Here is a 471,120-nt window from a genome sequence, read left to right on the forward strand (position 1 = left end):
GGCATCCCCTAGACTGTGGGAAATTTGAATCCAAATCCAGTTCACAGCTGGCCCCATCTCTATGATGGGCTTAACCAGACCATCAGATCTGAAGGTCCCAGCATTTTGGAGGAGTTAGCCCTATATCCAGAGATGAATATTACAGCTCGGGCCCATCTCTATTTGAGATGCTCTTTTCTCCTTTAACATGCACCATATAGTTTACATCCTCTGTGAAAAACCAGCTGGGAGAACAATTTAGCAACAGTAAAAACTGCTCAGTAGGAAAAACGCTGATGGAATGCCAGTGTAGCTAATGGATGACAGTGAGCTCTTGCTTGTAGTTCCCTCTTTGATCTTGAAAACAGTGTCTTTTTCACCTGTTGATTTGGGCCCCTATCCAGGGCAAAATAACTTTAAGGATCCAGATAACTGGTCCACAAAATGGGTTCCACACCAGGAATGATGTAAATTACATCGACTTAAAGTGATGTCTACACTGCGCTGTGTCAGCAGGACATGCTCTCCCCATCGGCATAGTGCATCTTCACCAGATATGCTACAGTGATGCAGCTGTGCTGATGTAGCGCAGTAGTGTAGACTAGCCCAAAACATTTACTTTTAAATGAGAGCTGAGGTTCTCACGTGTTCACGTGACTCCAGGAGCTGGGGCTTTCGGAAATACCCCCCAAAAATCCTGAGAGCTGGTAACACTGCATCTGTACTTGATAATCTTACAGAGATTTGGCAGAGATTTTTGCCCATGAGGCATATCTACTGACAAGCAAATCTCAAATGATGCATGGTGCTCAGATACCAAGCTGATGGGTGCCATAGGAGAACCCAGGTATGCTGTAACCAGGGCTGTAACCAGGGTGGCATGAGCAGGGAAGATGCCTAGTGTGCAAAGCTGCGGGGGATAGAAAAATAATGAAAAACTGTAGGGTGCAAATATACTTGCTCACCTCAGGCACTAAAATGCCTAGTTATGGTTCTGGCTTTTCCAGATACAAAAAAACAACCCTATGCTTTCCCTCTAAATTACTATTACATAAACAAAACATGAGAAAACAGTAAGGTCTGTATGAGAGAGCACCCAGTGTGTCTCTCCTCTGTGTCAGTCTGCACAACAATGAAAGCAAAATGACCTCCTGTCCCTGTAGACTGCAGAACCCTGTAGATTTAAAGGTGCAGTACACAAACCAATGCATCAGTTACACAACCAAATAGCTGTTCCTCTCATCCATCCCTTGTCAGCACGTTGTATACGAGAAATATCCATTTAACAACATAAAAATAATTGTCCTGTCACAACAGAAACCGCTCTCCACACAGCCATCCAAATTCTCCTTTGACAAAGCTGGGGATTGGGCAGGAAGAGGCTGCAACTGCTGGTGTCTCCTGGTGACTGAGACACGCTCATCCTCCAGCGATGTCGGCCCAGGTGAAGGACAAGGCGGCTTTCCAAAGGCTCAGCTTCCTCTACCAGGCGGCTCACTGCGTCCTTGCCCAGAATCCCGAGAACCAGGAGCTGGCCCGGTTCTACTGTCACGTGCAGTGCAGCATCAGCCACAGGCTCATCCTGAGACAGGACTTGTCAGTGAAGAGAACCATCTGCAAATCCTGCTCGGCCCTCCTGGTTCCTGATGTCAGCTCCATGGTGCTCCAGAGAAGATGCCGCAGCTGGCACTGGATGGTTGTACCGTGTCTCCGCTGCGGCCAGACCAAGTGCTTCCCAAGCAACCCAGCATACAAGCTGTGGGTGTAGCAGCCCAAGGCCCTGCTGGAGAACCAGCCTCAAGCCAACCAGAAACCTGTGTTGCCAAGTCTCATGATTTTATAACAAGTCTTGTGTTAGCTGATGTTTTTCTTAACCCCCACAGGCCTTGGCATTGTGTGAATATACCAGCCTCTCAGCTTGTAATTTTTTTAAGTAAATTCTAGACCTCACAGTTGTGGAGAAAAGCTTGTAAACATGATCCTTAAAGCTTCCAAAGCCAGCAGGCAAATCAACAGAACTCCACACGCATTGTTTTAGAGATCTCATGATTTTTGAAAGCCTGGGTTTGGCAATGCTGCTCTTGTGACACCGACAGGAGGAATTTTGGGAGGAGGAATGTAATTGCCCACACTGGAATTTGGCCAGGACACAGCCAAGAAACAGCTGTCCCTACTTTGCTAAAGCAGATCCTGGCTGCACACAGCATCTGGGGACATTTAACCATAAAGATCTAAGAAATGTTCCCTGGGGATGTTGAAATAAAATCAGAACTGACCAGAACTTTCACTCCAAACTCAAACAATCTGAAACTTTGGTGAAGTTCATTTCATCAAAAAAACCCAACAACCAGCCAAACAAAAAAGGCCTTGTACCTCACACTTCCTGATTCCAACAGGAGGGCAGGAACATGGGAAAAACAAAGGCTGTTCTTGTGGGATTTTAGTCCAGGCCCAGCTCATCTCAGGAAATCTGCATTGTGGGTCTCACAAGACAGCTTGAAATTGCAAAATTTCCAGGCCAAAGTGGAGCCCTAAGGATACATTCTAAGCAATCAAATGATTGGGTATAAGTGTGCAACAAATTTCTGCATGGTGATCCCATGCTTGCTATTGTAAGTAGTTAAAGTGTACACAGTTTCTGTGAAAGAGGAAGTGATCCCTGTGTACCTTGTAAGTCCTGGAAACACTTTTGAATGAAAAAAAAAAAAGAGGTGACAATGCACCAAGGTCATTCTCATAATTTGACAGCGAACCCAAGATTTACAATGCAGCAAGTCTAGTCAGACACAGAACACTCACCCTCTCCACCAGCCTGCTTCATCCAGGGGATGCATGGGCAGGCAAGGGCAGTGTCACAGGCGTGACCACCATCAGGAGGAGAATTTGGGTGAGTCAGGTCACGTGTTTTATATTGTTAATGAAACATTTTTGGTACAAAGCATGTTATGAAGGAGATCCCTTCTACTGTGCTGTTGATCTCTTAGGCAGGGGTCTGTCCTGGCAGCAGCAATACCAGATTTTCTTCCAACAAGCCCTCAGAGGACTTTTAATGGAAAGGAACCACCAGACTCCCTTATTGCCAGGGAGATCCCTTTCTCCTTTCAGAAGGACTGATTCATATAAGAATACAGAACCTGACAAGCTTCACATGACTGACAGGCTGTTGCTATTTAAGGTTCCCTTCATTGTTTTAGCAAGATCCAGGAATATCTGTGCAGGGAACTGAGAGTCAGGGACTTGGGTTCTAACCCCAGCTCTGCCATGACTCACTTTATTATTCTGAGCATGTCACCTGATCCCTCAGACTCTCAGCTTCCTCATCTCTAACACAGGGATGACAATACACCTCTACCTCGATATAACTCTGTCCTTGGGAGCCAAAAAATCTTACCGCGTTATAGGTGAAACCGCGTTATATTGAACTTGCTTTGATCCCCCGGAGTGCTCAGCCCTGCCCCCCCGGAGCACTGCTTTACCGTGTTATATCTGAATTTGTGTTATATTGGGTCACATTATATCGACGTAGAGGTGTACTTGCCTACCCCCAGGAGCGCTAGCCTGTGAGGAGTTGTTAATGTTCATGAAGCACTTTGAGCCCCTCAGATGAAAGCTGGAAAGTATTATGAGACTTCTCTTGTAGATGGACTCTGCTGTGTGACTATAGCAAGGTCTGAAATAACTTACTATACCAAACAAGTTACTTGCAATAGTTATTTTTTACCAGGAATTCTTGCACTGCTCCATAACTGCCTCTCTGCTCCAGGGGTCTGGTCACCTACGCACTCCTGTGATCTCTCTCCTGGAGTGCTGAGGACTGGCCCACTCAATGCTATGTGATCAGATGAATTAACAGAACTTTTGTATGACTACAATTATTAGCAGATATGTTCTTTCTATGGCACGTGGGTATAGGGCTCAGCAGGAGCCTGGTCAGGTTAGGAGAGGGGGCAATAGTATCTGAGTAGGATGGGGTAAAGTACATGAAAAATAATTCCCAGTATTAGCAGGGCTACAGCCACATGAATCAATAATCTGTGAGTACTGCTATTATTATAGTGTCTTTGACACACACAGGCTTGGAATGAAACAGAAAGAATTCTGCCTAACAATTCCCAAAACGGAAGTCTGAAGTTGGGCTCCTACCTTCATATTTAGGGCCTGACTGTCAACATCCAGGAATGACCACTGATCTCAATAGAAGCTGTTGGGCACTCAGCATTTTTTAAAACAAAATTTTCATATGGTTGTTTTTCATTTGCGGAGGTGGAGAATAGGGGATTCTAGCTCATCCTGCCCAGGGTGGATACCAGCTGGGGCTATTTCACCTCTTGATGCAAGGGGCTGTAAGGCCAGGCTTTGTGGGGGGTGCTGAGCTTTCATTCCAGCCCACCACTTCCCTTGGGAGTTCTTCCCCATGCATGAGCATGCTGGCCGAGTAGAGAAGGCCAGTACTGGATGGATGCTCTGGGCTTACTGCTAAGATGCAAGGGGTGAGTGCTCCCAAACAAAGCTATACTCCTGTTCATTCATGCCCCTGAGGGGCTGGGAGCATCTGGCAAAGTCCTACACTCAGTCTCAGCAAGATGACTACTGAATTACATGAGCTTCCATCCCAGGATCCCCATACATCCGCTTATGGTACATCCCCCCCCAAATACAGCCTTGATCAATAGTAAACGAATGGGCTTGTGCGTAAAAATCTCAGTGCAGAGCCTGAAGTTGGAGGTGCCGCTCTCATTCCCATTCAGATCCTTCACTCAAGCACATCAAGACAAGACAGTTCAGTGAAGGCCAATGAAATCAGTCAGCACCCTGCCACCAGGGAAGAGCGGTGATATAAGAGATGTAAAGAGATCATCTCAGCCTAGCACCTACTAGGTCAGGCCACAGGAGGCTCTCTCTTGACTAATGTGGTAGAGCTGCCACCTATAGACTAGGAAGGTGATGGGTTCAACTGTCTGCTGTAGTAACCTGCAGGACTCATGCAGCAGCAGAGGCACACCTCTCCTAATTGGGTAGAACTACTTTCTTCTCTGGTTGCTGCTCAGGCACAGCACAGCACAGCCTGGGCTCTAGTGTCCTTGAGCCAGATTCTGTCCCCTTCTCCAGCCCTTTCTGTCAGATGGGTTCCGACTCCCGTGCTGCATTTCCCCAGAGGGACAGTACATGAACTGGCCTTTTGTATTCAGAGTTAGGCAGTTGCCCTTGCCCCTTTCCATTGCCAGGTAAGTGATCAGCCTGTCACTCTAATTATTTTTGGTCCATTGGTTGCCTTTGATATGCAGGAGGTCAGGCTAGATGATCTGGTCCTTTCTGGCCTTAAACTCTATGACTCTAGTTCCAATCAGTTGAGATTAAAATCCTGACCTGCTGGAGAGTCCAGGCCAGGTGAGATGAGAAAAATCAAGCACAAGCTTCTCGTCCTTACCTTAAAAGAGAGGAGGAGAAACATGTATGAACAATTTTTATATTAAAATCTTCCAAAGTCCATGACTAATTTTAACAGAAGATACTATTCCGCATCTGAGAGTATCTCTGAAAACAAAACCTCAAATTAGAGTAGAGTTGGGGAAGTGACCTACTGGAGATGGACATTTTTATATCCAGATCTTCAAATCGAGGATCCAGTTCTAATCTCCTTTACGCTGGTTTTAAATCAGTGGAGCTACTCCTGAGTTATACCAGCAAGAGATCAGGATAAGACCAAGATCACTGGGCATGTTTTCAATTCCATTTTTGTTTTTAAAGCATTGGGATACATTTCACATCCCAAACCCACTGTTTTCAGATATTTATATATAGTCATTTCACCATTCCTAAACAGGGCAGGATTTATGGTCAGGCGACTGCTGAGGTGCTAGGGTTAGAGTGCTGTTTTTGTTGTTAGGAACAAAAGGGAAAATGGAATATTTGAGGTAAAATGTTTCAGGTATTTTGTGTGTGGATTCATTTTTCCACTAACCTCCTAGAATGTTCTGGACTTTGGTAGAAACTTGTAGTTCTCAAAAAGTCTGGAAGGTTCCACAAGTTTATCATCTTATATAAGAGAGAGAAATCATACATTCAAATCGTTCATCAAAGCCATTAAATTGGCTACAAATGGAATAAAAAATAAGGTATTCAAAAGTTTAACAAATGGGTTGGGGGGCACCAAAGATGCTCCTGGCCTGGAGTGCCATTTGGTCTAGGGCTGGCCCTGTTCCTAAAGACAGACAAACACTAAGGGTATGTCTTCACTAGCAATGTTAAAGCACTGCCGTGACAGCGCTCTAACGTGGCTGTGTAGTCACGGTTTTTTAATTGCTGTAAAAAACCCATCCCCATGAGGGGAGTAGCTACCAGCGCTGGTAAAATGGCAGTGTAGACTAGGCCTTAGAATTCTCTTAATTGCCAAGAAACTGATCACAGGTTTATAGAAATTTCCTTTTCCTCCCAGTGTCAGGGATTTAAATATAGAGTGAAGCTGGCAGCCAGAGAGAGAATCTTATTTAGAGTGATTAACCTAAGAACACTGAGTAATCTGCATGGTCTCCATTAGACCCTTTGTTGTTCCACAGAGTTGAAACTGGAATAATTATCTTTTAGTAAACACAAACACACACACACACGAATGAAGTGAGAAATTACCTTATGCAGAACAGAAGCTCCCATGGCTGTACATATAACATTTGTTTTCCTTTTTATTATTGGTTTAAATTTTAATTGTTTAAAAAAAGTAGAAAAACAAAGCAAAGGTGGATTTGGGCTAGAAAATTAATTTGAAGTGAAAAGATTCATAAGAACAAAACATAATAAACTTAGTTCTAGATCCTGTGTTTCTTGTGCCCTGCAAACTCCCTTTGGACTGCAAGGAATGCAGGGTCAGGCCCAGACATTTCTATTCAGGTTACACTTTAAAATGTAAAGGAAAAATCTCTTATCTCCAAAGTGTTTTTCAAATACTCTAGTCTGCCCCACCCAGAACAGAAGAGCTAAAGCTAAACCCTGGCCCAGATGATACAAATGGAACAAACTATTATGGAATAGATCCTGCTTACACTGAACTCTAGAGTGAAATCTGTTCATAGTGAAGTAGAATGAAAGTCCCAGCATATTGATTGCAGTTCAGACACAGTGACTCTGCTCAGAAGGCCTGATCATTGAAATCAATGGAAAGATTCTCTGGACTTCAATGGGCTTTGGATCAGGCCAAAACTGAGGTTGTCTTGGAGGAGAAAAATGCATCTAATCTCACTCTGGGCCTGACTCTGCACCCTTTAAAACCAATGGCAGAACTCCACTTGGCATCACTTGTGCTGGATGGGGACCCAGTAGGGCAGTGGTTTTCAAACTTTGTTAGCTCAGCCCCTCCCCCCACTTTGAGTTTCAATTTTTGGTTGTGCCCCCACCCCCAATACCTGCCCTCCTGCCTTCTGTTTTCAGGGTGGGGGAAGCTGTGTGTGACAGCCTCTGGGGGTGGAGCTAGCACTGGGTGCAGAAGCATTGACACTGACCACAGCCTAGGTGGCCCACTTAGGTGAGACAGAAGGTGGAGGTGATGCTCCCTCCCCGAGCTCCCCTGCACGGGGCTGGCCCAAGCCCCCTGGCATCACCACTCCCTCCCCCCCCCCCAAACTTTCCTCTGCACCCCCCACATTTTGAAAATCTCTGTGTTGGAGGGGTTTTGCATCTTTCAACACAGGGTTTTCACTGGGAAGTCAAAGCAGCCAACCAAGCAACTCCACCTCTCTTCAGACACAAGTTCTAAGGACTCCCAGCATTAGTCGTTGTCCTGAGCCTCTAGGTCAGCGGCTCTCAACCTATTTTCCATTGTGAGCCACATACATAGCTCTCTATGTGTTATGTGGGCTGCATCCACACACTATATACACTATCTGTACTGGTCTGAGGATGGCACATGGGCTGCAGCTGTGTGCTGATTGGGCCATGGGTTAAGAACCAGTGCTCTAGGGGCTTGTTCTGCTGATCAGAAAGTGACACCGATTCCTTCAAAAGCGAAGATTATAATATTTTACAGGACAGCTAATCGTCTGGGAAAAACAAACACACCCAACAGCTGCACACTGACTATGAGAGGTGATGATTTGATGTTGTGGGTTTTAGAATTAGTTTTCCCTTTCAATTTCCCCTCTCCGCCTGCCCTTTGGCCCTCACTGTGTGTTTGAGTTTGCTGCAAAAGAATAATAAAGAGAAGTTTTGAAGGATAAAAGGAAGCCGATCATAGCACAGTTGATGTGAAGAAAGATCCTCCTGGAACCACTCCAACTATTCTGTTTAAGCTCTGAGGCTGTTTTCTCTAACCAGCCTCTCCCACGCACATTCCCACCTTCTACCCCTCCCGCTAGTCACTGTATGGTCAAAAGTCACCTGTTCTTAGCTACATTCAGCACTGAACATCCACTGCAGTGCTGGTGACAAGACAGACAGTATAAGAAAGACAGTGAAAGCAAAACAGCCTCCTGACAGTACTTTCCACCTCCCCTCCTCCATTTTTTCCCTCTAATTCCTGGTCCATTAATATACAGTTACTGAGACTTAACAAAATATAAATCTGGTGTCAAAACATAGCCCTTCAGTTAAAAAGTGTTTAAGTCAGCCAAGATTTAATTCTAACACACCAAACACTCCAGATCATCATGAGCTGACTTACACTGAAATAGAAATTTAGACAGAAATCCCTGAAAGTTTTACATTTCAGCTTGGAATGGGAAAAGGACAAGAATAACTGTAATAGCATTAATATCCTCTGGCCAGCCATGCCTTTAGTAGCCAGTGCTTGGAATCATGAGGCTGAGACAATGCCACCTCTGCAAGTGTATTTCAGTCAGGCAGTAAGAAAATTTATATCTCAAGCGAAAGCCTTGACTGTATTGAAGCCTAATGCCAGCACAGAAAAGTCTGCATACACTGCAACAAAGTGGAGTGATGAGAAGATGAGCTCTCTCTCGCTCCTCTATGCATTCACACAGTCCAGTCCCCTCCAGCAAACTCAAGGTGGGTCCAGTTCCTTTCCCCCAGCTCTGTCCCTGTGTGAACTCCATGGCAGATATGATGGTGCCATGCTCAGGTTTTGGTGGTCCCCACTACAACTATGATTTAGATCTCTATGATCCAGGATAGGGGTCAGGGATCTTCTCCCAGAATGATAAAGTGTGCAATCATTACTAAGGAGCCCCCATAGGAGAGAATCCAAGCTGCACTTCTCTTGCATTTCTGAGATCTCGCCCCCACAAATAGGTGACTTTTTTCCACCATGTCCCTTTGGTCTGAGGAGAATGTAGTCCAGTTCAGTCCAGTGTTTTCTGGTTCCAGTGGTAAAAAGTTTTGGTTTGGTTTTAGGTCTGCTTGGGAAATCTCATGCATCTCCTTTGTATTGCTTCACAGTTGTCTGTTGAGCTTCTGTGCTTGCCGTTCCTTTGCCTCAAAGGCAAACTTTGTATCCTGAAGCTGGGCAATGGTCTCCTTGGCTTCCTTCAGATCCTGGCAGATGCGCTCGTACTTCTGCATCAGATCCTTGTTCTCCCGTCGCAACTCCTGCACCACCTGGTTCACCTCCTCTGTCTGCTTAGTGCAGTGGATCTTCAGCTGCTCCACCTCCGACAGCATGATCTCCATGTTTTTTACCAGCGACTCCAGTTTCTCCTTCGACATCGTGCCTGGTACAGTTCCGTTCAGCTGGCCTATCCCGAAACCGAAGGGGCCAAAGACAGGTACCCTGAGTAACACACACCAGGAAGCCTGGCACTCACACTCCTGCTGTCTCTTTTTATACTCTCCTCTGCTCATCCTCCCCCTTTCCTTTCCCCAAAGCATCTCTAATCTTCTTTGCTGTGTTAATCTACTTATTTTCACTGCGCTGTAGAAATCTGCTGAAGCGCTGACAACAGTAACATATGTGCTGTGTAGCAAAAGGCCCAATAACACTCCTGCTCTGCAGCCTCTCAGACTCGCCCATCACTCACCATGGAGATTCACACAGGGGCTCTCTGCAGTGCTCATCACTCACATAGACTAACTGCACTTATTACTCAGCTGAGCCTCCTGCAAGCCAGCACCCTCCTCAGCTCCTGCTAAGAGCATGGCCTGCCTCACCCGTCACACCTTCCACTGGCAGAAGTTGGTCCAAAAAAAGGTATTACCTTATCTTTCTGGTCTCTCTCATATCCTGGGGCCACATGACAACAACAACCCTGCAGACAGACACCAGTGTCAATCAGGAGTAGCTCCAATGAAGTGAGCCATACAGCGGTATAAAACACGCGTAGGCAAGAGGAGATTCAAGCTATTTCTGCTCTGGGTAAGGGGGAGCTAGTGAATCAAGTTTAAACTTCTCACTCTTGCACAAAATACCCTGCTCACTTCACACCAGCCTGAAGCTTAAACCCAATCTCCTACTGGTCCCACCCTCCACCCCCTGCTACCTCAGCGTTGCCAATGATGCCAGCCACACAAATGACACAAAAACAATCTACCCATACACTGCTCAGATTCCCCTGGGCAATGGGCTGATGCCATCAGTCACAGGAGCCTGTGAGCGCTTTGCCCACTCTTTGGCGATGTGGGGAGGTGATAGGTACTTCCCTGGAAATTCTGTTAATTTAATAATAAACTTGCCCAAATAGTAAGGATCATTCATTTGCTTGGGATCCAGTGTAATGGCATTAACCCTGAGAAACTCATTCGGCACATGCATCTGACGAAGTGGGGATTCACCCACAGAAGCTCATGCTCCAATACGTCCGTTAGTCTGTAAGGTGCCACAGGACACTCTGTTGCTTTTTACAGATCCAGACTAACACGGCTACCCCTCTGATACTTGTCATTCAGCTAAAACAGGGACGTCACATACAATTCCACAGGAAGGAAACTCACTGTAGGTTAGTACTGGCCATCTGGTCAGTCTACACAGAAACTGGGAGACAGGCGCAAAGATACCTTTTGCAAAGTAAGGACAAAAAGCAGCCCCTCTAAGGTTGGTAACATATTACTCCAGTCCATGCCTATACACACCCATTCTATTCACACGTGTTCTACACACACAAACATGCACAACCCCATTCACCCAACAGAGCACGTGTGCCAAGACAGAGAGACTGTTTCCCTCAGACCCCACCCCTAGCCTAGTTATGCTCTGGTACACAACTCTTTGAATTGCACTTTATTTTGTATGCTTAGTGACAACTGGTCTGCTTAAGAGGGAGCCTTAAGTGGCCTCTGTGGCACTACCGTTTGTGTTAAATGCCAGCCTGAGTTAGAAAGAGACAGGCCGTGTGCACACATCGTTCCCACAGAGACCTTCTCCCTCCATCCATTGGCCTCAGATCAGGACATTCTCTCTCTAATCTTGGGAAGTTTTAGGTGTTCATTCTACAGTCATCCCCCTCCCCCGAGCTCTGACTATGCAGAGAGAATAAAGCTGCCTCACGCAGGGAGTGGCTCCTCTCCTCCCATGCCAGCTTAAGCTGAAGGCAGTGATGGAATCGTGCCAGGGCCTGACAGTGTTCAGTATTGGTATTTCAAGCCAGAGCCTTGGAACTTCTCACGATGGGAGGTTAAAGGGGCCAGAGTCATACAAGAAACTAGCACTGGCAGGTGGACCAGAGCACTTTGCAAAGGCTAGAGTAAAAACTATGTACAAAAGGGAAGGAGGATAGGGGGGAGTATAAACATAATTAAAATATATGTCCTAAAGTCCTTGTAGAAACATTTGCACTGGCTTCCAGCCCAGACCCCACGTGACACACATGGCAATGGAATAGGCTGGAACATGTAACAGCATTACAAAACTGCAGGTCTTTATTAGTGAGGAACTATCCCTGCCAGCACTGAGACGTACAGACGGCAGCCCTACACAATTTAATGCAGATAGAATTACAACACCAATGCATAGAGAAGGCAGTACAGAGGTAATTTAGTTGGACTTTAGTACAGCATGTAACACGCTGTCTCTCACAATCTTACTCTCAAAACTCATTCAAACTGACTTGGATACAGACACTGTTTGGGGAACTGAAAACTTCCTGAAAGACCATAGTAACATTAAATTGAAGTGTGTGTGTGCGTGCACGTGTGTGTGTTTCTAGTGGAGAAGAGCAGGAATCACGTTTAGTTCTGGTCTTATTCTGTGTTTTCACTGATGATCTGGAAGAAAAAGTGAACTGTGTGTTCATGAAATTCACAGGTGATACCAAACTGGGAGGGAACTACAAATACCCTAGAGGGTAGAGAAATAATGCAATGGGACTTTGGGCATGATTTCAATAGGTATTGGATTGGGCCCTTAGGGTATGTCTACACTACAAGAGTAGTTCAATTTAACTTAGGTCGAATTTGTGGATTCGACCTTATGAATTCGACTTTGTGAGTCCACACTAACGGGGCAAGCGTCGACATTGGAAGTGGTGCATTCTGGGCAGCTATCCCACAGTTCCCGCAGTCCCCGCTTCCCATTGGAATGCTGGGTAGAGCCCCCAATGCCTGCTGGGGGAAAAATGTGTCGAGGGTGGTTTTGGGTAACTGTCGTCATTCAACCGTCACTCCCGCCCTCTCTCCCTGAAAGCGCCGGCGGGAAATCTATTACCGCACTTTTCTGGTCAGTGACAGCGCGGACGCCACAGCACTGCGAGCATGGAGCCCGCTGCAATCATCGCTGCACTTATGGCCGTTGTCAACTCCTCGCACCTTATCGTCCACCTCTTCCACAGTCAGCTGCTGAGAAATCGGGCGAGGAGGCTCCGGCAGCGCGGTGAGGACATGAAGTGTCAGAGTGGCACAACCAGTCTTTGTTTAATCCTGAGCTGATGGTGTCAAATTTGCAGATGAACTGGAGCTCAGCAGTTTCTCTTCTCCTACAGGGAGTGGCACAGACCTCTCACAAAGCACGGGATCTCGATCCGTGGAGATCATGGTGGCAATGGGTCACGTTCATGCTATGGGACGGCGATTCTGGGCCCGGGAAACAAGCACGGACTGGTGGGACCGCATAGTGCTGCAGGTCTGGGATGAATCACAGTGGCTGTGAAACTTCAGGATGCGTAAGGGCACTTTCCTTGAACTGTGTGACTTGCTGGCCCCTGCCCTGAAGCGCCAGGACACCCGGATGCGAGCAGCCCTGACTGTGCAGAAGCGAGTGGCCATAGCCCTCTGGAAACTTGCCACGCCAGACAGCTACCGGTCAGTAGCGAACCACTTTGGCATGGGCAAATCTACCGTGGGGGTTGCTGTGATGCAAGTAGCCCACACAATCGTTGACCTACTGCTCTCAAAGGTAGTGACCCTGGGAAACGTCCAGGTCGTCATAGATGGCTTCGCCGCGATGGGATACCCAAACTGCGGTGGGGCTATAGATGGGACTCACATCCCTATCCTGGGACCGGCCCATCAGGCCAGCCAGTATATTAACCGAAAGGGCTACTTTTCAATGGTGCTGCAAGCACTGGTGGACCATAGGGGACGTTTTACCAACATCTATGTCGGGTGGCCGGGCAAGGTTCATGACGCGCGTGTTTTCAGGAACTCTGGTCTGTTTAGACACCTGCAGGAAGGTAGTTTCTTCCCGGACCACAAAATAAGTGTTGGGGATGTGGAGATGCCTACAGTGATCCTCGGGGACTCAGCCTACCCGCTAATGCCCTGGCTCATGAAGCCCTATACAGGCGCCCTGGACAGTGACAAGGAGCTCTTCAACTACCGGCTGAGCAAGTGCAGAATGGTGGTGGAGTGTGCTTTCGGACGTCTCAAGGGGAGATGGAGGAGCTTACTGCTGGGCCGCCTCGGCTCTGGAGCAGGCCATCAGTTCAGCGAACATCTCGTCCCGAGTCTTTTTCTTTCGCCGCCTAATGTGCGCCAGCCTCTGTGAGGGGGATGCCGGGGCAGTTCGGGAAAGAGCCACAGCTGTGTGATGGGAAAAAGGAAGTGATTTCCTTGCAAAGATACATGTTTGCGACCAGTGAACACAGTCTACTCAGTTTCTGTGAACAAGACCATACAGGGCACCTAATCTCATGTGCTCTCAGGACAAGTTCGAATTTTCGGCATTCGCTTTCATTGCCTGGGGTCTTGCACTGGAGATCGGACAAGTGGGGCAGGACAGCAGAATCCGTGTAGCAGCCAGGCCTGGTAAGCCGTAAACTTTAGGCTGCTTAACAGTTAATGGATAGCAATGCCCTCCTGCTGCAGGCAATCTGGAAAGCATAAAGTCTGACCCTGTTCCAGCCCCTCGCGGCTGTCCCCGGGAAAGATCCCTGTATGCTTTTCCTCTGCAGCCTCCACCACGTGGCTGTTAAACGACAGTCATTGTTATGCAAAGGAAAAGTCAAGCATTCACAATAGTAACATTACAGTAATTCCCCTAATTAGATGCAGCAGTCTCCGAGCGAGATCACCCTGAGGCGGGTCACTAGGAGAGACAGAGAGCGCATGCTGCATGAATCCCTGCACAGACCAGGGCCCTATGCTGCCATGCTGGTCGAGGCAATGCTCCCACTGTACCTCAGGATGGCCTGGCGCGGAAGAGTGTGCTTCCACAGAGCACCCAATAAGGCACCTCTCCCCAGAATCTCCTGCGGAGGCTTTTCGAGTACCTCTACGAGAGCTTCGTGGAACTGTCCCAAGAGGATTTCTGTTCGATCCCTATATGTATTGACCTTCTTTTCATATAGTTTTTATTCCTGTTTTTAAAAAAATAAATGTTTACATGTTTATAGCACTTACCGACTGATCCTTCCCCTGATTCAGAGTCCGGGTTAACGGCCAGGGAGGGTTGGTAGGGGATCTCTGTGAGGGTGATGAAGAGATCCTGGCTGTCGGGGAAAGCAGTATTGTAAGCGCTGTCGCCTGCCTCGTCCTCCACAAACCCTTCCTCATCTTCCCCATCGGCGAACATCGCCGAGAAACTGCCCGTCGACACTATCCCATCCTCAGAGTCCACGGTCACTGGTGGGGCAGTGGTGGCAGACCCACCGAGAATGGCATGCAGTGCCTCGTAGAAGCGGCATGTCTGGGGCTGGGCTCCGGAGTGTCTGTTTGCTGCTTTGATTTTTTGGTAGCCTTGTCTCAGGTCCTTGATTTTCACGCGGCACTGCGTTGCATCCCGGCTGTATCCTCTGAGTGCCATGGCTTTGGAGGCCTTCTCGTAGGTCTTTGCATTCCGTTTTTTGGAGCGCAGCTCCGAAAGCACAGACTCATCGCCCCACACAGCGATCAGATCCAAGACTTCCTGGTCAGTCCATGCTGGGGCCCTCTTTCTACTCTGAGATTGCATGGACTCCTCTGCTGGAGAGCTCTGCATCGCTGCCAGTGCTGCTGAGCTCGCCCCGATGTCCAACCAGGAATTGAGATTCAAACTGGCCAGACAGGAAAAGGAATTCAAATTTTCCCGGGGCTTTTCCTGTATGGCTGATCAGAACATCTGAGCTCGGACTGCTGTCCAGAGCGTCAACACAGTGGTGCACTGTGGGATAGCTCCCGGAATTACTAAGTTCGATTTGCATCCACACCTAGCCTAATTCGACATAGCCATGTCGAATTTAGCGCTACTCCCCTCGTCGGGGTGGAGTACCGAATTCGAACTAAAGAGCCCTCTAGGTCAAATTAAATGGCTTCCTGGTGTGGACGGGTGCGCGGTTAATTCGAATTAACGCTGCTAAATTCGAATTAAAGTCCTAGTGTAGACCAGGCCTTAGAGAGGAATTGGAGACATGGGCAAAACACAACAAAAGGAAATTCTTCTTAGAAAAATGCAGGCTAATGTATCTGGGAGAAAATAATTCAAACCACAACTATTCAGTGGGGGAGAGAACTGACTAGCAGCAGTGCAGAAAAAAAGATGTGGGGGAATGGTATGGGACAGCACAACTTCAACAGGAGTTTGGGATTTAGTATGGCAGAGGAAAATAATCAAGCAGTGCCTGGCTGTATCACTTACAGGCTTCATGTCATGAATCAGCAAGGTTAATAACATTCCTTTTAAAGCTCTAGTACAGCGATTCTCAAACTATGGGCCGGGATCCCAAAGTGGGTCTCACCCCCTCTTTAATGGGGTGACCAGGACTGGCTTAGACTTGCTGGGACCCAGGGCCAAAGCCCGAGCCCCACCGCCCGGGACCAAAGTCCGAGGACTTCAGTCCGGGGCATTGGGGCTCAGGTTACAGACCCCTCCCTGGGACTGAAGCCCTTGGGCGTTAGCTTTGGGGCTCCCTACCCCGGGGCAGTGGGGCTTGGGCTGGCTCAGGCTTGGGTCCCCCCTCCTGGGATCATGTAGTAATTTTTGTTATCAGAAGTGGGTCGTGGTGCAATGAAGTTTGAGAACCCCTGATCCAGTACAACCGCTCCAGGGACCTGGTGCTTAGTTCTAGGCATCTCACTGTCTGAAGAGGGCTGACAAATTGGAGGGTGTTCAGAGAAGAGCAACATAAATGATCAGTGGGCTGCGAGGATTGGTTGATGAGGAAAGGTTAACAACTGCATGGTCCAAAATCCCCAAGTGCTCTGGGGAGATGATTAGTACAAAAAAATGCTTCCATCGCATTGTTAAAGAAGGGGCTAGTGTACAACCAGTGGCTGCTAGTCTAGCTAAGGTCATACTAAATCAGAAGGCTTGAGTTAAGCCACTCATTGGCTGCTCTAGACACACTATATCCAAAGACCCCAACTCCTAAATGACCACCAACCCCCGCCACATGGGAGAGTGCACGTTTGAGAAAGAGATGTCAACAGATGGGCAGCACTAGTGCTAAGGATAGGAGAGGCAGGAGAAGGGGAGCAAGAAAATTACAAGGAATAGCATAGGCTGAGGGAAGGAACTTCTTGGGGTTTTCCGTATTGGTTGGGAACTGCCACTACTGGCTGCAGCAGTACACTCAGCCATACTACCTTTTCAGCCCCAGAGGCAAGGGGGGGGGGGAGGAGATCACCATGAAGGGCACCTAAGAGAGAGATGATTCCAAGGCACAAGGCTCACCTAACACACACCTGTATGTCGAGCTAAGGGGTGCTTGGAAGAGGGTGACACAAAGGCCTTTCATCTCCCATTAGAGCAACTGTACCTTGGGCATTTTAGTTTCTGGGCTCTTCCAAAGGGGCACAGGAGACACTCCAGGATAAGTCAATGTGCTCCCTCACACTGCCTCCAGGCATTCCTCCACACTGCAGGGAGCGCAACTTGAAAACAGACATTTAAATTTGCAAACAAACAAACAAAAAAGCCCATTAACGACAGTGGATATTAAAGCCAAACACAACCCAACTCAAAACACAAAACCTGGGAAATATGGAGTAAAGCCATACACATCTCCTTCTCACTCATACACTCACCCCCCCACTTATCTACCACAAGGAACAACAGTAATCAACCAAGTCACCAAGGTGACACCCATACAACCTTAATTCCTAAGAGTAGCAGCACTGTATTCCACAGTTAGGATCCTTATGAGTGGTTTATGCCTTACACTTCCTTCCAGTTGGATTTTTTATATGTAACCCTTCTGTTAGGTCAGGTGTTGTCAGCAGCAAAAACTTGCCAGGTACAGTTTTCTAGAGGTTCTTATTGAAAACAAAACACCAGATTGAGCTCCCATCAAAAACCTGGGAAGCGAAATTACCTCCTCTGGGTCTCAATGACAGGCAATAATTCTCAATCTGCATGCATTAAGTCCAGGGGTATAAAACAAAATCTTTTTATTAGGGGTGGGGAAAAGGAGACACAGAATGAACTTGGGAAAGCCAGCTATTAACAAATCAACCATGTTCTGCAGGGTGTCTGAGCAACAGTTTTAACCTCCTCTCACAGCTGTGAGTGGCTAACACCTTCTAGCCCAGTGGCTCTCAACCTTTCCATACTACTGTACCCCTTTCAGGAGTCTGATTTGTCTTGTGTACCCCCAAGTTTCACCTCACCTAAACATTACTTGCTTTCAAAATCAGACATAAAAATACAGAAGTGTCACAGCGCACTATGACTGAAAATTGCTTAGTCGAATTTTTACCATCTCATAATTATAAAATGTCATTTAGAATATGTACTTACATTTCAGTATATAGAGAAGTTTAAACAAGTCATTGTCTGTATTAAGTTTTAGTTTGTGCTGACTTTGCTAGTGCTTTTTATCGAGTCTGTTGTAAAACTAGGCAAATATCCAGATGAGTTAATGTACCCGCTTGAAGATCCCTTGTTGAGAACCACAATTCTAGCCACTTCCCTCCTTCTCCCCACTCCCTCACTCACAGTTTGTTGTCCAGGATAGGCAGAGTCCAAAATTCAGGCAGGTCCTTCTCCAGCCTCTATGGGAAGTATTGTCAGTGCAGTCCCAAGAACTCTACCACCTGACCCAGCTGAAGTGATTTCAGCTTTGATTGCTGGTTAGGGAAGCCCACACCTGAGTCCCTTAGCTAAGCTGTGGCACTGTCTGGCTTCAGCCCAAGCCACCTCAGTGCTGTTACCTGTCTGAGCACTGCCTCTGCACTGTCTGCCGCCTCAGCCCGCCACCTTGAAGCTATATCTCAGCTCAGCTCTGTATGCTGCCTCAGCTCATTGCTGATTTACAGAAGGAGCTATGGTGTATAAAAGTGGTTCTCAATCAGGGGTCTGGGGTCCCCTGGGGGTCCTCTCAGGTTTCAGGGGGTCTGCCAAGCAGGGCTGGCATTAGACTTGCTGGGGTCCAGGGCAGAAAGCTGAAGCCCCACCACCTGGAGCTGAAGCCAAAGCCTGAACAACTTAGCTTTGTAAGGCCCCTGGGGCCCTGAGCACCTGCCTTGTTTGCTACTCCCTAACCCTGGCCCTGGGTTTTATATGCAGAAAAAACAGTTGTGGCACATGTGGGCCATGGAGTTTTTATAGCATGCTGAGGGGGCCTCAAAAAGAAAAAGGTTGAGAACCCCTGGAGTATAAGACGCTCTACAGAGTCCTTACCACCAGCCAGGTACTCCCCTCTTCCCTCCTTTTCACCCTGTCCAGCCTCCTTTACCCAGCTGTTCCATACTGCGGTCTTGGCCATGGCGACCCCCTGCTCCAGGCACATTTGGTGCTGTTCTATTGTTCTTTCATTTCCCAACAGGGAGAATAACGTTTTATTGGGCCCCAAGCTCAAAACTTAACTGAATTTTAACGAAAATGCCCCAAACTGCCAGGCCCCTTCAGTTGTTCCCCCCTCCCCCTACCCTATGGAGCCTTTGACCATCTGGAGTTCTCAGGCAACTCTGGGTCATTCTTCTCCCTGTTCACCAACAGGTGTCAGTAATGAGCTCCAAGCGCTCTAGAGCAGGGGTTCTCAAACTGAGGATTGGGACCCCTCAGAGGGTTGCGAGGTTATTACATGGGGGGTCGCGAGCTGTCAACCGCCACCCCAACCCCGCTTTGCCTCCAGCATTTATAACCTGTTAAATATTAAAAAGTGTTTTTAATTTATAAAGGGGGGGGGGTCACATTCAGAGGCTTGCTATGTGAAAAAAAGTTTGAGAACCACTGCTCTAGTTTCAGGCCATAGGGCTTACATACATATTGCTAATGCAATGATCATATTGGGAGTCAGAATACCATGTTAGATGGATTATTGGGCCACTGCAAGATGACAATGACTGGGTCCTTGCATACACTATCATCACTTCTAAGTATAACAGAGAGTAGCTGATTTCCCATATCACTACATATATGTTTGTTTGCCTTGATACTTTTCAATCTTGTGAAATTCAAGGCAGCCTTTGTAGGTTCAGCTGCATGTACAGCTATACATTTTATTTATTTTGAACTCAAACTCCACACCGAAAGGTTCCCATCCACAGCCCTGGCCACACTGACTTACATTAGAAAACACAATATTAGAGAAGTTTACAAAATAAATCAGCAAATCATTGAAAGCAGCAGCACTTCCCTCCATGCTTCATCTAATCACCAGTCAGAAGATCAATACACTGCAGAATTGGTTTTATATCAGATGGCCGGGCAAAGGAAAAATTGTTGACATTAAGTGCACTTAATGGATTTGTCTCAAAATTAGCATGTTAGGGAAATCAAATATGGAATAGTGGAAATCAGTTCTAAAAGTGACCACAATTACATTAACTCCCTCCTGGGCACTGATAGATCCTTAGAAAAATAAAACAAATGCCTTAAACCTGTCCTATTAACACATGGAGAAGATGACAAAGTCTCAAGTTATTAATAAAGATCTAGCTATAAGGTCACTGAGACATCAAGCTGAGAGAGAAGAATAGCTGTGACCTACAAATTTCTGAATCCTTGCCCGAGTGAGAATAAAACAGACTGAAGAGTTTTGAACTATCACCTTCCTTGAAAATAAAATGAGATATTCCATGAGGCTATGCCTTATTTACATAAGGCTTCAAAGCATGAGGAAAAACAAAAACCTCCCATTCACCATCAACCGCATGACAGAGTGCCGTAAGAGATTTCAGTCAACTGTACAAAGAGGTGGATGACACTGAAAATATTCATATGTATATACCATACATTTAACTTTCTGGGCAACATAGTGCCAGGCAGTGGTCGGGGTAGGATGTGTTGCTGCACAAATTATGGTAGCTGAGTATGGGAGGGATGGGGGTGCAATGGTACCTTCTGGGAAGTGTAAGGAGAGACAGTTAGGTAGAAAGGTGAGTGCAGGAGGATGTCATAAGGTTATAGGGTGGCAAAGGGGTGTCCGGCATCCGAAACCAAGTGGGAATGTCTGAGGGAGCTTGCAGCCATTGTGGTTGTAATTATTAATATTTATATGGGAAATCAGCAAACACTGGTTTATTAAATCCAAAGGCCAAATGGTATTTTATGCAGCTGCCTTACACACATCTAACAGCCTAAAAATAAACGGTCACTACACCCAATACAGTAACAACAAAGTATTCATAAGCATATATTCAGTATACTTACAAACAGGTCAGACCATATTCCAGCATGATTAGGTAGACCCTGACAAAGAACCAGTTAATTTATAGCCCTTTTACAAACAAATGATGTCATCACCAATCAGGGCTGGCCTTAGGGAAAATGGCACCTTGGGCAAACTTGTATTTTGGTGCCCCCCACCATCACCCTGACCCCTGCTGCCTCCCCACCCATCCCCCCAGACTCCTGCTACCTCCTCCAGCCCCCCACCCATTGCCTCTGACTCCCACTGCCTCTCCATCCAAACACTGCCTCTCCTCCTCAGGCTCCTCACCTATCCCCCCACGGTCCCTGCTGCCTCTCCCGTCTCCCACTCCCCGGTCCCAAGCTCCCGTTCCACGGCCTCACGCCACAGGAAAACCCCTCTCCTTGCATCTTGACCACAGTGTCCCGGGCTGTCACCCACCTGTGCAGCTGGCCCTGTTGCCAATTATTAACTTTAGCTAAAAACCAATTTGAGACAGTTCATCCTTATTTCCAGTCTTAATCTAGATAAGAGTTACAACCTCCTTTCTTCCCAAGGCTTTTCCTCCCCTCCTCCTCGCCGATGAACAGTTTTTGCACCTGGGTTCACATAGGCCCTAACATCTGAGGTAACACTGGGGAAGAGCCATGTTAGTTCATCTAAAGACAGATTTCTTTTGTCTTATTTAAAGCCATCTGCAGTCACCCCCATGTCAGAGGCCTTCTTTTTAGAAATTTCCCCTTATCTCATGAAGTGATTTTTTGAACCAGACATCCTCCCTACTTCATTCCGCCTGGCCTCTTAACTCATTATTTTCAAGGCCTTCCTTCTACTTGCTACTCAGGGCCTCTCTTTACAACATATATATATATATTTCCTTAAGGAAACTTAAGATAAAATATAAAATTCAAGAATTAGAGTTATCCTACAATATTTGTGCCCCTCACCTTCTCTTCCCACCACCACCACTTCTTCCTCTCAGCTGCTGCTTCCCAGCTTGGCCCAAACAAGGAGAGTAGAGGTCCCTCGCAGGCAGCAGCAATTACAGGACATTTCTAGGGCCTATCTGGATGTGTGACCTCTCAGCCTGACTGCAGGGATGTGTAACAAGATGGCCAAATGCCTGGGTGTGGCATAGTCTGTGTGACCCTTGGCAGCCCTCCGGAAAAACATGAGTTTGGCAACCCCAAGTTACAGGGCCGGCTCTAACTTTTTTGCCGCCCCAAGCCAAAAAATAGAGCGCCGCCCCCCCAAACACCACGCCCGCCCAAGCCCCCCGCCCTCCCCAAGCACCGTGTCGCCCAAGTCCCCACCCCTCCTGAGTGCTGCGTCACCGAAGCCCCCCGCCCCTCCCGAGCACCACGCCGTGCCGTCCAAGTCCCTGGCCCCGCCGAGCACCGCACCATGCTGCCCAAGCCCCACCCCCCTGAGAACCGCGCCCCCCTCCCCTCCCAGGCGGGGCCTGGCCAAACAAAAAAACAAACAAATAAAAACCCTCCAACGCCGCCCGGCCGAACCAAAAAAAAAACCCCAAAAAAACCCGAGCGCCGCCCCGCCCCAAAGTGCCGCCCCAAGCACGTGCTTGGTTGGCTGGTGCCTGGAGCTAGCTCTGCCAAGTTAGATCAATGAGTAATCAAACAAATCACATTTTTTTTACAGATCTGCAAGACATCAAATAAATCTTATCGAATAGATGTTTTATGATTAATAAAATATTTGAGACTGAAATGCTAAAATGCTTTTATCACTTTGCAAATCCACTCGGGGAGGAAATAAGAAAAGGGTTGGATGATAACTGATTGACTTCATACTAATGTCACAATCCCACCAACAGGGACAGAACGATTGGCTGGTCTTTATGCAAACCAAATGGTTTTATTTGTACAGGTAAAGCATGCATCCTGCCAGGGGCTTGTCTCAGGCTTCAGAAAACACAAAAATTAAACGAGTTATATAGTGAATACAGATACAGACAAAACATACTTTCTTACACATACAATGCTCAGTGGATTACTTAACTCCAGCCTTCCATGGAGACTGCAGTGGAACTAACTATAGTGATCTATTAATGACTAGTCCTCAGTTCTTATGCTCAGAACCAGAACTGCCAAACCTTACTAACTTTTTTTTTTTTCTTCTTCTTTGTTGCTTTCTTCAGGAAAACTACCTCAGTCTTGGATTCCTAGGTTTTAAGTAATTCCTGGTGGCAGTGCAGCATTTTGCAGTGTGTTTCAATGTGACATTTAACCCCCCTCCCTGCCCTTCAAATTATGACAGCTTTATAGCCATGCTGATCTCCAAATGCAACTTTAGATGGCGTTGCCCCTTGCAGAATTTGAAAAGTTTTCTGCAGGTTTCTGATGACCCTGCAGTCACAAAGTGGTAATCTAAAACAAACAAACAAGCATGCCCTACTTTGCAGCTAGAGAGTACATTTATCCAAATATATCGAGGCACTGCACAAAGAAGTATTTCAAATTCACTTTACAGACTGAGTGTAAACTCTTGAGGGGAGAGACTCTCTTTCTGTACATCTACCAAGCTTTTATGGGTCCCAAAATCCCTGATTGGGGTCTACAGACACTACTACAATATAAATAAAACAGGGAAAACAAAACACAGAGGATGAAGCAATTTGCTCAAAGATGATTCTATTTCTACCTCTGCTATTGGCAAACTTAGGTTTCTTTCTTCTGTCTAGTTCTCCAATCCCTAGCCCATATTGCCTCCAAAAGGGGGCTAGTAGATTCACATAGTCATAGCAGTGAGAGGTCTGTCCTATCACTTTCATTTTGCATTGTTTCCCTAGTGGCATTCTTCCTATTAACCCTTTGTAGAATCCTCGCTTCAGGAAATCCTCATCAAATGGTATCAGACTGGACAGCAGCTTTAAGACAATAATATCTCTTCCTGCTGTTGTCTCTCTACTCCTCTCTCGCATAACCTGCCTTGAAGATCCCAAAGTAGATAATCAAATAACAGCTTCAGCTCCACAGGAAGTGAGATTAAAGGATTTATTGCTGCTATGGCAACAGCCAAGTTCTACAGTCCTTAAAATAGTTTTGAAACCTTAGCAGATAACTGGGAGTTTATCTATGACTCACCTACAGGATTCAGTACCAGTACCAGAGCCTTGACACTCACTTTATAAAAAGAAACCCTATTATAAAATGTAACATTTTCTTTTTAACATGTATTTTCATCCTGCACTTGGAACTCCCTGTTAATTGATGCTGAGAATAGAAACAGTGGTTGGATCCTTAATTATAGCGCTCTGATCACAGCTCTGTAAATAATATTTGGTGGGAGTTTGGCCCAGATATTTTACATTGAGAGACCAGCTCCTGTCTCAGTTCTGTCCTCCATGTGGTGCCTGTTTCATGTCCTGAGTTGGGAACAAATCCCCTTTGCTGAAACTGAACGTGACAATAAGGCAGTGAATAAATAACCAAACATGTAGTTACAACATAAAGGCCAGACACCACCATCTTTGTCAAACCTCCCATTGGCATCTGTGGATGTTTTGCTGTGGACTAAAGGTTGGGTGTAATCCTACATTTATATCCTGATGCACTGACCATAATTAAAAAATGGAATTAGGCCCTGTGTGCCAAATAAATTTGATACCTGTGCAGGGGGCCCTGGTACTTCAGGGAATAACACAGACAATAACTGAGGGAGTTAGGACACTTCTCTTTGGGGCAGATTATTCCATGATGGAGTTGTTCGCAATGTCCTCTGCTGCTGCAGCATCTGGCACTGACTAGAAGGACCATCGGGCTTATATGGTATGACAATTTGTATGCAACTATTACACTGGAGAAGCAACAGAATTCAGCTTGTGCAGTCTTCTGAGGAGTGTTCTCCTTGGTGTTCAGCCATCACATCAACGTGCTTAGTTGTGGCTAGTGCTAACCAGATCAAAAGGGTAAACAGCTTAGTCACTGAAGTTTGAGTTCAGAATCTCCTCTTCTGACAAGGGGAAGTTCTGTCGAGTAAGATGTTGCCCTTTTCACATTGTTTACAGACTAAAATTGCACTTAAAAAAAAACAAGAGTACACAGAAATGATCTATTAACGCCACCTGAAGACAAATTAAAAGCAATCACCCAAATGTAAATGCAGTTTTAAAAATAGTAAAGGCCCCAGTTCAGACTTGGTGTAGCCTTACCGAAGACTAGTATTTATTTATTATAGCACCCACAATATACCAAGCGCTTTACAAACAATGAAGATGGATGGTCCCCTGCTCTGAGCTGAGAAGTTACTGCCACTTACAGCAGATCAGAATTTGATGCTAACCTTTTACTACATTCAGTCACCTCTCATCCTCAGTTGCAATTTCCCAGCAATTCAGAATCTAACAATGTCTCCATTGCAGGCAGAGCAGCCCTTTCCATGGTAATGGAGGGATGGCAAAATCTCAATCATCAACGCAGAGTAATCTCATGTTACACAGACCAGGTGATTATATTAAAGAGGAAGGGAGTAAGAAAAGAGACTCAAAGTGAAGCAGTGGATAAGTTGTTAGCATTTTACTTTGCAAACCCTGAGATTTTAGAATGGTAAAGCAAGTATTCTCAGTTCTGTATTTAAAAAGATACACATTTCAGCAAGACAATACTTCTTAGAAAGACCCAACAGCCTGAATTAAGTCTGAAGTCTTCATTCTAGAGAAGGCGTTGCCTCTCTGAGCACTTATATGTAACCTTGAACGATCCCAAGATATCAGATCTTAAAATTGGGACATTATTTAAAACATCCCTGAAATGTTATTAGCTAGAATTTCTCCCTCTCAGGCCTTATTTGGTTGGATTCATGGTGACTATGATACCAGGCTTTATAGGCAGAAGCATACAAAAATAGTACCAATAGTTTGTTTTTTAAAATGGAACATTTCTTATATGTTAAACAGAATGGAAAATTTCTTACCAATACTTTCCTTTCTGCAGCCCAGCATCTCCTACAATTCTGGACATCTGAGAAATAGCAAGCCAAGAACAGATGTGGGGAGGGTTATAAAACCAAAGTTCTGAAGGAAAGAAGTACCCCTTCTTTTGGTGAGCTTGCTCAAAAGTTGGTATTTATTTCTGGGCCATTCCCTGCAGCACCTTCAGGCCAAAGGAGGCCTCAGCGGAAGACAGAAAATCCACCTTATAGTGAAGGTGTTAGCTGTAGACCAAATAGCTGCTGTGAGAACTCCAATGAAACCCATGCAAACACTCTACAAACCAAAATTATGTACTGAATCATTCTTGAGCAGCTACATTTGAGAAAGTCTTAAGCTGCTTGTGGACAATTCAACAACAACACAGCTAATTTCATCACAAATTATTTGCTGAGTTCTGTTCACAATTTGAGTTCCATTTTCTATTTCAACAGAGAGAGGACAAATCCCAGTAAAGGAAACCTCAGTTTCCACACAACAGTGGTAAAATTGACTTAAATTTTCATCACTCAATAGGAATAAAACTGATGTGTTACAGTTTGAGGGGTGTAAGGCTTTCCCCCCACTCTTACAGCTGTGAAATCAGTATTCAGTGCTGTACATTTAGATGCTGTTTGTGAGGGGATTTCTTCCCGCGTGACCTACATAAATGTTGCCTGACTACGATTATTTTTGCTGCATAAAACATCCTGAATTTCAACAATTTTATATAGCTTATTTCACGCCTTAATTATGTCTCATGTGGGTTCCTATAATTGGTTTTGACAGATTCTCCAAATTAATATGAAAGGAAGCTTTAAAAATGTGTTTTTATGGGACTCTAGTTTGAAGAAATTATTCCTTTGGGAAATAAGAGGCTTTTAAACATCTCTTTAAGACAAGATTCTTGTTCTTTAAATACTGAAGCTAAAATCTGCAGTGCTTAGGTCCCCAACAGAATTTTAATGTTTAATATAATCATATTGAAACCACGACAATCAGCAAAGTTAGGATCCATGCATTCTTTATTTTAATGATTAGACAAAGGAAAATTTGCAATAATCTATCAAAACTGTATTTTATCAAGAATTGGAAAGGTGTTTAAAAAACTTATTCACATTCAATTCAGATTATGTACAAACCAGTGTCTGTAAAAAAGAAAACAGCAAATTCTTGAGTGTAAAATAATCCAATTCTAATTCATATTCCAGCATTTCCAATGACCAAATTTATGCTGTAAAACAAGATACTACCATAGTGCAGACATGTTCCACAGTCTTCATTATACTGGTCTCAACAGCATAGCTGTCAAAACAGTTCCCCCCGACCCCCTTTTATGTATTTTAAGTGTTTTGAGAAGTTTCCTAACACTTCATCATCCGTCCAGAAATTCCACTCAAATGTAGTCCAGGATAATTCTCCCTCACTGTGGTAATGGCAGAACAGTTGCCATGTATAGTACTAAATGCATGGTCTGCTTTTTACTCCAAGGAGGTTAGCCATTTTCAGCAGAGTTCAGCCCTTGAGTATTTGGCTTAAAATCAGGATTTGCTCCTAGGACAGTTTGAACATGGTGCTCTACACAAGCACCTAGACCTCCAGACTCACCCTACGCTGACTACATCTGAACGCAGATGCACCACAGTCAGGAGCTTCCAGTTATTTATAGTAGCAGCATTCAGTATAGCCATGAAAATAATTCCCTATTTACAAATATCTGTTATAACTAACTATAACTCTGGACTAAATCCCAAAATAAAAGCAATGAGGAAGAAAACACATGGTATAAATCCAAGCGGACATTTTTAAGCACTCTTACAAGTCGATGTTTTGGTTTATGACATTTTGCAGATGAGTAGCCATTAAAAGAGACTAATCACTTATGAAAGTTTGAAAAGTAGGGAAGCTACCAAAGATGACAGAATTTAGTCTTGAAGCCACAACAATTACTGGTTAATCGAATGTGATAGACATGTTTGGAACACAGAGGCGAAAGATCCACAGCTACTGGGATAACACAATAAAAGCTAAGAGCTTCTGCAGACTAAGGTGTTGTCAATAGTGTTCTAATTTAGGAATCAATAACCCCCTCAAAGAGCTATAAAATATACCAGAAATCTCTGGATTATACAAAGTAGACCAGATTGAAATAATCCAATAACAAATTAGATGTGTATTTTTATGGAAGGCTAGAAGAGAAATTATGACAGGGCTTAACTTCATACTTGTGCATTAAACTCCCAAATCCAGGAAATGCAGGATGAACACTATTTTTAATTAACCCTTCTGGACCAAGTACTGAAGTGGTCTAGCATCACAATATCGTATTCAGCACATGTGCTACTGTACTTCAGTGTAAAAGGGCAAATCCAGGAAAGAGTTTCAATCTTACTTTTGCATCTCCTGGCTGTAGCAAGTGTACTCAAGGCTTAATGTTATTATATTGGTGTATAATCTCCACCATAACCTTCTGTAACATAGCTAGAAATTAAAACTCCAGAATGGCAGAATTTTAGGCAGTGGAAGACTGGCAATTTAAATGTTTTGAAGATTCTGAGTTGTTCTTCAAGGGGCAGATCCAACACTCACTGAAGTAAACAGAAAGGCATTAGATTGGGCCTTAAGGGAGTCAGAGTTCCAGCAGTGACTATTTCAAACAAAAGATAACCTCTGCATTTTACTAATAACTCTGTTAATGGAGACTTGGCTCAGATGTACAAACAGATGATAGCAGTACCAACTTTTGGCAAGCCTTTTCTATATAAAGAACGAGCAATAGTTAGAATGCCCAACAACAACAACAAAAAAAGCTGAATTTCTCAGAGATTAATGCTGATGAGAGGATCAAGTAACAACAGTAAAGAAAACTCAAACTGTAGAAAACTTTGTATTAAAGATCCAATTTTAAATGAAGTTCCACTCAAGTAGTATCTGGGACAGTGAACTAATCCTTACAATTACACAGGCAGTTCTGACCTAGACAGCCAGAATGAGGTACCAGGATGTGGTTACTTTATTAATGCTATCCATAATGAATTCAACAGGCAAAAGCAGCCACTACCTAGAATGCAAATACTTTCAGATTAGAAGAGTGTGCGCACCTTATTTGAGGTAACTGCCCTGATTTCCAGATGCCAACATTCTGTGACTAGTAGAGGTCACACTGGGCACTACACAGAAGTTCCCAAGGACATTAAAGATGAGGCAATTAAAGAAAGCAAAGCCTTCTTGGGATGCAACACAAATGCAAACACCTCAACATGTTACCCAGTACTCAAACAACAACTTGAAAATGTCCATGAAGTCTCAGTCCTATTACTACTCCATGTTTTCTGAAGTTGAGCTCTTTCTGGAGGGGAAAAAGTTTGCTTCAGAGGCTCTGTTTATATTGGCTTTGTCCATTAGGTGTTTTGTTTAGAACGGACTCCAATATTAAATTTACATAAGCTGCAATGCCATCAACAATCAAACCTTTCCATCCATTCTATGCTTCATTGAGCTCAGCTGCACCAAAACCAGGCTCTTCGCTTGCACAAAATGTTTTTCTCCAATCTCATCCTTCCAAAAATGTCCCATTCTAAAAAATGTTCACCAAACATTGTAGTTTTAGATAAAGAACAACAACAAAACAAATTAAGGTGGGGTTATTAAGTTTAGTTTCAATTTTTCACTTTGTATAAAGGCTAACAACCCATAGGCCTCCTTTCAGCTGTTCTGGGACTCTCTTCTCCCTTCTTAAGCTTCTCCAGGTTTCTCCAATTTTGTATTCCATCACGCCTCACTATAACTGGGAAAAAAGGCCATACTTTTTATTTCCAAGCAACTCTCTAAGTGATGTCTCACTTGACTAATGAATATTCATTTATCAATACACTACATAAAATAAAATCACTTAGCCTGAAATAACCTTGAACGGCTGATACTAAAGCTTAACGTGTAACAGAGAAGTCAACTGACTGTTACCTAGGAAAAACACTGCCTTTCATTTTAATTTGCTGTAATCCAGATCCTTCCAACTATATGTTTTTGGAGAGAAAGGTCTGAAGGAAACAGCAGAATGCTACTAAAAATAACCCTCCATTTCTCTATACCTGGCAACAGAAGGTTAAAATCCTGGAATGCTTTGGATGGAGATGCTGCTGCAAATGTCTGCCTATTTCATATGCCCAAAGATCCAGTGGGGGAGAACGGGAACTCAGAGCAATGCAGTCCTGTGTGGCAAATTGCCATCTAAAGGCAGGGTTTGAATTGATGTTATTCTAGCAAAGATTAGCAAGATGACAAAAATAAATCCAGAAATTGTCATGTAATTTTAGTAAGGAAAATTTTAGAGTATTAGTCCTCCAACCTTTTACAAGGATCCATGTTAGGACCTCATGATTGACTTGTTCCAAACTATTCAGTCCAAGCCTTGGTAGCTACATTAGAAATTGGCAGCGGTAGTACAGGATGCACACTCTGTGCTTGAGAATGCAAAAAGTGTTAGTAAATTTGAGAACAGGCTCTTGTTCCAGCGTGAAAATAAGCTTTTGGACTTATCAAAACCAACACACTTAGGCACAGAGACTATTAAGGGGTGGAACTCTCTTTAGGAGAGACTATTCTTTCTCCTTCGGTCCCACTGCTGCAATACCTGGCCTTTTCCTAATGACTCAAAGTGGGGTCAGGACTCAACTGGTGAAAAACATTGCTTTAAAGGTTTATATTGGATTGACTCTCTTCAAATGGTTTACATGTCAAATCAAACAGAACTTTGCTGACTTCCTTCATTTAACCTCATGGCAGTCCTAGGTGTCTTCAGCGTTGGGAAAATATCAACCTATACCCAGGGCTCACGTTGCTGGTAGAAGCATTAGCAGCTTTTACACAGGTGGTCCTTATTACATGTTTATCATTTAGAGATTGCTTATGACATAATGGCATCCAAGTTAGTCCATCCATTGAGAAAAAACCCTTTTTACACAGAAAAATAGTATGGTACCCAGTGCAGTAGCTCAGGAAAACATGGGAGGAAGTTGCAATGATTCAGGCCAGAAATCTTGAGCACTGAACTTCACTGTCATGTGAGGACCAAGTAAAAATCCCTTTTTCCTCCCAGATTTTCTAGAGTCAATATAAATGTCCATAGAATATCAACTTCAACTGTGCTAGATATAAAACTGATGGAATGCTAGCTGGTCCATAAAGGGCTGCACCAAGTTATCTGTGGCAAAGTAGAAAACGAGCCCAAAGGTTATGGAGATCGGAAGAGCTGGTAAAGCCTTCTTAAAGATGGCAAGAAGTAGTAGAGTAAGGCACAGACCCTGGAAAGAAGAACAAGGAGATGTTACATGGTAAAACTCAAGCCAGCAAAAATATGTATTCCAGAACAAGGGCTGACAAAAGGGCTGACAAAAGGGTTGGTCAATAATATTCTTTTGCTTTTCCACACTGAGTGCTATTAATGTCAGGATTACTTACTACACAAAGTAACTCTCTAATGAGCCCACTCAGTAAAGCACTGAAATCAATGGGACATAAACATGAACTTAGGTGCTGTGCTGAACTGACGCTTAAGTGACTGATCCTGTTCCAACTGAAATCCACAGCAAAACTTGCAGTTTAAGACCATGATGGCAAGATCAGGCACTGAATAACCAATATGCAAAATCCCAAAGGAAAATATACAACAGCAGCCCCCGGGGTCACTGAAGAATGCACTGAAATATCACCACCACCACATTACATTATACTCACAATTAGTATAGCTACAAAACAGGCTAAAGTTGTGTTCCAGTCTCCACTTGCTGTTGCTGAGGCCTTGCCAACCAGAACACTGTAGAAAATGAAATCTCCTAAACCGAGCTTTACTCCCCCTGCAATGGTAAAAATATGGGAACGTTACATAAAGACCCAAAACAACTCGCACCAACAGCCACAACAAATGACTTCCGTTGCACGTATCTGACAGAATAATCCAGGGGACCAATAGGACACCCAAAAGCAACTAGCAGATTCTTCTTGGCCCTCCTGCTGCAGAGCTGTTCCAGTCTCCAATACATATGAATGATATGTCGCAGCTTGCCAGTACACTTCACTGTATCGAGTTATAAACAGATTAAATGTCACAAATCAAACATAAGAGAAAAAAAATTTTTATGCACACCCCATTTTAAATTAAGTTAGCAAGGAGTCGAAATGGGAGGCTGGGAATCAATGAGAAGTAGAATTTTTTCAGAAGCTGTTTTAAAACAACAAGGGAAGAAGCACTTACTGGCATGACTATCTCTACCAGATAAACACTGATATCAGGAAGTGGAATATAAAAGGGAAAAAATGAATAGAATACTCAAAAATAAAACGTTCTGGAAAAAAAGGATAGCCAAAACGCACTTCACAGAGTTCTACTATGTAGCCTGTAGCTGATTTCATCTTTCGTACAGAGGTGTGGCAAGCAAAAACGGCAGGTCCCAACAGAATACCTCATTTTGACACAAACAGGGGTCATTTCCAACATCTCTAGAGTAAAAATGAGGACCTCTGCCCATTTGCTCCACTTTATGCAAATTAGTTGAGGTCTTCAGACTCCTAATAATTGCCAGTGTGACTCTGAATTGAGCAAGTTTGGATGTTCCTGTTATATTTGTTATAGATCTAAGCCACTTTCAATTGTTTCATTTTACAGCAACATTTTGCCAAAAGACTATTCCTACTACTCTGTCTAGCGGGCAGATGAGTCACTTGTTATTTTGCAGTTTCCACTTACATATCTTCCAGTGCACAAACCAACATCCAGCAAAACATTCCAGTGACCTCTTGTGTTTCCTACAGAATCCTTTTTTTGATAGCTCTGAAAGGCTCTTTGTGTAATTATGATGCATCTTTCAGATTAAATGGGTGTTTGTGGTTCTGCAGTACATGGACCCTTCAAAAGTGCATGAGCCAATGTGCTCGTTTTTATGGTAATTACCACCTCGGCAGGGACTTTAGTAGCATAATGTCCAATTAACAGCATTTCTGTAAAACAGAAGTAAAGATGATTTCCTGTATGTTTGTTCTACTAAATAAGGCTCAGACAGTACCATAGCTTTTTCAAAGCCTCTACGTCAAGGCTGTCAAACACTCGGATGGTGGGCAAGATCCAACCCCTTGGATACTCTCATCTAGCCCACAGCTCCCTTCGTCTCATCAGTGCAATCCAGTTCTGGACTCACTCTGGAGGAACCAAGGGAGAGCTGGAGATTGAGTGGGCACCTGCTGAAGAGGAAGAGCTCAGGAGTGAGCTTATGCCTGATTGGCCATATGCAAGGAAGCCCCAGCCCCCTCTACCTCACCTCAACATTCCTCCTCCTGCTATGGCAGCTGCCTTTGCATCTTCTGCCACTGGGACTGAGCCCCATTGCTTCAGCGCTTCCCTTGCCCCTCAAATTGTTTCTGCTCATCCTGGCCTAGTGGGAAGGGCCCCAGAGCTCTGCTACCCCAGATGAGGCACAGGTGTTGTTCTGCCCTGGGGAGGGAAATCTAGGGCTCCTCTTCTCCGAGCAACTGCTCTCTCCTTCTCTCTTCTCCCCCTCTTGTCCCCTTCTTCCCTCTCCCTCTCCTCATCTTTCCCTCAGGGTTCCTGATAACCCCATCAAGCCCTGCAGCACCAGGTTTATGGGAGTGGGTCCTCCTCTTCCCACCATGAGATCCTCAACAGTTCCCTCCTGAACTCAAAGGAGTTCCCATATCTTAACCATTCCCCACATTTATTTTTCAGCCTAGGTCTACATTTAAAAATTCGATCAATCTAGTTATGTCGCTCAGGGCTGTGAAAAATTTTGCACCCTGTGCGACGTAGATAGGTCAACCTAACCCCTCTGTGTAGACGCAGCATTCTTCTATCAACCTATCTGCTGCCTGGATGGATTGACTGATGGATTATCTACATCGATGGAAAAACCCCTTCCATAAAGGTACAAAGGGTTTATGCTAGAGCAGCAAAGTTGCAGTGCAGTAGCTGTGCTGCTGTAGTGTAGACATACACCTCCACCCCGACATAACATCACCCGATATAACGCGGTAAAGCAGCACTCCAGGGGGGTGGGGCTGCACGCTCTGGTGGATCAAATCAAGTTCGATATAACGTGGTTTCACCTATAACACGGTAAGATTTTTTGGCTCCCGAGGACAGCGTTATATCGAGGCAGAGGTGTACTTCATTCATATGCTGCTATGGCCATTAGCTGGATGAAACTCTCTGCATCCCATCAGCACTGATCTTTGATTTGCAAAGTGGTCCTTCATTCCGCAGGGACTCAGCATGGCTGCCCCTGAGCCTCTGCTAGCACAGGAGCAGGGTGTTACCGTACACCCCTTCCACTCAGTTCTTGTCCATGTTCACTAGAAATTTCCTGTGAATCTGGGAGGACTGCAGCTCAGGCTGCAACAGTGTGGGGAAAAAACTCCTAGTCTGCCATTAGACAGACAGTCCCATGAAGGACAGACTCCAGAAACCCTTTTCTTTACTACCTCTTAAACCTCTATGGTGGTTTCAGCTCTTTTAAACTGTGAGACAGACAGTCCCAAAACCACAGAGTTTGAGTAAATCAAGATTACTGATTTACTGAGGGCAGGGGAGAAGAGATTGATTAAAACAAAAGAAACAGACTGCATAAAATAGCTAGTCTTAAACCTGGTAAAAGCCAACTTAGGTCACTACTGGAAATCAGCAGCACCTTATACGTCTCATCTCCCTGGAGTCCCTCAGTACCACCGCTCAGGTTACTCTGATCTGTTCACTCTGATCTCCCCTCAGACTTAACCATTATGTGTTTCCTAAATTCATTCAGGATCATGTTCACTGCTTTGTACCAGCTCTTTTGGTTCCTGTTTATCCTGTAAGAACTATTACAGTTTGGAGCGTTTAGAATGTGCACACACACAATAGGGTCTCCCAGCCCCACTCCAACATCTCATTTACAAGTATAGTTTCCCATACTCCTAAAGGCCATGCTTTCTCATGTTAATTTTCTTGACTGGAGGTGCCAATCTAAACATAACTCAGTCTGTCTTTAAAGAGACAGGTTTTTTTGTTTTTGTTTTTTTTGTAAGTCACCCTTCACTTTATTGTACTCTATCAGCTATGAAGCACTGTCAAATTAACACTGATCTGTCACAGACGATACCAAGCTAAATGCCAAGTGAAACACTGCATGGCAGCACATTCCAATCCTACTAGATTACCAAGGAGTATTAACAACATTTATTTTAATTCCTGGCGGCAAGGTTCCTTGTTAAAACTAAAAAGTCATTTCGGAAACAACTTCTGAATATCCAAAACATCCAGAATTGCATCTACTATTCAAAATTTAATTTCTTATCATATTGGGAAGCTTTAATGAAAAATGAAGTATTTGAAAATGAAAAGAATTATGCAGAGTTAGGACTAGCAGTTGTCCTGATCTCAGTTCTAAAGGGCTTTCAAGAGACAGCTGTAGAAGGAAATTGATGCCTTAGTTACTTATCACTGACTACAGTGATTAATAGGGTAACCAGACAGCAAATGTGAAAAATCGGGACAGAGGGTGGGGGGTAATAGGAGCCTATATAAGAAAAAGACCCAAAAATTGGGACTGTCCCTATAAAATCGGGACATCTGGTCACCCTAGTGATTAATAACCCAAGCTCCAGAGACAGATGCTAAACTTTAAAGGAAAAATTCAGTGGGAACCTTACTGGATGCATCCAGTACAGAATTTGTTCACTTACCTTTATTAGCAAAGTGACATTAAAAAAAAAATACTTAGAACATCCCAACTCACTCATAAAAACACAAAACTAGTGCTTTGCAGTAACAGACTGTATCACTGCTTGCTCTGCACAGTGATCACTGCATGCTAAAACAATTCTCTCTCAAGTCAAGTCGTGTTGAACAGTAACTTGACGAAAAAGGGAGTGTTGAGAATGCTGTCTTACCATGCTGATGATATTAAACATTTAAATACCGTTGCAGTGTATTAAACGCTCAGTGATCAGGGCAATGGCTACAAAGCTACCGCCACACAACGTGAATTTCCCAACATACTTCTAACAAGTTATTGCTGGCTGACAAGTATGACCAGCAGCACTGTAAATATGCTCCTATAACTACTGATTGTAGAAATAGAGGGAGAAAGACACACATCTTGGAACAATTTATTATTTTCTTCATTTAAAATACTCACGGGGGCAGGGAGAAAAAGTGCCTACAGCCTGGGATAGGAGTCTAACAGTTACTTTAAATAACAAGCCATTCAGAAACCTATAACTGTCTACCAACACAGCCAGTCTACACATAAAAGAATTAGGTCAGTTGTTAAAAGACTAAAATACACTTCATCCCCCTTCCAAGACCCCTGTGCCCCTAAGTGTCCTCCCCAAAAGCTCTAGCAAAAAGAGGCTTTGCAGTTCACTCTGAAGGTCAACAGAGATTTGGGTTATTTTGGAGAAAGGTAGGCAGTAAACGCCAAAGATGCTGTTATGAAATACACCCTACTAACATCCTACCACTATAAACAAGTGCCTTCACTGATCACAACTATGGCAATAACACATGGGGAGAGAGACCGTCTGCCAGACAGGCAGGTTTGAAAATGCTTAGTGCTCTACAGGTCCAACACCACCTTAAATTCCACCTGGAAACGAAAAGCCTGCCTGTGCAGATCCCTGACTATTGATGTTATGTGCTCAATGCGAGACACTGTATTTAACAAGCAGGCTGCTACAGGGAAAAAAAAACAAAAAACAAGCAAGCAAGCTGCAACATCCCGCATTGAACTTTGGTTTCTAATTAGACCTAACGTAGTTTTGTGCAAAGTGTACTGCGGTATTCTAATCTTGAGGTGACAAAAGCATGGATCACAGTTCAAAGGTCTGTATTCAAATGGATGACAAGCTCTGACCACCAGTGGATTGAAAAAAGCCATTCAGGTCATTGCTGTTATATGATGGTTTAAGTCCATCCAGTCCTGTGAAGGTCATCAGGTGGGTCAACATGTCCTAATCACTGGGGACTTTTCAGCCTGTCCTATGTGTACTATGTAAGTAACATATGAATGAGTAGGCACATTATCTTTAGCTGACTGAAAATCAAATGTACATTTATTCAGTCTTGGAACGATACTTACTTTCTTCTGGGTCCTCGCTGGCTTGGGAGTTACTAGGGAGAGCCTGAACAACAGCCCGGGATTCAGGAGTGGATTCAAGGGGCCCTATTCTGCTATCCCTTTGTTGCTCCCATTCCGGATTGAAACCTCCGTCATCCATGTCAGCACCTTCATTCTGAATCTGGTTTGCTGCAGCTCAAGGGAAGAAAATAATAATATAAAACCTATTTCAAAAGTGTTTCTCATACACAGACACTCCTGTTAATACAGTAAGTCACATCAGTTAACTGTCCTCCTCTAGTCGGCACTGGTGACACCTCAGCTGAAGTCTTTAGGAAAGATGTCGACAAACTGTAGAGAGTCCAGAGGAAAGCAACAAAAAATGATGAAAGGTTTAGAAAACCTGACATATGAGGAAAGATTAAAAAGACTGGGTATGTTTAGTCTGGAGAAAAGACGAATGAAAGGAAGGACCTCCAAATATGTTAAAAACTGTTATAAAGAGGACTGTGATCAATTGTTCTCCATGTCCACTGAAGGCAAGACAATAAGTAATGGATTTAATCTGCCACAAGGGAAATTTTAGGTTAGATATTAGGAAAAAAGCTTTCTAACTATTAGGATAATTAAGCTCTGGAATAGGCTTAGAAGGGAGGTTTTGTAATCCCTATCACTGGAGGTTATCTAACCTGTTTTTAAAAAACACCTGTCAGGGATGGTCTAGGTTTACTTGGTCCTTTCACAGCACAGGGGCCTGGAATTGATGACTTTTCAAGGTCCTTTCCAGCCCTTTTCTAACATAAGAATGGCCATAGTGGGGCAGACCAATGGTCCATCTAGCCCAGTATCCTGTCTTCCAACAGTGGCCGATGCCAGATGTGTTAGAGGAAATGAACAGAACAGGGAAATTTATCAAGTGATCCAGTTCCATCTTCTGCTGGTCAGAGGTTTAGGGACACCCAGAACACGGGGCTGCGGCCCTGACAATCTTGGCTAACAGCCATTGATAGATTTATTCTCTGTGAACTTGCCTAATTCTTTACTGAGCCCAGTTCTACTTTTGGCCTTCATAACATCCCCTAGCAACAAGTTCCAGAGATTGACTGTATGTTGTGTGAAGAATATTTCCTTATGTTAGTTTTAAAACTGCTTGCCTATTAATTTCATTGGGTGACCCCTGGTTCTTGTACTATGTGAAGGAGTAAATAACACTGTCATTCACTTTCTCCACACCAGTCATGATTTTACAGACCTCTATCATATCCCCACTTAGTTGTCTCTTTTCTAAACTAAAAAGTCCCTCATATGGAAGCTAATAATTTTTGCTGCCCTTCTCTGTAAATTTTCCAATGTAATATATCTTTTTTGAGATGGGATGATGTGAATGGCAGGCAATATTCAATATGTGGGCATACCCTGGATTTATATAGTGACATTAAGATATTTTCTGTTGTATTATCTATCCCTTTTCTAATGGTTCCAAACATTTTGTTTGCTTTTTTGACTGCTGCTTCACACTGAGCTGATGTTTTTAGGGAATTATCTACAATGACTTCAAGATCTCTTTCCTGAGCGGTAACAGCTAACTCAGTCATTTTATATGTACAGTTGTATAGTGATGTGGGACTCATCCATGCGGCGCCTCCTGCTGGTGTCTTGGGAACTAGCTACTGCCAGTCATCATCAAGCCCCCATTCCCTGGGGCAGACTGCAGTGTAAAATCCACTCATCATAGGCAAGGGGGTTGGGACCTCCTGCCTTCCTCTGCCACCCAGTACCTCTATGGGCCTTGGACCAGGCCCTGCAGGCTGGGGAGTTGCCAGCCTAGAGCTCCCTTGTTCCTCTGGCTCTCCCCAGCCCTGCTTCAGTTCCAGTACCCGTTCTGCAGGCAGCCAGGCCCTGCTCTCTCCCAGCCTGGAGAGAGACGACTCTTGGGCCTCTGGCTCACAGCCTTTTTATACAGGCCAACTGTGGCTGATTGGAGTGTGGCCCAGCTGTGGCTGCTTCCTCAATCAGCCCACCCTCTCCCAGGGCTGTTTTAAGCCCTTCAGGGCAGGAGCGGGGAACCACCCCACTACAAGTGGGTATTGTGTTTTCCAAAGTGTATTACTCTGCACTTATCAACAGTGAATTTCATCTGCCATTTTTGTTGCCCAGTAACCCAGTTTTGTGCAATCCCTTTGTAACTCTTCTCAGTCAGCTTTGGACTTAACCTTTCTGAGTAAGTTTGTATCACCTGCAAATGTTGCCACCTCACTGTTTACCCACTTTTCCAGATCATTTATGAATATGCTGAAAAGAACTGGTCGTAGTTCAGATCCTTAGGAGGCGGGGGGAGTCTGCTATTTACTGTGAAAACTGATCATTTATTCCTACCCTTTGTTTCCTACCTTTTAACCAGTTACCGTGAGATGCGTTGATGCAATATGATGTTACAGCAAAATGTCATCACATTATATCATGATCTGGCATGACAACATGAGGACATTTTTTCAGCACAATGTCTTTGAATCTCTCCAGTGAGACAACAGCTCTATACCACAAGCTCACTGGATGGGATCTCTTAGAAAAGGGAAGAAAGCAGAACCCACTCAGTGTCGTAGAGAAATCTGTGAATGGACTATCAGGAAACCTGATCAAATCCTGCCCTTTCAATGTGGCCTTATTCTTTAAAATCTCATTTTATAAACTGTGTTTTTCCCTGCACATGGATGTTGCCTTACCACAACTATCCTCTGCACTGAACTGAGCTCAGTCAGTACTTGTTGTTGAGACAAGTCTCTTAAATAGAAACCATGAGTTCCATAATAATGAATAGCTGCAAGAATATTAATTGCATATTAACTGAACATCATTTGCAGTTAAGAGAGATTATTTCTAGTGGGGCTTTCGCTCTGAGAGAGTGGAGAACCATTTGTTGCCCTGTCTGTCCAAAAAGTGTGTTTAAAAAGTTCCATCTGAAAGCAGGGACAGTTCTCTATGAAGTATCAGAGGAATAGCCGTGTTAGTCTGGATCTGTAAAAAGCAGTGAAGAGTCCTGTGCATGCATCCGACGAAGTGGGTATTTACCCACAAAAGCTTATGCTCCAATACGTCTGTTAATCTATAAGGTGCCACAGGACTCTTTGCCGCTTTTCTCTATGAAGATGTTCTACAATAAGATAACATGCAAAAGAAATCCTCACCTTGTTTATCATAAGTGGAGTTTTTGGAAGCTTTCCGTTGGGCTTCCGGGTCTTCCTCAGCCATGTTCACTAGCCACATCATTGTTGCTGTTGAAGAAAAGACGTTGGCCAACGTGTCAGAGGACAAACTGTGGTGTCAGCACTGGGCTATCATTTCTCTGCTGCAACTATCTTCTGTCACAGGCAGTTTTACTTCCTTTTAAAATCCTTAGAAGCATACTACTAGTTGGGATGAAGTCAGTTTCAGCTACAACACATCTTCTAGATCTGACTGGATACAGACTGGTCATAACAACAGTCAAGTTGCAGCTGCCTTAGAGATACAGTTTCCCATAGAGAGTACACATTGAAAAACTGTACTGATGATTCTCCTCCTACTCTCCTGTGCAGAAGCAACCAGATTTTCATTTGGAAGTATAATGATTGGTATTGAAGTAGCATCAGTTTACACAGGCAGTGCTGGTAACTGTATCTATGGAAGCTATTTTTCTTTTTAAAAGGCTGGTCACTTCTCCTATTCTTTTACAATTCAATTTTATTCAATTTAAGTTGTTTATTTGTAGTTCAAGTTTGCTGTTTCCCAGCCCTAACTTCCACTTCTTGGGCATCTAGAAGGGCTAAGACAGCTATGGGCAGATGTTACCAGTACAACAGAACTAAGATTGTGACAGGTAAGTCAACCCTCACTCCATCCTACCCTTACCTCCCCGCCATTCCCCCCCCACCACACCCTTCTCTCCTAAGCAGCCAACTGGAGTCTACAACATAAGACATTTCTACTGTGCTTGACATTTTAATACAGACGCCCCCCGGGTTACGCAAACCCAACTTACGCAAACCCGCACTTACAGAAAAAGTTCCATAAGCTAGAAACAAGAGGGATTTTTCTGGGGCATAATTGTCAGATATATGTTTCTGACTTACGCAAAATTTGAGTTACGCAAGGCGTTCCAGAACGGAACGCTTGTGTAAGTCCGGGAGCAACTGTACAATGATTTCTGAATTAACATGATATTTGCTAGGTTTTCAGGACATAATAGTATCCCAAAGCTAGTATGTATGGAAAATGTCAGTGGTGGACACCCTAACAAGTCAGATCTCCAGGTAACAATCTGTCTGATGAGTTGGATATCATCACATATATCCCACCCTTCTATATCTGAGATGGCAATATCCAGGTAATAAACTTCATTTATCATGCACTTCTGGCCAGCTTTTAAAACACTGATCTTTAATGTTACATTTTTTTATTTTGGATAAAAACACTGCAGTTCCCCTTAAACAACCAGAGTCTTCCATTCATTGTCAAAGGATTTTGGATTCTTTATAACTTGCCTTCTGTAGAGCCTTTCAGATGATCTCAAACAGTTTTTTTCCCCAAAACAAGCCTCACAACACCCCTACAAAATAGGTATTGGCCCCATTTTATACAAGACAACTGAGGTGGGGGAAGATCAGATAGCGAGTTAATGTCAGAGCTAGGAAAAAGACAACTCTTGACTCCCTGTCAGCCACAAGACCACAGTCCCTCCCACAATTGTAAGGGGTCTTATGTATTTCAACACTACAAGAGAGCCGACTGGGTAAGCGGTTTAACCAGATATTCTGAACTTCTCCAGTCTGAATAAACAGTGCTTAAAAAGCTCTATACACTCCCACTAGCCAGGAATCAAGATGCAAGATGAGCAGGAATCCCCAATAGTGAGCTCCATGGGTGATGCCCTGGTGAGAAGTCCAGCCTCAGCTGCTGGTAAGGGAGAGGAAGTTAGCATTACCATAGCGGACCTCACCAGGAGGCTCAGGTTTTTTTTAAATCAGCTTCTGCCTGCTGGGTACCTGATTAGTCTAAAATATGGCTGCCGGAAGGGAGAAATAACTCTCTTCCCGCTATCCCAGAGACTCTTAGCTGCTGGAGGTGAAAGTGTGTGTCTGGTACTTTATCTTCACCTGGCATTTTAGTTTCAGTCCTCCTCCTCTTTCAACCCAGAGCTTTCCTGAGCAGCAACAAAATAAAATTTGTTGATTCTTGACAATTTCACTGCTGCTCCCAGGATTATGAACAGCAGCAGTGAAAATGATCAGATCTGTGCTAGTTTTACATTGCTGCTGCTTACTAGAGCTGGGCAAATAACTGATTTTTTTGGTTCTACTTGAGCCAAATCTAAAAACTTGGAAAAAACGTTGGTGAATTTCAACCCCAAAAGGTCTTGTTTCCAGGCATTTTTAAAGGCCAGATTCACAAAACTGCCAGAGGTAGCTGTGGTTCTTACCTTATAACTTTTAGCTGAATGGTTAGGGCATTCACCCAGCATGGGGGAGACCTAGGAACAATTCTCCCATTTGCCTGATATGGAGCTGGGACTTGAACTTGTGTCTTTCCCCACACTCAGGAGAGTGCCCGGACTACAGAACATCCTGGGACAGGTGTCTCTCCTGTTGAAGCTGTCCCACTTTGTATAAAATACTTGAATAGTTATTGGAACATAGAGAGGAAATAAGAATCACTCTATAGCTCAGTGGTTAGGGCACTCACCTCGACCGTGGGAAACCGAAGTTCAAATATTTGCTCCAATGCATAATTATTTATACAAGGTAGAACAGTTTCAACAGGAGAGACTGAGAAAGATCATAACATTATATCCCAGAATACACCAAAATATAGTCCTGTGGTTAGACGGGGGAGGAGGAGAGACCCAAGTTCAAATCCCTGCTTCATATCAGCGGAGGGAAGGATTGAACCAGGTTTCCCACTCACTGGGTGAGTACTCTAAGCACTGAACTACAAATTACAAGGTGGGCACACCGCCTGCCCCCACACATACACTTTGTGAATAAATCCTAAACATGTTTTTGGGTTAAAACTAGTCTGCAGATTTGTGTCAAAATTGCAAATAATTTCTGGTTGACAAACTACGAGCAAAACCAGAAGCAGACACACCCAGAGAACACAGAAGCAATTCATGTTTAATGGGTTATTCCTTGCAACCATAAGCTAGAAATGTAATTTTTAAAAGTCTGAAGAAAATCTATTTCTTGTAGGAATACATGGGATAGGATCCCCTCGCTCACCAACATGAGCTTCCCCCTTCTCTGTAGCAAGTAGATTGTTTAAGCCCTGCAAATGGACAAATATTTCTAAACAGAAACAAAGCCTATCCTAAGCATGCTAGATTCACGTTCTACTGATACTGTTTTGGCCGGACCAAGATCCTTTACCATTTTTTCCATTTTAATTTAAAAAGAACAATGTGTGCTGTTTTTATCTTGGAATATCTTATAAAGAACATATTCCAGGTTTCTGAGCAAATAGCAAATGAAAAATTGAGGCCCAAGGAAATGAAATGTGATTTCCAGCTGTGCATACAACAGAACATATTAAAGCAAAGGAAGCCAATGGGATGATTACATCTCCTTTCCTCAAGGTCAGGCAAGAGATTACAAATCTAAAAGCCTTAATGAAATATACTTACAGGAGTAAATAAGTGCTGGGAAGAGTGTTTCATTTCTCTCTTGAGCTGTTTCAACCAACATACGAAGAGGACCTTTAGGACATAGGACAGCAACCAGATCTGCAGGGGAGAGCACACAGAAAAGATCCTGTACTACAGTATTACAGATTTGGTTTTTAAAAAGTTTTTATGTGAGAGTGGCTGCAGGGATGGTAATGGGATACCCTCTAGGATGTTGCCTGGAATATAGACCAGGTTAATGAGTTTGTCTCAGTCCAGTTCTCAGTGATAAGATACAAGTCCAGTGGATGTAATTATTTGAGGTAAATAGAGTTGATAGTTTATTATATCTAAATTATGTGGCAGGGACCCACCCCCCTTCAAGCCCTTTCCCCCACTCACTACATTCCTCAATTCTACTGCCACTTTTAGTGTCTGGCATACAGAGGTGTCAGTGCGTGCCCCACTCTTGTGCACTGTAGGAGGTGCACGAGTGGGAGACTGACTGGTCAGAAGTCTGGGCCTTTGGCATAAGCACATACATTTTCCATGTTTAACTTCTATGGTGTGCAAGCGCATAGTTCTCTTTGGTCCCTCCATGTTCCCTGGGGTCTGTTGCCCTCCACCTATTTTAGGTACTTACATGACCCCCATCACTGCAGTAATTGAGTGCTTCTTTAATGTATTTATCCCCACAACACCCTTATGAAGCAGAGTGGTATTATTATCCCTGCATCACAGACTGAGAACTTAGGCACACATGCTGAGTGACATGCCCATCCTCACACAAACTCTGTGTAATTGAACCCAGGTATCCTGAGTCCCACAACAGCACCATTACCACTGAACCATCCCTGCTGGCTCCAGTCATCGGGGCACACCCTGAGGTCCACAGGGAGAAGAGTCCTACTCCCAAGAACTTTAAGAGTAAAGACGCTTATAACTCTGTGGCCAGCTGGACTTAACCCTGCAGCAAGGCTCCCTGGCTTCTCCAAGAAACTGGAAATTGCGGCAAATTCAGATAAATTCAAATATTGGGAATTTTAATAAATGAAATAAGAATACAAATACACTAACATCTCTGGAGCTATTCTGACATTACTTTTAATGAGATATTACTTTTAATGTTCTTCATGCAGTCCCCAAATTGTTGTTTTTCAGCATGCTGTATATTTTTAAACACAGACCATGTAGTTTCATCACAGAAGCTGGCAGAGGCAAGCTTGGGGTTTTGATGACTGGGCAGTAAACAATGCCGCATCTGACAGTTTTGGCAATCAGGAGGCAGCTGAAACTTTGTGTACTGGGGAGGGTGCGAATTCCTCTCCCTCCCTTGTAGGCAGTGATGGGTGTAACTTCACATTTGAAGCAGGATTTCATTCCAAATTCCTCATTCCACACCCTTGCTGCCCCACTGCCCTCCATCACAATAACTATGGAATATCCAGCTCAGCACTGAGGGATAAGCACTCAATCTTGAGGTTTCTGTTAAAATTATAATAAACTGACAACTCTGAAATCTAATGATGACATTGTTAATGTTTAGATTATTAACAGTCCATTGCGCACACATGTAAACATCTGGGAGATCAATAAAGGAAGGTTAATTACTTTATGATAATGGAAGTCCTTTGAGATGCATGGTCCCTATGGCTATTCACTGCTCCCGCAACCAGAAATTCTTCAATAGCAGTGTCTGTTGGTCCGCACCAATGCACTGTCTGTCTCTCCTTGTGCTGCAAACAGAGGGTGTGAGGGGTGGGGGAAACTGCTCTCCAATTCCGACTCTGCTGTGAATCATGTGAGAATCCGAAGCAGAAGGGAAGGAAGGTGGATTGTGAATACTCATAGGAACCACACATTTCAAAGAACTCCTGTTACTATAATGTAAGTAAGGCTGTGACTACACTGCCACTTTCAGCGCTAAAACTTTTGTTGTTCAGGGGTGCGAAAAAACACAGTGACAAAAGTTTTAGTGCTGAAAAGCGCTAAAAGCTGCGCTCCCAGCAATAAAGCTACCACCGCTGGTTAGGGGTGGGTTTTTTGTTTTTTTTTTTAAATCGCCAGGAGAGCTCTCCCCCGGCTATAAAGCATGTCTACACTGCCCACATCACAGTGCTGCTGCGGCCGTGCTGTAACGTGGGTAGCGTAGCCATACCCTTACTTCCCTTTCTTTGAGTGCTAGTCCCTATGGGTATTCACTATGGGCGACTCCCAAGCAGTGCCTATTGAGAAGGCAAGTGCGAGGAAGAGCTTTGCACTCCGGGCGGTGCGCAATGGAGGCTGGGGGAGGATAAGCTTCCCCAAACCTCATGCCACCGGGGGGAGAAGGAATGGTGGATTTGGGGCCCCCGGAAAAATCGCCCCACTCCGCCACAGCCCTGGGGCCACGTCAGGGGCATAGAGCTTTTCTGGTCTCAGGGCCACAGCAGAGAGGGGGAGGGGGAAGCAGTGAGCAGGGGTGGGGCCTTGGGGGGGAAGAGGCGGAGTAGGGGCAGAATGGGGGCAGGGCTGCAGGTGGAAAGGGCACAATGGGGGAAGAGCTCTAGGATCAGAGCCCCAGCCAGAGCCAAAAGCTGCACGTGGTCCCAGCCAAGGCTGAGAGTTTGACTCCGGCTGGGGACAAGCTCTCAGCCCCCGCCCTCCCCCCTCCCCCCTTAGCTCTGACTGAGCCCCAAACCTGCCCTCTTGTCCCCCGGTCAGGGCCATGGGGGGGCTGAGAGCACAAGCAGGGGTGTGGCCTCAAATGGAAGAGGCAGGGTAGGGGAAGCTTCAACCGCTGCCCATGCTTTTCACCACAGTTAGCAGGATTGCAGAAACCAAGGAAGCATCCTCAGCTGAGACTTGTATCAGGGAATAGTGCCCGGTAACATGCCAATAGAGCCAACCTTCCAGTCTATAGATTTCCAAGAGTGGGACTCCTTGAAAGGATGCCAGTGAGGCAGCTTGCACTCGAGTAGAGTGAGTCCTGACAGATTGTAAAGGAGGGGCTCCTGCCCTCTCATAGCAGAGAAAGATACAGCTGGAAATCCATTCTGAGAGTCCCTGGGAAGACATTGCCTCTCCCTTCATCCTCTCAGATATGGAGACAAATAGTCATGGAGATCTTCTAAAGTGCTTTGTCCTATCCAGACTGGATGTCCGCAGGGCTCCAGCATTCCCTGCCTCTACTTTCCTGAGGTCTTGGGTAAAAAAACAACAACAGGTAGGTGGAGTGCCCAGTTCAAGTGAAAGTCAGATGGAACCTCAAGGATGAATTTGCAGTCCAGTCTCAGGGATACTCTGTCCCTGTGAAAGACAATATAAGCCAAGCCCACCCTGAGGGCCCTAAGCTCAACTACTCTCTTGGCTGAGGTAATGGCTGTGAGGATGGCTACCTTTATTGATAAAAGAGGCAGCAGGAGGCCAAGAGTTCAAAGGGCAATTTCATGAATTGGGAAAGCAGTAGGTTCAGGTCCCAAAACAGAGTAGGTCTTGATACCGGTAGGAACATTCTGATGGTGCCTTTTAAGAATTTGACTGTTGTGGAATGGGTGAAAACCCTCTACCAGAGAATAAAAGGCATTCATAGCTGCTAAACAAACCCTTAATTTACTAATGGATAGGCCTGTGACTTCAAATGAGAATAGACAGTCCAGGATAAGAGAGATGCCAGATTTCTCTCGATGCAAATTGTGCCTCTGACACCACAGGGAGAACCACTCCCACTTGGCAGTGTAACACTTTCCTATAGAAGATTTTTTGTTTTTAAAAAGGATGAACAGAACTTTCTTCAAGCAGGATCTCTCTAAGTCTGTCATCCATCCCAAAACCAGGCTGTCAGATGAAGGGGTGCCGGTTTGGGATACCTGGTGCCACCCCTTTGTTCTGTGACCGTAGGTCTGGAAACAGTACAGGTGAATGCATGTGTGGGAGGCCACCTGTAGGGCCCTGGTGAACCAGAATTGCTGTGGCTGGTCTTTTGGAGGACTCATGGTAGGAGCGGAATGGGAGGAAAGGTGTACATCTACATGTCTGACCAGTGGACTAGAAATGCATCCTCTCTGGAGCAGCTCCCCAAGCATCCAGAGAGCAATAAGTTGAGCACCTTCTGTTGTCCTGGGTTGCAAAAAGGTTGGAAAATGGGGATCCCCACTAGCAAAAGATTCATTGGGTGACAGATGGGTAGAGCTCCCACTTGTGAAAATGCCTGCTGAGGCTATCTGCTAGGGAATTCACTATCCTAGGCAGAAGCACCGCAGAGGATGATCTGGTGCTGGATGCACCAGTTCCAGAAGTGCACCACCTCCTTGCAGAGTGATGCAAACCTTGATCCCCCCTGTGTGTTTATATACTAAGCAGTGGTCACATTGTCTGATTTTACCTGGACCCGAGTGGATTGAATGAAGGGGAGGAATTTTTTGCATGCTTCATGGACTGCTTGAAGCTCGAGTTGGTTGACCTGGTGTGCCACTTTTAAGAAGTCCAGGAGCCCTGAGCTATATGGTTACCCAGGTGTGCCACCCCAGCCTCAGAGGGATACATCTGTCATGAGTGTTTGTGGGTGGGGCAGAAGCAAGGGACCCCCCCACCCACACACACACAAACTCTCCTTCTCTCTATTCCCATCGGGTGAGAGATGTCCAGACACTGTGAGGAAGTGAGACTCTCTTATCCAAGGAGTCTCTCTTTGGGACAGACCTTACTCAGCCAAACTTGGAGCCTGCGTAGGTGAAGCCTGGCAAAAGGGGTCACATGGATGCATGAAGCCATGGAGGGCCCAAGCGAGACCAGACTGCCATCTGAGGACCGAGACAGAGTTGGCTAGGAAGATCTCATTGTGAAGAATCTGTACTATGGCTACACATGAATTCTATGACTGCTCCAATAATATCTATAGTCATTATGGGTATTAAAGTGGACACTCCTGGATTTACTTAAAGTTCCAAGGAGTGGCATGTGTAGAGCAGGGCAGCAATTGGTATTCGTACTCCTGATACGATTGTCCCTTGAGGAGCCAGTGTCATAGACTCTCAGGATTGGTGCTATAGCTCCAGCTTTGGAACAGTCTCTAGGAGGCCCCTTCAGTGTGCCAGACCTCTCAGGGTCTCGCTCTTCCTCCAGGGTGAGCCAGGTGGCTCCACTGCCTCCTTACACGGGATTTCTGGGCCTACAGCATTCCTGCTTCACACCTTGAGATCTGTTCAGCAAGTCCAACTGAGCCAGGCTCCTGACAGAGACCTGTGCCCTCTTTGGGGATGAATGCACCTTGCTGAGCATTTGCAGTGACACTCACATAGCACTGTCAAAACAGTAGCGTTTATTTCTTAACTGGAACACAGCACAGGAAATCCTGAGGGTAATCTAGAGAAATGAAGGTTAAAGCCTAATCCATTCTGATTAGTCCAGAGCCCAGCCAAGCTGTAGTGAACCCCTTGTTTCAAGTTCTGTCTCCCTTCCTCCGTCTGACCTCCTGGGTCAAACTTCAGGTAAGAGCCCCAACTCCTTCCAGCAGCTAACTCTTCTCTCCCACCTCATAGTGCTCCAGACCCTTGATCTCCACCTGGGCAATCTGTTGTTCAGCTTCCCTAAAAAGAGGCAGGGAAGTCGCTGGTTGCTAGATGTCAATATCCTAGCAATTGGATCCCCACTGTCTTCTCAGATGCTCTAAGAAGCCCTAAGAAGTCATGGGATAAGAGGGAAGGTCCTCTCATGTATCAGTAACTGGTTAAAAGATGGGAAACAAAGGGTAGGAATAAATTATTAGTTTTCACAATGGAGAAAAGTAAACACCAGATCACCCAAGGATCTATGCTGGGACCTGTGCTATCCAACATATTCATATATCATCTGGAAAAGCGGGTATGTGATGTGGCAAAATTTGCAGATGATATAAAATTACTGGAGACAGTTAAATCCAAAGCTGACTGAGAAGAGTTTCAAAGGGATCTATCTAAACTGGGTGACTGAGCAAAAAAATGGCAGATAAAATTCAACGTTGCTAAGAGCAAAGTAATACACAAAGGAAAAAAATAATCCCAACTGTACACACAAAGTGATGGGATCTAAATTATCTGTTACCACTCAAGAAAGATCTTGGCATCATCGTGGATAGTTCTCTGAAAACATCCACTCAAGGTGCAGCAGAAGTAAAAAAAAAAAAAAAAAGTTAACAGAATATTAGGAACCATTAGCAAGGAGAGCAATAAGAAGACAAAATATCATAATGCCACTATCTAAATCCATGGTATGCCCACACCTTGAATACTGCGTGCATTTCTGGTCACTCAATCACAAAAAGATATATTAGAATTGAAAAAGGTATGGAGAAGGGCAACAAAAATGAGGAGGGGTATGGAACAGCTTCCATGTGAGGAGAGATTAAAAAGACTGGGACTGTTTAGTTTACAGAAGAGAGGAATAAGGGGGGTATGACAGATATCTATAAAATCATGACTGGTGTGGAAAAAGCGAATAGGGAAGTGTTATTTACCCATTCACATAACAAGAACCAGGGGCACCCAATGAAATCAACAGACAGCAGTTTTAAAACAAACATAAGGAAGTACTTCTTCACACAATGCAATCATCCTTTGGAACTCATTGTTATGGGATGTTGTGAAGGTCAAAAGTACAACTGGGTCCAAAAAAGAATTAGATGATAATCTGATAACCGTGGAATTCACCCCTACCAGGCTGAAAATAGCCCAAATGTGGTGACTTTCAGGTCACACGGTGAAGCCTGTCTTCCTTGGGCTAGCACCTAGGGAAGGCTAAGGTGCTCTGAGTGTGGGGTTTCTTTGGGGAATCTGAGGGGTGGGGATTATTATTATTGGGTAACTGCCTATTTTCTATTGGACAGGAATTGCTGCTGTTATTGTTATTTCACATGAATGGAATAGTCTTGTCTAAACATGTTATATTGTTTAAAGTGAAATAAATAAAATCTTATGACTACTAACACTTGGGTTCATGCCAGCTGTGAAACAAGGGCTTAATAAGCAGTTGACCTATGAAGGCCAAGGAAGACTCTCCCTACCTCATTCAGAACCTGGGACAACCAGCTAGCACTATGTGCGTAAGGAACATTTTCACCTTCTTCTGAGGCATCAGGTATCTAAGGACAATACTGGCCAAGACGGACAAAAGGCTAATCAAGTCTGATTAATCCTGTATTTTTACAAATATGGAGGGAAAAAAACAGACCCTCACCTTTCCCATTATCAGGGAATTTCAGATTTCGTGTCCATCTGCAGTTAAAATTCACTTCTGCGTTTCCAAATTAATTCAAATTCTTTATGAGTAAGTTTGCATTGATCCTCCTCTTTGCTATAAGACATTTCAATTATACACTAGGAGCTAGGGGTGTGATCACGAACACATACTTGCACTAGCTCTTGTCTTGGTTGCATGAGTATCAATAAAGGTGTAGCATGGCTAGCGGAGGTATGGCTGAGCCGCGCCAAGTACAAACCCACCCAAAACCAGGGGTTATGTACTCAGCACAGCTCAGCCTCTGCTGCCACTACCCATGCTACCACGGCTTCACTGCTACTTATACTTGCGTTAGCTCAAATGTGTACGTAAGTAGGGGAAATCACATTCCTAGCTTGTTGCGTAGCCGTAACCTTAGATACTCTGGCCTATTATGTAAACTAAATCAGTCTTTGAGACACATCTGCTCTTACAGCAAGATCATGAATAGCATAAAATATCGAGTACCACTCCTACTGAAGGGCTTCAGTGTATTCCATTACAAGTGTATGATAACTGTCTGAGACAGGTTATGTGATCTCTAGATATAGTTTATTGCAGCCTTCTCTGGGATGAAACATAATATATGATAGTCTAGAAAAGGAAATGATTACTATACCGACTTGAACTGTGGGAGAGTATTTCACTGTGCCATGACTAGATCCTCCTGTGTGAAGGGACTTTTTCCTAAGGAAAACTTCTAGAGGAATTTCTGAGATTACCCAGTTCTTGTCAGGGGATGGACTGGCCTTCTTGGTATCTGGAGGACCCTAGGTAGGCCACAGCTATCCACCTCAAGTCCTTGTATCCCGGATGTGGCTCCAGCCTCCCGAGGAACTGCTTCACTCTGGAAATGTAATAGCTCCCAAGGGCCCTTGAGGGAGTGGGAGACCCAAGAGTTATCTTCAATGAGACCAGAAGGAGGACTACAATATGGGTCTCAAGCCTATCCTCTCCTCCCTTGTACTACCCCAACTCCACTCCCATCTGGACTTCCTGCAGACCCCAAGGGGGGCCCTCATAGGGTCCAGGGTATGTGGATAGAGACGGTATTGCAGAGGCACTCAGAGGTAACAGCCATTTGAGGGGGACTTACCCATGAGTTAGATGTAAGGGAACACAATCTGGTCCCTGGAATTTGTGTAAGACATTGCATCAAAATCCTTGCCCTGCTGGTGTTTGGACCCTGGGTTTTATGTGGTCAAATAGATGGAAGAAGTGAAAGTAGGAAGAGGGCATGCCATCATCATTGCTGGTATTAGGCTTTTTTCAGAATCTTACCATATACTGAAATCACAGCTAGGATAAGCCATGCAGTCCATTCAGGAAGGTATTTAATGAATACCAGGGCCATGAGAGCACTGATCATAATGAGATATGCTTGCTGGAGCCGGAGCGGGCCTTTCCAGTGAATACAGATCATTCCCACCACACCGAAGTTCCAGATCATGAGCGCGAGTGTAATGTAGTCCATGGCAACGTTATAGGTTTTAAAAACCTCACTAAAACATTTAAGAAAAGGAGATTAGATAAAGAAAACAGGCATCTGTTTCCCTATAGCAATGGCAAAAAACAAAGAAGGCAAACTTGAGAATTAGATTTTAAAACTCTATGCTCCATGTATTTTGACAAAGTTGTTCTTTTATTAGATCTTAATTAGAACTGACAAGGACTCAAAGAAACAGTTTGCTTTTTGTAGTTTTACAGAGTGTGTTTCATTTAAACTATTTTAGGTTTACTAATTCAGTTTTCTGCAGTACAACCTTCCACTGACCCTCTTGTATCCTTCTCAGTCACAGCGCAAAAAGCTGCCAGCATAGGACGTCAATGCAAAGTAGTTACCTTGATTAACCTATAGATGGTCTTCCATTTTGTAAGTAAAATTTCAAAAAAATAATTTCCTGGCATACAAATGGCTCTATTAGCTACATGGAATATCAACTAGACACGTAGTACCACTGTGTCAACCATGCAAGGGAAAGAGGATGTAGTGTGAATGCTTCAGCTGATCAGACATTGTCCTGGGGCCCTAATGAACTGAATTTTTTTAAATTAAAAGAACAAGATACATTTATTTCACAGAATATTTAAGAAATTTGACGTTATGATGGCTCTCCAGGAATATAAGCCTGGGGTTCATCATTCATCTTTGTCCTATTGGATGAAATCATAATGCTAACTCAGGGCTAAGAAAAGCATGCTAACTGTAATAGAGTGTTTGGGGTTTGCACCACCATTATAGCTGCCCTCCATTACCAGAAAGTAAAAATCTCCCTTTGAGGATGGAGCTATGTTCCTCAATCAGATATGAGAGATTACTGAATACAATGAATGGAAAAACTACCTTGCAGGGAACAAGTATATTTTCTCCAAGTCATAGGTAACTTCCACTGGCCTGCGAAAAATCAGTGCTTGAGCATGCTGATGGCACAGAATGCTGCTAAATGGCCATTCCTGATGAGGTGGTGAAGTGCTGCTTCAGGATTTGACTTACAGGACAAATAGAAAGCCCTGAAACATGGGTTTATTTTGCTGTAGATGCAAGTGCATAACTTCCATTAGATATAACAGAAGTGTATATCGGTGGCAGAGCAGATTCCTTTCAGCAGATTAAGTCTTTTAGACTGTTCCCAAATAAACATCCTTTGCATGGCTGACCCTTACCAATTACCATGGTGACATGAGAGCAACTGTTTACATATGCTTATGGTGAAGAGACAAAGACTGTCTGGAAGACAAATTCTGAAGGTGAAACTCTTGTAGACTTACCCCAAGTAGATGAATGAGAAAAAGAAAAGCAGCAATAGAGAAGAAATTATAAGCCAGCCATGGATCACCTGAAAGAGGAAGACACATCAACAAACATCTCCATTTCAAACTTGACATTTTAAAGTTAATTACCAGTACATCTTTATCAAAAATGCCTTTTTTTTTAAAAAAAAGGTTCAATTTCATAAGCAGAAGATACAGCAATATCTGAGCCCATTTTCAGAGTACCACTTCCAGCCCCTAGCCTCTCCAAGAGGAAAATATTAATACCTGGTGGTTAGAGCAAGGGACTGAGATTCAGAAGTCTTTGGCTCCATACCTTATTGTGTACTGATACACTGATTTTTGGCTAGTCCCTTTACTTCCGTGCCTGAGTTCACCCATCTATAAAATGGGGCACTACTTAACCAACCACTGTAAATTGCTTTGGGATCCTTGAATAAAAAGGCGTTGTACAAGTGCAAAGTATTTTTGGCCTATTAACTTACAGCACTTTGATAATGTTGGCTTGATGTCAAAGCAGAATATACTGCATTGTAAAATACATGAAAAACATCTATTAATTTTTCTATTATTTAAAAAAATGAACAGCCCAGTTTCCAAATCATTAGCAGAATCTATGTGTAACCTTACGGCTGAAGTACAACATTAAAATGTTTTATTTATGAATTCTAGTATATTAAAAAAAATAGAATTAACATAAGGCATCACGTAAGGAATGAATGAACAATGAATGTAAGTAGCTTTAGTATTTGCCCTTCATATGCAATAAAAAACACCTAATAGTGTGGCCTATACACATCACACAATTTGATAGCAAAATACGTCACCAAGTATATCAAGAAGACAACAGTGTTTTGAGATTAAAGTCTAGCAAGACATACATGAATTTTACAAAAAAAAGTTACATTAGAAAAAAATAATCAAACTTTGTTTTAAAGGAGTGAGAATACTTTGGGACAAGTCCTTCATGCTAATATCCCAGACTAAAAACAAAGAATTTGGAAAGCCCTATAACTATGATCACGTCTGAACTGACAGGCTGCAAAAAGACAAAATGCTAGATTTCCTAAGTACCCGATTACAAAAAACAGAGCTCTGAAATGCCACATCGAACTGATAGAAAATCATCCAAAACCTATGGAAAAAAGAAATGGAAGAGATCTTTCAAAAAGGAATGAAGGAGGGGAATGGACAGTCTCTTCAGAAAAACAGATTCCTAGAATTGTAAGAAAGTCAAAAATTCCAACCTGTTAAAGACTTTGGGCAAGTTCTGGCCTTAAGAAGGGTACCTTTGAGGTGCAATGGGGTATAAAATATAAAGAAATATTTTTTCCTCTAGACAAGGAACCTCACACACAGACCCCACAACTAGATTAAAGTTCTTTGTAGATAAAGAATTCAGAAGCAGTAATTTAGTACTTGTTTAAATTGGGTAAAATGGCACAAAAATCCTTCCTGTGTCGAAGTCAGATTTAGAGCAAAATTTACTGCACAAAACAATTATACATCCAAGAGAACTCAATCTTCCTGATCTGGAGCTTTGTTTTTCTCCTTATTTCCCTCCTTGCGAAGGGTTTATATTGGATTTTAAACATTTTTAAAAACAATAAAAAGTCTTAAGAAATGTAATGTTTTACCTTGTAGAGATTATTTCTGTTTCACTAGTATTTATTTTACTTGCATGAAACAGCAACAATCTTCTAACAAACAAGAGTCAAGTTTCATATATGTTTTAAATGTTTTTGTTTTTTTTAAGTGTGTTCAGAGGCCACTGCAGCATCTCTTCCACTTTCCTTCTCTTCCTCTGGGCCATCCTTCACGATGTATCCCAGTTTACAAAAATCTCAATGTAACAAGACTTGTTGGCATGCCTGGGTAACCTCACAGGTTGGCCTCTATATCTGATAGAGCCTTCTCAAAAAATAAAGGCTGTGCAGCTTTCTCCTTTGCATTAAGCATTCTGTTTCTAAATGCTGTTGGCAGGGAAGACGTCAAATTTCTGTCACCAGCAACTGTTACAAGGGGAAGAACTCTGAAGTTGAGGGATCAGCTTTACAAATACTGTGTACGGCTACACATACATTCTGAAAGAGTGGATTTTGTTTCTGAAAACAAAATCTTTTGAGGTCACTTTGATGGACAAGATGACATAACTTTATTGTTAAAAGAACACATTAGCAATAAGAAAACCCCAAAGAAAACTGTCCCACTCGCTAGGAAGAGAAGAGAACTGGAGATACAGTGTGCCTGAATACTAATCCCATTCTAGCAAAGAGTAGGTCTGCTCTACTGAACAAATGCCAAAAAGTGCACAACTCTAAGGTAGTGGTTCTCCACCATGGGTACACAGAGGTCTTCTGTGGGGTACATCAACTAACCTAGATATTTGCCTAGTTTTACAACACGCTACATAAAAAGCACTAGTGAAGTCAGTACAAACTAAAATTTCATACAGATAATGACTTGTTTATACTGCTAAGTACAATACTTATATTCCAATTGATTTATTTTATAATTATATGGTAAAAATGAGAAATCGAGCAATTTTTCAGTAATAGTGTGCTGTGACACTTGTATTTTTAATGTCTGATTTTGTAAGCAAGTAGTTTTTAAGTGAGGTGAAACTTGGGGGATATGCAAGACAAATCAGACTCCTGAAGGGGATACAGTAGTCTGGAAAGGTTGAGAGCCACTGCTTTAAGACCCCAATCCTGCAACACTTCGGATACGTCTACAATACCCGCTGGATCGGCAGGTAGCGATCGATCTATCAAGGATCGATTTATCGCGTGTAGTGTAGATGCGATAAATCGATCCCCGATAGCTCTCCCTTCGACTGCTGAACTCCAGCAGTGCAAGAGGCAGAAGCAAAGTCGATGGGGGAGCTGTGGCCGTCGATCCAGCGCCACGAGGACGCGAAGTAAGTAATTTTAATTCGATCTAAGATACGTCGACTTCAGCTATGCTATTCTTGCAGCTGAAGTTGCATATCTTACATTGATCCCCCTCCCTAGTGTAGACCAGGCTTTACATGTGCTTAACTACTGTAAGTAGCCTCACTGATACACCTAATTGTTTCAGTTAGGTATCACAACACTTTCCACACCACTAATGTGTGTTCTTCACATTACATGGCTTTTCAAACATTAATTGGTTTTCAAAACCACCTGTCATTTTCTCATAGACGTTTCTTAACACACTTCATGTGAAAGACAAGTGTTATCCAACATATTTCATAACATGTCATGGCAAGTTTCGAGACTTCTGATTAAAACATTCCCATGTCTCACCTGACAATGGCTCCTATACTAACTGATTTGTTGGTACAGAGTCAGCTTGCCTGCTAAAACTTGAATAAAAGTGAATTGCCAAGGTTTGCAAAATACAGGGAATTAAATCTGGAGCTCTGGCAGTAAAAGAATTTGCTTAGACAGACTGAAAACATGGGGGAATTAAGGCAAAAATAAAAATACATGAAAGAATAAGAGAAGCTACTCAGACAAACTTAGAAGGCGTGATTTCTGATGGTTAGAGTCAGAATCTGAAATCAGGACCAGCTCTACTATTGATTTGTTCTGTAACCTCATGCAAGATGCTTCACATTGGGGCCTCAATTTCTCCAGTTATAAAACTGGAACAATACTTTCCCTACCTCAAAGGCGTTTTCCCAGACATAATGCCTGAATGAAAGGCACTACAAATGAGCAAAGTAGATAGCATACTGCCATAATTTGGGATGTCAAATATTCGTTTGCTAGAAGTTTGTTTCTGTTCACTGAAATGTAAACTAACCGTGATTCTCTACATACCCAGCAGAAAATTAGATTTATGTTCACCAACTGGGTGCCTGGATTTTGCAGCACTTCAGTGCAGTGGCCTGGAGATACTGTGTTAGCTTCATTTAAATTCAAAAATTCTACATTTTTCATTAAGCAAATATGAAAATAAATACAATCACTACCAAAGCTCCAATATTTATTTTGTCATTAAATTTAGTTTTATGCCGTCTACATATTCACTTTCTGATGTGGCAAAGATTTTTGTAATGACAGTGCACAACTGCACTGTAGAAATGGCCAAGGGGAAGCTAGAGATTTTGACAGCTTGGTAAGCACAGGTGAGGCTTCTGGCATCTGGAGAGGCCCAAGTAACAGTCTGGGATTGCGGGTTTAAGCACATCAGTTGGCTGCTTCTACTAAAATGATCAGCAGTGAAATAGATAATTTAAAATAGCTATTTTAAACATTGTTAGGTTTTTGAGTCAATACCCCATTGTGATAGATGGGGAAGTTAACACCTCATAAATCTTGTTCCAGAGTGTCTTCAGACTCAGGCAGATGTCACAATGTGACAGAATTTTCAAAAGACTTTTTTTCATTGTAGAAACTCCTCCCAAAAATCACAGAAGCAGAAACTAAATTTTGTGGCCAGGAGTGAATTTGAAGTCAAATTCTGTGACTGAATAACACAGATACTCAAGGGTCTGACTAAAAGACAGTACATATCATTTTGTTATTCCACATCCTGCTTTACTGAATATTAAAGAAAAAAAACCAATCACTGGGCCAAAAGCAGCCCACACCCGCAGCTTTAACATGGAGCTTTGACATATGGAGATTGTAGGTTCTAGCAAGTTGATGTGACCCTCATCTAGATTAAGTTTGAGCTCCCATCAATAATACCATTATGTATTTTTGAGTCCTGATCTCAGTGACATACTGTCACACACAAAAATTGCTGTTGAAGTGCATTTTATTATTGGCAATGCCAAGATCATGCCTTGTCCACTTTTACTCCATGAAAGACTATGTACTATCTGATAAAATAAATTGTCCATTCCCCTCTCAATATGGGGAGCAAGGCTCCAAAAACTAAAGTAGTGAACGTCTGTGCTGCCAGTTTAATTAATCATGATTGCTCTTTCCCTGACAATACATTTCAGTAAATAGAAGGTTAGCAAGATTAATTACCAAGGTTAACTGCATTTGTGCTCACCTTATAGCACCTGTATTTGTAAAGCACAACGAGGAGTATGGTCATGACAATGATGACACTGATCATGATGGCAGCATTGAGAATAGAGTTCAGGGCTCTCTGTCCCACAGTGTCTGTGTCTTCCGTGAATGGAGTGTAGATACTACAATACAGACCAAAAAAATAAATGAAATTCCAATACATATTCCACATGAATATTTTCTAGATAAAAGCTCAGGATCAATATGTAGATATTTAAAGCCAATTTCCCTCTTGACATCTCAGTACTTACCTTTCAAATTAAAGTTACAGAAGTGAGAGTTAATTTCTGCTTAATAAGAGAGCAACCAACATTTAAGAATTATTTTATTTATAGCAGCGGTTCTCAAACTGTAGGTTGGGACCCCAAAGTGGGTCATGACCCCATTTTAATGGGGTCACCAGGGCTGGCGTTAGACTTGCTGGATCCCAGGGCCAAAGCCCTCAGGCTTCAGACCTGTGTGGCAAGACTCAGGTTACAGGCCTCCCGGGCTGAGCCCTTTGGCTTTGGCTTTGGTCCCCCGACCCGGGATAGTGGGGCTCGGGCGGGCTCAGGTTTCAGTCCCCACTCCTGGTCATGTAGTCATGTAGTAATTTTTGTTGTCAGAAGGGGGTCGCGTGCAATGAAGTTTGAGAACTCCTGATTTATACCACGCAAGTAAATGTGAATTAGGTCACACTAAGTATATTTGGGCCTTTGTACATGCACCATCTAGTGGATATTCAGTAAAACGCAACCTGAAGATAAAAATGAGTAGAGAAAGGGGAGGAATTAGATTTTCTGTTCTTTGGGAAATTCCATGAGTTTAAAAAAAAAAAAATCTATTCCAAAAACAGAACAAAACCAAAATTTTAAGACTTTCTAATTCAATTAAATTCAAAAATAGTAATTTCAGATCACGTTTCATTCTGATCTTAACATTTTAAAACTTTGAATTTTTTTGCAATATCTATTTTGAAGCCACAAACCAAACATGTTGTAACATTATCAAAAAGTTGTCTAAGTTTTTTTCCCTCCAAAAATGATTTTTTGTTAAATTCAACATGTTTCCACAAAATGTTTTTCCATTGGACAATGCAGATCTGTTGAAATTGAAAAATTTAGTTGGAAAATTTCGGGACAGCTCTTGCTAATGTATTTCTTTCTTTGTCAACAAGCAACATAAAGGAACCTGAACCCTGGATACATATGGATGTTCATTAAGCTCTCATTTTTCATCACTAATGAAGCTTTAATTTCTAATGGGGTGCAATTTTCATGGCCTGTGCTCAGAATTAAGTCCATATCACGTAAACATCACACAAGACGCACAAACTATTCAGTCAAAGGCCAGGATTCAGACAAAAGTAATGGTAAACAAATTATTTTGAGAGATGTGCTTCTACAAGGGAGAGTTGAAATTAGAGAGTTGAAACTATTGACAAAGCAGCAAAATGGAACTTCGGGTTTCACCATGGTAAAATCCTTTAACTTACGCAAGCACAAGAAAAATTGGGCTGATCTGGTGGGAGAAACCAGTCTGGATCAGACTCCAGGCTGACAGGAGCTGGGAACAATGTTGAAAGTAGGGCTGCTGGACTCCAGAAGGACCAGCATCAAACCAGGGCTTGGGCTGGAGGAAAGGTCATTGTATAACATAGGCACTTGAAGATGTGCAGACACATAGTAAAGGAAAGGATCCCCAGAAGACCCAAACCAACAAAGACAATACAAAAAAACAGAAGATTTGATACATACAGCTGTCCATCCTTGCGTGTATAAAAGCTGACAGACTTGATGGTTGCAACAACTACCACCATGCAAAGTGTGACAGGTGCAAAGAGCATAATCACATGCTTTGCCCCATATTTCAATGTCAACTCCTCATCTTCTTCGTCCTGTTCCACCACTTGCTGCGTCCTATTCTGTGGCTGCCCATTAGTCTCTGATTCAGGGTTGTCATTGCGCCTTCGCTCACTATTATCATGGCGTCGCCTCTCACTGTTGTCATTCTGCAAGATAAGTAATCCCATTTCCATAAGCATCTGTTTGCAACCCGTGTTCTGTATGCTAGGCCAAGGAGGCTATGGAGTGGGGTATGTACACTGTACTATTTACTGTCATATAGCTTCAGCAGCAAGGACCTAAACGACAGCATTTACAATACACTGCATGAAAACTGTGGACAGAATGCAAGCATATAAAGTAGGGCTGTCAAGCGATTAAAAATAATTAATCGCAATTAATCACGCTGATAAACAATAACAGAATACCATTTATTTCAATATTTTTGGATGTTTTCTACATTTTCAAATATACTGATTTCAATTACAACACAGTGTACAGTGCTCACTTTATTTTTTATTACAAATATTTGTGCTGTAAAAAACAAAGGAAATAGTATTTTTCAATTCACCTCATACAAGTACTGTAGTGCAATTTCTTTATCATGAAAGTTGAACTTACAAATGTAGAATTATGTACAAAAAATAACTATATACAAAAATAAAACAATGTAAAACTTTAGAGCCTACAAGTCCACCTTACTTTTTGTTCAGCCAGTCACTCAAGACAAACAAGTTTGGTTACAATTTGCAGGAGATAATGCTGCCCGCTTGTTGTTTACAATGTCATCTGAAAGTGAGAACAGGAGTTCGCATGGCACTGTTGTAGCCAGCACTGCAAGATATTTATGTGCCAGATGCGCTAAAGATTCACAAATCCCTTCATCTTCACCCACCATTCCAGAGGACATGCATCCACGCTGCAGATGGGTTCTGCTTGACAACAATCCAAAGCAGTGCAGACCAACACATGTTCACTTTCATCATCTGAGTCAGATGCCACCAGCAGAAGGTTGAATTTCTTTTTTGATGCCTCGGGTCCCACATCAGAGTGTTACTCTTTTAAGACTTCTGAAAGCAAACTCCACACCTCGTCCCTCTCAGATTTTGGAAGGCGCTTCAGATTCTTAAACCTTGGGTTGAGTGCTGTAGCTATCTTTAGAAATCTCACATTGGTACCTTCTTTGCGTTTTGTCAAATCTGCAGTGAAAGCATTTGTGACCGAGCCCGGACTGTGGTTTTGGAAAGAGCAAAACTGCGGGTATTGACTGTTGTCCCTGGTGGCAAAGAGGCCCATTTGGGGAAATCCCCACTTCTGGAAGATTGATTGCAAGACATCCGGTCTCATTGACCATTCGTGCATGCGGTATGACCTGCTGAGGCAGTCCACCTGCTTGTTCCACTCCACCAGGAGGTATGATGCTACAAGGTGTACTGAGCAGGCTATACAAAAGTCCCATAGGAGAAGGGCCTCTTGGCAGAGGGGAAAGGATCGGGCTCCACCCTGCTTGTTTATGTAGAACATGGCGATAGTGTTGTCTGTCAGAACAGTCACGCTGTGACCTTCTAAAGCAGCGTGAAAGGTTTGGCAGGCTAGGTGAACCACCCAGAGCTCTTTCACATTGATGTGGACCACAAGCCTTGCGTCCGTAGGTCCCCCAAGTGCGCTCCCCAGTCGAGGTCTGATGCGTCTGCTACCAGCATCAGCGTGGACTGCGGTGCGGCGAAGGGAATCCCTACACAAACTACCTGCTGGTTGAGCCACCAGCGCAGGGAGTCCAACACCTGGGCAGAGATTGTCACTACAAGGTCGAAGGGGTCTCTGCCTGGGCAATATGACCGGCTAGCCGAAATTGCAAAGTCCTGAGCCGCAATCGAGTGTGTCTGACTACGTGGGTGCAAGCCATCATGTATCCTAAGAGCTGCAGGCAGCATCTGGCCGTGGGGAACTTCAGCACTGAGTCTATGGCACGCTGGATGGCCCGAAATCTGGATTCTGGGAGGCTTGCCCATGCCTGTACCGAATCCAGGACTGCTCCAATGTACTCCAGCCTTTGCGTAGGTATCAAGGAGGACTTGGGCACATTGACTAGAAGGCCTAGCCTGCGGAATACGCCCAGTGCCACCGCCACATGGGAACAGACTTCCTCCTCAGACTGACCCACGAGAAGCCAGTCGTCTAGGTATGAGTATACTCAAATTCTCCTTTTTCGTAGAAAGACTGCCACTCCCGACATGCATTTTGTGAACATGGGGGGGGGGGGGGGGCCTGCCGCAAGGATGAAGGATAGAACCGTAAACTGGTAATGGTGCCGGTTTATGGTGAACCGCAGAAATCGCCAGTGAGCGGGATGAATAGCGACGTGAAAGTACGCATCTTTCATGTCAAGGGCAGCATACCAATCCCCCGGATCCAGGGACGGAATAATGCTTCTGCTTCTGCCTAGGGAGAATAAAGGTCTGCTTCTGCCTAGGGAGACCATGCAGAAGCAGACCTTGACTAAGAATTTGTTGAGTCTGCGCAGGTCTAAAATGGGTCAAAGAACCCCCTTTGCTTTGGGAATAAGAAAATAACGGGAGTAAAACCCTTTCCCCCTTCGATCCCAAGGGACCTCTTCCACTGCCCCTGCCTCGAGGAGCGTCTGTACCTCCTGCATAAGGAGTTGCTCGTTAGAGGGGTCCCTGAAGAGGGACAGAGAAGGGGGGTGGTAGGGAGGGAAGGAGGAGAACTGAAGCATGTATCCCACTTGTACCGTGTGTAAGACCCAACGGTCCGATGTTATACAGGACCACACACGATAGAAGTGGGACAAGCGGTTCATGAAACATAAGAAAGATCCGGTAACTGGCTTGGTACGCTGTCCTCGAGTGCACCTTCAAAACCCTTGCTTGTTGCCGGGTTGGGGCTTGCCCTGGCCCTGGCCTTGGCTAGGCATGTTGTTCCGCCTCCGCCTGTTGTCTCTGCCTCACCTGTAGGCTCCTGCCCACGGCAGGGCTGGTATTGTCTTTGCTGAGTCGGCTGGGGCTTGAAAGGCTTCCTCTGAGTGGGTGTGCATTCCCAACGACTTGACGGTCGCCCGGGAGTCTTTGAGGCTATGCAGCCTGGCATCCATTTGGTCCGAAAAGAGACCAGACCCTTCTAAGGAGAGGTACTGAAGGGTATTCTGGACCTCTGGTGAAAGGCCTGACGCCTGCAGCCACGCCGAGTGCCTCATCACCACTCCTGAGGCGATTGTTCTGGCAGCTGCATCCGCCAAGTCGAGAGAGGCCTGCAGAGAAGCCTTGGCTACCGCCTTTCCTTCATTCACGAGAGCTGCAAACTCAGGCTGAGAGCCCTGGGGGCAAGGAGTCTTTCAATTTGGAAACTGCCATCCAGGAATTAAAACTGTTGTCTGTTTAGGATCACCAGCTGGTTTGTGATCCTCAACTGGAGGCTCCCAGAGGAACAGACCTTCCTGCCAAATAGGTCTAGACGTTTAGCCTCCTTGGCCTTAGGAGCCAGGGCTTGCTCACCATGTTGTTCCCGTTCATTGACCACTGAGAAGACCAGCGAACAGGGGGCCGGGTGACAAAAGAGGAAGTCGTATCCCTTAGAAGGGGCAAAGTACTTCCACTCTACACCTTTTGCTGTTGTTTGGGCATAGCTGCGGGCATAGCTGGAGCGGCCTGAGTCCACCTCGGATTCCGAGGACATCGACATGGAAGGCCAAGGCGGTGCCGTAGAATGGTGCCGCCGAGGGGCTGGAGAACAGCTCCTTGCCGACCGGTACCGGTACCAGTACCGATACTCCCGGGACCGGGATCGTTGGCTTCTGCTCAGGCCTGGAGACTTCGATCTTGTGTCGCTTTGGAGCCATCCCAGTGATGGCGCTGGGGATCGGTGGCCTGGCGGGGCCGGTACCGTATGCTGGCTGGGATCCGGTGCCCTCGAGTCCCGCTGGGTCAGGGGAAACTGGGAATCCGCAGAGGCCGAGCTCAACCGGGACCAACGCCAGGAGTGGTGTCGGGATGGTGACCTCGATCAGCGCACCATTTCCGGCTTGCCTCTTGACGGCACTATAGGAGACGGTGCTGGAGGCTTCTCTTTGGCAGGGAGGGAGCTTGCCGCCGACAACTGAATGAGGTCCTTTGCCGCCTCAAAAGTGTCTGGTGTGGAGGGCTGTTCTAGGACCTCCTCTAGCTCTTCCTCCGTGCTCAAGGCGCTTAGCCCGAGGCATAATGGGCTCTTCGGTGCCAGAGCCGCCGGAGCATTTCCTGGGGCAGCACTTCCCTTTTGAGCGCCCATTTGCTTGGGCAGTGCCGGCTTCTTATGCAGGAAGCGCCCTCAGCTTGTAGGCTGGCCCTTCGACCGTACCGGTGAGTCGTGGGGGTCACTAATCGGCATAGGCTTGCGGCACGTGGAGCAAGCCTTGGGCCTGCGGCATGCCCCGCAGCCCAGGGCTGGTGCTGGAGACAACTTCCAACACCTAAACAAAGAAAGCTTAACTATCTATTATTAAGAAGTGCTAACTACTGATAATTACTAACTACTGATAACTGTTAATTGCTGATAACTATGCTAAGGGACACTAGCAAGCGAGAGATACAGAGCTGTTCCAAAGCCGCCACGGACTGTAAGAAGGAACTGAAGTGGGGTCGGATCGGAAGCGGTATATATGCACCAGCATGAGGCGCCACTCCGGCGGGAGCCACTAAGGGAAAAAGTTTCTGATGTCCGTGCACGCGGTGCACACACACCTAATGTGTAATGGACGTGAACAATCACTTGAAGAAGAATCTCAGATACTTCTCACATTTTTTAAAATTAAAAAGACAATTCTCATGAGGAACAAACTTGTGGAGTGAGTATATCGATTTTTTTCCCCTACAAAAAGGGATTTAGTTTAGATCAGCACTCCCCAAATTTTATAAGACCTTTCCCTAACTAGACCATCCCTGCCAGGGGTTTGTCACACCCATTCTTAAAAACCTCCAATGACGAAGATTCCACAACCTCCCTAGGCAATTTGTTCCAGTCCTTAAGCACCCTGTCAGGAAGTTTTCCCTAATAGCCAACCTAAATCTTCCCTGCTACAATTTAAGCCAATTGCTTCTTGTTCATCCTCAGAAGTTAATGAGAACAATTTTTCACCCTCCTCGTAATAACTTTTTATCTATTTGAAAACTGTTATGTTCCCTCTCAGTCCTCTCTTCTCCAGACTAAAACAATTTTTTCAATCTTTCCTCACAGGTCATGTTTTCTAAACCTTTAATCATTTTTGTTGTTGTTCTCTGGATTTTCTCCAGTTTGTCCACATCTTTCTTTAAATGAGGCACCCAGAACTGGACGCAATACTCCAGTTGAGGCCTAATAAGCATGGAGTAGAGCAGAAGAATTACTTCTCGTGTGTTGCTTACAACACTCCTGCTAATACATCCCAGAATGACGTTCCCTTTTTTTGCAACAGTGTTACACTATTGACTCATATTTAGTTTGTGATTCACTATGACCCCGAGATCCCTTTCTGCAGTACTCCTTCTGACCCCCACATCCAAAGGCGCCAACTCCATGGAAGCTCCAGGGCTGGAGCACCCACGGGGAAAAAATGGTGGATGCTGAGCACCCACCACCAGCCCTCCTATCAGCTCCCCCTGCCCATCCTCCCATGCCTTGCACCCGCCGACAGGCCCTGCAGATCAGTGCATTCCCCTCCCCTTCCTCCCCCCTGTGCCTCCCACCTGCCGCAAACGGTTGTTTCATGGTTTGCAGGAAGCTGGGGGGGGGAGGAGCGAGGATGTGGCGTGCTCGGGGGAGGGGGCTGAAGTAGGTGCAAAGGGGTGGGAAGAGGCGGGGTGTGGGTGGGGCTTTGGGGGAAGGGGTGGAGTAGGAGCAGAGCCCGGTGTGGAGCCAGGGGTTGAACATCCCTCAGCACTTTTAAAAGTTGGCGCCTGTGCACAGATCCCTTTCCGCAGTATTCCTTCCTAGGCAGTCATTTCCCATTTGGTATGTGTTCCTTCCTAAGTGGAGTACTTTGCATTAGTCCTTATTGAACTTCATCCTATTTACTTCAGACCATTTCTCCAGTTTGTCCAGATCATTTTGAATGTTAATCCTATGATCCAAAGCACTTGCAACCCCCTCCCATCTTGGTAACATAAGGTCAATATATCCCAGTATCCTGTCTTCTGACAGGGAACAGATAATCATCAAGTGATTACCCCTGTCGCCCATTCCCAGCTTCTGGCAAACAGTTTGTGGTATCGTCCGCAAACATTATGAGTGTACTCTCTATGCCATATTATCTATATCACTGATGAAGATATTGAACAGAACCAGACCCAGAACTGATCCCTGTACTTGATATGCCTTTACAGCTTGACTGTGAACCACTGATTATTACTCTCTGGGAACAGTTTTCCAACCAGTTCTGCACTCACCTTATAGTAGCTCCATTTAGGTTGCATTTCCCTAGTTTGTTTATGAGGTCATGTGAAACGGTATCAAAAGCATTACTATAGTCAAGATAATGTTTTCACCCCTCAGCCATAAGGCTACCGCTTTCCCCCTATACCCAAGGTTTGTTACCCTGTCAAAGAAAGCTATTAGGTTAGTTTGACACAATTTGCTCTTGACTAATCCATGTTAACTGTTACTTATCACCTTATTATCTTCTACGTATTTGCAAGCTGATTGCCTGATGAAGCAGTTTGTTACTTACAGTATTGCTCAGATGGTTGTCAGGGAAGTTTTCTGTCAGCTGCCCATGCTGGAACTGAGGTAGGTGTGCAGATAGCTCTGTCATTGGGACAGCTCTGTGGAAACTGATTATTGCTACACAAAACAGATCTTTCCTCTTGAGACACTGCAAGGAAAAGCAGATGCGTTAAGATTCCATATTCACCAACTCTTTAAAAAAAATCTTTCCTAACTCATGTAGACACAGGATAACCATTTCCCTTGCTTCTCTTTGGTGATGTACAATCATGCTACATTTTCATGAAAATCTGCCCTATGGGGATTTCCCAGCACAAAAATAAAAAAATTATCAGAAAAGTCAGTCAGCCATGAGGGTAAACAAAAGAAGCGCCAAGTCTAGGATTCTATAAGTCATTGAGAAAGAGGATAAATTCTTTATCCCACCTTGAACAATTATGCAAACATTCATTGCACATTTGTTCACAATGTAAACAATATACTTGTATTTTTAATTAGACTGCAGAACATCCTCCTATAACTTTCCTTAGCCTCATTACCTCACATCATATCCCACAGCCAAGTAATGGTAAACCACATGCAGGATTCTTCACTCTTGGTTCACTCATTCTCAGGTTGGAGATCTCTCAGCCTCTTGATGCAAGTTTATAGTTTTAAATCTTGACATTTGAAAAACTGAAGTTTGACATATAGCATTTAGTATCTTTAATGCTCTGGCAGTTGCCTGGAGTTACACAAAACAATACTTCCATTCAATTACTAAGCACAAAAACCTTCAGCAAGCCTTCAAGTATTAATGCATATTCACATCCCCTAACAGATAGCACTTGGGCAAATTTACTCAAATGTGCCATGCATAATATGCAAGTGGCAGCCCCAGTTATTACTTAAAATCTATGCAAGCTCTAATGCAAAAACAATAAGATACATATGAATTAATCTCTCCCTCTCCCCTCCCCACCCAACAGCTAAGTACTAAAGGCAGGAAACAGGACTGTAAAAGCCAGGACACAGGAAAATAATTCAGTACGAGTTTTTTAGAGAAAACCAAGTGACAAATGTGGGGGTGCTGTTTAATAAATAATATTGTATCTGGATCTCTCACTAGCTGAGTGTTTCCATACCATACATGGAAATTGATATTTCTCCCTAGAGGTCTGTCTGGGTAGCAGAGTCTATCCACCTCAGGAAAGAGACAGGAAACCCTTTCTAATAATGACTTCCACTTAATGGTCATTAAGAGACAATGCCAGAGTGATTAGCTCTAATGGCTCCAGCCTGCTCTAGTAACATAGGAGGTAAGTCCATCTAAGGCAGTGGTCACCAACCGGTTGATTGTGATCAACTGGTCAATCCTAGAGGATCTTCCAGTCAATCACGATCTCTGGCAGCAAGGCAGGCTCCCTGCCTACCCCGGCCACACGCCGCTCCCGGAAGCAGCTAGCGCAGCCCCGGGATGGGGGGTGCGCGGACAAGGGTCTCCCTCCACATGCTGCTCCTGCCTACAAGCACCTCCCCCGCAGCTCCCATTGGCCAGGAGAGCTGCAGCGATGGTGCTTGCAAAGAGGGGCAGCGCATGGAGCCATGTGATCCCCGGCCCCTGGGGCGCATTGGCCCCTTCTGGAAGCGGTGTGGGGGTGGGGTAGGCACGGAGCCTGCCTTAGCCTTGCTGCGCCCACCGCCGACCAGGAGCCGCTGGAGGTAAGTGCCGCCTGACAGGAGGCCGCACCCCAATCCCATAGCCCACTCCCAGAGCCAGCAACCCATACCCCATCCTGCACGCCAGCCCTGAGCCCCCTTCCAGAGCCTGCACCCCAAACCCCCTCCTGCACCCCAACAATCTGCCCCAGCCCTGTACCCCCTCCCAGAACCAGCACCCTGTACCCCCTCTGGCACCCAAACTCCCTCCTAGAGCTTGCACCCCTCACCCCCTCCTGCACTCCAACCCCCTGACCCAGGCTCAGCCCAGAGCCCTCTCCCACACTGCAGAGCCCCTGGCCCCAGCCCAGAGCCCGCACCCCCCCCCCCCGAAACCTCGACTCCCTACCCCAGCCCGGTGAAAGTGAGTGAGGCTGGGGGAGAGCGAGCGATGGAGAGAAGGGGGGATGGAGTGAGCAGGGCAGGGTAGATCCTGGGTGTAAAAAGGTTGGAGACCACTGATCTAAGGCTACGTGTACACTAGCACTTTTGTCAGTAAAAACTTTTATTGGGCGGGGTATGAAAAATACATCCCCCCACAAATGACAGAAGTGCCGGTGCTCTCCTACTGACATCGCTACTGCTGCTCGTTAGGGGTGGTTTAATTATGCCGACAAGAGAGCTCTCTCCCATCGGCACAGAGCGCCTACATGGGAGACCTTAGAGGCACAGCTGCAGTGGTACAGTTGTCTCGCTGTAAGGTCTCTAGCGTAGATATAGCCTAACTGAAGGTTGGTCTACACTGGGAACTTACATCAGCATAGATAGCTGCATCTCTCAGGGGTGTGAATGTTCCACACTCGTGAGAGCTGCAACTATGCAGACCTAACCCCCAGCATAGGCAGAGCTAGGTCGATGGAAGAATTCTTCCATTAACCTAACCACCACCACTTGGTGAGGTGGATTAACTATAACGACAGGAGAACCCCTCGCTCCCATCAGTGGAGGTAGTGTCTAGCTGTGCCACTGTAGCTTTTTAAATGGAGACAAACCCTAATGTGCATCTAGGCTCTTGCTTTCAAATTCTCTTCCTCAAGGGTCATCTCTTCACTACAAAATTATGTCGACCTATGTTATGGCAGCATACAGTCCCTGCATTTATTACATCGTTTGTGCGTGTCCACCCTACGTTCCTTGTGTCAGCAGTGCGCATCCTCACCAGGAGTGCTTGTATCAATGCAGAGTGCAATGCACTCTGGGTAGCTATCCCACTGTGCAATTCACCACCATCCAGCACAGGGTGTTTTGGGAAGTTTCTGCAATGCCTCATGGGACAAAATGAGTGATGCAGGGGTGACTGGGTGCATGGATTCAACTTCCCATAATGCAATGTTCTCCATCCCATAATATTTAGTGCCTCTCTTCAAAAATCCCCGCAAATCCACATCTCTCCTTGCTGTTTGTCATCCGTGACAGAAGCATGGATCCTGCACAGCTCTGCACTATTGTGATGAGCTTTGCGAGAATGGGACGCCTGATCCTGCAGTATTTGCAGAGCTGCAACAGAAGCCGCGGGGAACATGACGATTCCTTGGAGGCTAGATTGCTGTGGGACATAGAAACAAACAATTCAAAGTTGTTGGCAGCATTCAGGGAACAGCTGCAGATGGCTGAGTGCTGGTTCTGGGCCCAAGAAACAAGCACTGACTGGTGGGATCGCATTGGCATGCAAGTTTGGGATGACAAGCAGAGGCTGCAGAACTTTGGGACGCGCAAGGCGAACTCACCTGAGCCCTTCAGCGCAGGGAGACCAAAATGAGAGAGACAGTAACAGCTGAGAAGCAAGTGGTGATTGCACTGTGGAAACTTGCAATGCCAGATTGCTACTGGTCAGCTAGGAATCAATTTGGAGTTGGGATACCTACCGCGGGGGCTGTTTTGATGCAAGTGCACAGGGCCATTAAGTGCCTGCTATGGAGGACTGTGACTCTGGGCAATCCACAGGACATAATGGATGGTTTTGCAGCTTCCCGAACTGCAGTGGGGCGACAGACGGCGCACACATCCCTATTTTAGCACCAGACCACCTTGCCACAGAGTATATCAATAGAAAGGACTACTTTTCTATAGTTATGCAAGTGCTGGCGGATCACCAGGGATGCTTTACCAACATTAATGTGGTTGGTCAGGGAAGGTGTATGACACGAGCATATTTAAGAACAAATGGCTGTTCAGAAAGATGCAAGCAGGGACTGTCTTTCCTGACTGGTGGATTACCATTGGGGATGTTGAAATGCCAATAGTGATCCTGGGAGACTCAACCTACCCCTTTCCCCCAGGGCTCATGAAGCCGTATACCGGCCATTTGACAGCACCAAGGAGCACGTCAACTACAGGATCAACGGGTGTGGAATGACAGCTGAATGTGCCTTTGGCCATTTGATGGGTCATTGGCATTGCCTACTTACGAGATTGGACCTCAGTGAAAAAAAATATTCCAATGGCAATAGCTGCCTGATGTGTCCTGCATAACATCTGTGAAGCCAAGGGGGAAAGTTTCCGCTGGGGTGGAGGGCGGAGATGAAGCAGCTGTCTGTCTGCTGAATCTGAACAGCCAGATACAAGGGCTATAAGAGCTCAGTGCAGAGCTATATGGCTCAGTGAGGCTTTGAAAGACTGTTTTAATAGCGAGCCAGAGTGGTGTGTGTAGCTGTAGTATGCTCTGCCTGGCCTTGCTCTTTTGCTCACTGGAGTAATCGCTGAGTGGCATGGGAAAGCGTCCTACTGATGTGGAAGAAATAAGGCAGCCCTCCCAAGAAGCCTTTGCGAAGGATTGCAGACTACCCCCATGAAAGTTTAATCAAGATTTCTATGCAGGATTCACAGGACATCCCAGTGCACGTAAACCAGCTGCTCCACACAGCCCTCTGCGTCTAACTCTAGAGGGAAATGAAATGCAGATAGCAACTCTAACTCCCTTGGTTGTTTCACTACCTCTTCTAGCACAAGTAGCACAGATTTGCTACTTTGGGGGTTCCATCCCTGTAATTTCAAAGCAAACTACGTACTTACCAGAGGTTCCTTCCTCAGCATTACGATTGCCCGTGCTCAACTGTCGGGACTGGCTTGGTGAAGTAAAACACATCTCCTGGCTCTCACAGCTGGATCCCCCAGTTGCCTCTTCCCCATACTCTTCCTCCTCTTCCTTGTCCACTTCCTCCTCCTTGCTGTTCATGGCAGGCGCCTGTGACTTGGGCTCCTCCAAAGTACCCACCGGGCTCTTGGAGGTGGTGGTGAGGTTTCTGCTGATGGCATGAAGCTCTTTGTAAAAGTGGCAAGTCTGTGGCTCTGAACCAAATCGATCACTGGCCTCCCTTGCCTTCTGGTGCAAGTCTTTGGCTTTCACGTGGTAGTGTGGTTGGTCCCTCTTGTAGCCCTTCTCCTACATGCCCCCAGCAATCTACTCATAGATGTCAATGTTTCTACAGCAGGATTGGAGCTGTGCCTGCACTGCCTCTTCTCCCCACAGACCCAACCTAACTTTGTAGTGCAGACCAGGCCTAATGCTTTGTTCAAGCTACTAAATAAAAACACTTGGTTTTAAGAAGGCTCTTGGTCAATATTAGCGATCACAGGTTCCTGAAGGGAAGAAATGCAGTTGCCCAAAACCCACTTGGACCTGCTGGGCAATAAGAAGTTGGTATAGCATACTAAGTCCCGGTCTAATCATCGCAAGATTCCACCCCAAGACAGATAAGGGAACAAGACCAAACATGAGATGGGGGTGCACTTAGAAAGACCTGAACGTGGCATCAACAGTGAAACAAAGTATTTAAGAAAAATGAAAGAGTAGCAAGGAATCCATAATAAAAGGGCACTGTCTAATCTGGGTCAAACTCATAAAAACAGTCTTTAATAAAATCTAAATCAAATACAAATGCTTCAAAAATGTTTAGCAACAAATGAAAATAAAATTGCTTTAAAAACAAATGAACAGAACCCGAAATGAACCACTTGGCTAGGTGAAGTGGTATAGGGTTTGAGTTTTGAGGAACATTGGTCTACCTTCTATAGGAAGAGGAGGCTGTATAGTTTGGATGGCCTCCACCCCAGGAAAAGAGGAAACCATCTCTTGGGAACAGGTTGGCTAGAAATGTCAGGAGGATACTAAAATGACAACAAAAGCAGAGGGTAAAAAGAGGGAAGATATGATCATTCACCGAGGATAGAATCAAGATGTCAAGAACAGCATTAATCAAGGAACCAAAGGATAAGGAGAAAAGAAATTCTTTAATTGCCTAAATACCAATACTAGGAGCCTGTACAACAAACAAAAGGAATTGGAATTGCTCATTTATAAGCTTATATTTGATCTATTTGGTATTACTGAAACCCACTGGGATGATTTGCACTATTGGAATGTTAAAATCAATGGTTATAACCTATTTAGGAAGGACTGAGCGGAGAAAAGGGGAGCAGGAGTGCCACTCTATGTCAAAAATGGCATAATCGGTTTCTGAGCCACTGATCAGTCAGAAGAAAATTACCTTGAATGCCTATGGATCAATGTCCTCACACAGGGGTCGGCAACCTTTCAGCAGTGGTGTGCCAAGTCTTCATTTATTCACTCTAATTTAAGGTTTCGCGTGCCGGTAATACATTTTAACATTTTTAGAAGATCTCTTTCTATAAGTCTATATTATATAACTAAACTATTTTATGTAAAGTAAACAACATTTTCAAAATGTTTAAGAAGCGTCATTTAAAATTAAATTAAAATGCTGATCTTACGCCGCCAACCTGCTCAGCTCGCTGCCGGCCTGGGGTTCTGTTCACCTAGGCTGGCAGCAGGCTGAGCAGGGCCTGCGGCCGGGACCCCAGACCTGGGGGGCGGGGGGTTCCGGGGTCAGGGCAGAGGGCTGGAGTGGGGGGGGGGTGTAGGGCAGAAGACTGGGTGTGTGGGGGGGTTCAAGGGTCAGGGCAGAGGGCTGGGGGTGTGGAGGGGGTTCAGGGCAGAGGGCTGTGGGGGTGCAGGGCAGAGGGTTGGGTGTGGGGGGGTTCAAGGGTCAGGACAGAGGGCTGGGCAGTGTGGGGGGTGCAGGGCAGAAGGCTGGGTGTGTGGGGGGGGTTCAAGGGTCAGGGCAAAGGGCTGGGGGGTATGGAGGGTGCAGGACAGAAGGCTGGGTGTGTGGGGGGGGTCAGGACAGAGGGCTGGGGTGCTCCGCTCGTGGGGGGGCTCCCAGCCCCCTGCCCTGAGCAGCTCACGGCAGGGGGCTGGAAGGGAGATGCCCTGTTCCACCCCCTTCCCCGAGGCTCCGTCCCTACCTCTCTCTGCCTCCTCTACGGAGCTCTGTACATGTTGCGGCTCTTCCCCCTCCCCCTCGCAAGGGCCTTCAGCTGATTGGCGCAGGGAAGGAGAGGGGGCGGGGCAGGAAAGCACCACACTGGGGGAAGAAGCGGGGGAGGGGGAAGCTTGGCTGCTGCAGAACCAAGCTTCTGCCTCCTGCCCCTGCAGGGGAGAGCGGTGGGGCTGAGGGCTGGGACCGCGGCAGCGTGCCACTCAAAATCGGCTTGGGTGCCATGTTTGGCACGCGTGCCGTAGGTTGCCAACCCCTGTCCTAACACAAAAAAGATGGGGTATTAGCTGGTGTCTACCATAGGGCATCAAATCACACTAAGGAACAGAATGAACACTCCTATCTATAATGTGTAAGGAATAAAAGAAATGCATGATCATGGGGGACTTCAATTTGAATGACATAAGCTGGAGATCTCATGCTGCCAGTACTAAAACATCCTTGACATTTCTAAATGTTACAAATAACAATTTCCACCTAGTCTTGACAGGACAAAGGGAAACTGATCACAGAACTAAAAATTAATGGTAGCTTAGGTACAAATCTTCGTGACTTGATTACATTTATAATGGGCAAACAGAATAAAGTCCAAACTATAAGTACCTACGTGGGAAACAAATATTTAATAATGGGTTCTTCACTCTAGCAGAGAAAGGTACAACACGATCCAATGGTTGGAAGTTGAGGCTAGCCAAATTCAGACAGGAAATAACTAGGGCTCTACCAAGCCACAGTCCATTTTTGTCAATTTCACGGTCATTAGCAGCTGGATAGGAGTCCTTGGCTGGGGCACCCCCAGCCCTGCCCCTCTCCTACACTAGCCAGATTTCACAGGGGAAGCCAGATTTCACTGTCCACAATGCATTTTTTATGATTGTTAACTTGGTGGGGCACTAGAAATAAGACTTATTTTTTTAACAGAGTGTAACTAATCATTGGAACAATTTACTAAGGGTGTGGTGGATTTTCCATCGCTCTCAATTTTTAAATCAAAATGGGATGTTTTTCTAAAAGCTATGCTTTAAGAATTATTTTGGGGAAGTTCTATGGCCCCTCTGATTTACAAGATGCCAGAATAGATAACAACAACAACGGTCCCTTCTGGCCTTGGAATCTATGACCCTAAAATGTTTGAAGCCAAAATATTACAGTACTGAGAAGAACCTAGAAGTGAACAAGTATAAGCAAAACTGACTATTTTCCTCATCAAAATGCAAAAAAGTGCAGTGAGTTACAGTCATGGTAAATTTAATTTTAAAAACTTTTTACATTTACTCATCTAAGTTATTAGTAATGTGTAAAAAAATGTGTTTCTTTGTAACACTATTAAGTCAAGTGTCTCTTTACATTAGGACAGAAAGGAAAGTGTACTTCACCCAACCAGAAGGCAATTGTTTTAATTACCAAACACTCCAGAGTCTGTTACAAACTTCTTAACAGGACAGCATCTGTTTTAGCGTTATTGTATGTTCCTTGTAAATGTGACAAAGCAATTTTGCTATAGACATTTCAACCGTTCCTTGAAGTGAGCAAACTTATCTTGTAAAAGTATTTCTCAGTCTAAAAACCACAGAAAGCTAAACCTTGCATTATTTAACAAATTACTTGAACTGGGATTGTTTTAATTGCTAGTATAACTTCAGTGTTGATCTAGAAGTTAGAGATATTACTTTACCATCAGCAGCAGTTTGACAAGGGATTCTGAGCAATGCTATCACCAGTGACATTTCCTGGCAGTTTCAGCCCTGGTGGTAAGATCAGTGGATAGTCAGATGTGGTCAATACGCTCCCTTCTCCCACTGTTCACAATGGTGGAACCTACAGGACTGAATTGGCTATTGTCACTTAGAGGACAGAGAACATCTGATGATATGATCCGGTAACTTCAATAATCCCACTGTTTGGCCTAGCATGACACTAGCCGCGGCAGAATTAATTGGCTTCTTAACCTTACACTGTGAAATAGCATTAAATAAATCACCCAGTTTCACTCCTCCCTATAACTCAGTCAGCTCAATGCTTTAGTTTAGTTTCTTGTATGTCCAGTTCACTGTGGTCCTCTTAACCTCACTTTAAAGTAATTGCCACAACATGCATCTAACAAAGAAGTCATCCCTCAGAAGAGTAATACAATGTGGAATTCAGTTACATTCTTAAGACTTATTTCCTGAAGTTGCAGGTATGTATCTAACAATGCCGTGGAAGCAATGTCAGGGCTGGGAATTGCACATCACTGCTTGGTGACCTGTTGATTTAGAAGAGGTACAGACAAACTGCGAAGGAGGTCCTTTCGAGTCCTATGAAAGGGGAGTTGTAACCATAAAGTAGTATCTGAGAGGTGCAATGCTTAGCAGACGCCTCATTATCAGAAATGCTCAAAATCCCAACAAGACACACTTCCTTGAAAACCCAGTAAATGTATCTTGCAGCACTCCTCAGAATCAGAGGCAAGCACTAAACTCAGGTCCTCCAGGCACTGAGAAGATCTGGATCTCTTCCCTTTGAGCGCAAAAGAAACCAGTGTTGATCAATAAGACGACAGTCCCACAGTTAACAAAACAGCTGTAGGGTAAAGCTAAATTACAGGAAATACATATCCTAGATGTGTCAATGATTAGTGCAGTATAAATCCGTATATTAAAAGGACCCAGGAATCCCTGCTACGCTCTTCTTCAGGACAAATTCTGTTTCCATCAATGGCTATGACCAATTGGTCAGCCACTTCACAAGAATTTGCTAGAAAGGAACCTCCTCTCTCCATTTGATCATTTTAATTTTGTCAGAATTGACTATCATTGTGGTACTGGACACCTTCACAATCCACAAACATCTTCATTTCTTACCATACAATTCTAAATTTTGTTTCAAGAGCAAGCATAACTCAAACCTTCCATCAACCACACTGCTAACCTGGCTTCTACATAGTAAAGTCCAGAAAACTACAGCATAAGGGCTAAATGCTTAGGTCTTGCATTAATGAATTAAAAGCTTCCCTCCAGTCTCAAGTCAGATGCTTAAAAAGTGGGAGCACCTTACAGCAGGTGTGATGCAAATTCAAGTAGCTACCACCCTGAAGAATTTTTATTGACATCTAATGAACATAAAAAAAGATACATATGATTCTGCACCTAAAGTGAAACCCTTCCAGTATAAGTGACCTAGAGCTTTTGTTTGTTTGACATGTAAGAACATTTGGTGCAGGTTAAAGATGTCACAGTTACACCCCAGGTACAGGAGGGGCAGCAGCACCAGCGCCTCCAACCTGCCCAGCAGCGACCCTCGCCTCCTTAGACTGTAAAGCTCTCTGGGGGGCGGCACCATCTTTTGTTCCGTGTCTGGGCAGCGCCTGGCACAAGGGGCCCTGGGTCAGGGCTGGGCCCGGGTAACACAAACAATCACCATCAATCCGGGGGTGGAGGAAGGAAGCATTGGGAGGAGGAGGAGGAGTCCGGGTCCGTCCCTTCAACCCCCGCCCCTGGCCGTGGGCCTCCTGCCGGCCCTGCTGCCCCGGAACACAAGCCGGGGCCGTCCGGGAACTCGCCCCTCCCTAGGCCCCGCGGGGTCAGCGGCTCCCGGAGCTCAGCGAGCGGGGTCGGGATCCGGGCCCGCACAAGGCGCACCCCGGCCGGGCGCACAGGGGCTGGAGCCGCCCCCAGCGGGACTCGCCCGAGACTCCAGGCCCCTCGGAGCACGCGGCCCCCTCCCCCCGCCAGACCCGCCACTCACCGCCGCTGATTACTTGTTTCCCTTCCGAGCGTCCGGCCCCAGCTGCTTCCGGTCCAGGCCCCGCCTCCACCCCACCAATGACCTCACTTCCGCTTCCCGTGTAGCGCGCGCGCCTGCCCGGCCTCAGCCCTCGCGGCCGGTCAGCGGCAGTCAGGGGGCGGGGTCCGGCTGCCGGAGGGCGAAGAGCCCGGGAGTTGGGCGCGGTGTTTGCATTGACCCGCGGCCATTAGGACGCTGCGCACCCGTAGTGCTGGGTCTGAGGCCAGGGACACGGGGCGGGGGGCAGCCCCAGCAACTGCGCAATCCCCGTCATTCCACCCTGCAACCCGCCAAACCTCCGCCGCCCGGGTGTGCGCGTGGTGACTGACTCGGAATGGGCTAGGGAGGGTGATGATCAGTCAGCCTCGAACTGCACCTCCACCACCAGGAAAAAACTGGGCACTAGCACTTGAGGAAAAGTAGCAGCCCTGGATTTTGAATACAGGCTGCTGTGACGTATGCTCCGTCCGCCTTTGTAAACTAGTTAGACCTTTTCCTCAAACAGGCACCTTCCATACTTACCCCCTAAACAACTTTAGATATTACTAAAAATGGGAGAAAGGACCCGGGTTTCAGCATTATGCTAAAAACATAGTGTAGCATCCTCCTTACAGAAAAGGGGCACAGTTCCCAGTTCTTGAATAACATGGGCTTCTTATTCACCTCAATTTTAGAGAAAGCATAACCCTAGCCAGCACCTGTTAATAATGTAGAGGACCTTAGGCTCTTACAGGATGCACAGTAGAAGTACTACATTGGAGGCTCTTAGGAGATCTTGTTCTTAAGTCACTCCATAGTAACTCCTTTACAATCCAGAAAGCAAGGCTAGAAATGTTCTAAAAATAATGAAGTAAGGTTATAGCAAGATGAAAAGGTAAGAATTAGTGAGTAACCTCCTACAGCATACAGAGAAATTTCTCACCCTGAAATCCTTCAGGCTCATGGTTGACATTAAGCAGCATAGGCAAAGGAAAGCAGCAATTAAATTAAGATTTTGTGCATGGTTTTTTTTCTTAGCACAAATTCAGGTTTGACAGAAAACCAGAAAGGCTGTTGCAAATACACATGTAAAGGTGGGATATGGTCTATTTCTGGTTTACTTACCCTAAATACGGGATCACTAAAAGTCATCCCACCCAATCAGTCATAGGAAAAAAGCCCAAGTCACTCAACTGTTACCACTCTACCCTAGTTCCACTGCATTGTAAAAGGAGCTGTCAAGACAAAAGGGATAAAGCAAGACAAGCTTTCCTCCGAGGAAGACCGGCTCAGGCAGGGGTTAAAAAGATTAAAAGGGGATACAAAAACAACTGACAAAAACTGGAAAACCTTGATCAATTAGACTAGAACAATCTCCAAGAGAAATGGGAAGCCTGTTTAAGATATTCAGAGAACTGAAGTAAACAAAATACTCAATATAAGCAACAGTCCTGCATTTATTGAGAGATGGACTAAATCTTACAATTGTAGGAAGAAGCTGAGTGGACAAAATGTGTGAAATAGGTATATTGCCCAAGTTAGCTATTTTATCTGAAATTTTGCCTGAGTGTTACTGCGCCAGGCTAGTGTAGCTCTCAAATCAACTTTTCTTGGTGTTGCAGTTTTAGTGAATTAATAGGTAAATTTTCACCTCCAATAAGTTGCTGTTGGGCCTTGAGTGTTGAGGTTGTGCTTTGTGGGCCTAACAGGCTTCTCTGTTTGACCAGGGTAGTTGCATCTGTTCACAGTGTTTGAGTTAGGAGCTGCTGGAGGGTTGTCTTTGGATTGATACAGCCTCTGCTTTTTCCTACCAAGGTAGGTTGGTTCAGTGGGGTACTCACAATACAAAAAAGGTGTTTGGTTGTTGGTATGCCACAGATTACAGTCTTCGTGCTGCCTTTAAAATAACCCATATAAACAGATGGCAATCTACATAGCTGGGTTCTTCATCTTCCTGTTGTAAATGAGCTTGTCCTGTTTGATCAGTTACCAGATGGAGGGAAGACTAAGAGAGGGGAATGTTTCAAGAACAGGGAGCCATTGCCCTATAATATGACTCATCATGACTGACTGAAAAATATTCCCCAAATTGAGAGGTATAAAGAAGTTACTCCTCACTTCAAGATTTTTTTTTTTAATCAATGAAAAAAAAATCTAAACTTCATATAAAATCAGTAATCCTGCTTTAGTAAGAGTACAATAATGGGGACTTTGTGGGGATGGAGGCAAATTCAGGTTTGAAATGGACTAACTTACCTTATCTATTATATCTGAAGGATGATCCTGAATCCCATTTTCAAAATGCCAAAAACTTTCAGCTTTCTATGGGTTGTGTGGACGTGCTGAGTGTTTTACAGTACAATAGTCAGTCATAAATTGTGAGACAAATTGAGTCAAACTGATGCCTGTAAAAATAAATCTAGTCAGTAAGGTTATCAACTAGGGCTGTCGAGGGATTAAAAAAATTGCACAATTAATCATGTTAAATAATAGAATACCATTCATTTAAATATTTTTGGATGTGTTCTACATTTTCAAATATATTGATTTCAATTACAACACAGAATATGATATGAAGTGTACAGTACTCACTTCGTATTTATTTTTATTAAATTTGTGCTGTAAAGTTTTTTTTTCAATTCACCTCATACAAGTATTGTAGTGCAGTCTCTTTATCATGAAAGTTTAACTTACAAATGTAGAATTATGTACAAAAAATAACTCCATTCAAAAACAAAACAATGTAAAACTTTACAGCCTACAAGTCCACTCTGTCCTACTTCTTGTTCAGCCAATCACGCAAATAGGTTTGTTTACATTTGCAGGAAATAATGCTGCCTGCTTCTTGTTTATGTCACCTAAAAGTGAGAACAGGCATTTGCATGGCACAGTTGTAGCTGGCTTCACAAGATATTTACACGCCAGATGCGCTAAAGATTCATATGTCCCTGTATGCTTAAACCACCATTCCAGAGGACATGCGTCCATGCTGATGACAGGTTGGATAATAATCCAAAGCAGTGAGGACCAACACATTCATTTTCTTCACCTGAGTCACATGCCACCTGCAGAAGGTTAATTTTCTTTTTTTGGTGGTTCTGGTTTTGTAGTTTCCGCATCGGAGTGTTGCTCTTTTAAGACTTCTGAAAGCAAGCTCTACACCTCATCCCTCTCAGATTTTGGAAGGCGCTTCAGATTCTTAAACTTTGGGTCAAGTGCTGTAGCTATCTTTAGAAATCTCACATTGGTACCTTCTTTGTGTTTTGTCAAATCTGCAGTGAGAGTGTTCTTAAAATGAACAACATGTGCTGGGTCATCATTTGAGATTGCTTATAGCATAAAATATATGGCAGAATTTGGGTGAAACAGAGGAGGAGGCATACAATTCTCCCCCAAGGAGTTCAGTCACAAATTTAATTAACACACTTTTTTTTTTTTTTTTAAATGAGCATCATCAGTATGGAAGCATGTCCTCTGGAATGGTGGCCAAAGCATGAAGGGGCATATGAATGTTCACCGTATCTGGCATGCAAATACCTTGCAATGCCGGTTACAAAAGTGCCATGCAAACACCTGTTCTCACTTTTGGGTCACATTATAAATAAGAAGCAGGCAGCATGATCTCCTGTAAATGTAAACAAACTTGTTTATCTTAGCAATTGGCTGAACAAGAAGTAGGACTGAGTGGGCTTGTAGGCTGTAAAGTTTTACATTGTTTTGTTTTTGAATGCAGTTATTTTACCAAAAAATCAACATTAGTAAGTTGCACTTTCACAATAGAGATTGCACTACAGTAACTGTATGAGGTGAATTGAAAAATATTATTTCTTTTATTATTTTCACAGTGCAAATATTTGTAATAAAAATAATATAAAGTGAGCACTCTGAAATTTAATACATAATTTTTGGATGTTTTCTACATTGTTAAGTATATTGATTTCAATTACAACACAGAATACAAAATGCAATCGATAGTCTGGTTTAACAGTATGATTAAAACTGTGATTAATTGCAATTTTTTAAATCAAGATTAATTTTGAGTTAATCACATGAGTTAACTGATTAATCAACAGCCCTACTATCAACATGTAAACCAACACAGAGAAGACACCTTGTTGGACATTTCTGCTGCTCTCATATTATTGACACTTAGATTCCAAGGTGGTGGATCCCTTAGCATTTCTTTACATTGACAACTTTACACGTCTGCATGCTAAGTCATAGCTTGCCCTATTTGACATATCCTACCCCTTCATACACAAAGGTGAAATCCTGGCCCCACTGAAGTCAATGGCAAAACTACCACTGACTTCAATAAAGTCAGGATTTCACCTCAGGTGTCAATCACATGGTCCAAAATTATGCCACCTAAAGTAAGTTGATAGCTGCATGAAAATAGCAAGTATTAATCTGTCTTTATGACACCTGTATACAAAATTAAGTATTTTCCTTATCTGTAAAATGGGGAAGAGGGTCAAATTAATCCATGGTATAAAACTCTTGAAATTAATGGAGTTACAGCAGGGATGAATCTGACTCACAGGTTAAGGCAGAGGCTTAAGGTCACTAAGGGAGCTGTGTCAGCAAAGGCTTTACAACAACTCGAGTGTTCCTGGCTGTAAGGCTCTGAGCTCAGTCTACCAGACCATACAAGATTACAAACAGTAAGGTATTGACCCTTATTTAAGCTCTAATTAGGGAGAAATCCGTCTGGTCCTTACCTATATCACGGAGTGACAGTGAACTGCTTAAAGAACAGGAGTACTTGTGGCACCTTAGAGACTAACCAATTTATTTCAGCATAAGCTTTCGTGGGCTACACTTTTTGCGGATACAGACTAGCACGGCTGCTACTCTGAAACCTGAACTGCTTAAGGCTTTCTGAGGTAGAGTTCTAGTCCTCCCAAAGAGAAACTAAAGAGCAAATGCTACTAAATATGCTTAAATGGCATCCAGTGTCAGTTTCCCCCTTTTTAAAGAAAAGGTGGGACACCATAAACATGAACCATTTCTAATCTCGCAATATTAAAAGCTTTCCCAAATCTTGATAGTTTAATATCTCAACACTTGCAGTTCACTGGAAGACATGAAAGCAAGCTAAAATGGTTCAAAGACTTAATACTCAATAGCTGTTTCATTCCGAGAAATTAAAAGTGTGAAGTTTCTTAGTGAAATGTAGTAACAGCTTACAGACATCTGAAAATTGGAAGAGTAAATGTTTGCCATCTCAGTATTTTTTTTAAAATGAGGTTTTTATATCTTCTCATTTCATATGTTTAACTCTCATTAATGGGAATGTGCATATATCAAAAGAATAGGACCCCTTCAGTGAGAACTGAAGCTGGCATCCACTTCTGTCCGCATTACAGCAACAGAAAAAAAGAGCTAGTATTGAATAGAATCACTGGTATTTCTAATTTGTCGTGTTTGGAGGTGGTGGAAAAGGTATTGAGGAAAAAAAAAAGCCATAAATTAGCAACACAAAAGGAAAGACTGACGGCATCAACTACAGTGAAACCCCGCTATAACACGATAACTGGGGTTCAAAAAATTCAATTGCAATAAATGTAGGGTCGCGTTATAGCGGGGTTACGAAAATTTACCATTTCAAGCCAGTCAGTTTCTCTTGGGCAGAAAATGACTTGCATTTGCGAACTGCCCATAACAGTAACTGAAAGGGTGTAGCAATAATTAGTGACAGCACAAACTAATCAACCTATTAAATGAGCCAGAACCAACCTGAGAATGGCTGGGTTTGGACTTTGAAAACCGGAGTTTTGGGACCTGGCAGACTGGGGCTGGAGCAGCTCTCGAGAGATCTGTAGAAAGGCGCTCAGCCGACTCCCCTCCACCTGGAGACCGATTGCAGCATTTGACACTGAGGAGTTGCTGATATTCAGAGCAGAGTTTGTGCTACAGGGATTCTATAGCATCCCTCCCAGCTGTCAGCCTGCTCCAGCAGCGGGGGCTCTCAGCCATGCAGCAAGAGAGGGAAACACTTGGGGAGAGCAGGGAAGACGTGCAAGGGGCAGAGGAAGAGTGAGGAGCAGCTGGGGAGGAGAACAGCTCTTCTCACCAAAAGGGGAAGCGGGGGCGGGGGGAGAGGAAGAGGCAATGGGGAAGGCCCTTTTTTTTTTGGGTGCTTCAGTGGTGCTCTGGCTGCTTTTTTCTTTTTCTTTTTTTTTCGCTTGGGGCGGCCAGAGCTACCTTATGATCGTGTTATATCCGAATTTGTGTTATCGCGGGGCGTGTTATAGTGGGGTTTCACTGTACCTCAAAGCACAGACTTGACAAAGAATCTTCAACCCTGGATTCCAGATTGACCTAGGGGGTTCAGCTACAGCTGTAAGGTTAGTAGAGAAGACATACTTAGGTAGCAGTGTCCCACCTTCACTAATGTGGATAAGACATGCGTATCAGCTCCAGAACGTCTTCAGGAGTGTAGACTCTGCAATGTTGAAACAGTTACCAATGAACAGTGGGCTGAAGATGCCCAGCTATAAGTATAATACAGCATCTGAAAGGAATGGCTCAGTTGTATAAAGCAGAACCTTTGAATACTTCAGGAATGGTAGTATAGTTCCTGAAAAGTAAAGCAACTCTTCAAAGAAACCATTTATCTGCCCAATGCCATCAGACTGCTGCAATAAAAATCCAACAAAACAGGACCTTCCTTGACATTTTATGTGCAACGAAGCTAAGCATCTTATTCGTGGTTTCCCTTTCATTTCATTATACATACTAAGGAAAAATGAAGGTTACTTGGAACCCAAGTTGAGAAGACTCTACATATACCTATGGACGTGGCATTGTCTGGTAGTACCTAACAGTAGACCCTCCTCCAAGCAGTGCCCCTTAGAACACGTGCACTGCCTTCTCATCATCAGCATTTCCAAACATTCCCAGGGCAAGGCTATATAAGGAGGCACTGCGCTGTCTACCACCTCAGTTCCTTCCACCGCTAACCGAGAAAGACATTTAGACTTTGAAAAAGAGGGGAACGTGGACAAGAAGTGTGAATATGCAGAGGCATCTTGAAGAACTCTGGTTACAAGGAATCAGCCTTCATTTCTTCTTTGAGTGGCTCTGCATATTCCCACTTATGGGTAGTTTGACAAGCAGTCCTGAAAACCAAGGAGGTGAGAACAGAGTCCTAGTTAAATAATTGAAGGACAGTTCTGCCAAAGTTGGCATGTTCTCTTCAAGCTAGACTATAATGTTTAGTCCAGGGGTAGTCTCTTTTTTGTCAAGGTATAGGCAAGGTCCGAACTCCATAGAAACATTTTTTCACATCGCAACAACAAGAACGATAAGTAAATAAAATGATTTTGCAGTCTATTCAAAAGCATCTGTTTGTCTGGATTTGACCCGCAGTCCACCTACTGACTACCCAGGTTAGTCAAGATGTGAACTTATTTCCAGGTATCAGCCTTGCAAATTTATTGAATAGAATCGCGTTTAAAACAAGCAAAAGATGCTGCTACAGCCCTAGTAGAACAAGACCATACAACAGTAGGCACAGAATTTCTGCTAATTTGTAAGACTAAATAGAATCCATCTTGAAGTAGTCTGAGCAGACACATTGAGCCTTATTTTTCTTAAGAAAAAAAACTCTAGATGAACTCCAAAATCTCAGATTTCAATTTTAATAAAGACCAATTCTAGCAACTAAAGTATGTAATGCAGATTCCCCTTTATTAGCATGAGGTTTTGGGGGGAAAATGGTAAATTTATTTTCTGATTGATATGAAACTCAGATAATATTTTTGGTAAAAGCCTGGGATCAGGTCTCAGAACCACCTCATCTTTATGAAAATTTGTAAATGGCAAGTCAGACATCAATCAGAAGGGTGAATGAATTGCACGCCCTCATGTTATAGCAATAGTGGAGACCACTTTAATAGATAAATAAGGAACATTCCACCAGAAGCTCAAAAGGTAGCCTCATAAGCATAGACAAAAGTCAGATTAAGAGACTGAATCCCTTAAAGGAGGATACATGCTAAAAGTTAGAAAGTTTACAAATGGGTTATCTAAACAATGGTAGAAAGAGAGATCTACCATCAGCCAAAATATGATAAGCTGAAATAGCTGCCAGGTAAACTTTTGAAAAATATGACCTTTCAGATTTTAAGTACATAAAATGTTTCAAAGTACATGGTATGGAAGCTGAAACTGGAGAATCAGGTTTTACCTGCATGTAAGCAACAAATCTAGACATTTTAAATAGTAACACTTTCTAGTAGACAGTTTTCTATAATTAAGTTGTATATTCGGTACTAACGTGGATCATAACTATTCAAGACTAGTCAAAGTCTGATAGCCCAAGCAGTCAGATTAAGAGAGACTAAGGATTGAGATGAACTATCCTGCCTTGTTCCTGTGACAAGAGATCTGGAGACAGACACATATAAAGACTGACACCTAAGCAAGTCTGTATACCACTGGAGCAATCAATATCATTTTTGCCCTGTCCTGATTAATTTTCAGCACTTTCTGAAATAATGGAAGGGGTAGGGGGAACATACAAAAGACCCCTTCCTCAGTATAGAAGGAAGGCATCCGAGATGGACTGACTGTCCCTCCCCACTCTTGAACAGAAGTGAGGACACTTTTTGTTGATCCTTGTATCAAACAGATCTACATCAAACCAGACCCAACAGGAGAATGTCTTATGCTACTTGATCCTTCAAGGACCACCTGTCAATCTGAGAACTATCTCTGCTGAGAGAATCTGCTAAGCACATTGCTTTCCTCTGCTAAATGCAGGGCCACTGGATAGATCTCATGAAGAATTCACCCATCCCATAATCTGACCACTTTGGCATATAACAGGAAAGAATGAAGACCCCCTTTTTTGTTCATATAGAGCGGTTTAATTGTCCGTCACTAACTGAACAACCTTTCCTTTTATACAAAGAAGGAAAGGTATGAGGGGCAAATGAATGGCTCTTAATTTCAAATACATCTATTGCAAAATCTGTTCTTGAGAAACGCAATGATCTCAGATTGTAAATTGACATTAATGTGCTCCCCCATCCACTATTTAATGCATCTGATGTTATAATGACCAATGGCAAAATGGGACAGAACAGGTTGCCTCTGGGAACATTTGGTCTCTCTGTTTACCACCATGGTGAATTTAGAACATCCTGAACCATGGTGACAGGACGTTTTAAAGACTGTCCAGGTAGGGTGTGTAGATTTGAGACATCCAATGCTACATCAGTCTCATTCTGAGATGAGCAAATGGAGTTACTTAAGTGGTAGCTGCCATCAAACCCAAGAGATCCAGGAAGAGGATAACTTCAGGATTGGCAGGCTCAAATTAGCAAAACCACTTGCTCTACTTTTAGAAATCTGTCCTCTGGAAGAAAAGCTTTCCCTGCTATTGAGAGCCTATTCATAGAACCTGTAAGAAGAATTCTCTGAGTTGGACAGAGATTTTATTTTTTTGACATTTAGAAGCAGACCAAGTGCTGAAACGAGGGACACAGTTAACATGATGTGAAGGGACAGATCCTTGCTTGCAGCAGCTTTTGGCAACCTATAATATGGGTAAACAAAAATACCCCGTTTTCTCATGTGTGCTGTTACCACAGAAAGGCAGTTTGAAAAAAAAAAAACTTGGCACTATGGTCCCAGTGGACAGGCCAAACACAAGCACCTTGTACTGGAAATTGCATCCCACCACTATGAAACGCAGGTGATTTCAATGACTACGTCAGGTAGAGATATGAAAGTAAGCATCCTTTAAAATAGAGTGTGGCGTGGCAAACCAATCCATAGATGCAAAAAAGAGTTAGAGAGGCCAGGGTTAACATACAAAATTGGAACTTCCATATGCATCTGTCCAATTTTAGTTTTAAGAAAATTGTACAGATATACACCACCTTTTTTTTTCCTGTACCAGGAAGTATCTTGAATAGAACCTCTGACCCCAGAGATATTTGGGAACCACCTTGACTACTCCTACCTGGAGCAGCTTGTGTAGTTCTGTAAGTAGAATAGCCTCATGGCAGGGTTCCCTGAAAAGAGGAGGGTGGGGGAACTGAAAGGTGCAAGTCTTTCAAACTGAATGACAGTCTCTCTCAATAATTTCTAGTGCCTGTAAGTTGGATATAATCAGCCTCCATTTGTTGATGAATAGAGCTAGCATTAAATTAAAAAGGACAGATGCTCACTGATTGGTCCACAGTTCTCACATCAAATCTGAGGCCTGGTGTTCAATGAAGGCAAAGAAAAAGGAGCAGATGTTTCATCTTAGGTCTGGATCTGAAAGACCTATTTTTATGCTGGGTTTGAAATGACGCTGGGAGTTGCTGTTGCTGACATCTCAGATTTGAGGAAAAATAAACAGACAATTGAGGGTAATACTGCTCTAATATCAAAATGGACAGTCCTTTCTGAGCCAGGGCTAAAGACCCAGAGAATGAGCAGTGGCTCTAATTTCCTTTAATTTCTCCAACAATTTGTCAGTCTTATTGCTGAAAATATCTGCCTTTCAAAGGGGATGATCTTTCATCTTAATTGTAGTAAAAACAACAAGGAGTACTTATGGCACCTTATAGACTCACAAATTTATTGGGGTATAAGCTTTCGTGGGCTAAAACCCACTTTTTAGCCCACGAAAGCTTATGCCCAAATAAATTTTAGTTTATAAGGTGCCACAAGTACTCCTCATTGTTTTTGCTGATACAGACTAACACGGCTACCACTCTTAAACCTTAAATGTAGTGTTTGCAGCCAGAGAAGACAAACGGAGTTAAGCATGCCTCCTCAAGTTAACTGTGGATGCAAGTGCTCTGGTGAAAGAGTCTGAAACATCAAAAGATGCTCTGAGGGCATGCTTTCCCATGTTCTGTCCTACCAAAATAGCACCAAGAATGTCAAACTCAATAAGTGGTTTCTTCCACAGCCACAATGGAACTTTTGAGCATCCTCAGAATGGGAGAAAGCAGAAGCTGCACTCACATGCTCATCAGGTGACAAATCAGGTTCCAAATCAATATCCATTTGTTCCTGCTCAAAAAAAGGAGCTGTCTCCTTATCCTCTTCTTCAGAAAGCATATTAGGTACAACTGTCTAAGCTGCCAATGGGTCCAGAGGAACTAGATCCGAGGACTGTTAACTGGATCCTTATCATATGAAACACTAGCATCTCTCCATCCATAAGGAGGATAATCCAAAAATTCTTGTGCTTGAGCCCAACAGAGCCATGAATACCACAGTTGCCAATCTCTCCAGTAGCTGGGATGCAGAAACACACACAGGAGGAGCAAAAGGATCATGGGGCATACCCCAGGATGAATCAGGTTTCTTAAATTAGTCCTCTGTCGTCCTCTTAAGTAGGATCCAACCTCAGATCCATTATGAACTGTACCAGAGACGGCAATGGAACCATATGGTGAAGAGAGATAAAAGGTAAGAAAGAGCTCCCTAGAGATCTCATAGGAGTCTTAGGAAGTGGTGGCATAGATGGAGCTGGAGAAAGGAGAAAAGCAGAGGAAATTTAGTCTCTTTTCAAGTGAAGAAGCAGATTGTTTCTTCTTCATCAACAACTTCCTGTCAGTCAGATCCAAGGAACACAGACACAAGAAGGTGCACATCTGTCACCACTGTTAACATCCTTTTTGGATCGGAGGATAGTCCTGGAACAGGAGTGGAGGATGGAACTGGCGCCATAAGCCTGGAGCGTATCAGACCAGAGAAATACTCAGGCTCACAACTCTGGACTTTAAAGTGGAACCCAGAACCGATTTGGGTTTCAAAATCAGAAGCACAGAGGTTATGTCAGAATTGGCTGGATCCAGAAAGTTGGTCATATAGGATCTGGCACTGCTAACACTTGCCACCTTCACCCTCAACTTTTTCAGAACCAATACAGTTGGAACCAAAATGGCTCTAGGTTTCTTAGCAGGCAGTCAGCTCTTTTCTATCAACGGTGTCTTTGAAGCCTTGACAGCTTTAATCAAAGGATCAAGAGCCAGCACTGACAAAGATCCCAACAACTTGGAACCCTTACACAAGTTAGACTTGCTATATGGAAGTAATCAGAGCTGAAACAGGGTTCTTGGTCTTTGGATCCCATGACCCTTCAGAACAAGATAGTGTAAGCAGCAAGAGCTTCTTAAAACAGCAGTTGTAGTCTGTTCCGCCAGTCCTTGCATGCTCTGCATGTGAAAATCTGGTAAGCAGAACATCCAAAAGGAGAGTAGCCTTCTCCTGGACACCTAATGAGTTCATCCAGTGCCAGGAAGGCAGCTGGGAATGAAGCACATCTCATGAAGCCCAGCTGCTGCTGCTGCTTCTGCTGTTCCACCCTCACATGGACCCAACCGTATGTACTGTCTATAGGGCCCTACCAAATTCATGGTCCATTTTGGTCAATTTCATGGTCATAGGATTTTAAAAATCATAAATTTCATGGTGTTGTAATTGTAGGGGTCCTAACTAAAAAAGAGCTGTGTGTGTGTGTGGGGAAGATTGCAAGGTTATTGTAGAGGGGATTGCGGTACTATCCTTACTTCTGTGTTGCTGTTGAGGCACTGTCTTCGGAGCTAGAGAGTGACAGCTGCTGGCCGGGAGTGCAGCTTTGAAGGCAGAACTGCTGCCAACAGTAGCACAGAAGTAAGGATGACATAGTATGGTATTGCCACCCTTACTTCCATGCTACTGCCTTCAGAGCTGGGCCCTCAGTCAGCAGCTACCACTCTCCACCCACCCAGCTCTGCAGGCAGCAGTAAAGATGAGAAGGCATGGCATCTTGCCACCCCTACTTCTGCGCTGCTGCTGGTGTGGCACTGTCTTTAATGCTGGGCGCCCAGCCAATAGCCACTGCTCTCCAGCTGCCCAGCTCAGTAAGGGTGGTAATACTGTGATCCCCCCTAAAATAACCTTGCAACCTCCTGCAACTTCCTTTTGGGTCAGGGCCCCCAATTTGAGAAACGCTGGTCTCCCTCGTGAAATCTGTATAGTATAGAGTAAAAGCACACAAAAGACCAGATTTCATGGGGAAGACCAGATTTCACAGTCTGTGACATGTTTTTCATGGCTGTGAATTTGGTAGTGTCCTATCTATACTTAAAAACTACCTTAATACTATAAACTATACTAAGAACTTCTGTCTGGTGCAGCAGTTGGAAGGAACTGAGATGGTAGAGGGTGCAGTGCCCCCTTATATAGCCTCCCCCTCGGAAATGCCAAGGGAAGGGGTAGGAGAAGGCATATGTGCGCTCTAATAGGCACTACAGTTGAAGAAGGTTCTACTGTTAGGTGCCACCAGGTGGTACAACACTCATCAGTGGGAATATGAACCTGATATTTCAAGGAAAATTGTGCTATATTTGTATATTGGTATTAATGCTGCTGGGTTAGTCTCAGGATATTCAGAGCATCTGTCTGGCCTTTTAAAAAAAAAACCAACCAACCAAACAGAAAAGTTAAATTGTAGTGCCCTACACAATGGGGCACTGATCCATGACTAGGGCCCCTTATTGCTTCCAGAACACAGATAAATATTTTTCCTTTAATTTGTACCATAGTGAAATGTATCCCATGATAAGAACAAAGTACTTGATGTGGTGCTATAGCACACCACATCAAATTTCCATCAAAGTTTATAGGACAGTTAACCAAAAGATCTCATGACCAATATATAGTTAATCCACTTCCTCACTGTACTAACATGTCAACAGAATATATTCAACCAGCCCAAGTTTCCACATGTTCAGAGAATAAAATAATTTAGAATGGTCAGAGAATGTCAAATATCCATCAAAACAGTTTACGCGCTGTAGCCATGTTGGTCAAGATATTTGAGAGAGAAGGTGGGCGAGGTGAAGAAGAGCTCTGAGTAAGCTTGAAAGCTTGTCTCTCTCACCAACAGAAGTCGGTCCAATAAAAGATATTACCTCACCCACCTTGTCTCTCAAAATAGTTTACACAATCAACTGTAGCAACTCTTTTGTAACTGCATTTTGAAATAACCCAGTTCCTGTGTGTTGAAAGAAAAAACACTTAAGGAAGAGACATTCTATATTAAGAATTGTGCAGCGCTCTTATGGATTACTTTATTCTGAAATCCATTCCAGCAAATAGTAAATTTCTTCCTTTTCTGTATACTAGTGGTGTCAATTCCATTTAATACTTTGAGATTTAAAAAGCCTAGAAACATCAGAAATATAAGTTTTCAAACACTAACTGATTGTTTTAATAAATATGTTTACAGGAATCCAAGGGGAAAAGACTTAAATCCATAAGCACAACACAACCATAACCAGAGAACATCCTAGAGGATACTGATTTTTGTATATTCACAAAAACTAGAATCATCCTCTTCTAAGTGGGTGGAAAACAGCTCAGTAAAGCCAGTCTCAATGGTAAACCACATTAATAACTGTTAAGTAACATGCTCAACAAGAAACAGGCAACACTAGTATGAAAACTTTACAGTCAGTGTTGCATTCTGAAAGGGGGAAAAAATCGGTTATGAACCTGCAGATACCCGATCTTGTGCACTCACTACCACCAAACATAAATGAGTGACAAATTCTCAACTTCCTTAAAACCAGTTTCCAAATAAATCACTAATACAATAATTTACACACATCTGAATACTATTTATCGAACTAATCCATATTTGCTTAATATTCCAATTTAAATTTTAACAAAGTCTTGCCCACCCAGACCTCCATTCAACTCAGTTTCTCTAGGAAGCAAGTGCACAAGCATTATCAAATCCATTAACATAATTTAATAGGCAGGTATGTAGAACAACCCTACTGGCTGAGTGTTCTGCTAAGCAAAGCTCTAGCTTCAGTTTCATAACCTGTTGGGGTGTTGGGCAAAATACCAAGCGTGGAGGGCAGTGTGTGTCTCAGTGACATTTGCTTGGCATTAAAGATCAGTTCAGCTTGCTCTGCTACGGTACCGTTAGGGACAGAGATGGGAAGATTGTATTAGAGGGAACAAATAATGCCTTGAATTTTTAGGTTCAACCAGCTCTCCCTTCTCTCTTCACTCCCACCCTGGAGTTCATAACTTCAGATTTCATCAGCATCTGGAAGAGCCACCAAAGAAGGTGGTGGAGGAGGGGAAAAGGGCGCCACTCAGGTAATATCAAGTGGCAGTCACACACATTGAGCAAAAACTAGCATGGATGAGGTTGTGTGTGTGTGGGTGTGCGCAAAAAAACGAACCCAAACTAAACCACAACATAAAACAATATGAGATCTCAACCCAAATAAAGAAAAGCACACTTTAAGCATACAAACTCAAAGGGATAAAAAAGGGCAAGTTAGGACCACATCTGCACGCTTCTGTTAAGCCCACATAGAAGAGGAAAAAAGCCTCTGTGGACATTTGTTCTGGTTCCTGACCTGGAATAGATATGTTCAATAAAATGGCAAGCTGCATGAAACTCCAAAAGAATTTGAGCCCCCAAATCAAATATATACATTTTTAATATTTGAAATATTTACATGGCGGAACCTTTACACGATCCCATTTGTTAAGAACAGTGTTTTCAAATGTCCTCTTAAGATGCAAGAAATCTAATAACTCAAGGTCACAGTTATGCTTTCTAAACAGGTCAACCTGTATCCTTCAGTTAAATACAGTTACACAGATACTTGAACAGCTGTACTTAATTTGTTTGCTAATAAGAATTGTGTTTAAAAATTAAAAAAGTGTTTGAGATTGTTTTCCAGGGAGCAAAACTTTCATCCTGCAATCAAGACGGCTCATCGCACATCATCAGTGCCTTTCTACCTGGGTATGAGATAAAAAATGCAGTGTACAGTACATCTCATCATTTATACTGCATCAGTTTGTTTATAAAAATCCCATACAGACAAGGCAGGAAAATATCACCCTCTTTCAATGACAATACAGCCTGCTTACAGTACAAAAAATGAAGGAAAACAAAACCAGGGCTGGTTTGATAGTACACATAAAAACAGACTTCTACATTGTTTGAAAATGTATGATTTAGTTTTATAAACTGCTATAGTTAATTATATCCTTCAACCTTTTCTTTCCCAAAATGTCCTAAACTGGCATATTAATTTCTCTTCTAAATTCTAAAAAAGGTGTTTTAAAAGTAATTTCTTAAAAATCAGTCAGATTATTTTTGGAGGTAGGAAGGGCTAGCAGAGAAGGGCTAAAATGAAATAATTGTGCACAAGACAGCTGAGGTAAAAAAGCATTAAATAGTGCTCACTGAAGTCATCTCCTCATCATAACTAACAAAGAATAAGAAGCATCTTGCAATCTGCACTCCCTTTATGAGAAGGTTGAGCATCTGGAGGAGGAATCTGGCCAGTTTCACAAAATTGGCAAAACACCACCATTTTTCCTGCACGTTCACATATGAAAAGCTTAAGGCCACTCCTTTCCCTAGGTCAGATGAGAGGGACAAATCAACAGGCGCAGGCACGCTCACACGCATACTGTGAAAGCCGAGAAAGTTGCTGCATCCACTTATTCTATTTTTACAATTCTAATTTCAATTCTATTATGATCGTTCTTTAAATAAAAAGGGGGTGGGGAGAAGAGAGAGACGAGGATGATACACTTTCAGTAAAATTAATTATCTTGGTCTGTATGATATAGTTCCACATTAAGTGCAAATGTTTTGCAAAACAATGGAGTCTTTTTAATATTTACAAGGAACAGATTTGCCGAACAAGATCACCAGAGACTTGTACAGTAGCTGCATCTTATAAAACATACCAGTAATTGTACCTGGTGAACTATAAAAAGAGAACCAATGCAGGATTCATATAACCATAACCAAGGGGGGGCAGAGTGGCCTCAACAGAGCAGAGGACACTTTTTTTTCACATTTTCTACATAAAAAAAATACAGGTCTCACAAGTGTCTCCGAGGACAGAGAAAATTCAAAGTTCTTGAATGATGGAAAAGAAAAACAAAAAACAAATGGAACCCTAAAAGCAAGGAGAGTGCTTTACTTCACTAGACCGATTTTCTTGGCTTCTGTTTCGTATATCAATAGCCTCCACATTTTTACTATAAAAACTTCCGCTTCTTCATCTAGTACCTACAGGTGGGGGAAAAAAATATATTAGGTTATGGTGGGTTTCCAGTTAGCGACACTACAGTTAAACTTAGCAGACAGACTTATTACTTTGGTAGGGTTCATAGGAAAGAAACATCTGGTGAGCAAAATAAATCAAGTTATAAAGTTATTTTCCATCATGAAACAGCAATATTAAGTTGTTCCTGGAAAAAGTTTATGTATTATTGTCAAGTGGTGGGTGATATAATCCTAGTACACTAAAAAGCTTCTGAATTTTTCAGTAAGGCATTATATAAAGTTTAATGAATATGGCTAGGGTCCTCTGATTTGCGTGAGCAGATTGCAATCACTTCACATATTTTAGTTTGAAAGTGAAGTGAACCCACTATCTTATTTCATTAAGTTGACTTCATGTCATATGTACTTATTTTTATTATAACTCCAAGTAATCAATGCTACATTTAGTCTCCTAGGGAAGACCATATTTTATTCACAAATTTGGGATAGGGCCAACTGAAACTCTGGATCTGAATCCTAAAGTTCAGGAGGATGAGAGTGGAAGTGTCAAGAGATCTGATCCATATCTAAACTGTGTGGCTGACTCGTATATCTTTAGGATGGGCCAAACCAAAATCTTTTTTTCTGAGCCTCCCTCTGAAATTTGGGAATGTTGGAATCTGGATCCAAATTTTGTGGCTAAGGGTTCTCTCTGCAAGCTATACAACAGGGGTTGTCAAACTGGGGGTTGGGACCCCTGAGGGGGTCATGAGGTTATTGCATGGGAGTTTGCAAGCTGTCAGCCTCCATCCCAAACCTCGCTTTGCCTCCAACATTTATAATAGTGTTAAATATATAAAAAAGTGTTTTTAATTTATAAGGAGGGGGTCACACTCAGTGGCTTGCTATGTGAACGGGGTCACCAGTACCAAAAGTTTGAGAACCACTGCTATAGAAGCACGTAGTTCACCTTGGCACCTTTCTTTCACACTGTGTTCTATCACTATTAAATAGCCGCAAAAAAAACAGGAGTACTTGTGGCACCTGTGTGGTCCCCAGCTGCTCCTTCCACCATAAACAGTTGTTTTACAGAATAGCAATCGAGCAATTTTAAGTTTCAGAAACATGACTGCATGACAATGATTCAACAGGCTGAATTACAAAGCAGTGTTATCCTTTTATCCTATTCTCCAGCACAAGAGATCATGCTGCTATCCTCCCTAACAGAGAGATCTGCAATCTGGAGGTCACTGCCAACTCTTCCTTTTTCCTACACAATATATCCAAAACCCAAGCTTTCTTCTCTGTGTAAGCCATTAGTCTCAACCTGAGCACTACAGCCACCTGTGTTCTGGTCTCCCCCACATCCAATCTGCCCCCTTTTAATGTGAACAAAACTCAGGCAGTAAGGTCAGAATCCGAGCTCCCTATTGCTTCTTTGGATTCTTCCAATGGATCTGTTTCACCACATCAAACTCCAAGTTTCTCACAATCATTCTCTGTGTAACTCTGCCCCTGCCTTCTTATTCTCCCATGCATTTGTTGCCCCATTGTGCCACCTTGATGTCGTTTGTGTGCTCCTCCAAGTGCCTCAATTTCTTCCATGCTGCTCCCTATCTTTCCGTAAGATGCCCTTCCTGAGCTGACTCCCATGGCCACCACCCTCTCCTTTAAAGCCCTGTCTGAAGACCCATTTTTCTGCAACACCTACAAGAAACTAGCTAAGTCATCTATTTATCTTTTCCCTTTATCTTATGAATTAATTGTTATTTATGTGGAGGGGGAAGACAATGTTGGGAGGGCATAGTGTCACGACACAAACGGAAGCTTGCAATTGCATTTGCCTCTCCCATCTCTGTAATGAAGCTGAACTGTAGGAGGAGGTTAGGGATGAGGAATTTCATGTGTAACTTAAAACCCCCAAACTCATATGCAACTGAAGATGTGACACGCCCCCTCCCCCAATGATTACTTTTCTTGTATGCTGTATCTATTTCTTAACACAGCTTTCCCCATCTAGAATCTACACAGGTAGAAACTGTATTCCTCTATAATTTTGAAAGTGCCTAGCATCAATTCTGTTATTAGTTTAACAAACAAATATGAACTGCCTAGGTGCTTTCTTCAAGAGGAAGGAGTTGACTTGTGCATTCTTGACAAGATACTTTTTCCACCAAAGGAACAAAACCCTTCTCTCCAGTTTTACCGAAGAAATTTGCAGTTTTAGATTTTACATATGTCAAATCATAAAGGGAAGGTTGTGGAGCCAGTCCACTTGTACGTGGACTGATTTGACATATGTAAAAATCTAGAAAATGACTATTTTGGAAATGTTCAGATGAAAACTGGAAATGGATGTACATTAAACATACTATACTATCCTAATTAAGAAAGTCCATCATCAGTGACTGCAGAATGCTATCATAATGTATGTGCCTATGCTTCATCCTAAGTTTGCAGTCAATTGCTATACCCAAACTGCTGCAGAGAAAGGGTCCATAACAGATGAATATTGACAGAGATTCAACAAAATTCAAAGTTAGAAATTCTGAGTCTAATTATTAGCTTCTATGTAATGTTTACGAGGCAACAAAACCAACCCATCTGAATTGAGAGGTATCAGTGGGCCAGGGGGAAACATGAGGGGGGAAAAAATAGAAGATAATTGATATTCAATTTCAGCTTACCATGGCAACATCATCCAATATGCTTTGCGGCGAACTATGAGCCATAACCTGAAACAAATAAATGGTTTTCAGTCTACAAACTGGGAACCTAAGAACTGTACTTATATTAAAGATCTCCAAAAAAATGAGCCTAAATTTGAAATTGCTATAGCAAGCAACCCACTGTTTTGCCTCAGCAAAACATCCTTAAAGATCCTTAAAGACTGCATCTACTTTCACAGGAGTGTTAGTATCAAGGTCAATGTGTGGGATAAAACTCCAGCATTGCCTAGCTCCAAGAAGCCACAAGGGACTCACTCAACTAACTGCTCCTACACTTCCAGTCTGGCTGTGCTAATTTGGGGAGTAAGGGTAAAGGAATTTCCCCTCCTCCAACCTGGATCTGCTACTGGGAGAGGATAAAGGGAGGATAGTGAGTGGGTGGGTATCAATCATCCTCCCTCACTTTGTTTTATTTGTTAGAGATTTGAATGGGTGGTATTTATTTTAACATATTTGAAATTGTTTTTCAGCGCTCAAAGTCCTTTTCCAGGAGAGGGTGGCATTATATATAAAATTTAATAAAGTTTAAACAAATAAATGAAAACTTTGCTAAAATTAATACCTCCTATCAGAATTGTGCTCCAAAAGCCAGGCTTTTATTTAAAAAAAATAAAATAAATGTTTCTAGCCCTATGGCTGTGAAGAAACCTTTTTTAAAAAGTGAACCAAATGTGAAATCAGTCCAGTGGTCTCTGCCTGATTCTGCAAACAGCCTGTTCCAAAGCTGTGACAAGTATCAACTGCCACATTCATTTCAATTATCTATTAAGTTTGAAATCTAACGAGGCAAATGTCAGTATCACCATGGTTAAATATTTCAAATATATTCATTTTATATCCACTTAACATGCTTATTCCACACACAAAGTGTATCCCACATTTTTCTCAGGTGCCAAAAGTAACCCTTCTGAACCCAAAAAGCAAAATCTCCTGTTTCCCTCCAAGAGCTTCTAACAGTTATGGATTTTCAATAAACACTAAAAATTAAGACCTATGGGGCAAGGTAAAATAAACTGAATTAAATATGAAAGTGAACAGGGATAATATACTGATTATTATTCACTTTCCTATTTAAATTATATAAAAATCTTTTTTTTAAATTCATCTGAAGTTTCTGCAAAATCTCATCTGGTGCCCTGGAGGGTCTCACTACAAAAATCCAGTTAAGTGTGCAGCAGACTGCAAAGAGACTTGGGCATATGCATACTGTGAGTAAATAAGTATTAAAGGAGCTGTCTTGTAATTGGGTACATGCATTAAATCGGTGTTGACTGCTTGCTGCTGGTCAATATTACAAACTGGTAGTATCTTCAAATGGTTATTCTCCAGCCATTGTCTTTTTAAACTGGAAACAAAACCCAGATGTTTAGAAAGTTATTCAGAGGAAAATTATATTAACCTTTGAACAAACAAAATCAACTAGTGTGGCTTCTTCTTCACCAATATATTCTATTATTTTCTTGTTGATCCATGGTCTAATTCGACGTTCCATTAATGTCTGAAAAGGAAAGAGAACACCATTTATGTCAGACTATTACCATCATCCTTACTGCCCCCATCAGTACTACCCAGAAGCTAGCCACTAACAGTGATGCAGAGGATCTAACACACAAATAACTAGTGAAAGATCCAATATTATATAATGTCAGATCAATATTTTAATTCAATTTATACCTGCCCAACACAAATGCAGGCCAATTTACTGCAAAAAGTTATACTACCTAACAGAACCTGTTAGAAATCGAAAGCTATTCCTCAGGGACCTGGTGACACAGTAAATTAAATGTCCCTAATTCTCACCCATGGTTTAAATCAAGTCTTATGGTCTACAATAAGTTTCTAGTGGACTTTTGGTCCTACCATAAAACCCATTATATAAATTTGTATCATCAGCTAGGGAGAGGCCCAGGAGCTAATCTAAGCAGGCATGACATGATGCAGAGTAGATATTATCTGTGGACAGGAAATACAGCATCAACTGTCATGTTTGATTTGAGACAGAGCTATTGATGTGACTCATGGTGACAAATGTTTTGTCTTTTTAGTGAATACCATGGTGCATCACTTGGCAGATTATGCTTTCTGATCAACATTAGCTTTATTTTTTTTTTTTAATTAAAGAAACAGTTACTCACTGAATCCACAATAGACCAATCAAGAGGATAAGCAAAGAGCTCTGGTTTGGCTGTGGGAATTTTCTCAATAAGACTTTTAATATGTTTGCGCTTTTCTTCTGTATTGACATTGCCCTTGGAGGAGCCTTTATCTTCTTCACCATAATCCAAGGGAACCAATTTCCTTTTCCGGGGCACATCATCACTGTCTTCATCCTCAAATTTATTGAACACACTGTCCACGGGGAGCTTCTTCCTCTTCACAGCATTGGGCTGGCTTGGACTATTGCAGGCACCTACAAAGAAAGGCAGGAGAGAATAATAAAATATTTGTAATTTGCAACTGAAGGTAGTTTTGTTTGTCTTCACAGTAAAATTCACACCCTTAAATAAGGAACAGGGATATAAAAATTGTTCTCTAGTGCTCAGAGCAGAGGAAATGGGAGTCAAGACTCTTGTTCTATTCTGGATTCTGTCACCAGTTTACTGTGCTGCTCTGGGAAAGTCAGCCTCTCTATCCCTTATTTTGCTGGTCTTTGAAAAGGGTATTATGAAAAAATATTTGTAAAGCACTTCTGGCTGGAGCCTACTGATGTCAATGGACAGATTTCAATGGGCTTTCCATCTAATGCTTACAGGTCTTCTAACAAAAGACATTTTAAGTCCAAAGTATTAATCACAGCTCATTAGTACAGCATTCTTTAGGAAACCACTCACTTAGCATGCCAAACCTGTTTTCTTCTTCCCAGATTTTAGACAAATCAGCTAATATATTAAGATATCTTTGAGCAGGAAGAACATCCTAGTTACTGGCAATTTAGCATATCAAGTTGCTCAGTTTTGCTCCCAAATCTACAATATAATTTGGAAAATTGAATTGCTTCTCAACTTCCTGTGTTTCTTCTCTCTACAAACCCTCAAGGAAAATTGAAATGAAATGCCAACTTGCCCAATTTGAGGCTAAGTCCTATTTTAGGCCTATGCTCCTCTGGCTGTTGCTGATCAGGCGAGTTTTCATGAGGGATGATGATGCCACAGGGTGATTCATCACCAGGGGTGTTAGGGGTTGCATTGCCACTAGCAGATGAAACAGATGGGGCAGAGCTGATGGGTCGTAGGGTTGGTTTAAGGCAAGGCTTTTGTTCCGGTTCCTCCTCCTCTTCCTCTGGTTCTTCCCTTTTTTCCTCTTTTTCTGGCTTTTCCTCCTCTTCTTCCTCAGATTCTGGCTCCTGTTTGATTTGTGGCTGTCGGCGCCTTTCGGCCTCTTGTTCCATCTGCAAATAAACAGCCAATTAGCAAACGTAAAAACCTCTCAAGACCAAAATTGTCCTATTTGGGAAGATTCTGAAAAAGGACCTACTTAAATGTCCTGCCCTCTACCCCATGAAGTGTCCACCGCATAATCTGTTAAGGACTAAAATATACACAAACCCTACTACTGTCTTCATAATCGGATAATCCTGGTAAATCCAAATCATTTTTTAAACTCCGTTTTATCTGGATTTTTAAAAAAAATAATCCAGATTAACAATTTTATGATACTTACATAAAGACTGGAAACCAAAAAAGCTTTCCATATCTACATTTGGACGAACAAAGCATATATTACCACCAGATCAACTATAAACCTCTAATTTATTAAACGTGTACTCAAACATTTAACTTTGCCTAATACTACAAAGATATTTATGCATTTTCCTTTGTCAGACCAGTTGTTGCTTACCCTCTGGAGTTCTGCATCTGGATCTGGATGTCCTTCTGCCAGAAGGCGCTGCCTGATTTCTTCCAACTCTTCTTTCTCCCTCTTCCTATCTCGTTCATCTCCTTCCATCTCTTTCTCCCTGTCTCGCAATCTCTTTTGAAGAGCACTACCCCTGAAGAAGATACAAACTTTGTGCTTAAAAGTTAAGAACAATCTAATTAAAGCCTTCTAAGACACATAACTGCTTCCATTCATTTTTCCATTAAGTAAAACCACAAGATGTGTAAGTGCACCTTGAACCCTCTAGTCTCATGATGGGAGATGCTAAAATGTCAACTCCCATTCTATACACAACTCCAAAGAATCAGCATCATCATGCTCAGCAGATAATGAGACATGCAGAGAGACAAGTGCTCTTTCTGGAATCCTGAATGAAAAAATTATAGTTAGAGTGGGATCATTTATAAAGCTAGGAAAACAGTAAGCATTTTATAGACCTGAGTAAACCTGTATTTGATAAGAACTCCTCCCCATTTCAATTCATCAGTTTAAGTTAATTTTTTTGGGTATTCCCATAAGAAGGATCCTCACCACCCTGACTTAAAGTTTTTCTGAATATAATTTACAGCCCCAGTATAAAGAGCAGAGAAATAAGTTTATATAGAAGTCCACTCTTCCCTCCCTTACCCACAGTTTTGGGACTACTCTGATCTCATGTTCTGCCTCACCCTAAAGCAGTACCCTCATCTCTGTTAAAGGAGTGGGAAGGAGCGGATGCTCCTTGAATCAGTGAGTAGCAGTGTTACCCAGTTCCCTCAGATTTTGAATGTATTGACTCCATGAGGTAATCTAGCTACTTAATGATCCCTATCACCACAGTATTTGAGTGCCAAGTTCCCTGTACACTCATGCCTCTTATTTTCTACCAGTAATCATGACAATTTTATTAAACAGCTAGTTAGTGAGGATTGGATTTTCCCCGCTTGGTTGCTTACTCAAACGTACCTGTAATATTTTGGATCATCTCTGTCATCATCATAATCTTCTAAAAATTCTTTTAGCCGTTTGGCTTCTTTTGCCTGTAGCAAGTAGAGACATCAATATTACTGTAAAGGTTTTCTACTCCTTCCTCTCAGACAAAATACATTCAGTTTCATTCTATCCCTGTTTAAACTATTGGATACGGATTCCCCCTGCCAGCAGATGGAGAGCTTCTGGAGTGGCATCACCCCCCTCCTCCCATATAATAGTGTGACAACTCACTAATGTTTGTCCATCTCTGACTGGTAGGATAAATGTCCCTCACTGTCAAGCACTGAAGTTCTCATTATCTAACATCTTGAAGCTTTTTCATATGGTCAATATTCTTGTGTCCTAAATAAGAAAACCACAATAGGGTTCTTCAAATAAATGCTTTATAAGCCAGTTTTTTTAATGGATTTGAAAGTGTCAGTTTAAATGGGCACTATTAGTTCCATTTAGTCTTGAAATTTAGATTTTATAAAACCAAAAGTTTAATCAACAAATAATTCTAATGAATAATTTTAGATTTAAATACTCCTTTGCAATGTGCTGCAGCATTGAGCTCATGCACGAGCCAAAACGTGGTAGAGGAACAGAATCTTTAAAAAGAACAAACCCTCATTCTGCAGAATCTGAACATGCCAAGCATACCACATGAGTACATCCAGCAGACTAGATCTGACCAATGTTTTATATGTCAGAAAACAGACTACGTTTACACTGAAAACTTGACAGGTGTGTTGGTCACAGTTGTAACATTTCTTACTGAAGATGCAATTCTCTGTAAGACAACTAGAGTATTTTGCAGCGGCCTGCTCTCTCCCTATTTTGCTTCTGCTAGAGCCAGGCAACCAGCCTTTATTTTTCCAGGATCTCTTACCTAATGCTTCTGCTTTACATTTTAAAAGCCATCTATCACAATTATGTGGCTAGTTAGCTTTAAGCTATTGTGTACAAAATCCATGTGTTCTGTTGATGTAAGCAGGACAATACATTACAGGATATTTCACAGTAGCCCTTTATGTGAAGAAAATTACAGAATCTGCCTCAGTTCTAATTCAAACAGAGGAAAAAAAAAAAAGGAATCCAATTGCAAATAGTGAATCTTACCATTTCCCTTCGTCTTTCTTCTTCCCTCTCAGATTCTTTTTCATATTCTCTAGTTTTCTTCCGTTCTCTGATCTCCCAGTTTTTAAGACGCTGCAATAAAAATATGGAGAGTATTTCGTAATCTCATGAGCATTAGAAACCAACTAAAAAACAAAACCAGTTTCCACATACTCAGAAATAATTAGGTCAAGATATAAAAATTTGCTACTTATAGTTTTTAACCCTTGGAATAAATGGGCCAGAAATTCCCCTCCAGACTGATTTAATTTGTGTAACATTGTGTTCTGAATACTGTCATCCAGTGCCAAAGGGTTAGATAGGGGGTTGGGGAAAAAGTGGACTATTGTGCAGTAAGACAACCACCAAGAAACACACAATTAAAAAGTCACTGACATCAGAAGTGACTTTCCAACTTGAAAAGTTTGAAAAGCATAGCTACTCCCAAACTACCTCTTGATAAGCAGCTTCCTTCTCACGTAGTTTCCTTTCCAGCTTTCGGCGTTCATAGGCGTCCTCTTCATCCTCTTCTCGGTCCCTTTTCTTGTCCTTTTCTCGCTCCCGCTCCCGTTCTCTCTCCCTTTCCCTTTCCCGCTCTCGTTCTCTCTCCCGCTCTCTCTCTCGTTCTCTTTCCCGCTCCCGCTCCCGTTCACGTTCTCTGTCTCTGCTTTTCTCTCTAAGGAAAAGAGCCAATACAATTAAAGCATACAACCAGCTAGCTTATCTCCTCTACCAAACAAACACAAACAAGTATTGGATGTAATTTCAAACACTTAATACAGTATTGATACCTTCTCTCAGGGTGGATTTGAGTTAAATCAAATTGATTTAAATCATGATTTAAATCACTAGTCAGGAAGACTTGATTTAATCATGGATTTCTACATAAAAGTGCTTTCTTGTTGGTTGTTATAACCTTAATGCATATTCTTCACAACTCAAGAGATAGATGAGACCCAAACTGGGTCTCTTTTATGGCCTGCTGCCATTATAGGTTTTCCCTTCTAGTGAGAGAATGGTATGGTAGATCTCAAAGCAATGAAGGCTACATTCAGAAAGACCTCAAGACTTCTGGAATATGCTGCTCAAACAGTTTCACTTTTGTTTCTACTGCCTGTTCCTCCCTTCTCACATTTATCTCCAGACTTCTCCTTGTCCAGATCTATTCCGCCTCCAACAATCTTCTATTCATTGAACTTTTTGAAACTTTGCACTTTTAGAAAGAGGTAAGGGATTGACTCTGTGTACACAAATTTGCAGAGCGACAATAGGGTTGAGGTCCGTTATTTCTCACCTCTATATATTATTTATTTAAAAACATTTTTGCTGTTAACAAGCATGTTATCTCTGGAGACATGAATCCACAGTTTGAGAACTGCAAAACTAAGCATCTCTGATGGTATCTTCTATACTAAGTCCCATTGGGTAGATCGAAAGATTAACCTAAATAATCCATACAGAAGCCCCTGGAACCCTGTAAGATTGGGTCCCTAATCCATGAACTATTGAAACTCATTTACAAAAAACTTTTCTTAAAGATTATATATGGAGACATACCTATCTTGTAGAGCTGGAAGGGACCCTGAAAGGTCACTGAGTCCAGCCCCGCCTTCACTAGCAGGACCAAGTACTGATTTTGCCCCAGATCCCTAAGTGGCCCCCTCAAGAACTGAACTCACAACCCTGCATTTAGCAGGCCAATGCTCAAACCACTGAGCTATCACTCCCCCCAGATTACATAAATATATTGTCTCAGACTATAGAATTAGAATTTATAATCCCTATTCCATGATGAGTTCTCTCTCTTTAGATGGGTTTTTTCCTCAAAAAGCATTTTATCAAAAAAATCTGATTAAAAAAAAATCAATTTAAAAAAAAAATCAAATTTTTTTTTTAAATCATTGATTTTTATCCACTCTGCCTTCTCTGGAGTTATTCCTCTTGCTATTGTACAAAATGATTAGCTATAGTGATGGAACTGATTATGTAAATCTACATTTAATTTTTTGCTGTTTTTTAAACCTGTTTCTTAGTCAGCCCAACCATAAACACTTGGAATCACTAAGCTCACATGGCAGTAACTAGTATTCAAGGGTCAATGTTCTCTAATAGTTTTCCCACATACATGCCCCAAAAGGTATTAGACCGCTTTATTTTCCAAGCCACCGTTTTACAGTTTAAAGAACACTTAAGTTTTGTGCTACTTGCAGAGATCTCAGTTTGAACTGCAAGCTCAGTCCCCCATTCTTCAGGCTACCAGGAACAGAGGTATGTCAGGTTAATCCTGGTGAAAAGGGAGAGCAGGTCTTGCTGAGCAGAAGTTAATCTTTTTATTTCTTTATATTTATGTATAAAACTTTCCCTTATCCTCTTAACAAAGAATATCACCTTGCCGAAGGTCTATTACAGGGAGACAGAAGGTCACCTCATGATGGAGGGCAGATGCTCTGTCTGAAGAGGCATAAAAGGATCTTTGGTGGGGATATAGTGGGTGTAATGCAACCAGTTATGAAAAAATAACCCTCAACCCAGTCTGTATGAAAGACTCACTTCCAGCTGCCTCACCCAGACCTATAAGCATTTTTTTTTCTCCCTACCCATCCCAAAAGCAGAAGACAATAAGAAAGCCAGATAGTTGTGTAAGGTATGAAAGATCTTTCCATAACACCCTCACCACCAACCTCCCCCGCAAATTAAAAAAAAAAAGGTGGGGGGAGGGGAAGAGAGTCAGCCTGGACAATTGCCTTAGGTATGAATACTGTCCCTAGGACATAAAAAAAATAAATAAGATTACTGCTGGCCTGAAAAGCCTTGTATACAAAGCTTCAATCTTAAATGAATTTAAGGGTACGTTATCACCACCTACTGAGAGAGTCACATTTATCATCATCTTTCATGTTATTTTTAACCCTTTAGTGCCCCATAAGCATACCAATTCTGACACTGCGTGATATCTCCATCCAGCTCTACCTCCACAAGACAAGGGCCTCAAAAGCATTTAGTCTGGCCCTTAAATTCAGGGTGCAGAAACTGAGTGCCAAGGCTAATATATGTACACCTCCTTGAAACAATCTCTCCCTCTTCCCATTTGGCTCACAACCTGCATACAGACTTTGCATCACCATGTTTAGTCACTAGCTTCTTTGCAGTTTAGCTCTGTTCATATTGCCGATTAGCTAGGATGACAGGCTGAGCAACAAGGCTTCACCTTTTGTGGGAACTGTCATATGCTTTGTGTACTTTTTATGTATAAAATTGAAGTTTTTTAAAATCATATTTCCTATTTTACATGGACCTATTTTTTTTTTTTAAACTTAGGATTGAGAGCTGTCTTTTTTCTAAGTGAAAAAAACCCCAATATATTGAACTATATTCACTTGTGTAAGCAGCCTTAGCAAGAACTAAAGTTCTATTTCAGCAACTCAAACTTTTATTTACCGTGATCTGCTTCGATCCTTGTTGCGGTCTGAGCTCCTTTCACGGTCTCTGTCACGGTCTCGATCCCGGTCTCTGTCTCTATCTTTAGTCCGGTCACGATCCCGATCCCGCTCTCGTTCACGCTCCCGTTCTTTCTCCTTCTCTCGTTCACGCTCCCGTTCCCTCTCTCTTTCACGCTCCCTCCTCTCTCGTTCACGCTCCCGTTCCCTCTCTCTTTCTCTCCTTTCTTTTTCAATTTCTTGTCTCTCTTTCTCTTTTTTGCCTTTTTCCTCCTCCAGTTTCTAGAAACCAACAAGAGAACTTTCACAGTTAGTTCCATAATTGCAGGAATCTGATAGTCCCGGCGCAACACGCAAGGCTGGTAATGGGCGTACCAAAACCATCAGTGATTTAACATTTAATGTATTGAATAGTTTGTTTTGAACTCATAAGTATGAAATCAAAATGCAGCAATCACAAAACTAGATTTCGTGCAAAAGCATAGATCTACACAGACCAGCAATCTCCAACCTTGGATGGCAGGGTAGGACTGGCCTTGGACTGTTGTATAATAACTGAGCTGCACATACACAGTGCATTCTCAATCATGGTTCACAGCAGAGCCACAGACTCCACAGGTGCAATGAACCACTTGGGAACAAAGAAAATGAACTTTTAGCTAATAAAATTTATTCTTCTGAGCTGGACAAACAGAATTCAGTTGATGCCCATTGGGACAGAGTTGTTTCCCCATGGTCTCAGCAGACCAAATCAACCCTATCTGAAAACTTGGGGTAAAGAAATTCATCCATTTGCACATGGGCGCACATGCCTCAACAGTGAGGAGGGAGCTGGACCCCTCCCACTTTGCCCTTCCTAAAGAGCTCTAACTGTTCACGTGTAAAAAGTGAATTCTGCCGAATGGAATCCTCAACTTCCACCCCTACAAGATGGAAAGATTAAAAAAGGTTGGAAATCACTCATTTGAAATATAGAAACTAAAGGGTTATCTGCTACAGTTTTACTAAAATTGTATACAGTTGAAACTTTTCCATTTAAAAACGGTATCTATAACCAGAACTCCTATAAGACAATAGAAAATACATCAATAGAATGATAGATAAATCCATCCTTGGAAGCAATTGTTGTGTGTTAACTTACAGATGCTGTGCTAGGACATGGATCGCCAACACTGGATTAACTTTGCCTATAAGCTATGTTTCTGGGAGGAAGAGCAAGTACACGGTTCACAAAAATACCAAACAATAAAGACAGACCAAGTTTGTCAGCCTGACAGATGCCAGAACCCCACATGGTTTTTACACATACTGAGCAGAAAAAACAGGTTTTATCCCCTTTGGCTCCACGTTTACCACCACTGTAAAGAAATTAAAAACTGAAACAATAAAATGTGCATTTTCTTTTTTTTTTTTTTCTCTCTTTAAACAATGCATTTAAGACAACTTTAAAAAGCAATCTTACCTGGTAAATATTCTTCTGTCATGTGCCCATGGACCAGAGAACTGACAAAAGGTTACAGAAATAAAGCTAATTCACAAGAGATCAATATATCCAGCCACCATACCACACTGCATTGATAGTAAAATACAGGCATGCTAGTGTTGGATACATTGAAATCACAAAAGGAAAAGGGGATTAAAATGGTAGGAAACTGATATTACGAAAAACAAAACTTAAAATTCTACAAAACAGAGGGGTGAAAACTTAGAAACACTAAGCGAAATTCTTTTATAGATGTCTTATAATGTAACAAACTAATATGGTAAGATGTTAGACTATGCTATGTCAATTTTCAAAATCAAACTTACCTCAATTTCATATACTTTTAAAGAAAAAAGTTTATATACTGAAATAGTTGATACTTACAGATTATTTTAGATGTTCCAATAGAAATTTCTTTTGCTGAATTCCTGGATTTTCTCTCAAATACTTGTTCATAGCAAAAATTGTGTGTCAGACATTTTATCTGTACAAGTTTTGGTCTCTTATGACCCATTTTATAAATTTGGTTCCTTAAAAATCTAATACAGGAATGAATTGGCCTATCTGGTTCATATCAAAATCTCATTTAAATAACTGCTACCAGTGTAAACAAAAGAGTCTGAAGGGATAATGGGATGGAAAAAGCATCACAGATATAATGAAGTAATGAACAGAAAAGGACAGATAGAAGAATCATAAATCTTACCTTGAGCTCTCTTCAGACTCGTCCGTGCTGTAAATGGACGCCCCCTGCAAGGCTGATACCCTGACAGTCTGTGGTTATTGTTTTATAAACTCATTTTAAAAACATGCAAAGGTTCACTGTGCTCACTAGCCAGCTGCTATGGATTCAACAGCCCTTTTAAATCATTCCACCCAATATATGCAATGGCCACTTATTATAATTAAAGTTGATTTTAAAGTTAAGAAATCCAAAATATCCCCCCCAATAAAATAGATAAAAGGCAGTAAAGTGCCTGACAGCTTCTGAAACAGTGAAGCATATTTTAATTTTTTTTAAACCACTTGATTTGTTTATATTTTGTACCAGTGACTTGACAGGGCCTGGAATTAAACACAACTTTTCTATGTCTCACCATTGACCAGTTTCATATTTAATTACTGAAATTCACCAGAATATCTCTTCTGGAATTCTTTTCCTTAGGTTTTCATTCCCAAATTGAGTGGAGAGGAAAATGCAGTATTTACATTGCCAACTGTGTTCCTTTTGCTTTATGTTGATAAAGTTGTGTGAAAAAGTACCACCCAACAACTGCACAAGGTAAAGCTGAACAACAGGGGTACGCTTCACCTTATTGCACCTTCAACCTTTTAATCAATGTCAACTTCAGGTATTCAAAAAAAGTGTTTGCTCAAAACGTGAACACTGGTTAATACTTCAATGGGTCATGGACCACCTCCACTCTTGCTGGGGAAAATTAATACCGCCTTATAAACTAAACATTGAAATATATTACATGCACAGTTTGCATTTCACTATCCATTAGTACCACCTTCCAAACCAGAAACATTCATAAATGCACTGACATTAACAGAAACTTTTGTAGGTGGGAACCCTGAAGTGGGATTTGCTGTGCACAACATTTCCAAGCCAGTTACCCCTTTGCATATTTTTCTGAGGGGGCATCCATAAATATAATAAAAAACAGAAGCTCATACTTACATCCTATTCCATGTTACTTTCCAAGCTGAGTTTCATCTTGCATTAGTCACCATATGATCTCTATCATAATGGTGGGGGTCAATGAATAGATTAGCTTTATGGGAATTTACAATTCTTCCATGCATCTAAATTTTGGTAATTCTGGTAACCACTGACCTATTTTTAATTTTCCCCCACTCAACTTAGAACTATTAAAATAAAAAAGTCTTAAATTTAAAATTAAGTTTCAGCTCTCCATAAAACGTTTCCTTGGATTACGTTATAACTGTCTACAGAAACACACTCAAGTGTATGTCTTACATTGCAGCCTGTTTAGTCTTTAGTTATAAATATATCTAACCTAATGTATGTGTAGAAACTTAAGTTGTGTCTATTCATGATAAAGTGAGAAGACTGCAAAGTAATCAATAGCGACTAAAAGTCTTACAAATGCCACGGGCCACTTAATGTGGTATGTGTTTTTTGCTGGTTTTAAATAGCACTCTCTCTCTCTCTATATATATATATATTACACCTCATTATAAACAGTATTTTAAGTGATATTGTATTGGTAAATTTTATAAAAGTGGGTTTTTTTGGAATCTGTAAAAGCCTAATTTTGTATCAAGTGCAAAAACAAGAATACTACCTTGTGTGTGTCTCTGAATTTACTGATCTCTCTTGATATCAGGTCTCTTTTGTCTTCCTCCATTTCTATAGCATTTATATCCTCCTAAAAAACAAGGGGGACAGGAGGAAAAGCATTAAGAGCCGTCTGTACATACACAGAAGAACAAGAGAAAAGCTCAAGGTTAGAAGTTTTGTACCAGTCTTGTAAGAGATAAATATACCCCTTCTGTAGTACCAAACCTGACAGTCTGATGTTAATGAGTGAAAAATCAGATGGACAAGAGTCACAAATCTGGCAACTAGCAGTAAACATAGTCATTGTCAAAGCCTACAATGTAAACGAACCTTGGTGATGAGTGGATAAGGTATCAGTGGGGCCACTGGAAATCTGCGGAAAATCTGCGGAAAAATCCACGGAGATTTTTTTTTTTAAAAATAGATTGCACACTACTCTGAAAAACAATGTTTTGTATGTTTGTACTATAAGCAATATTGTATTGCTGTGATCTTATTTTTTTGACTCAACAAAATTACAGAAGAACCTCGCTAATTCTCCCTTCACTGATCTATTTCTCAGCAAAGATTTAACAGATGTTGTAGTGAGGTCTCATTAGTAAGACATCACAGAATTACAAAGCGTACTACAGGACATTAGTACACTATAATAATGTCATAAATAAGACTAAACTACACTTGTCAAAATAAGTGATCAATACATTGTGGTGCATAAATCTTGATTTTATTTACTCGCTAATTCGCAAAATTTAGTCATCTGCAATGGGTCTCCTGGTAGTTAGTGCGAATTAGCGAGGTTCCCCCGTGCTTGAAATTCAAAAACAGATTCCACTCACTCGCCACTCCTCCCACACACCCTCATCTCCCCCACATCATCCATCATTCCTTCATCCAGTGGAACTAGTGAAGGACTCAGCTGCTAACATCAGCAGTTTTCTTCCCATCCCCTTCAGGGGGACAGAAGCCCCAGAATAAGCAGTTTTTTTATATGGCATCTTCCCTCCACCCCCCACCCACAGATTCTTCTCTCCCCCTCTTTAAAAGTCAAAGGAGTGATGAACTAGGATCATCTCCCTGCTCCCACCTGCACCCCCACAGGCCAAAGATGGTAGCCTCCAAAATTCTCATTTCCCTACCCATCAGGGAGAGAAGGCAAAGTGCAATTTCAACCCAACAGCTGCTGTGTCTTTGGCAGAACATATTAATCTGCTCTGCTAGCTCAGACTGGTCTAAAGCTAGATCATGCAGAGATAGCAGAGTTACAAAAAGTACGCTTAGCATTCGGCTCTTGCGAGATTATAGTGGCATGGCAATGTGATAGTATAGTCATCTGTCATTATCCATGACCACAGATAGCCTCAGCACAATAAACATATTACAGTATTTTTTGTTTGCATAATATACAGCCCACAGCATTAGACAATGACTTCATTCTCATCCAAAAAGTCTTGCCCCAAAGAAAGGGTGAGGAAGGAAATCTAAATTCTCAACTCAGGACTCCTATTCCTCAGGTTATTTTAGACTAAGAATGATGTGGGGATGATATACTCACTCCCAGAGGGAGAGGTGTTGCTTCTTGCACCGCTCTTTCACACCCCATCAGCAGCTGAAGCTGCATTACTGCCTTGGAATGGGAATTATACAGTAGATTTAAGCAGGTAAAAATCTCAGTCCAACTAGATTCTGATTTCTTGCAACCTTGGGTGGAGGTTGAGAGGTGTCAAGAGCTCATTTTCACATGGTTAGAGACTCAATTGCAAAAGCAAAGTCTTAGCTTGCGAATTGTAAATTCTTGGTTCTCCCCTCTTCTTCAGAGTTTATTTTAGTACACTGAAAGGATCAGAACATTTCTGCCAAACACTAGATTTTTTTGTGTGTCACAAAGTTTAGGAAAGCCAGCTGGCCAAACACAGCCAAACTAAAACATTTTTATAATAGTAGTTTTATAGTAAAAATAATAAAATTATAACATGCCTTTCATCCCTGGAGGATCCCAAAGTGTTTCAAAACTATACACGTATACCACCACTGAAATGCAACCACCTCTGGGGTGTAAAGTAGCAACAACCAGCTGACTCATAGCATGCTATCAAACAGTGGGGAGAAGAGAAAATTTTGGTAAAGGACACCAGAGCAAACCACTACGCTTACACAAAGTGTTCTGGGATCTTTAAGTGTCAACACAGAACAGGCAGGACCTTGTTTTTTAAGGTCTCATCTGAAAAACCTATAGACATGCAATAAACTGCACTGAGTTCAACGTATCTACCTCAGAGGGATGAAAGGCTGAGTCAAACCTGCCAGGATTCAAACCTGTAGTTCCAAGAAGTCTAGGTGCTCAGACCCCCTAAACCATCCAGAGGGGATGGCATCTAAAACTGACTAGATTTCAATTTAATACATGAAACTGCTGCTGACATCAACGCTTGTCGATTTGTTTTCTCATCAGAAGTTCTGAGTTAAAGTATTTGCACAGGGTTTGGCCATTATATAAAGGTGAGTTGAAGAAAAACCTGTTTTGTCCAAAATCAAAACACATACGTCCTCCTTCTTTTCCTTTTTCTTCTTCCTGGGGTGAGAGTCAGATTCCTGGGAAGGGGCATTGAGCTCGCTGGAATATTCTCGTATTAATACTTCAATGGCCCCTTTAATTAACTGATCTCTTCTCTTTGTTTCCTCATCCAGTGCTTCGTCATCATCATTTGTAGACTCCGGTCTGGAGTTCTAGGGAAAAGTGGCAAATTTAGAGAAATCAGCAAACTGTCACACTACATCCCACTCGTGAGAGGAAGAATTTTGTCCCAAATGGTCTTTTTTTTTTTTAAATAATCCTGCTAGTGCCTCTACTGTGTTTACCAAAGTTTAAGAACAGCTCTCAACTGCATCCTATTGCTCAGACCTCTTCACACTAGCAGTGCCAGAGAGGGACTGCATTCCAGGGTTTTACAAGTGGAATAGCTGTAGACAGCAACAGTAGGATTGTGATAAGACTGAAAAACAGATCAAGGTCAAGGAAGAGACAGAGGGAGCAAATGGGGAGTATCAACAGCTGTGGCCCTAATGTTGATCTACCATAGCTTCTGGTCTCTCTCCATCAGCAACTGTAGACCACTTCAGTAGCTCATCTCTAAGCTTTTTTTTTTTTTTTTGGAAGCCCACTAGGCTATCATACAATACAAATATTTTCCTTTTCTAATTAAATATTAAAGCAGTGAGCTGTGGGGAAAGAGCTATTTTAAAGCAACATTTCTAGAAAGAAAATATCACTGCCATACAAGAAGTTTCCTTATTGCTGATCATATATTTATCCTCACTTTTTTCTTCTCACAGTGGGGAAGCAGGACAAAGGGAAACTCTGGGAAAGAACCTCCTTGTACCAACCTTATGCAGAAGTTTATGAAAATACTTTGGATAAAGAACATCTTGCTCATTTACTGCCCCCCTCCCCCATTTTGTAAAAAAAATGGAATCTCACCTGAGAATCCAGTTGGGTGTCTCATCAAGCGATAGGTGGTGGGTAAAAGGGGGGTAGAGGGAGGGAGGGAAGGGTCTGATGGAGCAGCAGCTAAGAATGAGGGGGGAGGAAGGGTTCAGTTGGAGCTGAAGAGCCTGCCAGGCCAAGGAGTAGACTGAGAAGAGCTAGAAAGCAGTGACAGGGAGTGGAGCTGAAGAGGTCCAGGGAGAAGAGGTGATCACGAAGAGGAGCTAATTAGATCAAAGCATTGCTTGGTTTATCTCCCTCATATTAGAAATTAAGTGTTGCAATGTATATGAATACAAAAAAAAAATCGTCAAGAAAACCGAGTTCTGAGAAGAGAACTGCAACTTTCTGATCTGAGAGTGGCCCTTGCATGCCAAGGAAGGCATGAAAGGGTTAATAAGGAACTGCAGGCACTTTGATAAACTTTTAATGCATTTACTATAACTCAGTGTTTCAGTGGAGGTAGTATTTCATAACTTCTTACATCAATATTCCTCAGCAATTCACATATCCTTCAACCACCAATAATGAGAACATACCAGGGTCTAATTTGTCTATATCAGTGTTTCCCAAACTTGGGACGCCACTTGTGTAGAGAAAGCCCCTGGCAGGACAGGCCGGTTTGTTTACCTGCTGCATCCGCAGGTCCAGCCAATCGCAGCTCCCACTGGCCATGGTTTGCTGCTCCAGGCCAATGGGAGCTGCTGGAAGTGGCACGGGCCGAGGGACATACTGGTCGCCGCTTCCAGCAGCTCCCATTGGCCAGGAGCAGCGAACCGCGGCCAGTGGGAGCCGCGATCGGCCGGACCTGCGGATGCAGCAGGTAAACAAACCGGCCCGGCCCACCAGGGGCTTTCCCTACACAAGCGGTGTCCCAAGTTTGGGAAACACTGGTCTACATCATCAAAATTATATGAAATCAGAGTACAGAGCTTTTCTACATGGATATCAATAGATTAAAGAATATATCCTAAAAAGAATTAGGAATTTTCACTATAAGTGATTAAATTTATCACCATCGGAAAGCTTCATGTCACAACTGACCTTCTCTGCCTTGCTACACCAAAAAAAATTCACAGAAAGCACAATCCTTCCTGTTCATATCCTACAGCTGCACTACAGTGTTAAGGTTACTTACAATCCCAGTCGTAAGCATAGAAATTATAGCTGGTGCCAGAGGGGAAAAAGGAAGCTTTGACAGAAGTGAGTGCTCGAGTCAAACTTTCTTCCCTTAATCTAGGTTAGCAACTACAGTACTTGCGCCATATGGATTTCACCTTGTTAGTACTTTGTTGTTCTGAGCAATAGTCTTGTGATCCCATATGCTAGACAGGCAAATTATGTTAAGAACCTGAAGTCATATTTATGCCATGGTTCTGATTGGACAAAAGTATTCATATTTCCAGCATATTCTGTGTAGCTTTCTGAGCTACTACAAAGCACTGATTGCAAAAGTTGAACACAAAAAAGTTGGTAATTATCTACAAAATGAAATTGAAAATCTACTTTGGCCAACTAGAATTATGAATAATTGTTGCTTCAAGAAGCGAGTGCCCATTGGTATATACCTTTGCTGGGGCAATTACAGAAAAAGTGCAGGTATTTTAAATGAATGAACATGCTCTATTACCCCTGCTAAAGAGAAGCATCTAGCAAAAATGGGCCGTATTAATCTTTGGTATAACTACTAGTTTCAAGCAAGTTACACTCGTGATGAACTTGGCCCAGTAAATCCAGCACACCAAAACTACTCCGGAAAGACAATTAAATAATTAAACCAGAAAATTCAGAATAAATTAGATGGACAGTGACCCTGGTTGGATGGATCCCCAATAGGTGTTCCCTCAAGTCAAGGATGGAAAAAAAAAATACCCCACATGCTTAATGTTACATCTGCTTGTGATCTGTTCACTGCCTTATAACAGCAAAGAAATAAATCTACTTTTCTGTCTTGCATGAATTTTAAACAATTGTGAAGGCTGCAAGAGAAAATTAATTCAGGTCCCTTAACTGGCTCACGGATTTTGTAACAAACAATACATTTCCATAGGTCACTTTTTAAAAGACAACTCAAATCTCTAATTAAACAAAGTTTCAGAACAGTAAGGTACAGTATACTGTGTATTACTCCTCTTTAGAATGGATATAAACTGAGAATCAGAGATTCAGATCTGGCTGATACACGGTGCTGCATCAATTTAACGCTGTGATTTTGAACAGATTTAGTTAAATTGGTGCAACTTTGCATGCAGACACCCTTAAATCAATTTAAATCTAGCTTATATTGGTTTAGCATGCGTCAGTAAATGTACAAAGGCAAGCTAAATTGAAAAACAGGTGTTTCCATTGGTTAAATATGCAAATTTAAGTGCCGACAAGCCCTAAGGTAAAATTCTCAAAAATGCTTAAGTAAATTAGGTTCCCAAGCCCCACAAACTCTCAAACGGGATTTAGGAGCCACAGTCTAGCAAAAATCATGGAGTGAGTTAAGAGCTGAGATAGGAATAGAAACCAAGAGCCCTGGCTTCCAGCCCTAGATAACCCTGTCCCTGCCCCTCATTACATAGTGCAGGTCTCACATTGCATACCTACCCCATTGGAAGCCCTTTTCTTTGCTTTCCATTCATCTAGCTGAGCTTTTGTCTTGGCATCAACTTTAACTAGCAGCTTCTTCTCTCCAATCTGGAGGTCATGGAGTAGTCTCAGTGCTCGTAGAGTGGATTCTGGTTCTTTGTATTCACAAAACCCAAAAGCTAGAGGTTGATGATTGAGATGAAAAGCAAAAAAACAATGTCTTCAGGTAAATATTTAACAGCTTTTTCCTTACAGATCATTAAATATCTTCCATATTGGGAACTTTGAACTAATAGGTTATCAAACTTTTAAAAAAATATTCCAGAAATATGCATCATAAAAAGGGAAAATATTTACTCTGCAAATTTACAAAAAAATATCCACTGCATTATTCTGACAGAATTACAAAATTTAAGATTTGGACCTTGTTCCTTTTTTATAAAGAGGAAACAGGAAAAATTGCCATATGCAACTCAATTTAAATGCAAAATATTAGAATTATGTTAATTTGCCAGTATATACTTTGAAAGCTGCCTGATAATCAAAATAAATAAATCTGATCAGGATGCCAAAAAGCAACACTTACCTTGAAGTTTTCCAGATGCCCCTTGCACTCTCTTCCAACTCAAAACCAAGCCACATTTCTTGAAGGCAAAATTAAGAAAGGAACATTACCATTTAATAAGTGTTAAACAGTTGCTCACACAATACTGTACCATTCTGCGAAGGAATCAAAAGAGTAAGGGTTAATTTTGCTAAAAATCTTCTATATTCCTATTTGGTACCAGCTGAAAGAAAGCTATTCTGGTCAAACTGATTGTTCACTTTTCACACAAGTCTAATGAACATGTCATTACTGCACCATCAGTGGCCAACTTCACTGCTTGTGAATTAATCCCACCATGTTTATAGTGATGACAGAATATTTACATTACACACCATCTGAGGATGAAGTCTAACAAACCAACCACTGCACTTACAGCTAGGAGCTGTCTTATAAGCATATCTGATGCCTTCTCAGAAATGTTGCCCACAAAGACAGTGGTAGTGGGACCGCTGTTTTCATCATTTTCTTTATTCTTTAGACCCGGGTGCTCTTTTCTGGCTCCCAAGTGCTTTCCAACCATGGACACTGCGGTAGGAACTAAAACCTATGGAGGAAAAACAAGATGTCTGTATCTATTTTATAAACAAGGAAGAGTTGGAGATCTAGAGGTGTTTCACTAATAAGTTTATAGCATAGCATGATAATTGCACACCAATACAGCAGGACAGTAGTTTTAAGATTCTACACAGAATATAATAGATATTGCCTATTAGATTCAAAAGAATGAAATTGTTATTTTAAAATCTTTGCTGGAAATGCAAGGCAGAAAGAGGTATAGTTGTGCAAGGAGATCACTTTTGGATAAGATGTTATGAGTCATCTTTAATTCAGTACTTGCTCCAAAAATGAACAATGAGCCTGCCATCTTTTGATATACTGGTACACCTTAACATCCTATGAGAAACAGATTCTTAACAGTTATGATCGTAAATAAAAGATCAATTCTGGCTCAAACACATACTTATAGCATCAAGTACCAGACTGTACACAGAAACCAATGTTTTACTTTATCAATCCACATCCCTCCTCTACGATAGCCTCTTTTCTTGAATGTGAAGAAGAAATGGTTTGGGAACTGGAGCATATGTATGTAGGTATGGTGCATTCATGCGTGTGCACATCTTCCACTCATGTTATAAAGAAGGTTTAAAAAAAATAATTTCATTGTGTGCACGTGCTTATTTCTTCTTCATCAATTCTTTAAGGCCAGGGGCACAACCATATTTCTTCCAAGATACTGAATAATGCATTTGTTCCAGCATCTTACTGCTATAAAATACATAATTTAGCATGAGTATATTCCTCTGTTAGAGACATTAGGTTTTGGACTGATTTCTTCAGCAGATTTCACTTTTGCAAGATTTTAGTAACAGCAGCCCCATTAGTTTAGATGGAAAAACAGCTAGGAAATGGCTTTAATACCTAGAATGAACCCAGATTTTATAGTCAGAAAACAACCCTACATGCCAATAAGAATCCATGCGTATAGATAAAACCACTAAAAGCAGTTTTTCCCTCAAGGTCTCAGTAAGTCCTGAGCATCTTTCCCCTCCCACAGCATGGTAGCCAAAAAGGACTTGTTAAAACTTGCTCAGAAGCTTGTCAGCACTGACTCTTCTGGCCAGTTTAGCAGCAGTGTTGGGCGATGCACTCACCAATACGGGCTACAGAATACCTCATGGCACCCTGCAGGCCTACTGATCTGGTAAGCAAGAGACCAGTCAGCCAACCCTGATGTTTTGCACAGCAGTGCAGAGTGTTATCACGAGGCCATCTCTAAATTACTTCATTTGAGACAGAAATAAAAGTTGAACTTTCTATTTGCAAACAACCGTTTCAATTTCTAGCAGTTAGCAATTCCATATACATCCTTTTAAAACCTTGCCCAGCTCAGAGTTTAATATATCAGTCTAACATTTAACACCAAGCCTTTCCTTTCATGGTTATGAAGGTTGTTAATAAACTGGGGCAAATTACATAGAGTAGTTTCAATCAATAAAGCATGTTTTGTGCACATTACTTTGCACCTACTCCCAGTACTACTTACCGTTGGAGCAGGAGCCATAATGCCCATTGGTACAGGAATCATGGGGGTCCCTGAGGGGGAGAGAGAGAATATATCAATATTACCCACACACACTCTAGAATAACAAAGACAGAATACGCCTGAGCCAATCACTTATTGTATGCCAGGAAAAAGTAGTAAGTAACACTGGTAAGCTGCTGTGCAGACATGCCTGCAAATCAGAGAACAAATTCAGAACAAATATGAAGTTCACAATGCACAGAATGGATTTTGCTCACTGTATGGATAGCTATTCAACATTTTCCTATCATTTCTGTTTATTCTCATCATACCATATAACAGCATGCATACTGTACAACCTCCAAATCTTGCCCTGAATACAGAATTAATTTCCTCCTGGGCATCTCTAGGATATTCTTTGTCATACCTTAGTTCTTTAAAAACATTAATGAACTTATGTTCACAATACCCCTGAACCACAAGACCATTCTCTCTCTTCCTGAAGTTAATTGGCTCATTCACTACACACTTTCCAACTTCTCCAACAAACGAGGCCTTACAGACAACAGCCTCATTCCCACAACATCAGTCCTATGCACTTAATGAGGCAGGGGTCTAGGGGGCGGGGAGAGAGAATATGTGGTCATATAATTAAAGACTGTATCAAAATGCATATGTACAAGAGGGCCAAATTAGGGTTGCATGGGCAACTTTAATTCAGGCATTTCGTATGTGCGTGTGCTTGAGTTTGCAACCTTGATGTTTAATGTAGTAAATTACATAACAAATCTTCAGTTTTTTAAAAACAAAAATTGAAAACACAAAACATTTCATCAGATGAAACTATATTGACTGCTTCTCTCCCCCTACCCCCAAATGGGTCACTGGGAACTTGAAACCCACAGCATACTCCACTATTACCTGACCTAATGGAGTAACTGTAAGCAGTAAAAGGCTGTTATCTGTGGTGTTATCTCTGTTGTCTCTCCCCAGCTCCAGGCACTCTGCAATAGCAAGTGAGAGGAAGAGAGTCTTTGGCGCAAGCCCAGCCCTGCTACCCAATCCAGGTGTGGGGCAAGCAGGCTCAGCCCGATGCAGCTGTGGGGTAAGAGGGTTCTGTGTGGGGCAATCTGGATGCCAGCAGCTTGGTTGGGGGTGTGGGGATCTCAATGCACGGGGGCTTGCTGGGGGGTGCTGAGTGCAGCGGGAATTGGACTCTGTGGGGGAATCCAGGTGCAGCTGGTTGGGGCTCAATGAGGTGGGGATAGGGTGACCAGAGAGCAAGTGTGAAAACTTGGGACGGGGTGGGGGGGGTAATAGGCACCCATAGAAGAAACTGCCTCAAATATCGGGACTGTCACTATAAAATCGGGACAGCTGGTCACCCTAGGTGGGGGTCTGGGTGCAAGGGGATTAGCAGAGTGATTCAGGTGCAGGGAGGGTGGGGCTTGGCAGGGGGGTCAGGTGGATAAGGGGCAGTTCCCCACAAAGTGAACCCTCACCCCGCAGCTGGGGAGTGATGGGGACAGGAAGCAGGAGTGCTGAGCTTCCTGCAGCTGCAGGAGGTTCCCAGGGATGGGTCTGACCTGGCCCCAGGAGCAGCACATGCAGGAGAAGAGATGGCGATTTGTGTCTCCCAGGGCTGCTCCCCATGCCCAAACCAGATATGCCTACTTGGGACTGCTGCCTGGGAGGGGTGCATGAATCAATTATTCTGCAAGGAAAGAGTAAAATTCAGAGGGGACATTAATTCTGCGCTTGCACAGTGGCACAGAATTCCCCCAGGAGTAGCAGTCTGGTCAGCACAAAGGAGCTGTGTGTGTGTGTGTATGGAGTATACCGAATACTGACAATCAAGACAATTTAGCTGCTAAACTAACATATCTATACTGAGCATACATGAACTGTAATTTTTCAGATGTTTACAACTTGGTCATATTTAGGTGAATTTTCATAGAGAGAGCAAAAGGCACATTCCTGACACCATGACGAAACACACACCTCTCCTTGCCAAAATTTCACCGTGTGTCCCATTGTAAAGTATGAAGTTGCTAGAGCTTGTCATTGAATCAGCTGTAAGATCTTTTTTAAATGCAGTTAAACTGAAAACAAGTAACAAAAAAGTATATGGCAATCTTAACTATAGGTGTCACTATCTGCCTGTAGTATTATTCACAGAAGAGTAGAGACGTGAGAAACCAGTGTCCCCTCTTTAAGGAAACAGGTGTTATGCCCACAGACGAGTACATTAGCGATGCAGATCACATGTTCTGGCTGCAAGAAAGACCGTGATATTTTCAAAATCCTTCTCTCTTCCTGTTTATACCCTCTATGGATTGCTATCATTGAAACAATGAATTTGTTTTGTACAAGGTTAAACTTTGCCAGAGGAAAGCTCTTTGTCCTATGTCAGTGGTCCCCAATGCAGGCCCACCCGGGCATCTATGTGCACCCGCGTACTGTCCGGCGGACAAGTATCCGATGAAATGCTGCTGAGAAGCAGCGTCATCCAGAGTCATTGCTGCTGAAATGCCGCTGATTTTCGGCGGCATTTTGGCAATGACACCTCTGGATGACGCTGCTCATCAGCAGCATTTCGGCGGTGACGCCTCTGGATGGCGCTGCTTGTCAGCGGCGATGCCTATTGACGTTGCTGCTTCTCGGCAGCATTTCAGCGGATGCTCATCCGCCAGCCATGGTCCTCGGTGGCGCGTCGTCCGGCACCGGCCAGATGAAAAAGGTTGGGGACCACTGGCTTAGCACTAAAGGGCCCCCTCTAGATTGGGGCCTCTCAGCATTACAGGCAGTCCTCGACTTTACAACGTTCAATTTATGATGAAAGGCACTTACGACATTTCTGAATTGACACCCTGGTTTGACTTACGACAATTGGTTTATACTTTACGACACTTGGTCCCGCAATAGAGTGTATTGTGGTTCTGAGTTATGATATTTCGACTTACGACACAATTTGCAGGAACCAATTTTGTCGTAAGTCTGAGGACTATCTGTACTGTAATATAAACAACAAGGAAAGGTTCTCAGTGTGCAAATTAAAACCATGGCCAAGGGACTGCTAATGGGCTCTGTAGCCTTTCACCTATGGGTTCAAGTTCAAAACAGGCTAGCAGCTATGAAAAGTTGCTGCTATATTTTCCTAGCACACTTCCCCAGGGTATCCAAAGTGCCTTCCATGGTGTTTGGGTTACCATCCAAAGGCTGTTACAGTGACCTATTTGAAAAAAGTTGAAAACTGCAGTCCATTGCCAAGTAGGTAGGTGTCATAAAACCCATCACCACAAACAAATGACGTTAGGAGTCAATCTCAATGGAGAGGATGAGGAATAACTAGACAGAAACTGAGCTATTCTCACCCTAGAAGTTTTGATTTCTGGTCAGAGAAACATTGGGCATAACAATGGGAAGCTTACTCATATAGTACATCTCTATGGATAAATAGGGTCTTCAGCCTTAAAATACCTGTATGCAATTGCATAAGTGCAAGAGTGAATACAAAAGGTTTAAAATTTAGTACAGGAAAAATTAATTTGGTTCTACTTGCTAACATCACTTACCAGGAGGTACAGGTGGAGGAAACCCAGGAAATTGTGGAGGTGGAATCCCAGGTGGAAGTGTTGGGATTCCCATAGGAGGGCGATTCAAGTGAGGTGGAAAAGACATTCTTGCAGCAGCAATCTGGGAGGGGGAAAAAAAAAGATAGCCTCAAAACATCATCTATTCAAAGTGGAGTGAACTGATAATCACCACGCTAACTCTGATTTTCATCCTTGTAGGGACTGCCTGTTGGAAATGCAAACTTCAGTTTTATGTTTCTTTTCCCCAATTAAACAATAATGCAGCAGTAGTGGAAGACTTCTTTTCTAATAGTGCTATTATTAAACATGAAAGTCTTGCCTTTTAGGATGGACTGATGCAAGAGATTAAACTAATTCTTTATGCCAAACATTTCACAAAGAACTGTTTGTAGATAACGAGCTCAGAGAAAATACAATATGCCCACAGGAGTTACTTTTCCAATATCTAAAATCAAAAATAATTTCAGAAAAAAGTTTTGCAATAAGCCAACTAGCTCTCCTGCACAGACGAAGTGAGAATGTATTAGATGTTTGAGAGTCAAGTTACTGAAGGTCAGAATCAGGATTTCCTGACACTTTGCTAAAAGTAATATCTATTAATGGGACAAACACCAGGAAAATTCCTAACTGTGAACACAGGGTTGATAGGCATACAGAGAGGTCTCCGGTCTATTTTTAACTTGCCAGTTCCTATGTTTGTTGGTTCAACTTGGCTGGTAGCTGATGAGTTCAAGAGTCAGCATGCTACCTACTCATAATAAAGAATATTCTAAAACGCATTCACTATTCAGACACAGTCACTATCTGTATCAGTGATCCCCAACCTTTTTGTAGCCAGTAGCACATTCATGTTTTCAGAAGAGTGTGGCGGGCGCCAACAATTTTTCAAGGCTTATTTTGTATTTGTACATTAAATAATATGAAAAACATAATATTTAATATACATAATATATGAATCCATAAGATAAAAAAGGTAATTTTACATGTAAAAGGTATTAATTAAATTATTCGGCAATTACTCTTTCACCTTACCATGTGAATTTGCTCTTTTTTATCTACCTGTAAGAAAAATGAAGGCGTTTTTACAAAATAAATATCATAAACAGTTTTCATCTTATTTATTTTAAAAAAGTTAAACATTGTTGAACTGCTGGTCCAAATATATTTACTATTCTTACTTTAACATACAACAAAGCCTGCAGCCCCGGAGTTCTCTGTCCCCAGCAGGGGCTTCTCTCCGGCTTAAGCTGCGGCCCTGCACCTGCCAGGGACCGATAACACCGGCACCCGCAGCCCCAGAGTTCTCTGTCCCCAGCAGGGGCGGGGCCACGGCTTCTCTCTGGCTTCGAAGCCGGAGAGAAGCTGTGGCCCGGTGCCTGCCGGGGACAGAGAACACCGGCACCCGCAGCCTGCAGCCCCAGAGAAGCTGGAGAGAAGCCGCAGCCCCGCGCCTGCCAGGGACAGAGAACACCGGCGCCCACAGCCTGCGGGCCCCAGAGTTCTCTGTCACCGGCAGGCGTGGGGTCGCGGCTTCTCTCCCCTGCTGGGCACTAGGTGGGCGCACATAAATGCCCTGGCGGGTGCCATGGCACCTGCGGGCACTGCATTGGGGACCACTGATCTATATATACACTTACAAGAGACCACTTACAGTTTGAAAAGTGCTTATACCTCCTACCAAAACAGAAGGGAGGTATATACTCTTAGTTTAATAATAGTTGCGAATATAATTGCTAAGATAGTGCTGAAACTATCTAAAAAGTAATCTAGCTTGTTATTCAAATATCTGGTCTTTACAGACGAAACTGGTGTTAAAAAACAAACCAAAAAAACCCATATGCTTATCAGCATTATTTGCATGTTATCTGCTTGAATAAAGTCTCATACATTAATGCATCAGTAACTATTACCATGCAAATACCCTACCATGAGCCTATATTCTTAAGTAAATGGGGTACCGCTAAGTCAGAATGCCAGACTCAGCTACTATCCCTGAATCAACAGGGTTCCAATCCTGCTGGAGGTATGTTTTTTGTCCAATTTTAAAAATGGGTTTCGTTTAGCAAGAGTTGGTTATAGAGAGATAATTTGGGGTGGGAAGGTGCCCCCCCCCCAAGTGCAGGAGCCAGAATGAGCAGGAAATAGGTCTGCGTGTGGATGGTGCAAGAGCTAGATGTATGAGGAGCAAGAAACACTATCTATACCCCACTCAGGTTGGAGCAGGGAGGTGCACAAAACAAGAGCCACTGGGCCTAGAAGTACCTCCCATACACAGGAGCAAGCAGGAAACATGGTAGTGCTAGGATGTTAGCACTAAAAGCTAATACCACTATCCTACCCTAACAAGAGATACAGAGAGACTTCGAGGAAGGAGTTACATGTGATATTAGAATTCAAAACCAAGATTATTTTCACAGAGTCTGGAAGAACTATGGAAATAAGCAGGCGTGTACACCCGGGGCAGCGAGTCTAAGCATATGTGCTGGTGTTACTCTTGAGCTCACATCAAATATACCTCTAAGCAGGAGCAGGAAAAAAAAAAAAAGCTATTTTTTAAAGTTCAGTTCCTACTAGTTAAAATGGAGCACTATGCAAGTGTAGTATTTTAAGTTAGCCAATTAACAAAATATTCAAGTAGAGACAATGTCCCTTTAACTGGCCAAAGGGTATCTAGCTCTTCCCACAACAAGTAAAGGTAAACTGTATCTGTGATACAAGGCCTGAAGTGGTGGATTAACCAGGAAGCAAACAGAAGTATTCCCACATTTATAAGATCTAAGCTATACTTAGATCACACAAAATAGACAAACTTTTCTATTGTTCAGGTTTTTTTTTAGCATGCCTCTCCTTTCTATGGCTCTCTCATTGCTGTCCCTTTTGCCATTAAGCTTTGCGAATCAAAAATCTACTGTCACATACACTTGATGTAGCAGTTTAAAATAGCTGAAATACTACTAACATCGAAGACTTCTGGGGTGGAAGAACAAGGAGATTCCCTTCTCCACCTAGGTTTTTTTAGTTGTGTATTTTCCTAACCAAAAGCCAAATGCATCATATGCACCTTTGCAAGCAATCACTTCCCAGGGTCCCAGGAAAGGAGAGGTCTGAACAAAGGGACTCCTCCATATGTGGATCATAAAGACAGTTTTTGGGAAGGATGGCAGGAAAGAACTACTGGACCCAGATTTGTTCCAAATGAGCTGGAGGCTCATATGTCCATATAGGCTAAGGTATGTTTTTGATCAAAATCAAAGCAAAACCTAGCATTCAATGGAATAACCTTTAGCCCTCAACATGAATAAAAAACAGTTGTTAAGGAAAAGACAGGGTTTACAACCTTTCATATCTAGGCCTACAGTGAATGAAATGTGTTGCTATCTTCACAGCTTGAAAAATTCACCAATTTAAACTTGTTTAAAAAAGGAACAAGTTTCTAGCCCTTGAAAAGATCTTACTAATGTGAATCAATTCAATGATATAGTCCTGAGTGTGTAGAGAGATCTCCAGTACCTCTGCTATCCATAGCTTTCACATGCAACAGTAAAATAAAGTTAAAAAGAGAATAGGATGTTTTTTCTGCTGATGTGTAAAATTCTCTTGGAAGGGTGAAACTGACAAAGATGTCAGTTTCATTCTCTGGCTATTAAGGAGAGCTCTGAAGAGCAGAGCTAGACACAGATACTGAAGCTATTCTCAGTGAAGGGAAGGCGGGGAGAGACATCTTGAAGAAGATAGGAGGCTGTTTGGGGTGTGTGTTTGTTTTGGGGCTGGATTTATTGGGGGGGGGAAGAACCAGAGAGAAGGAACTGAGTAGCAGGATTTCTCCAACAACAATTAGTAAACTCTTAGATGAGGGAGAGAAGAGGGCACGTGCTCCTTCTCCCTTCTATCAGTCAGAAGAGCCTTGGTAGTTCAAGTTAATTGTTAGGGTTGCCAACCCTCCATCCAGGTTTTGCCGGGATTCTCCCAGAATTACACCTTATCTCCTGGAAGCTACTGAAGCCAAACCGGGAGATTTTAGGTGCTGAAAGTCTGGCAGCACACTGGGGCTGAAGCAGACTCCCTGCCTGAACTGGCTTCACGATGCTCCCAAAAGCAGCTGGCACATCCCTGCAGCCCCTGGGGGGCAGGAGTTCTCCGTGCGCTGCCCCCGCAGCTCCCATTGGCCATGAACTGCAGCCAATGGGAGCTGTGGGGGTGGCGCTTGCAGGCACAGGAAGAGCCCCCTGTTCCCCCCCGCCCCCCCCCAAGGGACGCAGAGACGTGCCAGCTGCTTCTGGGAGAGGCGCAGGACCAGGGCAGGCAGGGAGCCTGCCTTAGCCCCACTGCGCCACCAACTGGGAGCCACCCGAGGTAAGCGCCTCTCCGCCAGAGCCTGCATGCCACACCCTCTCCTGCATCCATCTCCTACCCAAGCCCGTAGCCCCCTCCTGCACCCAAATGCCCTCCCAGAGCCAATACCTCTCACCCCCTCGTACCCCAACCTCCTGCCCCAGCCCTGAGCTCCCTCCCACACCCAAACTCCCTCCCAGAGCCTGCAACCCAACCCCCAGCCCAGCCCAGAGCTTCCTCCTGCACCCAAACTCCCTCCCAGAGCTTGCACCCTGCACTCTCTCCTGCACCCACACCCTGCCCCAGGCTCAGCCCAGAGCCCCCTCCCACACTTCAAACTCCTCAACCCCAGCCCAGAGCCCACCCCACCCCCAACCGCCTACCCCAGCCCAGTGAAAGTGAGTGAGGGTGGGGGAGAGCAAGTGATGGAGGGAGGGGAGATGGATGGAGTGAGCGTGGTAGGGCCTCAAGGAAGGGATATTTAGGTTTGTGTGATTAGAAGAATTTACAAGTGTATATTATAGCTCTTGTTTTTATATTACCTTATGCAAAGTTACAGGTGGCTTTCACTAATGCATTAACATAGTAGGACTTTGAATGAAACTGAGCCTACACAAAATGTGTCAGTGATTAGAGTCCAGAGTTCAATGTTGTAGACACCTATTCTCCAGGTATTGAAGTCACCATCACAAGTGATGCCATTCCAAATACTGAAATAACGTGGAGGCTGTACTACTGTCTCATTACCAAGCACTTCCATTACATCACGGTTCCAGCATATTAGCAAGGAAGCATGGGAAGCTTGCACTGCTGATGCCATGTTCACATTCTGTGGCTAAAGAAACTAAAATTTCAATTATTCAGAGTACTTCTGAACTTTAAATATATAAAATATATTTTTAATAATGGTGGGTGAGCAGACAGGGCTGTAAGTAGATCATGAATTTCTCATTACTAGAATCAGTAATGTAATTAAAGCAATCAAGGACATCTTTAATTTTTTATTAAATTGGCAACTAATTTCTGCAAGGAGGCTAACATCTTGATGACAATAACTTTTGACACCAGTAGCATTAGTTCCCAAAATAGTTTTCCATTTGTTTTAATATTGGTCTTTTCAAAATCTGGTTGAGCAAAATGTGTAGTTTTCTTTCCAAAGGTAACTAAAAAATTGTTTTAAAAACCTATTAAAAAAACAGCATTCAGAAGTCTGTATTCCTCATGCAACAGTTAATTACAACACTGAATGTTAAACTGAGGCTGCACTACACAAGGTGTTAGTAACATCAATTGTAGCACAGGAATTACAGAACCTTCAACTCTTGCTGTGTGAATAAATGATTAATTTTTTTTAATATATATTTGAAGTTAAAGATGCATATTATGTCATCAAAGTAGCAATAACATGGTCAAGGCTGTTCTGGCTATTTCCATTTTAACTCTGATTTTACCTCACCTCCAAAATTCCTCCAATACTGTCCTTTTGCATTTCAAAGTCTGCATATTTAGCTTACAGTAAGGAGATTTTTTGGCAAAACATGAGGCAAATAAGAAAGCAGTTTCTGAAATAAGGAAACGCTGTTGGTGCGATTCACCTTTGGAAAATTATTTTATTACAGTTTGGTTAACCAACCAGAAATTTAAGCTTTGTTTGTTCAAGTCTTAGGCAAAATCTGGTGCACATGCAGATATATTCCAATATATATTTTAGTAGTTTTTTTTTGTCTGGACTCCAACGTGGAATGCTTTACAGAAAGTCTAATTTTATATACAGCTGGTTGCAGAATTATGCTGGTGAGGCTTGTAAATTATAACAGAATTGCTCAAATTAATAGGATGTTACAAATATTCTGCTGGTGATTTGAATACTATGTTACCTTGTATTTTGTTAAAAAATCTGCAGTCTTTTCACCACATCAGTGTTTTAAATACTTTCTAAAACAAGCAAAACTCCTAGGGTGAAAAACTTTAGACAATTCTGATTATGGGAGTCTTCAAAGTCTAGTCCTAAGTAGTACCACTGCCAAAGAATGAATAAATGCCCTTTTATATGTTGTCCTCAAATAATTTGCACATTTTTCATTTCACTTAACAGCACAGGTTAGCAAGAAAAATATCAAAAAGACTGCAGAACAGGATGACCTCTGGAAGAGGAAACTGAAAAAGAAAATTGTTCTGGTCAGTATTGCCATTAAGTTCAATGTATGCAGGAGTGGGGTCGAAATTAGGTCAACACAATCCTCATAGAATTTTAAGCTATTTTGAAGAAGAAAACAGATAAAACAACAATTTGCCATCATTCTGAGGTTCTGTTATATTCTTGGCACACTGGGATTTCGCTCAATACAGCTGCGTAACTCAAGGTGTGGATTTTCACCTTCTATGCAGGCAAAAGAAGCCCAAGAGGCAGCACACACAACCAAAACAGCAGATAGCCATTATCCTTCCCATTACTCTTCCCTCCATGCCCTGCCTCCCACTGCAACACACTTTACTGTTTAGCCCCTGATTCTGCAACTTGTTGTGCCCACACAAAGCTCCACTTTGTGAAGGCCAATGAGGGCCCTGTCTGCATCCCAATCCTGAGAATGGGAGGATTCCTCAGCAACATGATTATATCTCCTCTGTGTTGCTAGGGCTACAGCATCCAGTGCGCCTTCTTTCTCAGGAAATCTTTAGAGAGGAGCATGAAGACCCAGAAAACTATTTGCAAAGCAACTACTGAGGGGGTGTCTGGCCCCCATAAAAAGTACAAAAGACTATAATTTAGGCTTCTCTCTCTCAAGGCCTGACTATGCCTAGAACCTTAACTTCCACGCTTATTGCACTGCACTGGTGGTCGTGGCTTATCTCAGGGGTGGGCAAACTTTTTGGCCCAAGGGCCACATCTGGGTGGGGCAATTGCATGCAGGGCCATGAATGTTGGGGCTAGGGCAGGCGGTTGGGGGCTCAGGGTAGGGGGTTGGGGTACAGGAGGAGGCTCAGGGCAGGGGGTTGGGGTGCGGGAAGGGTTGGGGGTGAGGGCTCCAGCCCAGCACCACTTACCTTGAGTGGCTCCAGGGTAGCAGCGGCACACAGCGGGGCTAAGGCAGAGAGCTCCAAGGCCTGCCCTTGCCTGTAGGTACCTTTCCCAAAGCTCCCACTGGCCACGCGCGGTTCCACATTGCCTGCCAATGGGAGCGGCCGGGGGCGGTGCCTGCAGGCAAGGGCAGCACACAGAGCCAGCAGGGACATGGTACCGGCCGCTTGCAGCACAGCCACGGGGCTGGCAATCCCATGGGCCAGATCCAAAGCCCTGATGGGCCAGATGCTGCCCGTAGTTTGCCCACCCCTGGCTTATCTTCACCTCACAAAGTGATACAGCCAGAGAGCACGCATGTGTGGAGAAAGTTGATAGAGACTCCCCATTTTTAACTAAAATGAAGGGAAAAACTATTCCCCTCTAACTGAGAAAGCCTCCATCTCCTTCTCAGAGATGGTGTAGACGTATCCGGGGAAACAAGTGTTGTTTAAAAATATTCTTATCAAAACTTTTAAAACACTGACTCCCTAGAGTCAGGTTGAAAGTTTTGTTAATCACAGCCAGCTAACATATTTTTGAATACGACTGTCCTTGCCCACATTTCAAAATCACATTTCACATCATGTTAGTTAAAATGTTCTCTCACAATACATTTTACCAGGGTAGACATCATCAAAACCAATACAGTTTAAAAGCTAATTCGTCAGTCTTGGTCTATCCTAGTGGGATCCATAGCCAACTAACATTCTTAAACACCATGGGTTTGGGCCAGAGTAAGTGCTAAGTAGCCTACGCTGACACATGTAGCTAACACCACTCACTTCACAGGGCCAGGCAGTGGGGACGAAGAGATGCCTCCCCTCCTCCATGGGGGGGGAGAAATGGATGGTTACGCTCCGCGTTTCCAAGCGAGAGGATGGCAGGTGGCCCCCACCCCTCAGCGAAGGGGCGTCCCCGCCTCCCCCTCTCATAGGGCAGAGACTCGCCGCTCGCTCGGGGGGGGGGGGAATACACCGATGCACACCCCAGTGCGAGACTCGCCCTCGCCCCCACCCCCGGCGCTGGGCAGCCCCCTCGTGGTGCTCGGTGGAGGGGGCGGGTTCTCCCCAGGATGGGGAGCGGGGTTTCCTCGCGCACCCGGGGGGGGGGGAGAGGAGGGATCGCGTCTCCTCCGCGGGCGGGCGGGCGGCTGGGCGCCGATGGCGGCTTCTCTCCCCACCTGCCCCCGGGACTCACCCTCCTTCCCTGAGGGGCAGGAGCCGCGTCCGGGGCACCGCCGCAGCCTCTCCTGCACGCGCCAGCCGGGGATGGGGAAGGCCTGTCCCGCTCGCCGCCTCCGCCGGGCTTGGGGGCCTCTAGGCCGCGAACACACCGCACAGAGCCAGGCGCGCCGCCGTGCTGTGCTGGGGGTCACGTGAGCCACCCTTCCGCCAGCGTCCCAGCCTGCACCGCGCCGCCCGATCATAGAGGCATCCTGGGAGTTCTGACAGAACGCCCACGCTATGCGCACAGAGGCACAAAGCGCGTCTTACCATAGAGTGGCGAGGGCTAGAAGGGCGTAGGGAGAAAAGGGGCGTCTGGCGCCATCTTTGCTGGGGGCAGCCAGGAGCGGTAACCAGTTGATTGACCCTTACTAGAATCGCCATCTTGAGGTCAAGTGACCGCGGGCTGCTGGCGTCTCACCTACCTAACAGAAAAGCATCAGGGGGTTGGCGTCCCCCTCCCCGCATGGCGGCTCAGTATAGCCGCACCTCGTCCTCAGCCCTGGCACCGTCCTGCCTGTCAGGTGCCAGCGTAGCCTCACTGCCCAGGGCCACGAGCCACCCAGGACGTACTGGTGTAACACACAGCAGCTACTGCTGGTGGGGCCCACGGGACGACAAGGGCACATGCCGCTGGCTTCCCTGGCCCCTTGCCAGCAGCGAAAGGGCAATAAGTTACATTTAAAAATACAAAACGCTGTCCCCTCCCCAGACTACGTTCCCCTGTAGGCAATTACTGTAGTTACCAGCAAGATACCATGACATTGCCAGTGGAAGATATTCTATGATTCTACCTATGAGCATGAAGGGGAGGAAAGAGCTTGTCTTGTACAGACCATTAAAAGCTGGGCCACAGTAAGCGTAAGTTTGAGAATCTGTTTTACACAATAATTCAGCTCATGTCGCATAAATCAAAAAAGGCATAACCTACCTCACTATTTCTTTTTAAAGCTTTTCTTGGATTATATACACAATATATAAAGATAAGCACAAGTCTTTGCAGGATCATGGCCAAAAGATGGATGCATTGGTGATCTAGTGGTGAGAATAGCTCCTTTCCAAGCAATTGACCCAGGTTTGACCCAATGCAGGGAGGCATTTTCTAACAAGTACCTACTGTGGTGCAACTGGTTAGTGCAGGAGGGAGTATTCCTGGGGTTGTGAGTTCAGGCCTCACCCAGAGCTTTGGTTTAGGTTGGACATTAGGAAAAACTTCCTGTCAGAGTGGTTAATCACTGAAATAAATTGCCTAGGGAGATTGTGGAATCTCCATCATTGGGGATTTTTAAGAGCAGGTTAGACAAACACTTGTCGGAGTGGTTTAGATAATACTTAGGCCTGGTCTACACGGGGGGTGGGGTTCGAACTAAGGTACACAAGTTCAGCTATGCGAATAGCATAGCTGAACTCGAAGTACCTTAGTTCGAAGTACTTACCCGTCCTCACAGTGCGGGATCGAAGTCCGCGGCTCCCCCGTCGCCACCGCCGTTCGCGGTGGTGGAGTTCCGGAGTCGACGGGAGCGCGTTCGGAGTTCGATATATCGCATCTAGATGAGACGCGATGTATCGAACTCCGAGAAGTTGATCGCTACCCGCTGACCCGGGCGGGTAGTATGGACGTACCCTTAGTCCTGCCTGAGTGCAGGGGACTGGACTAGATGATCTCTCAAGGTCCCTTCCAGTTCTATGATTCTATGGCCAATCCAGTCCACCCACTTTCAAGTCAAGGGGGACAGTGTTCACAGCGAGTGTTGAATATACAACAACTAGTGCCTCAAGTCAAAGAGAGCAGAGGGTGCTCACACTACAAATTTACAGCTGCTTTGTAGTGGTCAGTTTACTCAATGTTGCAATAGTGAGAAGGGAGGCTTCAAGACAATTTTCAGGAGAGTATGGGATAATACCTATAAACAGACAAGTAATGAAGAGAGTAATGCTTGGGGCAAAGTTGCTGTCCTATGAAGAAATCTATTTCATATATTTTGTTACAAATACAATGCTGGAGAAATTTGCCAGATATTCTAGATGAACAATAGCCTTCACAGAGAGCCTGCCAGTTTTTGTTGGCCTGCCTTGTAGAGGCTGAGACAATATTTCAGTTATGACAGCACATTTACTCCTTGTCTTCTGCTAACAAGTTTGTCAATTCTGGCAGCAGGTTGGAACATTCAGCAATGAGATACCAAACTGAGTCCACTAACTTGTTTCACACATACTCCTGAGCAGTCAGCAGGTCAGTGAAAACATCAGTCTAGCACACCATTTCCCTTTAAGCTGTTTCCATTAGATTTGTATAAATTATTAGCAAAGAGAATTATAGATTTGCATATGTACAAGGCTGAACAGTTTTGGCAGTAGAACACTGTTTTATGAATACCTGACTTTTTTAGAAGTAACATTTCTTTACTATAGGCTGTTAATTTAAATAGGATAATACATAGATTAGCTACAGTTATTTCTTCATACAATAGCTACAATTTATACTTCCCCATAACTAATAAATAAGGCTATGTTTTAGTCACGGGTATTTTTAGTAAAAGTAATGGACAGGTCATGGGGGGTAAAAAAAAATTCATGGTCTGTGACCTATCCATGACTTGTACTATATACCCCTGACTAAATCTTGGGTGCTCTGGGGCAGGGGGTGGCCCGGGGGTGCTGCAGATGCTCTTGGGGGGGATGGCCTGAGGGCACCATTGGTGCTTGGGGAGGGCAGCAGCGCACAGCCCGAGACCTCCACTGATGCAGGGGGGGCAGTGGCCCACAGCCCAGGACCCCCACTGGTGCCTGGGGGAGCAAGTGTTGGTGTGCGGCCCAGGAACCCTGCTGGTACCGGGTGGGGGCCGCAGTGGACCAAGACTGCCCCAGCAGTGGCCAGTGTGGTTGGCCCCAGCCAGACACACTGGCCGCTGCAGAAGTCTCAGAGGTACCGGAAAGTCATGGAATTTGTGACCTCTGTGACAGACTTGCAGCCTTACTAATAAATACAAATGTAACAGTTGCAGTATCTAGCACTATTAGTCATGAAAATGTTTTATGAACATTAATTTATCCATGCAGTAGATCTGTGAGGCAGACAAATCTTATCTTCATTTTACAGATGGAAAAATTGAAGAAGAAAGAGAGGCAGGATTGAGAAACGTTAAATTCCTGGCTCCCATCTTGTGGTCTCAGATCACAGCTTGTTGCTTACTCCTTTTGAGACTATAGTCTTTCTGAAAAAAAAATTAAAATAAAAATTCACAATACCACTTCCAAAGATACTAATAATTCACAAGACAATTGTAATTTATCCCCATTTTAACCCTTATTAAGAAATCCATGGTATTTTGATCCACACAGACACCAGTTCACCCATTCATTATTAGCTATAGACATCTACCTATTGCTCTTTACTTTACCTTAAATATTTAGACCCCAGACTCCCTCCTCCCCCATCCCAAGTAGTCTCTCCGATCAAGAAACCATGTAAATTGTCCAAGTATAGAGTTCAGCAACACTCCCTTCCCACATCCACCTGCTCACCCATTATTCCAATATTATAAAAATTATCTTTCTCAAACCTAGCCAAATATGTTGGCTATTCATCCTTCCTTTGTGAGTCAGAGACCCCACCTTCCAGATGCCAATCACATATTCAGTTTATCCCAATCCACTTTATGTTTACTTGCTATAGGCCCCAGAATACTTTGCTCAACACAGCCTAGTACATTACTTAGTTATCAAAGAAAAGAGAGTTAACTTACCTGCAGAATGTATTGAATTTCTAATTCCATTTTTGAAACTGTGGTTGTTATAAGTATACTACTATCTGTTATATAGATGGTGGGCAGCTATACAGAGTGCAGGGTTAAGGTGGTTTCTGAAATATGTAATGTAACATTTTCCAAATTTAAAGTCAGCACTAGAACTCAAGTCCTCCGTTCTAAAATCCTTGAACTAAAGGAAAGTCTTTGTTTCGGTGAAATATAGGTGAATCCTTATGTTCTTTCTAAGCAGCAGTCAACAATCAAAGGGTAGATTGCACTCTCTCACACACATTATAAACAATTATTTACAACAATCATTAACTATTTACAGTCTGTTTTCTTCAATAGAGCCTACGCATTGGTTTTCAAGGAAGGGGACAGAAGGTCCAGGAATTGTCACAGTTCACCTTGAAGAGATTCTTTCCAATACTTCCCTCAGTGAAAGAGGGTTTGGGAAGGCAATGGGGGCTCTAAAGATATAGAGCATTGGTGATCAAGAAAGACAAAAATGTTCCTATCTTTGTAGCTCCTGCGACGTCTACATTGATTTAATCCCATCCCCATTCTTCCCTAGCAGCACAGCTCCCTCACAACCAATGGTTGTATTGTTCCTCTTTCCCTGCCCCACCATGCTTTTGTGTCTAAATTTAATTGAATTAAATTAAGGGATTTAGGTGACTCAATCCCTTAAATTTAGTGCCTCCATTTCCCCATCTGTAAAATGGGTGAAATAATCCTTGTACATTTATACCTTCCCCGCCCCACCTTCCCCCCGTAAGGATACATCACTTAATATTCAATACTAAACCTTAAACTTAAAACATTTTTGTTAAGTAGGGAAGTTTTATCATCTTTTTACAAAATTAAGCCATTGAAGCAGAAAGAGAAAATTACTTCCCCTAGGTCACTCAGGAGGTCAATGCAGAGCTGGGAATGTGCTCCAGTCATTCCACACTCTCCTTGCTGTGTATACTAGCAAGCCTGCCATAATTCCTCTTTCACTACAAGTTTGAATAGTCTAAAATTTGCATTACAGTATATCTTATCATATAAGCAATAAGCACCAAAATATTATTTAACATTAGTTTATCTGCACTGCTTTTTATAATTAATTTTTTTCAGTCTTCTAAGAGACTGTTAAAACACTTGAAATTAAAGTATAAAACTAGTTTTTAACTATGGTATTTGTGTAGATATGAAAAACCACTCTCATTCTTTTAAAGAAGTTTGGCAACTACCAAAAATCAGTGTTCTAACAGGAACTAGCTAATCAGGACAGGTGGAAGGTTGATCATCAAATATGGAGGATTTGGGATTCTGAAAAGAAAAAAAAAAAGGTAAAATGATTGACTATAGCCAGAAGAATGAGGGAAAAGCCATATTACAAGAGCAGGCAAGTACGGAAATGAGGGTTGTTTGTGTTTTTAAAGTTGTTTTCTGTATGGATGCTCATACCCTTTCAGGAGTTAGCCATGTAAGAGACTGGACAGAAATAGTAATGGCAAGAAGATGGATGGTATGAACAGAAAATAAGAGAACTGAAGTTTTTTCAGTGTCGGACAAGATGATTCAAGGATCACAGTCACCAAACATGCAGTCAGGTTGAAAAGAGGATATATATATTTTGGGAGTGGAGATTGACAATAGCAAAGTCCTCTTCCAACACCAACAGCAACAAACTGTTTCCAGCCATGCCAGCACCCAGAGCACTTGAGGCATGACTATAAAATGACTGTCACGTAACTGCCTAAATCCAGCCACTTTGATGCAGAATCCAGCACCACTGAAGTCACCGGGCCCAGGACCAAGCCCACACTGGATAATGTAATAGAGGTATCTAAAATAATGACTGGTATAGAGAAGATAAATCAGGCTTCCCTATTTACCCTCTTTCCTATAATAGAAGAGCAAAGGGATGCCCAGTAAAATTAAAAGGCAACAATACAACTTTTTTTAATCCACACAACTAACCTGTACAGCCACAGTTGTCCATTGACCATAAGGATTTTACATCATTCTCTGAAATATGAAGTCCTGGCCACTGTCAGAAACATGATATGGGACTAAGCGGGACCATTGATCTCATCTGGTATAACAATTCCTAGCTTTCCTGTGAATAGTCTTGTGAGATTTGAAAGTTTCCCCTCTCAGCCTTGCATGTGTATGCTGTGCCTAACATCCAGCTGCAAAACATTTTCCAATTGCTATTTGAAGACATTTGGCTCAGCAACTGGAGTTGATATTCTTCCACAAATTTGATTCACCATCTCTACAGACTATCAACTACACAAACAATGGACTGCAAACAGATTACCATTGGATTTTGAAATGGAACAATAAGACATTTCATTATTATGCTACTCTTCTAGTTGTTTATTCTCTTCTCTGGTAAATCTCTAGACCAAATTGTGATTGGTGGGGGTGGGGGAAATGGAGAAACCACAGATGCACACGCACAGAGCTCACCAGTATGTAACAGACTTAGGTTCCATCCATGCTATATGTAAGCTACATCACTGGGAGGGTGGGGGGTGAAGGAGCGGTATTCTAGTTCCAATACAGTTGTCTGCTGACACAGTTAAAGCGCATTTCCTTATCTGTAGCATAGATGTGACCTTATGTGCTTCCAAAACATCCCTGAAATGTGTTAAAGTCTTGGACAGATCCAAAGCTTTAGCATGATCAAGAACACTGTTAAGGTCTCATATGTGTTGCAACATGGGCTCCTGACACAGTTCTGGTTATCATGCAGATGATATCATAGGTGAGTTAAACATCACTGAAGCCAACCCATTTATGCATTTCAGTATCATCTGGATGACATTTGTGTATAAGCAAACCAGGGAGGCCAAGTAGCAGAGCACTTCTTACCTGCATTTAAGAGAGAGTAGGCTTTTCATGGACATGGATGCTGAAAGTGTTTGTGAACACCACTTTGAAGATAGAGAGTATGCCACTTTCCAATAGTGGGTAATCATGGTCCTTCCAAAGTCAAATTGTGACTAAAGTTCACTACAAGACGTGCAAAGGTAAGATAATCCATCTCTCTATGCAAAGGAGAAAAAATTGATCTGTGGTTAAGGCACAGGACTGGGAGTTTGGAGACCAGGATTGTATTTCCCAGCTCTCCTGGAGCCTCCCTGTGGGAAACTGGGCAAATCACTTACCCTGTCTGTACCTCAGTTTTCTCATATGAAAAGTGGGAGGAATACCTACCTGCCTACCTCATGATGGTACTGAGGCTAAACTAGGGTTGCCAACTTTCTAATCGCACAAAACTGAAACCCTAGCCACTCCCCTTCCCCGAGGCCCTGCCTCCTGTCCTGCCTCTTCCCTGATGCCCTGCCCCTTGCTCACTACATTTCCCCTCCCTCAGTGACTTGCTCTCCCACACCTTCTCTCACTTTCACTGGGCTGAGGCAGGGGGTCGGGGTGCGGGAGGGGGTGAGGGCTCTAACTGGGGGTGCGGGCTTCAGGGTGGGGACAGAAATGAGAAGTTCAGGGTGTGGAAGGGGGCTCCAGCCTGGGGGGTGGGGCTGAGGGATTCGGGATGTGGGAGCGGGCTGCGGGTTGAGGCAGGGGGTTGCGGTGGGGTATGGGCTCTGGGCTGGGGATGCAGGCTCTGGGCTGGGGATGAGGGGTTTGGGGTGCAGGAGGGGCTCCGGATTGGGGGGGGGTCTCAGGGATGAGGCAGAGGGTTGGGGCATGGGCTTACCTCGGGCAGCTCCTGATCAGTGGGGCTAAGCAGGCTCCCTGCCTGTCCTGGCTCTGTGCTGCACCCCAGAAGCATACAGCAGGTCCAGGTCCTATGCCGGGGTGGGAGGCCCAGGAGGTGCCACACGCTGCTCTTGCCCGCAGGCTCTGCCCCCCAGCTCCCATTGGCTATGGTTCCGGCTAATGGGAGTGTGGTGCCGGTGCTTGGGGCAGGGGCAGCATGTGGAGCCCTGTGGCCCCCCTGCCTAGAATCTGGACCTTCCAGGGTGCACCACAGTGCCAGGACAGGTAGGGACTAGCCTGCTTAGCCCTGCAGCACTGCTGACTGAACTTTTAACGGCCCAGTCAGCAGTGCTGACCAGAGCCACCAGGGTCCCTTTTTGACCAGGCAACCCTAGGCTAAACTAATACAGATTTGTAAAATCTTTTGAAATGCTTTTGTTGAAGATGCTTTAAAAAAAAAGTGGAACAAATTAAAGAGGCCCAGTACCATGAAGATGGAGAAGATATATCAGTTACTTTAGTAACATGCATGTTACCAGATTGCCAAAACTCAGCAACAGAGTTGGCCCAACCACTTAGCAAGAGTTTCTTGTTCCCCACAAACACAAAGAAAGAGGGAAGAGTCCATTGAGAACATTCACATCACGCTTCAGCAGCCACTCTACTGAGAAGCATTGGCAGTCTCAGAGAGAACTGCATCCAGTACTCCTCAGATGATCATTAGGATAGAATCATAGGACTGGAAGGAATCTCGAGAGGTCTTCTAGTCCAGTCCCCTGCTCTCATGGCAGGACTAAGTATTATCCAGACCATGTTTGTCTAACCTGCTCTTAAAAATCTCCAATGATGGAGATTCCACAACTTATTCCAGTGCTTAACTCCTTGACAGCTAGGATATTTTTCCTAATGTTCAACCTAAACCATCCTTGCTGCAATTTAAGCCCATTGCTTCTTGTCCTTTCTCTCCCTCCTCCTCGTAACAACCTTTTATGTTCTTGAAAACTGTTATCATTTCCCCTCTCAGTCTTCTCTTCTCCAGAGTAAACAAATCCAATCTTCCCTCATATGTCATGTTTTCTAGACCTTTAATCATTTTTGTTGCTCTTCTCTGAACTTTCTCCAATTCGTCTACATCTTTCCTGAAATGTGGCACCCAGAACCAGACACAATACTCCAGTTGAGGCCTAATCAGTGTGCAGTAGTGCGGAAGAATTACGTCTCGTGTGTTGCTTACAACACTCCAGCTAATACATCCCAGAATGATGTTTGCTTTTTTTGCAACAGTGTTATACTGTTGACTCATATTTAGTTTGTGATTCACTATGACCCCCAGATCCCTTTCTGCAGTACTCCTTCTGACCCCCACATCCATAGGCGCCAACTCCATGGAAGCTCCAGAGCTGGAGCACCCAAAGGGAAAAAATGGTGGGTGCTGAGCACCCACCAGCAGCCCTCCTATCAGCTCCCCCTCCATCCACCCATGCCTTGCACCCACCGGCGGGCCCCGCAGATCAGCACCTTCCCCTTCCTCTCCCCGTGCCTCCCACCCACCATGAACAGCTGTTTCATGGTTTGCAGGAAGCGGGGGGGGGAGGAGGAGGAGAGGAGTGAGGATGCAGTACACTCGGGGGAGGGAGTGGAACTGGGCGCAAAGGGGCAGGGTGGGAAGAGGTGGGGTGTGGGTGGGGCCTTGGGGGAAGGGGTGGAGTGGGGGCAGGGCCTGGGGTGGAGCCAGAGGTTGAGCATCCCCCAGCACTTTTAAAAGTTGGCGCCTGTGCCCAGATCCCTTTCCGCAGTATTCCTTCCTAGGCAGTCATTTCCCATTTGGTATGTGTTCCTTCCTAAGTGGAGTACTTTGCATTTGTCCGTATTGAATTTCATCCTATTTTCTTCAGACCATTTCTCCAGTTTGTCCAGATCAGAGGTGGGCAAACTTTTTGCCCCGAGGGCTGCATCGGGTTTCATAAATTGTATGGAGGGATGGTTATGGGAGGAGGTGGTGGGAGCCTCTGCCCCCCTGGGACCCCTGCCCCATCCACCCCCCATCCCCTGACTGCCCCTGGAACCCCTGCCCCTGACTGCCCCCTGCTACTCCATCCAACCCCCACCTCCTTTCTGACTGCCCCCTGGGACTTCTGCCCCCATTCAACCCCATTTCCCCCCCAACCACCACCCCAAATTCCCCTGCCCTCTATCCAACCCCCTCTGCTCCCTGCCTCCTTACTGCGCTGCCTGGAGCACTGGTGGCTGGCAGCGCTACAGCCGCGCCGTCCAGCTGGAGCCAGGCTGCCACCGCCACCACACAGCACAGAGCACAGGGTCAGGCCAGGCTCTGCAGCTGCGCTGCCCCAGGAGCTCCCAGCCCTGCTGCCCTGAGCATTGCACCGGCAGTGGAGTGAGCTGAGGCTGCGGGGAAGGGGGTGGGCAGTGGGGGAGGGGCCGGGGCTAGCATTCCGGGCCAGGAGCTTGGGGGCCGGGCAGGATGGTCCTGTGGGCCAGATGTGGCTCGCGGGTCGTAGTTTGCCCACCCCAGTCCAGATCATTTTGAATGTTAATCCTATGCTCCAAAGCACTTGCAACCCCCTCCCATCTTGGTAACATAAGATCCATATAGCCCAGTGTCCTGTCTTCTGACAGTGGCCAATGCCAGGTGCCCCAGAGGGAATGAACAGAACAGATAATCATCAAATGGTATCGTCCACAAACTTTATGAGTGTACTCTTTATGCCATATTATCTATATCACTGATGACGATATTGAACAGAACCAGACCCAGAACTGATCCCTGTACTTGATATGCCTTTACAGCTTGACTGTGAACCACTGATAACTACTCTCTTGGAACAGTTTTCCAACCAGTTCTGCACTCACCTTATAGTAGCTCCATTTAGGTTGTATTTCCCTAGTTTGTTTATGAAGTCGTGAAACAGTATCAAAAGCCTTGCTAAAGTCAAGATATATCACATCTACTCCCCCGCTATCCACAAGGCTTGTTACCCTGTCAGAGAAAGCTATTAGGTTGGTTTGACACAAATTGTTCTTGACAAATCCATGCTGACCGTTACTTATCACCTTACTATCTTCTGGGTGTCTGCAAATTGATTGCTTAATTATTTGCTCAATTATCTTTCAGGGTAGTGAAGTTATGATGACTGATCTGTAATTCTCCAGGTTGTTCTTATTCCACTTTTTATAGATAGGCACTGTATTTGCCCTTTTCCAGTCCGCTGGAAGTGCACCCATCTTCCATGACTTTTCAAAGATAATTGATAAGAAGCTGACTGAGGAGATATCTGAGCCACTGAGTATTCTAGAATGTATTTCATCAGGCCCTAGTGACTTGAAGACATCTAAGTTGTCTAAGTATTATTTAACTTGTTCTTTCCCTATTTTAGCCTCTTATCCTACCTCATTTTCACTGGCATTCACTATGTTAGATGTCCAAGCACTACTAAACTTTTTTGGTAAAAACTGAAGCAAAAAAGTAATTTAGCACTTCTACTATATCCATATTTTCTGTTATTGTTTCCCGCCACCCCTGAGTAATGGGCCTACCCTGTCCTTGGTCTTCCTCTTGCTTCTAATATATTTGTATAATTTTTTTTTGTTACCTTTATGTCTCTAGCTAGTTTAATCTCATTTTGTGCCTTGGCCTTTCTAATTTTTTCCTACATGCTTGCGTTGTTTGTTTATATGCATCCTTTGTAATTTGACCTAGTTTCCGCTTTTTGTAGGACTCTTTTTTGAGTTTCAGATCATTGAAGATCTCCTGGTTAAGCCAGGGTGGTCTCTTTCCATATGTCCTATCTTTCCTACACAGTGGAATACTTTGCTCTTGTACCCTCAATGATTTCTCTTTGAAAAACTGCCAACTCTCTTGAACTCTTTTCCCCCTTACATTTGCTTCCCATGGAATCTTACCTACCAACTCCGAGTTTGCTGAAGTCTGCCTTCTTGAAATCCATTATCTTTATTGTGCTGTTTTCCCACCTACCATTCCTTAGAATCATGAACTCTATCATTTCATGATCACTTTCACCCAAGCTTCCTTCCACTTTCAAATTCTCAACCATTTGCTCCCTCTTTATCAAAATCAAATCTAGAAAAGTCTCTCCACCTTCTAGAGGACCTAATTATTTGCAAGATCTCAAGATAGTGGTGGTGGTGGAAAATGAGCCATAAATTGCTTTCCCCCACCCAGTCCTGGAAATGAAAAGAAGGCGGGGCAAGCTACCAGTTTTCTTCACTTCTTGACCTGCCACCAGAGATTGGCACCAGTTCAGATCGGACCCTATTTCCACTCCAGTTTTGCTGCTAGAGTGGGAGAGCAGGCTTTTGTGTGTGTTACTGAGTCATCAGTGAGGATCCTGAAAGTATGTGCAATGCTAAGACAGCGTATCAGCAGAAAAGGCTGTATCCTCCTGGCTTTGAGAGAGGAGTGGGAATAAAACTCAGACCCCAGGGGCCTAGTGAAAAGCCCAGTAGTAGCACACAGACTTCTTTGTGTAACTCCCATGTGAAAACTGTGGTAACCCAACCTGAGAAGCAGTGGGGGTGAGGGGACTCTTTCAGTGAGTGATTACAAGAGTAGGAGTGGGGAAATCACTAATAGCATGAGAACAAGGTGAAGGGAAATCAGCCACCCCCCCCCCCAAAAAAAAACAACCACCCGTCAGCACAGTCCCTAAGATAAAGTGCGCTACGGCACAAGCTCCCCCGCCCCCAATTACCAATACACGCGCTCACCCCTGCGCAAGCCACTCTCCCACCCCGGCTTCACCCCACCGCCCTCAGCCACGTTCTGCGGGCGGTGCAGAGCCGGCCTTGGAAACCACAACTCCCGGCCGCCCGTGCGCGCCGGCGGCGCCTCGTTCCGCGGTGCTCACCCTGGGACTTGCAGTCCGCCAGCGGCTCCGCAGGCATGAGGGCGCGGCGCGGAAGCGCCAGTACTACAGCTCCCGGCGTGCCTGGGCGCCCTCTGCTCCTTCCTCCGCGCTCACCTTCCTGTCTTCGCGGCGAGAAAATAAGCCTGAAGTTCCCTGCGATCAGCTGATCCCCTCTGACAACAAGGGGAGACGGAGGCGAGGAGCTGGGGAACTGGCACAGGCACCCCGCGGGGGCAGTCAGCCTGCCTGGGGGGGCTGACACAGCCATCCCGGGGCTACACCTCAACGTGGTCGGGGAGCGGGGCAGACTCCCCCCAGGCTGCTGAGAGGAGGAGGAAGAGGCGGCTGGGACCTGACTCAGTCACTAAGTACTGGAGGGAGGAAGAGAAGGAGGAGGAGGAGGAAGGTGCCCGCTGTTTTGTAAACAATAGACTGGGTCATGGAGTCCCTTTTGGGGGCCTTCTTTGTTCCTAGGCTCAGTATATCCTATCCCTCTCGCAAACCCGCCTGCCGATGATAGTGTTGTTATTGTTTAACAGAAGGAATTACAGCTTTTAAAAAAACTGTTTAAAATGACAAAATGTTGTTTAGTCTGGTTTAAGGTAGGCGAATGGTGAAAGTATGAGCAGGCAAGCAGGCGATACTGCTGTTATTTAGTAAATGTAGAATTGTTTAAAGAAATGTGAAATGACTAAAGAAAACATTTGTTTTAGCTCCAGGCAGAGTCTGTATTTGGAGTGATCAAGACACAACTGTAAACAGTGTATAGGTGCAGTTTAACCCTCCTTGGCACCTCCCTTTCGCCCTATCATTGATGACATTTTTAATAAGTTATTGCTTTAAATAAGTGTTTAAAATGACCAAGAAAAAAAATGTTGATTGTTTTGATTTAAGGTAGGTGAAGAACCAGGCCACAAATATAATCAGTCAGCTTAAATCTTTAAAAAGTTGTTTGTTTTTTAAAATACATTTTAAATGACAAGTTAGCTGACTTAGTCATGATAGGCTTTGTATATGGCGTGGCAACTGTAAACAAGTGTGTTCAGACAAAGACTAGTTGATCTGCAAGGTACATGTAGCAGTTATTTATTTTAGTAGCCTTATTTTGGAAATACTATGTGTGTGCGGCATACAAACAAATGTCAGTGTGGTTATAATAACTTAGATTTTGTATCCAGAATGACAGGGCTGAGCATACAAGGATAATTTCTTCTTTAGGAAAGCAGATCAGGAAAGTCCCTGGAGTGCTGTGAACTCTGAGGGAGGAGCTTAACTGTGGGGTGAGACTAGTGAATTTTCTAGGGATACAATGCTCTGCACTGTGCATTTCTAAGGTTAACTCATTTCTTCTTAAGATCGTATGTTGCTAATTAAAATTCATCTTTTTTCCCTCCCTTGGCTCCAGGTGTTCCAGGGAAACATTTGAACCTGTCTATTGAAATACCCCAGTCTGATTTCTCTAGATCACTGAAACTACAGCTTCAAGTTAAGTAGAAAACCCTGTGGGTCAGCAATTGAAACAACCATTCTTGTTTAAGGTTATTTTAGAGAAAGAACACTTCATCTGCACTTTACATATCATTAAACCTTTTTTGGGGTGGAGGGAGAGATTCAGTGTTCAGGCTGGTACAAATCTTTACAGGAGCAGTCATTACATTGTTTATCAAGTTAAGAATCCAAAATCTCTTTGCAGCTTTTTGTCCTTGTGAAGACAGATTAATTTTACAACTGAAAGCTCTTGAAAACCTGTATACATTTCCATTTGAAAAAAACAAACTGATCAGATAAATACAACTTAAAAAAAAAAAAAAGCTGACGATGAGTGCTCATGCTCAAACAGCAGAGAAGGGACTCAACACAGCACTCCTGTGTCAGGAAAGTTACGTTTGCAGTGGGACCGATGAAGCAGTCTTTGAGTGCGATGAGTGTGGGACCCTGCAATGTCAGCGCTGTGAAGAAGAGTTGCACAGGCAGGAAAGGCTGCGAAACCATGAACGGACCCGTATAAGACCTGGCCATGTTCCTTACTGCGACAACTGCAAGGGTGCCAATGGGAATATAATGCACAACAATGCCACAGGATCCAGGCAGAGGGCAGCAATGCGGTGCCAGATGTGCAAAATAAACCTATGCGTGGAGTGTCAGAAGAGGATGCACGCTGGGGGAAACAAAAGGAAACACCCAATTACCGTGTACCATGGTAGCAAACACCAAGAGGAAGAGGAGGAAGGGATGGATGAGGAGACCAAGAGGAGGAAGATGACAGAAAAGGTTGCAAGTTTCCTCCTGGTGGATGAAACTGAAGAGATTCAGGTAAGAACTATTGTGTCCTTTGAACAGACAAGATATTTTAGTTTCTGTGTTAACCATACTTCTTGATAGTTCTGTTAGACTCCACTTGACTAATTCTTTATGTAGTCAGACACCTGGAATCGTAAAACAGCACTAATGATGAAATTGGGATAATCTGCTCTTGGTGCTAAATTAGCATCCTTGACCAAAGAGACATAGTGCACAGGAATTTTCTTATATGCCTAGCATATGCTAATGGTTATCATCCAAGAAGGAGACCATCTCCTGCTGAGGTAGTCAAAAGACCACCTTGATAAGCCCTTTGCGCAGCAGGAGTCTTCTTTGGGAGAGATCATGTGATTAATGAGCAGAGCTGTGGGAAGAACTGGGTGGACTAATGGAGAACAGATCAAGATAAGCTGTCTCTGCACAGGGAACCCAGCTAACACAGATGATAAAGTGGTTTGTTTTAGGATTTTTTGTTTGTTTGTTTGTTTGTGGGAGGGAGAGGAAGAGAAGATAGAAGTGACAAAGTTCTATAAGAAAATCTAGACTTGTGGGTGCCATCCGGGCCTCGAGATACTGTGCTTAGGGTGTTACAGTCACAGGTATGATTTTAAAACTCCTACTGAACACAGCTGGGGTGAACTGATTGCCCATTCCTTTGTGCAAAGAATGTATGTAAAGATAGTACTATTACTCATCAGCTCAGAATGACCACTGCAGGAGAGCCTATTTTACCATCACCCTGATTAGTGTATAATAAATACTACTACCAGGCATGAGGGGCAGCGTGGGAGAAAGCACAAAAGGTTCAAAGACAGGAGGTGACCTAGACAGAGTGATGAGCTAGGAAAATAACCTATCCAGTAGCATTCAATGTGGATAGGAGAGGGGCGAAACTGAATTTGTCAAGGCTAAAGAAAAGGATGTTCCAGTAATCGAGACCTGAGATGAGAGTTTTAGTTGTATGGATGGCTACAAGAGGCCATATCTTTGAGATATTATGCAGAAAGAATCTGAAAGATTTAGATGTAGCTTGGATGTGAGGACTTAGAGAGAGGTCTGAGTCAAAGATCATTTCCAGGTTACGGGCCTGAGTGACAGGCAAGATAATGATGTTATCCTCAGGGATCAAGAAAGGAGGTAGTCTCCCTCCCCACAAGCCCTTCCCATTAAGCGATGTCTTTTAGCCATGATGAGGTAGAGATGACTACTAGATATCCATGATGGCACGTAAGAGACAGGCTGAGATTTTATTTTGAACAGGTGCTCCCTGTAAACATCCTTAGAACTTGCTCATGATCCTCAAAACTCTCCTTTGCCATGAGGCCTACAAAAAACTTAGCAATGATTATGCTGCTGGTATGCTGAGTCCACTGCCTATCGTGCTGACCAATCCTGTCTTATTGTTTCTTTTTACTTCCTTATCTATATCCATCCCTTGTGTCTTGTCTTATACTTAGATTGTAAGCTCCTTTGGGCAGGGACCATCTTTTCTGTGTTTATATAGCAGTTAGCACAGTGGAGTTTTGGGCTGTGAGTATAGTCCCTAGGCGCTATGGTACTACAAATAATAGGTTAGCTTTGCTAAACTTTTCATCTTACCTCTTATAGTAGCTTTGGCCTAAGAATCACAGAGAACTGATTTAATGGGTGGGTCTTACCACAGGGTATGAATCCAATCCTTTGGTGTAGTCTCACCATCAGTAGCAGGTGGGATAATATCAGTTTGTCCAAGATTATAATTATGTCATGTACACCCTTAGGTAGAGTAAGCAGCCTCCTGGGCTCCAGCTGATCATGGAGCTGGTTGATCATATGGATTCTGCCTTCTATAGCATGAGGTGACTGACTTATGAACCTAGAGCAGCAGTCATAAGAGACAGCTAGGCCTCTTGTTCTTGGTCAAAGTGGGGCAAGGAAAAAAGCTTTGTGGCTAGAGTTTCTTAACAAAGAGAGGAAGAAAGCTTCCTGCAGCAAGTTACAAGGGGCTAGGTTCCTGGAAGCCACATGTTAAATGGAGAAAGGAGGGTCCATTTATTGTTGATTCTCTCAGCTGAAACTCCCACAGCAACCAACATCTCCCTCTCCAATTTAAGAGTTTTCCTTGCCTTGTTAACAGAGCAACCCTTTCCACCTCCCGAGTCTAGCCCCATGCTTGGGTTTCTCTGTAACCCCTGCAGTGAGACATCTGTTGCTCAAGGGTATGAAATTGAGCTTCTTCCTGCCAAACACTGCACAGGATATACATACCGCTCCATGGAAAGACTAAAGAAAGTTTAGATGCCCTGGATGACTGCTGATGGAAGGGAAACCACATCCTGTACTTGCCCCAAGGATGGCCCATTAAAGATGATCTGGTTGGTCATTTTATGCAACTGTTGGGTAATAGGTTGCTCTGCTGTTAGGGTCCAATGTTCCCTCTAATTTAAAGGTTACATGCACTCTTGATGGAAAGCTGCTTTAAGGAGCATTGCTTAGCTACTTCACTCCCTGAATAGTCCTGAAAATACTGGGGCTTCCCTTTATTACGTACTGGCTTGAGCCAGGTCAGAGTCTAGAGGTGAAAGGATAGAAAAACATGGAACACATTTTCCTAAAGAGGGAATCCTTAGCAATCAAAACAAAGTAACAAAATGACTTCTGTCTTTGGAGAAGATCTTATCTCTGTTTTACTGCCTGCCTCTGTGTGCAGAGAAGCATTTGTATAGCAAATGCTCCCAGTTTCTGTAACACTTTCTCTCCCCTCTGCTGATGTGGGAATATTTTGATGACGCTGTCAGCCTGAGCCTTTTCCCCAGGACTGTACTCTGCTTTCCTGCAGCCTTAAGTTCCACAGTGGGGCCTTTGCCTCAGACTTTTAAAAGGAAGCAGAGTTGTGACACCAATCAGACACAGGGCTTGACAGAGGTTCCAAACTCTTAGGGGTGGGGCGTCTTGTTTGCATGGTCTGAAACTGGGGCTTCCATGTCCCTGGCATCCGTTTCACCTGTTTTCCTTTCTCTCTCCCTCTTTATTTGGTTTAGGACGCTTTTCTTTCCTATGTATCTTTGTGAATTTGTTTCTCCCCAGCTTCTATTAATGTCTCTGTTCTCAGTCCCTGTCATTCCCTCCCCAGCACTTCCTCATCTCTCTCCTACTCCTTTTCCAGTTCCCTCTCCCCCACTTGGTTGGCTTTCTGTTCTCCCAGTGCAAAGGATGGGAGCAGCTGAAAAGTGTTGACAGATAAAATGCTCCTACAAAGCAGCCCCTCCCTCTCCACCTCCCAGGTCTGTAAGCATTTTGGAGAACATTAGGATACTTTTTTCTTAGAAGTGTGAGAGGAGTAATACAAAACTCAGCAGAATACACAACCCTGCCAGTGGTTCCTAGCCTGACTCCTGGCTGATTTGAAAAATAATCCTTGGAAAGCATTTTATCATCACTTTTCTCCCTATGGCTTGCTTGTTCTGCCTTCCCCCTGGGCAACTGGCTGTTTCTTGCCTCAGTGAGTGCAGGTTCCCTTTCCTGCTTTTTGCCACTCACCACTGCATGTGTGTGGTCACACTTCTGCCCTCTTGCTGAACAAGGCACAGCTCTGAAAAGCAAGCTGTAGGCTACTTATCAGTTGCGTGTCCCTTAGTCCCAGGATGGTTTTTCAAAACCTATCTAAACTAGGATTATTGGCAGATATGCTGGTGCCTTCCCCATGCTTACCAAAGGGCTCTTTGTAGGGTTCCAGTGAGAGCAGAAGACAGGCAGAGCAAGTAGAGGCTTAAAGAGAAGCCATGGGAGGCAAAGTCAGGTAATCTCCTGACCCCTTTTCTCCTCTCATCCAATCTCTCTTGGCCTTTCCCACTGCTGTACTCCCCTGTTCCAGCAGGGGCCAGTCAGGTGAGTCTACATGTCACAGCAACCTAACCCCCCTTTGTCCCCCACACAACAACAGTTTGGTTTTGCCAACCTCCTGCAAGGCTGGAGAGTCTGAGCCTGTGTTAAGCTGGGATCTAAGGTCTGAGCCCTATTGCTTTCCTTTGTGCACACAGCTTCGGTTTGATTCGGGTCACAGAAGTGCTCTCCCAGGTCTCTTTCCTTTCCTTAGTCCACACTTCTCTGCACTCAGCACTCTCTGTTGTCTTAGGCTCTGCTGCACTTCTGCCTTGCAAATGGCAGCAGCCCAGCAGCAGCACAGCAGCCAGTCAGCATTAGCTCTGGGTCTGAGTGCCTTATCAGAGCACCTGCAGGGTTGCAGAGCCTGCAGGGTTTTCAGAAGAGAGCTAGCTTCTTCTGACAGAGGAGAGACTGCTTCTGGGTCTGAGAGCACAGCCAGAGTTTGCAGGTACAACAAGTGCATACAGCCCCAGGAGGGCCAGGAGGGGGAGGGCCAGGAGCCCTGAGGAGGGAGGAGGAGGGGGATGCAAGGAGCAGCAGCAGAAGACTCCTGGATCAGCACAACTTGGGGAGGATGACCCCCAACATCCTGGCTTCTCCCCTTCCCTGCAGGGTAGCCTCTTCGTCCCCTCTCCACTCTCTGCCCCTGCCCCCACTCTCCCTGGGGCTGCGTGTGCAGAGGTGCCTGGGAAACATGCACTATCAGGGTGGCGAGTGGGAGTCAGCCCCAAAACCTCTCTGCAGCCTCCTGTCACTGCTGAGCAGAGCTTGCCTGGAGCAGGGAGCAAAGCTGACAGGCGGGAGGTAGCTCCCGACTGCCGGGATGTTGGGGGTCACCCCTTCCCCAGCTTTGAGTCAGGAGCTCTGCTGCTCTCCCTCCCTGCAGAGCAGCTGCTTGTTCCCCACTCCACTCCGTGGCTTTTGCTCCTGGGTCTTCCCTGCCCTCCCTGGGGCTGCGTGTGAAGGGGCATACGGGCACAGTGAGGGCGGTGAGTTGGAGCCAGGCCCACAGCTTCTGGGGTGCAGTGGGGGCAGGGATAAGGGATCCCGAGGGAGTGCTGGCGTACACTGTACCTCAAACCCCGGGGATGCACTTCACTGCTCCAGAGCTGGCAGCGGCCAGGCTGAGGGGTGTGTAGGTGTTTTCCCTCTGAAACCTACATTTTATGTCAAACTTCAAAACAGACAAAACTAAATAATAAACAACCAACCAAAACCACCTTCATGGAATATCCCATTTTAAAAATTAAGAATTGCCAAGTTTCATTTGAATAGTCTGACAGCCCTGGAGCCCGGTGGCCCAATTATCCTTGGAACAGCAAAGAATGTGTGGGCTATAGATAGACTAGATGTTTTGCAGCATGAGCTTTTTCTCGTGGTGAATACCCACTTCATGCATGGTGACTGAACTGGGTATTCACCAAAAACTCACTCTGGCTGCTCTGCTGCAAAACATATGTAAGGTGCTATGCTTTAAGAACCAGAGCTTCTTGCAGACTAACACCAGACATCCTTGGAACAGGAGCATGTGGGCATTTTCCTGCCAATGTGACTCAGCCTAGAGGTGAAGAGCCCAATTCTCATATTAGATGGTAATTCATTCTACTGACACAGCTATGAGAGGAGCTAATTATGCAGTTTATGAGCTCCTTATGGACACTGGGGTCTCATCAATAGCACCCATCACAGTTAGGAAACAGGGTGGGCAGTAGAGTTTTCCCACAGTGCAACACATTTGTAAGGTTAGAGTGTCAACATAGGAAGGGGTGTGAAAGACGCTCTGGGATAGGGTTACTTTGACTCAGGTCTGTGCACTGCAGTGTGGATTCCAGAACCCTCAATTTGAACACAGGTCAGAAAATCCTTACCCTAGGGTTAAAATGCAGTGTACATACTCAAGCCCAGGGTTCCCTGACATTGGTCAGCTGATGTGAGTCCCACTAACCTTAGGCTTACATTGCTGTGTAGACGTACCCCCAGAGGCAGGTACAGGAGCAGCCCTTGGAGCTCAGTGCCTCCCATTGCTTTTTCCTCACCGGTGATGTTGGCTGAGTAACTTGGTGGTCATGTGAAACTGGAACTGTCATATTCCTCCTAGTGAGGTCTTGACTCCTTGCCTCCCCTCCCACCCAGTTCTATTTCACACTTTCCCATTGGGCTAGTGGGAGACTAGATTAAGAGAGAGTTTATGTAGAAAATATTCTTTAAATATAACCCCATCAAAGGCCCTTGCATAAGATGCTTCTGCCTCACAATGAAGTTAAACTTTGTTAGTATGGAGGGAGTGTTGTCTAGTAGTTAGAAAAGATGTCTGAGTTAGGACTGCTGGATACCGTCCTTGGCTGTTACTGACTTACTGTCCATTTGGCAAGTCACTTCACTTGCCTGTGCCTCCCTGTTATAATTAGAGATATACCAATCTCCTAGAACTGGAAGGGACCTTGAAAGGTCATTGAGTCCAGCCCCCCTGCCTTCACTAGCAGGACCAATTTTTGCCCCAGATCCCTAAGTGGCCCCCTCAAGGATTGAACTCACAACCCTGGGTTTAGTAGGCCAATGCTCAAACCACTGAGCTATATTTGTAGAATTAGGGTGATAACACCTGCTTTCCTCACAGTACACTGGGAGGCCAATGATTCTGAATACTATGAGTACAAAGTAGTATTAGCATTCCTGTTCCATTCTTGTCAGCTGTTCTAAAAAATAACCAGGTTGGAGTCCTCACAGAGCAGAGGAAGTGTTCATTGTTCTCAGATTAGCACAAAAGTAAAAAAGAGTACTCCACCTAGGGGATCAGTTACCAGACTATCGACCTTGCTTTCAGAAGTCGTTAGCTGTTTCGTACCACCCAGCTGCCCCTCATGGATGTAGCCTCCCTGGTAATTGCTCGGTTCCCAATCACTATCTTGTCTCAGGGCTGTGGCAGGGTAATGGGGCCTCTTTACAGTTTTTCCCAACAATATGCCTGGTCTGCCTCATGACCTTTGAAATTGGATTCACAGTCTCCATTTGCTTGCCCAAAATTTGTAAAAAAAAAAAAAAAAAGGTTTTATCACTCCTGCCTTCTTGCCTTTCACAGGCAAGAGTCCAACAGTCCCATGTTCCAGGCGTGGACAACATTCAATAATGTTATGTTATTATTTAATGCCCAGATGTGCCAATCAGGATCACATTGTGCTAGGAGCTGTACAAACACACATGAAGATACTGCCTCCTCCCCAAAGAATTTTCATTCTAAGAATAAAGATGGCCCTGATTTTCTCCCTACTGTGGCCCCTTTACACCATTCCATAGGCAAAAAGAGGGTACAGTGGCCTGCCCTTAGGGAATACCCTCAGTGTAAAGGGGCTTCCCTGGTGGAACAGTCCTCTATGCAACTCCTTGCAGCCCCCAACACAAGGGGAGAGTTAATGGTGGGAAGGGGCATGGCTGGAGTGAGCTGTGCGCTGACTATTCTGGGCTGACAGTGGCCCATAGGCAGCTGTGGGGGCCACATATAGAATTCTGGAGGCACAAAGTTCATTTAAAGCCTCTTTTGTTCCCTTCCCTCCCCACTGCCTGGGCTGCATCTCAGAATTAGGGCCTATGATGGTATAAGGTCTTGTTCCTGCAAATATTTATGCCCATAGTTACCTATCTTTATTAGTCCTATTGAAGTCTGAGACTACTCAGGGTACTGTAAAATTAAACATGTGCAGAAGTGTTTGCAGGATCAGGGCCTAATTCACAATGAAACATTAGATTTTAATTATAAGTAAGGAATACTTGATTTTATAAATTAACTACTTTGCACAACCCTTTTGGAAAGACTTTTCACACTAGAAAAAAATCTCATGACAAGAAAGAAGAAATATTAGATAAACTGAGTAGGAAACCAAATCTACAGATTACCTTTTAGACTAAATGCTCCACTTCGATCCTTCTGGCCCACTTGTCACACTGCCTGCTCAGAATGGAATCTCTGGTCTCTGAGGCATTTGAAAGCTGGAAAGGAGTGATAGAAACAGGGTTGAATTAAGGCAATCTGAGTCCCTAGGCGCACCGTAACATAGAGCCCCACTATGGCCCCATCTGCATTCCATGGTCCTGAATCCCATTTGGAGTGGCATGGCAGAGGGAGGGCTCCCTCTCCTTGTAGAGAGTCCCTTTCCCCTGGAGTGACAGAAGGGACTTTCCCCTGCTCCCCTCCCCTGGGGGGCAGCAAGGACACCAACAGGAGTCCCCTCTGGAGGTGTAGGAACAGCAGCATGGGGCCCCCCAGTAACTATCTCAGCAGCTGAGGTGCATTGGGGTTACTGCGCTTTTCTCATGGCACAGTTTCCTCCGGGGGGTGGCGCTGGTGGGGCTCCCCAAAGCACTGAGATGCATGGAGTAGTTCACACCTCTCAGAGCCATTCTCTCAGTTTGCAGAACCAGACAGATATCGTTCCATCTGTTATGCTCGGTTCATGTTTTCAGACTTCAATTCACAAACATATGGCCTAGATTTTGGTTTTTTTCCCAAGGAAAGCTGAGATTCTGAGTTCATTGCCTGATTCCAGGAGCTGGCATTTTAGGCCTGGGTCTGAAGTGCCTCGGCCTTAATCCAGTCCTGGATGGAGCCCCGTAGTTTGAATAATTTAAAACTGAACTGGCCAAAACATTAGTATCATAGGGAGCCATGCTGCCTTGGGAAAGATGGACTGGGTCTCTTTGATTCCCAACTTTTATGATTTAAATGCTAACCCTTTCTGAGATTTGCTGCCTAAAAATGCCTGACTTCTGCGTTTCAGAAGTTCAGTACTGCCTGTTATGGAGGCACTGGGTGAGACCACACAGTTAAAATTGCAACTGCTATTCCATTATAAAGCTTAATTTGACTCTTTCCCACTCTGACTTTAGTTGAAAGAGCCATTGGTCTGAATTGATGTAGGTATTACCAGTTTTAAAAATGATTTTTAGAAGTGTAGAAATAGAATGGTTTGTTTTGCATAACTTAAAAAAAACAACAATGATTTTTAGATTGAAAAAAGTCCTTCTGGGATTCATTTATTTGTGCTATTTTTGTCTAGACAGTGGTTTATTTCAGATGTTTGAAAATTGATATATATATGACACATTTGAACACACTGCCAGGAATCTTGTCATTTATTTTTCCATTGATTTCTGGGTTTTTTTTGTTTTTTTTTTTTTAAAATATACACTTTTAAGCGATGCAGTGGTTGTATGTTGGGGGATGCTGTGGCATATTGGTTGTCAACTGAGTCTGTTGAATGATAGGTTTGATGATTTATACGTTTGGCATCTAAAACTATAGATTGACAACACTTTTAAGTTTTAGTCACCAGACATGCCGTTCCAAAATGAACCCAGTCAAAGAGTAGGATTTTAAAGTGCAACAACCAATACAATTCAAACCTATATAATTCCAAACTTCAGTTCAAGACTTTCAATAGGACACTACCTGAATATCATATGAAGCATTGTTGAGTTTGTGAATTGTGTATGGCTTATGAAGAGGCAGGCTTTGTACAGCCTTTGCATGAATAAGGGTAAGACATAAAAGGTCCTATGCACAGTTCTGAGAGGAGAAAGTTCTGTGAAAAATGGATAAGGTTAATTTAGACGTGGTAGTCGTTGTGAGTGTTTTGCCTGTGGGTCAGAGTTCAGTTTGTTTGGGTGCCAGTCATAGAGAATGTTTTCATTTTGTGTGTGTGTGTGGTTTTTTTTTTTTACATGAACTTTAACGTATATTGTTAATAAATGAAATCAGTGTCAAGAAATTCATGGTCAGGCGGTTCATCTTGGGCTATCTTTTTACCTTCTTCCTGATCCTGTCAGTTCATATGGCCCATAAATCTCTGGAAAGGTATGTGTTGACTTCAGTGGGCTTTGGATCAGGCTTTATTGGGTAAAGTTCAAAACAATGTACTTAGCTTCCAGACAAGTTAACATCCAAGTTTTTTGACAGTCTGTGTTTCATGTCCTCAGGATGATCAAGAGAAGTTATGTTAACAGTTCTCTCTGCTTTTATTATTGCTCAAGTTTCATGTTATTAGATTAGGTGTTAGAAATTTATAAGTATATAATTCCCTCTACAAGTGAGCCAAACATGAACCACATTAGCACTGTGGATCTTTGTCCCAGTCTAGCAGCTGATCCACGTGGAAGGATAAGAGTCTACAGCTCCTACCGCTACAGAAGTGATCCCTTTAATTATAGTGATAGAGTTTCATGCTTTCAGTGCTGAAGGTTCCACATTCAAACCCACTAACAACCCACTCAGGGTATGTCATCAAAAGTGCACATTAGAGAGGTGCTTTTATGTAAGTATATGGCAATTATTAACACAAATGCAAATATCATATATACCTATACAGAAAATAAGAATAAACATGGTTATAACCTGTGATATGGGGAATAAGATAAGATCTCTTTTTATTAGAGGTAGAAGAATGTGTTTATCAGTTATGATCTCTAAGTATAATAAAGCTGTAACTGAATCTCCAATGTTAGAAATGGCAAAAGGGAAGAAAGAGGAATATGGGCAGGGAGACTAGGGGCTAAGGAAAAGGACACTCTTTTTAGACAGTGCAGTTCTTTCTCTGAAATCAGATGTTGCAGTGTCATTTATGGATGTGATTTTTGTCACCCCCTGCCCCTGTGTCCACTGATATTGTCACTTTAGAGGTGTGGTGTTAGGCAGCATGAGAAATTTCCACAGCTTTGGGTTAGATGGGCTGCCACCACCCAGGCCTTGGCATCAACACCAGGAGATGCTGTTGCACACCCTGGCAGATCTGTGCCTCTTTAGGACCTCCTCCCCACCCCCCAAAAAGGGGGGGCAAGCAAGCATTTGAGTTCTAGATCTTCGTTGCTTTCAGTTGGGATGAAGCTTAACCACTGTCATTGGCTGGTGTAAATGGACCAAATCTGGATAGGGGAAGTTGGTAAGCCAGTTGCTGTGGCTGGATTTTACACCGTTGTATTCTCTAGGGATGCCCAAGTGTATTCAGGGCATTGGAAAGAGGTGAAACAGTCCAGTGTTCAGGTCACTGGCATGGTGTAATTTTAGAAGAGTGCGTGCTGAACACTAACATTGGAGCTATGCAGATTCATATCCCATTAATGCCCCTGCCCAGTGTAATGAAAGAGGTGCTGGGGCTCACTGCCCCTCCCCAGTGAGGGCCTGGTCCAGGATCAGGCCCCTAATGAATTGCAAACCCGTTGCTAGGAATTCTGTGTGGAGCTGGCCTCCTCTGACTCTCTCTAGTGCCTTCATGCGGCCAACATTGCTGATATTCCCCTACCCAGACATCTTACACCAGACATCTTGACCACATGTAATCAAAGCCACTGAAATATTCCCACTTGGTTGCCCAGCCAATAGTTAAGCAATTATTTTAATAAAGTTGTTGCCCATCTGGCCTCCAGGGAGTGCCGAGGCTGTAATAGTCGGGCACTATGCTAGTGCTGGCTTCTGGGGCACAGGGAGGAAGGGTTAAGAATAGATTATTTTTTCTTTAAAGATTGGTATTCTTGGAAGAGGGCTGGAGTAGGAAACATAGCAGATGTTTTTAAAGGGCGAGGCTTCTGCATCGAGCCTTACAGAGGCAATTTCTTAATCAGTCACAATATACCTGAGCATTTGAAGCTGTCCCTTAAAGACACAGCTGTCACAAACAGGCACGCTCCTGCCCCCAGCTAAAACCTGGGTGTGCCTTCGTCCTTCCCACTCTGTCTCTGGAAAGCCTGATAACTCCATGTAAAGGGCCGACGAGAAGGAGAGGTGCTTCTGGATGGTTTCCTTCTTTCCCTCAGTTTGTGAGGCTGCCTGTAACTACCCTGGCCCCATACTCTATAATTTCTCCTTCTGAATGCTGCTACAAGCCTTTCCCTGGAACACTGACTCTCTTTATTTTAATGTACAGTCTACATTTTGCTCACAGATTTCACCATAGCAGGGTGGGGCTTAAGAATCTGAATCAGTGATCTAAAAATAAACCTATTCAAAGAATCCATTGACTGCCTCCTGATCTCTGTGGCTTTTGTGTTCTGAGATGTTCCAACCATACTAACCTGCAGGGGAGGGGAGTTTTGGGACACACTTGTGAGAGGAGTAGCATATGGGAAGAAATCTTTTCTATTCCTTTTCCTGGGAAATGACCCAGGTCTCCAGAAATTAGTGGCCAGTAGAAGGGAAATCCGTGCCCTTTGCTATTGTAGGGAACTCCATGGGAGGAGTCAAGTGGGGGAATGAACTGAATTTAATCCCTCTCAGTAAGTGTTTTTATTTTGCTCTTCTTGTGACACAAATTATCTTGAGCAAACACCTATTGAAGGAAGGCTGCCTTGTCCCCATGTGAACACATGGCAAACTACAATAACCAGACCTTGAGTAGGACAAAAACTTTGAACTCTAAAGCGCTGTTATTCTGCAATTGAAATTAGGATTTCAGGTGAGCCTGCCTTGTCTACCTGATCATCTCTTTTATCTGAGCCTAAAAAAAAGGCCTAATCAAGTATATTACAAGGTGTAATATCAGGTCTGTCTTGCAATTTTGAAAAACCTGCTTTAAAAATGGCTTTAATCCACTTCAGAAGTCTGGATCTAAATCTCTGTCTCTTTACCCCCCCCCCCCCACTCATCCCATATGATATATTGCTCCAGGAGGGGTGTGTGGGTGGGGAACTGGCTTGGAGAATTGGTGATAGGATATGGAGGAGCTGTCATTTGGCCACTGATAATGGAGGGCAAGTGCACCTACATGACTTAGAAGCCTGGGTCCCATTGAAAGTCAATGGGACTTAAGCTCCTACAACCTTGGTGTTTTTGAAAATTTTGCCTGGGACTCCTATATGTCTGTAAGGTTTATAAAGGACCTAAATGGAAGTTGCTCATCCTCATGAACCCTGTGAGCCCTGAAGCCAGCTCTGCTTTTAGTGTTGTCTTTTCTAGTTTCCCATCTATAATGTAATTTTCTTATTTTGGAAGGTGATGAATGAAGAAGACTTTATTAAGAAACTGGACTGCAAGCCTGACCAACACCTGAAGGTGGTGTCTATCTTTGGGAACACTGGGGATGGCAAGTCACACACCCTTAATCACACTTTCTTCTATGGTCGTGAGGTCTTTAAGACATCTCCAGCCCAAGAATCCTGCACAGTCGGTGTATGGGCAGCCTATGACCCTGTCCACAAAGTGGTGGTGATTGACACAGAAGGTCTGCTTGGGGCCACAGTGAACGTGAGCCAAAGAACGCGGCTGCTTCTGAAGGTCCTGGCCATCTCTGACCTTGTTATCTACCGTACGCATGCTGACAGACTCCACAATGACCTCTTCAAATTCCTTGGGGATGCTTCAGAGGCCTACCTGAAACATTTCACTAAGGAGCTGAAGGCAACCACAGCCCGCTGTGGCTTGGATGTTCCCTTGTCCACTCTGGGTCCTGCAGTCATTATCTTCCATGAGACTGTGCACACCAAGCTACTGGGCTCCGGTGAGTAGGGAGAAAGAAACAGTGAATCAAAATATAGCTAAATGTTATGTGTTAATTGGACCTCCATGTGGAAGATCTGGGTGAGAGTCTGGTCTTGCTCACGTTTCAGGCTGGCAGAGGCAGCATGCTATGCTCTGATGGTGGAGTGAGAGATTTATGTCACAGGGTAGCAACCCAGTTAGCCAGTTATTGATCAACACTGATTAGTCCTGAAGGGAATCTCCTGTGATCCTCCTCAACATAGGACAGTGACTGTTGCAGTGGCCCAGGAGGATGGGTAATAGAGCGAGGGCAAGTGAAAGTGGGGGACCCTAACATTATAATAGGGATGTAGGGGACCCTGTCACAAAAATAAATGAAAACAGATCATACTTACAGAACTAAATGGGTAAGAGGTATGAAATGGACTTGTTTATAAACCTGCACCCTTCCCTGGGCACTGGGATTTCTGGGGATTGATACCATTCCTAGGCAGGCATGAATTCCTTGTCTGAAACACAGACTGAGTATGTGGTCACCAGTGGCTGGTGGGTTGTCCTGCTTCTTCCTATGGGAGTCGCTAAAAATATGCAATATTGCCAGTAGGTTTTCCTTCAGTGCCTTACAGGGTGTCAGCACCACTATGTTTTCATTTCTCACCACTGCCTATTTCCTTCTTCAGTATTTTAACTTGGTTCATTGCATGCCAGACTAAGCATATTTAAGTCATATGGCTTGTTTACACATCTATGGGTGAAATCCTAGCTCCATTGAAGTCAGTGGGCGTTTTGTGATTGACTTCAAAGGGACCAGGAGTTCACCTACTCTTTCAAAGTGTACACTAAACCCTGTTTTGGCTTTGCCCACCACTACCATGCTCTAATATTTTGAGGGGAGCCCTGGTCAGTGCACCTGGCTACATCAGTGCAGACAGGGTTTAGCTTCCTTCTGTCCGTGTGCATCAAGAAGTGCCCTGCTGTGCAAGACCACAGCAACTCCCTGCAGGCCCACAATATTGTTGCTGGCTTCTTCAGGCTGGGTGTTTGCTGACCACAAGGCGCTCAGCAAATAGAAAAACCAAGGAACTCAGCCCAGCATCTCCCTACAGTTATTTTTCAGAATGTATTTTTAAGCAACAAAGTGGCTATATAAAAATGGCATCATCTTCCCACCTTGGTAGGTAAATGTAGAACAAATAAGGGAGCAGGATTTCACACAGCATGTAGTTAGCTGCTGGAATTTGCTGCTTCAGGAGGTCAGAGTCAAATGCTGTAGCTGGTTAATTTTATTACCAATAATGACAGTTGTAGTTATATGCACAAAAGCAGGGTAATAAAAACGTATACTTCAGAGCATCGGCTGATCTCTGTGGAAGCCAGAAGGGAATCCACCCCCCTAACACACACCATATGCAGCAACGCACAGTTGTCCAGCTTGAGGGACAGTGTTGGGATGTGTGGGTTGTTGTTTTTTTTTTTTTTAAAAAGGGGTGGGGATTTGCCTTCCTGTGAAGCATACACCATATGCCATTGCTGGAAGCATGTTCTAGGAGTTAGTAAACTATTGGTCTGACCTGAAATTGCTAATTCTGTGTTGCTGGGTTTTCTGGGGTAGGGTAGACCTTGACTCTCCCTTTCCTGCCATATGGCTGGCATGTAGAATGAACAAGGAATGGTGGGAATGAAGGCGCTAACTGTAAACCTTTCATGGTGTGGCCTAGTGGCCCGGAGCCAGGAACTGCTGAGTGCTAACACACTTTAACATAAAGTTTGTTTATTTAATGTCAGATATTCCAAATTGGCCTCTAATTTTGGGTGCCCCGTTTTAGGACCAGTAAGCCCAGATTTTCAGAGATGCTGACCACCCACAGTTCCCATTGATTTCAGTTTTAGCTGTGCTCAGCATCTCTCAACTTTGGTTGTAGGGGGCTAACACTGTATCCAAAACAGAGGCGACTTTTGAAAGTGTTTCATTCTGCCCATATGTCAAATGGGGAATACTTGTTTATCTGCATCACAGAAGGGTGGTGAGGAGTAGTTAGGAATATGAGTATAGCACTTTGCATTGTTAAAGCACTGCCTGATTGTTAAATAGTATTATGCTAAACCAGCCGTTGTTAATACACCTGTTACTGCTTTTGAATGGGTTTAGATCACCCCTCTGAGGCGCCTGAAAAACTCATCCAGGATCGCTTCCGGAAACTGAGTCGCTTTCCCGAAGCCTTCAGTTCAATCCACTACAAGGGAACAAGGACTTACAATCCCCCCACAGACTTCTCGGGACTTAGGATAGCTGTGGAGTACCAGCTGGAGAACAATACCACCCGTTCCCCACGACAACCTGGGGTTATCTTCAAAGCACTGAAAGTAAGTCATTTGCTGCAGTGTGGGGCTCACCAACGGTTGAGGAAGAGGCTCCTGGGGTCCTTATTCATGTCTGTGGCACCATTCCCAAGTATCATGTACCCTAATAAAGTTCCACACAAAGCTCTAATGCAGAATTGCAGATATCTGGAGAAAAGGCAAGTCTTCAACGTATAGACAGTTGAATGGGCTGGGTGGATCTGTGCTGGGGGAAGACAGCAGGACAGGGGGAAAATAAAGAACTTATGGAGACCCCCTGAAGAATCAGATGGAAAGGTTAAAGGAGAACTAGAAAAGCAAAATCTCAAACCCATACCTGGGAGGAAGCTGACTGGGGGAAGAAAGAGAGTACAATGGATGATACCAAGCTGGGAGGGGTTGCAAGTGCTTTGGAGGATAGGATTATAATTCAAAATGATCTGGACAAACTGGAGAAATGGTCTGAAGTAAATAGGATGAAATTCAATAAGGACAAATACAATGTACTCCACTTAGGAAGGAACAATCCGTTGCACACATACAAAATGGGAAATGACTGCCTAGGAAGGAGTATTGCGGAAAGGGATCTGGGGGTCATGGTGGACTACTAGCTAAATATGAGTCAACAGTGTAACACTATTGCAAAAAATGTGAACATCATTCTGGGATGTATTAGCAGGAGTGTTGTCAGCAAGACACGAGAAGTAATTCTTCTGCTCTACTCCGTGCTGATTAGGCCTCAGCTGGAGTATTGTGTCCAGTTCTGGGTGCCACATTTTAGGAAAGATGTGGAAAAATTGCAGAAAGTCCAGAGAAGAGCAACAAAAATGATTAAAGGTCTAGAAAACATGATCTGTGAGGGAAGATTGAAAAAAATTGGATTTGTTTAGTCTGGAGAAGAGAAGACTGAGAGGGGACATAACAGTTTTCAAGTACATAAAAGGTTGTTACAAGGAGGAGGGAGAAGAATTGTTCTTCATAACTTCCAAGAATAGGACAAGAAGCAATGGGCTTAAATTGCAGCAAGGGAGGTTTAGGTTAGACATTAGGAAAAACTTCCTAACTGTCAGGATGGTTAAGCACTGGAATAAATTGCCTAGGGAGGTTGTGGAATCTCCATCATTGGAGATTTTTAAGAGCAGGTTAGACAAACATGGTCTAGATAATACTTAGTCCTGCCAAGAGTGCAGGGGACTGGACTAGATGACCTCTCGAGGTCCTTTCCAGCCCTATGAGTCTATGATTCTAACAGGCAGAGGTTTAGGGACATCCAGAGCATGAGGTTGCATATCTGACCATCTTGGCTCATAGCCATTGATGGACCTATCCTCCATGATCTTATCAAAAAAAATTTTTAAGCCCAGTTACACTTTTGGCCTTCATAACATCCATTGAAAGACTTATTTTACCAAAGCAAATGGACAGATTAACAGTATGGCACTTGACTTTTCCAAAATGCCTCACATAGTAAAATATTTGAGGAGTTTAAATTATTATAATATTATTATTTTACTTTGTGCATAGTCACCCAAGGGACCATCAGGAATTGATTGCCTGGTAGAGATTGATACATACATAAAAGTCAAACAACATTGTATTAGAGAATGTGTAGTAGCATGATCTTTAGTTCATTTGTTCAGCTCTTCAGTATTATCGTGACGGGCTCTCCAGGAAAAACTTACATCGATAGGGTTGCCTATTAGAGGTGATGTTTAGTTCAGGCTTCGTGGTAAACAAATCCTGTAAAAGTGAAACTTTTAAAATAACATTATTCTGTCTCTTTAAAGCATTAAACGTAGCTTTTTAAATACTTTTTATACCTGTATTATAAAGTAAGGTTGGACCCTGAAGCTCAGTGTTAGCAGCGGCAGGCATGTTATAAATGCCCAAGACAGACACAGTTCTACCAAAATGGTTGAAAATGGAGAGATCTATGTGGTTGCCAGGGTAACTGATCTCCAGGCAATCACCTAGACATAGATTTGCAGCAAATGTTTTCCTCAGTTTCCCTACAAGAGAAAGTATTTTCTTGCCTTTCTTCTCTAGATAAAGATCTGACCCTTGGGACCAGTGAAGGTCAGGAACATAGCTCCACCGAGGCAGTACATAATTCTGAGTATCTAATGGGGAAGGGGTGTGGGGAGAATCTGTTGTTTTGCTTTGCTGGTTTTTTTAAGGAAAGAAGAAAAGTGATTTCTTTTGAAGAGAAGAATATCCACCTCTTCACCATTCGCACAGCATGTGTGCTGTGGTAGTTTGTTTTTCTCAAGTATTTAAGGGCTATTGCCTATTTTGTTTATGGTGCTGCCAGTTCACATCTAGTCCACATCAGTAATCAGAAGGCACTGACCGTTGAGAGCCACTTAGTGGTTTGTGTATAATGTGTTTGGTCACAGTCCAGGGGCTAGTCTACACTGGCAGCGCTAAAGCGCAGCTGTGGCAGCACTTTAACATGGCTTGTGTGGTTGCGGCGCAGTGCTGAGAGAGAGCTCTCCCGGCGCTCTAAAAAAACCCACCTCCACGAGGGGCGTAGCTGCCAGTGCTGTCTACACTGGCGCTTTACAGCGCTGAAACTTGCTGCACTCAGGGGTGTTTTTTCACCCCCCTGAGCGAGAAAGTTGCAGCGCCGTAAATTGCCAGTGTAGACAAGCCCCAGGTCCAAGTGCAGACATGTCTCCATCACAGAAGCTACCATCACAACTGGTCCTAATTATCATGCTTGTTTGCAGTATGTATGCGCTCAAAAGCCAAGGACCAAATGGACCATGGAGAGTGAGCTCCCTTTTCACCTCATATGTGGTCCCTGCAGAATAGGATTGAGGCACTTTGAGAAGGCCCCAGGAGGGAAACTTGCACTATTTCACCATTACTAAAAATAAAGTTTTGCAGGGGGTTAGCTATATGGTTCCCAGTGGCCTTAATTGATGCTAGTTAATGTAAGTCACCTAGCTCAAATCTTGCATGGTGTGTTGAGTATGTAGGACCAAATGTTGTTTCCTTTGGTGTGGAATACAAAACCCTTTTTATCCAGCTATTTACTCTGTGCAACCTTCTTCTTCCAACCCCTCCTGCCCTATCATGGAAGTTAGAGATGGGAAAAAACCCTTGAGATCATCCATTCCATTTCCCTGCCACATGCAAGATTGTTGATCTTGTTTGGTCTGTATTAGAGGGAAGGCAGAGGGGATTATATTTTTCCTTTGTAGCTCATACCCGTATGGTTTCCTGGTCAGTGAGCCATGATTTGTTAGCTACACAGCCCGGCTGGCCCTCTCCCAGAGAGGAACCCATGGAGTATCCATGAGAAACCTCCCAGGATGTCCATGAAGACATGTACCTTTCCAGAAGGCTGTCACTGGCCTGGTGAATCAATGTCTTTGTTGCTCTGAATTCCTCAGCAATTTCTCTCACTTGGTCTGACAGGCATTGAGCGACCGGTTCAGCGGTGAGATCCCCGATGACCAGATGGCTCACAGCTCCTTCTTTCCGGATGAGTATTTCACCTGCTCTACTGTATGCCTCAGCTGTGGGTAAGTAGGCAAGAAACACACCCTCATCGCTCTGGGAGACAGTACTGTCAAGATCTGCTGCATCAGAATGCATTGTCATAGTGAGGTCACAAGTACCTTGGAGAAGCATCATCAGCATAGGTGGTGACATCAGTGTGGTAACTCCTTAGTCTGAATACAGAATTTGTATGTTTCTCCTGACACTAAAACCCATTTGAACTGAAAAGCAGTTTGATGTGTGTACTGTGGAGGCTGCGGTCTCTGTGTCCCAGCTAGACAATATGGTTTTGTTTTCATATAGCAGTAAGGTCTTACTTGAATTGTGGGATGAATGTCAAAAAATTGCAGCTGAGTTGCAGACAAGCCATGGAAAATTGAGGAAAAGTAATAATGGACGTTATTATTTGCAGTAAAAAAGTCCAATATTACTTTTTCTGTGATTTTCCACTGTCAGCCCTTGAGGCTGAGAGTGGCCACCTGGGGCTCCCTCTGTCAAAATTGCAGTGGAAACCTAATATTGTGGAATCTGCAATATCGCAAGTTAAGTATCAGTGTAATCTCTTTTTGCCCACATCCCTTCCGTAGTGTTCATAAGCATGTGGTCTCAGAACTTGCAAGTCCCTCAAAGGGCAGAGTGTGAAATGAGTGGTCTACAAGAATCCCTTGAAGTCAGAAATAATTGCCCTGTGAGACTTTCTGTTATGTTCATTACATAAACATCACCAAAACATACATCCATCCAGCCTTGGACTGTGACCTGAAGCCACACTCACTGGGGCTGGTGAGATTTTGCATGCTAACTTGTCAAATGCATCAGAACTTGACTGCAAGTCCTGTCTAAGGAAAGCCCAGGTAGTGTGGGAAGTGGTGCTGGTAATTCAGTAGGTGGCATTCATCCTTCTGAGTCTGTACTGAGCTGTATCAGCATGGTGCTATGGAGGATTGTGCTGCTGGAAGTCCTGTCTATCAAATAAGATGTAAAACTAGGTTCTCTGTCTTTTGTGGTCATTAAAGATTCTCTAGCACTTCTTTGTAAGAGCTGGGATGTTAGTTCTCATGTCTTGGCCAAATTCCAAACTTGCTTAGTTCCATCTAGAGTCCCTGTGAAGCTTCTGTTGGATACAGTATTCACTTCCTGTACTAAATTGCTGTATAATGTTGATGTGAAACAGCTGCTTACCCCACTCCGTGGTGGCTGCATTTCAGTGGCCCATGAAGTCACTGTTGGATGTACAGCTTTTAAAGTGCTTTGGGATTAAAGGGACTATACAAACATATGATATTGAATAAAACCTAGTTTTAGTTGTGGCAACTTAGCTGACCTTATCCCGAGATCAGTCCTGTATCAGTGACTCTCGAGCCTGCTCACTGTTTGCTTCTGAATTCCAGGTGTGGCTGTAAGAACAGCATGAACCATGCGAAAGAAGGAGTTCCTCATGAAGCCAAGAGCCGCTGCAGATACTCCCACCAGTACGATAACAGAGTGTATACCTGCAAGGTAAACAGAACCCTAGGGATGGGGTCCAGTACATGGAGAGAGAGAAGAGGGGAACCCACGCCCTGGGAATGAGAAGTGTTACTCTCATGTGGCTGTGGTCTTGCTCCTCTTTTCTGTTGAAGACTTGTGGGAACAGCCTTTTGGCCTTGACTTGGCAACAAGATTCCTGTCAATCTTTAACAGTTCTTGGGTAATTATTCTGTTTGCCGGTAGCCCAGTCACACTGCTTGCATTTTTCGCTGACTGAATCACCGAGGGCTGCGCTGCTGCCATTTCTCAGGACAGGTTAAGCATTAGATGTTGCTCTTCAGTCTCAGTGAATGTATAAGCCCCTAAATTGCTCTCCCTATTTCCTACCAGCCACCCCTAATGATGATTTTGACGGGGGGGTGTGTGTATGTAATTCAAAGGTCACATGGAGGAGCCTGGGGGTTACTTCACCCACAGCCATAATTTTATTGTTGTTTAGACAAATGACATCATTTGGGTTATAATGCACAAAAATTCCATTATCAATGATGGGGTCCATCACGTGGCCCCTTTAGCAAACAATCTCCACAAACACACACCAGATAAGACCTTTAAACCCACTCGTGGCCATGGGACTTGGTGTCTGGGATGCCAAAACATGTGATTCTAATCAAACACTCCTGTTCCAGGCTTGTTACGAGCGTGGGAAGGAGGTCAGTGTGGTGCCAAAAACATCTGCTTCCACTGATTCTCCTTGGATGGGCCTTGCCAAGTACGCCTGGTCAGGGTGAGTGCAGGAGCAGGCAGTCTTTCTGCTCTCCCTTTCCTTTCCTCTTCCAGCTCCTTTGGGCCTCCAGCCCCTTGCTAGGTAACCAGTTCTCCTTGTTCCTCACTGCAGGTATGTGATTGAGTGCCCCAACTGTGGAGTGGTGTACCGCAGCCGGCAGTACTGGTTCGGGAACCAAGATCCTGTGGACACAGTGGTGAGGACAGAAATTGAGCACGTCTGGCCAGGAGTAAGTCTTGTTGTTGGGGTGCTTTGGAGGTGCGGGTGGTTTCTTTTTTTTTTTTTTTTTGCATAATGGCAGAAAAAATGGATTGACTCTTGCTATGGCAGCTGCCCCTGCTGTTTGAAGTATGGAGCCCTTTCCAGGGTGGGCCTTCTCATAGCAAGAGGCAGTTTACCCAAGTGGACATTTAAAACTAGATTGGACACCTCACAATGTTGCAGTGGTCCCCAAGATATGAGCTAGAAAACCTAACAGGCCTTTCCCATCTCTGATTAGTAAGTAAAATTACTCTACATTTTTATAGTGGGCTTTCATCCCAATATGCTCCTTACACACATCCCCACTGAAATCCAGTCACCTGCTGCACAGCGTGCTGAACAACAGTGGGAGTACGGGACTTATGAGCAAATCTCCTACTCTTACAGAAAATGCCATGGGGTATTCAATATCCACATGAGACAGGAGTCAGGACAGGACCTTGTTTTTTAAGGTCCCACTGAAAGTTTTGCATAGAGTAAATTGAACAGTACTCAGCCTACCTTGGAAGGATGAAGACCTGGGTTGACTTTGTCAACATTTGGACTCCTGGTGTGAATGTTTGAACCATTAAGACACCCCTTCTCTCTAAAAGAGATGGGAGTGTGATTCTTCCAGGTGGTGGTCTCCATTTTAACAGCAGCAGTGGATGGGCATTTCCTCCAAGAAGCATCTACTCAGGAGAAGTAAACATTTCCTTCTCTGTTTTTCCATTTTCATGTAAATCCCCATTGTGTTATAGACAGATGGATTTCTGAAAGACAACAACAATGCAGCTCAGCGCCTGTTGGATGGGATGAATTTCATGGCACAGTCTGTGTCTGAGCTCAGCCTGGGACCCACAAAAGCTGTGACCTCTTGGTTGACGGACCAGATTGCCCCTGCCTACTGGAGACCTAACTCTCAAATCCTGGTATGTAGCAGCTGCCGTACTTTCATGCTGTTGAGGGAACCTCCTCCCTTTGCTTAGCTGAACATAACCCTTCCTCCACACCTTCTCCAAAAATAAAATTACAAAGTAACCAGTTAAAAAAAAATCTGATAGATTTCAGGTGCCTTGTCTCCTGTGGATTGCAAACTGCAGCTCACCCACCTCCAGCAGCTCTTCAGAACCAACGGCAGGGACCCCTGCTATTCACGTTCTTGGCTTGGCTTGAGAAAGATAATGTCAGATGCCTTCTTCCCTGGATGTGCAATTTGTCCCCTTAGTATTCCATTGACCCTTCCTGCTTCTTCAAGTTGAACCCATTCCCACCATCAATACTGTTGATAAAAATGCTGGCTCACACATGGCTTGCTCTTGAGTATAAAGAATCAAAATTGAAGTCCTGGCCTCCCATTTTTGCATTCCCACTTTTGCAAGTGCAACCAATTTGTACAAAATATGAAGCTGGAGATGAATACTTGGCCCTTACAATTCAATTAGAGAGAGACTCTCTTCTCCTTTGAGAAGACATATAAAAGGAATTGGGCAGATGTCTAAAATGGAAATGACCATCTTATCTTTGTTTTTGAAAACGTTCAAGTGCCAATAGATTAACTGCCTAGTCCTGTAGGCACCCAAGAAAGCGTAGCTGTAACCATTCACGGCTGCAACCATAGGGTTCATAGTAATGCTGCTGGCCTAGGCACAGCATGCTAGCCTTCCCATGGGTCCCTTCTTTGAGTATGAAGTCATCGAGCCAGAAGGACAAAGTTGGCACCACCCCAAGTGGTGTCTATGCCATAGACACTTCAGTGAAAGATATAAAAAAGTCTCGCAGTGCAAGTACAGATCAGTTAACTGTGAGACTTACAATACTTTCCCCACTTGTGCAGGATCCAGTCACTTTCATGGGTGCTACTGTCCCTGCCATCTTGTGATCTAGCTCTTGGACGCTTTTCGTACTGGAGATAATTAGGAAAATCAAACTAATAGTTTCTCTTTCTGGTTTGTCTTATTCAGAATTGCAACAAGTGTGGCACGTCCTTTAAAGATAATGATACTAAACATCACTGCCGGGCCTGCGGGGAGGGCTTCTGCGATGGCTGCTCTTCCAAGACCCGCCCCGTCCCTGAGCGGGGCTGGGGACCAGCGCCAGTGAGAGTGTGTGATAACTGCCATGACAGCAGGGGCATCCGGTTAGGTAATTCTGACCTGACTGTGCTAGTTCTGGGAATGGAGGGAAATTCTCCACCTTCCTGTCAGCATTAACCATATGTTGTGTTTGAAATCTTACCACTGATTTTCTGTCAAAACCCCCATTCTAGGGCAGATAGGGAAGTTGGCCCATAAATTGATCCAACTGATGCCCTTGTAATGGGTGTAGATGGTGCCATTCTTTGGGGTACACACCACCTCAGAGCAGGATTTGAAGTTATGTTTGTGAATGCTTCTGGTGGGGAAAGCAGATGAACTCTGAGAGACCCTTTTTACTGCAAGTACCATTCACAAGAAATTACTGAAAAATCTGATCTCTTGGAGGAATTATTTCTAAATTGGACTTTATCCCAGAAGGCAACATCTGCTGGTGGGGAGATTGCATCCCTCTGCACTGGTCTTAGAGCAGATGGTGTCTTGTCCATGTGGGTGGAGGAAAAGTGTAACAGTGAAGGTCATGCAAATTTCCCCAGGGAAGGCACGGTGGGTGTGAAATAAAGGCTGAATGGTGTTTGGCTACACTGGGATGCCAGAGAGCCCCAGGCCTATGCTACAGGTGCTGCACCTAACCAACCAAGTTACCTTGGTTTAACATTAGTTTCTCTAATAATACAGATTAACTGAGACTTGGCAGGAACTGTGCCTTGGGTTTTGAACCATAACTCTTCTATCATGCAGATGTGCCCGAGTCACAGACGGAGGAGGAAGGTGGGACGTTGATCGCCAGGAAGGTTGGTGAGGCAGTGCAGAACACTCTTGGAGCTGTGGTGACTGCTATAGACATTCCACTAGGTGGGTGCTCTTTGCTTCCAATTGTTTTTCTAACAACATTTTGGTTGGATATGTCAGAGCTGTTTGTTAAACTTCAGTGCTTGAAATGAGCTGGCATGGCACACTGACCCTTCTTATCCCAGGGTGCCAATGTGGGTCGAGGGTCCCCCTTCTGACTTCTTCTCCTGCAGGGCCGTGGGCCCCACCAAGCTCTCTCCCTACATTTCCTCTACTTCCTCAGCATTTTATTTCCAGTTTATGCCTTCTCACTTCTATTCTCTTGGCAGTGCAGCATCACAGATCCTTGAGTTCTGAGTATCACTTCTTCCCAATACGTCAGTAGGGTTATTGCAGTGATCTCATAGACTTTAAGGTCAGAAGGGACCGTTATGATCATCTAGTCTGACCTCCTGCACAATGCAGGCCACAGAATCTCACCCATCCACTCCTGTAACAAACCCCTAACCTATGTCTGAGTTATTGAAGTCCTCAAATTGTGGTTTGAAGACCTCAAGCTGCAGAGAATCCTCCAGCAAGTGACCCGTGCCCCATGCTGCAGAGGAAGGCGAAAAACCTCCAGGACCTCTGCCAATCTGCCCTGGAGGAAAATTCCTTCCCGACCCCAAATATGGCGATCAGTTAAACCCTGAGCATGTGGGCAAGACTCACCAGCCAGCACCCAGGAAAGAATTCTCTGTAGTAACTCAGATCCCAACCCATCTAACATCCCGTCACAGACCACTGGGCATACTTACCTGCTGATAATCAAAGATCAATTGCTTAATTAATTGCCAAAATTAGGCTATCCCATCATACCGTCCCCTCCATAAACTTATCAAGCTTAGCCTTAAAGCCAGATATGTCTTTTGCCCCCACTACTCCCCTTGGAAGGCTGTTCCAGAACTTCACTCCTCTAATGGTTAGAAACCATTGTCTAATTTCAAGTCTAAACTTCCTAGTGTCCAGTTTATATCCATTTGTTCTTGTGTCCACATTGGTACTAAGCTTAAATAATTCCTCTCCCTCCCTAATATTTATCCCTCTGATATATTTATAAAGAACAATCATATCCCCCCATAGCCTTCTTTTGGTTAGGCTAAACAAGCCAAGCTCTTTGAGTCTCCTTTCATAACACAGGTTTTCCATTCCTCGGATCATCCTAGTAGCCCGTCTCTGAACCTGTTCCAGTTTGAATTCATCCTTCTTAAACATGGGAGACCAGAACTGCACACAGTATTCCAGATGAGGTCTCACCAGTGCCTTATATAACGGTACTAGCACCTCCTTATCTTTGCTGAAAATACCTCGCCTGATGCATCCTAAAACTGCATTAGCTTTTTTAACGGCCATATCACATTGGGCTCATAGTCATCCTGTGATCAACCAATACTCCGAGGTCCTTCTCCTCCTCTGTTACTTCCAACTGATGTGTCCCCAATTTATAACTAAAATTCTTGTTGTTAATCCCTAAATGCATGACCTTGCACTTTTCACTATTAAATTTCATCCTATTACTATTACTCCAGTTTACAAGGTCATCCAGATCTTCCTGGATGATATCCCAGTCCTTCTCTGTGTTAGCAGTACCTCCCAGCTTTGTGTCATCCGCAAACTTTATTAGCACATTCCCGCTTTTTGTGCCAAGATCAGTAATAAAAAGGTTAAATAAGATTGGTCCCAAAACTGATCCCTGAGGAACTCCACTAGTAACCTCCTTCCAGCCTGACAGTTCACCTTTCAGTACAACCCGTTGTAGTCTCCCCTTTAACCAGTTCCTTATCCACCTTTCAGTTTTCATATTGATCCCCATCTTTTCCAATTTAACTAATAATTCCCCAAGTGGAACCGTGTCAAATGCCTTACTGAAATCGAGGTAAATTAGATCCACTGCGTTTCCTTTGTCTAAAAAATCTGTTACCTTCTCAAAGGAGATCAGGTTGGTTTGGCACGATCTACCGTTTGTAAAACCATGTTGTATTTTGTCCCAATTACCATTGACCTCAATGTCCTTAACTACTTTCTCCTTCAAAATTTTTTCCAAGACCTTACATACTACAGATGTCAAACTAACAGGCCTATAGTTGCTTGGATCACTTTTTTTTCCTTTCTTAAAAATAGGAACTATGTTAGCAATTCTCCAGTCGTACGGTACAACCCCTGAGTTTACTGACTCATTAAAAATCCTTGCTAATGGGCTTGCAAATTCATGTGCCAGTTCCTTTAATATTCTTGGATGAAGATTATCTGGGCCCTCCGATTTTGTCCCATTAAGCTGTTCGAGTTTGGCTTCTACCTCGGATGTGGTAATATCTACTGCCATATCCTCATTCCCATTTGTCATCCTTCCATTATCCCTAAGCTCCTCATTAGCCTTATTAAAGACTGAGGCAAAGTATTTATTTAGATTTTGGGCCATGCCTAGATTATCCTTAACCTCCATTCCATCTTCAGTGTTTAGCGGTCCCACTTCTTCTTTCTTTGTTTTCTTCTTATTTATATGGCTATAGAACCTTTTACTATTGGTTTTAATTCCCTTTGCAAGGTCCAACTCTACATGGCTTTTAGCCTTTCTCACTTCATCCCTACATGTTCTGACCTCAATAAGGTAGCTTCCCTTGCTAATCCCGCCCATCTTCCACTCCTTGTAGGCTTTCTGCTTTTTCTTAATCACCTCTCTGAGATGCTTGCTCATCCAGCTTGGTCTACAACTCCTGCCTATGATTTTTTTCCCCTTTCTTGGAATGCAGGCTTCTGATAGTTCCTGCAACTTTGACTTGAAGTAATTCCAGGCCTCCTCTGCCTTTAGATCCACAAGTTCTTCAGCCAATCCACTTCCCTAACTAATTTCCTTAATTCTTTAAAGTTAGCCCTTTTGAAATAAAAAACCCTAGTCCCAGATCTATTTTTCTTTATCCTTCCATCTAGTTTGAACTGAATTAGCTCATGATCACTCGAACCAAGGTTGTCCCCTACAACCATTTCTTCTATGAAGACCTCACTACTCACTAAAACCAAATCTAAAATGGCATCCCTCTTGTTGGTTCTTCAACTACTTGGTGACGAAATCCATCAGCTATCACATCCAGAAAAATCTGAGCCCTATTATTGTTACTAGCATTTGTCCTCCAGTCTATATCTGGGAAGTTAGTCTCCCATGATCACACAATTCCCATTAGTGTTTACTTCATTAAAAACATTAAAGAGGTCTCTATCCATATCCAAATCAGATCCCGGCGGTCTGTAGCACACCCCAAGCACTATCTCAGGGGAGGCTCTAGTAGCTTTCTTTCCCAATGTGATTTTTGCCCAGACAGACTCTGTCTTATCCATTCCATCACTTCTTATTTCTTTACAGTTAACCTCATCATTGATATACAATGCTACTCCACCACCTTTGCCTTTATTTCTGTCTTTCCTAAACAGCACATAGCCTTCAATACCTGTACTCCAGTCATGACTACTATTCTACCATGTTTCTGTTATCCCTATAATATCCAGTTTCACTTCCTGCACCAGTAGCTCTAGTTCCTCCATTTTGTTACCTAGGCTCCTCGCATTAGTGCACAGACATCTTAATTTTTGCCGTCTGGCTTCACTGACATTCTTTACCTGGTTAGGCACAGACATTCTACCACCAGTATCACCTATTAGACTGGTATCTACACTACGCTTCCTCCTTATGTCCATTCTTCTGCCCACGGCTGTATCCTCTCTTACTTCGTTTTTTTCCCTCTCAATGTTAAATTCTGGCATGGAGATTACCTGGACATCTCCCAACCATCTCCTCCCAATTCTTAGTTTTAAAGCTCTCTTAATCAGTTGGGCGAGCCTCCATCCAAGAAGTCTATTTCCCTCCTTACTCAGGTGAAGTCTGTCCTGAGAGAACAGTCCTCTGTCCATGAATGCTTCCCAGTGGCCGTACATCCCAAAGCCCTCCTTATAGCACCACTGCCTGAGCCATCTGTTGATCGCCATAATCTTGTCACACCTTTGTTGCCCTTCTCTAGGAACAGGCAGAATCCCACTGAAGATCACGTGAGCCTTGATTTCCTTAAGCATCTTCCCCAGTCTGGCATAGTTTCCCTTGATACGTTCCAGCGAGAATCTAGCCGTATCATTCGTTCCCACATGAAGGACAATCAACGGATTCTTTCCAGCTCCCGTTAGGATCCTTTTCAGCCTCAGGTCCACATCCCGTATCTTAGCACCCGGCAGACAGCGCACCCTTCTGTTCTCCGGATCAGCTCTAGTTACAGGCCTGTCTATCCTTCTCAGTAAGGAGTCCCCAATCACGTAGACCTGCCTTTTCCTGATGACGGTGTGATTCTCCGATCTATCCCCTGCTCCCACTGGCTGCAAGTCCTCTCAATTCCTATTCACCCTTGCAATCCTCCGCAACTCATCCCGTATCCTCCTGGGGCTCATATTTGGTGTTGTCTCCATTGACTCTTCCCCTCTTCCTGTAGGACTAGCTGCTCTTCTCTTTTTCCTTGCCCTCTCACCTTCAGCGACCACCTGCTGTGCCCCTTCTTCATTTTCCAACTCTGCAAACCTGTTCCTGAGCTCTAATTCTCCTTCACTGGCCCGTCATTTCTTCTGCCTGGTTCTGTTAGTCACATGCTTTCACCGTCCACTTTCCTCACCCAGCAGACTAAGTTTCTTGTACTTAAAAAATCATGGCCAAACTATGAGACATTCTATCAGGTTTGTAGAGGTTCTGAGTGCCTGCAGCTCCAGTTGACAAAATTGGGATCTTTGGGTGCTCGGCACTTCTGCAAATCAGGACCAAGAAATTTAAACATCCAGTAACTGGGAGGATGGTCCTTAGTGCTGAAGTTAGTACAATGACAGTGTGCTGGTTGTTAGTACACTTGGTACCAGCCCAGGTGCCTCAGGAGATACTTGGGTTTAAATGTTGTTCCATACTGAACTGCTGTTTTCTCTGCTGACCAACCCCCCCACAAGAGGTAGACAGCAGTAGAGGGTGAAGAATTGCATTAACCACTGATCAGACCTTCTCGCCATTGCTCTGTCTGGGATTTACTCAGGCTGGCAGATCTTTTATTATTTTAATAAAATGGTAGCAGGAATGATGGTGGTAACACCAACATTGTACACATACCTGAAAGAGTGATGGTTACATTGTTTTGGCCGCCCAGCTGAACTGCAATGGACGGAAGATAAGGCAGAGAAAGCCAATGTTCTCTGAACGAGTCCTGGCCGGAGGAGGTGTCCACCTCCACTTATCCTGGATGGCCTTCTGCAAAAAATGGCAAAAAATTAGTAAAGTGGGGCTGTGGTTTTCCCCCAGCCCAGAATGTCTTCCTTTCTTGGTATAATACTCTGTTTGTGGGATCACTCCAGTAATTCAGGGAGATTTGATCACCCTGTTCTCTTGAGGAGCCAAGACTAGGGGTTAAGAATATTAGCTGCCCTACTTCCACAGTGTGAACTTCAAGAGGCCCATGACATTGTGTGGGCTGTATGGCCCCCAGAGATCTATTACATCTACTTAACTTGCTATGCCAGGCTGAATAAGATTTAATGCAGGAATTTTCATGTTTGGCTCACTGGTCCAAATCCAGCCAAGGTCAGTAGTCACCAAGTGTTGTAAGCCACTGATCGCTATTTGGTGCCTGATGTGAAATGAACTGAAGTTCTCAGTCTGGTTACTAGTAGACAGACATCCACATCATGTGCTATTAATTGGTATCCTGGGTGGCAGTCTTAGCAAAAAGGTCTAGGCTTGAGAGAGACTTGGAGACTGATCTGCTATCTGGCCCCTGACTTGGTCAGGGTTGAATGTGGAGGGGAAACTTGTGCCTATTGGATTTCCTTCTCTAGGGCTACCAAACCAGCTCAAACTAATTATTATTATTATTATTATTATTATTATTCATTAAACAATGGTGTAGTGGTGGTAGGGTCCTCATTAAAATAATGCCATTGAATTGTGTAGGGGCAGAATATGAAAGATTGGAATAGCCTGAACTACTAGCAGATGCCTGCTAGAATGAAGTGTTCTGTGGGCAGATCTTGACAGTTTCCGTAATGAGCTCCTTGGAAAGGCACAGGCATTGCTTGTAGTCCTTGCGTCCTTTCCCCCCCCCCCCCACACACACCTTCCTTAGCAAAGAACAGGAGACATTCTAATTGCTGTGGTTCTTTCTAATCCTTTGTAGGGCTCGTGAAAGATGCTGCTAGACCTGCTTACTGGGTGCCGGATCATGAAATCCTGCACTGCCACAACTGCCAGAAGGAGTTCAACATCAAGCTCTCTAAACACCACTGTCGAGCCTGTGGCCAGGGATTCTGCGATGAATGTTCAAACGAGCGCCGAGCAGTCCCTTCCCGCGGATGGGATCATCCAGTGCGAGTCTGTTTTAGCTGCAATAAGAAACCCGGTGATCTTTAACCCCAGCTTCCTGTCTGGGTCCTTCACGATTCCTTAGGTTCTCAGGGTTAGAAAAAAATATTTGATCTCCCTTTCACTTTTTGCAGCCAGAGTGCATGTTTCTGATCTCGGGCCTGCTCTCATGTTCTACCCATCTTGGAATGCTGGGACATGAGCTCAAGTGAGTAAACTGGACCTTCAGGTTTTAATTGTAAGCTGATTGGGGAAGGGGGGAGCTCACGTAAATGAGCAACCCAAATCCAATGTATTTTATTCCAGTTTAAACATCTATATCTATATAATTTAGTATGTTAAGGATGCCGGTGGCTAGTGAAGTTTTGAATATTTCTAGTTCAAATAAGAGATGCAGCTGGACCCTGCTGTATTGGGTCGAATTCATAGCCACTGCAGTGCCTTCTAATTTTTCTCTTAAAGCATTTTGCTCATCACACGGTCCTATTGTAAAGGTTTGGACCCTTTGCTGCCAGGAGGGTCCACGGCTCCCCAAGTGTTGATGCATGAATTACATCTGATAATGGGAAGGGCCCTGCCTCTGGAAGCTCCACCTGCTGGTACTAAAGGGTTTGCAAAATCCATTTGAATTGTGGTAACAAATGCTAGTCTGGCAGGTCATGGGACCGCAGTGCAGGTGAGTGGAGGTGAACCTAGCACCATGGCAATGACCAAGCTAGAGTTGTTGAAAGGAAAACAAATGATGTGGAAAATGCTAGGGCATCTTCAGTAGAACCCATTTCCACGTCAGCACAAGGTCACAAGATTGCAGGGCCTCACTCTTCTTGACCATGTTCCCATGCGCTTGGATTTCTTTCTGGAGCACTTTAACTGCTTTATGAGGTTCATCAGAAACTAAGAGGCTTGTGACCAGAACTAGGCAAGTGCCCGTTTTCTGGAAGATTGCATGACCTGCAGTTTAGTGTTTGCTAGGCTTACTAAAGTTTTAAAGGATCCCCAAATCCATGGTGCCACCAATGGTCTTGCAGACGGGTGCATAGAAACGGGACAGATTTGACTGTGATCTTTCTTATAAAAACAACAACAACAAACAACCAAACCTACAGATCCAGCTGGAAAACAGGAATCTCTTCTAAGCTCTTACAGCAAGTGGCACTCACTGGACTTTACCCTTCCATAAAGGTCTGCATTGAACCACTGAATTTATCAGCAATGAGCAAACCACTGCACTCAACTGATACGCTCCTTTTCTGTGGATTTTGGCTCTCATGACAAGAAATAAGAGACCATCATGAACTGAACTTTTGGCTTATGTAGACAAGGGATGCTCCCATGGAGGGGACTTGTCTCCAATTGTAGTGGCTGGAGTTTGACACGATACCCTGAAACTGATTTAGTCCTACCTGTTAAACATGCCCTTGTGTAGCTCAATGATTGACATCCTCTGTTAGGACTATATTATTAAATTAACTGCTATAAAAGACTAGACCTTCTGAAGAAGCGTGCTGGCTTTGGCCTTTTAACTAACAGTTCTTGCTCTCACCCCTGAAGGAACCTGTTTGCAAAGTAACTGCCCCAGGCAGCTGTTCACGCCGAAGCTGAAATGGAGTGTGTGGTAGGAAACCTTCCCTGTTGGTTAAACTTGCCACAGACTGACTTGTATTTTGTAATCAAAGGCTGTCATAAGCTGACAGTCACCTGGAAGGGAGTGGGGGATAGGAGTGGGTAACAGTCCTGTCTTAGAAAAGACATTTTACAGCATAGCTCTGCACTTTGAGCTGTTTATTTTTGAATAGGTGGTGAACAATGCAATTAATATTTGTTGTTGGTTTGAAGGCCATGCCCTGTGTGGCTTCCATGCATGTAGCTTTACTACCATGTTAATGCACAAAGAGAAACCATCCATGACATTCCTTGTATAAAGTCTTCACTTCAGAATCTCTGTGTCATTGACTTGTTAGAATTTTGTCCTGCCACAGGCAGATGTACTGCCTCAGTCCATTTAAGACAAAGTGCTGTCTATGTATTTCTAGCACACGCATGGAGTCCAATCCCGACTGACAGTTCTAGTGCTCTGGGGTGTTGGGACTGTGCTGAGATCTTGTCAGCAAAGCAAGAGCCTTTTGTTGTGCTTACCTTAAATGGGGTTGATGTCGGGGGAAATGTTGTAGCTGAGCATCAGTAAAATAAAGAAGAGGGGCAACAGGTAACTCTAAATAAGGTAGCAACAGGAAAGGTAAGAGACTCGGCTAAGGCCTTGTCTACACAGGAAAGTTGCTCTGGTTTAAGTAGCATCACTTTTCAAACCAGTTTAAATTCCTGTGTGGACTCTCTTATTTCAGATAAATGGCTTATTTCAGTTTAATTTAAATCTGTTCCTAATCCATTTAAACTAATGTGAAATAAACCAGTCTTACACCAGAATAAGAGTGTCTACGTGGGGGTTTGCATCAGTTTAACTAGCTTGGTTTAAATTCACACCTTGGGTTATACTGGTGCAACTTGCCCAGATAGACAAGGCCTAAGTTTTAATGCACCGTGCTTTGTCCTATGCTATAGCATCCAATGAGAGTGCTTGGGTAGAGGGAGAAAATGAAAAAAGATTCTCAGGTTACAAAAGCCTTCCAGGGGAAAAAAATACTGTATACCACACAGGTTAAAGAGCACTGTTCTAAGCTGTGCACTTTAGACCCTCCCCTCTCCCTGTTCTGATAGCATCAGGTTTCATGGGTGTGGGGAGAATAGAGCCTAGTCAGACTTTTTCTTTAGACCCTTCCCTGTTCCAAAATGAGAGTCGTATTCAAGATCCTGCTCTCATGCTGGAATACAGTCCTCATGAGAGAGCCAGGGGTTCCTAGACAGCTCAGCACTAGCTGCTGGTTGAGAGCCTTGTTCATCTCCTAGTGAAGTCAATGGAAAGATTCATGTTGACTTAAATGGGCGTTCGATCAGGCACTTAAAGGAGATAAATATGCCTAGAATGTGTGCATTAACTGAGCCCAGCAGGAGCTGGGATTACCAGATTTCTATGCTTGAGGCATTAATGTTTCATAAGAAAATGGCTTTGAACAACCCCCTCTCCCTTGAACCTGGACAATGCTCTGTATTTCTGCAGCAGCATAAACTTTTAACTGGGAAAACAACCTGAAAAATGAGTGTCGCCTGCTTAATGCTTCAGAGTGTTAAGCAGGTAACACTGCAGCATCCAGGACAGGAAGTGGAAACCCCATTTTGAAGACATGAGTTTTTACTAGGAAAAGGAGGACCTGAAATAAACTCATTTTTGCTCATTATTATTATTTATTTGTATTACCATAGCAACCTAGGAGCCCTAGTCATGGACTAGAATCCCATTGTGCCAGGCACTGTACAAACACGGGACAAAAAGACAGTGCCTTCCCCAAGCTTGCAGTCTAAGCCCACAACTTCTTACCAGAGAAGCTGTTCTTGCAGACGCTCCCACAGCATCTAAATAGAGTGACTCTTGCAAAAGTCCATTTCCGAGCATCGGTAGCCTTTCCTGAGCACTGGAAAAGCCGAAACTGGAGGTTACTTCACGATGTCAACCTGGAAGAGGTCTAGTAGTTGAATGAAGTTCACTTGGGAGGTGGGGAAAACACTTATTATTGGAATTGAGGAAAGAAACATCACAGGGTTAAAAGAAAAACCTTATTTCCCTGTTGGATGAAAAATGCCATTCTCTTTCAGTGTATTTCCAAAAGACTAGTTTGTGGGCTTTGTAGATTACTGATTAGAGAGTCACAGTTTAAAGTATTGTAAATCAAGGTGGGAGTTTGGCCTTTGCACCAACTTGAACAGTTCACTGTAATGGTAATGTTTCAGTGGCTGCAGTAAACACTTGTCTTGGCAAGATTATTAGTTTGTCTATCTGAGATGTGGCAAGATAACAGACTGTTTTGATTTACAGAAAAAAGCAGTCTGTGCTTGATAGTGTCTTTTTGCCAGAAAAGTGATGTCAGTTCACAGTGGATCAAGAAACCTCTACATCTTTTCTAGCAAATGTGGCAAAAAAAAAAAAAAGATTAAAATAAGAATTGTGAATTGATGTGCAAATATGCCTGACAGTTTGCCCAAGTATGAAAATAATTCTTTACACAAGGTGTACAGTAAGCAGCTCAGATTTCAGGAAGAGGAAACGTAGATGATTTTATTCTTTGCTCAGACTTATTTACTTCAAATGAGCTGACTGTGTCAGTTACCTGTAAAGAGGTGCATGTTCCTCTGAATAGAAAGGATGGATTTTCCTCTCCAATTTTGAGCTAGACACAGTAGGAGGTTTATCTGTTACTATAAATTTGTTCACTTTCAGATGTCCCCACACTGTGAAATCTTTGGGCCAAACTCAGAGGCAACATACGGTGTATATATATAGCACATGGTGACGGTAGACTACTGGAATTTAGACAACCAGAGGGTGGAAGAGCAGGGTTGGGACAGGAAAAGCATCTAGCAGGAGGATGTGAAAGAAAAGGAACATTTGTCTTTGACCCTCTTGTTTTGTGTTTTTCCTGCTATAACCTCACCCTTCTGCTGTCTCTGTGGACTGTGAATTATATTCTCTCCAGTTTACTCACTTGTAATTGACACCCCCCCGATTTGTCACTTCTGCATTGGGCCTTTTGTCTGTGGTCTGGAAAACAAGACAATCCCTCCCCTGACCGTGGTCTCAAAACTACTTCGTGCTTTTTAAAATATTATTCCTTGATCCATAGCTCTGCCATCCCCGCAACAACTAGAAACCACCCATCTGCCTGCTACAGCATCCCCTAGTGCCCCGGCTGAAGCCCTGGGAGACTGACCAGTTCCCAAGTTGTTATGAAAGGGGGATTAGCCTGTGTACTAAGAGTATGAAAGCTTTTGGGTTTTCCACCTGGCCATACAGAGACCTAACTGGCTCTTTTACGTGTAGTTCCCTTACCTCTAGCTCTAGCCTGCCTGCTAGAGTTTGTGCTGGCGTCTCATTTTTGTTAATGTAATCGGACAACCTATGCTTTCAATGACTAACGCCAGCTAGTGTAGCTATGTGCTAGTATCCGGAGTTAAGCCTCTGTCAGAAGCATTTGGCCCAGATCCTCAAAGATGCTTAGGTGCCTTAATTCCCATTGATTTCAATGGGAATTAGGCACCTAAACACCTTTCAGGATCTGGGCCTTTGGTAGCAATAGATTTGTCCTTGCCTGCTAATAGATTAAAAGGGATTGACTGGATTTTCATTGTCATGGGGGGCGGGGGTGGAATCCCCTTTTCCTCTCACTGTTTTAATTTTTTTTTCTAAACAAGTACAAAAAGTGCAAGGTGGGAGAATTAGATTTGAAAATTTTTCATTTAAAAAAAAGTCATGAAAAATTACGGAAATGGGAGAAAATATGTATCAAGGATGGCCAAACGTACTGCCTGGCTGAGCCGCATACAGTAATCTTTGGACGTTCGAGAGGCAGGTGCACCTACTGGGGCTCAGGGCTTTAGCCCTGCAGGGGGGGAGGGGAGGGTCTTCTGCCCTGCGGGGGCGGGGGTGTCTCTCGGGGCTTCAGCCCCACAGGAGGTACTTGCTGTGGTTCGGGGCTTCAGCCCTGCTCCTTCTGAAGGCCCTAGCCCCAGCAGGTGTGCCCCGTAGGGCTGAAGCCCTAAGCCCAGGCAGGTCCCTCCTGCAGGACTGAAGCCTCTAGCTCCACCACAGGGCAGAAGCCCCAAGCTCCCCCGCCCCCCCAGTCTGGTAGGTGAAAAATGGGGTGGGGGGCGGAAGAGGGGCCCCGTGAGCTGCATTTAAACTGTTAAAGAGCCGCATGTGGCTCACAAGCCGTGGTTTGGCCACCTCTGATATATATCGTTGGTAATTTCCCACAAAAGGTCCTTAACCTTTGCTAATCAGTTTGGGCAGGGCCACACCCATTGACGCTGAAGTGCTATTGCTAAGGGCTTAAGAAATGCAGGTTGCTGAGAGTAGCTAGCACAAAGTTACAGCAGGTGGAGATAAAAGTGATTGAACGCATCAGTTTTAAAATGAAATGAAGATATAATATCAGGGTTGGAAGGGACCTCAGGAGGTCATCTAGTCCAACCCCCTGCTCAAAGCAGGACCGATCCCTAAATGGCCCCCTCAAGGATTGAATTCACAACCCTCAGTTTAGCAGGCCAATGCTCAAACCACTGAGCTATTCCCCTGTAAAACAGCTGCCTCTGAAAGGTACTATTGGGTATAGCAGGGCAATGCCAATTGTATTTTTTACATTTAAAAAAAAAACACACACACACTAAAGCAAGGGGAGGGGTCTTGCTTTCCTGCAGTGGCCAAAATCAAATAGACTATTCGTTTCAGTCCATTTCACATTTTTCAGCAATAGCAAAAGAATTAGAGATTTTATTACAGAATGAGGGAATCATACCATGCATATGCATATAAAAATTACAATCTTTCCTGAAACATCTCTGCTTATTACAGGAAACTATCCTGACTCGTGTATTTTGTTAGTCACCAAGCATAAGCCACATAATTGCATTTTGGGACTATTCAAGTTCTTCACAGTGGAAAAAATTCAGCTGAGAGATCCCAGCAATGCCAGAACATGGGAAAATTACTGTAGTCAAGCCTTGCAAATCAACAATTCACTGTGACAGGAAGTTAATGTAATTTAACAACGTGGCAGCTGCCAAAGAGCAAGATCAGTTATTGCAACTAATCAATTAAGTGTATTTACTTGAAATGACCACTACCAATATGAACAATTCTCTTACAAAAATCCAAGTATATGGTGTAACAATATCTTCTCCAGTATAATAAATCATTTGATCACTGCATTGCATTACAGATTGTCACTAATGAATGTAGTTTACATATTGCGTAAATAAAAATGTATCTGAAAGCTCTGCTGTTGCAAAGCTGGGCTTGTAGAATTCAGCTTCCTTTAGAAATCAGTTTCATTGGAGTTAAATAAGTCCCATCCTGTCCCCCTGCTTTTAATTGTAGAAATTTCCTTTGGGAGGCTTTGAACCCTGATTTCTAATTCTTCCAAATGGGTGTTAAATTCTTCCATTTCTACTCTGGAAAGCAGTTCTATAGTGGCAGACTGGATTTTTTAATGGGAAGCAGTAGTACCTAAAGGGTGCCTGTCAGAAAAACATCACAACTGTTCATAGCTACAGTGATGATACAACAGTGACAGATAGCGTGGACAGCTGTGGTCTACTGGTTGGAACACAGAAAGTCAGGAGACCTGAGGTCTGTCAGACTCTGCCTCTCACTGACTTGCCCACACCCTGAAAACATCACTTAACCTCTCTGTAACGTGAGAATAATAATTTTGTGAAGTGCTTTGAAATCTATGGCTGGAAAAGGCAATCTAGAGAAAGTAAATTGTGCTGTTAGCAGATAAGTCTGGATCCTGCGAACACTGATGTAGGTGCTTAACTTTAGGCATGAGAGTAGGCTCATTGACTTCAATCTGACTGCTCACGTGCTTGAAGTGATGCACATACACAAGTGTTTGCAGGCACCTGCCCCTGCTAAACAAGAACACCATTTACTCAAAGGGCCATGTTATGAAGTTTTGTTTTTAAAAATTCATTTTCATTAGTAAATCTTTAGTAAAACAGTGGAATTCAACCTAGCCACTGCAATTGTCCTTACTTTGCAGGATCTAGATGTGGAGCAATGAACTAATATGAAAGGCCAGGAAGCTTAAACTGATGTTGGATTCATTCCTAGGGCACAAATACATTTTCATAGAATATCAGGGTTGGAAGGGACCTCAGGAGGTTATCTAGTCCAACCCCCTACTTAAAGCAGGACCAATCCCCAGATAGATTTTTAACCCAGTTCCCTAAATGGCCCCCTTGAGCTCTCAATGCCGGGTTTACCAGGCCAGTTCTCAAACCACTGAGCTATCTCCCCCCTTTCAGGGGATGAGGGCACTCAGCATTTTACAGGATTAGGCCTACAGTTCATAGTCATGAATATAATAGTAGAACCACTGACATTAATGAGAGTTTTGTCATTGCCTTTTGTGCAGCCAGGACTTTTCTCTGTGGTTCTGGGGTTGTAGGCAGGGAGTGAAGGAAAAGCAGCCAAGAAATACTGCAGCAGTTGCACTCAGCAGGAGCAATACCCACCTTGTTGTTCCTGTAACTTTTAGGTTTGGGGCTGCCATTTTTCAATGTTCCCTTTGTGACTTAAGGAGCTCAGTGCTAAAAGAGAAATCTCACTCATGGCAGAGATAAGTGACTAATAAGAGGATCATATGCTGCTTTCAGTACCTCATGGCACATACAGTAACATGTTTCACTAAGGTAACAAACATGGACTCCTTCTCTGCTGAAATGAAGCTATAACTGTGAGGAGAACAACTGCGTGTCTGTAAGGTTCTTTACTTCAGTAAACCTAGAGGGGCTCTTCTCAGAATTTCTGCTTGATTCCTACATCAGTGCAGTCCCACCCCGCAGCAGATGTCAGCTACAGTGCTGTCCAGCCATGGCTTGTCCCTGGACAGGGCCCGACTTCTTCCCCTCTCTTACTGGGAATCTGCTCTTGTTGCTGGGAGCATGTCCATATACTGGCATCGGATAGCAGGCAGTTGGGAAGGACCCCACCACAAAAATGTGGAGTTGCACTTTCTTTTGAGAGTATAGGGAGACAGGAAGCAAACAATTGCTGCTGGTCATTTAACAGGGAGGGAGCAGCTGGAGCCACTGCTGTTTCTACAGGAAGGGGAGGGAGGAGCAGAGTGACCTCTTGAAGCATAGAGGAGGCAGATAGAAGAATGAAGGGCCCAGCTATAGGAAAGCAGTAGCCACAGCCAGCAAAAAGGTAAGTAGCTGGTGGGTTTAATTGTGGCTGGAGAGAGCCTTGATTTATTACCATAGCACCTAGGAGCCCCAGTCTTGCACCTCACTGGGCTACATGCTGTACAAACACACAATACAAAGCCAGCTGCTGCCCCAAAGAGCTTACACTCTAAGTACAAAACAAGACAAAAGCTAATGCACAGATACAGCCAGACAAGGGAGCACAAGGAAACACAGGGAATGACGGCCAGCATGATAGGCTGTGGTCTCCGCACATCAGCAGCCTAACTACTGTCAAGATTTTTGCAGGTATCCTGGCAAAGGAGAGTTTGTAAGACCATCATGAAGTAGCTTTGAGGCTGTTTACAGGAAGCCCCTCCGGAGCGTGAGAGGCAGCATGGGAGAAAGCATAAGTGCTTGTTTGAAAAGTTGAGTGGGCAATGGAGATTGGCCCATCATCATGCCAATCAGAGATGAGCACTAACAGCTTGATAGCAATGAGAAATGATTGGTAGGGGTGGGCATAGAAAATGAAGGGCTTTTAAAGAGAAGACAAGCAGCTTGTGTTTGATGCAGTCTCAGAACCTATCAAATAGAATGCAACAGGAAAGGGGGAGCCAGTGTAGGGATGCAAAGAGAGGGGTGACATGGTCAAAGCGACAGGCTAGGAAAAGTATCTTTGCAGCAGCAGTTTGAATGGTAATGAGGGGGGCAAGACTGCATTGGTCAAGCCAAAGAGAAGAATGTTTCAGTAATAAAGATGCAATATGAAAGCCTGGACAAGAGTTTTAGCTCTGTGGATGGATAGAAAAGGCTGTACCTGAGGAGATGTGTGGAAAGAATCTGGATATGAGACCCTAGAGAGAGGCTACCTACAGGCCAGAATGACAGGGTGGCAGTGATAGCCACGGGAATTGAGAAAGGGAGTAGTGGGAAGGCAAGATTCGAAGCTCCGTTTTAGCCATGTTGAGCTTGAGCTGATCACTAGACTTCCACTAGGCAAATGAAGAGAGCCACTTGAAGTTAAATGTGTGTGGCTCTGGTAGCACAAGTATTTTTCATGAGGGCTAATAGGTTTAGTCCTTGGGAAAACAGGTGTTTGAGAAGCAGAGCTTAAAAATTTCCCCAACTTCCTCTATACGAGTAGAGTCCTGCACAGATACAAAATTTGAATCCACGTCCACCTGCAATCCACATAAATGGTCTGGGGATTTGCAGGGCTTTACATATGAGTGAGTGAACAAGCATGAACCAGGTCCAGTCTGGGCATTTCCTGCTAGACCACAGTCCCTCTGCTGGGACATCAGGGCAGAGGAAGTAGGTTATTTTGAGATTGCAGTAGAAGCGCACTAGGACCTTTCCTTTCTAGCTGCTTTACCTACTGGCTGCTTCAAGGACCCAGCTACTGCTGCTCGAGATGGCCTGCACACTTGATCACATTTTGTTCCCCTGCACTCCCAGCTCTTCCTTTGTACCCCCGTCACAAGCTTAATTAGAAGCCTTAGCTGGAGGGACTTTGGCAGGGGGTGGGGATGAATGTGTGTGCAGGGGCTCATCATGAATGCTTAGCTCATGGAAACAGCAGGCACAGCAGCTGAGCTGCTTGCATTTAATGGGCTTTGCTGAAGGGGAGTGAAGAAAGCACTAGAAAAAAACCCAAGATGCCTTCCTGCCACACTTGTTTTAGCTGGTGTTCCCCCATCAATGGGACACAAATATTACAGGATCCTTATCCTATCCAGCCAAGGGTCTTGACTACAGCTGGGAGAACAGTGGGGGAGGAGGTTCTAAATGTACTGCTTTAAATTCAAGAATGAATTTTGATTCAATGGAGTTCATAACCCCCTGTTTATTTTGCTTTCTACAAATGTTCAAGCAGCTCAGGGGATACTAGCAGAAATGCCTGTACAAAAGACATTTTAAACTTCAAATACTCCAAAAGCCAATTCTCAATTGAACAGTAGATGGTAACGGTCACCATTTGTACCAAGTTGTACTGGATATGGAAATCATTTACCCAATCGAACTGAAAAACAAAAACAATCTCAATGACTTAAGTATATAACCAAAGCATGAATTGCAAACTGCAAATATTCTCAACAAACAGCCACAAATAGACCAAGAATTAGTAACTGAAGGAATTAGCCTACTTATTTGTTCTGTAAAGTTAATTTGAGAACTTCAGTCTGTTTTTGCATAAAACTTTACATATTATTCACTGGCATTTGTCCAGACACAACATTCCCGCTGAGTGACTTTTTTCCAGTAAAGGAAGCACTCGCTTTAATGTTTCACTGTTCTAGCAGGGACAGAGTTTTGTATTTCAGCAATAAGTGGTGGCGTGGATAAGAAATTTGAAGACAAAGATACAGTGGCATAGAAAAGGACAGCATGCTGTGTTGGGAGAATGCAGAGTATCAGAGAAAGGGGATGGGGAGTAGAAAGAGGGGGGGAGGGCACAGAGAGGCAAAGTGACTAGGCCTAGAAAGATGCCACACAAAATATCAGTGAGTATGGAGCCCTGTGGGATGAAGAGAACTCCTTATATTAAATAGGTTCACTAATCTTTGAGGTTGCTTGTGTTCCTGGAAGCCTGATTGTTCCAGTTTTAACCAATCTCTGTCCGGTATTAGAGAGTAGCCTTACTTCCTGCTCTGTCTGGGGTGCTCTCCTCCCATTCCCTTTTCATGTCTCCCCCTTATTGGAGAGTCAGTAGAACAGTTAGCTTTTTCTATGCAACTTCTGCCAATGAGTTTCAGCTACTGGCTGAAGTCACATCCCACAAATGATCCTTCCTTCCAAACTCTCAGCTGAATTAAAATAACCTGTACTCTGTAGGAACAGTTCATCACTTTTATTTACAACTGCCCCGTAGTTTTAGAGCAGATACAGTAGAAAGTTTCTGAGCCTGCTGGGCAAAGTTCAAAACTCCACAGACAGAGCCAGGCAGGGCATCACCACAGCTTGCGTCAATGCAATGGTGACAATAAGAGTCCACACCTAAAAGCTGTCTCTTGAGTCACCCAGGGGGGCTGGAAGATCCATATACCCGGTCTAGGGACAATATGGATTATCTGAGTTGTAAGAGAAGTGGTAGAGATCCTGCTTGACTGCCATGAGCAGGCCAGGAACTCCTCGGCTGCCTCCGAGTCTCGAAGAGAACACCACACTGGGGATGGAGTCCCTGGAGGATGGGTGTGGAGAGGGAATCATTCTGAGCAGATGGGCATCTTGGAGACTCCAAATTCTTGTGTAGCAATCCTGACCAACTGGAGAGGAAAAAGCACTGCAAATCAGGACAAGGAAATGCTTCCACATAAATGATCATAACCAGCTTTGAAAAATTCTGGTCCCAGAGGAGGAAAAAGGTATTTAATACACTATAACAAAAGAACCATTGCCCATCTTCATCCATGCATGAAAAAAATCCTGAGTTCCTCCAAAAAGGAAAAACGTGACTCAAATATTTTACTCAACATAGGGTGGGATGGATACAAATAACTGTAGGCAAGATCTCAAAAAAAAATCAGGCAACACAGAGCTTAGTACGCCACTATCCAAAGCAGTATCCCCACTGCTAGATTCTTTATTATCGATCATAATGAAAAAAAAAAGAAAGCTCTTACCATGATTGTGCTGCTTATGGTGAATGCAAGAAAAAGCAAACAAATTCAGGAATATCTTGGTGTTTCTATAGCCCCCTGTAAAGGGGTTCCCTTCACTGCAGCAGCACCTCCTGGAGGCCAGGCATGGTGTATCAGTTGTCTTTTGGTCTGGCACCCCCTAGCGACATGCACTCTGTCACCACAGTGGAGTCTCTTCCCATAACTCAGCCCTCCTGCCAGGTCACAATATTTATGTCTGCCCCTTTTGGGGTAACAGAGTACAACCAAACTGTAGTCCCATTACCTTATTGTAGTCTTCCTTCTGTCTCTGGGCTCTGTTGTCTTTACACCCCTTACCACAGGTGGTTTCACCCTACTTTTCTTGGTGGCTGGTAGGGGAACCCAGGCCCTCCCTCTACTCTGGCCTCAAACCCAGGGACCCCGTAAGCTGGCAGCCAAGGCCTACTCCCTCAGATTCTTTGCTGCCTCCCTAGATGCTTCCTACCTCTTCTATCCCCCAGAGAGTGACTGCTGGCTCTCCCTGCACCCCCTTTCTGCCACAAACTTCCTAGCATCAAAATCACAACCCAGCCCTTCCTCAGTGGGGCTTCATTATCTGTTAAGCCTGGCTCTCTCTTGCAGGTGCTGACAAGTATCTTAACTGACTTCTCAGGCCCACATGAATCTCTTCAGAACCTGTGTGGGGTACACATCCCATCACATTCCCTTTCATCCTACTGTCTCCTTTGGATATCAAAGAAAAGACCCAATATACTCCTGTTATTTAATATGACTTTCCAGGACATCTATCCTTCTATGTAAATCAGTTCCCTTTTTATGGACTCATGAAAAGGTTTAGTACTGTTTTCCTTTACTTCTAAATCAGACACTTGCCACTCTCCCTTCCATTTTGTCTTCCAATGTCTTTCCTAACTTCTGACTGAGAAATCCTACTGGCTGGAGAATATCTTTTGAAACCCAGAGGACCATCCTCATAATTAAAATTCATCCAAATCATTTTTGTTTTGAGTTACACACTTGTGGTTTATTATGCTGTTCCCAATGCCAGGAAGGAATGAATGCCCCCATAATTTCCAATAGTCTCTCTCTACAAATGCCCCACATACCTGGGTGTAGAGAACCAAACATACATTCACTATGGAAAAGCTGACACACCTGCTGTAACAAGCCCTTCCTCCTCGTTTATTTGCAGAGGGAGAGTAGCATGTTCGTTATGATGGCCTTCATACTGTTTCACACACTTCACTGCTCTCAGGTCCCATAGCTTTATCTGCAAGTGGCAATGGTAATAGAAGAAAGGACATTTTAGTGAAGCAGCGGCAAGTTTTGACAGTTGTTGCTGGTGATAGGGAGAGAAAGGAGTAGACACCCAAGGTTTTACAAACTCAAAAGTGAATTCCTTCAGTTTTGGAATTACCACCTAGACACCATTATTTGAAGCACTGGTTTAGGATACTGGCTGTGGGAAACCACTTATAGAAAGGCTCGTTCCATTTGTTTTACTGCAGGCAACTTGTCTAGTGGATTGAGCAAAGGGGACTGAGTTTTAATTTTGCTCTGCCACAGACTAGTTGGGTGGCCTTGGGGAAGTCACTCTACCACCACCACTCCATCTCTGTTTCCCAATCTGTGAAAAGGCGATAACACTGCTTATTTACTTAACTCACAAGGCTGTGGTGAGGAGTACCTGTTTAGGCCATGTCTACACTAGGGGCACTATAGCAGCACAGCTATGCCTTACCTACCTATGCTGCTGTAACCATGCAGCATAGATGCAGACTACAGTAATGGAAGGGGTTTTTCCACTGCTGTAGGAACTCCATCTCTGGAGCATCAGTCACTACGTCGATGGAAGCATTCCTCTGTCAACCTACCTGCGTCTACACCAGGGATTAAGTCAGCACAGCTATGGTGCTCGGGGTGTGGATTTTTCACACCTCTGAGTGCCACACCTATCCTGACCTAAATGTGAAGTGCTAAGCATTACTAATCCCTTCTCTAGGGAATGATGCGAGTGCTAGGGTGGTGCCATACGCTGCACTGGCAACTTGTTAGAAGCCAAAGGAAAAATGAACTTCTGTATTTTTCTGCCTTTCTTTCTCCTTATCTGTCCTCTCTGCCTGTCCTCCCCATTTTACCTCCTCCATAAACTCCACATTCTCCTCTCCTTTATTCTCTATTTGCCCCATTTGCCTTTAATTCATTATCAAAATATCTTTCTTAGTGGATCTCCCAGCTCTTGAATCCTCTCTGGTGGAGTTGCTCAGGAGGATCTGCATCAGACTTCTTATAATGACCCAATGACTAGCAAGCAGCATCTCCATCTGGGTCAGGGAATCCCAGTAGAATTCCAAGTTCTTGAGTGAGTGTGCTGTGGCTGTTCCAGTGCTTCGTGCTCACGCACCAGTTGGAGAAGACAAAGGCCACGTCTACACTAGCGAGCTTATAGCAGCACAGCTGTACCATCACTCATGTAGCTGCTCTATGTCGATGGAAGAAATCTCTCCTGTGGACATAATTAAACCACTTCCAATGAGCGGTGATAGCTATGTCGGCAAGAGAGTGTCTCCTGCTGACATAGCACTGTCCACACCAGTGCTTAGAATCACAGACTATCAGGGTTGGAAGGGATTTCAGGAGGTCATCTAGTCCAACCCCCTGCTCAAAGCAGGACCAATCCCCAGACAGATTTTTGCCCCAGATCCCTAAATGGCCCCCTCAAGGATTGAACTCACAACCACTGAGCTATCTCTCCCCACCCAATGTGTTTTTTTCACACCCCAGAGTGACACAGATTATACCAACAAAAGTGCTAGTGTAGACATAGCCAAACTCCAAGTATCTCAGAACCAGGAGTAAATATCAGAGAATACAGACATCTGCAAACCATTCACAACTTCCTTCTGACCAATCATTGAGCTGGGAAAGCTTTGAGAGATTGGGCAGGGGACAAAGAAGGACTAACAAATTCTCTAACGTCAGGGGCATGCTCTTTCAGGTCTTTCCTGGCCAACAGAACATATGAGACACTATCTAGCTTTCCATAAAAAGAAACTCTACCTTTCCAGCCATGTCTGCTGCCATAAGATAGTACTCAGCTTGGAGAAGGCGAACAGATGTGACTGCTGAGTCATGGAACAGACGGACAGCTTTCCAGCTGTGGCCCCGCCGGCTGCGCTGACGAATGTCAATGCTGAAAACCTCCCCTGAACGGCAGCCATTGTACAGCACTGGAGTCTAGACAAACCAGAACATGCAGGGAGATGAGTCTTGTAACATTTAACAGTATCAGACAGGTTTCTCTAGTCAGTTGTGGCCACTTTCGTAGGAAGGGTTCAAATAATAAGATAGCGCTTCATTGTAGTGCCAGAATAATATCACTGTACATGTAGGATCACAAGAACAGAATTGCATAGTCACGTTGCAAAACACTGCAACCAACTTAGGACTTTCATTCTGCTTTCAAACATTTAGCAGTAAAAAAGCAATGGAAGCTTGGTCTTGTGATTAGATCGGGGGAACGGGAGTTCTAGTTCCACCTTTGCCACTAACTTTGACTCTGAGTAAGTCATTTAACCTCTCTCTGCCTTACTTTCCCCATCTGTAAAATGCGAACAATACTGATACTTAGTCTGTGTGAAGTGCTTGAAGATGCTCAGGTAATAGGCACTATGCCTGCAAAGCCTTATTATAATTCCTTGCATTTGTTGTTTCACTTTCTTTTAACCCTTTTCTATTTAGCAAAATTGATTCTCCCCCATCCCACCCCACATTTCCAATGGAGCTTGAAATCAGTGTAGCTTATTTTTGTTGCTTTTCCATGGTCAGCCACGTCATCAAGTGTCAACTTCATTGCTGAGCAGCTACTGAAGCCACCACAAAAAGTAGTCACAGTGAATATAGGGCTGCTGGTTCCACAAAATCAGCAATGCATACATCTCTCTAACAAATCAAAGGCCCATGTCCCTTTCTACCTGGGTGGCAAACTGTTGTGCCAGTACATCACTGCTTGTTCCAAATGTCTGCCGATGACCAGTCATTGCATTGGTCACAAGGACTCGTCGCATCAGCCCTGAGAAAGATAAAACAAATACATGGCCATCATTTGGGCAAGACCACTTGGAGGCCATGATGGAGGAGATCTTTCCCCTTGAGAAGTAGTACAAATACACTCCTGCTTACCTGTGCTGAAGCAGTTATCAGCCTGGGGGTTCAGACACCAAGCACAGGACCAGGCAGTGGAGATCTTGAAGCTGCACAGCATTCCAGGCTGATCTCCTAAGGGTGGCAACAGGGACGAGAACAAACTGTGAAGCCCCCAGGCACCACAAGGAGATGTGGAAGGAAGCTTCAAGTTAACTGTGCCCCTAGAAAATTTCACCAGGCCTCTGTACCTCTTACAATATTCACGTTTTCTGCTTCCAGTGCACTACACCACCCAGTTACAGGCCTGTTGCTACCCAGCCTGTTCTTCTGGAAACAGAAGATTGCTCTACCTGATGCTTGAGTGATTGCCGAAGAACACTGCCATGAGAACTACTCTGTAGTCATAGGCATGATTCTGGGGGAAGGGAGGGAAGACTGAAAGAAATAGCTACACAATGCACCCACATTCTCAAGGTTTATAAAAACTGGGAATACATAGTGCTTTAATACAACTGCATTGGAATAAGGACACCATTTTGCCTTCCTCAGCAGCCAAAGCCTATCTATGCCCCTGCCTCTCCCCTTGATGAGAATTCATAAGGATTTTCAAAAAGTAGCACATTAGGCACTAAAATTATGTTCATCGGGGGGGGAGGGGGGAGGGAAGGAATGGGGGAGAAGTGAGGAAGGGTCTTGTTTGGACAAATGCAGCTTTGAACATGCTACACTGGCCCTCCTGTCTGCTGAATTAGTGAAGTTTAATTATATAGCAACACGCGAAATTTGCACTGTTCCCTCAGCTCCCAACCCAGTTCAAAACCAATCTACTGACAGTTCCTAAGTGTGCAGTTTTTATTCACTTCACACAAGTATGTTAAGACCAAGCTCTCAGTTGAGGGTTAGAGATGACGCTGCAGGTGTCTTATGTATCTGAAAGCAGTGATTTTCAAAAGACCTTAGAACGGTGGTCCCCAAACTGTGGGGCGTGACCGCTCTAAGGGGGCACGGAGGAACATTCAGGGGGGCACAGCGGGGCTTGGGCCAGCCCCCACAGGAAGCAGGGAGGGAGCACCACCCAGCCCCATTCTGCCTCCTGTTTGGCTCTGGCCCCGCCCTCTACCCCAGCCACAGCTCCAGCCTCAGCAACCGACCATGGCTCCTGACCACAGTTTGGGGTGTGTGCGCGCGAATGGACAGGTTCCATTACAGGTAAGAGGAGGGGGGCACAATGGAAAAAATTGGGGGACCACTGCCCTAGAACTACTTTTGTCAACTGGTAAAGCATCCTGAGTGTCTTCAAACAGCAACCCTTCTGCACTAACGCTATGTGACTGTTTTTAAAAAGCCTCTGGAAATAACTCATGTATTTCCCCCCCATTAAGGTGCTTTACATGTTTGTCTTCACCAGACACTTCTTTGGTGTAAATTTAAGTGTGGCCAAACTTGCACAGGACACAAAAATTAGAGGTGTAGCAAAATTACAGAATGACACTACAAAGAGACCTGGAGAGAGCAGCATAGAGAGGACTTAAGTCAACTCGGGGAGATTCCACCCTTATGAAAAGGAACAGCACATATACAACATAGGGGAATGTAGCCACACCCATCAAATTAAAGCCAATTTATTTTAACCTTCTCTCTTTAATATTCAGGTTTTCATATGACTGAACACAATACACAGTGCTTGCCATGGGCTGGGGGTGGGAGATCAGTACTGGAAGAGGAGCAGAGGGGCCTACAAGAGGGCTGCCATCTCGAATAGTCCCATCAATAAACGTATGTGAACAACTACTGTGGGCAAAGGTCGTACCTGGGAGAACAACTGTGCACTGGTTCACTCCATTTGAAAGGACCAGATAGTTTGAGTGAGCACCTGTTGGGCTATCTATCTATCTATCTATCCAGGTTCTATGTATTAAGGGAGGCCAAATAACTTACATAGGAAAAGTTCCAAATAAATATTTACTCTAGAGGCGAATACATTTTCTGCCAAGTACCATACAGTAAACAACTGGTGCCATAAGCTATCCTTGTTATCTAGTTCCTAAAGTTATTACTATCCAAATCAGTTCTTGGGCTTCATCACACAGCGTTAATATTCATTCTTGTGATGCTTACAAAACTACTCCAAGTATTAGAGAATGAAAATACAGAAGTCATCCCTCATTCAGGCCCTCTTCAGACTACAACTTCTAACCGGAACAGAAAGGTATTCTACCTGGGTTAGAGTTGCTGAATAAGGATGCTGGAAGCAGACTGGCACAGCCTGGAGTTTCTGCAATCCCCATGAGGCACAACCTGCTGGAGGCTGTTAAAGAAAAACCAAGATTTCTCCCAGAAGTGGCACATGTTGCATAAAATTACTCGGGGGGGGGGGGGGGCCGGAAGGGAAAGAAGAGATGCCATTGAAGCATGATACACATAATATTCTGTCCTTCAAGATGCCCCTCGGATTACCTTTAGAGTGATTCACAGTCACTAATGAATTAAGCCTCATCACATCCGTGAGGTGTTCATTCCCCTTCTCTCATAGGAATTAGAGGACAAGATCTGTAATTCTATGATTCTAGTTTTAATATTTAACATTCCCCAACAGGGAATTTTTCCAATCATAAAATATCATCCACATATAGAACTTCGGAGAGTGAAGACACAAAAAACAACCTTTTCCAAACTACTTTGGGTCTGTCTTTCCCAGTGCATAAAAAAAATTAAAAATGGGGTTGTATCACATTGCTCTCTGGAGGTAGTAACAGGTATGGGCAGGATTTAAACTTACTTTTCCAGATCAGTGTGATGGAATTATGATCAATAGATGGGCGAGAGTGAAAACTCCAGGCCTGCTGCAGTGCAGGTCTGAAACACCACGCTGAAAAGTCCTCTTCCTCTCCCAGTAGTATGACCATGACACTCTGCTCCCTGACACTATCCCCTGGCTTCTTGCCATTGTCTGAATAATTTTTTTGAACTCCTTGTTCTCCCTTTCAAGGGCCTTCAGAATCCAACACTTGCCTACATCTCCCCTTGTTTGCTAATACTCCAGCACACACCCTTTGTCTGCCAACAAGCTTACCTCCCTGCTCCTTTCACATTCTCCATTCGTGTCCCTGCCCCTTCCACGCAAGCCTCTGTCAGTACAGATGCACATCTTTTGTGTAGCATTCTGCCACTAATCTGTAATCAGACATTCCCCACTGCCAATCCCAAACCTGACTCCCTGATGGGTTCATAAAAGAAAAACACTTTAAAGAGCTCTTCTGAGAGTTTTCCTACCCCAGCCCATTATTTTGTCATTCTTGCTATTTCCTCCCTATACCCAAAAGTGATTTGATGTTATTTATTCATTGTGTTAACTCTGAAGGTTAGGTTGTAAGAGCCTTGTCTTTTGACTTACTATATATCTGAATGCTGCCATGTGTACTTATGACTTAACAACATACTTTCTTTCAGCTTTAGGGCTTCTTTCATTATTTTCCAGTGATCCATTAAGCCCTTTTGAGGCAGGTACTTGGGATTTCTTATTGATAAATGGCTGTCAGTCAACCTGTAGAACTCTTTGCCAGAGAATGTTGTCAAGGCCAAGACTATAACAGGGTTCAAAAAAGAACTAGATAGTTCCTGGAAGATAGGTCCATCAATGTCTATTAGCCAGGATGGGCTAGGATGGTGTCCCGAGCCTCTGTTTGCCAGAAGCTGGGAATGGGCGACAGATCACTTGATGATTACCTGTTCTGTTCATTCTCTCTGGGGCAACTGGCATTGGCCACTGTCAGAAGACAGGATACTGGGCTAGATGGACCTTTGGTCTGACCCAGTATGGCCGTTCTTATGTTCTGTTTTGTGAAGCAATTTGCCATTTAGTGGAAACAAGCCTGAAGCTTTATTTTAAAAAAAGGATATAAAACGTGGGAATCTTGATGAGTCAGCGATGCCCAGCACACAGAATTCACCTACAAACAAAAGCAAGACAGACCAATACTTGCTATCTCCTGTTTAATTCAGAAAAGACCATTTTCAAACATTCCACATAAGTCTGAAAAACTGAGCACACACCCTTAGTATACTGGAGAATGCCAAGAACAACCTGGAAAATGACTAGTGATGACTAGCTGAATAAAGAGAGACAGGCATTTCAGCCTCTTGCTAGTACTTGCATGAAGCAGAAAAAGGTCAGCACCCAAAAAAGTCTCCCCAAACCTGGATGGGCCCATTCAGCACACCTCTTAACTAAGACAGTTTTTCTCCATTGAACTGGGCACCTACAGGTTGTTGTATTTTGTCCTAAAAGTTCTTCCCATTCAAAGAGAGGCATTTTTTTTCTTTCTTAAGACGAAACAGAGCAAACAAATCAGCAGTAGAATTAATCGCTCAAGGCCTCTTTTTTCAAGTGCTGCCAAGAGTAATTCTGTGGAAATATACTGCTCATGAAAAGTGCTGGACTGACTGTTTTGCAACACCATTCTCCAAAAGCAATTCAGGAGTATCAGCGCTCAGGTCTCTGTGGATTCTAAATTTACTCAACCCCTTATTGCTGGATTCTTCCATTCTCTCTTCCTTCCCTCCGCCCTTCCCTCCCCCCTTCCTCATTTCCACTCACACATCCCATGGTACAACATTTTGAGAGTTCCAGAAGGGAAGGAAATCCTCCTGGGTGAGGAGCCAGTGGAAGAACGGTACCTTGCGGTTTGTGAAGTAGAGGTTGTCATACATCTCCACCGTGAGAGAGTCCTTCCCTAAGCCACTGAGGTTGATGATACCATATTTACACCCTCCATGCTCTACATCATTCACAGTGAATATCCGCTCACAAGCCGTGTCTGCCTGCAAAAGAAGTGCATCACGATAGGCAATTAAACTAGACCTGGCTTTAGGTTGTCTGCTTGGGTCCACAATGAGAAATCCATTAACAGAGCTTTCCCACCATCACCTGATTGCAGTTCAGCACCACAGACACTGCGTGTGTTTGGCCATCTGCATTCTAGAGAGATTCACTAGAAAAACATTTAAGATACGCTATTTTCCACTTCAACACCTGACAACAATGAATGCTGTCTCCTATTGGCTGAGTTCTGGCATGGCACCGTAGACAGATCTTGCTGTCATGAGGAAGCATAATCAGTAAGTACAGGCTCCAGCGCATAAATGAGGCTCTGCATAAAGAATTTTCATTCAGTGTAAATGTAGATTTTTCTGTCATTTGAAAGCCTCCTTCCCCTACTGGATCAGATTGGTGCCGTTGCAATCAAAGTGCTGGTCCTGAGTTCCAGATTTTGCTCTCATTTAAACCTGTGGAAATTTTCAGTACCCCCACTGGTTTCAACAGCTTCCACTTACATGCACTGGATCAGCAGGGAGCTTCCAAGGCAGCCTCTGTAAGATGCCTGCCCCTGAAAGCCGCTACACAGCCAGGACTCAGTGTGGATGAGCTTCCCAGGTAGCCTCTGCTATCAGAAGTTCTCCCCCAACCCACAAAACCCCCCTTCAGATCCAGAGACTCATGATGTCGCTCTTAACATCTACACAGACTTTTTGGACTATAAACTCTGCTCTTATCACTGACTTGACTCTTCCACCCCCATTGACTCCATCAATCTCATCCTCTCCCTTTCTCCTCCCTCTTTTGTTATACTCCATTACCCATCGACCTCTCCTCCTCTCTCACCAGCAGAGCCTGCCAATTATCTTCATGACCTTTCCTCCCACCCTTCATCTGGTTCTGTCCTTGCAGATTGTAAACTCTTCAGGCTAGGTGTTAAGAAAGCACCCAGCACATTTTGGGCACTACCACAATATAAATATGTAATCGAGAGCAATATTTGACCCAAGGATTTATTCATTCCACCAAAAGAGTGGAAAACAGTCAGTGCAGACTGCTTAAAGGAGAATGGTCACAGGGAAAAGATACCATATTCATGCTTAGCTGGCCCCAGAGCTCCCCAAATCTGGAATACCTTCTTTATGGGAGGAGAAACTGCCAATACAATCTGCTACAAAGAAAAGCACTTCCCAGTGTACATAACCCAACATATAGGTTATTACAAATCCCAGAGCGCACAAGAAAATAACTATAGCCAAGTGCTCTCTAGCCTTAAAAATTGAAGTGCCCATAACATACCACTATTAGTTTAAAATTGTTGGTTCCAGTAACTGAGGAATCTGGGCTCCGAATCTCTACCTTCCTCCTCTGCATGCAGTTCACCTTTAATTCGTGGACCAATCTATAAAGGAAAACATGTTTAACTATGCTGATATTTAATGCCAATTAAAGGAATTCTGGGTAAAAGGCATTGAGATGCTTCTTTATCTCAGCAGGTTAGGCAACAGGTAAACAGCCCAAGGAGCTGGCAGGTTGCAGCCCCAACAATGTATAGCACGAGCAACCTTCAGATCCTAAGACTCAGAGGAGGTCACCATATATAATCTTCGGGGACCCCATCTGTACATACACCAGCCTTGTCCCACCAATGCAATTTCCCAATCAGCTTCTACTGCAGAAGGCAGGTTGCTGGCATCTGCTGACACACTGTCTACAGTAACACTCTCACTTGCACCACTGAAGCCATGGAAGTTAAGGAAAAGAGAAATTTCCTGTAGACTAGGTCCATTAAAGTGTATTTACATAAGGAAAAATTCTACAATATGCTTATAAAGTGCAGGAGAGTATGTATTTATAATAAGGATGGGAAATTTCGCACTCAAACTATTCAAAACCCGATGATTAGAGAATATTTTTTTTCATCTTAATTCTTGTCATTTTAGGGAAGACATGATGAGCCATTCTGTAGGTATGTGCTGTATAAAATGTAATGGAAAAGCTTCACAGAAAACAATGGGATGTCTTATAAAAAAGGCAGTGTATACTTTTGTATTACCAATGCTTCCCCAGCTCTGTCACTTACTGGAACAACAGAGTATGCTACAGATTAATGGCAAAGAAACATTAGCAGTCGGACTGTATAGGGTGAAAAAGGGATTTGAAATTATCTTACCTGCAATAATTGGTGGAGCTGAGTAACCCTAACTGCCTCTTGCGTAAGACAAGTGATGAGTTCAATCCAGCTCTGGATGTTTTCTATTAAAAAAGAACAAATGAAAGTGTGCAATCACGTGCTTGCATAGGATCAAAAGCAGCCCTCTTGACCTCCAGAATAGTGTCTGGCTGCTTCCAAACACAAAATTAACTGAGTGCCCTTCAGTCTACTGAATTCCACAGTTATCCAATTTTTGCTTAATACTATGTGACTGTCTCATCTTGCGGTTCGAAATCCATGTACCATTTTCACTACAAAATAATGTCTCAAGTTCTTATCTTAAATCAAAAACTCTGAAATACAATATGGCCACCTAATGCTGCCATCGAAACTTTAGCTTTGGCATTTCCTTTTTTACTTTAACTGTGCAACCTTAATGTTGCAATAACCAAGCCTTTCCATTTGTCATTTTAGAGTTGGGCTGAATACTTTCAGCGCTCATGAAAGCAAAAGATGGAATAGTAGATGGAACCGGGGCAAGGCAAAGCATACCAGGTTTTTACAATCCATTTCGTAGTCTTAACGTAGATTGAAAGTCAGTTTTTAATCAAACAGGTTGTTGGGGCCTTTCAGAGGTGCTAAGCACCCACAGCTCCCATTGAGATTAATGGGACATGCAAGTGCACAGTGCCTGTGAAAACTAGCCCACTGATGTAGTCATTTTTTAATGGAGACATCGGTCTGACCCCATAGCGAAGGAAGCATATCCTGGCCCCAAATGATAGTATTTACTGTCTCTCAGAGAATTCATTTGTTCTGAAAACTTAAAAATAAATCAGTTAAAGAATTAAAATTAAATTAAAAATTGGCTCTTTAAGAAGTTTAGCACCTTGTGTCAGACTCTCCCCCCCCGATCTCAGTAACAGAACACCATAGAAACATCAAACTTCCTATAACTTACTAAAATCTTGTCCTCAAGCTACATTTGAAAAAAGTGTTAAGGATTAATCATATTTTTTTTTATTCTTCATAGAAGTTTTTTTTCAGCACATGCTAAAGGACACAATGTTCTACTATAAAGAATTCCACAACTAGAAAAAATGACTATTAATCCTTACAAAAAAAATTAAAAAAAAATGCATAGGCACAAGATTTTAGTGAGTTTTATCAATGAACTGTTTGAAGACTCTGTGACAGGGCAGAGTTAAGGTTTTAAGTTTAACCTTAACTGTGAATTTCCTGACTATATCATACTTGGTTTTGAGATAATTATATCATCCCTGTAATGTATTTTACCCTAAATTACTGATTATGTAGTCTCAACCATAACTCCATCTTAACAAGTTTTTTGGGCGGCGGTATGAACAAATGTTTGAATATTTGACCTTGAACATCAAGCATTAGAGGTGATTATACCAAAGCTGAAACTGGAGGGTTTTATAACCTGTAGCCCATCCTGGTGTCTTGGATCACAGCACAGTAAAGTTTAAATGAAATTTCAGAGACAGAACCCACCTTCTTTTGCATTTCCTCCTCTTCTAAGAGCTTCAGTCTCTTGCACTCCATCTCCTTGTACTGGAGGCTCTCTTTGGTGAGAGGGTTATAGTTATTATGTCCAGGGAGCAGGCGGAAATAGCGGTTCTTTTCAGGGTCATAGTAAAATCCTGGTAGTTCTATAAAGAGTAAATACCAAACAAAATCAGACTGAGAGCAAACCTTTTCTATTGCCCTTTGACCTCACCCAATTCCATAGTAGCAGCCAAGAGACAGCCACTTTGGGGATTCCAAGTCAAAAAGGACACAGAAACTTCTGCTTCTAGACTGGCAGGTCACAAATGGGGAGAGGAATTGATTACATTAATGGCCACCTCAGCAAAAGCCAGATCATGCTCCTATTATCTGCAGAGGAAATGTCATTACAGGGATACGAAGAGGGAGACCAGCAGTAATGGAGATTAAATTCAGCAAATAGAAATGGGGAAACACAGGGAAAGGTACCTGAGAACAAAGACATGGCCACTCTTCTTGAACATAAATAAGTCACAAAATCAGAGGGGTAGCCGTGTTAGTCTGGTTCTGTAGAAGCAGCAAAGAATCCTGTGGCACCTTATAGACTAACAGACGTTTTGCAGCATGAGCTTTCGTGGGTGAATACCCACTTCTTCGGATGCAAGCAGCGGCCACTGCTTGCATCCGAAGAAGTGGGTATTCACCCACGAAAGCTCATGCTGCAAAACGTCTGTTAGTCTATAAGGTGCCACAGGATTCTTTGCTGCTTCTAAGTCACAAAAGGCATACTGCTGACAAAAAATATATATTTTTTTAGGAAGCCCCAAACACCGAGAACAATGGACAACTGATCATCGACCAAACATAAAAGCAGCAATCCCTTTCCCCAGGACAAACACCCTTTCCTAATTACACTTCCCAAATCAAAGGCTTAGATACCTACAATCCATGAGACATTTCAATTGTGGACTGCACTGGCTCACTCAGGGTATGTTTACACAGCAAAGAAAAACATGCAGCTGGCCCGTGCCAGCTGACATGGACTTACAGGGCTCTGGCTGTAGGGCTGTTTCACTGCTGTGTAGGCTTCTGAACTCAGATTGGAGCCTGAGCTCTGGGATCCTCCCATCCCACAGGGATGTGTTGTACTGTTGTATTTTCTTTGTCTGTTTAACATAACTCTTTCAATAATGTAACTTTTAGAAGATTTCTGCCACAGGTGGCTATAGATATTAGAGAGGTGAAGTAAACTATGATAGGATCTTCTATCTTCATACACCCAATGTTTAGGTTCTGATTTTTGGCCCCTGCACACAGTGGTCCCTTACCAGGCACTGGAGAGCTATGACATACTTCAGAAGAGGATCCGCTGTTGCTGGTGCCTGCATTCAGTGAGTTCCATGGTTCCTCTTGTTCACACCTAACAATAAAGCACTGTTATGTCCGGCCTGCAAAATTGTCTTGAAAATTTACCAGCCCAGATGCAAGATCTCCTCACACATCTTTCCCATGAAGATTATTCTAATGAAAAAGCTATTTTGCTTTGTTAAAAACAATGATTTTCCCTAGGTGAGTAGAATTTGGCAAGGCTATTAGGTATATTGTGTATACACAAGATATGTACACAGAATGAACATACAATGTGAAAATAGTAATACTTCATTTTCATCTTCAAGGTATTATATAAACATTAAAAGATCATCATATTAAAATCTAGTCAATTTTACCTGAAACTACTTTTAATGTTTTGTTTTTTTTAATATTGTACAACTGCCCTGAGTTTTCTTGTCAATTTTTGTGATTTGCTTTCTCCGTGCCTCCATGTTGTTATGTAAAAGATCCACACAAATAACAGGGGAAAACACACTGTCTCTACAGTGAAACTGATACTATTGGTGAAACCTTGGTACTGCTGAAATCAATGTGAGTTCTGTCTTCAGTGGGGCCAGGATTTCACCCAAAGTGTTTTGAAATGCACAGAGTAAAAAAACTGAAGAGATCAGAGAAAATTACTACTTTATTTCAATCACAATGAGCTTAGCTATTTTGTGCAATAATAGTAGGTAAAAGACTTTCAAAACAGAAGTAAGCTATTTTAAGTTGGCAAGGTCCATACTTCAGGTTGAATTTCCCTGGGTTATTTTCTTAAGATTCTATTTAAAATTACATGCATCATGTGTTACTAATTCTCAATGTTTCTGTTCATACTAAGTTCTGTAATGGATCTTATAGCTTGTCATTCTGAAAGTAGTAGGTCAAGCTGGCTTAGAGGCTGCATGATTTAGTGTTCTGAGAACAGGATTAGGACCAAGGAACTTCTTAGTTCTAATATTGGCTCCATCACTGGCTTGCTGTGTGAGATTGAACTAGTTATTTAAAGGACAACAATTAACACACACAAAAAATCACTTCAATCTGAAACCCTTTTTAAAACCTGTTTCCCCTTTATAGTCAGAATAAGGGTCCAATCCTGCAAACACTTAAACATGTGTATAACTTTGCATGTGAGTAGTCCCAATAAAATCAATGGTCCATAATGTTTGCAGAATTAGAGCCTTAGTCAGTTTGCCCTGCTATTTGTGTGAGTATCTCATAGCAACAAGGGAGAGAAAAAAATTTAATGCCACAAAAAATTATCAGAAAGACTCACAAAGGCAGGTGAAATATGTAAACTACTTTTTATTGTAAAAATGGGCTAGATTTCAAGATAAGAGTCCCTATAAACTTTATCTCAGTTTCCCAGTCTGTAAAAAATGGGAAATATATATCTATTTTACAGTAAACATTAACAAAACAAATTAAGAAATACCAAAAAAAAAACCCCACCCCCAAAATCCCAACCTTCCTTCCCCCAAACTACCTTTGTGAACTGTCTTAAAGTCTAAAGTATTAAAGATAAAGTATTAAGCGGTGTATACTTGCCTTTCAGTAAAGCTACAATGGTTGGGTCTTCTGTAGTGGTTGGGATGGTAGGTTTGTCTGCGATTGCTCCACCTCTCCTTTTCTTTACTTCTCCAATTGTTTCTCTTCATTCCTCACACTAAAGCACACAGATACATACACAACTACAATTTCAGTTCCAATTGTCTGGAAGGGTTCAACACACAGGGTATTCTCTTAATACATAATTTTCCTCATATTTCAAATTTGTCTTGACATGCTGCTGGTCAAAACTAAAGAGTCAGTGAAGGAAGAAACTTATTTTAGGATGAACACAGAGAGAATATAAAGGCCACATACTTGTAATATAAATAGAGAAAGAACAACAGGTTGAATAATTTAAAATGAGATTGGACTAAATACAGGAGACAATATAGTATGCAATAATCCTTATTTGGCCCACAGGAGAGCAATATAATGACTTAATATATATTTTCCTCTAATTTCTATGTATGTTTATGTATGAATGCCCAGGTACCTAGAATTTCTATGGACCAAATTCAAGCCTGGTGTAAACAACTGTAAATCAATGGAAATACATTTGCTAACACCAGGGCTGAATTTGGCTCTATGGAGACAGTATGATGGCAGCAATAATATTCTTCCCTGTCAAACTAAAAATTGCAGTGAGTTAAGCGCAGTGCTTCAGATTATAACATCATATGCTTTTTTTGGGTGTCAAGTCTCTTTCTGCAAGGTATTAAGATTATATCAGATTGATGGAAGGAGAAATATCAGTTTTACAAATAAGTCTTAGTTGCCTGAGTTTTAGTTAACTTTTGGCTGACATATTTGTCAATGTTTGGGTTATACTGAATATATTTTTAAATGATAAATTCTGGTTCTCTCCATGAATATAATACCTATTTTGTTTTTTTTTGTATTTTACTCTTGCAGCACGATGACAGAGACTAAGACTCTTGCAGCATGATGACAGTATGGCCTCTTGCAGCATGATTTACATCACAGTAACAATACACATAACACCCAGCAGTTCCAATCAGGAGCAGTGTCCCATTATGCTAGGTGATGCATGGACACCTTCAACAATATGGTCACTACAGGGTTTTATGAATAACTCCCCCCCCCATGAGTCAGGGTACTTGCTGGATTTCCTGAACCCAGAGCAGCCTGGTGACTGGCAGTGCTTTTTTTATCTGCATTTCACCAACCTCCCTCTGAGAATCTCCCTCCTATACCTCCATGACGCGCACAGCTGAGGACCAGGTCCCTGCTTAACTGGGAATCTCCCCCCTTAGCCCCAAAGAGGTCAGGGCCCTGCCCACGTGCCCCCTGCCCGGGGTTCCCCCGCCCCATGGGTTACTGCCCAGCGGAATCATGTACGAGCCCAGCCCCCGCCCGTCAGAAACCCACCTCTCCGGGCCTGCTGCTCCCGATCGCCACTCGCCACACGTGAAAACGGCCCTGCCTCCTGTACCCGGCCCCGCCCCCTTGCCGCTCCCAGCCCGCTCACTGGTTCAACTGTCACGGTTGTAGGCGTCTGATTGGTTCTGAACAGTATCTATCATATGACATACTGTCCGCCCTGCCAAGTGAGCAAAGGGTCAGGCTTCACGTGATCACTCGCGGAAGTGGGAGGGGGGGGGTCATGGTATGTCACGTGACGGTCTGACAGTAGAAACGCGCCGCGGGCTCCTGCGGTCCGGCGTGCCCAGGAACGGAACGGGGCGGGGAGTCTGGGTCGCGCGTGCGCAGTTGCAACGGTTGGGGGCGGTGCCGGGTGGCATCGCCTGTGACTGCTCGTCGCGCCGCCGCCCGCTGACTTGTTTGCCCTCGGGTGAGGTGGCCCGGCCCCGGCAGTGAAGTTAGGGCCGGTTCTGTGCGCACCTGCCCCTGGGTAACGGAGGCCCCAGCGTGTTCCCCCCGGGCCGTTAAACAGATACGGCAGTTGCTGACGTTACACCCTGATGTCATCTGAACTTGCATCTGAAGAAGTGGGTCAACTTGCATCCGAAGAAGTGTGTATTCACCCACGAAAGCTCATGCTGCAAAACGTCTGTTAGTCTATAAGGTGCCACAGGATTCTTTGTTGCTTTTACAGATCCAGACTAACACGGCTACCCCTCTGATACTTGACACCCTGATGTCAGTCAGTGCCTCCTAGACAGTCACGAGTCAGCTCATGAGCCCGGCCCCGAAAATTCCCTTCCCAGAGGTTTCGAGATGAGGCTTTGGATGTGAGCTTGATACAGAGTGTGAATGATTTCCTGTGAGCGCGCAAATACCACTGTTTCGTAGGTTTGCTAGCTTAAGTTAAAAGGAGAAACGGAATTAGTAGAACAACTTCACTTCTACAGTGTTATTTGTTTACACTGACTATTCCTGCTCCTGTGAGTGGGGGCCACAGTAGTAAATATTTTATGAGCGGTATAATATGTATAAATAGTTTAACATGCATTTAGTGTTTTTATAAGTACACTGTTATGTAATAAACAACAATATGTGATACGTAGGTAGTGGTGTGGGTTGCCTATTTTATAAGGAAAGAGCAGCTCAAAATATATCAGAAGATTCTGGTAAGAGTGGGGGAGGGTCTGATCTTTGGGTACCATCTGCAATGAGGAGATGACCCAGATCGTGAGGTTGGTCAGCTCTTTAACTGCTGCTGAAACAGCTTCCTAGAATGACTTTGCTGTGGGGCCTGAGCAAGGAGGGGGAAGCTGAGCAGCCCTGTTCTATTTACTCAGTACAACACCTTTCTGCTCACCCCAGGCTGGTCTGGCAGAAGCTACTCTGGTCAGAGCACAGCCTGGTGGTGTCTGCTCAAAACCATCTGGTAGCTAGCTCTCCAAGGGAGGGCCAGGCTTCAGCCTGCTCCTGCCACTGAAGCAGCAGTGCAGGGATTGGGGGGATGGAGCTGTTCTTCCTTGTGTACACACCAGCAAAGCAAGACAGGGTGTGTAAATAGTCTCAGGTTGTTGCTTCCCAAGTGCACCTGTTCTGGGAAGTGGTTTCTGATAGCCACACTGGGTAGGTTAGTTGCAGCCTCAGCTGCTAGCCCACAACTGAATGTTTTAAATGCCCATTTATCACTGTGGGAAGATGGAATAAAGTCTTTCACTGAAAAAAAACCCAAAAAACTAAGCATATAAGAGCCATCTGAAATATACAAATTCTACTGTAATTCCAGTGGTAAAAACCTACCCAGTGTATGATGTACATCATGACTGTTAGATTATCTTGTTTACCAGCAGTTAATCTTGCTGTTACAGATCAACTGTAAGTCTGTTATGCAGTATATTATGTGCAAGTCCCTGCCCTTAGGCCCCAGAGACCTCAGCAGCTCCTACAGCCTCAAGCTACAATTTGTCCCACAAAACCTATACACTATATATAGTTTATTAATGTTAAAAGTTATGTTAGTCTTTCATCGTAAGTGAGGTATGTGCCTCTAATTCCTTTTCATGTGGGAGTTTATTCAACTGCATGAGGAATTTAATTTGAGGCTTTATGGGGATAATTTAGTTCTATTCTCTGCTCTTCTGCTGACTTGCTGTGTTACCTTGTGCCAGTCACTTACACTCAATGGGGATAATACACACTTCACAGGGGTATTGTAATGTCAAATTCACTTTGAGATTCTTGATCCTTCTATCCTTGGATAGAAATGCAGAATATTGTTTACTGAAGCACTCTAGTGGATTCCAGTAACATTTTGGTATAAATACACCTGAAGTGAGGCTAGTGTTCTCTGATGGAATTGGGGAAATTTTTATGAAAGAAACAGACAGGGAGAGAAATGGGTGTTTTCTCACTTAAACCCAGCATCTACTGAGAGATTTGGAAGTGACACCAGTGTTTCCATGGAGACATAAAAGTTCACAGGTACTCCTCCAGCACCAGTAAGGCAAACCACAGATGAGCAATCCTCCTATACAAAGGAATTGAGGACTCTGAGCAAAAAGCAGAGGTCTGGAAGCTATGCAAGCTGCCAAGGCGTCTATGCCCTCTGAAATTCCTTGTCTAAAATAAGAGAGCAGTAGATACAAGTAAGGAGATTAAAGGAAAACCCACTTTGAAATGTAAATGTAATTAAATGTCACATTCTCTCTCCCCTTTCATAACTCTCCCCAAAATCAATTAAAAGCTTAGAACCTCATTTTCTTTAACAATTTACCATGGATAAGAAGGAAACCACACACTTCCATCAAGACAGATTGTTCCAGGAGGGTCATTCTCTAGTGCTTTCCTGAATTAAATGCTATTAAAAGACATATTGGAGAAGTTGACTGTGGGAATAAAATACAAGAATTGCAAATAAAGTCTGGGCAAGACAGCTGTAAGACCATAACATAGTAATTGGAGGTGAAAAGGTGGCAAGGGTACAGGACAGTCCTAGGTGGGCAGTAAAAGGCAGGCAGAAGGGAGGCAGGACAGGAGGTAAGGAGAGAGGTGTCAAGAGGCAATCATAAGCAGCAGGAGGTCAGGACAATGGTGGGCAGGTTGTAGAGGCAGGTGGCAGGAAGCATAGGGACTGGGTAGAGAAGGGGTGGCCAGCGTGAGGTCCTTGGGACTCTTAAGACTTGGCCTTGAGAATGAGCATGTTATGAAGCAAAATATATTTTATTACTAACTGGAAATATGTTCCCTGCAAACTATTTGTCAGGAAGAGAGGAGTGAAGAGCAAAGCAGCCTCTGAGCTCCTGCTCCTTTAAGAACAGGGAGAGCAGAGGGGTGGAGCCATGTAATCTTCTCAAGGTGGGGAGGGGATTGGAAGCCAACCAATCACACAGCAGCTGCTATAGGAGACACTGGAGCATCCAAGAGAGAGAATGAAAGGTGGCAGGAGCGCTACAAAAAGAGGTAGAGTGCCCCACTGTAATAGATTTTAGAAGGATTGTGGGGCCTTAGCCACTGACTTTAATTGATTTGGGGGGATTTTAGCAGTGGGGTAGATTTCCTGAGGAGTATGAGGGTTGGGGAGAGAAGAAGGGAGAGATTTGTGTGCTAGGTTATGTTCTTGGGATTGCTGGGGTCATGTTAAAGGAGGGAGGCTGAGATCCTAAGGGCTGGTTGGAAGGAAGCAAAAATGGGTGTTCCTGTGGAAAGTAAGTATCAGGGGGTAACTGTGTTAGTCTGTATCCACAAAAACAACAAGGAGTCTGGTGACACCTTAAAGGCTAACATATTTATTTGGGCATAAGCTTTTGTGGGTAAAAACCCCATTTCTTCAGATGCATGGAGTGAGAATTACAGATGCAGACATTATTATACATGAAGAGAAGGGAGTTACCTCACAAGTGGAGAACCAGTGTTGACAGGGCCAATTCAATCAGGCTGGATGTAGTTCACTGCCAATAAATGATGAGGAAGTGTCAATTCCAAGACAGGGAAAGTTGCTTTTGTAGTGATCCAGCCACTCCCAGTCCCTATTCAAACCTAAATTAATGGTGTTAAATTTGCAAATGAATTTTAGTTCTGCTGTTTCTCTTTGAAGTCTGTTTCTGAAGTTTTTTTGTTCAACTATGGCTACTTTTAAATCTGTTATAGAATGTCCAGGGAAATTGAAGTGTTCTCCTACTGGCTTTTGTATGTTACCATTCCTGATGTCCGATTTGTGTCCATTTACCATTTATTCTCAATTAAGTGCCACACTGGTAATTAGTACAATGGGTCAATGATAGGATATTGTTAGCCTTTTTCCAGAGGGTATGGCTGGAGAGTGTTGCCCGCATGCTCGGGGTTCAGCTGACCGCCATATTTGGGGTCGGGAAGGAATTTTCCTCCAGGGTAGATTGGCAGTGGCCCTGGAGGTTTTTCGCCTTCCTCCGAAGCATGGGGCAGGGGTCGCTTGCTTAAGGAGTGGGTGGATCGGCTTATGTGGCCTGCATCTTGCAGAAGGTCAGACTAGATGATCATAATGGTCCCTTCTGATCTTGAATTCTATGATTCTATGATTCTTTTACGTAGAGACTGTCTGGTTTGGCTAATGTACCTGTACAATGCACCTCCTTTGTCAGCCCCTTTGATTATAATGTCAGAGTTGTTTCTGAGGCTGTGGATGACGTTGTGTTCTGTACGGCAAGTGATGCTGTTTGTTCACAATTTCAGCCTGCGCACGTCTGCGGAAGCACTCTATGTAGAAGTCCAGTCTGTCATTTTGACCATCAGGAGGAGTCCATGCAGAATTCTTCTTCTTGTAGTGTTGGTAGGAGGGTTCCTGTGGTCAGTGCACTGTTCAGTGGTGTGTTGAAAATATTCCTTGAGTCGGAGACAACGAGAGTAGGCTTCCAGATCACCACAGGACTGTAACTCACCCAACAATATTGTTAATCTATCCAACCACACACTTAGCCTGACAGAAGAGGCTGTCCTATCTTGGGGACTCTTTTTCTGTCCCACCACCCCCGTGAACAGCCACATTGGCCTGTAGCAGTGAACCGCGGCCAGTGGGAGCTGCAATCAGCCAAACCTGTGGATGCGGCAGGTAAACAAACCAACCCGGCCCGCCAGGGGCTTTCCCTGGGGGGCCGTGTGCCAAAGGTTGCCGATCCCTGGTCTAGGTCTAGTCAGTAAGGAGTCTGAAGAAGTAGACCTTAGTGGCTAGCTATAGGGTCTCTGGGCTAGAACCCTGAGTAGAGGGAGGGCCTGGGATCTCCTAGCAGCTGTGGCAGGTGGAGGTTTAGCCTCCACTGGTCTATTATACCACCACCCATGGGTGGCACGGTATGGTATTGCTACCCTTACTTCTGCACTGGTGCTGGCATGACGCTGCCTTCAGAGCTGAGTGCCCAGCCAACAGCCACTGCTCTCCAGCTGCCCAGCTCTGAAGGCAGTGCATAAATAAGGGTGGCATTACCGCAACCCCCCTAAAATAACCTTGCGACACCCCCCCCCCCGCAACACCCTCTTGTGTCAGGACCCCCAATTTGAGAAACGTTTGTCTCCCATGAAATCTCTATAGGGTAAAAGCACACAAAGACCAGATTTTATGGGGGAGGGGAAAGACCAGATTTCACAGTCTGTGACACGTTTTTCATGGCCTTGAATTTGGTAGGGCCCTAGTTATTGAATTCTGGTTTATATCCTCTTGCATTATCAGGAAATTGCCACAAAACATCAATAGCTGGATCATGACAGCATGTGCTAACAATCATGACCATCCACTTGTTGCATTCGTGTGGCATCTAAGAACTTGTACTTCCAGTACAAAGGCTTCTGCCTGTCAAGTTAGAGGTGCAGCTTCCCCAGACATGCTGGAGAATCAGTCTATAAACACTGGAACAGATCTGATTCCATCCACTGGAGGGCAGTAGTGCACTTACAAAAACACTGCAAGGTCTGGAGCGTGTTCCTTTTGGAGTATTCTTGTAACCTGCTTTGTGCCTGTATTGCAATTCTATAATACTGTAATCAATTTAATTTTTTTATTTTAATGTGTATTTATTTGTATTTAAGTCCCAGAGGATGCTGAGGATGCTTAGAGAAGTTCTACTGAAGGTGTTAGAAGAAGCCTGCTCTGTGTCCTGCGATATCAACTTCATCTCCACTGAAGGAAGGAGGTCCCCAAATACACCAAAAAGATCACAAGTAAAATGAACTTTCACAGTAAAGTCTTTTACGTGTTATAACAGTTTGTAAAATAAGTCCTGGTGTATGCAATGCTGCTGTGTTAATGCAACATTACAGTGCTGCTCCACTCTGAGAAGTGATTCCTTGATAATTGCATTGTGGGTTCTATACTTATTGACTCTCAATATTTTTCATATCAAATGTGTTCAATAATGTGTGTGTATATGTGTGTGTGCATAATATATATAATGTATGTGTATGTATGTATATATGGAGATATTTAAGAGTAGGTTAGATAAATGTCTATCAGGGATGGTCTAGACAGTATTTGGTTCTGCCATGAGGGGGACTGGACTCAATGACCTCTCGAGGTCCCTTCCAGCCCTACAGCGTGTGTGTGTGTGTGTGTGTGTGTGTGTGTGTGTGTGTAAAATCTATATATAATCTACTAGCCTTATTAATTCGCAATTCAAACTGGACTCAATCAATCCAGCTTCTTTCCTTGTCATTCATTGTAAGCAACGAGAAATGGTCTATAAGTAAAACTTTGTCCTCTGCTTCCCCTTTGCAGTCCTATTGTGTGTGAGATTAGTCAGGTGTAACTGATTTGGGCTTAATACACAGTTCTGTTGAGGATGCATAAGGAGAAATGGAATCAAGCTCATTGGTTGATTCTGCAGAGCTAGCAGGAGTAAAAAGTAGTAAAAACTTCAGTGTTTTTGAAAGTTTTACCCTAAACTAAAGTCCCATTTTGAAAAATAACATTGGCATTTAGAAGCCCATTGAAAGTCAATGGGACTTAGATTCTTAAGTGTCTTAGTCACGTCTGAAAATGGGACTAGGGCCCTGTCTACACTGCCACTTTACAGTGCTGCAACTTTCTCGCTAAGGGGTTTGAACCCTCCTTCCCCCCCAACCCCTGATCACTGCAAGTTTCAGCACTGTAAAGTGGCAGTGTAGACAGTGCACCAGTGCTGGTAGCCACTCCCCTCGTGGAGGTGTGTGGGTTGTTTGTTGGTTTTTGTTTTTTTTAACTACACAGCCGCTACAAAGCCGTGGCAGCGCTTTAACATTGCTAGTGAAGACATACCCTTAGTTTCCAAAGTGACTTAGGTGCTTTGAAAATGGCTTGCATTTAGTTCTAAAGATGCTGAAGTCAATGGTCATTCTTGTATCTTGTTCCATAGTCTTAGTCCAACTCCAGTGAAAATTCTGTCTCTTCCCAAACCTGCCCTGTTGATTGATAGTGTCATTGCTCTGGTGGAAGGAAGTTGTTGTGGAAGGTCATGGAAGCAGAGGTGATCCCATGGAGAGCTGAAAATGTCAGGACAGAGAATTTGAGTTGGACTCTGTATTCAATGGGGAGCCAATATAGAGTGAAATACTGGGATGATGTGCTCATGGAGAGGCAATGAGGAAACACCCTCACCACAGAAAAGTGTGCCATGATCTGCAGATGGTTGGTATCTTGCTATAAATAATATCCCTTGAGGACAAGACTTTGCTGGCTGCCACTGTTTTGTTTTGTTTTGTTTTTTTTCTCCTCCCCTCCCCCCTTTCTGCTGAATCATTGTATCAGTTTACAGATTCTTAATGCAGTGATTGCTGGAAGTTTATCCTGCAACATATTCATGAAAGGCCTGATGAAAAGTGGAAAGAACTGGCCAGTATCCCAGAGGAAACATTTTGCCCTAGATGTAAAACTATTGTCAGCTACTTTAGCTCCTTAATAGTCTCCCTCAGGTGTGAAGTTGAATCTTCATGCAGCTGGAAAATATTTCCCCTCTACTGAGCAGTAGCAGAGGGCATGGCCTTGGAGGTGTCTAAACAAAAAGACCAAGTTTATATGATTCAAGGACTGTGTTGAGATTGTACTTGCTAAAAGCAAGAAATGTGGAGCCAGAAGTTAATGAGCTGATATTGGGCCTAATTGTTGAACAAAATAATGAGGGGATGGGCTATTCCACCCATCGCCCCCCTTTTTGGTTCCTTAAAATAAATATTTTTGTGGGGAAAGAACAAAAAGAACAGAGTGAAAAAACAGCTGGAGACTATTGGAGTGAGCTTCACCATGGCTGCCACCCACACTGTCTCCTGGGACCCCCTCTTTGTTGTAGTACTGAGGGATGTCCTGACCAGAGAGAGGGACCCAGATGACATCACCACCCTGCTGGCTCCAGCTGAATCCCAAACACCACCAGGGATGAACAGTTATTACCATCTTTGATACTAAAAGACTGTTAAATAAGGGGGCTTTTCCTTCTAAGATTGGACTTTAGCAGCAGCAATGACTCCAGCCCATTTCAACTAACTTCTCTTTTCCTCAAAAGGACCATTATTACCATCTTTAATGCAATCTAGGAGACTGTCAAACAGGGAGTCTTTCCTTCTAAAAACTGTCTGCAGCTAAAGAAAAAGGGAACAAGGGCTGCTGTTTAAAATCAAAGCCCTATTTAACACTTTAAATTTTGAATGCTTAGGCTGTTTTTCATTCTTCTCTGTATCTTTCAGAAAAGGTTAAATGATGTTTAATGGTGTATTTGCCATGGTGCTAAGCAGGCTGAGGTCTCTGTATGCCAATCCCCAGTCTTTGTTTCCAACAGTTTGATGTTGGACAGTGACTGGGTTATATTAACATCTTTAGCTCATTTATTCCATCTAAATTAATACAACACAACTCTCAAATTTTCTCCTGCTAGGACAAAAAAGACTAGTTGTGGGAGCTTTCCAGTCACTCTTAAAATACCTAGAGTGTTTCGTTTGAGACCTTTCAGGAGTACATGCTGAAGGAAAAGGGGTCAGAGCTGGGAAGGTTAACATGGGAAAGTAAGTGGTTCTTTATAGACTATATCAGCATACAAAGAGGCTACATGTGGGTGGTTTGGCTTATTTGTTGGGGTGTGGGAGAATATGAGAGGGAATTAAAACAAACAATGTCAGGCTCCAGGGGCCAGAGTCTGCCCATCAGGATGAGATTGCAAGGTTGGGTCCTGTGTCTATGAAACTGTAAAACTTACTTAAAAATTGTACATGGGATGTGCCCTGCCCAGCTCCCTCTTGCTTATCAAAAGCTGTGAAATCAGGGTGTGGGGGAGAAAGACTCAGGGCAGGTCTACACAGTGATGGATTTAGAGTTAGTGGGGCTCTGTGGTCAGCTTCATTTTTGGGGCCCCTTCTTGGGACCCAGCCAAGGAAAAAGAATGTTCTCTCTTACCTCCCCACCGCCTCCATTTTTCATTCTTTTTTTCTTCATCCTCCTCCTATAAGTAATAGGAAGTAAATGAAAATAAAGTGAGGTACCTTGATCGTTTTTGTAGTCTAACTTATTTTTCCACAGACCACTTGAAAATCGCTGAGGGTCGACCACTTAACGATCTTTCCAAATATTGTTTGTACCATTAGCTAACTATTGTAAAGTGCTTTGGATAAGAGTGCTTTATTAAAAAAAGTAATAAAACATTAGGGTGTGGGGTCCTGCCAGGACTGATGGTGCGGGAGGGGGCTCAGGGCTGAGGGTGCAGGGTCTGGGAGGATGTTAAGGTGCAGGAGCAGGCTGGGAGTTGGGGTGCGGGAGGGGGCTCAGGGCTGGAGCAGGGGGTTGGGGTGTGGAGCACTTATCTGGGGCAGCTCTCGTTTGGTGCGAGGGGTGCAGGTGGGGATGTCGGGGGTGCAGGAGTCAGGGCTGGAAGTGTGTGAGGGGGGTGCAGGAGTCAGGGAGGGCAGGTAGCTGGGGGTGTGTAAGGGGGTGCAGGAGTCATGGCTGGGAGTGTGTGAGGGGGTTCCAGGATTCAGGGCTGGGGGTGCAGGGTCTAGGAGGGAGTTGAGGTGAATGAGCAGGCTGGGGATTGGGGTGCAGGGTCTGGCCAGGAGTTAGGATGCAGGAGGGGGCTCAGGGTTGGGGCAGGAGGTTGGGGTGGGAAGCACTTACCTGGGGCAGCTCCCATTTGGTGTGAGGGGTGCAAGTGGGAATGTGGGGTGTGTGTGCAGGAGCTCCCATTTGGTGCTCAGGTCGGGGGTGCAGGAGTTAGGGCTGGGGGTATGGGCTGGGGTCCTGGGGGTGCTCCCAGCCCCCTGCCCAGTGCCCCTGCCTTTGCTACACCCTGCCTTGATTCCACCCCCTTCCCCAAGGCCCCGTGTCTGCCTCCTCCCCCGAGTGCGCTGCGGCCCCGCTCCTCCCACTTCCCCCCACCCCCCAGAGCGACCTGAGCACTGGCAAACAACTGTTCAGCAACTGGGGCAGCAATGGGGGAGGAGGCGGGGAAGAGTCGGGGGGAATGGGGAGCTTGGCTACCAGTGGGTGCAGAGCCAGCAGGACCAAGCTTCTGCCCCTGCAGCTGCCCTGTCATTGGGGGGCCCAGTGCCAAGGCAACCAGTGTTTTACTGTAAATTCGCCTCTGGGTCTACACTACAAATTTACATTGGCACAGCTGTGCCTCTGTAGCACGTCTGGTGAAGATGCTTTAAGCTGATGGGAGAGAGCTCTCCCATTGGCTTAATAAGTCCACCTCCACAAGAGGTGGTAGCTATGTTGGCGGGAGAAGCTCTCCCACCAACATAACGTTGTCTACACAGGGGGTTAAGATTGATATAGTGATACGGAAGTAAGTATATAGTGTAGACCAAGCCACAGACCTGTTACATAAGAACATAAGAAAGGCCGTACCGGGTCAGACCAAAGGTCCATCTAGCCCAGTATCTGTCTACCGACAGTGGCCAATGCCAGGTGCCCCGAGGGAGTGAACCTAACAGGCAATGATCAAGTGATCTCTCTCCTGCCATCCATCTCCATCCTCTGACGAACAGAGGCTAGGGACACCATTCTTACCCATCCTGGCTAATAGCCATTTATGGACTTAGCCACCATGAATTTATCCAGTCCCCTTTTAAACATTGTTATAGTCCTAGCCTTCACAACCTCCTCAGGTAAGGAGTTCCACAAGTTGACTGTGCGCTGCGTGAAGAAGAACTTCCTTTTATTTGTTTTAAACCTGCTGCCTATTAATTTCGTTTGGTGACCCCTAGTTCTTGTATTATGGGAATAAGTAAATAACTTTTCCTTATCCACTTTCTCAACATCACTCATGATTTTATATACCTCTATCATGTCCCCCCTTAGTCTTCTCTTTTCCAAACTGAAGAGTCCTAGCCTCTTTAATCTTTCCTCATATGGGACCCTCTCCAAACCCCTAAATCATTTTAGTTGCTCTTTTCTGAACCTTTTCTAGTGCTAGAATATCTTTTTTGAGGTGAGGAGACCACATCTGTACACAGTATTCAAGATGTGGGCGTACCATGGATTTATATAAGGGCAATAATATATTCTCAGTCTTGTTTTCTATCCCCTTTTTAATGATTCCTAACATCCTGTTTGCTTTTTTGACCGCCTCTGCACACTGCGTGGACATCTTCAGAGAACTATCCACGATAACTCCAAGATCTTTTTCCTGACTCGTTGTAGCTAAATTAGCCCCCATCATGTTGTATGTATAGTTGGGGTAATTTTTGCAATGTGCATTACTTTACATTTATCCACATTAAATTTCATTTGCCATTTTGTTGCCCAATCACTTAGTTTTGTGAGATCTTTTTGAAGTTCTTCACAATCTGCTTTGGTCTTAACTATCTTGAGTAGTTTAGTATCATCTGCAAACTTTGCCACCTCACTGTTTACCCCTTTCTCCAGATCATTTATGAATAAATTGAATAGGATTGGTCCTAGGACTGACCCTTGGGGAACACCACTAGTTACCCCTCTCCATTCTGAGAATTTACCATTAATTCCTACCCTTTGTTCCCTGTCCTTTAACCAGTTCTCAATCCATGAAAGGACTTTTCCTTTTATCCCATGACAGCTTAATTTACGTAAGAGCCTTTGGTGAGGGACCTTGTCAAAGGCTTTCTGGAAATTTAAGTACACTATGTCCACCGGATCCCCCTTGTCCACATGTTTGTTGACCCCTTCAAAGAACTCTAATAGATTAGTAAGACACGATTTCCCTTTACAGAAACCATGTTGACTATTGCTCAAGAGTTTGTTTTTCTATGTGTCTGACAATTTTATTCTTTACTATTGTTTCAACTAATTTGCCCGGTACCGACGTTAGACTTACCGGTCTGTAATTGCCGGGATCACCCCTAGAGCCCTTTTTAAATATTGGTGTTACATTAGCTAACTTCCAGTCATTGGGTACTGAAGCCGATTTAAAGGACAGGTTACAAACCTTAGTTAATAGTTCCGCAACTTCACATTTGAGTTCTTTCAGAACTCTTGGGTGAAAGCCATCTGGTCCCAGTGACTTGTTAATGTTGAGTTTGTCAATTAATTCCAAAACCTCCTCTAGTGATACTTCAATCTGTGACAGTTCCTCAGATTTGTCACCTACAAAAGCCAGCTCAGGTTTGGGAATCTCCCTAACATCCTCAGCCGTGAAGACTGAAGCAAAGAATCCATTTAGTTTCTCCGCAATGACTTTATCATCTTTAAGCGCTCCTTTTGTATTTTCATCGTCAAGGGGCCCCACTGGTTGTTTAGCAGGCTTCCTGCTTCTGATGTACTTAAAAAACATTTTGTTATTACCTTTTGGAGTTTTTGGCTAGCCGTTCTTCAAACTCCTCTTTGGCTTTTCTTATTACACTCTTGCACTTAAGTTGGCAATGCTTGTGCTCCTTTCTATTTGCCTCACTAGGATTTGACTTCCACTTTTTAAAGGAAGTCTTTTTATCTCTCACTGCTTCTCTTACATGGTTGTTAAGCCACGGTGGCTCTTTTTTAGTTCTTTTACTGTTTTTCTTAATTTGGGGTATACATTGAAGTTGGGCCTCTATTATGGTGCCTTTAAAAAGGGCCCACGCAACTTGCAGGGATTTCACTTTAGTCACTGTACCTTTTAACTTTTGTCTAACTAACCCCTTCATTTTTGTATAGTTCCCCCTTTTGAAATTAAAGGCCACAGTGTTGGGCAGTTGAGATGTTCTTCCCACCACAGGGATGTTGAATGCTATTGTATTATGGTCACTATTTCCAAGCGGTCCTGCTATAGTTACCTCTTGGACCAGCTCTGTTTGGAAGCAGTAAACTGGTTTGCAAGGAACTAGTAGATGAATCAAACTTCTAAACTAATAAACCTCTACAAAGAATGTATATATTGCCCCTATTCTTAGTAAAGTGTGATGAGAAGGTCTTCAGGAATAGAAAAGATACTGAAACTGGATACCTATGTTATGGAGCTGAGAGAGAGTTCCAGTCTTTCATATTTAAAATACTGGTAGCGACATAACTTCCTGGTATATAGGTTCCAAAAATCTTTGGCTTTGGACTTGATTGGATGGAAATTAAAGGAGTAAGTAAGAGCTATTAAAAATGACTTAGAGTTGGTTGAGTTGTCATTCCTCACAAGAAAGTACTTTCTAATTAGGAACTGGAAATCTATCCAAGTCCCCAGGAAAGAACTGCTAAGGTAACTGGCTGTAGGATCTAAATGGCACACTCTGTGCTATGACCTTGTGGGGGATCAGGAAGGATGAAAGATGGAGTATGCTGTATGAAATGGCTAAGAGCTTCCAGAGGCTACCAGACCATGGGGTATAAACTGGATTAATTACCTGACAAGATGTAATTGATTTTTCTTCCTAGGTAACAACTGAGTGTAAATTGACTAATAGCCATGTACTCACTTTCTCTATAAAACACACCTGATTTTATAAAGGACACAGAACAAGATAAAGGAGAGGGGGAAGGTATAATGCAATTGTGTCAACTGGTGCAGCATCCTCACCTTGAATACTGAATTAAGGTTTTGTTACCTCTGGTCAAAATGACACATGAGAGAGAGAGAAAATAAACAAGTGATTCAATGCAGTATAATGTACATGTGTGTGGTTGGGGGCAAGGAGAACTTTCATATGAGGAGAAACTAAGAAAATTAGTATTTTATTTGGGGATAAAGGCTCATATTAGAATATGACAGAGGTATATAAAATAGTTCCCATCATGCAAGAGCAAGGAGGCTCAACAAAACTGAGATGACAAATGGATTGTTTATGTACTACAGCACTCTAGATGCTCTGTGTCAAACAAATGACTGCTCTCTTCCTGACCTGAAGAGCTGACCATTTAAGACCCTCATTCTGCAGTTGGATCCATGTGAACAAACCCTTATGCCTGGCTGGAGTCTCATTGTATTCACTGGCACTTGGCCTGGGATAAGGATCCGTCCATGCAGGATCAAGGCAATCCTATAAAATGCTGAGTAGACCTGGCTTAAAAAAGGCTTGTTTAAACTTGGGATTTTTTTTTCTTTTGGTGGAAATCTGAAAACAAACAAACAACAAAATTTCAGCTAAAATGTGAAATGCTGCTGTGATGCTTCATGGGAGTTGCAGTCTGGATAGTTCATGCTCTCATTCTCCTCTGTGGGCTGTGCATCAGGATAGACATAGTCCATCTAGGTAGCATGGCTCATAGAGGAGAATGAGGACACCAGGAACTGAATTTTCATGAGGCATGGCAACAGCATTTCCAGAAATGTGCACAAATCATGAAGTGACTTGGTCTGACATTGTTCATAATTTACTTTTGGGCTGTTGATGGTTTTTTACATTGCTTTAGATGTGCTTTTATATGCAAAATTACAAGGAAATCTGAAACTTCTGAAAAAATCAACAGCATATCTTCACTTATTAGGAGTCTGACAACAAATGATGAAACTTTTGAGATACTGTACTTGTCAACTATCAAAATGCTACCCGGTAGATTTGATGGAAGATGATTCTGTTGAAGAAACTCCCCTTTTTAAACAAGCTGAGAGAGTGACTATTTGAAAAGTGATTTTAATTAAGTTGTTAAACAAGACTTGCTAAAAAGGACTGCAGAATATTTTCCCACAGATCTGCATTGCTCTAAAGATTTTTGTCTCTATGCTCTTTGGTTTCCATAGAGGAGTGATCCTTTAGCAAATTAGCCCTGTTGCTGCTGCTCTTTTTTTAAGCCTCCAATCTACCATGGGTAAATAGCATATATTGGCCTAAGTCAGGGGCGGCTCTAGCGTTTTGGCCGCCCCAAGCAGTCATGCGCGGGAGGCGCCCCGGAGCCGCGGGAGGAGCGGACCTCCCGCGGGCATGACTGCAGAGGGACCGCTGGTCCCGCGTGGCTCGGCTGGACCCCCGCGGCTGCGGACGGCTCGCGGGTCCGGCGGCTCCGCTTGAGCTGCCGCAGTCATGCCTGCGGGAGGTCCAGCCGAGCCGCGGGACGAGCGCCCCCTCCGCAGTCATGCCTGCGGTAGGTCCGGTCGTCCCGGGGCTCCGGTGGACCTCCCGCAGGCATGACTGCGGCAGGTCCGCCGGCCCAGCCTGCCGCCCCCTACATTTGGCCGCCCTAGGCACCAGCTTGTTTTGCTGGTGCCTAGAGCCGCCCCTGGCCTAAGTGATGCTGTCAATAGAGTATGATCTTGCAAGGAGCCAAAATTATAACTCATCTGACGCTATCTTTGTTTTTGTAAAGATAATGTGATGTGATTTCTTTTGTGATAATAAGTCAGCTTTAAAGTTTTAAAAGAATGCTATTGAATTCTTTCATCTCCAGGGTGAGTTTTCTGGAAAGGGGGAAAAGAGAGAGCCTCTGTTAAGCTGTCCTACAGTGGCTCATGAGCCTGAGTAACAACCTCCGGGCAGAGTGTTAAGAGGCAGGGCAAAGACCCCAAATTAGCTGTGAAGTCTAGACTTAGATTTCACTAACCAATTATCAAGTGCAAACTCCTCAAGAACTATAAGTCTTAATGTGGAGTCACAGATAGACCAGAGTACCCAAGGGGATTATCTTGCCACCCAGGCAGGCTTGTCTTTCTGACAGATGGTCCCTTATACCAAAAATCACAACATTATTCAGGTTACTCCCAGTACCAAAGGACCAGTCACTTACATTAGGTCAATTACACTTAGATTACACACCAAAGGCAATGGCTGTAGCTAATCCTATAATAAACTATCTAAAGATTTTATTAACTAGGAAAAGGGAAAGAAGTTATTTATAAGGTTAAAGCAGGTAAACATATATACGAACAAATGAGTTCCAATCTAATAGAAGCTTCTCTGATAAGCAAGCTCTATATGTTCTTTAGGGCTAAGGCAGGACAAGCACTGGGGATCTTTTGCTTATGCTTAGTAATCCTTGCCCCTTAGAGCCCGCGTAGAAAAAAAGATACACTTCCTCCTTGTTAGGGCTTTTTATTTCTCTCTTCTTTGCCCCCGTCTGCTTCTAGTTGCAAATTCAGCTGTTGGGAGGAATTCAGTTGCACACCTCTTCTTCATGGGGGGTGATGTGGATTGTGTCCCCTCCTCACAAGACCTTCTGTCTTCTGATGTTCCACAATGGTTCATCTGGTGTTGATGGGCCTTCTTTTGTTGGGCTAGAGAATACCTCCTGTTGGAAACTAGCATTTCACACTTGTTAATGCTTCTCTCATGTCTGATTTACAATTACAGAGCAAACACTTAAATATTACCTGATAACATGGGATACAGGTATACATGAGCCAGACTTGAAGAGAGGTCTGCATATAACCTGAAACAGGAGCACCAAGAGTACAAATTATTCCTAATAATTTTTAGGGGACAAACCCCAACCAAAAAAATCCCTTTGCAATAGAATCACTGCTGGGCTTGTGGTCACTGCTGGGTCCCTGCTTGGGTGGGTGTAGAAGACAAAGCTTTTTATTTGGCTATCACCCCTCTCAGGGAGGGCCCCGCCTGCAGCAATCTGTCCCAGCAACAAGAAGGCAAACTGACACAATTGTCTGGCATGAAGCCTCTCTTCCCTGAGGGCGGCTCTGGCAGGTAGCAGTCTCTCCAGTCATTCTTGACCCCAGCCAGGCTTCTCTTGTGACATGAGAGCTTGAAGTCTGCACTCCCACCCAGCCAGCATCCATCTGTGCCAGGCTCATCATCTATGATTTTGCTCACAGCAGCTCATTAAGCCCTGCTCTTGGACCACTGTAGCCTAGGACTTTTAAAGGAGGTGACAGTTGGGGGCTAGCAAAGCTGATAGCATCCTTTTAACTCTCAAGTGTCCCTGGGTAGTGCTTAGAGTTGTAGTCATATTCATTCAGCAAGCATCAGCGAAGAGCTGCATTTCTGTTGTACCATGCTGTGCATATTTAATAATTCACTACAGGTCAGCAGCAGAGCTAGAACCCACACTTCAACATGAAAAGTACAGACCTTTTCCTCTTGAGCTGAACTCCTTCAACTGTAAGTAGCAAGCTCTTATTCTCTTTGGGGCCAGCCACTAGGAGACATGATCACACATCCTTAGGCTATTTGTTACACATACAACTGCTAATACTTCCTCCTCTGATACCAGCAGCAGAGCTTGGTGTAATTTAACACTGGGCACATCTACAGTGCACAACCTCCCCCCCCCCCCGCAATCCCCAAAATCTGCGAGTGAGTCTCAGAACCCTGGTCAATTGATCTTGGCTTCCATAATGTGGCTGAAAATAAGTGTAGATGTTCCTGCTTGGGCCAGAGTCCAGGCTATGAGACTCACTCTCAGGTTTTTGGGTGTTTTTTGGCAGTGTAGATGTAGCCCGTGTTAAATTACAATGTCAAGCTCGGCTTCTGGCCTCAGAGGAGGCAGTATCTGAGCACCTTTTGCAGAAAATCAAGAGCAAGAGTGGACTCCATGGAGTCTCTGGCATTTCTCCCTTTTTGAGGTAAAAACTCTGCTAGAAGTAGTGTTTGTGTTTTTCATTTTTTAGATTTTATTAATTTTTCTTCTTCTAGGTAGATTTGTTTCAGGGGATTGGCTTGTGATGGCATATACAAATCCCACGCTGGCCACACAGTGCAAGTCTGTCTACCCAGGCTGGATCATGATTTAAATCAAGTGGAAAGCCTCAATTTAAATCATTGATTTTAATCAACTTTTCCATTTGTACTTTTATTTTCTAAAGAGAGGTGCATTCTCATTGATTGTAAGCATTAAAACATGTTGACTTACAACTAAATAGAGCCTTTACACAAAATTTGGTACATCTTTTTGCTACCTAGGAGGGTATGCTATAAACATATACATCTATTTAAGCAATTATATACCTTAATATGGTCAGATTCTTATTAATTGTACATTTTTAGTGTGATATTTTGCTTATTTAGTAGATAATAATTTTTGCTCATGATTTATGTCAAGATGCATTAGGATAGTAACTGGATTTTAATTAAACTCACAAAACAGCATATTAAATTTATTTTTATTAAACAAAACAAGTACATGATCTATTGTGCTATATTTGTAAAGCTTGACCTCACAAATGAGATGTTTTTTCCTCTGATTCTTTATATAGAAAAGCAGCCTTTAACTCGGTTTTGATAGAGGGTCATTGATTCAGCATATTTATTTTATTTAAATGTTTTAAGAGATTATAATAAAAGCCTTACCATATTTTGTATTAAACTTGTTTAAAATGAAATCTGAGTTTTTCTAAAAGAAAAACTTCTTATTTAAATAATAATAAAAAATCCAATTTAAATACAATTCAATTCTCCTCCCCAGTTTTATACACCCTGCTCCCAGCTGTAGTATAGATATACCTGAAGAGGCCATAGATGGAAGTCCTTTCTGTACCCATTTGAAGACAAATTTTATCCTCTTTACTCACCCAAGAAGTCCCATTGAAGTAAATGAGTGAACAGATTTTGGCCCAGATTCCTATTCACATAGAATCTCATCACTGTAGAGTGCATAAAGCCATGCAAGTTCCTTCAAACATTCTTTCTTCCCATGTGTCTCAACTCTGAATGAGACAGGCCACTTTTAAGGATGAGATGACAGTTCAATCATCAATGCCTATTTAGACCTCGGGGCCTCTCTTGAAACAGCCACCAAGAATGTAAATTAGAACAAAGGGAATAGTGGTTTCTGTTCAGAGAAGGGCAACTAAAATGCTGAGGGGTTTGGAGAGGGTCCCATATGAGGAGAGATTAAAGAAGCTAGGACTTTTCAGCTTGGAAAAGAGGAGACTAAGAGGGGATATGATAGAGGTATATAAAATCATGAGTGATGTGGAGAAAGTAGATAAGGAAAAGTTATTTACTTATTCCCATAATACAAGAACTAGGGGTCACCAAATGAAATTAATAGGCAGCAGGTTTAAAACAAATAAAAGGAAGTTCTTCTTCACACAGTGCACAGTCAACTTGTGGAACTTCTTACCTGAGGAGGTTGTGAAGGCTAGGACTATAACAGCGTTTAAAAGAGAACCTCCATGAATTTATCCAGTTAAGTCCCTTAATGGCTATTAGCCAGGATGGGTAAGGAATGGTGTCCCTAGACACTGTTTGTCAGAGAGTGGGGATGGATGGCAGAAGAGAGATCACTTGATCATTACCTGTTAGGTTCACTCCCTCTGGGGCACCTGGCATTGGCCACTGTCAGTAGACAGGATACTGGGCTAGATGGACTTTTGGTCTAGATGGACGGCCGTTCAGATGGACGGCTGTTCTTATGTTATACTGTTTTGCTGAAAACTTGTCTACTGAGAACTGGAATGAGACTGTCAAACTCATTTGTTCAAGTGTTTCTTTTGGAAATTAAATGCTGTAGCATAGATCCATGTACTTCAAACAAATTAACAAAGTAGTAGGGCACACATGGTTCAATAGAAACATCAAATTTTGCTGGTGTGCAGCTTTGTTTGTGTATGATCTACTATAAATATCATTTGCCTGTTTCAGTTTTTTAGAATAATTCAGTCCACTTTGCTCAGCTGGCAGAACCCAACTCCCAGTGTCAGAAAGTCTGGTTGGTGTATGGAAGGGGGTCACAGCAGTATAAGGCCCCCCTCCCCCTGTTTTGCCAGCCTGCGCAGAACATGTACAAAGGGACAAGGTTGGCTGGAGATGGGGGAGGCAAGGGCATCAGGGAGATACACTGATGAAGGGCCTGAAAGAACTGAAAAGACAACTCCTGTTGACTTCAGTAAGATTTGCATCAAGCTCTGAGTCTCAAAAGGGGTCTCCTTTGACTGAAGCAATGATAATGCTCCAAGAGTGGGGATGCAAATTGCACTTTCCTACTCCTGCAGGGATAAATCAAGCCCACTGAATTTAAAAAGAAACACAAATGAAATAAGAAAATACAATAGACTATGCAACTTTTAAAGTATTCTGGGCCAAATTTGAAATGGAGCTATATAAGTGTAACTGAGGGCTGAATTAGGCCCTCTGTGTTTATTTTTGGCTATAACAACTTGATAGTGTCCTTTTAATGTCCCCATTCTCCATGATGTTGCTGGGCAAATTATAGAGTTTCACTTTTCTGGCCTTTGCATCACATTTCATTCCAAGCCACCATACCACCTGCTTGCCTATAGAAGACTATTCTTTACACATTTTACTCACATCTCTTTGCTCATTGACAGTGATCTGGATCAGATATTGCAGCTGGCTTTTTTGTCAAGCTATTCCATTCTGCCCCCCATCCATCTGTTACTAGAGTTAATGTGTATGGGTGGGTGGTGGTGGGGGGGGGAAGAGTGGGAATTTGCTCTGCATTGGCTGTGACAACAGTAATGTCCTACCAGATTTCCAAAACTCCCAAGTGAATAATAGCAGCTACGTTAATGCCTGACACCAATGACTGAGAGCTTGGTTCAGTTTCTATACCCTGATACAAGGACCATTCCTGGAACTATGAATGCTTAAGCAGAAACCAGCTAATTGTAAAGAATATTTGTCTGTAGACATTTGGGCTGTTAAAGGATTTCTGTGCAACTTTGGGGACGATTGCTTTGATTGTATATATTTTTTTAACCTCTGCCTTTTGAGATGGGGAGTAAGGGAGTATGAACGTGTTTTGATGTCTGAAAAAAATATGAGCTCCACTTGATATTATGGATAGATAGTTTTACCATAAGTTAAGTCTTTACCATAGTTAAAGCTGAAATATGCCTTCCATTATAAACTTGATTTTGACCCCTCCTCTAACTTTGCCAAACCAAAACCAAACTCCCTGACACATGGAATGTCATAACTGGAAAATGGTTTGATCTAGAAACTCCAGACTTATTTTTAATTTTTCATGACTAGTACTGATCCCTTTGACTAGGTTTTTGTTAAGTGGGATGTATAAACTTGCTACACACTTATGAAGAGTGTTTTAAATACTGCAAGATGGCTTGTTTGAAATTTAAGAAACCCTCTATCAGACAAATAAATGCCCCCTATATTCTGCATCAGTTATAATGTATGTTTAATAAATCCTACATAATAAATCCCACATGAACCAAGGCATCTACAATTGACCTATCCTTAAAGATCATCTGATAATTCATGGAAAATTGTAACTACTGTTTTTATATATAAACTATTCTACCTATTGTATAATGTTTTCTGTCCTCCTCCTCCTCCCTGTGTTTTTCATGACTAAGAACTTGGTCATGAAAACAATACTTTATGCTCAAGTGTTCCTCTGATCCTGTTGCTTATTTCTCACGTGAAGTGTCATCTTAATCCTCTCTCAAATCCAAATTGCTGCAGTACAAATGACTAAAATGTCACAAACAGAATTATGACTTTATCTGGAGAGAAAACATGAGGAGCACATGAACAATTAAAAGTGAAAGACTTGTTCAAGCAAATGTCTCCATTGAATTAAACCAGAGTGGGAAGAAAAACTAATAGTGATGTTGATGTAGAAATAGTTCTAAATGTTTTTCAAGACTTTCCTGGTAGGTATCAACTGCCTTTTAATGTTTTTTTTTTTTTTTTTTTATCCTAGAAGTAGAACCACTGATGCTTCTGGATGCAGTGATAAGGTAGTCCCAAGGTTACCAATCTGACTTCAAAGATTAAACAACACTCTGTGTATGTACAGTATATATTACATACAAAAGAAAAATGTTAAAACATTTAGGTTGCAAAGTCAAGTACTCAGAAGTTAGGAAATGCCAGAGTTAAGGTTGCTTGTGCAATCTTAATTCAGTCCACTTGTGAATATGCTTTATGATGGTCTTTGATTACATGATCACATATTATGAAAAGTGTAGGTATTTTTTTTATTATTTTTCCCTCTTTCACACTGCCTGGACACTAGCAGGGTGAACACGGAGAGCACAGGAGTGACAGTCGTCCTGCTCTCAGTTCTGGTACCTGGCACCACAGTGATTCTTTGCTGTTGGGAACAGAGAGAGGACAAAGTCTTGCTCATCCCCATAGGCCCTAGGACCAGGGCTGGCTTTAGGCCAATTCCCCTGAATCGGGCCCTGCACCGAAGAGGGCCCCACGCCCAGTGAGAATCTCTTCCCTGGCTAGAGGTGCCTTTTTAATTTTTACTCACCTGGTGGCGCTCCAGGTCTTCAGCAGCACTTTGGCAGTGGGTCCTTCACTTGCTCTGGGTCTTCGGCGGCACTTTGGCGGCGGGTCCTTCAGTGCCGCTGAAGACCTGCAATGAGTGAAGGACCCGCCGCCGAAGTGCCACCGAAGACTCGGAGCACCGCCCAGTGAGTACAAGCCCCATGTGTTTTTTACTAATATTTAATAGTCATCCCTGCCGGGGCCCCTCAGAACTGTTCAAATTGGGCCCCGCACTTCCTAAAGCTGGCCCTGCCTAGGACCATGCCCATTATAGATGGACTCTTTGGATGTGTTAGTTGCCAGACGCTACCAAGTCTCTATTTGGCATGTGCAAACTGAGATTTTTTTCAAAGGCTTATAACTTAGCCAAATGTGGTGCTTTTGAACAGGAAGATCAAAAGGCGCATTGTCTCTGACCCCAGGGCAGCCCCTTTGCTAAATTTCAAGCCCTTGCTCCAAAGCATGAAGGAGTTAGAGCTTCTCAACAAAACGGTTGTAAAACTTATTTAATGAGAGGAAGCCAACGTATTTTTTCCCTATCTCGTTCTTGGAAATGACTGAACTATATTTGCTGAAACTTAAAAAAAAAATTCAACCTCAGGCAGATGCCTTGCATGGGAAATGAACTGTAGCCTGAACAACTGAAGTTTGGCAACGCTCTAAGCAAAGAAAAATAGGGTTTTATAGGTGTCAGGCAGCACCTGTGCCACCTATAATCCCTGTGTGTGTTTATATCTTACATATATAAAAATACATACAAACACAGGAATCCCTTCATCCACTATTGTCTTTCCTGAGCTGGAGTTTGGCAGCTTCAGTTTACACAATGAGTTAGAGGAAGTGAGGAATACAGTATCTAATTAAAATTGCAGGGGGAATTTTAGGTAGTCAACACTTTTGTATGAAGCCTCATATGAAAGGTGGCACAGTGCCCCCTTACCTGCTTACTCTATGGGGAGAAGTACTATCCATAACAGCTGTTCACTGAGAAGTGAATCCAGTCAGGTGGACTGACAGACACGTATCTTAACTTGTACCTCCTACATAACACAGGAGGCTTGTGAGGACCAGTGTAGTGTCAGAAACTGCACCAGCTCATGAGGTGCTCTGTGGTAACAAACTCTTTCCATTTCCTAGTTTTGCATTGCTCAAAATGCCTTTCAAGAACCACTAGGGGGAGATGAAGCATCAGGCTAGGCTGTGATTAATCTGCTGAGTGCTGATTCCAAGGTTGTTTGACATGTTACTATTGCCTCCTCACTTTCCTAACTTCAGGACAAGAAAGTTATAACAAGTTATAATTGATCTGAGACAATATTTGGTAATGTGGAACAGTAAAGAGGAGAGATGAAATTAAACAGGGGTGTCTATGGCATTAGAGATTCTGTGGACATAGATATTTGCTGTGTATAATCCATGTTAACTTCTAACTCCACCGCACCAATATATGATGTGTATATCCAGAGAAGCTAGCAGATAAATTAACTAATTCATATACAAAGTGACACCAAAAAACTTCATGCATGCAAGTCCTGCCTTTGTTTAGTTGGTTTGCTTTTTCAGTATGTTTTTCTTAAGGTCACTTTTTCAAGAAGAAACACCATATATGGGCCAAATTCTGCTCTCAGGTACACTGACGTAAATCTGCAGTAATTCTTCTGAAGTCAGGATTTCCTAGTGCTCAGTGCTGGCTGTACACTACCCCGCTCTCTCTCTGGGGATGAATTTTATATAAACATGGAAATCTGCATTGAAATTGAAAACTCCACTGATATAATGGGTGGGGGTTTTTAAAATCCATCTACACGTAAACCATTGTAAATGCAGATAGCTCTGTTGGTTTCAGTGCAAGTTATGGTTTGATCCTGGGAGGTGCTGAGCACTCTGACCTTCCACTAAATCCAGAATCTCAATACCTTACAAGACTTTCAGTTGTTATAGCTTAAATTTCAAGTTTAAGAGCCTAAAGCTAGCTATCTAAATCTATATTTAGGCAGTCAAGATATAAGAGGTCTGATTTTTTTCAAATGTGCTGAACACCCACAGTCCCACTGAGCTCATATGATGCTGTAGGTGCTCAGTGTCTTTGAAAATCACACCTCTTATTTAGCTGCTTAAGTAAATATTAGAGCCAAACTTTAAGCTTCTAAATGTGAAAATATTGGTTTATCTTCAGCACTGATATTCCCAATCTTTGTAAAATCTCATACAGATAAAGATGATACTCTGCGTTATTGCAAAATTATCATTGTCGTGTACAAACTGTTCTGGTAATATGTAATTCTTTACTGTTATCAGGGCCAGCGCTTCCATTTAGGCGACCTAGGCGGTTGCCTAGGGCACCAGTATTTGGGGGGGTGGCATTTTGCCGCCCTCGGTGGCAATTCGGCGGCTGGGGGTCCTTCTGCGCTCCAGGTCTTCAGCGGCAATTCTGCGGCAAGTCCTTCACTTGCTCCGGGACCCGCCGCAGAATTGCCGCCAACGACCGGGAGCGCGGAAGGACCCCCGCCTAGGGTGCCAAAAACCCTGGCGCCGCTCCTGTTATTAATCAACTATCTATTTAAAGATAAATTAGAAATCCAGCTCTGAACACCCCAAATATTTAAGACAAAAATTAGGATCCAAATATGATCTTTGATGCTGATTCCTACCTCTATAATGGACTGAACCAAAATCCTGATCTAACCACTCCCAAACTTTGGATCTTTATGTAGATCCAAACTTTGTGAATTGGACCCATCGCCAGTTTAAATATTTTTCCTTGTGTGTTTTAAGACTGTACTCAGTAATATAGTTAGACCAAGAGATAACAAATACTTTTTAAAAGCAAGAATTTAAAGATGAAACAAATCTCTCTGCATGGGATGAAATAGTTCTGTTTTGTATTAGAAGTCTTGTTCAGGGGATTGAGGCTACATGGAGCCTGGATCAACCAAAACTTAGCTCCCTCCTTCTGCAAAAATATTCCTCCCCAGTTTCTGCCATGAATGGTGGTCATCAGAATCACATATTTGCTAGACCCCCTTCCTTTGGGATGCATTGTGGCATGACTTGAGAAGTTATGGGCGGCACTGTGGACCTAGAAGGATGCCCTTTGTCCTCCTTGGATCTGGTGTCTGTGGTAAATGGCCATCATGCAGCAATCAAACAATACATCAACTCATGTCTGTTTTTTTTCAAGTCTCCTACAGTCATGGGCCCTTGATCTTAAGGGGTCCTGCCTTATTCTGCTGCATCAATTGAATTTTTTTATTAAAATCATGACCCAGTTTCAGGAATGGAAGAACTAAACCTGCTCCAGTACCCTATCTCCCAGCTGTTCCACAGTTGTGGCACACCACCACTTCCTGAATTGTTCTCCTGTCCTGTCTCACCTCATCTCTGCCTGGTACCCAGGGCTAACACCCTTCTTTTCATTTAGGTTCTAGTCCAGCAATGTATTTGAGCACATACCTAACTTTAAGCAAGTGAGTAGTCCTGCTGACTACCCAAAGGCATGTATGTAAATATCTCTTCTGAATTGGGGTCTTATACCCATAACCCCTATTTTTGAAAATATAGTTCCTATGTTTCTCCCATATGCCTTAGAAATGTCTATAAATAAAATAAAGGCCTTAGGAAAGTTGTTTAAAAATATGGTGGTTTCCTCATTGGGCCATTAATCCGTCATTCTCCTGCTTTTCACCACCTTGCAGAGCATGAAAACAACATTTTGCTGCTTGTGCAGACATGCAGGTCAGAGTTCATTTACATACATGCTCAATAGAAAAGTTAGTTTTAGGATTCCACACAATAACCACCTATTCCACCAGCATTCTGAATACTGTGGTAGCTGAGAAAAGCCAGGCGTGGGTGTCCCCAGTACCACAGTTTGGAATATTGCCAGCATCAATTGGAATATAACATGGTTACATTCGAATTTGGAATACAAGTAGAATTCTCATGTCCTATAAAAGTAGGGAACGAGTGACTGAGGGAAACAGCTGCATGGCTCTGGCATGGCAATTTGCATACTGACCCTTGGTGTGTAACCTCAGTGCTCCAGAAGTTGGAATCCATTTCAGGAGGTGGGCATTTATTTACCCGGGAAAAGCTCTAGCTGTTGAATTATTCCAAGTGTATAAATAGAGTGAGAGAGTCGGCTGCTTGTCTGACCCCAGTGCAGACTTAATTAGCAAGTGCATTTCACCTGCAGCAAATGTAAGTACAGTAAATCCCAGGCTGTATTTTTTATTTTATCCTTCTCCCCCCCCCCCCTTCCCAAAATGGACTTGACCAATGCATCTGTCTGGGAGGGCAACCAGGGGTGATCATGGTTGCCTGAAGGGATTAATATTACATAGAGAGAGAAAAGGCTATTAATAAAAAGTATTCCAGAAGAATGACCCAAAGGTTAGGAGACAGTGGGAAGCTACTGTAGGCCCAGCGAGGGCAGCGAAGCATACAGCTCAGTTTCTTTTCTTGCTGTCATTTCTAAACGTTTGAAGAGTGGGCAAGATGCAGCTGTAGGGCTTGATCCTGTAGCCATGATGTGTATAGAGCTCCCAGAAGCTTGGCACATGTCGCAGCTGCAGCATTGGGATCCAAATGTGGGTGTTTTGTGGTGAGGATGATAAAACCCTTAAGGAGGGGAGAATCTCCCTCAGGAAACCTGTGTGAGAAAACATACTATTTTGTAGTGCTCCAGCTTGCCCAACAGCAGTCACAGTATTGTCTTCATAAATATTTGTATTTACATCTAAATTGTTCTAACGCCTTTGAGTCCTAGTGCCTAAGTGCTATTGTCATCCCCCAGGAGGAAGGAAAGGGTGTGCATGAGTGGGGGACATACCTTTGTCCTTCTCTGACCCTGTTACACCACCTATGATGATTACAAAAGTGAGGAGTTAGCACTTGACCAATCCCTGGTTCCACCCCTCCAAAGGGCATGCTTTTGCCCACTAAAAATCCCCTAAACTTTTGACACCTCTGAGCTTAGGCCCTGAGAGATCTTAGGTGTTCTGAGGTATAATCAGAAATAGTTTGTTGGCATCTTTTTCTGATTTTGAAGATGGCTGGTGCACCCTTTCAAATATAGTGGTTGAAATGCCCCCGGACTGGCTCTGTCCTTCAGCAAAATGGGAAAGGATGAAAGCAGCCATTATTTACTTGTTCCCATAATATAAGTACTAGGGGCCACCAAATGAAATTAATAGGCAGCAGGTTTAAAACAAATAAAAGGAAGTTCTTCACACAGCACACAGTCAACCTGTGGAACTCCTTGCCTGAGGAGGTTGTGAAGGCTAGGACTATAACAGGGTTTAAAAGAGAACTAGATAAATTCAGGGAGGTTAAGTCCCTTAATGGCTATTAGCCAGGATGGGTAAGGAATGGTGTGCCTAGCCTATGTTTGTCAGAGGGTGGAAATGGATGGCAGGAGAGAGATCACTTGATCATTACCTGTTAGGTTCACTCCCTCTGGAACACCTGGCATTGGCCGCTGTCAGCAGACAGGATGCTGGGCCGGATGGACCTTTAGTCTGATCCAGTATAGCCATTCTTATGTTCTTATGTAAGGAATAAGAAGATGGAGAACGTGTACTTTTGTGTGCGGCGGTGTTTGGGTGATGGAAATTGTGAGCCTTACGTGAAGATGGTGTGCTTGGACTATCACTTCATCCTGAAATACTAGGTGGTAACAATTCCTTTCTGTCTTGCTTGAGTGAGCGCTTTGGGACTTGGGTTACACACCTGGTATTGATACTAGTGACACTTATGGTGTCTTAACCTAGATGAAAGAATATCTGATTCTTGGTCATACCAGCAAATACCTTGGCTGGAGCCACTGGAGCCTGCCTAGCCTCATAGATCCCAGGTACTATCTGTGGTATTGGGACTGTACACATCTGACTCGCCTCTCATTGATACTGGTGTAAATCAGGAGCACTAGTATCTCCACTGAAATCAATGGCATTTTGCTGATGTAAAACCAATGTGAGAGGAGAATCAGGCCCTATATGTATGCCTAGTACGCCCCTTGCCTGGCAGCCTTACATGGATGCTACAACAGAACTGTACACATAGCTTCACAAGCAGCACAGTTAGTAGCAAAAATAGTACTGTACCCTGCAGCAAGCAGTGTCCCATCAGCCGCCTTCTTCACTCAGAATTTTATTATAATCTTTGACAGGTATTTTTCAGCTCTCTTCTACTGAGGCGGTGCGGTATAATGAACTGAGGAAATGACTGGCAGCTGAGAATATCAAAGTTCTTATACTGTTTTGACACTAAGGGCCTTGTCTTCATTAGGGAAATTTATGCAAGGTAGCCACATAGGTGCAAGTCCCTAATGTAGACACACTCGACAGGTATAAATCAGGGCTTGCACAACTATGACTTAAACTAATATAATTTACACCTGGTCTCTATACTTAAAACTTAGGTTGATATAGCTATGTTGCTCAGGGTTGTGAAAAATTTACACCTCTGAGCACCATCGCTATGCCAACCTAACCCCTGGTGTAGATGCAGCTAGGCTGACAGAAGAATACTTCCATCAACCTAGCTATCATCGCTCAGGGAGGTGGAGTTCCTACAGCAATGGAAAAACCCCTTCAGTTGGTGTAGGCTACATCTATGTTACGGCTTATGCTGACACAGCTATGGAGCCATAGCTATGCTGCTATCATCCATGTCATGTAGATGTGGTCTTATCCTGATAAGTCCTGTGTTGCACCAGTCCAGCATGTCTATATTAGGGGTTTGCACTGGTCTAACACCACTGCAAATTTCCTTAATGCTAGACAGGCTCAAACTTAGACTGTGTCTACATTTAAACCGCTACAACTGGTTGAAAAATAGAAAAATAATTTTGTGAAAATTGTTGGAAGTTGATTCAATTTTGCAGGATTTGAGACAAAACATTTTTTTTTAAAAATGTTCCAGAATATCTTTTTTGGGAAATAAAAAGTTTTAATCCTTCTTCCGCCTCTCTGACAATAAAATGCAATGCAAAAAAAAAAATGAATAATGTCCAGGTGTCCTCCACCCCCCCACTTTTTCATTTGTTTTTGACAAAAAAATATTTTTTGAGTGAACAGTTTTTTGGAAAAATTTAGACTAGCTGTAGCAGAAAGTGAGGCTTTCAGTAATATTTCAGTCCTACATATACTACAAAAATAAACATTTTGGACCATGTTATAACATGGCTTTTTTCCTTGCTTGTGTTAATGGAAAAAAAATTATAAACAAGGGGCAGACTGGAAAAAAAAAGTGGTGGTACTTTCTCAAGCTCTGCCCACGACCCAAGGCTTCAACCACCGTCACTTCCACCCACTCGTGATGCCAAATAAAATATCAGTGTCAGCAAATTGAGCATGTCTTCATAACATCTTCATCATGACTCTCCTTTCTTATATGTTTTGATCAGCAGTGATATTGATGCTTATTTCAGAGTTAACATCCCATTGAGATGAAAGGGCCAATTTATACTTCTGAGAGCTATTGTTTAAACCTGCTTGCACATTCAGACCATGTCTATGCTACACGGACTATAGCTGCATAGCTATGGTGCCTTAGCTACGCCAGCATAACCCTGTGGCATAGATGCAGACTGGAGCAACAGAAGGGTTTTTCCCCAGTGCGGTAGGAAATTCACCTCCTTGAGCAGTGATAGTTAGGTTTATGGAAGCATTCTTACATTTACCTAACTGCATCTACACTGAGGGTTAGGTTGGCATATCTGTGGCACTCAGGGGTGTGGGTTTTTCACACCTTTGAGAGCCTTAGCTATGCTGACCTAAGTTTTAAGTGTAGGCCAGGTCTCAGAATTTATCTTCACAAACACAAGGGCTAAATAACTTATATTAGAATTAAATAATAATACTACTACCCAGCTTTAAATGGAGCTTTTCAGCAGTAGATCTCAAAGTGCTTCACAGAGGTGGTCAGTAAATTTACCAGGATCCTATGACTACAGAGGTGTTAAGAGGGTCACTCTACCTTGAAAGGTCCCTTGCAATATGTACTCTCTACTTATGCTAAACAATCTGTTCCACCTTGCATGTTGCTGTGACTCTGAAAGTACATTTCCCAGACATGAAGAAAAGTTCTGTGTGGTTCAAAAGCTTGCCTCTCTCTCGCCAACAGAAGTTGGTTCAATAAAAGATATCACCTCACCCACCTTGTCTCTCTACCAGGGTTAAAGCATGGTTACCTAACATGGTTATGAAATGTACTTTTCTATTCACTCAGGCAAACGGAAATCATGTTATAATACTCTTGGGCCACAATCATGTTTAAAAAGAGTTACAGCTGCATAGAGGCAGTGTCTCAGGCTCCAACTATATCACTGTGATAATTAGACTTGTCAGAATTTAATGTGTATATTTTATCATATCAGTGGATAATATAGATGTTTATTTCTAAGTATTTTTTATTTTTATTGATTTACATTTTCACAATTATGGAAAATAATGGGTGTGTGTATCAGACAATAGGGGAGTTAGATGATAATTATTTAATGACAGTAGGTGTTGAGATTCAAAAAGTTAAAGCTTTATAACAGTTAACACAGAAATTGTCAACATCACATGTCAATATTCAAAGTACATATCCTTAAATTGAACATTAATAAGTTCTCAAACAGCATTTTTCTTACTCTTTCTATCTGTATATTTTGATTACTATTGATGGAAATATTTTTTTCAGTGAAGTGAATGTTTACCAACATTTACTGATAAAAATACAATCCTTCCAGCTACAATGGTGGCAGGAGACCTGGTTGCCTCATGTTTATCCCGTGACCTTATTAAAATCTAATTAAAAATTATAGGGAAGACCGAACCTAACTGTGATCCTGGACAGTGTAAATCTTTTGCCTGGAGATGAGAATACAGTTAATCTCCATCTATACTACAAATTTGATCATGTTTATATCGCGGTCAGAGAACAAATGTGGTCCCCTGATTTGGTTATTGCTGTGCTGTAGACAGGGTCTTGTTTACCTATGTCAGAGTGGTGATATGAAGATTTATTAGTTAATGCTGAAGATGGAAAGCACAAGGTATTATAACCTGGTAGTACTACACCACTCCATTTACTACTGCAAGACTTCTGTGTTCTTTTAAGGCAGTTTGGAATAATTTATTTTTCCCCAATGTGACTCTTTGCATATCTTATTCGTAAAGGTGTTCCTACTAATCATTTATAAAAATACCTCAACTATAGCAGGGCGTGCTGAATACACCAAGTATCAGAGGGGTAGCCGTGTTAGTCTGGATCTGTAAAAGCAACAAAGAATCCTGTGGCACCTTATAGACTAACAGACGTTTGTTAGTCTATAAGGTGCCACAGGATTCTTTGTTGCTTTTACTGAATACACCAGTGGCCAGGCTAAGGGCGGCATTATTAAAGTGGAGATAGACCTGGACCAGAACCAGAGATCTGAGACATCCATCTTCTCCTCCGGCTTTGGGAAACTTCAGCCTGAGATCTGAATTCAGATGTGAACTTTGCAGTACTTTCTCAGCTTTATTTGAACAACCCATTTTTAAACGAAAGGGACCTAAGTCTTATCCTCCTGGGGTGGATGTAAATCAGGAGTAACTCGGTTGGAGAGCCAGTGGAGTGATATTGGCATAAAACTATGTGAGATTAGAATCAGGCCTCATGTGTGTGGAATGAATCTTGCTAGCCTACAGGCATTCAGCACATGTTGCTACAGTGGAGGGAATTTTGCTTTTTAAAGAAAAGATTTCAGGTCGCCTTTTGAGAACGTGACTCCTGAAGTTGTAAAGAATGAATCATTGGTGCTGATTATACTTCATCCATGCAGCTCTGCAGTTACCCTTGTTCTGCTGACTATATAAGATTTGGGTGATGTGTTTGTAGAGGGTGTTGAGTCTGGAACTTTGACACTCTGATATCTTTCTCTCTTTACTTTGAATTACTGAACTACTGGTGGAGATCAAAGAAAATGGGGAGGAGGACTGACAAGGAACAGTGCATGCAAGATGTCTGCAGAGCTTTAAATAAATAAAAAGGGGTTAAGATCCTAAATCAGTTACAGAGTATCTGTAGACATGGGGCCCTGTTTTGCAAACACAGAGCTGCACCTAAAGTTGAGAACTTCCATGCATGGAGCACACTTACAGGCTTCGGTCCTTACAAAGCACTGTCCATATCAAATCCACATATTACAAATATAGGTGTGTGCTACTGATCACACCTTAGATTGTTACAGCTGAAATAATGTTTTAGCTCTTGTAGCTTTTTTACCATTTTTATCTATTAGTTTGCCTTTTGCATTTTCTTCAGCCTGGAAAATTAAACAGGCAGGTCAGTTTCACTTCAGTTTCTAGTTGACTTCATTTTCCAGTTCTCAAGCAGTTGTCTTTATGTTCCCAACTTTGCTGGGGAGTGTATAAGTAAAAACCTCAGCAAACTTCATTAAAACTTAAAAAAGAGAGAAAAATAATGAATCTATTTCAAAAGGGTGAAACTCACCTATGATGCCCAGCAAAATGTAGGTCCTGCATACAGACTGTGCAGGGTGACCATGAGCCCATGCGTCCCCTACACTACACAGAAAGGAGAACTGCACTGGTCCCATTGACACCAGTGAAAAGAAGTCTGAAATGGGGTAGGTCAGAGGAGTAGTCACAGGAGTCAATAGTCCAGTTGCTGCAACGTCCCCATCACCTATGCAACTGGTATGGAGGAACTACAGCTGCTATTCTGCTGCAGGGATCGGGACATGTTGCTCATCAGCCCTGATTTGAAGGGGTGGGTTTCACCTCTTCAAGCCCTTCACATTCCATCCACATAGAACCTGAATGCTCAGGCTTTGTAGTGGGTAGAACTAGATTTTATTAAAAAACCAAACAAAAAACCAAACCTGCTCCTCCCACCCCCGCATCACCACCAAGGTTTGCTGAGGGTCTTGTGCAGTTTTACCCTACAAGAATAGATTCATTATTTTTCTCTCTCTTTTTTTAAGCTTTAATGCAGTTTGTTCAGGTTTTTATTTGTATGTTCCCCATATTGCTGGGAAGCATATACCTACCTACTTTTATAACACTACATATTTTAAAAGCATTTCCATCTTCTAGCAATCTCCCTGCTGTGATTTAGATGGCTTTGAGTGATGTCATCAACTCTTAAGTGGGGATCATAAAACCCTGAATTCAGGACTTGGTGGGTTAATAAATGAGAAAATGTGTGTATTTTGGTCTTTATTCTCCTCTGACACTGCAAATCAACAGTCACAATTGATCAGTGGAGTCACACTGGTATAAAACCAATGTTCTTGAGAGGAGAATGGGTCCCAAAAATTTCATTCACATGTAATCAGTTAATGATGAAGGTTGTGTGTGTGCTAATGGGTATAAAATTGGAATCCATGAGAGTGTGATGTAAAGGTTTTATGAGCATGAATTTGTGATGGTCACATTATTCACAAGAGGTGAAGCCAACAGTAAGTTATTTAGGTCATTTCAAACAGGGGTCTATAAAATCTCCCACACCATACCATCATGTATTTTTATGACATTACATGTTACTGACAATCTAGTCTAGAAATGTTTTAGAGTTAAAAAATTATTGGTACTGTTTTTATATCCTGCCAGTAAAGCTTCATGCCTTAGTTACTATGGGCCAGATTCTCCATTTCTCTGGTATTGCAAAGTTGCTCTCAAGCTGCATCCAAAGATCCTTGAGTGGTATAACAGTACCGTAGTTACCCTTATGCCACTCCCTTCTTCTGACCATTGGCATATGGCAGCGATGGCCAGACTTACTGCCCTTCTGAGCTGCCTACAACCACCTTCAGAGCTGGGGCTTGGGGCTTCAGCCCTGCAGCAGGTTGGTAGGGCTAGGGGAGTCTGCCCTGTCGGGAGGAGGTCTCAGCCCCATCTGTTGCGCCTGCTGAGGCTCGGGACTTCAGCCTCACAGGAGGTGCCTGCCAGGTCTCAGGGCTCCACTCCAGTGGGAAGGGGGGGTCTCGGGACTTCAACCCCATGGGTCGCGCCTGCTGGGTCTTGGGGCTTCAGCCCTGCAAGAGCTGCCTGCTGGGGTTTGGGGCTCTAGCTCAGCAGGAAGGGAGGTCTCGGGGCTTCATCCCCACAGGGTACACCTGTTGGGGCTTCAGCCCCATTCCTGGGAAGCCCTGAGCCCTGGCAGGTGTGCCCTGTGGGGCTGAAGCCCTGACACCTGGTGTGCAGAAGCCCTGAGCGCCACCCCCCCAGTCCGGTAGGTGGAGAATGGGGGGCTCCTCAAGCCGCATATGAATGGTAAAAGAGCTGCGGTTTGGATACCCGTTGCAGATGGGGAATGGTAGGGGAAAATAGGGTGCGTCAAGGGTTTTTCTTATGCCCAGAAGATGGTGGGCTGCTGTAACAGCCTAGATGGTTGGGATTGATGGCAGCTAGTTAGAGTCTGGGACTGGCCTAGCATATGAATGGCCTAAGGATCAGGGAAGCATCAAGATAGTTTAAAACATTGCAACTTCCTCCCTACCCAGCTTCACCAAGAGCTTATTGCCCACAGCTCAGGAATGCGCCCATGAGTCCAACTGTACAGGGCCCAAAGAGACTCATTAAACTTCTAAAGATATCTAAACCAGCTTTTGTATACTTCAAAAATGTCATCATTTACAGTACACTATCATAGGACTTACCATTGCTTGGAGAGAGTGTTGGTGTCTCCTCTTCCCAGTGGCATAAATCTCCAACTTCTACCACAGTAGGGCACAGATTGGGCTTATATTCTTTTATATAGAGAAAAATTGTCTGTTGCCCATCCTGGGCCTCAGGACAATACATTAAATATATTAAAATTAGGTTAAAACTTCCTTTATGGGGGATAGAAGAAGAAGAATCAAAATAGATCAATACATTCCTCAGATCTAAGGTAATAATTGGAGATATACCAATCTCCTAGAACTGGAAGGGACCTTGAAAGGTTATTGAGTCCAGCCCCCTGCCTTCACTAGCAGGACTAATTTTTGCCCCAGATCCCTAAGTGGCCTCCTCAAGGATTGAACTCACAACCCTGGGTTTAGCAGGCCAATGCTCAAACCACTGAGCTATCCCTCCCCCTGTAGGATGGGTGTGCTGTAGGTCTGGAAGCAGAGTTGTAACTTTGTGGGAGGAAATTCTACGTTTTGGGAAGAGAAAGACAAAACATTTCTGGAGTAGGTTTGTTTAACTCAGTGGTTCTCAACCAGGGGTATGCGCATTGCTGGGGTATGTAGAGGCCTTCCAGGGGTACATTAACTCATCTAGGTATTTGCAGTTTTACAACAGGCTACATAAAAAGCGCTAGCGAAGTTGGTACAAACTAAAATTTCATACAGTGACTTGTTTATGCTGCTCAGTATACTATACACTGAAATGTAAGTACAGTATTTATATTCCAATAGATTTATTTTATCATTATATGGTAAAAATGAGAAAGTGAGCAAATTTTCAGTCATAGTGTGCTGTGACACTTTTGTATTTTTATGTCTGATTTTATAAGCAAACAGTTTTTAAAAAAGAGATAACTTGGGGGTACGCAAGACAAATCAGAATCCTGAAAGGGGTACAGTAATCTGGAAAGGTTGAAAGACATTTTAACTAAAATAACAGCTGTCTGAAGTTGCTCAGGGACTGGGAATGTTACAATAAATTCTGTGGAGATGGATGAGGGAGCACAATACAACTGAGGCAGTGAATGGGACACAATAAGTTCTTTACGCACATAGCTTTGCAATTTATCCCATAATTATAAAATGTATCATGGTGCTGCAGTTTACCACATGGATATCACCTTCATGCATGTGGTACCCACTGTTCCCTCTAATTTTTCCCACATATGCACAGAATGAATTTTGTTATGTGCACCAATATGAAGGTGATGTATTACTATGGGGTGCGGGCTCTGGGGTGGGGCCAGGGATGAAGGAGTTTGGGGTGCAAGCTGCCCCGAGGCTACAGCAAGGAGAGAGGACTCCCACCAGTTCTCTCTCCCTGCAGCAGCACCTGGGCTGGGGGAGAGGCACCTCTCCCCGCTGCGGCAGCTCCGGGGCTGAGGCCTTGGGATAGGCACCTCTCCCATGGCTGTGGTAAGTCCAGGCCGGGCCGGGCCAAGGTTGGGGCCAGGGGAGGGGCACCTCTCCCCTGGCCACAGCAGGTCCAGGGCTGGGGGAGAGGCATCTCTCCCCGCCGCAGCCCTGAGCGCCTGCTTGGCGCTTAATAGGCTGCTGCGTGGCTCAGAGGGAACTTAGTGGTACGCATCGGTCTATAAAAATAAATGTGTTATAAATAAATCTATGCCCACCTAGTGATAATTGTGACCTCTCTGTGTGGCAGTTCATAGCCAGTAAGAATTTTTCTATGACAGTGGAGATAGAACCAATATTCTCCTATCATTTGAGCTAAAGGAGAATGTCAGCAAGATAAAGCCTATGACACACAGTTAAGCAGTTCTGATGCCTCTAGCATAGGTACCTGAACATGTTATCCTGTTCATTTCTCTCTTTCTCTCATGGAGTATGTCACCCATGCGTTTACAAAAATTTTGCAGTTTGCAGCTGACTTTCTCTGTGGCCAACCGGCAGGGGCGGCTCCAGGCCCCAGCACGCCAAGCGTGTGCTTGGGGCGGCAAGCCGCGGAGGCGCTCTGCTGGCGCCGTGAGGGCGGCATGCAGGCTGCCCTCCACGGCTTGCCTGCGGAGGGTCCGCTGGTCCCGTGGCTTCGGCGGACCTCCCGCAGACGTGTCGTGTGGTTCCGCAGTTTTGGAGGGACCAACGGACCAGCGGACCTTCTGCAGGCAAGCCGCGGAAGGCAGCCTGCCTGCCCTGCTTGGGGCGGCAAAATTCCTAGAGCCACCCCTGCCAACCGGGAAGTGTCAAACATGAGGATCCTAAGTCACATCCAGTGCCATCTGGGCCATTATTATATTAAATACTGTTATAAGAAGCTTTGGCCTCTTTGGCCCCTTTCTTAATTCAGCCCTCTGTTCCAGAAGTGCTGCTGTCTCAAACCTCTTTTGACACCCAAACAGATCACAAAACATTGATACTTCCAACTGTCTGGGTCCTGAATGATTGAAATCAAAGGGCCATGATCCTTATTCTTCTCTCCCTTATACTGGCTTCACACCAGTATAATTTAATTGACTTCACTTGAGTTTCTCCAGATATTTATTGGTGTGAAGAGAGGAGAATCAGGCCTCTGTTTCCTTATTTGGGGTTAGAGGATGCCTGAAGGGAAGGGAGACCTTTGAGAGATAGAGAAATGTTGTAAGGCAAAGCCTGCACGAATATCAGACAGGAAGAAACTTCTTAGGTCTGAGTCTGATCTTGCTTATACTAGATCAACGCTGGTGTAACTTCACTGATTTCAGTGAAGTCACTTCTGATTTACAGTGTGTGAGATCAGAATTAGCCACGTCTCCAGTGTCTTTGCTCATGCTGGATAATTCATTTGCAAATGCTTTTAATTAGTCACAGGTAAACTCTGACTTCCTGGAGTTGGTGCCTCTCCCAGAAATGGACTTTTAACTACAGCTGTATCTGTTCCAGAACTCTTGCCTCCAAGTTACTCTGCTACCATGCAAATAGGTGTCATATGAAATGTAGGTTAAAATCCTTCCCCCTCCCTTTCTCTATGATGAAAGATCAGAGGCCCAGGTCTCAACATGCTAGACAAGACAATCACTTCAGAAGTTGCTTTGTGGGGAAAACAGAAAACAGGCAGGCAGGCAGTTTGGCCACTGTGCATTATGTAACCAGTGCACTGGCTGCAGGAGCTGGATGACTGACATTGAGAAATTCCTAGGGGAGGGGGAGAGGGTGCTGCCCTGGAGTCACTGTAAGTGCTAGTTCTAAGAAACCTGAAGGGGAAAGTGGCTTTAGGTAAAGGGAAACAAATTGGGAATAATAATAATAATCTGCTGCAGCACCAAATGTCAGAACATATGTCATTTATTTTTCTGATGAAATGACATGCATCCAGCCTTTGCACATGAATAAGGGGGCATGCCATTTGGGAAATGAAAGGCAGCCACAGCAATACAAAAAGATAATGTATTTTCCCTCATTCCTTTCTCTCGATTTCTTGACACATTAAAAGCCAGATAACTCCAAAGAGTCTTCTGCTCCTCATCCTAGCCCCCCTCAATCTAGTTCGGTGTGGTGACAGCCCCTTGGATGTGTTACTGCCCCTTTAAGACCTGCTCTCTTCCAGTTCCACAGAAAGGGAGTGACCTCTGGGCTTTGACAGCTCCCCTAATAACCAGCACAACCTAGGCTCCGCCCACAGTCCCGGATTGGGCAGCGGGCCGGTATCCCATCCTCTGATTGGCTGGGCGCTTCCCCTAAGCGAACCTTTAGAACTCCGAGACACAATATTCTGTTACATTGTAGCAAAATGGCGACTGTCATTCACAACCCCCTGAAAGCGTAAGTAGGAATCAAAAATGTACATATTCCGCGTGGTTTAAATATGAAAAAAGGCGCCTTTTCGATGCTGCTGCCTGCCTGAGCCCGGTGCTTCCAGCCTCCCAGCCGATCTCTCCTCCCTCGCTCTTTCCTTTCTGAGCTCCTCTCTTTTTGTGCAACACACACAGACGTCTTGCTCTGAAATTAACAAGAAGAAATTGTTACATTTGTGTTGTGATTAATTGGCTGGCCGGGAGGAAGAGAGATTTGAGTTCTGAAGGGGAGGATGGCCGCGGGGCTTCTTGCAGCTCTTGGGGCTGCGTGGATCTTGGAAACGGCAAGATCCTGCAGGACCCCTGAGGGGGTGCTTGCACTTGACAGAGTCCTGAGCCTGGCGTCCGGGCTGGCTTCCCTCGCCACAACCCAGTGTCCCAGGGTGAGGGATCGGTCCTGGGAATCGGGGGCATAATTATCGGTTTTGCCGCGCTCCGACAGCAGTTCGGAGTTTTGTTTTGCAAACCTTCTTGGAGTTGGGATGACTTGAAGAGGGGGAAAGAATCAGCCACAGCGTTTGCTGGCTCGGCAGCAAAGGGGGCTGCACCGCTCGTTTCTTAGCTGGGCAGCAGGGGCATTGCAATTACACTTCGGTTTGTGTGCGAGGAAGAGAGAGCCAGATTTGCCTGAAATGAATGACTCGGAGTCACTGATGGTTAATTTTTAGGCAGGAAGTCTAGAGAGCTCTTTGCGTACGGGAGGTTTTCGCTTTTAAAAGTGGCAACGAGAGTTGTTTGTTTCCATTTTGGGAAGGACACACTGATTACCGAAATCCGCCCGGGTGTAAACGAGGGCAGAATTTGGCCAACTGTTTGCTAGGAGATATAGGAAGAGAGTGTGGGGGCAGGTGCCTCTGCTACAGAAATGTGCTGGGTTCTCCGGTCTTGAATTAAGGCAGATTTAGGATGGGCACACAGGAGGCAGTCATCTTTCTCTGGATCAGGTCCCTTATTTCCTTATGGTCTGCAGCACACACCGTTAATCCCTCAAGGCATTAGGGAGAGTGGGATTTCGCACCGTATGTGGGGAGAGAAGAGGCTGTCTCAACCTTTTAAAAATGACTTCGGTGCTAGGGGGCAGCTCTTGCTAATAATGCAAGATGCTCATAATGCAAGAAAGCAGAGTACCTGGTGGAGACACTTCATTTGGAATTTCAAGTCACACTGAGTGGGTGTTTTTATCCGTTTGAGTTTTTAGAGATGTAATTCAGACTGTGAGCTGCGTCCTTTCAATTAAACTTTCTCCGATTGGAGTTAGAAAAATATTTGGAGGTTTTCCCCACGGATTCCTGCTGCTGTCTCTGTGCTGTGCAGCAGTCTGGAGGGAAGGAAAGCTTTACACTGGGTGGGGGCATACAGCTGGCATATTTGCATCACTCTTTCTCCATCTTGGCATCAAACATTTTCTTACATTACATATTCTTTCATTTAGCAAATTGTAAAAATCTGTTGAGAAGGGGGAAGTGCCGTTAGAACAGTGTTATCAAAGGAGTAGATGTCTTTTTGAAAAAAAGACCCCCCCTCGCTCCCCGTGAATATGGATGGATTATACAATGTTCCACCAATCAGACTGCATATTTTATAGTTGTCCCAGTGAGAACAACTTATTAACCTGCATTCTGCAGCTTAAATCATTTTATTTTTCAGTTTAAAAAAATAAATACGTTAGATCATTCATTGTTGCCAATTTAACTGCATGAAAACAATATAGGTAACTATACAATATCTTTTGTTATGTGTGTAGAGAGACAAGGTGGAGGGAAGTAATATCTTTTATTGGACCAACTTCTGTCCTGCTTGCGTGTTGTGTGAAATGCCGTGTGTATTGACGTGACTATGTAAATATTAATAACGAAGGAGGTTGGGGATGCTTTTCTTTCGGGAAAGTCGTTCGTTTGGTGTTGGAGGTGAGCTTCCTCGGCATCCGATCAGTCTCGTGTCGCGTGGCGCTGGATGGTGTGTGTGTGCGGAGAGCGAAGGGAAGCTTGATTCTACTCTTGCTTACATGGGTGCAAATGAGGAGTAACTCCACATGGAGTTACGGGGGTGGTAAGCCCCTGTGAGCGTGCCGAGGACTTGGGAGAAGAAGGGAGAGGATTTGAACGTGGACTAGCCCTTTCCGAACGACGTTATTATGTATTGTGTTAGCTTTGCACTTTTTGTAATTGTGGTACATGTAACATTCACACCTGTGATTTATATCTCCGTTCTAAATCCTGCCTCCTTTGTACTTATAGTTAAATTCTTTCGAAGCCAAGTCAATGGGAGCAGGTCTGTTATAATTAGCCCCCTATTCCTCCCCCTCCCTCTGGGGTGAGAAGAGAGGAAACAATAGACCTCAAGTGCAGGGTTTGCTTTTCTCTGTGAGCCTTTTAAAGTACCAGTGCTGGGTAGGGGAAACAGGACTGTTACTGGCTGGCTGACACCATCTGTCTTTTTTTTTTTTTTGTAACAACTTGTTTAATAAAACATTCTATAATTTCCATTTATTCTTACAAGTTACTGATCAGGAAACAATACACATGTAAATAAATTATGCAAGGGATAAATTAGGACAAAAGCATTAAGACACATAATGGGGGGGGGGAAGGGAGGATGCATTGCACAGTGTATTATCCTCATGTGTCCTTCCTGACAATGAAAAGGAGCTGAATGACATTTGCATTTCCTCTGTCTGCGTTTTGATTGTGTCTGAGGAAAAAAAAAAAAAACCAAACCCCACAGACGCCCCCTACAGAAACTGGCCATACAAAGGTTTCGCTTTGAAATGGGCGACAATGTAGATCCTATAGATTGAAATACTAGCTCAGGTATTGTGAAACGCCCCATGTGTTTTTATTTATTTATATGTGTATTTCTTTTAGTTCCAGTACATAGACACCTACTTTGCTCTGTTTATACTATACTAGTTCTCATGGGATAATATTTTCCAGTGTACCTCAATATCTCGTGTAAATACATGACATTGCATAGCTCAGGGCTGGGTCCCTTATTAATGACTAGTGACTCTTTACATTACCATTGCCTCTTTCTCTGTCTAGCTCTCCTTTTTCCATTGCTTGATCACTTTGGATATCTCCATCTCTTCTCTGTCCTCCTCTCCTCTATTTGCTTCTGTGATCCAATCAACCTGACATGACTGCCCATTGTTTCTACCTTGTGGTTTGCCAACATGGTGCTACAGGCAGAAATATTACAGGTCTGAGTTCATCAGATCATAAAGAGAAGGCAGCAGGTGTCTGGATAAATACATTGTCCTGGCTCGACAAAACAGTCATATTCAGAAACCATCAATGGATAGTGGTGTGTTTTAAATTCAGGTTTTTTTAAGCAGCCTTCTGTTGTGTCTACATCTATAGTTTTTTTTCTCTATCTCATTCTCTGCTTTTAATGCACACATCTTATTCTAATAGCTATGAGATGCATGGATGTATGGACGGCAGAAATACTGTAGAATAATACTTTGAATCACTTAAAATGTCATTCAGCTATCTCAATGCACTTTACAAACACTAACAATTAAGCTCACAACACCTCTGTGAAGTATTGTTATCTCCGGTGTACAGAAGGGTAAACCGAGGCAAAGAGTGCTTAAGAAACTTTACAAGTTCACACAGCAAATCTGTGCTAGAGCTAGAGCTCAGGAAACTTGACTTCCATTCCTTTGTGTTCTCTCCACATTCTGATGTACATATGGTGCCATAATGTATTTAATGTAATTAAGATCTTGTAATTTAAAAAGTCTTATCCAGAAACAGAGCTGATTTTTTTCTCCACTATCTTTACTCCAACAGCTGACTTTTATTTCAGATGATCAATTAAACATGCTAACTAGTGCATATGTTAACTGAGCTGCTGCCTTTTTTGCTTGAGACTTGCTCACACTGTAATTCTCGATCTGTAGCTCCCAAAGAGAAGTGATTTCCTTTGGATAGCATGGACTCAGAAGAGCAGTGCCAGTGCAAACTCTCCCCTTCCAATGCCCAGCTCAAGACCGAGAGAGCCCAACACTAGGATGATACGACCATTCAGTTTCTGTTATTGGGGATAATTCATTCACCTGCTGAGGATACTGTTATAATGGATTTTGTGATATGGAAACTTGTTAGTGAGGAACTGATCTGGAATAACAAACCTATTTCATACAGGCCACAGAACAGCTCTTGGATGACAATGACTTTTGGTCACTTATGACTTTGGATTGAATTCATCTGGTGACTGAGAGCTGAAGGGCTCTGGATCCCATTATCATTCCTTGAATCAACCCCAAATTGTGATTCAGTGAGGATGAGGACCAATTTCTTGCATGTTGTTGCATGACCATCTGGTTGCTAGTTTTAAATATTAAAATGAAAGTATAGTGCACAGTGCTCCTTTCAGCAGGTGTTAACCATAAAAAAGGCTGGACGGTTGGATGGAAAGTTTATGCTTCAGTTTTTACAAGTGACGTGAAGGTGATTTGGATGGGGCTGGGGAAGGCAGAATTGCGTTTTGCTAACAAGGTGGTTGTGTTCATAAAATCACTTGATCAAAATCTCTGAGCATCTTGTGTGGCTTCTGTAGTGTCTGAAGTCAGTTAAAACCAGAAACATGCCCAAGTGTGATGTGTTTCAGGCTGGAGCTGCCATTATGACTGCAATGCTTTCTACCATACCACAGCTATGGCCTTCTGATAACATGATAGATGAATGTAGCTGGGATGTGTATGGGGAAACATGGGAATAAAAACAAAGTGGGTTAGAGGATAAACAAAAAAAAGCCATGATATGAAAACCGAAGGATATGCTGGGTTAATGTGGGAGACTTGATAAATGATATAGTTATGGCATTTTATTTGGTTGCATGAGTGACTTGTGCGTGATTACTTGTTGTAGTGCTTTGTAATTTGTTTTGCTGGCATTCCAGTCTTTCACAGTCTGTCAGGTTGTATGGATGGATGGAGCTGGCATCATAAAATTGTCACTGAAAAAAGATTTTTAAAGCCTGTTACTTGTCGTGTTTGTGCATTTGAAAACAATGGGTGATATGGGAGGTAAAGTGGTTAAGAGGAACTAATGCCCTGGACTTGTTGGGTGTGAAAGAATGTCAGAGTTAGGGGTTCATTTTCAGAGTGCACTTATTGGAGTAGATTCACAACAACTGTTAAATGGGCTTAAATGATAAAAATTTAATATAGCCTATACAATGACCCAGAAGGCTAAGAAGAATGGCTTTCTGTCTTCACTCTGAGCCCTGGTTAGCAGCAACAAGAGTAATGTATCTAATCCCCCCATGAATGGTGTTGAAAATGGATGCCCCCAACCTTACAATTCAGTGAGTGTTGTATTCCGAGGTTGCTTTCAAATTAACGTTTTGTCCATCTTGCAAATCTGTCCTCTGCAATTAATGACAATTGGCTGTCCCAGGGGAACGCAAAAATGATATAGCCCCAGGCTTCTCTCAGCAGGAAATAAACTGTCTTAGGATAGCACCTTCTCACATCATTTGCTGGGACTGGGTTTTTCTTATTCACTTAGGTTCAGCTCTGACTATTTGCCTAATAAATCTGTTTTATCAGGCTTGATCCTTATTCCGTGTTCATCACCCTGGTATCTGAATGTCTGTATGTGCAGTTGCCTTGGGCAAGAAGCAACTATGTATTGTAGGGGCTTGAAGGGTCTTTCTGAGAGAAATCTCTGATCTGAAAAGACTTGTCTGAGTGAAACTCACCACTGTGCAAAGAATCAGCACAGGGCCTATACAATCCTCAAGGCTTATTCTGAAGACTTAAGTAGGACTTTAGTGATGTATTAGCCTGTTACACCGAGGTGAATTTTGCCCTGTATGTACAATCAGGCTTTCAGTTTTATTAAAGGGTCACTGTCAACTTAGTTTATGCTCTACATGTAGGTTTTATTTTTTGGAAAAGGACATTACAAAACAGAATATGAAAAAAAATAATAAGGCAACTTCCTTTTAACAAAACTTTCCAGTGATATTTTTCTTGTTTTCCTTCTTCCTTTTTAATTCTCTTTGGATTTAAACTTTTTCCTGCAGTTTATGAACCTAACCCAAGAGCACTGAGCTATTAAGAACCAGAAACTCATTCTATTAAAAAAGTGAAACTGATAAGTCTAGTGTCACTGTCTCAGCTGAGCGACATGTAATAAGCAAACAAACAGCATTCTCATATAGCTTTAATAACCTAAAATTGTTAGAAACACAGGTAAATTAAGAAAAAATGGTTTATTTCCTGACAAAGCCTGTTTTAACCACAGATTCCCAGCATATGTCACAAGGAAGAAGAACATAGTGTCTTGAGGGCTGCTGGCAGATATCTTCCCCAACCCCGCCATCTCCTCCACTATGGGAATAACAGGAGATTGTCAGTATGCGTCTCAGTTTTCACTCTACCTGCCTGAACCGGGTGTGGTCAATGAGTTGCAGTTGTAGCCACATGGAAGCTTTTGCTGGCACCAGATCACTGTCTGGAGGAGGCTTTCCCAGGGAGTGATTGGAACAGCAACAGCACAGCAAAGAAGGGATACTGTGACTCTGCACTGGGTGGCTGTGATCAGCAGGGTGTGCCTGCCAAATCCCGAGTCATTGATTTCTCTTTCTGCGGGGCAGTAGCTGTTGAAAGTTGCCCCCCCCTCAGGTTCTGATGGGGACTCTGGGTTCAACACCATTATTCTTATGGTGGGGAAGGGTGGGGTGTGTTTGTCTGTCTTGTAATGGTGTGGCCACATGGTTTGCAAGACCTCGTGAAAGAAGATACTGGGACAAAATTGATCCAGCTCAGTTTAGCTTGTCTACACATGATAAGTAATCCAGAATAAGGGAGGGTGTGAATATAAAGTGGATTAACTATGCCTGTGTGGATGCTCTTATTCTGAAATAAGAGCATCCCCATGTGGAGTTAATCTGGAATAACTATTGTGAAATAACTCTCTGGATAGATGTCACGGAGTCACCGGGCAATGCTCTGGAACTACTCTGTACGAAGCCAGTCAGGACTCTGGGAGAGCATGCCTCCTCTCTGTGAGCATACTGTCTCCAGGGCAAGAAGCTTACACATCTTTGACCTTCCTGAGTCTGACCTCGGAGCATTCAGTATCCCCTTCTCACACTGTGCGCTTCCCACAGTGAGTCCGCACAGGCAGGGCTCCTGGGGAAGCCAGTGGGTCCTGTACTCCAATTCCGCAGTCAGACGTGACTCTCAGCCAACCAGTAAAACAGAAGGTTATTTAGATGACAGGAACACAATCTAAAACAGAGCTTGTAGGTACAGAAACAGGACCCCTAAGTCAGGTCCATCTTGGGGGCAGGGAGGCCTACCATGGGCCTGGGCCTCCCTCTCTTTCCCCAGCCAGCTCCAAACGAAACGCTCCAGCCCCTTCTCTGGCCTTTGTCTCTTTCCTGGGCCAGGAGGCCAGCTGATCTCTTTGTTATCCAACACCTTCAGTTGGCACTTGCAGGGGAGGGGTCCAGGCCATCAGTTGCTGGAAGACAGGGTGTCAGTCTCTGTGCAGACAGCATCACACTGGCCCCCTAAGGCTCTGCAACAATCACATGCCCTTATCCCACCACCTAGATGCTTAAGAAATGCATAGGGGAAACTGAGGCACACACAGAGGAAAACATTAAGAACATTCCCACTTCGTCACAGTAGACAAGCTCTTAAGATTACATCTCCGTTCCCACCCTAAGGCCATGTCTACACTAGAGAGTTTACAGCACCACAGCTATACTGATGCAGCTGAGCTGCTGTAAAATCTCTGGTGTAGTTGCTCTATGCTGATGGGAGAAAGCATTTGACGTAATTAATCCCCCCTCCCCCCATAATCGGCCATATCTATGTCAGCAGGAGAAGCTCTCCTGTCAACATAGCGCTGTCCACACCGACGCTTATGTTGGTGTAACTTGTCTTGCTCAGAAGAATGGTTTATTCACAACCCTAAGTGACATGTTGTACTGACGTAAGTGGTAGTGTAGACATAGCCTAAGCAATGGTGGAGTCAAATAACACTCAGTTATGTCTCTCATTTTACCCATCTTACACAAACTTGCTGTTCTCTTGCAGTTTATCTTTATAAATGAGCATAAACATGTTGACTCTTGACAAAAGTTAAATCTAACTATGTTAACTGAATCCCTCCTAACTTACAGCTTCTACCCTCCTGCTTTCTGTCTGGGGAGCCCTCATTTTGTCTTTTTTACACATTTTAAAAAGGCCAGGCTGTTTGGAGCTGTGATCAAGTCATTATTTAAGCAACACCTAAAGGCCGCAGCCAAGATAGGAACCCCAAATGTTCTAGGCACTGTAACACATAACAAGACAGGACCTGCCCTGAAGAGCTTTCACTGTAAATAAATGAGAGACAAGGGCTGGGAAGGGAAACAGAGGCACAGAGAAGTAAGATAACTTGTCCAGGGTCACACAGCAGATCAGGTACAGACCTGGGAATAGAATCTGGGTGTCCTGAGTCGCACTCTAGTCACTTATCCACTGGACCATACTGTCATGAAGGTTATATGGAAATGCAAAGTAAATATTTTATATCAGGGGACAATAATAGCCACATTTCCATTTCCTGTGAGAACTCAGGCCCAGAGAAAGAAACTCATGACTTGGAGACCTGAATTTGTGGTGTTTAATTGTTTTGGCCTCAATACTATTTCTTACTAGTGCTTGGTAAGTGATGGGAACAAAATATACTTTACGATTATGATTACGCTAGCTCGTTTGACTTCTGCAGCCTGAAAAAGGGAGATTTGAAACACCAGTGGATCAAAATCTGCATTATTGTTAAACTCCTTTGTTCTTGACTGTGAATAAAACTAATAATGACTGTAGCTGATGCACTATGTAGTTTTCAAATAAATTATAACTGGTTCTACAGTATACCCCAGTGTGCAATATTGGAAGTGATAACGTGAGCCCATTTTTAGCAACATGTTTAATTTTATTGCTTGTAGTTTATTTTCTTAAAACCTAGGATGTTTAGAAAACTCCCGGTTTGAATTTTATGGGCTTCTTATCGTTTTCATTTTACTTGTCAGTTTATCAACATATACTTGTTTAATATTTAACATCAACAAATCAATAACAGTTTAAATAAACTGGCCAGTGCCCCTTATATTTGGGCCTGCACAGTTTGAGAGACCTGGCAGGAGCGAGAAAAGGGTGGCGATACTTCAGAATGAGCTCTCTCCGCTCTGAGTGGTTTGACTGCAGTTTGGGCAGTATTGAGATGTCTCTGCTGCAACTTCCTGGTGGCTGGTGATAAACAAACTCCCAACAAACCCTCAACTTTCATTTCTTTGTCACCTGGGATGTGCCAGCCTGGGAAACTTGATAGTTCTGTACGGTGCTTGGACATCATGCTGATGAGAGTGACGCTACCACCCCTCAGGTAGAATGAGACCTCAGTTTTTTCTCTCTCTGCTCTCCTGCTGGTGTGGAGTAACTTCATTGAGATCACTGGTGTATCATTGTGAAATAGGTGTTAAGGAAATGAGAATCAAACCCACAATCTCTGGAAGGGAAATATCTAGGAAACTTCATCATTGACTCTAATTCATTTTTGTTGGTAATTTGAGCTAAATGTTTTCTCTTCTCTCACCTTTCTTCCCTCCCCTTCCCAGCCTCCTTACTCCATTGACCTCTACAACTGCAGTCCTAGTCGCTGATTTATCAGGGCTGGCTGGCTCAGCACTGTGCAGAGATTGCTTTTAATTAACTGTCTTCATTTTTTCCAACCTTCGGGGAGCAGCAACCCTTTAACGATTTTAATATTTTATCTGGATTTATATCTGCCTTGTTTGTTGTTTGTGGGTCTTCTTGCTCACATCGTCTTCCTGAATTATTTCCCCAAACAAAATAATTTTTTCAGGTCCCTCAGACAGAGTGAGGAGGAGGGTTTAATGGATTCTGGAATAGGTGGGTGGGTTACCCAAGATTTGCTACTGTTAGTTGTGGGAGAAGAGGGAGTTTGTGTGATGGATTTCAGTTTTGCAACTGGAGCCTTGTCACAGGGCAAGATGCACTTTTGTGTTCTTTTTCAATGTACAAAATGAGGCAACTTTGGTGTCTAGAGCTTGGGGCTGGAAGCAGGAGTCCCTTGAGTTCTGGTTCTGGATGGTGACTCACTGTGTTGTTTGAACGAGACATTTATAACCTTGTTTTCAGTATTGTTTTGTTCTCGGAGGTATTGATCACTTGTAGCTCCTGTACAGAACAAACTATTTCAAGGAGGCACTACTAGAAAATGGGTATTTTAAAACTGAGTTAATTCTCTATACATGAATACATGCAAGTTGACTTGGTCTCTTTCATATAAGATGACTCCTTTTGTCCACTGGGTATAGCTCTACAAAGGGAGATTTCTTCAGACCGAGCTGGTAGCAGCTGTGCTAAGTTTCTCTCAGCTGGAATTTTCTCTGTGCATATCCTGCAGTGAGTATTGCAGGAGGTACAGTACAAAAGGGATTAGTGAGAACGTCTGTCACATAGAATATTAATATTTGACACTACCCTCCGAGGATCAGAAAGCATTTTGCAAACATTCATGAAGTAAATGTCACAGCACTTTTCTGAGGCAGGGAGATATTATTTTCCCCATTCTACAGATGTGGCAACTGAGACATCAAAAGGGCAACTGAGACACATAGAAATTAAGTGCCTTAACCAAGGCTCTGTAGTGAATCACTGGCAGAGCCAAGAATTTAGGAACCACATTTTATTTTCTTCCAGGGCTGTGCTTTAGGTAGTAGGCCAATGATGTCCTGGAGGGGCTTCAGGTAAATGGAGGATTAAGGCTATCTTCCTGCCTCTGATGAAGTTCACTCCCTTTATAGATATTGCTAAACCATCCCCGCCAGAGATAACTTGTCCCTGGTGCACAGGAAGATGCTTCTGAGGTGCAAATATTTTGCCATTGTAATGAAGCAGATTGCACCAAATATTACGTGGGTTTTTTAAAAAAGTCTCCCCAAATATGACACCCTCAGGGCTCCCTTTCCCACCACATTTCAAAATCCATGCGCTGAACACTCTGGGATACTATCAATATATTTGGTGGGTCAGATTCTTCTTTGACTTGAACTGATGGAATTCTAGGATAATGTTATTGAAACATTAATGTTATTGGAATAAAATTTTGAATAAAATATGAATATGTCCAGCAAGTGCATTTACAGCTAAGTTGTCTACCCAGTGATGTTGCTTGCCTCCCTTTGTTTATGATTCAAAGGGAGCATTTTTGTTTAAACAGCAGAACAAATGAATAGAGTCCCAGGCCCTAGTCTTCCCAGTCTGTAGGCAAAAGCACGACTGGGCCACAAAGTTTATCTGCCAGCTAAAAGGAACATATTTGTGGGTGCCTCGTTTCAAAATATTGGCAGCACATCACTGTATATGATCACCCTTGTCATATAGCCCATGATTGATGCTGTCTCTTTCTTACCATCCTCTGCAGCACAGTTAAGTTTAAAGAAAAAAAAAACCAACAACAACAAAGCCTGTGGGCCTGATTCTTGTGTCACAAGTGCTGGTGTAAATACAGAGTAACTCTATTGACATCTGTGGCATTACATTAGTGTAAATTAGTGGAAGAGAAGAGACGTGCTCCCTGTGCTCTTAATTTGTCGTGCTAACTTGCAAATGCAACTAGTCTAGGACTTTATTTGTTCCACTGAGTGGATCTGAAAATAGATTTCCCTCCCCTCCCCCTCATTATTTACTTTCTGGTCTTGTTTTCATAACCAGCTTATCCACAAAATACACTTTTTGGCTCCTCTGTCTCCTGATATATCTTCAAGGTTACCCATTGCTAAGCAACCACCACACAAAGTTGAAGGCTGGTCAGCAAATTCTTGTGTATTTCTCTGGGTTATCTCTGGTATGAAACTAAGGGGCAGTTGGCACGGGTGGATAGCCTCATCTGTCCTGTCTGGAAGAGGGGGAGGGACGTGTGTTGGGCTGCTGCTGTGACTTTGGGAAAGGCTCTGACCTGAAAATGGATTGCAATTCCGATTGAATGGTTCTTTTCCTTGGTAATAGAATCGCACACCTGAGCTCTGTGCTTTCTGCATTAATTCCACCTCTCTTAAACTTTCCCAGTCAATTATCCATGTCCATCTACTGCTGTAGCAGACACATGAGCGTTCTGCAGCAGCCCCCTCCAGCATGGTTATCAATCAGGACCTGTCAGATTTCTCCCTCAGACACATCTATTTCAGGGCTGTAAGACATGGCCTTTTGCTTTTGTTCTTTTAAAAAAAATTTATAAAGAGGCCATCTCAGGTGCAGAGTGTGTTGTTAGGGATTTGCATTGACAGTAAAGTTGCATGACATTTATTAGTTTCAGTCTGCATGGGTTTCAATAAACCTCTGTGTCTGTTTTGGTTTGTAGAATTTTTTGGGCTTGTTTACAAAATTGAGACTAAAAATGGAATCAATGAGACTCATTAAGTTGATCATGGTTCCTAAACTATGGTCTCTGCAGCACCAGCCGATCAGAGAGCTCTTCCAGGTGATTGGCCAAATGAATCATTTGAGAACAAAGGAGGATTAAGATGTTGGGAAGAGCGGATCTTTCTCTAGCACTATGATTCAAGGCATGATAAAAGCTGGAGCACCTCTTTGCACTGCAAATATGTTTGTGAGGATTTGTCACAAATTTCACTATCAAACCAAAATGCAAGCATCAAGCTTGGACTCCAAATTCTTGTTTGTCCAGAGACAGTAAAAAAGCTTAGCTTTGACATTCACTGAAAGGTTCACGTGCCCAAAAAATATGCTCAGAAAATTCACCTGGCATGGTTTCCATGTTCAAGCCCCAAACTACCCACAATTTCAGTAGTTTGAGGTTGTGTCAGGAATCGGGGCATGCAGCAGAGCTAATCTCCAGGCAGGCCCATCCGTATAGCTGGCCTGTAGCAGGCTGCCTGATTTAACCATGCAACTGATTGGCTGTAGAGGCCAGCAGGCTGGCTCTTAAGCCAGCAGCTGCAGCCTGGCTTTTCAGTGCTCATACTCTCACTGTGCTTGCTCTTGTGTGACCTGGTTCCTGTCTTGCACCCAGTCTTAGAATCATAGAAGATTAGGGTTGGAAGAGACCTCAGAAGGTCACTAGTCCAATCCCTACTCAAAGCAGGGACCCATTCCCAGACAGATTTTTACCCAGTTCCCTAAATGGCCCCCTCAAGGATTGAACTCACAACCCTGGGTTTAGCAGGCCAATGCTCAAACCACTGAGCTATCCCTCCCCCTCTCTGTTCTGCTCCTGCTTTCAACCCTCCTTGCCTGATACCCTGCTCACTCCAGTTCCTGACCTCCAGTTTGACCCTTTGCTTTGGCTCCTGACTACGGCTCTGACCCTGACCACTGGGCCTGCCGTCCACTCTGACCACTAGGTCTGTGCCCGCTCTGACCACTAGGCTAGATCTCTCTGTCCTGGTTGGCTGACTGATTGAGAAGACCTTACAACTGGGGCCAGGGGCTCTTAGTGCTAACATGGACCCTACTAAGGCACCATCAGAACTAGCGGATGCCATCCAGAACCTGCAGGAGCAAGTGACTGCCCTGAAATTGCAGAATGTGGCCCTGCAGATGCAGGTTGCTCTGCTGGCTCCTCCTACGTTGCCCCACCTGGAGCCGAAGATTCCTCTGCCCAATAAGTTTGACAGAGATTGGGACAAGTTTTGGAGGTTCCTGAACCAGTGTGGGCTTCTTTTCCTCCTGTGCCCCGATCGTTCACCATGGACCAGGGCTGTGGGGGGCTCATCTTAAGTTTGTTGACCAGGGAGGCCTGGGCTTGGGCTTCCAAGCTTCCAGAGCAGTCCAGCCCTCTCTTAGGTTGCATTAATTCCTCTAATTGTTCCATGTCCACCATCTTTTGTGACCTCAACCGTGTGCAGACTGTCAAGGCAATCCTTCAGGCCAGCCCATAACCAAGTATGCTGCTGAACTTCATCGTTTGGCTTCTGATACCAGGTGGAGTGAGGCGACACAGCACCACTATTTCTGCCTGGGATTAAACAAGGAGATTAAGAATGAGTTTGCACAGGTGGAGCCTCTGCTCGGTTTGGACAACTTGATTGAAGTATGCATCAGAATCGACGATCACCTCACAGAGCAGCATCGTGAGTATACCTTGATTTTCTGGAAGCTGCCATTTCCCGAGCTCCTGACACCCCAGACATGCAGATCTTTCCTGGAATCATAGCTCGTGCAAGTCAACCAGGCTTGCCTGCATGTCTCGGACTCAGAGAAGCACTGACAGTGGGATTTAGGCTTGTGCCTGTATTATGGGGAACCCGGCCATTTTACTTTGATGTATCCAGCAAAGACTTGGGTGAAACTGGGGCCGGGAAATACCAGGTCCCCAGCCCTTAGGAGGGGGTATGGGCTGAGCTGGTGTTCTTCCCTCTCCAGTGGTTCCCAGCACCCCGGGTCACAGTTGGCACAGCATGAACTGTGTGTCAGTTTTCAACACAACTCTGAACACCTCTATTAATTCAACTACTGGTAAGCTCTGAAATCCCTCTATAGGCTTTAGTCAACTCGGAAGCCTCGGGTAACTTTATGGACTTAAAGTTTGCTAAGACCTATATGGTTTCCATCATGCACAAGGACCCTTCAGAGCTGCTCAAGACTATTGATGGGTCTCTTCTCTCCTCAGGACTGTAATCCACCAGATCACACCAGTAACGGTTCAACTAACTCATTTTATTGTCACAACTTCTGTATTCAGAGAAAATCCTCTATAGGCTTTAGTCAACTCGGAAGCCTCGGGTAACTTTATGGACTTAAAGTTTGCTAAGACTATTATATTTTCCATCATGCAAGGACCCTTCCTTCAGAGCTGCTGAAGACTATTTGTCTTCTCTCCTCAGGACTGTAATCCACCAGATCACACCAGTAACGGTTCAACTAACTCATTTTATTGTCACAACTTCTGTATTCAGAGAAGCTCTAAGCCCCAAGCTTATCTAACCATTGAGTATTTCATTCTTTTGCTCTGCTAAGTCAGAGGTGAGAGATGCAGAGCTAGAGGTCATCAGCAAATGAGGGTATCAGGAAACCATACAATTTGGATTAATCCAGGTCCTTCATGCTCCTGTTTTCCTAAGTACACCCTGGTTTACCACCTGTGACTGCCACATTCACTGGTGGAAGGGGATCTACACTTTAATTTTAGGCATTGCCGGCTATCATGTCCCTCCCAGGATCTGAGAAACAGACCAGCAGACTCTGCGGTTCATGTTGTCCTCTGGAAGATCCCAATCCCCACACAACAAGACTATCAGAAGCCCCAGTGCCCCCTGCAGCACTGCCAAGATCCCTCACCAATACCATAAATTTGCTGATGTTTTGGACAAGGGGAAGGCGGACATCCTATCCACACATCGGACTTACGGCTGCCCATTTGATCTCCAACCTGAAGCTGAGATCCCATTCAGTAGGATATATGCTCTCTCCAAACCTGAACTTCGAGCTGTCTGCCTTTACTTGCAGGATAACCCAAGGGTTTCATCTGCCCATCCACATCTGAGCAGGCACTCCAATCTTTTTCGTCGAGCGGAAAGATGGCTCTTTGCAGTGGTGTATTGACTGTGGGGGCTTGAACATGATGACCATACACATCTGCTTCCCACTCCCCATTATCAACGAGCTTCTAAACTGGCTCTGTGGGGCCTGTATTTTCACAAAGTAGGTGCAGCACGGGGCCTATAACTTGGTGTGTGCGTGTGATGGAGACGAGTGGAAGGCTGCCTTTCATACATGATATAGCTTCCATGAATATCTAATCATGCCATTCAGCTTATGCAATTGACCCAGCAACCTTTCAAAACTTTATGAATGATATATTCTGAGATATGCTGGACCACTTTGTCATTATCTACCTTGATCACATTCTGATTTTCTCTAAAGGCCCAGCTCTTCATGACCAACATGTGTGTAGCATTCTTGAAAGACTATGCCAGAATCCCTGTATGCCAAATCAGAGAAATGTGAGTTTGATTGAGACACACTTGAATTTCTTGGATATATCACCTCTCCCCAGGGACTGGCAAGGGACCCTCGCAAGGTGGCGGCCATCACAAATTGGATGGCGCCAAAGCATGTACGTGGAATCCAACGCTTCTTGGGTTTTGCTAATTTTTATAGACAATTTTATCCCAGAATTCTCTGCTTTGGCCAGCCCTCTGACAGCCTTGCTGAGAAAGAGAGACCAGTTTTCATGGTCCCCAGAAGCACAGGCTGACTTTGATAATCAGAAACAGAAATTCACCACTGATCCCATCTTGATCCACCCAAACCCTGCCAGATGGTTTACAGTAGAGGTGGACGCTTCAAACTTTGCACCAGGAGCAGTGCTTTCCCAACCAGCTGCTCCCAATGATCATCTTCACCCGTGTACTTTTTACATGTGAAAACTCACTCCCTCTGAGATAAACTATGACATCATGGACAAGGAATTGCTGGTCTTTGAAAAATGGCACCATGTTCTGAAGGGTGCTAGGTTCTCAGTCTAAGTCCTGACAGACCATAAAAATTTGCAATACCTAAAAATGGCCAGGCACCTGAATCAGCAGCAGGCATGCTGGTGTCTCTTTGCACAATTTGAGTTTGTGGTCACCCACTGGCTGGGGATAAGGAACAGGAAGGAAGACCCATTGTCATGGAAGGATCAGTACTACAAACCCAGTGAGAAGACTACATCCAAGATTCTTAAACCCTCAAACTTAATTTCTGGCACCCTAGTCTCCAACCTATTATCCTCCATCTGCTCTCAGTTACCTAATGACCCCTTTACCATCCAAACTGTCAAGCCTTAGACCACGACCAGGCCCAGACCTTCACAGGAATGGGATCCTATACCACGAGGGACATATCTATGTGCCCAAAGGGACCACTTGGCTTAGTCCTATAACTCTGCCATGACACTCTGCTAGCAGGCCACTTTGGCTATTCCAAGGCCCGAGACCTGGTTTCCAGGAACTTTTGGAGACCCAGAGATGTTGCATCCTATGTAGAGTCTTGTGACCATGGTGCCTGGATCAAGACCCCCGATCAAGACCACTGGGTCTTCTCCAGCCCTTACCCACTCCACCTTGGCCTTGGGCCATCGTTTCCATGGACCTTATTGTGGAATTACCACCTTCCCAAGGCCACACTACATTCTAGTGGTGGTTGATCACTTAACCAAGATGGTGTATTTTGTTCCACATTGCATGCGTCTCTCTGCTCAGGAGATTGCTCACAAACAGGTAGGCTATATCTTTCATCTTCACAACTTACCAATGGGCATGGTGTCTGATTGAGGATTCCAGTTTATTTCCTGCTTCTGGCAAGAATTTCTACACTTCCTGAGTATCAAGACCTAACCTTAACAGCCTATCACTCCAGCATCAATGGGCAGGCAGAGCGTGTCAATCAGGTCCTTGAACAGTACCTACATTTCTTCCTAAACTATCCTCAGAATGATTGGCTGTCCCTAATCCCTCATGTTGAGTTTGCATATAACAATGCTATGCATGGCTCCACCAAGCAGACTCCCTTCTTTGCTAACTGTGGTTTCCATCTTTGTGCTCATCCAGAGATCCCTTCTAAATCATTGATGGCCACTTTTACCAAACTCAGAACCCACATCCAGCAGGTACGTCAAGAACTCCAGAGGCAGTTAGGCGTTGCCAAAGCTACCTACAAATGGTATGCCAACCGGTCCTGCCAGCCAACCCCTGGCTTTGGGGTAGGAGCAGGGGCTGCACTATGTTTTTTGCCGCCCAAGCATGGCAATCAGGCAGCCTTCAGCGCTGTTTCTGCAGGAGGTCCGCCGGTCACATGGATTCGGTGGCAGTTCTGTGGGTAATCTGCCGGTCCTGTGCCTTCGCGGTACCCGCTGCCAAATTGCCACCGAAACCGCAGGACCAGCGGACCTCCCGCAGAAATGCCACCGAAGGCTGCCTGACTGCCGCCCTCACAGTGACCGGCAGCCCACCCCCCGCGGCTTGCCGCCCCAGGCATGTGCTTGCAGCGCTGGTGTCTGGAGCTGCCCCTGGGTAGGAGACAAGGTCTGGTTGTCCACCTGGAATCTTTGATGGACTTGCCCCTCTGCAAAGCTGAACTGTAAGTACCTGGGGACTTTCCAGATCATGAAATAGATTTATCTGGTTACTTGTAAATCACAGCTATCAGATTGCCTCAAGATTCACCCCATCTTCCATATCTCTCTTCTAAAACCATTAGTCAAAAATCCCTTTCCACTCTGGACTACTTCCCCTCCTCTGCCTGTAACTGCTCAGGGCCAAGAAGAATATGTAGTTTGGCAGATTCTAGACTCTCACTGGCTTTGAGGAAAACTACAATATCTAATTGACTGGGATTGGTATGGCCCAGATGAATGTGGGAACTGCAGAACAGATCTATGCCCTGGATCTCTTGCATGCCTTCCGCCCCACTTACCCTGAGAGGCCAGGGTAAATGGTACCCTCAAAGTGGGGGTACTGTCAGGAATCAGGGCTTGCAGCAGAGCTAGTCTCCAGTCAGCCTCATCAGCTGGCCTGCAGCAGGCTAACCGATTAACCATGGAACCTGATTGATTGCAGAGACCAGCAGGCTGGTTCTTATGCCAGAAGCAGCAGCAGCTTGCTGGCTTCTCAACGCAAACACTGTGCCTGCTCCTGTGTGACCTGGTTCCTGCTTCTCCTGCTTTGCACTCAATCTTGCTCTGTCCTGCCCCTGCCTTGAACACTCCTTGCCTGATACCCTACTTGGTCCAGTTCCTGACCTTCAGTTTAACCTTTGGCTCTGGATCCTGACTACGGACTCTGGCTCGACCCTTGGGTCTGGTATCTGGTTACTGCCTTCTGGTTTGACCCTTGGCTTTGGCTCCTGACTATGGCTCTGACCTCATCCACTGGGCTAGACCGCCTGCTCTGACCACTAGGCTAGACTGCCCTCATCCCGGTTGGCTGACAGTTTGCCCAGTTCTAACTGTCATTCAGGCATTTGAGTTGAGGGCTGATTCTACTCCCTGACCACAGGGCAGGTGTAAAGAGGCCTCAGCTATGGGTCTTGCAATCAGATGGCAGTCTGAAACTCACCCTTTGGGATGGGCAAGGTTAGGTTAGTTTTCATGCTGTTGCTTGGACAGCATACAAGTCACCAAATGCATTAGGTGCCTCCATAATGTTCTGTCCTGATGTGTTATGGGGTATGATGCCTGCGTGAGATGGGTGTGTGATGCCATCCAGCCATCGTGGATGGCAAAGGGTGGCCTCTGAAATGTGAACGCTACCTCTGCTTGATTCAACTGATAATCCCATTGTGGAGACATTTCTTAGGGGTAGGCATTTGGAATGTCTCACTGAGGATGCTGACCATTCAGTGATTGATATTGACTTGGTCTGAAGGAATTTCTGTCCAGAGCTCCTTAATTGGAAAGATGGCTGTGATAGGGACACCAGATCTTTATTGGCCTAGAAAACTGAGAGACCAGGACTGGGACTCGAACCTGGCTCTCCTGCATGCTGCACTACCGGCAGAGCACAGGTTGGGCTATAATATTTATTAAAGCAGGTGGAATATTTAGTATCATGTCTAGAATGTTTTGGTGATCTTGGGTCCCATTTCTAGTGTATAAACACCTGCATCATGAAAGCCACTATCCCACTTAGCACTAATTGACCACCCCGTGGGGCAACCTTATACGAGAAGACAAAGACTGAACACAGACCTAGCCTTAAAGATGGTTCCTCTGAGCAGGGATGAGGTATTTTGTGACAATGGGAAGCTTGCAGTGCTGTACCCATTCTGTGAAAATACTGAGGACTTTGGGGCCAAATTCAATCTGGTGTAAGCAGTTGCAACTCCATTTCATTTAGTGGAATTTCACTTGCTTGGACCAGGTCTGAATTTGACTCTTAACAATACATATGACAGTATAGCATCCTGGCATCTTTCAACAGAATTACATTCATTAATTCAAAAGCCAAATGAGTGGCATATCTTTTGATTTTAGGAAATGACCTTTATTCTAATTTTTTATTATATTGATTTTATTATGACTAGATTGTGTGTTTGTTTGTGTACTAGATTGTATGTAAAAATATAGGAAAGAGCGGATGTTTATAGTAGATGAGTCCTAGGAAAAAATGATATTGTTGGCTAATCAATGTACTGGCCTTTCAAACACTTTGTACTGATTTATTGTGGCACATGTTCTAACTCTCCCATTGGCTGACTTCAACAACTTGTGTAATGGAAAAGAATGATTTTTTACAGGAGGACTCTGGGAACTTTTTGAATATTACAGCACTCTTTGGATCAATGAATATCCCAGAAACTCCTTGCGTAAGTGACCTAAAATCAGGCGATCAAGCCTCTTCTCTCCTCCCCTTCCCTAGAGAGATGTCTGTAATTAGATAAAATGAGGACAGAATATGCATAAGTATCTGTTATGCTGGGATTCCTGCCCAGAAAGGAAACTAATGTCCTGATCTGGTCATAATTTTTTGCACCCTTTATATTATTGACAGGGTTATGGTTTGACAATGGTGGGAGTTCAGAAGCAGATTTTCTATTAAAGAGCAGCTGCGGGCTCATGGTAACCTTTCTAAATTGACTGGTTTCCAAAACTATTTGAATTATGCATCCTATATCTTCTGTGCTACTTCCCCTTCATCATTTGTTGCTAAGGACCTTTTATTTGTAAGGATTGGCCTGATTCTTCACTGCCCAGCATTTTGTGCAATCAATTTACACATGCACAAAGCTAATGCGAATCACTAGCTGGCTGATTTGGTAGCATTTTACACACCCACTTTGCAGAGGTATAAATGACTACACAAGGTGCAAGGCGGTAGAGACTCAGGCCTAGAAATTTTATTTTTGTGTATTTCATTTGGTGCCCGCTGTCTGTTCCTAGCCTGAAACCTTCCCCCTCTCTCTGTGAAATGTAATTGGTTGCTATGGTGGGGACTATTATTATGTGTCAAACATGGGACATGCACACTTTGCTTCACGGTTTACTCCATTTAGTTAGAACATGTTTAACTGGGACGTCTGATGTAAGGGCAAAATCTTTAATGAGTGCCACTTAATGGGGATTGTAAGTAATTCTGTTTGCAGGATTTGCCTTCAGGTGATTTAGTGCAGATGAGGCCTTTGGTGTGTCATTCTCATGCTTGTTCTATTTGCTCTTCTCCAGAGCTATGATATGTGCAGAAATGGGATGAATTGCTTTACTGCTGGGTGTTTGCCCCTTGCTCTCCAGCCACACATGCTGGGCTGCCATGCCATGTGCCTGCCATTTGTCTCTGCCCCGGCACTGGAAGGTAACAGTGTCAATCCCTATCCCATTGCATACAGTGTCTCCTCCTGTTTCCATGGGGCTTTGCAATAACCTGATGTGCTCAGCAGTTCTCTAACAACAGCATTGCAATTAAATTGTTGTGTGCTACTTGGGCACACCTGTTAATGGGGATGATGGCCATTCCATTCTCTGCTCCCAGCACTTCCTCATTGATGGGATTCTGCTGTGGGTTGCCACTGCAAGTTTCCAACAGGAAGGACACTTTGTGGCTTGAGGCTAAATTCCCATCCCCTTATTGAAGTCAATGGGACTACTAGTAATCTAAGGTGCTGATATACAGAGTAAAGGGATGGGAATCTGACCCTTAGAAACTGCCATTGCAGACTCCTGGATGCTTCTTTCACAACTGTACAAGATCAGCGTTTTTCTTTTTTGTGTCCCCGTTTGGTAGGAGTCAACTCAAAACCCCCAAGGTTTTTTACTTTTTCAGCTTCTTTTGCATTTTTATCTTTGTCTCATGACTTAGCAACAATTAAATGCAAACTGTCAGCACTCATGGATCCTTCAGCCCTCTTCAGGAATCACAGTCACCAGTATAACCACTGAAGAAAGGTTTCTTGGAGCAGGATGGGAATCTGCATACTAGTCTCCCTTCCCTGCCTTGCTTCAGAATCCTGAAGGTAAGAGTCATAATTGTGTAACGATAGGGTTAAGGTCAGTAAAAGGTTAGCTCTCCTTCTTTCTGTACATTCCCAAAGAAGGTAACAACCAAATATTTCCATTGCTCTAGCTGTGTTATAAACCAGGGAGCCTGAAGGCCACTCGACTGTGGCTATATTTAAGTGTAAATTATTATTTTTGTAATTATGTTCCATCTGCAACCTTTATGAGATGAGGGTTTTCTTTGCACATGCTGTAATGCGCAGAGAAGGAGATTTAGGGTGATTATTTCTTTTCCATTGTCACATAACAGTAGAAGATTGTGTGTCTGGATTGAAATGACTTTTTTCTGTATATTGAATATAGAGAAACCATAATAAAATTTACCAGATATGAAGGATGCCAATCAGCAGTAGAATAGCTTATACTTGTTTGTTTTTTCACGTTTATTTTGGTAATTTTAAAGACTATTGTCAATGTCTGATCTTATTTACGTTGGTCAACAGAAGTCAATGGAGTTATATCAGTGTATGTGTAAGTGAGAGGAGAATCAAGTCCAGGTTATCTCAGAACAATCCTGCTACTAGAGACATTTACATGAAAACAAGAGGTTTTCTTCCTCCTTTCCCATTTGAAGAGTCATCAAAATTCTCTATTTGTGGTGGGAAAGTCCTGTCAATAGCAGCCACCTGTGACATCCCAATCAGATTTAACATGAGAGCGGATGGCCTCTTGGAAATAGAAAGGGATCTGAACAAAAATATTGGCTCCCAGTACCTCTTGTTAACTTTTAAGAGTAAAGCTGGATCTGAAGTTTTATGACTCTCGCCTATCTTTATAATGGGCTGGATCCAAACACCCACAAGCTTTTGGGGATTTCAGATCTGAATTAACCTCTACTTAAAGAGTCAAGGTCTTGTTTTCATGTAAATGCCTCTGCCAGTGAGAAGCGAGGGAAGGGATAAAGCAGAAAATATAGCACATTGGCAGAATTGTTTTTCAGTATCATATTTTAAAAAGTTTTTCCATAAGGCGTCATCAGCTCTTTAAAAGCACAGGAGAGACTAAATTTGTCAATGAGCCAGAATGGTTAAATGCTCTTAAATACGTTGGGCTGGGTTTTTGTTCACCTTTCTTTCTCACAACGGTGTCTGGTAAAACTCCAGTAATGAAAACACTAGCAGAGGGGGGAAAATGAACTCGTTTTCAGCAAGTGGTGGTGGTGCCATTCTAATCAGATCATAACAAGAATGTTAGCAACGGTTAGGTTTGGCATTAAACACACATACAATGTTTGTTCTTTTATAGTTTCTGTATTACACAGTAAAAATAGCACAGTCATGAAACTCATTTGTTACCATTCTGCCAACTTCATTCAGCTGACTTGCTGCTGCTTTGAAGTTTTGAAGCAGAGTGTTTCATCCGTGCGTTAATGCCAACTATACAATTTATTCCCCCTTCTTTCTTGTCCCCCTGAAACCAATGCATAGTAATTATCTCTAGGTTTAGTGACACCTGCAGAACGGTTCCTGCATCAAATAAGCCATGACTACACCAGATGTTTCAATACTTTGAGCCAATAAGAAACAATATGGACCACTAGGGGCCATCTCAGATTGCTGCAAGGAAAGTGCCTTTTGATCTCTCTGTTTGCTCCCCTCCAAAAATTCATTACAGCTGCTTCTCTGCTTGACAGAGCTGTTCCAAGAATGTACTGGTTGGAAAGTTTCCTCTTCCCTGTGACAGATTTGGAGTGGCCCTGTAATACTTTTTGAATAGTATGCATTCTATATGTTTGTCAGATGGTTCTAAGGGATGTTTACAGTCTGAATATGTTGGTTTAGTTTAATAGGGCTGTTGGAAATAACAAGCAGGATGGCAAAAAACAAGGACTCAGTATAAGGCATCCCTCAAACAAACACTTGGGGTTTTTTACAAGGCAGTGTGAGAGCAATTGGACTGGAGGGGACTGGCTCAACCTCCCATCAAACTGGTTTTGGACTAGCAGGGTCAAAAAAGCCCAGGAAGGGAGAACAAAGAATTGTGGATAAAAAAGGGACTTTTCCCCTCTCTGGGGCACTCAGGCACTCCTGGATGTCTGAAGCAGCGAGGTCTGTCACGTCACCAGCACAGCCAGTGTGTAGAGCTTTCATTGTTTTAAAAATCCTTTCTCTTATATTATGTTTTGTTCCTACTTTTAAGATAGGACACTACCTTCTTTTAAGAAGTCTGCTTTGGGTCGCTGTATTCACTGGTCACAGCTGCCAAAAGGGAAGAACTTCAGGTGCCTAAATCCAGTTGGATCTGTGGGGTAAGAACAGTTGATACATGAGGTTCCCCAACCTGGGCTAAGTGTGGGAGAATCACAGGATTCTACTCTGAGAGGGGTGATGGCACAAGGAGGTGCACATGGAGAGACCAGAGAGAGGGTCAGAGATGCAGCAGCTCTGATCCGTGACATTTCCCATCAGCGTAACATGCAGTGGTCTCTTTCTCTCTCTGACAAACCCACTCTGGTTCTCAGTAGTTGTTTCTTTTCGGAAGTATGTTTGCTAAAACAAATACAGTGAAACTTGTTATCATGGACTTTGCTATCCTGGAACCCCATTTGTTGTGAAGTTGACATAAATAAGAACTTTCATTCAGCATATTGCAATGTGCCAACTGAAGTCCAGGCTACAGTGAACTTTCACTGTGACTGAAGATGTTCTGAGGATGAGAAAAGTGCCTTCACTATAAGAGAGTGCCCGCACTAACTGAGGGAACCATTGTTGGAACAGTGAATATGGGAAATGGTTGTTTGTCTTGCCTAGTGTCACAATAGTGTGGTAAGTATCAGAGGGGTAGCCGTGTTAGTCTGGATCTGTAAAAGCAGCAAAGAATCCTGTGGCACCTTATAGACTAACAGACGTTTTGCAGCATGAGCTTTCGTGGGTGAATACCCACTTCGTCGGATGCAAGACATCTGACAAAGTGGGTATTCACCCATGAAAGCTCATGCTGCAAAATGTCTGTTAGTCTATAAGGTGCCACAGGATTCTTTGCTGCTTTTAATAGTGTGGTAGTGCATCCATCTAGTAAGACTTTTCAATCTTTTTACACAATCATTTTGACATGTCCACACACACACCATTACCAACCTCTGTGGTTGTGCCAGTGCATTGTGAGACTTCAGAGGCACTTGTCTCATAGATCCTAGCATTGTGGCTGCAAGAAGGTGTCTTTGAGTAGTTTTAAAAACACAAGACTCTTAAATGCAGGATGGAGTTAAGATCACTGGCTAAATCAGGACAAAGGCAACACTTGTGCCTTCCTGTCAACACTGGGGAGAGGACATTGTAGATTGTACCACTTCACCCAGAGTTTATACCAGGCATTGCAACAAACTGAGTCAACCAATGCTTATTACATACCTGATTTGGCTGTTGTACAGAGGCAGGCAGTATCGTCCAGACTGGGAGTGAAAACACTTGCATTCTATTCCTGGCTGTGCTGCTGACTAGCCAAGTCACAACCTTTCTGTGCCTCAGTTACCACATTCAAAAATGATATAATAATCCGTATCCATCTTTGTAAAACTTTGAGCTCAACGGATGAAATGTATTCTATAAGTGCTAAATAGTGGTAGTGTTGTCTGGGAGTGCAAGGTATTGCTGCAGCTCAGGGTTTTTTATATAATTGTGTTGCAACACTGTTTCACATGGTGTAGATTGAGATGAAGAGGATTTTGCTGTAGTCAGTGTTTATGGATAGGACTGTCATTCCAGTAGGATAGAGAATAAAATCTGAGTTCAAATTCCTGTTAGATAAATAAATTTGCATTAGTTATCACAAGCCCCTATTTAGATGGTTTCCTGGAGTGTCTTGACTAGGAGTTTTAATCATAGGGAAAGTTGAAATGATCTGATTTGACTAGAGGAAGCACTACACTTGGCTTCCTAGACACAGTTTCTTTCCACTCCTGTACCCTCAAGAAGTCAGTATATGAGGGATGAGTTTTTAGTAATGTCTCAGACTTGCTCTAATCAGTGACCATTGCTCCTCAATGCAGCTACCTCTCTGCTTATGTGACACTTTTAAAACATGTTTTTTCTAAAATTATTATTTATAATTAAAGATGGCTGTTGGCACTTTCCCATCAAATGGCTATTTTGTCCTGGTGCGGTGTGGTAGGGAACTGGAAACAGAGGAGAATCCTGATGGGGAAACTGGGACATGTCTGCCTCAAAATAAAATACACCAAAGGCAACAGGATTTGCATTAGCACTTGGTGGATGACCTGGACCATTCAAAATCTCAGGGATACACTGAAAGATTCTTGATGTCCGATTGTTGGGTCCCAAGTAACTGGTAGCTCCTTAAATCAAGTCTCATTAGTGCGGTGTGAAATGGAGCTCAAGTATTCCAAAGTCCTGTCCCAGCCTTCACCGCACTCATAAAATTTTGATTGATTATCTGTGGCAGCCTCTTCCTTGGAATGACCAAAGATTTGCAGGAGATACTGAGGGGAGGTGGCTTGAAACCTACCTGATTTCAGGGCTTCAGGGGACCAGTCAGCCCCAGCTCAGGTTAGAGCAGACCTGAGTTACACCTAACTGGCAAATGTTCTTATGGGCCTTGTGTAGCTGAAGAATAACCAGGGCATGGAGATGTCCTAGCCACAACTCCTCCCTCCCGCTCTGCACATGCCCTGTTCCATCTGTAGAACAGCCCTTTGTGCTTGGGGACTCTGTTGGGGGGGGGGGAGTGACGACTTAGAGCTGGCTGTGCTCTGTGGCTCCTGCTCTGGGCCTCCTGAACAGGGGAAATCTATGCAGCTGCTTTGTGGCCTCTTTGCACTAGTGTAATGGGTGTTAATAGGCACATGGCAGCTACAGACCCTGCAGGCCCTTGGTCAGGAATCTGGAGCTGATGTTCCTGGGGGACTACATGCATTGGCATAAAAAATCCAAAATGTATGTGCTGCAGGATCTGAACCTTTCAGAACACTAGGTATATATGAATGGACCTTTCAACAGGCAGGAGTAAGCTCTGAAGATCCACTTCTGTTTGTGCACTTGTGAAATCTTAGAAATCCTGTTTGGGGGCGACGACTAGAGAGTAAACACAATTTTGGGGACAGAGCCGGGTAGGCATAGATGGCTTCCTTCAACGCCATGTCTAAGGAGGTGTTGCAGTAGTGCTGGGAGTTCAGTGGTCTCTTGCCTCAATGCTATTACAAGTCAAGAAGAGGAGGAGAGAGCCCACTTGTGTGGATTTGGTTAGAGCTCAGAAGGTGAGATGAAGCGGAACTGCAAACAGGGATAATTCTTGAGGCTTTGATCCCTCCAGGGCCCAGGATTAATTTGCATTTGTGTTTAAAATGAAATATTTGGAGGTGCCAGGCACCTAATGAGATCCTTGCTCCAGCAAAGGATTTTGTGGCACCTATTAACCTAACTTCAGTCTTGCACGGGTAAAATAGGGTCTGTTGAGTGGGTGGGTGGGAGGGAAGGAGGAGAGAGCCAGTCTGTAGAGCAAATGCTTCTCTCAGGGTTAAAGACAGAAAAGGAAATGTTATTACTAGTTCAGAGCAGTACATGTTTCCAGAACACACTGGTAGGTCCATAGTGCCACCACACCTGGCCTCTGGGGACATCTGAGGAGTGAAACAGGCAGAGGGCTCCTGCCATAAAAGAGGGGACTGTCAAGAGATAGTACTGAAACGCACATGAAAACTGTCAGGTTAAAGCTAGGGATGATTTCTCCAAGGAAATGCTGTGCTGTGTACTCCGGGGGGAGCTCCGCACCCTGGACTCACATAATAACCTGTCCTGAATTAAAACAACAATCCCCAAAAGTGCGACTTATACATTTTGCCTTGTGCCTGGAATTTATTGCTGCGTATACAGCAATCAAAATGGGTGCCACCTACAACGATTTCTTGATTGGGAGGAGAAAAGTGGTTGGGGTGACAACTCTTTTTCCCTATCTCACACTGGCTTTTCTTCAAATATTTAAGTTCTGAGGTGAGGCTGGTGTGTTCTCTTTCTTTGTACATAGTGTAGTAGGGGTGCCTAAACACGGCTTAGCAAACAGTTATTCTATACTATGCAAATAGTAACTCTGTACAAAGGGCATTCACCCCAGCCTACGCTGACAATGATAGCTCAGAGAGGTCTGCTCTGTTTCAGAGTGTCCTTGTTCTGCTAACTGAATAGTTCTGATTTTCTTTGTGGCCACTGTACAGTTCCACTATCTGCCCAGTAACCAAAGGCATCCAATTGCAAAATAGATTAGCTCAAAACAACAGACCACTTAAAGGTGCCTGCTGACTTGTTCCACCTTTTGGGTCAAATCCTGAGAGGAGCTGAGCATCTGTAATGCCCATGAAAGTCAGTGGACAAAATCCTGAGGCCCTTACTTGATTTCTTTTTTTTTTTTTTAAACAATGAAGTTTGCCTGAGTAAGGACTAAGTAAAACACTTGGGATTTGTCCCTCTGGGAGTTAAATGTGTTCAGCACCTATTAGGGAGCTTATAATCAACAAGCCAGCCTACATCAGTGTTGACTTCTAAGAAGAGCCCTTTCATGCAGCATAGCCCTCCTTCTAAAGGGGTTGTAAGCAGGGCTTGAAAAATCCACTGTCTCTTTCACCCTGGTGAGCAAGGTGCTTTCCCACACCAGTGATTCTGTAGAATCCGACGACAGTGCTATTTCTTTGTAAAGGAATGTTTCTGGCTGTGAAATTCTGTTTCTTTAAATCTGTAGGAGGAAGCTAGAAGAAGGGGGCAAAATCTTCAATAAAGCAGAGACAAGTAGGGTTGCCAGATGTCTATTTTTTTACCAGAATGCCCGGTTGTAAAGGGACCCTGGCAGCTCCGGTCAGCACAGCTGATTGGGCTGTTAAAAGTCTGGTCTGTGGCGCAGCTGCTGGCTCTGCGTGGCTTCTGGAAGCGTCCGGCATGTCCCTCAGGCTCCTAGGTGCAGGGGCAGTCGGGGGGGCTCCACACCTGCCCCTGCCCATGGCCCAGGCACTGCCCTGAGCACCGGCTCCACAGGTCCCATTGGTTGGGAACTGCAGCCAATGGGAGCTCTGGCCATCCCTGAACCGGAGGGACGTGCCAGCTGCTTCTAGGAGCCATCTGAGGTAAGCGCTGCCTGGAGCCTGCGCCCCCTCCCATGTCTCAGCCCTGAGCCTCATCCCACACTCCCAACCCCTTGGCCGAGCCCCCTCTTGTACCCTAAACCCTTCTATCCCCAGCCCCACCCCAGAGTGCCCACCCCCAGCCAGAGCCCTCAACTCCCCTGCACCCCAACCCCCAGCCCAGAGCCCTCTCCCGTACCCTGAACTCATCATTTCTGGCCCCACTCCAGAGCCTGCACCCCCAGCCAGCACCCTCACTTCCTTGCACACTCTAATACCCTGCCCCAGCCCAGAGCCCCTCCCATATTCTGAACCCCTCAGTTCCACACCGCAGCCTGGAGCCCCCCCTGCACCTCAAACCCCTCATCTCTGGCCCCACCCCAGAGCATGCACCCCCAGCTGGAGCCCTCACCCCCCTGCATCCCAACCCCCTGTCCCAGCCCAGTGAAAATGAGTGAGTAATGGAGTGGGGGGGGTGGAGGGAACAGAGAATGGGATCTTGGGGAAGGGGTGGAGCCTTGGGAAGGGGTGGGCGGGGCAAGGAGCTTGGTTTTCTGCAATCAGAAATTTGGCAACCCTAGAGACAAGTAGTAGAGACACAGCCTCTCACTGCATCCAGTGGACTTTAGAGTGGGAGAGGGGATGAGAGAGAGCAAGAGAGCTCTCCTTACCCTTTTAGAAGTTAGAGTGGTAGGGTTTGCCAGCTAGCTGGCAGATGATATAAATGATCAGTCCCCGAGCAGAGTCCAGGCACCCTGGTAGGAATCCCAGAATTCTTCTCTTTCCCAGCGGCTGTGGGACAGCTTGTCACCTCGATATTGGTCTTTGGTTAGCAGAGGTCTGGTAAGTATTTCAAGCCCTCTGGTATGTGCGAATGGGTATGTGAAGGTCGGTGAATGGGTGTGGGAAAGAGGGGGAGACCAATGGGAATCATGGGGTGAGCTATAAAATAAAAGCATGGTATTGAGAGAGGGGAGAGCTTTTTGGAGACACAAGTGATTGAAGAAAGGAGAGAGAAATTGTCAAGGGGTAGAGAACACAAAGTAGGGAAAGAAAGAGAGAAAAGGATAAGTGGAAAGATACTGAAGACAAGGTTAGAAAAGGTGTATTATGAGCTATGATAGGAAAGAAAAGACGATATAACAAAAGTGAGAGAGTTGGAGCTAGCTACATTTTAAAAGCTATGAAATAGAAAATTGCTTATCAGTATTTGTATTATGGTAGTTCCTAGAGGCCCCAACTCATGCTAGACATTGTACAAACAAACATATAGTAAAGGACAGTCCCTGCCCCAAAGAACTTACAATTGCCACTATGTTATAATTTTAAAAAATATACAACTATTGCTTTAAATTGCTTGTAGCATGGCTTTGGGGGGCTGTGGCAGTACAGATACTTATTGCTCTAGCTAGTAGACTTAGTCTTTGGGCTAGTACATAGGAATTGCTCTGTCAGATCAGACCTGTGGTACATTTAGTCCAATATCCTGTCTCCAAGAAAGATAGATACTGGGTAAATTTTTCAAGGTTTGCTTTCTGGGGCCACTGTTCTCCCTGGGCGTCTGGTCATCATGGCTCAACCACAAAGGACAGGGAAGTAGCATATGTCATCTGCTCAGATGTCGTGTGCCTCCAATGGATCCCGCAGAATCTGTAGGCCCTGGATCTTGTGCCCCCTCCTTTGCTACCACTGGATTTGGAGAAAATGCTATGAGGGGGACCTTGTGAAGCTTTTCCCCGAGGCCTCCTAGATGGGGTTTCTTGTGGGAGCAGGTCAACTGATTTGGCTCTTTGTGACCACTTCCCCCCCCCCTCGCTGCTAATTTCTCCTAGAAATCCTCTGAGTGGATTGATTTAAGTCAAAATGATTTTAATCACCTATTTTAATCATTTAAATCATCAAGCAGGAAATCTTGATTTAAATCATTGATTTTAATCATGTTTTGCATTTGTACTTCAGTTATTTTGCTAAAAAAAGTTGACTCTCATTGGTTGGTAACTATTAAAATATGTTGATTTGCCTCTAAATATAGCTTTTTCACTCAGTTTGGTGCTTCTTTTTGCTAACCAGGAAGATACATTATATCTATACATAGCTATATAATTGCTTAAATAGACAACACTAAGTCATAACTACTTAACAATAGCTATCAGAAATGTATGGCTTAGCCAAATACACTAAGTGCTGGGAATCAGCTCTTGTTGTATCTCTATGCAGTTGTAATTCAGACTGTTACTTAGTTCATCCACACTTCCATTTTTTTGGTCTAAATAGACCTATACCGACAATAAGCAGGATTTAGAAGGATGGGATGGGGTTGAGGAGAAGGTCTTAGATGGAGGATCAGGACATGATTATCCATTACCTTCCCTGGTGATATTTCCACCTGTGGAAAGAGGGTGTAAAAGCCTGTTCTGATCTGGTAGCATTTTGGCTTGATGTAAATGACAGCACAAGCTGCAAGGCAATGGTGAACTCAGGCCTTATGGTAAATGAATCATAGGTTTAAGAATCAGCTCGTCCTTGCTGCCCCAAATGACTATTTCACCCCTGCTCTCTATTACTTTTACAGCAGGGAGAATAGCAGATGCAGGTTTTTTCATGTGATAGATTTAAGACAAAGGGATACCAAACCTCAGCAATGAGTCACAGGAGTACAACAGACTATAAGCAGCACATAGATCACTTAAAGGGGTGAGACTTCACTGAGGCTCTGACCGGGAAGAAGGCTTTAATAGAAGCTTGGTATTATTTACAACAGATATAACAATGGCCTAGGAACATCTCCTAATTGCTGACCAGGGTCCAAAATGTGCATTGTGTGCAAATCCCCACATAGGAGAATGGATGCTCTATGAAGTCCCCATTATAGTTTCCTACAGTTCCTACCTTTGTGGAGTTGGGTGATGGTTTTATCATCATCTCAATGGCTATTGATGGCAGCAACAGGGGTACAAACCAGATCTGGGGGGCCGTGCTGCCTGGAATGTCCTGCCTCCTCTCTGGCAACATGGCAGAGCAGTGGTGGCAGGGACTCTTCTGTCTGCTGCTGCCCTAGAACACCATACTGAGATGGACTCCACACTGTGGAGGCAGCCCACAGGCAAGTTATTGCAGCTTCAGGCTGCACTAACTTTGCTCCCAGTTCTTTGCAGGGTCAGTAGCCAGGGAGACTGTGTTGTCTTCTCCACAGTCTGCCCCTCAGTGCTACAGAGGGCTCTCTCCAATGTATGTATGGGAGCAATGGGAGGAGGAGAAGTTTTACTGAAGATCCTTATGTGTACAATCTGGACCCAGGACTTTGGGACAGCCACAGAACAGGCTTATCCCAGAAATTTCTTCCCATGTTTTACACTGAGTCCATGGCGTGCTGGAGAGGACTTTGGGTGTTTAGTCAGTGTTGTGTGAATACTCTGACTGTGCAGACATGATCAGGAAAGCTCTACGTTAAAATCTCAGTGCTTTGCATTAAGGAGCTGCCAGTAATTTGTCAGATGACCATTATTTAGCACTTTACATCTTCAAAGCATTGTACTCCCCAAACAGTAAAAATGAAAATCCCTGTGACATTTTAAAGATGGAGAAGCGGGGGCACAAAGGGATGGAGTCACTTGCCCAAGATCATAGAGAGATGGGATTAGCATTCAGGAGTTCCGGCACCTAGTCATGTGCCAGATCATGCCTCTCTCTAGAATGTAGCTGTATCTCTGGTTGAATATTATTTTATATATATGTTTCCCCCGCTTCAATTCTCCATGGTTATCAGTCTGCCTGGAGACCCAGCTGTACAAGAGCACCACTTGGGAGTTCCTGACTCCTAGTTCTCTGTTTGGGCCATTGAAACAGTACCTCCCTGTACCTAAGTATGGCTTTGTCACACAACATGCAGAGCCCAGGAATTCCAGGAGCTATCAGTCTCCGCATGGAGAGCTAGTTGACCCCCTCCTGTTCTTGTTTCTTTCACCCAAGGACCAGGGGGGTGAGAGGGAAAAGAAAGAACACTTTTAATGGGCTGAAAAATGCCTATTTCATACTATTTGGCAGCAGTATTGAAATATACTGCCCCAGCTGCTGAGATTTTCAGCCAATAAATACTGAAAAGCAGGAGGCTCATCTATTTACCAAAGGACTATAGTATGTGCTAAAATGTAAAGGAAACTTCACAGAATGAAACCCACATCAATGGGATTAGGGTAAAAAGTTAAATTCTTAATTCTGAATGACTGTCAGGAGTCTCACGTTACATAGTGTAGGCATAGGATTAAAAACCACTCGAATACTGATGGAAAGCCACATTGATAAACCTGCTCCTTAGGACTCATATTTCCAAGAATCTTCTTCAACTCCCATATTTCTCCCCAATACTGTAAAGGCTATGGAATCTTATTCTTTGTGACATGCACAAATCCTATTAACATTAAAGGGAGTTAGATCGCCTTTTTCCCCTTCATATCCTCATGGGGGAGAACCTCTCTGCCAACATTGATGGGAGAATAGGTAAAAGGGGGTGAGAAAAGGAGTCCACTCTTTTTCTTAATCTCAGTGGAACACAAATACCTACTGTCCACAACCCCAATGTGTGAAGTGTAGATTTTCAAGAGCTAAATTCAATCCTAAAATAGATGCTTACTAGTGTAACTGAGGACAGATTTGGCCCCCAGTGGTTGGTTTGGGGAAATTAAGTCCTTTTTTGCCACTCACCAACCCTTGTGATGGGCACAATGGATTAATCTAAATGGAGTAGAATAGAATTTTTTCAGGTCTGAATTTTAGTAACAGAATAAGATTAACCCTCTAACTCCACTACATCAAAATAGAATACACAGGTAGGATGTTTAGATCCAGTAGGTTTCTTTCCTAGAAGTTTTAGGCCCTGCTCCTATTGAGTTCATTGATTCAGGACTGTATCCTTAGAGACACTGTATTTGCAGATCCTGTCAGTGAGTGCTTCAGAGGCATCAGGGGTTGTTTGGGGCAAGGTCCTGTATTTGCATAATGATACAAAAATGAGAACTTAATCTCCTATCTACATGTGCTGAGACCTGCATCTGACATAGGAATCCAATTTGTCTGAGAAAAACTAAACAACACACTATAATGGGGAAGTAAAAAGCACCTAAAAAAGGTAATGCTAGGGGAAAAAATAGTTTGAAGGCTGAGTTGAATGCATTGTAGATAAGTGTAATACCAGTGATCGCTGCTAGGAACTTTTAATTTGACAGGGAACCCGTGAAGTCCTTATCTTTCTCTCTTTGCACCCCTCTCCCCCCTTACGAACTCCATTGCCTTACTGTTCACACTTTCCATAAAAGCAGGGCTTTTAAACTGAAGCAGACCTCTGACCCCTTCACATGACACCTGGAAAAGGCAGATAACGTGATACTTTCTGCTTATCATAGGACACCTAGAAACTCTGTAAGAAGATACCTCTCCTTTCCTAGACCATGCCTCTGGAAAGCTTAGCAACCAGGACCCCGCCTTCTTTGAATTCTGAGAATATCCTGCAAACTGAAAATTGGGGCTCAAATGTAAAGATTTGCCAAAGGGAGACCCCCCCCACACACCTCTTTCTTTGGTCCGTTTGGTGGGAAAGTCCTTTTGACAATTCAGAATGTGCCTTTGCTGAAAATGTTAATGAAAGCTGCAATATGCTGGTGCAGGGCTAGGAAAGAAAGTGTGTGGTGGTTAGAGCTCTAGCACGGGGAGTCAGGACACGTAGGATATATTCCCTGCTCACTAACTAGGCTTGGACTGGTTGCTTAACTGCTCTATGACCCAGTCCCCTCCCTGCTCCCAAAAGGAGATAATAAAACTCAGGTACAGTATAGGAGTTTGTAAAGAGCTTTGAAAGTCTGTCTGGCAGGACAAATTACTATCATCGTCTGTGCTGTTTGGGAGGGGCACTATGGCTATTAGACATTGCATGCACAAAAGCACATCTCAGGTAGCCAGGGCATTGACAGTCTTTCTGCCACTATATTCAAGAAAGAGCTCTGGGATTTAGGAGGGGGAAGAAGTCCCTTATCAGTAATAAATATACCTCAGTGGGAGCTAACACCTGCAAAGGTATTGCGATGGGGATTGGGGAGGTGCTGAAGGAGGAAAGGGAATGCTCTTCCTTATTCCTTTTGCTGGTGCCAGAGTCATCTGTTTATCTGCAGAATTGGTCTGAGCAGTGGTAGTGTAAGATTCTCCCACCCTGCTCTGGCAGGAGTGAGAGAGAAAGATATTCTCCCCAGCCAGAGGCTGGATGACAAACTTGATGAACACACAATTGTGTGTGGTGATATATATAAGGCCCTTAAAGTCCTCAGCTTCTCTGCTGAAACTGCTAGCAAGGAGGCCAATTAATGCTAGTAGTAGTGTTTATAGTGATGTGGACGTTTGTCCACGGAAAATGAGACTGAGACCCCCAACTCACTTCACCAGTGCCATGTGCATTTCTGATGGCACTGTCTAAATAATAATAGTAGGTCATTGATCATCAAGAGCTGTACTTAAAAAGGAGAAGATGAGCTTTTGTGTATTCCTTCAATGTTTAATATATACATGTTCAGTTGAGTAGTAGGATCAATCTCTGAGGAGAGGCCCAGCACTAAAATAAGAAGGCTGAGGTTCAGGCTTGAGGCTCATTGGCAGAGCTCTGTTGAGGAAGCCTTCACAGTTACTTGCCTGTCTGGATGGAATGGAAGGTCTCAGCTTCCTCACTTCTGAGACCTTTAAAAAAAAATCAGCAAATGTTTACCAGAAGAAATGGAAGCGCCAACTGGAGCAAACTTTTTTATTGTAATTGCTGGATAGTGACATAGCTAGAATCAGGGTGTTATGAAGTTCAGTGTTATGAATACCTCGAGAATGGAGGTTGTTCGTAACTCTGAAATGTTCATAACTGTGAACAAAACATTATGGTGGTTCTTTCAAAAGTTTACAGCTGCACATTGACTTAATACAGCTTTGAAACTTTACTATGCAGAAGAAAAATGCTGCTTTTCCTTTTTTTTTTTACTAGTTTATGTTTAACACAGTACTGTATTTGCCTTTTGTGTCTGTGTGTCTGCTGCTGCCTGATTGCATACTTCTGGTTCCAAATGAGGTATGTGGTTGACTGTTCAGTTTGTAATTCTAGTGCAGGGATCGGCAGCCTTTGGCCCATGGCCTGCTAGGGTAAGCACCCTGGCAGGCCGGGCCGGTTTGTTTACCTGCCATGTCTGCAAGTTCGGCTGATCACGGCTCCCACTGGCTGTGGTTCACCGCTCGAGGCCAATGGGGGCTGTGGGAAGCTGCATGGGCCAAGGGATGTGCTGGTCGCCATTTCCCGCAGCCCCCATTGGCCTGGAGGGGCGAACCGCGGCCAGTGGGAGCCGCGATCGGCCGAACCTGCGTATGCGGCAGGTAAACAAACCAGCCGTTCCGCCAGGGTGTTTACCCTGGCGGGCCGCGTGCCAAAGGTTGCTGATCCCTGCTCTAGTGTTCGTAACTCTGAGTTTCAACTGTATACTCCAGTTAAAGCCAGAGCTAGATTTACCTGTCATGGTGTGAAAAGTGTTAACTGAACTCTACACCCAAGTTGTAAGACAAGAACACGACTAAGTTTGTTCCATTTATGAGGGAGAGGAGAGTGCATGGTTTAGTGGCCTGAGCACAAGACGGGGAGCCAAGAACTCCTAAACTTGATGAACACAGAATTGAGTGTGGAGGTATAATGTAGATGGAGTCAGGTGTTGTAGCTCCCCATCCTGCTAGATGAGGGCATTAACAGATAGAGGCCCCATATTACTGTCCCTATTTGAGATACCTTGACTGGAGTTGCAGTGTTGCCAACCCTCAGTGTTCAAAAATAATGAGATTTTTTTTTAAATAGTAATTTTTGGATTCTTTTAATTTGTCTTCTGGATTTTGGGCTTTTGAGGAGTCACATTTTTCAAGCTTTTCTCTGCAAACACTAGAGCAGGGATTGGCAACCTTTGGCATGTGGCCCATCAGGGAAATCCGCTGACTGGCCAAGATGGTTTGTTTAACTGCAGCGTCTGCAGTTTTGGCCGATTGCAGCTCCCACCAGTCGCAGTTTGCCATTCCAGGAAGAAGTGGCCAGTACATCCCTCGGCCCACGCCGCTTCCTACAGCCCCCATTGGCCTGGAACAGCGAACCGTGCCCAGTGGGAGCTGTGATCGGCTGAACCTGCAGACACTGCAGGTAAACAAACCGTCCTGGCCTGCCAGCAGATTTCCCTGACGGGCTGTGTGCCAAAGGTTGCCAATCCTTGAACTAGAGCTAGAAACTTCATATATATATATATATATATATATATATATATATATATATATATAAAGCTGAGATTCTCATGTAGTTGCATGACTCCAGAAACTGGGGTTTGAAGAACACGAAATTTCAGGAGATTTGAAATAAGACAAAACAGTTGGCAAAAAAGAAACACAGGCTCATGGTGTCTCAACTACGGCACTCAAAATCAGTGGCCACTTTTGAGAATGTAGGCCCTAGCCTTTCTCTGCTCCAGGATCCCCATCTATGACATAGCAATATACTACTTCCCTATTACACAGGGTGTGGGTGAAGACCAATTCATGTTTGTAAGGTTCTCTGAAGATGAAAGAACAGTGGGAAATGTGCAGCTTTTATTAGCTGGCTCTTCTTTAAATATATCAGAGGGATAAACACCAGGGAAGGAGAGGAATTATTTCAGCTCAGTGCTAATGTGGACACGAGGACAAACGGATATAAATTGTCAGTCAGGAAATTTTCTTGATGAAGGATAGCTAATGAATTCCTTCATCAAGTGGTTGCTGAACCGACGAGGGGGGATGCCATTTTAGATTTGATTTTGGTGAGTAACGAGGACCTTGTTGAGGAAATTGTTGTAGGGGACAACCTTGACTCGAGTGATCATGAGCTAATTCGTTTCCAAATAAATGGGAGGATAATCAATAGTGCATCTGAGACTAGGGTGTACGATTTCAAAAGGGCTAACTTTACTAAATTAAGGCGACTAGTTAGGGAAGTGGACTGGGCTAACATATTTAGGGATCTAAGGGCAGATGACGCCTGGGGTTACTTCAGGTTGAAGTTGCAGGAGTTGTCAGAGGCATGTATCCCGAGAAGGGGGAAACGGCTCATAGGTAGCAGTTTTAGACCGAGCTGGATGAGCAAGCGTCTTAGAGGGGTCATTAAGAAAAAACAGAAAGCGTACCAGGAGTGGAAAATGGGAGGGATCAGCAAGGAAACCTACCTTATTGAGGTCAGAGGGTGCAGGGAAGCTGTGAGAAAGGCAAAGCGACGAGTGGAGATGGACCTAGCGAAGGATTAAAACCAATAGCAAACAGTTTTTTAGCCATATAAATAGGAAGAAAACCAAGAAAGAAGAAGTGGGACCGCTTAAAACTTTAAACGGAGTGGAGATTAGGGATAATCTTGGAATGGCACAATATCTGAACGAATACTTTGCCTCGGTCTTTAATGAGGCTAATGAAGGGCTAAGGAATAGTGATAGAGGGACCGATGGGAATGAAGATATGGGGGTAGACATTACGGTATCTGAGGTAGAAGCCAAACTTGAACAGCTTAACGGAAGTAAATCGGGGGGCCCGGATAATCTTCATCCTAGAATATTAAGGGAATTGGCGAGGATATTGCTAGCCCGTTAGCGATAATCTTTAATAAATCCCTAAATTCGGGATTGTACCGACTGACTGGAGATTAGCTAATGTAGTTCCTATATTCAAGAAGGGGAAAAAGTGACCGGGAACTATAGGCCTGTTAGTCTAACATCTGTAGTATGCAAAGTCATGGAAAAAATCTTAAAAGAGAGAAGTGGTTCGGAGCATGAGGCCGATGGCAACTGGGATAGATTACAGCATGGATTTACGAAGGTAGATCGTGCCAAACCAACCTGATCTCCTTCTTTGAGAAAGTAACACATTTTTAGACAAGGGAAATGCGGTGGATCTAATATATCTGGATTTCAGTAAGGCGTTTGATACGGTACCGCATGAAGAATTACTGGTTAAATTGGAAAAGATGGGGATCGAAATGAAAATCCAGAGGTGGATAAGGAGCTGGTTAAAGGGAGACTGCAGAGGGTAGTATTGAAGGGGAACTGTCCGGTTGGAGGGGGGTTACCAGTGGAGTTCCTCAAGGCTCGGTTTTGGGTCCGATTTTATTCAATCTATTTATTGCTGACCTGGGAACCAAGAGTAGGAGTGGGCTGATAAAGTTTGCGGATGACACCAAGTTGGGGGGTATTGCCAATTCGGAAGAGGATCGGGATATTCTCCAGGGAGATTTAGATGACCTTGTAAACTGGAGTATTAGTAACAGGATGAAATTCAATAGTGAGAAGTGTAAGGTTATGCATTTAGGGATGACTAACAAGAACTTTAGTTATAAGCTGGGGCGCACCAGTTGGAAGTAACGGAGGAGGAGAAGGACCTAGGAGTCCTGGTTGATCGTAGGATGACTATGAGTAGGCAATGTGATGTGGCGTTAAAAAGCTAATGCGGTCTTGGGTTGCATTAGGCGAGGTATTTCTAGTAGGGATAAGGAGGTGCTAGTCCCGTTATATAAGGCATTGGTGAGACCTCATTTGGAGTATTGTGTGCAGTTTTGGTCTCCCATGTTTAAGAAGGATGAATTCAAACTAGAACGGGTACAAAGAAGGGCCACTAGAATGATCCGAGGAATGGAAGGCCTTTCGTATGAAAGGAGACTTGAGGAGCTCGGTTTGTTTTCCTTAACCAAAAGAAGGATAAGAGGAGATATGATTACAGTCTTTAAATATATCAGAGGATAAATACCAGGAAGGAGAGGAATTATTTCAGCTCAGTGCTAATGTGGACACGAGGACAAACGGATATAAATTGTCAGTCAGGAAATTCAGGCTTGAAATTAGACGAAGGTTTCTAACCATCAGGGGAGTGCAATACTGGAACAGCCTACCGAGGGAAACAGTGGGGGCGAAGGACCTCCATGACTTTAAGATTAAGCTAGATAAGTTTATGGAGGAGATGGTATGATAGGATAACGGGCTTAGTCAATAGGTCAATTAAGTGCCACACTGGTAAATAGTACAATGGGTCAATGATATGATATAACCTTTTTCCAGAGGGTATGGCTGGAGAGTCTTGCCCGCATGCTTGGGGTTCAGCTGACCGCCATATTTGGGGTCGGGAAGGAATTTTCCTCCAGGGAAGATTGGCAGTGGCCCTGGAGGTTTTTCGCCTTCCTCCGAAGCATGGGGCAGGGGTCGCTTGCTAAAGGAGTGGGTGGATCGGCTTATGTGGCCTGCATCTAGCAGGAGGTCAGACTAGATGATCATAATGGTCCCTTCTGATCTTGAATTCTATGATTCTATGATTCTTGCCTGTGTTAGTAAAGAGAAATCCCAAACTGGACTGGAGCAGGGCTCTTTGTTGTCATCATAATGTATTTATCTTTCAATAAATTATTCACCCTGCATGGAAGCTTGCTGGTTTTTTTCCAGGAAAGGTACCTGCTTTTGCACAATCTTATGCTTGGTTAAGACACAAGGAAGTCAAGTGACTACATACATCTTAACTTACAGGCTAGCTGCTGAATATTTGCTTTGTTGGGGAGACTGAGGGTGGGGGAAAATATGTATAATGAACAATGCCTTCAGGCTTGCCTATTATAGCAGCGATTTGTGACTCCTACTGTGTGTTTTGCAGTGCACGGTTAGGTTGCCACATGCATGGTTTTTGGCCTAATCCCCCTGATCTTACAAGCTTTGTCTCCATTTTTTGTGTGTTAGTGCTCAAAATTCAGTATGGCAGTCATACCACAGGCCTGCACTGTGTTAGAGCTGCTGGCACTGTCATGCATTGTATCTTCTGTGCAGTCTGGGTCTCTAAAATCAATCCTCCCATCCCACTCTGAGAATAGGCTTATTCCCACATGAAATGTGTCAAGTCCTTACTCTGCTGAAACTTTCACTTAAACCTGGTTATGGTTTGACTAAAGATAGCTTGTTAAATTACCACATCAGAACTATACCGTACAGCCACTCCTTTCAGAGGCATCTCTAAAAAGAAAAAAGCTAAGGCTCGTTTATCTTCCTCTCCACCTCTTCTTCCTTCACCCCTCACCGGAAAAAAAAAATCAGCTAATCAACCGTTGCATCTATTAAAGTTTTTTAGTCTGTGGGATGCTGCATGCAAGAGCAGATCCTGCAGAAACCTCTTGCACCTGCAGGGGAAGTGCTCCATATACGGTATGGACGCTGGCAGAGTATTGATTCAGAATAAAATTTAAATGATTCTGTTCGTTTTGCCACATCCTGTTTCCCTCGTTTACATGTGCACCGCATTGATACGAGGCAAGTAATTTTCAGTTTGCTGGAGCTAGAGATGGGCTCGAACTGCAACAGTTGGAGCCTGTTCTTTCAGGGTGTTGGACCAGAGCTTTGTTTTTCCCTTCATAGAGAGAGAGGCAGGTGTGAAATTCAGATCTAGATCTGGGTTCAGTGTGCAAGCTCCCCAAAATTCTGGGATATTCAGACATGATTTTAGAATGATTTCATTTTACCCTAAGTCACTAGTGTTCCTGATTTCCTACTCTGATGAAAGGAGGCAAGAATTTGATCATTTGATTATGCAGCTTGTTGCCTTGCAAGTAGGTTGCCTTGTGTAGGGTATGACATCACAATGACAAAAGGATTGACATGTTTGAATCTCCTGACACTGCCCCATGGTCTGGTCTTCAGTAACTCTCAGGTCCTATATATCATTGGGCCTTGGATACCACAATGAAACTTTGACATGCTCGCCACTGTGTGGACTTCTGTTATGCCTGTAACACACCTTCTATCTATACTGTATTACTCCCAACAGTGCATTTGGAGGAAACTTGTTCTGCACAACGGATGTGTCATTCGTTCACTATGTCAGTCCCCATTGGTGCAGTGCCAGCCTGGACCCCAATGATCAATGTAATGGTTGCTCCATTGGTCCTCCCTCCCAGTGCAGTCCCCAAATCCTACTGCCCACCCTGCAGTGACAGCTCAGAGTACTGCCTCTGTCACTGGTCATGCCTGAATTGCCCTGACTTCCCTGGAGTTGCTCTGCAGATTCCCATGGTATTTGGATTTAGGACTCACCAAATACCCAAGCAAAGTAATATATTTGGTATTTGAAAAATCCAGTATAAATGGATTCTTGTAATTCCTAATGAGGAATAGACATTTCATAATGGTGCATCAAATACTGTAGTTTGACTTATAAAATTGCTGATTCCAGAGTGTGTGTTCTAAAGGAAGAAACCCACTCATTCTCCTCAGCAGACTGAGGCCATGGCCACCCTACAAACTTTGGCCAGTGCAAGTTATGTTGGCATAAAGCTGCCTCAGTTAGTAGATTATGTGCATGCATACTCGCCTCCTTGCACTGGCGCTGTGTGTACTCATCAGGAATGCTTGTGTTAATCTGCAGTGCACCGTGAGTAGGTATCCCAATGCGCAACACCATCCAGCGCAGCATCTTTTGGGAAGTTTTTGCAATTCATAGTGGGGCCAGAATAAGTTGTGGAGGGGGTGACTAGGAGCAAGGGCTCAGCTTCCCAGTGCAACTGACTCCATCCCATAATGCCATCAATATCCCATAATTTTTGTGCTTTTTTTCAAAATCCTGCAAACTGTATGTCCCTCCTCCCTATTCACCATCTCTGACAGAAGCCTGGAGCCTGCACAGCTCTGCACTATTGTCGTAAGCATTGCAAATACAGACAATATTTGATCCGCCAGTATTTGCAGAACTGTAAGAAGACCCAAACCAGTGAGGGACATGGCTATTTCTTGGAGGACAGATTGCTGCAAGACATAATGAGAACCAATTCAAGGTTGTTGGTGTTCACAGAGCAGCTGTACGTGGTGGGACACCGCTTCTGGGTCCAAGAAATGAGCACGGACTGGTGAGAATGCATTGGAAAGCAGGCTTGGGTTGATGTGCAGTGGCTGCAGAACTTTTGGATGCCAAAGGCTACATTTCTGGAACAATGTTCCAATCTCACTGCAGCCATCCAACACAGGGACACCAAACTGAGAGCTGTACTAACAGTGGAGAAGTGAGTGACGATTGCACTGTGGGAACTTGCAATGCCAGATTGCTGCTGTCAGTGGGAAATCATTTTGGAGTTGGAAAATCCACAGTGAGGGACCATTGTCATGCAAGTGTTCACAGTCATTAATCGTCTCCTGCTACACAAGACTGTGACTCTCAGCAAGTGCAGGAAGTAATGGATGGATTTGCAGCAGTGGGGTTCCTGAACTGTGATGGAGCAATAGATGGGATACGTATCCCTATTTTGGCACCAGACCATCTTGCCAGAGTACATCAACAGAAGGGCTACTTTTCTAAGGTTCTGCAAGCATTGGTGGATCACCAAAGACGCTTCACTGACATCAGTCTTGGCTGATCAGGGAAGGTGCATGACACTTGGATCTTTAAGAACCACAGGCCTGTTCAGAAAGCTACAAGCAAGGACTTTTCCCCCAACTGGCTGATTATCATTGGGAATGTGGAAATGCCAGGAGTGATCCTGGGGCACCTAGACTACTCCTTGCTCTCCTGGCTCAGGAAGCCATACACCAGCCACCTCAACAACACCAGAATGACAGCTGAATGCACTTTTGGTAGATTGAAGGGACACTGGCTTTTTTTACTCACACAAGATTGGATCTCAGTGGAAAAAAATCCCAATAGTTAAACACTGCCTGCTGTGTCCTGCATAGTATTTGTGAAGCATATGGGGAAAGATTGCCGCTGGGATGGAGGGTGGTGGTGGAGTTGGTGCCTGGTGAATTTGAACAGCCAGACGCAAAGGCTATTAGAAGAGCAGAACACAGAGCTATGTGGCTTAGAGTGCTCTTTCAAAGCCTCCCTAACAGTAAGCCACAGTAATGTGTTGTGGTGTACTGTGGCCCTGCTGTTTTTGGGGCCTGTTAGGAATTGTGTGGTGCTTGGTGTACATCTATGAATATTACATGGTCAATGCATCTGTTTTTGTGGTGCTTGCTGTACATTGATGATTATAACACTCATTGTCACTGATCCTATGAGTTATGCTGTACAGTAACAAGTAATTGGTTGCTTTCAGAATTGCTAGGCACTCTGCAGCATATAGTGTGAACTAATGAAGATGAAATATGTTCCAGATTTTTATTCTGTAATAGTGGGGGAAAAATCTCTGCAATTTAAAAGCAAATACATTACAAACTTAATAAATTAATAGAACAAAACTTATGAAGGGGAAAGAACATTCATGTCAGTTTCAGCTACACATACACCGTAGCTTTCACAGGTCAGTGTATGTGAAGCTGCGACTGTCTAATGTCCCCTGGGGTGGAGTGGTAGGGGTGGGACAGCATGGCACTGATGCTATGTGGAATGTTGTACATGGGGGTGGGGGGCTGGAGGAAGGTGCTGAAATGGAGTTCTCCATGGACTGCAGAGGGAGGTGAACCTGGGATTGTTGAACCTGTAGGTCCAGAAGAGTCTGCAGCATCTGTATTTGCTGCCAGAGAAGCCCTATTATTATGTCCTGGTGCATCTCCCTCCTTTTTCCTGCTGGGCCTTTCTCCTATCCTTCTCTAGGCTGTCTGATGTGTTGACCCTCCAGGCCCTTTGCTCATGGTCTGATGCAGCACGGGCTTGCAGGGTCTCATCAAACATGTCATCCTAAGTCCTCTTCTTTCTCCTCCTTATCTGGCTCAGCCATTCCATGGCTGTGGAGAGGAACCCCTCAAGGTTGCAATGGCAGCAGCTGCAGATAAAACACAGAAGTACCATTGTCAGTATAGTCACAATGGAAAGCGAAAGTTAAGATTTAGAACTCCCTTCCCTTCTTTCCCTAAAGTTTTTTAAACAAGACGTGCTTACTGACATTTCTTCTTCCGAGTGCCTGTGCATGGCCTCACTCCCAATAATGGGGAGTATGGCCCACCATGGATGAGGGAAATGAGGAGGGAATCGCTCGGTTGCATGAAACTAGGAGTATAGGGCAATGGCCACTGAATACTGACACCATTTTCCACAGGCGGTGGTGATTTCAGCTCGTCCGTCACTCCTGAGGGTAACAGAAGCAGAGACACCACAGCTGCTTCTGGCATCCTGAAGCCGCCTGGGCCCATATGCTGCTAGCCTCTGTACTACAATGGTGCCTGCCAGTTATTGCCGACTGGTGCGGGAAAGTGTCCTACAGCAGAGGGGGAAATAAGGTTGCCACCCCTAGAAACCTTCAGGAGAGGACTGCTGAGTACATCCATTAAAATTTCATTGAGCTGTCTCAGGAGGAGTCAAGAGACAGCTCATAAACAAACTGCTCTGCCTGCGCCCCCTCTCCCTAGTCTAACTCTATAGGGGAATCAAAAGCAGATAACAACTATACCTTTCTTTGCTGTACTGCTCCCTTTTCTAGTACAAGTAACTTAATGAAAAGTCACTAGCTGTGTACTGTTAAGTTGGGGGAGCCATCAGTAAATCACTGTAATGGGAAATAGAATTACACACTTACCCGAGGTTCCTTCCTCTACATTGGGCTTGACTGCCAAGACTGCCTGGTCTGCAATGGAGACTCAGGCAGGCCCTGGCTCGCGGCACACTTCCCTGCCGCCCAGTTGCAGGATGTCCCCCATCCTCCTCTATCTCTTCATTGTTCATACGAGGAGCCTGTAGCCCAGGCTACTCAGAGATATCAGTGGTGGTCTGCAAGGTGTGGGGGGATCTCCTCCAAGTATGGCATGCAGATCTTTGTAAAAGTGGCAGGTCTGCAGCTCAGTACCGGATTGACTGTTGGTCTCCCCGGCCTTCTGATATGCCTGCTGTTGTTCCTTCGCTTTCACACAGCACTGCAGCTGATCCCTGTCATTCCCCTTCTCCTGCATTCCCTGTGCAATCTGCTTGTAGATATCCACATTTCTATGGCTGGTCCGTAACTGTGCCTGCACAGCATCTTCTCCCACAGGCCCAGGAGATTAAATATCTCCTATCTAATCCAAGCCAGAGCGTGCCTGGAATGTGTAGCCAGCATGGTCAGCTGGCTCAGTCGCACACATCACTAGGGAGCTGCTAGGTGTGCTTGCCAGGCTGGATAATCAAGAAAAGACATTTCAAAAATTCTTGCTGCTTTAAATGGGAGGGGGACCTTTCAGTCTCCATGACCGCTGGGCAGGAGAGTTCACAATTGTGACCAGAGCAGTGAGTGTCACGCATTCTGGGACAGCTGCTGGAACATTGTTGACATAAGTAATGCAGTGTCTACTTTTGCGCTACATCAACCTCAGTCTGTCAACCATGACTCAGTGCCGCTCAGGGAGAAGGTGTTATGCGTTGCTATAATGGGGCGCTTACATCAGGCAGCTTACGTTAACCTAATTTTGTAGTGTAGACCCAGAGTTAGGGTGGTGGCCACCCTAGGAAAAGTGGTGTATTCTTACCTCAAGTTTGCTAACATGTGGTAACTAATAAGAGGTGAAATTCTAGTGAAGACAAGGCAATTTGTAGTTTTCACATGTTAGGTTGAGAGAAGTGCTGGGAGGGAGCCTGGGGTTTACCTCTACCTGCTCACATGTGTTAATAAGAACATAAGAACATAAGAAAGGCCGTACCGGGTCAGACCAAAGGACCATCTAGCCCAGTATCTGTCTACCGACAGTGGCCAATGCCAGGTGCCCCAGAGGGAGTGAACCTAACAGGCAATGATCAAGTGATCTCTCTCCTGCCATCCATCTCTATCCTCTGACGAACAGAGGCTAGGGACACCATTCTTACCCATTCTGGCTAATAGCCATTTATGGACTTAGCCACCATGAATTTATCCAGTCCCCTTTTAAACATTGTTATAGTCCTAGCTTTCACAACCTCCTCAGGTAAGGAGTTCCACAAGTTGACTGTGCGCTGCGTGAAGAAGAACTTCCTTTTATTTGTTTTAAACCTGCTGCCTATTAATTTCATTTGGTGACCCCTAGTTCTTGTATTATGGGAATAAGTAAATAACTTTTCCTTATCCTTATAAGACTAGGATTATACCTCATGTTAGCTACCACATATTCGCTAACCTGAGGTAGGAACTCACATTTTTCCCTGGTGAAGACAAGGCCTATAAGGTTACAAAGCAAAAGCTATTTCTCATCAGGAATTAAACTGGGACTTCTATTGGATAGAGATATGCCCAGGACCCAAAATTCAGCTCTGGATTCCAAACACTCTGAGGTTAAGTTTTGTTTCTGGTGAGACGTGTGTCCCTGGTGATCTTTCATATTTACTCCTGGGGGCATTCTGTGCCAAAATATTAAAAATTCTGTGCACAATATTTTAAAATGTTGCAGGAGTAGAGAGTTAAAGAAACCCCTATGACAACCCAGTTCCTGTTTCTCTGCCCCTTCCTGCCCCTGCCTGAGCCCAAACAGGGGACCAGACACCCACAAGCCCTCCCCACCAGAGCCCACCTGCGGGACCCCCTGTCAATGCACCTGAACCCCCTCCTCCCCAGAGGCCAAGCACAGAGCCTCCTCAGCCCACACACCTGTCCCCCTCCCTCCCAGAGCCCAGGGATCCAGAGGGAGAAACAGCTTGATGCTTGATCCCAGGCTTGCATGGAGTTTCCTGCATGCCATCCTCTCCTTCCCTCAGGGCATGCTGGGAACTGCAGCTGTCAGGAACCCTCTAGCTCCCGCCCCCCAGCAGTGTCTTCTGCTGAGTCCAGTGGCCCATAGTGGTGGATAGCAGCACTGCAGCCCTTTTCTGTGGGGAAAAGGAAATTCTGTGCACACAACGTTAATTTCTGCATTGAGCAGTGGTGCAGTATTCCCCCAGGAGTACATTACATTGCTGGACTGATGACTTTTAATAGCTGCACTCTGTATAGTGACATCAGCAAGTTCAGAAATAAGGGGCAAGTCTTGGTCACCTTACTCATGTGAATAGTTCCATTAAAGTCAATTGGACTACTTGGGAGAGCAAGGCTAGTATGTTGGAATGGGGGCTGGGGTGGTCCTCACTCCTTTTGATATCATTGTGACTACTCACATGAGCAAGGCCAGTAAAATTTGGCTCTACATGTTTGTGTTGTGCTATTTCTGTTAAACAATGCATGAACCAGAGGTCCTGATTTTCTGGCACCTGTAGTTCACATGACACCTACATAGACTGGAGAACCTCTGCAATAGTGCTATTGCTGACTAGACCCTTTAAAAAGAACTTCATCCTGCCAAATTCATAATGTAGCAATACAGGGAAACAAAATTATTGGGCCAGATTTTCACCTGGAGTAAATCTTGGTAGTTCCATGGACTTTAATGGAGCTGAGCCAGTGTACACCAGCAGAGAAACTGGCCCATTCTCCTCACAGACTTTTTTGGTGAAGATCTTATTTTAATTCAGGATTTGTATCAACTCAGTTCTCCATGTTTGAAGCAATCCTGTGCTTGCCTGTTTTCTTGTCACTGCATTGATGGCCCCTCAGGAGCAGCTCTCACTCTGTAGAACTGTGGCTTCTATTAGCAAGTTTCAGTGTGTGCTTTATTTTCCCCTTCCCTCCTCCTTCCCCGATTTGTGTAGCAGATGGTGCTAATTCCCATGGTGATTCTTGATGCAGCTGAGGTCTCTTCCCTGATGCCTCCACTGTATCATGGAAACTCCCTCTGGTCTCTTTGGAGAAGAGAACACATAGCTGATTATTATCTTCTGTTTATGATTTTTAAGATCCTATTAGGATTATATTTCCCGTTGCTGGGGTTTTTTGCCCCACTCCAACCTGTTCCCAGGATCTTTAGTATGACATTTCCCCTCCCATCTGGGGAATTTTCCTTTACATTGTTGTCAGTTAAATTATTTTGCATTCCTGTACGCACAATGCAATTGCATTTGTAAACATTCCCTTTTGCCGCTATATTTACATTCTCTTTCAAGAGGAAAGGCTGACACCTTACAGATAGTCAGATCATTTTAGTCTCGTTAAAATAGTTCATTTTCCTTCCCTATTTTGTTTTCAGCTTCAAAGTCCATATTAAAATTTTTCATTTAACCTCAACTTTAGCACTAAAGCTATCCTTGGCCTCTCCCTCTCTTTTGTGGCACCTCTCAAGGCTGCCAACACTCCTTCCTCCCCATTGTTTGAACCAACTATGTATCATGCTCTCCCCTCCTGGATTTCCCAGCACTGGCTTCCAATCTCCTTCTATATCAGATTCAGATGCCTCATTCTCACCTTCAAAACCCTGCACAACTCTACCCTGGCCCTCCCACTGGCTCCACTAAAATCAGTGCATTTATACTGGTGTGATTAGAAACAGAATTTGACCTCTTGTCTCTGATTGCCTCCTGCTCTGTCATTAGTGCCTTGTGGTCTTCTAATTCAGCTTTCCTTGTTGCTCCTTCAGTTTCCCATAAGTGACTGGGCATTTTCCTATTGCTTAACCTCCTAGACCCTGTGTACCATGATACCTAACTCCCCTCCTTTAAACCTCTTTCAATATTCCTTTCTTTTGGTTAGCCTTTCTCTGCTGGTCTCCACATTGGCATTCATAGAGAATGCTGGACCAAATTCTGGTGCTGTTGAAGTCCCATATTTTCTCCCATTGCCCCTCCCTTTTTTTTTTTTTTTTTGGCCAATTCTTACTGTTATATCTATTTAGATAGTAAATTCCTTAGGGCAGGGACTTGCCTATTTTATTAGCAGTAATGTGCCATGCACACCTGTGCACTGTATAAATGTAGCAGTCCAAGGGGAGCAAGAGGGTGTGTCCTTCTGAAAATTCACCAAGCTCTAGTGATACAAGGAATTGCATCATCTTCACACCAAACTGAATTTTTCAGCATGGGGGCTAGTACATCTGTGGAAGGACTAGCTTCAGTGGAGGACTCTCCCCCTGGAGTGGAAATGAGAACAGAAAGGGGGGCGGGGTGTAGTAGTTTATAGAGATTCTCCCCCAACCCCATCCTTGTATTTCTTCACAGTGGAGAGGTATAAACACCTGAGAGTCTCAGTTTAGGCAGATGTAGGGCACTTTTTCAAATATTTGCATACAGACTTAATCTCTATTCATTCTTAATCAGGGAATTGCCACAGTCCTATGTGGGAGAAGAAGCACAGTGGTTCTATGTGCTCCTTCACTAGTTCCTCCTCTGGGATGCTAGTACCATGTATGACATCATGGTCAGCCTCTCAAGTGAGTCCTTAGAGGCCTTGGCTGTCCCAATGACACATGTTTCAAGAGTTGTTGTTTTGTAGAAAGCATTGTTTAGATCAAACCCAATCTCAGTTGCTGGATGCAGTGGCTGTTGGGTCCTAACTTAAATAGGAAAATGCTATCAGAAATTAACCATAGTTTCTTATGTCTATCACTGGGGCTCAAATGTAAAAGTGTGCCTGGGAATTAAGGTTGGGGATAAGATAGAAGTAAAATCAGTGGCTCGTGTGTGTGTGTGTGTGAGAGAGAGAGAGAGAGAGAGGGCTGACTTGAGTATCAATTACATATAGTCCCTAGCAGAGAGCAACAGCATCATCAAGCAAATAGTTTCTCTGTTCCAGGAATGTCTAATCAGCAAGGACTAACTCCAGGCTTCTTTCCCAGTCATCCTGGGCAAACATGCAAATGTATTGTTTTTAACCCTTATATATAAGGCCTCCCTTCCACTCCCAGTAATGGTCACTAACCACCTGTGTTTTGTAACCTAGATAGCAATACACCAAGTTTTCCCCAAACTCTAGTTGGCATTGTGTGGTACCAGTGGGACAACATTATATTTTAATTTGCAGATGTCTTAAACCAGTTTGGATCTAAAGGTGTCCTCCCTCCCAGTGTCATGATTGTTGTAGAAACTGAGACATAGTTTCCTCTCAGTTAAAGTGGTTTATCCTCCATCGAAGTCAAAGTTACTGAATGTGGAATTTTGGTCCTGTGCGAGAGAGATTCCTGTGATTTTTTTTTTATCCTGTTTCTTACAATGCTTAGGGTTCACTTGGCAACATTGTAGGCCTGATTCTCCCCTTGCTTTTGTTTTACACCACTGTATAACAATGTATAGTATAGTCCCCAGTCAGTAGCTTCAGTGGAGATACTCTTTATTTACATGTGGATGAGAGGGGAATCAGGCTCCTTGCATCTCATCTGAAAAGCAAATGGTGGTGTGATACAGTAGGAGAGCTGCTCTGTGCATCAGCCAGCAGCGAGGGTCTGTCGATCACCCTGAGTCTCTCTCTTTGATATGTGTTTAGCCAAGGAGTACTGAAAAGGACTCTTTAATTAGCCTGCTACTCCAGGGAGCAGAAAAACTGGGACAGGAATCTAATCTGGCTTTCCTGGATGGCAGGGCACAGCAGTAGGCTGGCCAAAGAACTTAAATGTGAAACATTTTGTTTAAATATTTACATTTTAACCCTTAGGAAACTGGCCTGTGTTCCCAGCAGGATGTAACCTTGCCACCGGCTAATCTCCATGCTTTTGCTAAGGCTGCTGGTGGGGACTGAATTAGGAAAGGTCTGCAGCCCCTAGGGAGTGGCCTGGAACCTCTTCTTGTAGTTAGTTAATCCTGCCCTGCTTCTCCTGTGGATGGTCTCCATCCTTTATCCACCAGACAGCCCTCTGAGTGGGAACCACCTCCTCTAGTTGTCCAGTTCTGTTCTCTCCGTCAGCCCAGGAAGCAGCAGGGAGGAAGCAATATATGCCTATGCCAGAGGCTGGGGATGTCCTGGCATGAATGGCAGAGCAGCTTCTTGCTGATGAGCAAGCCAGCTCATGAGAACAGGTGAGTATAGAGAATGAGTCTGGTGAGCTACTCAGGGTCCCTTTTCATACTTCATAGTGGAAACTAATGAAGGTGTTGGAGGGCTATTGTTGAATTCAAAGCTCTCCACATGATTGGCCTACCTTTACCTCTGCCCCTATAACCTTCCTTGACAGGGCTTTCCAATGGAACAATGAAGCTACTGGTCAATACAGAGAGGCTGAACTATAGTGGGAGCCACACCTCAACTATGCAACACACTCCCGCAAGGGATAAGAATGGCCAGCAACCTCATGGCATTCACACCAAATGCAAAAACTACTCTTAGCTCGGTCTCAGTCACTTGTAATGCTGATATTATTCCACCCATTTAAACATACTGAAAAATGCAGTGCTTTTTTATAAGGCCCAAGAACTTTATTTTCAAGTTCACTTCACAGTTTGTATATGCTGAGAAAAGGTTTTTACCTGGTGTGCTCCCAGTGCTGATAAACATGTGTGCAGCTTTCTGTAGCTCTGGCCTTCTGCAAAACAAATACTGAGATCTCACTTATTTTCGTTCCAAGGTTAGCCGCCAATTTAACTACTCTTATTGCCTTTCCACCTAGAAGCCACACCTGACACTTTTTTTTGTTTTAACATTTATTTCCACATTTTTCCAAGGAAACAATCACTCTTGGAGTACCACCAAGAATGAATTTGGCCCAGTGAGACCAATAATGGATTGAAGCTTTATAATCTCTGATACGCTGTGGTACTGAAAACATTCTACATATCAAAAGGCAGGGCTTCATTAGGATAATTCAGATCACACACTTCATTTAAGATTTACAGCAAGTTTTTTTTTCCATTCCCAGTTTATTAAAACAGATTTCAGTGACGTTGGTTCTGGTGAAAGTTTCTGGATTTCCAGACCTGCAGACTGAAGTTCTCTATCCAAAGACCCTGTACAACATGGTCAGTGGGAGTGCAAGCTTCCCTCATATCTATTCCAACAGCATGCCTCCATAAGAAACTAGGAGAATTTTATATAGCTTTCTCTACACTGGTTTAGAAAGTGGATGGGTAAGGAATTAATGTAAGCTAAATTGATAGAGGGCACCTCTAAACCAAAATAAGTGTTCCCACAAGGGAATTGCACCAATTTAACCAAACTGATTTAGTTTACTTGGTACAATTTCCTTGTGTAGGTAAGGCCCTAGAGAAAAGTTTGGTCTTCAAACACATTCATTCCTTTGCTAGGTGTGCTGCTGGTGATGGTAGTGCTAGTTATGTGGAAACTTGTCCATTACAAAGCAAACTTCAATCCCCAACTCACATCTTATGGGTTACATGGATTCCTTTTGTTTTCTGGATAGGCTCGCCCATCTGGGATTATGAGAACCGCTTTCGTGCTGCCTCTCCCCCAGTCCCAAAACATTTCTATAGAAGTTGAAACAAAGATGTAGGGAAGTATGCAGGTGATGGACTGCTGGGCTTCATGGGCTCCCTTGTTGGGAGCTAGCAGAGGACTGAAGTGGATGAGAACTTTAGTTTGAGGGATTTTAAGACTGTCAGACCATTTTTGAGAGAGATTGTAGGGGCAAGGGAAAGAAAGAGGCTTCCATTATCTGGGGCATATTTGTATTTAAAGGAAAACTCTCCTCTGGGGCCTGTTATTCTTGACAGCATCTCCAAGACTGTTATCATAGCCCAACCAAGTGTTTTCTTTCTATTTTAACTAGTGATTGTGTATGGGATTCTGTCATTCAAAGAGTTCTGGGTCCCTTCCTTGTAAGTACCCCCACAATGGAGATGTAGATTACAAGCTCTGAGGCACTTGGGAGGAGGCTAGAGGTTGGTGAAAGTGTCCAAACCCTTTCCACACATCCTTGAAGCACCTTGTCTTGAATTCAAAGTGATGTTTGATTCAGAAATCCTATTATCTGAACACCATTCACACAATAACCCTAACAGCCCCTCTGTGTACTATCAGGGACTACTAATTGTTGTAAATGTCTGACTAAGTTTTTTTTAAACACTTTTAAATAAACCCTGAAAACACAGATGCTAATTTCACGGCACGACATTTCTTTCCCTTGGGTTCCTGCTTTCTCAGGGTTTCTCTTTTATTTTACATCAAGACATGGCAAAAAGCCAACACATGATGGTTTGGAAGCCATGCGCAAAGATCCCCCAACTCCTTTGAGTTGAGACTCCTCCTATTTCACAATAATTGTACTGTATTTTACTTGTCAATAATGCTTCTTACCCCATGATATCCAACTGCTTTGCAGAGAGATGTGTGTAGGTATTATCCCCACTTACATAAAGAAAAATAAAGCAGAGGTAGGTTGCATGATTTGCCCAGGAATCAAAGCCAGCAGGGACACTGACTCCCAGTCAGAAGACCTTGCTTTCCTTAGTAACTTTAGTTACAAGCCTTTCTTCTATTCTGTTATAGGGAGGCTCCATATAATTCCGATTTGACTTCCACTTTATCATACACAGACAAGGTTTCTCCCTAGATGTCCATGAACTTGGTAGGAAAAGCACAAAAGTTAAGATTTGGGCAGACCTTCGCCAAGGACTGTTGTTCTGTCCTATGACAGGTCACGCTTAACTCCCCATTCACTCATCACTTGTGCAACAGTATGTTGGACAAGTATTATATTTAAATAGTTACATAGCTCTTAGTTAAAAAAAGAGATAATATGCTTCCAAGTTAATAAACCCTTTACAGAATAAGGGAGGAGCAAATAAATTCAGATTAAATAAGAAGCAACCTGAACACTGACCAGAATTGAACCATTTTTGGGTGAGAAATATCTCAAAAGTGAGAATTCTTCCCTGATTTCCCCCCCTCCCCACACACACACTTTTGTTCACCTTTGCACTTGCAGGTTGCATACAGAAGTGGAAATGCCACAATACTGTGAGAGCAATTGCTTTTATGAGATGTCTGGACTTTCTGGAACCCAAAATTATCAGAAATCACACGAGTGTTATGTTCATATGAAATCTTCATCCTAACTATGCAAAACCAAGTGGCTTGGATCAGAATTGAAACTGAGCTGAACCACGGAATCTAGTGAGGTTACATGATCCTTTGCCAAAGAACAGTAAGAATACTTTAAAAAAAAGCAGATAGATTGGGATTAAAACAGCTCATCAGATATGTGTGTGGCTTTTGTGGTTTAAAAATTTCTGGAATGCAGAGGTTTGAGTTGAAGCTCTGTATTTTAGTTTGTAGACAAGTTCATAGACTGAAATTTAGCTCAGACCTTTCCATGTGTGGCTTCTATTTGGGAGGCTCTGTCAACACTACAAACATATCTATGGTTCTTTTCTGCTGTGAGATTTCTGGGATGTCAGGAGTAATGGAACATGGAGAGGAGTGGAACTAGGGTAAAGGGACACAATAAACTTAAAACTTAGTTTCACAAGAAGAGTGAAAGAGTGTCAGGCACCACACTTCCCTTACAAACTCTGTATTTTTAAAAATCACATTTTTTATTTTCTACATATTTCTCTCTTACCTGCTGCTGTGTGAAAAGACTGGCACAATAGCAGGGAAATCCAAGTAAGACTGTACAGCTGAAAACAGTGAAACTGACTATGTGCAAAGAGCTGTCAAAAGCATGCAGCAACCCTACTGAAAAATGGAGAAATAATCACATTTCCTCTAGTCTCTCTTAATGAGAGTGACATTATGGCCTGGTCTACAGTTAATATTTAGGTTGACATAGCTATGTTGGCCAGAGGTGTGAAAAATCCACACACCTGAGCAGGGGCGGCTCTAGCGATTTCGCCGCCCAAGCACGGTGGCATGCCGCGGGGGGCGCTCTGCCGGTCGGCGGTCCCGCGGCTCCGGTGGACCTCCCGTAGACGTGCCTGCGGAGGGTCCGCTGGTCCCGCGGCTCCGGTGGACCTCCCGCAGGCGTGCCTGCGGATGCTCCACCCCAGCCGTGGGACCAGCGGACCTGCCGCAGGTATGCCTGTGGGAGGTCCACCGGAGCCGCCTGCCACCCTCCCGGCGACCGGCAGAGCGCCCCCCGTGGTGTGCCGCCCCAAGCACGCAGTTGGCGTGCTGGGGTCTGGAGCCGCCCCTGCACCTGAGTGCCGCAGCTATGCTTGCCTAACCTCTGGTGTAGATTCAGCTCAGTCAATGGAAGAATGCTTCTGTTGACCTAGCTACTGTTGCTTGGGGAGGCTGTGTTCTGACACCAATGGTAAAACCCCTTCTAATGGTGTACACTGTGTCTATACTGTGGGGTTATCCCACACTAGCTCTGGCACCATAACTACGCTACTAGAGTACCCAGAAAGTACATATGGCCTAAATGCGACCAGTGACAATACAAGGTTAAAACAAGAATGTTCAGACAGAAGTGCGATTTATGTTAAGTTGGCAATGTCCCTTTTAAAGACTGATCAAGAATGAGGTTCTGAAGGTTGTAGAGCATTTTTACTATCATCTCATCATTCACTATCTCTCTTCAGTGAAAATATAATCAAGAGGGATTGGGTTCTCTCTTCAGCCTTCCCATCTCACTGTAAATGGGACCAATCCTGCTTTGAGTTTTTCTTGCAGCCAGGATGAAAGGCGAGGGCTATACCAGAGGATGTTCTTGGGCTAATATGGCTTTCTACACAGGTAACACAACACTCTTCCTCCTCCTTCTCCCATTAGAAATAAAGCATGCTACAGCTTTTGTGTTCCTCACATTAGGTCAGAGTCACTGCTGAGGTAAGTAGGCAGAAGCCAAAGTCAACAGAGTTGCACCTGCCTATACCAGTGGTGGGTCACCCCAGCCATTTTTTATTTTGCTTATATGAAAAACTACCGGGCATTTTCAGGGATTGCAATGGGCCAGGGCCTCTTTTTGGCTAAGAACAGTATGTGGAGAGACCCTCTACTACTATGGAAAATTCCATGAGATTTTTAATGTCTATAAATTGGACAGGGCCTTGACTCTTAAGGTCTCATTCAAAAGATGCTTTCCTCCTTTCAGTAGTATACTGCCTGAAACAAAATAAGTTGTACTTGTTTGTTGTATTTGATACAGGAATGGATTATTTGAGTTGATCTGGAGAAAACAAAGGGCGGTTTGTTGCTATATTTTAAAAGCTTGTCAAGGTTGCTCATAGCATTGGATGAATGGGTGCTTTTTATTTTAGAGTAGAGAAAATTCAAATAAATGATAGACACTCAGTTTACCTACCTTAGATAGATCAACTTCAAGTGGGAACAGTTCAGCCCTTGAACGTGGGACCTTAGGGAAAGTGAGGGGTGGACTAAGCCATCTCTTTCAACTTGCATAGAGCGTTTCCTGCCATGGTGCTTTACTTCAGCCTTGGTTGCATAGCTCTCCTCCAGTGGAAGCAGCATTACTTGAAATGGAATATACTGTTTATTAAAGTGTTTTCCTGCACCCACAACATGATTTAGTATAATGGGTTTGTATAGCATGCAAGGGGAGAGAACGGGGTAAAAGGACAAAATAGATAGGTCTCTGCCTCTGAGCATGGTGAAGTCCCATCACATTCTACTGTGATGTTTGCACTGGGAATAATATGGCAAGGATTACACCTGCTGCACGTGAACAGTTTCATTTAAATGAGAGGAACTTTTTGCTGGTATGTTAGGTAGAAAAATGCTTAAGAGTGAGCTCCTTGTTGACAGAATAGCTTATGAGATGAGTTCAGACTATCCATTTGTAAAGCTTTTCAGTGCAGTCACTACAGTGCTGCTGTCACACTACATGCTTCCTCTTCGGAAGATTTTCTGCCTGGGCACCCTCATAATGCAATCAAGCTGCACAGGAAGCCATGGTAGGGCTTGTATCCAAGGTGAGGGATCTTTGGATATTCTTGTGTCTGAGTGTGTGTGAAAGTGCATTCATGACCTGATAGCATACAAAGCAGAGAAGCTGGACAGCCAAATAGACAAAGACTTGTGCTTGGCAGGGCACAGAGAGAAAGGAAAACAATTGAATGGCGTAGCTGAAAAAAAGGCTATAGGGTGACAGCATTGTAAGAAGAAATAATAGGTGATTTATACTTCTTAACATCCTGGAGACCTCTGAATGCAAAAAGCAAACGCCCCTCATGGGCCGATGTGGGAAGATATTAAAATAATAATAATAATAGTATTACTTGTATTAGCCTCGTACCTAGGATTCCCAGCTGAGGACCAGGACCCCATTGTACTAGGTGCTGCACAGACCTGGGGCCAAAAGAGCTCACAATCTAAGTACAAGACAAGAGACAACCGATGAATCTGACAGACCAATGGGGGAGCATAAGGAAACAATGAGACAATGGTCAGCATGTAACTTCTTGTCTCTCTGTTTCAAATAAATATTAAGAAAAATGACTGGAGTCACATGCGAAGGGAGGAAAGAACCAAAGGGGCAGTGGCAGGGAAGACATGTTGACTGTGTAGCAGGATGGGAAGGTATTTGGTATTAAGACAATTTTTTCCCCCTTCCAAAAGTTCAGTCTTGCACAGTAACTTTGTCGAAGCTTTCGTTTGGCAGCAGTCTACATTTGCTTTCTCTTAAGCCCCCAAAGGGGAATTGAAAGCCAACGTCTGATTCTTAAAGTGGATTATTTCATCAGCTTGCTCATTCATATTTCGAACATTGCTGATAATTGTACACCCGAGGAACTGCATTGTTTTGCTGTGCTGAGGGTTTCTCAGTTACAAAACTTGGTTCTGAAAGCCAGATTGGTCTTGAAAACAGCCTCCCTGTAGCAAATTCCCTTTGTCTCCTTCAACCCACTAGCCATACAACACCTTTACTCCTCTCCTGCCTGTAAGTGGACAGTAATGACATCATTACAGGCATGAAACTGCATCATTTTGCAAAATTTCCCCATTCACTGGTGTGACCCAAGCCAGCTCAGCGTTCCATAGCTGCCTCTTTCCCCTCCCAAAGACATTCCTCCTCAATCACGCTGTCTGAGGAGGTTACTACTACTAAACAATCAAGTCCTGAAGTCCTTATTCATGACAAACCCTCACTGACTCCTTCATAATTTGGCCTATTAATATTTCTACCACCCTTTATTTTTAGCCTTCTTTCAGTATTAATACATATAGGAACATCAACTTAAGTCATGATTCTCTCAGGAAACTTTTTACCTACTATTGTTAAAAGTAACAGCTCAGGTGGCTACAACTGAGATCAGAAAATGCTACTGTATCCTATTTTTTAGGTTGATTTGTTGTGTACTTTTGACAACACTTTGCATATTCTCAGTTTCACCTATGCTGTTTGTGTGGATTTTTCCATAGAAGAACAGGGGAAAAAACAACCCCAAAACACACAACTGTGGGAAAGTGTTATTGAAAACCACAAATATTGGTAAGGGGGAAAACCCAATGGCAGCTGTTGTGCCAGAACCTATTTTTAATTCACTTTTTCAAATTGACTGGGGCCCAGATGTGCTTAGGTATTTAGGCACCTAACTCCCATTTATTTTACTGGGAGTTAGTCATCTAAATACTTTTGAGAATCTAGACCTAAGTTTCAAGTTGGAGTCCTTTGCACCATATTGTTGAGACATCCTAACTAGTGGAAATGCCAGAAATCTAGCTGGTACCTTCTAACATCTCTAACTGGGGAAGCCTGCAAGAGTGATTGGGTCTAACTCCTGTGCAGGGACACCTTAGGTAAGTTAATGGTGTTACACCTGGGATGGACCTTTCCCATTGTAAGCTGCTCCAGGCCTATCAGTAAAACAACCAGACAATGCTTTGATTAAAGCCAAGGCAAGGAAAAGAGCAAAGGAAACTTTCTTCTTCTAGGAAGTTAAATTCTTTCCGCACAGCTGGCAGGAACCCAAAAGTTCAGCTTTAACTTACCTGGGGAGGTTGCTCCGGGATCTCTGAAATTTAACTCCTATTGTAGTGAGTTTGATAAGATGTTTCCTGGGTGCTAGGTTGTGGGTTTTTTTCTTTGTGTCAACCCTCCTTCCTTCTCAAGCTTGCCTAGAAAGTTGTCTTTTCAATCAATTCCCCATGCCCAAAATACTAACAAAACCTGCTGGCTTTGCCAGAAAACGCTTAGCACATTAGCGGGTTTAACGGCCACAGTTGCAATCACTTAGGAGGCCGCAGAACTGCATAGATTTCATTCCAGGATCCCTTCCAGCTGGTGGCTTTTTTTTTTGACAACACTCGGTGGCACAGTTACAAGCACACACAGCCTGCAATATAGATGAAATATGAGTTGCTGTACTACATGGGGAGCATAGTTGAGGGGGGAGGAGAGAGGGTAACGAGATCAGCTTGATAATGTCTGTAGAGAGAGAAATTTGAAGTGGCTTGGGTAAGGTTTCCACTATCTAGTATCCTTATGAAAATGGTTATTACTGCAGTTGCTCTGTTCTTGCTTAAGAAAAGGATCAGTGCTAACCTATCCAGCTCTCTCTGTAGTAAGTAGTATTTATGCCCTGTTGTTTTGGCTGGCTTGGGTAACTCAGATCACCTGCAACTTATTTCTATAATTGCCTCTGAGTCAGATTCTGCGGTGAGCTTCTACAGTGTAAAATACAGACTAATTCCTTTGAAGTCAATGCAGTTACTCTGGATTTTTAAACTGGTGCAGTTAAATGCAGAATTTGGCCTTCTGACTCTAGTAACACCTGCAGCAAGAACATCCTGCTGAATTGAGCCAGGCAACTGCTTATCTCTTCTGCAGATGTTTCTGCCTTTTTGTCTCCTTAATGTAGAGAGAGGGGGAGTGACAGAATATTGGAATGTGCCATATCCTCTCTGTTCCCTCCTGGTTGGTTCAGTGTAGCCAAAAGCTAGTATGGTTTAGGAGCTGGAGACTAGGTGCCAATCAACACAAGAAACGGGGAACTTGTTAGTTCTCTGACCATGTTATTGCATTTTTGGCTGTGGGGATAGGCCCAAATCATGTTAGGAAATCATGCTGTCATTCTAGTCCTGCCTTGAACCATATACTAATGTTGTTGGGCCATATCTAAGTGTAACGACTGTTTAACGATGATAGCTACCTGCCCATGTTTCTCAGCAAAATATCTGTTCACACTAGAGAGGGAAATTCTGCTGGAATGGTGCTAGCAATGACCATGTTTGGACACCGCTGTAGGCAGATGGCATGGCAAGATTCCATGTGGGCCGGCCTTGCTGTTTCCTAGCGTATATTTTTTTCTCTGTATGCTTCCTTTGGAGGGACAAGATGCTGGAGAGATAGGGTGCTGTGTCTGCAAGGATGGGACTCAGTTGCTCTGGTCTGCAGGGAGTAGCACTGACCATCTAGCACTGGCAAAGAAAAATATGTTTCTGTTGGTTTGGTTGTTGACAAGCATCCCAATGGGCACTGCATAGGTCTGCTGTGAGGACTGAGGACTAGATTACTTGAATCAGGTTGCCCTAGATTATGCACACCCAGAATGTAAAGGTGATTATACAGAACTCGGGGGATACTAGATTATTTTTTGTTTAATATATTGAGTATAAACCTATTTGGAAAGGCAATAAGCCATCTACTCCAACATGCCAGCTCTTCTAAACAATTATATTATTCCCCTTTAAAGTATTTCCACAACATTGCATAGTGCTGTAAGGTGTAACAGTTGTGTCCTCACTCCTTCCCATAATTGGGTATTCCCTGTCTGAGTGGAATCAGACTGCAGGTACTGAAGTGCTTGTGCATGCTGCAGCTTGGTGATTCTTGATTATGCATCCTCTCTAAAGCACCAGCAGCTTGCTTTTGTTGTTGTTGTTGTCTGGCTTTGGAGTATATCTCCATCTACCCTTCCTGCCTCCCATTGCTTGCACATGTGACAAAGACATGCATTGGGCTAAATTTCTATTTTATATCCATGCAGAGGGATCTGGTCTGTGTGAGCCAAATCCACCATGCTGCTGAAGGAGAATGTTCATAACTGGAACTGATTAGGACAGAAAGTAGCCAAGAAATACACGAAAGAGGGAATTTATGCTTAAATCATTAAATAAAAGAAAAAAAAAACCAAACAAATGTGAAGAAAACATGACATTTCCTCTTTGATGTTCTGCGCTGGGCAGCTTTCAGTCTTTGTTTAAAGACTTTTCCCCCTTGTTTGCTTCTTGTTGGATTGTATCCAGTATTCCAACATTCATGTAATGCCTTGACTTAGCTATCGCTTTTCTTGGGATAATTATAGGTTAGCATAATGTATCTATTGTTCTGTTCCACAGAGCAGCACTGTCATATGGATGGCTGGGGTGGGGAGGGGGAGAATCTTTGTGAGTCTCCTGCATCCACACTGCGTCTTTAATTAGCATTCTTCCTCGCCTTTCCTTCCTACGCTGAAGGCTGAGCTCTGCCCCTTCTCGGCCTGTTGCTTGCTCTCTCTTTCCAACTGCTGTAATGGTGCCATGGCTGTCATTCCAGGCAGCCTTCACTTACGGCCTAGGTGGTTTCCCTTTCGGAATGAAAATGACATTAAGCCACATGTTGAGCTACTGGTATTTATAAAGGAAGCATGTAGATTATCCTTTCCCAAACTGTATTCATTGAGTTTCTCTCATTAGTTTGAATAATTTTTATTAGTGTCAGAGAGGAGAAAATATTATTTATTACATTATTGTCCAGAGCCCCAGTCTGGGATCAGGATCCAGTTGTGCTACAGTCTGTACAGACATGGAGTAAAAACATGAGTCCGTGTCTTGAAGAGCCTACACTTTTTCTTATATCAACATTTTGTCTTTGCCCTCAAAGTAAAGTGATGGGGGACTGTTGTTGAATGTTATACACTTGTCTTGGTGTGTTTATGACAGGTGAGTAGTACGTAAGTGGGTGCTTGAAAAATAAGAATAATATAAAGGGGAAAAGCCTAGTTAAATAGCTACTGTTATATGCAAGGAAAAAATCGTGGCTCATAATTAGGGCCCTACCAAATTCATGGTCCATTTTGGTCAATTTCATGGTCATAGGATTTTAAAAATAGTAAATAGTAAAAATAGTTTCATGATTTCAGCTATTTAAATCTGAAATTTCATGGTGTTGTAAGTGTAGAGGTCCTGACCCAAAAAAGGAGTTGTGGGGGGGTGTCACAGGGTTATTGTAGGGGGGATGTGCGGTACTGCTACCCTTATTTCTGCACTGCTGCTGACGGCTGTGCTGCCTTCAGAGCTCGGCAGCTGGAGAGCAGCGGCTGCTGGTTGGGAGCCCAGCTCTGCGCCTTCAGTCAGCAGCTGCCACTCTCCAGCCTCCCAGCTCTGAAGGCAGCAGCGCAGAAGTAAGGGTGGCAATACCCCGACCCCCCTAAAATAACCTTGCGGAACCCCCCCAACTCCATTTTGGGTCAGGACCCCCAATTTGAGAAACACCAGTCTCCTCTGTGAACTTTATATGGTATCGGGTAAAAGCACACAAGGCCAGATTTCACGCAGGGAGATCCGATTTCGTGGTCCATGAGAGATTTTTCATGGTCATGAATTTGGTAAGGCCCTACTCATAACTGGTTGAAAAGTCATGCAGTCAGTCACTTGGTTTCTCTTGTTGCCACTTCTAAAGTAAACAATACTGAGATCTGGAGTGACTTTATAGTCAATCAGCCTGCATATGCAAATAAGATGCATCTAGATTAGTTGTGCTGATGTCAGTGAAAAATGTTGTTTTACTGCAGAACATTCCAGATATTCAGAATATATTACAACACATATATTGGGCCACAGTCAACACTGGCATATTTGAACACAGCTCCACTGACTTAAATAGTGGACAGGAATTTTGTCAATGTTCCTTTTCCCACTGACCTCCCTCCTGCACCTATGCAGAAGGCCAACACACATGCTCTCCCCTTGAATCTCTTCTCTAAAACACAAGTCTACCATGAATCCTAGAAGTTAAAGATGGTAAAGACTATCCAGCTCCCTATCATTGCGTAATTGTTCTCCACTGGACCGGACATCTGATTTGAAGACTGTAACCCACAGAAATATTTTTGCACACTTATAAGAAGACAGTTTGCAACTCTGAGATTGTGTGTATGGGGCGGGGGAATGAAGGGCATGCAAGCAGACTTCTCAGTGTGTCCTTGCAATATGATGAGGCCTTCTTAAATTCATCTCTTTCATAATAATAATTTGTGGAACTATGTCTCAGAAACAAAGGAACCAAACAGATGTACAATTAGGTAAACTGCAAGCATTAAATGGCCAAACTCGTCATCCTTGGTGTAAGCCCATAGTGTTCAGGGGAGTTATAATGTGTGATGTATGCAGGGGTGGCTCTAGGGATTTTGCCACCCCAAGCATGGCCGGCAGGCTGCCTCCGGCGGTTTGCCTGTGGAGGGTCCGCTGGTCTCGCGGCTTTGCCTGCGGGAGGTCCGCCGAAGCCGCGGGACCAGCGGATCCTCCACAGGCAAACCGCCGGAGGCAGCCTGCCTGCCGCCCTCGCAGTGCCGGCAGAGCGCCCCCCGCGGCTTGCCGCCCCAAGCACGCGCTTGACGTGCTGGGGCCTGGAGCTGCCCCTGGATGTATGTGTATAAGGAGTGATGAATGTGGCCCAAATTGCCTTTCAGTAAAATTCAATTTTTTGGTTTGTTTTCCAAAGGAATGGTGAACTAGAGATAGTGCTTTAGAAACAGTTGATGTCTCTTGTATTCAATGCTTGCATCCTGAGAGAGAGGGAGAGAAGCAAGCCAGCCAATTCCTTACTGGGGATGTTTCCAGAGCTAAGGAACATTGCCAGGTGTGGTCACAGGCTGGTTCTGACCGCATTATGTGTGTTTGAACAACACTAGGATCCTCAGTACAACTGCTGTACTTATTGTATTTTCCCCTTTGTGCTCTGACCATGGAAAACCACAGGTTAATCTAAGTCAGATCTTGCAAATGGTTGACACCTTTGGACCAGATCCAGAAAAATTCCTTTCTCTGGCTTAAGCCTATTTACATACCACAGATTATTACCAGCTGGCATTCACCTTTTTTATTCATTCCCACACATCATGACCCAGGCGATTGGCTCACTTTTTTAGTGTTTCCTTTATTCTCAATGTATTTTTAAAAGCCAAATAAATGATCCTTGTGTGTCTTGACATCTGCTGCAATCATTCCCATTGACTCAAATGACACCTTGAAGGAGATGGAACAAACTGGCTACAGTCTCTTTTTGTTTCTCTTTCACTGGCCCTTACCCCACACTCTCTTGTGTCTGAAATCCACTAACGCTCGTGACTCCAGCTGTCTTGTTTTGCTTTTTGTCCACTTCTACCTCAAAGAGCCAAATTCCATCTCTCTCCATTATCTGAGCTTAGATCAGGGACTCCTTTCATACCCCTAATGTTGATCAAAGATTTTAAACTGGGAGTAAAGCAGGAATCAGCTGCTTGTTTGGGGAAGAAGAGAGATTAAATCTGAGAATTGCCCTGGGTCACGCCACATGAAGAGCCTTGCCTAACAAAGAACACACTATGATCGTTATTTTATTTATTTCTTCATTATTAATATAATACTCTCCATGTTCTATAGTGGCAGAAAGATAAGACCAAATTAATCTTTGGTGTCACTTGGTTGCATTCCGTAGATTTACAATTTGCTTAAACTAGCTTTACTGTTACAATGGTCGGCTGCTCTTCTGATGTTTTCAGATCCCACCCATTCCTCTGAGATTTCAGGGAAGAGAGAAGACAAATCAATTCTGTACATGTGTCCTAAACTTAGGATTCATTTTTGTTCTTCCAGGGGTGTCCAATTTTTAGCTCTAATCTAGGCTTCATAGCTAGTAGGGGGCTTTCCATGGGATGTGCTGAATCAATGAATTTCAAGGATGCTCTGGCCATGAACCTTTCCCAGTCAGTGCCACCAACTTTCAGGGCTGTTCTGTTCTGCTGCAACCCCTTCCAGGCATAGTCTCTCTTATCTGGGGTCCCCAGCCCTGAGTCATCTTGGTAGAAGCTGATGTATCCCACTCAAGACTGAATTAAGTGCACAGAGTGCAACAGAACAGCCAAGTTTCAAAGTAAGGTAAAAAGGTAAACAAACAGGCTAAATGGTGAGAGACACTAGATTTATGAAATTCATTCTGGTTGAGTAACCTAAATTGTCTCTTTCAACCAAGATAATTTTTTATCTTGACAATGTCTCAGGGCTAAGGGAAGAGCAGAATACAATGGGCCTGATTCGCCTCTCCCAGTGATGTAAATCAGAAGCAATTCCACTTAAGTCAATGTACCCAATAATTTCAGGCTCCTCCTGAACAGAATTTGTTTGACAAGCTGCAATGGGCTATCTTCAGAGTTTGTTTAATAAGGGAGGACTTCACCCCTGGAGCAACACTCCCAGATCTCACTAAACTCAGTATATGAGAGAGAAAGTGGGTGAAGTAATATCTTTATTGGACCAACTTCTGTTGGAGAAAGAAACAAGCTTTTGAGCTTACACAGAACTTTTCTTCAGGTCTGTAAAATGTATGCAGAATGTCACAGCTAAATACAAGTTGGAACAGATTGTTTAGCATAAGTAGTCAACGCACACTTCAAGGGACCATTCATGGTGAAATAGCCTGTCAATATCCATGCAGTCATAGGAGAGAAAGGGAGAAGGCGGGAAAGGGAGCTGCCTGTGGGTTTGTTAGTGGGTTGTAGATTGTTGTAATACCCCATAAACCCAGTGTGTCTATTCAGTCCATGCTTTTTTGTCTAGCAATGTTATGAATTTAAACTCCCAGGCTCATCTTTTGAAAGTGTTGTGCAGGTTTCCTTTGATGGGGATGGATAAGTCTGGTATAGGGTGATGTCTTTGTGAAACGTGTTCACCCACAGGTGATATGGTGATTTTGTCTTTTATAATTTTCCTGTGCGAGTTCATTTGAGACTGTAGTGATAATCTGGATCCACCCACATAGTTGTTATTGGGGGCATTTAGTGCACTAGATGAAGTACACCACATGTTGTGATAGGCATGTGTAGGACCCATGGATCTTGAAAGGTATGTTTTGGGGAGTGTTGATCATTGTAGCAGTGGCAATAGGTCTGCAGGTTTTGCATTTGTTGTTCTGGCAGGGTCTGGTGCCACTTTTTGAGTTGGTGTCTCCTGGTCTGTTGGGAGCTTGCTTCTGATGATGAGGTTGGAGAGGTTGGGAGGTTGTTTGAAGGCCAGAAGAGGGGATTCAGGAAAAAATTCTTTCAGGATGGGGTCCCCATCGAGTATGGGTTGTTGTTGTTTGATGATACACTGTATGGGTTCCAGTGTGGGGTGGTAGATGACAACTAGGGGTGTGTGATATTTCTGTATCAAAGCAGGTTCTCCCTCTTGGGTGGCTCATTCCATGATCTGATCTACTTCTCTGGTGAAGTGTCCTTGTTTGGTGAAGGAAATTTTGAGTGTGTTAAGGTGTATATCCCAGACTTTCTCCTCTGTGCATATTCTGTGGTATCTGAGTGCCTAGCTGTAGATAGCAGATTTCTTGGTGTGTTTGGGGTGGTTATTGGATCTATGAAGGTAGGTGTAGTGATCTGGGGTTTCTTCTATATAGTTGTCTGTAGGGTTCCAATATTGAAGCTGATTGTGGTGTCCAGGAAGTTGATGCTGGTGTAGGAATGTCCCAGACAGAGTCTAATGGATTAGTGGTGGTTGTTGAAGTTGTGGTGGAAATCTGTGAGGGAGTTTAAGTCATTTGTCCAGAGGATGAAAATATAATTGATGTATCTCAGATATATCATTGGTTTCATGGTGCATTTGTCTATATAGACAGCTGCAGTGGCACAGGAGCCAGCAAACAGAAATGTAAACAGGGGAGTTTGAGTGGGAGTTCACAGGGGGAGTTTGGGGGAAGACCAAGAGAGGCAGGCAGAGGAACACACAGACTACTGAAGGGAGTGTGCAGTGTTCTAGAAGTGTCTTGGTGCATGTTGGGGGTTTGTTTTGCTGTGTGTGGTGGTGTTTTGGGTTGGTTTGTGTTTCCCAGATTTACAGGATTTAGGTGGGAAGCCTATGACAGATACAGAGGCAGGAGTTGTAGTGACCCAAGCAGTGGAAGACACAATGAAGATGACTGGATGTGGAAGCTGCGGCATGTACATGATCCTGGAGGGGGTACCTGAAAAGAGTTTTGTCTGCATGAAGTGCTGCCTGATAGAGCTGATGGAAGAAAAGATCCGAGGATTGGAGATGCAGGTGGAAACTCTGGTTGAGTTTAGAAGGGGGTTTGAGAGATGATGGAGCAAAGACATGATGAGGCTGAAGGGAAAAGCTCAGACTTGCAGATGGAAGCAGGACCAAAGAACTCTGAGGGGAGACAGCTGGGTGAGGAAAGTGGTTGGTGGAAGCATGTGACTAAGCGAACCAGGCAGAGGAAAAGATGGGCTAGTGAAGGAGCAATAGAGCTCAGGAACAGGTTTGCGGAGTTGGAAAATGAAGGGGCACAGCAGGTGGTTGCTGAAGGTGAGGGGGCAAGGGAGAAGAGAAGAGCAGCTAGCCCTATAAGGAGAGGGGAAGAGTCAATGGAGATGACACCAAACATGAGCCCCAGGAGGATATGGGATGGGTTGCAGAGGATTGCAAGGGTGAATAGGAATCGAGAGGACTTGCAGCCAGAGGGAACAGGGGATAGACCGGAGAATCGCACCGTCACCAGGAAAAGGCAAGTCTACATGATTGGGGACTCCTTACTGAGAAGAATAGACAGGCCTGTAACCAGAGCTGATCCAGAGAACAGAAGGGTGCGCTGTCTGCTGGGTGCTAAGATATGGGATGTGGACCTGAGGCTGAAGAGGATCCTAATGGGAGCGGGAAATAATCCGCTGATTGTCCTTCATGTGGGAACGAATGATATGGCTAGATTCTCGCTGGAACGTATCAAGGGAGACTATGCCAGGCTGGGGAAGACACTTAAGGAAATTGAGGCTCAGGTGATCTTCAGTGAGATTCTGCCTGTTCCTAGAGAAGGGCAACGAAGGTGTGACGAGATTATGGCAATCAACAGATGGCTCAGGCAGTGATGCTATAAGGAGGGCTTTGGGATGTACAGCCACTGGGAGGTATTCATGGACAGAGGACTGTTCTCTCAGAATGGACTTCACCTGAGTAGAGAGGGAAATAGACTTCTAGGATGGAGGCTGGCACAACTGATTAAGAGAGCTTTAAACTAGGAATTGGGGGGAGATGGTTGGGAGATGTCCAGGTAATCTTCATGCCAGATTTTAACATTGAGAGGGAAGAAAATGAAGCAAGAAAGGATACTGTCATGGGTAGGAGAATGGACATATGGAGGAAGGGTACTGTAGATACAATTCTAATAGGTGATACTGGCGTATTCTAATAGCTGATACATCTAATAGGTCTGGGCCTAATCGGGTAAAGAATGTGAGTGAAGCCATACAGCAAGAATTAAGATGTTTGTACACCAATGCGAGAAGCCTAGGTAACAAAATGGAGGAACTAGAGTTACTGGTGCAGGAAGTGAAACTGGATATTATAGGGATAACAGAAACATGGTGGAATAGTAGTCATGACTGGAGTACTGGTATTGAAGGGTATGTGCGGTTTAGGAAAGACAGAAATAAAGGCAAAGGTGGTGGACTAGCATTGTATATCGATGATGAGGTAGACTGTAAAGAAATAAGAAGGGATGGAATGGATAAGACAGTGTCTGTCTGGGCAAAAATCACATTGGGGAAGAAAGCTACTAGAGCCTCCCCTGAGATAGTGCTTGGGGTGTGCTATAGACCGCCAGGATCTGATTTGGATATGGATAGAGACCTCTTTAATGTTTTTAATGAAGTAAATACTAATGGGAATTGTGTGATCATGGGAGACTTTAACTTCCCAGATATAGACGGGAGGACAAGTGCTAGTAATAATTATAGGGCTCAGATTTTCCTAGATGCGATAGCTGATGGATTCCTTCACCAAGTAGTTGCTGAACCAACAAGAGGGGATGCCATTTTAGATTTGGTTTTGGTAAGTAGTGAGGACCTCATAGAAGAAATGGTTGTAGGGGACAACCTTGGTCCGAGCGATCATGAGCTAATTCAGTTTAAACTAAATGGAAGGATAAACAAAAATAGATCTGTGACTACGGTTTTTGATTTCAAAAGGGCTAACTTTAAAGAATTAAGGAAATTAGTTAGGGAAGTGGATTGGTCTGAAGAAGTTGGGGATCTAAAGGTGGAGGAAGCCTGGAATTACTTCAAGTCAAAGTTGCAGAAACTATCAGAAGCCTGCATCCCAAGAAAGGGGAAAAAATTCATAGGCAGGAGTTGTAGACCAAGCTGGATGAGCAAGCATCTCAGAGAGGTGATTAAGAAAAAGCAGAAAGCCTACAAGGAATGGAAGATGGGAGTGATCAGCAAGGAAAGCTACCTTATTGAGGTCAGAACATGTAGGGATAAAGTTAGAAAGGCCAAAAGCCATATAGAGTTGGACCTTGCAAAGGGAATTAAAACCAATAGTAAAAGGTTCTATAGCCATATAAATAAGAACAAAACAAAGAAAGAAGAAGTGGGACCGCTAAACACTGAGGATGGAGTGGAGGTTAAGGATAATCTAGGCATGGCCCAATATCTAAACAAATACTTTGCCTCAGTCTTTAATGAGGCTAATGAGGAGCTTAGGGATAATGGTGGGATGACAAATAGGAATGAGGATATGGAGGTAGATATTACCACATCCGAGGTAGAAGCCAAATTCGAACACCTTAATGGGACGAAATCAGGGGGCCCAGGTAATCTTCATCCAAGAATATTAAAGGAACTGGCACATGAAATTGCAAGCCCATTAGCAAGAATTTTTAATGAGTCAGTAAACTCGGGTTGTACCGTACGACTGGAGAATTGCTAACATAGTTCCTATCTTTAAGAAAGGGGAAAAAGGTGAGCCGGGCAACTACAGGCCTGTCAGTTTGACATCTGTAGTATGCAAGGTCTTTGGAAAAAATTTTGAAGGAAAAAGTAGTCAAGGACACTGAGGTCAGTGGTAATTGGGACAAAATACAACATGGTTTTACAAAAGGTAGATCGTGCCAAACCAACCTGATCTCCTTCTTTGAGAAGGTAACAGATTTTTTTAGACAAAGGAAATACAGTGGATCTAATTTACCTCAATTTCAGTAAGTCATTTGAAACGGTTCCACATGGGGAATTATTAGTTAAATTGGAAAAGATGGGGATCAATATGAAAATTGAAAGGTGGATAAGGAACTGGTTAAAGGGGAGACTACAGTGGGTCATACTGAAAGTTGAATTGTCAGGCTGGAGGGAGGTTACTAGTGGAGTTCCTCAGGGATCGGTTTTGGGACCAATCTTATTTAATCTTTTTATTACTGACTATTACTAAGAACTATTGTTATAAGCTAGGGAGGCATCAGTTGGAAGTAACAGAGGAGAAGGACCTTGGAGTATTGGTTGATCACAGGATGACTATGAGCCGCCATTGTGGTATGGCTGTGAAAAAAGCTAATGAGGTCTTGGGATGCATCAGGTGAGGTATTTCCAGTAGAGATAAGGAGGTGTAGTACTGTTATACAAGGCACTGGTGAGACCTCATCTGGAATACTGTGTGCAGTTTTGGTCTCCCATGTTGAAGAAGAATGCATTCAAATTGGAACAGGTACAGAGAAGGGCTACTAGGATGATCCGAGGAATGGAAAACCTGTCTTATGAAAGGAGACTGAAACAGCTTGGCTTGTTTAGCCTAAGCAAAAGAAGGCTGAGGGGAGATATGATTTCTCTCTATAAATATATCAGAGGAATAAATACCAGGGAGGGAGAGGAATTATTTAAGCTCAGTACCAATGTGGACACAAGCACAAATGGATATAAACTGGCTATCAGGAAGTTTAGACTTGAAATTAGACGAAGGTTTCTAACCGTCAGAGGCGTGAAGTTCTGGAACAGCCTTCCAAGGGGAGTAGTGGGGGCAAAAGACATATCTGGCTTCAAGACTAAGCTTGATAAGTTTATGGAGGGGATGGTATAATGGGATAGCCTAATTTTGGCAATTAATTCGTCTTTGACTACTAGTGGTGGTAAATATGCCCAATGGCTTGTGATGGGATGTTAGATGGGGTGGGATCTGAGTTACTAGAGAGAATTCTTTCCTGGGTGTCTGGCTGGTGAGTCTTGCCCACATGCTCAGGGTTTAGCTGATCGCCATATTTGGGGTTGGGAAGGAATTTTCCTCCAGGGCAGATTGGCAGAAGCCCTAGGGAATTTTTGCCTTCCTCTGCAGCCTGGGGCACGGGTCACTTGCTGGAAGGTTCTCTGCAGATTGAAGTCTTTTAACCATGATTTGAGGACTTCAGTGGCTCAGACACAGGTTTGATACAGGAGTGGGTGGGTGAGATTCTGTGGCCTGCATTGTGCAGGAGGTCAGACTAGATGATCAAAATGGTCCCTTCTGAGCTTAAAGTCTATGATTTTATGTCTAGAAATTCTTCTTCAAGGTGGCCCATGAAGAGGTTGGCATATTAGGGAGCTGTCCTGCTCCCCCAGGCTGTTCCTGTGGTTTAGACGAAGTGTTTATTATTGAATGTAAAGTTGTTATAGGTGAGGATGAAATGGATGAGTTTGGTGGTGTGTTTGGGGTGGATATCTGAGGGCTGTCCATTGCCTTGTAAATATTTGAAGCAGGCAGCTATGCTGTCATTGCGAGGGATGTTGGTGTATAGGGAAGTGGCATCCGTGGTGGTAAGAATAGTGTTTGGAGGGAGGTTGTTAATGTTTTGGAGTTTAAGGAGGATGCTGGTTGTGTCCAGGAAGAAGCTGGCTCTTTGTGTGATGAGTGGTTTGATGATGGTTTCTATGAGTCCTGATATTCCTTCAGTAAGAGTGTCATGGCTAGATATGAGGGTCTGCCTGGGTTCCTGTGTTTGTGTGTCTTGGGAAGTGTCTAGAAAGTCCCTGGGGTGGGTCCTTTGGTGATAAGTTTGTAGAATTTCTCATGGAGTTATTTGGGAAAGGATTTGATGATATCTTTAAATTCCCGAGTTCTTTATAGGAAGTGGTGTCGAAGAGTTGTTGGTTGGCCTTGTTAATGTAGTCATCACAATGGAGGACGACGATGGTGCTCCCTTTGTCTGCTGGTTAGATTGCTATCTGGTGGTTAGATTTCAGGGACTGTATAGCTATCCTCCCAGTGGTGGAGAGACTGTGGTGGATGTGATGTTAGTTGTTGACTGTGAAATCCTTAACAATGTGGGTGAAACCAGACAATCACTATGCTCTCGAATGAACTCACACAGGAAAATGATAAAAGACAAAATCACTGTATCACCTGTGGGTGAACACTAGTCACAAAGTGATTACTCTATATCTGACCTATCAGTTCTCATACTCAAAGGAAACCTGCACAACTCTTTCAAAACACAAGCCTGGGAGTTTAAATTCATAACTTTGCTAGACACTAAAAATCATGGATTGAATCGAGACACTGGATTTATGTTTTATTACAAAAATCTATAACCCACTATTAACCCCCACCAGCTGCCTTTCTACCCCTGCCCCCTTGTGTTCTCCCCTGTGACTGCAGAGATGTTAATTTGCCACTTCATCTTGAATGGTCCCTTGAAATATGTAACTACCTATGCTAAACAATCTGTCCCACCTTATATTTAGCTGACACTCTTAGTATGTTTCCCTGAAGAAGAGATCTGTGTAAGCTTGAAAGTTTCTCTTTCTGACCAACATAAATTGGTCCAGTAAAAGATATTACCTCACCCACCTTCTCTCTCTAATATCCTGGGACCAACACAGCTACAACAACACTGCGTACACTCAATATGGTCAACTTTTTGTATGGTCTCCATTCAGAGTGCAATGGTAAAAGGCACTTTTGTTGAGGAAAACGACTTTTTAGCAACCACATTGTGGGATGCCATATTTATTCTGTCTGATGGATACAGTCTTGCCAATGCTTGTGATTTTTCTTAGAGCCCCCAGCTCTTGGAATCCAGAGACTGCATGAGAGTCTCAGCTTTCATTTTTAAAAAATGTTCCTAGCCCTCCAGGTTGTGGAGAACACCTTGAAAATGGGAACTGAGTGTAACCTAAAGACTCAGAAACCAGAAGACAAATAACAAGAAATTCAGATTTTTTTAAAAAAATCTTATTGTTTTTGGGAGCTTGACTCATAATTTTTGAATGTTTTTTGTTGTCAGTATTTTGGATATTTGTAGAGTACCAGCCCTTGGAGCAAGGGTCAGCAAACTTTTTGGCCCGAGGGCCACATCGGGGTTGCACAACTGTATGGAGGGCCGGGTAGGGAAGGCTGTGCCTCCCCAAACAGCCTGGTCCCCGCCCCCATCTGCCCCCTCCCACTTCCAAGCCCCTGACTGCCCCCCTCAGAATCCCCAACCCATCCAGCTCCTTGTCCCCTGACCACCCCTGCCCCTTATCCAACCCCCCTGCTCCCTGTCCCCTGACTGCCCTGACCCCTATCTACACTCCTGCCCCTGAGAGCCCCCAGGACTCCCACCCCTATCCAACCACCCTCTACTCCTCATCCCCTGACCACCCCTCCTGGGACCCCGCCCCTAACTGCCCCCAGGATCCCACCCCTTATCCACATCCCCGCCCCCTGACAGGCCCCCAGGGACTGCCACTCCCAACCCTCCCTGTTCCTCATCCCCCTGCCCACCCAGAACCTCCTATCCAACCAACCCCTCCTCCCTGACTGTCCCCCAGATCCTCCCTGCTCTCCGCCCCCTTTCCAGCAGCAGGAGCTCGCAGCCGTGACACCTGGCCAGAGCCAGCTGCGCTCCTCACTCTGCCCAGCGGGAGCGGTGGGCCAGAGCATGGCCCACGTGGTGGCATGGCTGCAGGGGAGGAGGAACAGCAGGGGAGGGGCAGGGGACTAGTCTCCCTGGCCGGGAGCTCAGGGGCCAGACAGGATGGTCCCGCAGGCCAGATAAGGCCCCCGGGCTGTAGTTTGCCCATGGCTGCCCTGGAGTATCTAAGTGAATCCCCATCACTGGAAGTTTCTAAGAACAGGTTAGATAAACATCTGTCAGGGATGCTCTAGTTATACTTGATTCTGCCTCAGTGCAGGGGGATGCCTCTCAAGGTCCCTTCCAGCCCTACATTTCTGATTCTATGATTTTTCTATTAAAACTAGAAATAGGCCTGTCTGTAATGGGTTGAATCTAAATGCTACATCTTATTTCTCCAGAATTTGGGGCGATTCAGATTCATATCTGGATTTTGAGCCCTCCTCCGCGGAGGCACATTTGGATCTGGGGAGTTGGGTTGGCCTATTCTAGAGGTATGGATCCAAAGGGATGGGGAGGCCCATTCTAGAGTTTTGAGGCCTGATCCTTGACTGCTTTATGTTGAATCCTGAACAGAGGGTGAGTTGGGAGGAATACACAGGCACAGAAACACTTGACAAGTTTAGCAGAATTTTATTGCAATAAGACTGACAGTCACTGATAAAAACTTCTACTGGTACCTCCTTACCTTCTCTGGGTATAACCCTCCTTTCTGTATGGAGCATATCTAAGCTTTGACTTGTCCTGAAATCTCTCTGGATTAGATTTACCTGACTACAACAGTTCACTTAGTAATGGGTAGGGGACCCATTTTGATCCACGGCCCAGAGGCCTGGTCTACACTGGTGGTGGTGGGGGATTGACCTAAGAAACACAACTTCAGCTATGAGAATAGCGTAGCTGAAGTTGACGTATCTTAGTTCGACTTACCTCCCATCCTCAGGGCACGGGGTCGATTGCCGCGGCTCCCCCGTTGACTTTACTTCCGCCTCTCACTGAGCTGGAGTTCATCAGTCAATGGGAGAGCGATTGGGGATCGATTTATCGCGTCTACACTACATGTGATAAATCGATCCCCGATAGATTGATCACTACCCACTGATCCGGCAGGTAGTGTAGACGTGCCCAGAGTTAAGAACATAGGAACACAGGATGGGCAGAGACCTCCTGGGTCGTCCTGTCTAGTCACCTTTTACTGCAGGCAACCAACTTCTCAGTCTCCCTCACACACTCATGGGCCCCCACATCTCATTTTTTTCTTTTCACCTGCCTCCACTCACACTCATCCTTCCCAGAGTGGTTCTGCCACATGGGAGCTGCAATGAACAACTCTCCCAATGGTCCACTTTGAAACTTCACCTGCCCTATTAACTGACCCTTTGAACAAACCTCTCAATATAATGTGGTTTTAAACCTGGTGTTAGGAAACGAATAATGTACTCTATATTCTGTGTACTCTAGAAAAACTCCTATACTGCAAATATAGCCTCAGTCTTCCACAATCACGCCCTTGCACCTTGTGCAGTCATTAACACCTGTGTAAACTGAGTGTAAGATGCTACCATAAATCAGAAGGGTAGCTTCTTACAGCCAGTGTTCACGGGTGGCAATGATAACATGAGGTGCAAGGCGGTGGAGAATCAGGCCTATCAAGTTCAGATGCATGCCTCAAATCCAGGTCCAGTTAGAACATTTTTTATTGTAACCTTCCAGTTAGTACAAAGTTAATTGTGTGACTAAAAATTAAGTTGAGTTTTTTCTGCTTCCTACTCTTCTTTGTGCATGATGATTCTGGAATCAGAATTTATATGACAATCAATAACTTTTTCTAAAGTAACTTTTGGTTCTGCAGAGCAGACTATAGTACAAACTGCATATTAATCTGAAGGGAGCAGATGTTTACAGTAATATGGCACTATTTTCACTGTCATTCTCCCAGACATAATGACATTTTAAAAAGAAGTAACTTAGGGTGAGTCCTCTTTCTTCAAAAGAACTGCATTCCATGGGGTTCCCCTCTAATATTATACCAAGCTGCACTCTGTGCATCTCAGATCCAAAAAAACACAAACCAACAAACAAAAGCCCCCACAAAAACCCTGAAACAGAAAGATTTGAAAATGTGTCCATCTTTATGTATTAAAAAGTTTAAAATCTGCCAACCTATAGAGAATTATAATCACACACACAGCATGCCACCTTAAATCCTCTAGGAATTTTGCCACAGGTGCCTGCCAGCTGCTGATGATGTTTCCAGCTGTTTCTCCACTTTTGGATGCACCACACAAATTGAGAAGCCTCATCAACTGACGGATAAAGCTGAGGAGTCTGATGGATGAGCTCTGAAGGGTGGAATGGGGTGGGACATAGAATTTCTTCTGAGAGGATGGACTGAGGACATAACTGTACAGTAGCTGCCTAGGAACTGGAGGCTCCTTCTCTTAGTACGTTGTGTAAGTGACACTTTTGACATTTTGCCTTTTTAGACCAAAAGTAGGAGCATTAGAAAGAAAGGACCATAACTACAATATTCTGTTTTGATTAAATCTTTCCCTCAAAAAGTAACACAGGAATCAAGAAGAGGACCCCCCTCGGTTATTCACACTGCCCACAAAAAGAATATTCTCCAGCCATAGAATCTAAAAATACATAATATAAAATAAACAGACATCCTCTGCTTATAAAAACTAAATCAAAGTTCCTGCAGCTCATCTAAAGTAAAACAGTCAATGCAAAAACATATTGATGGTAAACTATGTGCAAACATCTCAGGGCAATGTCAGATCATTATGCCATGATTGTTTTGTGGCTCTATGAAAATGGCATTTCTTCTTACTTCCACTCTTTCTGACTGCTGACATGGAGGGGTGTTTTCCTCTTTCTACCCTTCCCCGTGGCAGTTTGGAAGAATAAAGAGGGTACCCAGATGCTCTGGTTTATTTGCACAGCATTCTTGTTTGTAAGTCAGAATGAGAGGAGCTCTGATCAAACCTGCAGGCATCACCAGAACCACATGTTATCCTGGAAAGTGCTACAAGTTGTTACTGGTTTATATAATAGATTTTGCCCAACTGAGAGTTATATGAGTTTTCTGGCTTCCTGGAAAACATTGTATGCTTCATCAGGTCACATGGTGCTCTTTCAGCTAGTCACTCTGCTTATTCAGAGAATGATTCAGAGTGGGACTAGTGTGTGTTTGTCTGATGGCGTGGAGAAGTGATTTGCCATCTGCTTATAACTCCTCCAGCCAAGGAGTCTAATCCTGAGAGGTGCTGTGTACCCACCATGCTCATTAAAGATAATGTGAGGTCTGAGAATTCAGCAGCTGTCAGGATCAGGCCTAAAATTAAGCCATGATAATCCCCCCCACAATTATTCCATTCCCCATGGAAAGGTTTCCATGTATTGGAACTGGAATTGCCTCCAGCCATCATAACTCTGACTGCTAAGGGAGTTGGAGGTTGAATCCATGAAATAACTTCCAACTTTTATGCTTTCCCAGCTTTCAACCTGACCCAGTTAGTGGTGGCATGAATCCAGAATTTCTTGGTACTGAGCATGAATATACAGTGCTTCAGACTGACAACATTGAGACAGCCAAGCACCATGGTTTCCACTCCAGTTGGGGCCACGCCTCATCTCATAGGGTTCCTAGAGGTGCTATTGTAACACCAACAGACCGTGTTTGTCGACGGGCAGGATCAAACCTGGGACCTCTGGAGCATGAGCCACTACTGCATGAGCTAAAGGCCAACTGGCTGTTAGCTGAGGCTGTAGAGCAAAGGACTTTCTTTCTTTCTTTCTTTCTTTCTTTCTTTCCCCCCTGGTCTTGATGCCACTAGATGGGACAGAATACCACCCCACCCCCAGGAGGTGTGTGGGTTACATTATGAACAGTGCAATGTCAAGTGCTGCGGGCTTGTCCTAGTGCTCCCTAGTAACACTCTGTACGTGAGCCTAAGAGAGAGGCTACAAAGAGACCAAGTAAGAGGATTAAAGCTACTTTATATGGGGCAGACTTGGAGGTCAAAAGGTTCTTTCCTGTCTGGAGATTCCTGACATCCTTATATAAATACAGTGGGCAATATTCATCCCTCGGGAACTCCAGTAAAGTCAGTGGAGTTACGCCATGGAGGAATGCACACCAATGTATTTACTGTTGTTCTCCTTCTGTTACCTACTCTCCCCTTCCATTGGTCCTGATTCTTCACTGCCTTGTACCAGGTGTACTCACATACGGCTTTGCAAAGGGGGTAAAACACTGCCAAATTAGAGTGGTTGCATTTTATCTGGACTTTGCTCTCACGTTGTGTTGTAGGTGGCTACATAAGACACATGGCAGTGGAGAATCATGCTTATTGTCTTCAGACATTTGGGGTTGCGGTCTTGATCTCGAATAGCTTGAGCATGGGAAGCTTGGGCCTGATTCTCCCTTGCCTTTCACCATGTCGTCACTGACGCCAGTGCAAAGAGAATGGAAAACATTCCCATGCTGATTTGGTAGTGCTTAAAATCCACTTTGCCCTGGTGTAAATGACTGCAAGATGCAGGGCAATGGAGAATTTGGCCCCTGGTCTTTATATCTGTGTGCAAAACATTATATGCACCTATATAAATCATTAAGAAGAACAATCCCACAGGAGAAGGCCAGGAAGGCAAGCTCAGAGAAGCTCTCCTTGCAGAATTCCCCTCAAATTGTTCAATCTGAGGGGAGAGGGTCAGGGTTCTGTCCTCTGTGAAACTGCCAGTAATTTGGGTCCCAAACCTCAAGACCTTGAGGCAAAGGATAATCTGCAGTATTGCCAACCCCAGGCATTCATGAATGAGAGCCCCCAAAATCAGGAGATTGGCTTACGAATAATGACATTTTGAAAAACATAAAAAAATTGCCTTCTGGTTCCTGAGCCTTTAGGGGGCACCTGCTTCATGTTTTCTAGCTTTTCTCTGCCACTGTGAGGGCTAGAAACTTACTTCATAGTTAATGAAGCCTGAGATTCACATGCAGGCTCTGTATTCCAGAAATTGGGCTTTAAGGAAAGTACCAAATGTTGTGAGAATAGTAATAAAATTGCAAGATTTGGCAAAGGCTGACCTGTGCAGAGACCCTGTACCTTTGCCCCATCTCCAAGACTCTCTTCTCTTCCACTGAGCAGTTTCCTCCTCTATTGGAGCCGTGGTCCGAGGGCTCCCATCATCCCTTGCTACTCAGCTCTCTCACACCCCCTCAACAGGAGTGATTTATTCCTCAGTGCAGAGGAGGCCATGAGAAACTAAACAGAACATGAAGCTGCATTTACCGTTTTTGCTTGGGGGGTCGGGTGGAAGAGGGGATGATGCATGCACTTCCCTTCCTGCATCCTCCTTATGTGCTTTGTACAAATGCTTAGACCTGCAGTGGCTCCTTTATAGGGTCTGGAGCAAAGGAGGAAGGGGCTGCAGAGGTGACTGACTGCCCACTCCATGGTCAGGAGAGCTCTGTGCTCAGAGGATTCCTTCTACTCATCGATCCTGGGGGAACTATAACCTCCCTCTCCACCAATTTTTGTGACCTTTATCAGGCCCCTCCCCCCCCCAAACAGGACTGTTCCCGTCCCCCATGTCCCTTCCCTCAGAGCTGTTTTCCTTCTGCTGTTGAATGTCAAGTGCTTTGAGCCTGCAGTTCTGATGGGTGTGTGTGTGGGGGGGTGGGGTTGGATCTACCCCCTGAGACAGAGTGGAGCCAGGACAGACTGGTTATTTTAAATTGTGTGGTGACAAGCTTTCCCCCCTCTTTTTGTTCCCAGAGGATGGCTGGGGAAGTTGGTTGTTGTGCCAAATGCTTGGAATGTGGTTTTTCTCCTCTTCCTCCTCCTTTTTCAAAAGAGAGAACTTTGTGCTTTGAAATATGTTAATTCTGAACATAAATCCAGACCGTGGCAAAGCACCCGTGGGATTGCACACCTACTGGAGTGTAATGCGGGAAGAGCCACTCTCTTCTCCCTGCCCTCCCAGCTGAATTTCTTGTGGCACAATCCTGTTCCAATGGAAGTGTGAGGCTATCAAGGAGTGTGTGTGTTCAGGGGAGCTGGAACAATTGTATAGTGGGGGGTACTGCTGATGGAAACCATGTATTTGGTGTTTGTTATTACTACTTCAAGCCAGGGGGTGCAGCAGCATCCCTCGTTCCAGCACCACTGAGTGTGTGCAGGGGTTCAAATGTTGTTACATGTCTGAAAATAACAAGTGCTGTTTCCCCAAACTGATACAACCAGGCCATAGCACATGCACGGAGGGCAAAGGTTGGCCCAGTACAGTAAGAATTTTTAGTGGCATGACAAGCAAGTGTTGCCAAAGGATAAAGAAGAGAGAGAGACCTGTGCCCCTGGGAGCCCCTCAGTGTCAACCGGCAGAGGGCACGCCATACTACAACTCAGATCTGGCCTGACACTTATAGCCCCAACACACTGTTGGCATAATGTCTATCTAAAAGGTGCTGTGTAAAGTATCCTATGCTAACTGGTCACACGCTGGTCCTAGAAATCATTTGTCATGTATGTACGGGTGTGTACAAAGAGTATAAATGCATGTTGGAAATAGTTCTTATAATGTGTTTTGCAGGCAATAGTGCATTAAGCCCAGCCTGCCCTAGACAAAGGAATATGTATTTACTTGTCTGACCAGCTTGATTGCAGAGGACAATGAAAAGTACATTTAAATGTAAAGCCATCAAACTAGCAAGTAGGGGAGATGACTGCTTAACGATCTCGATGGGGGATGGCATCTACATCCCCACGAAGTGTTCCTGGTTCTGAAATAGAGAAGTGAACTTTGGAGTATTATAAGGGGCGGGGGGTGGGAGACATTTGAGTCATCCATCATCTAAGGGGCAAAGGGGAGCAACACTTTTTGAGTTAATGAAAGGTGGATCCTCTTAGCTTTGGAGGCAAGAGTAGCTGGAAACATGGGCGGCTGGTATCATAGGCATGGGAAGGAGTTGCCTGCCCAAACAGCCTGATGTCCCCCCGCCCATGCTCCACCCCCAGACTCCATCCTGCCTGCTGTTCCCTGCCCGTCCTCCCGGTGCTGGGGCCACGCCACTTGTCCAGCGGTGGAGCTGGGGCTGCTCTGCCTGTCCAGTGGGGGGGTTGGGGCTACTGCAGCTGCCTGCCTAGGACTGGAGGTGCTCCGGCTGAGCTGCCAGCCCACCTGCCCAACGCTCAGGCTGGCAGCTCAGCTGATGAGGGGTCCTGCTGGCTGGGGTTTGGGCATGGCCCAGGGAGGCTGGGGCATGCCAGCTGGGGGTCGGGAGCGCCGGGGGCGAGGGTGGGGTTGGGGACTCTAGCCTGGGGCAGAGGCCAGTAGCCACAGTGGGAGGGGGACTGGGGGTGTTGGGCAGGGGCCAGCAGCCACAGTGGGGGCTGGGTTCCGGTGGGAGTGGAAGGGGCGGGGCCTCAGGTGGAAGGGGTGGGGCTGGGGCTAGACTCCCCAAGCCAGGGGTTCACCACTGCCCATGGCTGGAAACTGACTATAGGTGAGAAATCTGCTTAGACAAAGATTGTAACTTGCTGAAATTAAATTTTAGTCACTAGGAGGCATGTTTTGTTTTGTTTTCTTTGTAACCATATTTGTCATTCTTACCTTTTATCACTTAAACCTGTGTTCTTTGTTAATACATTTATTCTTGTCTTATTACAAAACCATCTCTGTGCTGTGTATGAAAGTGGAGAGTGAGTCCTCAGCTAACCAATCAGGCTGATGTGCGTACTGTCTATTTGGAGGCAGTGACTTAACTTCGGTGAGTGCCCAGTGAGACAGCCTATATACTGCAGAAAGAGATTTCTGTGGAACTTTGCACTGGTTCACTGGTTGTTACCTGCAAGGCCAGGTTTGCACTGGCAGAGTCCTGGGGAGTTTGCTGACATGGCAGACGAGCTGATGTGTCAGAGAGCAGATGCATAGCTTAGCAGCAGCCAAGCTCTTACTTGCTGAGGCTGAGAGTAGTAACCCTTCGGTATCTGTCAAAGGTGGCCATGGTCCACTCAGGATGCCTACACTGTGTTCGGGGTTTGATCCCTTGTATCAGTTTGGCCTTCCTGTGCATTTGTGAGCTGGTGCTATGTAGCACAACACCTTCTCTCTTCTTTCTCCCTAGCTTTTTGATAAGTTGTGTTTTATGATTCCTGATAATCTGAGGCAATATCTCATCACGCCCGGAGTAGGCAGCAGGGCAGACAGAAGAAAACATGTCTCCCATCCCCAGAATGGTGGTGAGAAGAGGCTGGCACAAGCCAAGAAGAATACACATGCACACAGTGCACTGGGGCTCATCCCTAGAGAGTGGGAAGCAAGGAGGCATGGCATGGGTGGGAGCGGGAGCGCAAGCGTAGTTACTGTGGCCTCGGAGGGATGAGTATTTGCTAGATTGTCTAGGGCAGCCCCAGAACAAGCTCTGACTGTAAGAGCTTCAGAAAAGCACGTACCTGATGCTACTGCTCCAGTGACTGATGGTGAATTAGAATCTGGGAGGACAGAGAGGGAAATTGATTACATGAGGGGGAGAGAGACAGAGAAAGATGGGGGATGGTAAGAGAGAAGCAGAGAGCCTGGGTAGAGGGTCCAACAAGGGTTAATAAAACACACATTGACTGGTTCAGAGAACAATAGCAATAAAATAATAAAACTTGCCCTCAGATTAAAATGGCTCTTTTGATTGTGCAATACCCTGTTCATCCTTCAGCTCTGAGTAATATAACATCGCTTCAGGAGTTATTTTAACCCTCTGGCAACACTTTACTGCTTGTGCCCTCAAACTCATCAATATTTGTGTAGCACTAAAACTCTTCTTTTTATCAACTTCACCAACCCTTGCTGAGCCAGCACTGCAAGTCTGGGAAGAACCGTCTGCTTCTGCCTTGAGAGATGAGATGAAAGGTTAGAGGGGGTGGAAGGCAATAGCATGAGCAATGCAGGTCAGGTTACTAGCGAATTCCTCTTACAAGATAAGTGGAAGGCCTCTGAAAGGTAATTATTGGAAAGCATAAATTCCTGAGATAACCTGTCCAGGAAGAAATACTGATGGGTGCAGAAGCCATGTGTTAAAGGCTAGCCATCACTTTAGGGCTAGGGGTTATCCTTTCTCTCCTATTTTTCTGTAACCTCTCCTTGCTTTGACAGTTGAGCGAGCCCCCTGGTTCTTTTCCTTCAGCTAGATGTTGCTCTATTCCTGGCCCAGATTATGGAACATTCAGATCCATGTCTCCATGCCATTACCAATGGAACTGATAGAAGGGGAGACTCAGAACCCAGGTCAGCTGGGCACCAGTTTGGGCTTTATCTTTGATTATCACTCTCCAAGCTATGTTAGTGAGGTCAGCATGAGTGGCAAGCTGGTCTGCTGCTCCCTTATTCTGTCAACTGATTTTGGTGTAAAAGAACCTGAACTACATTTCAGTGACCACGAACAGTGGGTTTTGGAATATAACAAAGAAAATCCTGAACTGGTTTTCTGTTGTGGAATGTGCCCTTGTAAGTTTCTTGGAAGGAGAGGAGTCTGAACTGAGGAGGAAGCACAAGACTGGAAATCAAGAGAAATGGGTTCTGATCCTAGCTCAGCAACTTATTTCTTGTATGATCTTGGGCAAATCATTTGGTATCTCTATGCCTCAGTGTCCTCATCTGTAAAATGGGCCTAGAGAATCTACATAAATTGAATTTTTGTTGACTTTAAGTAGTGTAAGGGTTCTCAGTGTGGTGTATGTGTGTATTTCTTCTTCACTTGTGCCATTGTGCTTAGAGAACTTCAGAATTTAATGATTGTATATGTGCAAAAGACTCATGTGCCCACCTGGAATGTGCTCTGGGTTCAAATCCAGCATGCACCCCATGAGCAGAAGATCCTATACTAGAAATCTGAATTCTCCAGAGTGCACTTTTAATACACCTCATTTCTCTTCCTGTAGGGAACAGTCCTGTACCAGCATGAGGTGACCCAATATGTCTCTTCCATCTCTAATATCTATGATTTTCTTTGATGGAACAGAGTAGAATGCTGTGGTAGGGGAATACACACACTCTGTTGGACTTCTGCAGTAGATAAAATCATTGTTAGTGGAGAGAGGGAAATTTGATTCCAAATCCCCCTCACGATGTTCTTCTGCCTTATTTCACTGTTAGGTTTTGTAGAAGTCAAATGCATCTCTGTTGTAATTCACTCAAGTCTTTTGAGTTACCTCAGTAACAGAGTTGTCCCTTTGTGATAAAAAGATTTAATAAATAAAAGAGGCATAACCTTTATTATTGAAGCTAAGTATGATTTTGAGAGAGTAGAAAATTTAATTTTCACTCACAAGTATTTGTTGTTGTGGTAATAATAGCTGAATGGAATAGGTTTTGTTGTTTCGTTATGTATGTTTTTTGTATTAATTATGCTGTACCATGGCAATGAAACTGCAAATTATATCTATTCAGAATTAGTGGACTGTTTTTTTAAAAAAAAATTTTGTGGTTGAATTTTTTGCCTTTTCCAAGGCTAACCTCAGATGCAAAGTAAATTCTAATTATTAAGTTTCTGTGGACGTATTCTGTATCTATACAATATATTATTTGATTGCAAGGATCACATTGTGTTGCTGGTGTTTTCACTGCAAAGTAGTTAGTGAGGAGACAGAATGGCTCAGGTTAGAAAGCACTAGGTGCCCCCACACTTGGTGTTTGTTGTACAGTATTGGCCTGACACTCCATTGCCTTGCTTCTTGTGTGATCACTTTCACCTGTGCAAAATGGGTATAAAACTGTATTGTATAAGAATTGTTTCAAAATGACTACAAAAGGGGCAACACTGTGGAAAATCCGGTCCTTTGACCCTATTCATTCAAAGTCTTGTGCTGGGGGAAGCACCTGAAATTTTAGCATAATTACAATTTTGTATGATGGGGAAGCCCAACAGAAAAATCTGCACTGCTTTGCAACCAGCAGAGTTATTTACACCTTTGCAAAATTCTACCATTCTGACTGAGTGGCATTTTACAGCCATGTAAATAACTTTCAAAGAGTTTAAAACCAAGAGTCTAGGCTGATCTCCTGTATGTCACAGGCCAATAATTTTCACTCACAGTGAATCACAGCTTGTATTTTCGAAGAGGGTTTACAATCATCACTAAAGTAATCCACACCACTGAGGCAACCCAGTAGTATTGCCCCCGCATTGCAGATAGGGGAACTGAGACAAAGAGATTAACTGAGGGAGTCTGTGTCAGAGCCAGAATTAGAACTCAAGTCTGCTGCCTTCCGGACAGGTCAGACCAGCAGACTACACTTCTTACTGGTCCAAATTCCTACCATTCCAAGCTGTCCATATGGAAAAGACGAGCCCAGTATGGGAATTCTAGACTGTGAGAGTTGGATGGAAAGACTTTGCTTTTTACTGAAGCTGGCCCTAGATTTGTGATCAGATTAAGTTAATCAGAGCTAAGGAGATTTCTTATGCTCCCAAACCCCTGCTGCTTGAAATGTTAAGTCCCCCTTTTTAAAAAAAAAACCTCTTGGATGCCAGTCACTGATCATCCTTTTTTGGTGCTTAAGGTTTCACTAGTTCACATCTTTAGCAATTTAAGAGAGAGCACAGGACCTTCTGAGGAGATTAGCATCGATATGAATTCTGGTTGCTGTTTTCATCTACAAAAGGGGTCTAGGTTATTATCTTGTCCACCTGTTGTTAGTTTAGTGGGATGACATGGTACCTCTTTAAAACAGGATCTCTGGCCTGATAGAGAGTAGATACTCTGAGATACTTTCAAGGAACCTGCCTCTGAGCTTAACCTAATTGGTCACTATGCTGAGTCTAACAGAGCTGTACAGGTACCCTGTTTTGTGGGGTGGAGACTACCACCTACCCTGACTCCCAATGGAAATGGATGGAGGGAGGAAGGGACAATGTGGATAAATTACTGCTGTTCAAAGCCCAGTGTCCCTGAAAATTGCAAAGAAATTCACCTTCTGAACTAACTCACCTGACCCCTGAAAGTCATTACCTCACATGTAGGAAACAGCAGTGCCTAGCTAACAAACTTGAATGTTAATGCTTTGGTGCTGAATAAGGTACTGTGTTCATCCCAGAAGCATGAACTTGCATCATAGCCTGATGTTCCTTTCTTTTAAATGGAGATGCTGCTGAGACACACATGCCTTCCTGACAGCAGTGGTGGGACTAAACAAATCTACTTCACAGACTGCATTTCTTGCTGTGCCTCCATTTGTAACTATCCTTCTGCAGCCAGTTTATTTACATGAGACAGCTGAAATTTCAAACTGGATTAAAATATAACCTGCGAATGTTTAAAAAAAAATTCAGAACAATGACTAGTGTGCTTAGTATGTGGGGCCAGATTCTCTGGTATGATCCAGCCCTCTAGCACCACTCAGGCAGCACTGAAGGGCTGGATTCTCTCCATTAATAGCCAGCAGAGTTCCCCTTCACAAGGGGAGCTGTCCCCTGGCAAAAACATATAGGGGGGATGCTGGGGATGGGTGCATGTTACACTGATCTTCCACTGGCATAAGGTTCCTTAGGTTCTTATGCCAATGGTGTAAATTATAGTAGCTCCCTGGCTGCTCTAATACATGGGCTGGGCTGGCACTGAATCAGTAATCTGTAATCAACGATGCCTTCCCTCCTCCCAATTTCCTCTGCCAGGCACAATGTACAGAACCTGGCACAATGGGGCCCTGACTCTGATGAGACCTTCAGGCATTTCTACAACACACATTTATTATTTTTCCTACGTCTTTATACTGCTTTGCAATCTGATACATAGACTAAAATATACACATGCTATCCACTGAAACAGTATGTAGGGAACGTTTCCCTCCCCCGCCCCAATCTGTTTTCCTACCAGACCCTACAGCATCCAAACAGCAGGTTGCAAATGTCTTAAGAAATCATGGCTGGATTAAAAATAGAGATCTGACTCCTGTGCTGTGGAAAGATGCATAAGATTCCCCTTCTCCCACAGAGCAAAACAAAGCCAATCAGCTGGTATAGAAGTGGGATGGATGTTTGATGGACTCTGAGCCTCAGAAAGCAGGAGAGGCTGGGAGGCGTGTGTGTGAGGCAGCATGAAAGAAGCCAGGTTCATATTTAAAAACCAAAAGAACCTATTTTGCAAACAGACCATGTCATTCCATGGCCTTTCTGGAAATGTCTGCCTTGCCATCACTCATATTCAAACCCTTGTACATCATGTGAGGATCTTATGTGGTGCCCTCACCTCTGTGCCATAGCATCCCCCAAAGAACCTGACAGAAAAAAATCTTAATGGTGTACATAAGGGTATCAGACTATAACTAAACGAAGACTGAGTGCTTCTCTGGGCTGTTCTCAATGGATTTTATAATCTATATGCAATACCTAAATGCGATGATGACAGGCCCTTTAGAAATGCTGATAGGTTGGTCAGATAGATAAGACAAAACAAAAAAAAAAACCTGTCTCTGCTGATTCTGGACCAAGTGTGATAGATACCCCAAAATCCCACAGCAGAATCTGAGGGTAAACTGCCACGTTGTGTACTAGCTTTTTTTCTTTGTGAACTTACCTAGGCCTGGGTAGAGTGAGTCACAATAGTCCAGCTGGAGGTGATGAACATAAATTACTGTGATCAGACCACCAGTTGGGAGGAATAGAATGGAGTCTTCTTGCTAGTTGGAGATGGGGGAAGGCACCTTTGGTGACTGCTTTTGTTTGATTGTCCATGTCAGTGATGGTGCAAGTCCTTGGAGTCCTAATGGACTATCTTAGCTCCTCAGTTCCTCAGAACATTTCTTGCTTCCAGTCAGCTCCACTTCATTCTTGCCTAGATTCCAGTTGGGCCAGCTTCTTTTTCCTCCTTTGCACCCTCCTTCCTACACTGAGATATCTGGGAGCCTGCTCCCTGGGTTAGTTGAGAAGGGTACATACAGCAGTGTGTCAATGTATTGCTGACATTGTAGCCCACGTCATCTCACAATATCCCCCAAGGTTCTGCGTAGGTGTTGTTAAATAGAAGTGGTGACAGGACTGAGCTCTGAGGCACTCTGCATGTCAGAGCTCTTGGAGGAGGAGCAGCTGTCCATCATGGGTCTGTGGAATCTGTTGGAAAGGAATGAGTATAGCACAATTCTCTCATGACGTGCCAAGACAAGTAGTTGAGTCAGCAGTACCTCATGATCAGCAGTGTCAAACGCAGCTGATAGATCAAGTAGTATCAGTGTGATTGAGTCACCTCAGTCTACCTCCATGAGGAGCCCCCAAATCCCATTGCTGCTTCATTTCCAGACTCTGCTATGAAGTCAGGCGGGGAGAGTCCACATTATCTGCTGAGGTTGTGTTGCTGGAGTTGATTTATCACTATTTTCTTGAATCTTGCCAAGGTTTGAAATGGGATGGTAGTTAGTCGGGTCACTAGCATCAAGTATTGGTTTCTTGAGCAGTTTCAGGTTTACGTATTTTCTATTTGCACTTCTCGGCCCGTGCAATGACACTGGGTCTTAAAATAAGAGTAGAGCCAAAAAGTATAGAAAATAAAATCTCAGTGGACATGCTGTTGCTCCTGGGAAGGATAGTGAATTCTCTGCACTTCAGCACAGCTAGGGACACTAGCAAACCTCCAGAGAGAAAAGGCTGCTTGTTTCTCTCTCTTTTTATTTTCATCTTAACACCTCCATTGTTTGTAATGAGCATTGCCGTAGAGGGAAATGATACTACAGAAGAGAAGGGTCTGACCTCTGTGGGACTGGATCCAATCCAAGTCTGAAGGTGGAGGTACCCAGGGTCTGGTAAGCATCTAGGAGCTGTATTTTAATGGCATAAAGTTTCTGGAGTGATAAGTGAGTGTGATCTCTTCTGGGATTGGCTGGCTATATGTTTTTAATGAGTATTTCATCCCTTGGTTTCTAATCTGAGATGTGACAGGTGCTAAAGAATGCTCTAAATTATGCCTAGCTTTGAGCTACTCTAGCAGCTAGAGATCGGTAGCATGTACTTACCCTCTGGCAATGTACCCTGTACCAGGGCAGGATGGAAGGGAGTGGCACAGAGCTGCTACATTGGCTCTATGCCGGCCTGGGCTTTTCTGTATTCAAGAGGAATCCTGAAGGATGTGAAGGGGTACAAAGCAGCTAAGGTGTAACGTAGGATCACTGTCTTTAATAGTGACCTAAGGCCCAATCTAACTCTTGTATTAAAGTAGTGCTAGGTACTGTACAGACAAATAGTATGTCACTATCTCTGCCTTGAAGGGTTTACAGTTGAAATAGACAAGACAAAGGTTGCAAGAAGGGAAGGATTATTATCCATTGACTTTGCTCAGGGTTAGATCAAGCTGTTACTGATGAGCAGAAAATCTTCATTTCTCAACATTTAAAAGGACATAGACTTAACAGAAATCACGGGGCCTGATTCTTCACCCTGTTACATGGTGTTATGCCAGTGACATTCCCCTGAAGTCAGGGTAATTGTATCAGCATAACATCAGTGTTTAGAGAGATGATAAGCAGGTCTTACATATTTTATGAATGGTTTTCCTAATCCGTGTTGCTAATTACACTAAATGATTAAACCTTAAAGAATTTTTAAAATGTAATTTACTTTTCACTGTTAATGTGGTTTGTTTTACTTTTTACTCTTCGTTGAACTTGGTCAGTAAAAATAGATTGGTCCATTAAGTTTTGCTTAAGTCACTTCAGTTCTCTGTTTCCCTTCCCACCCTTTGTCTGTCCTATCTATTTAGACTGTAAGTTCTTTGGGGCAGGCTGCCTCTCTTATGTGTACATACAATGCCCAGCACAATGGGCTCTTGACCTCCTTTGACGCCTTTAATACTAATAATATTACTTCTTGGTTTTCTTGCATAAACAAAAAGTTGTCATGCTTGGATTGCAGCACCGGAGGAGATGTTTACATTCAAAAATGCGTTCGGTTACATTTCTTTAAAAATTTAATGAAAATTCAGAGTGGGCCCAAATTTACTCATATTGTGATTCCAGAGAAGTTCAATGTTAAAAGGAACAAAATAATAATGTTTTTTCATTAAGATGTAACTGATGTAATAAAACGTTGCTTTGCTTTTTAATGTCAATTATTCTCCATGGTTTCAGCCTTCAGAACCAGAGCTTGGCCCAACCCTCAGACCACAACTGTAGATCCCCACTTCTCCAAAGTTTGAGCTGTTTGGATTTTGGGTTTTTAGATTCTGCTCATCATAAAAGAGCCAACTGTGAAGTTTGAATCTGGATCCAAACTTCCCTAAAGTTCAGAGGTGATTGGGTCCAAACCAGAACCTTGCATCCACATCTCAATTAACTAATTAACATTTTTATAGACAAGAAAAAGCTCTCAGTTAAAAATAATTACAGTTGGTTTGAAATATCTAGTCTCCAGCCAAACATAACTCTCAATGGAGTTACATGGAGGATGAATTTGATCTACTAGACTGTCAGCTTCTACTGATCATCAAACACATTTAAGTTTTGGAAAACCTTTCTTCCCCTTGTAGAAAAACCTTAATTTTAGGCTTAAACCATACTTGACAGTGTCACTTTAAGCCAAATATTTAACAGTCAAAGATTTACAATTATTTTCAGTTTACAGCAGGATGGAAACTGAATTAGTCTCCAGCTATGACTCCTATCCTGGTTGCTGTAGTTTATTCTGTTGAGTTTTTGTTAATACAGTATGCCGGTCATGCTCATATTTCGTTGGGGGTGGTGTATGTGTGATTCTTGGTACACAGAGAACCTGTGCAGTGGGTGACAGTTTGTTTTCATCCAGTTTCTACTCTTAGTTCTATAAAGGCCTCAGTATGTCTGAACATCCCTGGTTTAACACAGGAAGGAATTTGACTTCGCATTGCCGATACTCAAAGTGTTTGTGAGAACTGTTAATCTTTGATCAGTCTGAGTTTCCTTGTTACTGACTTTGATTACACAAGTGTACGTGAAAGCCAGCTTTCATTATAGCTTTTAATAAGTTTTCATTTCTACTCAGTCAATCTCATACAGTATGTGCAGCTTCCCCTCCCCCGGAAGCAGGGGCCTAGTATTGTCTCCCTGGGATCTGAGTGAAGAGAAGATCCTGCTGTATGCAGATCTCTCTCTGCATGGACTGTACATCCACATTACTGTCCTCTCTCTTCTTCAGCATTGCATGCAAGGGGCCAGGCCTGTATTGGTTCTGGGGCCAGTGGACAGAAGGGGAAGATACACCATGCATGTTGTCTGCTGCAAGAAACAATTGGACAGTCCTCTGAAAAGCTGTCGCAGCTTGAGGCTATATCAGCTGTTATGTGTAGCCCCTATATATGACACCTTTTTATTGGCTGCTTTCCCTCCCTTCTCTACTTTTGCTTCCTTGGCATGCAATTTTCTCTCTTGTTGCAGACTAATGAATGCCAAATTCAGTGCAAGTTATACTACTTTACCACTTACACCTATTTTCTGATCAACTTGTGCCCATTGCTGAATTTCACCCAATAGGATGAGGGCCAGCTCCAGGGGTATGCAGTGGCAGCTTTGTGACACTCCAGCTCGATGGCCAATCTGTGTCATCAAAGTGGCACAACATACTGGAGAATCTGGCCCCACACTGTTGAAAATATGCCTTTCTCACTGTTAAAGAAGCTAACTAGGAGATTTCAGGCAATCTCTGGTGTGCAGTTTTTTTGTTTTTTTTTTTAAACCATGCTCTATAGAAGTCGAAGGGTTCACGAAGTTTGGAACGAATGGCTATTTATCAAATAAATGATATGATAATGAGAAGTCTCTCTAAATATCATCCCACCTTTATAAACTCAAGAACAAAAAATTTGTCATGCTGGTAAATCTAGTACCCTACTTCCTGGCCAATGCCCTAAGCCAGCTGTGGAAAGCTGTAAAGGGGCAAGGGTTAGATTTCTTTCCTGTCCCTTGCAGTGGTCACCTTGTGCCACGTTGCACATACTGGTATGTTTCATTTCTGTAGTGCCAGTCATCTAAAGGACCATAAGCACTTTACAAACTACGGGCTAACATGTCATATGTCAAGCCAAACCCTTAACGTGCAGCTGTACTTAGCTCTCCACTCTCCCTGATTATTCTACCTAGGAGCACAGATAAGTCCCTATTGCTAGATCAGGGGACACACACCCATAAGCAGGCAGAGCCTGCATCTCACCTGCAGGACCAGCCTTGGAGCAGAGGTGTGTGTCTGCAGGTTTTGAAGTGGAGTTCTTTTAAACGGGCCCTTTTTAAAGCAGCTTTTCAGTTCTTCAAACATACTGCGGAAGTTGCCCTTCGATACGGAACAAAACTATGGGCTCATTTTGTGAGCTGGATTTGAACCGGCACACTAGAAGTGAAAATCTTTGCCTCCCATTACCCAGAGCCGTCTATTTCCCTGACTGATGATTGCTTTATCCTTAAAGGTATATCTACATTGCAGCTGGGCGTGAGCATCCCTGCCTGGGTAGACAGGCCTGCACTAACAGGGCTCAAGTTATCACGCTAATAATAGCAGTGTGGATGTTGCTGCACTGGTGCTAGCCACCTGATCAGGTGAGTCTAGGGTGACCAGATGTCCCTATTTTATAGGGACAGTCCTGATATTTGGGGCTTTTTCTTATATAAGTGCCTATTACCCCCCATCTCCCGTCCCGATTTTTCACACTTGCTGTCTGGTCACCCTAGGTAAGTCTGAGCTTGGATGGCTAGTCTGAGCCTCTGCCAGTGCAGCAACATCCACACTGCTATTTTTAGTGTGATAGCTTGATCCCTGTTAGCACAGGTCTGTTTACCTGGGCTGGGACCCTTGCTCCCAGCTGCTGTATAGACATACCCTCAGTGTCTAATCTTCTTATGACTCTTACTACTCTGCCTCAGTGACACCCTGTGGCAGTAAGCGCCTCAGGTTAATGCATACAATGTGTCTGGGGAAAGTATTTCCGCTCGTCCATTTTTAATTGACCCCACATCCCCTTCTTTCCATTACTTGTTCAGGGAGACCAAAGCAATCTCTTACTCTCTGCTCTTTTCCTCCTAGCAGACTTGGAGACCAGTTCTACAAAGAAGCCATCGAGCACTGCCGCAGCTACAACTCTCGGCTGTGCGCTGAGCGCAGCGTCCGCCTCCCCTTCCTGGATTCGCAGACTGGTGTAGCTCAGAACAACTGCTACATCTGGATGGAGAAGAGGCATCGGGGACCAGGTAGGCAGCATTCTGTGCATGTGTGTATGGAGGGCAGGCCGCTGAGCCCTCATGGGGTTTAATTACTAAAAACTCAAACCTGTTAAGGGCCACACACATAGGAGAAGTTGCCTAAACCTCCTGGCCTGGAGGGGATTCCCTTTGGTAACTGCAGAGAGCAGATCCTAATTATTCTTTCTATTGCTTGACATAGTTTCTAATGCTGCATCATCATAGCTCCTTTATTGCTATTGATCTGAGTTAGTTGCATAATAGAGGACCTCTACCCAAGAGAGCCTTGGAAATATTCTAAAGGAGGGAAGACTCTCTCACCAGTCTTATTTCTCAAAAGGAAACATAAATTTAGGGAGAGTCTTATCTTCTGAAATTCACTTTGCTCTAGTGATTAGAGCAGGTGACCAGGAATCAAGAGATCTAGATTCTGTTCCCAGCTCTGCCTTAGACAGATCACTTGGGCCTCACCTCGGTGTCTCAGTTTTCCATCTTTGAAAGGAGGATAAATGTCCTCGTAAATATGTTACAAGGGCAATATGTGCCTGATCCAAAGTCCACTGAAAAATACCTCCATTGACTTCAATGGGCTTTCGATCAGGTTCTAATTCATTAATGTTTGTAGAACAGATTGAGATCCTCGCATGGAAGTTAAAGTATTATTGTTGGGTCAACCCTAAGCACCCTACTGTAACAAAACTCCCACTGAAGCCATTGAGAATGTAGCCAGATGCATTATTTGTTGAGAGAATGGAATTTTTGACACTTTGATCTCTGCCACGTTGTTTGGGTTTTTTTTTCAATATTTGGGACAAAGACCCAAAATAAGAGGGGAACACCCAACATATACAGTGAAGGGTTGATTATCCAATGCCTTGGTGGGAAGTTTACACATTTATAAATAATTGGGGTTCTGGATAACTGGCGTTCTCAGTTCAATAGACATTGGATGATATAGTTCTGGTTTGGATAATTGATGGTTGGATAATGGAGGTTGCACCCTTTCCTTAACTAATATGTGATTCATTTTAGAGCCAAAATAGCATTTTGTATAATTTGTGATTCATGGGTTTCCTTTTTGCGTAAATCATTTACAGTAAGCAAAAATGAAATCATACCAAGATGGCGGTGGCAGTGGTGGCGGCGGTGGTGGTGGTGGTGGTGGCTGGGGGCAGAAGAGGTAAATGTGGGTCTCTCATGAGGAATGTGATTTGTAATAAGGGACAGCATCTATGTGTGCAGTGCTAGCGCCATGTCCTGCTTATTTACTCTTGTGAGTAGTCCCGTGGAAGTCAATGGGCCTACTTGTAGAAGTAAGGCGAGTGGGCTTTGGTTTTGGGGGTTTGCAGCTGTGGAGAGAGCAGACTGGTTATGTTCAGATCAAACTCTGTAGCGAAGCTTTTGCAAATGAGAATAGTGGCAGGAAGCAGGTTGTGTTCCCTCATTTTAGCTCCACTTTTTTGCATGTGTTACAGCAAGTCTATCTAGGTGCTTAAATGGCTATAGACTCTGAATGTCTCAAGTGTTAGAGAAGAGAAATAACAATCTCTCACTCTTTCTTCTTTCCTAGCCTCTGGGAGAAATGTCTGGATTAGTTTCTAGCTTTTGGTTTCTGTGTGCGTTCATGTGCATTTTGTACGGGGTGCAGGTTGAGGGAAAGTTAAGTCCAAGATGTGTTTTTGTGTCTAGTTCTATTTGTGGGGAGGTCGTTGGTCATTCTTATTTCTTGTGGTAGACAGTTCCACAGTCTTGGGATGGTGCAGCCTGTTCTTTTCTCTGTGACTGGCCACGTGGAGTCATAGCTGGCCCAGGGTCATACGGAGGAAACAGTTCCTATATTCCATCAAGTTCAGGGTCTGGAATTTTCCCTGGCCATTTCACAGGGCACAGAATGAGGGAAGGCATCTTGCACTGTTCCCCACCTGCACACCAGGACTCAGGGCTTGTGTGTACATAAATATTAACCCAGAATAACGTAGCATGTGAATTTAAAGTAGATTAACTGTTCCCAATTAATTCCGTGTGTGGATGCTTTTATTCTGGAATAAGATTGCCTTATTCCAAATTAGTTTCTCCTTTTGGTAGTACATTAAACTAATTCAGAGTAAAGCGCTCTCATTCCAGGGTCAGAGCATCCACACATGGAATTGATGGGAAATGGCTATTCCAGCATAACAGCTCCTGCCGCCCCCACCCCAATGTAAACAAGTCCTGAGGCTAGGGTTGGCCCTAATTAGTTAAACCTCACAATACCCAAAGTAAGACCAGCTCTACGTAAAGGATACGTGGGAGTCACTTCACCGATCACTGAAATGCAGCCACTCCTGGTGTGGGATGTAGAAGCTGTGTTATTAGTGCACAGCAACACTACATTATCATTTAGGATAAGGTCTGAAGGATGGTAATACCTTATCCACTCGAAACTGCAGGGGGAGTTTGGGTAGGCAGAATATAGTTACCTGAGCTGGGGACCTTCCTTCACGAAAAGTCTCATGGGAACTTTAGTGACCACTGTTGATTTTGTTTCATCTGAAAGCTCCCTGTTCCAGAGAGATTATGCTTTGGCAAAACAAGCTAATTTTTGCTTTCTGTTGTTGTTGTTGTTAATGTATTTACCCCAAGAACTTCTGTTCCTGCAGCATCTGATTATGAGTGAGATACGGCTATTTTTATCGATTTGAACTTTCTCACTCACATAAGCAAGTATACATTTATTATATGTAGAAGCCAGATGCTGGAGGGAGCATATGCTACAAGGATGGCACAAGGCAGCCTTGTACCAGACACACTTATGGGAGGAATCATTGTTTAGTGTTTAAAGCATAGGGCCAGGAGAGCTGGGTTCTTTGGCCAGGTTTGTTACTAACTCCCTGTTATCTTGGGCAAATTTGTCGACCGTAGTCCTACTTGCATCACTGTGCCTCAGTTTCCCTGTCTATGAAATGGTGATAGTAGCGTTTCCCTTTCTCACAGGGCTGTGGTGAGGACTGATTAGTGGCAAGACATGTTTAGTTTAGACTTTAAATAGGCTGAAGCCTCCTGTATCTGCATTGGCTACCAAACCCGAGGTCTTTTTTAATTTAAACTATAATGATTTAGAAAGAAAGCAAGAATCCCTCCTCCCCCATATCCGCTGTTCCTTGATGTGATTAGCTCATTTAGTGCTCCCTTGGGTCTCTCTGTACCATCCATCTCTTGTAGCCCCATTGTGACGGGACACAGCATCTATCTGTGGTGGGAGCATCGCCGTTTCCAGGCTGCACATAGTGTGCTGTGGCAATATTAAACCAATGAGAATACTCCACCAGCCACTCTGGTGTCTGGGTTATATGCACCCCTTTGCTTTGTTTACTGGCCTTCACTTCCCCCATCTCTAACCTGAAGTAGGCAATCAGAAAAGATCCAGAGCCTCCTTTCACTTACACAGGGTTTAAAAGGGGGAGAGGAGAGTCAGATGCCCCATGGATAAACTTGGTTTCTTACAGCCCTCTTGTAAAGGAGTCAGAAGGCTGCCTCTCGCGACACAGTTCAGGGTTAATTTCACACAATACTGCACATAACTCCCTCCCTCTTTTCCCTTCCTCCCCCAGCCTTTCACGCAAGCTTTGAGTTATGACTCTCCTACACTAATGAGATAAACAACATAACTCACTGCAGGTCCTGCTATTTCCTCTATAAGCAAATGGTTGGAACCTTCTGTGGTTGCCCTATAAGGCACAGCAGTGCAAGACAACCCAGCAAGTACTAGAGAGGGCAAGAACTGTACATATTTTACCATGGGCACAGGCAGAGTCAGAGTAGGGAAGGTAGGTTCAAAGCAGATGTAAAAGGCCCTCTCTTGCCACCTCCTCCACAAAAATGACCAAAGGTTCACGCTTTACTTGTATCATCGTGTTGATAGATTGGTGGTCAGGGTAGTGGTGGGGGACAATGGTATAAATCTTCCCTCTTGAAAATGGTATCAAACCTGTTTGGATCAAGTAAAAGTTTGTTTAGTGGCTGGCTGAACACCGCTGAGCAGGGATTTATTGAATAGCAGAGGAGAGCTCCCCTCAAAAGGTTCATAGGGTCAGTTTGGAGGCCTGCAGGAGTTTATCTGAGTCCATCTGGTGTCGGATTGGGCTGGAGGCCTTCCTACAATATTTCTGGCACTTCCTGATTCCAGCTGAGCTTTTAGTATTTTGGTGTTTGTGATTCACCATCTTTGCTGGAGTCTAGAGGTGCCAATTTGTGAGAGACCGAGAAACAATAGAACCAAAGCTTTTCAAATCTTTAAAAAAAAAAAAAAAGTTAGGTTTTGGGTTAAGGCTCAGGTGCAGGATTTTACCCAAATTCTCTATCCCAAGGGGATAGGTCAAGGAGCCTGATTCTCCTCTCACACAATTTTTTACACCAGAGTAAGGCTGTGAATGCCCCTGCACAGGGCATGTTTGTGGGAGGGTTAGACTCCTGTATGCTACCTCACAATGACCCACAGCCAGTCACAATGTATACCTTAATAATAGCAATTTAAATACTAGTTAAGGTTTGTAAAGCGCCTGGAAGAAGTATGTCAAGCACTAATAGAAGAGCTAAGTAATTCACAGTGTTTTTCCTTCCAAAGCTAGTCATAGACTATACACAACCCACTGAAATGCAGTATTCTTTGAGATAGGGTGTGTAACAACTGTCGCACTGCATAACAGGGAAGGGAAATTGTTGCTAAGGCCACCTGAGCCAACCCCCATTCTTACAGAAGGTGTCAATCCATGCAGGGCAGACAAGAACTGTATTTTCAGGATCTCCTCCAAAAGCCCCTCCCATCCCACAGTTAAGTTCTTGATGCTCAGTTTAGCTGCCTCAAGAGGATAAAGGGTGGCTTGACCCTGCTGGGATTTGAACTTTATTTTCCAGGAGTCTCCATATTTCAGACTGAAGACTGAGGCTGCACTTGCCAAATTTGATTTGCTTATTATTTTGGGTGAGCAACTGGGATGGCCCAGTTTTCAGAAGGAAGTAGGGTGTCAGTTATAGCTGAGTGGTTTGAGCATTGGCCTGCTAAACCCAGGGTTGTGAGTTTAATCCTTCAGGGGGCCACTTAGGGGTCTGGGGCAAAATCAGTACTTGGTCCTGCTAGTGAAGGCAGGGGGCTGGACTTCATGACCTTCAAGGTTCCTTCCAGTTCTAGGAGATAGGATATCTCCATTAATTTAATTATGATCATCTGGTTTGGGGAGTAGATTTTGTTCTTGGTTTGGTGAATGTTCTTTGCTGTTATGCAAGGCTGGCTTAGACCACTCAGCTATCACCATATGGTAGGATTGTTCTGCATTATTGACATGGGTTTGATATTGTCAAGTTGTTAAAAAATGACCATTTGTGTCCATGGTGTCAAAGCCATTCCCATCCTATCTATTATAATTCTTTTTTCTTTTTTCTTTTTTTTTTTTAAGTGGAGCTCTGGTTGCAGTGAACCCCTGCACAGAGTGAAATATGTTAGTGATACATGTGGCTTCTCTGTAGGGATGATCCTGCAAGATGCTGAGTTGCTTCTGGGATGCCGAATGCCTTCAGTTGCCTGAGCTGCTTTTCACCTTGCAGGATTGAACCCTCTAGTATGGTAATACTGGGTATGGAGAAACAGAGATGCTAGAGAAAATAATGGGGATTTACAAATGCAAATGTGACCACATTCATTTTTTGCTTTTAACCCACAGGACTGGCCCCAGGTCAGCTGTACACATATCCTGCTCGCTGCTGGCGCAAAAAGAGACGCTTACATCCTCCTGAGGACTCCAGGCTGAAGCTTCTGGAAATTAAACCTGGTATGTGTTTTGTGTCTCTTTCTCACTTTCTCTCTCCTCTGTGTTGCATTCACTGAGGTGTTATGGATCAAGTGAAGACTGGCATACGCACAACACCGGCGTTTAGTCTCTGAACTCTGTCTTTGCCTGTCTCCTTCTTTTTCTCTTTGAGATTTTATCAAATCCATTGCATTATTCTTTTTTTAGAATATAAAAGAAATATAAGTCTGCAGGCCAAATTCATCCCTGGCATAAGTGGGTGTAACTCTCATTGAAATCAACAGGAACTGAACCCACTTACATGAATCTTGTCTTCCATTCATAAGGATATAAAGGGACAAGTAGGTATCAGTTATCATAAGAACAGCCATACTGAGTCAGACCAAAGGTCCATCCAGCCCAGTATCCTGTCTTACAACAGTGACCAATGCCAGGTGCCCCAGAGGAAATCAAGTGATCCATCCCCTGTCACCCATTCCCAGCTTCTGGCAAACTGAGGCTAGGGACACCATCCCTGCCCATCTTGGCTAATAGCCATTGATAGACCTACCCTCCATGAATGTATCTAGTTCTTTTTTGAACCCTGGTATAGTGACCTCCAAAGCATTAGTAACATGAAGCTTCACTATGGCATCTGTTGTGAAATCTTTGCTAGGAAGAGGGGTGAGACCACTGATTTGTGTGCAGAATAGTGCATTGATAAGTTTATGTAGTGCCTAACACAGTAGGTGCTACTGCAATATAAATACTTAATCATAACAGTTAGTGAGGATGTGGCACATTGTGTGTGTTCTAGTCCCCTTGATTTTCACCCTTGCTATCCTTCGTACTCCTCCCCATCGCTAAACTAATTTGAAATGGAGAGTCTGGATGCTGAATGAGTTATTGTAAAGCGGATGTGGAGGATCAGCAGCTGTGTCCGGTAGAGTGCAGTGTGGTGCATTCCTCGATGCAGTTAGTAATAAAGGCGTACTGTCCTTAGGGTCGTAAATTTATGAGAAAGAGGGATTACACTGGGAGCTGTATGTGGTTTTCAAGAGGGGAGACACAGCCAGTATTAAACATGCACACTCAACCGAAAATATAAATTAACAAAATATTAAAAAATGTTTGGCAGCAGAAGGTGTCTGGGAACTGAGTGGTGAGCAGCAATACCCAGGAACTGGTTTTAGTGCAGTCATTTGTGGAGCAGGAGGTAGAAAAGATGCAGAGCCAAGTCTTGACTCCAGGGAGGTCAGAGGCAAAATTCTTGTTGACTTCAGTGAGACCAGGTTTGGGCTCATTCTCCTCATGATAGCAGAGGTTACTGATAAGATGGGTAAAAGGAAGGAAAAACTGGAATTGCCAGATAAGGGTTACAAACCATGGACAAAATCAAGAGCAGGGGACTGATCGTGATCTCACACCAGTGTAAAGGAGACATTACTCTATTGTAATAAAATCATAATGATAATACAATATACTTTTGCACTGTATAGCACTTTTCATCTGTAGATGTCAAAAAAACAGGACCATGTCTCAGCCAATTAGAGTATTGCATTTGGTAATCGAAAAGGTTAATGATTAAAATAAAATACATCCGATACAAGCCCCCTTTAGTGTGAAAGGCAATTGCATTAAAGTATTTTCTCTGTCATTTTTTAGTTCCATGCTAATGTGAACATTTCACAAAAACCTCTCTGATAATTAACAATGCTCTTAGTGTCCAGCGCTGTGCCTGTGGAATTTAGTTTGTGAAATATTTTCATTTAACAGTAATTATCGTCTTCACATCTTGTGATCTAACTCCTAAATAGCTGTTGCTACAGCAACCTTTGGACAGCCACCTCTGTTTGGCCATTGTAGACTGGGACAGTTGCATGGGTAGCTGTAGTAAAATCATGTGATCAACAGTCTAGCAATTTTTATGTTAATACTAATTATGAAAACCCAGCCATTCTGTCACATAGACCATGGGGCAGAAATAAAGTACTACATAAGTTCATTTGCAGTAGCTACTTAAAGTGACAATATAGCCACCATTATCACTTTGTATTACCAGGCAATTATGAATTACTCTAAATATTTATGACATTTAATTTCACATGTGCTGGACTCCATCTTTCAGTAGTACTTTCATATCTTAAGAAATAAGCATTAGGGCTCATGGAAATAAATCACTGTGCATCTGTGTATGAATGCACATGGATCTTTATAGGCAATCAATAGTGCCCTTCAGCCAAGCACCTCAAATCCTCTTACTGATATTACACCTGATCCTGAAGGGTGCTGAACTCTTTTTGTAAAGTAAGGAGTGCCCTCATCTCCTATGAAAGTTGCTTATCATAGCCCAGGAGTTCAGTGCCTCTCAGAATTGGGGGCATTAAATGGACAGTCAAGTTAAAAATCATATATTTTCAAAAGACAGTTTTAGTATTGTTATTATTTATATTCTTGTAGGGGCTATAGACCCAGCCAAGAACTAGAGCCTCATTCTGCTAGGCACTGCACAACTACATACCAGGGAACTTACTCATAGAGAGATTAAATGACTGGCCCGTGGTCACACAATAGGTATGTGGCAAAGACAGAAATTGAACCAAGAACAGAACCCACATCTCCTGAGTCCCAGTCCAGTGCCTTAGCCACAAGATCATCTTTGTCTCAATTTTCCTTATCTATGTTTCAGACAACATCCTTGATTATTAGAGCTGAAAAAAAAGTCAAATCTACTTTTCATTATGTAAACTGTTTCCTTTTAGCATTTCTCTCAGCTTGGCCAATTAAAATAGGTTAATAAGTTTCATCATTGGTTCCAGTCATTTTCTAGTCAGTTACACTCTTTGTTCTCATACAGTAGTGCAAGACTGCAATGATTCACTTACAAATGTCGGAGGGAAAAGTTTGTTTATAAAGTGTTTTAACTAATGTTTAAAAAAAATCATGGAAACTGTAATGTATTCCATAATTGCCCTTGAGTTTCTGTTATATTATAAACCCTAAAATCTGCAAAAAGGATTATATTGGAATCAAAATGGATAGGTTAGATCTGTGGCTAAATTAGAACATTTCTGTAAAAGTTAAAGTGAATTGAGCAAGGTGCACTGGAACTATGAGACCCTAGAAAATGTTGTTTACCAGCGTTCAAACCTCAGATATGTGCCTGCAGACTTAATTTCACCACAGTGATGTTTTTTGTGTCGAATTTATCTCAGGTTTTGTAAACATTATTGCAAATGCTAAATTTTGGGCCAAATTTGACCTGACAGTCAGAAGAGGGTAATAACTTTGGATCTCTACTGACAGGGACTGGAATTGACCTAAAGGTGAGGAATTCCAGAACCCATTACCAATCCATATTTTATTGGCAATATTCCCCCAAATCTTAAACTTAAACTGTTTTTTTAAAATCTGCTTTTCATTCAACCACTTATGCATTTTTTTAAACAATGGACGGTTTTATTCATAACATTCTCTCCAATGCTTAAAAATAACATCTTTTTTCTAGCGGATTTCTTTTTTCCTTTTCCATATGATAGTCACTGGTTCCACCTGCCAGCCCTTAAGTTTGTTGCAGAATTTGAAATGAACCCTGCTTATTTCTGCTTACTTTCTTGTTTGGACGTCTGTCTGCACAGATAACTGCTGCTGCAGGGCCAGCAGAGGGAGCAACAAATAACATGAGATTAATGTGTGCAGGGCCTGACTCTGCTTTCATGTAAACAGATGTGAATTGGGAGTAATCTCACTGAAGTTAGTGGAGTTACATGAGTATAAAACTTGTGTGAGAAGAATTAAGCCCATTATATATGTTTTATTTCTTTGTATGGATTTCTCTGTGACAGAAATGGTTTATTTTTTATTTTTTTTAAATTTATTTATTTATTTAGGGCAATCTCAGTGAAACTGTGGCAGTTTTATGGTACAGTTAGGTCAAATGTTAGGTTTGGACAACTCACAGATGCATAGAAGAGACCATTACGATTATCTGGTCTGAACTCCTGCATAACACAGGTCATAGAATTTCACTCTGTAATTTCTTCATCAAGCTGACAACGTCTGGATGACCTAGAGAATATCTCAAAATTATCCCTTGATTTCCACCATCTGTTCAACGTACAGCACACGTGGTGGGGAGGACAAGCAGTGAAACATGTAACATTTTGAGGAGTAGACTTTAATTTTCATCAAGTATTTCATAGCGTACAGCGCGGCATGCCAAAATGAAGAGCAACAGATATACCATATCCAAATGTGTATTATACCCTGTGGCTGTACAGCATGTACACAGATATAATACTTCCTAGATCATTTTGGAATGAAATTCAGCCTCATAGTCTGAGCACAAGACTGGGAACAGGAACTCCTGAAATTTTTTTTGTTTTGTTTTGTTTTGTTTTGTTTTTCATTAGAGCTGGTTAGAAAATTTCAAAATGTTTGAAATTTGCAAGCAAAATGGACCATTTATGTTGTTTTGTAGAATTTCTAACTGCTCTACTCCTATTTTTTTTCAATCGGTTCTAAGTCTGTTTGGAAAACATTGATAGAAAAATGGATTAGAGGAAATTCATTGGCATTTCCCCCCCATTTTTGACCAGCTTTAGCTTTCACCTGGACTAAAGTAAATATTGATTCCTCTTGTGCCCTTGGACAAGTCCCTGCAGCTCTGATTCAGCAAAGCACGTCAGCATGTAGATGACTAGTGAGTTTAAAAGCAGTGCACAGTTGGAACTGTAAGCTCCTATTCGCCATTATTTCTGTCTCTAGTTTGTACTTAGCAGACAGTGGCTGCCACTGGGAAACGTTTGTAATGCCCTGATCTTCATCCATCCAACCCTGGCAGAAGTTAGCAGCAGGGAGTTTACTCTAACTTCTTCCAAAGGTGTAAACTGTGCTAGTGGGGTCTCCTGCCCCTTGACACATTCTGCTCCCCGTCCCCTTATACACATCCTTAGCCCAGTCTACACTACCTCCACCATCTTTAGATCAGCAGAGATTCTCCCTCCAGAGGGGGAATTCTGCAGTCCAAATCTCTAGCCAGTTTGTTGACTTTGCTCTTCTTACATGCTGCAAAGTGAACTTGATGGACCAGAGAATCTGGCCCACAGCACTTTATATCCATGTGTGTACAAGAGTAAATGACTACACAAGGTGCAATGCAGTGAAGAATGAAGTCCAAATCTTGCTACTTCAGTTTCTTGGTCAGTAAAATGGAGATAATAATACTTGTTTTATTTTATCTATGTTAGGGAAGTGTTGCAAGGGTCAATTAATGAATATTTGTGAAGCGCTTGGAGGTCTTCAAGTGAAAAGGACAATATAAATTAAAAACATGTTATTTGTCATGGGTTTTTAAACCACATTTTGGTCATCAACACACAGCCTTGCAAAACAGTCGTGAAAATTTACCAGCCCAGGAGTAAAATCTGCTTATCTACCCTTACCAGGATGATGATGCAGAACAACTATTTAAACTCATCCATCAATCAATAAATAAATAAAATAAAAAATCACTGCAGGTGAGTGAATGAGTAGACTTTTGCAAGGCTTCATGAGCAGGGTAAATGTTGTAAAGACTGTTCTGATTTTGCCCAGTGTAACTCTTCTTGCTTTGCGCTGACCTTCTGTGAGCTGTGCATTGTGTGGCTACCAGGGCTGCCTAAGCTGTGATAACTTCCCCCCTATGGGAATTAAAGCACGTACAGTCCTTGCTGGAAGCAGTTATCTTGTGATAAGCTGTAACTTCTTAGCCTTCTAATTCTAGCCTTCAAAGGCAGGACAGTGAGTGTGTAGTATTGCCCCAAATGGAATTTCATGTTCTTGGATGTCTGAAAATCAAACAAACCCATTTTTAGAGACCAACAAATAATTCTTGGTAGATAATTTAGTCAGTAAAATTAAACTGCTTTTTCTACTTGTGGACTGTCTGCAAGTACATTGCTATTTTCTCAATTTGTCATTGGAATTTATGGGACTAACTTTTTGTCTCTTTCTCCCCCTTTCCTTTGTAGATAGAGCTAGACTAGTTCACGGCGAGTATTTGATACTTGCTATTTGAAATTATACCTGTGTTGGTTAGCTGTGATTGGTCTCATAAATCACAAGGTGTTGCTTCTGTTTCTTGCCTGGATGAGCCAGCTCTTACAATTAGGAAAAGGGCTTCCTGAAGAAGCCACTGGGGCTTTGAATTTCTCAAGTGGCTTGATCCAAAGCCAATTGAAGTCAGACATGCGCTAACTCCAGTGTGCTGTGGATCAGGCCAATGCAAAAATAGCAAATAATCAGGACATGGGAAATGTTAATTTTGTACCTTTCTGGGCCACCTAGGCCTTTCCCTGAGACACCATTCCTAGAAAATCTAGACCAGGTACAAAATATGTGTAAAACTGTGGTAGTTTGGGGTAAAATATTCCCAAGCACTCCAAGTCTCATTATCAAAAGTGAGGTAAGCACTCAGAAGCCTAAGTCCTATTGAGTTTTCAAATAAGACTTAGGCTCCTAAAAATTTTAGGTTGTTTTTTGAAAATGTAATTCAGTGGCCCTGATGCTGCAAATGCTTAAGCACATGCTTAACTGTAAGCAGGTGAGCAGTCCTTTGGCTTCAATTAGATGATTTGCATGACTAAAGTAAAGCCGGTATTTACATGTTTGCCAATTGAGGCACGTAGCTGACCCTGCATTTTTGCATGCACAATTATGTGTGTATGGGCCTCAAATGAATGACACATACTTTTTTAAATATAAAAAAATGGTGTCTTCCTTGAGCTACACAAAAGAAAATTTGAAAGTTGTTAAAAGAAAAAAACTGCAAAACCTAGAAATCATAACAAAAAAGTACTGTATGTGAAACTGCCATTAATTTGAACATATATAATTTTTACCAAAGGGCTTTTTGTTTTATTTTATATTTTGAGATTGCAGCTGGAAAGATAATATTCATCTTGAATGAGAGTTAAAGTGGTGTTGTGCTGAAATATGGATGACTCTCTTATATCTGGTAAGAATGATCTGCCCAGCTTCAGACACTTGAAAGGAGCTTGATTTTTTCAGAAGATGAATGAACAGAATTTTAACACCCTTAGGGCCTCTCAAATTGGGTCTCCAAAAACGGCAGCATCCAAACTTAATCACCGTTTGTTTGTTTTAAAACTCTTGGCTGATTTGTTTGTTGTTGATTGTTTTTTTTTTAATGTGGATGGCGTGAGATTTGTGACGTCCTTAACTAGGAGTTCCCTTGCTTTTAAGTGTTTTTATTTTGTTAACAGTGTGTCAGATATGTACATTGTTTCCGTACAGTGACTTGAATTAGATTTGGATATAACTTTTCTGTTTCTGGAATTTCCCCAGATTTTTAAAAAATATTATTTATTTCCTGGGTTTTAAAAATTTACATCTTTCACATTTTCTCTTGTGTAGCTGAATAAAGCCATAAAGCCAGTTCCAAGGGACACTCCAGCTGCTTTGTGTCACTGGAGCAGAGCAAAGCAGTGAGAGCACATTGGTCTGTAGAGGTCAGGTAGGAATCTGCCCTGTTCTTCTTTACATTTTAAATAAAGGGTCCGTAGCTACTGACCCATGTTCTCTGCCAAGTCTATTAACTTTGGAACTGTGACCCAGGTCCTGTGACTGGTGCCAGGAAATAAAAGTTCAGTTTCTTGTAAGCACTCCCATGTGTCGCTCTCATTACAGAGAGGTTAACTGAGAAGATTATTAAATTGAAGGAATGAATGGCACTGGTGAAGTTAATAATGGCTTCTGCAGAACCCTTCGTCATGTAGAGCTTGATCCTGCAAAGTGCTGAGCAATTCTTTGGGAGCTGGCCTGGAGTGCCTAAGGCAGCTGGGTGTGGTAGCAGGTGCCTGGGATAGCTGGTGTAGGTGTGGGGGTGTGTGTTAACTGAGGTTGGACCTTGCCTGTGCATTCTCCCTACTTCCTTAAGTCCTTCTCCTCCTCCTCCTCCTCCTCTTGCTTCCCTCTCCCTGCTGCCTGCAGTTTATCTGGCTGAGCTCCAGCAGGAAGCAGAGAAGCTGCCTGGTATATTGCAGAGAAGGTGCCTCAGCACATACCTCTTAACCTCCCAAGGCTCAAATGTGGGATGCAGTGTATGACGCAGACTCAGGGGTGCTGGAACAATTTTTATAGTGGGGGTGCTGATGATGGAAACCATGGAAACCATGTTGGTGTTTGTTATTACTGTTTCAGGCCAGGGGGTGCGGCAGCACCTCTAGTTCCAGCACAGATTCAGAATGAGAGAGATGAATTATTCCTTCTGGCAGTGCAAAATGGTGGGGATTCATTCCTTCAGTGTACAGGAAATAACTTTTTCCATAATGTTACTTTCACAATTATTTATTTCTGATGTAATAATTTTCAATTAAAAAACAACAACAGGGTTGCTCAGTGGTTTGAGCATTGGCCTGCTTAAACCCAGGGTTGTGAGTTCAATCCTTAAGGGGGCCACTTAGGGATCTGGGGCAAAAATCAGTACTTGGTCCTGCTAGTGAAGGCAGAGGGCTGGACTTGATGACCTTTCAAGGCCCCTTCCAGTTCTAGGAGATAGGTATATCTCCAGTTATTATTATTTATTTGTGTGGAATGTAGGTAACCTGAGGACTAAAATAGGGGAAGTCCCTTGAAATTAGGCCATTTGAGAGGTACTTCAGTGCTTCTTAGCAAAGGGGAAGAGCAACTCCAGAAGCCTAGTCTACATTAGAAAAGGTTTGCCTATAACTAGAAAACCCTCCTAATGTAGATGCAGCTTATGCCAGCGAAGAACTCAGTGCTTTTGCCATAATAGCTTATTCCAGATCCCCCCAACAAAATAACCAAACCAGCAAAAGCACTTACCTGCATCTGCGCTTGGGCTTTAGCCTGTATAAAAATGTCTTAAAAGAATTCTCCCCCAGCCAGCATTGTTACACCCGCAAAAGCTTTAAGTGTAGAGGAATGCCTGCTACTCTTCCGGATGTAGGACATCCCAGCAAGGACGTGTGTCAGGGCTGCCAAATGCCTGAGTGTCACATGAGATGAGTGACACATGCCCGCCCTGCTGAAGACGATTCATCTACCTCTCAAAGTTTGTTCTCTTGAGCAACTTCTGTCTCACATGACACCTGAAGTCAGAAAATGTCCTGACAGTACAGGAGCCTGGTTCTTCTCTCATGCTACTCTTACACTGGTGTGACTCCATTGACTTTAATAATTACTCCTTATTTACATCAGTGTAATTTTGAGGACTGTTTGGCCCCAGCAGTTTCACAGTTCACTACCAATAAACAGCTGAGAGAGAATAAACAGGCTTCAAAATAATTTGGAATTTCGGCTAAATAAAATGGTCTAAAATAAACTTCTCTTTTCACTGTACTGCCTCTGGGCTAAGTCCTGCCAACACTGCTGTGCCCAGTGCTTGCTACCATGAAGAGTCTCTCTGGAAGACAATGGAGTTGCTCATGGTAGTAAGCAGTATGGGCCTGGCTCGCCACTGCTCTGCACCTTGTGACAGTTATTTCCATTTTTGCAAATTGCTTGTAAAATGCTCTGGGCCTGATTTTCAGTTGCAGGAAGGCCACCTTAGACCATTCTGGCAGTGTTAAAGGGGCCTTAAAGTGGCTCTAACTGTTGTTTACACTCTCTTTAAGGTGCCTGTAAAGGGGACTTTTTGTAAATGAAATTAAGCCCTCCCAGTCTGATCTGGCAGTCTGGTACCCCCCACTTGACACAGATGTAAATAACTACACAAGGTGCAAAGCAGTGGAGAATGGTGCCCTATGACTGGCAATAAGGTCTGGAGGATTGAGCCCTGTGGCTCCAATCCTACAAACATTTATACATGTGAATATCTTTAGGCATGTGAGTAATCCCTGGAGTTCAGTGCATGCAAAAGTGTGTGCAGGATCAAAACCTTAGGGCTCGAACCTGCCAGGTGCTGATCACTCTGGCCCCAATCCACCAAAGCACTGAAGCACATAAGTAACATAACGAATATGAATAGTCCTGTTGAAATCAGTGGAACTGCTGGGTCAGAGTCTGAGTACTCAGCATTTTGTAGCATTTTGTACGGAACCCTCTAAAACAGAAGGATTACTAGACCAGGAATCCATGTACTACTCCTTGTATACTCAGTTTTAATCAAGAAATTCTTAAAAGAATAAGAAAGAGATTGTGGAATGTCATTTTGTTCAATAATATGTCAATTTCATGTATTCAATTTTATTAACTTCTTGGTATATGGCAAATGAAGTTGTTTTGTAGCTTGAAATATTATAACATTTATAGTGGATTATTTTTTCCAATGCATAATATAAAGGAGTAAACAATAAGGTAAACATTAAGGTCCAGTTCAAAATGTTACAAGCCAAGCTGAGCTCAGAGAGAACTGGGTGATAGTTTTCTCGCCACCATCCGTTCCCCTCTTCTTCTTAATCTGTCATTCTCATTCTCTGGGGTCAGCATTTTATAGCCCCATAATCATCTTGTACCTGATGGATATTACATATTTTTTACTGGATTACAATTCATTTCAATATTCTCTGCATTTTATGTTTAAATGCATAATAAATACAAGTATTTTATGCATCAGAATTCAGACACCACCAGTGTTTGCCTTTGAGCACATTGCCATTAATAATCTCCTTGGGGGAAGGAGGCCAGGTGTGTACTGTGCATTGGGAGGGAGAAGGCATGTGTGTGGTTTCTTTTAAATGTCACCTCCCAGACCCAGATATCACTCTTATAATGCACTAGATTTGATTCCTCTTAAGTGAAGTTGATAATTTAGGGCCAGATCCTAAGCTGATGTCACTTCAGGCAATAGAGCTGCATCCATTATATCATCTAAGGGTCTGGCCCTTAATGGGGTGGAGAGGGATGGAAACTTTACTCCTCCTTCTTGAGGGAAATGAGTGACTTCTAAATATAGGTATCAGCACCTAGCTACTGCATATAATAATAATACACCTCTACCCCAATATGATGCTGTCCTCAGGAGCCAAAAAATCTTACCGTGTTATAGGTGAAACCGTGTTATATCGAACTTACTTTGATCCACTGGACTGCGCAGCCTCCGCCCCCCCCGGAGCACTGCTTTACCACGTTATAGCCAAATTTTTGTTATATCGGGTCGCGTTATATCGGGGTAGAGGTGTACCCTGTGTAGGACCTATGGATCTACCGAGAAGACCTTTAAAAAGACCAACAACCAACCAGCCTTGTGTTATAGGAAGAAAAGCCAGTGTTCACAAATGTGGGTCATACTGTCAGGCATCTAAACCCACATTTAGGCATCTCAGGAGGTGGCTTGATTTTTAGAGGTGCCGAGTACCTGTAGCTTTTCTTGACTTCAGTGATGCTATGTCCATGAGTGATGCGGTAGAGATACTTGGTACACGATGATAAAATTAAGTTCCTGGTAGCTAGGAATGTAAAGAGTGATGTGACATTTGTGAATGATGCTACTGATGCATCTGCCATGTAATGTGCATTGCTGAAGTGAGGTAGCAGCACAGCTGTAAAACTGAAAACAGCAGTGCTGTAATGGTGAGTGATGCTACAGACCAGGACAGTAATAGCAAACACACTACTAATCGAATGGAGCAAGAATCAAGACTGAGTATCCTCTGAAGCTGCTATAACTGGGGATGACATTATAAATATCTTCCTCTTTCTTAATACCTTCTTTCCCCTTTATGCCGCTTTTCTTGATGAGCGTTGTGGGGGCAGCATGGAGAGTAGGGAGGAGCAGACCTCCCTTTCCTCTGCAACAAGTTCCTCCTGAGAGATTCCCCAGCATTCCTCGTCCAGCTGGGAGATATAATCTCTTCAGCGTGTCCTGGGTTGGCCTCAGGCCTCCTTCCAGTGGGACATGCCCGGTAGAGTTCCAAAGGAAGCCTCCCAGTGGGCATCCATACCAGGTGCCCAAACCATCTCAACTGACTCCTCTCGATCTGGAGGAGTGGTGGCTCCACTCCGAGGTTCCGGAGTGGAGCATTATAAATCTATGAACTGAATATACTTTTGTGGCGCTTTCTTTTGACATCCAAATGAGCAAAATAAATCACACTTCCTGCTAGCAATGATACCCCAAATACACCTGAACTTAGCAAATGCTACAGATTGAACCACTTTTTAAATCCTGAATCCTAATTAGTTTCCTACTGCTTTAGTACATGGACAATATTTTAATAGTCATAAGACTTACTCCAGTTCACTGTGCCCTTTCCACCATTCACTTTTTCATACTGGTAGCAATTTAGGAACAGCTTAAAGAAAGCTAAATAACCAAACATGCATGCGTAAATTGATGAGCTTGTCACACCAGTCTCTTTAACTCTTGCACTGAGTTCCAGAGATGGATGATTGTTCTGGGAGGGAGAGAAGCTAGCAAATCCCACAGCCAGATGTTCAGGAATGGACAGGGCTTCTCCTGTAACTCAGAAGAGTATAACTGTGTCCTTATGTGGGAAAAGGACACCAGGTGCATCCATCTGCCAGTGTTTATCTCTCCTTTTTTAAAAGGAGCTGGACTGGGTTTGGTATGGCTGCGAGGATGAATGTGTCTCTGTGCATCAGAGGAGAATGACCAGTCATTTGTCTCTTCGCTGTGGAGTCTGCCTGCAGCCATCAATCTTGCAGCCCAGCCCAGCAGCTCCTTTGGCTCACCATTAGTCAAATGAAAGGTAATACAGGAGGATCACAACTCTTAGCTTCTTGTATTTCACTTTCTTTTCCCCTTGGATGTAGTTCTCTCCCTTCCCTCACTTTCATCCATCCTCCTTTCCATTTTCAGTGAAGTGAAGTGGAGGCAGAGGATAGACATTATTAGGGTCTAGGGCTTTACCACACCTTCCTGCAGTTTAGTTCCTCTCTGCTAGATGAGTGGGAGGAGGTGTGAGAGAGAGACAGAGGGCATAATGCAGGCTAACAACATCCATGTCTCATACATTTTGTTGCAATTTTCAAAACAAGCCTGTTGTACTTTGGCTTGAATATGCAAGGGCATGATTACACCAGCTTGCTGCTATTTCATCTTATTCCCTCCCCCACTTCTTCCCAAGACTCCTTCCTCCACCCCATCTAGTGTTTTTAAGTATGCATTGCATCTACTCGCTCCAGTCCTGGTCTATTATAGTAGTATTAGATACAGCCAAATGGTATGGCTGCCTAAGAGACTGCCTTACACTTTATTTGCTGTTGCAACATTTGCCATCAGCTTGGACACGTTTGCTAACAGTTCCTAGATTTGATGGTCTAAAGGGTGCCGGAAGGACTTGGAGGGATGTCTAGGACTCCTGAATTCACTATCCTATTGGATTGACAGAGACAGAGTCTATTGACCTTCAGGGCACAGTGTAATATGATTGTCTATTTTTTTCTCTCTGACTTTTGCCTCAGGTGTGTATGTAGGGGCGGGGGATGAGGGATGTTTGACTTATTTTGCAGGAGTCCATTTAGACCTGACACTGGTGAATTTAAACACATTACATGCAGACCAAAGTGATGTTTGATTGATACATTTAATAAATAGATGAATACATTTACTTTTTAATTTTCTGGGTTGGTCCTAATGATCTAAACATCAGGTTTGAGTCAGATTCCCTAGAGAAACATACATTCAAACCCTGTTGGGGCAACTCAGCCCTTCATATTTTCATTTGGGTTCAGTGCAATTTAATGAGAGAAGGTCTTTCAGAAAAGATCTAAAGTACTGAGCTGCTGTCTGCTGTATATGGACATTGAAGACTCCAGGGAATGTTTAAAGAGTAGGAATTTTATCTTGATGTCTTTAGCCAATATTTTGCCTTCCCCAAACTGTTATACTACATAGTGTGGCCATCTGCTGGCCTCTCACCCTTGAGGCTAGCTTTTTTTTTATGTGTATAATATGTATATATTTGTGTGAGAGTGACAGAGAATGGGGTCACACTGGAGAAAAGAGAGGAAGAAAAAAAAGAACCAGCACACTGACTTTGACAGGGCTATTTCTTCTGTTATTAGGCTGGCTCTGAGCTGGGGAGGCAGAGAGGGAGGGTGGATAATAGCGCCTTCCCAGTGTCATCATATCAGTCAGGTTTCAGATAGAAATCAGAAGTGGATTGTAAAGGATTCATCTACCTGAGGAGGAAAGAAGGTCATGATGTGGAGAAAGGTTGCTATCCTGGAAGGAGAGAGAGGAAAAGCCAGAGAGCCTGCCAGCCCCTCTTATGTTCAGAGGTGGGGTAGGGAGGGTCTTGCTCCCAGTTCTCTCTACCAGCAGTTACAAAGTTATAAAACCTGGTACATCTCTTCCAGAGATGCACAGGGAGCAGCAGCAGATGCTGGAAAGCATGCTGGAAGCTGGAAGGCAAGATGAAAAAGAAGAAGAATCTGAGGAGTCAGAGGAAGGAGAGAAAGTGAGAGGGGTTGTTAGTTTGGAGGTTGTGTTTAGAGGTTGTACTTTCTGATTTGTTTTTTTTTTTATTTTTTTTGTTTTTTACTTTTTTTCTTCTTTCTTTCTTTCTCAAAAACTAAACCTCAATAATAAAGCCTTAGCAAAGGAAAAGGAAAAAGAATGGATTTTCTGATTGTGGAAACAGATCATGATGGATGATGAGTTGGGAAACTTCAGTGGGCTCTGGCTCTCTCTCCTCTCTCATCTCTCTTCTCTCTCTCTCTTCTTCTCTCTCTGTGTGTGTCTTCCTATTTGCCATCCTTTTTACTCCACTATCTGCCCGTTGAACAAATCACTTTTATCTGCTTCTGGCCCTCTCACCTCCCTGCCAATTTTTAAGAAGTAATTATTGCCATGTTAGCATGAGCCTGCCTACCCCAGATGGCCCATCTGTGTCCACAGCTGCCCTCTGGCTGGCCTTTTGGAGGGCATTCTGCCGCCTTTGAATGTCACCTTGTTTCCCCCTTGCTGCTTCTTGCTCCTCCTCCCCCTTCATGCACAGTCTTGCTGAACCTGCAGGCTCCCTTTCACCATCTGCATTTCCTCAGCTGCCATTAATCTTCCTGTTTTACCCATTTTGGTATTAATTCTAGAGTTCACATTTTAATCTAAAATCTTTATGGGACTGTTGGAGTTTTTTATCTTCATGTGGCGGCAGAGCCGTGGATGCATTTGTTGTGCTTTTTCCCAATGCCAGAAGGATACTTATTGGCACCTCTGGAGGAGAGTGTCAGTGTTTGCATTACAAGCTTGCCTCTTTGTAATAATACATTGCAATTACATATCTCTATCTGTCTGATGGCCTTTACCAATGTGGGTAAGTATCCTCATTCTTAGAGGTTTATCAGTTGGCTATTAAAATCTGCTATGTGTGCAAATAAAGTCCACTATGTTTTGCACTTTCTTTTTCTTCACTGAAAAAATGGTTTAAACCTTTGCAAGCAGCTTTACACTTTATAGGCACTCTTATTTGAGTGCTTTGCAAGCATTAAACAAGCCTCACCACACCCTGTGAGGTAGGTAAGGATTATCTCCATGATATAGCAGGCAGAGGGTAAGTGACTTGCCCAAGATCACACAGCAAATTAGTGTCAGGACTGGAGACAGCACCCAAGATGCTCAATTCCCTGTCCCATTTAAAATTCCTCTTGACAACCTTTCTTCCCTCTAGAGTATGTCAATTAACATTTCTTAAAGCAATTGGTCTAGCAACAATTGCAACAGTACCCAGAACCTGCCCCACTTCTGTGATGCAGTTTGCTTATTAAGCATCCTGACTAAAATGTGGGGAATTCTCACTAAAAGCTCTCTAAGGTATCCTATGGGATATTATAGACATCCTGCAAAATCTCACAAGATCCCACAAATTGCCTTAGGAGAATCTAAAATTTACATTTTTTTTAGCAAACTGTAATAACACTTAGCACATCCCATTAACACTCCCACCCTTCCCTGAGAAGGTATGTTATTATATTCCCATTTAATAGATGGGGAAGCTGAGGTGGAGAGGCTGTAACTAGCTCAAGGCTATGGAGAGCATTGACACCAGAGCCAGGACTAGAACGTAGCAGATCCTGATTCCTTGTCCATTGCTCAGATGTCTAGATCATACCTAGCCCCACCGCACTGTACCACCTGAATTACTGCCTGCTGTCACATGTAGGGATTATGCAATCTCTTTCCTCAAATAATATAATATAAGTGTTACATGAGCTGATGCTGTGAAAGGGCAGGCTGCATTATGTCTTGTTTTAAACGTATATAGGATGCTATTTAAAGAGAGAATGAATGGCATAGACTGCGAAATTAGAACAATGGTTTCGGAGGGGAGAATAAAGGGAGAGATTACTTTAGGATTTGATGCCCTGGGGGAAGTTATCTGCTCCAGAATTTAGCCAGGTAGTGTAAATTTGAAGTCTTTGAAAAGCAGGTACAATGTGTTATATGTGACATTGATTTATATTTGTGCTGAGAAATAAACGTGTAAATTACTTCTGCGACACAATCAATGGGAGGGCTATTTTTTTTTACTGTGAGGTCTATTAGAGACTAGTCCACCATATGCTGCTTGTAAAACATACAGATTCGTAATGGGCAAATTTTACAATGCTTAACCACATTCTGAGGACTGCTACCAGTCCCTGCAACCCTATTTCTCTCCCCCTTTGTTGGTAACCTCATGCGGTGTACAATTAGGTAGGTGCTAGTGGCATCCAGGGATCCTTCCCTTGGGCCCTGGGGAACTGTCTGAACATTCAAAGGCATCCTGGAGTTTTCCTGCGATTTATACCCAGAGTGTCCCATGGAATTGCACAATCCCATAGCACACATATCCTTGCTTGCTCTCTCTCGCTTCCTCTTCCCACGAGCCTAGTAGTTTTTGCAGGAAAGGAAGGGATGAAGCACTGGGATTTTCCAATCCACCAGTGCTTTCTGGGGCATAAATTGAAGGAAAGCCCCAGTGGGCCTTTACATGTAGAAAGACTGTTTAGTGAGGCCCATTTTAGGGATCAGTGGGCCCCACTGATCCTTAATCTGCAGCATCCTACGGGGTGGAGTACAGCCTCAGTTTGCCCCCTGAAGAGAGCCTTTATGTGAGGGAGGAAAATCCACCAATACATTCACCCCGCCCAGGGCGATGTCTTGCGAGAGGGAGATAATAGACAAACATTGCTTCCCAAACATCTTCAAACTTTCCAGTAGGATTAGTTCAGGGACACGTTTGCCATTCCCTAATGGTGATTTAGGACCTGATTCTTACACTCAGTCCCCTTTTACATTGCCAGTGAGGTGTGAAGGGGCATTGATACACAGGAAAGTCAGGCCCTTAGGTGTGAAGACATTTGGGCAAGGAGGGAACAATGACTTAATGCAGTAGCCTTTCACTTCCACTAGAGACCTGGCTTCTCCCAGTCTGTCTCAGCTCAAAAGGGAAATGAATGTAGTGGTTTCAAACTAGTCCCCAGAAGATATTTGTTTGCATTACTAACCCACTGCACAGTTCAGCACTATTGGCAGATTCTGTTCCGGAGAGGTCCAGGACTGGGTTAGCAGGAGGTGTCATGGAGCTGGGTGGGAGTGAATGATCAGAACTGGGTGTAGGTCCCACGACTGGAATAGAAGGGGATTACAGGTCAGGAGTGAGATGCATTGACAGAATGGAAAGGAGGGAGAGAGTAGGGTTGGAATAGCAGAGGGTACTGAGGGTCAGGATTGAAGCACAATGGCAGTGCTGTTTGGGCACCCAGAGCTGGAATAACAGGGATTGCGGCTGTGCAATGGCAGAGCTGTGTGAAGGTCCAGATCTGGAATAGGAGAGAGTTCCTGGAGATCAGGATTGAGTTGCATTGGCAGAAGTAGAAGGAAGCTTGCAGAGCACTGCTCTCCTTCAGTATACCTAATTCTACTCACTGCTGTGAATCCGTCCAATTCAAGAACAATAAGAAAATCACTAAACTGACCACAAATATAAAAAACAAACAAGCTAGCAAAAGATGCTGTATTCACTTGTAGCCCAAAACAGCTACAAAATCCAGCACTCAAGCAAGAGCATTGTATTTTATTTCTTCTTAAAGTATACTCTCCCCCTCCTTTGCACGCTAATGCTATATTTGTGCCTTGGAGATGAGCATATGATGGATGGATGGATGCTGCTTGTCTGGGTTTTTCACCACCATTTCCCCTGGGGCACTCTGTCTGCTGGCAGGGAGCACCATCCCAAAAGATGGTATCTTTTGCAAACTCGACAGCTAACAGACAGCTTCTCTCTCTGCATATTTCCCAAAAGAAGAGCAGGCTTAATCTGGTTTTTATATGGCATATTTCATTATAATCGTTGTGACTTTCACTGTTCCCGATATGCCATGATAAATAAAAGTCTGGGGGTGGAAAACAGCAGAGGAGCTGAGGCTTCACACTCTTGTGACATTGATAGATTTTTATTTTAAAGTGACATGGGATTTAATTGCTCACTGAGCCACTGTCTTACACTTTCAGGCATATCCTGCCACATCCTGTTAATGAGCTTAGTGGCTGCATTCACCCAGTGGTAGATCTGTTTGCTGCGAATTAGGTGGCTTTTTTTGACCACCTGTGTAATTTTAAAGAGGTTGTGGCTATTAAGGCTATGTCTTTGGATTTATCTATGTTAAACAACACTTATTGGATTCTTAATATATAGTTTCCTCTGGCCATTCTTAAGTTTTAGAGAAACAGCACCAAAAACCACAAGAATCCCTGTAGCATAGTCACTGTTTGTCTAAGAGGGTTTTTGGAAGCTGGATTGCTTTTGGTTTGCACAGTTGCTGTCTTTGGCATGATGGATCATGCTGGAACTCACCCAATAAGTATCTCTGTTCCCAATTAGACCTGGAAATGGAGCTGCTTATGAGTGCATAGAGATGATGGCTCCGGTGGCAGCTGCTACCGTGGAGATGGAAATGATCCATTGTGAAACAAATACATTACATTGTCTAGAAAAAGGGAAGGTTGTTTTTAATTTGTGTTTTGAGTAGGCACTGTGAAGTTGTTTAGCCCCCAGTTCATTGTGAATTAAGTTGTGCGTATTTAAGGGTGGAACGTACTGTTGTTTTGATAAAAACAGATATTTTAACCCCTCCTCCCATTTTGTAGGACCTATACAAATGTGCTTTTCTTGGAAGTAGCAAGTTCACTAACGAACAGACCCAGAAGTGATGTTGACATGGACGATTGTTCAGATTCTGTGTAAATAAGTGTAAGGACCTTGATAATTATACAGGTTGCTGCATTTAGCTAGTAAACAAAAATATCCGTGTTATTTTAATCACTAATCCATGTTATTTTAAACACAGTCGAGTTAAAATCAGAAATTTAAATTATAGTGTGTGTGTGTTTATCTGTATCACTAGTTATATCATAGTTAATTAAAATGGAAAAAAGACTTAAATATACAAGTATTTTTGTATTTTATTTAGCTTTGACATTGAAACTAGACTGGTCAAGTTTGCTGCCTGTATCTCACGCAGTAGCCAGGTATTGTTGCATTTGAAATTCCAATGGTGAGGAGATTTATATATAAAGTGTATTGAAATTTCTATTTAAAAAACATGAAAACTTGTATTCATATTAGTTTTAGTAGCAGCTTTGGGGGGTAATAAAGTTGAGGTACTCTCAGAGACTGAGATGTCAGAAGAAGAGGCATTGGAGCAAACTGATAATTAAAAATAGCTACTGCTCTAAAGGATTGGAGGGCAGCAAATATTGTTACCTATATTCAATAGAAGGCTAATCTAGGGAACTACAGACCAGTAAGCCTTACATCTGTACTTGACAAATTGGTTGAAACAATAATTAAAAATACAATAATGCAACACCTGGAAAATATGATAGGATCTAACCAGCATGATGTCTACAAAGGAAAATCATGTCTCTCTAATCTCTTGGAAGTAGTAAAGTAATGGAAAAAGGGGAAGAGGTTGATGTAGGCCTGAGACCTGATCGTCTCCCCTCCCATATTAAAACAGCCATGGGTGAAACTCGGAGTTCATCACTAAAATTGAAAAAAAGAATTTTCTGCTGCTGATAAAGCACCCCCACCTCAGGAATGTCCCTAAAGAGAGTTATAACAACCAAGGTTGTAAAGTAGAGACACCCAGGCCCTGGGAAATTAGGGCAGATACAGAAAGAGACTCAACAACTTATTTAGACTTCCAAAAGGCCTTTGAGAAGATCCTGCGTAAGCAGCTACCAAAGAAGCTAAGTAGTTATGGGGTGAGAGGCAAAGTATTGTCACCAATCAAAAACTGTCTAGGAAGGAGAAAGCTAAGAGTAGGATTAAATGGTCAACTTTCATCCTGGCAAAAGGCTACTGGCTGGGTGCCTCAAGGTTCTGTACTAGGTGCCTTGTTTAATATATCAGCTGTATGGAGTAGTGAGGTTGCAAAATTGTAGATGACATAAAGTTCTTTTTCGGTTGATGGTCCCTGTGTGTATTCCACTGGGGTATGCATGCGCTCCATGTGCCTGAGAGTGGAAGATATTTGCTACGTGTCTGTTGGGCTGCACCTGCGCCCTTCTCCTTTTGCTGCGAACCAAGAATTTAAGGGGTGTTATGGGCCAGCCTCAGCAGTTCCTGTGAGGAACTTCAGAGGGACCTAAACAAGCTAGTTGAATGTGCAACATGATCACAAATACAATTCTGTGTCCATAAATGCCAAGTAAAACTCATTCGAGTGAAAAATTTGAACTACTTGTACACCTTATAGGGTTCTAAATTAACTCAGGAAAGGGACTTGGACATCATTGTAGACAGCTCAAAGCTGACCTCTGCCCAGTGTGCAGCTGTGGTCAAAAAGCAAATAAGATGTTAGGATGCATAAGGAATGAGATGGTGAATAATATGGAGACTATTATCATGCCTTTACATAAATCAGCTGTGCAGCCTGATCTGAAATACTGTGTGCAGTACTGATCCATCTCTAAAGGGTATAGCAGAATGAGAGGGGGTTCAGAGAAGAGCAATGAGAATAAGAGGTATGGGAAAAGTCTCACATGAAGAGAATTGGAAAGATTGTTTGCCACAGAAAGGAGGTAAATAAAAAGGGGATGTGATAGAAGTATATAAAATAATGACTGGTATAGGGAACCTCTGTTCTCTCTATTGCATAATACAAGAGGAAATGGGCACTGAATGAAATAAAAGGTGGAAAAGTTAAAACCAATAAAAAGGAAATAATTTTTCACACCAGGTGTAATTAAACTGTGGAACTCCCTGTCACTGGAGGGTGTTGAGGCCAAGAAGTTAACTAGATTCAAAAAGGGACTGGACATTTATATGGATAACAAGAGTTGTCATGATGACAAATATTTTGGAAGGGATATTAAACTTCATATTTCAGGGCTTAACTATTAGAGATCAGGATGACACCTGATGTGGGGGGCAGATTATCCCACATCTGCCTACTGTGCGGTCCTTACATCTTCCTCTGAAGCATCTGGTGCTGGCTACTGTCAGAGAAAGGATATGGGACTAGATAGATCCCAGTTCCTGTGTTTGTAAGGCCCTTACTTTTCCCACAAAACCTAAATTTGGGGCCTAAATCTACTTGTCAGCATCTCTTCGGGTAGGGCTACAGGGAAAAAACTGCAGTTTGACAATGTTTATTGAAAATTCCTGTAGAATTTAACAGGAAGGAAACCATTAGGGTTTAATAGAAATTATTCTACAAACCTGATAGTATTTAACAGAGAATAAGATCTTTTCTACAGGCTGATTTGAACCTTCTTTCAGAATTCTGTAGCTGCGATGTAATTCTCTATTATATTATCTAGGCGGGTTCAAAAAGCTGATCACTTTCTATTACATTCTCTATAGGACACTTTCTTAAGGGTGTGAAAGGACAAAATGATATGAGGAAAGGAATTTTCTTTTGTGATTCTCTGCATTTTGCCATGTCTTTCAGCTCTAAGCTTTCCACCACAACCGCAGTAAAATATACCTTGTAGTGCAAGCACACAGGCTGGGTAACCAAGTTGGGACTGGAAAACTGGGGCATTAGCAGTTGAAGTCCCAGTCCAACCTGTGCTTTTATAAAGGTTTCTCCCTCATCCTTGTTATGTAGCCGTCCCCTCACCCTCCGGCCTTGTACATCTGCTGTGTTATACTGACTATCCATCTTCCAGAAGGATTGAGCTGATTTCCTTTCAGAGCTCTTTTTAAGGTCAACTCATTTATCATGAAGGTGTTAATGTTGGATGATATGAGGCTTCATTTCCTCCCCACCACCCTGTCCCCAGTGTGGACCAACTCCCGTGTTCTGTCTCTACATGCTTCACGCATGAGTCACTGAACAGTTTGACTGCTAAGATGGCCCTGAAATGTGAAGCTAGGAAAGTACTAAAAAAAGGAGAGAAAGCAGTGGCATAATGGTTAGTGCACAGGACTGGGAGTCAGGTATCTTGGGTTCTTTTTCCATGTCTCCTGCTCACTCCCTATGTGTTCTCACACAAGTCATTTAAATTCTCTGTGCTTCACGCTCCCCATTTGTAAAGGGAGTAATAATACCTACTTCGCAGGGGGATGGAATGTTTAAAAATGTAAAAGTGCTCTGAGATCCTAAAATGAGAAGTACTGTAGGAGGGCTGAGTATTAGTTGCAGTAGAAGTAGCAAGACCACAGCAAACAAGCAAAGAATAAGCCTAATGTTCTTCTTAACAAGCTCTCAGTGGTAAATTCCGACTGGCTGTTATGTTGCTCCTGCAAAAAGGTTTGGTACAGATGGTTGATAATTGATTGATTGTAAAAGCATCGGATCTATTGTCACAGGCCAAAGAAGTCTCATTTTCTACCCAAAATGTGACCCACCTGGCATCGTTATACAAATCCTACAGAAATCTGCAGACAAATCCTTAGTCTGCAGAAGAGAAGAATGAGGGGGGATTTGATAGCTGCTTTCAACTACCTGAAAGGGGGTTCCAAAGAGGATGGATCTAGACTGTTCTCAGTGGTAGAAGATGACAGAACAAGGAGTAATGGTCTCAAGTTGCAGAGGGGGAGGTTTAGGTTGGACATTAGGAAAAACTTTTTCACTAGTAGGGTGGTGAAGAACTGGAATGGGTTACCTAGGGAGGTGGTGGAATCTCCTTCCTTAGAGGTTTTTAAGGTCAGGCTTGACAAAGCCCTGGCTGGGATGATTTAGTTGGGTTTGGTCCTGCTTTGAGCAGTGGGTTGGACTAGATGACCTCCTGAGGTCCCTTCCAACCCTGAGATTCTATGATTCTAAGTATGTTTTTAGAAGGCAGCTGACCTCCTTGCCGTTAAAGCCCTGCATTTTCCATGTTAGGTTTAATTTTAAATTTCTCTGTAACATACAGGTCCCACTCGTGTTCTTGGTTTAAGATTTAATATGGGTTTTGTTTAACTCCCTTCCCCATTCCCTGTTCTAATGCATTTGTTTGCTGAGTGTATCAGAAGCCAGAGACAGATGTAGCTTGTCAGCATGAAGACATGTGTGTTGCTGATGCCCTTGAGTTTGCTTGAAGCTTCACCTTCACTTGCAAAATGTCTGATGACCAGCTGCAGTTTTCAGTCCTATGAGGTCCCAAAAACAATACTAATGCCCTTTTGCACCCCAGCACAGAAATTGAAATCAAATCAAGACCATAGGGAGATGTTATTATAGAGGTGCTTGAGCGACTCCATAGTTAAGGCTGTGTTGAAATTTGCATTTGAATCAGGACTAAAATCCCTCTCTTTCCCTCTGAAATATCTGAATTTAGTCTCCAAATTTAACTCACCTTTCATGGACCAACTGAATAAGGAAGAGGAGAAGGAGGGAGAGACCAGAAACTCATACAGGGAATTTCAAGCTGACCCCCTCTCCCACATTTAAGGGATCAGTTTCCCTCTTTTTACACCTCAAGCATCACAGGAGAGAACCTGCATCATAAGCAGTGAAACCTGGTAGAAGGTGGTCCAGTGATGGGAGCAGGTTGAGAACTCCATTCTCGGAAATCCCGATGGAATAGCTTGGCCTTTCCTTTGATGAGAAGTTGTTAACTCAGTATTCCAGCTTCCACTCTGAGAGTCATTCTGGGAAAGTTTCCTCTGGACAAGCCCCCACCCCGAGGTTTGGGGGTTCTGCTTGGCTTGTACTCTGATTCCCTCTCAATGAGTGGGATAGTTTTTGCTGTGGCTACAACCCACATTCTGTGGTCTATTGGTTGAGGGTAGGTCATGCCGTTAGCTAATGTCCCCTCTCTCCAATAAATTTGAGAGAGTACTTTGCAAATCCCTTATCCTCCACTTTGGCTCAGGGAACCCCACATCTTTTCATGGATTTGGGGTCCCTGACAGGCAGCTGCCATTCTCCAGGGGCAAATGGTTCCCCTAGAAGTAATTACACACTCTGCACCAAATGATGATAATTCATTAATTGTATTGTGGCAGTGCCTAGGGGGTCACAATTTCAGTGTGCTAGGCATTGTGCCAAAACATAACAAAAAGACAGTCCCTGGTCTGAAGATCTTACAGTCTAAGTATATGACAGGAGATGGTAGGTGGATACAACAATGAGAAGAGGGGGTACACAGTGAGATGAAAGACTGGGATACAGCAATGAAACCAGGACAGCAGATACTGATTTGTAAAACATCAGCCATGGTTCCTAGTTCCTTCCCAAACATATTCGCCTGGAAAGAGGAACCTATCCTGGAAGAGAAGGAGGGAGGCTTGAGAAGGGTGGCCATGGCAATGAGGGTGCCCCATAAAAAGAGGCTACAGTGGGATTATGCTAGTCAAACTCCTATGTAAATGGAGTAGGAGATGGAATTCTGCCCTGCATGTATTTTAACACCCATGCTGTATTTTTCTGACTGCAATACTTGTTTCACAATACAGTGATAGCCATCCGAAACTAGCATACTGTCGGCTCTTTCATCTGCGTGCCATGTGGCATCAAGCGTCCTCATTAATCACTGTGTTTTTTAAATGGGGGTACATGCTCCAGGCAGTGGGAGAACTAGAGTTAGGGTCCTCCTCACAAGGGCCGGATTCTGCAATCCTTCCTTACACCGAGTAATATTTACCCATGTAAGTAGTCGCATTGAAGTCCATGCGAGGGTTGTAGACCCTGGGCCTCAATAAGAAAAGTGGGGATCAATATTTGGTTGCACAGCCCCTCATTATTTTTATTAATTCTCAGCAGTCTCCCACTGTATGATCTCTCTTTTCCCCCTTTCCTACCCCTGGAATATCTGGTTCTTGGCCCCTGATGTAAAATGATCCTGTACACAACTGAGTGTCGTGAACTGTGCCAAATATATATATACATTTCCTGTTTTTTTGGGAGAGGACCTTAATATTTTTAGCTACCTGCTCTAGAAAGCTATGTGGCTTTTCTTCCCATTTGGAGTATGGGGAGTTCATGTAAAATAAATGGTTTTTGTTTTTATTCCCCTACAAGATAATATGTCCAGCCTTCCTTTGTTGCAACCCAACATAGCAAATTGAAAAGGTCCCAGAGCTTCAGCAAGCTAGAAATGAATCTCCTGTTTAGAGATTAGGTAAAGTACTTCTCCTTCTTCTTTAGGATGGGAATAAGGTTAAGAGCCAGGCAACCTGCTACCTATCCTCTTGCTCCCTCCGCTGTGCAGTTGTGCGCAGGCAATAGACATAATCTCTTTGTTTTGTTTCTCAGAAGTTGATCTGCCTTTGAAGAAGGATGGGTTCACATCAGAGGGAACCACTCTGGAAGCCTTGCTGCGCGGGGAAGGGATTGAGAAAAAAGTGGATACTAAAGAGGAAGACACTATACAGGAAATCCAGGTAAAAAAGAGCATTTATATTGGCTGCACCATATGTCTCCATACTGAGACAGCAGGGCTGGCTTTAAGATTTTACCTTTCATTCTCCAAACCCAAACCATTTGTATCTTTTGCAATTTGTGTCTTTGTGTCAGAATGCTGTATTAATGCATGGTGATATCAGACCCGTGTGTCACAGAATGTCATGAAACCCTGACACTACGTTGTGATGCTCAAAATAAATTCAGAATGTTGTATAACTATCCAGTAAAAGTGTCACAAGAATTGGGACTGCCTGCCAAGTTCTTGATGGCTTGCAACCCAAACACGGCAGCATTGTACTTGTAAGATTATCAGCTATGGAGAGAGATGAGTCCAAACCATAAACTGGATCTCAACAGCCTCAGCCTGTGGGAGAGTTCATATTTTGATCTTAAATTGGGCACATAGCTACTGATTAAAAAAAAAAAAAGGTGGCACTGGTCAGTCTGTTTTCTTTGTCCAAACAGAATGTCTGAAAGCAAATAGCATTAATGTTTTTTAAAATTCTTTCATCTTTAATAATCCCAGTTATTATTAGTAACACAGGCAGGGAAAACTTTATTTGTATCTTGCCATTATCCTTTTAAATATTAAATAATAAGGATTGCCTTCTGATCATTTACCAGTATTAAAAGTAAAAACTAGTTGCTGGTCTCTGGTATAGCTAAAATCCTGCTAATCTAAGGGACTACTGGAAGAGTTGTATGCAATGTTCAAAATGAAATCTTTGACTCTGGCCAGTTTTGTTGAGGTTTGCAAACCTTTCAGGGAAGTAGAGGCAAATTTTGAATGAGTTGAAGGCAGCATTCTGAATTAACGTACACTATGATTTCTAGTGTAACTCACGTGAAACCGGCAAAACTTGGTGATTTTGGCTGAGATTCAAGTGTTGGGATTCGTTCCTGAAAGCTGAAGCAAAACTGCAGTATGTGGCCCAACAGAGATCAAAACTGAAAATCATGAGCATCAAATCTGCATAGCTCTGGCTCCAATCCTGCAGCCCTTATGCTTGCGAGCAGCCCCACTGAAATATCACCTATGTAAAGGCTGCAGGATTAGAGCTACTAGTGACACACGTAAGGAAACGTTGTACATATACATGTCTACATTTGCAAAAGTGACTTGTGATTTTGTAAGCCTCAGTTTTGGAGTGCCCAGCTTGGGACACAATAAAGGGACCTGATTTTTCAAAAGACAGATGCTCTGCACCTTGGTGCATCCAAAATGTAAGTAGGGATTTTTAACCTGTTTTATATCCCTTTAAATGAGAATCTTCTTTTCTGTGGGATGGAAAATTGCCAAAGGGGAAGCATTCCATGTTCACAATGAGGTCTATGCGAAAACCGTCCTTTGCCTCCCCCTTTCTGATTCTAATAAACTCAAAGCCCTAAAGACTCTATTACAGCAGCTTCCAAGGTCACAAGAAGTCATGGTGCAGCATCCTTATGAGTGCCTTTGGATGCTGCTGTGCAATCTGAGCTCCCAAGTTATCCCCGGCATCAGCCTGAGGAAAAAGACTTCAGAGACAGCGGAACTGACAGCAGTCTTGGCATCACTGCATTACAAAGTGGGGAGGGGAGAAGTGTCTGTACAAAGAGCCTTCAGCTGTACTCTCTGAGCTGTGACCTGTCTTATGGATGCCGGTTTCATCATGGAGCTGATGTGAGAGGCTTTCCTGGCTGCTGTTTCCTGTGCAAGTGCAGCTTTGTTGGATTCAGTCTGCACAACAATCACTTTCAGCAGGTGGTAGGGATGGTTGGACAATTGGAGGACAAGATCATTATTAGTTCTTTGTGCCCATGCAAAGGTGTAAGGGAGGATAGAATGTGTGTTGTGCAAGGCTCCCTCTTACTCCTCTGCGTAGGCTACACATTCTGCTAGTCTAGCTTGGGAAGGTCCAGGAGGAAGCAGTCTGTGTGGGGCTGCTACTCCTCCTCCTCCCATGCAGGTGTGGGACGGTGGACAGAGTCATAATTCCCTCCTTGGTCCCAGCTAGGAACTGCCCTTAACTATGGGCTGAGAGTAAACTTTCACACTAGCCCTTAATGTGGATTGGGAGAAAAGCAGGGACTCATTGCTTACCTGCATTAAAATATGGTGAACTGGAAGAGTGTTTTGGAAGGACAGAGTAGGAAAAGAATAGATATTTTGCTAAAAAAGAATAAGGATTGCCCCTCTTAAACAGGTGCAGTCACTATGGGCCAGATGTTCATCTTTTATTTACAAGAATTGAGATTTGGCCCCATGTGAGATCACTGTTGAACCAGTGCCTCAAGTGTGGTGAAAATGGCATCATCTTTTGGAGTAGGCTTAAACCAGAGTCTTTGATCAGTCATTAAAAGTTGACCTGGCATTTTCCACAAGAATTAGAAACATTACCTGGCATCCTGGCCATGCTCACATGCGGGTAATTGGTCTGCCTACTTTAAATTTGCCCTGCATTTTCAACTGGAGAAAGTATTCTACACTATCCCTACGTAACACTGTTGTGTAGTGTTGCTGGTGAAGAATGGAGTTGCTGGAGTTGAAAGGCACTGTGAAAATGGAAGATGTTATAAGTAGTTTTCCAATTTTTTTACATAACATTTATCTGTTCAGAAACAAAAATTCTTTAGTCGTCCCCTGGACTTTAAAAGTATGAAGTCGCCCCTACCAATGTATGTAACTGTGTGAATTTTGAAAGAATAATTGTAAGTGGTGATGGCAGTCACTTAATGTTTCCCACTTCCAGGAACTAAAATTATGGGAGAAGACCAGGACTCACAATAGTTTGACCCCATAAATGGCCCCCTGAGGCGTTAAAAAAGGAGAGAAACTTAAATCCCAAACCCTACAAATATTAGACTTCCCACCAAACTCTACAAGTTATTTAAACTTTTTTAAGGGACACCATGACAGATATAGCAATTTCTTGCATATCCTTGGGAGACATTATTAAATTAAGTTTAAGTATTTTTGGTGTCCATTATATTAAATGCAAAGTTTGTGTATTATTGTGAAGCCTGGGAGTTCAAAGGACTGTACTGAAAATGTGCAAGCAAAAAAGGACTTTTGGGACAGTAACTGTGAAGTGGATTTCCTGGGGGATGCCTAAGGAGAGCTTAAGGTCAATTTCCCAGTTCTGGTTATGCAAAAACCCAGTCTTTTGAAGCTATGCCCTGAAGAAGGATGATTGCTAATTACCTGGTCTCGGAAACTGGAGAGCAAAGTCCAAGGCTGTATAAAGAAACAGATGAACTGCTCTGCCTGGGTTCTGGTTCTGAATCTGATACAATTATGAACTTGTAACCATGGGGAAAACCCAGTTGTGGGTTTTGAAGGACTGACACCTAGCAGAGCCCTTGTTAGAGTTGGGGGGTGATCTCTGGTAAGTTTCTTAGCATGTGTGCAGGTTCTTTTGTTTTTAATATGTTTCCCTGTAATGCTTTCACTTTAAGAATAAATGTGCTTGCTTAGAAAGAGTTATGTGGTAATGTATAACTGTGAGCAACACGGGAGTGAGTGAGATGCAGGTCTCTGCCCAAAAGAGGTGATGGCTGGGAGCCGGGACCCTAGAAGTGGTGCCCTTGGTTGACCAGTGAGGGGGAATAAAGGTGCAATAGCCATGAAACTGTAACAGATACTGTCCAATATCTTGGCTCAAACATTTAAATGGATAAGATTATAATAATGTGGTGCAGGTGTTCCTCCAGATTCTAAATCTCTTGTCAGTGAAATCTCTGTGTATTTTCTCCCAGCACCCCCAGCAGTAAATGCCTAAAGTCCGCAAGGCTCAAAACTAATGTGTTCTGTTCCTATTCTCCCTCTGCTGGCTCTGTAGCAGCTTTTAACTAATAATGATCTGGGAGACTGGATAGGTCAATATTTGGTAACAGATTACAAATCCTTTCCATCACCTCTAACTCAGAGCTACCAAATGGGACACCTTTCCCCAAGCATGGAATTCTCAAAAACAGAAAAAATTAACAAATCCCAGGCACAATTCTGCAAGATGATGAGCAACTGCTACTCCCATTGACTTCAGTGGGAACTGCATTTGCACAGCACTTTTTAGGATCAGGACTCCTTATTTCCAGAGCTGTGTAGCTACTTACGGGACTGGTACTCCAAAAGGATATTAATTTCAAGGGCCATTAGAAATGCAGAAAATGAATGTTTCACTAAACGGGAAAAATTGTAGACTACAAGGGAAAGAAATGTTGATTTACAGCTTCTAAGAGTTAATTTCTGAAGAGAAACTCCACGACCCCACTCACACCCCCATAGACTGTGTCTTGCTAGGGTCCTGGGATGTCAGCCTTCAGACTGGTATTTCTCAGGACCCATTTCCCTGAGAAAATGAGGGTGGGTGAGGGAGGAACTCTCTAACTCAGGGGTCAGCAATCTCTCAGAAGTGGTGTGCCGAGTCTTCATTTATCCACTCTAATTTAAGGTTTCGCGTGCCAGTAATACATTTTAATGTTTTTAGAAGGTCTCTTTCTATAAGTCTATAATATATAACTAAACTATTGTTGTATGTAAAGTAAATAAGGTTTTTAAAATGTTTAATAAGCTTAATTTAAAATTAAATTAAAATGCAGAGCCCCCCGAACCGGTGTCCAGGACCCGGGCAGTGTGAGTGCCACTGAAAATCAGCTTGTGTGCCGCCTTTGGCACGCATGTCATAGGTTGCCTACCCCTGCTCTAACTTTTGAGGGTGTTGACTGGAAGGAATTGGAGATGCTTGGATATGATTCTGTCATTAGAGAATTAGTACATTTGTAATTTTAATAATCTATTTAGACCTCTTGTTTGCATGTTGTATCCATTTTTGTCTGTCTTCACCTCTGAAATCTCTTTGGGACAGGGACTGTATCTCTCTTTGTGTTTGAAGAGCACATTTTGGGCATTATCACAATCTCAATTGTAAATAATAATTGACCTTGTGTGTCTTCTAGCAAACAATAGTATTTTCTTCTAAAAATGATTGTTTATTTTTTCCCTATAGAGAGTTTTGGAAAATGATGAAAATGCTGATGAAGTGAATGAGGAAGAGGAATTAGAAGAAGATATTCCAAAACGAAAGAACAGGCCCAGAGGACGGGTAGGTTGGGAATCTATGGGAGAGGAAAGAAGGGAAGCAAACCCCAAGTCTCACATTCTCAGTTGGTTTCTCTCTCTCTCTCACACACACACACACACACACACACACACACACACACACACACACACACACACAGATATGCTGAAGTGATATCCATGTGATAAATTGTGGAATGACACAGTCAGTGTCTTTTTTATGTTTTCACATGTTTTCAGTTTATTTCTGCCTATTACTAAGAAATAAGACTGTTGGGAGACTTAGAAGATGGAGCAAATTTATTATAGTGATGAATTTTTAGTTTTAAAATAAAATCTAATAATGATTATTTTTATTATCCTGTTATTACAATCCCCTGACCTTGAAATACCATTCTTTACTAAAAAGATAAATGCAAAAAATATTTACAGTCCCATAAGCCAAAACAAAGTCATCTTTGATTTTCTGTTTTTTTTGTTTAACTATTTAAATACATTTCCCTATGTTCTTCAAAGATAAAGTCAGCAGTGAAAGTTTTTAGTAGCACTCTAAGGGTGAAATCCTTGTACAATAGAAATCAATGTCAAAATTCCCCTTAATTTAAATAGGGCATGATTTCACTCTCAGGAGACAACATCCCCATAGTTTCCTATCATGTCCTCTCACAGATCCAGCAGTAAATCAGCTAAGTAACAAGGTCACAATTTTAAAACATGGAGTCAAAATTTTCAAATGTAGATCCCTAAAGCTAGCCCCCTAAATGAAAGTGAACATGATTCTCAGAAGTGCTTGGCACTTGCATCTGTCATTGACTGTAGTGGGAGCTGCAAGGGCACATCATCTCTGAACATGCCTTTTGGTGTGCTTGGTGGATATTTTGAGATAAAAAACAGATAAAAATAAAATTAAAAAAAATAAGAAGAGCTGTTTGAAACCTCACTCATAACGTGCTTGTGCAAACCCTCTGTTGTTCCATTATTTCAGCTTCTTGCTCTTGTTCACTTTTGTGCTAAGACTATTTAAATAAAGATCATAATATTTTTTTTAAAGAATTGGAGAAGTGTATTTTTTCACTCTCTTCATTATCAAAAATGGCTGAACAGTTTGGCTGAATCATTCTTTAATATTTTCTAAAATTTAGCCTTAAACAGAGCCACAAAAGTGTGAGTTTCAGAAAACGATATGAACTAGTAACCAAAACCAGGCGTTAGAATACAACCTTAACTATAGCTATCACTAATACTTCAGCTACATGGGCCTTTCCTAATAAACTTCCTGTCACGGAATTTGGGCATGCCTGTCATTGGAAGTGAAGGACCAAATGGATAGCGAAGAAGATATTCAGGTTGTGCAAGGAGAATTATATTTCCTGGCATTCATTTCCATGCATCCTCAACCCATTCAAACAGTGCCCTGATGTTATTGTTACATGCATTGCTGTACTCCCCTCTCCAGGAAGCTATATGAAAACAATACTAATTGTTTTTAGCTTTTTCATTATAAATAAAATCTTGGGGGGGGGGTTGGGGGCATTTAATTATTCTTCTCATTCACCTGGAAGCATACATTTATATCTTGCTTTCTGCTCTAGAGCCGCTTATTAAGCGTGGGCACAGTGCAACCAGCCACAATAGAATCTCTTGCCCTGCTAGTGACTCCTGCTCTGCTGGTGACTTTGACTTCGACTTCGCACAGTGATGAGAGTGCAGAGGGGAAAAAGAGCTCCAAATGCCGTAAACTTTTAATTGAGTGAAGTCAGCATGTTGAACCAAAGCAGAATTAATACTTTAAAATGTAGGGCCAGCTCCTCAGCTGGTTTAAACTGGTATAGCTCCACTGAAGTCTGCCGTTGAAATGCCCTGCTCCTCATGAAGTGTCCAACCTGAAGTAGGAACTAGGACAAAGGGGTCAAAACTGAGGAGACTTGAAAGCTGAACCTGAGAAAGGACTGCACTTTGTTGCCTAGAAAGGAGGGATGGGGTATTGTTAAAGGATGGTAGACTACACGGGAGGACATCCTGAAGGAAACTAGATTCTGCAAAGTTTTGCCCATAAACCTCTTGGCATTTGGAGAATAAATGAGGACTGAAGGCATTGACACAGGATTAATGCAGCAGAATTATTGCTCTGAATATTCCAAATTCTATGTGTCCCTTTCTTTTCCTACAGCATGATTTTAATTTTAATTCTGGACCCTACATCTGTCCCTCTGGCTACTCTCTTTGTTTGGCTCCATTAAGCTGCTTCAAATCTGCTCTGTTGAGGCTTCCAGGCTTCATACATCAAGTATCCTAGTCCCTGCTGCATGCCGGCAGGAGAATGAAGGCAGCTGTGGATGACTGAATCCAACAGATTGAAGCCCTGACAGCATGAACGTGGCATTCAGTTTTGTGCCCCTGGGGTGACTGCCTGGTTTTCTGGCCCCCTAAGGCTAGGTCTGAAATAATGGAAGTGCTAGTAAAGAGACTGAAGGCCAAGGAGATGGATTCACACAGAGATAGGTTTTTAGAATCTTTGTCGGATGGAGAAAATGTGGAAGGAGCTGGGACATGAAGTTTGTTAAAAAATATAAAAGCAATGCAGCTGCACATGTACAGTAAAGGGCTCTTCAAGTACTTACTGGGGGGAGGGACACATTTTCAAAAATGCCAAAGGGGTTTAGGAGTCACACCCTATTGAAAGACACTGACTTGAACTGAAAATCTCCCCATGTTCGATTTATGAAAAAGAGTATATGTGGTCATGTCACGAATGCTTTGCACTTGTATTTTTATAAAGAACAGTTAGAAGGGAAACAGCTGGCTGCGAAATGCTAAGCAATGGATCTTAAATTGCCATTCTACTCTGAAAAATGACTATATTAAAATGACACCACCTTACTCTACAGATCTGCTCCCTGTGTGTCTTCAGAGTTATACTGCTAACTAGTGACAAAAATAAGTCTTAACTGCTCTTTTATTCCTCTTAGCCCTACAGAACCAATGCCCTTAGCCTGGGGGTTGGATTATAGTCTGTCAATCAACAGAATTGTTTAAGGTCCAATCAGTTACACCTGTGCTAACCTACAGAAGAAAATGGGGTTGCACAGGTGTCCCTAAGGGCCTGATTTGGCTTGCGCTGTGAGAGAAGGAAGGAACCTAGGCTTACTCTCAGAGCCTTGGGTGAGTTTGCAGAGCTGGCAGTCAGGAAAAAAAATCTTTTATTTGTAAACTGAGCACTGAAACTGATATTGAATCACTGAGAGACAATGAATGTGGATCGCATAAAGCAATTGTTACAGAATCACTTTTCAGGGTAGACGCACCCTTTAATTTATTCTTACAAATCTTGCATCCAACATATACATCAGCTTCCTTAAAGATTGTGTTTGTAGTTAGCATGAGGGGTTTGTGCCCCCCTGCATTTAATTTGATTTACGTTTTACTCAAAGAGATCACACACTGGTCAGAATGTAGTGCCCTGCTTTGAACTCTGTTTGCAGGAAGCAAAACTGTACTGATCATACCTAACAGCATCCACCCCATCCAGCCAGTCACAAATTTGTCCCTTTCCTCCAAGATTGCAATGAGAATAGGCTTATTCCTACTCCATCCAAGTGGTTAAGAGGCTTTCTTGGGTTTGTCCTGGAGATCTGAGCAACCCAATGGGATAGAGTTCATTTTAACCTGTGCAGTTTATGTAAGCCCCTCTTTTCATCATCTCCCAATGGTATGTCAGTGTAAAACTGTCCCTCGTGCCTTGTCTTCAGACGAATATGGAATACAGCTCAGTTAACTAGAGTGCTGTTCAGTGTACATCGAGGAGATGCAAGGGTTAGCCCATAGATCCCTTTAGTATTTGGGACACTAATACTATTTTCTACATCTCTGCATCATCTTCAGTTCTACCTGCTAATGCTGCTTCAATTTCAGATTCTCTCAAACAAAAAGCAAAGGGATTCAGAGCAGTTAGCTCTAGGAGGGAAAGTAGGAGCCAAGGACTTATCTATTTGGAAGACTGAAACAATTGAGGTGTGTTGCCTTTGCCTGAGAACTCAGTGGCTCAGAGTATTAGGAAAGGGCCATGTAACCTTCAGGGCCGGCTCTGGCTTTTTTGCCGCCCCAAGCAAAAAAACCAAAACAAAAAAAAAAAACCCTGTGGGGCAGCCGGAGCAGTGAAGGGGGGAGGAGGGGGAGAAACAAAAAACAAACCTGTGGGCCGGCTGGAGCGGCGAAGGGGGAAAAAAAAAACCTGCCGGGCTTGCTACAGACCTGGCACCGCTCCCAGCAGGGCGCTCCCTTCCTCCGCGCTGCCGCCCACTATAGGGCAGTTGGAGCTGCGAAGGGGGGAAAAAAACCCTGCGGGAATGCTGCCCCTTGGAATCTGCCACCCCAAGCACGAGCTTGCTCGGCTGGTGCCTGGAGCCGGCCCTGGTAACCTTCTCCCTTGAGATCACTAGTTCAAACAGAGATCAGGCCCAAAGTTAGTATCATTTAAAGACTGTCCATTGGCCTACATAAAATAATTTGGGTGGCTGGGGGTTCAGTTCCCAATATCCACATCACAACCACCACCATTGTAACTGGTGCCCAAGTTGGCATTCTCAGCTGAGAATGGTGAAGATTGAATGGCATTAACACTGAACTCCATTCTTATCCCTGGTGTTCAGATCACACTGATGCACATATGCAGGGCAGCACTTTATGGATAAACCAAGGACCTCAGTGTCCTGGGCTGTTGGGCTAGCACCTTTCACCAGCACAAGATGTATTTTAAAAATATTAAAAGGAAAGAATCATCCTTATACCTCATAATATTATGAGCCTGTTTTTAGACTGATTTCACGGTAGTGTTACTTCTAGCCACAAATGGATTTATGCCCTCCCATCCATTCATTCATTGATTAGGCTCAATACTTGAACACCACCTCCTGTGACTTGTCTGAAATATGCAGTGGCAGTGAGGCAGGAATCATTATAGTGCTGTGACTAATCAGGTAAGGATATCTATTCTAAGGGAGCTCTGCCACATTGAAAGCTCAATATATATACAGTGTGTTTTAGGAAAAGGCAGGGCCCAGTAATCTGGTTACAATGATGTAACTCTACTGAAGTCAAAGATTCATTTAGTCCACAGGTTATACTGGTTGGGGCAAGTTGGAAGCTGTGAGGGGCACCGGAATGGTGTTAACATCCTTATTCTCATTGTAGGCTCGGGGATCTGGAGGTGGCAGGAGAAGGAACGATGCTGCCTCCCAGGATGACCATGACAAACCTTTCGTTTGTGACAGTAAGTAGCACCCAGACCACCAACTCTGCTTCTGGCCTGGTCCACCCAGCCCAAAATGTAATCAGGGCTTCATGTTCTCCTTTCTAGCATAGAGTCCTGCTGCTCTCTGACTTGCATGTCTTTCACTTGCTGCTGGTGGGGTTTTTGCATGAAAGAAAGAAAGTGAAATCACCTCTCATGCTCTGTCAATTTCTCTCTCTCTTTGTGGCTTCTCTGCCTTAACTCTCTCTTCCTCCACCCTTGTAAGATTCACCCTCTATTTCTTTCTCTGTTTCAGATAGTTACAAACAAAAGCTTAACTCAAAAATCTCCGACAAAGGTACTTCACCACTGTGTATCTCTCACTTATTTTTGTGGTGATTCCCTTTCTTTCAAAGTCCTAACTCTCTCAGCCCTTCCTCAGACAGAGCTCTGAGGGACATTAGTGGGAGCTGTGCCTCGGTAAGCACTGTTTAAAACCTGACTGCCCAGTTCTGTCACTTGTAGGGTACAAGTAAACACCAAAGGAAGGTGTGATTGTAGCACAGGTAGGCATACGCATGCGGGCATTAATCTAGCTAGCTCAAGTACCAACAGTAGTGTATGTGTGATAGCACAGGCTTCAGGGACCCTGGGTACACAGCTCAGGTGGCTAGCCAGTGCTGAAGTCCATGCTTCTGTATTGTCACTACTATTGTTACCATAGCTAGCTAGATGAAAGCTAGCATGGATGGGCCTAACCACACTACTGTCATACCTTAATTTGCTGTGTAGATGTACCCTGACTCACTGTGAGTAGTAGCTGACTCTGTGATGGGTTCCAGTGGGACTGCATGTGAAGTAAGGCATTACTCAAAACAAGCAAGGGTGTCAGACTGTGAGGAAGAACTCCAGAATTTGGCATAGTATGAATTATTTTTACAGCTAGGATCTATCCATTGGCATTTTTTCTTCTTCTTTTCAACTCTTTCTCACTTCAATACATCCTATTCAGTGAGTGACATGCTGGGCTAAACCCCTGTCTTTCTGCGAAGCTGCCACTTCAATGCCTAGAATAGATTGAGTGTTCATTGGGAATTTGTGCTGTCACTAACTAACCAAAGCTAACAGAGTGCTGTTGTCTGTTGAGTCGGTTCCAGGATATTAGAGAGACAAGGTGTGTGAGGTAATATTTTTTATTGGAGAAGTTGGTCCAATAATAGATATTACCTCACTCACCTTGTTTCTCCCTATAACTAATAGAGTCAGGAGGAGAGGTGACCATCTTCACTTCACAGCTCCAAAAGGTTTGGGTGGGGTTTGGGATGAGTTGGTACTCCCACCCCTTTCTGCCCCCAACCTCCCAACTCTTCCAGCCCCAAAAGACCAATCATCACAATAGCTATCTATGAATCTGTAGTTTTTTAAAAATGAAGAAATATGGAACATACATGAAAGGTTTATTCCCCACAGTCCAGCCATGCTCTTTCATGGTGAGGTTGGGTGACCCTTGTATGGTGTTGTGATTGGCATTCGAAATGTCTTGCTTTGGCAATGCAAATACTATGGCGACTCTAGGGACGGAGTTCCTTAATGATGCAATTGATTTGGGAGGGAGAAAGGAAAGCCTTGAATGGTCTCTAATATGTCTGCACATGAGTATAACCTGATCACAGAAGGAGGAGCTTGTTAGGGTGAAAGGATTGGGGGCACTTCTGCAGGTTTATATTTAAGGATCTGTTTTTACATTGGAGGGTTGAAATTTTCCCTTCTAAGGATTGTCCAGAAGTCTAACACATATTTTCTGTTTAAAATCCTGAGCCTTTCAGTGAGAGCAGATGTGTGTGTGGGATTGTCTATATCTCCTTTCTTGGAAATGCCCCCACATGCAAGGGCACTTCTGTAGATTATAGGCATTTTGAACATATTGTGACTCTTTTTTGGTCACTCTCATTTCCCTAGTGAGAGTATAAATGATTTAGCTCAGCTGCGGGATCACCCAGGCACCTTAGTGACATGCAAAGAGGTGATTCACAGATAATATGTGACACATCAAAGATATCAAAGCAGGCAACAGAAATCTGAGCTGAAGCCAAGGTTATGGTGCATGTTGTACTGATGTAGTTTTGCCCATTCCTAATTCCTGGTTTACATTTTAGAGCATAAATTTACTTTTTGGTTTTGAAAAATAAATCTTTCCAACTACCTTTGGATGAAATCTTTCATTTTTAAGAAACATATTATCAGAAGGAGAGGACCAAGATAGATGGCTAAGAGAAGGTTGTTATAAGTAACAGAACTCTTTTACATTACTATGGGGGACCGGAGAGAGGGTTGCTCCAGCTATAGTGCCATCTTTCTTGTGTGTCATCTTCTCCCTCCCTTTTAATATCCACTAGAACTTATATAAATAATTTGTAGTGAATAATTTATTTGACACATTTAGACCCCTTTTCTGTTAATGAATTATCAGCAAACAATTTAAGATTTTTAAAAATTTATTACTTCTTAAAAATTATTTGCCAAATATTTTCCACAATTGTATCTTGATCAGTATATTGTTTGGGAGAAGTTAATTCCCAATATTCAGTGTACAAATTCACAGCTAGATTGGTTAGTTTTAGATGGGGACATGCAGGTTACAGAGTATCGTTTCTGTTCCCTGTCTCATTACTCTTAGAATCACATTACTGGTGTGAATAATTGCCTTCATGAGTCCATAATTTGCTTTTCCTGTATATTCTCTAATTTTCACCCCAACTATTCTGTTTCTGCAAACATGCCTGCCAGTAAATTTGTTTGCTTGAATGTTTGTGGAAAGTGAACAAACACAAAAGGCGCACAAACAGAACTGAATTGAAGTATTATTTATTTATTTAAAGGATATAGTCACAGAAAATTCGTTGAGGAATTTGACCAGCTCTACTTCCCCAATTATAAAACTATGCTTATAGGAAACACAACATACTTCAACAGTTGTCAGTACTCACATAAAGGTCTGTGAGAAGCTACCTGCCCATGTGTCAGCAGCATGGCTGTGAAGGAGCTAACCCCTGAGCCCGGGTTAGCCTCTTCACCTCTGACTTCTTGCTGGCAGACCTCCTTCCACTGGAAGATGGGAATGCTACTCCAGAGAAGGAACTCAGCCCTGACCAAGTGGGGACAGGTAAATGGCTACGTGCCACCTGAGCAGATTTTGTCCAGTTGGTTGGTCCAGAAATTAGAACTGCTTGAAAATTTTTGTCTCTCAGGAAATTTTGTGTCTCAGGAAAATTTGGTTTTGTTCCAAATTGAGATGAAAAGTCAAAAACATGGAATTTTTTGTGAAAAGAAAATCTTATTTCAATCTTATTGAACTATTTCATTCTGACTTGTTATACAACATTCTATAATGGTTGAAACATTTTGACTTTTTATATTACATTCTAATATAACAAAAGTTGAAACAAAATGTTTTGATAATTTCTCACAAAAAATAACAACAACATTGATATGTTCCTGGGAAAAGTTTCCATTTCATTGTATCAGCATTTTCTGATGGAAAACTGGTCAATCTGAACATTTTCAACCAGCTCTACCAGATACCCTTGAAAAGGGGGTTGGAGAGTGGGACTGAGAGGAGACCATGTGGGAGGGCTGTAGGCAGGAATGTGTACTGCTGCTTACAAACACAGCCTGAATACATAACTAGGAGATAGACCAGAGATAGCCTGTATGTATGGCCCCTGGTAGGGTGCCAGGGTACCAAACCATGCTAGAAAGAAGACCCAACACAGCCCGGGGAAGACTGGGGAGCTCCTACTACAGCAGCTTCAGATGAACAACAGGGTACAAGTTTAAAATGAAGGGCAGAGTGAATGAATGAATATATAAATTACAATAAGGACAATTGATGACATATGGTCATAAATGTTGCCCCGTGGGATCCACCAGCCAGAGAAGTCTCACCACAGCTGTGTTTTTATCCATGATTTGGCTGTCTTTGAAAATCAAACATCTTCACTCTGGTAAAACTTCATCAACATTATATGGAGTTTCATAGCATGAGTTCTGGAAGAAAAAACTGTGAATCTCTCTAGCTTCTGAACTAGATGAACTGATGTTCTTCCATCTGTCTGAAGTGGTCCGCCTGTCCTAAGTCATCTAGACACTACTTAGGGCAGGTCTACACTGCAGCTGGGAGCATGCTTTCCAGCATGGGTAGAGAGACTCATGTTAGCTCTGCTTGAGCTAGCTCACAAAAAACAGCACTGTAGCTGGGGGCTGCACGGGCAGTGGCTTGGGCTAGCCCAGGGTGTCTGGGCAGGTTTGTTCTCAGATGGCTAGCCCAAGCTGCTACCAGTGCTACCCCAGCTACACTGCTATTTTTAGTGTGTTAGCTCAAGCACTGCTAGCATATGTCTATCCATCCGTGCTGGCAAGCATGCTTCCAGCAGCAATGTAGACATACCCTTACCGTTCTTCCGTCTTCTACTCCTTCCCCCACCTCACTGTAACTAATCTGCAAATATACTTACTTGCATCTTCTTTTAAATTCCATTGTTCTTTTCCTCTACTCTATCTTCACATGTGGGGCTTCCCTTTTCTCCTTCTATAAAAGGAGTTGTTGCATGTACCTTTGTCAAGCATTTCCCCTCTCTAGTCTGTCTCACTGTTTCTTCTCATTTCTGTGTAGCTCTTCCTCTCTTTATAGTGCACTTTGATTAAGACACTTATTTTATATAGCATCCTTTGTACATAGACTCTTTGAGATTGGGATCCCAAGTGGGCCTTTTAGTCCATCTCCTTCACAATGGCAGAACTGGTTTAATTCTTCCTATCACCCCTGATGGACCGGTGACTAATCCAGCCTTGAGTGTCCCTAGTGATGATGATTCTTGTCTAGAAGCTTGTTCTGTTGCCCCAACTGTCCTTTTGGTTATCAAGTTTCTCCAAATATTTAACCTGAATTTTCTCTGCTGCAGACTTACACCCATCACTTTGTGTTCTCTTCTTGGTGCCTAACGAGAATAATTGTTTCTTGGCTTTTTTATACTATCCTTTTCTGTATCTGAAGACACTTATCATGTGTCTCCTCCAGATCTCTTATCAAGCTTGTTGCTCTCCTCTGAACTGTCTCCAATTTGTCTGGCTTTTTTTTTTACTGTGTGGTGGCCAAAACTAAACATAGCTCACAGGAGAAGGATGAACTAGTGCAGAAGATCGGTATTAGGTTCAGTAATTATTTTTGCTATCTTGTTTTACCCGTAATACTCCTAATATTGCATATTCCTTTCGTGCACATGTTATGAAAGCTAGAGAGGCAATAGACCTATTAGGTTAGTTAGTCCATTCTTTTGCCAGTGCAGGATTGTATTCTCCAGGGCTATTTTCACTCATGATTTAAAGATCTCAAGCAAAGGGGCTTTCTCCACTGCCACATTCATAGTCTTCATATTTAATATACCTGTTCCTTCTCCATGCTACCTCAGCTAGTTATCCTCCGGCTTCAATTTCTTCATTTTATTAATCTGTCTTACTTGAAACATGTTACATTTATCTTTGTTGGATCTCCTAGTTATTAATCAAATGATTGATTTCATCTCCTTTCTCCAATCTCTCAGGCTCATGCAGGGCATTTTTTGTTATTTTCCCAAGTGTCTGTGATCTTTCCCAACAATCTGTCCTCTGCACATGTAATTCTTGTATTCTCCACTCCACCTGCCAAATCAGTAATAAAAATATAGACTAGTACTGAACCCAAAACGGATGCTTGCAAGCACCTAGGGCTAGTTTTTCAAAAGTATTTTGGTGCTTAACGATGCAGATAGGCACCGAGAGGGATTTTCCCCAGAGTATCTGAGCACTTAACAACTTTTAATATGTTTATTCTCACAATGCCCCTATGAAGTAGGGAAGTGCTGTTATCCTTATTTTACAGCTGGGGAACTATGGCACAGCGAGCAAGTGCCCAGGGTCACACAGTCAGCCTGGGGAAGATCCAGGAAGTAAACCCAGTCTCTCAAGTCCTAGGCTAATGCCTCAATCACTGGATCATCCTGACTTCAATTTACTTTTGAAAATCCCACTAGGTGCATCCTTTGGTACCTAAATACCAGTGTAAGTGTGGCCCTGGTGAATATTTTGAACTTGGCACTGAACTATTAATATCCTAATTTGATTTTTGTTTTTTAAAAAAGCAGCCTCTACATTGAAGATTGACCTCATCGATATTCTTCTAATTTTCTTGTGTGTCATGTGGCATAGTATCAAAGGCCTCATTAATGTCAGAATACACCTTGTCCTCTGCATTCCCTTTGTACACTAAACCTATCCTGTTAGGCTGGGATTTTCAATCAGCCTAAGGGAGTTAAGGCAACCAACTTCCACTGAATTTCAATGGGAACTGAGCACCCCGCTATCCCAGCCTAACATATTATATAACTGTGGCATGACTTGTTTTTTGCAAATATTTGTTGCTCTCTATTTATCACCATATTTTCTGTATGTGCTTACAAAGTAACTGCTTTATTCATTATTCTAACAACTTACCAAGAATTGAAATTAAATTTGCTCCTGTACACTCCCCTGCTGTCTTTCCCCACATCTTTAAAATTGACGTGATCCTGCCATCTTCACTTGCTCAAACTTCCTATTGATTTCAGTGGCAGGTTTTCTGGAGCAAGGCCTGCAAGATCAGGTGTTATGTTTGCTTTTTGCCTGGCCTCTGAGACCTCACCTGCCTTTTTTGTTCTCAAAAACATTAACAATGGCTTCAATAGTACTTCCACTGGCCCCTTGAGCTCTGTAGGGTTAATATCACTGCATCCAGTTGATTTGAATATATTCTGATTATAGCCTTGAGACATGCTCCCTCAGAAGTCTGTTTTGTGTCACCCTTCCCTTGATAACTATTAGAAGCTTAAGTGCTAAACCGCAGGATGACATTACCTTGCTTAGTGAGGACTGAAGAAAAGTAGTTGTTAGGCACTAAGAACTAGAATAAAATAGAGGTGAAGTTAGAAGTGGATGGGGTTACCCGGTGTTGCTATTAAGGATGGGTAAATAGGATGACATTTGGATTCAAATAGTATTGGGATTCAGAGGGCCTATTCTTTGGATAATATTTAGATGTCCAAAGCCATTATATCAGCCTTTTAGTCCATCCCTCACAACACTTAGAGGCTTCCTGTCCCTACAGCAGGTCCTAGGCCTCTAATTATCTGTGGTTTCCATGTAGGATGATGGCAGTCCTGTGCCCTGTGAAACTGTTTGGGAGCCAATGTTAAACGAATGTGATGGTCTCAGCCCACTTTTAGATAAGTGTCCATATAAAAGCCTCTACCAAACAACCATCATCGCTCCTGCTACACTTAGTGCTTATTGATTCCATTTTTGGCAGTCTCGGTAGGGAAGCCAAGGATTAAATAGATATGGAGATTTAACACTTCTCTGACCTGTAGAGGTGGGCTCCATTTAGATCAGGGTTGAGGCACATGGGTGGAGCAGGACAGGACTCTGTTGCTTTTTCTACCTGTGCTATGGCTGCTCTGGGGATTAACAGAGGACATCAGTTTTCAGGGTTTCCAATCCATACCTTTCACCAGCAATTAATTTAACCACATATAGTCACATTTTTAAAAAATGACATTTAAATGTTTTGTTGCAGTCTTTAATATACATGTAGCCTGAAATTAGCACAGTAGGTAGGTACCAGGGCACATCCAGTTGGTCAGCCCAAACAGAACCAGTCGTTGTTTGGAAATCCAGTGGGAAATGTATTACCATTTTACCATCGTGATTAACTAGATTTGCAACAAAACACCCTTGATCAGCAAGACAAACCTACTGCTTTCCCACCGATGAAGATCAAAATACAACCTGTAAAACATTAGACATCTCCAGCTTCCAGATTCTGGTTATGATGGTTGTAATAATGGAAACTATATTCCAGAGCCAGTGCAAAACAGCGTTGGATTTTTTTTGGATGGAGAATAGGAGGTGGGGATTACTTCACAAAATGGCTCCCCGGCAGTGATTAATTTAGGCTTTAGCATTGGACATTCCCTCCAGCTGAGAAGAAAGAACAGCCATTTGAAAGCAGGCAAAACAGAAGCAAAGAGAAGACCAATGTACAGTAACGCCTCACTTAAAGTCATCCCGGTTAACGTTGTTTCGTTGTTACATTGCTGATCAATTAGGGAACATGCTCATTTAAAGTTGTGTAATGCTCCCTTCTAACATCATTTGGCAGCTGCCTGCTTTGTCTACTGCTTGCAGGAAGAGCAGCCCATTGCAGCTAGCTGGTGGGGGCTTGGAACAAGAGCAGACTGGCAGCCCCCTATCAGCTCCCCACTCCCCTAAGTTCCCTGTGCAGCAGCTGCCTGCAGTGCAGCTGTGTCTCTCCCCCAATGCCATGTGCTGCTCCTGCCCTCTGCCTTGGAGCTGCTCTCCGAGACTCCTGCTTGCTGTGTGGGGAGGAGGGAAGGAAGCAGGGCCAGCTCCAGGGTTTTTGCCGCCCCAAGCGGTGGAAAAAAAAAAAGCCGTGATCGACGGCAGCTCCACTGCGCCACTTTCTTCTTTGGCGGCAATTCAGCGGCAGGTCCTTCCCTCCAAGAGGGACTGAGGGACCCGCCGCCGAATTGCTGCTGAAGAGCCCGACGTGTCTCCCGCCACCGAATTGCCGCCGAAGAGCCCGACATGCCTCCCTTTGCCCTTGGCTGCCCCAGGCACTTGCTTGCTGGGCTGGTGCCTGGAGCTAGCCCTGGAAGGAAGAGGGGGGATAATGTCAGGGTGTCCCCCTGCGCCTGCACCCTGCTTACCCCATCTTCCACAGAGCAGGGGAGACAGACCAGGACTCAGAACGGAGGGAGCTTGCAGCAGCTGCCTATCAGCAAGCTGATCTAATTAACAAGGCAGTGTACTTAAGGGAAATGTGCATACCTCCCTCCATTCCTGCTGCCTTGTGTAGAGAGAAAGTTAACCCTTGAGGGCTCAGCCAATTGCTAGTTCATCATTTAGCAGTAAGGGAAATATCCTACCCTCTGACTCCTCCACCTCAACCAAGCTTCACAATCATCATCACTGTGTACCAGTATTAAATTGTTTATTTAAAACTTATACTGTGTGTGTGTGTGTGTGTGTGTGTGTGTATATATATATATAATCTTTTGTCTGGTGAAAAAAATTTCTCTGGAACCTAACCCCCTCATTTACATTAATTCTTATTGGGAAATTGGATTCACTTAACATCGTTTCACTTAAAGTCGCATTTTTCAGGAACATAACTACAACGTTAAGTGAGGAGTTACTGTATGAGGGAAGGTGCGGTGAGAATGCAGAACTCACATGTCCCCCAATTTCCTGTTTCCACTGACACGTGGATGATTTTCTTCTGTCTCGTACTGGTGACAGACTGTATGTGTGTGTGTATGTGTGTAGTGCTGGCTAGAACATAGCTCACCTCTGCCAAGGACGACATGTGTAATGGTCTCAGAATGAAAGTAGTGCAGCCAATAAATAGCTAGTGACAAAGCCATTTGAGACATAGACCTCAAAGCACTTTTTAAAACAAGAAGTATCATTATCCCCATTTTACATAGGAAGGAATTTTAAAGGAAAACTGAGACACAGAGAGATGAAGTGACTTGTCCAAGGTCACAATTGTCTTCAGTGACAGAGTTGGGAATAGAACCTGGTTTTGTGAGGCTCCTTGTGTATGTAACAAAAGTGTCTCTAAGTAGGGCTTGTTTTCCCATAAAATAGTTGGGTAATACGTTAATTTCAGATTTAAAATTTGGAAGCAAATTAAGATAAATCACAGAAGAACATCTGTTGGAGAATGATGATTAGTAAGAGTTTGATCTGCCCTGTTTTGTTATGTGGCTTGCCCACCCAGTTTGCCCACAACATAGCACACTATGTTTTACAGCTGGCTGAATGCAAAACATATCACTAAAGTGCAGGATGGACCAAAAGGCATATTGGGCCAAATCCTTTAAAACCTGGCTTGGTTGCCTGATTAAAGGCCAAGTCATAAAGGGAGGACTTGCCTCAGTGTTAGAAAACAGGAGAAAATCTGTCAATTGCTAGACTGATGTGTCCATCCGGGAGGAAAGTGAAAAAACAAAAACAAAAACCCAAGGCTGTTTAATGGAGTGCATAGCTACATGGTGAAGTTTGTAAAGTGCACATTCTTCATTTAAGTGGGAGGTGCATGGTAGCAGAGCATAACATTCAATGGAGAGTTCTATCTGTGTTGTAAGATTGTGTTCTGATCGCAGCATTGGCAATTAAGAGAATAAGAGAGATAAATGAGAGAGATTTGTTCTAACCACGGGACTGGGAATCAAGAACTCATGGGTTCTAATCGAGGTTCTGACACAGGATCACTGTGTGACTTTGGCAAATCACTTACCCCCTCTGTGATTCTGTTTCCTCATCTGTATAATGAGGGTAACATCACACAGGAGCATGGGAAGGATTAATTAGTTAATGTCTGAAAATCCCTTTGAATATGGAAAACATTATATAAGTGATAGTGTCTATAAAACAGTAATTATTAACAATACCTATCTCTGAACACAGTGTTATGTGAGGTTAATAAAATATGTTCTATCTGGAAAATAAGAGAGTAGGCAGAATTTAGAACATAAGAACGGCCATACTGGGTCAGACCAATGGTCCATCTAGCTCAGTATCCTGTCTTCCAACTGTGGTCAATGCCAGGTGCTTCAGAGGGAATGAACAGAACAGGTAATCATCAAGTGATCCATCCCCTGTTGCCAGTTTGGGGAGATTCCAATGTGACAGCCAAGTTCTGAGTTAGTTTTTATTCCAGCATACTCCTAGGGAAGGTGGTGATTGTTTTGCCTGGATAAGAACACAGGTCACCCTTCTCTCCTGCAAAAGATTAACTTGCACAGAGACTAGGAAATCCTAAGAGTTTCAGCAGGTGGAGTTGACTGTGTATGAGTGTGAGGAGTGAAAAAGTTTGGCCATCAAGAAGAAGCTGTGGGTTCAGCCTCAAACACCAGCAGATCCTCTGAGATCCTCCAACCCCTCAAGGTATCCACTGGGCCATGTATAGTGGGCCCCCTCCCACTCTGGCTTAAGTGTTCACTGGCCTCCTTCATTGCTAGGAATGCCCCTGCCTATTGCTATCCTTGGAAGCCCCCCTGTCCCTGTCATAAGGATTGCTACAGAAAAGAGGGGCCAGTTGTAGAATTTAGTTCAGCCTTAGGCTGTGCTCAAAAAAGAACTGGCAAAAACACTTAAGTTAAAATATTGTAGTGAAGTCTGTGAATAGTATCTGTAGCTCACAAGAATAGTGTCATTGTTTGTAAAGCTTCCTTTTAATTCACATGAGCATAAATGGGATAGTGCAGGATATATCAATTTAACAATCAAGTAATCTACTATGAACATCTCTCCATCTGTCTTTTCCAAGGTATGTAATAAGAGTCATATAAACCAGACAAATTTATCTTTTAAAATCATACTTCTTTTTACTATAAGCCATATAACAATAAGTGTTTTCTATTTGTCTTGTTTGTGTAAAATGTTAAGGGTTGTGAATTCTTGCTGTTTGCCTGCCTGATAATTTTTGTATCACCAGTGTGTCCCATGTTCTATGGCAAGGGTTCTCAAACTGGGGGTTGGGACCCCTCAAGGGGTTGCGAGATTATTACATGGGGGGTGGTGAGCTGTCAGCCTCCACCCCAAAGCCCTCTTTGCCTCCAGCATTTATAATGGTGTTAAATAAGTGTTTTTAATTTATAAGGGGGGGGGTCTCACTCAGAGGCTTGCTATGTGAAAAGAGTCACCAGTACAAAAGTTTGAGAACCACTGATCTATGGGATGAAGGATGATCTGGGTGGGAGTTCTTTCCTCTTCTGAAATGCAATCAAAGAGTAGCTGGCAGATACCGAAAGGTGGGAGATCAAAGTTGCCTTTCTTAAAGGACCTAAAAGACATTTCTTAAAGGACATATATCTAAGAATAGTCATGTTTATTAATGCCTCCCCCGCCCCCGATAGGAAATTCAAAGTTAAGGTTACACTTAAAAGCAGCCCAGTGAGTTTAAAGTTTAGATATATACATTTAAGGCATCCAAACAACCTTAATTTTACCTCTATATATCTGCTTCTTCACTGTAAGTATTATTTTTGTATTAAAGGTGTTTTAAAAAGGGTTTTAAGAAGCTTATGGCTGTAGGCATTTTAATTTGGAAAAAGTCTGTACTGATACAGTGAGTGTATAATTGCCATCTTTCCATCTTCCCTTCATCTTTTTTCATAAGGGCTATAGGAAGCCTGTGGTCTAGTGCTGTGAAAAACTTAAATTTGGAGGAGACTCTCTTGTATTTCTGTCTGACTCTTATAGTGCACCAGTGGCCATGGGATCTGGGCAATGAAAGAAGAGGTACAGAGACTTAAAGCAAAAGTGGACTTTACTCAGACCTTCCTAAAGTTTGTTTTTTTGTACTTAGATTTCCCCCATCTTCCCATCTCACCTTCTGTTGCTGTGATTAGGTGTTTATACAAATATAGGCTGCAAGTGATGTATTAAAACTGTGATACAGAAATGCTTGGGGATGGCTTTGATTTTTTCTTTTTTTTTTTTTATTAATTATAATAAATTTTCCTAGTGATCAGGTTACATATTGGAGTCTGTTGCCCCAAGGAAAAGGGATAGAGACTTACTTTTTTAAAATAAAAGCTTTGGTCTCCCATCAGTCACATGGCACGCCATCAAAAGCACACCAGGATTGATGGGCTGTTCTGATATTCCATTTGGATAGTGAATAAGTTCTCAAACATGCCTTCCACCCCTCCAAGAATTGATCCTGTGCACTAGGTCTTGCTAAGATCTTTTTATCATACTTAATTTGAAGTTTCTAGAACAAATCATTTTTGAGATAGACAAAAAAGAAAAAAGACTTCAAAACACACCACCTATTTTTCTGATTCCCATGTCTTAGAAACAGCTTGTATAATTCCCCATAAATTTAACCAATACAGAAGACACCTGCAAAATTTGAAGAGGAAAGGATCTTTTTTTTTTTTCATTTGAGGACCAAGGAGTTAAATTTGACTTGGCAGTGGCAAGTGAGTCTCTGCCTTAACATAATATTTAACAATACCAGCAAGGAATATACACAGTACTCTTTCATGTGCATACCAAGCAGCTGTAATATAGTGGTGTCTTTTGGTAACTATCAACCGGGGCTGGATTGGATCTGCTGACCTAGAGGTGAGAGAGACCATATCACTTTATCAGTTCCTGACCCAGCCAGCCTCCTGGGAATTTGTGTTAACATTTTATCCTTCTTTCATACCTTTGTGCCTTAGATCTAATGTGTTTTATTCATTTGGTGCCTGATAATCCTTTAAGTTCCATGGGCACAATTACCACTGAAATTAATGAGACTTGCACCTATGTTAATGGACTCTGACCCAAATTAATGGCCTCTCTTTAGTGTAAAATTAATCAGCATTTTATGGCCTCCTATTAAAAACCAAAAATTCTGGTCTCTTGGATAATAGGCCCTCACACTTGACCCCGTTGTTGGAACTCTTAGTAAAGAGGGCAAGGGCTGGATGTGTCTTTCAAACTGAATTCCCCTCTCACTTTGGGAGCTGGTCCCTCCTGAAGCATGTTTTCTGGCTAGCATGGAGAAAGCTTGCACTGCTGCTGCCTAGGTTGTGTGTTTCCTGCCCATATCGAGGCATTTCTTTAACTTTATTTTTTTAAATATATTTTATTTACACAAAAGCAAGATCAATGTTATACATGTGTTATTTAACCATAGTGGATGGAGAAAAATAGGAAAAGAATGGTTATCATTATGAATCATTGATTCTTATTGATATCATGCCATAGATAAGCATGCTTTACAAACACCTAAGACCAGGTATGTTCCCTGAGGGAGTTTACAAATTAATTAGAACAAGTTGAGTGTAGCAATGTCCTCACCCCTGCGGCGCCTCCTGCTGGTCTTTTCTGGGAATTAGCTCTCCAGCCTCTAGAGCGCCCTCTGCAGGCCAGTGTCCTGCTGCCTCTTGGCCCCCGTGTCCCTCCCAGGACCCAGTGTCCCTTTATCTGGGGTGCTGCCCTGTGGCAGTAACCCCTTTCTCTGTGGGTCTCCCCTCCCCAAGGAACTCTCACCCACTATCCCCACCTCACCTCAGTTTAAGGCCACTGCCTGTCATTGTCTAGCCCCCACACCCTGGGGCAGACTGCAGTATCAGCCTACTCATCACCGGCAAGGTTGGGTTTGGACCTGCTGCCTTTGCCTATCCCTGGGCTGCCCTCTGCAACCCCCAGTACCTATTTGCCTTCTGCTAGGCCGCAGCCTGGGGCTTTCCAGGCTGGAGCTCTCCGGCTCCTCTGCCTTTCCCCAGCCCTGCTTCACTCAGGTATCCTGTCTCTAGCTCCATGCAGCCAGGCCCATCTCCCTCTACAAACAGAGAGAGACTGTTGAGCGCCTGGCTCCCAGCCTCTTATATAGGGCCAGCTGAGGCTACTTCCCCAATCAGCCTAGCAGCTTTTTCCCCTGCCACAGTCCTCTCCCAGGGCTGTCTTTAAAACCCTCAGGGCAGGAGTGGGTAACCATCCCGCTACATTGAGATTACTTCACCAATGTATAGTCTACAATTTCACATAATCTCCTCCTTAATGTGGATCATCCATCTGCTTTTTGTGAGAAGTAGCAGAAAAGTTTTAAATAGTGAAACCCGATTACCTCAGTGTAAATGAACAAATGCTTTTTGAGCTTTTTTGCTGAGCATTAGAACATTGTTGGACTCCTGCATGTGGGGAAGGTGAATGTGCGGGGTCTGTCAGACCCCTGACACTCCCTGCTCAATGAAAATCCAGATCGGGTTACCAACAAGATAGCCCTCAGGGAGCCTAGAAGGGCCAGGAGGATACACTGACCAATCAATAGCCAACAGTTCAGTTAAAAAGGCTTGCCTGTTTTTTCTCTGGGCAGTGCAGAGTGAGACTGGAATAGAGGAGCTACAAGCTCCCCGTGATAACATAGGGCCAGACCAGGGCTTTGCCCTCAAGCACTGCAGATAGGCATTTGTCTTGGAGTTTTGTTTGTTTATTTAAAGGTGCAGACTGCCAAAGTTTGAGTTCATTACTTTTAGTGTGCTGTGTATGGAATGATGCCAAGCCTGTGGCCACAACTGGTGGACTGTGCAGGGTGTGCCTGCACTACCACGCTTGGCCTTGCTTTGCACTACCTGCCACAGTGAAATAAAGTTGTCTAGAAATTGCACTGTGTATTACAAGCACACAAATGACATGGTTAAGGGGCATTTTCAGAATCAGACCATCAGAGCTCCTTAGAGGGAGTATTGATCCTAAGAACTGGATGGAGAGCCACGAGCTGCTGGGTTCTATTCCCAGTGCTGACACCAACTGCCTTTCTGGCCTGAGGCATATTACATAGGGCTCAGTCCTGCAAACGGTACTGCGCAAAGTGTTTACTACCATGAGTAATTCCTGGGATGGTTGGACTAATCAGTAGTAAGTACTGGGTCTGGTAGTAAGAGTTTGCAGGATCTGTCCCTTATCCTCTCTGTCTCAGTTATCCTATCTGTAAAACTGTACTAATGAGACTTAGCTCACAAAATGGCTTTGAAAGAGAGTTAGTTGACATTTGATAAAGTGCTTTGAAGATGACAAGTGCTAAGGGTTGGGTTGTCATTTTACAGGCAATAACCTGAATAAACATAAATTCCTATTAAAAACTTTAACCTACAGCTATCATGGGTCTTGTGATAAAGCTCGACCCATTGGAGAGTGTCATGGGAGCATAAGTACTTTCATGAGTCTCAATGGTTTGAGTCTGTTAAGGCTTGTTGACTTGTTGACCAAATAAGCACATGCAAAATTTAATGGAGGATTCTCCATCACACAACAGATATTATTACTGGACCGCTCAGTGTGAAACTTAACTGGATAGAGGGTGGAAGCATCACTGCTGAATGGTGTTTGAACCAGAAGCAGTAGGTGATTCCTAACTTTTGTGTCTGGATTTAAATCGGGAAAGAAGATCTTTTAAAGATATTTTTTTCTTTTCTTGCTGTTAGTAATATTGGCTCCTTCTCCCTGAGGTCAGTAATCATGAAACAATGCTGCTTGGTCTCACTCCAATTCCCATTGGTAAAGAGCCCATTATATCACAAAACACCAACACCGCAAATGTCACTTAATTTAGTTTGACAGACAACCCTGTTGGCAGTCTCAGGGGACAGGTCAAGGACTGAGTGGGCCACGAAGATTGACCAACCCTCTCAACTTTAGAGATGCTCTATCCAGGCCAGGGATAAGGACCAATGCTGGTGTACAGTAGGGAAGCTTGAGTGTACTGTACATGTTCTGGTGATAAATAGAGGACATTAGCCTGCAGGGCTGTCAGTCTGTCATCTTTCATCAGCATTATATTTGCAAAGTTTCAGATAACAACAACAAGAAGGATGTACAGTGATGTTAGTGGGGGATGATGTATTAAAGGCCATTCTCACTGTTGCTGAAGGTACTGATATTCCATTCTCTTCTCCCTTCCCTCATGTTTCTTTCCCTCTCAGTCTGTGGCAAACGTTATAAGAACAGACCTGGACTGAGCTACCATTATGCTCACACTCACCTAGCCAGCGAAGAGGGGGATGAAGCCCAAGAGCAGGAGACACGCTCCCCACCTGTCCACAGAAACGAGAACCACAAACGTGAGTAGTGTTTGTTTTTGTCATCCCTTCAATCTTTTTTTCAGGGATGTTACCTCCACCTTCGTCTGTGCATTTCAGCAGTTGCTAAAATTGTTCTGCTTCTTTGTGAATTAGTAGAATCTGGATGTTTAGTGGAGCTAATTAACTTCAGCCTGCCCTGGTGCTGAGCTCAGCTAGTCAAGAATTCAGTTCAAACTCAGCATTAACTCTGCAGCAAATCACTCTTCCATCACTGCTCCTGTGGGGAGGAGATGACAAGGGAGAGGGAAGGAAGCCCCTCCTGCCTGTCATCAAACAGCCTCTTAGTGATTAGTGTGGAGATCAAGAAAATGCATAATTTGTGTCAGTGCATTCTCTGCTATTTTTCTTTGAGAAAAGATCTTTATTCACTTCTCAATTTTATGGTATACAATTATCAACAAATGCCCCATGACCCCACATCCCTAAACACCACTTTCTAAATATTAATCTGGAAAAATCGAAGGACTAAAAAATTATCTGCACAGATCTGATGGCACAAGAAAGGACAGAAGGGCTGTGCTCTGGGAATCCTAGCACCAAAGTAGGGGGAAGATAGTGTGTTTGCTGGCACAGGAAAGCCCATTTTAACCTTTTTAAGGCACAGGACTGGGAGTCAGGAAATCCATATTTTATTAGTGCCATTGTATCACTTAGCCCTCTTCTGCCTCAGTTTCCCCGTGTGCAAAGTAATAATTGCCTCCCACTCAGAGATATCATGTGGTTAAATTCATTAATTTTTGTAAAATACTTTCAGGTTCTTAGATGGAAAATGCCATTTTAGTTCAAAGTAATTATTATTGTTGTTTATTATTTATTGACAACCGAATGAAATGCTTATCAGTATAAAATACAGGGCAAATTCTTTTCTTCCTGACATAAGTATAAAGGAAGAAACTTGGATCTAGGAAGCCATTTCCCCCTTAAGCAGGATAATTCATAATTGTCTCATGTGGTTGTGGGGAGGGGTTCTCCTTTCTCCAAAGCATCTACTATTGGCCATTGTTGGGTTGGGCTGATCCTGTTGGGCAATCCTAAGGTTTTTATCACTTTTCCGCTCCACCTTTTCATGTTTAACATGTTTACTAAGATGTTTTGACTTGTCCAGAAGCAGTTTTGACTTGCTGAGTTGTTGATAAACTTGAATTGACCATTACTCCATGGAGTTACTGTTCTGGCAGGCTTTAGAATATCACCATCTGGCCATTATCTCACAGGGAGCTGTAAGAGAGGGTTTTTTGTTTCTTTATTTTGTATGCTGTCTCTAGATTAGTTTTCTGTGTCTGAAATAGGGTCTTACGATACTTATCTACCTGATGGGGCTTTTGAGGCTTAATTAATTTGTGTTGATCTTAGCCCTTCACAGAGAAGCAAACTGAGAAGGGCACACAATCCCCCACCATTCAGCTTGGCACAGGGGCCAGAGGGAGGCCAAGTTCTTGCGGTTCTGAGCTTCAGGGACTGGGAGAGGTTAGCGCTGTGAGTGGTACCAAACTCCACAAAAGGAGTTAGGGAGGATGGAATGATATACCTCCTTCATTCCATGCCAGCCAGCAAATCTGGGCCATTGTGGAGGAGAGCACACTCTGCTCTCTGAAAAAAAGTGCAGCAAGAGCTGCTTGGACTTGTGTGTCTCCCGAGCTCCTGCAGGCATTGTGCTTGATGCAGGTGTGATGCCTCCGGCAGAGGTGGCTGGTGTGCAGCCTCCAGCACAGAGAGTAGCTTAATGCCACAAGCATCCCCTTTGCATTTGTAAATCACTCTGAGATCCAGATCTTTGAGTGGAATGTTCTCTCTGCTCAAGAATCAGTGGCTACTGAGAGTGGGGACAGAAACCACGTAAAAGTGCCAAGAGATTTGTGCTGGGGGGAGTCACAGTAGGCTGAGAGGCAAATCTCTGGACTGGCTGTTTATTCTCTTTTTCTGTTTGTTGGTTTACAGCCTGGAGATCAGCTCTTGCATATTTCCTCTTTCACTTGGCAATATTTAATTTATGCTGCCATCCATCTTCCATGTGAATGCTAATTGTCCACGTTGCTAATATACAGTCATTAAATAGCCCCTTTGTACATGGGGATGGTGGGGAGCCAGAGCATCAGATCCTTCCTTTCCCCTAAGTACTGCTGGGCATGTGTTATGAATTAGATTTGACAGGTCTGCTGTGTCACAGGGTCTGGGCTTCAAAAATCCTCTGTGTGTGGGCTTGTGTGGGGAGGAGGGGATGTTAATCCAAACAGCTAATCTGCAACCTACGGAAGAGAAGGTCCAGAAGTACAGTAAATAGCAGGCACTGATTATTTCCTTAGCAGTGTGGCAGAGAAATACAAGCAGCCTAATTTAGAAAAGGCAAAGCAAATCCAAAGCAGCCATTTGGAATTTGCAGTGCTGTGGGAGGTGGGGTCTGTTGCAGTGAGGTTGAGGCAGACTGCTCCAGTATGAACTTCTTGCCATTTTATTCTCTCTACCACTCCCAAGTCTCCTGTTCAGTCACTGCTTGCAGCAGTATCCACAGTAACACCTGCCCTGCTGACACAGAGCAGAGTCTCTTCCAGTCAGTTATTGATCCTCTGACTGGTGCCATCTTAACAGTTGATGGTCTCTCATCTCTCTCGCAACGCTCCTCTGTCCCCATGCCCTCAATCACCCGCAGGCCATCTTGGATGGCTACATATATGTTCCAGGGACTGAAAAAAAGATTTATATAGGAACAGCCTAATTTAAACTGACTGGCTTCTGATGGGTCTGTATCACAGAACAACAACCTGCCCAGGTGGGATATTCCATTTCTTCTGAACCTCTCACTCTCCTTATCACTATTTCGTGGATTTTGTTGTCTGCCTTACTCACATATAGTTCAGCCTTTCCCAAATCACCTTCTCTGACCTCCTATTTTCCCCTAAAACAAGGAGCCTGTGCTTTTTAATACAGGCTGTGACCATGCAGCTGATTTACTTATACGTCTCAGCTCACTCCCTTGATATGGGGGGGATGTCCCTTCCTCAAGACCCAAACTTGCCTTCGTCCCATACAGACTTGTTATCTAATGTCGCAAATACTTGTCAGCCGGGTTTGAAATCATGAAAAAGAATGTATAAAAAACTGCTTAAAAACCAAGGAAACCTGAACCCTGACAATAGAACAAAATGGTTCCACATCATGTCAAACCTGCTCTTCTGCTGTCTTCATCCTTCACTATTTGGCATTGGCAAGATGTGAGCTTCGAGCCCGGGGTGAGTCCATGAATCTGCCACTGAACACATGTTGCAATATATGTACATCTCACCTAATGTTATAGGATGACTTGAGGTAGCTGGCGCCTGCAGATTTTAAAAGGTTTGTAAAGTGGGATTTTTATTAACTTGATATCTGTCTATTTAAATATATGTTTCAATGAATGTGGTATTGTAAAACTAATTTAATTGCTAAAGGAACAGAAAGGTGTGTGCCTGTCTGTAAGGAACTAACCTTCTCCTTTTAAATGGGAGGGAATCATCTAAGTGGCACTTTGCTTTTTAAAACTTAAACATTAGGATGATTTCTAGTGTTCAGAAAAATTAGGGTCTCATAGTACTGTCTAAAGTCAGTCATAGTGTGAACAGATGCTGTTCAGACTTCATGTGCCTGGACATCTTTTCCAATACCAGTCCGGACTTGCCACACACTCTGCTAATGCTGCTGCAGTCCAGAGCATTCACACAGCTCTGCTAACATGCAGATTTGACTTGTCAAACCAACAGCTGTACGAGTTCAGGGCATCTGCCAAGTTTGCCCATTTCTATGGCAGATCTTGTGATGTGGACAAATCTCTACTTGAGAGATCAGTCAACGGCATTTGTGTATTCTAAGCATAATTAGATACCTAGTCTTCAAAGATAAAAAATTAATGCACTAACCTCACTGTGCTTCCAAGCTGTCCTCCAGCTCCCCCACACAGCCTCCTTTGAAACATTTTTATTTCCATCCAGGCAGGGGTCTGGAGATGAATAAATGACAAGAGCCAGCCCCTCAGTTGGAGATGAACTGTTTGTTCCTCTCCACAAGCAGCATCAATTTGAAAAGCTACATCAGGCCTCCATTTCTCTGCCTTAGTGCTGTTTCTCACTGGGGAGGTGATAGGAGCTACATTTGAATGCAGGAATGCTCCAACACCCACCTTCCTACAGGAAATCCTACAGCAGGTGCCTTTTGAGTGAAGAGCTGCATATGCCCTGATTAGATATCTCATTAGTTTATTCCATTTTTCTTTCTTTTCCTTTGTTGTTTTATATAAAGGACTGAATGTAAATGTCATTTTAAAATGAAATTTGATGGTGCCGTCAGACTTATAGCATTAAGGTTGCATAACAGGTTTCATTTGTACCCTCTATTTTTAATTAATCATAATTTCCCCAAACATTTACCTTTTGGGCTGACATTTTCCATGCCTGAATGTTGTGGGGAAGTTTGAGGAAACCTTGTTCAGTCATTATGAATGCAGGGAGGGTGAAAACATACATTTCCCCATTATACAAAATCTTCTTGAGACTTTAAATGGCTGGGCACAGAAATTTTGGCAGGAAAGTAGCCTTCATTAAGGAGAAGCACTTTGAAGTGTTTTGGAGGAAATTGATCCTGATTTGACTGAGTAATTGGCCTTTAAAAATCATATGCTGCATCACTACCACTTCCTCCCTCAAAAAAACCAAGGTTGGCTCAGGTTTGGGCCCTCTGGGAGGAAAAATTTATAATTCACATATTTATATTTTTTATTATAATTTTTCTCTCACATCTCGACTCCTTTCTCCAAAGCAGAATACAAACCCAAGAAAGCTCCCAGTGTTTGACTGGGCTTGAAATTAGTTAACATGAGTTCACACATGCCTCATGGGTGAAATTTCCATCCTCAAAGTGCTCTACGTTTAGGAGGGACCAATGTGTGCCCATAATGTACTAGCCCATTTTGGATGAGTGCAGAGCTGCACTGCCCCAGTGTGAGCTCCAGGATGGATTGTGTCACAGGTAGTGCAATCCCTCCCTAAGTTTCCGGTGTGATGGGAGTGCTATATTTCCGACCCTAAAAGTTAAAAACTCATAAATCAGATCCCTCCCAATCCTGAGAGACGCCCAGAAACCAGGAGATTTTAATATAATGGGTTTTTGGTCTGTTTTCTCATTTTTAAACTCACCCTGGTCATCTCCAGTGTGTGCTGGACAATTACCATGTCGCCAGCTCTTACAGATTTATAGTGAATCACATGATTTTGTCCCCCTGGTGCAGGAGCTCTTGCTAGAAGATTCAGCTGAGATCAAACTGCTCAAATTTGTATAAAGTGCTGCCTGACGGCTGACAGCTAACACCTTCTCCCCAAACCCAAAAAATCCAATTAATTATTATGTCCTCCCAGCCCCACACCTGCCCACCCACAGCCCATCAATTAATTATGGTCTGTAGCCCCATAGCTGTTCCTGTGAAAATGGCATCAGATGCTCCCTGTCCTACCCAAAAACTCCTCTTGGCTCATAAGGGGAGGATGGGAGAACCCTATCTGTCTCCTGCAGAAGGTCTGATTTGACCGCTTTTCCCACTACCCCACCTCTTGGGAAAGACCTGCCAATCAGGGCTATAGAACAGGGCTAGAAATCACACGAAGGCCGGAGCTTCTTGTGTCATCACGAGACTGATTCCAGCAGGGGCCAAAATGCTGCTATGGGAGTTGCCAGTTCTGGGTGTGTGCGGATTGTACCATCTCTTTGGATGGTGCAGCCTTCTTCTCAGGCTTGCATGGCAAAGAATCTGGCCATTTCCTATCATTTTGTTTGACTTGCATTTTTCCTCCCATGAGTTTTGATGAAAAAGTTGTAAAAATAGTTTATAGGAGAGAGCAATACATAGAAGTATATGTGTGTGAGTGAGCGTGAGAGAGAGAGAGAGACAGAAGGTGGGTGAAGTGAACTAAAATTTATTTGAGCTCCACTTGGCCTGTCCTTCACTACACCCACAGATTATGCCATCTACCTTGTGTTATTCTAATCCAGAGCTCTGCCCTACACTAAAAAACTGGCAGGTCTGTGCAATGAGCCATTCCCTTTGCAACCCACCCCCATGAATTTCTCCATTTCTCACTAAAAACTGGGAATAAGCCAGGTGGAAGTGGGTGCATCTCCAGCTGGGAATCCATCTCTCTTGCTCTGTTAGAGGGTGGCTTTTCCTGAGGTATATCTTCTAGCAGCTGCTCCCCCAAACTCCCATTGATGTATTTTTATATTTTAATTTCTTGTTTTTTGAGTCTGTCTAGTCTCTGTAGATGCATTTTGAGCAGCAAAATAAGGGGACATGCTACAATTCCTTACACTTGAGAGATGAAGTAATAACAGGTGGCAAGACCAGAGGCAACCGGAGCTAGGATTCTGGTTGCTATGGAAACATGTCAGCCCTTCAGAGGGATGAGATCTGTCAGCAGTAGGGGGGCAAAGAGAGCAAGAGAAGCACAGTGGCACTTACCCTATAGGTTCAGATTATATATCATCGAGTTCTCCAAGGGAAAACTTGAAATACACAGGATGGGTTATTGGCTGGTTTTGAACTGAGCTGGCAGCCAAATGTTGGACGTAGATGTGAACGGTGGGGAACAGGTACAGGAGGGGGAATCTGGGCCTAAGTTTGAGACAAAGAAGCTTGTAATATTTTCTAAGAAAAATCCATTTTTTTTTATTCATTGCAAAATATGGGCTTTCAGGATATGCTTCTCTAGGTATCCATTATGGAATATTTGGCCTCACGTGGAAGCAAAGGGCCTGATTCAAAGCCCTTTGAATTTAGTTGGAAGACTTCTAGTGATTTTTGTGAGCTTTGGATCAAGCCCAAAGTGAGTAAGGCAATAGAGGGAACCGCCATGCTGTGAAGATTATTATTACCCCTGTTTATTACGGCAGTGCTGAAAGGCCAGCCAAGAATGGGCCCCCACTGTGCCAGGCACTGTACAAACACTAAGTGGTAGATGGTCCCTGCCCTGAAGAGCTTACAGTGTAAATAGACAAGACAGACACAGGATGGGGGAAGGGGTGGAACACACAGGCAGAGTGAACTCTGAGATGGCAGCAAATGGAGTGTTAGTTTCATTTATTTATTTGTTTATGTGTACGGGTGGTGGGTGAACCCCCGCATTGGGGAGGTTAGCCTGCTGGCTGCGCCCCTTCTGCCCAAGGCCCTGCCCCACTCACGCCAGAGCCTCTATCCCCCCCTCGGCAACTGGAGGAGCCCCATGGCCTGCCCACCTCAGCCCCGCCAGACCGCCCCCCCCCAGACACCAGTACAGTCCCAGCTACACTGGGTTGAGCTGCCAACCCCCCTGAGCTGGCCACACTGAGCCAAGCTGGCCCCTGGACGGGATGGGCCCTGGCCCCACCAAGCACCAGGCCGAGCCATTGGCCCCTCTGGAGCTGCCGGCTCAGCCCCAGCCACACTGGGCCAGGCCAAGCCGCTGGCCTCCTCACACCTGGCCAGCCCCTGCGCATGACTGAGCGAGCCACTTCACTCCCTCGCCAGACCCTCTGGCCCACTGCTGACTCGCCACGTTCCCTCCTCACTTCCTCACCCCTGAGGAGGAGGGACGTGGCGAGCAGCAGTGGGCAGGCAGCAGCAGATGGTGGCAACCTCGGGGCAGGGCCACCGCGGCCCAGGTAGCGGGTCGGCAGCAGCTGTGCCAGGGTTGGCTTAGCCTTCCTTTGCCTATTATACCTGCTGCCTCTGTTTATGTGGGTGCATTAACTTAGGAGAAGATAAGATAAATGGAAAGAAGGAGGATGGGAAGGGGGTGGATAGAGCAGGAGTAAAGAGGGTAAGAAAGTCCCTTTTTAATGGCATCCATCTAATTGTAAGCAATTTGCTGTATTCATTTAAAGTGGCAAACACCAAAAACCCCCAACATAAAAAAAAAGCCTCCATCCTGATTCTTCACTACATTGCAACTTGTGTGGTGGTTGTGCAAAGTAGGTGCAAAACATTACCGAATGAGAATTCTCTACTCATCGCATGGTAGCATTTTACACGCAATTTGCATTCAAGTTGCACAAATATAAAGGACTACAACATGGTGCAAGGCAATGGAGAATTAGGCCTCTTCTTTGCAGTGTTGCCAACCCCATGCATTTAAAAATCATGAGTCAGGCCCCAAAAATTGAGATTGGCATAAAATCCATGAAATTTAAAAAATAAATATGGAGTTCTTTTTATTTGCCTTCTGGTTTATGAGCCTCTGTGGTTCACTTTTCAAGTACAGCTGAAACAGTTCTAATTTTGAAATGCATAACAGGGACAAAAATTCTCTGTAACCATGAGGACAAGAAGCTTTTTTTTTTTAAATAAAAGCTCATATATTCATATGACTCCAGGAGTCACAGAGTTTAAGGCCAGAAGGGATCTCTACATCATGTAGTCTGACTTTCTGTAGATCACAGGCCTCCAACACCACCCAGCACCCACACACTAAACTCAACAATGGACATGAGACAAAAGTAAATGAAACCTACAGCAGACTAGGCTGTTATGTGCCACAATGAGAGAATAGGTGGGACTGAGATGCACCAGTGCTAGAAGCCCCCATAATGACAGGGAAATGATTAAATGAAATATACCCAGATTAGCCCAGCAAGTGACCCGCACCCACATGCAGCAGAGAAAGGAGAAACTCTCCAAGGTCACTGACAATCTGACCTGGGGGAAATTTCCTCCCAATCCCAGATATGGCATTCAGTTGGACTCTGAGCATAGAACCATCCAGCCAAGTACCCGAGAGAGAGAGAATACTTAGTGCCATCTCAGACCTCTGGCCCATCCTACTCAGTGGCCCATCTCCAGCCATGACCATCCATGATGCTTCAGAGAAAGGAGATAAAAAAACCTCCCAGCATACACTAGGGGGAAAAATCCCTTCCTGACCCCTGTCAGTGGCCAGTTGAAATCCTGAAGCATGAGCTTTAGGAAAATAAGACATAAACTGGAAGTGAGATGCCTTTCTATTGAGTCCTGCCCCCTGCCATCACAAGTAACCCCATCATTCAATTGCACTCATACATTTGCCCAATTCTCTCTTAAAACTAACTAAGTTGTTTGGCCCCACAAGCTCAGGCTTTAAGAAAAACACAACCTTGTTTAGCCAAACCCAGCATTTTTAAAAATGTGTTTTGAACTGGAACCTTATGGAATTTGAAGGTTAATTTGCCAGGATTTCTGAGATCCTTTTCTTTTGTTTTTAAACCAAATGTTTGGTGGAGCCTAGGTCTTTTCTGCACAAAAACTCACAGTAGTCTGATGACAGGTGTCTTTTTCAACTGATTTAGTTAAACTGGTGCAAACCCTTATGTGGACACCCTTAAACCATTTTTAAAATGTCTTGTATTGATTTAGTTAAGTAGGTATAAATCTGTATGTAGACAAAGCCTTTGTTGAAAACACCGAGCCACATTTAATAGAAATAACAAACTGCACCTGTGAATATGACCTGAACAGACCTGTTCAGTCAACGGTTCATGAAACTTTTGGGAATCCTGGTGTGAGTTTGGTGTTTTGTGTCTTTACAATTTTTTTCTATTTTATTTCTCTTCCCTGGTTGCTTGTGCAAAAGAAAAATGACAGGGAATACTGGCTAAGGCTCTGATTTTGCCTGTGGTTCCATTAGCAGAGACCCCATTTATTTGGGATTCTGTATGGACACAAGGATTGCTAGCAGATTCCAGTGGAGGATCAGGGTCTAGCTGATTATATGAGGAAAAGGTGACATTTACTGTATGCAAAGTGCTGCGAAAGGCACAAAGTACACAAGCTAAAGAAAGAGAGAATGGTTTTCCCCCTCTAATTTCTTTCTGTTATAGAAATCCTAAGAGTTATTTATAAAAATCAAATAAGTGTAGGTAAAAATTTTTAGAGTAAGAAATGGAATGTTTAAGCTGACCGTGTTTCTTTAAAAGAAAAAAAAGTAAAACACTTAGAATTGCTCAGTATCAACACAACCTCTCCACATGTTAAGGGAGAGCAGGACATTGCTCACCAGACTCATCCATTTGAACAGGGTGTTCAGAAGAGCCTCAGAGCTCTGGGCCTTGGTATGTAATGTACTTAAAATGAAAGTGATTTGTACAATTCACTTGTCACCCTAACTGAAAATATTTGGGGAAGGCTATTGTCACCAAAGTCATCAAATTAATGTCACAGCGAAGAGGAGAAGGGAGAAATGTACATAGTGTGTGCTCTTTAAGTAAATATGATTTCTAACCTGCCTGCAGCCCAGAAAGGACCAGACGGGGCCATCATTCCCAACAACTACTGTGACTTCTGCCTTGGAGGCTCCAGTATGAACAAAAAAAGTGGCTGTCCTGAGGAGCTTGTGTCATGCTCAGACTGTGGACGCTCGGGTAGGTGACTTCTCCTTGCAACTTTCTAAGATGAACAATTTAGCGCGATTCCCTTTTTGCTCTTTCTGATGTTTTGGGGGTAGTTGCTTATTGTTTGTGGGGAAGGATGGTTGTCAGAGTTTCTGTTCTGCTAATGGGCTAACCAGACAATTAGGATCTAATCTGTGAATCTATCTATATAATGCTATATTGTATTTATTGGCTGCCATGAACATAAGTACTCATACTTGTTCTTATTTAAATGGAAGGAGAAAATCCTATGACAATGTTAAAGGATGGGCTCTGTCTTCAAATGCCGTAATTACAAATGTAAATTACTTTCAAGATTTATGAAAGTTGCATGACGAGCATTTCCATTGATTACACATTTCATGCATTTCTTCATCCAAAAAAGAAAGAAGGGGAAATTACAGGGTAGGCATGGCAGTAGCTGTCAAGAATTATCCTCTTACAAGATGACTATCATTAATTTTGTTTAAAGAGGTTTTTTATTTATATGTTTTCTTCCTGTGTCTCTTTTTAAATTTAGGAAGTTGCATCTTTCCCCATCCTGAGCTGTCTTTATTTCTGAGTTGTTGGTTGTTTTTTCTTTTTTGTCCCAGCTGAGCTGTTATTTTTGGCTGGGGGAGGGAATTCCAATTCAAATTTCCCAATTGTTGTGATTTTTTGGAAAGGGGGGAGGAAGGCCATGGATTATAAGTGAAAACAAAAGAAAACATTGAAATTTGAAACCTTCAAAATTGCTGTTACTTCTGTTCTTTATTCACTGGAAAGTGTTTGTTGCATAATTGCTGATATATAATGTAGAGTGTTCTAGTACTGAAATAACAGCCTGCTCATGCTCTCATTGAAATTAATATCAAAATCCCTATCAAATTCAAAGGGAGCAGGACTGAGCCCTAAATGACAAATGTCCTCAACCGTTGTTCTGACCTTTGAAGACAATTACTTATCAGTGGACCAATGGCAACCCTTGGTCTTCTAAGGGCTTTGCTACAAGTGCTCTGCAAACACTAACATGAGTCTTTTTGCGCTTTTGTGTTTGCTTCATAATAAAGGAGAAGAAGCTTACACTGTCTACACTGACATACTGGAAAATGATGCCCGTTTTCCCTTTTGCCTGGGGTGTTATTTCCCAGCCTCGCTCATTTCAACGTTGCCCCAATCTTGCACAATGACAGGGATCAAAATGTTCTGTCACGTAGCGATTTGTTACGGTAATTTCATATTTGTCTTCAGAACATGACTGAGATACACTAGTTTGTTGGCTTCCTCGTTGTATTGCAAAGTAGATTATCAGGCCTCATGTAGCTGTTGTATCCTATCTGTGGACAAGCCCCACAAAACAATTCCATTAAACACTTTTTACACATTCTCATCCGCCTGAGTCATTTACAAGGGTTCTCCATCTGTGTGATAGATGTGTGATGAGAATGCCTAAGGTGCAACTATACATAGTTTTTTAACCTATAATATTAATGACTAGTGGTTGCCATCTTTACTTTTCTTGGTGATGAAAGACAAATGGAGGAGAGGCCATGTGCATTCTTTTGTTTCTTCCCAGTATTCAGTCAGTCAAATCACATCCCTAGGAAGTGATTATTTTACTTACCGATTCTTTTATTATATTCATTTCCTTTTGGGGTACAGGATTTGATTCTAAGTCTGTTCCTTAGGAAATACAGTATAATTGCAACAGAGCTGCTTCCTTCAGCTTAAGGGACCAAGCAATTGGTGTATCATCATGTTAGTTAGTGCATCTGAATAACACCACAAACCTCCCCTACCAACACGATGCTTTCATTTTCCTAGGGCTCAAGGGCCATATTTTGCCCTGCATTTCTTGAAGTGGGATTCTGACATCTGTACTGCAAATTACATATCACATTTGATTCAGAAAAAAGTTCAGTTTTACAGATTTCAGTATTTAACTTCTCTTTTTAAAGTTTTGTTGTTGTTTGTTGTTGTTTGTTTGTTGCTCCTGATGTCTGTGCTGAGGATTTCTTACCCTATATGGAAAAAATGGAATGAAAGACTTCCAAACTTTCGAGTGTCCCCCAATGCAAATCATTCTTTATTCTAGCAGTTTTAGCTGCTAGATGGTGTAGATTCATTTTTGTTTTTCACAAGTGACTCCATAGAATTTCTAACATGGAATATATTAATTTAATGAATATTTAGTCTTTAAAATGTTTTTCACTTTGTCTTCAAAGGAGCTACTTTAGGGCAGAGACAGGAAGAGACAGAGATGAGAATTTTTTAAAAAACCCACCCCATTGCAATACTGATGAAATACCTAGTGAGTTGTTATTCTACAGCAGCAAATTCATGACAGTTGATGCCAATCTGAAGGACAATCATTGTACTTAAATCTAACAGCTTCTAATTATTTATGTGGTCTAAAAATCTTTTAAAGCTGATCAAAGTAATCAAGAGAGAATAGTTTTAATGTCTCTTGAAGAGAGGAAAACAACATTAACCCTTTCGCTGCCATACCTACGGGCATCTGTGTTATTGTAGGTTTTTTTCTTTAAAAGAGAAACCAACCCCTTTTTACCTTTTCTTACTGCTATTCTACTGTCCTATGTTGTTGTTGATTTGTGGGCACACACACACCTACTGGGTTTATAGTCTGCATTGTTTGATAATTATGATGATTTAAAAAATAATGATGATGCCTGTTGCTTAACCCATGTGCTGATATATTCATCATACATGTCAGCTCATTTGGGAAGAGAAGGCAGGAAGGAGGAAGCAGCGCCAGCACGCACTACGGAGGACTTGTTCGGTTCCACATCGGAAAGCGACACCTCAACATTTCACGGCTTTGATGAGGATGATGCGGAAGAGCCTCTCTTGAGCCGAGGAGGCGGCCATGGTAGCAGCTCTCCCTCTACAAATAAAAAGGGTGGCTGCTAAAATAACTAAACAGACACAGAAACTCTTTGAGCGATTTTCTATCCTTTTTACTACTATGATTATTATTACTAGTTTTTTTTTTTAAATTTTAGATCCCTTTTTTCCCTTTTGGGTGTGTACACTGAAAGCACAAATGTATAAAACATAGACTACTTCAAAGAGACAGAAAGTTTTGATTCACTTTTTATTTTTTCATTTTACTTTGTTTCCTTTCTCCTCCTCCTCTTTCTCTCTGGAAACCTGAAATGTGGATTTAGTTTTTTTTTTTTTAATTATGAGCAGAGTTGATTTTCTCATCTTTTAATATATAACAGCAAACAACAAAAAATACAAATGGGTTGGAGAGCAGAAAGCCAACCTAAATAATTTTTTAATTATTATTATTATTTATATATTCTATATATTATTAGAAAAAAGACTTTTTAAATAAAAAATACAAAAAACAAAAAAGCAATGGACATCTACTTGATACTAGAACTGTTTCTAGAAAAACCACTGTGGGGTGGATTGTTTGAGATGACAATGAAGCCCTTGGTTTGATGACTTCTGCAATGTGAGATTTTGCACTTACTGTAGCACGTGGAATTTGTGACTCCCCCTCACGTGCTCCTCTACCACTCACCCTTAGCAGCTTGAAAATGCAAGCAGCTCTGAAGACCATGACATTGAGGAACACATTTCCATCATTCCTCTGGACTCCTCTGCACTCGTAAGAGATCTCCTCCTCCGCCCCTCCAACCTTTTCATCTCCTCACTCCGTGCAGCTTTTTTTCTCTTTTTTTCCCCTCTGCTTCACCTTTCACCTCATGGAGAGCAATTTTCAAGCACAGGGATGGAATATAAATGGCAAGTCACAGACTCTGCAAAGACAAAACGGCTGAAGGAATGAATCATTGAAGAAACTAAAAGGAAAAATACCTCACCTATATTTTTCTTTCTTTCTTTCTTTTTTTTTTAATTCAGACACACATTTTGTTGCCCAGATTTTTCTTTCTCTGTAGTGTCTTGTGAGGCACTTTGTGTTGTTTTTCAATAGCTTCTCTTGAAATAAACCAAAGCAATACTCACTGAAGTCCTGAGGGCAATGGAGAAGAGAGTGATTCCCTCCCAGCGCTGTCCCACGACCAAGGAGCCATGCGACAGATTTGAAAGGTATGTCCCAACAGAAATGTTTTTCAGCCACTGTGAACTCTTTGTGTGGTGGATTTTCAACAAACCATTTATTGTTTTATTATAGCAGTAAGTCCTTTAAAGTAAACTGTGTGATTGTGTTATGTACAGCAGGCTAGATCCTGTTCCCTATTAATTTAGTGGGAGTTTTGGAGGAGCAGGCTTCGGCCCAATACGTATAACTAGGAATAAAGCATACCCAAACATTAAGCGTGTAGGTTCCACCCTGCAGTCCTAATGCTCTCATTGTAAGGACTGCAGGATTAGGGGTAAGGATATATTTTTGTCATTTTATAGTGCCAACATAAACCACAAAGGTGAGATCCTGACCCCACTGAAGTCAACGACAACATTTCCATTGTCTTCAGTGGAGTCAATTTCACGCCAAGAGGGAAGCTTGAGTGGTGTGTTCATGTTCCCAGAACTCATGATAGAAACACATGCATGCACTGTAGACTTTGGGTGCACATTGTTCTAGTTCTTGAGTAAATCATGTCCAAAAGGGGCTGGTTATTTCCATTACTCGCTTTCTTTTGCTGGGGCAGCCCAGCCCAGTTTGTAACAGGTATTTTATGGCTCCTTCAGCCTTTTTGTTACATTCCAGTGTTGAAATAAACTCTAATCCTGAGTGTGATGCTTCTGTGCATCTTTATAGTTGACATCAAGAATGAAATAACTAATGGCCAGAATCTGCCATCAGATATGCAGGTGTAAATCCGGAGTGATGCCATTGACTTCTGGATTCCATTAAGAATCTGCCCTTAGAACTGTAGAAAACGATCCTGCATAAAATTACAAAATAAATCTGTATTTTTATATATAGTATATATTAATGCATGTGTGACCCAAAGAAAGTTTCCTTTAAGGCATCCCCATGTTGGTAATCTTTTCCTGTTGTTGTTCTACTGGGCTATGTTCCCACTGCTGTGTCAAGTCATATTATAATTGATCAAATGTCACATCAATGGTATTTTGACTCAACCATGTCAATGAAACATGAACATTAACATTCACTCTTTCCACAATCATTCTGTTTTGTTTGAACAAATACATGGAATAGATTTCTAATATTTTGTTTCTACAGTCTGCAGTTCGTGAAACTCTTCTGTGTTTATTAAAAGCTTAAATTCCATCTTGCTTCTGATGGCAAGCCACAAGAACAGAGCTGTCCAATTATCTCAAATCCCTGAAAGAATAATAGCCTCGTAGTCATTGTTTTGCTTATCTATCTGTTATTTTATTCATATATATTAGAATCCAGACATTAAAATGTGAAGACTGAAGGAATGGAAGTCAGGGTGGAGGATAGTATGGAGTGGAGTCCGCAGTTGAATAGACACATTGGCCACATTATTTTCTTACTGGCCCTAATATGAATCCAGAGTAATACCAATAAAGTCAGTGGAGTTCCTTTGGATTTGTGTCAATGTAGCTGAGAGCAGAATCTGGTCCAGTAGTTCTGAAGACTTAAAAGGAGGCTATGAACTTGAAATCTAATATATTTCAAAAAATGAGTTTAAAGTACTTTTTCACACTACACCTGCCCTTCTCCCTGTCCACCCCAACTAATGTTTATGGGTTTTCAGTCACATTTGTAACTTTGTATTTTAAACATGTTTTTCTCTCTCCTGTTGCTGTGTTAAAGGCCACACAAGCAACAGAGGACACTGACTATACAAAGGAAGCAGTAGAACTGTTTATTCACAAAGTGCTTGCAAATGCACCAAGTAAAGAAACTTAAAAAAATACGTTGAGAAGAAAATGTTATTTCTTATGTCCTTCTGCTACAGTTATCATACTATAGGGCAGTGATGCCAAACTTTTCCTGCTGTGCCCCCCCTTACCAGTAATGGAAGCCCCCGCTTACCAGTAATGGAATCTGTCCACGCCCCCTCACCCCCATTACCTCACAGCCAGGTTGAAGGTGGAGCTGGGGCAGAACTGGGGATGCTGGAGGAGCTGGGGCTAGAGGCTGAATTGGTCTGTGGGTGGAGCCGGGGGAGGAGCATCTGCAGCTGGGGCTGGAGCTGGGCTGGGGTGGAGCAGGGGGAAGAGTGGAGTTGTGGCTTAGGCAGAGCCAGTCTGGGATCAGAGCTAGTTGTGGGGCTGGATGGCACTCCCATCCCATCCCACTGTGAGGGCTGGCCTGGGCCCTGCCACGTGCCCCTCTGAACATTCCTCTGTGCCCCCTGAGGCAGTTTGGAGACCACTGCCATAGTGGCTACTTGGAATTATAGTAGCCAAAAAAAAAATTCAGACAGAATTGTGATTTTTTAAAAAAATTTGACAGTGTTCCTTTAAATATATAGAGACCCAAAAAAGGGTTGAATATATTTTGAAGGAGCAAAGATTCATGGGAGTAATGTGGAAGACGGGTTAACCTGGGAAAGGTAGATGCTGGAACTTTGTCCTTTTTAGTCTATTTGTCTATGTTTTAGTGTCTAAGTGTAAATTGTTCAGGGTAGAGATTTTGTCTTTGCCTGTCTGAGCAGTGCCTAGCACAATCCAGGCTCTACTGGAATACAGATGATAATCAAATATTAATAATGCATTAAATAATGGCTTACTTTCATGAATAAAGTTATGATGACCATATATGTCAATTTGTGCCTGTAGCCACTAGGTGCCCACCTTAATGGCAATGGGGCAGGGGCAATGCCCTGCCCTCACTAAGAGTGCACAATAAGCTCATGTATAAAAATGCCAGCCAACATTTATTAGTAGTGTACAAAATGCCCAGTAGCTATATTTTGTGTGTGTATGTGTGTGTACACTCCTTGGATTGATCTGGTCCTGACAGATGAAGGAAGAAAGGATAAATGTATTGTGGAGGAGGGCAGTGTAGTCATGGAACTTCTTCAGATGTGCTTGCTATGGTAAAATAACAAAGGCGAGGAGAGAGCTGCAGCTCAGGGTTTAATAGGACAGGCTGAGCAGTGTGAGAGTGTAGTACAGGAGTGGAGCATGAAGGAGAAGCTGGAGTTGAAGGCTGTGGTCATGGAGTCAATATGCAGAGTGCAGGGCAGTCAAGGAAGGGAGAAGAGAGTTGAGAGCGGTAGAGGAATCTGAGAGATTGCTGGTGATTGAATGTCACAGACAGTGATGCTGAACAAAAGGTGTGATAACAGAGAGGAAACAAAAATGCAGTGGTGGGAGAGGAAACACTGCCTGGTGAAAACCAGGCTGGGAGCGTGGCCATAATTGTGACTATGGAAGTGATCATCGGAATAGAAGTTAAATACACCCAAGAGTGTTGAATGGTATTGAGGCATGGGATTGAGAATAGGGGAAGAAGGTTGGCCATAGAGGTCAGAGTTGAAAGCATACGCAAGTCCACAGGGGTGCTAATTGATACTCTTGTAGGAGTGGGGAGAGGAGAGTCAGATCACATGCAGTTTGAAGGCAGAGAATATGTGAAAGGAGCTGTAATTAGCCAGAGGAAAAAGGAGGCACCTGACACCACCAGCACCACAGACTTCTCAGTAGGGGTGGGGGAGTTGCACAGGCCTAGTGGAGTATCCTAAGAAAAACAAGCCACTGACCAAACCAAGAAGGCATAAAGAGAGTTTATGGACTTGAATTCCAGGACATAAATTGGGTGTGGGGGAGGCTGGGGGAGAGAAATAATCTCTTAAACCCGAGGGAAATGTTACGCTCTACAACCTCAGGATATGTCTACACAACATTTTGGAGTGAACTCCCCAGCCTGGGTCAACAGACTTGGGCTAGCAGGGCTCTAAAAATAGCTGTATAGACAGTGCTTTGAAGTTGCAGCTCAGGCTGGAGCTCAGGCTCCATTGTTTCTCAGGTTTTATTTTTCAGGCTTTTGTATGTTCCCTTAATAATGTGGGGGCACCTTCCCAAGCACCTCCCAACTCCTTCATACCAAAGGACCTCAGAGCACTTGCAGGAAGACCCACAGCTTCTTGATCCAACCCCTGCAAGCTCTCCTTGAATCTTAGTGGTAGGGCTAGTGGAGTTTGAGAGTGCAGCACCACTTGAGCAACTGACTGATGGGAGGAAAGGCCAGGTAGAGTGTCCAGGCCATTCTTGGTATGCTCCAACTCCTGGGATTTAATTAAAGGGCCTGCTTAACACGAATGGACCTTGCCTCATACTGGAAGATGACAGTTTAAAATCTTAAACAGAATATTGCTGATTGGGTGATTTATAAGCAGGTGGGGAATTAACACAGGCCTAGCTGATATAATGGCTAGGAAATAAATGTGTATCATGAGCTTTATTTGGGCAAGTGGCAAAGAAGGGACGGAAATAAAATTAGCTCATATTTTCCTCCCTCTCCCTTCCTTACTAATTTTATGACTTGTATCAGAATGAAGCAACTATGGGAGGATTACCTACAACAAACTAAATATCGCCTACTAAAACAAATGAGCAGCTCACATTAACTAGTGTCTCCTGTGTTCTGCTGCCACAGAAATCGGAGTTTCACCATTAGCTTCAATAGGATCAGCAGTGGGCTTTCTAGGTTAGTTTCTGCTACTGCAGTCAAATCGCACTGTAAATACACTAGTTAATGTGAGATGCTGGTTTGTTTCCGGATGCGATATTTAGTTTGTCAAAAGTAACCGCCTCCATGTTGTTTCGTCTTTAAGCTTTTACATTAGTTTCTCATTTTGAGTTCAAATTTGCCATTTTACAGCTCTCTACTTTGGTTCTTGGTTGGAGACAGAGGCTCAGATTGCTGCCTGCTGATGCGTGGAACACATCAGAGCTGCATCCAGATAGCGGCTGAGCCCAGCCAGTTCTGGGACACCATCTGTTATGAATACATTCTCCCCCTGCTGTTGTCCCACAATTTGGTGAATTGTTTTCATGACCATTAGAGAGGGTCTCTAAACACAATCTCTGATCTAAACACCTCCAAACTCTGAGTGTTCAAAATGTGGATCCTGATCCAAACTCTTTGGCCTAGGCTCATTGCTAATGGCAATCAATTTTGCTTAGCCTACTCCTCAGGCAAATGTCTTATTGACTCGGCCGGGAATTTTGCTTAAATAAGATCTGCCCAGTATGTGTTTTACTGTAACATAAATTGATGCTTGCAATAAGCCCTATTCTTCCTGTTTTTTGTATTTATTTGTAGGTTGTAATTATTCATGTGTTTGTAAAATATATATTTAATAGGGAAAAAAACGTTTGAAACATTTTAGAGTTCAAACAACTGAGTTGGCACTATTATTCATATCCCTCTATCTGTCTTTAGTATCTTGAAAAAGAAGAGAAATTATAATATAATTTTGAAACTTCAAGTTTCATGATTTTAAGGCCTGTTATCTCATAATTTACTGGAACTAGAAATGAGTGGTGTGTCCAGAAGGAAAGGGGAACTCCCCTGTCTCCCAGCATCTCTTTCTGTCATCAATAGTTTCTGAGGTTTTGACTCTTAAATGTATCACGGCTCCATGACTGAATATTTCCTGTCCTGGAACCGCTGACCATTTCAGTATTGGGGGTGAAGGAGATGAGTGGATTTCACATTTTGAGGAAAGAAATATTTTTGTGATAGACTATGGTAGTGGCTGTTTGACACTGCTCAGAGGTTTGGAATACAGGAGTTAGCCCCAGGGGAGATGAACTAGTGGGTGGAGTGCAGGTGTGATATTCAGTTTTTCACTTGTTCCAGAATTATCACATGACTGTCACCACCACATATGTTCTAAAATTTGGCTGGCATCACATAACTCCTCAGGGTAGGGAACATGTGTTCCTGCTTTTCATACACATGTGGCTCTATATAATGATTAATAATAACAACTTAAACAGCTCAGGATCTCATAAGCCAAAGGTCATAACCGCTAGTGAAGAAGCAGTTGTAGGAGATGAGTAATGAGGGGAAATGTAACTACATGTTCCACAGTGAAAAAGCTCACAACATTTGGGGATTTTTTGGGTACATGTAACCCCTTCACGTCCCATTTATCTTCTCTTGGTATTCATATTGAACACCCACATTCAATGGAAACTGAGTTTTGTCTAACTATATTTTAAAAGTTTGAAGTGGAGTGGGAGCCAGACTGGAAGATTTTGCTTTTGTTCTTTTTGAAGCGTTGCTTTTTTGTCTGTTTGGGGTTTTTTAGTTTTATTTTGTATTGCCTTTCCCTCTGCAGTCTGCCCTGCCCTTATGGACTCCAGCATCCTTCAAGCAAGCCATTTCCGAAGAAGGCCAAGAGAAGCCAGAATGCTTTGATATTTCTCCTCTCCTTGCCCAACCCATCCCAGCTGGCACAGGCGCCTGGACTGTAGAAAGCCTGCTGGCACCTGCTCAGAAGTTTTGGGATGCCCTAAGCTTGTGCAATACAAAGAAAACCTTTTCTTTGTTAAACATTTTGATTTTCATTGTCCTTTATGTGTGTGTGTAAACCCAGGTCAAACTGGAATTGATCTACAATAGAAATGACTGAAAAACAAACAAACTGAAAAAAAGACAACTATTTTATTTATTTCAATATTTAAGAGAGAAAAGAAGTGCTCAAGTTGCACAGTATTTTTGTTTAAAATACAGTTTACTTCAAAATTAAAAAACAATTTTGTGAAGACATGAAAATTAAAAAAAAGCACTTAATGTAAAATAAAGACTGAATATTTACTTTAAGGAAAACCTTTTTTTTAATTATGAAAATAAAGATCAACTCTGCTCTCTCTTACTTTAAAGAAGCCATTCATACATGTGCTGGGTATTTTTATTTTTTTGCAAATTGGATGTGGTAAGTGAAGATTGTTCTGGTTTACTTTCTCCTAAATTCTTGGTACTGTTTCCCTGTTAGCTACTTAAAGCTTATTTGCTTTACTGTGCTAGGCACAAATCTGAACAAATATACTGCTGAAAAAGCAAAGAACAGACCCAAAGGCTGAATTCTTGTTATCGGTTTTTGTGTCCAGGCTGGAAGGAATATTGATGTATCTTTTCTATAGAGTGAAACAAGTTTTGGCTTTACCAGTTCTGGGAAATATTGCTGCTGAAAATAGAGGTTTAAAAAAGGAACATCTCAATTTACAGCAGTGCTACATTTCATTTTAGTAACTCAGCAGCTCATTCTGAGAGATGCTTGCAATCTAAGGGCCTGAGCGTTCAAGAATTCTGGGTATGGAATCTCCCAGTGGAAGTCCCCTCCACTCCCAAGTGCAGCTCCATTGTATAATTGAGCCCTAGTTTGGGAACTACTGGACATTCAAAGGCATACAGAACTTCTTTTAAGCACCTCAGAAATAAGCAGCTGGGGTGACTCAGGAGGAGGCAAGTGTGAGGTGCCATGTGTAGAACCCTAAATTTAGTTTTATGGAGCGTGTGTGGGAAGGAAAGAGTTCATACATTTATTTTAAACTGTTACTCATCTTCTCAGCCTGGTAAGATGTATTGATTCATAGATGAATTGAAGGATCTATTTGGTTACCCAGTCCATCTCCAGGGGCCAGTGCAAGATTGTTCCCTACAGTGCTTTGTGCAATCTGGTTCTGAATGTCTCAAATTAAAGATACAGAACAGTCTAGTCTCCTAAAGAAGGCCTTGGATTTGAACCCGAGGCCTAGTCTACACTAGAAAAGGTTTGCCATTATAGCTGCTGCTGGTGAAGATGGTATCAGTTTCCCAAGCAAAATAAGCTATACTGGCAAAGGCATCTTTATGCTCATATAACTGGACTTTTGCCAGTATAGAAACGTTGCAAAACAATCACACTGACATTACTATGCCAGAAAACGTTTCTAGTGTAGAGCTGGCCTGAGCATCCTTGTCCCTCCTCATCCAGTGAGTCATCTCTGCTTAGTCACTAAATTATTTATCAAAGGCATCTGGGGAGAACCTGTTCTTTTGCCAGTGACAAGAAGGTGGTAGCATATGTGATGATAATGAAGGTCCTGACCCTTCATCTTGTTTCTTGCTCACCCAAGACCTCAGTTGACTTCACTGGGAATCTTGGGTGTGTTAGGAATGCAGGATCTGGAGGAGCCCCTCCCCTTCTTAATACCTAGGACCAAATCTGCAGGTGTAGGCAATATAACATCACTGACAGATTCTACTCCAGCTCTCACTGAATTCAATGGCAAAACTTATATTGCCATCAATGGGAGCAGGAGCAGGACACTTTGCCAGTTTTTTTTTAAATCTGCAGTTGTTAAACTGCCTTTAAAAATAATCAGGTTTTGTTCTGTTAAAATATAACAAGATGCACAACTGTAATGAAACTTCTCAAACTGTAGGGTCTGGATTTAATTTGTGTAATATTCTTATTAAATAAAAGTCTCCTGATGCCCCCATTGTATATTTCTCTGTAAATATTACTTTATCAACAAATCCCACAAGATCTTTTTAGTGCACACTATCATCTCTAAAACCCCACTGTCAAATATACTTGCTGTACATACAATTTTTTCAGCTCACCATTGTTTACAATATTCTCTTCAAGGCTTAAAATAAAACTTCCTTCTCCATTGATTTTGTTTTCCTTTTCCATTTGGTAAATGATGACTTTTGTCCTTGGGTTTTGTTTTGTATTTGCTAATGAAGCTTGAAATTAACACAGCTTTCTTGTTTTTCTTTGTTGGCTGGATTTTGGGAACAGTTTTTGTTACTTGCTTCTGTGGAGGTAGCCAGAGGAGAGAATAAAATATTGCTTTTGCGTAGGGCCCATGTAAATAAGAATGATTGTTTTCCATCATTTAGCAATAGCAATGGATCTTAAATGTGTATGTATTTGGAGGACCTTCCCCTTGAGATTAATACAACTTTGTTAAAGTAGGTCAAATGCAGAGTCAAAATTATTTGACACTGCCCGCCTTAGCATAGATTTTTGACTGGTTACATCATTTTTTTAAAATTCAGAACCTATCCACCATATTTCTAATGTGCCATCGCTTCAGTATCTAGGTGCCAGTTTCAAGCTTTTGGTTAATTTTGTTGTTTCACAATGTAAACATCAAACCTCTCCTCCCACACACACATTTTGGGGTGGGGTGATGGGGAAGAAATGAGAGAGGGACTGTTTCAGGTCTGCTGGGAGCAGTAGCCTTTTTAGGTAGTTTTTCTTTGTTTCTTTTTCCTCTGATAACTGTGCTGTCATTTATCTGAAACTCTGCTGGGTTTCCCTGTCCCCCATCACACTCTCGGCTACCAGAAGAGGTTACAGAAGGCACTTTCAGTGTTCAGGGCTGCATGCAATAGTAGCAGTTGGGTGCAGTTCTTAAGTGGTCTTTTGATGATTGGGAATAGAGCCCCTGGAGTAGTGAAACCAAAACTGGGCTTAATGACAAATAATATATCGCAAAAAGGAGAAAATCCAATAATTCTCTATAGAATTTAATAGGGATGAATCCAGTAGGGCTGTGGAGGAATTATTCTAAAACCCATAGAGAATGAGACTATAGAATTTTTAAATCCTCCAATATAGTAGAGGGAATATCCCTGTAATAATATCCCTATAATGGAAAGCTTACCATCCTCTGTTCAGTTGTATAGCCTCTTTCACATATGTAATTTTCATTTCAATCACTAGTTTGATTCCTGTCTTCATCGGGGGTGGAGAGGACTTGAAAATGTTGGTGAAAAAAGTTTTGACGGGAAAGATGGTTTTAAAGCTCATTCTTCTCTCCCCCAGTCACTGTAGCTGCCAGGAGCCAGTTTGACCCCTGACCAAATTTAGACCAACCTACAGGCTTTTGCAAGTTGCATGATCTGTAATGGCCATCAAGGTGCCATTGTCCTGTACACTGGCCATGGCCCTCCCATTCTTGGCACATCCCATATGTTGGGGCTAGGAGGGGGCTGAGAGAGATTGGCATAGAGCTGGTGGAATCCCCCAGCTGGCCTACTAGGTTAGCTCCAAGGCTGCTTAGGGTCGCTATAGCAAACTCTAGGATCTGACCCTTAGTACCTTTTAACCCCCGTCGCCCAGCAACTTCCAGTTGACTCTCTCTGGGCTTCACTCTTGGAAGCACCCCCTACCCCCCCTTTACTTGAGTTCAGACCCACAAAACTATTCTTCCAGAGGGATTTTAGACAGCGGATGCTCTTTTTCCCTGCCCCATATCTGGGCAGGGAGGAGGATTTGCCATAGCAAATCCCTATTCCCCTTTCCAAACCCTTGATCGTAGCAGTCTCTGCTCCTTCTCTCCCCAGCTGCAATGTGCCTAGATCCTAGATCATTTCCAGCTCCCTGATGTGCTGAACAGAGCACGCAGCCAGCAGGAAGATCAGTATCAGTATAAGGGTGGACTACCATACACAGCTATTGATCCTTGACAAGGAGAGAGGAAAACTGCAGGGAAAAATCCTTCCCTTGTATCTCCCTAGACAATGGGTAGGAAGCCCAGTGATTTTTTCCATTTGCCCTCGCTTCTCTCTTAGACATGGAACTTTAGCTAGAGGGCAGGCTTAGCCACTAACAAATCAAGGAGAGAACAGATGTTATTACAGGATTCCACTGCTCATAGCACTGTACCTTTTCTGTTAAATTGATACAGGCTGTCTTTCCCTGCCCTGTTCCACCCCCATCATCTCTGCTACTGTGTCCAATAATTGTGGATAAGTAGATGAGTTAGATATTTCTGCTAAAGTGATCAGGAGTGAAAGCTGGCATTTAAATTGGCCGCCTTAGACTTTTATTAAGGCCCCATCCATTCCCACCAGTGTAGAGCTACTGTTTTAGACTGCTAGACTCCGGAAGACAGCCCTGCACAGAGCTCCAATATAGAAGGCTTTTTAAAACCCCTAAGGTCCAGAAACATAATTGTACTTAGGTGAAAGTTTTAATTCTGCAGAAACAATGTAGGATTTAAGGGAGCTCAGGTTCCCTCCAAGCTCCTGAGCAGTCTAGAGTAGGAAAGTGTTAGATAAATACATCTTGTTTTTCTACTCTAGAGGGGCGCCCGCACTGGTGACAGTGGTGAGAAGAGAGTAGAAGGAAACATTTTCTTTTCCAGTTGCATCTAATCTGCCTCCCTGTGTCCACCAGTCTTGCACTGCTCCCAATTAATGTGGAGATTTATCCCGAGGGCTGTACAGCTAAGGGCTGTGATGGCATAGTCTATGAGCTGTGTGAAAAAAAATGTTGGTTGGTTTGGCCTAATTTAATGTTTTACTAGTATACAATTTCTGGTTTATTCCCACTACTTCTCCATACCTGCAAAAAGTCTTTTTCTGGTTAATATTTTCTTCCTAAAACTGTGAGTCCCGATTGTAATCAAAACCATCAAACCAATGGGGTATGAGGGAACATGTCTCTTACCATCCCAAACAAAACCTTTAATATTCTTTTGAAGTGACCTAACCTCTCATTCCCCTTTTTGATGCTCCCTGAACAGGAGCCCGACTCACTAAAACTTCCCTACTCAAAAGCATCCCTATTCAGGAAAGCACTGAATTAACTTCAGTGGAATGGCACCGTTTTCCTGAATTGGGGCTTGTATTTGTTTAAGCTCTCTCTTGTTCCATGAGAAACACTGTAAAATGGGATTTCCTTTGCTCCACCAAATCTGGACATTTAAAACAACCGAATCCTTGTTCTGATGACACAAGAGACTTACCCTTTATTGCATTGCTTTACTTCATCACTGTTTTCTAGAAGACCCCAATGCATTTGTACTCCCATGATATGCATTGGTTGTGTCTAGAAGAGTACTTACCATAACTAAGATTTGGATGATTGTTCATCCATCTGGCATCCAATTCTTCCATGATAAGGAAGTGTGCCACCTTCTTTTTTTTAAAGAACCTAGATTTCTGGAGCAGTTTTGTCTTTGTATATCATCATCCACATTACAATTAGAAACCGCTGACTGGATTTCAGTTTAAAGTTGTCTAAAACATATGGAGTGGTATTGAGTGACCTACAGACAGGGTCCAGTTATGAAGCTGCTACAGAAAAGATGACATATTTTGAACAATGGAAGTTGAATGATGGATTGAAGTTCTCTGAACTGCTGCTGCCTGCATGAAAGCAACAGAAGTTTTGGCAAATTCCTAAAGGGGTCAGTCCTCCTTTGAACTCCTGGCTGATAGACAGCTCCGCCTGGCAAGAGAAAGACCTATCCACATTGGTTTTGCTATTCTTAACCATCTATGATGGCAAATTCCCTAAGAGACCTTCCAGTTCATATCAATGTTCTCCTAAATGTTTGTGATCCTTTGAGACATTTTTGCTTGAACTGAACCACTCTGCCTCATCAGCCTCTGGGTCTCTGTCATAGTATTAGCAGCCATGTGACTTCACCATGCAGTGCTTTGGGAGGAGAAGGAGCATGTTCGTCACATATAACCAGCTTTCCTGAAACAGATTAGAGGTTTTAAAAAGAGCACTACAAGAATTATGCCAATGTTACTGGAGACTTAATTTAAGATGTTAAACAGTTCTTTCACCAGGTAACAGGCATTAGTTACTTTTGTGTTAATCTCAAGTGACAGAAGCCAACTCTCTTAAGTGAGAGGAACCCATATGACGTGAGGCAGTCAAGAGCTGTACAGTAACGAAGGTGGATGTTTTTATTTTTGTAAGTGTCAGATACCCAGTAAAACAACAGTAAACGACAGATACCCAGTAAAACACCTATATGCCAGACGTAGAACTTCATACAACACCCTTTGCAGCAGTTTCTCCTTCCATCACAAATGCTGGGGTTTCCACAATACTGCTCTGCTTCTGGTGTAGCTTATTGCTGTAATATAACACTGAAAACCTTTCAGCCATCTTCTCTAGGCTCAATTCGTCATTTCAGTTTATAGTGGGCTTCAGCAGCCATATAAACCTCCTCCTTAGTTAAACACCTTTCCAGTCCTTTATCGGGGTGTCTCCTTCCTTATAGCCTTCCCTCCAGACTCAGTCTTTTGCAGCCCTTCTAGCTGGGGCTTTGTGCCCAGCAGCCTTCTGCTCCCTGTAGGTCCCTCAGCTGAGGCATATTCCTCAGCAGGCTTCTGCTTCTTGCAGATTCCTCTCCCAGGCCTCGTCTGGAAGCTCTGGAGAGTTCTCACCTGCCCTCTTCCCAGCAGGCTCCCTGTTGATTTCAGTGGGAGTTAGGCAACTAAGCACATTTGAAATTCCCACTAGGCACCTAAATACCTTTAAAAATCTGGCTCTGAAGCCCCTTTTGCACTGTTCTAGGAATATTGCCATTCTGTTCTGGCCTTATGTAAATAAGAATTAGGCCCTCCTGTATTTAAGGGGCCTAGCACTAGTTCTCTTACAAAGGCTTCTTTGATACCTGGATGCAGCTCCCTAGAAACCTGATCAGAGAGGTGCTGAGCACCCCCAACTCCCATTAAAGTTAATTGGAGTCAAAGACATTCAGAAACTTCCAAGCCTGCGGGCTCTATGAGAAAATCCCTTAGGCCCTTTGTCATGACTAGAACTGCCATTACCAAGCCTGCTAGCAGTTAAAAAATTAAAACTGCATCAGGGGCCTAAGAGCTACAGCTAATTCCAACAGGACAAGGCAATAAATAAATAAAATGTGGACTGTAAGCATTTATGTCCACTGCTGTGGCACTTGCTAATTGCTTGATTAATCAAATGTGATACTTAGGTGATATAAAATATCATTTATATACATTAAAGGAATGCTATTAGCTTGTTAAAACCTAAAATATGACTGACCTTTTCACTTGTTGTTCTGATGTGGAAGGTCATCTGGGATCTAACAAATGAATGTATGTTTGTCTGCCATTTTTCCACCAAAAAACAGAAACCACCACCACTTTGGCATGATTTATTGAAATCACGGTGTGAGCTCCCTCTGCTGGTTGCAGCATGTGGTTAACTAACTAAGCCCTTCCCACTAAATGATGATATTTTGATGGAGAAGTAAATAAAGGGCAGCCATGTTGACCAATGCTCCATTGGCAAGAGAGGAAAACCAAAATATTTAAAAAATGGAGAATGGAAAAATGACAGTGCAATTTTATTTTCCAGCTTCTAAGATTGCATTACAAACAATGATAAGTATGTTTATATATAATATACTTTCTCTCTGTCACTCACACACACTAGATGGAGTCCATTTAAATGAATGAATGAAGTAACTTATTCAGAATTGTTTTTCTTTCTGTTTAGCTGAGTGATGTGGCGCTAGTTATGTTGGAGTATACAATTACACTACTATATTAGCAATAGTATAAATTATAGGCAATTCAACAGACTTGCATGGGAAAGCCAGAGCTGTTACATTTACAGTATATGTTTATGTAGATAATGAGCCATTTACTCACTGTGCTGAATTTATCTATCTGTATGATACATAGTTACCTCATGTAACAGCAATGAGGTTACTGTGTATGCTATGGCATAATGTCTTATGCATAGTTATTTCTGCAGTTTATTTAATATTAAATAGTGAAATTTAAATAATTTCTATGGAGTTTGCCATTTGATTTGAATTTTTGGGAACCATTCTGGCTAGTAACTTAATTCTGAGCTGTTCTTAATGCATTCTAGGAAGAGAATTGGTTGGCTGAGAAGACTGATAAGATATTTCCCCCCTCAAATTCACAAGTTAAAAACCAATCCACTCAATTGTGTCTGAGTCATTCTTATCTGATGGCTGTTTCATGGCACATGGAGAAATCACCCCTGTTCATAGAGAGACTAGGTCTTTGTACCACTGAAGCCCCTATGGGCTTAAGTGGAATTTCAGTGGTGCATCACCACTAGTGCCCCCCTTGTTGGAAGTCTGAGAAGAGAAGCCAAGGACTGAAAGGCCCTCAGAAACCAGCCAATGCTCTCACCACTACCGATGGTCCCTCCATCTCAGGTTTGAGATAGGTCAGTGTAGCAAAGCCTGTTTTGTGGATAAATAGGGGGCGTCAGGGTTGTCATTCTGCACCTTTTACGAATACTAAGTTCATGCAAAAATTGTGTTCTGAGACAATGCTCTACTTGCAACACTGCAAATCTTCCTTACAAAAGTGTGTAGGGGAGAGTATTTTTTTAAAGAGCCAAACAACTTCATAAGGGGTGAGAGGGAGGAGGAAGTCCTGTGAAGAAATGAATTTTAAAAACAATTTTTATAGCAATAACAAAATGGTTATAAAATTCTATCCAAAAATCATCCCTGGAATGTAAAATACCGACTTAGAAAATAGGTGTTTTCAGTGCTTGAAATGTGGGTGACACTTTTGGTCCCTTCAGCTTGTGAGGCTGGTTCTAAATTGCAGTGCAATGTTGGTTGGGACCCCTTCTTGCACCTTTCAGGAACAGATGGCATTACCAGGGTCCAGTGCATGCCTAGAAAACTGTTATTTTCAAGGGTTACCTTCAATGTATCTGTATGCTGGACAGCGCTAGAATCCCCTGCAGACGTGCTGCTGTCTGTTTGTATTAACACAGTAGTTTAACACCAGTGATGTTGAAGAAGGAGCAGGTATTAGGGCAGCAGCCGTCAGGGCTGTTGGTTCTAACAGATGGCAGGATTATTGCTCAGATAGAAAGGGTGGAGATCATATTTATTTTAAAAATAAGGTTCTTTTTCACATACTGACAAAAGGATACCTGGTCCATGGCTTCCCAAACACCTTAGACTCTACAGCATTCCTTTCATTATAACAATACCACTGGAAATCTCTGGCTCCCTTAGGATAGCAATGTTGTAAATAGGCTATAGGGCAGATGTGTTTAATCTACTGGGAAGAGCTGATTTAACTAACTAACAAACAAAAACCCAACACAACAGCACCGTAACCCTCCATCCTTTATTTTAGTGTTTATGACCAAGTGTTTTTGCTTCACTGCTCATTTTGAAAGGGTTAGTGAGCCTGCCAGTTGACTGAAAGCTCTGGTGTGTGAGCTGGCCTGGCTGGGTTGCCTGCAGTGCATAGTGACGAGGTCTGAACTGTGCTGGAGTTTTTTCCACTGCAGTTTGTTGAGGAATAATAAAAAGGTCCCCCAGACAAGTGATGCATTGGCTTTCCAGATTGTAGAGATTGACCCTGTCTGGACAGGCAGCTCACCTCCCCCATCCACCCTTTCATCTTACCACTGCCTCACTTTGCTAGACAATTAAATACAGAAAACATCTTGTATTGAAAGGAATACAGTGCTAGGAATACTTTACACAGCACATTCGCCAGTACATACATCTGCTGGGTGTAGAAACTCAGCACAGTAGCAATAGCATTCTCTGCCATACTTTAGAAATTGTATTATTTTAGTTATTAGGATCTGTGTTCCTGCTACTGAAAGCCCTGGTGTACAGAATCTGTGCAGTGCCTGAGGGCGGTTTCTTTCCTGTTGGTATTGGTAAGCAGCCTAACTGCCTTTTGGCAATTAGCAGATCATTACCCATAATGCTATGCACACTGATGCGGGCTGGTGGTTTTTTTGGAGGTCGCACTGACCTAAATCACCCCCAGGAATTGTACTGCGTTGGATGGTTTATTCAGTACAGTAATGAGCTGAGGCTTCGATACAAGGTCATTTGAGTGCTCCCACGTCATTTTTCTTAGGCAAGAAATAGCCATTTTGCTTAGCAGCCAGCAGTGTCTAATAGGGGTCAGTTTGGGAAAGAAGGAAGCAGAACATTGCTTGATTCAGGATGGGAAATTCTGGGAGGACAATGGTTTCAATGGATCTAAGGTCAGGTTACACTCTTACACCTCTCAGTTGGGGCCTGTTTCACCACTCCGTTACCCCAGCTTCACAACAGTGTAACTCCAGGAATGAATCAGGTTTTCTGTTGTCAGGAAGCTGGACATGCTAATCAATAAGCAGAACATATTCTTATTGCTCCGTGAGAAACTGTGTCAAGTATGACTTGGGCTTGATTCTCCACTGCCTTGTACCTCATGTACTGTGTGAAAATAGGAATGGTAGCTTTTTGCATCTACCCAAGGTGCAGTGGAGAATCAGGCCCACCTTTCTATACACAGTCTGATTTTGATCACAGTTACACCGGTGCAAATCTGAAGTCAATAGAGTTGCACTGATGTAAAACTGGTGTGTACCAGAGGAGACTCAGGTGCATCACATCTATATCTCTCTATAACTTTACGTAAGTGGTGAAGATATTCTTGTGAATTGCAGAGCCAGTTGATAAGCCTTTATTGTGCACCTTGCCCTTCACTTGCATTCTGCCCAGTACACCATCTCCCCTTGACTACTTGTAATATTCCAAACCTCTGAGCAACTCGAAACACAGGGCCAGATCCTCAGCGATGGTAGGGCTGCTTTGCGCAAAGCATTCTTAAGAATGGCCTAAGCAGCTGAAACACCATCCAACCTCTCAGTCCCCAGTACAATAGCAAGTCAAGGGATGGGACTTAGCCAGAATGCACTGTGCTGTGGAGATCCATGGTTGCCACAACAGCTTTTTGGGTGGCTGCTGCAGGCAGCTGTAAGTTAGAGAGCAGCCTCGCAGTTGCTCTAATTTACACCAGTGGTTGAACTGTCCCCTAGGATTTTAAAGTTTGAGACCCTAAGCAACCCAATCAGGAAGTGTTTCTTTCTTTCCCCATCAAATGTGGAATCTGTCCTCCATATTACTACATATCTACTGTGTAGATCCAGGGCAGCAGAATGTGCAATATTAAGTTCTGCACCAGTGACAGGTATAACGTCTGATGCTGTTTGTTATGACTGCAGGGTTTTACATGGCAGTTTGATACCAGTGGAAAGGGGAAATTCTTCTTTGAGTGATGGTCCCTATATGTATTCCAAACTTGGGTGCACATGCGCGCCATGTGACAGAGCTGGAAGTTTTCAGTAGCAGTGTCCATTGACCTGCATGTGCATCATATGTTGCCTCATGCTCGAGGTTATAAGAGGCTGTGTGGGGCCACGCTGATTCAGTACCCTCTTACCGCTGCATGGTTGGAGTCAGAATCCTCCTTCCTTCATGCTTGTAGTCTATGTATGTAGCTAGTTTAGTTTTTCTTAATAGTGTAGATAGTTCATAGTTAGTATAGTTGGTCTTGCCCTGCTCAGGGCCTGTCTCAACTTCGTTGGGGGACTATGCCCCACGTTCTGGGGTTCAAAAACTGTGCATCATGCCCTTGCTTGTTCTCAGTGAGTGATGAGCACCACTGCTGTTGGTATTGCTTGGGGGAGGTGCATCTTTCTGTGAGATCGGCAAGTCCTTTCCCCTGCGGACCCGTGAGGCTTGTCTTTTGCGACTCCGGAAGTTCCTCATGGAGAAGAGTCTTCAGCCGTGTTGGGCGTCTGATCCAGGACCGATGGAACTAACAGTGCATCTCCCTTCACTGGTGGTGAGTGCTCCACCCTCTGCCTCCTGCCCAGATCCATCAGTACCACCGGTGCAGGGCAAGTCCAAGTGAGAGGGTTGTAAGTGTTCTCATGGGCACCGTACAAGTCCCTGTTGCAGACTGCCTCTAAGCACAGTGTTTCCTCCCCAAGGCATACCAGGTTGGGTGAGACATTGCATATGGACCCCACTGTGCCACCTGCTAAGCTCCCCCATGCAGTGTGTAAAGCTAAAAGGAAGGAGGAGGCACTGGTACCGCAACTGCTGTCCCAGCTGTGCGAAGAGACTGCCTCCATGGCATGCGCCCCCATTGTGACCAGAGTCTCCACATTCCACGCTGCACATGCCTCCACTCTCCAGTGGTCCAAGAGACATCCCCTGGATGCCTGGGTGCATCAAACCTCTGCTCCCAACAGCACACCTAGACCTGCCATATCCATCCCTCCACTGCTCTCGGTACTGCAGCCCCCTACTCCGGTGGACACACTGCTCCTCTTTTGACAGCGACCACACCTGGCGGTTGAGCACAGATGGCCCACACTGATGGCTCCACTGCTACTGGAGGTCTCTTTGGACTCAGACGACTATTCATTAGGGGAACCGTCATTCTCCTCTGTGTCAGGGCCCAGCTCAGGCTCGGTACACTCCTGCACCGCTGCCTTGGAATGTGTATCCTCGGGGCCTGTCGTATACCCAGGACCCCATGGGCACACTGGCCACTCTGGGACTCATACCATCACCCATATCCACCTTTCCAGGCCTTGCACCCTTCCGTCCAGGCTCCTGTGCCGCACAGGGCATGATCACACCAGTGCCCAACCCCTTAATCAGCCTGGCTTCTATTTCCTGTATTTTCTCATCCCTAATAAGGGAGGAGAATTCTGCCCCATCCTCAATTTCCAACTACTCAACACTTTCATTAGGAAAATCAATTTCTGTGTGGTAACACTCGCTCCCATCATACCCTCCCTCCCAGCTCTCTACATGAAGGACGTGTATTTTCACATTGACGTCCATGCGGCCCACCACAAGTTTCTTCGCTTCCATGTGGGCGACAACCACTGCCATTTCAGAGTTCTCCTCTTCGGCATTGTGACAGCTCCAAGGGTCTTCACCAAAGTCTTTGTGGTTGTGGCAGCCCAACTAAGACAAGTAGGGTACTCTGTGTTCCCTTACTTAGACGACTGGCTTCTGGTGGCACCATCTCTTGCAGAGACGACATTGGCCCTCTGCGCTCTAGGCATCTGTATAAATGAGGAGCAATCTGTGCTTGTCCTGAGGTGGACAGTCCACTTCATCAGGGCATGCCTAGATTCTGGGACAGCTCAGGCCTTTTCCTGCCCTGATGTCCCTAGAGGCAGCTCTATGCTGCAACCCATGCACCCCAGTGCCAGCTGTCTCTGCCTCTTCAGCCACTTGGCAGCCTGCCCCCATGTGACACCACAGACCTGCCTGCACATACGCCGTCTACAGCTGTGGCTTCTATCAGTCTGCAGACTCCACATTGACTACCTGGATGCCACACTGACTGACCCTGCACTCATCAGATGTATGCCATGCACTTCCGTTCTATCTTGACAGAACCCGCACCTTTTGCACCCCTGCACACCTTTTTGTAGCCATTGCAGAGAGGTTGCAGGGCCAAGCCTTCTCTTCACAGTGCATATCAAAATGGGCCTCTCTATGCATAACAGAATGCTATAGGCAGTCTAATACCCTGCTGCCCGACAGGATTAAGTCCCACTACACGTGGGCACATGCGACCAACTCCACCTCCCTGGTTGACATCCCTGGCATGACATATGCTGGGCGGTGACCTGGCACTCCGTGCATACCTTCACCGCCCACTACGCCATCACCCAGGGAGTGACGGAAGACACAGCTGTGGGCCGGGCCATCCTGCAGACGGCAATAGCTCTTGCTTCCTCGCATCCACCTCCACGCTGATCACTGCTTGATACTCACCCATGTTTGGAATACATATAGGGACCATCACTCGAAGAAGAGGAGGTTACTTACCTGTAACTGGAGGCTCTTTGAGATGTGTGGTCCCTATTTGTATTCCAATATCTGCCCACTGTCCCCTCTGCTGCGGTCTGCGCTACTCAGAGGTAAGAGGGTGACTAAGGGTGGATCACCCCGCATGGCCCCTTATAACCTTGCCTGGAGCATGAGGCAATGTATGACGCACGTGTGGGTCAACCGCTACTGCTACTGAAAACTTCTGGCTCCGGCGCATGGCACGCATGTGCACCTGCGTTTGCAATACAGATAGGGATCACACATCTCAAAGAACTTCCAGTTACAGGAAAGTAACTTCCTCTTCCTAATTGTCCAGTGAGACGTACAGAACTTGTACCCTGAGGTCTAGCCCAAAATACAGAACTCTCACATTGACATTTTATGTATATTAAAGTGATTTTAGGTAATTTTAGAGCCTTTTAAAATCTAGTAGGTATATTAAGATCTGTACAGCTGGACTATGTGTGCTAAGGAAGTCTGGATTTACAGGGGACAAGATATTTAGAAGTACCAATAAAACCATTTAAAAACACTCTAAAGCATTTGAAAGGTATTTGTGTGTAAAATAGCAGCATATTCAGAAGACATGATGGTTTGAGGTGGGATAAACATTTTACTGGCACCCTTTTGATATTGCCTGAATAATTCACTCATTGCTTTGCCACCTGTGCATTATGCAGGTCATCCCAAATTGTTACAAATAAATCTTCCAGAGCACAGCCTTCTAGGATGAATTGTTTTCTCTCTCTCTCGAGCAGGGGTGTGTGTGTGTGTGTGTGTGTGTGTGTGTGCGCATTCCTCCCCTGAGCAGATATGTACATAATGTTATAACATGCACATCCTTTGAGCCAAATTTTGCTCTCAGTTAATTCTACAGTCAAGGTGCTTGGCTGTAATAGCAGAATTTACCCCAGTTGATGAATTCCTCATGTTCTCTATAAATATCTTCCACGCTTAAACACATTTTCCTTACATCTCTGGTCCTTTACCATTGGCAAACATTGATTATTTTCCCCAACACCTGTATTTATAATGGAGCTGAAATTAACATATCTATTTTTGACTTCATTATTTATGCAACATTGATGAATTATGATGATAATTAGCACTGGTAATTTCATCAGCTCTATTAATAAAGACCTTGCACCTATAACACCTTGTCTCCACAGATCTCAAAGTGCCTTATGAACATTGACAAATTATGCTCACCAAACTCCTGTTACAATAATTAATGCCATTTGACAGATGGAAAAACAGAGTCAAAGAGGTTAAATGGCTTGCCCAAGCTCTCATTGGAAGTCTGTGGCAGGGCTGGGCACAGAACCTAGAACTCCCAAGTCTTTGCTCTTTGTTTTAGCTACTAGCTTGTGATTTCTTTTGATCAGAGGTTTCCTGGGTGTTAATTAATGGGGTGAGCTCACAACATTGTGTTTTTTTTGTTTGTTTGCCGGTCGGTCTTGTACAAATAGTGGCAGGTATTTTTGTTTGACACTTTTTAATGCCCAGCAAGTGCTGGATTTATTCCCTTTAAAAATATGAATAATTGATAGCAGATTAGTTCAATTAGTATAAACAAAGAATCATTAAAAAATATGGCCAGTCATGTCAGAGTTTTTGCCTTATAAGAGAAGGGCTTTGTTTACCCTTCACATTTTTACCTAAGCTTTACCTAAAATTGTGAGCATTTCATGTATGCTAGCACTCTCAGGGTACATATTGGGTTGGTAGCCATGGTGGGAAATTTTAAGGGAAAATGTGTAGTATAGTCAAGGCTAGAGAGAGAGATCTGGCTGGTTGGCTTCCTCGGGTACAGGATTTTCAAAGAATTGCTTCAGGTTGGGAGGTATTAGGCTAGGAGACTCACTCCCATAATGATCATTGGGATATGCATGATTACAGTTTTGCACAACTCTTGGAAAGCGTATGAACTATGGACTAAACAACCACTGTTAAACATCCCTAGCATTTCCAGGAGAACTTAAAATATAGACCACAAGCCAATTATCCTTTCAGTTGCACATGTGCAATTCCCATTGACTCCAGCTGGAGTCATACCTGCATGACTCAGAGCAGAATTTGGCCCAATGTCTATTATGCAAGAGTTTTTTTGGCCCCTTGGGTGAGCACTTAAAACTGGGTTCATTGTATTTGATATTCGTTTGTAATTCAAATGCATTACTTCACTGGAACTGGCAGTACCTGGGAGCAAACTACCATCTCTTGAATGCAGTTGCCTGCACCTCCCAAGTGCTAGGGCATCAGAATATCTTTTTTTTTTTTGCTTTGTCCTCACTGGTCAAAGAGAAACTATGGGGTGAAGAATGGTGTGCTCTGCTACAGCTGAATGGTCTCAGATCTCCATCAATTATTGATGGAGTTAATTCTTCCACAATTACTGGCATATTGGAGCTAGCTGACAGAATCAAGATGGCCTGTCTATTAACTAAGGCCACCAGAACCCTTTAAGGCTCATTTTGTAGCAGAGCAGCGTTTGGTCAGCAGCATCTGCAGCACTGGTATTGCATGCCTGCAGAATGCCTATTATCTCTCTGTAGAGTGCAGCAATGTGTGTATTCATATAGTGACTCCATTGAAAGAAAAGGGCAGATTTTCTCACTGTTATGTCACCAGGCTTTTAGTGCCTCCTTTTCTCCTCCCTTTGTTTAATAATAAAATGTTGGCTGGTTGTAACAATATCCAACACTGACGCTTTTAACGTTTTCAGCTTATTTCAAAAGGTGAATTCAATTTTGGTCTGTTCTGTGGACTTAGAGCCAGAAACTCCTGAGTTCTAATCCCCGCTCTGATGCTGATTCTTTCTGTGAGCTTGGGCAAATCACTTAATCTCTCTGTGCCCCAGCTTCCCCACCTGTAAAATGGAAATAACAGTACTTCCCTAATACACAGGGCTATTGTGATGATCAGAGAATTAGGGCTTCATCCTGAAAACACTTAGGTGCATGAATAGTCCAATTTAAGTCACTAGGACTACTCCATGCATAAATATTGGCATGATTAGAACTTTAGTATTTTGAGAAAGAGCTCTGATGATAGAAAGGGCTATGGAAATGCCAAGAATAAATACCCAGTTTTTCCAATTATTGCAATTTGATCATGAGTCTTGTGACACATGGTGCTTTTTCTTAAAGTTCCAGCTCCTGGACTCCTGTGATTATAGAGAATTTCAGCTTTCTCATATTTATATGTTTCTAGCCTTCATGGTTACTGAGGAAAGCTTCAGAATGGGACCCTGAGAGACAAACATCAGAGTGCAAATGAAAAGAACCCCCAATTTTTTATTTTTTTTTTAGAAATCTTATACATTTTAAGACAATCTCATAATTTTGCGGGGCCTGACTCATGATTTTTGAAAGCCTGGTTTTGGCAATACTGCACATGTGTAAGCATTATAAACTATATCTTTAGGCAGACGAGTGAGGACAGAATCTGTACTTTACATGCTACCCCCCACTAGAATTAGAGCTTGCCCTTTTATTTTCAGTAATTGCTCTAATTCCTTGTAATAGCAACACCAGTTATATCAACACTGATTCCATCATAGCAATATGAAGGGCTTGATTTCTTCAGTTACTTTGCCCATGGAATTTCCATTACATAGACGGGGTGGCTGCAACATTGGGCATTCTACCTGTGCCATCAATCTGTGGTTGTTTAAAGACCTGAATAGTTTATGGACTACTGACAGAAGGTAACCAGGATCCCCATGGATTTTCATTATGCCATTGATTAAAACAAAAACAAACAAACAAAAATCCCATCGCACATACGTGGTTGAAGAAAGGACTGAAAAATACCATAATCTTGTCTGACAGTTGCACTGTATGCTGATTATATGTTCCTTTTGAAACTGGGTGAAAATCCCTTTTGCTTAGCATAAATATTTTTAGATTTGTTTCTTTAAAGAAAAAGGAAGCTGGTGCTTATTGTTGTCTCAAAAATCATCTCTGCAATTGTTTGGAAAAGATTATTGATTGGATTGTTAATTTAAACAGTCGGTGGTGGTTGTGACAGTGCACATGGTTACAATTAACCTTGCGATGCAGAATTCATTATTGAAGAAGCACTAATGAGCCATTCTAAGGTCTGTACTGATCGCAGAATGCCTGGATGCAGCAGATCACTATTGGCTGCAATGTCATTCTTCGTCTTTAGTGTCACACAGTCCGTGAGGGATGGAGCAATTTAAAATATTTTTAAGGTATTTGTGTTAAAATCTTCCTCTCTATTAGCCTATACTAGCATTGTGTGCATACCCAGTGAAATATTTCTGACATGATCTCTCCTATCCAGGGCCGGCTCCAGGGGTTTTGCCGTCCCAAGCAGCAAAAAAAAAAAAAAAAGAAGCCATGATCGTGATCTGCGGCAATTCAGCGGGAGGTCCTTCGCTCCGAGTGGGAAGGAGGGACCCTCCGCCGAATAGCTGGACGTGCTGCCCTTCTCCGGAGTGGCCACCCCAAGCACCTGCTTGCTAAGCTGGTGCCTGGAGCCAGCCCTGCTCCTAACCCCAAATCAGCTGTCTACTGGATGTGCTGTAAGATCAAACAACATGACATTTGAAGCAACATTAGGAGAACTATAAAATACTGACCATGTGGGCCTGAGCCACAGAGTTTAGATCCAGATCTGAACGTCTGCAAAGATGGCGAGTGTTCATTCTGATTTGGAGTTCTGATTCAGGGCTATCTGTGCATTCAACTGCTTGCTTACGGCCAAGGGCTTACTTGCTGTTACCTTCCTGAGTGCAGGTTTGGCTGTATGTGTTGTTTATAGCATTTGTTCCATAGCAAATTTTATCATTAGAGTGCACTTATAGTCTGTTAGAAAAGTGACTGTCTGAACCTTTGACCAAGCTACTACCTGTTGCCATTTTAGCATTCTGTCTATTGACTTCAAGGACACAATACATTTGCGCTACTTCTTCTTCCTGTTAGCTTGCAGAGCTCATATGGGTATGTGAAACTGAACTGGAATCTGTTATAATCAGGATTATTAACTGAGTTTCAACTGCAGAACCTTCACTGCACATCTCAAGCTACCCTAAATACAGTTTATCACAGGATTGTAGAACTAAAAGTATTTCTAGGCAATCACAACCACAGACATGGTGCAATAAAACCTTTATCGCTCCCTGTCACACACAGCTCCACCACATCTGTCATTTAGGTCATTTCTTGGGCTGCCGTTTGTGCAAGTCTTTTTAGAAATACCTGTAATTGCAAAACAGTCTTTTTCTGTTATCACTGTGAATCTACCAAAATATGTCTATCAGACTCAGGTTCAATTAGGCTCTTCCGTTCTTAGCAGGGGGAATGCCAGAAGCTGCTCTGCTCTGGAGCTTAGATGCTCCATGGGAGCATAGCCACAGGAACTCTCTGCTATGGAGTTTCCATGGTGTCACACAGAACAAAAGGCCAGTCTAGAGTGGAGCTGGAGAACCAGAAAGGAGAGCAGGGAAAAGAAAACTTATTTGACTTTAATGCTGTGAACTGTACATCGACAAATTCTCCAAGCATTAGAGGGCCTGATCTAACGCCCAGTGCATTCAGTGGCAATCTTTCCGTTGACTGCAGGAGAAGCTGGATTGGGGCTATGGTCACAACAAAAGAGGGTCGTGAACATGAATCAGAACCTGACTTGAAGGCTGGAAGGACAGGTATCCAGGAGACAATATCTTTCTTCAGAAAGTGAAGAAACTCTGGTCTAGCAGAGAGAGCTAGTCCTTGGGATGTGCAATGATTTGGTCACCTGTAGTTGCCCCTTCGACAGTCACAAAATTCCGGGACAGGGCATGGCAGGCTGCATAAACTGGCACCCCTTGCAGGTGATTTGCTCTCAAAATAGGCCAGACCAGCACTGCTAGTAGAGCCGACTAATGGGAAATGTTTTACAATCTCCATTATCATTATTTCCCCAATTCAGCCTAGCCAGCTTAAAGTGGCTGATTTCTTGTAGGCCTTGTGGCAGATGCGAGTCTTGAAAAGGGATTTAAAGGAGAGGGACGGATCAGTTCAGGGAGGGGATCCATTGGATGAGGAGCAGCATGTAAGAAATTGCAAAGATGTTTTGGTGAGGAGTAGAGAAGTAGGTGGTCCAGGCTGATCTCATTGGCAAAGGAGAAAAGGGCCTGGGTGACATGATAAAAGACAAAGAGTCCTGTGGCACCTTATAGATTAACAGACCTATTGGAGCATAAGCTTTCGTGGGTGAATACCCACTTCATCAGACTCATACCCACTTCGTCACCCATGAAAGCTTATGCTCCAATACGTCTATTAGTCTATAAGGTGCCATAGGACTCTTTGTCGCTTTTTACAGATCCAGACTAACACGGCTACCCCCCGATACATGATAAAAGACAGATAGAGATAAGGAAGGAGGGGTAAAACTAGGAAGGGCCTTGAAAGTGGGAACAAGAAACTTGAACTTCATGTGGCGTAAGAGGGGAAGTTAGTAGAGGGATTTGAAAAGGAAGAGGATGTGGCCAGAAGAACAGGAAGAAGTACGGCTTTAGCATCTGTGCTCTATATGGACTAGAAGAAGGTGATGTTGGTGTCTGGGAAGCTGCAGAGGAGCAGGTTACAGTACTTATGGCATATGGTGATGAGTGCCTTGGTCAGCGTTTTTGAGTCTGGATAATAAAAAGCAGGATTCTAAAAACATTATGGAAGAAGAATGGAAAGATTTGGAAACAGTCTGGATATAGGGGGCAAAGAGAGGGAATGACTTCTGGGTTATGGGTCTGATTGCCGGGCAGGATGGAGATGTTGTCAAGAGTAACAGACAATGCAGGGTTTGTGTGTGCGTGCGTGCGTGTGTGCATATTGAGCCTTAATTTACTTTCTGTTAAATTTCATTCCATTCCTCCTGGTGCTGATTTCATGTGTGACTGAAGCTAGTAATTCTGTGATTAGTGCATGGGGTCCCTGTCTGAGTGGGTTTGCTTGATATATCCCAGCACTGTGCAGCCTTTGTGGACATCAATTAGTTGCTGTTGCAATGAACTCTTCTCTTACATGTTGTGTGGTGTGCTTGTTCAGATTACTGACATTAAAATGAACTTCTGTTTTTGCCGGGAGTTAACCCTGGAGGACCAACCAAGTGTCATGTCAGGTTCTGAAGGCTCCATCTCAGCAATAATCCCTCGAGTCACTCTCAGTTAGAGATGAGCTCAAGTCACAAAATCTGTGTCTGGACACCTCATGGTTTAGGATGTACAGATCCTTGGTTTTGGTCTGATCCATCATAACAATAGGTGTCGTTTGCAAAATCTGGATCTAGTTCTGTGTTGAGATTTAAAACACTTCAAAGATAGGCGTTCTTCTTAGCCAGGGTTTTGGTCTGGGCCTGTCACTACTCTCAATGAGACTGTTTATTCCAGCTCTTAAGAGAATAACATTAACAGACTCTGACACTGATTTCTCCTTCCTTTAATACTGCCTCCCCTTTATGTTCTGTTCATTTCTTAATTTATGAACGTATTTTACCACTAGATGTCCTTAGTTCTCACGCCGATCCCACAGTAGCATAACCAGAGACCCAGAATCCTACAGCAATTGGTGATAGTATAATAACTGATTTATAAGAAGGGCTATTCTCTGTCAGCATTATTGGGTTACCCAGCCACTGAGAAACCATTTACATAACTGCTGAGAAAATACAAGCTTCCAAATATTGTATAGTAATTATGGGAAAGTATAACAGAAGGAGAGAAACGTTGCTGAGGGATTTGGTAGTGAAAGGTACATTCTCACATGCACATTTGTAACCACTAAGGAATGACAGACCTTAATTTCTTTACTAGCAAAATATCTTCCACTTTTCTACTCTGACCACCTTCCTACAAATGTTCCTGCAACAATGAAGTTAAAAGGGTTTTTTTCTCTCCCTATTGATAGCTGCCCAATAATAGCAGGTGTGCAAGAGGCGAAAGATTGTGTATTTGTACAATATTCCTGAAGATGTCCAAAACTACATTTAGTGTGTGTGCGTCTTATATACATACACATACACTTCCTTTATATACCACCTTCTCCCATGCAGTATGCAGTGTTAATACTTGTATGTGCAACAGAGGGGCGAAAAACGTAATGTTTTCTGAGAAGGAAGACCATATTTAACTCCAGGTGACCAAAGACTGTTTCAGCCTTGAATGGTTGATCTTGGGGTATAGTACTTTATTTCAGTGGTGTGGCTTTTTTTTTTCTTGTTCTGTTTTGCAGAAGGAACATTCATCCTACCTTGGTTTGCTTGTTTGTTTATATTTTTCCCCTCCAGAAAGCCCATTGCTGACCCCGCTACCGTGGTACTGCTGTTTCACAAAGCTGGAGTCGACACGCATGTAGGGGAGAGGGTTGTCACTCTGGCAATTTGTTCTTCCCAAATAGATGTGACTGTTTTGCTAGCTTTCCCTTATTTATTCCTTTTGGTTAGTTCGTTTGCGGGAGTTGGTGGCTTTTTTTTTTTTCAACCTGGAGGGTTAGCTATGCAATTTGGTTTCTTCTGTGCCAACCAACTTGAGTAGCAAAGAGCTCTTAAAAAAACCCACTCCCTTCATGCTATCCCTTGCTTTCCATACCCTGCTGCTCCCACTCAAGCAAAGTTTACAGAATCACTTTTTTATTTGTAAATCTTTGGACAGTGGGAAGGGAAGCTTTGAAAAGAGGAATAAAATCTCATTGCAACCAAGTCCTTCAATCAGGCTGAATTAACTGCCAGTTAAAACATAATTCCATTCCTATTAAGATGGATGAGTTCCCTCTGGAAGTGGGAGCTTCTGTTTTCTTTCCTTTTCTCACTTTCTTTTAAAAATGTTTTTAAGAGCTCTGAGCAAATTACTGCTTTGCCAATGGGGAATTGGGCAGGGATTACTCTGATTTTTTTTGTGCCCAGCAGCGAAAGGGTTAATGCCTGCTTTCCTCTTCAGTATCCGCTAGTTGCAGCCCATGTTGTGATCAGTCCATGTCCATGTGCATTTTGTCCCCCAATTTAATAACAAGTCTTTAAAAAGGTAAACAGTAATAATGACATTCCTCTCCAATTTTCTCCAGGACACCCTACCTGCCTGCAATTCACCACAAACATGACGGAGGCTGTAAAAACCTATAAGTGGCAATGCATTGAGTGCAAATCCTGCAGCCTTTGCGGGACCTCTGAAAATGATGTGAGTTGTTTTTTTTTTTAAATGTAAATTAGTGCTGGTGAAGGAAACTGCAATGACTGCCTTAGAATGCCTCTGTTTCACTACAAAACTGTAAAACACTGGCAGCAGCGATGGGTCACTCCTCCATTGCTCCTTCAGTATACCTGAGCCCTGACTTGGAAAGAACCTCTCTAGTCCGTCACAGTAACTCATTTAATCATTTGTCTCTCCTGAGATTATCATGGGTGCCATATAAGGCCATTTTAGATGATAGTATTTGTGATTTGGACACTTGTCCCATAGAAACTGGACTGAAGCCACAAACCCAATGTCACATAGGTCATTGAACAGCTGTGATCTGGGCTGGATTTGAATAGGTGGTGGTCTAGAGATGGCGTGTCTATCTCCTATTACTAATCTCCCATGTCACCCAATATGAAGCTCATGTGAACTTCAATCTTTATGATAAAACCCAAAGCCATGGAAACATTGGGGTTGGAAAGGACTTTTTATTGATAATCTAGTCTATTTCCTTTGCTCCGTAGCAAGATAAACGTCAAGCAGGCCCTGATTGGCTCTCAGTAGGCCCTTCTCTGACTGGCTGCCGGCCTGCGCAGCCACTCTGGTCTACTCTATGCCCCTCTTGCATGGGGGTGGGGCAGCCGCCCCACCATAGGGTCTATTATAGGAGTGGCCTATTATGAGATTCTGTGGCTTGCAATGTGCAGGAGGTCAAACTAGATGAGCATGATGGGTCCATTGTGGCCTTAAAGTCTATGAGGGTATAATGAAGTGGGAAATCCAATCTCATATATAGGTGTGGTCTGGGGGTAAATGTCGCTCCATTTATCTGATCTTGCTGGTGGATTCCCCCAGCTCAAAAGGAGATTTATCAGTTAGAAACTCAAGCTGTCTTGTTCAATTCAGATGTGGCCAGAAGGGGTCATTGTGGCAAAGTGAGGAGAGTGTGGTGGTTGACCCTGGAAGCAGAACTGTGAGATTTTGTAAATCCATTCATGTTCCCTATGTGCTTATTGTTAAAGCTGTGTTCAGATGTGTGCAGTACTGATTTACATATGCTTGTGTTCCCACCTCAGCAATAGACTAATCAACATTCTCTCTGTCTCTCTCTCTCTCTTGCTTCCCCCTCCTCCCCCCGCCAACAATTCTGCTTCAGGACCAGCTGCTCTTCTGTGATGACTGCGACCGTGGCTATCATATGTATTGCTTAAACCCACCAGTATCTGAACCTCCAGAAGGTAACATGTTCTGGAAGTCTACATTGAGAGCCACAGCACGGCCCATGGGGAGGAGGAAGGAAATTCAGAAGGTGGCCTTGGGCAAGATGGGTGAAGGAATTGGGAACCAGACTCAGAGCAATGAGGCAGAGGCAAAATGTCAGGTAGCTTTGTAGTGCACATCTGATTGCTGACAGTTGGCTACCAGTGAGGCAGATCAATGACCCAGTCCTGAAGGAAAACAAGAGACCATTTGAAAGAGCTGGAGATTCTGTACTGGGGGAAGCCTGAGCTAGAAGTCTCCTGTCTAGTGGGGATGAGGGCTGATAATCTGGTGGGTCTGGGCCCTGTTTAACATTAATCTACCTCTCAAATATGGGAAGTTTACAATACTCCATGTTGGAGAAATGTGGGAAGTAGGCTGTCCTTCCTGACCTATGCTGCATTTCAAGGGAGAAAGCAATCTCAGTGGCATTTCCTTGTGAAAACCTGGTAAATGAGAGAACAGCTCTCCTGTGTTTTAAGTGACTCACAAGATTTGGGAAATCCGCTAGGTTTGGTTCACTAGAGAAGTTCATAGTTGGACACTTCTTACCTGAATTTTATGTTCTTCTCCGAGTTATTGTCCCTACAGGTGTGCCACATTATCAATCAGAGGTTTTTTTTTGTCAGCAGTGTCTGCAGGTCCTCCTGCATGCTACTCATCTTTGTGCTTCAGACCAAAGATACATAGGAAGGGCAGACCTATTCCCATTCCAGTTCCTTCTCAACTGCTTGTGGCTAGAGACTGAGCATTGTGGTGTGTCCACTAGATTAACCTTTTAACTATCCATTCTCCATTTCTTTTATTTTCTTTTTTTTCCTTTTATTTTTAGTACTGTTTCATTTTCTCCTTCACAAGTTTGTGCCTTTGAGGGGAGGGGTTCTGTTCCCCTTTTTGTTGGCCATGGTTATAGCCTCCACCACCCTCAGCCTTTCCTCACTTATGGCCTCACTTCTGTGGGCTCTGACCCAAATCCTGGGATCCAAACCCTGCCAGACCTGCCAGTCAGTAGTGGGCATTCTGGCTGCCCCCAGTCTTAGAGAGTCCCATGTCCCGTTGAAGTGCAAGGTCTGCTCTGGATTCAAGAGCAGATCAAGGAAACTGAGAGAGGATAGAATGAAACTGCTCCTTATGGAGTGCTCCCTGAGACCTACAGGATCCCATTGCCCTCTCTCCCCCGCCCCCCATACATTGGCTTCATCTTCTCAGATTGTTCTGGTGATTTCTTTGGCTCTAGCTCTGTTTAGCAAAAACCAAGGGGTAACTCCAGAGGCCCTGAAGCATTGAAAGAAGAAGAGATCTTGGTCTCCTGACAAGGAGTCTAAATGGTCCTGTTCCAGAGACCAGAGTCTAAGGTACTGCTGAGATTCCTGCTTCCATCAATACTGAGGACCCAGTATCACTGAAAAAGAACTCCAGCATGCTATGTACTGAAAAATATCTTGGCAAACAACCTTGCTTGGCACCAGCCTCGGTACCTTCAGAGTCCTCCAAGCACAGGGATTCTTCAAAGAAACCTCCATCGACCCCAGCTCTGGTACCCTCTGAGGGCCACAGACACAAGGAGTGTGCAGACCGCCCATCTGTACTGTCTCTGTACTGCTTGATTCACCTGAGCAGGAGTACTGCCCTGGAATGCTGGTACTGACCTCATTCCTCTCCCATGAGGACCATGGGGTGACAGAGGCTTGAATCTCCTCTCCTGAGAGGCTGAGGGCCTTTCTGCCAATACAAATATACCAACCGGTACTGCATCTCCCTCACACAAAAACTTGGGCACCGGTATCGACTCAGATGCCAATACCTACTCGACCTCCAGTACTGACTCTTCTAGCCCCTCTGTTGGAGACAGTGGATGACAAATCTTCAGGATCAGGCATCTCTATCTAAGATTTGACTACCTTCCTATTCCAACCTCCCACCCCAGTGGTGTGTCCTGACAATAAGACTTTAAAAACTAGTCATCATCTATCCCACCCACTCTGGCAGGAACACGCCTGGGATCCTGTTCCTTTCCCATATGCCCTCTAACATTGGGCTTTATGGAACCCTGGGTCCCCTATGATGACCAATTTGACAGAGTGTTCTTATGTAAAAGGGCCTGTCAAGAGGAGCAGCCACCAGAATCCAGGGAGCCTGTCCCCCAGGTTCCTGCTCCTCAAAGGACTAAGAACTAAGAGCTGAAGAGGAGGCACCTCTCTCCAATAAATCTTCTTAATCTCCAGATGAAACCATTTTGCTCCCTTCACCATTCAATATGGATGATCATAAATCTTGTCAAGGGTGGCCAAAACTTTACAAATTCCCTTCCAGGAAATACAGAAGCCCCAGCACTTCCTTATGGATATTCTCTATACCAGGGGTGGCCAACCTGAGCCTCAGAAGGAGCAAGAATTTACTAATGTACATTGCCAAAGAGCCACAGTAGTACATCAGTAGCCCCACATCAGCTCCCCACCTACTCCCAGCGGCTCCCGCCCACCAGCAGCTCCGCTGATCAGCGCCTCCCCCTCCCTTCCCGCACCTCCTGATCAGCTGTTTCATGGCATGCAGGAGACTCAGAGGGGGAAGAGCAAGGGCATAGCAGGCTCAGGGGAGGGGATGGGAAGGGGTGGAGTGGGGGAAGGGCCTGTGGCAGAATCAGGGGTTGAGCAGTGAGCACCCCCCAGCACATTGGAAAGTTGGTGCCTGTAGCTCCAGCCCCAGAGTCGGTGCCTACACAAGGAGCCGCATATTAACGTCTGAAGAGCCGCATGTGGCTCCAGAGCCACAGGTTGGTCACCCTGCTCTATACCATGTCTCATGGCAAAATATCTCTGTCTGTTAATGATGCCCTGTTCTCTCCAGTGTGTAACATATGGCAGACATCTGCTATCATCTCACCTACATGGAAGACGGTTGACAAAAAACTGTTCAAGGACTCCGAATACCTTTTTTTCCCATCCCACCTCCCTGGTGGTCAACACAATCAGTGAAAGGAACAGGCAGCGCTGGTTGAGATCTACTCCTCATGATAATGAGCTCAAACACCTGGACCTTCTTGGATGCAAGAGTTATTCTTCAGCTGCACTACAGTTCAGGGATGCCTTGTTGGTGAAGTACAACTCCACCAATTACATTAAATATTTTATTGACCATCTGCCACAGGAGCAGAAGGACCAATTTCAAGCCCTTATTTCAGAAGAAGAGACAATTGCCAAAGCATCCTTGTAAGCCTTACTCAGTGTGGCTGGCACAGCCTTTCACTTTATGTCTTCAGTTATATTTATGTGTCGAGGTTCATGGCTGCAATCCTCTGGTCGTCCTAGAGAAGTGTAGAATACATTAGAAGATTTTCCCTTGGAAGGGCCCAAGCCCTTCAGCAATCAGACAGATGAGTCCCTGAACTCTCACAAAGACCCTGCAATCCTTGGGCATTTACATCCCTGCAACAACAGCAACAAAAATATAACAAGTCACAGACAGTCCAACAGTCTCGCCCAGTTCAGTATTTCACCTTCCACAAGCAGTATTCTATTGCTGCCTCCTAGTCACCAACTTCATCCAACTGGCCATTTTGGCCTATTGATTGACAGTCATGAATCACCACGCTGTATGAATCCTACGCTGTAACATTCTGTCCTCCATCCACTTATGGGAATTCTCTCTCCCATTTCACACCTTCCAGGGAGCTCATCAAACAGATGGATACTGGAAATAATTTCATTAGGATACACCATCCCATTCAACTCCTTCCCCCTTCTCCCTGTCCCTTTTCAAGAACCCTTCTCATCAGAGTCTCTTGAAGCAGGAAGCTCAATCCCTCCTATCACTGGGGGAATTTAATTGGTTCCTCCCAAATTCAACAGAAGAAGGTTTTACTTTTTTGCATTCATCTTCCACAAGGATTCATCTACCACAAGGATCATCTTCATAGTTGCATCCATGCGAGGTTGGGGATCTCACTTTCAGGACTCCACAGCACAGGGCAAATGGGCCCCCAGGAATTGTTGCTGTACATCAACATTATTGCGCTCAGGGCAGTCCAATACATATCCCTTCACTTCCTACTCAGGATCCAGGGTCACTCCGTAAGAGGCATGACAGACAACAGAGCGACGATGTACTACGTCAACCACCAAGGAGGCGCAACATCCCACAGAGGTGCAGAGGAAATAAAGCTCTGGAACTGGTGTCTCACCCACCAAATTGACATCTCAGCCCATCTACCAGGTCTGCAGAACACCTTTGCAGACATTTCTGCCAGGATCACATTTCAACACTGAGCAGACATTTCTGCCAGGATCACAAATAAGAACTGAGCAATACTATCTTTCAGAAGATCTTTCTCACCTAGGGTTCTTCAGTGATAGACCTCTTTGTGACTCCAATACAAAATGCTATCACCTCTGCCTGAGGGGAGGACTTGGTCACAACTCCCTGGAAGAGTCCTTCTTCAGCCCTTAGCCTCAGATTCTGCTATACACTTATCAACACCATTGCTCTTCAGAGTCCTGAACAGGCTGAAACAGCAGAAAGCAGTGGTTATCCTCTTAGCTCCAAAATGGTTGAGACAAATAGAGTTCCCATCCCAATCTCCCCTTATTACACCTCTGGGCTTGGCTCCTCAATGGCTCTTGGGCTTAGAACAGGATTGTTCTCTTGAGCTGCAGTCTGTGCTGCTGAATAGGAGGAAGCCTGTCCTGAGGAAAACCTACTGTGAGGGACCAGATGCTGACCTGCACCCTGACTAACTTCACTGCAATCAATGAGCCCAGCTTCACTGCCTTGGAACTGACACAGTAGCCACAGCTCCTCATTGGCAGCTGGTTTAGCAGCTCTGCTTATAAAACTGGCCTCCCAGCAGATCAGCAGCTGCTAAGTGCATATCATATCTGCAACTGTGCTTGCCTTGTTCCAGTCCCTGCTCCTGCTTTTGCTCCAGCCCATTCCCCATTAGCTTCTGGCTTTGATCCCTGCTCCGCCCCTGGCCTACATCTCTAGTTTACCCTCTAGCTCTGGCATTCAACTTCTGTCCTGGTACCGACCTTGGCTCGTTTCTGGTCTTTGCCCACCCTGGACCCAGGGTTAAACAGTAGGCTGAACTCTCATTTCAACCATTGGGCCTGACTGAACATGGCTTGGTTGGCAACACCTATCTGCAAAAGTGGAAGCATTTCTGGCTTTGGTGCACAGGTGTCATTCTCCCCCTCTGAGTCTTACCTCTCTATCATATGTGACTACCTCCTAAATTAAAAAAAAGTAGGCTTATCATTCAGCTCTATTAAAGTTCACCCGGCTGCCATTACAGCCTTTTACCAGCCAGTTGAAGGGGTGTCACTTTTTGTGCAACCTGCCACTACAAGATTCCTGAAGGGATTGGCCAACCTCTTTCCTCACATAGGGCAGTCTACTCCACTTTGGAACCTTAATTTAGTTCTCAATGCCTTGAGAAACCCCCTTTGAGCATATGGGGAGTTATTCCCTGCTGCAAAAACCTGCATTCCTCGTGGCCATTGCTTCAGCCAGAAGAATAAGTGAATTGGGAGCTCTTATGGCTGATCCACCACATACTGCATTCTACTGAGGCAAGGTGACTTTGTCCTCATGCTTGCTTCTTATCTGAAGTCTCATCAGACTTTCACATCAACCAGGTCGTTCAGCTACTGCTCTTTTTTACCCCAATCCTCATGCTTCAAGGGAAGAGACCAGTCTCAAAACTATAGATGTGAAAAGAGCCTTTGCTTTCTATCTCAACAAGACTAAACCCTTCAAATCCTCTCCTAGACTTGTCTCCATTTCAGAGAGAATGAAAGGAGCTCCTCTTTTCACCCAAAGACTATCTAAATGGGTCTTAGGATGTATCTTAGCATGTTACGAAGCTTTTGGGGTACACCATCTATGTAGGTACACCAACTGACTCATTCCACTAGGGTGAAATCCACCTGTATAACCCCACTTAAGAACAAATGATTCCAGACATTTGCAAAGCTGCCATCTGGTCATTGGAGCACACCTTTTCCCAGCATTATGCTGTCGTTCACACCTCTAGATCAGCTGCAGCCTTTAGTGAGACCGTGCGCCAACCTGTTCTGAACTTGTATCTCAGTACCCTTCTCCGTACCTGAGGTACTGTTTGGGAGTCACCTAACATGGAGCCCCCATAGGAACAATAACTCGAAGGAGGAGAGGTTTCTTACCTGTTCAGTAACTGGAGTTCTTTGATATATTATGTCCCTAGGGATACTCCACTCTGCCCTCCCTTTCCTCTCTGCTTCAGAGTCCTTGCCTTTGAACTTTGGGGTTGAGAAGAAATTGGAGCAATGGCAGGTCTGCTCCTCCCTATATATTCTCCATCTGGAGCGTGAAGATGTGTAGGGTGCAGGCACAGACCCGTGGATGCTGTTGGTGAAAAATCTCTGACAAAAGGCGCATGGGTGTGCACGCGCACACATGGTGCACCCATAGGGTCAAAACATCTTGAAGAACTCCAGTTACTGAAGAGGTAAGGAATCTCTCCTTTTCTTCCCCTGTAGAGTTTATAAATGCCCTAATTAGGGATAGTCTTATGGTTTAGGCCTGTCTCTAATGTTTGATGGGAATGGTTTTGTTTTTGTTAATCCACATACAATGTCATTTAACATGGAGTCATAATGGCCAGTGAGACTCCATCTTCTTGTTGTGTTCAGGCAGCATGTGCAGTGCCTCCTTGACATATTTAGACTAGCCAAAAACTATTTAGAGTAGTTTTCAGTGCTGTTCAGACCATCTGTACCTTGGAAAGGGGGACATTTTCAGATCTTTATTATATTCAGTACATAGTTATGTCCTTGGAAGAAATGGCACATGAAAGTGTTTCTGCTGGTTCTGATTTGTTAGTTGACTTTGAAACAGAAGAACTGGCCCATTGATCTACTAGTTCTTGAGGTTAGTTGGCCTCCAATTAAAATCAACAGAGCCCAATAGAAATTGACAAGAGGCCTACAGAATGATTCTAATGGAGTGTACTGGAATGTCCACCAGGGCTGAGATAAGAATAATTATGAATCAACTATGTAGCTATGATGTGTAAGACCACAGGAGTTTTATGTTTTTTAAAATTTTACTAAAGAGGAAACCAAACTGATAGGGAGAAACTTTTTGGAAATTGAATAGCCAAGATTTCTGTTTAATTGGGAAGTGCCGGGATTAAGTTATCAAATGGCAAAAAGTATTGTGAGGCTGCACATCACAACTGACCAGTAACTTCTGGGGCTAGTCTGACTCTAAGTGAACAACACCAACTGGAAAGGAGCAACGCTGTACTTGCTTCAGGAATACATTGGAAATTCCAGTTGGGGGAGATACCTTCAGTCCCATTGAAACCATCCCTAGCATACAATCTCAGTATTCAGAGTTAATACTGTGCGTGTGAGATTGATTGATTGTTCATTGATTTACAGGGAGCTGGAGTTGTCATTTGTGCCGGGAACTACTCAGAGAGAGAGCATCAGCTTTTGGCTTTCAAGCCTAAGGAGCTCCAGGGATCAAGATGCAATTTGGTCCTGGAGTTGTGTTATCAGCGCACATTTCCCATCCAGAACACAAAGACACACACACACACGTCGAAGAGAATGGACACTCAAGTATAAGAAGAGATAACAATGGTATTTATTGTCAAAGAGTAAGATTTCACTAATATAGTACCTCCTGGGTTTTAGTAGAAGAAACATGTTCTCCTTTTAATGCTCCAAATGGAATCTCTTCACTGCTGTGCATGGTTGATGCTGTATTGTAATAGACTCACATGCATTATGTTAAGGGGGAAATTGTTATACTGATACCAAGGAGTCAATTTTGTGCTTTTTTGTTTGGTCTTCTTCGTAAAGAAAGAAATAGCAACATAGTTCCCAAAGCACTACTGATGAGATGCTTTGGTTGGGATATTGAGAAGCGTTACTCCTCACAAGCTTGACTGAAAACTGCTTTACTGCAACACTATGTAGATCTAGAGAGGCTTTGAAGGTTGTGATAGTGCTGTTCTTCCTGAGTCATGAATAACATGAGCATATTGCCACTGAGACAGGAACTGATCTAAAATTCCTTGGGTGACAGTTTCTTTGCTGAATCATTAAACCCTTTGATTTTACTGATATTAGAAATTTGATTTTAGTGTAAATGAAAGAAAAATAGAATATATATAGAGACTCAGAGACACCTACTCCAGCTTTTTTTAATGTTCAGGGAGACTATCTTAAGGTGGCGCTGTTATATAGTTCAGATCCAAAAGCCTGTTTTTTATTTAAAAAGAGGTGAAGAGTAATGGTTTACAGAACCTGAAAAGAAAGATTGTCATGGTGGTTTTAAAATTTAAATAAAAATAGCTTTCCTTTATTTAAACAGTCCCCTGCTGTGTAGCACGTATCAGAACCAGGAAGCGTCACTGTAATTCACTGTATTGTCACTGTCCAAACTAAGTGAAATGGAGAAAAGTGAACAACAACAAAACAAAAGCATCAATACAGAATAAGTATTTTTTTTTAACAATCTTCTCCATTTCAGTAATCTAAGGGGTCAAACATGTAAGGACTATTTTTTAAAAATATGATTTTTAAGGTTGCAAATATGCTACTCCTGATTCTACCAAGTATACAAGAATTGTCCTATCTTGGGTGTGACGTATAAAATCTGTTTATAAACAGATTTAAAAGCTTGCATGAGAGGAGGAATGTAATATAGGTTGATGAAACCCAAGCAGCATGAGTGACTCAGGATGCCTATGCAAGGTGGTAAAGACACTAAGATTGCATTTGGGATATACATATTAATTGAAGTCTCTCTGCCAAATTATTCACCCTGAGGATTTAAATTGACATTGTCAAAATAAATGGAATTTAGTTTAAAAAAGGTCCTTCCCTGTGTTACTAATAACACCTCAGACTATTACATTTAAATGAACTGTATAAATTTAATTTACTTTTCATTTTTTATGTGGTTTGTTTAGCTTTTTCACTTCTTTCAGCTTGGACACAGAAACCAGTCTGGTCAGTTTCTCAGTCTTGTTCTCGCGGACTCGCACACAGTGCAGTTGTGTGTGAGTTCACAAAACTGCCCTAGAATTGTTTCAATCCCACAAAAACTGTTTTCTTTAAATTCCAAGGTGGTACCTGAGCACTTTATTTCTACCCCTATTGCACCAAATCTACCCCTCATGCAGCTCTATTGTCTTCCCCTGGGATTAATTTCATCCATTAGTAGGGGACAATGCCCAAATTTAATGTCCCCAAACTACTAGATAGTGTCAGTTGAAAAATGTGCAAAAATCGTCTCTCCGTGTCATGCATTGGGAGGGGAAGATAGGAGCTTAAATTTCTACTACAGGCCTACATTATCCAATCCTAGACCACTAAATAGGATTTGTGTCCACACAGCTACAATAAGATGATTGACATACTGTTAAAACAAAACCATTTAAAAACTTTAGATGAGCAACTTTCTTTCAACCTCATTGGGCAACACACTGAAGCACTTCAAACTATTCTTCCCCATTGTCTCATCCAAGTCTCTGAGCGGCCGTTGCCTTTCTTTTCAGCTCCCTCCCGTCTGTAAGAATCCCCTTAGGAAGAGCTAAGGGAGTCTGTCACATTTCTCCAACGCTCCCATGCACATTGCCAGCTTGGCTTCCCCCAGCAGATATGCTGGATCCATAACTAGAGACTGAGTAGGATACAAGACGCTAGAGGTGCCCAAACCTTTTGGTACAGAAAGCTGCACTGGCAGCTTGTCAGGAGCTGGATGGCCACAACTTATTTGCACACATATTTGCATACATTTGTTAATCAAAATAAATTGCCATGACTTTCATATTTGCCTGTTTCAGTTAAATCCTCATGAAAACTTACAAGGGTTTAGCTGTGTCATCTCCACCCTGCACTTTCAGGAAACTGCAGCAGCGGCCCATATCCTAGGACTCCAGGAGCCTCAGTTGGCCTATCAGCTGTACCTGTGTCCCTCTACTCAAAGCATTAACAAGAACTGATTGTTTTACAGCCTCTGTATCCCATATCCAATCTACCAAGGCAGAGTTAGTTAGCTACAGTCAGGAATCCAAATGTATGAGTTCAAATTAATAGTAACTTTCTTGTCATGGTCCAGTTACATTTCATTCATTCAGGCTTTACTCTCACATATCTATGTGCACAGACAGTTCCAGTTAACTTCTAGCAGCCTGATAGATCCAAAGCCTTCACCTCTCTGACATTAAGATGTTCCTGCAACTTATATCTCCCTGATTCACAGCCTTATTCTTAGGCAATAGGCAGGTACATTCCACTCAGTAATAATTCTTAGCATGTACATAGAGCTGGACAACTTCAAAGTGCTTTAAAACATTAATTATTTAATCTACACAATACCCATTATATAAATAGTGCTGTACCCATTTTACAGAGGCACAGAAAAATTATACCATGTCTTGCCCATAGTCATACAGTGAAAAACTGGGGAATAGAACTCCTGAACCCTGATTCCCAGTCAGCTTTTCTAACCATTGGACACATTTCCTTCTGCTACTCCTTTGCTGTGCACTTATTTAAAGGAACAATCCACAATAAGGCAATTTTCGAAACCCAGCATAATCATGACATTCTCATAGGCGAATTAGGGAAATGTGGTCTATAGTAAATAACTATAAAGTGGATGCACAACTGGCTGAAAGACAGTAATCAAAGAGTAGTTATCAATGTTCACTGTCAAACTGAGGGAGGGGTATATCTAGTGGTGTTCTGTCCTGAGTCTGGTACTACTCAATATTTTCATTAATGTCTGAGATAATGGAGTGGAGAAAATCTTGTAAAATCTATGGATGACACCAAGCTGGGAGGGGTTGCAAGCACTTTGGAGGACAGGATTAAAATTTAAAATGACCTTGACAAATTAAAGAATTGGTCTGAAATCAACAAGAGACCATGCAATTAAGACAAGTGCAAAGTACTTCACTTACGAAGGAAAAATCAAATGCACAACTACAAAATGGGGAATAACTGGCTAGGTGGAAGTACTGCTGAAAAGGATCTGGGGGCTATAGTGGGTAACAAATTAAATACGAGTCAATGTGATGTAGTTGCTAAAAAGGCTAATATCATTCTGGGATGTATTAACAGGCGCCTTGTATGTAAGACACAGGAGGTAATTGTTCTGCTCTACACAGCAATGGTGAGACTTCAGCTAGAGTATTGTGTCCAGTACTGGGCGCTACAGTTTAGGAATGATGTTGAAAAACTGGAGAGCGTTCAGAGGAGAGCAACAAAAATGATAAAAGGGTTAGAAAACCTTTGAGGAAAGGTTAAAAAAAACCTGGGCATGTTTAGACTTCAAAAAAGAATAAGTCTTCAAATATGTTAAGGGCTGTTATAAAGAGGACTGTGATCAACTGTTCTCTTTGTCCACTGAATATAAGAAAAGAAGTAATGAGCTTGATCTGTCGCAAGGCAGATTTAGGTTAGATATTAGGAAATCCTTTCTAATTATACGAGTATTTAAGTTGTGGAACAAGTTCCAAGGGAGGTGTGGAATCCTCATTTCTAGAAGTTTCTAAGAACAGGTTAGACAAATACTTGTCAGGGATAGTCTGGTTTTACTTGGTCTTGCCTCAGCGCAGGGAGATGGACTTGATGACCTGCTGAGGTCTCTTCCAGCTTTACACTTCTGTGATTTGATGATTCTAAGCTCTAGTGTAAGGGAAAAACATTCTGGAGACTCTGTCATCATGCTTCCCTCTCTTTTTTCATGGCAGGAAGTAACATTTTGCAAATTGAATAAATATCCATTCAAAGTTGAACAATTTTCACCATTTTTATTTGTTTCTTGGGAATGTTGTTCTTAGAGGCTTTTAAAAAACGAAATCGGTACATTAAAAACTAAACAATTACAGTAAAGGGGTATTTCCATTGGCTCTGGAACAGCTGTGTGAGTTGTTAGTGGCACTTGATGTGAACCAAATACTGAGGGTTAGACTAGGATAAAAAGATGTTTTAAAACTGCTAGTGAATCCATGTGAACCGATACTTTTAAAAACTCCAGTATATAGTATGTTAATGCAGATTGGAGCAAACTACCAAGGGAAATGGTGGATTGTCCATCTCTTGAAGTTCTCAAATCAAGACTGGTTGCCTTGTTAGGTGATGTGCTTTAGTCAAACATAATTATTGTCAAACAGTTAGTCAAACGCAGGAGTAACTGGGTGAAATTCTATGGTCTGTGACATACTGGAGGTCAGATTAGATCAGCAATTCTCAACCAGGGGTCCGGGGCCCCATGGAGGGTCACAAGCAGGTTTCAATGGGTCTGCTGAGCAGGGCCAGCATTAGACTCACTGGAGCCCAGGGCAGAATGCTGAAGCCCTGCTGCATAGGGCTGAAGCCTGGGACCCTGAGCCTTGCCACCCAGAGTTGAAGCGGTGCCTGAGCAGTTTAGCTTTGCGGGGCCCCCTATGTCATGGGGCCCTGGGCAGTCGCCCTGCTTGCTACCCCCTAACCCCAGCCCTGGCTTTTATGTGCAGAAAAACAGTTGTTGTGGCACTGGGGGGGAGAGCTGGGTTGGAGTTTTTATAGCGTGCTGTGGGGTCCTCAGAAAGAAAAAGATTGCGAACCCCTGTATTAGATCATCTAATGGTTCCTTCTGGCTTAAACTCTAAGGATCTATTGAAACACATGTTAGCTGATCGAGGTGATGTGAAAATTCAGCTCCTCTCTGTACCAGGGCCCTGAAATGTTTTTCATTAAAACATATTTGGTCACACATTTTAACCCACCCTCCCCCATCTTTTATCCTATTTTAGATGAGCCCTTAAAATGCAGTTATGGGAAATGATTCACCTGTGTTGGGACAGTGAGTTGCAAACTGCTTCCTGTGCGCCCATGGGAGCAATTGCATTGAAAGAGGCAGCCTAGCACTTCAGCTGTCTTACCCCAGGGATTCTTCCAGAGAGAAGCAACTATGCACTCAGCTCCATTGGGTGAGGCTGCCCAGGAGATTTGTTGAATCCCCCAGCAAGCTTGGTCCTGGCCCTTCCATTTTCTTGGCTGTACTGATTGGATCCTGGTCCCACACTGGAATGGATGGGAGCAAACAGTGTTGCTGCCAGTTTGCAGCACCGCTCCTGGAAACCAGTGATTAAGTGAATCAGATGCATAGTCAGAAAAGGTGACTGTATCTAAGCAGTACCAACCCATGCAACAGATCTCTTCCCTATGTCTATCTGAGTCAGATGTGCTTATTTTACTATCACAAGCAAACACTCCCCATTAGGCCTTCAGAGCTAATACAGCTTTGGAAACATGAATTAGATCCTATTCTCCCTCAGGGGGCATCAATAAAATTGTCAGTAGCTTGATTTTGAGATCCAAGATTGAGTTTGCAGCATTGACAGCAAAACCACGACTTGGCTTTTAAATGAATCACATTTGATGCAGAAGCAAAGAGAGAAAACTAAATATGGGATTCTCCAATTACATAGTCCTGTGTCTGACTAGAACCACACTTCACTCTGCTCGAAGGCAAGTTTCTATTACTATCCTGAGCTGGAAAGAGGTGTCAAAGAATCACATAGTATTAGTTTGGATTTCACAGTGACTGCTCCATGAGAACCTTAATATTGTGTAGTTTGGTGGTTGGTTTCGGTTTGGGTTTTGTTTTTGTTTTGTTTTTTTGTGCTCATGGCTCATTTAACCTTTAGTTCTTCCCCTTTAGTGCAGGGCCTGGAAATAATTAACAGTTTCTAAAAAAGAAAATGAGGTGCTGCATTTTTTCCCTTCCCTCTCACAAAGAAAGGAATATTTGCATTCTTGACCAACAGCCTAATGTGATTGTATTGTGCTACTAAAGGTGAGTCACTCTTCATTATACCTAGCATTTTGCTCACCTCAGAGTTAACAGAATTTTGTATTTTCATAGCACCTTGCATCTGAGGCACTCAAAGAGCTTTACAAACAGTAAATTTTACCTCATGCCACCCAAAGGGCTTTTTCAAAAGCACCTGCTAATTTTAAGTATCTCAATTTTTAGGTTCCCCAACCTGAGATTGTGCACTGCTTTCCACAGTTGTTGAGCACAACTCCAGTTGAATATAACCATATGCTAACACAGCTATCGGCATTGATCAGGGGTGGAGGGTGTCCATTTTCTAGCATGTGTTTTATTGCTAGTGTGGTTGGGGCAGCACTGTCCTATGACTGGGTTAGCAAATAGTGGTTTAGCTCAGGTCTTGAGACTGGAAAGCCACAGTTAAACTGCATTCATATGAAGTAAACATTACTCCCCGTGGCTTTTAAATTGCTATTCCCAAACTTCTCTTCTGCACTCGGAAAGGGGTTTATTACACTCTGACTCAAAAAGAGAATTTCCTACGCAGCATATTAGGTGTGGGACTTTTTTCTCTTTATCTGCTGTCTGTTTTTTGAAAGGGGTCATACAGGAGGAGAAAAAAGGATGAGTGTGGAAAGAAATATTAATTAAGGCTGTCACTGCTGCAGGGCTAGTGTACCTTGTGCACAATGATATCCCAGGGGATTATTTTCTTCAGTGCAGCTGTTTAATTCAAAGCTCTTGCATCAAAGTAGTTTTCCTAGGCTTGGTCTACACTTAAAATTTAGATCAACATAGCAACGACTCTCAGGGGTGTGTAAAATCTACACCTCTGAGTGCTGTAGCTATGCCGACCTAACCCCCAGTGTAGGCACAGCTAGGTCAACAGAAGAATGCTTTCATCAACCTAGCTACCATCACTTGGGGAGGTGGAGTTCCTACAGCGATGGAAAAACCTCTTCCATCAGCATAGGCTGTGTCTATGCTACAGGGGTTATGCCAGCGTAGCTGCAACATTGTAGCTATGCTGGCATAACCACTGTAGTGTAGACATGGCCATAGAAAGTGGGGAGGGATAGCTCAGTGGTTTGAGCAATGCCCTCCTAAACCCAGGGTTGTAAGCTCAGCCCTTGAGGGGGCCACTTAGGGATCTGGGGCAAAAATCAGTACTTGGTCCTGCTAGTGAAGGTAGGGGGCTGGACTCAATGACCTTCCAAGGTCCCTTCCAGTTCTAGGAGATAGGTATATCTCCTATTATTATAAAACAAGGAATTGTAGGAAAGTATTTCAAACACCATGGAGCAATAGGAATAATTTAAAGTGGTATATGAGGGTAGAACTAGCAGTAACAGGAAGACAAATAAGAAAGGAAAAATTTAGATTAACAGAAACATCTCCTTCAGCAAGATCTATCTATCCAATATATCTATGACTAAACACTGAAATTTGTTAATCTAAGAAATAGTCTTCCAAGGGAAAAGTGAAAGAAGCAGCATTGCTTCAGTTCAGCATTGAAGCAGCATTGCTTCAGTTCAGACATTTAAAAACTAGTCTGGATAAAGAAATGGAGAATAACACAATCTGGAACAAATCTGCTGCAGGTCCTGGGAATAGACTGTGTAAAGCTGAAGGAGGACAAGATTTCAAGCTGCAGAGGATGGACAATTATATCTAAGGCAGCCAATAGGCTGAGGAGGATGAAAGCAGTTTCAGTGGAGTGTAGAAAGTGGAAGCCAGATTGGAGAGGCTTGCACTGTTATCTTGTGATCCCCCTGTCTGTCTGCTGTATGCACCTGTTGTCTCTCATTGTAGACTCGGAATGTAAGCCCTGCAGTGCAGGGACCTCCTTTTGTTATAAATTTGTACAATGCTTAGCACAATGAATCAGGGCCTTTAAGATGTTACTGCATTACAAACAAATAACGTGTCTTTCCCATCTCCAATTCTATGAGACTCTGTTCAAATTGTTGTTGATACTGTTGCACGAAACCTCTAATCTGGCAGGAGCCAAATTTGGGATCTGAATGTAGGGGAGGAGCTGAAGCAATGGAGAAGGGGCAGCACTAACCTAGTTCATGATAAACCTCTCCAAAAATTTCATTGCTAACATCAGACCAGTTAATGTTTTAGGACAGAGAAAACTGAGTTTGGGCTCATTTTATTTCATCCAATCCCAGGACTGAATCTGTGGCATTCTGTCTCTCACACACTTGCACCCCTTCATGCCCACCGTGTCCTTTGTGTTTTCCTGATGTGAACCCTATGTGCCAGCAACCTATGCTAGATATGGTTCTTAACTCCCCTGCTACTTCCATGGTCCACAATAATTGCAGGACATGTAATGTACTCTATACAAGCTCTGCCCACAGTTCAAAACCACAGTGTCTCTACTAAAATGACCAGCAATGAAATAATTAACAATATGTACATTTTAATTGTCATCTTTGGGCTTCAGCATTAACAAGCAATTGAACTAAATGGGGTAAGTTCTGCCTCACAGAACTATTGTTTCTGTCTGCCTGTGTGCAGGCTTAGGAAGTAAACTCTGCTTTAAGTTACTTGGGAGGTTTTCTTCACAGCCAGATGGGATAAAATTTTTGTTGCGGTCCATTGGAATCAGGAAATCTCATTGTTATTCCCAGTTCCCAATCTCTCTGTCTCAGTTTCCCCATAAATAAAGTGGGGATAGTAATTCTAACCCATCTTTGTACAGAGCTTTGAGATCCATGGATGAAAATCACTGGATAAGTACTAAGTACTATTTTTTACTATTGTGAAACCAGGTCACAGCTGAAGATGAAGAAGAATTCTCTTCTAGTTATCCACTACACTGTTCCCTCCTACCCCATGAAAACCCTGGCAGCCTCAGGTCAGTGATACTGCACACACAGATGAGATTCAGGTGACATTTCAGAGGTCTCATGCTGAACAGTCAAGGCCCTGCAAAGGAAATGAAAAGTTCTTGTTGATTGGCTGTGTTTCCTCCTTCTGGTCAGAGAAGGGCAGGAGCTGGGACTGGCAGGCAGCCAAATCCATCTTCAGTGGAGATATAATTACTAATAATGACCTCCAGCCCAGGCAGCTAGTTAAGTGGCTTTTCAGGGCAGGCACCAATCCCAGTCTGGTTTATATGAGATAAACTCGATTTTGTTGGAGGGGAAGGGAGCTAATGTCCTTCAGAGCAGGAGGTCTTTCTGGTCCCAAGGGAACTCTCCCAGCAGCAACATCAGCCCCCAAATACCTCACTGTCATGATTACCATAACAACACACTCTCAGTCAGCGGCATCGTTATTAGCACTGGTACCTTCAATTAGAGCCAGAATGTGAAACCCTTACTCTCACTGATGACCTTTTACACACCCAAGTAGCACGACTGACATCAAGAGGTACATTATGTAGTAAGGCACTACTTAGCATAAGCAAGAGTGGCAGAATCTCGCCCATAGTGTTAACCAAGGGATAAACTAAAAGAAGAATGATTGGAAGCTGCCAGCTGGTGCCCTAAAACCATGGAGGAATGTGTGCTCACTTAAATAAGGAGGGCTGGCAAACTATGCGAGCATAATCTGCATGGACTGGTGGTTAAAGTACATGGTTTGGTGACCAGGGAGCTGAGTTCTGTTCCCAATTCTGCTGCTGAATTTGCTGTCTGATCTTTGGCAAGTCATGTAATTTTGTCATGCCTCAGTTTATCTATCTGTAAAATGGGGATAATAACTTTATCGCCATGGCAGGAGGAGACTAATAGGGTTTATGGCTTGATTTTACAGTAGTTGATGGGAGCTGGAAGTGTTTAGCACCTTTGAAAATCAGGCCAATAACTCATTAATGTATGTAATATGCTTTCAGACCCTTGGGTGGAAGTGCAAAGTATTGTTATATTACTCATTTGAAATATCCACCATTATTGTTATTTTGGAACAGGAAAGCCATTGTTTCGGCTGAATTTTCCTCACCCAGGACTTATAAACTCAAATGTAAACCATTTTTCATACTCTCCTGATTGCAGCGTTCTCAGCTATTGACATCCTTTCAGACTTCATTCAGTCCAGTTCACTGAAACCCAACATAGGCCACTTCACCAATGACCCAGGACTTGTGCTCCGTCTCTTTCAGAGGATGAGGTTAGGGGTTTAGTTCAGCTTTTTCTTTACATTCCTAATGAATGACTAGACTGACAAAATCAACTTCAGAGTCTTCTCCTTTTCATGTTGTTTCAATAGCAAAGAGTGAAGCTGAATGCAAGTTAAGCACTGTGAACTGTGCTTGAACACATTCATGTGTTGACACACCAGACAGTTGCAGGTATTGTAAGTTCAAGACTGGATTTTGATGCCCTTTGCCCACTGCTGATGCAGCCCTTGCCACTGCAGCTAGATGGAAAGAGAATCTATTCAAAACCAGGGGAACAGATAAAATGTTACACATAACATACCCTTCCTTCTCACAGCTCCCCAGGGAACATAGCAGACGGAGCTCTTGCCTGATTCATTCTTATTTCCTTGCTCCTACATTCTTATGGAAGGGCAACAGTGAGTGAAGAATTTCCAAAGGCCAGTTTCATTAAAGCTTTTTTGAGAAGCATCTTTCCATAGTCTGTCTCGTCTCATCTCTTTTTCTTCCCTTAAAATAAAACTTACTGTATTTCTTAAAAACTGTATTCCACAAACTAGTTTAAAGGGGCATGTTCACCTCTCTAGTCAAAATAGGCCCCAATCTAAATCTTAGCATCTCCAAACTTAATGGTGTTTAAAAGCGAAACTTCATAATGGCCCCATCTTCCATAAAGGGCTGAACCAAACCTAGAGATCTGGAGAGCCTGGAATTTTGGGGTTGCTGAAACTCAAATATTGAGCTCATTCCAAGTCAGAATTAATAGCCTCGTAATGGTTTATCTGCTCGCTGGGCTATATGTAAAATGCTGTTTAAAAACATAGGGGGGAAATGTTCCATTCCATCTCAACCTTGTCCTCCAGCAGGCATTGCATTTTACTGTCTTTCTACTGCAGCAGAAGTCAACATGAGCCTCAACATTGCTTAGTTTGTTGCATCAAAATGCAGGCTCATTCTTGTGGGATTTTTTATCGGAGGACAGTAGTAGGTTTTCCTCTTTAAATTTTTTTTATTTTGGATTCTGAGGACATTCTTTACAAGATATGATGAGTTCTAAAGAAGGTCATATTTTGGACCTCATTAGGTAGGCAAGTGCCCTGTAAGAAAAATGTTTTCCTCCCCCTTTTCTATTTATCTGTAAGAGAGACAGATTTTGTCCTGTGAGATTTAAGCAACCGTTGAAAACTAAGATGGTGCTGGAAGCTTTGGGCCATTTGCAGTCATGTCAACACGCAAAGTGCCTGTTTGGGCTCTCCTGGGATGCTGTCATTATGTCTGAAGTGACAGTCATAGTTCTTGGGGCATGATGTCTCAGGGGATTGATAATGAACACTTCCATCACCATCTCACCAATTCAAACCCAGCCTGGGTCATTAGCAGCTACATGTCATTACCATCTAAATGCTGTGCTCATGGATTTATTGATGGGCATTTATGTGCACTGCCAGCCAGAATCTGACCTTTCCTTATTGTCATTATTCCAAACTAAAAAACTGTAAATACACATACAACAGCCTATGTATTTTGTGAGAACTTTAACAAATCTTTCATGCAAATGTGCTCCCCTTACTGGCTGTGCAATAACAGTCACTTAACAAACGCTATCCTCAGAGCTATGTTGCCATCATCTGTGCTGGTGCGCAAGGGAGAATGTTATTGGCAAGTTTCTAGCAAATCATTACATATGACAGGCAGCCAGTGCTCCAACGAGCCCAAAGTTGTTTTTTTTAAATAATTATCTTTCCACATTTTCCCCACCCCAGCTATTTCAGACTGAGCATTGCTCTAGGCTTGTAAGTGCTAGAACAGTTTTCCTCCCTTTTAACTAGAGATGGGTGCAAACAAAGACTCCAGACAAATACCATCAAACTTTGGGAGAGTGTGACTCTGGCTCTTTGTTACTGGCCCTTGACATGATGATAAACGAAACTTTCCTCTTTGGTCATAATTGGAAAGGGAAGCAGGATAAATCCTCTGTGACATCATAGCACATTGCCTTGGAAACAGTTTTGATGTAATCCTTTGAGGTTTTTTTTTTTAATTCTATCATTTCTGATATAAAAATACTTCAGCTTACTGATACTGCAGCACTTGGGACTATTACTGTACAATTCTGTAATCATTTATTAAAATAAGGGATAGACTCGGCGGTGTGTCAATGTTACTTGCAATGAACGAGGAAGAGGAGCGGGGGAGAGCCTTGATTCCCTTTTAGTAAATGTGCTACCCCATTCTAGGGTCACGGTACAAAATGTTACATCTTACAATAGTGCTACTCTACTGTTTGGACCATTGTTTCAGAATGTGTTTATAAGGATGAGGGATGGGGGAGGTGGGGAGCTATTATTGATGCAGGACAAGGTATATGACACATACATTACGTGAGTTTGTGCAGTGGACCAGATCCTCTGCTGAAGTAAACTGGCATAGTGCCACTGACTTTGATGACAGAGAATCTTGCCTAATGTTTTAAACAGGCCCAGATTAGAGTATTTTGTGTCCCCTTCAATAAGTGTTTTAGGCACGAAACCCATACCCAGTATCTCTCATTATTTTTCCCTAAAAAGTAAACTTACTTTACACACATGAGAAAATGGGAATTATTATCTCTCATCAAACCAGTCTAGTCTAGTGTCTGACAATGGCCAGTAACACATGCTTCAAGGAAAGATGCAGTAATGCCAGTAATAGACCATTAGAGCAAATTTCTTCCTCAACTCAAGCAGTTAGGGATTGGCTTATCAGTTTTAAATGTATTGCTGTTGTTTTAATTGATTGTCCCCTTGTTTTTGCAGAAGGAGAAAGGGTGAACAGAAGAGTGTGATCTACCTTCTCTATACCATTCATTAGTTTGCACACTTCTAAACTGTCCTCTCTTATTCATCTCCTCTCTAAAGTCATCTTTCACAGTCCTTTCAATCTCTGTTCATATGGAAGTCTTTCCCTGCCCCAACCATTTTTTGTCACAACTGTTGTGGCTTCAACCGTCCATTCATCCAACACAGCATAAAATGCTGAGCCCATCAGACATTTTGAGCAAATCTTGACTCAAATGCTTGACCTGGCAGCTATGTAATTATTTAGTGTCAGCACACTCCACCAGACTTTCTAGCCAGTTCAAATGTGTAGGGCACGGGATATGGTCTTTTGCTTCTAAGTCACATCTAGTCCAAGAAACGTAGACCAGGACTGGAATCTGTTAACTGATAGCTGTTTGGTTGCTATATAGAATGACTTGTTGGTCTCGATTTAATACCTAGTGTACAAATGTCCATATCAGAGACACAGCTGGCGTGAATTGGCTCCCATGTTGGCACTCTAACAGAGAAGCCAAGGACTGAATGGCTATGGGGATTGAGTTATTCTTTAATTTCCAGAGTTGGTCCACCGAGGTGAGGAGTGAGGCTGTTTGCTCTGTGGATTGAGGACTTCCATAAGCAATAAATGTATGATATATTATTTCTGTTAAAAGTAGAAGGGTATCTATTTCCAGTTTCATAACACCTTGACTTAGAAATTTGTTTATAACCACCCTTATCCTTTAAGGCAGATGAACTGTTGTCATAAAAGGAGTGGGCTGGGGAAGAGCAGGCTGATTGGGTAATTTCTGGGCAATACTGAGCGACAATATCCATCCCTTATCCAGGAAACAGAATGTTCTCTTTCTTCTGCACACTCTGCATGATATAATCTGTTGAGCTATTTTAATGTCAATTGAGTTAGTATAACAATTTTTAAGGGGTATTCTGTCACTGTTTATTCTTGTGTTCTTGTGAGGTTCTTATCTATTTCTATACCCACAATCCTCTTTTCCATACTGGGGAGGTTCTGAGAGACCCCCTTCTCATTTAACTGGGCCCCCCTTCCCATTTAGTAATAAGGAAAGAGAAGAGTGGTTTGAGACCTAGCTTCAGGTTGAGAACCCCTTACCTCTTCTTCTATGTATATATATCTCTCAATGTGCAGTTACTGGATCACAGTAACTTTAATGCATTATCTGTGATGTCAAGGTAGGATGGCTGGAGATTGATAAGAATCCATACTGTTAAACCCAAGGTATCTTAAAATGTGAGGAGGCTGAGGAAGCTTTCTAACTCTTGACTTTTTAGTGACCACTAGGTTTTCCACAGGATGCCAGACCTTCTGTCCCAAAAGTAGTCTTTAATGATCTGAGCTGGAGAAGAGAACTTGGCTTCTGCTCCCTACTTCAAAATGGAGCTATTGGTGGTTACATTTAGTTAATTCAGATGGAGTTGATGTTTGGAGGAGTCAACTTTGTTATGTATTAGCCAGTCCCAATAGTTTCTTACCATAGTAATCTAACCCCAGTCAACAGAATTCTGGGAAGTCTTGAGCTGGTGGCAACAACGAGCCCCAACTAAGAGTCTTGGTTTTCAGGGTGCAAGTTTTGAACTAGTGTTTGTGGGGGAAAACACTGCAGTGTCAAACAAAGTTGGTTGCCCTCTCAGTCACAAAGGGAGTGCAGAATGCCACTCAGAGGGAGGGGTGTTTGTGTCTCAGAACGATAGGCTGAGCAAAAGCATTATGAAACCTCCTGCACTGAGAACAGCCACAATCTTGAGTCACCATTTCAGAGAGACAAAAGCCGCCCCTTTGCATATGCTTTTGGGGTGGTGATAGGGATGGGTGAGAGAGATACCTCATCATAGTGCCTTGGGGACAGAGGCTCCGACTTTGGGATTTCTCTGGGGGTGCTGGACCCTCGCTCTGCTCCAGACCCTGCCTCCACTCCATCCCTTCCCACAAGTCCCTACCCCTGCCCTGCCCTTACTCCTCCCCTTCTTCCCCTCAGAACCTCCTGCACGCCACTGAACAGCTGATCGCGGTGGATGGAGGTACTGGGAGAGAGGGGGAGGAGCTGATTGGTGGGGCGCAGGTGGGCGGGAGGTGCTGGCAGGGGGAGGGGGAAGAGCTGATCTGTGGGGCTGCCGATGGGTGCTGAGCACCCAGCCCTGGAGCACCCATGGTGTTGGCACCTGTGCTTGGGGACCCTACACTCTAGATCTCTTGCCTCTTTGTTTCAAGTGTCTTTTCAGATCTGAACATCCAAGACTAGGAGAAAAATATGTATTTCTGTTAGTTCCCTCATGTGTCTTTCTTTTTTCAGTCAGTCACAGTACCTCCAACTTGCCTGTTGTTGGCCTGCGTGGCACCTAATTGGAGTTTATACTGGGCTGCTTGGTGCTGGAGTTCATTTATTATTGGTGGTTAGAAATTAGGGTTACAGGTTTGGGAACCAGTGCATTATTGTCAGCAGAGCTCATCAGGATATTTTCTTGACCTTTCTCTGAAAAGTGTGAACCCTTTAAAAAAAACCCTGAAGTGACTGTACTGTTACTATGTGTGTATGTATAAATTTGTTTTCATCTGGTATGTTAGAGAATGCCCTTTGCTCACACCCAGTTTTCTAAAGTTCTTGATATCCTTGTCAGACCTTTTTTTTTGGAGGGGGGGGCAGGGGGAGCTTACATTTTAAAACTTGATTTTTTTTGTTGAGAGACTGTGCACAGCTTTAAGTAGATGAGTATATGAACCCAGGATGGTCCCAAATCTCTTTACATTTCTAGATAGCCTTGGTCCAATTTCTCCCAAGGGAACCAACTCACTTCCAAAACCCTTGGAAAAATATGCTTGATAAAGCTACACGACAGCACAGGTTCAGAAAACCCATCAATTTGTCCTCCATAGAAACACACGTTATGTTTCCCCTCAGTTTGAAGATATGTGAAGATACAGTGTTCTAGATCCTTGACAGATGTAAATCAGCATAACTCTGCTGAAGTTAATGGAGATGCTCTAATTTACACCATCTGAGGATCTGGCCTACTACATTTAGTGAGATTTGCTGGTTAGGAAAACTGAGGATAAAATCCTGTATGTGGGAGAAAGAAGAGAGAAGAGGGTGATGTGTGCTTGGGACCTCTTGACTTTACATGACTTCTTGGATAGTCATACACATCTGCAAGAATGTATTCCAAGCATCTTGTACTGTTATTAGTGTCTTGTACTGTGGTTAGTTAGCAGTGTTGACAACCTACCTAGCTAATATTCTGTTGCAACTTAGAGAAAGTGTAAACTATTAAAGAAAACAGGACATGAGAACTTGTGTGTACATTTTTATACTAAAGCACTTCAATTAAAAATGTGGAAAAAATCCTGCTGCCTGGCGCCTTTATTATATGTTTAAACAGATTTGTGGAGCCAGAGATTCCTGACTCTTTTCATGAATGTCTCACTGTTTATTTTGATTCCTTCAGACAGAGAATGGCAAAATCCAGATCAAAACTCCAAATGTTGACATTTATTCAGCAAGCAATAGATTTCAGTCACACCTGCTCAGTGTTCATTACCAGCGAAAGTTGGGCCTGAGCCCAAACCCCAGATCCGAACACACCCAGACACGTGGGAAATTCAGATCCAGATCCTGAACTTTGTGGCTTAGACCATCTCTAAGTGGTGACCAATGCAACTCTGTGAAGCTATCGTACAGCTGATAACTAAACCCCTTTCATTTTCGGTACTACCAGAATGCCCTTGCCAGTTTTGGAACACCTCCGCCAGCATGACCTTTCACGGATGATACATGAGAGGTCATGCTGGGGGGAGATTGCTATTTTGGCAACAAAATGATGTCCTGCTTGTGGCAAAAGTGCTGGAACACTGTTCAGGTAGAGTGACCACCTTTTCAGAATGCAAATGGGACACATGCAAGAGCCCTGCCCCTCTGTGGCCCAGTCCCCTGCTCCTCTTTTCTCTCTGAGCCCCCCACCAGGCCAGGTCAGAAGCCAGAGCCAGGAAGAGGTGAGAACCACCCGGGGGTCCTTGGACCCTCCACCTGCCCTGGGCAATGGGTCAGGGTGCCCAAGAGCAGCCCCTAACCCATGTCCCTGCCCCCCAGGGGGCACACCGCCTAGGGCAGGTGAAGGGTCTGGAACTCCAGGGCTTCCCACAGCAGCCCAGGCTCCCTGGGCGGCTCTTACTATTGCCCGGCTCCGGCTTCTAGCCTGGCCAGGGGCAGGGCCTCAGAGGAAGAGGCAGAGCAGGGGGAATGGCCTTGTGGCAATGGGGGCTAAGGTCCACCTCAGCCTCCCCCCCACACCGGGAAGAGGCTGGCACTGCCCCTGAGCCTTGGGCAGGCCTGGAGTGGCACTGCAGGGAATACGGGACAAACGCTGTCCTGGAGTCATTCAGCCTGGGACCGGGACTTGAAATTTACATTTTGGGACTGTCCCGCCCAATTAGGGGGCATGTGCTCACCCTATTTTCAGATATGTTTTGGCCCCGGCTCAAGGGATGGACTCCTGAATAACCTACGGCAGACCCCCCAGGAGTCAGGACCCCCCATTTTGGAAATCACTGCTCTAAGTTACTCTAAGCATTGTTCTGTTATGCTATACATTATGCACGGGTCTGTGTGAACAAGAAAAGCCAGTCCACCAAGAGTTTCAGGATCCTTTACTTTCTAATAGTTCTTTTTCCTCCCAAACATTTCATAATCCTGAGACAGGTTCAAGTAAAATGGGACAGAATAAACAACAATGGAAGAATACTGGGTTATCTGTTGTCTAGAGCCATATGCTCTATAGCCATGGAGGGGAAAAAATAAAATAGCTAAGGAGAATGGGAGGAGGATATTGCTCTGATTGGTGGAAAGGGGATCTGAAGCTTTAGCAAGCTCAATCTTCTGAAGCATTATTTACCCTGACGCCAAATGACTTCAGTGGTAGTCATGACTTCAGCTGAATATTGGGCCCAGAAAGAAGGCTAAAACTGAGAGATTGACAAACGGGCTAAAGATGCCAGCAATTTACAGCTCAGAATTCAACACTGAAGAAAAGTGAAGTTACAACTCAAAAGCTATTGTGGGTTTTTTTCTGCTTATTAGAGACCTTGGGGAAAGAAGGACCCGAGAAGGAGCAAAGACAAAAATTCTAATGGAAAAAAAAAATCCTGTGGACTAAATCCTCATCTGATGTAAATCAGTGTCGCTCCATTGACTGCAATGCGACTATGCCAATTTACACCAACTGAGGAAGTGGCCCTATATACTTATATATACTTATCTTTGCAATCCACCAGCTGTGACAGGCTAGCTATTTTTTTTTTAAGCGGGAAGATTCTTGTCTTTTTTCTTCTGTATCCATGTATTTATCCAGCACTCATTACCAAAATATATCGGAGCACTTCAGATACTCTTATTTATATCTTTAAATAGCACAATAATCCTTTTAGCTAGATAAACTATTTTAAATTGACTCACCCTGGATAAAACAACAGCAACAAATCCATGGGTTTAAATTGCCATGAAAAAGGAGGTGCAAATTCAGCCTAGTTTTGTGTACCCAAAATACAAGTCAGAATGTTCATGAACCTTTAAGCTCCATGAGGCTGCAACCAGAACCCTCCATTTTCAATTACCTTTGAATAGTCTGAAATATTCCTGGTGGCAAATCCACATGCACTCATGGGCAGAGTTGAAGTCTTATGGAAGAGATTGTGACTTAACTGGAAGAGAAGACATTTCAGCCCAGGATTAAAAAAATATTGATTTCAAGATGAGAGTTTGAAGCCCCACATGACAATGTGGGTCTTTTGTCTTAACCCCAGAAGAAAGTCTCCATGGACTCTTAGGACAACCTGCTTTGCTTTGGGTTATGAACGGTTGTGTAAACAGAACTGTGTCTCTGTGGGTAACAGGCAAGTAGCTTTTAAGTTTCAACACATGAAAATGGTAATTTGTTTTCTTTCTGTATTTTTACATATTTGAGTTTTTCAATAGCCATAATGACTTGTGAACCAGTGACTGATTGGCTGGGTTAGGCCCAGAGGCAAATCTCTTCCAAGTGGGCATTACCTGCCAGGAAATGCACTTGCATTGGTCATTATTAGTCAGTGAGACTCGCCTCTGATAACCTGAAGCCTGACAACGATTTTCCAAGTGACAGTCTCCGGAGTGGCTTAATAAGCTACTTTGAATTAGACATGCATGTTTTTTAAATTTTGTCTTGGGTGCAAAAGGCAATGAGATACTCTGTTTGGCTATTACAGTGAGGGACAGAGAGACAGATCCAAACAAATATATCTGACCTGGTAACAAACATATCTTAAAATAGTATCACTGTTATATTTTTTAAGTAAGGCCTGGTCTTAAAACTTATTTCAGTTTTAAGATTAGTTGGTCAGGCATGTGATTTTTTTGCCAGTGGAGTTATACTGCTAAAAGCCCTAGTGTAGACTCAGTGATACTGGTATGAAGGTGACTTGCACTGATTCCTGGGTACTTTGGTACTGATATAACTGTGTCTGCAGTAGGAAGATTTTGCTGCTTTGACTGCACCGGTATCGTTAAAGCAGCAAAACTTTGTAATGTAGGCAAGCCATTAATGATCTCATTCTTCATCAAATTATGCTAGTGTTTGAGAGCTGGTTGCCTGCAAATTTAACTTACTGTAGCTGCTAATTCAGCTTTTTGTCATTTTATTGGTACATAGGTTTCATGCAAGGCTAAGCCATACCTAAGCAAATCCTGGATAAACTCAAGGTGATATCCTGGCTTCGTTTGAGAGACTAGCAAAACTCACGTTGATTAAATGGGGCCAGGATTTCACCCTGGGAGTATTTGGGCTTTTCTAGTGAGTAGTGACTGTGATTCCAACTGTAAAAAGTAAGGCTTCCTGAAGCACTAAAGGTTGGTTTAATAGGTCTATATATTATGCACTCCCAAAAGGGCTGTAGTGCAAATGGCTATTTTGATACCAAACACAGCCTATTGCTTACAGCTGCTGTTTTAATTTTTGTAATGCCCTCTGTATTCCTGGGAAATGAAAAGCTATGTGAACAAAAATAGCCTCCTTCCCAAGGCTGCCTGCCCTGCACTGAGATGAAGGAGGGCCTGTCAGTCGCGAAGAGAATGTCCCGAGAGCAGAAGCGCCTACACTGCAGACTGACCTTGGCAAGGAGACAAGCAACCCAACAGCCACAGCCACAGCTCACTATAATAAATGTTTCACTGCAGAGAACAGCAGCATTAGGGAGACAAGGAGAAAATGAAAGGGCAAGGTTCAGCTTGTGACGCAAGATGATGTGTCTGGGCCTGGTTTAGTGATGCTGGAGGCTGCTTAATTGACAACCCCCGTCCAGATTTGCAAAGAGCATCCTGTTGTCCTCTGGGGACAAAAGATAA

The 471,120-nt window shown here is 43.4% G+C and overlaps 5 protein-coding genes and 2 long non-coding RNA genes across 46 annotated transcripts; 4 read left to right on the forward strand and 3 right to left on the reverse strand.

Moving 5' to 3' along the window:
* Positions 1-26,756: 26,756 nt before the first annotated feature.
* On the reverse strand, positions 26,757-80,191 carry PSEN1 (presenilin 1). Of its 7 annotated transcripts, none has more exons than XM_039537626.1 (11): positions 80,038-80,191; positions 67,047-67,190; positions 60,263-60,516; positions 58,507-58,648; positions 53,509-53,576; positions 52,021-52,241; positions 43,528-43,626; positions 40,058-40,144; positions 36,894-37,067; positions 31,504-31,622; positions 26,757-31,070 (listed from the first exon to the last, which is right to left on the reverse strand). In XM_039537626.1, exons 2-11 carry the CDS (start codon positions 67,128-67,130, stop codon positions 30,915-30,917), a joined length of 1,404 nt encoding a protein of 467 aa, XP_039393560.1. In that variant the 5' UTR covers positions 67,131-67,190; positions 80,038-80,191; the 3' UTR covers positions 26,757-30,914. The 7 variants fall into 7 exon arrangements, with proteins under 7 accessions (XP_039393560.1, XP_039393559.1, XP_039393555.1 ...); XM_039537625.1 differs by lacking the exon at positions 80,038-80,191 and adding an exon at positions 77,764-77,869; XM_039537621.1 differs by lacking the exon at positions 80,038-80,191 and adding an exon at positions 77,437-77,736.
* Positions 80,192-93,227: 13,036 nt separating this feature from the next.
* RBM25 (RNA binding motif protein 25) lies at positions 93,228-165,415 on the reverse strand. Of its 8 annotated transcripts, XM_039535042.1 has the most exons (21): positions 165,277-165,415; positions 159,492-159,608; positions 154,031-154,123; positions 122,986-123,106; positions 119,432-119,481; positions 117,758-117,928; positions 117,364-117,421; positions 116,796-116,956; positions 113,264-113,446; positions 111,053-111,106; positions 110,727-110,810; positions 106,933-107,213; positions 103,948-104,170; positions 103,498-103,587; positions 102,370-102,443; positions 101,386-101,536; positions 100,612-100,936; positions 99,684-99,958; positions 98,948-99,046; positions 97,507-97,554; positions 93,228-94,843 (listed from the first exon to the last, which is right to left on the reverse strand). In XM_039535042.1, the coding sequence occupies exons 4-21, from the start codon at positions 123,089-123,091 to the stop codon at positions 94,751-94,753; spliced, it is 2,526 nt and encodes an 841-aa protein (XP_039390976.1). In that variant the 5' UTR covers positions 123,092-123,106; positions 154,031-154,123; positions 159,492-159,608; positions 165,277-165,415; the 3' UTR covers positions 93,228-94,750. The 8 variants fall into 8 exon arrangements, with proteins under 8 accessions (XP_039390976.1, XP_039390975.1, XP_039390971.1 ...); XM_039535041.1 differs by lacking the exon at positions 159,492-159,608; XM_039535037.1 differs by lacking the exons at positions 154,031-154,123; positions 159,492-159,608; positions 165,277-165,415 and adding exons at positions 124,039-124,065; positions 131,893-132,021.
* LOC120403664 lies at positions 132,021-137,471 on the forward strand. The gene is made up of 3 exons (XR_005597651.1): positions 132,021-132,483; positions 133,781-133,855; positions 136,835-137,471. It is a non-coding gene; the product is annotated as an uncharacterized LOC120403664 (long non-coding RNA).
* Positions 143,830-184,056, forward strand: ZFYVE1 (zinc finger FYVE-type containing 1). Of its 8 annotated transcripts, XR_005597646.1 has the most exons (15): positions 143,830-144,380; positions 145,380-146,287; positions 159,114-159,618; positions 161,749-161,963; positions 165,363-165,469; positions 166,838-166,946; positions 167,606-167,703; positions 167,815-167,932; positions 168,705-168,875; positions 169,908-170,088; positions 170,781-170,894; positions 177,056-177,277; positions 177,375-177,448; positions 181,571-181,619; positions 183,701-184,056. XR_005597646.1 is itself a non-coding variant. In XM_039535047.1 (14 exons), exons 2-13 carry the CDS (start codon positions 145,793-145,795, stop codon positions 177,440-177,442), a joined length of 2,403 nt encoding a protein of 800 aa, XP_039390981.1. In that variant the 5' UTR covers positions 143,830-144,380; positions 145,380-145,792; the 3' UTR covers positions 177,443-177,448; positions 183,701-184,056. The 8 variants fall into 8 exon arrangements, 6 of the variants coding, with proteins under 6 accessions (XP_039390981.1, XP_039390980.1, XP_039390982.1 ...); XM_039535047.1 differs by lacking the exon at positions 181,571-181,619; XM_039535046.1 differs by lacking the exon at positions 183,701-184,056 and having other exon boundaries at positions 181,571-182,697.
* A 4,816-nt stretch (positions 184,057-188,872) lies between these two features.
* Positions 188,873-206,746, reverse strand: DCAF4 (DDB1 and CUL4 associated factor 4). 3 transcript variants are annotated; one of them, XM_039535052.1, is made up of 14 exons: positions 206,606-206,746; positions 205,214-205,331; positions 203,620-203,711; positions 202,298-202,455; positions 200,801-200,883; positions 199,927-200,029; positions 198,489-198,632; positions 197,712-197,761; positions 196,030-196,109; positions 193,848-193,943; positions 193,640-193,737; positions 192,726-192,902; positions 190,821-190,935; positions 188,873-189,308 (listed from the first exon to the last, which is right to left on the reverse strand). In XM_039535052.1, the coding sequence occupies exons 2-14, from the start codon at positions 205,321-205,323 to the stop codon at positions 189,094-189,096; spliced, it is 1,521 nt and encodes a 506-aa protein (XP_039390986.1). In that variant the 5' UTR covers positions 205,324-205,331; positions 206,606-206,746; the 3' UTR covers positions 188,873-189,093. The 3 variants fall into 3 exon arrangements, with proteins under 3 accessions (XP_039390986.1, XP_039390987.1, XP_039390989.1); XM_039535053.1 differs by lacking the exon at positions 206,606-206,746 and adding an exon at positions 206,431-206,452; XM_039535055.1 differs by lacking the exons at positions 205,214-205,331; positions 206,606-206,746 and having other exon boundaries at positions 203,645-203,711.
* A 164-nt stretch (positions 206,747-206,910) lies between these two features.
* On the forward strand, positions 206,911-453,847 carry DPF3 (double PHD fingers 3). 18 transcript variants are annotated; one of them, XM_039535057.1, is made up of 15 exons: positions 206,911-207,210; positions 207,294-207,461; positions 212,651-212,782; positions 223,932-224,008; positions 228,537-228,573; positions 339,152-339,315; positions 345,003-345,110; positions 370,671-370,798; positions 375,806-375,901; positions 381,067-381,145; positions 397,684-397,821; positions 408,100-408,228; positions 441,609-441,721; positions 442,878-442,959; positions 450,403-453,847. In XM_039535057.1, the coding sequence occupies exons 5-15, from the start codon at positions 228,551-228,553 to the stop codon at positions 450,471-450,473; spliced, it is 1,131 nt and encodes a 376-aa protein (XP_039390991.1). In that variant the 5' UTR covers positions 206,911-207,210; positions 207,294-207,461; positions 212,651-212,782; positions 223,932-224,008; positions 228,537-228,550; the 3' UTR covers positions 450,474-453,847. The 18 variants fall into 18 exon arrangements, 15 of the variants coding, with proteins under 15 accessions (XP_039390991.1, XP_039390996.1, XP_039390992.1 ...); XM_039535062.1 differs by having other exon boundaries at positions 339,155-339,315; XM_039535058.1 differs by having other exon boundaries at positions 207,294-207,429.
* Positions 453,848-453,903: 56 nt separating this feature from the next.
* On the forward strand, positions 453,904-465,767 carry LOC120405118. The gene is made up of 3 exons (XR_005598382.1): positions 453,904-456,823; positions 459,586-459,671; positions 463,712-465,767. It is a non-coding gene; the product is annotated as an uncharacterized LOC120405118 (long non-coding RNA).
* Positions 465,768-471,120: the final 5,353 nt, after the last annotated feature.

The sequence above is a fragment of the Mauremys reevesii genome, linkage group 4, assembly GCF_016161935.1.
Source record: "Mauremys reevesii isolate NIE-2019 linkage group 4, ASM1616193v1, whole genome shotgun sequence".
NCBI classification, from domain to species: domain Eukaryota; kingdom Metazoa; phylum Chordata; order Testudines; family Geoemydidae; genus Mauremys; species Mauremys reevesii.

Coding starts and splice junctions, on each gene's coding strand:
- PSEN1 (XM_039537621.1), bottom strand. CDS start 77,466: ATGCTTCCTTCCTCCACCCCCGGATTGATG. Junction 40,145..43,527: donor CCCAGCACTTATTTACTCCT/GTAAGTATATTT, acceptor TTTCTTCAACAG/CAACAATGATGTGGCTAGTG. Junction 37,068..40,057: donor CTCCACTTATGATAAACAAG/GTGAGGATTTCT, acceptor TCTTCCCTTGAG/CTGCAGCAAACCAGATTCAG.
- RBM25 (XM_039535037.1), bottom strand. CDS start 132,006: ATGGCGATTCTAGTAAGGGTCAATCAACTGGTTACCGCTCCTGGCTGC. Junction 117,422..117,757: donor TTATAAGACAGCTCCTAGCT/GTAAGTGCAGTG, acceptor TTTGCCTTCAAG/AAATGTGGCTTGGTTTTGAG. Junction 97,555..98,947: donor TTGATTTTGTTTGTTCAAAG/GTTAATATAATT, acceptor TATTTGTTTCAG/GTTATGGCTCATAGTTCGCC.
- ZFYVE1 (XM_039535047.1), top strand. CDS start 145,793: ATGAGTGCTCATGCTCAAACAGCAGAGAAGGGACTCAACACAGCACTC. Junction 165,470..166,837: donor ACTGTATGCCTCAGCTGTGG/GTAAGTAGGCAA, acceptor TCTGAATTCCAG/GTGTGGCTGTAAGAACAGCA. Junction 177,278..177,374: donor TAGCTGCAATAAGAAACCCG/GTGATCTTTAAC, acceptor CACTTTTTGCAG/CCAGAGTGCATGTTTCTGAT.
- DCAF4 (XM_039535052.1), bottom strand. CDS start 205,323: ATGAAGAGAAACAATTGGAGAAGTAAAGAAAAGGAGAGGTGGAGCAAT. Junction 197,762..198,488: donor TCTACTTCACAAACCGCAAG/GTACCGTTCTTC, acceptor TTTTGTTTGTAG/GTGAATTCTGTGTGCTGGGC. Junction 190,936..192,725: donor CAGCAGACATGGCTGGAAAG/GTAGAGTTTCTT, acceptor TGCCACTTGCAG/ATAAAGCTATGGGACCTGAG.
- DPF3 (XM_039535056.1), top strand. CDS start 245,503: ATGGCGACTGTCATTCACAACCCCCTGAAAGC. Junction 339,316..345,002: donor GAAGAGGCATCGGGGACCAG/GTAGGCAGCATT, acceptor TTTAACCCACAG/GACTGGCCCCAGGTCAGCTG. Junction 345,111..370,670: donor GCTTCTGGAAATTAAACCTG/GTATGTGTTTTG, acceptor TTTGTTTCTCAG/AAGTTGATCTGCCTTTGAAG.